The sequence below is a fragment of the Bacillus rossius genome, chromosome 1 (genome assembly GCF_032445375.1).
Source record: "Bacillus rossius redtenbacheri isolate Brsri chromosome 1, Brsri_v3, whole genome shotgun sequence".
In the NCBI taxonomy this organism is placed as follows: domain Eukaryota; kingdom Metazoa; phylum Arthropoda; class Insecta; order Phasmatodea; family Bacillidae; genus Bacillus; species Bacillus rossius.
Genome location: NC_086330.1, coordinates 280,322,219 through 280,875,815, shown reverse-complemented (window position 1 = coordinate 280,875,815; position 553,597 = coordinate 280,322,219). Strand labels below are relative to the sequence as shown.

Genomic DNA, 553,597 nt, shown 5'->3' with positions numbered 1-553,597 from the left:
TCCTCTTCACTTCATTGCCCTCGCAGATCATTCTCCTCGTTTATACACCCCTCAACCCCACCCTGGTAAAGTCTCATAGCTCTTCGAAGTGTCGCGTCATCAGAATCCCCAACTGAACACTAGAAGCTGAGAGAACAATATGACATTGAAGTTATGCCACTTCACACATGCGGGGCTCTTGGAACATGCCAAACACTTGAGAGACAGGTAAAGATGCACCGCTGCTAATCTGATTAGGCTAACTGCATCATGCCCCTCTCTCTGGCTGGTGTGCGGACTGACTAGCCAGCCTCGTCACTAGTGTCTGCGTAACATAATATTTTTTATGCATTGTTTAAAAGGTTTTGGTCTCAGATTATCTTTCGATCTTCTCAGCTAAAATGCGTCTATATCGTTCTCAAGTTCACTGAGGCAACTAGGATTTGGTGTAAATAATTTTTTAATATCCAGTGAAAATAAAACTTCTTTTATCCAGTGTCTTTATAATTGCTCTTGCCGGATTTAAATTCCAAATTATTAGTGAGATTTGGGATAGTGTTGTTAGCATTTGCATTTCCATGTCCTTCGAGGTCATATAATTTAATATTTTGCCTTCATTCCACTTCCTTGATGTTGTACACTCGTCCTCGTCATTAATAAGCTTGGTTGTACAAATGTTGCGATGTTTATTCGATATATATTTCTTCAACCAAACGATTTCTGGCACAGTCTGCAATATACTGCACTCTGTCCTCTCATAACACCTTGCTATCTTTTTCAATTTAAACTCTCTGCTGCATGAATATGGTAGTCCCTTCCGATACTGTTGCAGCCAACGATACAGAATCCACAATAGAATCTGCTACTACTACATGCCCAAGCCAACTGTGGTCCCGGAAAAAATGTGAACTACCCAAGGTCAGACGGACCCCTCCCTCCGCCATCATCCCTTCTGCCACACTGTCCCCTCCCTTTCCCTAGTCCGCCTCAAGGGTCGAAGCGCGTCATGTCGCAGGTGGGACGGCAAGTAGAGTTGCTACCATAAGTCACGACACAGTGCGCGGATACGGGAGTACCGCTGTTCAAGTATTTCACGGATCCTTTGAAAGCGGAGCAAGGTTTCGAAGCGTGCGTGACTGTAATATAACGTGTATTGACAAATGGCATCGGGCAGTACAACAAAACACAAAATTATACATAGCCAGTGCAGGGAAGTGATTAGCAATGTGATTACATTTTGTGATCAGGAGAAGGCATCAGGCAAATTTACCAAACCATTATGTAATGCAACAAAGCGTGCGGCCGCAGCGACAGGGAAATCAAAAGGAACAATATGCAAAATTAGAAAAGAAAGTAAAGAAGCCGCTATCAGTGGGGAAATTTTGCGCACACCAGGAAAGAAAAGAAAAGCAAGTAGTAACAAGATATCGGTTTATGAGTTTGACCTTGGGGTAATACGGCACACCATACAACAGTTTTATACAGTGAAAGAAGAGGTTCCAACACTTAATAAGATTCTTACAGTGTTACAAGAAGAAATAAATTTCCCTGGACGAAAAGAAACTTTGAGAGAAATCCTGCATATTTTGGGTTTCCGGTTGAAAAAATGCAAGAATAAAAGGAAAATATTAATGGAATGCAATGACATTGTTGCTTGTAGGGGCAAATATTTATGTTGAATGAAAGCAAATGAGCAGGGTGGTGAAAAGAAAAAAACAGTTGTGTACATTGATGAAACCTGGATTCACCCGATGTACACAGTAAGCAAGTGTTGGCAAGACAACGAAACACCCGGTGTTTTGAAGAATGACAGCGCCGGTCAATGTTGGATAATCGTACATACAGGTTGCGATCTAGGTTTCATTCCAGGTGCATATCTCATTTTCCAGTCCAAAGGTAAAAGTGGCGATTATCACGACGAGATGAACTTCGCAAACTTTTCCAGATGGGTGCAAGACAAGCTTATTCCAAATCTGCCTGCTAATTCGTTGGTTGTAATGGATAATGCCCCTTATCATTCTGTTCAGTTAAATAAGCCACCAACAGCCGGTACAAGAAAACAAGATATCATCCAATGGTTACAGAATAACAACATTCCCCATGACAATGATATGACAAAATGTGAACTCCTCCAGCTCGTTCGTGGTCGATGTCCACCTCCCAGGTTTTGCATAGATGAGATGTTAGAAGAACATGGGCATGAAGTAATAAGATTACCACCATACCACTGTGAGCTTAATGCTATTGAGTATGTATGGAACATTGTGAAATCACGTGTTGCTGAAAAAAATGTCGCTCATTCATCACGTGTACCATTGAAAACATCAACACAGAAGCAATCAATAGTGTCACCAAAGAAGAATGGCAAAATGCTATTTTACATGTAAAACATACAGAAGCAGAGTACTGGACAAGTGACTGACTAATAGAGCACGAAATTGAGAAAATTGTTGTTAACTTTGGCGAGTCCAGCTCAGACAGTGAATGGGACTTTTCGGACAACAGCAGCACATATTCCAATGGTAACATATTAGGAATTGAAGAAATAAATGGCTGAGTGGGCGTTTGTTATGTGCACTATGCACGAAACTGTGTTGAAATGTTTCTTGCATTTTTTTATTAATTAATCACAAACAGTATTTTCTTTGATTATAGGCAAATGTATACTGAGTGCTGAGTGCTGAGTGAAATAATTATTATAACACAATCGGTACGATGTGATGCTGTGACACACTTTGGTACACACTGTCACATCTTCGTAGACACTGTGTTTCGCTGTTTTACGACTGTGTCTTCACCTTGTCACAACATTTCTTACTACACGACTGTGCTTCATGGCCATCGTTTCATCCAGGTAATCATGCTTACATGTTGCGTACACTTATGAACGGATGTGTATACTCCTTGCTTCCACAGCTAACAGTATTCCCCTACTGCCAACCCCTTCTCATTCTCCACCCCTCTCTCACTGCGACACTAGCGCTCCCGTCACTCCCCTCCTCGGGACCACAGCAGGCTTGGGCGTGTAGTAATAACAGATGCATGCTGAGAGTTAATGATTAAAGTAGTAGTATGTTTTGGGGGCTCCGGGGACTGGGTCCTGGGTGAGGAGGCACGGAGGCAGTCCGCCATCTTGGATTGTGATGTCACGGTGGCAATCTTGGATGAGTGTGACCTTGAACTTTGACCTTGACCTTTATTCAACCAAATTTTGCCCAAAAATCCTAAAAAATCGCCAATTTTTTTTTTTTTTGGAAAACAATCCTGTCAAAAAATCTCAAAAATATGTTAATTCAAAAATTAGGATTTCGAAAATCCTCAATAGTCGTTTTGCCTTAGAAAGAACTCAAAATCCTAAAAACAGCTTAAGCATCCATGTCTACAGCCTCCGATAAGCCATTTTTAGGAATAAGGATAACATGATCGCCATCTTGGAATATGACGTCACCGTTGCAATTTCCGTTACGTCCGCCATCTTTAAAATGTTAATTTATTATCCGATTTGAAAGAAAAAATCTAAAAAAAATATAAAAAATCATTTATTAAAATTTTAATAAAAAAAAAAAACATTTACGACACAGAGTTCGGAGTCCTCCGTTCGAACCTGACGAGGGAAAAAATAAAACAAAATGAAAATGACGACCGGGCCGGAACTAGAGTCTCTGGCACCCGGGGCATGAATGGATTCATGCGCCCCCCCCCCCCCCCCCTCTTTTTTTTTTCACATAACACACCAATAAAGCGGGGAGTCCGGGGGCCCTCCCATGGAAAAATGGTGCCATTTAAGCATTTTCCATACCTTAATGTAACAGTTTCTGTGCTACTGTAACTTCCATGCATGAACCCACTATGTCCATAAAGTAGTCCGTATAATCAATAGACTTGTTCATTAAATTGTCGTCATAAATGTTTTTTAAAGATTCAATTTCAACTTGCGAGACCTTTTTGCAGCAAAGATTTTGATGATATCATCATAGCAAATAGAGGATGCTCTTCCTAACAGCCAGTGGTACCACCCTCTCTGACAACATTGTACTGTATTCGTATAGAGGACGCATTAAAACTTTCTAACTTCTCCCTTTATAATTTTTTATGTTAATGATGAACTTAACATTTTTTTCAGAATATTTTAAAATAAATATGTTGAGATGTTATATTGTAAATCAGATTAGACATTCCTGGCATGCAAGTTAAACATTTTTTTTACCAGTTACCAGTTGTAGTAGGAATTACAATGCAAGCAATTTCAGCGCCCCCACTGCTTTGCGCCCAGGGCATATGCCCCGCTTGCACCCCCCCCCCCCCCCTAGTTAAGGACCTGCGACCAATCCTTCCCTCACTGAGGCTGCTGGCAGACTGACCCCGACCACTTGTTTCATAGCATATATATCATCAGGTAGTATGATGTCATGTCCGCCATCTTGAAAATCCGTAATTTTTATGTTAGAATATCGGGAAAAATTTTAAAAATCATTAAAAAAATTAATCAACCGAATTAAATAATAAAAATCATAAAAAACGCCGTTGCACTATTCGTTATGGCCACCATTATGAAAATTTAAAAATTCAATGCTAGAAATTTGGGAAAAATCCCAAAATTCATCAAAAAATAATTTTTATGTTAGAAAACCGGGGAAAATTTAAAAATTCATTAAAAAATTTAATCAACCGAATTAAATAATAAAAATCATTAAAAACGCCGTTGCACTTTTCGTTACGACTGCCATCTTGAAAAACCTGTAATTTCAATACTAGAAATTCGGGAAAAATCCCAAAATTCATCAAAAAATTCACTCATAAAGGAAATGATTGATTCGAAACTTGGTTCATCCCTGGGCGGTACAAAAAAAATATGTAAAAATACCTCAAAACTGACAGGTTCGAAAATAAAACACCACAAGTTCTTTCACAAACATAATATTTATTTATTTCATAATTTCTATTCTACTACACGAACACTTGCGAAAGCCAGAAATCTTATAAATATTTAGCCCTGTATAGGCCTGAAATGGCTAATTCTTAGCTCCAATCGGTTTGTTTTAGACATAGACCAACCAGAACCTTTATAGACATAGTCCTCCTCTTCTTGACAGTTTTTCTGGATACCGTTTTTACAGTTTGCTGCACATCATCAGAACTGTAAATTACTGCAGCCGATGTCTTGAATGCACACTTATTCACTTTGTCATCGAATGGATATGGCTTTCCATATATACAATCCTACCAAAAGTTCTACTACAAATGTCCGTTTGTTGCTATATCATCGGTAAGCTGATTAATTATGTTCTGTCTGATATCGTCAAGAAATTTACAAATGTCTTTCGGCTCACTAAACTTATTTAGATAAAAGTAGTGTTTCAATGTTCCACGAAATGCAGACTGCGCCAAGTAGAAGCCATTATCGTTAACTTGTAATGTACCGAACACAGTCTTAGGTTTATTTTCATGTTCAGACGTCATAGCAATCGGTTGCTGCACATCGGTTTTTTGCTTGTACGCTTACGATTTTCCAATCTGAAGCGAGGAGCCAAAATTTCTGCAGGTAGTTCAGCAGTAGGCGCACAGACTTCACCATTACATTTTTTCGCATGATGTCGCAAAAATGTCAGTTCGAGTTAAACCATTTATGACACTCGTCACATCGAAACTTCATGCGAGAAGGATTCTTCTTGCATTTGCTCCGCTCATGTCTTCGTGCATCATGGGAAAATGCGATCAACGTATCACAGTAGTGATGAAGACGAGCCTTTCAGACCTGAGCCAGATACTGACGTTGCCACAGTTGTACCATTTCCAGGCATACTCTTATGAACATCAATGCATCGTTGTTGTATAGAAACCTTTACTTTCTGACCCACAGCAGGACCTTTCCATGTCTTCAAATGCGTTTTCATATAACCTTTTCTGGAAAACTGCTTTTGACATTTCTCACAACCAAACATGTTGCGAGGTGGATTCTTAGCACATTCTCTCTTCTCGTGTCGACGTGCATTACTGATGTTTGAGAAAAACTTGTCGCAGTAACGACATCGATGTTCGTTAGTTGTTGACGATTCTGCATTCATTGAAGTCTCCATCGAGGGCAAAACAGCGTTCGTCGAGGTTTCCTGTACAGCCAAAACTACCAGCATTAAAGTCTCTTCTGCTGGTGGTATCATGACTGTTGAAGTTTTCTCCAGTGTTGACGTCGACGTTGCCAACGGGATCTGCTCCACCACCATCGTCGCTGACGTCATGGTTCCCGTAGTCTATGGTACAACGTTCATCAAGTTCGTTGTTAAAGTCGATAAAAATGCCATCAAGATCGCAAGAACAAGTAATTACGCGACTTATGCTACAGGTGAAAAAAACTAGGTGATCCTTACACCGTCGACGACAGTAACAAACTGAGCGACCTGCAGTCTAGGACTCGCTTATATACATGCACCCGATGGAATAATATGCTCGTCAAATCAAGAACCATTTACTATAATGCACGAGTCAAAACAAGATTTTTAAAAGAGGATCATATGATCGTAAAAATTCGATGAGGTATGGTATGTTCACGTCTCATAAATTCGATCTCAACAATATACGCTAGGCTCCAAGAGCTTCAATTCGTGCAATCATATCCATCTACATTTGGCTTCAAGAGCTACAATTTGCACCATCATATCCATCTACATTTGGCTCCTGAGCTTCAATTGGCCATCAACTTCATGTGCTCCGGGCATGTGTCGTTTTGCCTAAAGGAGTTTTGCCTAATTTTAGGCAAAACGCCATTTAGGCAAAACGCCGTTAGGCAAAATGCCTTTAGGCAAATCGCCATCAGGCAAAACGCAGTTAGGCAAAACGCCATCAGGCAAAACGCCGTTAGGCAAAACACCATTTGCCAAATAGGAGTTAGGCAAAATGCCGTTAGGCAAAATGCCGTTAGGCAAAACACAGTTAGGTTAGGTTAGGTTAGCTTAGGTTAGCTTAGGTTATCTTAGGTTAGGTTAGCTTAGGTTAGGTTATGTTAGGCTAGGTTAGGTTAGGTTAGGTTATGCAAAACGCTGTTATATAATCACCAGTAGGTGTATTTGGTTCATATGGGGACAGGGGAGGGGGGAGGGGGATTCGGGGATTCGAGGCGGCCATCTTGGGTTACATCACTTCCGGCCGCCATCTTGGATTTGACTTTAACCTTTGACCCCGACGACCATTTTGTTTTCTAGAACATTCCACCTTATTATGACGTCATGTCCGCCATCTTGAAAATCCTTATTTATTATCCGATTTTAATTAGAAAAAATAAAAATTAATAATTTAATTTTAATTAAATGTTACAATTATCTAGCACCACACTCCTATACATTACGTTTACATCATCGAGCGCCCCACTCTTCTACATTACGATTACATCATCGAACACCCCACTCATCCTTGTCGCAATTTTTCGTAACACCACCATCTTTAAAATAAATTTATTATAAAAACAATAATCTAAACCATTATCGTCTGCCGGAGGCAGCCATCTTATTTAGTGGAGACCGCCATCTTGATTTCATCTGATGGATGTTATCATCGGGTGTAGGTTTCTAAAGTACGTTAGTGTATGTAAGGTCGAGTTCCTATCCCTTACCAGCATTATTATGATCCTTATAGACAAAAAACCACAAAAATCCACAAAATCCACAAAAATCCACAAAATCCACAAGACCATAAAATCCAGTCATTTCGTTGTTTTAACCACCATTTTTCCTTAAAGTCCTACCATTTATAGGTTTTAACTAAAATATATGTTATCAATACTATCGTTGTGGATGTGATAGTTAAAGTAATGATAATTTAAAAAAAACATTTATTACTCCATCTTAGCGGACCAGAAATTTTCAGAGTCTTAACCCACAAGTAGATAAGTATCTCTTCTAAGTAGGAACATGTTTGCGTACACGTGTTTAAAGAGCTGCACGGAAGCAAATATTTTAAATGTTTGGGTATACATCCATCCCCCTCCCATAAAATTTTTAATGACAGAAAAAACACAAGCAGCTTTAATCGTTCACGAGAATATTATGCTACAAACAAAAATACCGAATCAAATTTGTACAGTATTAGATGTTCCCCTATCTTCACGAGAGAGGCCACATCCGACACATAACATTTTACGTTTCAACTTAATGTCTGATCGCTATAGTGTATATGATGCAGTTACAACACTCACCTCAGCCATTACCTACTGCTGCACGAGATGCACTTCATATCAAATGAAAATAGTATTTTTTTAAGTCGTGGCAAGAAGTCGAAGTAAATAAAATATTAAAAAAAATATTTAACATATTTAATAAAAAACACACAATCCTTCGCACCATCTTCTCCCCCTGTTAACAGAAGGCGTTACCGACCCTCTTCACAACACCCCGCTCCGCAGTACTTTCCATGCTAGCATCAAATACTTTGCCCACACAACTATACAAGCACCACACAGCTCCAAAGTCGATAAATGAGGAATAAGCGCCTAATATCCCCCCTTCACAGCAACAATATCCTCCACAGTCAGAGTGGAGGTGTTCACAGGTACATCTGAGATGTCTTCCCTGGACTCTTCGTCTTCATCCATCGCAAGAACTTCTTCCTGGCCGCTAGCCTCCTGACAGCACGCATAGAACTCATCCTCAACAATCTTCTCATAGGTGGCCCGACACATCTTACTAGCTCTGTTGATAACTACGAATGATACATCCTAAGGCTGCAATTGTTCAACTGTCCCCACCCCTCTACCCTTTCTATTGCAGTCCTGTTCGTGCGTGCCAAGCACACACGTCACTGACGCACGGCCTTTGACGTCAGCAGACCTACCCCCTCCCCCCTCACCCTGAACCATCCACACCCCAAATAGCTGCGTCATTTAGACCTGTCGCCACGCGTCCCCAGCCTCCTAATACCATTTTAAGCACCTTCGACGAACATCCCGACCTCTGGTAACTAGTGAAAAGTTTCAAACAGCACATGAATAAATACATTTTTTATTTATTTTAGACTTGCATTTATTAATATAAAAATTTACAACATTTCAAAACATTATAATTTATATGGCATCAGTAGATTTTATCCAACTGATTTTCACATTTATCGAATCCTAGCCACTTCACAAACAAGGCATCATCTTTCTAATCTATCAATTTTTCTACTTAATAATCGCTTGGGTACTTGGTAGGCTGAATTTGTTCCCCATAGAATCCGCCACGTATCACCAAACCTCGTAAATCTTCCAAGTAGTAACATCTCGGATGGTAATTATGTGTTTTAACAACACGGAATATTTATGTTAACCATTTATAAATACATACAAAATATTCAATTTTAGCTCTAAGTTTTATTACGCCTAGTTTATTTGCATCAAAATAAACAGTTTCCAGGAGTGAGTTATCTTTTACATTAACAGGCACCATGCCAGTTTTTCTGTATTTTCTGTAACATGTAAATCCACATAATATAATTCCCTTTTGCTGCGAACTCCCTTCACATGACTTCCTTTAGAGCAGGAATAAATCATTCATCCACCCATCCTTTATCTCGGTGAACATATAGTTTAATTATTTATTTCGAACAAGGCTACAAGACTTCTTGGCTACAAAGCTACAAGCTACAAGGTTCCAATCGGCTACGTGTCTACAATACTACCAGGCTACAAGACCACGAGGCTACAAGAATACATCAAACACATAGAAAAAATCTGGGTATAAAAATACCAACTCAGCAAATTTAAAGCTTACTGTAGAGCCGAAACATCCCTGAAATATGTATTTTATGCTTCCTACAAGACCAAGGGGTTTTGAACCATTAAATATTCAGCCCTGGCTACAGACTTGACAACAAACATTCAATGAAACGGACACACATTTGGGTAAAACATTGAACTCAGTAGGATATGATATCTAGGATACAGTAGTTAAAATACTAAAGGAAACGATAGAATCCAGCTCAAGCCGGCTACAATGCCTCCATCCACATTTGGCTCCAAATGATTTCAGTTACAATGTAGCACGTACCCGCCACAATTGCCAGAAATACGTTATTATGACTCTCCATTTTGTTAGTCATTTATTACGAATTTTACATCTTTAAGTCAGAAGTTGTACTACGAGAACCCAACCTCAGCTAGAAATTAGATTACAATAAATAAAACAAACTATTTATCCAAAGTATAATTTGGTTTTTAACTTTTATACACATGCAGACAAAACAAGTTGTTATTGTATGTAGCATACATTTCTTATTTCACGAAGTATAGAGCATAATTGTTTGGTATTGGGTAAATTTTCTTCATTTTTGCGAGACAAGTAGAAGTCTTAACCTATCTACCAATATGTTAGAATATTTCCATGTGGCATAATAAATATCTTCGGCTTCTAACATCTTACGCAAATTTTCATTACTAATACTTTTAAGACCTCTAAAGTTCCGTTTTTAATACCAGCCTTAAAGTCATTAAAATTGTAATCGCCCCACCGACCATCATAAGCCTAATCTGAATAATTTAGTTTAATAAGTCGTTTCCATCATTTTGGACTCAACACTTTATCACAGTATTCGATCTTGTGAGCTTCAAGTTCTTAATCATAGTCTTAGTTCTTGTAAGCTTCAGGTGAATAATCGCAGTCTTCGACATGTTCAGCCTTAGGCTGTTCTAATGTGCTCTCAATTTCATGGAGGCGACTAGAACTTGGTGTAAAAATTTTTTTAATTACCCATGAAAATGCTACTTTCTTCGTTAACTTTTAATTCCAAATAATTAACAAGACCTGGGATAGTACTATTAGAATCATCATCTTCACATTTCTCGTGATCATTATAGTCGTCTAATATTTCACTTCCTTGCTTTTATAGACACACAATTCTTAACATTAATCAGCCTTGTTTAACCAGACCTCAAGGGGGGAGAGAATCATGTTACAAACGAGTGTTTCTCGGCTGTACTTAGCATATTTAACGAATGAGTAATGGATATTTTTATTCAAGTACCACCTGATTAAAATGCGGAAATTTCTTATTCGGTGTCAGGAATTCACAATACAAACGGATATCTCTCAATATATTCCAAGACCAATACAAAAAATAAAACTCAATAAAAGATATATGACTCAAGAAAATCTGGAAGCACATTCCTCTAAAAGAATACAGACGTGTCTATTACTAATGTGAACACACATTTAAACACTAATACTCCTATTTCAAACACAATTCATCATATTTCAAACACATCTCAGCATATTTCAAACAATTATCCACACAATTCACAAAAACTGCATATTTCAAGACCAAGAACAGAAGTTTGAAAGATGTTCTTTTCTCTTCTAGAGCGACTCATGATGTTACAATCATCTGGTTTTCGTCGATGCTATAGATGTTTATGCAGGCACGAGGATTCTGTTTCTCTAACAGAGGTATCTGGCGAAGTTAATTTGGAAACTCGTTGTTAGTGAAGTTGAACTTCCCCTCCAAGTCATTGTAGCACTGACTAACATGCTCAGATGCTCACCCGCATTTAACTTGACCAGAATTGCACACTAAAACATATGTGCTCATCTAAGTATTTACAGATTGACCACCGCATATTTTTCTTTGATGCAGGTAGGTATTTCGATGTAGGAGCTAGCTCGAAGTGGATCAAGCTTGTTAATGTGTAGTTGTAGTCGCCAGACAAAGACCATCCGGACCCCTTTCATAATTAGTATTCTTCCTCTTTACATATCTTAAATATGTATTCAGTAATGACATACTCCACTTCACGAACTGCAAAGAGTGGAACATTCGTGGTTTTGAAGGCCTTCTTGTCTTCACACGTACCCATTGGCTTTTCACAATTGCACTCAAGCACGATGTAATACTTGAGTGGACCATCCTCTTCAATTTCCTCTAGAAGTTGGCTTATTAGTTTAACCTTGATAGAGTCCAGGTATGTACATGTGTCCTTGACAGAACTGGTATTATTTTCTACCACACAAGTCTTCAAGTTACCCCAGATTCCCACTTCTGCAATGATGAAGTCGTGGATGTTGGCCAAAACCCGCCTCTGTCACCAGCAATGTTCGGCTGGTGCTTGGCTTAGGTATGACTACAGGCTTAAGCGCGGCCATTCTCTGCTTCTTAGTTGATAGTGGATCAGGACCCTTGCACACTTTGGTATGTGCTTTCAACTTACCAGCCCTGGCGAACACTTTAGCATAGTTCCCACACAAATACATTTTATGGCTAGGTTTGAGACCGCAAGCCGTCTTCTCATGATGTGTGACATGGCTGGAGTTTTCGAAGGTTTTGAAGCAGAAGCTACACCAGGTGACTGAAGTCGTGAGGGCAGCACCAGTACATGTTGTAAGATATTACCGCAATTTATCACTGCGAGCAACCATCTTTCCACACAGATGACACTGCTTGAGGTCATGCTGCTGGTTGTCAGCACACTGACGTTCATAACGGTAGCAGTTATTAGCTGCCGTATAGGTAGTAGGGAAGAAACGTCATTTCTGCATGGTTGATGTCATCACAACAATCGGTAGTCTGTGCTCAATGCACGGAACACACGAAGGAAGCCCGACGTACGGAGAACTATAACAGAAGTCTTAAGAAAACAATGTAGCTACCCATTACATGAAAATGTTTGCATTAATAACTTCAAACCTACAAACTACAGCTTCAACAAACCAATCCTTAAGTTAGCAATACCTGACCCCGAAAAAATCTAAAAATCACTAAAATGTTAAAGTACTGTAACTGACAAGTTACACAGAAGTAGTCAAAAAATATTCAAAGTCCTGGTAACTGGTAACATTTACAAATTTTTAAGTACAGAGAAGCATTTAGCTGAAAAATATTCAAAGTCCACACAACCCCCTCTCCACACAAATGTTTAAGTACAGTGAAGCATTAAACTGAAAATATTCAAAGCCCTATATAGTTACATTTTCAAACAAAATATTAAGTACACAGCAGCATTTAGCTCGAAAATATTCAAAGTCCACACAACTCCCTCTCCACACAAATGTTTAAGTACAGAGAAGCATTAAACTGAAAAATATTCAAAAGCCCGCACAGCCACCCTTTCACACAATAGTTTTAAGTACACAGAAGAAGCTAGCAGAAAAAAAATTTCAAAGTTCTGATAGCTAACAAAATTATTTAAAAGATCATATAGATAGCTATCTAAAAAAGGAAATAAAATGAATACACATTCTCAAATACACTCATTTACACGAAATCCAAAAAATTAACCCACAAACTACAACTAATCATACTACCCCTCAATATAACAAAGAAGCCCCTTGCTTGAAACCAATCAAACATAAAAATTGTTACAATTTTAGCACAAAACGTAGCTCATGTGCAGGTTTTCATAACTCCTGAGTTTTGGTAGGTATGTGATGTGTGCAGGGGTATGGGGTAAAAACATGTAGCAACCATGCAACAAGTATGATTAACCTCTATAGCTTGGACCAAGTACAACCACTTTTGGCTTTGCCAATTAGAGATGAGGTCGCTAGGTACTTTCGCAATCATGTCTCATCTCTCAAAAATGTCTGAGAGCCTGAGCTATCCACAACAGTCTCAAGCAATTCACGGTATCGTGGACCCATGAATCCGTCAACACACAACCATTATCTACACACACAGTTAAACTTCTACATGGCAATACTTGACATGGTAAATGTTATAGTTGTGAAAGGAAATAGTTAGAAACATTGAAATCCAATACTTTTTTTTTGGATTCAGAACACACACATACATGTGTGAAACTAAGCATGGGACTTGAGCGAAAACACTAGTTGCTCACGAAACATTTTGTGTAAATAACTTCATACCTACAAACCCACATTAAATCCATAATTCATAGTGATAAATTATCAAACCAACCCACAACACCATCAAATTAATCCGCACATTAGCATATTGCAGCTACCCCCACCACCCTTTGAATTCAATCTAACATAAAAATCACTCAAATACCACCAATGTAAAAATTACAAGTCGAAAAATTATGCATGAGTTCAAGTATGGAGGTGATCTCATCCATATCAGTACAGGCTCCTACACAAAAAGAAACAATTAAATGTATCACCCCGGCCACCAAATCATTTAGACCATCCCAAGACACATATAATATCTCTTATGCTGCCATTATTCTGAAAATCACAAGATTCTTTGTTTTTAACACCAGCTACATGGTCATTATCCTCATCATCTTCTCTGATATCATCGACACAGTCATCATCATGATCAACATAATCATCCAGATTACTGTCATATTTCGTAATCTTAGGCGTCGAAGCTTCTTCTTTGTATTGAAACATTCTTTATAAGTGTCCATCAATTCTCCAAGTTCGAAGGCTCCGGAGAAATGGGCTGAAACATATTCTCACTATTCACAATAATGATACTTCCACCATCTTCGGTCTTCCTTAAACCTGCAACATCCTTAATTTCAAGTTCTTTGTCGAGATCAGAAGAGCTACAAACATTCATCCCAAGGAATAACATTCATCAGTGAGCATAACTTTACAAGTCTTACAATGTCTTTTTAAGCTCTCTTAGAACAAAATACCTGTCACACCGATCAAAACTTAACATTTTATATAGTTGGTTTTTGACATCATTCCTTCTCAGTGTAAAACCCCTGTCACAATAACAACACCAGTGACCTTTTCATGACGTTAATAGCACCGATCCAGAATCCATATTAGTTTCTACGACAAATGTCAGAAGCAACCTGAAAGTTAAACGCAAACACAAAACTTAAATAGAACATTAAAATAAACTATCAGCGAGAGTTAATTCCGAATTTTAAATAATACATGGTTAAGTAGTTCCGCTTGTCACCATCATATTTTGCAACATGCCGATTTAAAGTAACTAATTATTTATTTCTAATGAAGTAAACCTTATACAAAGTACATAATATAAGTTAAGTAAACATAAATGTTACCCACATATGACTACAAATGTAGTAATTCGGCAGAAAATGTAACCAATTTTCTCCATCTGTCTACAAATGTAACCCTGTAGCCTATGTATTCCGATCTTCAACCCACTTCGTTTCAGAGTATAATGGGTGCATTCATACTGTTTATAAAGCTATGTTATTATGTAGCATGCAGGATGTATACTTGGTGTTCTCAAGAGAAGTAAGGATTCGATAGGTCTCAAGGGAAAGAAAATCAAATTTGTGTTGTCCTCGTAACAAGCTACCTTTTGCTTATATGTAACAAAATAGTGAATTTTAATCAAGTGTCATCGTTATTTTCATTTGTTTAAACTAACTGAAATTCTCAGCACATAACCAGTCACATGTAGAAATAATCTGACTATGGTGGATTATTACCACAGAATTCGCTGAAAAATGCTATGTGAGAATCAATTTTATTTCTAAATAAGGTCACATTCGCCAGTTCTAAGAGTGAACATTATGGAGGATGTATACTTGGTGTTCGCAAGAGAAGTAAGGATTCGATAGGTATCAAGAGAAAATCATCAAATTCTTGTCAGGTAAAAAAGCATAAGCACACGAAAAAAAAATTCTGACACAGTAAAGTTGAAGCAAACTTATAAATCCATCGAAATTTCACGTGAAAAAATAGGAGCACTCAGAGAAAACCATCAGGGAGAAGATTTAATCCTGCTTAAGCAAAGAGTTCACAAGTTGACTTGTGAACTCTTTGCTTAAACAAAGAGTTCACAAGATGACTTGTGCCAGAACTCTCATGTTGCTTAAGCAAAGAGTTCACAAGTTGACTTGTGCTAGAACTCTCATGTTGCTTAAGCAAAGAGTTCACAAGTTGACTTGTGCTAGAACTCTCATGTTGCTTAAGCAAAGAGTTCACAAGTCAACTTGTGAACTCTTTGCTTAAGCAGGATTAAATCTTCTCCCTGATGGTTTTCTCTGAGTGCTCCTATTTTTTCACGTGAAATTTCGATGGATTTATAAGTTTGCTTCAACTTTACTGTGTCAGAATTTTTTTTCGTGGGCTTATGCTTTTTTACCTGACAAGAATTTGATGATTTTCTCTTGATACCTATCGAATCCTTACTTCTCTTGCGAACACCAAGTATACATCCTCCATAATGTTCACTCTTAGAACTGGCGAATGTGACCTTATTTAGAAATAAAATTGATTCTCACATAGCATTTTTCAGCGAATTCTGTGGTAATAATCCACCATAGTCAGATTATTTCTACATGTGACTGGTTATGTGCTGAGAATTTCAGTTAGTTTAAACAAATGAAAATAACGATGACACTTGATTAAAATTCACTATTTTGTTACATATAAGCAAAAGGTAGCTTGTTACGAGGACAACACAAATTTGATTTTCTTTCCCTTGAGACCTATCGAATCCTTACTTCTCTTGAGAACACCAAGTATACATCCTGCATGCTACATAATAACATAGCTTTATAAACAGTATGAATGCACCCATTATACTCTGAAACGAAGTGGGTTGAAGATCGGAATACATAGGCTACAGGGTTACATTTGTAGACAGATGGAGAAAATTGGTTACATTTTCTGCCGAATTACTACATTTGTAGTCATATGTGGGTAACATTTATGTTTACTTAACTTATATTATGTACTTTGTATAAGGTTTACTTCATTAGAAATAAATAATTAGTTACTTTAAATCGGCATGTTGCAAAATATGATGGTGACAAGCGGAACTACTTAACCATGTATTATTTAAAATTCGGAATTAACTCTCGCTGATAGTTTATTTTAATGTTCTATTTAAGTTTTGTGTTTGCGTTTAACTTTCAGGTTGCTTCTGACATTTGTCGTAGAAACTAATATGGATTCTGGATCGGTGCTATTAACGTCATGAAAAGGTCACTGGTGTTGTTATTGTGACAGGGGTTTTACACTGAGAAGGAATGATGTCAAAAACCAACTATATAAAATGTTAAGTTTTGATCGGTGTGACAGGTATTTTGTTCTAAGAGAGCTTAAAAAGACATTGTAAGACTTGTAAAGTTATGCTCACTGATGAATGTTATTCCTTGGGATGAATGTTTGTAGCTCTTCTGATCTCGACAAAGAACTTGAAATTAAGGATGTTGCAGGTTTAAGGAAGACCGAAGATGGTGGAAGTATCATTATTGTGAATAGTGAGAATATGTTTCAGCCCATTTCTCCGGAGCCTTCGAACTTGGAGAATTGATGGACACTTATAAAGAATGTTTCAATACAAAGAAGAAGCTTCGACGCCTAAGATTACGAAATATGACAGTAATCTGGATGATTATGTTGATCATGATGATGACTGTGTCGATGATATCAGAGAAGATGATGAGGATAATGACCATGTAGCTGGTGTTAAAAACAAAGAATCTTGTGATTTTCAGAATAATGGCAGCATAAGAGATATTATATGTGTCTTGGGATGGTCTAAATGATTTGGTGGCCGGGGTGATACATTTAATTGTTTCTTTTTGTGTAGGAGCCTGTACTGATATGGATGAGATCACCTCCATACTTGAACTCATGCATAATTTTTCGACTTGTAATTTTTACATTGGTGGTATTTGAGTGATTTTTATGTTAGATTGAATTCAAAGGGTGGTGGGGGTAGCTGCAATATGCTAATGTGCGGATTAATTTGATGGTGTTGTGGGTTGGTTTGATAATTTATCACTATGAATTATGGATTTAATGTGGGTTTGTAGGTATGAAGTTATTTACACAAAATGTTTCGTGAGCAACTAGTGTTTTCGCTCAAGTCCCATGCTTAGTTTCACACATGTATGTGTGTGTTCTGAATCCAAAAAAAAAGTATTGGATTTCAATGTTTCTAACTATTTCCTTTCACAACTATAACATTTACCATGTCAAGTATTGCCATGTAGAAGTTTAACTGTGTGTGTAGATAATGGTTGTGTGTTGACGGATTCATGGGTCCACGATACCGTGAATTGCTTGAGACTGTTGTGGATAGCTCAGGCTCTCAGACATTTTTGAGAGATGAGACATGATTGCGAAAGTACCTAGCGACCTCATCTCTAATTGGCAAAGCCAAAAGTGGTTGTACTTGGTCCAAGCTATAGAGGTTAATCATACTTGTTGCATGGTTGCTACATGTTTTTACCCCATACCCCTGCACACATCACATACCTACCAAAACTCAGGAGTTATGAAAACCTGCACATGAGCTACGTTTTGTGCTAAAATTGTAACAATTTTTATGTTTGATTGGTTTCAAGCAAGGGGCTTCTTTGTTATATTGAGGGGTAGTATGATTAGTTGTAGTTTGTGGGTTAATTTTTTGGATTTCGTGTAAATGAGTGTATTTGAGAATGTGTATTCATTTTATTTCCTTTTTTAGATAGCTATCTATATGATCTTTTAAATAATTTTGTTAGCTATCAGAACTTTGAAATTTTTTTTCTGCTAGCTTCTTCTGTGTACTTAAAACTATTGTGTGAAAGGGTGGCTGTGCGGGCTTTTGAATATTTTTCAGTTTAATGCTTCTCTGTACTTAAACATTTGTGTGGAGAGGGAGTTGTGTGGACTTTGAATATTTTCGAGCTAAATGCTGCTGTGTACTTAATATTTTGTTTGAAAATGTAACTATATAGGGCTTTGAATATTTTCAGTTTAATGCTTCACTGTACTTAAACATTTGTGTGGAGAGGGGGTTGTGTGGACTTTGAATATTTTTCAGCTAAATGCTTCTCTGTACTTAAAAATTTGTAAATGTTACCAGTTACCAGGACTTTGAATATTTTTTGACTACTTCTGTGTAACTTGTCAGTTACAGTACTTTAACATTTTAGTGATTTTTAGATTTTTTCGGGGTCAGGTATTGCTAACTTAAGGATTGGTTTGTTGAAGCTGTAGTTTGTAGGTTTGAAGTTATTAATGCAAACATTTTCATGTAATGGGTAGCTACATTGTTTTCTTAAGACTTCTGTTATAGTTCTCCGTACGTCGGGCTTCCTTCGTGTGTTCCGTGCATTGAGCACAGACTACCGATTGTTGTGATGACATCAACCATGCAGAAATGACGTTTCTTCCCTACTACCTATACGGCAGCTAATAACTGCTACCGTTATGAACGTCAGTGTGCTGACAACCAGCAGCATGACCTCAAGCAGTGTCATCTGTGTGGAAAGATGGTTGCTCGCAGTGATAAATTGCGGTAATATCTTACAACATGTACTGGTGCTGCCCTCACGACTTCAGTCACCTGGTGTAGCTTCTGCTTCAAAACCTTCGAAAACTCCAGCCATGTCACACATCATGAGAAGACGGCTTGCGGTCTCAAACCTAGCCATAAAATGTATTTGTGTGGGAACTATGCTAAAGTGTTCGCCAGGGCTGGTAAGTTGAAAGCACATACCAAAGTGTGCAAGGGTCCTGATCCACTATCAACTAAGAAGCAGAGAATGGCCGCGCTTAAGCCTGTAGTCATACCTAAGCCAAGCACCAGCCGAACATTGCTGGTGACAGAGGCGGGTTTTGGCCAACATCCACGACTTCATCATTGCAGAAGTGGGAATCTGGGGTAACTTGAAGACTTGTGTGGTAGAAAATAATACCAGTTCTGTCAAGGACACATGTACATACCTGGACTCTATCAAGGTTAAACTAATAAGCCAACTTCTAGAGGAAATTGAAGAGGATGGTCCACTCAAGTATTACATCGTGCTTGAGTGCAATTGTGAAAAGCCAATGGGTACGTGTGAAGACAAGAAGGCCTTCAAAACCACGAATGTTCCACTCTTTGCAGTTCGTGAAGTGGAGGATGTCATTACTGAATACATATTTAAGATATGTAAAGAGGAAGAATACTAATTATGAAAGGGGTCCGGATGGTCTTTGTCTGGCGACTACAACTACACATTAACAAGCTTGATCCACTTCGAGCTAGCTCCTACATCGAAATACCTACCTGCATCAAAGAAAAATATGCGGTGGTCAATCTGTAAATGCTTAGATGAGCACATATGTTTTAGTGTGCAATTCTGGTCAAGTTAAATGCGGGTGAGCATCTGAGCATGTTAGTCAGTGCTACAATGACTTGGAGGGGAAGTTCAACTTCACTAACAACGAGTTTCCAAATTAACTTCGCCAGATACCTCTGTTAGAGAAACAGAATCCTCGTGCCTGCATAAACATCTATAGCATCGACGAAAACCAGATGATTGTAACATCATGAGTCGCTCTAGAAGAGAAAAGAACATCTTTCAAACTTCTGTTCTTGGTCTTGAAATATGCAGTTTTTGTGAATTGTGTGGATAATTGTTTGAAATATGCTGAGATGTGTTTGAAATATGATGAATTGTGTTTGAAATAGGAGTATTAGTGTTTAAATGTGTGTTCACATTAGTAATAGACACGTCTGTATTCTTTTAGAGGAATGTGCTTCCAGATTTTCTTGAGTCATATATCTTTTATTGAGTTTTATTTTTTGTATTGGTCTTGGAATATATTGAGAGATATCCGTTTGTATTGTGAATTCCTGACACCGAATAAGAAATTTCCGCATTTTAATCAGGTGGTACTTGAATAAAAATATCCATTACTCATTCGTTAAATATGCTAAGTACAGCCGAGAAACACTCGTTTGTAACATGATTCTCTCCCCCCTTGAGGTCTGGTTAAACAAGGCTGATTAATGTTAAGAATTGTGTGTCTATAAAAGCAAGGAAGTGAAATATTAGACGACTATAATGATCACGAGAAATGTGAAGATGATGATTCTAATAGTACTATCCCAGGTCTTGTTAATTATTTGGAATTAAAAGTTAACGAAGAAAGTAGCATTTTCATGGGTAATTAAAAAAATTTTCACACCAAGTTCTAGTCGCCTCCATGAAATTGAGAGCACATTAGAACAGCCTAAGGCTGAACATGTCGAAGACTGCGATTATTCACCTGAAGCTTACAAGAACTAAGACTATGATTAAGAACTTGAAGCTCACAAGATCGAATACTGTGATAAAGTGTTGAGTCCAAAATGATGGAAACGACTTATTAAACTAAATTATTCAGATTAGGCTTATGATGGTCGGTGGGGCGATTACAATTTTAATGACTTTAAGGCTGGTATTAAAAACGGAACTTTAGAGGTCTTAAAAGTATTAGTAATGAAAATTTGCGTAAGATGTTAGAAGCCGAAGATATTTATTATGCCACATGGAAATATTCTAACATATTGGTAGATAGGTTAAGACTTCTACTTGTCTCGCAAAAATGAAGAAAATTTACCCAATACCAAACAATTATGCTCTATACTTCGTGAAATAAGAAATGTATGCTACATACAATAACAACTTGTTTTGTCTGCATGTGTATAAAAGTTAAAAACCAAATTATACTTTGGATAAATAGTTTGTTTTATTTATTGTAATCTAATTTCTAGCTGAGGTTGGGTTCTCGTAGTACAACTTCTGACTTAAAGATGTAAAATTCGTAATAAATGACTAACAAAATGGAGAGTCATAATAACGTATTTCTGGCAATTGTGGCGGGTACGTGCTACATTGTAACTGAAATCATTTGGAGCCAAATGTGGATGGAGGCATTGTAGCCGGCTTGAGCTGGATTCTATCGTTTCCTTTAGTATTTTAACTACTGTATCCTAGATATCATATCCTACTGAGTTCAATGTTTTACCCAAATGTGTGTCCGTTTCATTGAATGTTTGTTGTCAAGTCTGTAGCCAGGGCTGAATATTTAATGGTTCAAAACCCCTTGGTCTTGTAGGAAGCATAAAATACATATTTCAGGGATGTTTCGGCTCTACAGTAAGCTTTAAATTTGCTGAGTTGGTATTTTTATACCCAGATTTTTTCTATGTGTTTGATGTATTCTTGTAGCCTCGTGGTCTTGTAGCCTGGTAGTATTGTAGACACGTAGCCGATTGGAACCTTGTAGCTTGTAGCTTTGTAGCCAAGAAGTCTTGTAGCCTTGTTCGAAATAAATAATTAAACTATATGTTCACCGAGATAAAGGATGGGTGGATGAATGATTTATTCCTGCTCTAAAGGAAGTCATGTGAAGGGAGTTCGCAGCAAAAGGGAATTATATTATGTGGATTTACATGTTACAGAAAATACAGAAAAACTGGCATGGTGCCTGTTAATGTAAAAGATAACTCACTCCTGGAAACTGTTTATTTTGATGCAAATAAACTAGGCGTAATAAAACTTAGAGCTAAAATTGAATATTTTGTATGTATTTATAAATGGTTAACATAAATATTCCGTGTTGTTAAAACACATAATTACCATCCGAGATGTTACTACTTGGAAGATTTACGAGGTTTGGTGATACGTGGCGGATTCTATGGGGAACAAATTCAGCCTACCAAGTACCCAAGCGATTATTAAGTAGAAAAATTGATAGATTAGAAAGATGATGCCTTGTTTGTGAAGTGGCTAGGATTCGATAAATGTGAAAATCAGTTGGATAAAATCTACTGATGCCATATAAATTATAATGTTTTGAAATGTTGTAAATTTTTATATTAATAAATGCAAGTCTAAAATAAATAAAAAATGTATTTATTCATGTGCTGTTTGAAACTTTTCACTAGTTACCAGAGGTCGGGATGTTCGTCGAAGGTGCTTAAAATGGTATTAGGAGGCTGGGGACGCGTGGCGACAGGTCTAAATGACGCAGCTATTTGGGGTGTGGATGGTTCAGGGTGAGGGGGGAGGGGGTAGGTCTGCTGACGTCAAAGGCCGTGCGTCAGTGACGTGTGTGCTTGGCACGCACGAACAGGACTGCAATAGAAAGGGTAGAGGGGTGGGGACAGTTGAACAATTGCAGCCTTAGGATGTATCATTCGTAGTTATCAACAGAGCTAGTAAGATGTGTCGGGCCACCTATGAGAAGATTGTTGAGGATGAGTTCTATGCGTGCTGTCAGGAGGCTAGCGGCCAGGAAGAAGTTCTTGCGATGGATGAAGACGAAGAGTCCAGGGAAGACATCTCAGATGTACCTGTGAACACCTCCACTCTGACTGTGGAGGATATTGTTGCTGTGAAGGGGGGATATTAGGCGCTTATTCCTCATTTATCGACTTTGGAGCTGTGTGGTGCTTGTATAGTTGTGTGGGCAAAGTATTTGATGCTAGCATGGAAAGTACTGCGGAGCGGGGTGTTGTGAAGAGGGTCGGTAACGCCTTCTGTTAACAGGGGGAGAAGATGGTGCGAAGGATTGTGTGTTTTTTATTAAATATGTTAAATATTTTTTTTAATATTTTATTTACTTCGACTTCTTGCCACGACTTAAAAAAATACTATTTTCATTTGATATGAAGTGCATCTCGTGCAGCAGTAGGTAATGGCTGAGGTGAGTGTTGTAACTGCATCATATACACTATAGCGATCAGACATTAAGTTGAAACGTAAAATGTTATGTGTCGGATGTGGCCTCTCTCGTGAAGATAGGGGAACATCTAATACTGTACAAATTTGATTCGGTATTTTTGTTTGTAGCATAATATTCTCGTGAACGATTAAAGCTGCTTGTGTTTTTTCTGTCATTAAAAATTTTATGGGAGGGGGATGGATGTATACCCAAACATTTAAAATATTTGCTTCCGTGCAGCTCTTTAAACACGTGTACGCAAACATGTTCCTACTTAGAAGAGATACTTATCTACTTGTGGGTTAAGACTCTGAAAATTTCTGGTCCGCTAAGATGGAGTAATAAATGTTTTTTTTTAAATTATCATTACTTTAACTATCACATCCACAACGATAGTATTGATAACATATATTTTAGTTAAAACCTATAAATGGTAGGACTTTAAGGAAAAATGGTGGTTAAAACAACGAAATGACTGGATTTTATGGTCTTGTGGATTTTGTGGATTTTTGTGGATTTTGTGGATTTTTGTGGTTTTTTGTCTATAAGGATCATAATAATGCTGGTAAGGGATAGGAACTCGACCTTACATACACTAACGTACTTTAGAAACCTACACCCGATGATAACATCCATCAGATGAAATCAAGATGGCGGTCTCCACTAAATAAGATGGCTGCCTCCGGCAGACGATAATGGTTTAGATTATTGTTTTTATAATAAATTTATTTTAAAGATGGTGGTGTTACGAAAAATTGCGACAAGGATGAGTGGGGTGTTCGATGATGTAATCGTAATGTAGAAGAGTGGGGCGCTCGATGATGTAAACGTAATGTATAGGAGTGTGGTGCTAGATAATTGTAACATTTAATTAAAATTAAATTATTAATTTTTATTTTTTCTAATTAAAATCGGATAATAAATAAGGATTTTCAAGATGGCGGACATGACGTCATAATAAGGTGGAATGTTCTAGAAAACAAAATGGTCGTCGGGGTCAAAGGTTAAAGTCAAATCCAAGATGGCGGCCGGAAGTGATGTAACCCAAGATGGCCGCCTCGAATCCCCGAATCCCCCTCCCCCCTCCCCTGTCCCCATATGAACCAAATACACCTACTATCACCATTAGCAAAAAAGCGTTACGTAATTAGCCGTAGGCAAAACGAGGTTTTGTCATCATAGTAACATTTTAGGCAAAACGCCGTTAGGCAAATCGCTGTTAGGCAAAACGATTTTAGGCAAATCGGAGTTAGGCAAAACGCCCTTAGGGAAATCGCTGTCAGGCAGATGGCTGTTAGGCAAATCGCTGTTAGGCAAAACGCGGTTAGGCAAATCGCTGTTAGGCAAAATGCCTTTAGGCGTATTGACTTTAGGCAAATCGCCGTAACGAATTCATGTTTAGGCAAACCGCCGTTAGGCAAATCGCCGGTTACTCAGTGCTCCATCAGCTCCAAAGCTCCAACACGCAATGTACGCAGTGTAGGCGCAATACACGCAATTTACGCGCAATAAATGTAATGATCACACTGTACACACAGGAAAAGAAATGAAAAAAAAAATAGTACACACAGGAAAAAACGGAATGTACACAAAGTACACACAGGAAAAAAATGGAATGTACACACAGTACACACAGGAAAAAAAACGGAATGTACACACAGAACACACAGGAAACGGAACGAACACACAGGAAACTGAATGATCACACATACAGTAGCGGAAACATAGGCTTAGTTGGAAATCAGAATACAAGAAATAAAACATACTTTTTTTTTAAATATAAATAATTTATTTATTTTTAAATAGTACACACATGACAGTTAAACAAATGATTATTGTATGTAGCCAGCTTTCCGCAGTTCTTTAAGTATGGACGATACTTCCTCGATATGCGAGTAGTTTCCTCTACGAACAGATGCCACCAACAGTTTTAGCCGGTCAACCAATATGTTTGGAACTTTCCATGTTATGTAATTAATCTCTTCAGCCACCATCTTCCTTGCATGTTTATAATAAATATTATGATCGCTGATGTCTTCCGTTTTAACACCAACCTCAGGGTAACTTTCATCATCGAGCCAGTGATCATCACAAGCTTGATCAGATTTATTTAATATATTACGATGTTTCCATCGTTTTGATCTCAGGACACCATCACAGTCTTCGATCTTGACTGCTTTAGCTGCTTCAGCACAGTCTTCGATAACGTCACCAGCTTCAGAGTCACTGTAGCAATCACCGTAGAAGACATCGTCTTCACCCAGATTACCGTAAGAATTCGATATCGTTGATGTCGAAGTGTCTTCACCATCTTCATGCTTCGTTTTTAGTAGTCCATCATTTTTACAAAGTATGGATGATCTACTGAATATGGGCTTGAATGTAGCTATTCTCACTTTTCACGTTGTTGTTCCTTCCATTAGTTTCAGTCTTCCCGAAGCCATCAGCATCCTTCAATTTATGTTCTTCGTCATGATCGGGTGAGCTAATACCATCACGCTCAGGACAAGGAAAATTATTGTCGTAATGCAGATCACTCTTCTTTAGTCTAGTAGATTAATCGATATCCTCTATGCCGTAAGTAGGCTTGGCTTTACATGTTCTACCATGTCTCTTTAAGCTGTCAATTCGTGTTAACAACCTGCTACACCAATTACAGCTTAACATTTTGCGTAGTGGGTTTTTAATACAGTTATTCTTCTCATGTCGTCTAGCATTCCTTCTCATGACAAAATCCTAGCTACAGTATCTTCAGCGGCTGCCTTCCGAGCAGCTGCAGATAAACAAATCATGATCCATGGTAGCTTCTGTGACTAATGTTAGATACAAACTGACAGTTTTCCAATTGGAACCATTACTTAAAAAGAATTTTTTAAATATTTCATCAGCGAGAGTTAATTTATCTAATGGAAAGGTACTTGTTGCAAGTAGTTCTGATTTTTAACAACAGCTGACGCCATGTGTAGCTTGCAGGCAAATATTATTTATTTTATATGGGATGCGGGATGCTCACTAACGATCGCAAAAGAAGAATGGCTCCGCTAGACACCAAGGAGAAGGAAGTTCGTCTTGTATGTTAGTGCTGCACAGATGTCTCATGGTATATTATTTGACTGAGTAAGGTTTTTTTTAAATCCACCTTATAAAAATATTTTCACTTCGGATTTAGTAGCAGATATTCACAGGTTAAAATGACATAACTCATTAAGTGAAATATCCTTCATGCGGAGATCAATTTCTCATCTGTAACCAGAAACACTCGGAGAAAACCATCAGATGTCTAGTCAGGAATAATCAGAAGCACTAAGAGAAAACCATCAAAATACTGTCAAAAATAATCAGAACCTCACGGAGAAAACCACCTTAATATTGACAAGAATAATCGGAAGCACACGGAGAAAACCGCCACAACTTTTCTCTGATAACATAAAATTACAGAAAATTTTTTAATAAAAAATGCAAAATAAAAACGAAAAAATACAAAAAATTCTGGCTTGTACTAGAACTCTAACTTTGCACAAAAATGAGAAGTTCTCAAGCTAGCAGAATCATTTTTGTATTTTTTCGTCTTTATTTTGCATTTTTTATTATTTTTTTTCTGTAATTTTATGTTATCAGAGAAAACATGTGGCGTGTGAGGGAAGGATCGGTCGTCATATTTATTTTATTTTATTTTTTTGCCCTCGTCCGGTTCGAACCGAGGACTCCGAACTCCATGTTGTAAATGTTTTTTTTTTTTAAATTTTTCATTAAAATTATTATATTTGATTTTTTTTTATAATTTTTTCTTTTTTTTCTTTATAATTTGATATTAAATAAAGATTTTAAAGATGGCGGACGTAATGGTAATTGCAACGGTGACGTCATAATCCAAGATGGCGATCATGATCTCCTTATTCCTAAAAATGGCTTATCGGAGGCTGTAGACATGGATGCTTAAGCCGTTTTTCGGATTGAGAGTTCTTTCTAAAGCAAAATGACTTTTGAGGATTTTCGAAATCCAAATTTTTGAATTAACATTTTTTTGAGATATTAAGGCAGGATTTTTTTTCCAAAAAAAATGGAAATTTTGGCGATTTTTGAGGATTTTTGGGCAAATTTTGGTTAATTTTGTCAAATTTTGAAGGTAAAAGGTCAAGGTCAAAGGTCAAGGTCACACTCATCCAAGATGGCCGCCGTGATGTCACAATCCATTATGGCGGACCGGCTCCTCGGCTCCTCGCCCAGGACCCACGTCCCCGGAGCCCCCAAAACATACTACTGATTAAATCAAATATTTAAATAGGAATTTAAATAATACATCAGCGAAAAATTTATTGCTGAAGTGGTTCTGCTTTTATCAACAGAAGTCATATAATGTAAAGACATAGTGAGTGTTCCAGCTACAAGAATCTATCTGAATCCAATCCAAGTTACAAGTATCAAACATTTATAATTAGTTGTGTTGTATAAACAATCGCTGTCTTATGGGAGATGCAGGATGCTCTCTCACAGTCATAAGAGAAGGGCTTCGCTAGATATTCAGGGGAAGGGGCATTGACCTCATTCAAAAATTAGTAAATAATGTCAGTAAGCTAAACTAAGACCTTAAACCTAGCTTTTTTCGATTTACATCACTATCAACATGATAGTTATCGGTCTGTTTGTGCATGTCTCAGTTCCCAAAACGTCACAATTGTTTTGTCTTAGGAAGCCTACTGTGTTCGTCTGTTCTGTTATCCACGTGGTCTCCAAATTATCTGTTTTGTCATATCGCTGGTTTCCACGTTATTTGTTTAGAGTCAGAGTTGAGTTCGTCTGTTTATTTCTGTGTTTGTTGCCCAAGGTATTTTTTGTCTTTATTTGCTATCCTGGTTGGAATAATTGTCTCGTCGTGGTCAGACCACTAGGTCCGTATGTGCTGTAATATTTTTATGACTAATTCCTTTCACGAAATTTTTTATGCTAGGTTTTTAACATTTGACATTGGCTGATTTTGTCTTGTTTTTTGTGTGTTTGCATATTCATTTTTTTGTCATTTTTGAGGTTTCTTATGACATATAGTGTTAACAGACCAGCAATGGTTTATGTCCATTGCAAGAACCATTTAAAGAACTTACACTTTATCACAGTTCTATTTAATGGAGACACTTTATTTGTATTACAATATTATTGACTTCTCAACCATATGTAATGTTGATAAATTATCAATTCAAGATGGATATTAAAATTTGGACTCAGAGATCATTAGTCAGAACCTATGGTCTATAAACCAGCTGAGACAGAAACATGTTGAAAGAACGGTGGAACAATCAGTAAATAATATAATTTGAGACTGATAACTTCTTTACCTATAAATAAATACATCTCAGTGAGGACATCATAACTATCTTCTACCTAGGTTCATATAAGTTCTATAATATGTAATACTTTAATTTGTTATATTTAATATTTTGTTGTGTAAGTTTTTCAGAATATTTATTTATGATAAAATGAACTACAGAGCATCCCACTATTAGATTGCAGTGTGGAAGTAAATGGGCGCATTTTCTCTCTCTCTCTAACACACGCCGATTTCCGTTAGCGCTGTCCTTGTTTCTTCGTGCGTTGTTGCCAAATATCACACGAAATTAAAATTTTAAATTTTGGACCAAGCTTTTTTTTCATATTGTATAGCATCGAAATAAGCATCAGGCAATGCTTATTTTGAATACTTAACAATATTTTAAGTGTCCGAAAAAATTAAAAATACAGCCTCTTTCACACCTAATTACATAAATAGTTTTTTCTGCAATGTTCCAAATATAGTTAGATCTAATTTACCTATTCAAAGCGTTTCACCCTCATATTGGCGAACAAAAGTATCTGAATTTAATATGTTTTTATATCCTGTAACATACTCAGAAATTATTGTATGTATAAAAAATCTTCTGAACTTGATGGAATCCCCATTAAAGTCATTAAAGATTGCTCGGATGTTTTAGCTGCACCTCTTGTTAATATTTTAAACGAATCTTTTATACATGGTGTTTTTCCAAATGACTTAAAAATTGCTAAAGTTATCCCATTGTTTAAAAGAAAGGTAATATCCACATTAATGAGAACTATAGACCAATCTCACTTCTTAGTTCCTTTTCTAAAATATTTGAGTCTTTCATTAATAACAGATTGGTTAGCTATCTCACAAAATTTAACCTGCTATCTACATCCCAGCATGGTTTCTTAAAGGGAAAAAATACCGAGTCGGCTATTGGCGAGTTCGTTGATTTTGTCACAGAATGCAAGGAAAGATCAGAGGATGTCGTTGGTATTTTTCTTGATCTGTCCAAAGCTTTCGACACAGTAGACCATACATTACTTATTGATAAATTATATAATTTGGGAATTAGAGGTGTAGTAAATAAATTGTTGAAGTCTTATCTCACAAACAGAATGCAGATAGTTTAAGTTACTAGAGTCAATAGTAACAACATATTAGAGTCTTATAATTCCCTACCTAAACTTATGAATGTAGGAGTTCCTCAAGGTAGCGTTTTGGGCCACTTCTTTTTCTGGTCTATGTAAATGATCTAAGTTATCATTTTACCGATATTCCTATCATTTCTTTTGCAGATGATACTAATGTACTGGTTAAAGCCAATCCAGCTTCTAAACGTGATGCTCTGGTTATGAATACACTACATACATTAAACTCTTGGTTTACAAATAATAAACTGCTACTGAATTATGGTAAAACAAATTTTATTTTTTTCCTCTAAATTAAAATCAAATAAACCAAATACTCTGTTAAAAAATACTAACTTAAATTTTGTGGCACATTCACGATTCCTTGGACTTGAGATTGATGAATTTTTATCATGGGACAAACATACGTTTGGTTTGCTAAATAAATTAAACAGTATGTGTTATATGTTTAAAGTACTTTCTCATATAACTACCAAACAATGCCTATGGTCTGCCTACTTTGGCTATGTTTATTCTTTAATCAGTTATGGAATTATGTATTGGGGGAGTAATAGACATCATCTACAATCAGTTTTTATTATACAAAAAAAAATAATCAGAATTATACTCCACATGAAACGTTTGGACAGTTGTCGTGATATTTATAAATCCTTAGGTCTTCTTACTGTGCCCTGTATTTATATTTACAAAATATTATTGTTTATTCATAAAAACAAATTTATTTATTTAAAAAATACTAATATTCATGAGCATTTCACGCGAATTAATGCAGATTTTCATCTGCAAAGGGTTTAAAGAAAAAAACTTTACAGTCAGTTAGAAATGTTGGTATTAGATTATTCAATAAATTACCATCAGTTCTAAAAAAATATGGATCAATATAATTTATTTAAATAGGAATGATTTCTTTATTTGTCACATAAGGCTTTTTATAATATAGATGATTATGAACAGGAGGTAGCTTCGTAATTTTTTTTATGTATGACTTTTCTTTTATATATAATTTCTTTTATATATAATATATAATAGGTGCTTATTCATGGAAGAGCAGCTGTTATATTATTTTAATTTTGTAATGCTTTTAATACTGTTCTTGTACCTGTTTATGTGTTTGTATTTATGTTTATTTGTAATTTTTTTTTGACATATTCTATACCATTATGTATGGTCCATTGAATGAAATAATAAATCAAATCAAATCAAATCAAATCAAATCACATAACTTATTCACTGCGAACTGTTTTGAAGTATTCCGAGATGTTTCACATAAAAAAAATAACCTACATGTGTATTTCATTCAGATTTTTCTTTATTTATAAATTAATGCCTTAGGACGCCACCGAACAAATGTTTAGACAAAAACTGTACAGGTTTCACTTATATAATTTTTTTAATATATTGAAATGCATTTTCTCACAAACTGACACATCAAAAAGTTGACCAGTGGAATTTTTTTTAAATTAAAGATATATGGGGGACGAAAGCGTGAAAAATGTTTACAATGAATTGAATTAGTTTTTAAAAGCAGATCCATCTCAATTGCTTCTACAGTTTCCGTGGAAATAGCTGTTAAAGATGTGTCTTATCAGTACAAGAGCGCGCTGCAATAGATGTTTCTCTCACAAGCTGCCGTCGTAAGAGGAAACAGGGTCGCGTGTTTAGATAAGTGGGGTTCTGTCCTGCAAGCAATTTCAAATGCATGGCTTCCTTAGTCAACCATGTATTTCCTTAGACACGCATTTCTGAAAACCAGCCTGCCAGTTAGTATCGCGTCTCGCGACGAAGCAAAGCGTTGTGTCCGGTGACTCGTTACAGTTATAATTTTGACAAATTATATATTAACATACGTGATTTTATTTTAAACATTTATTTTTATTGCGTACATATAAAATATGGAAGATAGAACACCGAAAAGAAATTATATCGGCAGGCTACGCGGGAGGGAGCGCAAGATTGTGTTGAATGTATTTGAGTATTTTTCAAAAAATATGAGTGTGTGCAATGCAATTAAGGAAGCTTCCAAAGCAACCGGCTGTTTCGAACGAACCATTTACAACATAAGGATGGAACTGCAGTGACATGGTACCCTAAGTACGCCTGGTAAGGTAAAATCAAAAAGGAAAGACACACAGAAAATTTGCCGAAAACAAACTTACGATGGCAATGTGCAGAGTGGGCTACGGCGGATCGTTCACACTTTTTTTGTTTGCTAACATTCCTCCCACTTTAAATGTCATTTTAGCAAAAGTGAATAGTGACAAATCACTGCCATATTTATCTCGTACCACCCTGCATAGGTTCCTTCACGACATTGGGTTGGAGTATTTAAGAAGAGGAAACAACGCGGCATTCATAGAACGTGACGACATAATTCGGTGGCGGCATACCCACTCGAGAGAGGTAAAAAGATTTAGGGATTTAGGAAAACCAGTTATCTATACAGATGAATCTTGGGTAAATGTGGGGCTCAGTGTGGAAAAGGCATGGAAAGATACAACAGTGAAGAGCGCTCGGCAGGCAGCCATTGAAGGCCTTAGTTCAGACTTTAAACCTCCTACAGGACGAGGTGCACGTTTTTCATTAGTGCATGCAGGTAATGAGGACGGTTTTGTTCAAAATGCTGCCCTTACTTTCTTGTGCAAAAAGAACACAGCTGACGCTCATGATGAAATGACTGTAGATGGGTATGAAAAGCGGTTTGCCGAACAACTTTTGCCAAACACTCCAGAGGGATCTGTTATTGTTTTGGATAATGCGTCATACCATAGGACCATAGCAGGATGTGTGAACCGATTCCCGTGCAACGTTGGCGTGTGGGGGATATAAGACAGTGGCTCAAGGAGAAAAGCATTCCTTATGATGTCAGTATGATTAAGCGGGAATTGCTACACATAGTTAGGACGAGAAAGGCACAAGTACAAGAAATACAAACTTGAAGAAATAGCCAAATGCGTAGGTCGAACTGTACTTCGCTTGCCCCCGTATCATTGCGAGCTAAACCATATTGAAATAGTCTGGGCCCAAGTGAAATCGTTCGTAAGACTGCATAACACAACTTTCAAGGCACATGATATGGAGTCCTTAATAACAAAGGGTTACCTATGACCACGTATCAAAATAAAACTGGAAAAATTATGTACAAACTGTGAAAAACATGGAAGAAGAGCTGTGGAGAGCTGACGAACTTCAAGATGACGAGGAAAGATTTTTGATAAGTTTAGCCTCGTCCAATTCATCCCAGTCATCTCCATCGCCCCAACCCCATTCTTCTGGTCATCTCTGTGCTACTCTTATGGAAGGGGTATCAACATTGGTCAGTGGTAGCGATAGTGATTAAAAGGTTTGTGATGTTATTAATTTCTTAATCAAGTTAACGTTACATTTATCGTATAAATTCCTATGAATGAAATGTGTGTGAACAGATTCTTGTTGTAAGTTAAAGTTAAAAAAAATTCCTTATCAGCACAGCCTAAAGGCGCAGGAAGATTTTGATGAGTATATTTTTTAAATTAGAAAAAAAAAGGGATTTTTATATCCTTAAACCCATATTTTTTTCCCCCTTGCAGTAATAGTTGCTACAAAAATATTTTTTATCGAATCTTGAACATAATATGTAAAATGTATGAAATAAATACGAAGGTATTTAATACCGATCATGGTACAAAAATTTTGAATTACTTTTCTATCCTTCTCAACACCAAGCATCTTATCAAACATTGTTTTAGACAAAGTTTTGAAAAATAGATATGATATTTACAAACAATTAAAACAGATTTGATAATGTGTCTACTAAGGCAGTTACGTTTTTTTTTGTCCGGTGAAAATGTTTTTCGAACCCATGCAGTTAGGGCTGGTCGCATCAAAAATTTATTTAGAAATCATTTTTTGGCATTAGGTACTCCGAGTTATCATACGTTAAAACGGATGCGATATTATTCATATTATGGGAGTTGCGATTTTTCTGTTTTTCAAAAAATCTTCCCCATTTCGGCCCAATTGTTCGGATTTTTCCCATAACTTACTCGACCGAGAATTTCCATTACCGTATTTTTTTTATCATTTTGGAAATTACTTGTTCAAAAATACGGCATTCATCGGGCCCATGAAAATGTGATATATATATATATATATATATATATATAAATGGGATTTTTAGAACATAAAAGAAAACTATAAGAATTTTTCGTCTAAAATAGGTAGTTTTTATTTGAAATTTACATAAAAGTGGCAATATTACAAATTTATGTGTGTAATATTATAAAATATTATAAATTACGATATGATTTCTTAAAATGCTTCTTGTTCGATCCGAATTAGAAAGACACATATCTCCTGAAATTCGTAATGTGTTAGAGATTTGGCAACAGCGCGCGCCATAAGCCGTGTACTGCAATCTAAGAGTGGGACGGACTATAGGAGTATATTATGTTAAATCTTCAAGTTATCTGCATGCATCCATAGGCTAATAATATTATAAATGCAAAAGTGTGTTTGTCTGTTTGTCCTTTCACGCAGCAACGAAGCAACGGATTGATATAATGTGTTGTGCCGGAGAGTGACATAGACTACATATAATTATTATGAAATACCATCCCTAAGGGAGTGAAAAATGGGAAATTCAGTTTTATAAAAGAAAATCATAGGAGGTAGATCATAGACACACAAATAGTGTTTGTGTAATTTCTCTGTGTTTGATTCATGGTCATATACATCTGGCACACGGTCATATAAATAGGTCTGGCAACTTCCATCCTTTGCCTTTGCGTGTCTCGTCGGATTAGTAAAACTCGCGGCAGCCTGTGAACTAACGACGCTAGTAGTAGGTGTCCCCTTCATTAGCATGTGTTAACTGGAAGTTTCATATAAAATTAGGTATTTATATTAAAATAAAACATTCGTTTTCAACGTCGGGTAAAGTTTAGGATTTTTTATTTATTTGGAAGCTTTATAGGGTTTGAATAAGAAGTAATAACTTGTAACTTTGCTGCAATTGTCAGTTAAAGTTTAAATTTAACAATGAAAATATTTAAGTAAATTTTTTTCCTTTGTTCAATAGTCAGTGGTGTGGTGTTGTGGTAAAATACATGGGCTTAGGAACCTGCGGGCTCGGGTTCGTTACCTGTTAAGAATATTTTCTTTTTACATTTTCATTTTAACATTTATAGCAAAATTAAACTATTCATTACAGAAATTTAAAATTTTTAAACATTTAAATTACATAATCAGGTGAGATTTTGAATAAAATAAACATTTAAGAAAATTATATCAAGCAATTATCTATGCTATTTTGTATTTATTATTAGAAGAAACATTAAAATTTTCCATTTTTTAAGAAAATAATACTTTTTTAAGTGTTTTTGAATATATTTATATCTATATCCATACGACTGTGGTATGGCAACTTCCTATCCTCTTCCATTGTGAAACCCATCCGGCTTAGTGAAGCTCGCGGCTGCTAGCGAACTAAAGGCGCTAATAACAGTTTATTTTAGAACTTCGTTAATAGAAGGCGTTGCCTTGAATTTGTAACGCTCTAACTTTTGGTGCTTCCGTCAATGTTGCCTAGGGGTTACATGCCTTCCCACAAAATGAAGTTGAAGATCGGTGTCCCGATTTTGCTAATGCATAGCTTTGATCAACGAGAGTGTGGAATCAGTGGAACTTTAAAATCAAAATTTTCCGTTTTTTAAGTGTAAGTTATGTCATAAGACTTGAAACTCGGTATTGATGTTCCTTATATTGTGATGTGTTTGGGCTGGGAAACGCCGGATACGTCAGTTAGTACTGTATAAATGATAATAAAATAGATTTGTATAATTTTAATGTCTAATGAATATCATAAAAGCAACGTTTGTATATAATTCAATAAATATATTTTAAATTTGTAAAATTAATCAAAATCTTATATGATATATTATTATTTGTGTAACATTTAGGTACAAAAATTCACAGTGTTTTTATTTATTGAAAATTTATCACCATTAGTTTTTGTTTAACAATTATACTAACACAAAAAATAAACAATTAAATGAAATGAAGAAATAAAGTGAAAAAAACTTTCAGTACTCGCCATTGATGTGTACATCTAACTTCGGCCTTCAAGGCTTGTAACTCGTGAGAAACAAGTTGATGTGCATGCATTTTTCATAAGAGTAAACAATATAATCAAATTTTCCACCCTATGGCTTGTGGAGGTTCATGACACAAGTAGCCGTAAGAGGAAAATAGTTTATTTTAGCAGTGATGACTTGATTATTGTTGAGATAGTTACATGTGTTTCGATTACCAATGACCCTGGAAATATTTTAATACAACATTAAAAAATTATTTAATTTGTATTATATAATATTAGTAGTAGCCTATAGTTTAGTTCTTCCGGGGACAAGGGTTCAGGGTGTGGTGAGAGGTGCCGACCGAGCTCTGACGTCACGACCGTCTCTGACGTCACGGCGGCCATCTTGGATGACCTTGAAATTTGACCTTTGACCTTGGCGGCCATCTTGGATCCGCCATCTTTAAATCGAGCGCCCCACTCACTCATTATGAAATTTTCGGCATGGGCGCCATATGAATTTTCTTCTCTGTTCTGCTGCAGGCCGCCATCTTGGATACCGTCGACTTTGTTTCTGTCGTTTGTTCCTAGAGAGTACCAGCGTCGCTCTTGATTTTTTTTCTGTTCCGCTGGAGGCCGCCATCTTGGATACCGTCGACTTTGTTTCTGTTGTCTGTTCCTATAGAGCGCCAGCGTCACTCTCTCATCACATAAGGTCAATGTTCCATTACCTACCAGAGCTATTATGGTCCTTATCGACATGTTAAATTAATTTTTTTTATGCAAAATGCTTTGGAAGTGCTGTGATTAAAACCTTAGCCGATCTGATCGTTAAGTTGAAAAACATACGCCTTTAACCGCACGACCATCGGGACCATAGCGGCCGCCTTCTATCGCAAATCCGGACGCCACCTCAACCCGACCATCCAGGCCCTCGCAGACTACGACCCGGCGGCCTACCATCCCCACCGCCGAATTCGCGACTTCGAGCTCCAGGAGCCGCCCTGATGATGCGGCCTAACACTTGGCGGACCTGACGTCGTTGTTGCCTGTATAGCCTGCACTGTTGGCATTCACACTGTTTCCTGACCCGTTTCCCTTAATTGATTAAACTGTTAGCCTTTTATCATGTTCACCATGCTTTTAAACTCCCTTTATGTTTACTGTGATTTTGAGTGTATTAAACTTGTAGTTTATGCTGTCCTTTTAACTTTTGCTGGACGCTAGGTTTTTACTAATTATAAAACTTTTCCTAGCATTATTAGTGCATGTATTGTATTTTATAGTGTTTGATGTTTATGTAATAGTTAGCTATCTGTGAGCGTGTCATAGCGCAGTGTCGTTGGAACGCGCTGTTCCACCGGCAGTTCAAACGTCTGCAGTGTAAACGTCTGTTTGAAAGTGATGAGAAAAAAAAGACTGAGAATAAAATATGGTTTATATAAAACTAACATGCATGTTCGGACTTGTAATTTCTTTTTTAATTTGAAGTAATAATAGCATCACCTGTTCGAGACAGAACTGCCATCTTGTATTAAGAAGTAACTGTTGCAATTATCGTTACGGCCACCATCTTGAAAATTCGTCCTTTTTATGCTAGAAATTCCAAAACAAATTCCAAAATTATTTTAAAAATTGCCTCCTTAAAATTTTTAGTTATAAAATGAATTCGGTCCTCGGTTCGGTTTCCGGCGAGAGTAAACCAGTAATTTATTAATATATTAAAAAAATTATCAATAAAAAGTAATAAAAACGTCTTACACCACACCCGACATTTTGATTCATGTCACCAATGTATCAATTATCGTTGACAAGAATAATCGGGAGCACACGGAGAAAACCGTCACAATATTTTGATGGTTTTCTCCGTGTGCTCCAGATTATTACCGTGGTTTCTCCAAGTGCTTCTGGTTATTTGTGAGGAATCGAACTCCGCATGCACGATATTTTACTTAATAAATTACTGGTTTACTCTTGCCGTAAATCGAACCGAGGACCGAATTCATTTTGTAACTAAAAATTTAAAGTAGGCAATTTTTAAAATATTTTTGGAATTTGTTTTGGAATTTCTAGCATAAAAAGGACGAATTTTCAAGATGGTGGCCGTAACGATAATTGCAACAGTTACTTCTTAATACAAGATGGCAGTTCTGTCTCGAACAGGTGATGCTATTATTACTTCAAATTAAAAAAAAAATTACAAGTCCGAACATGCATGTTATTTTTATATAAACCATATTTTATTCTCAGTCTTTTTTTTCTCATCACTTTCAAACAGACGTTTACACCCGAACTGCCGGTGGAACAGCGCGTTCCAGCGACACTGCGTTATGACACGCTTACAGATAGCTAACTATTACATCAACATCAAACACTATAAAATACAATACATGCACTAATAATGCTAGGAGAAGTTTTATAATTAGTAAAAACCTAGCGTCCAGCAAAAGTTAACAGGACAGCAAAAAGTAGATACAAGTTTAATACACTAAAAATCACAGTAAATATAAAGGGAGTTTAAAACATGGTGAACAGGTCAGGAAACAGTGTGAATGCCAACAGTGCAGGCTATACAGGCAACAACGACGTCAGGTCCGCCGAGTGTTAGGCCGCATCATCAGGGCGGCTCCTGGAGCTCGAAGTCGCGAATTCGGCGGTGGGGATGGTAGGCCGCCGGGTCGTAGTCTGCGAGGGCCTGGATGGTCGGGTTGAGGTGGCGTCCGGATTTGCGATAGAAGGCGGCCGCTATGGTCTCGATGGTCGTGCGGTTAAAGGCGTATGTTTTTCAACTTAACGATCAGATCGGCTAAGGTTTTAATCACAGCACTTCCAATGCATTTTGCAGAAAAAAAAAATTAAATTTAACATGTCGATAAGGACCATAATAGCTCTGGTAGGTAATGGAACATCGACCTTATGTGATGAGAGAGTGACGCTGGTGCTCTCTAGGAACAAACAGCAGAAACAAAGTCCATGGTATCAAAGATGGCAGCCTCCAGCGGAACAGAACAAAAATCAAGAGCGACGCTGGAGCTCTCTAGGAACAAACAACAGAAACAAAGTTGACGGTATCCAAGATGGCGGCCTCCAGCGGAACAGAAAAGAAAATCAATATGGCGCCCGTGCCGAAAATTTCATCATGAGTGAGTGGGGTGCTCGATTTAAAGATGGTGGTTCCAAGATGGCGGTTCCAAGATGGCCGCCAAGGTCAAGGATATCCAAGATGGCCGCTGTGAATTCAGAGCTAGGTCGGCACCACTCACCACATCCTGAACCCTTGTCACCGGTGGAACCAAACTATACAACTATTATTATTTCAAAATGTATTTATAACGTATTCGAAAATCGACATGGCAATGCGTTGCAGTGTTCCAAGACTAATGTTAGTGTAACGAACGGTAAACAGCTGTCTTCTTTTTCTCCCTTTCTCTCTCTCTTTTCACGCTGCAGCACAAGCGCCAACTGTAGGCCGCACCGAAACATTTAATGGTGCGCGCTTCTCCCTACTTCCGTTACACGTTTCCATCAAACTCACGCAGTTACTCCCACCAACTGCCTTATACCGAGAGATAAGATAAAAACTTTCGTTGGAAAAACTTTATAGTAAATATAAATATTAAATACCACTTTCAAAATCCCAAACCAGGGTGGTTTTGTTTAAATGACCCTATTGCTTCACTAAAGGTGGTTATAAATCTATATCTTAATTTTGTTACCATGCTACAAAAGGCTATTACGTAACATTATACTCAGCATTTCGCTAGCAAAGTTACGGACCGCGAGCTAGTTTAGTTTTGAATACACATTGAAGTGGTAAAACAATTTCATGATTAGCGAAATAATAATATAAAAAAGCTTACTCGTAAGTCTTATAAATAGTCTACCCCCAACTTCTTTTCGGTTCGTTGACTGGATGAAGCGGTGATAAAGCGGTAAAACGATGTTTGGTCTATGGGAAAGGATGATGGAAAAAAAAAAGGGGGGGGGGGGTGACGAACAAGAAAAACACTTTGAGCGGTGCTCTGTGATGTTTGGATTGCTGTTTCCACTTTAAACTTTTGTGTGTTTAATCGTAGCCTGTGCCTCTAACGCTTCTCTCCCCCACGGCGACATCTGCAAGCGGCAGCTGAGAAAAATGGCTGCGGCGGAAATTACCCGCACCGAGCTCGTTCCAAATGCGTTCCTCCGGCCGCATTCCGTTTCGAGAGCGAATGCAATCACCACGCAGAACAGCATGCATATAGGTTTTAGTTTATGCATTGAGGCGTCTGTTATGAAGTTGAAGTCACTCTGGTTAGCAACAACAATAAAAGCTAATGCTATAAGTGTGTTTAATAGAATAAGAGGAACTCGTTAGAATCATAAAATTTCCATCATGAATTGAGTACTGTTAAACAAAGATGTTTGTTACATACCATATAGAAAATAGCATTAAAATTCACCATAACCATTTAATATAAATATACCTATAGAATTCGCTAAGCCATACTAAAATTTCATTTCACTTTTGAATGTCAGTAGGGCTGCCGGACACAAGATTGCGTTGTTGTAGCCTCGTCAAGATGGTGGTGCCGTTGTGCGGTGGGCAGGAGAATTACTTCACGATATCGCTCTTTTTTTGTCCAAACAAAACGGAGTAGAAAAATAAAATAAACGTGCCTCTTTTTGCCAAGGAGAATAATTATTACTATTTTCCAAATACTTTCTCTGTGGTGTGCTGAAATATTTATAAGGGATAGGAAGTGATATATAACATTTGGGCCAGAGAAAGATTAAAGACGGTAAAAATTGAATGAGCACATAAAATCTGCTCAACAGACGGGTATGGCCACCAACGAAGGTTAAAGTTTTTAGTTTGGAAAAATCCATGCCCAATTAGTTCTGCTTTTCACATACAGATGTCGCATCATTTTATGACTGAAAGAATGTTCTTTTTAAAAAAAAAAAAAAAAAAAAAATGGGTGCGTGTACTTATGTACGCGCGTGAGAAGTTATACTTCTTTGGCATCATTAAAAATAGTTTTCAATTGCATGCAAATAATTAATTACAATAAAATAATAAAAGGGCTGGAAAAATATAGTCAACACAGTCAATAAAGTTAAGTTTAAATTTGAAATATTAAATAAATAAAATTTATAGAATAATAAATATATATGACATAATTTGTACAAAATATAATAAGATACTTAATTTTAAATATTTATTATTGATTATTTAATATTTTAAAAGAAAATAAATAAATTTTATAATAAATTCAAAAATTTAATCTCAGTTTATTCATTTTTAAATATTTATTATTTTCTTAATTTAATAATCACTTTTCATTTTTATCAAAAAGTTTTCATTAAATTTGTTTATTTATTTTATAAATATTTATTATTTATTAAATTTAATATAAATAATAAAAATTAATATTTTAATTTGATATTCGATTTTAATTTTTTGTTAAAAGTTTTATTAAATTTATTTCCTTATTTTGTAAATATTAAATAACCCATAATTCATATTTAAAATTAATAATTTAATAATATTTAGTATTAATTATATTAAATAATAATATTTTAATTTATATAAATAAATAATACATACGGATAGTTAACCTCAATTATATTGGAGCACTTGGAAAAGTATAAAGGCACAAATTTTTCCATAATTTACGAATAGTGAATAGTATTAATCAAAATATTCAATTTAAATCACTACTGAATATAATTTATTAGCACATATATAATTCGCACTTGTATGAAACTAAAACACGTGTTGTGAATGTAGAAACTAGAAACATGTGGATAAATATTATAAATATGAAAACTGTGATCAGAGGCGACGAGCGTGCCAACATGCGCGACTAATAGAGGTTCTATTTATGTTTTGTTGGTAGCTTTTTTTCGAGACTTAATGAGCGGTTTAGCGGGCAGCTTCAACCTGTTAATTTTGTGTTACAGTGATGCGCGCGAATCTTAAAATTTCACTCTCATCATCTTTTCATAACGCGCTTAAAGAAGTATAACTTCAAAAAAAGAAACATCCGAACCTTTCCAGCATGCGTTTCCTTGTATAATAATTAATACAAATATCAAACATTCATAATTCACTGTGTTGTGAAATCAGTCACTGTTTTATGTGGGTTCGGGATGCTCTCTCACGGTCGCAAGAGAAGGGCTTCGCTATCCTCAAGGGAAAGGGGAATCATCTTGTGTAACAGTGTGTCATAGTTATCGACTGAGAAATGGATCTTTCTGTGTCACCTGATTAAAATATTGGACATTTATGATTGGTAACAGGATTCACAAAATAAACGGATATCTCTAAATATATCTCGTCTGATATTAAAAAAAACTTGAGGAGTGATGTCTCAAGAATATTTATAAATACACCGAGAAAAACCAAAAGAAGTCTGGCCATGAATAACCAGGACTACACGGAAAAACCAACAAATAATTGTCAGGAATACAGGAATAACCGAAGCACTCGGAGAAAACTATGTGAATATGCATATACATGAAACCTAATGAGGTATGCTTAGCATAAAAATGGTAAATTTAGATATGTATAAATATTAAATAGCTATGCTAAGCTATAGGTATATTATATTAAGGTAAATATATGCATATGCATACTTTACGGCATAAATTTTAAATAGTGGGAGGCCCTTTTCTCACCATGTCCGTGTCTTGCACGAAATTGACAAATTTTTAAAATAAAATATAATTTTTTTTAAATAGCAGATGTCTTCTGAAAAGAAGAGATACCCAAGGAAAGCATATCGGACCATCTTCTGTCTCTAAAACAAGAATAAACACGGTGTAATGGATAATTTGTAACCAGAGTTCTTCATAAATGTAAGGTGAAAATTATGTTCTCAAATATCCCAAAATGATCTATCAAAAATTTTCCGCATATTCCAAGCAGTCAGAATGTCACGAATGTTTTCTATTCAACGTATCTAGTATATTTTATAATTTCTAGGATATTCTCGAAAAGATTGACAAGGCTAATAGCTAGTCATGATCCGCTGCAGATAGGGTGCTGTGCTGCGGGGGAAAAAACTCCCATTAAAACAACATATCCATTTACGCCCATTACCTAAGCACTAAAAAAATTTATTTGCCCATTACCCTACGCTAAGGGTTGAAGTTTAAAAAAAAATTCAGACAAAACGAGAGTGAAATTTAGAAGGTTACAATAATTTTGAACGGGCTCGATATATTGGCTACTTGAGGAGTAAAGAATCTTTTGTTCTGCAGCCTAATTAGGGTGACTCGTGTCAAAAATTGTTTCAGACAAACTTTGTAAATTATACCTACTTAAAAGATTAAATAAAAAATTTAGCGGCTAACTTATAGCTCATTATTGGGCTGGATTAATTTGAAGTCCGGACACAAAAAAAATTAAAGTAAGTTAGATCCGATATCTACGTCATGCCCAACCCAGATATTCGCCCCGAATGCTCTCGTAATTAAATTGAACATCCCCCCCGTGTGATTTCGAAAGTTTGCCATTCGCGCTTAATGCGCGTGGATCAAGCTACGGAACTCAGCCTTTTTGTTGTTGCAAATGGCCGTGCGGCCCGCGGAACCGAGGTCATCGTTCCTTGAGGAATGTTGCGATACGCTATCTAGAGTGACGCTCGCTTTGACATTCGTGTGTCGTGACATTACGGATAAGGTCAGCAGTCGCGACCCGCGCATGTGGCGAGTGGAACTTCCCCACATCTGTGTCTTTTTTGAGAAAGATTTAGAAGAGAAAATATACCTACAAAGTAATTTTTTTTTGTAAATGGAACAGAAATATTCATGTAAAATTACAAATATTTGTGAAACAGGACATTTAAATGAAAACAGATTTATCTCTACAAAATAGTGTTCGCAGTAATTCTGGGTCCAGATTCTTACCCGGGCATTTACACTTTTTCTTGTCCCAGTACCTCCAGTAGTTAAAGTTATTTGTAACCCGTTTCCTGAATAGCTTTTCAGTAATAACTGCACACATTATTATACATAATAAAACAAAATAAAGTCAAATTATGTAATATTTAATTGTTTTTTATATGGTTTAAAATATATTCTTGAATGAAACATCAATTAAAATATAAAATTATGCGCCAATTTTTGTAAGAAATACTTAGTATTATCTCTAAAAAAGTATTTAATATATGAATATGAATATATAATAGCCATGTGATGTAAAATTTACAATATCTTTCTTGTAGTATTACAATGATTTTTTGGCAACGGTTTCCAAAGGAATCTTTGGCAAAAGAACAGAATTTTTTTTTCTCCGCATTGCAAGCGTCACCACGGTGAAACCTAGTTTCATGGTCCCTAGATCTCAAAACCACCGTCAGTTCAAGAGTTTAAATACCTGAATTTGGGATTCTATGAATTTATGTGGAAGATTTTTCCCAACTTCCTATAGGCTACGTCATTGTGTCTTCGTGAATGTAATGATAAACAGTGCTGCAACCGTATTACGACTGTTACTTTCAATTAAGTGGTACCAACGGGAATTCTGCATGAATATAGCACGTTTATACATTAATTTACTGACGAAATGTGTTGTGATTGCTTTTCGCAGCCAACAACATTAAGTTTTTTTTTTCTGGACAGGACTTTGTTTGCTTCTTGATGTTCGCACTTCCGTAGAACATTTACGAGTTGCGGGTGGCCTGTCCTCCCGGCAAGGCTTCTCGTATGTTTCGCGCGCCTCGGCTGAGGCAGTGGAGTGATGGGGCTGGCCACGTGACTGGTCATGTGATTACCGCTATTTCTTCTTTCCCCACGGAAGTAGGAGTAACTCGGACTTTCTGGTTCGTTCGGGTACAAAGCGGAAGCGCACCAGAGGGGTATATATACCCCCGGCCTGGGCAGAGCAAGCAGAATCGATCCCGAGTCCGCATATTGCCAAGTCATGCGTTTGACCACACCACCAAGCCACCCACTCCTAAGTGTAGCTCGATTAACCAACTCGCGACAAACACTAACTAAATAAATCTTATCTCGCGATATTTTTATTTATATAAATTAATTTATAGGCGTACACTAAAACCTTTTAAATTAGTATAGGCTGGCTGGCAGCCTGGCGGGAAACGACCCAATGTCACCCCCGAAACAACCAGTGCCATCCAAACCCAATGCCGACATTAAGTACAAGCGCTCAACCCCCGCATGGTAGACTTTTTCTACTCCGTCCAACTCTTCTTCCTGAACCATCGCTCTGTTTCCCGTAACCAATCTGCTTGAAATTAATTAATGTATTTTTCATCCCGAATGTAAGTGCCCAGGGTTTCCCCTGTATCTAATCAGGTTTTACCTAGGCCCAAATTATCTAGTTTTGGTCTAGAGTTAAGAAAAGAGGGGAGCTAGTCATTGCGCCAATCGCAGCCATGGCCGGCCAATCCCCTCCTAGCACATGATGCATTCGACCCCTCCTGCATGGCTAACACCCAGCATGTGTAAAGCGGCCTGAGACGCACATAGTCTTCTTCCTAAGCCGGACCCATATCAAATACACTTAGTTTTTTAATTAGGTTAGAAAAAATCGCTAGCAGAAGCCACAATGAAGGAGCGGGATCACCACGCATTCAAGGACGTCACTGCCAGACCACCTGGAGGACGTCACTATGCCCGACTACTCACCGATCGCAGGAGTTGAACTTAGCCTCTGTGACTGATAATGGAACTTCAAATTTGTTGCCAGTAGCACTAGAAGTCAAAAAATGCTCACCATAGATGTGTCACACTTGACTCGCTGGGCGAATGTAAAGTAGCTAATAGAAAAAGGGAATGCAGAGGGCAGATTAGCGTGAGTGCATGACGAGAAACAATCAGTGGTGGTTGGGTTGAGAATGGCTTGATATGGCAGTGTGTATGTGCAAACGACTATGTTATTATTTTCCCCGACTACTGACTTCAGACCTTCGAGCAGCTGTTGTGTTTCGCTGGTACAGTGGTGCGAATACTACAGAATACTTACTTGTTCACACCAACTGGACGTAGTGTGACAGGGGTTGACATATGGCAGACGTGAGGGAAACTTGGTGTTACCAAGTCCGGCTCGAACACAGTTGGAACAGGAGCGCGCTAGTCGGTGGGCGTGCTATTACGAAGAGACGACTTGAGGAGCGAGGAAACTTGGTGTTACGAAGTCTAGCTCTAGCGCTGTTGGGGCAGGAGAGTGCTAGTCGACGGACGTGCTGTTACGAAGAGACGACTTGCGTAGCTAGAAAACTTGGTGTTACGAAGTCTAGCTCTAGCGCTGTTGGGGCAGGAGAGTGCTAGTCGACGGACGTGCTGTTACGAAGTTACGACTTCCGGAGCGAGGAAATTTGGTGTTACGAAGTTCAGCTCGAGCGCTGCTGAGGCAGGAGAGCGCTAGTCTACGGACGTGCTGTTACGAAGTTACGACTTCCGGAGCGAGGAAATTTGGTGTTACGAAGTTCAGCTCGAGCGCTGCTGGGGCAGGAGAGCGCTAGTCTACGGACGTGCTGTTACGAAGTTACGACTTCCGGAGCGAGGAAATTTGGTGTTACGAAGTTCAGCTCGAGCGCTGCTGGGGCAGGAGAGCGCTAGTCTACGGACGTGCTGTTACGAAGGTACGACTTGCGGAGCGAGGAAATTTGGTGTTACGAAGTTCAGCTCGAGCGCTGCTGGGGCAGGAGAGCGCTAGTCTACGGACGTGCTGTTACGAAGGTACGACTTGCGGAGCGAGGAAATTTGGTGTTATGAAGTTCGGCTCGAGCGCTGTTGGGGAAGAGAGCGCTAGTCGGTGGGCGGGCTATTATGAAGATATGACTTGTGGAGCGAGCCCGGGACATGACGTCCTGCAGAATCTATAAAGTGAGTGTTCGGCTGGCATTCACCCGCACACATGAGGGGTTAATAATAAAATAGATAATAGAATAAATATGTTGTCAATTGTAATATTGTAAATAATTTGTTGGTTGGAAATATATATTTTTTACTAGCAATTATGTTAAACATAAAATAAATCTTTATATTATATTTCTCGCTCGCCATAGCTCTGCTTGATTTTTAAGCGTGTTCTGAGCCTCGTGCCTTGCGAATTTAAGAGTCTTTAATTATTTTTCATCCTATATACTCCTTTTGTAATTCTCACTAGAAAACAATTTGTTTTCAATAGTCTTGCTTGTATTATGTTATGTTTAGTTTACAACTTTTTGTTAATCTTTGAAATTCGTTTGTTGACAGATACAGACTGTAGGCGAGGTTGAAAATTTCAAGAAAAAATGACCATGTGTACAAGACTATTGGAGTGCTCGAATTTTACATGTTTTCTATTGTTCAGTATTTATTTGTTGTTAATGAAATGTGCCACTCTCACAACACAGTTTGTGTTCGCGCTAGCTCAGTCCTTTGGAGGACAACAAAAGCGTGGAGCTAAGATCAAATTCACGCCTGCAATTAATGTTTTAGATAATAAGGTAACTTATTAGCTGAGTTATTAAGTACCTGTGGTTTCGAAGATAGATTTTATATATTGGAAACAGATAATGACTTTACCTTGGTAAAATGCTTAAGGACCCCCTCACCCCACACACATACATATCTCATTTTCATGAACACAATAACTGCCGTGATTTCACAAAAATCACTTCAAGGCAGATTCATATCATAAAGTGATAGGAAATCTCGTTTGAGTTCGCTAACGGGCAAAATCGCTCAAATGTGGTGGAAATGCTACGTTTTTATTTTTAACCAACTTAAAAGCCCCTCAAACTCTCTTAATATAAATAATGTAATAAAATTTAAAGTTGTTTTATCCTTTGAAAATTGTACCAAAATTTTTTGTTTCAAAACATTTTTTTTTGTCAACACGAATGGATGCATTTAACAAACATTAGACACTTTTGGCTGCATGGAATATGCGAAAATGTTTTATCGATCGTTTTGAAATATTCAGGAGCACAAAGAGAGTGATTTCAACATTGATCTTCATTATTTTCCTAAATTTTGTATACATTTCTAGTAGTTTACAGAATGTTCCAAAGTAAGTAAGAAATAGGATATTTAAGTGTTCCACTAGGCTGAGCCGAAAGGATTTCTCCCATAATATCCCTCCCTAAATATGTTTTTGTACCTTTTACTAGGAAGTTCCTTAAGACTCTGTTGCCAAACCATTTTATTGGCGTGCTATATCAATGACGATTTACATTTTTTTGAAATTTATTTCTGAGGGACTTACAAAATACGGATTGTTTAGAAATTGTTGGACAGCAAATTTAGTGGTTGGCAGGGAATGCCAAAATCAAGCGTTTTTTTTTTTTTGGTTGAGGAATATACGTTCGGAAATGCAGCCCTGAAAAGTTACAGTCGAGAAATAACGCGCAAATTTGAATTTCGCGCGCAATTATCACCACTCAATTGGCTGAGAAGATGCGCAGTCACAGCGCCGTGAGTTTCAAACGCTCCGCGGGAACCAGGCGACGAGCTGTTCTCTCGCTTTTAAAGCCAGCCATGCGCACCAGCGACCATCTATTTGATTGGCAGCACCATCCGTGGTATGAAACCCTTAGTTTCAGGCAATCGCTGGTTAAGATGCATGCTGCAATTCCAACTGTCCCGCTTGTAACTTTGGAGGGTTGCGTTTCCGAACATAGGCCCCTTAATAAAAAATGCTAGTTTTGGCATTCCCTACCGCCCATTTATTAAATTTATTCCACCCACTAAATTTATGCCGAACAATTTCCAAACATTCTGTATAAAGCCACGATTATTTCGCGGATTCATTGTGTTGCAAAGTAGACTTGAAGTTCTTCTACTCTATTAGAAATTAAAGTAAATTTATGGACTTTTCAACGAAGAATCTAACTCAAATAAATGTACAGTTCTTCGTAATTTAAAATAACAAGTCTTCATAGAAACTACGCCGTGTTTCGAATTCCAAGTTGTATGTTTCGTTTTAAACAAAGGTAAACATATGATTGGAACAAGAGACGATTTTTCTTTCTGTAGATTTAGCCAGATTTTTAATGTTTTGTTAATACCCCAAGAATATTCTTTTGGACTCATGTTTTAAGTAAGTGAACTCATTGCCCGTAAATTTACGAAGATCTCTGTATAATTTGTAACCAGAGTTTTTCGAAAGTTGAAAGTTAATATTTTTAACAGTGCACATCTGCTTCACGTCGATGGTTGGACTACAACACTCTTGACACGCCCTTGACGACCCCGAGCCAGTTATAACAATGAGAAGAAGCGGTTACCCAATCACGTGTAACTCGCCAAAGGATGTGACCTTGTTGTCGACCAATGAGCACAAAATTTGACTTTTTCAGAGATGTCCAAAACCACCCCCCACAAAAAGCTTGATTATTTATAGGCAAGTCGAATGTAGCCTGGAGCAAAATCTATCCGTGAAATAATCATGGTTATACGAATATAGAGTACGTATTTTGGTCCTTCTCCCTCTCCCTAAGCCCTTCTTTATTATAAAAAAAATTGAGCGAGTCTGTCAGTAGTCGCCAGTGATGTGTAAACATCTAACCTTGGTAACGAGGAAATTAATGTATTCTCATGTTTCAAATAAACTTATAGGTAATACGAAACTCAGATACAAAATTTAACATAGAATTCTTAAAAATAATGCTGAGCGAAATAAATATACTAAAGTACTCATTTTAGGGGGGAAAAGACACTAACCGAACAAATTCTACCTAGCCCAACCCAGGTTAGGTTAGGCTAATTGTTTTTATTTCCTAAAACTGTTCTCAAGACGGTGCATTTTATGCGATTCTGGTAGTTTTGGAACAATTATGAAGCAGTTGTAGGCAGGGTGACTTTTAAGAACAAAAGTAAAGTTAAAGGACTCCAAAAAATTTTTTTTGCCTGATAAAGTTTTACTTTCTATATATGTTTATAAAAAGTTCGGTATCAAGATGTCATGGTGGCCGAGCGGGTAATGGCATATGCTTTAGATTGGTGTTTTGACAAAGCTAAGCAGCATGGAGCGTGGATGGTATATATTGGTGACCACCATTTTTTATATCCACATTCTAATGACTCTCGCAGGTCCGTCACCTTTCCGAAGGTTTCTGAGACTTCTACGAAGACGCAGAATCGTGTTTACGCATTTCCGTTTCATTTTCACGAAATTGCTCCTACCAAATGCCGTATACCGAGAGCAAAGATAATTACACAGAAAAAATAAACATTCACAGAGAAAACATTTTTTTTTTTGTATTTCTACAAAACATCACGTGGAAACTAGTTGCCAAGAAATAATTTGTAATACTACAATAAAGTTAATGTAAATTTTTACAAAAAATTGCTATGGTTATTTTTTAATGTATGAAATAAGTTTTTGGTAACAATACTGAATATACCTAATCGATCTTACGAAAAATTTTAAATATTGATTCATGTTTAATACAAACATGATTTTTAAACCATGGGAAAGATAATAGAATATTAAACAATTAGACTTAATTTTTTATATAATTATATTTATAATTTTTAATGTGCGCAGTCAATACTGGAAATATACCCAGAGAACGGTTTACAAATAAATTTAATTAAGGAACTGGTACAACACAGAGCATAAATGTCCGGGTAAGAATCCGAACCAGTAGTAATTCCAACATTTTTTGTAGCGATACAGTTTCTTTCGTGTAAACGGACAAATTTACAAATATCTGTTATTTTACATGATAATTTCAGCTTCCATTAAAAAAAAAAAAAAGACAGTGCACTTGGAAGACGGAATCTTTTGATCTGAAGATGATTTTTAGACCCATTCTACTTGGGTCGACTTTGCGAAGTAAAATTTTATATCTCGTTGTGACTTAAAGCTTGAGTAAACCGCGGGGGGAAATACCCCCAGCACAGCCAACTTTCCAATGTAATACCGCCGGGAAGTGGATAAATCCAATTTCCTCGTCCCCTTCGTTTCTGGGAGACGAAGACCAGGAGCGGGGGAAATAAGTAAAGTATATTACGTCGCCGCGCCAACTTCTCTGACGCTAATTTGGTTTAGTCTGAAGGGGGAGGAGGGGACAGCGTTGAGAGCTCTCGGTTTGTGTCTTAGCCAGTCGAGGCAAGGTGCACAGTATATTTTTGAGTGTGCGTTTTACAAGATAACTCTTTGGAAACCAAGTTGTTACGTGGATAGAATAATTACCACGCGTTATTTGTATGGAAAGTATGGATAGTAGTTGTTTATTAATATGTACTAAAGTTAAAGTAAATTTAAGCTTCTCTGTAAAATACATATTATGGGTTTATTTTAGCGAAAAAAACTTTGTCAATTAAGTGGAATCACTAACTTGAGAACATTCACCTACTTATTCCCAAGTTGACGACTGAACTTACTTTAAAGCAACTTTAAGTACAACTTAAAAATACGCGTTGACTAAAATTATTTATCAAAAATACAAAACAATCGCCATTTTTTAGTTATTGTGTTGAATATAACTATGAAGTAATATATACATACCTAGTTATTTTTTAAAATGTTTTTAATTAAATGAGGAATAATGATGTTTGTATTTTAGATTTTAGTTCATAATTATCATCGTATCTTAGGAGCGCTTGAGATATCATAATAAAATTAAGACTAAATTAAAACTGGGTTTCTATGATAAACTTATTTAGTTGCAATTAAATATCATCAGCTGTTTTTGAGTATGATATCGTTTGACAGAAACAAAAAAAAAATTACCCTTAGATTTAGTTTAGGAGTCTAATTTTCAAACATAAATAATGAATATGTAATAATTTGAAAATCACAGATACTTCCATTTTATTTAATTGTATTGATTGATCATGGATGAATCGATATTGCACACTATGGGGCTATGCTAATATTAACCAAACAATTAGCAATGTATTTTCTGTGGAGTATGTAACAAAAATACACACACGTATAGTTGTTCGCTACTGTATAAGCAAAAGTATAAATAAGTATACGGTGAACAACATATGTAACATTATAATATGTTTGGGCACCGATGCTAAGATATCCACCTTGACACACACAAACACACACACGTGTATATATATATATAAGATTAAATAAATATCAAAACACCACAGTAATAGTTCCTGTCATTGAATAATTTGAAGTATTATAATAAATTATTCAGATGTGCCAATAAAAGACAAAAGAAATTTAAAAAAAATAAACTCAATATTTTAAATATTAAAATTTACTAATGGGTAGATATTTACTTTCATTGAATTTAAACATATGTAATAAAACAATATTAAGAGGTTAATAATATATTTTCACATAAACTGATACTTGCTTGCACTTCAAAAGAGCAAATGTCCATTAGAACATCCACAGCTACGGAAACAATATAGGTAACTGAATAATGGTCTACATAGAGGAAGAACACACACAATATAAATTCACTTTAAGACATCAAAATCTGGGGAAACCATACTAAATTCTTAAGGTAGACCATTATATATATATATATATATATATATATATATATAAGAGTGTTAATGTTAATCAAAGGTCTTACGGTGTGTCAATTTGTTTTACGGGAATCATTTAAAATAGAAATGTCCCGCAGCGAGTTCACTCTTTGAGGTTAAGGTCTTAAGTCTCCGACCTCTGGGGTGCGAATGACTCGATTGACTGATGACGTTAATTCGAGGACAAATGGCGTTCTTAATTACAACATATTCCTTTAGGTTATGTATAAAAGTACTATATATTTTCTTAATAATGCAAATTAATTTCAATAATGCAAGTTATCAGATCGTTTTAGAATTATGCTCTTGGTATCTCTATCAAACATATGTTATAATAATGTATACCACACAAAGACTTGCTTTAATTTTGCACAAGTATGTACTTATTCTGTAAGGAATAGCCCTCGTTAAAATACATGAATAGTTTGACTTACTTCAAATATTACGTCAATATTATGAAGTACCCTAATATTGGCTAACCAACCCTAATTCAAATCAATATTCAGTTGTCAAGAATCTTGCTTGAACTATCCTCATTCGTAGACGAACCATCACTAATAATTAAACGTTTGATTTTGTATGCTGTATGGCATACTGCTGGGTGCCAACGGTTATAGGGTCATTGCTTTATTATTGGAAGCCTTCTGTTATCATATCATCAATAAAATTGCCATACGTAGATTAACACCCATGCCTTACCTGGGACTCTAACCCAGAACCCCTCGCACCGTAAGCCGGTGTGCATCCGACTACGCTGAGGTCGCTTAAAAGTTTGAAATTCGTTTCAATTCTCAAAAAAATAGTGTTCACATCGGCTCTTAGCTCAAGTCAACAACCATAGATAATACACTTTAAATGTAAATACTTACCACTAAAATAACTACAAGTCGCTATTCCAGGGTTAACATATCTGCTAAAGTGATACATATTATATAAATAATAGTACTAATTTCTTGGCATAACCAATAAGTATTTGGAGTAATCCGCAGATTACAATTCGATAGCCGCCTCTTTTGCATAAAGTCTTTGCCACATAAAAAAGTTCAATTGTCTCTCCTTTTGATATCACAATGCCTTGTAACACATTAAAATATTAGTAAAACAGTTGTTGTAAATAAAATAAACAGTTTAAAAACGTCTGTAACGTTGTAGCAGTACAAAATATTGATTGTATGTTATTGTACATTTTATATTTCTTAACACATTAATGCATCAGTCAAAATATGCGCTATAAATTCATCATAATCTGGGGAAACTATACTAAATTCTTAATATAGACCATTATATATATAACAAATAAAATATTATGTACAATTCACAATGATATAATTGTAGAATTAAAAGAAAATAACTTGTCGACAAGTTTCAAAAATATTTCTTTGTAATAAAATTTATTTTACAATGTACAGTCAGAATAAACTCCGCTCTTTTGAATTATGAGTTATGGCTTAAGGGAATGGTACCTAAAAATTTGTGATGATATAATTTTGTGTATTTTTGGGATGATTAAAATTGAATGCCTCTTTTAACAGTTGTTGATAGATTACAAATTATTGGTTTCATTAATTCAATAAATTGGGGCAGGTAATTTTTGAAAAAAAAGTTTGATATCTCAAGAGACTACAACAAGTAGGGAACAGAAAATTTCGCGGGTTCAGTGACCTCCAGTTTGAACTACATAGTACTCTGTAGAGTGGGGAAAATGTCAGCTGACCATTGGCTGCCGAATTGTGAGCTGTCTCTCCTGGGTAACCCATAAATCGATACTACTTTAGTTGAGCGAGTCACATTGGCCCAGAGTCCTCCAGGTAAGTTGAGAGCCAACTGCAAAAATTACAGAAAGCATAAGTAATTGAATTTCAACCTATAATGTAGTGAATCCATGAATTGTCCCTGTCTCTTGCAATACGGTTTGCTGGTGCCAGCGGTTTCTTCCTTGTAATTGGCGGCCGTCTCAAGAAAAATCATTGGCTTATTTGGACGGACCACCAGGGAGCGATTGTTTCCGTAACAAACTGCTATGATTCTTGTCCCGACAGCAGACACGTAATTGACAGACACTCAACTACGAATCACAGACGATGCCACAAAGTTTAAACACACAAATGGTCTAGAACTCTTATAGTAAATATATACGTTCCTGCTTAAGAGACCAATTTATGTTTTATCGCTAGTACAAACTGAGATCATGTAAACACGAGGTACGCGGTTTTTAATGAACAGTTTGTATGTAGATTTCTTGTAACGGTTTAGTTTTAGGCTATTTTCCAGTTTACTAAACCCCCGAAAAACTTATTTTCCCTAGATTTCGGAAAACCAATTTTTTTGGGGGCAAATTAGAGACAAATAACATGACACAGCGTATACAGGGAGATATATTTAGGCTGGAATACATAGCTTTAAACGTTTTTCATCATGTTCACTATAAGACCTACAACTTTAAATTTAGCAGGTCTGTTCCTTATGCTATATTAGCATCCACTAACAATTAATTTGACGTTAATATACTTTCAAGAGGGTGAAGGCACTTGGGTTAAGGATTTCAAAATTTGATTAAGTTTAATTTTATATATATATATATATATATATATATATATATATATATATATTACGAGCAGTGCAAACTGAAAACAACTGTTTTTTTAGTCGCCACAACATATTTTTGTCTGTATAGATCCTGGAAAATAATTTTTAATGACATGGAAACCATTTTATAGTGTCCTCGAAGTGGCTTATTTGTGACAGCAAAATTTTTCAGTCATTAATTAATGGTCTGTACGAAACGATTAAAAGTTTTAAAATTGTTTATACTATTGAAATGTATTTTCAAACTAGTTTAAAATAGTAACGGTAGTACTATAAATTAAATATTTGTTTTATTTTTATATTCCAAATTGATCCGAAGACACGATGATAATTATAAACTTAAATCCAAAAGCATGTTAAAATACTTTTGCTTTAATTGTAAAGTTAAAAAATGAAGATTATCCCATGTAATAACTAAAAAAAATTACGATAGACTTGTGGTTTGTTAAATAAATCTCACGAAATAATATTATTCATTGTGAATTTTAAGTGGTTTTTAAAACACGTTCAGTGTTGTCAACTTAACAGTAGCAGGTGAGTGATCGGGCACACGTGGCATGTTCTCGGGATAGTAATTCCACAAAATTCGGTGCTTTCTCCTGAAAGTACAACCAAAAATGTTTTTTAAAAGGGAGTTTATGTTTACTTTAACGTTAATATTATTAAACAATTATTGACAGTATTACCTTTCTAAATAACCTGCGTGAATTTTCTGTCTTCTTGGTCGAGTCACCGGAACAGCTAGTAGCATATTAGCGGTCTGCAAGTATTCAAAAAATATTTGATATTCGTGAATAATTTGACATCCGATTCGACATTTTTAACAGAATATTATTATTTTTTTTATTATTCGTTGCCAATAAATACAGGAAGTGGGACTCATTCACAAACAAATTTAATGCAAAATTGTAACTTGTATGAAGTTTATTATTTTTAATTCAATGGTTTTAATTTTTTGTTATTTTATTAAAATAAATTGAGAATTGGGCTTGTTGTCCTGCAACATATAACATGCACGTTTTTTTACACGCAACAAAAAAATCTATGATTATGATTAAAAGTTGTTATAAATACTGTGTTTTTTAAGTATATAATCATTTTTATCAAGAGAACAAATTTTCAAAACTTAAATTTTTCCTGCTTTTAAGAAAATGCATTGCCAGATTTTTTTTAAGAAATCTCAATGAAACGTGGGGAAAGCATTTCACGCTGTATCTTAAAATTCTATTTAAAAAATAATCTATACTAGGAGGTTGTAAGGTGCCTAAGGCACACGTTGAAAAATGATTAATATAACAAAAACTTTACTTTAATATAAGTACAAATAATATTTACTAAAAATTCAATTAATTTTAATATTGTCCAAATGAGAATATTTCTGAAATATATGTTTAAAAATGTTAGACAAAAAATTATAATAATATCTGTATTAAGTAAATCTGTGCTATTTGCCGATAGTTTAACAGCAAGATCTTAAGTGACCACGAAAGAAGAATATAATACACAAAATTCAAAAGGGCGTGAATACGAAAAAGCAAATCTGCCAAAAAAAAAACGTTCGGGCATACAAACATATATAATATACATAAAAAAAAAAAAAATACAAACTTTTTAAATAAAATTTTAAACTTCAAATACCTATATAAGCATATTTGAAAAACAAAAATAAAGATTTTCTAAATGGCATACGTTCAAAATATCATCCAAAGATTCCCAATGACTCAAACTTACATTTCCAAAAATGGAAAATTTTTACCTTTTTTCGGTTACAGCTGAACTGTCTGAGATTAAGCCGTTTTAGCAATTATAAGCAAAATTATTCGTAACATCTCTAAGGTGCCCATTGAAAAATGATGGACATAACAAACACTTTAATTTAATAACCAAGGCGTGTTCCATTTATGTAGCTGTATTTCAAATTTTACTCTATTGTTACACTTCCGAGTTCTATTTTATACACATCCCTATGGAGTAGGATAATATTTGTTCTTCATGGTACGCTTGTCTCCAAGGTATACATATCTCTTTGTCGTTACAGATTCAGTGAATCAGTGATGAGTGTAACTATATAAAGGACTAGTAGGTTGTAAGGCGCCTAAGTCGCCCGTTGAAAAATGATGAATATAACAAACATTATAATCTGTGCTATTAACCGATAGATAATTTCTGCTGCAAGAAATTAAGTGCCCACAAAAGACGAATATAATATTAAAATTCAAAAGGGCATAACTCCAAAAAGCATACAGACATCTATATACATAAAAGACAAAAATACCAACAATTATTTGATAAAATTATAAAATTCCAAAACATAAGAATATTAAAAAAAATAATAAAAACAAAGATTTTAGAAAGAGAATAAGTACTAAATACAAAATATCATCAAAGATTTCCAGTGCAGCTAACTTAGATTTCCATAAACGGAACATTTTTCACCGTTTTTCGTTTAGAGCCAAACTTTCTGAGATATATAGCATAACCTTACTTATGTATAATTTGTATATAGCCTGTTTTAATCCCGTCAATTTTTTGCATGCTGCGGGTGCATCATAAAATTTCACTCTCATCATTTTACCATAACGTGCACAAATAAGTGTAACTTCAAATAAAATTTCATTAAAATTGATTTTAATATTTAATTCCTAACGTAACTTTAGTTAGCTTTAAGGCGGTCAAGGCACCAGTTGAAAAATGATGAATACAACAAACAATTTAATTTAATATACACATTTTTTTAAAATTCAAATAATTTTAACATATTTCAATATATTGCAAGCGCATAAATTGTCTCTGGTGATTCAATAATCTTCATTGCTGTTTATTAATTCAATATACTTTTTCACTTGACTTGCAACTCTTGATCGTGACGAACCACATGCCGTTGGTCGTGTGAAGGTATATTGAACAATAAAATATTTATTTCATACTTCATTGCATATAAAGGTGAAGGCAACAAAAAGAGAAAGACCATTCATCTACCTTTTGACATTAATCATTCAAATTACAGAACGACATAAGGGAAGATAAGAGGATAATGGGCATACATGTGGAAAGATAATGGTCACGTATATGGGAAGATAATGGTCAAACAAAAAATCATTCACAGACAGAATTATGCAAATGAACTGACACACAGAATCATACATTTAAGATACTTAAATCACCGATGATGTGCAGGAAAATGGCTTACCCAACACCAAGATGTAGTCAAAATATTATCTTTGCGCCACGGACTCGGTCGCAATGCTAGGAGGAACAGGTTAGCAAAGAGCAATGAAATTGTTACACTGTAAGTGCATGAAAACAGAATTGCGCCACGGACTCTGTCACAATGCTAGGAGGAACAGGTTAGTAAAGAGCAATAAGAATTATATAGCCTACAGCGTTACGCGTTCATTAAGTCAGTGATGAGCGTAAATATAGGCTATATAGGATTCGTGAATAATTTGATATTCGATTCAAAATTCGACTCGAGCAAAAAAAAAAAAAAAACAGGATTTGCAGGCACGCTTTTTCCCGGCTCGAGCAGAACCAGGGGTTTGACCTCCATCTCGTGGAGGGCAGGTCGGCGACGGGAAATGGCGCCGGGAAAGCTGCGGACTTACTGGCAATCACTGGGGCGACCCCTCGCGTGTCGCACACAACGACTTGGCGATAAGCATCTGAGAGAACGGAGAGAAAAAAAAAGAAAACATTTGAATTCCTGAAAACATTTTATCGTAACGTTACGATGGCGAAGCTGCTCCAAATTGGTGTGATTTGGCGGGGAAACCTAAGGGATCTGATACTGTATTTTTTTTTTTTTTTGAAAATGGAACAGAAATATTCATGTAAAATTACAGATATTTGTAAATGTGTGCATTTACATAAAAATAACTGTATCACTGCAAAATAGTGTTGGCAGAAATGCTGAGTTCGGATTCTTACCCGTACATTTATGCTTTGTGTTGTCCAAGAACCTCCAATAGTTAAAGTTACTTGCAAACCGTTCCCTGAATAACTTTCCAGTATTAACTGCGCACATTAATAAGCACAAAAAACTTGATAAAGTCCTATGATTAAATATTTGATTATCTTTTCCATAGTTTATAATAATTATGGTTAAATGAAGCATGAATTAAAATATAAAATTATGCGCCAATTTTTGCAATAAATACTAAGGGTTTTCTCGAAAAACGTATTTTATATATGCAAAAATAACCACAGCCAAGTTTTGTACAAAATTACAATATTTTTCTTATAGTATTCGCAACTGGTTTCCAAAGGAATCTTTTTTAAAAATACAGAAAATAATTTTCTGCGTACATCTTCCCGGTTTTTGCTGTTATGAATGACTGTGTTTATTTTATTCACATATGATTTTTTTTATTTTTATAACGTCTGAAAGGGAATTGGATGCCAATACGGTGGATTAAAAAAAAAGCTAATTTAAAATTTTGTAATTCACAAATGTCTGAGGTCCAGATTGAAGATTACAAGGGTAACAAAGGTTAACAATCATATGGAAAAACCTGGAATTGTCAGGTAATTTTGAATTTATAGAAAACATAAACAGGGCATTGTTACGAAAATGTACGATAGGTTAGGGAATTAAAATAAAATTCTTAGACTAAGGTTAAACCCGTATCACTAATCAAATAACCAGTCAGTCATATTACATTTTGGGTCCAATCTTTGGTAGTAGTAGTAGAATTGCTGTTGTGCCAAGTTCACTGGTCAAATAGCTATGGGATCAGAATAAAAAATTAGAGTATTTATACTAGATATTTTACATAGATTACTTACAGTGTGAAATGCTAACAGATACAGAAGGATATGCTCGTTATTGACGTGAGACGGGTTATTACTTCAGTAGGCCAGCACTCAAAACAGTCACGAACACTGCGGAAACAGCCCAATACTTCTGCACACCTGCTTGGCATGGACTCAATGAGATGATCAATGAGCTTTTGGTGGGATAAGTTGGCACTCTGCCGTAGGGGCATTTTCTCGCTCTGCACGAGTTGTGGGATGCGTCGCGTCGTCCAAATGCAAGTCAGATGTGCTCACTTGGGTCAGACACTGCTTGCCGCTCATATCGCTGCTCAAAACACTTCTTCTCTGATCCCTCAGTTCTTCTGTGTCGGATCCTCTAATCGTGTGTGTCGGATACCCTAATTATATTTACCAGTGTAGTTTTTAGCAGTCATAATTCTTGGAATTCGAGGTTGAGGTCCGTCTGTGAAGTTCCTCGAAGTGCAATATAAAAACACCACTTTGTGCATAGCTTCCTGGCTCTTTGTTCTTGCCTACATTTTTGTCACGACATTGAAGAATACTATACGTTGTGACATTGGCACAGTTAGGAAGAAGCAAATTTTTTTTATAGATGTTGTATTTGATGTAAATATGTTACCGCATGTGTTGGTAATTAAAAAAAATAACAGACCACGAGAATTCAAAGGAAAAACTAGGGAGCTATGTTCGAGAGTTTTGCTGGACATCGCAGTTAAATTAAAGGTCATGAGATCACATCGGCTGTTTAGCATGACAACCGACACAATAATACCGTTGTGTGAAGTCGCATTCCCGCTAGCTGTAGGTACGTAACACCATATGTAGCGGTAACGAGGTCTTCACAGAAAATAACACACAACCGCACAGACCAAATGTATAGGGATCTATAGCAGTGATGGCAAATTTAACTCTTTTCAAGGGCTGGATATCACTTTGGAAACTTATCCAAAGGCCAAATACACTATAAAGTCAACGTTTGTACTTTATAGAAATATTTATATTGATCAATTTTGGTGGTTGCAGAAGTCGAAACAAAAAAATTGTTTGATTTATGATATGCAAATCTTTACAAATTTTAAATAAGCTAAAACGTTATTTTGTCTCTGGAAGTATGCTTATCTTTGGTTTTTTTAAAAAGGTAATAAATTTGTTGTTTATTACTATATTTGTAAAGAATAGGAGATTCATTTTGATTATATTTTGCTTGCGTTAAAGCATTGATTTTTTTTTGTTTAAAGAAAAATTGTAGAATCGCGTGTTACAAACAAGGACCAGTAAAAATATTCTTTTAGAATATTCGGTTTGTTCCATTTTTCGGTCATTGATAATATGCGTCCGTAATTTTAGCAGCAAACTGGAAACTTCGTATGATTTGAATTAATACTTAAAAGAGATATCGAAGAGCTGTTTTAGTAATGATTTCAACACTAAAATTCACGGAAGAACATTCAACGAAACCTTTATACTAGAACGAAGATCTGCATAATTATGTTACCTTAATCGACGCAAAGAAGAACGGTTAAAAATATCTTGAGGATTTGAGAGAGAGACAATTCAATTATTCAATCGACGACGACTGAACCACGTTAAAATAGGAAAGGCGCTGCAGTTTTGACGACACGAGCTAATAAGAAGACGTACGTCTCGGGAGCCTAGCAGGAGGACAACCCAGCAGCCCGGTCCGCGAGAAGGACCGACTCGACGGCGCAAACTAAGAAGGAGGTGGCCCACGAGCCGAGCAGTAGAACAGCCCAGCAGTCCGGTACGAGAAGGACTGAGTCAACGACCTACCAGCTATCCAGAGCAGGAGAGCCAGCTACACGCGGATCGTCGCAGAGTCCTGGTCTTCGAGGAAGTCAATACGTCTGTAGAGGCTATAACTGTCACTGAGGTCGGTTTTTTTCCAGTCCCCGTCCAGTCGTCGATTTGGAACGTTTCCCGTTTGTTGAATTTCACGAACATTATTTTTTTATAAAAACATTGATTTCCGCCTGAAAGACTTACCAGCGTCATAATTTAAATCCAAATCTGAATCTCTTGTTCTATAATTATTAGAATAACCAAACTAATTAATTTAAATTAACTCTCGGGATCCCAAGACTATTGAATAGTAAATATCTGTTTGGAATTCTTTCAGGGCATTAAATTTGATATAAACGTTAGTCTCTGATGTAGTAATGTTTCACCAACACTCAGTGGTCCACGCTCACCGAGTGCTTTCAATCCTGGCTTAATACATAATTTTTACTTAATTTGAACTTACCACAACTTAACTTTCAACAGAAACATATAGAATTATTGAATCGTTTACATGATATAAAACAAATTGTTGATATATTTACACTACACTAACTTTGAATGAGGTTTTTTTTTTGGTTTTGTTTTGAACTGGATAAACTTGTTACATACATACACAAAGAATTCCAATCATTCTAGAATAAGTTAATAGTCTAGTAGGATAAAAATGTGATCAATGTATGTATAATAATAATTGTACCCTGCAACGGCTCTGCCGCACTCACATTAGGTCTAAAATACACCTACTTTAGTTACAGACGAATTTACTTTTATTTACGACACATAAACTAGTTACATTGATTTACCTTGATAATTTTAGCTGTTTGAACCAAGAACATCTAATTCATTTTTTTTTAAACTGACGGAACTCGACGGTTGTGAAAATTTGTTAAAGAAACATAATCAATTTTTTTTAGCTTCACACACCCGTTGGTACGTCAGTTCTGGCGCCCAACGTTTAGGCCCGCATTTAGGTGAAACACACTGACTACTACACTGAGACGTGGAGAATACGAACGTTAGGACATATTTAGTCTGGAAATCGAAAAATATGCCATTTGGAGAAAATAGAGAACCATACTTCCTCAGAGGAAATGCGCTAGAAGAGAACAGTAGCACACATTCAGAAACGAATGCGGAAGAAAGGCTAGAAACGTGAGAAATAGGAGCAGAGACGATGTCGGAACTCCATGACAATACGAACGTCCCGAATAACCAACAGTTACAACGAGGTGAGGAAACGACTCGAACAGAAAATGAACACCAAACCGTGACACTGGAACAAATGTTTCGAGTGCTACAAGAGGAAAAACAGGAACGTGAACGCGAAAGACAGGAACGGGAACGCGAAAAACAGGAGAATGCCAATAGACTAGACAATATTGTACGAATCTTGAATACGACGTTAAATAATTTGACTGCAGAAACGGAACAAATTAGGACGGAGGTTACACAAACACAACGGACCATGGAACAAAACTTTTTTGTTGTACACGAGCGGATTGAAACCCTAGAGAATACGGTACCGCTGTTAAAAGAAAATGTCAGTCAAGTACAGAAGGATTTAGAAAGTAAAGTAAACCGAGTAGAAATACGAGTAGAAGAAATCGAGAGGAAATTTACACAAAACACTGCGTTGAATATTACTAAATCAACTGTCCCCAATGAAAATAATAACAACAGAAGCGAAAACATTAGTGTAGCTAGTTCAACTGGGATAAGTGTAGAACCAGTCACTATAGTTAGAAATAATGTTCCGTTAGTTACTGATTCCATGTTGACCCTGCATAATCCTGCTCGAAAATGGCTAGATAACGTACCTAGTTTTGCCGGAAAAAGCACAGAAAATCCCAGAAAATTTATTAACCAGTTCGAAGAGTATTGTAATACGTTTAACCTATCCGAGACAGACAAGATGAAAAGCATTGGCCATTGTCTAAAAGACACCGCATTCTATTGGTGGGAATTACTGAAAGATTCTATCACTGAATATAGTACATTCCGTAAGGCATTTATACAACAATTCTGGAGCACCAGAATACAAAGAAATTTACGTATTCAGTTGCATTCTGATAAGTTTGACCCTAAAAGAAGCCAGAATCTAGAAGCACACATTAACAACATGTATGAGAGAACTCGCTATTTGAACTGCAACATGGAAGACGAGGAATTTATAGCGATGATACTATCACAGCTACCCGTTAGATATCAGTTACAGTTAAGCGGACGAAATTACAACGGAATAGTAGATTTTAAGGAACAGTTACTGAACTACGACAGGCTAGAAAAACTAGACCGAACTAGCGTGAATAAGGAGACGTTCGAGCGGAAGAACAATAATCCACCCGCACCATTGTACCAAAATTGGCGAAATAAACCTACAGCCACGAATAACGAACCGAGATCACCTCGCATAAACGCTTTTAACGTAGAACAACCTAGACAGCAATGGTATCATAAAGGATACAGGGGACGATACAGAAACTTTAATTATTGGAATCAACCGAACCATACTAATGGGAACCAAAGACAACAGGGTAATTACAACCTGGAACAATACCCTAACCAACGACGGGAAGGGGTCGTTTGGAGTTCAGGTCCAAAAACTAATACGTATCCGATAGAAGAAGGATTCGCATGTAACCGGAATGCATCACACGGACAATATCGAGTAGAAGCACAGATTTTTCAGCCGACAGAGAAAGCAATAACGACTGTAAACCACACCGAGCAAGGAACATCGCGAGTTGAAAATAATCGACAATTTATTTCTCCAAGTAACTGTGATAATGACACGAAATGGCAGTGTAACCGAAATAATGATGGTGTTAATTTTAGTCAAAGAGTGGACTCAAATCATACTACTTCAGAGAGGTCTGGTCGAATTACACCAACATGGCAACCTGACCAGATACATGGACTTGTTAACCGCAGGGAAAACTAAGCAGGGAGGGCTAGAAAACCAATCGAACACAGTCATCACGAAAAGAATAAATACAGTAATATTCAGAGAAAACGAACGCGACTTTCTGTTAAGCGAACCGTGCATCGAAGCCGGGAATGCAAAATAAGCCTTGTGTCCTGAAATAACACTTAGCATAAATGGGGTCAAATCACCGGTTCTACTAGACAGCGGAGCAGAAGTTTCATGTATTAGCGAAGATTGTATAGAAATGATAGAAAGTACAGACCATTAAAATTTTAGGAGTAACGTCAAGGGCTAGTCCCATTATTAATAAACAGACTTTGCTAGAAATTGAAGGATTAGGTAGCGTAAAGCGCGTACCTGTTTTGATAGTGAAAGGTTTGGCAAAACCAATTATACTTGGAATCGATTTTTTGACCACATACAAAATTATCATGGATTTCGGAGGATGGATGATTACGGCTATGGATAGCTTAGAGAACCCGACCACCACGGAAAAATGGGAAGTGACGGACAACTGCGTATCACTCCTTCGTGATGTAAATTCGTATGCTATGATATGCTCTACCATGGCAAGTAATTTAAATGCGACCGATGACGATTTGCGTAATGCCATGAGTGAAATTACTCTGATTAGCGACAAGGAGAAAACGGAACTATTTCAAGTTTTAGCTCTTTGAAGGGTGCGGGTCACCTCAACTAACCACCAATATGATACTGTTTTATGGGTGGTGGTTACTGTAGCTAACCACAAAAATAAAGTCGTTATGTGGGCGGTGGTTACTTCCTCTAACCACATTATTTTCGTGTGCTCCCTTTTACGGGTCGCGGCGATTCTCTCTAACCACACGTTGTAGTTGTCCTGCGACCCAACAGATGGCAGGAACAGTACCGCGCCACATTTATATGTCCTGTTTATTACTCGAGCCACCACTTTACTCAGACTCGCCATTGTTTCTTGCGTTGCTACGTATTATAGTGCTTTTTACTAGGAATTTTACTATTATATGTGTGGTAAGTGTTTGCTTTTATATTTAATGTGTTTATATAAATGTTTTAATAGTATTTGGGCACTTACAAATGTTCGTTTCTATTCCAGACAGCGTATTTGCATGTGGTTAGTGCTGCTAACCACTGCCCTCCCAGAACTTCAGCATAAATAACAGATCTAATATGCCTCGGCAAAAAGGTTTATCGGAGGATGAAATTTACCGTTTACTGTTTGAAGAAATACCTTCAGAAGAAGATAGTGTCATAGACTCCGATGACAGTTCATCTGATCCTACTTACATAAATAAGAATTTGAACAAAGAAAAAGTTTTCAACACAGTGTCAAGCAGCAGTGAATCTGAACAAAGTGACAGTGATGTGCCAAATGTTTCTAAAGTACTCTCTCGTACAGCTTCATCCAGCTTCGCAGTTACATGGACCCAAGATACTCGTGTTCTTCCAGTGCCTCCCTTCACAAAAGAAAGTGGTGTAGCAGCAAGAATAAAGAACAAAGCAAATATCAAGCCATTGGACCTCTTTTGTGAGTATTTTGATGAAACGCTTATCAACCATATTGTATTTCAGACAAACCTTTATGCTACCCAAACAGGAAAACAATTTGTCCCTACTGATGCATGTGAAATCAGGACATTTATTGGGATAAATTTATACATGGGCATAACCAAAAAACCAAGCTATAGAGACTATTGGAGTTCTGAACCTGACCTCGGTGAGAATTACATTTCTAAACTAATGACTGTGAAAAGATTTAGCTTCCTTTTGAGCCATCTGCATCTAAATGACAACACCGTAGCTCCAGACAGAAATAGTGTAAGCTATGACAAATTATACAAGCTTCGGCCTTTGCTGGATCATCTTTCGAAAAAATTTTTTGAATGTTACCAACCTCACCAGAAACTGGCAGTTGATGAGTCGATGGTAAAGTTCAAGGGGCGGTCGTCCCTCAAGCAGTATATGCGAGATAAGCCTATAAAACGGGGCTATAAGTCATGGATGTTGTGCGATGAGTCATCCTACAATTTGAAGTTTGACATTTACACAGGAAAGACATTAGGGGCAACAGAAGTAGGGTTAGGTGCAAAAGTTGTTCAAAATTTGTTAAGTGGTCTCGAAGGTTGTCATCACATTGTTTTCATGGACAATTATTTTTCTTCTTATGATCTGTTCAGCAACCTGAAGTCAAAAAGTGAAATATATGCGTGTGGAACAATAAACCCTAGAAGAAAACACCTACCTGCACTGAAGGATGAGAAACAACTTGAAAGGGGTGAATTTGATTGTCGTGTTAGTGAAGATGGAGTGGCTGTGTACAGATGGAAGGACAACAAGGCAGTGAACTTGATTTCAACATGCCATGATCCACTGGATGTTTCTTCTGTCAACCGCAAAATGAAAGATGGAACTGTAACAACCATCAAGTGCCCTCAGGTTTTGAAAGACTACAACTCACACATGAATTTTGTCGATAACTTTGATAGACTCAAATCAGATTATGCGATCAACAGGAAAAGTAAGAAGTGGTGGATGAGGTTGTTTTTTCATTTCATCGACTGTTGTGTTACGAACGCATTTATAATGCACAAGGAACTTCCTGTAGAACAATTTACAAACAAAGATTTTCGTCGGGAGGTTTACAAAGGGTTGCTAGCTCCAAGAATAGTTGCTGTGATAGCATCCACTCCATCTGGAAGCAAAGGAATGTCTCCAGTCGCAATCAAGACACATAAACCATTTGTAGACAAGAGTATTCGCCATGAAAGCAGCGGGCACCAACCGGTTCATTCAACATCAAGGAGATGTGCAGTCTGCAGTTCTAGGAAGAAACCAGTTCGTACTGTGTGGATGTGCACTGTATGTAAAGTGCCCCTATGCCTTAGAGCAGGAAAGGAATGTTTTAGAAGTTATCACAGTAAATAGCTTAACTGTTATGGAAGGATAAAGTTACTTGGAAAAGTGTTGGTTATAAACAAAACATTACTGTACTGTTTGTTACATTTGATTGCCTAGTGGGGCTGTGGTTAGTTGTCTAACCACTTTTCATGATCATAGATTATGATTGTTTACAAGTTATTTTAAGAATGTTTCACAGTAGTATACATAAAAAGTAATAAATATTTAAATATAAGTCAGTTGAAATTAATTCGTGAATTTTTTTTTCTCTGCCCCTGTCAGGTATTTTTTTGCTCGCCATTTCCGCCCTTCACAGGTATTTTTTCGATCAAAATTTCTGCCCTTCAAAGAGTTTAAAGCATTTCCAAGACGTATTTTCCGACAAACCTGGACTAAACAAATTATACCAAGCTAGCATAGAGGTGAAACCAGGCGAGCCATTTCATAGAAAATCATACCCGATTCCAGCCAAATTTTTGAGTGAAGCTGAAGAATACTTACAATTGATGTTAGACTGGAAGGTAGTTGAACGAGCTCCTAGCCCATACACCAATGCTATCCTGTGCGTCAGAAAGAAGGACGGTTCCGTACGCCTATGTCTGGATGCGCGGGAAATTAACAAGATTACCATACGAGACCGAGAAAGCCCACGGCCGACAAATGACATTCTACGCTTATATCAAGGAGTAAAATTTCTAACAACTTTAGATTTGTCAGCCGGGTATTGGCAAATTCCATTGAAGAAGGAATCACGGAAATACACGTCCTTTTTATTTAAAAATTTCCAGTACATATTTCGAGTCATGCCTTTTGGGTTATGCAATGCCGTGGCTGAATTCACGAGATGTCTAGACCAAACATTAGGACCGGAATGCAAAAACTTCGCTCGTGCTTATGTCGATGACATACTTATAACCTCGACATCCCTGGAAGAACACTTTATCCATATCGGCATTGTTTTGACCAAGCTACGTGACGCTGGCATGACGGCAAAATTGAAGAAATCTGTGTTTTGTCGCCAAGAATTACCTTTCTTAGGCCATATTTTGACACCAACCGGCATTAAAACATCACCCGAAAAATTACAAAGTATTGCTAATTTTCCAACACCAAAGAACGTCAAACAATTGAGAACTTTTCTTGGCGTGATCGGATTTTATCGTAATTATAGTGATAAGATAGCTAAAATAGCTGTACCACTTTTCGGTTTATTAAAGAAGGGACAAACATGGAAGTGGTGCGATGAAGAAAAGAAAGCATTCGAGGACTTGAAGAAAATTTTCATTGAAGAACAAGTATTGCATCACCCTATTCTAGGTAGAGTTTTTTTGTTGTATACAGATGCTTCCGCTTATGCGCTAGGTGCAAAATTAGCGCAAATCGATGACGAAGATATAGAACGAACAGTCGCAATGGCAAGCCGAACACTAAATAGTGCCGAAAAAAATTATACAGTCACAGAACGAGAAACTTTAGCAATTGTATGGGCCTTACAAAAATTTAGGGACTTATTGTTGGGTGAACATGTAAAACTGCTTACTGATCATCAATCATTATTATTTCTTAAAACTGGCAAAATTTTCGGTAGTAGGCTAACTCGATGGTGTCTACTTATACAAGAATATGACATTGAGATTTGCCATATTAAAGGCAAAGAAAATGTGGCAGCGGATTACCTTAGCCGGGTACCGGATGTCATGGAAAATGAAAAACCGAATCATCGTAACCCGAAAGAATTCTTAGTTGCTCATCTAGTGGCGGAACAAATGGCCAACAACGATGTTATCAGGAATGCTTTCCTAAATTTATCTCAACTTCAAAATGGGGATGAATTTTGCCAAAATATTAAGGGAAAACTTCAAAACATAGTACCAGAACATAAACTCAATACTAAATATTGCATTTCTAACGAAGGTATTTTATTTTACCAAAAGAAACTATGTTCCCGATTCGAGGATTTATGGAAACCGGTCGTACCTAAAGAATTAGTAAAGAATATTGCATGGGAAATACATCATAACTGTGCCCACATTGGTTCCAAGAAATTGACCGCTACCTTAAGTAGAAAATTATACTGTCCGAACTTACCCAAAATTGTAGTGAAAATTACGAGATCGTGCGACCTATGCCAAAAAGCAAAACATTCACAACGCAACTTAGTTGGAGAAACACAACCGATAATTCCTAGAGGACCTTTGCAATTGTTGTCGGTAGATTTACTGGGACCATTACCTCGCTCAACTGCAGGAGTAAAATATGTATTTGTAGTCTTAGATGTTTTCTCTAAGTACGCCAAGCTCTACCCAATAGTACATGCTTCCGGCAAGGTCGTCCTTCAGAAAATGAAGAGATTCGAGGCTGAAGTGGGTCACCCCGAAGCGGTTATTTCAGATCACGGTACACAATTTACCAGTTCGATATGGCAAGAAGGATTAAAGGAGATGCATATTACACCCACCATGTCTTCGATTAGACATCCCCAAAGTAACCCGGTAGAACGACTAATGCGCACGCTAGGCAACATGCTACGCACGTTTTGTTATGATGCACAACAAAGTTGGATGACTAAATTACCATTTATTGAATGTGTTATTAATCATACCATCCATAGTTCTACCAACACCACGCCATACGAAGTGCTTACCGGAAAACCGTCCAATATCATTCCAGAAACAATGGTACCAAAATTACAACATGATGTCGCTGAGGAAGAGCAAGACGAACTGAACGAAATACGACGGGAAACCGAGGAGTTAGTTAGGGCGAAACTAACCTCCGCTGCTGACATGAGAAAGAAGCATCAGAAATTATCCGGAAAAACTACTTTCGATTGCGGAGACCTGGTACTAAAAAGAACCAATCCAACCAGCCAGTTCTGGCAATACGTTACCCGGAAGTTATTTCTACTATTCGACGGACCATACCTCATAACTAAAGTCATTCGGAATAATTGTTATGAACTCTCAGACCTTAACACCAGGCAGATTATAGGACATTACAACATTACCCAACTGAAAGAATATCACAAACCTGTTATGACCGAAAATATTGAATGATTTATACATATGTTTAAAATATCCTTACGTTGACCTAGCATTCTTTGTATGTTTTTTTTTATTTATTGCAATATGTATGTAATATATTCTTGTTAGGATATTATGAGTTTAGTCATTAGTCTTAGTAAATGTAGGAATATGACAACCTCGTTTGGTGGACGATAAATAATAATGAAGTTGTAGATTCTGTTATCTATGTGTATTAGAAATGTCATTCTGTTTGTTCTATGTATGTTTAAACTGCACATAATAGACATTTCTAAGAAGGGGCAATCTATAAAGTCAACGTTTGTACTTTATAGAAATATTTATATTGATCAATTTTGGTGGTTGCAGAAGTCGAAACAAAAAAATTGTTTGATTTATGATATGCAAATCTTTACAAATTTTAAATAAGCTAAAACGTTATTTTGTCTCTGGAAGTATGCTTATCTTTGGTTTTTTTTAAAAAGGTAATAAATTTGTTGTTTATTACTATATTTGTAAAGAATAGGAGATTCATTTTGATTATATTTTGCTTGCGTTAAAGCATTGATTTTTTTTTTGTTTAAAGAAAAATTGTAGAATCGCGTGTTACAAACAAGGACCAGTAAAAATATTCTTTTAGAATATTCGGTTTGTTCCATTTTTCGGTCATTGATAATATGCGTCCGTAATTTTAGCAGCAAACTGGAAACTTCGTATGATTTGAATTAATACTTAAAAGAGATATCGAAGAGCTGTTTTAGTAATGATTTCAACACTAAAATTCACGGAAGAACATTCAACGAAACCTTTATACTAGAACGAAGATCTGCATAATTATGTTACCTTAATCGACGCAAAGAAGAACGGTTAAAAATATCTTGAGGATTTGAGAGAGAGACAATTCAATTATTCAATCGACGACGACTGAACCACGTTAAAATAGGAAAGGCGCTGCAGTTTTGACGACACGAGCTAATAAGAAGACGTACGTCTCGGGAGCCTAGCAGGAGGACAACCCAGCAGCCCGGTCCGCGAGAAGGACCGACTCGACGGCGCAAACTAAGAAGGAGGTGGCCCACGAGCCGAGCAGTAGAACAGCCCAGCAGTCCGGTACGAGAAGGACTGAGTCAACGACCTACCAGCTATCCAGAGCAGGAGAGCCAGCTACACGCGGATCGTCGCAGAGTCCTGGTCTTCGAGGAAGTCAATACGTCTGTAGAGGCTATAACTGTCACTGAGGTCGGTTTTTTTCCAGTCCCCGTCCAGTCGTCGATTTGGAACGTTTCCCGTTTGTTGAATTTCACGAACATTATTTTTTTATAAAAACATTGATTTCCGCCTGAAAGACTTACCAGCGTCATAATTTAAATCCAAATCTGAATCTCTTGTTCTATAATTATTAGAATAACCAAACTAATTAATTTAAATTAACTCTCGGGATCCCAAGACTATTGAATAGTAAATATCTGTTTGGAATTCTTTCAGGGCATTAAATTTGATATAAACGTTAGTCTCTGATGTAGTAATGTTTCACCAACACTCAGTGGTCCACGCTCACCGAGTGCTTTCAATCCTGGCTTAATACATAATTTTTACTTAATTTGAACTTACCACAACTTAACTTTCAACAGAAACATATAGAATTATTGAATCGTTTACATGATATAAAACAAATTGTTGATATATTTACACTACACTAACTTTGAATGAGGTTTTTTTTTTTGGTTTTGTTTTGAACTGGATAAACTTGTTACATACATACACAAAGAATTCCAATCATTCTAGAATAAGTTAATAGTCTAGTAGGATAAAAATGTGATCAATGTATGTATAATAATAATTGTACCCTGCAACGGCTCTGCCGCACTCACATTAGGTCTAAAATACACCTACTTTAGTTACAGACGAATTTACTTTTATTTACGACACATAAACTAGTTACATTGATTTACCTTGATAATTTTAGCTGTTTGAACCAAGAACATCTAATTCATTTTTTTTTTAAACTGACGGAACTCGACGGTTGTGAAAATTTGTTAAAGAAACATAATCAATTTTTTTTAGCTTCACACACCCGTTGGTACGTCAACACATAAATTAACATAGAATTTTACATTTTTTATTTTATATATGTTTTTATTAGGAGCAAATAAGTAAAACTTTGGCATGTGATAATAAACAAAAAAGTGAGTATTTTAAAAATTAACAAAAAATAAATATAAGACTAATGTGTATTGTACAATATATAGATTACACAAATATAAATTATATTTGTGAATATTTCTAAGAGCATACTCTGGCTTGTTTACAACGTCAGCAACATAATAAACGTAATTCCTCTCCCTCCCTCTCATTGTAATGCCGTGGGGAATCCAACATATTTTCGCCCTTGCTCAATAGCGTACTCGATGATATTATTTCTTCTCTGAAGGATTGTTTAGGTGGTCGGTCCCGGCCGTGTCTGGCGCGAAGTGGCGCGCATTCCAGGTCACAGTGAGGGACCTGGCCAGCTTTTGCTTAGTGTGATATCATTTCTGTGAAAATTAGCGCAAATGATAACAATTACAAAAATTTGCGTGTATTTTTAATCCATTAATAACACTTATTGAATAAGTATTGTAAATATTTATGACAGAACAACAAATGCAAGAGTGATATAGTGTTAAATATACAGAAATAGATTTTTAATAATAGCAATGAAGAGAAAGTAAAAAATAAATCAACATGGCGTGTGAGTCTCCACCTTAAGAGCCCCGCGATGGAGAGGTGTTCACCCCCCCCTCCTCTCCGGCAAGAAATCTCCAATATTAAAAAATAACTAGAGTTGGAAAAAATGAGATTTCAAGTCGTCAGGTATGTGTTAAAATATCGTAAGGGGCTCTTAATTTTCAAAATTTAAGACTATAATTTAACTGGCAGGTGTACAGCACCTGCCTTCCAAAAGGCTAACCCCCCGCCAACCCAAACGCGGCTCGAGAATTTCAAAACCAGGTCCACCCGTAGAATCAACTGGGAGCTGGTATTTGGCAAGACTGTTTACTCAAGGTGTTTTCAAAAAATACGGTGAATGAATTTTTATAGCAGCAAATGCTGAAGCTACATCCATTGGAAGTAATAAGCCCAATAGCGTGATCCGTTGATATAGTCAGTGTCAATTTTGAACAAGTTGTAACTTTTCAGTCGGCTTCCAGAGCCGGAAGAAGTTAGGTCGTGTTTGCGGGGCTGTCGCGCATCATGGATAGAGACTCGGAAATTACGCGGAATTGTCTTGCCTCAGGGTAGAATTTAAAGTCATAGGTGTGCTCAACACATGTTTGTTTTCCCTTTGGTTGATTTCTTAGAGATAAAATTTTTATCCATGTTAATTTTCACTACTTGATTCGGTTACTTCTCTCCTAGCTGGGCGTCGTTGGCTCGCTATCGTAGGTGGACGTGTCAAAGTAAGTGGGGTACAATCATGAACACAGTGCGAGAGTGTGATGGTTTGCATTCTAACTTGTTACTTATTCAATGCACGAAATTTCCGTATCTCTTATCATGGATTTCGAACGTTTCGATTCGATTTACAGAGTGAAAGGTTAAACTATAATATGAAAAGGCTCCGAAAAAGACTCGAAAAAATACTAATCCTCGGCTTTGGACTTGATTTTCGATTAGTGATTTTATTAAAATACTGCCCAGCTTATTAAAATTCACTAAACAGTTAATATTATAATGTTTCCAAGCGGGTTTATGAACTTTTGTTTGCACCATCCACGACAGATGGCAGCACATTTCCGTTTCATGCGACTTCCATCGCATTCACTAAATTACTCTTAACAAAATACCGTACACTGAGAGCTAATATGTCACAAATAATAATAATAACTAAAAACCAAGCTCGCTCGCGGAAGGAAGAAGAGTATTTCGCTGTAAGGCTTGGTCTCACACGCCATATTTGTTTACATTGCCTTTTTTGAAGGGAAATGTCTAAAATTTTAAACGCAATGCCTCCCTTGCAAATATTTTCAACAGATATCTACGTAGTTTAACAACATGAGTGTAAAACGGCACACAAGTGATTATTAAAAAGACTTGCGCGCATTTTTACACCCATGACATCACACCGAATGAATATCTGTTAAAATTAATTTGTGACATAACAACAAATGCAAGGGAGTTTTCAATTTAAAATTTCAGAAATAGCCCTTAAATAAAAGTAATTACGAAAAAAATCACCATCGTGTGAGACCGAGCCTTAACAAGTTTTTAGGGTTCTTTTAAAAGTTAAGTCAACTAAATCTCTACAAATTTACGAGCATATACGTAAAACTGGCGAAGATTCCTTGATACGATGTATATTCATAGATGACAATTTTACAGTGCAAACGAAAGTACGAAAAGGGCTTTAAAATGTTCCTTTCAAATGTATTCTCCCAGATTTCTACGAATTACTAAAACGGTCCAAGTTGGCACACCTAAGTTTTTCAGATCTTATTATTCATTTACCCAGAGTCAGACGCCCAAATAATTCGTGGTCGTGCTTATTCGGATTTATTTTGCTGTTCTAAGGCATGTTCTACAATGGCGCGGAAACGTAACAAACGGCAACCAATGAGAATGCATTTCAACGTTACGAAATATTACTTTAATTTTAAAAATATATATTATGCTTCGAGATCAAAGTACGGGCAGAACTTAAATATATAGATGATAAATATCAACGACTAAGTAATAAGAAAAAACTATATATTTTTGTACTTAAAACAATTTTTAAAGTATTTCGAACTTAAAAAATCATGGCTACAACCTCAGCCTAATACTCGGCTCCTATTGGTCGCACGGAGCAAACTTAAACGAAAGAGCTCAGCATTCCCGAGCTAAGCCCCTCTTTTGCCACCTCCCTTTGCCTGACGGGGCACAAATACTGTGCCTCTGCAGACTTGCTTCGCGCTTAGACGCATGCCACCAAGCTACTTCCCCCTCCCCTCCTAGGGGGTGGGAAGTTTAGTATGGGCATTTTACACTTGTCAACATAAGCGTATAGGTTTCACCTGGCACGCATAAATTCCTCCCGTTACACCACTCACATTTTTCTAGGGCCCACAAACACTTCGGCTGTGTGGGACTGACTTCAGCGTGGAGGGGCTGTAGTCCAAAACCGAAAAAAAAAAAAAAAAAAATGCCGAGCTAATCCGTACGGATCCGTGTACGTCAACGTGCTACTGTAGAAATTCTGTTCGTGAGATCCGCCTCCGTTTACGTAATTCATCTCCGTTTCCGAGTCACTATAGAACGGGCCTAAAAGTAAAACCTTGGTTAGGTCAGGTCTGTTACATAAATAATATTGTCACAAAAATTGAGCCAGGAGGGTGCTTTCTGGGCGATCGTGACAAAAGTGAAAGGTTGGTTAGGTTGAGTCCTGGACATGTTCGGGGGTCAATGAATCGCAGGCGGCCCCTCGTGGACTGGGGCTCGATTCTGAAATGCACTAGCCTCGTCTTGTCGTGACTCCCGCTCACGACAACCCGTCTTCTGCCAGTATCGGTATTTCACATGTAAAAAAAAAGTGTAGGCAACATCACGATTCCCGACTCCCACCTACTTGTAGCCACCGAGCACTACGGACTACTAGGCGGTACCACTAGTGTTGAATGCTGGGAAAGTGTTATTATTTTCTGCGAGTGTGGTAGCATGCATATGTTCGCGTTTCTGGACATCGAGAAACGTACCAAAAATACTGGTGTGTCGAATGAATATATTTTGATAAATTAAATAATTTTAATATGAAATAAAAAATCAAATTCAAGAATTCTTGATTAAGCTAGCTGGGGTCCGCCATACTGACGACTTCAGTTCGGCGGTAGCGATGACGGGTTCTCCCGCGGGCCTCACCGTGGTATTCTCAAACACCAACGACAAGCGACAGGCGGGAGTTCGACCGCACATCGTCACAGTGTATTATTTCCAAGCTCCTGTGCGCGAGGCTACAATCACTGGCCACATAGCCTCGCAACTGGGGAGCTCCGGTTGCAGAGGGCGCCCGTGGCTCGTCAGTACTAGAGAACACCACGATACGGCCCGCAGGTGCAGCGCGCATTTCAGAATGGAGACCCCGGCCACGTGTGTGCGCGCCTCCCGCGAGGTAATCGATTGGACCGGGCGCGGCACGAGTTGTGCGTGTGCGTGCGCGCGTGTGCGAGTCGGCAGTGCGCATCCTCTTGTCCAGAGATGTGCTGCGGGTCTGACCCTTCCCCTCTCAAACCTCCCTCCGCGACAGCAGTAGCACCAGCTTGTGGCTTGTTTACGTACCTGCACTGAAGGTGGTTACAAACACTGGCGGAATGATACGTAGGCCATTGCTTTTGAGGGCAAACCTTAGATTCACACCAGTCCATTTTGAGGCCGCATTCAGGCATGTTAGATTCTTTATCTCCTTTTTTTTAAAGCTCAAATCTACACGTCGAGATTTGAATTTTAAAAATCCATCTATAGTATCTGTGCTGTATTTGGTTAGAAGTTTGATGTTTATTGGTTAAAAAATTGGTAGTGCTAAAAATAAATGCAAAATGTTAGTGGGTTAAATAAAGTGTATATATATAAAATTAGTGATAAAAATAGGTATTATAGGTTAGTTTAGCTACATCAATAATACTGTAAAATAATTTTTAATTATTGGTAAGGAATTACCAATTTTAAACGTAGATTTTTCAAATTTTTTTCCTAACCTAACAAAAACTATTAATTTTTTTCCTGACATAACTAAAAACTAAGTGTATTTGTGAGAGTCCGGGTTAGGGCGGGACCTAGGTGCGTCTAAGACTAAAGTCTTAGTCAGGCTGGGATTAGCCATGCAGGGGTCACATGCATTGTGTGCTAGGAGTCACATGGCAGCGATTGATGCCATGACTAACTCCCCTCACTCTTAATTCTAGACTATAGCTACTAGATAAGTTGGGCCCAGGAAAAAAAATGGATAGACACAGGGAAAACCTTGGACACTATCATGCGGGGTGCAATTTGTTTCCATTAAGGGTAGGAAAATACAGGGGACAGAGGATGGTCTGGAGTATAAAAGAGTCTACCATGCGGGGGTTGGGAGGATGAGTGGCTACACTGGCCACTCACTCTGCTTCCAGGCAGCAACTAAAGCTAGAGAAGAAGAAAGATTAGCACAACTTACCAACTATGTATAATATAACAAATATGTTTCACAGAGGCTGGGCGTACAAGCCTTGAAAGTATTTTAAAGACAAAATCTTAGATTAACTAAAACTGTTAGTTTTTTATTTTATTTTTTGTTGTTTTATTTCTTTCGTATTTTCATCTTTGGTTTTGTACCTATTATTATACAATTTGTGGTTCTTAAGGCTATTAGATTATATAATTTAATTATAAAATCTTAACGTCTAATTACATAAATATAATGGTAGAACTGCCAGCGTATGACATTATAGGTGAATGTAGATGCATTCGTAGATATTATGGTCTTCATTTTTGGCTTGCAATTCAAAATCCCCTGCCTTCCAGAAACACAGCCGGCACTGTAGGTGAGGCCTGCTAGGTGGGCTGTGCCCATCGAACATAAGAAGTCAGACATCCCTAGGGGGCTGACCGTACACCTGCGTGCTTCGGACCATTTTCAATTAGTATTTTAATAAGTTAAAGGTTCTTACCATTTCAAAAATCTTATCAGGCCGCAATGGCGGAACTGGGCTCTCCTCTCGGATTTTACCCATCGCTCTGAGTGGTCAGACAAGCCGGTCAGTCACAGAGCGTCTGTTGAAGAATCGCAATCGGCATTTTATATTTACTGTGAAAATCTGGATCGTGTTCCCCAAGGGAAGAAATAAGAGGATTTATACTTAATTTCTGAGCAGTTTTGCTGTAATAATCCTTCAGAAGTTCTAGTTTAAGCTCTCTGTGCATGGCCCTGACGGGGCAATACACAGGCGCATCTGCCGCGATACGAAAGCTCTTGTTCTGTATTCTCTGCCACTTTATTAAATGCGTTTCGGCTTCTGTTGTCCACACTGGCGCCGCGTACGTTGTTATTGGTTTTAATAGCGCGTTATAAATTATCATACCGGTTTAAACAGAGCTACCTAATAAAACATTTTTGTGAGAAATGTTTTAATTGAATATCGTTAGTCGTGGCCTATCATCGAGTGGCGGAAGATGTTTACGTTTAAAAACTATGGCTTCTGATTTAGTAGGGTTTATCAATTCGCCATTTTGTGCACCACTGTTCTATTGAATTTAAAGCGGTGTGCAATCTGTCTGCTGCGAGTTATAAAGTACAAGATCTGCTAAACAATACCGTATCGTCTGCGCAGCAACCAAATTGGACTGATCGGTGTGCGGGTTTAGGCATATCACGGATATAAATATTGAATAGAACCGGACATAAAATTCTGGCCTTGTGGGAATTCTGATTTAATAATTTTTTAAATCAGGCTGTGCCCCCTCTGACGTGACTCTAAACGATCAATTGTCTAAATACGAGCCCAGTAATTTAACATAACAGTCGGGAAAATCAGTTTAATACAATTTATAAATTAAGTCTGAATGAAATACTCTATCAAATGCTTTTTCTACGTCCAAAAACGCTGCGAGATTACAGATATTCCGAGTTCAAGCAGTTATCTGTTCTGCCATACGGAATATTGGTGCATTGTTGAATGCGCGCTGCGAAAACCAAATTGTTCGTTGGCAGTATATTATTTTCTTTGATGTTAAGTTACTGCGTAATGATGTATTCTGATACTTTTGACACTGTACTAAGCAAACTAATGAGCCTATAATTTTGGGACAGTGTTTTGTCTTTTCCTGGTTTATAAAAAACTATCACATTCGCTTCTTTCCACTACGATGCAAAATACTGTAATTTAAAATGGCATTTATTAATTCATCTAGGTATAATCAAATTTTGTCACGGGTATCACTAAATGAATAGGAAACCCTAACAAGGCAGGAAAGAACGGATACGAGTGTGTCAGAAAATTAGGTGCCCAGTAGAATTCGTAAATACAACAATTTATTAACAGGTATATTATCACAAACGAATATCTCATCTTATTCTCGAACTGACATCGATCGTTATAAAGCTGTACCCCTGCGTGGTGGGGTTGAATACTCGTTACAGGTCAGCTATAACAAAACATACAAGAAATTAACAGTCTGATAAGAATATCAAAGCAGCACCCTTAATCAACTTGTGCCTGCCAAGGTTCAACCTACTGAGCATACACTGTCAATCACAAAAGTGGTTTTCATAAGTAGGGGGAGCACGCCGGTTCTGGGACAGTGTCAACAAAGCGACAGGTGCACCTGCACCTGTCGTGCACCTGTCGTGAACAGGTGCAGGTGTGACAGGTGTTTTTTCGACAGGTGTTTTTTCGACATGTGTTTTTGACAGGTGTTTTTTGACAGGTGCATGTGTGACAGGTGCATGTGTGACAGGTGTTTTTCCTGACAGGTGCTTGTCTGGGTTGGTGACGTCACGTGGAGGGTGGTTGGATGTATTGATCGTGTGCCAACTTCGGTAGGATCGATATATCTCGTCGGGTAACTTCGGGCGTGTTCGTTGCGGAGGGGGAGGTGGAGGGTGAGGGGGTGTGTGTGTATGTTTCTAAATGAGGGGGCTAGGTAGTGCTAGTGTCGCGCCCCGGGGGGGGGAGGTGAACACACCCCTCTCGGGTTAAGTTTTTTTTCTTTTGTGTGTGGGGGGAGGCGGAAGAAGCGCTGTTGTTTGCCTTCAACCCCCACACACACACACATATATATATACACGCTTGAAAACCCTCCGAGCAGGGGAGGAGTGGTGAGCGCTGTTGTGTTCCTGCAACCACTGCTCGAAGGTTACGTCAGCAGTGTTCGTCTCACTGGTGAACGTAATCAGAGGAAAAATGGAAATATGTACAATGATAAGGAGGGATCGGGCGAGGCACGAGTTTTAAAAGGACACAGATTTTTATGTCCCCAAGGTAATGTGCTGACACCGTCTTCAGAAAGCCAACGCTTATCGTCTCCTGAAGACAGTGCTACCTTGTTCACTCGCTCCGTAAACACGGCGTGGCCTCGCGAACGGAAATGGTATTGACTGCCTAGAATCCGTGAATTTTTAAGCAAGCAATCCAGGTAATGAGGGAACAGAAGTGATCGGATTACGTTGGCCTTAACTCCTTTTGCTTTATGCATACAAGAACCATCCTCCATCTTGTATGCGTAGAGTTTCGGGCGAAGACCCACGTATTCCGTAATGATCTTGCCAGCGGCTTCATCTTTCATCACCCCTGTTACACCCTTGTTGACTAAGGGGAAGCGTTGATCATTACCTGGCGCATAATTTGACGTGTCGAAACGTGAAGCTAAGTCTGGTCAAATGGAATCGTAAACGTTATCACACTGAACGTGGTAAATTAACGAATCAGTGTCCGAGTACAAGAGATGCAGAGACTGTGGAGGGAATTTTTTTTGCATGTAGTTATAATGAAAGTCGTATAAAATCAATTTTGACAAATCTAAAATGGCGACACCCGTGTACAAAGGTTTATCGAAGGTTATCGAACCTTTCTGCAACTCTATGAGAACTAGATTTTCATCGACGATTTGCCGACCCTTGAATGTCGGACGACCAATCAGCTCGGCTGCCCCATAAATACTTTCGTAACACGAAGCGATGCGAATGTCTCTGTGTTTTCTAGAATCCTCTAAACTTTTCCCGTAAACAGCATTCGATAGTAACTTAAAAAACGATTTTTCGAAGGGATTCGCAGCCTGGGCACGATGCTCAGCATTAAAGGTTATGTAATCTTTCATCCAGGCCGCCTGTTCAAACCACAGCACGCGGTGAACCTGGCCGATGACCGCCCCATACCGAACTTAGTGCTGCAGTGTTTTAGCATGAACAACATAATTATGACACGGCGCGAGAGTTAACAATAATTTACTCATTCGCCCGTTTGGCGGTACGCCATTCACAGGGGCCAGAGGCAGATCTGATAGGCGGTCGTGACAATCATCGGGAAAGGTCAAATCCACTTCCGCGAAATATGATGTATCGCCATCTATGTCAATGGCGTTGAAATCCCAACTCGCATACTCATCCCTGGGAACCCACTCAAATTTGCCCACGGGAAGTTTATCTAACATTGTGTGAGCATACAAAGCGTTTACATCGAAATAGCAGATGTACGAAGACGGAAGGCTCGGGTCGTGAGTGGACATGTGAACATTATTGGCTTTCGCGTGACGTCGACTAACGTTTGTTATACCTCCACGAACGGCTGACTCTAGGAAGAGGTATATATCCAGGTCGGTTATCAGCTCAAGACGCGCACCGGTTTTAAATAAAAGTGCATCCCATGCGAGCGAGGGAGCGGTAATGTAATGGGCAGGATCTAATGAATAATATTGTAAGCAAACTAAACGAAACGACTCGAATATGTCGGCCAGCAAACAGGTATCCACCTTAAGATAACTAAGTGCGTACTCTTTCAATGTGGCACAATGGAAGACATCCCAAGCATTTTGAGCGTGAGTATAGTCCAGATCACTCACGTCCATGCCACTCATTACGTTATGGAACGCTTCCTTTGATGGTAGCGAGGCAGTCTGCAAATGTTCACTAGATTTAACAAAATCATAGGGAAACACACCTTTACGAGTAGCTAACTGAAACTGTGCGTCATCTGAAAACATTGAACGGGTGACTTTCAATTTATCTGGCGTGAGATTGCCAGCGAGAGTTTCCAGAGATGAATTAAAAAAGTTAAGTGAATCTATGAATCTTAGATGCACAGTGCGCATGCCTCCTTGCGCATTATCTGAAATGGGTATGTATTTTGTAATGCACTTGTAGCTCTCCATTGTAACTCCAAGGACTTTGACACTGCCGGGGTTCTCCACAACGAAGGAACCATCCGGCTGTGCAATCTGCCGCGAAACTAAATGTTGCATTAAAAAGTGGGCATCGTAATTTTGCAAATTATGAAAAACCGCGACGAGTTGATTCTTTTGCATCCTGAAAGCCAGGTTGCATTTAGAATGGGCATAACCACGTATTTCACCAGTAAAATGGCAGTGATCGAGCACCGTCTGCCCAGCCAATACCTTCTGACAGATATGGCAATGTGTTTGACTCGCAAGCCTTGCAGAGACGGCCGGGGTCAGTGTCTTAATAGTAATGGTCTTTGAATAAATATCGCAAACCCACTGTGTCATTGAAACTAATTCTGCGATCATTTCAGCAATACAATTATCACCCTCGAATTGCACATACTTGGTCAAAGAGCTATCGTACCCACATACTAACAAAATGCTACATGCATAAGGCACGTGTTCGTTTACCCGCATAGTGCTAGAAGACTCGTCACCGGGCAAACAGGTGGAGAAAGGCTTCAGGTAACACTCGGTGTCACAGTACGCAATAAAGCTAAGGCGGTCCTGTTTTGCAAAGTTTGTAAATTGCAAATACTTGTTCTCTTCTGTAGGGAAACAGGTCCGCACTGCTTGATGCTGGCTGCAGAGAACATTGTGTGAATTTAATCTGTCTTCGCTTGTAAAATACTGAAGACAGCGCTCGCAAATCCATTTCTTATGTTGCGTCTTGGACAATTGTGTATGCAATAATCTGGACATTGATTTTATGTAAACAAAATGTAGGTGCTCTGTCGCGCCACTCGAACGAATCGCCAATATATTTACATGTCTCTCTCTTCGCTCAGAGGATATGCGAAGAGGCTGGATCGAGGATTCAGATTTGCCACTAAAACATTCGTCAACGATATTCCCCTTAGAATCTACGCAAGCGTAAACATTAATGGAAATATCATTGTTCCTCTCAAATGTTTTAATCTGATGCAGAGTGGAGGGAAATGTCAAGCCATTCGTATTAAAAAACACGAGTGGATTTGGATACGAAGTGGCTCGAGAAACATTGCCTTCCACCGTCGACACACCTACCATGACCACATACAGGAAACAGTGCTGCTCGGGACACTCAATGTTAACACAAGCTTTCCTATTGTACAAAAACGCCGGCAATTTCGTGTGCGCTGCGCCAACCGTGAAAACTCTATAGCTTGAAACATGTACATCCATGTTAATCAATCTTTTTGAGCCCAGCCACTGCCACGCGCACCGAAATCACTAACGTGTTTATTGATTTCCGGAATGAATGTTGAATAGTAGATTTCCCCTACCTCATCAGAGTGCAGTATCGCGGTTGAGTGAGTTGTGAAATGAAAAGTTTCACTCTCGTTTCCCTCCGCAGATTCCTTAACAAATGAAGCCGAGAGTGAAACGTAAACTTTAAAGGGGCGAATTAATTCGTTAGTTAAGTCCAGAAAGGGAACCCTACATCTCTGTAGAAACCGGTCCAAGTCCGGATCGACATTTTCAATATCATTTCCAATTCGAAAGTCCACTATCTTGTTAGCAAATGCAGTGTTCAAGGTAACACCCTCCACGCGAGGCAAGACGTCGGGCCCCTGCGCCAACTCCACCCCTGACCCCCGCCCACCATCGCGAGAGTCAGGGATAGAAGGCCCAGCTTCATTAAGACGGAGTCGCTTTGCCTCGGGGGAAGAAGAACGGGAAGACATATTAAGAGAAAAGAGATAGAAAATAAAGGGAGAGAGAGAGAGGGAAATTACGTTCAACAGTGAGCACAAAGCTAAAACAAAAAGAAAAGAATAAAATTTAGTAGACGTAGTTATGGAGTATGGGTTTGACATAATAAATTTAAATTAATTTTTTTTTTTTCAGAAAACTATGATAGATTGTACACGACATCTCCCATCCGTTTGCAAGATTTTAAAATAAATTTTTTTTAGAGAATATCTCTAGATGGAAATATTTTCTAAAAAAAAAAAACATTTACGTATTAATGAAGTAGGAAACGTTAATAAATTATAGATGGTAAATGCGAAAAAAATTGTGTGGTAGTAAAAGGTGAAGAAAGTTGAAGTTTAATATTATTTTTCATGTTAAATGAAAAAAAAGAATATTTCCATTCAAAATGATAATAATATCATCTTAACATTACAAACAGCTTAGTAAGATATTATTTTCATGTTAAATGAAAAAAAGAATATTTCCATTCAAAATGATAACAATAACATCCTAACATTTCAAACAGCTTAGTAAGATATTATTTTCACGTTAAATGAAAAAAAAGAATATTTCCATTCAAGATGATAATAATATCATCCTAACATTTCAAACAGCTTAGTAAATACATTTACAGTAAATTGTATCTATCTATCTTACCTTTGCTGGAAAAAACAGGAGGCGCAGCTCTGCTCGTCGAGGTAGCAGCAGTGCGGCGGCAGCAGCAGTACGGCGACTGATCAGAGACTGTGGCCCCTCACAGTCTGTGGCGTTTATATATTTCACTTATGTGGCAAGATGGCTGCCAGCGTTTTTTTTTTACTCTGGGAACCCCTCACGCCGCAGCGCGTTGCGTCTGGTAATTTTTTTTTACAACTTACCACCCCTCCCTCCAGACGGATCTCACCCCAGTAACACAATGAACAGGCTAGTATTCAAATAATATAACAAGTAATAACATTTACAGTTTTTATTCAAAAGTCACTCTTCAAACCACTCCTCATACAATAAATAAATAAATTATACACATATCAAATTACATGAAGAGTTTTTTCACAAAAATGTATTAAATTAAAAAAAATAATTTATGACTCTTTAATCAGAGTCCAAAATTAATTATAAAACTGTTCATAATAGACCACACTTATATGTGTTTTAAATTACAACAATAAAATTACATTGAAACGTTTTTTCACAAAACGACGTATTAATTAAAAAAAATATTATGACTCTTTAATCAGAGTCCAAAATTACTTATAAAACTGTTCATAATAGACCACACTTATGTGTGTTTTAAATTACAACAATAAAATTACATTAAAACGTTTTTTCACAAAACGATGTATTAAATTAAAAAATATATATTATGACTCTTTAATCAGAGTCCAAACACATGTAGATTATACTGTTCATATTAGACCACACTTATGTGTGTTTTAAATTACAACAAATAATTGATATGAAGAGGTTTTTTCCACAAAAACCACGTATTAAATTAATAAAGCACAAGTCATAAAACTTACAGTTTGTTATACATTTCTATGAGTACAGTACGTAGGGCTATTTTGGCATTGCTTAGGTCTCTTTCGTGCTGGTTCTGCTGTACGTTGTGATCACCATCTTGACTGACGGGTCCCAGATGGCTGAGGTCTCGGGTTCGAGTCTTGCGCGGTGCATACGTTGCGGGCGCTCTCCGCTGACATTTCTTGCGTGCTGGTTTCGCAGGCTCGATGATAGCTGATGCACAGTCGGGTGAATGCAGTTCTGGCATTTGCAAGGCGTGATTGTAGACTTCGTCGACACTGCAAGGCAATGGCGTGTCTTTTCGCATGTAATTAACTGCACAACGTCCGTACGAATTGCACTGATTAACTTCCAGGGGTAAATCGTTAGTGTCGGGGTTTATAATCTGAACAGTGTGAAAGTGACCGTCACAACTCTCCACATAGTTCTTCAGGATGCCATTATTCCAGATTGAGTACTCCACCACTGATAAACCACGAGACAGGTTTTCATAATGGTTACCCGGATTAAACGACATGTTTACTCGACCGAGGCTCACTCCACACTGAGCTGAGACTCTGTTTGTCTTTTAGCAATTATATGTATGGCTTCCATAAATAAACTTGCAATGTATTCACAGAGGGTGTTACAACACGCTGACTCACAACAGTTCATGGTTTGTTTATTTATTTAATTTTTTTAGAAAAGTTTACGTTTCGTCGATAGCTTGAATCGGACATATGGCGCAAGAGGTAATGATTTAGACACTGAAAAGTTTGACTCTTTTATTACTTTTGCACGGTAAATAGGACATAGGTGTCCTACACGTGGTGTGTTCAGGTCGTCATCGTCTCCCAACAAAACATCGTACGTTTTCTTCCGACAATGATCGGTTCCGGTACAGCGCTCTATGAAAGTTTCATCATTTTTAACTCTAGTGGTCCTGAGTTCATCAACGGTTGTTGGATGTTTAGCCAGCGGATGGCATAAGTGCACGTAACAGTTCTTATCTTCACAGTGAAACGATGTTAACAGTCTCATGGTAGTATATGGGAATGATTTATCCCAACACATGCGATAATGGATATTATCGCGACACGATTCAAAGTATACAGGCAGACGTTCACAATCCTTCTCAATGTCGTAATATCTAACACGGTATTTGACACAGTGCAGGCTAGAATGCACGTAAAGATATCTAGTTTCTTGACAGTCGTACATTAGCTGCGGTAAAGTGTGTTAACCTAGGATCCGCTATTCTGTGTTTCTTCGCTTTTTCTTGCCATCGGCGTGAAGCCAAAGAAATAGGAATGTCATAGAAGTTTCGGTCACTTTGATTATCACTAAAACCATCATCTGACAATTGTTCTGGGTTCGTATCTAAATAACGAACATCCTCGAACAGCGGCATGGGAACGTCCAGATGTTCACCGGAAGCTAGTCTTAAGCCTGCGGGATACGGCCCGCGGATGTGTCTAGACTTTTCCCTCTTGGTCTTGATGGGGTCTCGGCCCCAGATGGGTGGGAACATGGCGGACGTCACTCACCGGAGCTGTTACTGGCGAAGACGGGCGGGTGGCAGCTGGCGGGTGGCAGCTGGCGGCTGGTGGCTGGCGGCAGATGTCTAGCCGCGACGGCGGCCGTCCTCCTCCTCCTCGTCGTCGCAGCCGTCCGCGGTGTGCAGGTCGCAGATGTCAGGGTTGCACGGCACACTCCACGAGTGGTTGCCCCCGTCGAAGAATGTTGCGTGTGTGAACGAATCACACGATTCACTCCAGGCAACCACCGTGCCGTTGGGACGAAGCACCTCGAACTCAACAAAACCTTGCTCCTGGCCGGGCCACACCTGCACCACCTCATCTGCGGCCTCGACGAGCAGAGTTTCCGGAGAGCATGGGAGGTGTGTGTCCGGCCGTAGGAGTCTTACGCTGCAGTTTTGCTGAGTGCAAGGCAGCTCTATCACTTCCTTGTCTGCGTCCTCGCGAACCAGGTGTCCCAACGCTGTGCACACGTGCAACCACTGCCGACTGTCCGCCGTCTCAAAGTTCACGCGACCGCAGCCGAGCAACACATCCCGATACAGCGTTTCCGGATTAAACTGCATTTGTACGAAGAGTGGCATGGAGGGTGACTAGGCTCCCCTACGAACGGCGCGTTACATTTATAGCACCGAGGGTGCCCACCCCACCGGGCTCCCCCTCCCCACGAGCGACGCTTTCAATTTATTGTATCGGGGGGGAAGCAAGCAGGGTCTGGCGTCGCTTGGCAATTCTCCAACGCCCAAGCCCTAAGCAGCGCGGCGTTATGTCGTGACGTAACGGACCGTGCACGGCTATTATCTTACGTATACATTTTATTCAGTTCTTTCAGTGACGGACATCCGAGCTCGGTCTGAGCATCCTGAATATTAACATGTTTTTTACACAACTTTGCAAGCCACCTTTTTTGCTCTACGCCTGCCACCATTACGGTTCCGCTGATGTGTCCTGACAGGATGTTTTGCAACGAAGTATACGGAAACAGACTGTCATCCCAATGGATGCCGTGGAAATGTCTAGTTAACCAAGAATTTGTTCTCTGGTAATTTCTGTGGAGGTACTTCCACGAGTATGGCGGCTGAAATGTTCTCGTAATTATCTCCCCTTCGTCATTAGCCAGGCTTATCTCTTTTAAGACGAAACCGTGCTGAGAGTAGCATCCCTGGAGGTTGGCATACAGCATGACGTCCCAGGGAAGACTGCGTTATCACTTACATTACATTAGAATTTTAATATATTTGTCTCTCGGGTTATACGAAACCAATCGATCGTGCAGAATTAGTGCGAATGCTTGAGTGCCGACGGGAATATTTCTCGTTGTGGTAATTTCTATTCTACAATCCACGACTCCTCCAATCATCTTATCGTTCTGTTTAGACACATCAAACACAAAGAGAGGAGCCATATCTTTAAATTTCTCCGGATCGAGAAGTGGTGATGATTGACGACCGTAATATGAGTCTTGAAATTCCGCGTACATGTTATACACCAGCAGATAGCTATCATTAGGAAAATTACTATCGAGGTTTGTGTACGGATAGGATTCCGAATTCAAAAAAACTTTCACATTCTTAATGTTAACATGATCAAACTTTGATTTATCACCGGCGATGTTGTTTTGCCTACCCGTTTGAAATGCGACTATTATATATCTAGGCTTTTCCGTATTAAATGATGTTTTCACGGACCAATGTACCGATTGAGATTGCGGCAGGGCCGGATACGTTTCGAGGCTCCAGGATCGGAAAGCAATGTCTATGTTTTTTCCTTTTTCAACCATTTTAAGCAAACGAATCCTCCTTGCGGTAGAAACGGTTACATGAGGCATTAGCCAATCGATGCTCGTGAGTGTTAGTGTCACAGGCAACGGTTGCGCTGCCGTGTCTAACACCGCGTTGTTCTGAGAGTTTGAAACAAGTAACACTAATTCTTGTCGAACGTTAACTAAAACGTGTTTATAATCTTCGAAAAATCCCATGAGACTACTCAAAGGCACGCATATTTCAAAATCACCGTTTGCATTAATGGGTACACTATAGTCTTCAGTCAAGCCCCAGCCGGCCATCTTGGAAACGGCTTTTTCACTGGGCGTTAGCGAAAGATAGTTTTTAATCGTAGTGACTAATCCAACGTCGCGACATTCATCTATCTGTAAATTATTTACCTCGTATGCAATTCTGTTAAACATGTGTAAAATTCCATTTCTGACAATTTTTGCGTATGTAGCGGCCTGGCCATCCGGTTTGACGAATTTTCCGCGGATTCTTAACAGGCTTTTGCAAGGCAGACAATAAATATCAGAATTCTGGATTGCGATACGTATCTCGGAATTTAAATCATAAGGACCCGAAATGAATGGCCGGTAGCTATGTATTTCCATTTTCGTGATATCATTTTCAAATTGAATTGGCTGGTCGACTTGGAGAATGCTGGAATCCATTTTGGAATACTTTGAATCCTAGTTTCTTGAGAAAGCGTATATTTTTACGTGTTAACCGCTTGGCGTCTCGCTGACTACTGGGTCTGCCTTCGAAACCGCCGGAGCCTTTATGAATGCCAAAGTAATTCACTCCCATATTTTTTTTAAATGCAGACGTAACGTTATTTCTTCGCCTCTAAAATCGATGAGCTTCCCGTTTTGGTCGACTATCCTCACAGACAACTCGTGTATTCGTTTAATGATCACCGGAACGTATATGACAGATTTAGGTACTTCGATGACCTTATAACCAGGCGGGACGCTGGGGTAAAACTCGTGTATGTTCAACCTAGGTTGTCCGTTTAAATAGCTGGAGCCCACGATATTTGTATCTATACGTATGACCGATACAGGGAAAATATTGACCGGTTGTGTTGACTCATGCATTCGACCTGCCACGTAAATTTTAGGTTCAAAACCGAGCATTTTTCCGATCGTATCGCTTCCTGTAAAATTGATATCGTAATTACTATGCATATTACATTGCAATGTATTAGGGTTGCCTCTCAAAATAAATGTCGCATCGTGTGGTAACAGATCTCCGATGTAACTTTCCAAATCTGAAATATCATAACTTCCGACGGGAAGAATAATTTGAGACACAGGACCATTGTTTTTCGAAAAACGGAATTTGTTGTTTTTTTCGTCAACGTTCGGAATGGAATGGTATGTTTGAAAGTCGATTAGCCCAATCTGCCACTCTCCATTCGTAAGGTCAAGGGGTGGAAAATATACGGACCGTAATTCAGAATTTTTTCCCGTTAATATAAGTGAAATTGACATTTCAGGTTAGCTTGCACTACAGTATGGATCACCAGGATAGGTTGCACTCTGGTATAGACTGTACGCATCAATGGCTGGTGTATCTGTGCTGTTTGAAATTATTTATTTTGCTTCTTATACGCGGACACGAGAAATCTTAAACATAAATGACCGCAATTCCACTATTTGATTGTCTGTTGTCTATCGTAATTGTAACTTAACATCGTGCCTTTCAGATACTTTCTTACTTCCGGAGGCGGTCTGAGGTCGCCATAGCTGTCATAATACAGCGCAGTGCTGCCAGACTTTTTACATGCAACCCAGTGAGTTCCTTTTCCTGTCGATACGTCTAGATTAATTATCCCGCACTCGTACTGTTTCGGTTTTAAAGGTAAGTTATCTCTCATGAAAACACCTCAGAAACTTTTGATTTTCAACTTGAATACCGCATTTTCTAAATCCGTCGTAGTTAGCGGTCTGTGAGGCAAGGCTAAAATCATCCTTTCCTCATTTTTTTTTACTGCTTTCTTAGTCGCTGCGGCGAGAGCGACCCTACCCCGCGTGGGGTCGTGTGGCAGGAGGGTTAATAGCGTCCCACCCTTCCCTTTCCCCCCTTTTGCTTCCGGCAGCTGCGGCGGTTGCGGCAGCTGCGTCCTCCCACGCCTCCTCCAACGGCTTTGAATGGTCGTAAAAAAAGCCCCGCACCATTTTTGCTTCGATTTGTTAAGGCCTGAATACGTCTGTGATGTTGTGCATTTTGTTGCAACAATTTAGTCTGATTATTAGCGGTTGTCACGCTCTTTGTGATTCCGGCTGCGCCTCCGATCAAAGAACCGAGCGCTGCCAGAGCTGGAAATAGAAATGGTATAACACCGCCCTTTTTATCACGTTTATTTTTCTTTTTTTTTTCTTTGCGATTCTTATGCCGGCTCCTAGTTTACGCTTAACACTCATTATTTTACTTACGCTCCAAGCCGCGATCTTTTCACCTAGCTTAGTTTGAGGGTTCTGTGCAATTTGTTTAGCTTTAAGTGCTAAAATACGGTCCGCTTGATGTCTGTTCTCCAAATCGTTACTATTTGCGTATGAAATATCGTGTTCTTTGCACGCTCTATCTAATAGATTTTTGCCTGGGTCTCCGCGTGCTAAACGTTTTTCAAGTTTTGTACCGGGCCCACAGTACTGATGAGATGGCAAATGTAGCTCGAAAGGTAATTTATTTATGGCAGAGTTAATAAGACCTTTACCCTTCACCCTCCTTCCAGCACGACGCATATCAGCTTAATGACTTTGGGGGGTATAAATAAGACGGTTTTATACTTTTTACGCTTCAGTTGTAACGATGGAAGTAATCCCTCAACATGACAGTCTTCCGATCGAAATTATTCACGATGATTTTATAAGCAAACGGGAACAACGCCACGGACCGCTGTTGCCGAATACCATAAGATGTATAATTGCCGGACCTTCAAACAGCGGGAAAACATGTATTTTACTTTCGCTTATACAACATCCTAACGGAGTGCGTTTCGAGAATATTTATTTGTATAGCAAGAGCATAGAACAACCAAAATATAAACGTTTGGCGCAGGTATTGTCTCATGTTCAAGGTATTAAATTTTTTCTATTTTGTGAAAATGAAGAGGTAGTGCCGCCAAGCAAAGTGCTACCCAATTCGATTATAATTTTCGATGACATCGGGTGCGAAAAACAGGCAATAGTTCAACAGTATTTTTCCATGGGGCGACATTTATTGTGCGATTGTTTTTATTTAATTCAAACGTATAGCCAAACCCGAAAACAGTTGGTTCGGGATAATGCTAATTTGATAATTTTATTTAAAATGGATCTTCTAAATCTTCAACATGTTTACCACGAGCACGTCACAACCGACATGTCATTCGATAAATTTAAAGATGTTTGTACTCGCTGTTGGAATAGCAATGATGGTTATGGTTTCCTAGTAATAGGTAAGGATTTTCCTCTACAAAAAGGTCGTTATCGCTGTGGCTTCGATCACTTCATAGTGTTACCTTCATGAAGAATGAACTTGGGCATCTCCAAATTTGGGAGCGGCGGGAATAAACATCGGCGACAGTCATGTCTGACTCTTACGGAAGATGGGCACTGTCAGGTTGGCGGGAAACGTTTGCGCGGTGTAGGCGATCCACGTGACGCGGCAGATGCTGCCACAAAGAATTACGTAGATGTAGCTTCCGGTGCCACCGCACATGCAATTAGTACGATGGCGAATAATTTAGAAAAAAGACTTTGGTCTACTAAAAAACAGTCTCTCATACGCACAGGATCTTAATAACAATTTGCTAACGTATCTACATCAGTTTGAAAAGAAGAGTACAGATGTTTTAGATAAAATTCGAGGAAATTTACCAGAGAAGGAAGTTTTAAACGAGTTGAAAAATCTGGTATCTGTAAGTAGTGATGAGCTGAAAGTTATTTTTACGGATGTGAAGGATCTCGTTAGCTCATCACGTGACTTGCAGAGGGGAATGGGAAGTTACTTGCGTCAGGCAGATAGCGATACGCGCGAGTCATTTGCCAAGATTCTAGAGCTGTTGAAGGCTCTGTCAAGTGGTGGTTGCAATAGGAACTTTAGCGAGCTAAAGAATCTTTTTCTGACTAAACACAACGAGGATTTATATATACACAAACAACACTTTGAAGCAATCAAAAATGCTTTGGTGTCTACAAACGAAAAACAATCTGATACGACTGCGTACCTAAGGCAGGTTGATGCCACGGATCGCGCAATGTTTACAGAGATTTTAACACTCGTGGGCGAGCAACCGAAGCTTGTAAGTAAGGAAATAGTGTCCGGTATGGAATTTCAAATTAATACTTTGATGAGTTCTCTACGCGAAGATACTGCTAAATTTATTAAGGAGTCTCTATCGAGTTTTGAGGCTAAAGTTGATAGTCTCATTAGTGGAGCTAATTCATGTTCTCAGTTTCCACATATCGTTAATCAAAGCTTGAATGCAATGAGAAATCGTCTAGACCTATTGTATAAACTATTGGGAAGGAAGCTAGCGGACAGACCTGAAAACCAGCCGGCACAGTCACCATCTGTATCGCTTCCGGTTTTAAGAGGTTCGTCGGTGAATTTGTCTGGTGTAAGACCATCTTCAAATCCGCTTCCGCATATTACCCTACCGGTTGAGCTTTCCATTATACCCACTACAGCTACTGAGCTTCAAAGGCATAATTAATGTATAAAAGCCTCTATTTACGCTGACATGAGTCAGTCATGGCTTCAGAAGCAAGAAAGCTCCATCACGTCATACAAAACGTTCGTGAAAAATATTTGCTGGCCAAACGCGCGCGCCTGGCGCGGGATGCAGTTAATGAACAGGTATTCAAACCGATCACTTCGCGTCTCGAGAGTTCTTCTGCTGCCGCGGATAATTTATCGGCGGAGGTGAAAAAAGAATCCGCTACACCTATCACTAAACCTGAGATTAAGACTTTCTCCAGCGAAGGTGAAGAAGAAGATGATGATGATGATTTACCACTGATTGTTCATTCAGGTAAACGCTCGGCTGCGTCACGTGAGCAGTTGGGTGAGGAAGCCCAGTCCTACCTAACCGCATTCAATTCTAAAATAAACGATACGACCTATGGAATTTACAAACGCAAGAATCGCTGGTTCTTGGGAAATACGGAAGTTTTTTTCCTACCTAATAATTTACTTCGCATAGATGATGAAATAATACAACCTTCGCTGGGATTATATGAGCTATTGTTTTCGAAAGAACCTAAGGTGTATTCAGAAGCTGCATTGCGTCAATACACACGCTTTCTGCGGTCTACTAGCGCGTGTTATAAGAGGAATGATGCGTCATCTAAACGTTATAAAAACACCGATCATGAAAAGTTCGGGCTCATTAAGGATCTTTGTCCTGTCATTGCTTCCCATGAAGGCAGTGGTTTAGTTGAAAAACTAGATTTAAATCGTCGAAAGGAATATGTTTACTGGAACTCGGTAAATGAATTATGTGATCGGCTTAGATTATTACTTGCATCGCAACAATCCGGGAACACGAGCCATTCCAATGAAGTGTTGGCCATACTAGAAGAACTCATTGAATCAGGCTACATTAAAAAAAATTAAGTAAAAAAAAAATGACTGCCAGACGCGGTATTGCGTTTGAACTTCACAAAAGTGCACGCAAAGTCTTTCCTCGGAGACGTGTAACCACTAATGGTCTCGGCGATCTTTTACAGATCGATTTGGTGGAAATGCAACCTTATCGCCGTGCGAATAAAGGATTCAGATATATATTGGTTGCGATTGATGTTTACTCCAAGCGGGCTTACGCGGTTCCGGTACTGAAAAAAACTGCGGAGCTTGTGGCTTTAGCTATGAAACGTATTCTAAAGGATTCTGGAGTTTTCACTCACGTGCACTCAGACCGCGGTACCGAATTTTATAACAGAAGATTTCAGACATTGATGAAAGAACACGGAATCAACCATTATTCAACCAACAGCGAGCTGAAGGCCTCGGTAGTTGAACGCTTCATTAGAAGTTTAAAATCGCTTTTGTTTACGGAAATGAGCGCTCAGGGAAACTATAAATGGCTACCGCTCTTACCAAAAGTTATGGAAATATACAACGGCAGATTTCATAGGACTATCGGTATGAGCCCCAACGAGGTGAAAGATAATTCTCTTCTTAAAACGGTTTACAATGTTGTGAAAAAAATAGATCACAGGCGACTTAAAGCTAGTGTCGGAGATCATGTACGTATCTCACGAAATAAGGATTTATTTGCAAAAGGTTATTCCGTAAATTGGTCCCACGAGATTTTTAAGGTGATAAAAATACGCAACAGTTATCCTAGAACATACTACTTGTCTGATCTAGATGGAAATGAAATCAAGGGCGGTTTTTATTCTCAAGAAATTCAAGTGACGAAGTATATAGACACTTATTTAATTAATAAAATCCACAAGCGACTTCCTACACGTCTTCTAGTCAGCTGGAAGGGATTCCCAGAATCAGTAAAAACATGGATTTCTAGAAGCGAACTGGAAGACTGATGGAGTGAACTTAGTATGCAGAAAATTGGTAATACGTGTAAAGAACTATGCGGTCATGGTAGACTGCTGTTAATGTTTAAAACTCTGTTTTTGTTTGGAATAATAAACGTACTATTTAATATAATTTTTGTAGCAATGCACTACTCGTAAAAAAAAAAACTGCTGTGTGAAAAAATAATATATACATACATGCATACATACATACATTATAGTTGAACAGAAACATTTACGTAAACGAGACTATGGCAAAAATAATAATATTATTACAAGTTACTTTTACCTGGTATTAATCAAATGGCAGGTACAGGTAACTAACACACCAGGCAGACGTAATATTTTCCGAGGCTATGGCAAAATATTATTATTACAAGTTACTTTTACCTGGTATTAATAAAATGACAGGTACAGGTAACTACAACACCAGATAGATGTAATATTTTTTTTAAGTGTTGGGGAAAAAATATATATATATATTTTAACTTTGGAAGAAATTACATTTAAACTCTCTTCGGCTGCGGCGGTCGCCACCCCTCTGCGAGCGGACAGCTGCCAGTGTATGAGTCATTATTTTAATAAAAAAAATTGACAATGGGGGACGGAGGGTTCGAAGCGGTCTTCGGTTGCAGCTGGCACCCCTCTGCGAGCGGCGTCCCCTATGCGGACACCTGGCTGTCTGAGTCATTATTTAATTTACACTGGGGGGGGGGGACGAACGAAAGGGCCGCTGGGAGTACGCGCCATCGTCGTCTGCGCGGCTCCAACACCCCTTGGGAAAAAATATATTTTAATTTATATATATATAATGCCTATAAATGCACAATACCTTTTCTTTTAAATGACAAGTGACGTAATAAGCATACTTTTTTTTTTAAAAATAAAATTTGGTTATATATATATATATTATAAATAAAATTATTTTTTTAAGTAATTAATACTACTGTATATATGTTTCATTTCCACAATACACACACTACGAGAGAACATTATGTCTTTAAAACAACAAATGTGTTTGAATTTGCTGAAATACGTAAAGTATAATTATTTTTTTATCATAACACGCTATAAACATAAGTAATTCCTATAGCTTTTTTTAATTTATTATTATTATAGACAGACATGCTACACACCAAATTAAGCATACTATGACTATACTGGTCTAGTACTATAAGAAAACATGGCTACACTTCAGTGTGTGTGTTTTTTCAAAATTTGACATCTACTACTACTACTACTACTATAGTCATAGAGTAGTGGCTGACGAAATAATACTTTCTTTTATTTTCAAACTTGAGAGAAATGCAAAAAACCAATGACTATAAATGGGGAAGAAAAAAAAAGATGGCGGCCTGGTATGCTGTGCTACAAGATGGCGGCCTGGTGTGCTATGCTACAAGACGGCGGCCTGGTATGCTGTACTACAAGATGGCGACTTTCAGCAATCGATTGTCATACATATATATAATATTTTTTAATTTTTTTCTTCCAAAGTTGGCTGTTCTGGTTACTTTCTAGCAGTCGAAACTATTATTTTTTTTCCAATGTTGAAATAAACATGGCGGCCGGCCCGTTTTTTTTAAATTTCCCGCTTAGCACTATAAAAAAAATAAAACATGGCGGCCGACTAGCAGCCGACACTATACATTTTTTTTTTTTAAATTTCCCGCCGTTTAAATTGGCCGACTAGCACTATAAAAAAATAAACATGGCGGCCACATAGCAGCCGATGCGCCTCGTTGAAATTTACCGCTTAACACTATAAAAAAATAAACATGGCGGCCGCCCGTTTTTAAATTTGCAGAACTAGCACTATAAAAAAATATATATACCTTCTCTTTTAAAAAAATAAATATTTTATAAGCATATATATACATCTGAAATTATTTTCTCCAATATGGTCTCGTGGTCCTGTGGTTAGCATGACGGACTAACGATCCAGAAACGAAGGTTCGAATCCAACCGTCGTCACCCCTCACATTTTTATACTTGTAAAAATAATTCCGGGGTGCGACACTAGCGCTACCTAGCCCCCTCATTTAGAAACATACACACACACACCCTCACCCTCCACCTCCCCCTCCGAAACGAACACGCCCGAAGTTACCCGACGAGATATATCGATCCTACCGAAGTTGGCACACGATCAATACATCCAACCACCCTCCACGTGACGTCACCAACCCAGACAAGCACCTGTCAGGAAAAACACCTGTCACACATGCACCTGTCACACATGCACCTGTCAAAAACACCTGTCGAAAAAACACCTGTCACACCTGCACCTGTTCACGACAGGTGCACGACAGGTGCAGGTGCACCTGTCGCTTTGTTGACACTGTCCCAGAACCGGCGTGCTCCCCCTACTTTCATAGATTTACAAGGTGACATATACAAAAATATTACAAACATATTGCAGCCCAGTACGTAGACAAAATACCTAAAGGGATATAAAAATATATTTATACAATCAATAAAAAGTACTGGCTGTGGTTCAAATTATTTACTACCATGGTAAGTACACATTAAAATTAACTAATTTGGTATCCGTTGAAGTTGTCTAAAGTTTTAATTATGTCCACAAAATATCTCGATGTCACACAAGTCACACGTAATATACGCGGTTATTCTTATGCACCTCGTGCCATGTGTTAATACTGCAAACTGTCTTGTGACCACGGTGTTACGTTTGCCAGTGTTTGGTTATGCACAGAGTTGGCAGTTGACGTCAGTATTGGTATTTACGTATAGTGTTCTCTTTATGTTTTCTCCAGCCCCACTCGCTCGCTCTCACGGAAGTTGCATTACACTCGCCTATCATGACTTAATACTTGAGACTTGATTTTCGTTTCCAACTGCTCTCAGAGTTTTATGCTTGCGAAGCGACAATATCTTAATTAACTTGTCTCTAGCTACGTTTATGACATGAAATAGTCTCACCAGCATGAAGTCCGTCAGGGTCTCTAGGCGGCGGCGACTCCACAATGTTTGCAGCGTAGGTTTTTTTTTTTTTTAAAGGTTTGACAAGTCAAGTATCACCTATTGAGCAAGATACTCACTCGTGTAAATTGCTATGTCAACAGACTCCGTGAATCACTTAATGTATTTGTCGGTGTTTTTTTAACAAAAATCATGTGATTTTTTACAAGTGATGGTTGAAAAATAGGTACTACTACTGGTACTTCTTTCGAGAACAGTGAAATATGAGACAAGAAACATTTCACAGACTTGACTTCATTGTCAAGCTTTTTCAAGGTAACGTTTAGACGGTAAATCATTGATTAAAAAAGGGGCGGGGAAGTACCTTGAATCCGCAAGGAGAAAATCGTTCAATAATGTATTCGCGATTCGGCGGGCGCTTTCAATAGATCGGTTCGAAGCACATTTGCAATAACGTCACGTCCGCCCGCCCTTGACTCCCCCAGCCAAGTGACCGGAAGCCAGTCTGGGACCTCTAACAGCTCCATTCTTTCTTCCGGCAGCTTGTTCAGATAATATGTCAAAACATTCACCACCCCTTCCCCCCCCCCCCCCACTGCAGCGAAATATAGATTCCCACGAATTTAAAGTAACTACCAAATTTCTCGTAAACATAAACTTTAATTTTATTTAAAGCAGCCACATTGGAAAATAATTAAATGCAATAAAGCTTCTCAGCTATAATTCTCCTTTAATAATCACCGAATACATGTTTCTCTATTCGTGGTTGTTTTCGTTCGTTGTTGTTTTGGGATAAAAAAGATATTATTTCATCGATGGAGGGCTCTCCCTTGCCCACTAAGCTGTGGGCGAAATCGCAGTCTTTTCCGCCGAGTGGTTCTCAATATGTAGCCTTCTTAATAACTGCGACTTGGCATCTCGACCCTCCACCCACCTCAAAAATAATATTTATAGGTGATTTATTTGTGGGCAGCTTTCCGCTGCCTGGTACTCCTAACACCGGGCTCCGGGTTCGATGCTCTGGGTCCGATATGGCGGTGATGATAGCCCTATGGCGGCCAGCAATGGCTGCCTGGGACTAAGGGGGTGCCTCCCATTTCAGGTCATGATTTTATATTTATATTAATCACTGATCAACTTGTAGACTTTTTCAATTGTTTAACTTTCACGAAATGAAAAAAATATATACAGCGCATACTTTTTGCATAATTAGCTGCCAAAGTTACAATTTTAACGTTTTTGTGTTGTAAAAATAAGGAGAATTTAATTTATTGCAGAACTGAAACTTTTTAGGTTTTACTGCAATGCCACTGGCTACTTCATGATATGGTTTGCATTTCTATCACAAAAACCCATTTCATGTGACTTGGCTGTCAAAATCGTAACAAATTTGAGAATTTTGAAATGCCAAGTAAAATTAATTAATATTTTCGGAAATAAATTAAAACCATTTCTTGAAGTAGCCAGTGGCATTGCAATAAAACCTAAAAAGTTTCAGCTATGCAATAAATAAAATTCTCCTTATTTGTATAACCCAAAAACGTTAAAATTGTAACTTTGGCAGATAATTATGCAAAAAGTATACACTGTTTTTTTTTTTCATTTCGTGAAAGTAAAAAAAATTGAAAAAGTCTACAAGTTTATCTGTAATTACTGTAAATATCAAATATTGACCTGAAACGGGAGGCACCCCCTTAAGGAGGATTAGGCCCCGCCATATAGAATTTTTCCATCTCATTTGCTTTAGTTCGCTTCTTGAACTATTTATTGCAATTTCTGGCATGTCAAGGCATAAATAATATCTCCCAAATACCTTTTCTGCACTAACAGGCTCTAGTTTGTAAGCACCGTGAGAAAATAACTTATTGTTTCACGTGGGTGACTACAACTATTATCATAATTACACCAGTTCTTCACAAGTGATGACTTCAATAAGTAGCTAAAGCTATGCCATGCGAAATACAAAAAAAAATCACAGAAGCTTTATTGCAAGTGGTGCCAAAATGTTTGAAACTGCATAATGGCGAGTTCTAATCCCCCTTATTCTACACCCTTCCCCAGGCATGCAGAAGCGAAATGTGGTTTTGCGGCTCTTTTGATGCGGGCGCACTCGGTCGTCTGTTGGCCGAGTCCAGCTACGATAACAACCCTGGCGTTTGATTGGCCAGTTTCCCCCGCCGTGGAGGATCTCACAGTGACCGCGCCTGACACCTGGGCTCTGATTGGTGGATTGTGTTGCGCAATCTGGTTTGGCGTGCGCAACTGGAGTTCGCGGTAAACAGGGAAGCTTCACTTTCGAATACCTTAAGTAAGCTGCAGTTAAGTCATTTCCATAGCGCGTTTCATCCTTAGATTGCTGTGTGCATCTAAATGAGCATTTACTCTCTCTTTACAATGCGCGATTTCTGCCATTAGCGCTCTCCTTGTTTCTATGTGCTCTGTTGCCAGGTATACAACTGAGAGAAAAACGTTTTAGACTAAAAAGACAGGAAAAATTCCACAATCCTATGCATAATCGTACAAATGTCATATGTTCACTGGCTGCCGACTGGTAAGAAATCTCAGTTGAGAAACCTGTGACTCTGCAATTAATTACTTGAGGGTTTCTCATTAGCCAAGATAAATATATAAACTGTGTTCCAACAGCGGAAGCAGCTTTAGGTATGCCATTTTAAGTTTATCCTATCACGAAATGAGTTCGCGAATTTTTCCGGTCCCTATTTCAGACGAAACATTCTAATATAGTAAAAAATTATCAAATTAAAATGAAACATTTCATTTAGTAAAGTAAAATTGTAATGAGAATTTTTGAAATAAATTTTACTGTTGTATTTCATCAAGAGCATCATCTGATAAACATATATATATATACTAGCTGTACCCTGCCACGCTTCACTGTGGCACATTGTGATTAAATAGTTGAGAAATGAGAAACAAAACAAAGAATACATTTTGCAATACTTGTGCAATATTTTTTGTTTTTCCACTGTATGCGTAGATTTAAAGACTATCTGGTTTTCCGACTCGGGAACACGCAACATACAGTTGTCCATGTGAAAAGCAATCCGCATCTTAATCTAAACCACACAAATCTAAAGATTGACCTTGAGCTTTATTGATTGTGATTGCAAATGCCAATCGAATTGGGAATTACAATCTTTTAAATTGAAATGGTGTATCGGTCGGGATCATGGGTATTTGAGGAATGTGGACATCTTCATCTTTGAAAGGCCCCGTTAAAATCGTTGCTTCCACTACATTATTCATTAATTTCTTAACTGAAAGTCGCGTGCCGTTGCAGTGTTTTAGCTGATTAATATTCCGCAAGAGGATAATTGGCACACCTATTTTCAATTTAAGCATGTGTGGTGGTATCCCTGGCAGATCAAGTGATTTTAAAAATTCCGTAGAACATATTAATTAAATTAAAAATTAAAAAAAGGTAGGCCTATAGGGTCTAAGGAACTCAAAAAATGAATAGCCTAGAACCATCTACATGCAATCCCACATCAAGTGGTGATAGACACATACAAAACATAACCTCTACTTACGATTTGGATAACGGCGCAGCTCAATCGAGCCACAATCACGATAATATAATAATTAGCCCCATACCGGTACGCTTAGTCATTTTTTAATTTTTGCACCTCAGAATAAAAGCATTCTCAATGTATATAGCCATTTCCCGCTCGCTTTACTTGACGTAGTTTTTTCCATTGCTAAGAGAAATCCTTTGGCATGGAGAAACGTTTCCATAACAGAAAATGCGTGTTTTTTGTTTTTATTGGTGAGAAAACACATTAATAAAATGGCGCAATTACTTTTTTGCGGTCGCGGGTATGTGGCTGACGTGAAAAGTAGATAAAAACAATCCTTGATGCGAGTTGTATACAATGGTAAAATTTCAGCTCAATCGGTGCAGAACTTTTTGAGTTTTTGAAGCGTACACAAACCAACATAACATTTTTATATATATAGATTTGTGTAAATTATAGTCGTCAAGGCACAATGGTCGAGTAGCCTGATGTGCTTGAACTTCGACAATATGGTACAGCATCGTCGAGCGTGGTCACAACTAAGTTGGGTGACCATGATATTTAGTTATAGAAACTTTTTTTTCCGACTTTTCCGGTGGATTTTCCCAAACTTTTATTTCATATAAACACTCTTCTGTTAAGATGCAATGTTCTGTAAAAATTTCAATCCAAACCATCGTATACTTTCCGAGTTTTGCGGCCAAATACATACGGAAGCTAAATTTTTATATATATAGATATATATATATATATTTTATTTCTGAGGAGTCGTAATAGAATTTCAATTGCTTTGCCAACAATTATTTTATAACATTTTATATCCCAAGGTTGTTCTATTTTGAGCACAGCACATAATTTTTGAGAATGCCTTATTATTTGTATTTATTTGTAGTGGCGACTGCAAATAGTTTATCCTGTGAAATAATAATTGGTGCTTAGCATTGAATTTATTTTTTGTAAGAAAGACTCCAGCTGTGAGAATACTGTCAATAGCTACTATGTAATTTATGGTCTTAAAAATAAACAAAAAGTTGAATTTTAAAAGTATTAAAACTTGTGATTAAATATGGTACGTATATAAAATAGTATTTGTAATGTTGGCAAGCAGGGTAGAAGCAATCTGGCAACAGTTGTCGCCATCTGCGCTGCACTGCAATCCAAGCGGGGGCGTCTAAGAGATACGTTTAAAACCATAGCACCCGTGACGTCATTCAATGATAGTATAGGCTAACTGTGAAATCCAGAACCCACTCACTCACTTATATTGCTATACATAAATAAGGTACAATATGTTTACATGTTATATATGTTAGGGATAATGCTAGAAACAGAAGTAAACACAGGTTTACCCGGGCTAACAAAGCATTATCCAAGATTGTAGGGTAAAGACCGAATAATCACTAAAGTAAATTTTATTCTGGTGATTACCTGGTTACATCTAGGTCTACCCAAAGCTGGCTGGGTAATGTTAGGTGTTGTGTCATTTTTGAGCACGTTGGTTTAGGTTAGTTCATTGATACTAAAGTTATCAGTCATTTTGATTTTTCTAACATTAACCAATTAGCGTTGGGTACACCTAGATGTATAAAGGTAAACGGCGAGTTATAATTTATTAAAGTTATAATTCTAACTTTACCCAAAAAACTTGGATAATTCTAAGCTAACCCGGGTAAACCTAGGTTTACTTGGGGACGCACCACAACGCCGAAATACCACAACGCCGAAATACCACAACGCCGAACGTACAATAACGCAGAATGCCAAATTGACTACAAAGCCGACAGATAGAAAACTGCTGTGTACCACAACGCCGAATTACCACAACGCCGAAATACATTAACGCCGAAAGATGTCATTGTAGGACTACCTACCACAAAGGTTAGGTAAGGTAAGGTAAGGTTAGGTTAGGCTAGCCTAGGTTAGGCCAGGTACACAAATTCATTCAGTTGTTTTTCATTTTGCTCCTGTGGCCCCCCCTCCCCGCAGCAACATTTTTCGGCGTTACTGTATTTCGGCCTTGTGGTACACAGCAGTTTTCTAGCTGTCAGCGTTGCGGTCAATTTGGCATTCGGCGTAATGGTATTCGTCGTTATTGTACGTTCGGCGTTGTGGTATTTCGGCGTTGTGGTAACGACCCGGTTTACTTCTTCTAACATTAACCGTAACATATATATGAGGTTGACTAGCTGGCATAGTTTCATAGGTTCATCGGAGGCCATAGAGCAGCGCAAAATATATTTTGGACCCTTTAAGTATAATGAGCTGTGCGAGCTTGCTCTCTCTATACACTTACGTAGCTAAGCATTTTCCAACGTAATAGCGTTTTATTCGAATTTTAATAATAACATCGATATTTCTTATCATTACATAGCAAAACCATCTTAGAAACTTAAGTTCCAGTTTATCATGATAACGTTGTTATCAAAAGGCAATTTTTCTAATATTTCGGGACGGGGTCGTGAATCCCCCCTCCCCCTTTTCTTTTATGGGGTCGATTCCATAATCATCAGGTTCCAGGGTATGGTCACTTTCCAAAATATTAGGGCCCCGCAAAGTCTAGGGCTGCCACTGAATGTAAGCTTGGGCCAGACTATAGCAGCATAGAAGGAATTGTTTTTTTTGTTTTTTTGCCGTGGGAAGTTGGCAGCGCCGCAGGCGGGCGCTCGAGAGCTCTCGCCGACACTGCTGCTAATTGCCGGCGTCTCGCGACAGCGGAGAGCGCTAGAAGGCGCGTGTGTTTAGAGCGAGCTGCTGGGGTGACGTCACCCGCCACTGAACAGGCACATTCTCGCGGGCGAGCCTCGCAGCGGAGCTGCATGGTGTCATCGAGAAAAAAGAAAAAGATGAATAATTTTACTAAGAACAAAGTAACATCTTACATCAAATATGAACTAATCTCCTTCAAAACACTCTCCTTGGCGCGCTCATCCCAAATTGATTCCATGATTGGAAGCATTTCTGGATTTCGGGAATGGCGACGAAGCGTTTTCCTTTCAGCACGCCCCATTTTCATAGTCTTCGTTTCGCAAACAAGACCATGTTAACGAGTTGTTAGAAATCTATGTTTGGTGGTATTGAAATGTCGCTCATTCATTAAGTTGCGAGTTAGAATGCAAACCTTCATGAGTGGACAGCTGTTTTTTTTTTTTGGACACGCCCCTCTACGACCGTGAGTCAACGGTGCCCAGCTGGGATAGAAGTAAACGAATCAGTAGTGCAAACTAGCAAGTATAAAAATATTCACGCTAAGAAATCAACCAATGGAAAAGCAAACCTGTGTTGAATTCCACCCTGGGGCCAGAATGGTCCTGAAGCCACGCAATTTCCGGGTCTCTAACCATGATCCGCGACAGACAGACGACCTCACTCTTCCTGCTTTGGAAGCCGACTGACAAGTCACAACTTGTTCAAATTTGACACTGACTATCTCAACTGATCAGGCTTCAAATAAATTTATCGTTCAGTAGTTGCTGCTATAAAATTTCATTCACTATATTTTTTTTTATCAAACATCGTATGTACTCTCCCCTTTTGAAGTTATGAAGATACATGTTTGATATCTCGGTGAAGGCAGTGTGTTATTTTGGTTGATGCAAGTTGAACTGTTGCAACACCTGTAACTAAAAACCACACAGAAAGCTATGCATGTTGAGAATGATAATGTAACTGTCGAAACCCTCATTGACGTAACATTTTGAATACACAAATTGTAATTCTACAGTATTTATATTTTAAATCATCTCTCGCGAAAAGAAAACTATTGCTGTCATTGGAGCCTTTGTAAGTAAATGATACTCGTGCGTTATGGTAATATTAGGACAAGAAATTTAAAATTTTAATAATTTCTTTACTGATAATTAATTTTTAGGTAGTATTCTAAAAATGGTCAGATTAGCTAGAATGCCCTTAATTTTCAGTCGAAAAAAAACTGTTTTAGTGAAATTAATTTTTTTTTCATCTCCTATTTAGGACCTCGCCTACATGGCCATGATAAGATGTGTAGCCCTTTAGAAAAAAACAATGTGATTTAAAACTGCTCAAGATTGGACAAAAATTTGCAAAATTTCCTATTTTCAGAATACATTTTAGGCATGAAATGTCCAATTCAGATTCTTGATATCACTCAAGGAACTCTCATTACACCCTTTCTTCAATTCTACGCCATATAATGCTGTAGTCACCATTCAGATCTCATAGTTGCCCTATGCACGACTAGCAGATGCGCTTAGAGGCGATGCCGAACTAGAAGCACCAGGGAGCGTCGCACTTATCATACCGCCTCTCTAACACAAATACACTCCTGATTAGGTGGGTCCCTTAACAATTGAAACGTACTGCAACTGACTGTTTCCTGCCTGCAATAATATGGACAGTCAATTGTAACTTTGCCGTATAGTATAATATTTCAATTCAAAATAATAATAACTTAAAAATATAGTACACATCTTTAGCTCTAGTCCAGTTTCTGAATATCATTCACAGAGACCGGAAAAATTAGCAGATTCATTACACGATATTAAAATAATTATGCGTTCTGCTGGTTCTACAATTGGCTCACAGTTTACCTGGATAATTTTGGGCCAATGAGACACCCTCTACCAAATAAATATCGAATAAAAGGTCACCCAGGTAAGACATCTTAAAATGGACAGGTGACATTTTCCAACTATACAGAAGACTATAGAGTCTACCCTGGAGGTAATTGAAAACGCGAATTTTTTCCGTCCCTAATCATTCATCACTTTTCAGGCTCTGGACTCACAACCTGTTTTAGTTATTTAATTTCACTATCATTTAAGTGTTATTCTTGCAATTTTACTTTGTTGGGTTTCTTTCATCATATATATTTAGTCATAACGCTTGGCCAGCAGATTTATCTAAGCGGTATTTATCATAGTTGTTGTAATAAGTCATGAAAGTGTTCATCATTATTATCATTCGCGTTACGTGTAGTGAATATCTGGTGAAAAAATCTGCAACCAAACAACACTTGACAAAGAGGGTAGTTAATACATTTACCGGAATAACATGAAATTAATAATAATGGCAAGGAAAAAATATAACAAACCAAAAGGGTGTGTCTGATCGAGATTTAAGGAGTTTTTTCAAATCAATCTTTGAAAATGCCTTAACAAAACTTAATATCGTCAGTAAATATTTTCCTGTATGAAATTAATTTACACGCAAATCCAGGTGTAAACACTTAAGAAAGGTCTTTGCAAACCATCACGTTAACTGAAAAAAAAGGTGAAAATTACAATATATATTTGTGTGTAGAATACTATTCCATGTACTGTGTAACTTCACTATTTTCCCCCGAATTAGGAAAATTAAAGAAATGCCATAATAAATACGCCATAATTATTAGGTTTTTATTTTTATTAGCTGATTATCAACTTGTCCACGTATTTTTTTCCTTCATTTTTACAGCATTATTTTTCTACAAACCTGATAATTGTACAGAACACTTGTTGTGACATTAAGCACAACCGTTAACAAAGAAACACAAACCTTACAATGTTTTATTCTTTAGTAAAAAAAAACACAACCTTTCAATTTTTTAGAACAAATAATTTTTCAACATAACACCGGTACATTCATTTAAACAACCATTGACGTACATGACACGTACTTGCGACAAAAAAAAATCGATTTAGACTTAATTTAACATGTGTGTTCTCCAAGTAGTCATTGTATTTCATATCACTAGAGCGACGATTATTTCGTGGGTTCATTGGGCACCAAAGTATACATGAAGAACATATACAGCTGCTTCAGGTTGATGATTGGACTACAGAGCTCTCGACTCGCCTTGACAACCCTGGGCCAGTTATAAACAAGTAAAATAAGTGGTTACCCAATATTGTGTAATACGCCAAAGTACGTGACCTTATCAACCAATGAAAAGGTTTGGTGGTAAACAGAAAGTTTCTGAATTCGACCGACAAACTTCGGCTGCAGTTTCATCACGAGAATATAAGTTAATAACTGGGGCCATGCATATTTCGCGAAAAGATTCCGAGAGTAGCTGGAAGTTGAAACACTGTAGCATCGTCTGTGTTTCGTGAATGAGTGAGTTTCTTTCAGATACATGTCTACTGTTGTAACACCAATCACAGTAATTCAGTGCGGAAGCAAACCGTCCTGAATGGCTCAGTCAAATAAGGCAACGACTTCTCTCGCAGACGGCCGCCAATCACAATAAACAATCCGCTGGTGCAGGTTTACCTTGTTGAAGTCTAATAAGCGTTCAGTTTTTTTTCGCTAAAAATGCCTGCCCTTATAATAATATCAATATGACTTATGATCTTAAGTGATTTCCAAGGATGGTATACGTCTTTTTGAGGCTATAGCTGAACAATATTTGATTGTAAATAATAAAGAAAGTATTTCAGATGGTACACTGAGCGTTTGAATTATGTTTAATTGCATGAAGTTATGCAACCACCGCGAATATTGTCACTCTAGCAACATTATTTTATTGAAATAATTGGAAGTTATCACTTTATCTTCCACATATTTTTTGTGACGTGTTACTACCCCTCATTATTTCAATGAAATAGTTTTGCTACAGCAACAAAATTCGTGGTGGTTATAGAACTTAGTTTAAAAATAATCCAGGCACTCATTATTCTCACTTAAATACTTTATCTATTATTTACAATAAAACATGTTGTTCAGCCTCAACTTCAAAGACGTGTACCAGCCTATGGAAGCACTCTAAACCATAAGTAGAGACCTGTAAAATTCGCGGATTCATTTCGCGATAGGATAGAGTCCAAATACGTTTGACATTATTTTGCTTCAGTGATTGGTCCACAGTTTATCTGAAGGACTCTAGGCCAATGAAAAATATTTAACAGAAGAATTAGCGAATCACGATCATTCCAGTCAACAGTTGTTACGAGTCGTAACCAATCAGCAGATGTAATTTGCACGAGTGCGTAGAGGATCATGGAGTCTATCCTTTAGGGATTTGAAATCGCGAATTTTACAGGTCTCTAACCATAAGTCATCAAAATGTGTTGATCTTATTTTGCCGTGATGAACATGCAGCCGAAGTTTGTTAGTTGAATTCAGACTCATTCTGTATATAGCCTGTAGTGAAATGAATCCACGAAATAATCGTGACTATAGCGATACCGATTACGGCACTAATCACTTCAGACCATGCGTCACAGAAAACTTTCACTGGAAAGCCATGGAGATCACAGTTCCATGGCAAGGGCAGAGAAGGATGGAGCACGGATGAGATGTGGGCTACATTTCATCACAGGTTGCTGGAAGCTAAACATCATAAAAAACTAACAATTCGTTTAATTTTTTTGACGCTATGCATTGGGACTGTAAAAATTCGCGGCTTCAATGACCTCCAGGATGGACTCCACATTCCTAAGCACACTTGTGCAAAACTATCCTACTCATTGGTTGCTCGTTCAGAGATTTCCAAACTGGGTTACCTGTGATTCGATACTTCTTCTGATGAGGGTTACTAATTGGCTCAGAGTCTTTCACATAAACTGTGGGTCAATCATAGAAAACAGGTCAAATTTAAACCGTTTGAATTCTAGCCTGCGGTGATATAAATCCGCGAATTTTCCCGGTCTCAAGCTATACATATAGAAGCAAATACTTTTTTTTCACGAAATTTTTTTTCATACCACATTATATTGCAGTATGGAATGCACACACCAGAGGTTTTTTTTTCCCTTGTGATTGAGATCGTCTGCAAAAGAAGTCATTGCCTTATATGGTCGGGCCATCCGGGACTCGTTTGCTTCCGCATAAAGTTGCTGTAATCCGAGTGCCGACAGTTGGCGTGTACCTGAAAGAAACTCAAAATACGAAACGCAGTCGATGCTAATGAGTTTTAAAACGTAATTACTCTCGAACTATTTGCACGCCCGTATCTTTAATTGTTCGCTCATTGGTAGAGGTAAAGGGATTTCACGAATTTATTTAGTCGCAAGTTAAAAAGCAAACCTTCACACTCTCCACTGTGTTCCTGATTGGACCGCAGTTATTTGGACACGCCCCTCTACGACCACGAGCCAACGATGGAGAGAAGTAACCGAATCAGCAGGTAGTGCCAATGAACAAGGACGAAACTGCTCTTGCTAATCAATCAACCAATGAGAAAGCAAACCTGGATTGTTATTGACTTAAAAACTTTGGGGGGTGTGAGAACAACTGTTGCTCCGTTAAAATTTTTGCAGAATAACACAAGTTGTAGTTAAATGAAACTGCGAAATTTCCAGGTACATACCGACGGGTAGAGCCACGATTATTTCCCGAATTTATTGAATAGCAAAGTAGACTTGAAGCCCATATACATCTTATACATGTTTATGATGGGACTACAGTGCTCTTGAAACGTTCTTGAGTCAGTTAAAAACAAATACAAGAAGTGGTTAACCCATTCACGTGTAAGCTCCAAAATGATAAGACACTGCTATATTCTAATGAGCACTGTAAAAAGGATTGATTATGTTTAGGCAAGTTAAGTCTAGACTGGAGTGCATTTAATTCGCGAAATAATAGTGACTCTGCCAGTGGGAAAGGTTCCAATTGTTGGATGTAACATATTACTAATGTATAGGGAATGGAAAACTTAGCGGGATCAATGACCTCCAGGATTGATTCCAAGAGCCTCTGCATACTCGGGCGAACATCGCCTGTTCATTGGCTGCTGACTTGTGGGGCGTCTCAACTGGGTAACTTGTGATCCGACACTTCTTTGACTGAGAGTTTATAATTGGCTAAGATTCCTTCAGATGGACAGTGAACCAATAGCGGAAGAGGCATATAGGTATAACTATTTTAATTTTAGCTTATCACCAAATTAATCTGGTAATTATTCCGGTCTCTTTCAATGATGAGCAACCGCCGCTATTTCAACTAGGGCGTTTACGTAACTGCGTAGCAGGAGAAAATTACTTACGCGCGAAATCAATTGAAGATGTTACGATAAAACGTTTCTGAACCTATGATTGGGGCATGTATTTCTGATTATTTTCGAGACCAACTGTGTGCTAAAACACTATAGCATCGCTGGTGTTTCTTGATTGGTCGAGTTTCTTCCAGGCGCACATCCACTTTCGGCGTACGTATCTCAGCAACTCTGTGAGGGACAAAGCGTCCTGAATGACCTGTCTGAACGGGACAATGACCCTTCCTCTAGCCGGCCGCCAATCACAAGGAAGAAACTGCTTACTCGGGCATACCCTTTTTTTGCAGTCTAATGAGTGGTAATATTTTTAAGTAAAAATGCCCGGGGCCGTCGAGAAATAACAAAGGGCCCGGGTATATATAGTTATAAATCACTCCCTCTATATTATTTACCATAAAACTATTCAAACCCTACAATAATAATAAAAAAAACGTGAGTGATTCGTTCAGTACTCGTCAGTGAAGTGTGAACATCTAACCTCGGTAACGAGCAAATTCACGTGTTCTCAGTTTAAAAATAAACTTATAATACGAAACTCAAACACGAAATAATGCCAAGCGTGATAAGTATACGCAAAGGTTGTGTTCAACTACATTTCTTGTCGCGAATCACACGCAGTTCCGGAGCCCGCCGCTAGAATTCGCTGCCAGAGCAGCTAAGTCAACTATCGAATCATTCCTTTTGCAGACCAAAATTTTAAATTATATAATGAAACGGCTCCGATAAAAGCCAAAAAGACTTGAAAAATTAATGTGTTCTCTTGTTACAAACAGAAATAATACGGAATTCAAACACGAAATTAAACGTAAGCTTATGATTCATAAAAAAATTAACATGAATCATTTTAAAGCACATATTATAACATTAAGTATATGTTTGTGTATATATGTATATATATGTTGTTGTTAAAGGACTGAAGTCAACCTGTAAATACTTTCTACAATAAAACCTTAACCTTATGGAGCTGATTCACATTTAAGATTTAAGAGTAAAAAAATTAAACAAAATTCTTTTTTTTTAACATGGCGTTGATCATATGAAGGCTAATATTTTTTTTTGCGTCTCTACAGTATAATGCATGATGCGCTATTCCTACATTAAATGTTAACTAAGGGTTGTCAATGTTGTAGTGCGTATTTTTTTAGTTGTATATTTTTATGGCTACAAATTATTAAATGATAGTTGCACTAATACATATAAAGTTTTATTTTTTAATTCCTTTGTGTGGTGTAAATTCTGCGATGTTCACGAAAGTAAAATATACGGATGAATCATGCGGGTCCACCATCTTTTCGAGATTTCTGTGCCATTCACCACAGATGGCAGCACCGTGGTTATACATTTCCGCTCTTTTGACTTACGTTCCATTCATGAATTTATTCCTACTAAATGCAGTATACCGAGAGCTAAGATGTTACACTTAAAAAAAATCTACAGACTGTAAACGTTACAGCTACAAATTTAAATGTGATCTGTGCGTATGCAGATCTTGTAATTTTCGTTGTATCAGCGTAAAATAACTCATTATAAAAAATTATCGAAACTCAACCGGGGCGCATCCTCTTGACACCCCCCTTCACCTTCACACAACCTGCCTATTGACGTGCCTGAGAATACCTGCCTTTTCTTATGCTCTCCAGCTTCAAGGGCCCCGCCTACCCGGCACACACTCAGTGTGCAGAGCTTCAGAAGAAACCACATGATATGAAACTGCGAAAGAATGCACTGATGGCGGATTGGTAGTTCTGTTTCCGTATTTAGTTTTTTAATTTTTTTTTGGAGAGTGAAAAGGGCTAATTGAGTTGATTTAAAAATAATTTTTATGACATGAAACTTCCCGCAAAGATTCTTGAAAGCACCCAATGTTCCTTGCATTACACCTTTATAGTCATTTCTCCGCCATGTGAATTTATGGTTACCGCTCAAATTTCGTACTTTCCTATGCACGACCAGAAGACTGCGCGCCAGCACATAGCTTTGCGCTTAGAGGCGATGCCGCGCTAGAAGCGCCAGCGAGCGTCGCATTTATCATCCCGACTCTCTGAGATACGCCCCTGACTAGGCGGGCCCATTAAACACTAGGCCCAAATACTTTGACCGTTGTTGTGGGGATTCATACACTTCAGAATGTCATATAATTCAGGTGACCAATCGCACTACTACACAGCCCTATCGGTGCGGTGCCGTGAAATAATAGGGTCGGGACAGCTTGATGCTTTCTCTTAATCATGGGTTTACGAGACCGAATTTAAACTACTCTTTGCTTTTGGGGTTGATACCACGTTCGATAAATGCGCAGTTAATATTGGGAAGCAATTTAGGGAACGGTTTAGGCCTACAAATAACTTTAATTATTGGAGGTACTAGGACAACACAAACCATAAATGCCCGGGTAAGAATCCGAACCCAGTATTACTGCAAACACTATTTTGTAGGGATTCAGTTTTTTTTCATGTAAATGTAAAAACTTTACGAATATCGGTAATTTTTTACATGAATATTTCTGTTCCATTTTCAAAAAAAATTTGCAGTGTGGCCAAGAAGTAGTCAAAATCTGGCCACGAAAGCTTACGACTAAACCTGGGGTCTCTGCATGGGAAGACAATAGGTGCTTATTCCAGACATCTGGATAAACTGTATACTGAGCTCCTACGCAGCAGATTATTCCTGATTGGCCCACACATTCATCAAATAATGGCAATCCACAGGGATTGAATAAAGCTCGGCTGTGAATGGCCCTGAATAAACAATGTCCCAGAACACCCATTCTTCCATTGTTAATCGACCTTGAAGAAGGCTGCAACACGGAAAGGCGAAACGACGGGCACATAATCATTTCCCCGGACCTAGTGTCAAACCAAGAAGTATGTTGATGCTCTTCTCAAACGGATTTACAATTTTATTGGGTGGTAATCCATTTACAAAAAGTTAATTTACGAGTGAGGACTTTCCAACTCTGCCATGTTTCCCTCATTATGCACAAAATCCCCATAAATTATTAAATATCTAAGATTAGGTATATTATTTTGGATTCTATTTCTGTTTACTTTACTTCGAGACTTACGCTATGGTTTATTCCAACGAATTTTTAAAATTCATTTGATTGCTTTTGATAGACTTGCGTCATAATCGATCATCATACTCCAAATTATATCATCAATTTTTTTTTTATTTTTTAGGAGATAAATGAACGACACTCTGTAGTTATAAATAATAAAAACTAATGACACACAAATATTTTAAATTTACGTATTTCAAACAATCCAACGGAGTAGTTGAATACAAACTGTCATTTCGTTTTGACACGAGGACATAATTCTGTAAATAAACTGGTTTATTTATAACAGGGGTTGGCCATTTAAAAAAAAAAAAGTCTCAAATTATTTTTGCTAGTTAACTAAGATTCAGTTTAACAACAAACTTTTTTTGGAAAAATGTTTTGGAAATAAGTTTTTTGACTGATTGAGTGGCACATAGAAGTCGAAAAAGAAGATGTAGTAAGTATCAAAATAAAAATGTTACACTATAGCCTACATGTTTGGTTTTAGAACTTGAAGAGGACCTTTTTCGATCTTCACTTAACAAAGAATGTTAATAATCATTTTAGTGTAAATGGTATCTTCATCAACTCCACATATCATGTTCACCAAATAATTTAAATTATTGTTTTAGTGAGAATAAAACAGGACTTTTCACAGGACAACTGGCAAAGTAATGGAATGCAGGATGGTTCACTGGGGTGTTGCCGCTATTAACAGAGCTTGTTCCTTAATCATTTGGACCAAAAAATAACCTATAAAATGTAGTCCGTATTCCCGATATTCAAGGAGTGATTCGAAACATTTGAAAATTTAAGAATAAATGATAACCCATTAGGAGGGTATATTATGTATTATCATACCTTACCACAGTTACGTGTAACAAGGTTACCAAAGATGTTAAAATTGGTTCCGCCTACTTCCCCATATGTAGCTGCACATGACTGTCTTTGTACTGTATCGACACGCACGCCACGTGGTTGTGAACTCCTTTGGTACACAGTGTCCTTGATCCATCTCCATACGCAATTAACTTTCTTACTTACTAAGAGGCGGTTGCAATTTAACAAATAAATGTGTCAATAATATATGTGGAGGTTACTCTTCGTGGAGCATCCTGTATATAATATTGCATTATAGTATGTAAAAAACCTGAAAAATAAAAGTGAAATTATAGCAACTGCAGTCAATCATTATAAGTCAGAGGAAAACCCATTTAGCACAAACACACTTCTGCAATGTTGCAGAAACGTCACTACCTTCCAGAAAGGTTACGAAATTATTCTGAAATATATATTATACAATGTGTGTTTTGTGGAAAATTATTAGGTGTGTCATATGTACTAGCCGGGTAGATGACAAAAATTAATTTAAACAAAAGTTATCAGAGGAAACTTTATAAATTCCAAATGAGGATTTTCTCTCCTGCAAATGTTTACATCTAAGAAAACACAGGTCGATTTACATAATTTTTTCTAGGATCTTACTAATGACTAATTGTGCTGACCTATTTCTCAACTACGTTTTTTACGCCTATACGTATTTTATATTTATATTCATATAAACTGATATAATACAAAACATTCGTTACAGCGTATGCATGATTAAAAAAATCTCCTAAATTTACAACAAGTAACAAGTTAAATGCTGAAAAAAAAATACTTACAATTAATTTGGACGTATTATAATATTTTCACCAGCGTCTGTGTGTACGCACTGTTGTCTTCATGTAACCGTAACTACGTTTACCCAAGATATGCGTATCGTGCAGAAAACAACTATCGAGTGCAGCTTACTACAGTCCTAAGTGTGAAATATATGGATTTATTCTTTTAATACGATACTCGTTCCTCTACGACCACATTGCACAGTAAAAAAATATAATATATATATTTTTTGGAAACAAGTTTGCTGTAACACCGATTTATCATTACAAGTAAAACACAGTATATTTCTTAATACACAGCTTCAAAGCTTGTGCCATGGAGGTATAAGTATGTAGAGTGGATGTCTTTCTAAAGTTAAATGAACTCTGGTTAGCGATTAATATTGGCAAACCTAAGTGAGGTTGTATAAAGGCTAATGCTGGAAATTTGTTTAATAGGTTTACCGGAACTCGCTAGCAAAATTTAAATGCGATTTTATGAAATGATATTTATTGAACAACACATTAGCAAAGAATTATAATTATTATTTATTACATAAAAAAGGGGGTTGTCTGTAAAGTCGGTTTACGGACGATAATTTTACGTGATAACGTCATAAGGAAACATTTATGAAAAATTGCATACTTTTTGACGTGACAACGTCTAATAAATCGATGAACGCCGGCTGCACGCACGAAAAAGTGTCCCGTTACGCAAATTGTCCCGTTTCGATGTGTCCCGTTACGCTCATTTGATATTGCTCTTTGCTAACCTGAACCTCCTAGCATTGCGACCGAGTCCGTGGCGTAATTCTGTTTTCATACATTTCAATGTAACATTTTCATTGCTCTTTGCTAACCCGTTCCTCCTAGCATTGCTGCAGAGTCCGTGGCGCAAATATATTATTATTTTTGACTGCATCTTGGTGTTGGGTAAGCCATTTTCCTTCACATCATACTTGAAACACTCCCATTCGTTTCCTACTTTTCCTATCATCGCCCTATCCTTAACAGAATAACACAGATTGGAAGAAGTTAAATAGCAAACATGTATAAAAGTTATAGTTAAAATAATCTCTTCGTTAAAGTAATCGACATATTTGAATTAATGAGTGCAAATAAAAGTAAATTTATCAATTAAATTGTAGATTTAATTTCACTCCTTCTTTGAATCTATACAAAATAGTGACAATTCAATAAAATGATTCAATTTTATTCATAAATTTATGCAATCATTTCATCAATGTTTTGTTATGACGTTGTCACGTTAAACTATCGTCCGTAAACCGACTTTACAGACAGCCAATTTTTTAATTGTCAAATATAATTTACAGTTTTTGCAAAATTTAATTTAAATAATTTGTTTAAATATAATCACAAACAATTAGTTAAAAACCCGCCTTAACCTGTTTGATATTATAGCACGGTGGTTGGCCGATTCTTGCTCGGCTCAGGCGGAACGTGACAATGAGTCATGCTTTTTCGTGCGTGCAACCGGCGTTCATCGATTAATAAGACGTTATCACGTCAAAAAATATTTTGCTTTTCGAAAGCGATACGTTCTCACTTTGATCTCATTATTATCATGACAAAGATTGAACACACATACTCCCTAATGTCTTACCTCCATGGTATATGCAGTATTTCTTTATGATGGACATGGGAACTAAATCTAGCATTATTTTATACATTCTATACTAATGCATTGTAACATTTGCATTGTTATACTTGAGGTTTACAGAGAAAATATCAGCATCTGTTTCCAAATAATTTGTTTGTAATAAATGATACACTATAATTTAAAGTTATATTTTGCCAGAAGTTAAATGCGCAGATCAACAGCTGGACAGGAAGCAGATTCACGCAGTGTCCATGTACACTGTTAGAAATTACAGGTAATTTACGGACTTTTCAACGAAGAATTTAACTCAAATAAACGAAGACTTCATAATACCGGAATCTTCTTAGAAACTACGTCGCATTTCGACTCCCGAGTTGTATTGGTCGTTATAAACAAATGTGAACACACACAGCCAAAAGAAGCGTCTTCCTGCTGTATAATTAATCAATATTTTAATGTTTTGTTAATATATCAAAATTACTCTTTTGGATTCATGTCCAGTGTAAATGAATTAGTGTCCGTAAACTTACGAAGATAGCCGTAGATTAACGAAGATACCAGGATAATTTAAAAACCACCGTTCTTCGTAAGTTGAAGGTAAAATTTGTAACAGTGTAGTTAGGGGCGACAGCAGAGGGAAGGTGATGGGAAGGTGAGATACATCCTCCGAAATACTAAAAGAATCTATCATTGTTACCAACAAAATTAAAGAATTTTGAAAGCAAAAAGCGAAAAAAAAGAGGTTATATCCCCCCGAAATGAAATCTGCGCGCTCTCCTGCATGTGGCAATGCATGCTGGTCACCCCCAGGAACCATAAATGGTTTCACGATTCTGGGAAAGTGGGAAAATTTTAGTAAGGTAAAACAGGGTGAGGTGGCGCAATGCCCGCAGCTCGCTTGATATTCGTTACATGTAACTAAAAGTATGTTAGGACTGTTTTTAGGTACATAGCCTGAAAGTAGCTGTGCTTATTCCGCCGTAAATCGCTCTCTTATGCAGAAAATACTGAATATTTCTGGTAAATGCCCTGTTTTAGCCCTTGAATTTTCACTACAATAGGTTATTAAAGCAAAATTATCCATCAAAATGCTATTTATGGTAATAAATCCAGATTATTAAGTACATTGCATAAGGGATTTCTGGGTACATTATAAGCTATGATTGATTCCATGCACTGCGAGCAACTTAATACGCTATCTCATCCTGAATATTAGTACAGACAGCACCCCTAGATTCAAAGAGAGATGACGCAACATTGTTCTGTTTTTAACGTTATTCTTTAACTTATGTTTTCCGCGAAAAAGGTTTTAACAATAATTATATAGTTCGAATCATTCATGGCGTGGAATCTTAAAAGAATTTGGGGCGGTTCCATGGTTTGTCTGTTGCAAGGGCGCAGAGACTCTGCTGGGAGTAATTTTATGGTTATTTTAGAATGTTGGAGAAAGCCACGATAAAGAACAATTCATATAATAAGATTTGGAAATATCTTCAATATTTGAGTCAAACATTCAAATTATTAACAGACCAGGCATGTTCTGACTGCTAAGGGTTCAAAAAAATTTGTACCTTGACATCTGGGGAAAAAGTGAAACTATTACTGTTGTATCCTCTGATAATTTCGAGGGTAGATTTAAAACCCAATAATCATCGTCAAATGAGTGTTTAAGAAGAAAAAAGAGTTTAATAATGGTCTTTCTCTGGGTTCCAAAGATAATCTTGCCCAAATTCACAGTTGGCCAGTTGTTGGGAAACAGCATGGAAAAAACCAGCATCAGTAGAAAAGGCAGCTAGTGGCTCCTGAGCTTGCGGTATAAATATTTTCAATCCCAGTGCCATTGCAGGCTGCACGTTTGTCATTTAAGATGCTGCGACAACTCCAAAGTCTTCCCAAACAACTCAGCATCATTCCGCATCAGTACCAGATGTACCAGTTCCTGATTTTAGCAACCACACAATTACTTTGACAGTACCGTCGAATGCTTCTTCTTCAGTTCAGCCATGTCATTTAACACACCAGAATTATTTACATTCTCTTCCTGCACCTCAAAACGTTCAAGTAATTAATCTACACCCACAAAAGTTTTGAACAATATAAGTTCATTACTCAAAATGAAAAAGAAAATCAAAATAAAAGAAAACAATCGGATTTGGTGCTCACACCATTAAAAAATATTGCAAAGTAAAACTAATGTTTCAGATAAAGTGATATTAAATATCGAGCTCATCAAAATGAGAAAAAAAGTAAGCATTAGAAAGAACATGTTTTTAATAGCAGTGACAAACCAAATGAAGCCTGTTAACCGATTTTGGATGATACAAAAAATAATTTAGAATGATGTGAAAACTGTTTTGTTAATCCGAAGAAAGCATACTGGTTAAGTGCTGTAAGAGCGGAAAGTGGTTGCACAAGACATGTTCTGTCTACAAGAGTAGCTGTAACGACTGTGTTAGGGATGACGTGTGAGAAAATCTAAGGATCCAAAAGAAAATGTATTTTTAATACGGTCAAAATTTGTACAAACAGAAAACTTCTTTGTTGTATTTATTTACATTGTACTCTGTGCTCTACATCACACTGAAAATTGGCTTAGCACAAATAGGAAACTTCTTACTCTTCTACAGTTATTCATTTAAGTTATGTGGGTATCATTTCCAAGAACTATATTTTTAGGTTAATTATTTTTTACTTTGTTTTTCTATTGCTGGAAAATAATACTTTTTTGTCTGTAATGTGTTTGGATATAAATATATCCCGATGATTTTAGGAATTATAATGTCTGCGCCATCTGTCCCACACCCTGCTCCATCTTACTTAAATGTTCAAGGAGAGATGACGCAAAGAAAATAGTTTAAAATTTTTATTAGAGATATCTTTCCTAAATATTAGGGTGAAAGCAACAAGTCACTTATAATTTTGCAACTTTTTATGAAAATACAATGTGCATTGGCAATTAATTAAAAATGTGCGCCAACTCACCCTGTTTTTCCTTAAGTGAGCCGCCATATCATGAGCGCTTGGCTTTTACAGAAGAATCACTTATATGAGAGGAAACAGCCATTTGTATTGACTCGTTCCAGAAATGAAGGGGATCGTGAATTTTTTGCCCGATGGTCGAACCTACCTCAAAATTGTAGTGCTACTAAAGTTGTTTTTTTGTAAATTCACCTAGAATATCTTTGAAAACTGTAGTTGCTAATAATTTTCTTATAAATACGCAAACATAACAGTGCTAATTGGAAAACATTCAAGTGGGATACATCAAAGATAATATGAAATAGCAAGTATTGTTGTCTCCCAAATAATGATAAACGTGAAGTTGCAGTCAAATGACATAAATATCACATAATATGTGAGGAAATGTACAATGTTTTACTTGTAGCAGCGCCACAAAAAAAATATTATGGCAGTCAAGTTTCCAACATTTTCCTTATGAAACTTAAATTTTTTACAGTGTAGTAACAATTTAAAAAATGTTTACTGTGAATGTGGCCTGAGAATGAGTTTTCTAGGTACAACATGAACCAAAGTTATGCCGCACAGACTCCTCTTCAGGTCAGGCCGTGGACGTAACATACACTATTTTGTCCATAGTGATCGTGGTTTCATGCCTAGGAGTCTTCACTTCAAAGGGAGCTGGTTTGAGTGTCATGGCACTCACGAGCGATTGGAGACAGTTCCCAGAAAGAATGTTTATTTTCACTTATCCTTGCGTTCCCACCATTCATTCGTCAGCGATATTCATTGAGCCAGCATGCCATTCGTACAGACAGTACTGTCGTACGAGTATTTGAATACAACATCATCACTTACAAGCATTCTCGTCACACCTGTTACTCACATAAAAATGCAATGTACAGTCTACTTTGGCACGTGTAAGGAAGAACAATATTTTACTGTTGTTGAACGATTTATTTCGTCTGATGCAGGACTTTTAAGCAAAAATATCCCAAAGTTGTTTAATTATGTCGCACATTGCAACCCATGTATTGAAATTTGAGGATGCATTTGCATGGATTCGCAGGCTCAAGTGTCTTCGGGGAGTACCATGAACCTTCCAAAACAAGTCTGCTTTTACTCAGCAGCAATCAACATCAAATGCTTCCAAGCACTAAAACAGCCAACTATCAACAAAAATAATGAATTACATTGAGCTTGAACTTTATGCCGTTTGATGGCTAAATGAGCCATTTTAACATCATTTCATAACAAACTGGCTAACTTTCATCTTTATGACATGTTGCTAGAAAACAAACTTAATTAGGATATTACAGCTACATTCAAGAGCTCGTTTCCTTTAAAAATATTTGTATTTTGTACTAGGACAACTAGCTAGGATTATGTGACTAGTTTTATAAATGAGAAAAAGAACCAATGGGATCGAGGAGTAAGTTAAAAGGATATAGGGGGAAAGGAAGGTTTCTTACTTTGATATTTGTTAACAGCTATAAACTGAGGATAGAGAATGGATTCAGCCAAAGTGGTTAATTCCTTGCTTCTTCAGAGTCATGCAGGTGTACAGCACATACACCGCGAAGTCCATGCAAATGACGATGGTGCTGCCACTGGTATCGATCAAATGCCCATATCGAACCACTTAGTTGCTTGAGGTTTTCGGAATATTTCCTTAGTGTCAATGCCCAAGCAAAACTTTTTTTTTCGGTTACTACAAAATAGAGGATTATTTCAACTGTTTCAAGTTTAACAAAGCATTTACAGTAAATCCAAATTTCGTGGGCGGAAAGCACAACAGGATCCACAATACTAGTTTCTGGTGACTAGGAATATCCAAATCCATAATAAAGCCTATAGCGATATATCAAAACAAAGACAGAGCAGCAGGACGGAAGAAATGCTGCCAACAGTATTCATCAAATATCCATAATGTATCGCTTAGCTTCTAGAGGTACTTGAGATTCTTCCTGCAAGTCTAAGGGTCGAGTAAAATTTAGAAGATAGATAACAATTACATCTCATTAAGTGCATAATAAAGGATTCATTAAACATCCTCCTTTCTGTTAGGCCAAACATTTACAGGAAAACTTACAGGTATCAAAATGGGTAGCACTGTAGATCCAAAGAGTTTATGAGACACAGTTCAGAAAGTCACTGATATTAATTTATGTTCAAATTGTTGTGGTCCATTTTATGCTGAGGGTTTTGATGACTATTCCCTGATCGCAGAGTGTACTACAGGCCGCCCGGGTCGCCAGATACTGGCGAAGCGGCAGATACTGTCACGTCTGGTCTCGCTTCATCGTCTTGCACTGCTTCTTTAGTTTGGTGTATACGAGAGCGAACACGATGAAGCCCATGCAACTGCCAACGACGAGGCCCAAACAATGGGTCAGGATGGAGGTGGGACATCAGTGTGAAGGTATTGCACTGGAATTGAGAGGGAACAAACAGCACGATGGATATGAGGCAGCCAACAGTGGTCACATGTCCATGACGTATTTCGTACCAAGGAATACTCTGAATGTTTCCTCTAAGTCGAAGAGTTCAATCAAAACTAGAAGATACATGAAAATTACTTAACGACTTTTACAGAATAAGGTATTCATCAAACCTACTCCTTTCTTGTCGACCAAGCATTTGCAGGACATCATATAGATCACCAGGGAAGATAACACTACAGAACCTAAGATGTGTTGGGACCCATTATTGGTAGCCTGATGGCCAGTGGTCTGTTGTAAAAGAGGAATGGTTAATGGGTTATATATTCTCTGTTTATCACAAGTCTCTCACAGTGTGCACTACGAGGCGACTGGTCGCCGGGACTCAGTCGAAGCGGCAGATGCTGTCGCAAGGGTGGGCCGACTGCTAGGAGGTGAGCTGGGTGGTGCCGAAGGCGACGGCGGCGAGCGGGTGGCTGCTCACCTCGCCGCTCTGTATGGAGAAGTGCCGGTAGGAGATGTACTCGGGTGCCGCCGGCTGGTCGCGCTTCATGGCTTCGCGCCGCTTCTTGAGCTTCATGTAGGCCAGCACGGACACGAGCAGCACGAACACTATGAAGCCCATGCAGCTGCCCACGATGAGGCCCAGGCGGCGGGTCAGGATGGAGGCGATGCTGGTGCCCGCTCCGCCCGGCCTGTTGCCGGAGACGGCGCCCGGCGCCTCCAAGGTGCGCACCTCGGTGCAGCGCGTGGTGGGTGAGTCGGCGAGCTCTCCCGGCTCCGAGGAGTTCCTCCTGGCCGGCGACCCCCAGGAGCTGAGGCCGCCCACGCACACCATGTAGCGGGTCCCGGGTGCCAGTCGGCCGATCTTCACCGAGCGTGACCCACGTTCCATCACCTTGCTGCGGACCTGCAGCACCCCGGCCAACCATTACACTGTGCAGCACCTGCATGACCATTCACATGATGTGAGCAAGTGTTGTTGTTACTTTATCATCACTAGCTACATTATGGAAAATGTAGTTTACTTTTAAAACTTAAACATCGGTTATTGGAGTCAAAATATCCACTACTCCTTGGTTTTTAGTTAAACCACTTCTAATTAAAAATAATGTGTGAGCACATTATTATTTTCACAGATGTGGCCTCAATCTAAATCAAGAAGCATTTGGTCTGTTTTTATCAAATAATAAAACATAAATCTTGAAAACGTGAATATCTTTATAAGGAAGGTTGACTAGTAATATTTAAAAAAAAAAAGATAAAGACATTTCTTTGACACAATTTAATGCAATTTGAAACTGTTTTCTAAAAAAAATCATCGCCTAAACTCTTAAATTGTAATAACTTTTATCACTCTCAAAATTTTTATATTTTAAAAGAAGGCCACTTTGAGCACATACACTTACACGTGATAAACAAATTTGCTTCTTCCTGACACATGATGAGCATCTGAATGCAATGGCACAGCCAGAAGCTATTACCACAGTAAATGAATGTGAAGCCATCTTTGCGAATACACGAGGCCACAGGTGCTGCTACTTGTTGGACACGACCATCACCCAGGCCACCCACGATAAAGGCACACTTGGCAATGAGCTTCATTAGGGTGGCAAGTTGTCTAATTTACAGTCTCGACCAGTCTCGTCATTACTCTCTCGTCGCCAGCATGACACGATTGGTGCATGTTGTGTACTGCCATTATAGAACTAGCGTGTCATTTAACTGAATTATTTGAAGTGATTCCTTGAACATACGATTTTTATTTAAAGTAATGGGTCTAAAAAAATATTCAGTTTATTTTATTTTCAACATTAAATTCCTCCCATGTATAAATGTTTAGTAACTTGGATGGTTCTTACAATTTTTTTAAAAATGTTTCTATACAAATTAGTTTAAACGTACACGAGGCAACACCCACATTACCACTACCACATCCTATTATCGATGCAATAATAGGATAAAGAAACATCAGGATTGAACTATTTACCCTCAGCAACATCATGGTAAAAATGATAAATTTTCGTAACTAACTGTATTGTTGTATAACACCTTGATCACATAATTTACCATATCGCCATTATAGAAAACATGGTAGTATGTCACACGACCGATACCAGCAATAAACCTCTAGTCGACAGCTAACAGGAGGCATAGTAACTAAATTCACCACGCCACTCTTATTCACAGAGTGATTAGTGGGACTCAACATGTCGAACTCATTTACAGTGTTTGAGGAAGCTATGGTCTTCATCGAGACCTCGTGTCACAACTCACCTTGTATTACTAGTATGCGAGGAAACAACGACCGCGTGGAAAAAAAATTAGTTTAAAAACTAAAAAAATACGCTTTTATAGAAAATCTAACTAAAAAAAAAGAAAATAAATTTTAATAAATTTGAATTAAAAATAGTGTAAAATAAAAAAATGTATTTTATTGTAAAACAAAAGCGTGGGGTCCAATGGTGTTATAATATTTTATTTACAGATATGAGTAGAAGAATTATATTTTGATAATATCTTAAAAAGCACCTCACGCTTTTTTTTAAATAAAATACTTTTTGATTTTACACTATTTTTAATTCAAATTTATTAAAATTTATTTTCTAATTTTTAGTTGGATTTTCTATAAAAGCATGTTTTTTTTGTTTTTTAAACTATTATTTATTTTCTACTTTTTAGTTTGGTTTATTTATAAAAGCGTGTTTTTAAAAATTTTTTAAACTGTTATTTGTTCTACTCTACTATTAATTCCGTGATAACTATGACGACAGTCGTCGTACCCTCCCAGATACAGAGGCCGTACCTGGCCACCGACGCGGGCCTGAGGGGGCCTGTTTCCCCCCCCAGTGAACCCCAGTGTGTGCATCGGCTAGGGACGCACCCGCGTGCGCCCTAGCACGCCAGTGTTATTATGTAAATGTTTCCGTGTGTATATATTTCTTTCTAAGTGACAGTGACTTTGTTTAAGTGTGTAAATAGTGTAACTGTAATGTATGTATTAACTATCGGTAATAATTGTAATTCTTGTAAACGTGTCGCAGTGTCTGTATGTAAGCGCGGCCTGGCGCTCATCCGCGTCGCGAGGGGTGGCGCTCTCCCACGCCGGCCGATTTCCCCTCCCCTCCCCCGCAGCCCGCGCGCGACGGCCACGGACGGGCGGGGGAGAGCGGTAGTTGAACTCAGGACTCGAGCAGCGGCGGACGTGCGCTCCGCTCCGCGCTAATCGCGAGACGGGTGTCCAGCTCACGGTCCGGCGACTCAGCCGTAGGACGAGCATCTTTAGCAGCAGCCGTGCTGCCTACGTCGTGCCGCCCAAGCGATTGGGTGCCCGAGCTGCGAGTACGTAAGTTACGTCACGGGCCGGTCATTACGGGACGCGTAAACTTCGTTACGCGTCGCAGAACTATCGCCGACGTTACGAGTCAGTACGTAGGAACAACCGCACACGCATCACGTGTCTTTGTGAGGGACATAGTTACCCTCTGCCGAACCATCGCCGACGTTACGAGTCAGTACGTAGGAACTGCGCACGCGTCACGTGCCATCACGAACTAGTGGACTATCAGGAACTTTGTTACGTAGGAGATCTGCCAGTACGCGTCGGGACGAGAGAGCCGTACGAGACGGTTACCGGGAGTCCGGGTCATCGTGGGAGAGGCACGCAACCCGCGACGGATCCGCCAGGCCGCGGCAAGCTCTCTGAACGCAATAAAAGAGCTCGTGAACCGATTAACAGCGAGTGGTCCTTTCGATCTACCTGTCACTCTACCTCACCATCCCTCCAGGTCCCACATTTCCAGGTCCCGGCCACGTCGGCCTGGACCCACACCTCTCCGACGAGAGCAGTACGGGCATAACGGACATTTCTAGCAAACAGGGAAATAGGGACCAGAAGCCGAGGGACGTCATTTGGCGCCCAACTAGTGTGGCCGTAAGCATACGCAAGCGCACGCAAGCACACGCAAGCGCACGCAAGCGCGCAGGTGCAGGACAGGACGGAAGCAGGTGCGGCCGCGCGGCGTGGGAGAGGCGCGAATTCGAGACGGCGCGCCGGCGCGCCGGCGGGAGATAACGCGGCGCGGGAACGTCGCGAACCGGAGACGTTCGGCGGGAGATATCGCGGCGCGGGAACGGCGCGAATACAAGACGTTTCGGCGAGAGATAACGCGTCGTGAGGGCGACAGAAATACAAGACGGCGGCGCAGCGGTATCCCGGACTGAAGATAACGCGCCGGGTAGGATCGTATTGTATTACTGGGAGAGATTGTGTTCACGATCCGCGCGTCAGTAGCTCCGAGAGGACAGAATGGCGTGGAAACAGGCGGGACAAGGGAGAGACGATCTAATAAGTTTCGAAACAGACTTGCATGAGGAAGGAGGCTCCGCGAAAATGGACGTAAAAGACGAAGTGTGCGGGTCCGGCGGCGCGGCCGAAGGCGCGAAGAGCACGGACAGCACGGACAAGGACTGTAAAAGGGAACAGGGGGGCAGGCCCGCGGACATGGAGGGGCCAGTAGTGCGATACGTGAACACGCAGTTCGAGTTGCCAGTGTTTGCGGGGAGAGACAACGAGGACCCGCGGGAGTTTTTGCGGGAGTGTGAACACCTCTTAAAACTGTACGAAGTGCGACGGGCGGAGTGGGCGTCGCGAGTGGCGGGACAGCTCCGCGGCGAGGCAAGGAACTGGTGGTTAATGGCTGGGAGTTTCGATACCGAGTGGGGACATTTTGTACGCCAAGTCAGGACCAGGTTTGATAACGATCAGGCGCGGGCAATGTGTTTGCGGACATTTTACTGCCGAAACCAGGAGGACGAGAGTGCGGAGCAGTTCATTTACGAGAAGTTACGCATGTTCCGCCGATTGGGAATGAGTGAGGACGTGAGTGCGGCGTTGCCAACTATTGTCGAACAATTGCTACCAGAGTTCCGTCCCTTCATGAGAACGGCGACTGGTCGTGACACGGAGGAGTTCGTGGCCCTCGCCCGCGTGATCGAACGTGACATGTCGCAGTGGAGGACGGCGCTCAGGGACGTGAGAACCCCCCGTGCCCGCTCGGGGCCGCGGGGGGTGACCGTCACAGAGGTCACGGACAGTGACTTGGCCGTGGTGAGCTACGCCGGCGGCGCGGGACCGCGCAAGACAACAGACCGGGGTGGCACCAGGGATCGTCCGGAATCAGCTGCGGCAGGAGGGGGACGCCACGAGCGGACAGCTACGAGAGAGAGGGATGAACGTCCGCCGCGATGCCGATTTTGCCCGGAGGCGTACCATTGGCATCGCCTCTGCCCCACCAGAGCCGCGTGGGAGGAGGCGCGCGAAGGCAGCACGTCGCAAGCGGGAAACGCAGGACCGGGGGCGGAGGGACAACTGGGTGCCGCTCCCCGGTTCGCCAGTCACCGGCAGACCCAGTAACCGACAGGACTCGTCGACCACCACCGGAGCCTACCACACCAACGCCGAGTACGCCGCAAGAGAGCGAGGGGCAACAGACCCGCTCCTTGCCAGCTGTCCCCGTGCCGGGGCAACCCCATGGACAGCCGAAGGCCGGCACAACCACCGCGGCCCTGAGGCCGGTTATACCAGGGCCGGACCAGCCGCCTCGTCGACACGCTGTCGACGAGGTGGGCAACCGGAGCGGCAGCGCGGGCATTCCACCAGCAGTCCCCGTGCGGGGGCAACTGGATGCCGCCAGGACTCCGGGGCTGGACCAGCCGCTTCGTCAACATGCCGTCGGCGAGGTGGACCACCAGAGCATCAGCGCAGGCATCCCGCCAGCAGTCCCTGTGCGGGGGCAACTGGATGCCGCCAAGATCGCAGCGGCCCCGACGGAGGTTTTTCCGGGGCCGGACCAGCCGCCTCGTCGACCTGTTGTCGACGAGGTGGACTACCGGAACGTCAACACGTCGACGCCAGAGCGAGCCGCGGACCTCGCCGCGAGTTCCCCACGCCCGGACGGCCAGGCGGCCGGGGGCGGTGGGGGACAGACGACTGCACAGCTGGGGCAGGTCGGCCCCGAGGAGCCGGAGCTGCTGCGAGTTCCTGTCCGAGCTAACGGGCGGGAGATGCTGGCCCTGGTGGACACCGCCGCCAGCCGTACCTACATCGTGGCCCACCTGGTGGGAGCGGAGGCAAAGACACCGCGGAGGGAGCTGGTGCAGCTGGCCACCAGGGACGCCGTCGTCGCAGCAGGGGGCATCACTCAGGTAACATTGAGCATCGTTGGTCACGTTAGCCACATCGAGGCCTGGGTGGTCCCCGAGCTCCGCGAGGGGCTGATCCTGGGGGTCCCGTGGCTGCACGAGGTCGACGCCACCGTGGAAGTACGAGCCGGCCGGATGCACTTCGGCACCCAAGGGCGCTGGACGGTGTACGGCGTGCACCAGGTCCCCCCCAGTCCCCCTCAGTCAGTCATCCTCCGCCTAGAGGATCTTCAGCACGGTGTCCCCGAGGAGTACGTCGACGTCATCAACAATGTCCTCGCCTCCCAGGCACAGGTATTTGCGGCCGCGGACCGGCTACGACGGACGAACGTGACTGAGCACCGGATACAGATGGTACCGCACCGCCCCCCCCTTTGAGAAGGTATACGGATTTGGCATCCGGGAACGGGGGGCCATACAGACTCAAATTGACGAGATGTTACGTGACGGGGTGATTGAACCCAGCACCTCCCCGTACAACTCGCGGGTGGTGCTGGCCACTAAGAAAGACGGAAGTCTACGCTTTTGCGTAAACTTCAAGGCAATAAACAAACTGACCATTCCCGCCCCGCCCCCACAGATTAACATCACAGACGCTCTGGCAGGACTGGGGGACGCTACTATCTTCACGACACTTGACTTGAAATCGGGCTACTGGCAGGTGCCGGTATGCCCAGAGGACCGCCCCAAGACGGCATTTACAGCACCAGACGGCCGACGTTACCAGTTCTGCGCCATGCCGTTTGGTCTCATGGACGCCCCTGCCACATTCCAGGCACTGATGGTACGTGTTCTGGATGGGTACATTGGTGAGTTCACCAGTGCCTATCTGGACGACGTTATCATATGGTCCAGGACGTGGGAGGAGCACGCGCACCATCTGGCACTGGTGCTAGAACGAATGGCCAGACACGGACTGACGTGTGCCCCAAAGAAATGCCACATTGGGGCCACAGAAATCGAGTTCCTGGGATACATAGTGACGGCGGAGGGGTGCCGCCCCCGACCTGAGCAGTTGGAGCTGATTGAGGGAAAGGGGGCACCGAAGACCAGGAAGCAGCTCCAGAAGCTGCTGGGGCTGCTCAACTGGCTGCGGTCCTTCGTCCCCGACTTCGCCACGGTGACGGCCCCGATGACGGACCTACTGTCGCCGAAGACTAAGTTCCGGTGGACCCCCGCCGCGGACGAGGCCTTGCGACAGGTAAAGCACCGGTTCAGGAACTGTCACACGCTCTCACGCCTGGTGCCCAGCCGCCCCATCTTCATCCAGACAGATGCGAGTCAGGAGGGGATGGGGGCGGTGCTGTATCAGGTGGATGACCGGGGCGTGAGACGCGTGATCGAGTACGCCAGTGCTAAGTTTGGGCAGGCTGAGCGGAGGTATCACATGAATGAGCAGGAGTGCCTGGCGGTGGTCTGGGCACTGCAGAGGTACCGTCACCACATCGAGGGGCGCTCATTCACGCTGAGAACCGACAGCCAGTGCCTCCGCTGGTTAGACTCCGCTCAGGGCCGGAAGTCTAAGTTCACTCGGTGGGCCATGCTGATCCAGGAATTCTCGTTCACGGTCGAACACATTCCTGGACGTGAAAATCAGCTGGCCGACGAGTTGTCCCGGAATCCGGATCCTGAGAATGAGTTCCACGACGATCAGGGCTGGGAGGAAGTGCTCCTCCCTGAGCGTGGGCGCGGGGTAGAGGACTCGGTGCCGCGACCGTGCGCGTTGTACGCGCTGACAAGCTCCACTGCTCCTGCACCCGACGCACGACCTGAGACAATGACTGACCTGCTCGCGTGGGTCCACGCAGCGCAGCTCCGGGACCCCGACACCCAGACCCGACTGACAGAGTGCGGGGAGGGGGTAGTACCGGGCTGCCGAAGTCTGAACGGGGTGCTCCAGACCAGGGGGGCTCACCGGGCGAGCGGGTGGCGGACCCACGTGCCGCCCGAGGCGAGGCGCTGGGTCATGAGCTACCTGCATGACCACCCCCTGGCGGGACACCCGGGTGCGGAACAGACGCTGCGGGAGGTCAGACGGACGTTCCACTGGCCTGGCGACGCGGCAGAAGTGAGACGCTACGTGCGGGCCTGCCTGCGTTGCCAGGAGCGGAAGTCCAGGCGACCCGACGGCAGGGAGCAGCAAGTCCCACGACGGCCCCGGGATCCCTTCCACACTGTGGCGGTGGATATTATGGGGCCGTATCCTCGCATGTCCCGTGGCCGGCGATTCATTGTTGTGGTCACGGACGTCTTCTCCTGCTGGGCGGAGGCGTTCGCAGTACCAAACGTGAAGGCCGGCACCGTGATTGCCCTGCTCGAGCGCGAGTTCTTCCCGCGATACGGGTACCCCGCGGTCCTGCTGACGGATAACGGGGTGCAGTTCACAGGGAGAAGCTGGCGAATGTCCTGCGCGGGGTGGGGGGTGGAGCATCACACGACGCCCACCTACCATCCGCGTGCGAATCCGACCGAAAGGCGGAATCAGGACATTAAAACTCAGCTGCGCATCCGGTTGGACGAGGACCACACCAAGTGGGACCTGCACCTGCCGACGCTGCTGTTTTGCCTGCGCCGTCGGACGAACGCGGTCACGGGACATTCCCCCGCTGAACTGGTGCAGGGCAGAAACCTCGCCCTGCCCAGGGAGGCGCGTTCACCCCCCGACTCACACGATGTAACCGCGCACGATCTGCGCGAAGACGCCCGACGTCGCCAAGCTGACTACCTGACTAGACGCACGCCGCAGACGCACCAGCCCCCGGCGCGACTAGAGCCTGGCCAGAAGGTGTTTGTTAAGTGTCACCACCTGTCGGCTGGCGAGTGGGGCTTTTGCGCCAGTCTGGCCCCTAAGTGGGCGGGGCCACAGGAGATCGTAGACAGACTGGGCACCACCTCGTACCTCGTGCGTCGCGCCGACGGACGGACAACAGGTACACAGGGACGACATTCGACTGATAGGCGACCCGCACGACGAGTACGACCGCGACGACAGCGGACCAGTGGTCGGTGACGGGGGCGAGGATGACGTCACCGAAGGTGTACTGGCCGACCTCGGCGCCCCTGTGGTGGCACCGCCGGAGCCAGACCTGGGACGTCGACGGGGACACGCCCACCCCAGGTCACATCGGGGGGTTGGCAGGAACGTTGACGGGAACGACGACACACGGGACAGGACCGATGACAACGTCGCAGTAGGAGTCCTGGTCGACTTCGGTGACCCAGTGGTGACGCCACCGGAGCCGGATCAGGGACGTCGACGGGGACACACCCACCCCAGGTCACATCGGGGGGTTGGCAGGAACGTTGACGGGGACGACGACACACGGGGCAGGACCGATGACAACGTCGCAGTAGGAGTCCTGGTCGACTTCGGTGACCCCGTGGTGACGCCACCGGAGTCGGATCTGGGACGTCGATGGGGACACGCCCACCCCAGGTCACTGTGGGGGGTTGGCAGGAACATTGACAGGGACGACGACACCTGGGGCACGACACATGAACGGGCCCCCACGACGATACCGACTCAGTTTCCTACGGGGGGACAGCAAAAGGGGGACGGCGGTTGGCGACTGGCAAGAGGGGGCGGGAAAAGGACGCCCGTCAGAAGGGGCGGAAGGGGTCCGCGGGGCGCAAGCATGGCAGAGCTGGAGCGCTTCGTGGACCGGGTGCTCCCGCCCGATGACGTCAGCGCCTACGCCAACGACACAGACGGACCACTCATCGAGGACGTGACGCATGACAACACTGCACAGGGCGACCTGGTCGACCTGAGTGAACCAGTGGTGACGTTGCCGGAGCCTATCCAGAGACGTGGACGGAGGTACGTTCACCCCTGGGAACGGCGGGTGATGGGGACGGACGTGAGCAAGGACGTGACAGACGGGGTAACGGTCCGGCTCCTCAGTGGGGAGGGCGATGTCGACAGGGCCCAGCAGGTGGTCCTGGACTTGCCTTCCGGGGAGCCGATGATGACCGCTCACGCGGGGAGGGGACCGGCGTTGCGCCGGTCCACGCGTGAGAAGACGGCCCCCCACTACCTCTGGGACTACGAGTGGGGGAGTCAGCACAAACCCCGAGACGTGAGACAGACGACCGACGGGGGGTTACGCTGCAGCGTGATGCAGCTCCTGCCCCAGTTTGCCCGACCCAGACGGACTGACGTGACGAACTCCGACGACCAGACATGTGGCCGGACGCGGACGCGGCTGCCGGTCTAGGTCGGCGTCGGGGGCCAGGACGGCCTCGGGAGAGGGGGGGCATATGACGACAGTCGTCGTACCCTCCCAGATACAGAGGCCGTACCTGGCCACCGACGCGGGCCTGAGGGGGCCTGTTTCCCCCCCCCAGTGAACCCCAGTGTGTGCATCGGCTAGGGACGCACCCGCGTGCGCCCTAGCACGCCAGTGTTATTATGTAAATGTTTCCGTGTGTATATATTTCTTTCTAAGTGACAGTGACTTTGTTTAAGTGTGTAAATAGTGTAACTGTAATGTATGTATTAACTATCGGTAATAATTGTAATTCTTGTAAACGTGTCGCAGTGTCTGTATGTAAGCGCGGCCTGGCGCTCATCCGCGTCGCGAGGGGTGGCGCTCTCCCACGCCGGCCGATTTCCCCTCCCCTCCCCCGCAGCCCGCGCGCGACGGCCGCGGACGGGCGGGGGAGAGCGGTAGTTAAACTCAGGACTCGAGCAGCGGCGGACGTGCGCTCCGCTCCGCGCTAATCGCGAGACGGGTGTCGAGCTCACGGTCCGGCGACTCAGCCGTAGGACGAGCATCTTTAGCAGCAGCCGTGCTGCCTACGTCGTGCCGCCCAAGCGATTGGGTGCCCGAGCTGCGAGTACGTAAGTTACGTCACGGGCCGGTCATTACGGGACGCGTAAACTTCGTTACGCGTCGCAGAACTATCGCCGACGTTACGAGTCAGTACGTAGGAACAACCGCACACGCATCACGTGTCTTTGTGAGGGACATAGTTACCCTCTGCCGAACCATCGCCGACGTTACGAGTCAGTACGTAGGAACTGCGCACGCGTCACGTGCCATCACGAACTAGTGGACTATCAGGAACTTTGTTACGTAGGAGATCTGCCAGTACGCGTCGGGACGAGAGAGCCGTACGAGACGGTTACCGGGAGTCCGGATCATCGTGGGAGAGGCGCGCAACCCGCGACGGATCCGCCAGGCCGCGGCAAGCTCTCTGAACGCAATAAAAGAGCTCGTGAACCGATTAACAGCGAGTGGTCCTTTCGATCTACCTGTCACTCTACCTCACCATCCCTCCAGGTCCCACATTTCCAGGTCCCGGCCACGTCGGCCTGGACCCACACCTCTCCGACGAGAGCAGTACGGGCATAACGGACATTTCTAGCAAACAGGGAAATAGGGACCAGAAGCCGAGGGACGTCAACTATAAGTAACTGTAATTATTTTCCAAATTATTAATGGGTACAGCTGTATTGATAGTCAGTGAAGCGTTCCACATTTACGTAACAGGAATTTTGGGAAGGATAAGGATTGAGAAAGGATGAGGAAAGGACCTTCTCAATGAGAGTGTATAGAATATGTGAGAAAAATTCAGATAGCCCGGACTGGGAATCGAACCTAGAGCCTTCCGATGACATGTCGGCTGCTCTGCCATCGGGCGCTCGATGTACGATAAATATGAAACAAAGCACCCCACGCTTTTTACATGCTTTATATTAGCTTCACCTGTATGTTTGTTTGTCTGTCCGTCTGTAACTCTTTCGACTAAGAGTGAGTGACTCATCACTGTAAAATGTCCCACAAATTTCATTACGTTCGTTAGCCGAGCGGTCTAAGGCGCGCGACTTCTGTGACGTCAGCTTTCGGATTCAGCGATCGTGGGTTTACTCCAGGCCACGCCGAAAAAAAATTTTTTTTTCCGGTAAATTCTAAGATTATATCCATACATCTAACTGTAAATGATTCGGAGAGACTTTACCATTTCTTTGTGACGTTGCAACTCCAAATAGTTATCTCAGATGGTAATAGGTAGTGTCGGTAACTCATTTCCCTATGATAATTATACATAAATATAGTTTAAAAAACTAAAAAAAACATGCTTTTAAAGAATATCAAACTAAAAAGTTAAAAATAAATATAGTTTAAAAAACTAAAGAAACATGCTTTTAAAGATTATCAAACTAAAAAGTTAAAAATAATTTTAAAATTTAATTTATGACAATAGTATATAAGCAATACTAGTATAAATGAGAAAAAAGCATGGGGCGCTTAATATACAAAAAATATGGCACAAAGCGCCTCAAGCTTTTTTCTCATTTATACTAGTATTGCGTATATACTATTGTCATAAATTAAATTTTAAAATTATTTTTAACTTTTTAGTTTGATAATCTTTAAAAGCATGTTTCTTTAGTTTTTTAAACTATATTTTTTCACAATAATACTAGTATTTTTCATTCATTGTTTTAAGCTTATTTTAAAAAATATTTTTCTCTTTTTAGTTCGATGTGCTTTAAAAGCGTGTTTATTAGTTTTTTTAAACTAAATTTATTTTTCACTTTTTAGTTTGAATAGAAGGATTGGCGAAGTCCTAGATGAATTACAGTTGGATTTACGGCACCAATCCCAAAATTTGTTTAAAAAAAAAAAAAAACAAAAAAAAAAAAAAACAATTTCAGCTGTGGACAGGATTAGAACCCACGACCGGTGAATCCGAGGGTTGACATCATCGGAGACCCGCACCTTAATCCGCTCGGCCAACAAAACAACTGTCGAAGATATGTTGTAACAATACTAATACCCCGAGTGCTCGAGCTGGAAAGTAGGTAGACGGTACGCATGCGCCGACTGCACGGTTGTCTCACTTGCTCTCACACAGAGGCTGGGTGAGGAAATTATCTAATCCTGTCGATCCTTATCAGGGTAACGAGATAAACTTGTTAAATTAGTGTTTGTCACCGGTCCTCGATAAGTGTGCGAAGTTTAGATTAAATCTGTCCGTTTAAAGTGGGTCAAAATCGAGTGCAAAGGGGTCGGTTACAAACATACAAACAAACATTCAGGTGAAGCCAGGGGCGCAACAACTAAATTTCCAAAGGGTGGGCAATATACCTTTTTATAAAGAATCATCGATCCCCCCCTATTGAATCGGGGGGGTCCGGGAAAAATTTGTATTTCAAGGTGGAAAATGGTGCTATTTAAGCAGTTTTATTATCTAAAAATTGATTACACAGCACTTTCATTGCCCCCGTTTGCCCCCACTTCAAGGTTTCAGAGGGAAGGGGGGTGGCAAAATACCCTCCCCCCCTGTTGTTTCGCCCCTGGGTGAAGCTAATATAAAGCGTGTAAACATAAGGCAATTCATGCACAACGTCTTCATGTATGGCACTGAGTGGGGGGAACTAGGAGTGTGAGGAAGCGACGTTGCCGAGGCGACAGAGTCAGCGCACGGCGGCTCACCGCGTCGTCCTCGTCGACGGCGTGGTACGACACGCGGTAGCCGTGCAGGCCGGTGTGGTTGCGGCTCTGCCACGACACGAGCACGGAGAAGGGCTGGATGTCCTGGATGGCGACGTTGAGGACGAGCGGCGCGGCGCAGAAGGCGGGCGGCTCCAGGTCGAGGAACAGCAGGCCGCGCAGCTCGGGCGGCTGCTCGCAGCGCAGGCCGCGCGTGGCCACGCCCACCAGCAGCTTCTGGTGGTCGCGCAGCCACTCCCACAGCTCCTGGGAGTCGCAGCCGCAGTGCAGGGGGTTCTCTGCCGCGGGGGAGCACATCACTCCACACTCCACCCTCCACACTCCACACTCCACACTCCACACTCACATTACTGCGTCTTCTGTTGTAAACATGCACGTGTGCGGTGGGAAAAATACCTTTATATTCTGTAAACTTAACATTTTTAACATTCCAATATTATTCTTGTGAGCAGGGCCGCACGAAGGATCGTGATTTTTCGGGGGGGTGGGGAGGGGTTTATATCCCCCTTTCAAAATCCTAAAACAAAAAAAATATCTGTTACACACACACTAATAAATGAAAAAAAAGGGAAAGAATTTGATATGAAACAGCGGGAAAAGTAGAAATGTTTCACCTTCCCCCCTCTTTCTTGTAGTAATACAAAATATATCTTGGCAACTGGTTTGTAAAGGAATCTTTTGTACAAGTACAGAAAATTGTTTTCTGTGTACTCTTGACCAAATGTTCTGCGTGTTCCGCAAGCATGGTGCAGACCGTCAGGCGGACAAAGAGCAGCTCCGCGCAGTGTCCATGTGCGTGCTCTTCGGGCAGAACAAACTGATCCAGTTTTGTCGCCGTGAGGGTTTTTCCTTGAACAAGGCTGCTGGAAAATGTTTTCACGTGAAATTTCATGTGCATGAACGCGCAATTCGCGAGTGTCTTCGCAGAAGCACATTCACCGTAGGAGACATTCGGGAGAGCGATTCAGCATCCTTCCACCTCTCCCTTTCCTCTACAAAACCAACCCCCTCCCAACTCCCACTAGCACACTCAATTGCTCGTTCCGCTTTGAGTCCCCATTTCCATAATGAAATGGCCCCTGCTGAAATTTTCCAGCCACCTGGAATTCCAATAAAGAGAATGGGTGTTTCTTTTTTAACGCTGATGGCTTGGCAAACAAGCAGGTTGAACTGTGCAGCGGACTTGAGGGGACAGTTCCCCAAATTATATTGCTTATACAATTTTGTTTTATCTCTTATCATTTAAATAGAATCCGTTATATAGGCAACTAACATTAATAATAAATATATGGTTTCATCAATTCGATAGATGTTTATTAACGATTTTAAGAAACGTGAAGGTAATTTTTTAATAAATCCCACTATGAACTGACACAGTGTGAAATCTATTAACTGTATAAAACATTTTTGCGTATCCTTTAGTCATAAATCTCTTTTGATTTAATCTTATTCATAAAGATGGGTTCATATTTAAAAAAAAAAAAAAAAAAACGAGTGAGTGCATAGCAGACTATTTGCACTACTGTGCACACCATTTGTGTGAAACAGGCCCACAATTGATTTTTTTTGCGTTGATTTAGCCGATGAAATTTCGCGATGAATCTAACATATGTTGATAGTGTCAGTAAATGAGTATTTTAATTATGATTCTCTAACAACAAATGCACAGAAAAAACATTTTCTGTACTGTTACAAAAGATTCCTCTGGAAACCACTAGCCAAGAAATAGTTTGTAATACTCCAAGAAAGATATTGTAACTTTGTGCAACACGTGGTTATGGTTCTTTTTGCATAAATGAAATACTTTTTCGAAATAATAATGAGTATTTCTCACGAAAATTGGCACATAATTTTATATTTTTATTGATATTTCATTCAAGCATAAATTTATTAGAACGTGGAAAAGATAGTCGAATATTTAACAAATTGATATATGTTTTTTTATTCTTATTAATGTGCGCAGTTAATACTGGGAACCTATTCAGGGGACGGTTCATAAAAAACCTTAACTATTGGAGGTAATGGGGCAACACAAAACATAAATACCCGGGTAAGAATCTGAAACCATTATTACTGCGAACACTATTTTGTAGTGATTCATTTGTTTTCATGTAAATCTAAATTTACAAATATCTGTAATTTTACATGAATATTTTTGTTCCATTTACATAAAATTGCCGAGTGGTAAGCCAATAAACAGTATTTTTAACTCATAAATTATATTATTTTATAATTGGTTATGTAAAACATTTAGTGAATAATATTTAAGGAACTTCACAAATTTTAGAACATTTTCTGTATGTTTATCACTAGTCTGTTATCTAGTTGATTATGATGATTTACTTTTTGAACAGAAATTACCTTAGCAATGTAATATGGACTGTTTCTTACCATTATTGAAATATAAATACGTATATGAACAATTTCCAACTACTACCAAAATGCCAAACTACTCTGCTCCCATTGGCTGATGCTCCATGCGTCCGCAACATAAATTAAAAATATATTCATTTCTTCTTAGGCACACCTCTCTCCCATGCACGTGACTGTACTATGGTTAGTTGTGAATCAATAGGTTCGAAAGCATGGCGGTCAAATTTTGTACTCACTGCCCATGTATTATAATAGTGTTAGTGTTAGGACAAAAACCACGTTCCTTCAAAAACGATGATAATCTAACGTTTTCCAAATTTATGGATGATTTACTACAATTAAACAGTTTTTCGACAACCACTACACAATTGGTTAGTTCAAAGATTTTAAAAATAGAAATTTCGTATCTTTATCGCATTATAGGATTTACATACGTAAATCTGCCCTTTTAAGATTATTAAAACTATTAAAAAATGATTATTGAATTGAAAAAAACAATGAATTAATAACTAACCACAATTATGATATCCAATTAACTTGAATCATATGACATTATTGAAATTAAAGAGGCAAAACGGTTTAGTTAAACGTATTCTACCACGTGGACTAACGTAAAATACCTTTTAATAAGTATATTTATATTCTAAAGATATTTGTAATTTTTTTCTAACTATAATGATTAAATTTAGTTTGTGATTATTTTGAGACCCTAAAAAATTTCGAAATTTCTGGAATTGAATAATTTTATTAAAAAACCCCAGAATCATAAATTTTATATTATTTTACATTGTAATAATATTTTAAAAGTTGTAAGGGATAATGACACTTTTTAAATATTTTATCATCAATACTATATCTTCAGAGTAACCCATTATTGCAATCTGGAAATATTTTTTTGTAAAACATTTTTTCCTTTATTTTATCATTAACATTAAAAAAAACAATTATTTATTATTTTTATATTTATTGCTTTAGTTTATTCTTGTAAATATAAGTTAAGAATTAAAAAATACCTTTTTTAAGAATACATATTATGACCAGGATACAAAATGCGCTTCACAGGATCATACGTACTGGGGCCGCACACATAAATGTGATGCAAACAATCCTCTAACGACACCGTGAGATAAAGAAGTGCATCCCCAGCTAAGTACTAGTTTATTCATTAAATACCTAATTTAATAAAAATGCTATTAATTTTTATGTAAATGCATCTGTAGCATACTTAGCCTATATTTTTGGTTGTTGTACTAGAAAATGTTTTACTGGCTACATGCAAAAATGTTTGGAAAAAAGTTTTTTGAGGGTGAGATTTTCTTGCAACGAATTTTTATGCAAAATAAAATAAATGTACAAAATTATCATGGAAAACTTATACACTCAACCTCACTTCTCCAGTTCGCATATTAAAAATAGGGTTTGAGGCAATATTATGATGTTTTTATAGAATTAAACGAATAGATAGCTAAGATTCTCAAACAGATCTCCAACTAATGAAATAAATGAAAACACTAGAAATTGCGTGGTCATTTGATTATGACAGCATTTCCCACATTTCCAGTATAAGCGATCTCAGATGTTCATTTGTGGGATTTACAAAAGGTAAATAAACTAAAAATGGTTGATTTTAATGTAATTCATGACCCAAATAAAGCACCTGTAGGCTCTTATTTTCCGCGATTGGATAGTTTATTTGACATATATGGGCTAATTATTGGGTAGAAATGAATAACAAATATTAAATTTAAATCGAATGTAACTCAGCCCTAAGTAAAAAATATATTTAACGTATTAACAGCTATTAATAAAGTATAATCAGTCCAAACAAACCAAAAAATTAAAAAAAAAATATCTTTATATATATATTTCTTGTGTGCGTGTGTATGTCACTGAACTCCTCCTAGACGGCTGGACCGATTTTGATGAAATTTTGTGTGTGAGTTCTCGGGGATTCGAGGATGGTTTAGATTCACAATTGGATATTTTATCTCGATTCTGAGTCAAGAAAAACTAAAAAAAAACACGCTTTAAAAACAAAAATTGCAACGTATTATTAGAAGCCATTTAGTTTTGTTATTGTAAGGAACTAAGTAGAGAGTAAGAAAAAAATAAAGATCCTGACAGTTTATAGCGTCGCCATATTTGTTTCAAATTTCAATACCCTTATTGTATATTACAATTTAAATTGCAGAAAAAAAATCATGTTTCATAGCCACACAAATAGTGAGGATGGTTTAGATTCACAATTGGATTTTTTATCTCGATTCTGAGTTAATAAAAACTAAAAAAAAAACACGCTTTAAAAGAAAAAAAATTGCAACGCATTATTAGAAGCCATTAAGTTTTGCTATTGTAAGGAACTAAGTAGACAGTAAGAAAAAAATAAAGATCCTGGCAGTTTATAGTGTCGCCATATTTGTTTCAATTTTCAATACCCTTTTTGTATATTACAATTTAAATTGCAGAAAAAAATCATGTTTCATAGCCACACAAATAGTGAGTGTGTGTCATTTCTCTATGTCCACGAGGTCTCGCCACGTCAATTTTCTCCTTGGAGCGAACCCGTCCGCTTAATTAAATAAACAGCTTTTATCGTTGAATGATTTCATGATTTATTTAATGAAAATATGCTCTCATAAAAAAATTAGTTAGATAGACATTCAATAGGTGTCTTTCTCTCACTCTCTCTCTCTCTCTGAAATGTATGTAGCTTGCTCGCGGGTCAGTAATGCAGACAATCTTTACATTCTAGCTCGAGACGGAAAAAACAGTAAATGTGGTTTACAAAGACATTTTATGAAGTGTCTTCCCGTCATTACATTTGAAAGTAGAAACATATTTACTCAAAATTTAGGTAGTAACATATTTTTATTGCAAAGACTGAAATAGAGGTGAGAAAAATTATCATTTGTGAACATAAGAAAACTACTACAACTGTATCAACTGTTATGTTATAATGTTTAAATTTCTAAATGGTGCAAGATAATACAAAATTCCATGCGGAAAAAGTCGTGAGCAGCAAATACGTATAGTTATAGGTGTGGGGCTATGCATGCTGATTTTTCATATACTGCATGGATGCGAACATGTAAGAATAATCTATCTATCTTACTATAATAAAACAGTACTTTTTCTGTCTGTCTGTTTGTACGCGATTTTGATGAAATTTTGTGTGTGAGTTCACGGGGATTCGAGGATGGTTTAGATTCCCAATTGGATATTTTATCTCGATTCTGAGTTAAGAAAAACTAAAAATACACGCTTTAAAAGCAAAAAAACTAAGCATTGTTGATAATTAGCCTCCATGGCAACGGGCTTTTGCATTGTTGTTGCCTTCTGCGTAACCATGGGAAAGGTTTTTGGTAACGGCAGTGGCGTGCCCAAGAGGAGGGGTATGTATAATGAGAAGATACAAAATGTCCAGCGTATAAATACTTACCGCCATATCCATATTTCACAAAAAGTACATTTGGGCAGGACAATGTCTGTCGGGTCCGCTAGAAAGATATATAGAGAGATAGAGATATAAATAGAAAGATAGAGAGTGTTATAGAGATATACATAGAGAGATAGAGAATTAGAGAGATAAAGATAGATGCTTAGTATACGTTTAAAAAAATTACAAAAAAAATTGATTGAGGCATTGCAACGCATGCCGGGCATTATCTAGTATATATATATATATATATATATATATATATATATATATATATATATATATATATATATATTGAACAGCCCACTAACACTCGGGTTTCAGGTCCACCCTAATTGTTAATAAGTAGTGGCTGGTATTTTTCACGAAAAATAATCTGACTGCTCATTTCACTGGAGTTAGATGACATGCTCGTGACAATGGTTTCTTCTTGAAGTTGGCGGACGTCTGCAAGAGAAGCCATTGCCTTATTTGGCCGGGATACTCATACGCGTTTGCTTTCACGCAGAATTTCTGTGCTTCGTGTGACAACAGTGCTGACAGAAACTTAACCAATTACGAAACACAAATGATATTACATTGTTTAAAAACCCTACTATTCACTTCATGTTTTCGCGGTAAACACATACCCCTACTAACAAGTAGAGACAAACAAAAATAGTGTCATTTCCGGGTGCAACTGTAGACTCAAAAATCTTGCAATGATTAGAGACCGTAAAAATTCGAGGCTTATTAAGTGATATTCTAAAATTCAAATAATTATACGATTGTGATTCTTTTGATATTGGTTTATTATTAATCTAAAGGAATCTTGGCCAATTAGAAACACACAACTAAAGAAGTATCGAATCACAAGCTACCCAGTTGAGACGCCTCACATGTAAGCAGCCAATGAACAGGCGACGTTAGCCCGTGTGTGCAGAGGATCTTGGAGTCTATCCTGGAGGTCACTGAACCCGAAACTTTTTACAGTCACTGCTAATAATCTAGTCGTTATCATGTGTTCATTGCTGCTGCCATGTTCCACCCTCTCCCCGGGTATCACGCGACTTGGTCAGTTGTTTTGTTAAGGACTTAGTCGTTGGCTTCTAGTGTTTTAGGTCGGCTCTCCGAGATACAAAGACCAGCGTCAGTTAAGTGAACAAATCGTTTCAATAAAGACCACAAAATCATTGCAGGTGTGGCACAAGTAAATTTAAAAATTCATAAAATATTCCGTACAGGTGGTAAAGAGAAGGCAAAGTCCGAGGATTGTGGAACGATAGCACAAGTTAAGCAAAAAAAAAACACATTTAAATGTGTAAAATGTTGCGTGAATATTATTAGTTTTAAAACTGATTTCAGATACGAAATACAGTTAGGACACCGTGATATAGACTGTCACCAAATAATAACATTTACTTTAAAGCATGGAGGTTAGAATTTAAGGAGTGTGTGTGAGAAATTATGGCTATGTTAATAATAATCTAAATCAAAATGAGAACGACACCATATTTTGGTTATAATGATGTTGAAGTTTAACTCTAATTCTTTGATAATGTGTTGTTAACTTATCTTTGCTTAACAATACTCATTCCACGATAAACTTTACAAGATGATTTATCCTAGCGAGTACCTTTCAAACTATTACACAAACTTCTAGCATAAGCCTTTATACAGGTATTGTTTGTTTTGCTAACTAATAACTAACCTAAGTTACTTCAACTTTAGAACAGCCACCCGCTTCATAGACTAATCCTCCATGCTTTGAAGGTATCTACTGAAAAGCTGGTTGGCTTCTGGAGCCTTGTCTCATCATGACATATAATTTCCTCACCTTCAGTACGCAGACTTCTTATCTGTGTTTCCAAAGGCCGGAATGCGTTGAGTGGCAGATTCTCCAGGTAGTTACGGCTGAGGTCCAGGACTCTGAGTTTTTTCAGCGGCCGGAACGAGTCGCTGGCCACGAACGAGATCCAATTCCCGTAGAGGTGGAGTTCTGCCAGGCTGTCGAGGAAGCGAAATGTCCACTTGCCGACCCGCGCGATCTCGTTGAAGGACAGATCGAGGATCTGCAGCGACTCGAGGTCCTCGGGGAACTCTTCCAGTTCTTTCAAATGGTTGTGCGTCAGGTTGAGCAGTCGTAGGTGGCGTAGTCCTTGCAGTCTCTCCTGCGGCAGGAGTTCCAGCTCGTTCAAGCCGACGTCCAACGTCAGGAGGTTGGGCAGACTTTTGAACGCTCCAGGGGAGACCCGCGACACACGGTTTCTGTCGAGAAACAAATGTAAGAGGGACGGGAAGGCCTCGAAGTCTTTGCTCGTCACTATTGTCAGGTTGGTGGCGCTGATGTGCAGCTCTTGGAGGTTGGGGTACCTGCGGACGGACGAGAGGTCATGGATCCGGGTCAGCGGGTTTCCCGTCAGGTTCAGCCACCCCAGCCCGGGCAGGTTCTGATCGGAGAGCGCCGTCGTGGGGATATGCCGGAACCTGTTGCACGAGAGATCGAGTCTGATCAGGTGAGGTGACAGGTGGAAGAAGTTGGCTGGCAAAGCAGCGATTGAGTTGCCACTCAGGTCAACATTCAGCAGGTGTGATAGGTTGGCCGACGCGAAGCCTGTCAGTGACGAAACATTATTGGCCCTTATGTCCAGTTCTCGTAGCTTCGGCATGCCACTGAATTTAGAAAGATCTACCGTGGTTATAGAGTTTTCAGATGCTATCAAGGTTTCTAGCATTGGAGAATTCGCTAGTGCGCTGTACGGGATTTCCGAAAATAAATTACCACGAAGTTGAAGTTCTTTCAGAGACCTCAAAGACACAAATAGTTCTTTGTCTAATTGCTTTAATACATTGCCCTTTAGTTCAATTTTAAGGAGAAATTTATTTTTTGAAAATAATTTTTTGGGAATTTCTGATATTTGGGCATTATTAAGGGCTAGTGTTTGCAATGAAGGCAATCCTCCAAATGCACTATCTTGTATATCACTAAAATTATTACCAGATATAGAAAGTGTTCTCAGACCAGGGATTTTCAACTGAAGAAGCGAAGGAGTTCCCAGTAAATTATTTTCGAGGTTCAAGTCGTTTAAGTTATTGAGACCTTGAAAAGTCTTGCTCTCTATTGCTCGCACAAAGCTATTCCTCAAGTTAAGAATACGTATTGGGAGTCCTTCCTGAAACATTTCATCGTGCAAGGTAAACAGTTTGTTTTCAGAAATGTCCAGTACACGTAACTTCTTCAGAGTCGTCAGAGCCCTCGCTTCGATGAACTGCAGTCCGTTACCTGATAAGTACAATTCTTCAAGTTCGTGTAGCTCGACGAATGTGTTGACCGATATTTTCTGTAGTCTGTTCAGACTGAGATCAAGAAACTTGAGAGCTTGCATGGCTTCAAATGCACGATCCTCAATGAGAAAGATGCTGTTGTTTGTGAGATAAACTCTTTGTATGAGCAACAGATCACTGAATAGGCTTCTGTCTACTCTGGTGAGGCGATTGTGTCCGAGCCACATTATCTGCACACTAGACTGGCCACGGAGCGAGTCGTTGTGTAGCGAGACAATGCTGTTTGAATCCAATTGAATGGACACGAGGGAGGGAGAATCGTGAAGGAAAACATCTCCTAGAGCTGGGAGAAGGTTTCCCTGCAGGTTAACATGCTGCAGGCTCTGCAAACTTCTGAAAGAACCCGACTCTATGTTTGTTATGATGTTGTTCTGCAGGTGCAGTTCCAGCAGCGACGGTAAAGGATCGAAGACGCCACGTGTGACAGACACGATGCGATTATTCTGGAGTCTTATCTCTCGCAAGTTGTGCGCATTCTGGAACGTGCCAGGTTCGAGTCCCTCGATCTTGTTGTCGTCGAGGCTGAGAGACGACAGCTTCGGGCTGTGGGAGAACAGGTCTCGTGGGATGGCCTGGATGAAGTTGGCGCTCATATGGAGCTGCGAGAGGTTCGGCAGCGTCAGGAAGGCGTCCTGATCGACTCGGCGGATGGCGTTTTGCTGCAAGTAGACCACAGTCAGCATGTGCGAGCCAGTGAACGCGTCGTGCGGCACATCTAGGATGTTGTTCTCTGACAGGAAGAGCTCCCTCAGCTCGGGGAGGTTCGAGAACACGCCGCTGATGTAATGGACGTGGTTGTGGCTTAGGTCCACAGTCCGTAGTTTCTTGTTGGTCTGGAACACGACGGGGTCGACGAAGACAATCCTGTTGTGACTAATATCTAAAGATTCAATATCTACCAGAGATACAAAAGCTTTGCTGTGGATCGTTTCGATGGCGTTGTAGTAGAGGGAGAGAGTTTTGAGGGCCGGCGTGGGTCTGAAACAGTCGGATCCGATTGACTCGAAGTTGTTAGAGCTGAGGTCGAGGAAGAGGAGCGACTCCAGCCGGGAGTACCCATCGTCGGTCAGAGCTCCGATTTCGTTCCAAGCCAACCGGAGGGAGCTCAGGTGCTCCAGCCGCCTGAGTGCGGCCATCGGGAAGTACCGGATCTTGTTCTCGGACACGTCGAGGTCCGTGAGGGAGCTCTCCAGTCCAGCGAACCCGTACTCGGATATCTTCGCCAGCACGTTGCCCTTCATGTTGAGCTTCACGAGGCTCATGCCGTAGAAGCTATAGCTGGGCAGCTCGGCGATCTCGTTCGCCTCGAGGTCGAGCGCCCGGAGGTGCGTGAGGCCCGACAGTGCCTTCTGCGGCACCCGGGAGAGCTTGCCGGACACGATACTGAGGGACTCCAGCCCGGGACTGAGTCTCTCCAGGCTGTCGTCCTGCAGCTCCCTCAGGCTCGAGTGCGAGATCTGGAGATGGTTGACGATGCTAGCAGGAGGGAAGAGGTCCCCGGAGAGCGACGTCACCGCGCGGTCCAGGTCGTACACGCTGAGCGACTTGACGGGAGTGGACACGAGCTCCAGCGCGGAACGCACGGCCTGGAGGTTCGTCCCGGGGCACTCGAGGAACAACGCCTCCTCGAAGCTGTAGCAGTGGCAGGACGGGGCCGAGGCCGGTGACGAGGGGAAGTCGGGGCAGCGGCTCTTGGCGGCCCCATCGCACCGGGCGACGGGCAGCAGCAGCAGCAACAGCACCAGCGGGTTGCCATCGACGGGCGGGCCACCAGGTCTCATCTCACCGCCATGCTGTGGCCTCCGCGCGGTCAGCTTCTGATCTGAAACACGGGAGGACCACAGTGCTTGAGGGCGCTATTTCGCACAAGTCTGCCAGTGGCATTGTAACCGCTGGTTGGCTAACAGCTCCACCTTGTCCCTGAATGGCTGAACCTCTCAGCAAATCAGGAGTAACTCTTTATTGGCCATCAGCTGTACCAAATTAGAAACCATGCCCTACCGAAGCAAGTATATACCTACATATATATAAAGTCAATGGAACTAAACAATTTCAGTAATAAACTGTTATATTGAAGAAGGCAACTGCAATGTTGACCGAAACGCCGGAGATAATTTATTCAACATTGACTAGGCTAAATTCCGAAAGCCTAGCAAATTCGAGCAATTTCCGCACAAACTTTTTTTTTTTTTTTTTTAAATTTTGGATACATGTGCACTAATCTTATATACGTGGATACCATTCTAACTTGATAAAGAAAAACCTTTTCGATGCAACTTTGAGTCACAATGTTAAACATTAGAAACACTTTTTAAAATCTTTATCTATATTCATGTTTTATTAAGAAATGTTTCTTTGCAACATTGCGAGTTATCGTCCAATTTTATGCTCAATAACGGAGTTTCTAACGTGTGATGCGTCATTTCAAACAAAATATTAGGCTCAAACATACTGCGTATATAGATTGACTGCTTGAAAACAAAAATTTGGTCCAGATAAACAAATATTCACCCCCCCCCCCCCCCCCCAGAGTAATCGCAAGGTTTGCAGAAGACACGATCGAACTCCGATTCTATTTCCAAACGATTGAACCAGTATAATGGCATGACTTACATTTTGGTTTCCCTACGATGCGATATTTCACAAGCTATTCGGAGGATAGCAAATATACGGCATAATAAGATTTTTCAGGAAGGGGAAAACTGTTCCATGGAGGTACTATAAAGAACCTTCAAATGGGCGACTCAAGAAACGAGCAACTCAGAACGAGGAAGTATACACTGTAAAAAATCACGTGGTAATTTTACTGTGTAAAATAAATCTATGTATATATGTATGTATGTATCTGGTCCGGGGAAGAATGATAAAAACGTTAATTAAACTTCTTTATTTCAATACAAAAAGTTATTCTACGATTATTTAAAAAAAACCATACTTAACCATTCAAGGAACTTTTTAAACTTCTAAGAGTATTGAATATTAAAATATTGTATATTATAACTGCAATAACGAGTATGTATCAACGGGACAATCAGTTAAGTTATTTAGCTGATAATTATTCTACACTGCATTCACTGAACATAAATTTTAATATTTCTCGATTTCATAACGCAATTTCATAGAAATATTTAGAATTTTTGGTTCCAAAATATGTAGGTATTGTACCTGAAAAATTAAATTAAAATATAAATATGTTAATCTTTGGTTGTATAGTTTAACTAAATTTATAAATTAAAAATTATAAAAAAAATGTTTTTTATACTGTTGTAACTTATGTACGTGTACATTTTCCTTTAAATATTAAGTTTTCACCTTTTATGTATAGCCTTTTTTGAAACAATGTTATAATTTTATTGTACTTAAATTAAGTGATATTTTTAATTTTAAAATTTATAAATCTATTGTAATATTTCTTAAGTTATTTTTTATTAATTTATTTGTCAATTTTTATTCTTTTAATGTTTACGTTAGTCAAAATACCGCACGTAGATTAAAGTGACAAGATGTACTTACACTCAAGCTTGCTTGTGTAATGCTATATTCCCTGTTTAATTTAGTGAATGATTGTCAAAGTGTAAAATAAGAGGAAAATAAATAAACAATACAATAAAGGTTTTATCTATAACAAGTAATGATGTTTATTGCGAAAATGTTTAGTGCCAAGATAGTCTGGAATTCACTGTACCTACTTTTTACTTTTATGATTGGCAGAAACATTATTTACATAGCCTCGTTATTGTAGGCCAATCACAGACGTTCTGTGTTACAGCATGTGTTTCCTCATTGGCTGAGTTAAGTGCAAACGAGGTTCTTTTGCAGTTCAGAGCAAACAAGTAAATACATGTTGCAATTATAGACAAAGTGTTTACAAGGCTATAAAAGAATTAAATTTTCAAAAGGCATATTTAATCAACAGGTAAAAATAAAATGAAAATCGATTGTAATGAAAACCTTTGTTTTAAAATTACTATCAAATTTATCTTAATACTAAACTTTTTATAAAAATAATACACGAGGATAATCGTGGTTATGTGTTGTAAGGGTCAATATTGATTTGCTAAGCTTATTAAATATATATTCCTGGATAAGCTTTTTTTTATTATATTTCTGTACATCATGGTAAACAAATTCGCAGAAATATATTTTTTATAGTATATTAATTAGATTACGCGTAATAATGATTTAATTTGTTGTTACTGTTGCACCTTACTTAATGCGGTTTAAGTTTTCTGAATTACCAATACACGAATACGTTGGTAGCTGTAACAAGGGTTCTCAGTACTAAAGTAACATCAAAATGCCACTTAGGCCTGACTGCGGTAAAATCAGCATTTTGAAGTTAGTTTCGTACTTAAGAATGGAACAGTTATAATTTTGAACCCTCAACACCTGAGAAGTATTAAAGGTCTAAGGGTGAGTTAAATAAAACTTTAAACGGTTACCTAGTTGGCCGTTGGATAGTTGCCACGCAAATTCGAAATGAAACTTCACAGAAAGAGTCATAAGCATTTTCAATTTATACACATTTAACAGCTGTTGGTGCAGCGGACGTATTTCCAATATGGTTCGGTGTCAGCCCATAACGGCGCCGCAGGCAATGCTGCTGCCATCTGTTTCCCTGCAAGTAACTTGTAGATGTAATACACACATTTGCGACTCAAGGGGCTTTTGGTTTTGATTCCAGTACAGTACAATACAACTACAGTTTATGTGTAAGTTATAGTGACTTTAGATTTATACAGTAGTGCTAAGAGGCTTCTGGATAACGTGTGTAATGTGCAGTTGACGTATCCGCAGCCCCATGGCCTCGCCACGCCCAGTTGCTCGGTATCGCAGCAGAAGTGCAAGAGGAACAAACATGGCGCCAAACAGCAATTCAGTTACACCACTCTCATCCTGAACATTATAATTTTCTTTAACTAAGTGTAATTCTTGTCACCAATTTTCGCTACCCTTTGATCAAGTCATCGCCTCTTCCTCCCCTGCAGGGTGTAAAGTAATATCACTTTAATATTCAATGATTCACTTGAATGATAAAACTAAACAATACTGAGATTCACAATTGTAAAACGCATGGCGAGGAGAAACGTGCTAATGGTCTTACAGTTGCCTGGCTCTCTACTTAATTTGTTATACGTAGGGACAGGAAAAAAAAAGTTATGTTTCTATGACCTCCGCAGTCCTCTGCACACTCAGGCAATTATCACACGCTGATTGGCTGCTCACATGTGAGAACCTATCAACTTGGTAGCCTGTGATTTGTCAGTCTGCTGGTTGAGAATTTCTAATTGGCCCAGAGACCCCCAGGACGAACAGTGAGCCGATTGCAGAAAAACATAAAGCTATATGTGCTTAAATTATAGCTTGTCGCGAAATTAATCCGCGAATTTTTCCGGTCTCTACACCATCGATAGGGCCAGTGATTTTCCGCAAAAAATATTTCGAGACAGTCTATGCGGTTTAAAACACTGTAGCATCGCCTCTGTTTCGTGATTTATTTTAGTTTCTTTCAAGCGCATGCCCACTGTCGGCACATGAGTCACAGAAATTATTTGCGGAAACAAACGCGTTCTGAATGGCCTGGCTAAATAAGGCAAAGACTTCTCTAGCAAACGGCTGCCAATCACAAAGCAGATTTTTTTCGCAAAATACTGTGATGAAGCATCTAAAGCTGACAAGATGGAAGAATGTGGCAGTGTCCTGAGACCGAAACAATGGAAACGACGTGTTATAATAAATAAATCTGATAAAGCTTATTATGATCAGTGGGACGATTGTGATAGTAAAAGTATTTAAAATGAACTTTCAAGGAAGATGGTGGTAGATGAGATTGATTACACATGATGGAAAGATCCAAACATATTGGTTGACCGGCTAAGACTACATGGGTCGCTTTGTGCCGGAAACTATTCGTGCATCAAAAAAATATCCTTCATACTCGAAGAACTGAGGGAAACTGGCTACATACAATGATGGCTTGTTTTACTTGTATTTGTATAATGTTGAAAAATAAATTAAATGTTGAAAGTAAAAATTAATGTTTCATTTCGTGTATTCTGATTTATAACTAAGCCTATGTGTTTCCGCTACTGTGTGTGTTCATTCCGTTTCCTGTGTGTACCGTGAGTTCATTCCATTTCCTGTGTGTACTGTGTGTTCATTCCGTTTCCTGTGTGTACCGTGTGTTCATTCCGTTTCCTGTGTGTACCGTGTGTTCATTCCGTTTCCTGTGTGTAATGTGTGTACATTTCGTTTTCCTGTGTGTACTGTGTGAACATTCCGTTTTCCTGTGTTTGCTGTGTGTACATTCCGTTTTCCTGTGGGTACATTCCGTTTTCCTGTGTGTACTGTGTAAACTGTGCGTTAATTCCGTTTACTGTGTGTACTGTGTGTACTGTGTGTTCATGGTCTATATGTCTGACATTGTTCATGACCCGGTCTGCGGTCCGAAGATGCTTGGTGTATATATATGGATGGCTTTGTACATGAACATTTTAAAGGTTATTCTAAGTATCAAAAACTAGACTTTCATGTTAGGCTTATCGATAAAATATTTAATTTGATGGTCAGGTACATTGTCATGAGTTGTTTTTGTAGAGTTTATAATTAATAAACTCTGCGAAAGGTAATGGAAACCAAAATATAAAACTTATTTAATATTTAGTTACACTTGTCACTGTTCAAGTATCTAACCAAGGACAGGAACTGATCGAATCAATTTGTAAATTGATTGTATTTTTTTTTGGTGAATTTTGGAATTTTTCCCGCATTTCTAGCTAAATAATAACACGATTCAGAGCTGGCGTCCAAATTTCAAGATGGCGGGCACCTCAGTAATAATAAATTATTACTGCACTCTAGCGGGTTAGAATAAAACTAGCATGATGGGAATGTACTTTATAAGACGAGTACACACACAATATGGTGTCCTACAGCAGACGAAAACAAGATGGTTGCAATGTCCTCTAGCATGTGGTAGCTCCTGGTATCATGTACTGAACATAAAATATCTGATCCATGATGGTCGTCAAGGTCAAAGTCAAATTTCAAGGTCAAGGTCAAGGTTGAAGGACATGGACAAATTTCAAGGTCAAGGACAAATATCAATGTCAACAATCGAGGTCAAAGGTAAGGTGAACAAAAGATTATACTAACATGGTGTCAGCACACTCTAGCAGACGAAAACCAGATGGTGACGTCCAGCAGACGAAGGCAAGGTAGCGGACATGACGTCATACCAGCTGACAATATATACCTTGGTACTGGTGGAGGTAGGTTAATCTGTAGGTGACTTCTGTGGAGGAAGGATCTGTCATTTTTTATTTTTTGCTCTTACCAGTTTCGAACCAAGGACGGGAATCGATCTAACCATTCAGTATTCTATTAAGTTAAATTTTTGGTGAATTTTGAACTTTTTTCATTAAAATCGGATAATAAATAAAGATTTTCAAGTTGGCGGACATGGCGTCATACTAGATGACAAAATATATACTTTTCAAAAAGTGGTGGGGGTCAGTCTGCCTGTAGCCACCATGAGGGAAGTATCTGTCACCATTCTTTAATTGTTGTACTTCCTGGGTTTGAACCGAGTACTCCTAGCTCCATGTCGATAAAGAATGCTTTTTAAATAATTTTTATTAAAATTTTATTAATTGAATTTTTTTTATAAATTATAATTTTTTTTTTCATTAAAATCGGATAATAAATAAAGATTTTCAAGATGCCAGCCGTAACGGAAATTTCAACGGTGACGTCATAATCCTAGATGACGTCAGAGGCTTATCGGAGGCTGTAGACATGAATGCTTAAGCCTCTTTTAGGATTTTGTGTTCTTTCTAAGGCAAAAGACTTTTGAGGTTTTTCGAAATCCTAATTTTTGAATTTTTGAGGAATAAATTGAGAAATGTTTCCTCAAAACAGGAATGTTTGAGTCATTTTGAGTATTTTTGAGGAATTTTGAGGATTTTTGAGTCCAAGATGGCCGTCGTGATGTCAGAGTATATGGTCATTGACCCAGCACAGGCACCAAACCCTGAACCCTGTGCCAGTATGCCCTATTATATACTACTTAAGTGGCTTCCGTGGAGGAAAGATCTGTCGTATTTATTTTTTGCCTTTACAGGTTTCGAACCAAGGACAGGATTCGATCTAATCAATCAGTATATAAATAAGTAATTTGTTTAATGAATTATGTACTTATTTCAATCGGATAATAAATAAATATTTTCAAGATGGCGCCCGTAACGATAATTGCAACAGTTAGGTCTTAATACAAGATGGCCGTTCTGTCTCAAACAGGTGATGATATTATTACTTAAAATTTAAAAATAATTACAAGTCCAAATATGCATGTTATCTATACTAATATTATAAAGCTGAAGAGTTTGCTTGTTTGTTTTAACGCGCTAATCTCAGGAACCACTGGTCCGATTTGAAAAATTCTTTCAGTGTTGGATAGTACATTTATCGAGGAAGGCTATATGCTATATTATACTATCAATAACACTAGGGATCCTTACTAAAAGTCCAATTTAGAATCAAATGCGTTGGAGGGGGTTAGATACAACATGCAGTACACGTACGAAGTGTGTGTTGACAATGCCGCAGGCGCTAGAAGTTTATTTCCTATTGCCTATTAACATTGTTGCCACGCACTAGATGCCTTATCATTCTTAATTTTCCCATACATGTAAAAAAACACCCGTGTGATATTAACAACGAAGCAATCAGTACCCTCATAAGAGTTCAATTAGTATTTAAATACTTTTTATCACTTTAAATCGCAAACCTAAACTATTGTTTTTTTTCTTCTCTCTGTGTTTAGTTTGACTTTTATTGCCCTTTTTTTCAAGTATATATTTTACAGACTTGAAACATCACAGTAATGTTCCTTAGGTTACGCAGGATGACATTTTCCGAAAATTAGATCCCATGGGTGGTTAAAACCAGGCAACAGTGGGTACTTTGTCTGCATGAGAACAGGATTTTGCATTGTTCATGCCTTCTGCGTCTCCATGGCAACGGGCATCGCGCGGCAGTGGCGTACGCACAAGGAGGGGCATGTATAATGATCGGCGCAAGAGTGATCTGCCTGTAGACTGCCGTAGCGAAGTACGGGTACATCAGTTGTACGTTGCGTGCACGAGACGGGAAACCATCGGTGCTATTCATTTTCTCTCCGGTACATTATACAGCATTGTAATAAAATTTCACTGAATTTTTTTTATTTACCATTACTGTAAATGGGAGATGTGGCTTAATTTTTTTTCCATTAGTATAGCTGTGCGAAGCCGGGTCGGGCAGCTAGTTTTTATATATAGATACCTTATTTAATTCTCATTCTGATAAATGTCTCGATGGCAGTGCGGTTAAAGGCGTATGTTTTCCAACCTAGAGGTCAGAGCTGCGATGGTTCGAATCACAGCGCTTCCATTGTATTTTGCATAAAAAATTAAATTTAATATGACGATAAGGACTAAAACAGCTCTGGTAAGTAATGTTTCATCAACCTTATGTGATGAGACAGAGCGACGCTTGTTTTTTCTAGGAACAAACAGCAGAAACAAAGTGAAAGGTTTCCAAGATGGCGGCCTCCAGCGGAACAGAAAAAAAATCAAGATCGATGCTGGCGCTCTCTTGGAACAAACAGCAGAAACAAAGTCGACGGTATCCAAGATGGCGGCCTCCAGCGGAACAGAAAAAATTCAATATGGCGGCCGTGACGAAAATTTCATAATGATTGAGTGTGGCGCTCGATTTAAAGATGGCGGATCCAAGATGGCGGATTCAAAATGGCCACCGGGGTTAATATCAAGGTCAAAGTTCAAGGCTACGGTCACAGTTCAAGGTCAAACTTCAAGGTCACGGTAATTCAAGATGGCTGCCGTGACGTCTTCGGAAATGTATGTTCCAAGGCAGCATAACCTGCCACAAACCACACCCTGAACCCTGTGTCCGGAGCCCCTTTTACATAGCCTACTACTTATAGCCTACACAAAATCTTACAATAATAGTTAAAGTAAGTTAGCGGTCAGCTCAAGAAATAAGTTCCATTACTTGACGTATCAGTAAAACATGTATTTTTAAAGTTGTTGCCAATTATATAGGTCTAGGATCACACTAAATATTTTAACGATTTAAAATTTTTTTTTAAGTTATCTCAGCGCAGACTAAATTGCTGCGTCAATCGTGATATCAATTACGCTTTAACGCTGATCACATGTCCAAAAACTATTTGCTTATTATAAACTAGGTTTGTAAATAAGAGATGCTTTGAAAGTAGTGACACTACAATAAAAATAGAAAAAAAATTAATATTCAAGAATTGTTTCAAGTGAATGTTGGATAATTAAACTGTCCAAATATTCCACGCCAAATTCATAACGCTATGTTATGAACATAGTTAATGAAATTTGTTGGTGTCCGCACGAAAGGATAAAGTAATTTACAAAATTCATTAACTAAGTTATTTCTCAGTAATTTTGTTTTATATTTTTTTATGGAGACGAGAATTAAAATTGCCAATTACTAAAACTTTATAAAAGTTAAGTCTTTCGTGCTGCATTTCGACCACATAACTATCTCTCGCTGCATTTCCCACACCTCAAGCAAACATTCTTGGTTGGCACAAAGTTTCGTGATGAAATAACTTTTCGTAATTCACTCGAGAGAAGATTTTGTTTTGAAGTCTTTTTAAAAATTTTGAAAAAATTTGTACGCTGAGTTATTATTGGCGTGAGATTTATTTACGTCAAAAAAACTATAATATATTCCAAATCAAGTAAAAGAATTTTGAGCATTATGTCCCAACATGACTTTATTTTCCGGACTGTCATTATGAATCTTTCGCTATTCAAACATTGCCAATAATGCTTTATAACAATTTTTTCGTAAAATACATGCTATACGCTATTGGTACAGGAATTTATTTTTAGCGGAAAGATTTCGAAACAAATGCATTGTCAATGTCATTGAGCGCAATGAGACTGAAATCGCGAAACTTTTCAGTAACTATACATAATCCATTGTTAGAGACCAGAAAAAAAAAACCTGTTTCAGTGACCTTCAGGATAGACTACAAAGGTTTTATGCACACTTATGCAAAAAAAAAAAAAGACTACTCATTGGTTTCTCGCTTCAGAGATTTCTAGCCTCGGTTGCCTGTGATTTTATACTTCTGTTGATGAGAGTTTCTTATTGGCTCAGAGTCTTTCACATAGACTGTGGGCCAATCATAGAAGCAGATCAAATGTAAAACTGTTTGAGTTATAACCAACCGCGAAGTGAATCGCGGATTTTGTTCGGTTCCAACCTATCATTACTATGGAAAGGAAAATTTCGCGTATTAATTACACGATAATCCAACATTAAAATACTTATGCTTACTGTAATTTCTGCAGTTGGCTCATATGTTACCTGAAGAACTGTGGGCCAATGAGACACACTCATCCAAATAAGTATCGAATACTTGATCACCCAGGTAAGACATCTTTATAAAAAAAATAGAGGTCAATGGACAGGTGACATTTTCTCGAATATTCAAGAACTTTAGAGTGTATCCTGGAGGTCAGTTACACCGTGAAATTTTCCAGTTCCTAAACATAACCTACTATGGATTATGAACTGACAAATAGTGTTTATTCTGAAAGTAATTATTTGTTAAAAATAACAACAGGTGTTGCAATTCATCAGGAAATTTAATAAGCTAAAATTAACGCATTGAAATTAATTTGTATGCCGTTTTGGCTCAGGTCACGTGTACAGTCGTGTGCACGGCCTGCTGCGCACTCGCTTATGTTTGATTAATTACGAGTTCAGCCCTACGTGTGTAGTCGCTTACCGATCTGCAAGACCACGACAGAGATGCGGAGCACATGTTATCTATCTTTTTATTATAGATTTTCGACAGGAATGCGAATGTCTTTATCCTCTGGTTGGGTGTCAATTCAGCTGAGGATTCTATACCGCTTAAAACTAGTAAACTATGAAAGCTACAGAGGTAAAGTAAATGTATCTTAGTAGAGAAGACTTTGCTCGTGGTCGTTACGTATGACTCATCCGGTTAACATTTGCAGTGATGACGTAAGGAGCGTTGGTGGGGAGTGTCGGATTGAAGCCAATGAGAGTTCTAACTCCGAAAGTAATAGATTGATATTCGTGATTAAAACTTTAAGTTGCTCGTGAGTGAGCACTGAGTGATGTTAGTTGAGTGGAATAACTATAAAATTACTAACTCTGGTTTTGGAGCCATTAATCGCAAAATACCTAAGCGAAAACAGGTTATGTTGGCGAAAAGAAAGAAAACAAGCGGAATCACCCGAGCAGAAACCATTTAAAATGCAGAGAAGTGCCGTAGGTACCGAATGAGACAAGAAGTAGCCGAGAGAAACGAGCCAGTGGAGCACAAGAGCCCCGAACGAGGCGCTCGAGCGAGCCTCAGCCGTCCTCGCGAGAAGCGAAGGGGTATGCAGAACACTTGTGTGGTAATGGACGTGGATATGCTCTCTGGTGATACTGATGTTGATGTGGAGTCAGTTGAGCCAGTGGTTGTGAACGATGAGCCGAGTTTGTCGTGGTTTGGTGTCAAATTATTTTATTTATTCCATACACAACATTACGCGCGATGGAAATGCGATGATACAAACCCCTGGCGGCTGTAGTCCTAAATACAACCTACCCAGAATGTTTTTGCAGCGTGGTAGTAGCTGTGGCTTCTCAGACGGCGTATGCAGGAGCTACGGTTTTTTTTACGATGAGTTGGAGGGAGTGGTTTAAGGAGGGGTGTGAGGGGGAACACTTCTGGCGAGTCTGGGAGGCAAACTTCTTCTCTGGGTGCTGCCCCGAGGATGCTGAAGGCGGTCGAGCCAGAGAGCCGCGGGGAGGACGGGGAGGGGGGGGGGGAGGGTTGGCGAGATTTAGTGCGATAGGTGCCCCCTCCCCTCGTGACCTCACTGCGAGATAGCCCGGGCCTCTCTCCTCCCTACATGCTGCCTCCCGCCCAAACACCAGATAACTCGGGGCTGCCCCCACCACCTCTCCCCGCGCCACAATGCGATAGCTCAGTTTAATGTAGTGGACAAAGGAGGGTTCAAGACTTTACGATCGAGGGTCGCAAAAGGTCTCCGCTGGCAGTCCTGGCCCGCGGCATATTACACTTTTCCAGCACAAATAATCTCAAACACGCCCTGCCTCTCTCACGGTCGAGAAGAAAAAAAAAACCGGGGCTGTAAAATATATATTTTTATTAATGAAATGTCGCATTGGTGGCAAGTTACATTTTATTTCTCTTTGTTTCTAATATCTTAGTAGATTTTTATGCATGATATTTCTCTCACGATCACAAGCAATGGGAGTTAAAAAAAGACTACTTAAACTGCAAATTATTAGCACGCTGCAAACTACGTGATGAAAAAATATATATTTTATTTTATTCTGCAAGTGGTTATAGAATACTAGCGTTTCGCGAGTTAAATCACCCTTGGATGCTGATTTTCGGAAAACCTTGTTCTCGGTTCATGGCTGTGTAATATAAGGAACATCACTGCATAGTCAAGTCTGTTGGATTTATACTTGAAAGACAGGAAATTTTTAATCTTCAGCGCCCCCCACAGCCCTCCTGGGAGCTTATTTCGTAAAATCCTTCCTTAGCGGATGTCTACGTATCAAAATTAATATTATTGCCAAATTTCAATACTATGGGTCTAATAGTTCCTGAGAATTCGTGATGAGTGAGTCATTAAGTGGTATTTCGCTTCACACAAACTTTACCACCCATTTCACCCCTTTGGTGATGGAGTTTCAAAAAATCCCTCCTTAGTAAGGAATATTTCCTTCAAATTTCAACTCTCTAGATCCACCGGTTTAGACTGTGCTTTGACTGTCAGTCTGTCAGAGTTAACAGTTGTATTAAGAAGATGCTTTTTTTTAACATGGCGATAGCTTTTGATTGCATAAATCTTCATTATCAAATGTTTGATGTCAGCTGTTAAATATAAGGGCTTGTATATTTTTGGGAAAAATGTTAGACTAATTGTGTATTTTAAACACTGTAGTATCGTCTGTTACTTTCAGTCACTGTCGGCACATGAATCGCAGCAGTTTTGTACGGAAGCCAACGCGTCCTGAATGATCCTGAAATCTCATAAAACGGCAGCCAATCATAAATATGAAACGGCTGGCGCAGGGATACTTTATTGTAGTCTAGTGAGCAGTCCATACTTTATTATAGTCTAGTGAGCAGCCAGATTTTTTTCCCGCGAAAAAACCCCATGTTTTTATTCATAACCAGGCTGAACTCCACAGACTGTACAAAGAAAAATAATTCTGTACTTTCACAAAATAATTTATTTGTAAACCAGTTGCCAAGAACCAGTTTGTAATACAAGAGAGATACTGTAACTTTGTACAAATCATGGCTGTGGTTATTTTTGCATATATTAAATAAATTTTTAGAGATAATACTGAGTATTTATTACGAAAATTGGCGCATAATCTTATATTTTAATTGATTTTTCATTCAAGCACTATTTTTGAAACAATGAAAAAGATATTCGAGTATATGATGATTGAACTTTATTTTGTTGTATTATGCTTTTTATGTGCGCAGTTAATACTGGAATGCTATTCGGAGAACGGTTTGCAAATAGCTTTAACTATTGGAGGTACTAGGAAAAGACCAAGCATAAATGGCCTGGCAATAATCCGAATCCACTAATAATGCAAGCACAGTTTTGTAGTGGTACAGTTGTTTTTATGTAAATGTATAAATTTACAAATATCTGTAAGTTTACATGAATGCGTCTGTTCGATTTACCAAAAAAACGTATACGATGTACATACATAAGTTGTCTTCTTTTCATTAGCGGCTGTTTCTTTCCGGATTGTATATGATTGGGTAATATATTGTAATGCTGAGATTAGTTTATTGTCCTTCAGTGCATTTCAAAATGCCCATGGCCCGATAGTGAACGTCGTTGAAATATGTCTCGGTATGTATTACATTGTGCCTCCGACACCTTCTTTCCCTAGTCACCCTTTATCCCATCTCGAAGGATCCGATGCTAATTCGAGCCGGGTAATATCACATAGCGCTCGTCCGTTCTCGATTTCCAAGGAATTTCCAGAGAAAGAAAAAAAAAATGAGATAGCTTAATTCTACTTTCGCTTCATGTCCGCGCAGTTTTTCTTTCTGTTATCTTTAGCTCTAATTTTTTTCCTCGTCTACTCCATTTTTATCCATTCTCGTCACACTCCCTCACGAAAAAAAAAAAAAAAAAAAAAAAAGAATTTCTTCCCTTTCTGTATGATTCTCGCTCGTATCTTTTACTTACGCCCCGCTCCCAGCGCTTGGTTTGTTAAGGGGGAGAGCTAGGGACAGAAAGACGCCATAGTAGTATAGGATAGGGCATCCGGGGACATGGCGCTGGCGCGTGGATTGTGATTGTCGGTCCGCCATCTTGGATTGTGACGTCACGGCGGCCATCTTGGACGAGCGTAACGGGACATAGCGTAACGGGACAAGTTTGACCTTGACCTTTGACCCTCAAAATTCGCCAAAATTGGGCAAAAATTGCCCAAAATTTACATTTCTGTGAAAAAAATTCCGCCAAAAAATCGCAAAAAATTCCACAATCCAAAAATTACGATTTCAAAAATCCTCAAAAGTCGTTTTGCCCTAGAAAGAACCCAAATTCCTAAAAGAGGCTTAAGTATCCTTGTCTACAGCCTCCGATAAGCCTCTGACGTCATCTAGGATTATGACCGCCATCTTGGATGGTTGTGACCTTGACCTTTGTCCTTGACCCCGGCGGCCATATTGGATCCGCCATCTTGGATCCGCCATTTTGGATGACGTCATTGTGTGTTCTCGAAAATTCCGGCGATGTGTTTTCCGCCATTTTGGATGACGTCACCTTTGCAATTTGCGTTACGTCCGCCATCTTGAAAATCTTTATTTATTATCCGATTTTAATGAAAAAAATTCCAAAATTCATTAAATAAATCACTCATTAATTTACATATTTATTAGATCGAATAAGGTCCTTGGTTCGATCCCTGGCCGATACAAAACAACTTTAATTTTAAAAAATACCACTAAAGTGTAAGGTTTGAGTAAATAAAAACACCGCAAGTTCTTTTAAAAAATACTTTTATTACATACATACTACACTACTACAAGTACAAAAAAAATACACAGACAAATTACTAAAGTTTTGGTTAAGATTTATTTCCACATTTAATCCTGTGCTGTTCAAGACACTGTATAGCTGTGAGTCCTGATTTTCGAGGTCGATTAGCGAAATACTTAAAGCACATCTTACACATATAAATCTTCTTTTGATGTTTTGTAACCTGGGGTCTCACAAGTCGGGAGAAGTTTTTGATGTAGCAGTAGTGTGCAGAACCGCTTTCATTTGTCACAAGCAACAAATCGAAATGATTTTTTCTTTCTTGTTTGGTTACCCGAATCGGACACACCTTATTATCCTCATTTAGCGCATACACATTAACTGAGACTTCAGAGTTATTTTTCTCAAAAACTTTTATCTGATTTAATGGTGTCGGATAGCACAGTCCATCGAAGTTGTACTTATTCTCCAAAGCATAATACCTCTTATCAACACGGTTTTGATGACTTCCCTCGACAAATCTTGCCAAAATACTCCATTTAAAACAAAACTGGTCCTTCAAGTTTTGGCAATTGACTACTGCTCTTTTGTTGACTATCGCCTCAGGTAAGGCAATAAATGATGATGTCTGATGGTATGGAAGCATACTATCACTTGATTCGTTTCCTATACACATAATCTTGTGACTGTCCAGACTGTTACAATGCGAAAAAACCTTATCGCATTTGTCGCACTTATATGTCTCTCGAGAGATTGTCAGAGACCTACTGCAGGATATTGATGCACCACTATATTTGCATTGACGCGATGTACGCTCTTCATTAATTGATGTCTGGAATGCAGATGATGACATGTCAGCTGATGGTGAAACAGCACGTATCTTTGTCTCCTCTGCAGCAGGTATCGGGTTCTCCACAGCTGTCGACACCTCAGCCATTGAGCTCTCCGCTGCCGTGGTCTCCTCTGCAAATGGTATCAGGATCTCCGACTCCATCATCGTTGCTGCCATCGAGGTCCCCGCTGCTGTCGGTAAACATTCTATTCCGGTCGACATAACTAAATCTCACGAAACTTACTGGAGAGAGCACGTCCGTACTGCACCGCGGCCAGAGGTGAACTGCGGGTCCAGTCGTCCGAACCTCGCTTATATACCCACGGTCTACTGGTATACCTCATGAGTCAAAATATTGTCTGTATTTAAAATTATTTTTTTATTAGGTACCTAAAAATTGTAGAAATAAAAAGCATACGAGTTCAAGTTTTACACATTTATTTATAAAAATTACACAAATACCTATTAGGTTAAGGAATCAAGCATTTTCACAAGCACAGTCTTTAATGCCGCACGAACTGACACGTCGACTCCGGTTCCAACTGGTTCGTTGACTCCGGTTCCAACTGGTTCGCAGGCCACAGGATCAGGAACACAGGTTTCCAGCTGGTCATCTTCTGCGACGTTGACAACTCCGACAAGACATGGTCGATGACGTCTGTGACCACGTCTACGCCTGGGCTTTGGCTCAGTGCTAATTGGGACAGATTCACTGCCTGAACTGCGACGACGAGACACACACCGTTTGGACGTCTGCGTAGAAGCATCACAGGTCGCAACAGGTTGCAACACGTCCATGTTTGGTGTTGCACGTGAAGACGAGGCGACTACCTCAGCGATGCTAGCAGGAAGGATTGTGTGTGGTCTCATGTGATAGACGACACAGTTTCCAGGTTCGCAACAATCTACCAGCTGCTGGGTCGGTTCGTAGGACACAGGAAAGTGCGCAAACCGCCAATGCTGAGCGCCTCCATCACAGGTTTCTGTATATGTACGTAGATACCCGGAATCCCAGTAGCTGTACTCGACACTGCTGAAGCTAGGTCTTGCGCTCACGTACACGTTAGCAGGATGAAACGTAAACATCTTCTTGCAGGTCGAACGTCAACTGAAGGCATGTACGTAGGTACGCCATTTATATATGCAGGCTCCTACTAACACTGTGTGTGCCATTTCTGCATTAACTGCGAGTTTGTACAGGCACAGACACGTTCAAACTTGTCACGTGGCTGCATGTCATATATTGCACTAAGCTTGCGCAGGGAAGGACAGCCGTAGTCGGTCTGTATATCTACGATTTCAGCTGCTCTGTCGTCACACAACTTGCTCAGCCATTTCTTCTGTTCAGGTCCGGCAACGTAGATTGTTTCGTTTTGAACTAGAAAATCTTGAAGTGTGTTTTTCACTTGGTGGTACGGAATTTTTCCTTCGTCCCACTCCAGGCCATGGTAGTATTTACATAGCCATTCGTTCGAGCGTTTACTTTTTTCGTCTAGTAGTTTCCAAGGATACGGAGGTCGGAAGCTGCGGGTTCGAGTCTTGTCTCCAGAGGTGACGGCAATTTCTTTGAGAACAAAGCCGTTTTGGCTCTGAAAACCTTGCAGGTTGCAGTACATCTTGTCGCTAGCAATGCTCGATCGTAACTGAATTATTATCGCAAACGAAACAGTATTTAAGTCAGAATTTTCACAAGTTTGTCTCAACAATTGTACGAAGCAAGCCGATCGTGAAGTATCAGACAAAAAGTGTAGGTGTTTGGGGGAATATTTCCGCTAGTCGTTATCTCGATCCTACAGTCGATGATGTTTGAATTTATTTGATCATCCTGTTTGGAAACGTCAAACACCATTAACGGAGCCTTGTTCTTGAAACTGTCTGGACTCAGTATCGGTGACTGTATCCGCCCATAGTAAGCTTGCTGAAACTTGGCGTACATTTGATATGCTAGAAGAAATCTTCCACTTTCAAAATCCATGTTCATGTCAACGTACGGATAACTTTCGCTGTTTAAAAATATTTTTACATTGCGTATTTGACAGTTATCGAATACGGAGCGACTTACTCCTGCATTGAGCTGCCTTCCGGTCTGAAGCCCAACGATGATGTATCTTGGTTTTTCCGTAGCGAAGCTGGACTTTACTATCCAATTGATACGCTGACTATGAGGCAAGCCGGGATAAGTTTCCAGGCTCCAGGATCGGAATGGTACATCGAAGTTCTTGCCATTTTCTATGTTCTTCAACATCTTGACTCGTTCAACGGTGCTCACTTGGATGTGGGGCAGCATCCACTCGATAGACTGTAGTGTTAGCGAGACATCTTGAGGGTTTTCTGCAGCGGTGACAATTGCATTAATGTACGTGTTGGCTAGAAGCAGTACGAGCTCTTGTTTCGAATTAATGATTATATGCTTGTAGTCCTCAGCGAATCCAAGAAGCATGGACAGAGGAACACAAACTTCGAACTTCCCTTCGGCATAAACCGGAAGCTTATATTCATCCTCGAGAGCCCAACCGGCCATCTTTGCAGCAGACAGTTCATTTGGAGTGAGCGAAAGGTAATTTTTCATAGCAGATGTTATGCCTACATCTCTCGTCTGGTCTACCTCGACACCATTGAGTACATATGTAATGCGCTCGATTAGGTGTAGAATACCATTGCAGGATATTGATGTCGTTGTCGGGTGCGTACCATCCGCTTTTGTAAGCGTGCCTCTTATACGTAGAAATGACTGCGAAGGTAAAGTACAAATATCTTGGTGTTGTACTGCAATGCGTACTTCCGATGGTAGTGCGTACGGTCCGAGCAGGAAAGGCTGGTACTCGTGCAATTCCATTTTCGTAATGCTGTCTTCAAAAATGACCGGATCTTCCACGTTGAGGATTTCGTCTTTCATATTTATTCGGCACTTGTCCAATACTGAGAAGATACTTTATGTTGTCAGGTGTTAATGCACCGATGTCTGGTAGAGAACTGTTCTTATTCAAGGCAATACGATTTCTTTTATAACTGTTCGGTGTTACGAACTTTATGCCCATCGCTTCAAGTGCAGACGTAATGTAATTTCTTCGTCTTGAAAATTCACCAATCGTCCTCGCTGGTCAACGATTCGGACGACGACTTCGTGTGCGCACTTCACGACGACTGGAACGTAAATGATACTTTGCGGTACTTCTACCAGTTTATATCCTGGCGGGACCATCGGCGAAAACTCGTGCAGCATGTTGCTTAGTCTTCCGTTGAGATACGTTCCACTTGCCAAATTACAGTTTATTCTTATGACATTCACAGGCAAAATGTTTACTGCGCGCGTAGATTCGTACGTTCTTCCTGTATCATACACCTTTGATTCGAATCCGAGCATGGTACATATGGTGCCAGGTTTCGTAAAGTCGACATTTTCACTGCATGTTAGAATACTTTTTTGAGTGTTTGGATTTCCACGCAGTTGAAAGTCTACATCCTGTGGTAACATATCCCTGATGTAATTTGCAATGTCGTCAATTTCGTAAGAGCCAACAGGTAACTGTATTTCATGAGCGGTCCCATCGCTTTTCAGGAAGCAGATCTTGCAGTTTTCCTCGTCGATATTAGGTATGGCATTATACGTTTGAAAATCTACGAGTCCGATACACCATTCTCCGACTAAATCCAGAGGCGGGAAATGAACCGCCCGCAGCTCAGATGCGTGACCTGTTAGGGTAAGTGTTATCGACATGACTAATAAATTATCATCACTGCACAACCTTTAAGTAGCAATTTTTTTTATTTGTCAGCTAATTTTTGTTTGTTAAAAAGCGAAGACACAAGTGTCCGCAGTTTGTTTGATTAGGCTTCTGTTCCGTTTCGTAATTGTAAAACAACGTAGTGGACCGGCCCAGGTACTGTCGCAGTTCTGGCGGAGGCCTCAAATTACCGAAACTGTCGTAGTACTCGGCCATGTTTCCAGTCTTTACATAGGCCACCCAGTGCGTGCCTCGACCCGCTGACGTGTCTAAATTAATTATGGCGCACTCACGTGTCTTTGGCTTACTGGGCAAAGTGTCTCGCATAAACACGCCGCGGAAATTTGGTATTTTCAGTTTGCGTGCGTACTTTATTAAATCTACGTTGGTGAGCGGACGTTTCGGCAAAGAACTTAGGATTTTTTCATTCGTTTCTTCCTCATGCCTCGTCCTGTCTTGTGAGGTTGCAAGTAGAGTCCTGCGCCGTTTTTTTTACCGATGGCAATGGCTTCCATGTTGGCATTGTGTCGCTGTGCTTCTTTTAACTGCTTGCGCTCATTCTTCGAAGTGTTGACTGCCCGCACTATACCGCTCGTTGCACCGATGAGGCCGCCGAGAGCACCCAATGCAGGCAAAAGCAAAGGAAGAAATCCTCCTATAATCTTCTTGTCGAGAGTCTGTAATTTTTGCTTGGCTTTTTGCACGCCTGCGCCAGTCTTGCGCTTCTTGGTCTTGCGTGAGTTATTCTTTGACTTGATGGAGCTGGTTCGTCGAGCACCCAGTCCTAATTTCGTCTTTGCCTTCATGATTTTAGATACGCCCCACGCTGCGATTTTCTCTCCTAGTCCCGCGTCCGGCGATTTGCTTATATCTTCGGCTTCCTGTGCCAATATCTTATCTGCTCTGTGCCTGGATTCCAGATCCTTGCTTAATGAATATGCGATATCGTGCTGCTTGCACTTTTCGTCGAGAGAATTAATGCCCACGTCACCTCGAGCTAACCTTTTCGCTAGTTTAGTCCCGGGGCCGCAAAATCTGTAGCCGGGAATGTGTAGCTCGAATGGTAGATTGTTTATCAGCGAGTTCACGAGTCCTGCACCGACGTATTTTTTGTTCTTACCTCTTCGAGTCATTACGCACAACTGACCAGAAAGTATAAATACGCTTCTTTTATACAATTACTTTAGTACAATGCAGGTCGTCAAGCAAGACGTGTGTTTGCCCGTGCGCATTACGCAAGACGATGTATTTAGTGCACGTGAATCACGACATGGCTTACTGTTGCCTTCTGCCGTACGATGCATAATGGCGGGTCCGTCAAACTGTGGCAAGATGTGTGTTTTACTGAGTTTACTGGAGGAACCAAATGGTCTTCGGTTCGAGAACGTCTACTTGTATTCCAAGTCGTTGCAACAGCCAAAGTACCAGCGCCTAGCAACTGTTCTACGATCTGTGGATGGTCTGGAGTATTTTCCGTTTAGCGATAATACCGATGTTGTACCTCCAAGCGCAGCAAAAGCCAATTCCGTGTTTGTTTTCGACGATGTAATGTGCGAGAAACAAGGCATAATACAAGAGTACTTTTCCATGGGCAGACACGCCAAGGTAGACTGCGTTTACCTGTGTCAGACGTACAGTCGTATTCCAAAACATCTCCTACGAGACAACGCAAATGTCATAGTTTTGTTTCGCATGGACGAACTTAATTTACGCCACGCTTATGATGATCACGTAAACACCGACATGACATTCCAGGAATTCAAAGACATGTGCTCCTTGTGTTGGAAAGAAGAACACGGATTCCTAGTTATAGTCAAAGACTGGCCTCTATATAAGGGCAGGTACAGACGAGGTTTCGATCAGTTTATCGCCAAACATGAGTCATAGCATTTCGAAATTCGGTCGTAGCAGTCGAGACTTACGTACTGCTCTCAAGTCTCATGACGACGTTATCCGCAAATACATTTCGCTACTGGCTCAAAAAGTAGACGGGGTGAAAAAGGAATTACTTGAGTACCTCGTAGCCATAGACCAGCGCGTGGAAGCCTCGGATTCTCGCATTCGCGACATGATCGAAGTTTCGAATGCACAAAGACGGGACGATCTGAGGACTTTTCAAAGTAGTCTGAAAGCATCACTATCTCAATCGTCAACAAATTCAGATTTGGCCAAACACAAGAAAGAAGTTTCTGCGAACGAATAAAAAAGTATAAAAGGAGGTCTTGCAATAAGTTTTCAGCCAGTACAATGTCGGACCTGGCCAGTGACCTTCATCGAGCTATACAGTCTGTTCGCGAAAAATATTTACTTGCTAGACGAACCAGACTTGCACGTGAGATGGAAAATGAGGAGATATTTAAACCAATCACTAGTCGCCTCGACGAACTTAAAAACAAGGAAGAACCAGCCTTCATTGTGAAGACAGAAGTTGAAGATGAAATGCCAACTGTAAAGAAGAGAAAGTATGAACCAGATCGAGAAGAAGAGGACTTAACAAGTACAGAGTCCATGCACAAGAAAAAAATACCGAAAAAGGGACATCAAGTTAATGCAATGGTCCGACCATACCTGATATCGTTTACGAGCCGGAATAATGACACGACCTACGGAGTGTACAGAAAATATAATAAGTGGTTCCTCGGTGCTAAAGAAATAGACTTTCTACCAGGAAATATCGTGCGCGTAGCAGAGTACAAAACGCGCGGGACACCGGGTCTGTACGAATTGCTGTTTCGCAGGGAGCCTAAAGGATATTCTCACAAAGACTTACAAGAGTACAAAGAACTGCTAGAGCTAACCAATGCACATTTTCGCGATAACGATCCAGATAGTGGTGTATATAAAGACGTAGATCATGAAAAAATCGACATTCTCGCTAATCTCTTCAGTGAACTAACAATACATGGCGAAGGTTTAAAAAAGCTAGAAAGTGGTCAGACATTTGACTATGTATATTGGGACGACCCTAATGAATTAGTTGATCGCCTTAGAATTCTACATGCTTCGCTTAGTGTAGGAAACTATTCGCACATCAACGAAATAGTCTCCATACTTGAAGAACTGAAGGAAGCCGGCTACATACAATGAGTCGAACCGGAATCGCTCGCGAACTTCATGCTCCTGCTAGACGGAAATACCTTCGTCGCAAAGTCATAGTTCGTGGAATTGATGATTTATTCCAGGCAGACCTTGTTGAGATGATACCGTATTCCCGATTGAATAAAGGTTTCAAGTACATGTTGACAGTCATCGATGTTTATAGCAAGTTCGCTTGGGCTAGACCTGTAAAATCAAAGACTGCAACTGACGTAGCCAAGGCCATGAACAATATTTTGCGTGATGGGCGTGTACCGTCGCACCTGCAAACGGACCTCGGGAAAGAATTCTACAATGCGACCTTCAAGGCTTTGATGGAGAAGTATGGCATCAAACACTACTCTACATTTAGTAACGTCAAAGCCTCCGTTGTCGAAAGGTTTAACAGAACTTTGCGTTCCAAGATGTGGCGACAGTTCACGGCTAACGGAAATTACAAGTGGCTTGACATCTTGCCGAAACTAATAAGCGAGTATAATTCCACTGTGCATTCTACCACGAAAATGAAGCCAAAGGACGTAAAGGACAATCGCCTGCTTCAAACAGTGTTTTCCAACACGAAGAAGAAAGATCCACGAAAGCGTAAAGCTAACGTCGGCGACATTGTGCGAATCTCCAAGCAGAAAGGTATCTTCGAGAAAGGTTTCACTGCGAACTGGAGTCCCGAACTTTTCCGTGTGACACATGTTCGTGAATCAGAGCCTAGGACCTACTACCTCGAAGATTTGGACCACAAACCTATCCATGGCGGCTTCTATGCCGAAGAGATTCAGCCTACGTTGTATCCCGATATGTACTTGGTGGAGAAGATTATAAAACGAAGAAATGGACTGTCCTACGTCAAGTGGTGGGGCTTTCCACCTCGCTTTAATTCGTGGGTGGCAGATGCAGACGTCGAGAAATCCACAAGACTTTAGTAATTTGTCTGTGTATTTTTTTTGTACTTGTAGTAGTGTAGTATGTATGTAATAAAAGTATTTTTTAAAAGAACTTGCGGTGTTTTTATTTACTCAAACCTTACACTTTAGTGGTATTTTTTAAAATTAAAGTTGTTTTGTATCGGCCAGGGATCGAACCAAGGACCTTATTCGATCTAATAAATATAATAAATATGTAAATTAATGAGTGATTTATTTAATGAATTTTGGAATTTTTTTCATTAAAATCGGATAATAAATAAAGATTTTCAAGATGGCGGACGTAACGCAAATTGCAAAGGTGACGTCATCCAAAATGGTGGAAAACACATCGCCGGAATTTTCGAGAACACACAATGACGTCATCCAAAATGGCGGATCCAAGATGGCGGATCCAATATGGCCGCCGGGGTCAAGGACAAAGGTCAAGGTCACAACCATCCAAGATGGCGGTCATAATCCTAGATGACGTCAGAGGCTTATAAGAGGCTGTAGACAAGGATGCTTAAGCCTCTTTTAGGAATTTGGGTTCTTTCTAGGGCAAAACGACTTTTGAGGATTTTTGAAATCCTAATTTTTGGATTGTGGAATTTTTTGCGATTTTTTGGCGGAATTTTTTTCACAGAAATGTAAATTTTGACGAATTTTGAGGAATTTTGGGCAATTTTTGCCCAATTTTGGCGAATTTTGAGGGTCAAAGGTCAAGGTCAAACTTGTCCCGTTACGCTATGTCCCGTTACACTCCTCCAAGATGGCCGCCGTGACGTCACAATCCAAGATGGCGGACCGACAATCACAATCCACGCGCCAGCGCCAGTCCCCGGATGCCCTATCCTATACTACTCGCCATATTTGTTTCAACAGTTTTTTAATGCCATAAGCCATAAATATTATGTCGTTAGCATAGTTTAGGTAGAGATCGTAAAGTAATATATTCACAACGGCAATTTCTAGTGTCTATTGGCAGACTAGTTCGTTGTAAGGCACCTAAGGCGCCCGTTGAAAAATTATAAAAATAACAAACACTTTAATTTAATACATACGAAATATTTATTAAAAGTTCAATTAACTTTAATATTGTGAAAATAAAAATTATGTATTATATATATACACATCAAAAAAAAGATATATTTTACAAAAAATGTTTTCAAAAACTAAATTTTTGTAGTCTCTGGTCATTCAGTAAGCTTCCTTGCTGTGGGTTCGATTCAATATATACCAGGATGGAAATCATATTGACCGTGCGATTCGTATGAAGATACTCAATTGAACCGATTTCGCAACAACATTAGCATGCTACAATTAAAATGTGCTTAACATCTACTTGCAATCAATTTAATCCTATCATTAGCGCTGGAAAAATGGCACAATATTGGTTGGTAGATTCATATTTGCAAGTGGAGGCCAACAACTTGAATGATGTTAAACTGATATACGCGGGCGAAACGTGTCAAAATAAGCCACGGCTCGCTACTATATCACTCAAAAATGCTGAAACTATCGGCCTAATCAAAATATGATGTTATGCCCCCATGCATACTATCTTTGCGCAACGGAATCAATTGAGCAATGCTAGGAGGAACAGGTTAGCAAAGAGAAATGAAAATATTACACCGTAAGAGCATGCAAACAGAATTCATACAGCGTTACAGAGTCTGTCAGTGAGTCAGTGAGTCAGTTATGAGCGTATTTATGTTTTAGATATTACTAGAGTCCGTATATATCTTCCCCTATTGGTTCACTGTTAATCTGGAAGAATCTTGGCTGATTTGAAACTCTCCATCAAAGAAGTTTCGCATGACAAGTTTGTTGAGACGCCTCACACGTCTGTATTCAATGAACAAAAGAAGTTCGTCCGAGTGTGCAGAAGTATTACTTGAAGTCTCTCCTGTAGGTCAGCAAATGTGCGAATTTTTCCATTCCCTAGATATTATTTATGCTGTAGTCGTGCCCTGAAATTAATTAAATAAGTACTAAAGACCAAGGAAACTATACATGGTAAACTATTTGTATCAGCCAATCACTATTAGTATTATATAATAGCCGGTCCGAGGATACAAAGACGCAGTGGGAAGCTGGAGGCGACGTCCGCCCTTTTGATTTCTGACGTCACGACGGCCTTGACTTTGAACTTGAATTTGAAAAATTGCTATTAGTAGCAAAATTACTCATATTTGGCCAAAATTAGCCAAAATAGCCAATATTTCCAGTTTTTTTTTCTTAAAAATAATTCCGACAAAATTTTTTTAAAATATTTACAAACTAAAAAAAAATCCTTATTTCGACGGAAAAATACCCGTGTTTAGGAAACATTTCCCATTTTTAGGGAAAACTACCCGTTTTATACATAAAAAAATTAGAAATTCAAAAAAACCTCAAAAAAACCTTAGAGAGAAACTAAATTCCCCATGGCAAGACTCCAGTAATGCTCTGTTGAGTAGCTTTGTCCTTGGCCTTGACCGTAAACATGAAAGCTCTAATTTTCTACAAAAAAAATTGATAACTTCAAATTTTTAGTTCCTTAATCGATAAGGTCGTCGGTTCGATTCACGGTGAGAGTAAACATGTAATTAATTTTTAAAAATATAAAAACCTTAATTAAAATATAATTAAAATTAGAAAAATATTGCTTACGTATTAACCGCCATTTGGATACAGTAACTTTGCACTTTCGTTACGGTCACCCTCTTGAAAATCCGTAAATATTCAGTTAAAATTTGGGGAAAAATTTAAAATTAATAAAAAAAGTAATTAATAACCATTTTAATAAAAAAATCATTCCGCCAACTTGGATGGTGACATCACGGCGGCCATCTTGAAAATCAAAATTATTATCAGATTTTAATGAAAAAAAAAATCAATTAAATAAGAAAATATTTATACAATTTAATAAAATTTTAATTAATCTTAACACTTACATACATCATAAAGTCCTCGTGTGAACGTGGCGAAGGCAAAAAAAATGTCGCCATATCCTTCCTACACGGAAGTCACCGTTTTCGAATTTTTAATATTTGAAGAATAAATAGAAAATATTCCCTAAACACGGAATTTGTTTATTTTTTTAACACGGATTTTTTTTATTTTTTTAAATTTTTGGAAATTTTTTGGCGGAATGTTTTTCCATAAAACTGGAATCAGGGGCGGATTTTGACGAATTTTAGGCAAATTTGAGCAAATTTTGAAGGTAAATGTCAAGGTCAAAGGTCAAGGTCATCCGAGATGGCCGTTTTGACGTCATAAATAAAGATGGCGGACATTGGCTTCAGCTCCCCATTCAACTCTTAATTCCCCGGATTGGCTATTATATACTACTACATTTCACTTTATGTATTCTATTTATTTAAACACTATCCTATAGTGAGGTGAAATATATTATAATTAAACGATATAAACTAGATTGGCCTAAACTTATGAAAATTTTATTGCGCCTTTAGGTTCCAATATCTCCTCCTTAACCTTGGATTTTCTTCATAAAGCTGATCTATTATGTCATTTAAAAACATGGGATAAGACCCTCGTTAAAAAAAAAAAAAAACTATTTCGAGATTTTCCCCATTTCCGGCGTGCCCAAGGTATATATATATCGAGGTGTCTACATGATCGACGAAAAGTATAAGATGAATTGAAGGCTAATTAGCAGAGGCACGGTTATTTTCCTCCATATATGCAAGTCTTATTAAAGTGCTCATTGGTATATAGCAAGTTTACATCCTTTGCCGGGTTACACATGATTGGATAACCACTTATACTCCTTAATTATAACTGACTGAGGGTCTTCCAGGGCGTGCCATGTGTACGTGAAGCAGATGTGTATGTGCTCCAAGTCTACTTTGCTACCCAAACATTCCGCTAAATCATTGGGGCTCTACTAACTAAATTATGTTATCTTAACAAAACTTAGACCAATGATAAGGCGTACTACGCTACCACGCATTAATAAGCTAACATTTTCACCTCTTAGAAAAACTTTGCTAAAAAGAAACCCATTACATACACTTACTAAACTTTTACCAAATAATCAGAAACCTGCTAATCCTGCTTGAAACAATACGTACGAGTAGGTATACTAGCTGGCATCAAAGTTTTTAAAGACCCTATCATCTCATCGTAAGTAGAGCTTAGATTATTCCGCAGAGTCTTTAGTTTGTAAACTAGACTTGCAGCACATAAACATGAGCTTCACGTTGACGACTGGACTGCAGTGCTATTGACGACCCTGAGCCAGTTGTAAACAAGGAGAAGTGGTTACTCGACAACGTGTAACCTGCCAAAGGACATGACCTTATTATCGACCAATGACCACTTTTCTAAAATGTCTTGTTTACGTGCAGGCAAGTTGGGTCTAGCCTGGAGTGGAATGGATCCGCGAAATTACGTAGCTCTTATAAGATTTTCACGTACTTCAAATCTGAAATGTTCAACAGAGCGCAAAATGGATTAGGTACATTTCTTAGGGGGGTACTTCCATCAATCTTTTTGCTACTCTTATTTTGTGTTTTTATCTCAAAATTTTAACTACATTAGTATATAATTGTCATTAATTGTTTATCAAGTGATTTGTAATTTATTGCATTTTTATTTGCTAGTTTCTAGAAAATTAAAGGCCATTTTTCATGTCAACCCTAGCATGAACTAAGAGCAAATAATCATGTTGTATACAGTTTTAAATTAATCGTTTGTGTTTAGCCTTGGTCATGTATTATTTAATTTTTTGCACCTATTCGTAAACCAATAAAAATAATAGTTTTCCCACAATCCTACCATAGTTTCCCCACAATTTTTTTATGAGTTATATACAAACATTAAGTAGCACATGACAAAGACTACACACAAAATATTATTTAAAATTGTTTGCATCACGATTAAATGCTCTTAGTTCATGCTAGGGTTGACACAAAAATTGGGCTTTTGGTTTATAAAACTACCAAATAAATAGTAATAAATTCATAAAACACTTTATAAACTGCTAAAAATCGTTATATTATGAATTTATTTAAAATAAAGTGCAAAAACACGAAACTATGGAAGCAAAATACACACCGCAATGTTTCGGCAGTGTTACAAGTTAGGTGTTTCAAACTTTTGCTGTGTGTGTGATAACGCTACACACAAAACATTTTTGTGTACTTTTATAAAAGATTCATTTGGAACCATTTGCCAAGAAATAGTTTGTAATACCCAAGAAAGATATTGTAAATTGGTACAACACATGGCCATTGTACTTTTGCATTATTACATAAGCTTTTCGAGATAATACTGAGTACTTCTTACAAAAATTGGTGCATAATTATATATTTTAACTGAGGTTTTATTCAGGCTTTTTTTTCTTAAAAACTGGAAAATATAATCGAATATTCAATAATTGTACTTTATTTGGTTTCATTATGCTTATTAATGTACGCAGTTAATATTGGAAATCCATTCAGGGTACGGTTTAAGAATAATTTTAACTACTGGAGGTACTGGGACAACAAAAAGCATAAATTCCCGGGTAAAAGTCCGAACCCAGTATTACTGCGAACACTATTTTTGTTAGTTAAATGTACAAATTTACAAGTATCTGTAATTTTGCATGAATATTTCTGTTCATTTTACAAACAATAATATGGATGTGTGTTCTTATGTACGTGCGTTTTAAGTTATACTAACTAGATGTTAAATATCTAACTTTAATTTTGCATGCAAATAATAATAGACATAAAATAATAGAAATAGAGTCATATTATAAATACATTTCGTATAATATAAATTCAATCAAAATAAAAAAAAATATTTAATATTAATGTAAACACGTGCATATAATTAATTATTTAATTTAGTAAAATAATTGAGATAAATTTTAATTAGTTATAAAAAATTAATACCCTGAATGTTTATTATAACGTACTAAATTTTATTTATGTATTAAATACAAATGTAATAATACATAATTTACAATTTAAATAAATTATACATACGGGAACATAACCTTACTTATATAAATACACTCGAAAAAGGTTATAAACAACAATTTATATTTCTAATCTACATAATAAACATTTGTTTTGATTATATTGACTATATTCAGTATCAATTATCAATGTATAGATACGATTTAAAAGCACTCACATATATTTATTTGCATGTAACCCTTTTTCAACCTGTGAATATTTGTTGCATTGTGCACGCGCAGAGAGAGGCGCAACCTGAAAAAGGAAGGCGACCTCGCCGCGCGGGGCCTCAGGCAGCGGTCGCCCGCTGACGGAGCCGCGACAAGGGGACCGCAGCGGCCCGTGTTTTGATTACACGTCACGCGCGCGCTGGGGAATAATTCACTGCGACACGACGCGGCGAGCGCTCCATAGTTTTAATCTTGGAGCTCGAATTTCAATTAATTTCCTCGCGGAAGTACAGCTCGGCGCGGTAATTAAACTTTGTCTTGACGGAGAGGCTGTTCGCCGAAGGCTCATCGGCAAAGTGTGTTCCGCCCGAAAATTACCTTCGTCAAAATCAAGTTGAGATGGCCCAAAGCACCGGGGGAAAAAAAAATATTTATGTTTTGCAGTGGCTGAAAATATTTTGTCTGCACAGACCACATCATAAATAAAGATTTTGATTGGTGGCATGTATGTTTAAACACTAGATAGGTGTTCAAAAACTGTAGAATCGTTTTTGTTTCGTGATTGGTTTAGTTTCGTCAACACACATTTTTACCGTTGGCGTACGAATAACAAGAATTTTGTGTGGGAGCAAAAGCGTACCTGATTGACCTATCCAAACAAGGTAATAGCATTTATTGAAGACGGCCGTCTATTACACCGAGGAAACTGCTGTTCAGGGCATATCTTAACGCAGTCTAATGAAAATTATAATTATTTTTCGCAAAACACCTGCCCCATACAAACAATATACAATATTTTAAATATTAATTGCATCTCAAATGGCCATTACTATATCGAGCTACGGGAATAGTGTGTCCATGTTCTGTAGGCTTTACTTGCATATATATGTGTGTATTCTTATATATATATACATATATACATTTCACACAAATATTATAGATGGGCCAATAAAATCATCAAATACTTAGATATCATCAAAACCTTGGTATTCAAAGGATTCGATAATAAAAGAAAAATATTCCCTGCAATAAAGAAAATTAAAAATTTAACACTAAATACCTCTGAAGTTTATTAAGTCAACTTTATTCTTCATAACTATCCTGTAACCATTCCTAAAGATAGTTTAAGTTGAACATGTAATATATAAATACAATTACGACATGTATTGATTATGGAAACTTAGTTTGTAAAACAAACATTTAAAGGGTTGATGTTTCAACACCATAGATAGTATTTTTAATTCCTTGTTTATTATTTTATTTTTGATCCTTGAGGACTAGAATCGTATTCTAAGGGTGTATTCGAGGTAATATTTGGGATATAAATTTAGATTCGAGAAAATTGGTATTCAACCCATAAGTTATACCTACATATATATAAAATCAAAACATTTAGACCGCTGATTGGTCGATAACAAAGTCACATCCTTTGGTGGGTTACACTTCTCCTTGTTTACAACTGGCTCATGGTCGTAAATGGCGTGTCAAGAGCACTGTAATCCAGTCATTTACGTGAAGCCGATAACTAATTAATCCACAAAATAAATTTGGCTGCAATAATTAGATCTGCATTAAGTTTTTAAAAAAAACTTTCTAGGTGTATGAACGGGATTTTATTTTAGCGCCAGTATTCTGTAAATGTATCCGATTTCTATTCCCACTGTCAGGTTCAGCGCATCTTCCATAATGAGGAGATACCGTGAATAATTATTTATAAAAATGTTAACGAACGTGATTTGATACCGAGTTATTTGTGGGTTTTTTTTTTGTGTGGCCATTATTTAAGTTTATTAAAAGTAATTAATTATTATTTTGGTTGCATGGATTTTTTCTGAATGACTTAAAAAAAAATTTCCGACGAAGACTACGTTTCTAAGACTACAAACATAATTTTTAATAGAAAGTTAATTTGTTTTATGATAATCATATAAACATTATTTTGTTATTCCCGCAGAATTCCGTACTTTAAAAAAACTATAGATGGGGTTCCTTATTTCTGTACTTCAGAGCAAAACGATCTTACGTCAAAATTATGATATTTTTATTTTATTGCAGATTGAGTACTAAAATTTATTTTCTATCGTACCGTAGCTTTTTAACTTACTGAAAAAATTAAAGTATTTGGTGGAATTATAAACCACAAGTTCAAAGCTTTAGTTATGCCAGTCAAACGTAAGTCCAGTTAGGCTACAGTGGCTGATGGGAAAGTTGCCCACTTGGAATAAATTAATCGTGAGTTCTTCTTTGCTGGCCACACGTGTATGAAGGAAGGTTGCATAAAGGTTGCAGTAAAATAAAGAGTGATTTTTATTTAATTTTCTGTGAAGTTGCCCTATCGTGACTTAAGACTCGTATGGTTCTCAGGTACCTTCATATCTTGCTTGCTTCCGCACAAAATTGCTGTTACTCGTGTGCCAAAAGTAGACATGTAGCTGAAATAAAGTGAACCATTTACGAAATACAGACGATGGTACAATGTTTTATCTTTACCTTTTGGGATGAATTTACAATTGGCCCACGATATGCGTGTTGAGGACCCAGAGTCAAGGAGAATTCCTCAACCAATGGGCATTGCAGTAAGCACGTCTCTCAAGAGAGCAGCCAATGGACAGGCGACATCTGCCCCAGTGTGTAGATAACTGTAAAGTAAAGCCTAAAGATTATTGAACCAACCCACGAATATTTCCAATCGCTATTCATAAGTAGAGACAAACAGAATTGGCGTTGTCTTTCCTACTACCAGAGTGGACTCCGTACTATTGTATTTATATAATGACGGTGGTGTGATTCATCGATTGGCTGGTACTATACTGCACCTTCTCTCCTGGCTTAACATGACTTGGCGATACATGTCTATCTAGTTCGTCACTGGATACTAGTCTTTAGGGAATATCAAATAAGCTAAAGACCAATGAAACAAGTCATAATAATATACAACAGTTCGTGATACAGAATATTGCCAAATAATATATAATTTCACTCCAGACTAGACTCAATTTGCCTATACATAATTAAGCCTTTTCTTAGAATGCTCATTGGTTGATAAAAATTTATGATTTAGCAAGTTTCACGTGATTGGGTAATCACTTATTCTCCTTGTTTATAATTGACTCAGAGTTATTTAGGGCGTGTCAAGAGCATTGTGGTCCAATCATTAGAAACCGGAAAAATTGTGGATTCATTCCACGATAAGCTAGGCTCCAAACTCGATAACTCTCATGCTGCTTACTTCAGTTATTGGACCAGCGTTTACCTGAAGGACTCTCAGCTAATGTAAAAACCCTCAACAAAAGAAGTATCGAATCACAAGCATGCCAGTTAACAGGTGTCACGAGTCAGTAGCCAATGAGAAGTTGTAATTTTCCCGAGTACATAGAGGATCATGGAGTCTATCCTAGAGGTCATTGAAATCACGAATGTTTCCAATGCCTACCAATCGGCATCGTGAATCTGGTGTATATGTGCTTTAAATAAACTTTTCTATTCAATGAATCCGCGAAATAATCGTAGTTACAAATATTGCACAATTTGCATTTGTGTATAGGTGATAGCGCTCGTCAGCAGTTACGTAACCTGCTGAACTTTGATCGTTAACGTTATGAGTAAAAATGTTTAACTTGCAGTGACTGGACTACGAACCAAACTGTGGGGACTTTACTTTCGATTACATTTCGCGCTCAGGCCGAGGCTAAGCACGGAGCTCCCCGGGGAAAATAACTGGAATCCACCACCCCTCCTCGTGGAGGATAATTGAATCTGCAACATCAGAAAGGAACGCGCGCGCCAGGGCGTAAGTACGCAATTTCCGGGCGAATCAAGGCGTGGCAAAGCCGGACTGAAAGGCGGCGGAAGTGACGTCGCTACGTCTTCTAGCTGAGGGGAATTGGAAGAGGAGAGAAAGAGAGAGTATGACATCGTACAGAAGGAAGAACACCTTTTAGGTCCACCAGCCGTACACTGATTAATACACCAGACATGCTTTCTCGCCCAGCTGTGGTGAACCACTGTAGCATAGTCTGCGTTCGTGATTGGTTGGCGTTTCTTTCGGGCGCGTCACCTTCCGGCGCACGAATCACAGCGGAAGAAAACACGTCCTGAATGGCCCCGTCAAAAAAAAGCCAATGGCTTCTCTTGCAGACGGCACAAAGCAGAAAGCGCTCGTGCGGGCATACCTTATTGCAGTCTAGGGAGCGGCAAGGGTTTTTTTTTTTTGGTAAAAATACATGCCCATACTCGTAATCCAATGGTTTTCCTGAAGCTAAAATTTTCTGGCTCCTACAAATAGTTTAACCTGTGAATGCATTAGTGTTAAGTATTGAGCGAGGTTTTAGATTGAGTACAAATGTAATAATGCGGTCAATAAACACTTATTTCTAGTCTCAGAAAGTCTTTTATTGTGAGTGCTCTGCCTCTATGAAGAAAAATATTCAATACAAAAAATACAACATTGTTACTATACCTAAAAACTACTCAACTCAAGGTGACCTATTTTAGTTTACGTTGAACGCGTAAGTCGTTAAAATACAAAATGGGAGAAGGTACATATTAAAACCTATGCGGGTTGCATATACGTATAGGCAGCGTTTTTTTTTGTGAAACAATTGATCTCGCCGCTCAATAGACTGCAATGCAACACAGCGTCTATGCCAGCAAGTTCGGTCTTGTGACTGGCGGCCGTCTGCAAGAGAAGCTTTTGCCTCATCTGGCCGGGCCATTCAGAACGAGTTGGCTTCAGCACGAAATTGTTGTGATTCGTGTGCCAATAGTGGACGTGTATTTTAAAGAAAATCAACCAATCACGAGACAATGACAATGCTACAGTGTTTATCATACAGCTTGTCTGGAATTTTTTTTCCCACCAAAAATGACTGGTCCAACGTACAAGGAATCTTCTAGTAATATGTCGTCTTAAGAGTTAGCTGGAGTTGGTACACACCTATTAATAAATTATTAATTACTATAGACAGGAAAAATTCGTGGATTCAATGACCTTCAGGACAGACACCAAGATCATCTGCACATTCGGGAGAACGTCGCTTGTTCATTGGCTGCAGACTTGTGAGGCGTCTCAACTGGGTAACATGTGATTCGACACTTCTTTGATTGAGAGTTTTTAAATGGCTATGATTCCTCCAGATTAACAGTGAACCAATAGCGGAAGAGGCACAGAGGTATAATTATTTGAATGAATTCACGAATTTTTCCTTGGTATCAATTAATATTGTTCCGATAACTTAACATGAAAGTAAGTAGGGCTATATTTTATAAAATAACAGTAATATTGCTGTGTTTTTATCGCTGATATATTGCTTAATATCGCAACCATAATACAAATTTAATGGGTGTGATCCATATACACGCAATATAGTTCGTTTAAAAGCAACGAAAATAATTTTGTACAGTTAAAACCTTTTTTTAAATGGCAGAGCATTTTAAATGGTGTTATGGTGGGGTATTGGACTGGGTGCCTCATAAATTATGTGAGGAGCAGTGAAAAATTTTGATTGTTAAGTGGCTACCAGGAGATAATTTAATTAACATTACGTAAACTACACTCGGGTACAATTGTAAAATAATAATTATTAAAAAAACAATTCTTTTTGTTAGCTCAATAAGCATTCATTTTTAGTGTTATATAAATGAAAGAAATTCACAGTGATAACATATTTTGACAACCTTCCTAAAATGTATTGGACGTTCGTAACCCATATTTTGGATGAATATATTTCGCACGAATACGCACATCTCTCATACACGGTTTAAGAAAACGTTAAATTCACTGTAAAATATATTTTGGTAAAATTCTTAAGAATATAATGGATATAGCTACGCTGGATCACAGCTAAAAAGGAAATACATGTTAAAATATGAGCAAAGTGTATCGAAGCGTCACAAAGTAGCATTTCCTCGTTATATATTTTCTTCTCTAACTATTAGCAGGGATTGCAAAAATACGCGGGTGCAATGACTTCTGAGTTCTCAGGAAAATGTATCATGCTCATTGGCTGCAGACCTGTGAGATATCTCATCTGGGTTTCTTGTGATTCGACACTTCATTGGCCCAGATTCAGCAGGTAAAGCCAATATCAGAAGCAGTGCGAAGGTACCTATAAGTATTTATGTTTTAGCCTATCAGGCTTGAATCAGCGAATATTTCTGGTCTCTATTTACTGCATGTTTAGGAACATTACCAACACTGTTTTCTTACAGTGATGTTAGCCATGCGGAAGTGCTCTAATTAGTAATCAGTAATCACCCTTTGCATTGCACAATGAAATTTAAATCATTTTTATTCGCAGAAAAAATAATGCAGATACGTGACGGACAACCCTGGAAAGAGAGTTGCAACTGTCGAGATGAATGTGGGTCACTGGTTTCATTTTGTTACGATTTTACCGCCGGTTCGTAAAGGATAGCCCAATTAAAGATTTCATTACACACACAGTTTTATTGATGGCCACTACTTATGTCACTTACAATTAATCTTCTAAAATGGCACATAATCAATTGTACTTAAAATTGTTGTTGCTTCCCCAGTCACTCGTTTTTACAATCCACACACCTCGCTGGGCCGCACCTCTGGCGCAACTCTCGCCGCAGCACCCCTCGTGGATCTCCGCCGCGGGACTCCGTCGCCACACTCCGCCGCCGCCGACGCACTTGCTTTCGCCGAGGATCCACTCGACCCTCGCTCGCAACTTCGCTCAGGACTCCGCCGCGCCCGCGACGCTATCGCCCGGAACTGAACTCTTCGCCCTGGAACCTTCGTCCAAGGACTTCGCCACTCTGCCGCACCCGCGGCACTATCGCCCCGGAAACCCCGCCGCGGGAAAGCTCCCGCCTGAACTCTCTCTGAACTCAGACTAACTCTCGGCCGGCGTCCCGGGCACACACACACACACACACACACACACACACACATATATATATATATATATATATATATATATATATATATATATATATATAGGCCCAGACACCTTCCAGAACTCCCGAGCGCGGCTGGGTCCAGTCGCGTAATTTGCGTCATCCCGACGGCAGAAATCTCTCGAAACACGTGTCGGGACTCGCGTAACTCCGCAGCTGTCAGGTGTCAGTTACGGGTCAAAGGGATGGCGTCGCGCGGGGAGTGGTGGGAAGGAGGGGGGAAAGCGACAATCCTTGTTATCTTCCAGGCGCGCGCGGCGCATATTATGTTGCGGCAGCCGCCAGCCAGCTCTGCACATGCACGTGTCCCGGCCTTGCTCACGGTCGTAACAATATAATACATATTTTTTTTGTGAAAGTGGAGAAAAAAGTGAATGGAGAGCCGTTTCGGGGGTGGAATCGATAGCACAGCCGGGGATGACATGAATGTAAAACAGAATTGGTCCCGTGCTGGGAATCGAAGTAGAGAGGCGTCCGACATACACAAACCTCACTACCGCAGGGAATTACTGCCACAGGGCGTAACTACCGCAGGACGTCACTACCGCAGGAAGACATTAACGCAGGGCGTCACTACTGCAGAGCGTCCATAACGCAGGGCGTTCGATTCACACAAACCTCACTACCGCTGGCATTAATGCCACAAAGCGTCACTACCGCAGGGCGTCATTAACGAATGAAATCACTACCGAAGGGAGAACCCCACAACGAGATAAATTTTTCTCCCAAAAACAGAAAACATCAATTAGTTCAAACTAGCTATACTTGTGCAGTAGCGCATTTGTTCTCTCACAAGTAAGTAGTTGCGGGGGAAAAAACTAAGATTACTACTGTAGATTGCAATACGGCATGCACGCACCAGCGGTTTCTTCCCTGTAATTGTCAGCCATCTGCAAAATAAGCCATTGCCTGATTCGGCCGCACCATTCACGACACGTTTGATACGCACTGAAAAGCTTTGATTAGTGTGCTTAAAATTGACATGTAGATGGAAGAAACTCGATCAATCACGAAACAAAGACGATGCTACGGTGTTTTAACACCTAGCTAGTATCGAAATATTTTCCCGAAACATGCATGTCACTACTTACCAGTAGTGGGAGGCATTTTTCGCAAAAAAAAAAAAATCTGAACGCTTGTTGAATTGAAACACGTGAAGCCAGCGCCAGCTGTGATTTCTTTGCAACTAGCGGTAGTCTGCAAGAGAAGTCACTGCCTTGTTTGGCCCGGCCATTCAGTGTGGGTTTGCTTCCGCGAACAAAAATTGCTGCAATCCGTGTGCCAAAAGTGAGTGTGTACCTGAAGTTAACTCAACCAATCAAGAAAAGCAGACGATGCTACAGTGTTTTTACCATAGCCTAAGCTATTCTGAAATTTTTTTCAACAAATATCTCTGGCCCTCTCTTAAACAACTAATCTATGAAAAAAATATTTCTGTTAGTAATAATAGTAAGAATAATTTACAGAGAAATCCAGATCATACACTTTGCCCAAAACAATTTAAAGATTAAAATTATCATTTTAGCTTATATGTACATATATAACTGCAAAGTTTCATGTATAACTGCATAGTTTTGTATGTATAAACTGCAACGTTATATCTTATATATAAAATTCTCGTGTCACAGTTTTCGTTGCCATACTCCTCCGAAACGGCTTGACCGATTTTGATGAAATTTTTTGTGCTTATCCGGTATCTATGAGAATCGGCCAACATCTATTTTTCATCCCCCTAAATGTTAGGGGTAGTCCACCCCTAAATTTTATTTTTTATTTTTTGGACAACATTTTTTATTTTTATTTTTTTATAATGTGCAATCAAAAATACATACAACCCTAAATTTTCACCCTTATATCACCAACCCCTAATTTTTAATATAATTTTATATTTTTCAACCCCGGTCGATAGCTGATCAATTAACACTTGATCAACCTTCCCCGCCTACAGCGAGCTCATAGACCACATATTAAAATGAAATTCCATCCCTAAGGGAGTGGAAAAGTGATAATTTCATTTTACAACAGAAAAAATCATAGGTCAAAGACATACAAATAGTGAGTGAGTGTCATTTCTCTGTGTCTGCCACATGATCATACACATAGTAAGGTCTGGCAAATTCGTATTTTTCTCATTGGTGAGACCAGCCCGCTTAGTGGAGCTCGCAGCGGCTAGCAAAATAAAGGTGCTAATAACAGTTTTGTTCTTAACTTCGTCAATAGATAGAGTTGCCTTGAATTTTAAACGCACCATCGTTTGATGCGTTTGTCATGTCTTTAATTTTCGTTTGTTTGTGCCGTATGCGTTCCTATACCATTCATCCGATTGCGATGAAATTTTGGTGAGTTGTTATGCGCATGCCCGTGAAGGTTTCTGAGACGGTATAACTATTTTGCAATAGTTGGAGCACAAATCGATTCAAAAAATTAGTTTATTTCATATTATATAGCGGCACCTAATGAATTTAGGGTTGTACTATTAAAGATTTTTTTGAGACCCTGAACACTTTGACGTAAAAAAATATTAAGTGTTTAATCATTTTTATAATGTTTCAAATTACACTGTTTTCGAGTTCTTTCCTAAAAATATAATCGAGATGTAAAATTTCACTCCGAGGATTCGTGTTTTAGTCTAAGTATCCTATTTTGAGGTAAATGGTCAAGTTCCAGACACAGAAGTTTGAATTTTATTTAACACATTTTTTTGCGGATTATAGCACAATTTGTGGTCATTTAAAGCCTACTACATTTTTTGTGCAAAAACACGCAATTTATTTCTCGAAAATGGTAAAAAATAATGAGTAAATTTTGTGGGGAAAAAAGGGGAAATTTCGTCAACAAACTCCGAAATGGCGACAGGTCATTGTACTGCACTCTGCACTCAACCCTGAACTATGTAGCCTACTAGTAACAACATAACACCACTACTTTCCGGGCGTATTGAATTGGTTTCTCGTCCTTTAGGGAGTGCCAAAACTGCCTATGGTCCAATTAGAACGCATTTCAAGTGTATGGTGGTTTGCCTTTCAGCATCCCTCCAAATAATAACGCGAAATTAGTAGCACTTTGGTGATGGTAATAATGAAATACAGACTGAAACTGCTGCGCTATAAATCCCGGGAAAACCAAACACTGGCTGGGCGCCAGGTGATCACTGGTCCTTGGCTTGGCACAGCGAACACTTGCGAAAACCGAACTGTGTTTTGTTTTATTTATGAGAGCTTAAAAATGTTTCCATTTTACCCGTTGGCATCTGAGAGTTTTCCTCTATTTGGTTACAAAAATATCGAGAAAAATATTAGTGCTTAGCTGCCACGCACTTTAGAAGTGAAACTTCACACATTGGAGGTATAGGAAATTGCGTAATCGTGCGGTCAAAATACATATACCTTTATTTTGTGCCTTTCCGTGTCTTCAATGGAATCTAACAATGAACTAAAGTGTTTATGATAGCTAAAATATGATACATAACCCTATTGTACATTCCTATACAAATCGTCACAATTATAACGCTAACATCGGATCAAACCTCAGAGTCGAGAGTTGTGAGCCTGGTCACCAGTGCGTACTGGTTCTTAATGGTTATCAGATGTCAAAGAGCGTAATTTTACATATTGATTTTTAATTTGAAAGATTTTTAAAGATATATTATAAGTTTTTTATGTAAGATTTTTTTATAATTATTGGTTGAAATAAGTTTTTACTTTTTATGTGCGATTTCAGGGTGACACTACAGTCCATCAAAAAGTGCACTCATATTATCGATTCATTTGAGGCCCTAAGCAGGATTTTCCAAAATATATTTTTTTTTTTTTTTTTTGATCCCTACATCCTAACCATTATTTGCCAGAGTCGGCGGCACACTAAAAATATTTAACCTATTTTTAAAAATTTTGAAACCTATATTGATACAAGTAAACAATTTTTTTTTCACTGTAGTATTTATTAATGACTATGTTAAAAATGTTTTCGAAATACTTGATAAAATTATCATGCTTGAATCAGGAACAACACACGCCACTGTTTTATTTGCTGTTTGTCATTGGCACGCCGAGGAAAATAATACGTGATGGCCATTCAAGTGTAGACATATTAGCATTCTAGTCTGTCACCAAATTACATCGAGCAATGTGGTGGTTCCTACGCTGGACGCTTAATTTCGAACGCTTAAATGATTATTTATCCAGGTAGTTCAAGCTGGACGCGCAGGGTCTAATTTAACACCCACGGGCAAAATTGTCTTGATTCGCCCCTTAAGGTAATCCTCCATTAACACACACCTGTCGTAAATAATCCCGTGGAAGGATAACACCCTCCAATCCCCATCAACGTTGATGGATGAGGGGAGGGGGCGCTTTCATAAATACAGATTATCAAGATTAAATAGCTGCTCCGTGCTTCAGGAGTCGAAAACACCTTAAACGCGATAAAGTCTCATATTTCCAGAGCCACATTGTTTCGAGGATTTACTGGGTAGCGAATTAGACTTGGCAAACGCTTCACGTTGATGATTGTGTTATACTTGACGACCCTGAGCCAGTTATAAACAAGGAGAAGAAGTGGTTACTCAATCACGCGTAAGCCGCCAAAGAAAATTATCCCGTTATCGACCTATTAACATTAAAAATTTATTGTTTATATATATAATTTAAATCTATCCTGGAGTGAATTAATTCGTAAAATTATCATGGCTCTTCACATTGCTGGCTGCCTGAAAATTTTCGTGTTATCTGGTGTGAGACACTGCCCTACACTTGTTTATAGTAAAGTCTTTATCTTTCCTTGATTGGCTGTTATTACCATTTATTTTTATTTAGCACATGATGTAGTGTTATGAATCCAGAAATATGACTATTGGTAGAGACCCGGAAATTTTTTGATGTCGTTTGGCATCAAGCTAAAATTCAAAGCCTAGTGTTTGCTCTGTCAACGATTGCTTTTATTTTTGCTGAGTTCTCATTGAAAACCATTTTGTTCTTCTTTATCGACACTATCAATTTTGATTACTTTTCTCCTAGCTGAGCATCAGTGGCTCAACGTCTCAGAGAGGCGTGTTCAAATATCTGATCTCCAATCATCGACACACCGCAAGAGCAATGAGCTTGCGACCAAATGGATCCACGAAATTTCCTACCTATAGTTATTGGCTTCTAGTTCTTCATGACGTGTCAAATGATTTACAATACAATAGAAAAGCCTGATGTAGAGTGTTGTATGACAGTAAATATTGTGTGAGGAGCTTGCTCGTAGCTCAGTCCGCCCCGTGCTCGCGTGGTGAGCGGACGTGTGCGACGCGACGTGTCTCGTGCGCTGTTACTCTCCTGGTTTAGTGCGAGAGCGAGTTAAGTGTCGTGCGGCTTACACGTAACGTATTCTAAAGGCTTCTTACTGACTTTCGCAGGACCATCATGGCGACTTGCCAACCGACCCCACGAGTGAATACCCTTCGCGTGAAGTGTCAAACCAAACCGCTCGCGTTGGACTTACTCCGATGGCTCGACGAGACCCTTGGGCTGCAGGATGACGAAGTGATTGCTGTACAGGTCGACGGACGCCAACGGTGCATCTTTGTGAAGTTGACATCACTACTACACTGCGAGAGGATCATCCGAGAGACCGGCGGAACGTCTCAGATACACGCAGCGAGCGGTGAGTCACTACAAGTAGACATAGAACTGGCGCTAGACAACCTGAAAACCGTCAGGGTCGTAAACATTCCCGTGGAAGTACCAAATGAACGGATTGTTTACTCGCTCACTCCGTACGGAAAGATACACACGTGCGTGGACGAAATGTGGGGGGTGTATCGCAAGTTCAAAGCCAAGACAGGGGTACGAATAGTGAAAATGGAACTCAATCAAAATATTCCCTCACAGCTGGTAGTCGATGGGCATCACGGGTTCGTAGTGTATGACGGACAACTCCAGACCTGCAGTCACTGCTCGCAGGCGGGACACCACCGCGCGGCCTGCCCCACTCTTCCGCGCGAGCGGTCGGGCGCGCCGCGCACGTGGGCGCAGACACTGCAGAGTGGCGCGCAGAGCAGTCGCTCGACAGAACCGCACGAAGTGCGGGACCGGCCCACCACCTCTGGGGCGAGCTTACATCCGCCGGCACAAACTCTGACGTCAGAAGACAGGGAGGAGAGGCCTTATGAGGCGGTCCCACTCAAAACTCTGCTGTCCACCATTACCGCATCACCTCTTGCTCCGACTCAACAGGACATGCCCGCCCCGGATATACGACTCGATACGCCCATTGACATGGAGGATGACGGAATGTCCGAATGCTCACAGGAGGCGCACTCCACCAACCCCCGCTCAGGCAAAAAGTCCGGTGGGCGTGAACGGCCCCCGAGCGGGCGCAAGGACAAAAAGGCCCGTCATGCGAGTCGCAGTCCAAGTCGCGACACCGCCCTACCGGACAGCCCGCGTTCACAACGTAAATATTCACTCCGCATTGCCCAGCATGCGATCGAGCAAATCAAGGGGGGCGCGATCAGCATAACGGAACAGAGTGGGGGAGGGAATGACGTAGCTAGTAGCAAAGACGTAGCGGATGACTAGAGTTTTAACAATTGCCACTGTCAACATTTGTGCAATTGAAGCTCCTTTCAAATTTCATGCTTTACACAGCATTGTACGTGCGCACGCTATCGACGTACTATTTTTACAAGAGTGTGCGCTAGAGCGGCTACCATATTTTGACCAATATAATGTGTACCCCAACATCGGCCCTCAAGGGAGAGGAACCATTGTTGTCACAAAGAACCATCTTGAACTCACGCACATCAGAGCGCACGCATCTGGGAGAATAATCTCTGGCACACTCATAGCGCTCAATCCCTCCAGCGCTACTGGCAGGAGCATTATCGGACAATGTGTGAATGTCTATGCCCCCTCTGGCTCTCAGCGTCGAACAGAATGCCAGGAATTTTTTCGCCAGGAAATCCTTCCATTTATAAGGAATGATGGCACGGGTCTTATTCTAGGTGGAGATTTCAATTGTATAATTACACCCAGTGATCACGTTGGTGGACACTACCCCATTAACACGGCACTGCATGAGCTCGTTACTGCCATTGATGTGGAGGACATGGTCGACATTCTTCAAGTACCCACACCACATTACACCTTTCATGCCTATTCATCTAGTTCGCGCCTAGACAGGTTTTATATGTCCCGCACGCATCGACACAACGCGCGATCATATGATGTGGTGCCAGTGGCTGTCACAGATCATTACATGGTCGTTTGTACTGTGGCTGCTCCGGAGGTTTCACCCACACCTGGGCGTAACTACTGGAGACTACAAACACGCTTGTTGGGTCAAACTGAAGTGGACAATGATTTTCATCGGCGCTGGTCTCATTGGTTGCGATGTAAACAGAGGTACGCGGACACAGCGGATTGGTGGGATGGCTGCGTCAAACCAGGTCTGGCCAAATTATTTAAGCACCATGGCGGGCATTGTAGACGGGAGCAGGACTCCCTTCTCTATTTGCACGAGAGGGCCCTGCGGGAATTAAGTACGCATCCAACCGCAGTTACCAATCCGAGGGATCAAGCCCGTCGCCTTAAGGAACGGATCATCGCCATACACAGAGCGAACATGGAAAGTCGCATTGTATTCAATAACACCAAGAGTGCGCTACAGCAAGAAAGGCTTAGCATTCACTCCCTCATGCGAGATCGGAAGAGGCGTACACGAAGGCACATCAGCTCGGTTGTGGACGCGAATGGCACGGTCGTAAGGGATTCCACAACCATCCTCGCAGCATTTACAAGTAGTTACGAGGAACTCTATGCGGACCACGACATTGACTATGATGAAGGGACGTCATTCCTCGATGTGTATGACAGCAGCCTTGACGACATAGCACAGCACCATCTGGAGGCCGACCCAACTGACGAAGAGATCACACACATCGTTCGGAGGGCCCCAAAAACCAAATCCCCTGGTGTGGACGGTATCCCCTACGAATTCTACCAGCACTATTGGCCAACGATTCGAGAGGAATTTTGCGAAATGGCGCGCACGGTCATTCGACGAGGGCGTCTGTGCAGCACGCAAACAGAGGGAATCATTGTGCTCATACCCAAGGTACCACAGCCACGTGAAGTAGCCCACTATAGGCCTATCACGCTTCTGTGTGCTGACTACAAAATCATCGCACGGGTGTATGCCAATCGTATTAAATCAGCGCTGTCTGATGTCATCGGGCCGGACCAACATTGTATTGTGCAGGGGACGTCCATCACACATGGCACTTCTGCGCTCCGCGATGTGCAGCTCCTGGCGCGCACAACGCCGGGTGCTGTCGCCCTCCTGAACATTGACCTTGAGAAGGCTTTTGACCGGGTGCAATGGAGCTTCCTCGACAGGGTGCTCGAGCACCTTTGCTTCCCTCCGACAGTTCGAGCTGTCCTACGCACGTTCCGTGAGAACCTAACCTCGAAGATGTCCATCAATGGTTGTTTTGGTGACAAATTTCCGATTCGCTCCTCTGTCCCACAAGGGTGCCCGCTCTCGATGGTACTTTTCGTCCTTTATATTGAGCCCCTTATAAGGAAATTTAACTCTACTCTCTCAGGACTGAGTATTCAAGGGAATCCTTTAACGTGCATTGGGTATGCAGATGATGTTACGGTCATTGTGCGTAGTGACCATGAACTCACGGCCGCTCATGCTATTCTTGAGGCCTTCCACAAGGCAACGCATGCAAAATGCAACTTCGCGAAAACCAAAGTGTTGAATCTGAAAGCAGCGCCAGATGTGATTGTGCCACAGCATTCATTCGTGTCTACGGATGCGATCAGGACACTTGGAATACTTTTCACGGGTGACATCGGTCATACCATTCAAGAGAACTGGGACGGAGTGGTGCGGAATGTTCGTGGTAGCCTGCTTGAGTCACACCTTAGAAACCTCAACATCATCCAACGTGTATATATCGTTAACATGTACTCCCTTTCACAACTCTGGTACATGGCACAGGTGTTCCCCATGCCAGCTGCGATTGCAGCTCAAATCAGGCAATACATTGGATGGTTTATCTGGAAAGGATTCCTCTTCAAGGTCAGCCGCGATCAGCTGACGATGCCTGTCAGTAAAGGTGGTCTCGGACTCATTGAGCATGAGCAAAAAGCACGAGCCTTGTTCCAGAAATGCGTCATACAACGTGTCTTACAGGGTGGTCGCTCCTCGGCTTTGTACACAGCCGCATGGGGCGCCAGGGAGCGCCTACCCCGACACTACAAGTCCGCCGCCGATCACCTTCGCACGACGATTTCCGAACTTCCCGAAGGTACGCATGTCTCCACAAGACAACTGTATGGTTTCCAGCGACGAGCAACACCCTCTGTGCCGAATATTCAGAATAAGATCCTTTCTTTGCGTTGGCTGAACATATGGAAAAACGTTTCTGATCCTGAATTACCTACTCATCTCCGTGCCGAAGCTTTCACATTTGTCAACGACCTGACACCCACCCTTTATCGCAAGAAACGCATTGCGTTATCCCAGGATGACCACTGCGAACTCTGTGGCTACCGTGACACCGCCCTCCATCGCATATGTGCTTGCTCATTCTCGCGCCCCTTGTGGGAGTGGTGTAAAACCAAACTTTCCAGACTGCTCTGCCTACCTCCACGGGACGTGTGCGCGGACCGCATGTGCTACCTCGACATCACGGCCTTCCCTACCGTGAAGAGGCGGGCGGCTGTGTGGCTGATGGCGAATTTGATAGCTTTTGTGCTCAAAACTCAAGTGCCATACTTCTTGCGGGACTTCATATCCCAGCTACGACGTGACAGATGGTCTATGGTAAAAAACAATACGTTAAGAAGGAGGTTTGGACATTACCTTTTCATGTTTTGAAATTTGTACAGATGGTGTGGGACTGTGTTAATCCGCAGGGGCGAGGTATCAGTATCGTGTAACCCATTTGTGCTGACTGTAATCTGATGTGAGCTGTAATGTTATGTACATGCACATGATATCACAATAAACTAATAAACTAATAAAAAAAAAAAAAAAAAAAAGTAGCTCTAATAGGGCCACACAGGTTGGGACGTCAGCTCACTTTTTCATCGCCTAGGCGATCCAGGTTCAATTCCCGGCGAGGTCCAACCAAGTTTTAAAGTGCTTAGGTGTTATAATTCACGATTCCTTTTTGAAAAGTGAGTGTGACAAAAATAGGATAAATTTTAAAGCGTAATAAGAGATAAACTGGGCTTAGATTATTCGAAGTTAGCATATATACACACACAACACACACACACACACACACACACACACACACACACATATATATATATATATATATATATAAGGTAATGGTTTCTTTGGCGCAGGCTGGTGGCTGTGGTGCGTGGTGCAGGTCGTTGACCGGGCGCCATCTTGGACTGTGACGTCATGGCCGCAATATTGGATGACTGTGACTTTAAAAATGACTGAAATAAGATCCTAATGTTAAATTCAACACCCCGATTACATTTTTCCTTAAAAAATTATTTTATTAAAAAAATTTCAAACATTGAAATAATAAAAACGTATATTGTACGCCCTGGACTTAGGAGACCTGGGTTCCATCCCGTCAAGAAGATTTTTTTTTTCAAATCATTCCTTCACATTATTTACCAGGTTACTGACCCTCACTATTTTGACCACGGAACACTTCTTTTTTTGCTCGTATGACGTCATGGCGGCCAAATTAGATCGGCCACTTTGTTTTCGACTGCTGTAGTGTGCATCCACCATTCTGGTTTATTTATAGGTCAAAACTATCAATCACCGGGCAGTTATCTACCGTAGCGTCTACCGTTTTGCCACTCATCAGGCCTGCCATTTAGCAAATTTGTACTTAATAACCTAGAAATTCGGATAAAAACTCTAAATATTATCAAAAAATCACCTACTAATGTATTGATCCAATCGATAGATTCCAGTTCGTAGTTAAATCCTTGATCGATGCAAAAAAAATAATTTAGGGTCACAAAAATTAAAGTAATTAAATATCACTTCGATTTAATACTTTGCCATAAAAGTAAAAGTTCAAGAAATAAACGACAGATTTCAACAAATAAAATTTATTAAATTTGTTACGAAACTAATAAATCTCACTTTAAATAAATAATGTCAGAAGCAAACAAAATGTTCAAAAGTTTTTTTTTTAGATTTAATAATATAGTTTTTTAGTACCTATTATTATTTGAGGGCTAAAGCTGATAATTTTTTTTGTGCCTCCGTTGTTGTTCAGTAACGAATGAAACGAAGGTATCTGTTAAAATGGTATAAATAGCCTTGAAATAATAAGAATGACCAGGAAAAAAATACAAGCGAGTTTTTCAGTACTTGTATCGGTAACGAGCAATGCCATGTGTTCTCATATTGTTCATCTTGCAAATAAACTTATGTACGAAACTCGGACACGAAATTTATAGTAGAAATCCTTAAAATAATGCCGAGTGTGTTAAATCTTATGAACAATAAAATATTCGCTTTTCATGTATACACTAAAATCACACACACACTTTCTGCGCACACTACAAGAATTAGCTGCCTGAATCGTAAATGTTGCTTGCCACCTTAATCCACAGACGGCAGCACGAAACATATGGAAATTTAAACTATTATAAAAGACTCCGATAAAAGCGAAAAAGACTTGAAGAAATCCTAAATCTTGGCTTTGGGCCTGAAGTTAAACAAAGAATCTTATTAATATATATCTTATTAATATCTGGTTAAAATTCACTAAACAGTTAGTAGTATAAAGTTTCCACACACGTTATAATTCAATTCTATTGCACTTATAAAATATTAAAAGGAAACATTTTTTAACATGTATCATAACACTAAGTATATGTTTGTACATTTGTTTTTCCTAAATGACTGAAATCAGTATGAAAATAATTAATACAAACAATCCTTAACTTTATTGAGCTGATTCAACATTATTATATATAATTATAGTATAATGTTATTCAAAAATAAAATAAAACATTTCCATTGAAAATATTTGTACCACATCCCTTAAGGTTAACAAGCGCGTTTGCAATACCGCTATGCTACCGAGTCCGTTGACATATTGCAAGGAGAGTACGTATTATAATCATTGTATCGCCAGATTTCGTAGGTATTTTAAAATTTAAGGATACTTTTACTATATGTTGTAAATATGCCATATTCACAGCACTATGAAACTGAATTATTTTTATTTTGTCTTTGGACTCGAATGAACGCTATGAGAAAAGATTATTTTATTTTATGTGCTTTGTTTTTGAAAAGAAGTGCAATATCTTTGCTGACGTAACGAAAAATGTTTAAATGAAAAATGGAAGTTTTGGATTGTTAATAGTGAGTTCTGAATAAAATGTTTTGCTGTATGAAATAATTAAAGAATTGTATGCCAAGAACTAGTTGATTTAAATTGGAATTAAATCACCAAACTGGTATAATGAATGAAGAAAGAGTGTTCAGATGTCAAAATGATTGGCATTAATGTATTGGTATATGAAGTTTCATCAGGTATGTGGGTTACAAATAGGAATAATTGCAACTAGATAGTATCCCAGTGGTAGAGAAATAGAGGACTCATGACTCTAACTGAGTTATAAATTAGCCAGCAAAAACTTTTAAATTTGATATTTTAAGAACTTTTGATTCGTGTTGTGCGCCCTACTATTAAAGGGAACGCTAGATACGAATATTTAAATATTGCTTTAAATTACCTTCTGCAGTGATCATATTTTATTTATGTCAAAGTTTATCTACACAGTCGAAAGTAATATAGATGTCAAATATTAAAATTTATCAAAGTAATATAATCTTACATACAAATCTATGACACTCTATGTTACAATGGCAATATTTATTTATATTTAAAATAAAATATCAATTATACTGTGAGGGTTAGCTTCCCCGCAATGTTTGTATATTTGGTTTTTATTAAATGACTAAAATGAGTTTGTAATTAATTATTACAATCAAACCTTAACCTTAATGAGCTGATTCAACATTATTATTAGATAATATCATTATAATGTTGTGCTGGCAGCAAGGTAGAGGTTCTCGGACTTGAAATGCCCGCCTCGGTGTGACGTCATAGAATCCTCCTTTCCCCTCTCGAATTACTGTTGATCCCTCCCCTCCTTTCCCCTTAGCTGATCCTACTCCTCCGCGCATGCGCAATGCTCGTCGGCCTTTACTGTGTTGGTGACAGGACCAAGCTTTCTTCTTCTGCTGGATTCGTGCGAGACAACATGCGATGATAGTTCCTGATGTTAGTTGTAAACCTCTGAAACCTCTAAAATGAGTTTCAGCCAGCCCTTTGAAATCATCGTTGGTTAAATGCCGAAGTAAGCATGTTCTGGTTTGGGTGCAAATCGGGTTTCACTTATAGTATTTTTATTTAATGCCTGAGATTAGAGATTAACGTTTTTACGGGCAGAAGACGTCATTTTCAGTCGGCTTTTATAGGGATACATATTGTCATTAATTCCGAATTTACTTTTAACTTTGATATATGATTGATGGTATTATCTGCAATTTACATTACATGGTTGACGGTGTATTATGGGTCTTAACATCCTGATGACGTGTTTGCCTTGCTAAGTTGCTACTGTGCTCGGGGTCTGTATTCCTGTATACCTCTCACTTTTCGCTACCTTGTTTAATTTTCTGAGAACTCTAGGTGTAGCTATTGTGTGTTTGCGATGACGAAGTATGGCATGCCATTAATTAATTTCTATTAGTAAACAGAATCTTCAGGGGTCCGTAGAGGATTAGTTTGCTAACCGAGGTCGACTGCATGCAGTAGGCAGATCGCCAGTGAACACGAGAAAGACTGAGTCCCCGGGGTTAGCTCTCCGATGTACGACGTCTCTCAGCTTCACAAATAGTAAAGGGGTTAGTTTCTCCTTGAAAATTTGTTTTCTGAGATTGTAATCATTTATGGTTAATGTTCCTTATAATCTAATGCATGACTTAGTAAAGCATACGTAGTTAATCTTTGTAGTTGTAGTTTGGATATGTTGCATGATTTTCTTTTTGTTACACATTGATAAAGTGCGCTTCAGAATTACAGCATTTTGTAATATTTTGAGACACTCTTTGGTGTTGTATTAGTAAATCATGATGTTCTTAGCATTCATTCACTGAGAATGCATTTAAAGTTTAGTGACGCAGGTTTTGTTAAGATTTAAACAATAATTTTGAGTAATTTCTGATTGTGTTAATGCCTGAGAATGATATGCAAATGGTTAAGGATTGTGCTCATATGTAGTTGATATTATCTATTTGTGAACCCTCTTAATGATTACATATTTGAATTGTGTGTACCTGTATTTAAATTTGGCTACGCATTTGCAGGCAGCAATTATGTGTTCTGATAACTTTTTCTTAATTACATTGCCAATGCTGCTTGAAAGTGTTATGTGTTAGTTGTTGCCTCTGTACCTGAATGATAGTTACCATAAAAAATAAAAGTTTTTCCGTTTGAAAGAAAAATGTACTGGGGTTTTTTGTGTAGGTTAGCTTTGACTTCAAGTTTTTTCCTTTGATGTATCCATGCACAGCTGGACACGAAGTAATTAATTTTTGAGTTGATATCTAGATTTTCAGGTTTTTGTATGTTGACGGCGGTACTCAAACCACGTTGCATACAATGTTACTAAAAAAGTTTAAAAAAATTCCAGTGACAAGAATTGTAGGCCTACCATGTCCCTTGAGGTTAATATGCGTGCAGTGCCACTGTGCTACCAAGTCCATTGACCTACTGTAAGGAGAATATGCATATTTATCATTGTAACGTCAGTTTTCTAAGGTATTTTTAAACCTGAGAATAGGAACTTTTTACTAAGAATATTTTAGTTTACCAAAAAATATTCCAGGTTAGTTTCACTATCTTAAAGTTTCATTTTACGCACCAATACATTCGGTATGTACCCTAATTTTTATGGAAATGACTATATACGGGTTTATGTTGTTGTACGTGGATCCTCCATCTTTGTGACAGAATACCGTTCATCGACTTCCGTTCTATTTTCACGAAAATACTCGTACCAAATTCCGTGTACCGAGATCTAAGATGTTTACACATTTAAAATCAACTTGGCGTTTGAGATCGAGTCTTAAAATAATCCGCGGAATCTCTGGGTGTGTCGTTGTGCAATAACGCGATTTTTGCAGGTTCCTAGAAATAAGTAAAAAAATTAATGACGGTGTAGTCTCAGTGTAACTCTCTTTCCTCTTCTCTCTTCCCTCTTCTGCTCTCCTCTGTCTATCTCTCGAACTGTGTGCCGGCAGAGCGGAACTAGAGCCGGCCTCGTAAGTTACACCGCCTCCCGCCAGGCGGCCGGGATCGCTCGGCGAGGCCCCGCAATGAGGATGGAGTCATCAGCGGGCCTGGAAGGAGGATGGCGGGGGCTGGGGCCACGCCCATCTCTGGGGAGAGCGAGTGGAGCACCGCTAACCGAGTCCGCGACCACCACCCACGGCCCGGACTCAACATGCATAGCTACAGCGATAAGCACTTACACAACACTGAACCTAACACAACGACCTGGCTGCTACCGTTAAACCCCATTCATTTGTGTATTTTGGTTCTATTAGCCTTCGAAAAATTGATGCAGATGTACACTGTAAAATATTTTTTTGTACTTTTTACACGGAAAATCTTTGTTTGCCAACGATATAACTGGTAAAACTACAAGGCAGAGATTTGTAAAATTGCTGTTTTACAAGTGATATTATTGATAACTGAGTTTACAAGGACTATCTTTGTAAAAATACAATTGTTTTACAGTGTAGTTGGTTATTATAGAATAATAATAAAAAATCTTACTAACAGAATAAAATACACAATAGCACTTTAATTGCCACATTAAACGCATAACTAATTTTCTCCTTCGAAAATTAACCAAGTAGATTACTCCATCGTGCAAACATAATAAACAAAAGAAAATAATACTCAACACAATATAATTAACACACGCATTTTCTTATTCATCAAAACATGTTCTCAACTGATGAAGTAGTAGGACGTTCAGAGCTTCTGACTGGCCGAAAAACGTATCATGGTTTTAGCAATAACACAGTATTGAGCAAAAGTTAAACAGAAAGAGAACTCATTGTAAGTAATACTAATACTGAACTTGTGTAGATGCTTAACGCTTAATGCTTAATCTACAATTGTAGCTAGTCAGATTGAATGCTACTGTTATGTATAATACTGTGTTGTGTTCGTGAAATGCTTTTGCTGTTAGTGTCCGAGCCTTTAGGGGCCTGAGGAGTTAACATTATTATTCCGATAATTTTTGAACACCTGCACAACTCCTGTCATTGGAGCACAAGTAAATTTACACGCCCTTATTATTTAGATTCTATGGATAGCAAAGTAGGCTTTAAGCACGTATGCATCCTCTTCACGATGTTTAGTTAACTACAATGTTCTTGTCACGCCTTTGACCCTAGTCAGATTTAGAAAAGGACAAGAAGTGGTGACCCAATCACGTGTAAGCCACAAAGAGGATGTGACCTTGTTATCTACCAATGAGCACTCTAAAATTCTTGATTTTACACAGGAAAGTTGAGTCTAGCCTGGGGTAAAATGAATCCGCAAAATAATTGTAGCTCTAATCATTGAGCGACAACTACAGTAGACATTCTATTAAGTAATACACATTTTATATTCATGCTGTTTCATTAAAACAAAATTCAAATTAAAACGTGGAAATTAATTTCAGTTTCAAAATACTGTTTAAATAAAATGTTTTAGTGACCAATCATCATATATAATAATTAGTTTAATCTGGATGATTTGGTTTTGTGTTTTTTATTTTAATGTTTTTTAATTGTTATCTAAACAAGAAGTGCTATAATTCAATATTCCATTATGTTCAAAGTGTGCTATTTTTTAATTACAGTACACATCATTTCAGCTAAATATTTGACTAAATTCTAAAAATTATGATTTTTTTTTTACTGATATAGGTTTTGCAGCAGAGTGCACGTATATTTTTAACCAATATTTTGAGTCCCGAAGTTTGTTAAAACACTATAGAAGTCCGTGTTCCGTGATTGGTCGAGTTCATTTGAGCTATACGCCCACTGTTGGCCCACGAATAAAAGCAATTTGTGCGGAAGCAAACGCGTCCTGAATGGCCCGGCCAAACAAGGCAATGGCTTCTCTTGCAGACGGCTGGCAATTGCTAGGAAGAAACCACTGGCTAGGGTATACCTTAGTAGTCTAATGAGAGGTGGATTATTTCCCCCCGTAAAATACGTGGCTTTAGAAATGAGCCCTCGCACTCGCGTACCCAGTCGTACTATTCTTCCTCTTTCTCTCTCCATTCGTGTGCCGGATAGAGAGGAGATGAATGCGGACCTCTTTGAGAATTGTGTGCCTTTCAGAGCAAAAAAAAAAAAAACGGTGGTTTCAGACTTAACAAAGTTGGGAGACTAGCCAAGCGTGGCATCGTCTTGCGGACTCGCCTTACAACGGACATTAGGATGAAGAATCGCAAACTAAAAAAAATCCCATTTTCTTCGCCTTATAAATTCCGACGCCGAGGATTCTTTTAGAGTGCCGTACCACGAGGCGGTCGGGGCTCTTTGCTGACAAAACTGCGATGAAGGCGGATCTAGGGCGTGGGAACCACAATAAAAAAAAAATGGTACAAGAAAAATTTGGCGAAGGAATTTTCCCAAAATATAATCAAAACATACACAATATTAAAAACAAGATAATTTTGACGCAAATATATCTGACCATTCATTAGACTGCAACAAGGTATGTCCTCACAAAACTGTTACTTTCTTGTAACAGTTCACCCGACCTTCTGCAAGAGCAGCCGTTGCCTTGTTTGGCTGGGCCATTCAGGACGAGTTTTCTCCGCACGGAATGGCTGTGATTGGTATGCCTACAGTAGACATACCTGAATGAAACTCACCTTTTACGAAACATAGACGATGCTAGTGTTTTAATACACAGTTGGTCTCGATATATTTTCGCGGAAAATATATAGGTACATTTATTATAAAAATTGCAATAAATCTAAAATTATTCACGCATGCAAAACTCGCCAGTGAATTTTATCTTAGTTTCAAACTAATAGCTGCATTTGCAGTGCGCTGCAAAGCGATGAGAAAAATGTGTGCTGTAATAAAAGTTCTTGCTTGTCACCTCATATTTACCAAGCGACGAATATGGACGGTGGTTCCTACCGAAAAGACTTCAAATTTCTGAAAAACTTAGTTTATATGTTAGACAGTTAGACTTATTTTATTCTAAGTAGTATATAATAGCCGGAGCTGGCGCTGCGTTCTGGTTGAGATGCTGGTGCCGAGGTCCACCATCTTTGATTGTAACATCACGATGGGCATCTGATTGGATGTTTGACCACAGCACCTGGCTACCAACTGGATGTGAATAACCATCAACTAGATATGTATAGCCTATGGCTGGACGTGTCTGGTCGCTGACTGGACATGCCTGACCACAAACAGAATGTCCCTGGCTGTAGATTTCATGCCTGGCCACTACTGGATGTGTCTAGCCAACATCAGGATGTACCTGGTTAATTAATTGTCATTTAGAACTGCCCTGAAAACAAACTTTTTCCATTCTAAGAGGACTGTAGAAAGCGAGAAACGCTTATATATTTTTTTTACTTGTTGAAATTATATATTAAATTTTTATTGTAATTTTGTTTTATTTTATTTCTCGGACCTGTCATTTTTTTTTGTAATTTTACTTTTTTTGCATTTATATAGGATCGAACTGAGGTGATAGATTTTTGAAGCTTTTTGGATATTTTTTTTACGAATTTTTAGGTAAATAATAAGAGATTTACAAAATGGCGGCCAAATGTGAATATGGTAAGCGCCCTGGCAATAAATGATTCCTGCACTCCAGCGGATAAAAATTAAACTAATAAAGCGGTAACGAACTCTAGCAGACGACATGTGTACTGACACTAGCACGCCTAGTAACAAGTATTGAAAACAAGATGGCGGTAGCACTCTCTAGCAAACGCAGTGTGTACTACGTGACACTAGCACTCCTGGTAGCGAGTTCTGAAAACAAAATGGCGGTTCTGTCTCGAACAGGCGATGCTATTATTCCTTCAAATTAAAAAGAATTACATGACTGAATATGTGTTTTATTTATATATACCTTACTTAATACTCCGTTTCTTAATGGCTTGATGACAGGTTAAAGGCGTATGTTTTCCAACCCAGATGTCACAGCTGTTTTGGTTCGAATCACATAACTTCCTATGTATTTTGCATAAAAATATAAATTTAATACATCGATAAGGACCATAATATCGCTGGTAGGTTATGGAACATCGACCTTAAGTGATGAGACAGAGCGATGCTGTTGTTCTCTAGGAGTTATCAGCTGAAACAAATGCATCGGTATCCAATATGGCAGCCTCCAGCAGAACAGGAAGAAAATATGGGGGCGTGAATTCATCCAAGATTACGGCCTCCAGCTGGCGAAAACAAAATGGCGGGCTGATATCAGAATCACAAAATGTTGCTGTGAAATCAGATCCATGATGGTGGACATATTATTAGAATTCAAGATGGAGGCCGTAATGAAAAGTGCAACGATGACATAATACAGGTGAAAGATCACTTGCATAACTGAAAGTGCAACATTAGTGAGTGGGGCGCTTAATTTCAATATAGCGGATCCAATATGGCTACCGAGTTCAAGGTCAAAGTAATTCAAGATGGCCACCATGACGTCACAATCTATGATGGCGGACATAGACACCATCACCTAACCCAGAACCCAGTGCCAGCTGCGGCTATTATACATATGTGTACTACTATTATAAACTAAAATTACTTACGAAATTTTCTTGTTCTAGATTTTTTTTTCCAAAAGTAACACAAAGCATATGAAAAACTTGTTTTACTAAGGCTTTTGGCAAATAATTAAATTTGTAATGAAATGAATTCAGTTTTTTCAATACAAAATATCGCGATGAAATTCTTCGTCAGGGTTCGAACAAAAGAATTGTGCGGAGACTTGAGGATAGTGGCCTGGACAAAGGTTTTATAAAATGTATCTTCTTCCTCATTAAAAATTGAAAATAATATAAGCAAACTGTAATGGTTTTGGCATAACTACGGGAATGAAAATATTTCGAAACTATAGTTGTGTATTACACTGTAGCATTGTCTCTGTTTTTTTCGTAATGAGTTGGTTTTCATTCAGGTACACGTCCACTTTTGAGACCCAAATCACAGCCATTTTTAACGGAATCAAGTGCGTCCTGAATGGCCCGGCTAAATAAGGTAAGTGTGTGGCCCCCAGGCCACATTTACGTTATTTATTTATTTTAGTTGTTATTGATTTTACGAATTATTTCCATTTTAAATGATTTCTTTTTTGTAAAATCTTATTTAATGTTTTTTTGGTTGATTATTTAATTATTGTGATTATTTTCTTTTATATTTATATTCTGATTTGGTTTCGTTCTAGTTTTATTGTTTTTCAATATATATATCGATTGTGTTTTCATGGCCGGCTACTGGGAGCGCGGGTTCGATTGACCGGTGACGTCATGAGCGCCCGAGTGCCGGCGGGCCTGGACTGAACTGTGGGCCGAGGGCTGTTGGTTTTTGGAGTCGCCGCGACCGGACGTGTGTCGCGAGGCAAGCTGAGCGGCTTTTCGACTCTGCACCGGCCAGCCCTTGCCGGGGCCTGCTGAGATGGGGCTTTGCCTTACCCGGAGGCGTCTTCAGCGGCGAGATATTCGAAATTTACGCTAAGGTAAAGAGGCAACACATAGCTTTGGCTGTAGCGGGTTGTGGATGAAGATATATTATTAAAAAGAAGCATAGCTTTGCAAGGTGAACTTACATATGAACTGCGTATAACTGTGCAAGCTTATTGATTAGACCCTACAGTTTGTTAAAATGGGTGAATGCTACTTTGCTTGACTTTGATAAATGTGGAGTGTAGAAATTCCCGTTATGCCCTCAAGAGATTTATAATTTAAATTATGTTTACCTGCGAGTTTTGCCCTCGGAACTAAAACATTTTTAGTGCAGCCGCCTCGTTCTGACTGAGTGATATTTTCCATGGCACATTTGACTGAACGATATAAACGCATTTTCTGAAGGTCAAGGTTATCAGCTGTTTGATTCTTGGAAGCAAGACGTGCAAATATTGATGGTCATGCGCGTGTATAAATCCGGCTGCCAGTAGGACTTTTTTTTTGGAACTTTCATAATTAATTGTTTTTATTATATAGTATTTTTATGGTATTTGTATTATCTGATATTATATGTTATTTGGTTCAGGTAATTGCTATGCATAAAGGTTTAATATTTTTGTTTATGAATCTTACGAAAGATGTTATTAATAATAAAATTTTGGGTAGTCTTAATCTGTTTGATTTTTGTAATGAGCCAAAGTCTTGCTGTATACGTTCGTAATTATTCTCCCTTTCATAGCTCGACCACCCGGGTGCAACTTTTGGAGCGAATTACCTATTTTTGGTTTTCCCTTTTTTTGTATTGATAGTTACCCAGGGTGAGTCGGGGACGGGACCCCCCTTCCAATTTGACCGGAAGGCGGGTTTCAAGTGCTTCTGTGCCGCCAATTAGTATTTTTGGCACAATTATAAATTTGAATTTTTGAAAAATAATGTCGCCAGTCATTTTTTGCTGCAAGAACTTAAACTTTTTCCGCCTCCTGTACACTTCCGTTTAATTTTTGTCAGACCTGTCTCCCCTATCGTTCCCAGCATAAATATAATTTTGCCTACAATCTAATGACCCAGCAAGTGCTATCGTTTTATCCCCAATTGGACGCACACCCGTCGCCTGTAATTAATTCTCTCTTCAAGCCGTGACAAGAACTGCTATGCCCTGCAAGCTATCAGAGCAGGCTGTTTCTAAGACCTTGCCTGACGTGAGCACTCCTACGTCTAGTCACCCCTCCGTGCTGAGTAGAGCCTCGTTCCTACTGTCATCGCAGTTTCCACACACCCTCTTTCTCTAGGCTTTCCTGGGAACACTGCCCAGAGCATTGGCCGGTCAACAACCTCTGCCTGTCTCGAGGTCACGACTCCAGTCTCCGAATGTATCGCCTCTGCCCTCTATTGGCAGAATTGCGAATTATTTCCCCTGGGTGTTTGAACTCCTGCTAAACGCCTGCCCCCTGGCACCTCACGCAACAAACAGTGCCCCATAATTCATTTCCAAGGCACCAGAGTGCTGTACTAGTCCCCTCCATAAGCCCAATTCTTTAGCAGTCGCCTCGTGTGAGTCTATCTCTCCTTGTTTCGGACACCCCTCAGTAGGTCATGCTGACATCGGCCAGTACCACCAACTTCGAGATATCGAAGTCAGTATTTCTCAACAAGTCCCTCGGAAATCTTCGGAACCTTTCGGTCTGGATGCCGAAGCCTCTCCCCTTTCTTTTGATTGACTTCGTCTTTTAATTACGAGTCGCTGCCGCCGCAAACTGACTTCGCGCCGCGACAGCAGACTGATCACACCGTATCGCCGGCGAGCCGCACATCAAGACTTCACTCCGGTCGTTTAAAGATGTAATAGGCTGGGCAAGGGATGTGATCCCTACAACTTTAGTAATTAATACTTAGTCAGTCTGCGTACCTCGTAGAAGTAGTCATGCTTCGTTTATAAAACTGCATAATATTTTCTATTTTTGGATTATAGAAACGTCCGCGACAACCGCGTGTTCGCGAGATCCGCACCCTGGTGACGCTAGAAGCCATCTCCCTGTATGGTGAGTTTTTTTGATAAACCTCTTTTTCCAAACCACAATCAAGTTGTTAGTAGGCATTTTCTGCCTATTTTGCTAACTGTCTATGAACCAGTTCCGAACATGTTTGTTTCGGACTTTTTCACAGACAGGGTCCAAGGGCCGGATGCAGACCTGACCACACCAACCCACGAGTCTCTCCTCCAGCAATCAAGGCAACCCTGACGCCTCGTTAGCAGCTCAACTTCGGCCAGCAATCGTCAAACCTCCAGTCCTTCAGTTTTTCTTATATCTTTGGAATAGCATTGAATCACGACGTGGAAAGGATCGGAACACCAGAAATTTTTCTTTCGGGACTTTTATCGCTCTAAGTGTGCTGGGATTGTGAAAGGAACTTAACCTGTTTATTGTTTCTGATTCTATTTTAATTGTGTCTAATTATTAATGGTACTTTTCTAATTAGGGCCGGCCCATTATTTAGATAATGTAATTTTAAATGCATGTTAAATAATTTTAATATATCTGTCAATCAATTTATCAACTATTATTTTAATGTGAAAGTAATTAAAAGTTAAATAAACATAGAGGTACTTACATCTAGACGAAATCATTATTTTGCCTTTTTGAAACTAAAAGATCGACTAGTTATACAAGTTATCAAGAGAGAGTGAAGTGTGACAAAATGAAAGCAGAGTTTAAGCTTACCGTTTACTTTGTTATTACTGATGTGTAAAACTTCTCTCACTGACGGCCGCTGGGGCGGGCATACATTATTGCAGTCTAACGAGCTGTTAGGTTGTTCCTGCTTATGTGCATCGGTTGTGCTCCTGATAGTAAAATGATTGTCGGATTTGAAAATATTCTCTCCGCAGTATTTGTATTATCATCATGGCGATTTCCCAGTTGTAATTTTCGTGTTTGCAATAACTTCATGCTTGCACGCTCTTGGAAACAGAACATTCCCTGTCCACACAGAACAAACACTCGTGTTTGATCCGCCCAGCAAAGCGCCCGCGCGCTGTGCAGAACTGTTTACACACTAATCCCCAGTTGAGGCGGGCGTATGCAAACACCGCCACATGAAGCTGTGAAGAATGAACCAACTGGCTTGTTTATTGATATTCTTTCGCAAGGCTTGGTTATTTAAACGTCCGCTAACTACACGGTCTTGGCGAATTACATTCCTGGACAGATTTACTATTTAATCATTGGTGGTTAGTAAACACACAGGCACTGTCAAAGCTTTGTTACTGCCGAACAATACCGTTACGAGTGGGGAAAAAACAGGTTCGAAAAGAATAGCCCTATTAATATATGTCAGATTTATTGACTAACTAATATTTTCACTTTTAGTTCAATTTTTCATAAAATCCACAATTTACTCTCCCCACTGGAGCTCAGTTCGACAGTGGCTCTCTCTATTGCTCGTCTCTTACCGCGCACCTCTGCCCCAGTACACTGCCTCACACTGCCTCACACTGCCTCACTCGTCCACCGCACACACAACACCTGGATGCTTCGGTCCCCGATACACCAATCATAGCACTTGAAGAAACCAGTTTCTCGCCGTCCGTTATCACTCACAAAGAGATCAAAAACTCTCTTCTTTTCACTGCTCTCGCTGGTCATCCACCCCGTTTATATACCTCTCAGCCCCGCCCTGGAAAGGTCTCGTAGCCCTTCGAAGTGTCACGTCGTCAGAATCCCCGGCTTAACACCCAAAGCTCTAAGAACAATGGCGACCTAGTTACGCCATATCGCGCAGACGGGCCTCTGAGAACGTACCGAACCCTCGAGACAGAGGTAGAAGGCGCAGTGCCGGTAGGAGACTGGCGGGCGCCACCTGCAACCCCCTTTCACCCCTTCCACTCTCACAGAGGGCTGGCACGCCGACTGTCTGGCCATCCTCGTCGCTAGGACCTGTAGTAACACTGTGTTCATAGGAGTAGCTCAAATAAAATTAGTGAGTCATTTTAAAAGTAATCTGACCGTTTATTATACGACACTGCCATACGGTATGCTGGAGCCATCGGTTCTTTTCTTTATGATTGGCGACCGTTTGCAAGAGAAGCCATGGCCTTATTTGGCCGAGCCATCCAGGACGCGTTTTCTTCCGCACTGGATGTCTGTTATTCGTGTGCTGACAGTGGCCAGTCATCTGGAAAAATAAACTCAACCAATCACGAAACACAGATGATGCTACGGTGTTTTAACATACATCTAGTGTCGAAAAATGTTCTCAAAAAATATAGCCGCTTATAATAACAGATATCTTAGGCCAATGAAAAATATTAGTTTGTTTAATTCCTTTTCATTGATAAAATGAAGGTGGCTTAGTGCTTTAAAATTGCTAAAAAAAAAAAAATAATAATAATAAAGTTGGCTGATCCCATATTCTTAAAATATGCTTCTAGAATTCCATGGTTTTGCTTATGATTTTAATATAATTCATAGTATAACAATGGGCAACTGTTTATATTTCGTTTTATCAATTTAATAGGTATTAATTTCATGGTGTTGAGTAACTTAAAGGCCAATTTACAAATACCGGAAAAATTTGCGGATTCATTGAGTGATAGGCTAAGATTTAAGTACTCATTATACCTTTATACTGTTACTGGCTTACAGTTTACTGGATAGCTCCAGACCAATGGAGAAGACTCAGCCAAAGAAGTATCTAATCATAGGCAAACCACCCCGCAAAGATTTGTTGTACATTTTACAAGGAAAATCCCTGGAAACTTAGTTGCCATGCCAACGGCATCATTTGTAAAACTGCAACGCAGAGCTCTGTAAAATTTGTAATTGTACAATGCTTTGCCTTGTAATTTTACTAATGATATTGTTGGAAATTGAGTTTCCAACGACTATTCTTGTAAAAGTACAAAAAAATAATTGTGCCGTAGAGACGTCTAACAAGTCAGCAGCCGACGAGAATGAGGAATTTGGAAACTATCCTAGATGTCTTTGAACCAGCGAATATATCCAGTCCCTAATAAATGTATATATCAAGCCTACCGTTAACATAGAGAATGCAATTGTAAGGCAAACTGTTCAATATTTTACGTTTGTATGTGGCCTGTGTCGTAAAAATATTTATTTTTATAATATTAATAATTTGTAAATAAAAAACAATTGGGTTTACAAAAAAGCATTGAAGAGAAACACTTTATTTTTTTTAAGAAAAAACGTATTTATCAATTATATCCTAAGAAAAAGAGTTTCATTACCAAGGCTACATCTAAAAGGTTATTAAAAAGTATAACAATCAATTTCATACTCTCATTTTAATGCAAGTGTTTAAATATAAATTAGCCGTTAAGGTTTTTGAAAATCATTAAATAACATAAATTTTAAGGATATGACAAAATTTAAACATCAGCATTAGTTAAATTATAGATTGCAATTAAATCATCAACATAAACACATAGAGACTGAAAAATGTCGTAGATTCATTGACCTCTAGAATAGACTCCACAGTTCTCAGTACACTCGGACGAATTTCCTTAAATGACTGGCTGCCTGCTTGTGAGAAGTTCTGACGTAGTGGCCTCTGATTTAATATTTCTTCTAGTGAGGGTTTCTCATTGACTGAAAGTTGTCCCGGTAAATTGTTAGCCAAAAGCAGATGCAACTATAAGGTAACAATATTTGCATTTTAGCTAAGCATGAAATGAAATGAATCCACGATTTTTTTCGGTCTCTATACATACAACATTTAGTTGAAAATTAATTTTGGAAACTACCCCCTTAGTAACGTATTTAGGGTGGAAATATTGTTAAAAGTTTCGCCTTATTTTCTGGTAATTAATCACCGACCAGGTATGGTCAGTGTAGTTCTGAAACAGCCCGTATCAACCAAGTAAGTGGCACACTGTTCAGTAGAGAACACAACGAATTAAATGGAAAAAAAAGTTGATAAACGATCGAAATGGGGGTTCATGGCGATAGCAAATTAGGTCTACAGAATATTATTGGAGTTTTTACGCAGTGAGATGTAACGGTGCATGCCCATGGAATTGCCTGGGGAAGGGGGAAGGGGGAAGGGGAGGTGCCATATTGCAGTATCTGCCCGCCCCATTTAAACCGATATGGTAGAGGCAGTCGCCCGAATATCCCCTCCCCATTCCCCGCATATTGTTCGAACGACCCTGTCCATGCAGGTCACGTGCTAACGGGCCGCGCGTTGTCCAGCCGTCGATGGAGAGTGGCAAGGGGGGGGGGGAGGGGGATGATGGGGGATGAACAAGGGGGGCGGAGACCCCCCGAAAACCCGCGGCGCTGGCGGCCCGCGACGACGTGACTTGGCAACCTGAGAGACCGCATCCTGCCGAGCCCCATAAGGGCGCCTGCTGCGTGTGTAAGTCATGTCAACCGGGGCGAGGGGCAGGGGGTGAGTGACGAGCGAAGCTGTGCCAGGAGGGAATCAAACTTCTCCCCTTCCCCTCCTCAAATCCTTAACTCGGCTCGGGCCAGGAGCAAAAAACGCCCAATCCTTACCTTCGGAGACACTCCCAGTAACATGTTGCCAGTGTGAGAGCTATCTATCGGTAGAAACTAGAGATTCTATCATTGGATACCCGAAAATTTGGTGGTTTCCTTTGGCGTCAGGCTAAAATTTAAAGGTTTATGTTTGCTCTACCAACTTTTGCTTTTATACTTGCCGATTTCTCAGTAAGAATCATTTGTTCTTCTTCGTCGGTACTATCAATTTAGCTTACTTTTCTCGTATCTGAGCATCGTTAGCTCACGCTCTCAGAAGGGCGTGTCCAAATGACTGTGGTACAATCATAAACACAGTGCAAGAGTAAACAATTTTGCATTCTAGCTTGCGACCAAATGAATCCACGTTTTTTTTTTTTTTTTTGCCTTTGTCTATCATCATCAGAGATTATCGTTGTTCGCGAACAATGTTTCGCAACAAGTTAGTGTGCTATCCAATGTAGCTTATTCTCTCTCTTATGATTGGCAGAGGTATTTTTCACTTTATAAATAATCACAGAAGTTCTGTATTGCAGTATGTGCATCCTCATTGGCTGAGTTAAATGCGGAACCAGCTTCTTTCACCAATAACAGACAATAACAAATATGTTACAAATAGGGCAAAATTGTATCGAATCCTATAAGACAATAAAATTTTCCTGCTATAACTCACCAACCTCTAATAATTAAACACTCCGAAATTTAGCGGATTCAACTAATGACAAGATAAACTACGATTATTTAATTACTTCGATTGGCTCAACCCAATTACAAACTGACAGCATCTGAACTGCCAAGGCCCGTTCCGGTACATCCAAGACTAGAGAGCATTCTTTCGAAGACATCAGCCAATCAAATTCCAAGTTATGCTCACAAAAATTACCACAGCATCAAGTCCTGCCTGCAGGTCACGAAACCGGCAAAATTTAAGTGTCTCAATCTTCTCGCTATTGACCATTATGCTAGACTCCCCAATCCTACTCAAAGATGGATTGTTTGTTTATTGAGTGCTGCTTATTTCCGGAAAAAAAAAAGTACTTTTAAAAAAGATTCCTTTAGAAACCAGTTGCCAGAAGGAGTTTGTAGTACTACAAGAAATATATTGTAACTTTGTACAACACATTGTTATGGTTACTTTTGCATATATAAAATATGTTTTTCGAGATAATTATGAGTATTTCTTACTACAATGGCGCATTATTTTATATTTTAATTGATTTTTCATTAAAAAATAACAACCCTAATCAAATACTGAATACTTCGACTTTATTTTGTTTTATTGTACTTATTATATGTGCAGTTAATACTGAAAAGCTATTCACGGAACGGTTACAAATAACTTTAACTATCGTAGGTACTGGGACAACACAAAAAATTAATTCCCGGGTAAGAATCTAAACCCATTATTACTGTAAACACTATTTCGTAGTGATATATTTGTTTTCAAGTAAATGCTCAAATTTACAGAGATGTGTAATTTACATAAATTTTAGGAAAAGATGTCAGTGCTTGTTTCTATTATCCACGTTCAATTCAAACGACCGGTGTCTGGGGGGCGTGTAGTTTTCGCGAAATGATTACCTGACAAGCTATGTTTGAAGACACGGTATCATCGTCTGTTTTTCGTGATGGGTTGAGTTACTTTCAGATGCACGCCCATTGTCGGCACACGGAAGCCTGGTCAAACAGGGCAACGGCTTCTCTTGCAGACGACCGCGAATCACAAGGTGGACACGGCTGGCGAGGGCACACCTGACTGCAGTCTGGAGAGCGTCCAGATTCATTCGCGGAAGAAGCACCTGCCCCCGCAGACGCGGGTCCGTAGAAGGGGATCGATGCTGCGCGCCGCAGAAGAATACCGAAGAGTCGGGCCCATCGCTCCGCCAGGGTTGGCGCCCCTGAATATTACATGCCGAGGAGAGAGAAACGAGCTATTTGTGGCTCGCCGTCGTGTTGGTGCTAAGTATAAATTTACTACGTGCACGGAATACTCTTCAAGTGACTTCATCCTTTGGGCATCGGATTTCTGGAATTTTCACTGCAGCTTGCTCAAAACATTTTTTTTTTTGCTGTATTTTGTGGTTTTAACAAGACACCATATAATTAGAAGCAGGGAAAAAATATAAAAAACACGTGAACGAGTTATTCAGTACTCGCCAGAGATGTGTAACATCTATCCTCGGTAAAGAGCAAATTGATGTGTTCTCATGTTGCACATACACTTAAAATACCAATTACGTACATGAATTTTAACGTTAAGTTCTTTAAAACAATGCCGATCGTGATAAATAAATAAGCAAATTGTGTTTTAAAATATATTGCTTGACGTGAATCACACGAACTTTACGCAACCACCACTAGAATTCGTTGCCGGAGCTATCGAATCATTCCATTTGCAGAGCGAAATTTTAAACTATATAATTAAACGGCTCTGATAAAACCGAACAAGACTTGAAAAAAAACTATGCCCCGGATTTGGACCTGATTTTTTAGAAGGAACTTTATTAAAATACTGCCCATATTGTTAAAGTTTATTAAACAGTTACCTAATACTATAAAGTTTCCTTTTGGCTTTGTGAACTTTTGTTTGCGCCATACAAAACAGATGGCAGCACCGTGGTTAAACATATCCGTTCCATGCGATTTCTCTTCCATTCACGAAATTACTTTTACGAAATGCCGTTTACCGAGAGCTAAGATGTTACACATCAAAAATATTCCAATTACGACCGGCTGAAATTAAAACACATAAACTGGTTGTCAGCATCTTCGATTGCCCCATGCAGGGACCTCAACGACAATTACAAACCTATCAATGCAGAAGTGCCCAATCGCGAGTGGCCCACAAGAGTCTCACACATCTTGAGACCAATGAGCGAATGCCTTCAGCCCAAGTACAGTTGTGAGCATGGTTGCAGGGCACTGAATCCACGAATTATTCCAGTCTTTGCCTATTATTTTGCGGTTAACTGTTAGAAATTACAGTAAATTTACGGACCTTTCAAAACAGAATTTTATTCAAATAAACGAAAAGTTCTCCGTAATTTCAAATAACTGAAATATCGTAAAAACTACGCTGATTCGACTTCAGAGTTGTATGTATCGTTCTAAACAAAGATGAACACACACTTGTACCAAATAAGAGTGTTCATACAGTAGACTTGAACAGTTTTTAAATAATTTCTTAATATACAAAGAATATTCTTTTGGGCTCATATTTAAAGAAAGTGAAATCATTGTCCGTTAATTCACGAAGATAATCGTAAATTTACGAAGATCCCTTGATACTTTGTAACCAGCTTTCTTCGTCGATTGAAGGTGAAAATTTTTGACAGTATATATTTGACCACAATCCTTCTTACAATAGAAATATGGTCAACTGTTCGCTGTCTGCCGCCTATAATGGACGCTATACTAACATTATACCTTTTTTTTTTGCTTCTTCTGCTACTGGTTCACTGTAAATCTAGATGAATCTTGGCCAATTAGAGACCCTCAATCGAAGAAGTGTCGAATCACAAGCTACCCAGTTGAGACGCCTCCACATGTCCTCAGCCAATGAACAGGCGACGTTCGCCCGAGTGTGCAGAGGATCTTGGAGTCCATCCTGGAGGTCACTGAACCCGCGAATTTTTCCAGTCCCTACAAATCACATTTTCTCATTTTTCATGTGCTATGGCATCACTCGTTTTTATGTTCTGGTGACAGTCCGCATTGCGAATGTCCGTACAGTTGAATGGCTCTCGCTCTGAACGAGAACATTCCCACGATATAGCCGGGGTAGATGACGAACCGTGACGGCAGCCAGTGAACACATGACTTGACTGCGCACACTTTTGTAAACTCTAACCTGACACCAGGAAATACAGCTATAATGTTGTGGGCAGGAGCGCAAATATGTAGGTTTCGCAAGGGGGGCCCACGGAAATTACCAAGGGGGGGGGGGAGAAGGCAGACGTGGCATAAGGGGTTAACCGACATGTCATCTCTTGATACGGTGTTTTTATGTTGTATACTGCCCATATTTTGGCTTGCATCATGTACAAGCAGAAAACTTTAAAACATACAGAAAGTTTTCCATAAGACATAGTTCTGACAGTAAACCCTTTTCACGTCACGCAAGCAGGTGGCCCTCAGAGATGGGCTTCTGTGTTCCAGGGGAGCCCGAGCCCCCGGGATCCACGCTAATGGCTGTAGGTATCTCCCTACATATGTCACTGCAGATAAGAAGATGTGTGTGGTCCGAGCCGCCGTGTGCAAGCACTCGTCGGCGGCTCGACTGCGCCCTGCGGTCTGGACAGAGGGCAGGGACGCAGCCAATCACGCTCACGCCTGCGCGCTGGCCAGCATCGCGAACAATCACCCTCGCTCTGGTTACCACGCCTCGCTTCAGCCTCCCCCCTGCCCCCTCTCGAGACAGCACATAGGGCCGGGAGCCCGCGGGACAGTCGAGATGTTACATCCTCGCCTCTTGGGCAGGCGAAGAGAAGAGGGTCGCACGAGTTGGGGGGGGGGGGATATATATGATACACTGAGAAACAGTTCGATGGCCACCCCCACAAAGTATTTTTTTTATCAATAATTCCTTTGGAAACAAGTTGCCTAAAAATATTTTGTAATACTACAATAAAGATACCGTAACTTTGTACGAGACATGGCATTTACGAAATACGTTTTCCGAGATAATTCTGAGAATTATCCACGAAAATTGGCGCATTAAATTGTATATTTTAATAATTTTATATATTTTTTGAAACTATGGAACTGACAATTGAAATTACAATAGTTTGGCTTTATTTTGTTTTATTGTGTTTATTAATGTACGCAGTTAATACTGGAAAACTATTCAGGAAACGGTTTATAAATGAATTTAACTATTGGAGGTAAGCCTACTGGGACAACACAAAGCAGAAATACCTGGGTCCGAGTCCAAACCCAGTGTTACTGCGGACCCTATTTTGTAGTGATACAGTTGTTTTCATGTAAATGTACAAAAATATGTAATTTTAGATTAATATTTCTGTTCCATTTACAAAAAAAATAATATGTGAAAAAATATAATTTTGTAGTCTCAAAAAACTATTTCTTTATAAATACTCCAAAATATCGCGGTGTATTCTAACACCAGGCTTCACTCCACAGTAATACTTGCCACTTATGTTAGAAGCCATCTCCATCTTTCACTGCTTCTCATGATATTCGTTACCACATATATTATTTTAAAGATGAAACCATGAAAAAAATTAATTACAGATGCAATGGCTCTTAAATGCTTTTTGTAAAAAAAAAGTGTAAATTAATCTCAAAATTTGTTGAAGGCGCGTTAACAACTGTAGCTCTGTACGCTGTTAGGCGGCGCAGTCAGGCGGCCAGCTCATAGAACTGCGGGGGAATCAGGAGGATTATTTTTCTCTACTGGCTGAAATAAAAAAAGCCTTTTAGGTATATCTCAAAGAAAAAACGTGCTTAAGCAGTAGCTTCCATAGCGCGGCTTTCAAAAATTTACATATAGTTTATTGTTTCATGTTAACACAAAAGTTTATATACATAGTCTATCAATCACTTATGGACAAAACCCGCCTTAAATTTGCATAAATTACTTTCAGACTGATACATAATATATATACAAGGAATATCTCGGTTGAGTTGTTGGTGGGTGAAATCGGGCCAAGGAGCTAAATACGTAGATAAAACAATTAAAAATCTCTGAATTATTTTATATGAATAAGATTCACTGTTTGAAGTTATTTGCATTGGATCTGATTCTGCGGTTGCTAAACATTGGTAAATTAATATTTTAATTTCGTAAAGGGCTGCAACTTAAATTTTTTTTTAACTTTGTACTTATTTTCCTTTTTGACCCAGAGTTTATTTTAGTGACCTTGAGCCAACGCGAAAACCTCGATAAAAGAAATATCGAATCGTCAAGTCTTCCTTCGAGCAAGCAGCCAATGAGCAGGGGACATTCGCCCGAGTTTGTGAAAGTCTTTACTGAAAATATTTGAACCCGTGAATTTTTCAATTCCCTACACAGAAAAAAATCTTATATTTTACAAAAAATACCTTTGGAAACTTTTACCAAATAATAATAATACTGCAATAAATATATTGTAAGTTTTATAAAACACATTGCTATAGTTATTTTTGCATATGTGAAATCAGTTTTTCAAGATAATACCGAGTATTACTTACGAAAATTGCCACTTTTTTATATTTTAATTGATGTTTCATTTAAGCATAATTTTTTAAACCATGGAAAAGATAACCGAATATCCCATACTTATACTTAATTTAGTTTGTCGTGCTTATCATATAAGCAAAAAATATTGTAAAGTTATTCATGGAACGGTTTACAAATAATTTGAACTATTGGAGGTACTGGGACAACACAAAGCATAAATGCCGGGTAAGAATTCGAACCCGGTATAACTGTGAACACTACTTTGTAGTGATGCAGTTGTATTCATGTAAACGTACAGATTTCTAAAATATGTTATTTTTACATTAATATTGATGTTCCATTTACGATCACCAAGGCTAGATTGAACAGTCCTATACACACTAGAAAGATGGTTAACAGTTCATTGGCTGTCTTGTGTCAGACAACATCTCCGTTTTACACTTGCCTATTCGTGCGACCACGTATCTTACGCTGAAATCCTTAGATGTTAATTGTGTGCCTAAACACTTACGGGTCGTGAATGTTTCCTGAGTGGTTGATTTTTTCTCAGGCACACGCCCACTGTCGACACACGAATAAAATTAGTATCGTGCGGAAATATATAAGGCAATGGCTTCTCTTGCAGACAGCCGCGAAAGAAAAGTGGAATAAAAAAACCAACAGGCGCTGTCATATAACTTATTGCAGTTCAAATGAATTCACGAAAAATGCCTGCCCGTGGCTATCCCGGTCCTGCGAAGCCCGTGCGAGTCAGTGATGACGTGGATGAACTCCAATGAATAGTCTACCCATCCCTCGAGTGTGAGTAGGACTGAAGAGTCTATCCTGGCGGTCGAACGTACTCTGTTGAACATTTTCACCTTCAATTTACGAAATACTCTGATTACAAATTACACAAGGATCTAGCTAAATTTTACAACTATCTTCGTAAATTTACGGCCACTAAGTTCACTTACTTTCAACACAAATATAAAAGACTGTTCTCGGTATATGGAGTGCCCATGAAAGAATGTTCCAGTTTCAATGGTGTATTATAACAGTTTAATTTAGGCTATTTACAACAAAATGACGGTACACTAACCTAGTTTTTCTTACAAATGATAAATATGTGCAACTAGTTATACGGCACACATACCCAGATACGAATATTATAGGTATTTACCTTCCCACTGAGATAAAATTTTGACTCATCGCTGAACAACACATGGTCAAGAAAGTCATCTTCCCGCTCAAACACTTGAAGTGAAAAGTTACAACATTCACAATAGTCATCTGGCTTTAAAGCACGCGGCAACTGTAACCGATATGGACGCATGTGTAAATGTGATCTCAAAACCTTCCACACGGTCGTAATTGGCAACTGAAGTTCAAGACATTATTTCCACACTTATTTCTTAGGACTACGCAGGTAAGATGCTCTGACACGGTCAACATCCTGTACAGACACTTTTGGTCGTCCCGTGCTTTTCTCTTTACAAACACATTCTGTCGTTTCTAACTGCCTATACCATCAGCGGATGTTTTCGCTACACGGGGGATCACAATTAATCTATAAACGAAACGCAAGTTAAACCAAAATTAAATATTCACTCTTAGAAAATTGCAAAACAAAAAATGCTTTACGCTCAGAAGTCGCCATTTTGCGAAGGTAGCGCTGCAAGCGAGAAAACAACAAAGCAGTACTCACGCGTGCGCTTTATCTAAAACTGAGAGTAACTCTAATATTGTGACCTTGAACAAAAACGGTACAGCGCTTACTGTTGATACTATTACAATTAACAACTGGGACATTATTTTATGGACATACTGTATTACACATTGAAAAAAAAAACTTTTTTTACAAGTATAGTCGTTGGCAACGCAGTTGCCAAGGATATCACTTGCAAAACCGCAAGACAGATCTTTGTATCAGTTGAAATTTTACAAAGTTCTGCCTTAAAGTTTCCTAAATGATATCGTTGGCAACTGAGTTTCTAAAGATTTTCCTTGTAAAAACTAAAATTATTTTTACGTGACAAAACATTAAAAACTGGTTAATTTCCCAGTAAGAACACTCTTCTTTTGTTCACATGTGTGTTCACCTCTGTTTATAAAGAAACATACAACTAGTAAGTCGAAATTCGGCATAGTTTTTACGAAGAATAAGTTATTCGAATTACGAAGAACCATTTGTTTATTTGAGTTAAATTCTTCGTTGAAATTTACGTAAATTTGCTGTAATTTAGAACAGTGTAACGTCCAATGATAAGGTCTCCGACGAGTGCGCGCATGTCCCGAGAATCGCAAGAGAGAAAGCGCTAAACGCGAAATGCTTATGGGCGCGGCTGCACAACGCAGCGAATAATCGAGTAATCGAGATAACACTTCACGGTACGTTTGTAGAGTTCAACCAGACGTGAGACCCACGGGCTGTTTCCCCTATGCAGATTGATTACCGTAACTCATGAGTCATTCATATTTCACAAAAAAAAACCTACTTCACTTCCTTAATCAGCAATCACCACTTTCCGCTTATATGCCCGGACCACTGTGAAATGAAATGACAGCGAACTTAAAACAACGTAATGCAAAGAGGAGCAGAACTGTACATGGGAATGAAATGAATGAAGTTAAGGCCCCCACTTATCTTTGTACACATAGTTTATGCACAGCTTCAATAACACGACGCGATTGTTGACGAATAGCATTTAAGAATACGCTGAAGGCGGTCGAGTAGTTCCGTTCACGTACTTCGCTTTTAAACTATATTTTTATGAGTGAAAATGGGTAAAACGCGTCTCTTAAGAATAGTTTTTAGGCATTAACAGCCGGTACAGATTCATGAAAGCACTCAAGAGACTTAACTTACGTATTTATTTTCATTTCTCGGCCATATAACATTATGGTTACCCCTCCAATCTTATATTTTCATTTTGCATGACGAGAAGACTGCGCGCTAGTTCAGAGCCTTGCGCTTAGAGGCGATACCTTGGTAGATGCACCAGCAAGCGTCGCGCTTATCATCTCGCTCACAAACACAAGTACACCCCTCCCTGACCAGGCAGGACGCTTGGTGGCTATTTCTTTCAACTCACCACTATATTACTCTTGCAGTAGTTTTTCTGTCACAAATATGTTCAATGGATATTTACTTACTGTCATATACCTAATGAGCATTTGTAATAACTTACGTGACTTTTTACAGCTGTCTTCTTCGATATAAGTGATTCTTTGACTACACGGAAGTAAGAAACTGTAATTATATAAAGGTAGGGACTGGGAAAATACGCGGTTTCAATAGCATTTAGGATAGACCCCACAATCATATCTACACTTGGACAAAAGTACCCTACCCATTGGTTGCTTGATGTATATGTATATATATGTATATATAAGTGTATATATATAAAAACCAGGGTTGCCTGTGATTCGATATTTTTTTCTGATTAAGGTTTCTAATTGGCTCGGAGTCTTTCACTTAGACTGTGGAGCAGAGAAGCAGAGAAGCAGATCAAATGTAAAACTGATTCATTTCTAGCCAACCGCGAAATGAAAACGTGAATTTTTGCGGTCTATGCTTGTTATACATGTTTTAAATTGGTCCAGGAATGTATGGGGTGCGTAAAATAACTGTCTTCTCAATCACGCAGAGTTTCTAAGCTCGTCCTGCAGGTGATAAATAATGTAAAATGATACATGAAGTAGGTACGCCATTATATCGTGAAAATGTTTCGAATCAAATTCTTTTTATGTTTTTATTATTATAAATTTTAAGCTTGGTAGATCAATTTTCAACATGGCATAGGTACCTATTTTAAGCGTTTCATCATGGACGTTAAGTAGCACAGTAAGAACGTTTTCATTAGCTCTTTAAAAGTGTTTTAAAAACACATCTTACCAACCACTCACCGTAAAAAAAAACAACGTGCAATTACATATACAATGGTTGAGTGATTTAAATTTTGGTCGAGTAATTTCGAAAAACTAGTACTTTTGGTGTTATTTTACACAATAGTACTACAAACTAATGTACAAATTTACGAATGTACACCTATCATTACAATAAATGTGTTAAATTACACATTGGGTTAAATAAATTAAATTACACGTACAACAAGACTTAAAATAATCAAAGTCCTGTTTTTTTGCCAATAAAATGTACATGTGGACACACACATACCTCATTATATAAGTGAACATATTTGTCAGAGTACATTTACAACTACCAAGGAACTGCAAATAAACAACTAATATTGCAATTTAGACTGACAACATCTCTTTTAATTTACATTTGGTTACGGAAGTGGTATTCCTTTTAACAATAAATTATTAGTGTGCACGATAAACTAACCAAGACAAAGTCGTGGGTTCGACTCTCTACTTAGTCAATCATATGGTTAGAAGTGTTAACGTGTAAAATTAAAGTAATAAAAAAATATATCTCCGAAGCACACGCTGTTACTTAATTAACAGCTATAATATAAAAAAGAATAAGAATTCTGGAAGAAGTGCGAATGAACTTGTTCATCGTTATTCTAAATTTACTCCACGATGCAGTAAAATGAACGGACAGTTGTGATAAATATACACATTCATGCATAAGTAAATTTATATATACAACAAAGTAAAATTAGACATACAGCTAATTATATATTTACCCAATCATAGCAAAAGTTATTTTACACTTTTGGGTGTATAGTTAAGAGAGTGCGAATACAGGATATCACAATTAAAAACCTAGTTTCTTGTATTGCCGAATATTAACACTGTTATTAAATTATAACAATTTAATTTTTTGTTTTCAAGGTAATCACACTTTTAATTGGTCCACTATTCATTCCCCCCACTACAGCTCGGCTCAACAGCGGCTCAACACGGCTGCTCGTCTCTCATCGCGCCCTTCTGTCCCAACTCACTGCCTCGCACTGCTCGCTCGTCCGCGCCGCGACACAGTCCTGGTGCACCAATCTTCCCACACGAAGCCCGCTAGTCGCCCACTTATCGCTCGCCAAGAGGTCACTCAACCTCTTCTCTTCACTCATCTCTCCGAGGATTTGCCGGTGTCGCCACAAGCGTCTGTCACTCTCACGCTACTCTGCAGGCCGGTGTCCGTCTCTTATATACTGGCCAAGTCCTAATCTGGAAAGGCCCTCCGAAGTGTCACATATCAGAATACCCGACATAACATCCGAAGCAACGAGAACAATGGCGTCCTATTTACGCCACTTCACGCGGACGGGTCTCTGGGAACGTGCCAAACCCTCGAAAGAAACAAAAATCGCTCCTCTACTCGGACTACAATGTACCGGAGTGACGGGCGCTACCTGTATCTGGGAGGTGGGACCTCCCCTAGACCCCCGCTGGCCGGCGCGCCGGGCTGACTGGCCTGCCTCATTGCCTCAACTCTAACATCCACGTAACAGTATTTCACTAGATCTTAAAAGTAAACATACTTCAACACACATAGTTGTAAAAGTACACTAACATCGGTGGAGATTCTGCTGCTGCAAAGTACATGCAAAACTTCAACCCCAAGCGTGCAGGTGAAAAATAAATTGTAATACTAGACCATGTACACCTGTTTATCGCTTAAGCATTTCGTGCCAATATTTTTTCCAAAACACTATATAACATTCTAAATGTTTAGGTTAGTAGATTATTGTTCAATGTGGCTATGTTTAAGCAAATTATGGACGTTTAAATCGAACAGAAAGGACGTTTTTACTAGCTCAGTAGAGTGGGTTGGAGCACATCTCTCCGATTACATTTAATAACAACACATATTCAAAATATTAGCATGGTGTGATACCGTCCAAAATTTTGTGCAAGTGTCTCTAATTATATTGTTACGAACATACTGGGAACATGGCGGCGAGGCGGGCTAATGAAACTTCTAGAGGTCATCTGGCCTGTAGGCCCCAGGGTGGGGCGCGGTCCGGTGACGCAGCGCATACCTTGGCGGATTAGCAGCCTGGTCCCTGTTACCCTCTTTTCCCCTCTACTTCCTTCCGCGGAGATTTGCCGTCGACCCTGAGCCGTCCATCTAGAGGGTTCTGGGGGCTCTCGGAGGCCACCGCGTGGAGTGGCGTGAATAGGAGGCCACGTTTCTGGGAGCTTTGGGAGTCGGATCGACCCCAATGATGTGACACGTCAAAGGGAAGCTGAGGGCTATAAAAACGGCGGCGCCAGCCTCCGAGCCAGTGCAGTGGAGAGGGAAGTGAAGAGGGCGAAGACTCCTTGGCGAGCGATAAATCGGACGACAATCAACGGACTTGGTATGTAGAGACTGGTGTATCGGGGACTGTGATCAGTGCGAGGTAGTGTGATGGGACCGAGGTGCGAGGTAAGAGACCAGCGGCAGGGAGAGCCACTGCAGAGCCGAGCTACACTGGGGAGAGTGAACTGCGAACTGAACGAAGGAGTGATTAATTTGTCGACAGACATTTAAAATGTGTTAATTTTATTGAGTGTTAAAATATTAGTAATAAAATGTATTCAATTAATTGGGCTATCCTCCCCGAACCTACTTTCCCACCCGTAATAATATGTTATATGAAATGTGATCAAAATTTAGAGTGGATAATTTTATTACGAACAAAGTTTAAATAAACTCTTTCAAAAAATGCTCTTTGGCTAGCGAGGCGTACTTGTCCCAATGTTTGTTCCATAATTTAATGTGTTTCAGGAAGGGCTTTCAGCTCTCAATGTCGAGAATGGTGTCATAACTTTTTCGTTTTAGCACGACTCATTTTTCTGGTCTCCGTTTCGTAAAAAAAAAACTTAAATTTTAACGTATTGTTAGAAATATATTATTATAGATACGGAAAATTTCACACATTCATTTTGTCGCAAGTTAGAATGCAAACCTTCACAGTCTCGCATTGTGATAATGATTGGAACGCAGTTATTTGGTCACGCCCCTCTACGACCATGAACCATCGAAAGAAGAATTAAGTAGGGGCAGGCATTTTTCGCGAAAAAAATCTGAACGCCTATTAGACTGAAACAAGATACATCCGCACCAACAATTTATTCCTTGTGATTGGCGCCCGTTTGCGAGAGAGGTCGATGCTTAATTAGACCGAACCACTCAGGACGCGTTTGCTTCCGCACTGACTTACTGTGATTTGTGTTGTAACAGTAGACATGTACCTGACAGAAACCCACCCAATCACGGAACACATACGATGCTACAATGTTTTAACTTTCAGCTGGCCTTGGTATCTTTTCGCAAAATATGCATGGCCCTAGAATTAAGCTAATCAGTTAGTGCCAATTAACAAGGATAAAAATGATCTCGCTAAGAAATCAACTAATGGGAAAGCAAACATGGGATGAGCACACTAATGACTTTGAATTCTACCCTGAGGCCAGACGAATTTGCGAAGTTAATGGGTCTCTCTCCATGATGCGTTATAGACACGGTAAACACGACCCCATTCTTCCGGCTCTGGAAGCCGACTGATAAGTCACAACGTGTTCAAACTTGACATCAATCATATCAATCGATCAGGCTATCGGGCTTATTAATTCAATTAAATGTAGAGTCATGTGTGGTTTTGTTTCTATTATTTACACATATTCCGGTATCACAGTCAACCAGCAAAGGTGAACAAACATCGTCACTCTCTGGCCAGAGTTCCATCAATAAGCTTCCGCATACTTTACTCAAATTCAATATTTCGAAACTTCTTGAACGACGGCAAACACAAAATATCATTAGCTCAGTCAAACCTATTCATTTGATAGTCGAATTTGGATTTTAAATTTCAAAATAATAATAAACCTAAAATAAATACTTTTTCAACAATTTACTTGAATAATGGGCAGTAACAAAAGCTATTAATAAATGTGTTAAAACATTATACATCTATCACCTGCTTATATATTGGTACAGTTTGGCGCTCGATATACTCTTAACCAAGCTTATATTATATACTACTCCTAAGTACACAATTAAAAAGTACACTTAAAAATATAATACTTAAATTCCAAACGAAAATATAGCCAGTATAAAGTTAAGATAACTGATCAGAAGCCCTAAGTTATTGTTATGATTTATTTAGGGAGAACTACTGGGTTCGTAAGGAATAGCCCAATTAATTAGTACAGTTTTATTTATAACTGATGTCTACACTATACATTTTATTACTGCACTCAAGATTTCTGCCCACAACAATTAGTCTTACACAGATCACTGAAACATTAACACTTTCCACTTGAGCTTGGCTCGACAGTGGCTCGCTCTTCTGTCCGCCTGTGTCCGCTTCCTTCGCACTCTCACCCACACCGCGCCGCAGTACAGTCCTCAACTATCGCTCGCCGCACCCGACTGGCTCGCCAGGCCTTCTCGCAGGTATCGCCTCCCGATAGGTCCTCTTCACCTCTCGCTGATCGCACGGGTATCGCCAGTATCAGTCCCAGAGGGGGAGACTCTCTCTTCTACTCTCAGAACTCTCTGATCTCCCGCGGAGGCCGGCGTCATGGCTAATATGCCCGTGGCGTCCTTCTCGAAGGGACGAGAGTGGCTGTGACCCGTCGCGTCATCCCGGGCCAACCCGACGACCGAAGTATCGAGAATGGCGACTCACGCCACGCGACGCAGTGGCCTCTGTAAAGCCCGCAATTCCCAGGCCGCTAAAGGTGATAATAGTCGAGGCGAGACGGTGCGCGGGGAGCGAAGGGGGCCGGATGGGTAGCGAGGACCCTTGTAATCCGGCCAGGCACGCGTGGCAATGGAAGGCGCCTGAAGTCAGTAGCCGTGCGGGGCCGCCAGTCAGCTCCGAACCTGGCGCGCGTCGCGGTCCGGTCTGCGTTCGTAACAGCATTTAACAAATTAATAAAATACATAAAAGTACTGAAAAGGCAAAAACAAACCTTGAAAATACTCAAAATTCCAAATACCGCGTCGATTTCTAGCTAACGAAGACGGTTACAGTTGCTCGCAGAGAAATACTAAGTTAAAGTCCTAAACCAGAGGTTTCCAAAATGGCGTGCAGATATTAGAAGTCCTAATTCGTTGACACGTAATGCTTTATATTGTTAATCCCTAACATACTCAAAGCTCAACTGTTTAATTGCCGAATTAAATACGTTGCAATCTTGACAACAATTTACTCAAGTTCACTATATTGTATCTCATCGCCTCTTCCCATCTTAAGTAGTATTGTATCAAAATTGAGGGTACAACGATTAACGACTACTCAAACTAAAGGCTGGTAATACGTATTGTTTAGCTTGAGTCCTAAAAAAATTGGGTGTGACGAATCCACTTAAAAACTGATCAAAGTTAAATATTGCAAAATTCTCAACGAGGTTTGTACTGCCGCCTCGGAGCGCAGTTAAACTGCAGAAAGGATATCTGCTTCACGTCAGCACCAAAATATTGCGTCGGCGGGTCTTGATATTACTTAAGTAAGCGATGCAGAAGGTCTCGTTGAAATTTAGGGCCCTTGACAGGCTTAAACGGAGAAGTCCGTTCACCGCAGCAGCTGTGCCCTCGATGCCACATCGTGTCGCTCGCCAGTCCGCAGCTAGGCTCGGGGCAGCCACGCGCACTCCCCCGCGCATACTCACCACCGACTGTCACTTGTTCACGATGTGCCACGCACCCTCTCGTGCAACTCAAGAAAAAGTTGACATATCTCCCAGCGACCGAGAGGTGTCAGGTTCAAAATCCAGTCGGGCCAGTAACAACTTTATGCATTTTTTATTTTAATTTTAATTTAAAAATAAACATAAACCTTTGAGCATAATTCATAATAAAGTGTAGATAAACCTGAAAAAAACATTAACTGCTGTCTTTAAAACAATCGCAATGTTTTTAAAATACCAAAGCTGAACTGTCATATTTATTAATAAAAATACATGTTTGCATTAAGAAAATTAATGTATTTAAACAATTCAGAACAAAGACAACAAGAGTATCATATCGTAGTCACTAGCCACACTATAAAAATTAATTCACCGCAATGTTCCTGATATATCGTTAGAGACCCGTGAAATTCGCGGGTTCATTTCGTGTTATGCTAAAATTCAAATAATTATACCTTAGTGTTGCTTCTGTCATTGGTTCACTGTTAATCTGGAGGACTGAGGGCCAATTAGAGACCCTCACTCATAGAAGTGTCGAATCACAGGCCACCCAGTCGAGACGACTCACAAGTCAGCAGACAATGAACAGTTGGCATTTGCCCGAGTGTGTAGAGGATAATGGAGTCTATCCTGGAGGTCATTGAACCCGCGAATTTCACGGGTCTCTATATATCGTATAAATATGGTGAAAATATTTCCGACTAAGTTTACTTATGTTAAAACAATGTAATATCGTCTGCGGTTACTTCATTGCGTTCCTTTCAGGTACACTCCCACTATCTGCGCACGGAACACAGCAGTACTGTACGGAAGCAAACGCGTTATGAATAAAGGCGAAATAAGGCAGTGGCTCCTCTTGCAGACGGCCGCCAATCACAAGGCAGAAAGTGCTGGCGCAGACATGCCGTGTTGCAGAACAGCGAGCGATCAGATTGCTTCGCTGAAAATCACTGCCTCTACGTATCACTGTGCGGCAGGGGCGCAAATCTGTAGGATTTGCAAGGAGGGCCCGCGGAAATATCCGGGAGAAGGGGAGGGGGGTTGGCGGATCGAGAATTGTGCATTTGGGGTTAACCGACACAAGAGATCTCTGGATACTGTGCTTGTATAGTAGGGCCGCGACGTCTTGGCGGGTCGACTCCCTAGAGCTCAGCGACCTTGTAATCGACACGTCCCTCCTTGTCTGCTCCGCAGATAACAACGGCCTGGAAGTCTCCATGCCGTTCCGAAAACATTGGTCGAGAACAATCTCACGTACGGTGCAACACAGCGCAGATCTTAATGATACAAAGATGCGATAATGCTTTACGGTAATTTATTATTTAAAGGTAGCGTACTATTTGCTCGACTGGGCAGCTTAGTTAAACATAGTTAAACATAGATATACAATACTTTAAAAGTTAAGAACTAAATTTGTAATTGTGGGTTGCTGTAGAAAACACAATTAATTAAGACTTGCAGCTAACTCCCTCGCTGATGCTTACTTTTCCATTTGGTTTGGCTGAAATGTGAAGACGATCGACATGACACTTTCACGCACTTCAAGAACCTTACCACTTTTATGCACACGGGTTGGTATTTTTTCCATAACAGCACTCTGAAAGAACCATTTTAGTAATTTCGAGGGGTCCGAAAACCATATTTATAACAAACCATCCTCGCGTATTTTATAGTCTCCTGTTGTTGTGCTTGCTTTATAAACAAGAGAGGCTCCAGGAAGGAAACCCTGCCTAGAACCAACGCTTAAAACTATCAGCCTGTGCGCTGCATTTCCTGTTGCCATTACCTACACCTTCAACGTCACCTTTCTTTTGCCAACATTTCTGAAAGGTTAAATTAGTGTCAACCCAGGATTCATCCATGTCAAATATATTCTTCCCAGTCTCCCTGCACTGTTTCATCTGAGTCAGCTACCGTTATCGCCAAGCAACAACGTCAGATCTTTCGAGAAGAAGCATTCGCTTATTTTGGCTTCTTCTCCACACAAAACCCATTTCTTTGAGTATTTTACGCAGCGATGTCTTTCCCTAACTCCATCCGAATTTTTTCTTTCAAAACTGGCAGTAGTTTCCTTGTCGTTTTTTTACTGCACAAAATTCGTGGCTAGTGTGTCTGATCACTCTTCTATCAAAGTCATCAACTGACAACAAACGTTTCCCAGTTTTTTTTTTTTTGGCTTGAAATGAATAATTAAACATGAGAGGCTGTTTAACGGTCAAATAAAGGAGTGATAAATAAATAATGTATTAATAAACATTTATATATATCATAAAATCATATATATCATAAAATATATAATGCAATATATAATGTATATAATGTAATATAATATCATGTAATATAATGCAATATAATGTGTAGCAATATCGGCTACACTTGTAGATAAAACATATTCTAACAAGCGGTGCAGAAAGTTTGGAAAATTGCCAAATGCAAAACAAACAAACCGCGGGTGAAATTACGGGGAATGCGTTGAAAAACTTATAATGTTGTTGTTTGTTTTTTATTTGGCGTCTCTCTGTTGTGTTTTCGGATGCGCGAAACTGATCTTTGGCTTATACCTGTGTATCGCGCAGCTCTTTCGGTTGCATTTGTTAGAGGTACTAGCAGACATATGTTGGCAGCTTCTTCATCACAACACTGGATTACACTACTTCTAATTTCCCTCTCCCCACTATGTATTACTTTATTGTATCTTGAACGTCCTGCGTCGGGCTCCATTGTTCACTTCAGACTGAGAGCGTGGCGCCTGATGTTTTTGCTATGAACCGCATAGCGGCTGATGTGCGCGCGCAGCTGCTTCCCCTCTCATTTACTCTTCCCCGCTTCCCCGCAAAACGACACGCCAAGACGTCGCGGCCCTACAGTATGTTGTATACTGCTCATATTTCGGCATACATGCATGCAATAAGCAGAAAACTTTTAAATATACAGACATTTTTTCCATAAAACATTGTTTCGACATTGAAAGCCGTTTCTCAGTTATGCTTTTGCAAGTGCAAGCGGACCCCCGTCGGTGTGAGCGGCTACTTTAATTCCAGGGGGTTGGGGTACTCCTGCCCCCCCCCCTCCGGGATCTACGCCCATAACTCCAGCGCGCTGCCCTTCAAAAACCCTGTGCGCTTCTATGACTTCTGGGAGCTGATCTTCGCTAATCTGACTCGCACTGGAGGAATTACAGCCAATGGTCATCATTTCGCCAAGGGGTGTGCGAACCGCATGTGACTCTTGCGTAATTTTATGAGACAAGTTTAGGATTTAAAGACTTGAACATCAACAGTCACGTGCATTTTTGCCAAATGTACTTTTTATAATCATTACATATGATTGGATCATACACTGTAATTTTTTTGTTGTTGTAAATGGAACAAAAATATTAATGTAAAATTTAAGATAGTTTTAAATTTGTACATTTACATGAAAATAACTGCATCACTACAAAATAGTGTTCGCAGTAATACTGCGTTCATATTCTTACCCGGCATTTATGATTTGTGTTGTCCCAGTACCTCCGATAGTTAAAGTTAATTGTAAACCGTTCCCTGATTAACTTTCCAGTATTAACTACACACAAAATAAGCATAAAAAACAACACAACGTCTAGTTATTGAATATTAAAAAAAATATGCTTAAATGAAATATCAATTGAAATATTACATTATGAGCCAATTTTTGCAAAGAAATACTCAGTATTATCTCGAAACACGTATTTCACATATGCAAAAATAACCATAGCCGTGTGATGTACAATGTATCAATATATTTCTTGAAGTGTTACAAAGTATTAATTGGCACCTGGTTTCCAAAGGATTCTTTTTACGTACAGAACATAATTTTCTGTGTATGAATTTTAAAAGTATGTTCATTGGTTTAGTATATTAGGAATTCCAAACTTACCCAAAACGGCTAATAAATAAGGGTCAAGTTTCTTTAGCGGGGGAAAAAATCTAAACTCTCAGTAGATTCCAATAAGTTATGCCTAAGCCAGTACTACAGCAGCTTATTCCTTTTAATTGGCGGTTGTCTGATGGAGAAGCAATGGCTTTATTTGACTGGACCAATCAGGGTGAGTTTGCTTTCAAAAACAATTACTGTGATTCGTGTGCTGACAGTACTTAATTATTTCAACCAATCACATAACACAGATGTTACTACACCTACTACACCTAGCCTGGAAATCTTTTCACCAAAAATCACTGGCCCTAGGAATCACGAAGAGACTGACGATGCTATAATTTTTACACACAGTTTGTTTCGAAATATTTTAGCGCAAAAATGCATGTTTTTTTAGAGCTATTATTAGTTGGTGGCGCAACATGATTCTCTGTTTATTTGGTTTGTGACTAGCGATCGGAGAAGTTCGTGGGTTCAAAGACATCAAGGATGGACTCCATGATACTCTGCATGCTCGGGCGAACGTCGCGGGGCGTCTCAACTGGGGGACTTGTGATTGGTTACTTCTTTAGTTGGCCCACCGTCATCCACATTTACAGTGAACCAATAGCAGAAGCAGATCAAAGGTATATTTATTTGAATTATATCATGTCACGAAATGTAGGTATACGTGAATTTTGCCGACCTCTATTTACGACGTTGCGGCACACGGCTGTCAAAGTCTGAATATTCACGAAAGAATCTGTCAAAATATCCTCAGCTCACCTTGAACAGAGTGTATCTCCAAACGTCCCCTGGATTCATGCTGCTCTTCAATTTGCCCCGTGACGCACACCTGTTCTGACTTCATCTCTTCATCTCTTTCTCTCGCTCTCTCTATCTCTCTCACTCGCTGTGCGCGGACGAATTATCCTCTCCCAGCTCTTTGGCCGCCGAGATTGGTTGGGTGGGGGTGGGAATGGGGTGGGGAGATGGTTGAAGAGAACAGACGCCATTAGTGAGGCGATTCTTTTCGCACGCATCTCATACACCCCCCCCCCCTTTCATGCTATCCATTTCCCCGGAACACCCTCAAACTGTTCTAGGCTTAAAAGCGTCCGTTGCAGTAAATCTCGGAGCGTCCTATACAGGAGAAAAGATCCACAATAAAAAAAACACCTCTCTACGTGAAGAAAAAGCAAAAACAAAAAAAAATCCTCCGAACAATTACTTCAAGCTGAAACTTTTTTTTGTAGCAGGTAAAAATTCACAAGTCTAGAGACAGGGCCAGACACCTCCGGAAATCTTATAAAATACTTAAAAAATTATGTAGTAGAACTGTTCAATAGTACTTACCAACAAATTACTTATTACATTTATGTATATTGTGGGGTGTAAAAAATTACCCCGTGCGGGGGCAAACAGCCCATGTCCATCTCTACCTGCACTGCCAGTTACAAGCATTATTTTTCAACCCCGCTAACCTTGACTTCGCCAAGGTCACTTGCGTAAACGCAGTAGAGACGCAAAACTAAATTACAAGTTTGATTGGGTGTGCAGTAGGTTATTGCAGCGTTCAAGACAATTACATTATATGCAAACATTTAAATTTATTCCCGATAAATTAGAATTCATGAAGTACAAACAAGTGAAATAAAATATATAGAAAACTACATAAAATTTACAAATGCTATACGTGACGCCCGGCCGTAGCGATCACGTTAGCTGCGGCACAAACAACCTTGCCATCGCATAAGTCTAATCTGTCCATCACAGCGCGAGGGAGGGGAGGGAGAGTCCACACGAAATCTTGGCTTGCGTCCCAAAAAACAACCTCTTCTTTCACCATTAATAAAATTAAAGTTTTACTTACATTGGTGCTCGCCGTGCCGTAGAAATTTACCAAACTGTACCGCCTCGGGTACCCGGGCTGTAGACTGGGCGTAGATGACCATGTTGCACAGTCAAATGGCGCCGGTCGACGCACTTCGGGGCGTGGTGGATTAACACTCGCGATTTGCGAAAAAGTTTAAAAACGTTGATGCGAAATACGTCGCCGTACATTACAGGTTATCCAAAATATAATGCAGCTGATGCGGGCCGCGGCAACGATAACTCCACGTAGCACTGTCCAAGGTTAATCGTTCATACCGAAAAGTGGGTCGTGTCCCAACTCCTACGCACGGAGTTACCCTGGGAAACCATATTCACAACTGTCCGCCGTCGGTCAATCGCCCGCAAGCTTCTCTACAACTCGACTGCACACAGTGTCCAAAACGTCCGCTCGCCGCATACGTCACACTTCGTGACGTCAACCACCCCCCTCTGCTAATTTCCCCCTCTCTCTCATGCGTGGACAAGTCCATTCAGCAGGGGTCAATGGCCGCACGGTAAACCACAGTACTTGATTAAATATTAACTAAAACCAGTAAAGACTTATATAAAAATAAATATAAAAACATTACTTAAAAAATTACGTTAAAATTATAATTAAACATAGTAAACACTAAACATAATCACATGAGACACCCGAAGTGTCTCAATATCTAAAAATACAAAATATTGTGTTCTTAAATGTTCAAATACTAACATCATCGATGAAATTCTACAATAAGCTGGGGTGGAAGTAGAACTGAAATTTAAACACTCCCCCAAAATGAAAATATACAAAAAAAAATCTTGGCTACGACTCTAGTGTCCAATAGGATTATTTGCAAAATAATTTTCAAAATTTGTGTAATTTTTCATGCATATTTTTGTTCCATTTACAAACAAATAAATAAATAAAGTGTAAATTTTTGAGAAACAAATTTAACACGAAACGTTTTCGAAAATGCACGTGTCTCTGGTAATATAATGGCAACACGCCCCCTCCCCCTTATTCCACTCAACGGAAGAGCTAGAGAGTAAATGTGTGCAGGAAGAGGTGAAGTCACCAAGGTTGATAGATGAAGACATTTTAACACGAGCCCTTTTTCGAGTGAGTAGGGGGAGGGAACGCGTTCTGGTTCGTATCGGCAACAATGGGATAGAGGAGAGGGATCTATTGTTGCGGGCGTTGGCGAAACAAGTGAAACAAGCCTAGGCGCCTTTCTCACCCTGGAAATTTTTTTTGTGTTGGGGGGGGAGGGTGTTTGGTAGGGGAGAAAGGGAAGGAAGAAGAACCGAGTTAAAATGAAACATCGCCCCTCCGGCAACAATTCTCCCACCCGTTATCGCGATATTCATTGGCCGCTCCGCTGGCTCCACACGTCTGCCCGTCCAATTGTCAACCCCCTTCGTGTTTTACTGTCAGCCGCGTTCACGTCCCGCCGAGTCACCCTATTGTTTGTACGCGCGCTCGCTACATCAACCGCTAGGTTTATTACAGCTTCCCCTGCGCCTGTTTGTGAACTGTTTCGAAACTAAGTCTCTCTCTCACTCCCTTCTCACTCTCCACACCCCTTCTCTCACGAAATTACGGGCCAAATAATTTTGGGACAAAAGAACGAGCGAGTGAGATAAATGACCCACTCCACTGGCACTAAATCAGCGATAAAAGTTTGTTACCAGCCATGTAATGAAGTTTAGCTGTGATTTCAAGACCAGATGTGCGTTAAAACAATACAGCATCGCCTGTGTTTCGTGATTGGGTTGAGTTTCGTTCAGGTGAATGCCCACTTTTGGCACACTAATGTTAGAAGTAAACGTCTCCTGAATGGCCTGGACAAAAAAGGTAATATTTCTCTATCAGACGGCCACCAATTACAAGTAAAAAAATGACCAGTTAGATTTTTTTTCGCGAAAAATACGTGCTACTAACAAATTAATGAACTTTTCTAATTTGATTACAAGCTTCAAACATGCTGTAAAGCTAAAACAGCGTTCAAACATTTAATTGACTTTGGCATAGCACATTGGCCTACAAATCCAACATTGTTTCCAGAATAACAGCCTACATCCATCTAAATGAGCTGACTGCTAAGTTGCTCTGAATCTAATCATGTTTTGTACATACATTTTTTAGATCGCAATAACAGACAATTAATAAATATTAATGTCTGCTTCAGCCTGGCTACTTCAGTGTTACTGTTAACAAGCCTTAATGAATTTTTATCACCAGACTAGACTCCAAAGTCCTACTCATACTCAATGGATCGTTAAGGGGGATTAGGTCCTACAATCTTGGATATTTCTATATTTTTGCTATAATTATAATTTTGGTATCTCAAGGCATAATTCATATCTCCCTGACCATTAGTAAGTACCTTGTTGCAACCACATATTTACTGACAGTCTCTAGTCTGTAAATGCCACGAGGATGCGGGTGACTACAAATATCATGATAATCACACTGGGTCACTCGTGACACAAGTGTTAACAACACAAGTTCTGACTTTCACAAGTAGCTAAAGCTGAGTCCTATGCCATGTCAAACCAAAAATTCTTAGCATGGAAGCTTTATTGCAAGTGGTATAAAAATATTTGAAATTCGAGATGGCGAGGCCTAAACCCCCTTAATATTAAAATTGCTACCCCTTGAGCTATATTCCTATTTAAGTAGAACCACTTTTAATTCGTTTATCTGAGAAGTATACATTTACCATCGGCTTAGTTATTTTAAGATGTGTCAAATATCCATCCAAGTACATATAACATGAAATGTTCAGACTCTTGAAAATATACCCGGTGGTAAAATATACTACATAATAATGGAATGCTCTACTAGTCATGTCAAGTATTTTACGCGAAAAAAATGTGAATGCTCCTTAGACAACAATAGGATATGCTATCGCCAGCGGTTTCTTCCTTGTGACTGGTGGCCATTTGCAAGAGAAGCCATTATATTTTACCTGGCTGCTCGGGGAATGTTTTCTCCCGTACAAAATTTGTTGTTATTCATGTGCCGAGAATATACATATAAACAAATAAAACTGTACCAATAACGAAACAGAAAGTGTTACAGTGTTTTAACACACAGCTGGTCTCGAAATATTTTCGCAGAAAAATACTTGGCTCTGTGTATCAATTAATGAGATCCTAGTTCACAGTATAAAGTTGTTCATAGTTTTATAACCTTGGCAGGCCTGCCACTGTAAGGCTCTTATCTAGAACTTTCTAAGATCGAGTGGACGAATATCTAGTGAGCACAAGAAAACACGTGACTGTATTAAGGCTGGTCCTCACACAACATTTTGAGCAACGATTTACCTGCATAGTTCATGGTTTTTTCAAGCAGGTTGTAGCATGTGGACAGGAAAACTGCACAACTTTATGAAAAGCACAGCTCTGTGAATATATGGAATATGGAGTCGAAAGACTGAGCAGGCAAGACGATACATCACACAGATAATTTGATACCAGTAGACAGTCGCTCCATCTTCAATTTGTTTGGACTGCAGTTTTCATTCAAGGGTAGCCCAGAAAGTGAAGAAAGTGAACATGGCTGAAATACGTCAGTGCCATAAAGAGTTTTTGATAGAGTTCATTGAACAATATAAAAGTTACCCCTTGTTTGTTACGAGTTAAAAATAAAGCATATAATAATAGGGATAAAAAATGCAGGCATAAAATTACAGTAAGTCCATAAAAGAATGTCACAAAAATAAAATTTAATAGTTTTAACTGTAAATAATGTAGATAGTTGGTTCAAGGTCACAATTAAAGAGTAACTGAAACAGTTTAAATAAGTGCATTCGAGAATAATGCTTTGTTGTTTTCTCGCTGCAACACCAACTACGCAAAATGGTGACTCCTGAGCGTAAAGCGTTTTGTGTTCTGCAACTTGCTAAGTGTGAAACTGTAAACTTTATTTGGCCACAGGATGGAGCCCCTCCCCAGTGTAAACTCTTTGTACGAGAGTGGTTAAAAGGCGAAGTCCCTGACCGTTGGATTGGTCATAATGGTCGAGACGACACAGTTCGTTTTCGCTGGCCTCCCCTTTCACCTAACATAACGACATGCGATATTTTTTCCTTTGAGGCTTTATCAAAGATCGTGTCAACGTTCCTCAGCTACATAATGATTTGCCAGAGTTGAGATACAGAATTTAAGAGGGTATTGCTTTAATTACTCCGGACATGTTTAACCAAAGTGGGGCAAGAATTGGACTTTAGGTTGGACGTGTGCCGTATGACTAAAATTGTACATATTGAACGTTTGTGGGAAAAACTAGGATATTTTACCTTCAATTTGATGTATGATTTGTTGTAAATAATCTACATTAAACTGTTATAATATACCATTGAAACTGGGACATTATTTTGTGGATGACTTGTATTGGTACATTAATAAAAAGCGGTAGTGCGCACGGCAAACAGAGAAATGGGAAACAAAAATAAATGTAATTCCATGAGCTTGGTTTACCGGAAGAAGTTGGCTGAAGTAAATGAGTCAAATTAATTTCTGTGAGTGTGGGCGCTCACCACAGTTCTAACTGCTGAAAAGGTGGTGTGCATGCCGGCCTGTGAAGGAGACAGTGGTGGAGAAGGTGATCCTCATGTCGAGGATGCGGCCGCCCGGGTGATCAGCTCCTCTGCAACAATAAAGGTAATTGCACCGCGCCTAGGTGGTCGCCAGGAAGGTCGCGGGCGCTGTGCAGCCGCGCCACAGCCCGAAGTCGTCCCGCCCGGGCCGCAATCAACGGGAAAGCAAAACGTAATTCAACAGCGGTTCAAGTGCTCGAAGGTTCTGGTCTGGGTGCCGGGGTTGAACAGGGGGTCGGTGGGGGGTGGGTTTCATTAAAGTCTGTCCCTGTCTTCCCCCCCCCCCCCACCTCCCAACCTATTACCAAAGAGTAACACGAGGGAATCCATTAATTCAAGTGTCGCCAGGAGCTGGCGGACCCCAGGTTTTTCCGCCCCATTAAACTGTGCTTTCGCCACTCCCGCGCACACACACACACACATACACATGCGCCAAGACCAACTGGCAAGACAAATAAAGGATGCGCAGTGGAAGAAAGGTCATTTACGTTGGCTGTGTTGTTATTCTGGTTCAGGTGACAGCCACTGAAGTATTTTTGTGGTATTTAATTTGACATTGAAATATTTTTGGGACAAGTTAATTAAATGCCAGTTACATTTAAGGGAAGAGTGAAAGGGCCCTCACAAATATTTTCCATGTCTTCTGAATAAAGAAAATATGCATTTTCCAATATGAACAGCTGGGAATAAATACAAGTATATTTCCATCAAAACTGGTTGGAAAATTATTGAAATCTACTTCCAAAATAACTTGAATCATGACAATAAAAAAACAACGCAAAAATAACTTTCACACACATGAACTATGGAAAGTCGCATATACTACATACTGATGAAAATTTTTATTTCATACAAACTTGAAGTTTCATTTCAAGCAAAAATTTCAACAAAAAATTATTTACTTCGAACGAGAAAAACATTCTACAATCATATACAAACTCTTATCAGATAACAATTTTATGAAAAATTAAGATATCACAAGTAATATAAAATATTTAAAAATCTCATTTACCAGGGTGCTTTTTATATGTAGAAAAATTGCACTTAATAATGGCGATTAGTGCATCCCGACAAACTAAAATAGTGCATCCTATCAGGGATAATCTAATTATAGATTGATGGTCTATTATTACCAACCAACAAACACTGTAACTAAAGCACACGACTCTGGAATGCTCTTTCAACTAACTTTAAATTAAGATTTTGTCCTCCAACAGACAATAACTCCTAGTAATCAACATTCAGTATGGCTTCCTGGTAAATGAGACATATACTCTGAAAAAAAAACTGCATCAACTGACCATTTAGTCGAGTGGTTAAGTTATTTGCTTTTAAACTCCAATTTAGCTGACTGCATCCTTCAGTTAGTGCCTAATATCACACATTCAGGATGTTATAAAGTAACATATAAAGTAACGCAGTGACATTGGTGTTGCCTACCAGCAAACATCGGAAGCATGCCAAATCCAAGATGACACTGATGCCTTCGAGAATGATACCGTTGTAAACCCGTCTTCCTTCCAAGTGATTTTGCGTAATGCATGACAGACTTAACTTCTTAAGATTCCAAGATGGCCGTCAACATCTGTGGGTGGTTCGACCTCCCGTTTTGCTACCTCTCGATCATCACCCCCTCCGACATTTGATCCAGAATCATCCCGCTCGCTCTACTACATGAGGCTGTGCCCGCAACTTATTTAGTTAGCTTCCCGCAGTTTCATATACAGCGTGTCCAGAAAATAGTGTCCCAGTTTCAATGGGATATTATATCAGTTTAATCTAGACTATTCAAAACAAATCATACATACACTAACCTAGTTTATTGACGTGACAACGTCTAATAAATCGATGTACGCCGGCTGCACGCACGAAAAAGTGTCCAGTTACGCAAATTGTCCCGTTACGCTGTGTCACGTTACACACATTGTTCCGTTACAGCGGTGTCCCGTTACGCTCATTGTACGCTTGCGCCGCATCTATCTCTCTTCCACTCGATTGGTCTATGCGTCCGAGGAGAAGAAATACAGCGGCAGCACACAACTTACATCTACACGTGAACTGTTTCGTCGACTGTTTATAAAGTGAAGTGAAAAGTTAATTTGGTTTCCATTGCTTATTACAACAACAATTTCGGCAATAACGGTTAATTATTCTTGCATTTTAAAAATATGATTACTAGTATAATTTCAAGTATTTATTATTTTATTATTAAAATAAAAATGATTCAATTTTATTCATAAAAGTATGCAATCATTTCATCAATGTTTTGTTATGACGTTGTCACCTTAAACTATCGTCCGTAGACCGACTTTACAGACAACCAATATTTTTTCTTACAACCGTTCAATATGTGTAATTTTAGTTATACGGCACACATCCAACCTAAAGACCAATTCTTCCCATACTTTGGTTAACACGTCCGGAATAATTTAAGCACTAGCCTCTTCAATTCTGTGTCTCAACTCTGGCAAGTCATTAAGTAGTGGCGGAACGTAGACACGATCTTTTATAAAGACCCAAAGGGAAAATTCGCATGGTGTTATGTCAGGTGAACGTGGAGGCCAGCGAAAAAGAGCTCTGTCGTTTCGACCGTTACGACCAATACAACGTTTAGTGACTTCGACGTTCAATCACTCTCGTACAAAGAGATTCCAAGGGGAAGGGGCTTCACCCTTAAAGGAGAAGCCACTCCATTTCTGAATCCCTACGTGTTCTATGTGAAAGGTAGATACCTGATTTTTGTGGGAATTTTTGAAAGTTGATTCGGTTAATATCACAATTCGTTAATTGTGTGCAAGAATTCTGTAAAAGTTTACAGATTCACACTTAGCAAATTGCAAAACACAAAACGCTAAACGCTCAGGAGCCACCATTTTGCGTAGTTGGCGCTGCAAGCGAGAAAACAACAAAGCAGTATTCGCGCATGCGCTTAACTAAAACTGTTTAAGTTACTCTTTAATTGTGTCCTTGAACCAACACTCTACAACACTTGGTGATAGTATTAAATTTTATAACTGGTCTATGGGGTGGCGAAAAATGCATTGTGTTTGTGTATAACCCCAACCTTGTATGTGTAGGCGAGTGAACGAATGTTGAGATTTATACACCATTCCCTAATAGACTCTGCTCTTCACTAAAAAAACACCTGCATTATGGGTAAATAAAATATACTCATGCAAATAATTATAGTTTGGGCGCCGTAAAGTTAAAGTTAATTCTGAACACCTTATCGAGTATCTGTCTATTCTGAGGTTACGTAAATAATAAATTACTTGAATTGAAGTTAAATGTATTTTGTTGAAAAACCAAAACAAAACACTACAACGTGACAACTTCCTGAACAGAATCGTAGTAGCTACAGCAATTATGTTGGTCTCAACTTCTTTACGAACCAGTAACACATTAAACAAACAGAACTCATAAATGAGGGCATTCAAAATGTATGTTTGAGTACTGTTACGCAGTCTCGTGTATGACTACGTTAAATACAATTAAAATATAAGTTGACTAGAGCAAAACAAATGACTCTAAAATGTATAGCCAACTTGGTTGCACTCGGTTCTAGCTCTGGCAGATAACATCATAAATAAGAGATTCTATTAAAATTCTACAGGAACCACTGAGCGTTTCGTAGGACAAAGCAAAAATTATCTTTAACAATGGTCTGTAATGTTAATGAGTGCAGGCAAAACAAGTGTGATTTCAGAATTGTTAGCATGCTCAGTTATGCTGCTACATATATCTTGAATGCCTTAGCTACCAACACTAAAACTACTAAACTAAGTACTTCACATGGAACTCTTACTTAAATCCTAAGTCACAATACCTTGAGTTGAACATTGAAAGAACATAAAAACCCTTGAAACATAAAATGCTGCCGATAAAATAATTCTTGCAATATGAGATACAGAGGCAGTCAATCCAAATACATCCGTAGGGAAACTTCAAATATTCCAACGCATTTTTGGTCCTCGACAGTTCTCGGGATGCCGATCCTTCGTGTCTTGGTTCGGGCGTAGATCAGGCTCGTGCAATCAGGAACATTTGCGACATATTCTTTTTCCAGACGAATAAGAACGCCTCTTCTTATAGCTAGGCGCTAAATAATTGTACTTCCACCAATTTCATACACTTAACACATATCAGTTCAAGCCAATAGCGCCTCTTTTTTAACTTTGCACTTATAACACAGTTCATGAAATACTAGCACTCCAACGTACAATAACTTTTAAATGTTGCATATTTCGTAGAAATATGAGTGCGTACGAACAATATACAGTTTATATCAACTTCCTCCAGATACTTACTGGGACGAAAGTAAAGTCCATGTTGAGACGTCTTGAAATGGAGCGATATTAAAAAAAATATCCGCACAACTATAACACCACGAGTTCAGCTTGCTATTTATCTCATAGCAGAGAATCATTTCAACCAATTAGCGGTGTAAAACAATCAAAATTACACAAGACTATGAATTTCGTGTCTGTCACCTCAGAATAATTCCAAGATTCCCCTTCTAGAACGTTTTTAATCGTAACTATGTACGAACAAAAAATGTAACTCTCCAACTTATTTCCATAGCACAAGCGAAAATAAAATGTTTGAAATTATATTGCTGTGAACTGCCGAGGGATTACAAAAGTTTCTCAGCACTAATGAAATAATCAAAAGCATAGCATAAAGTCAAAGAGTAATAATTGCCATCGAAAATATAAAACAAATTATTGAGAATTTCTAATAAGGTTTTACCTTATACTGGGACATTCTTTTACGAACATAATGGATAATATCTGCAACACACATAGCGCGGGTTCGGGCCCAAACTGCTACCACAGATCATTAAACTGGGATAAATATGCCTATTACATCTCGTAAAATACTTGTGTTTACCGCAATGAAAACCTTAATTCCATGCGAGTTACAGAGTTAGTGGTTGGCACCTGACGCCTGTGCTGTAAAGCTTTTTTGTGAATTGAACTGAAATAATTTGGTAAAATAAGAGACATTTGTAAATTTTTACATTGATATGAAAGTAACTATCACTAAAAAAATGTTCACAGTAATTCTCGGTTCGGATTATTGCCCGGAAATTTAAATTTTGGGTTGTCCCAGCACCTACAGTGGTTAAAGTTATCTGTAAACCGGTTACTGAATAGCTTTCCAACATTAACTGCGCACATTAATAAGCAGAATGCAGTCGAATTGTTGAGAATTCGATTAGCTTTACGTAGTTTAAAAAAATTATGATTGTATAGAACATCAATCGAAATTGAAAATTGTGTGCCAATTTTCGTATGCTCAACAAGAAGTACTCAGTAATGTTTCTAAAAAAATTATTTCAGACATGTAAAAATAACCATAGCAATGTGTTGTAAAAATTTACAATATTTTTCTTGTAGCATTACCAAATATTTTATGGCAACTCGTTTTTTAAAAAAATATATATTTGTAAAAGTACAATTTATTCATGTGTAACATGTTAGATCTCGGTATACGGCATTTTGGTAGAAGTAATTTTATGAGTTGAACGAAAGTCGCATGGAGCAGAAATGTGTAATCACGGTGCTGCCATAAGTGATGTATGGCACGAACCAAAGTTCACATATAAGGGAGACTTAATAGTATTTACTGTTTATTTTAGTGAATTTTAACAAGATGGTCAGTATTTGAATAAATTTTATTGTAAAAAATCAGGTCCAAAGCTAGGGTTTAATATACTTCAAAGTATTTTTTTCGCTTTTATCGGAGCCGTTTCATTATATAGTTTAACCTTTCACTTCGCAAATGGAATTATTCTAGAGTCCACGTTGCTCCTCCAGCAACAAATTCTAGCGGCGGGTGCGGCGCGGGCGATTCGCGTCAAGAAATGGAGTTGAAATCACGATTTTTGTATATTGATCACTATCGGCATTATTTTTAATAATTCAACGTTACATTTGGTGTGTGAGTATTAGCAGCACGAGAACACAGAAACCTGCTCGTCTCCGAGGTCAGATGTCACACATTACGTGGGTGGACCTGGCAGTCGTACCACGAGACTGCAGCTGCCGGGACGACAGCACAGCCCGGGGCGTGGCACGAGCGAACGAGTGCGCCTACATTAAGGGGGTGCGTCCCGCTCTGGGTCATTAGTTTATTTTTACGTTTAATAAGGTTAGACTTGTGGACTTAATGAGCGGCCGAGATCAACCAAATAAATTTATATATAGTGCATTCATTTTGCATAATAAGCTGGCAAAATTGAATTTTTAACATTTTTTTGTGCAGTTTGGATTAAGAAAAACAAATGGAATTATCAACTGAAAATTATCTCTAAAAATAATGCTGGTGCTACTGCGCGGTATGATTTAAAAATTTTTCCAGATATTTTTATTTTACTGAGCCCTTTAAAAAACATTAAAAATATTTTTGATATTTTTAAAAAGGTCAGATATTTTTTTTATGAAAGAATATAAACCATATCACGTAGCAGCCCGTAATATTAACTTTACTAAAACTAAAAGGTCTAGTTTGTATTGCATTTCATTCTCCTTATCACCACTGCACAAAAACGTTAAAAATGCAACATTGCCAGCTAATTATAAAATAAGGAATGCTGTTTTTATTTTTTGTTAATTTTCAGCTGTGCAAGAATTCTTTTTTAACTGTGCATGAGAGGTGAGAGCTGCTTTTCCGCTCTCAACTAGGACAATGAGGACGTGTTTTTTATTATTCAAGGTCATTAATTCAACTGCAAATTAGCTAATGCTATGTCAAAAGTTGTTCAACTGCCGGGACTGGAAAAATTCGGTGGTTCAATGACCTCCAGCGCAGACTCCAAAATCCTCTACATACTCGGGGGAACATCGCCTGTTCATTGGATGCGGACTTGTGGGGCGTCTTAACTAGGTAGCTTGTTTGACTGAGAGTTCCTAACGGGCCAAAATTTCTCTAGATTAACAGTTCACCAATAAAAGAAGATGCATGAAATGAATACGCGAATTTTATCGGTCTCTGCTTATTACTTGAGGAGCGTGTGTTTTTTAGACAAAATATTTCGAGACCATATTTATGTTTAAACTCTGTAGCATCGTTTATATTTAGTGATTGGTTGAGGATCTTATAGGTGCACGTTCACTGTCGGCGCACAAATCACTGCAATTATGTGCGGGAGCAAACGCGTCCTGGATTGCCCGACCATATAAGGCACTGGCTTCTTTTGCAGACGGCCGCCAATAACAGGGAAGAAACCGCTGACGCGGGAATACCTTGTTACAGTCTCGTCCAGAGCGGTCAGATTTTTTCGTGGAAAATACCTTCCACTGTTGATACGGTTTCGAATGATGCAATAAAAGTCAAGCAGCGGCGTATTAAATCAGCGAACGAAATGAATTTGTTGCCATATATCGTCCCGTCCATTGTTTTATATACGTGCACGGTACGTCAGCTCCAGTTCAAGAGATCTGCTCTGTTTTTGCCCGCGCAATATAAATTCCTTCTTGCTCGTCCACTCTCTCTCTCTCTCTCTCTCTCTCTCTCTCTCTCTCTCTCTCTCTCTCTCTCTCGGGTGCGATGACGTCCTCTAATCGCGCCACTCGGCTGCTCTGAGCACCGCCTGGGATGTCTGCTGGGTACAATGGGGCGCATTCCGAAACATCGTCCCACCGAGCGCGTTCATTTCGCAGCGATAGGTTTCTGGCACAGGGGTGGACAATATTTTAACAGTCAGATCAAATCACCAAAAAAAAAAAAAAAAAAATCTAAAAATACAGAGGGCCATCTTGTATAATGTAACGTATTTTTAGTATTCATTTGATCTTACCTTTAACTGGTTTTGTTTTATGATGAAATCCTACGCATACTTTGGCAAAAAATACCCTCCTCAGTGGTTACCCACTTAAGAGATTTTTAACATGGGTTGTCTGTGAGGTTTTCATTGGCTCTGAGTCTTTCACAGAGAAGCAGGTCAAGTGTAAAACTATTTGAATTCCAGTCTACTGCGAAATGAATCTGCGAATTTTTCCGGTCTCTAAGAGATGATTCATCGGAAAAATGTTTTGCGCCAAAATAGTTCGCAATCCAATATGACTGTTAGAAATATTTATTTCATCGCGTAGATATTTTAGGGTGAATCGTGGGCGTTCTGTATTGCATTATGTTCTTTCTCATTGGTTGGCAGTTTGCAAATATGTACAAAGTGTTTTGAAGCCTATCAAACAGTGACATTAAATATCCATTAAATCTCCATATCTGTCTATCAATTAGATCTACGATTATTTCGAGTATTAATTTCATTAATTTCACTCTAGGTTAAGACTCACTTGCCTATGCATAATCAAACCTTTTTACAGTGATCCATGTTTAGGGGCAGGCAATTTTCACCACAAATCTCTGAACGACAGTTACACTGCAACATGGTATACCTGCCAGCGGTTTCATTCTTGCAATTGGCGGCCGTCTGCAAGAAAATCTATTGAGGCCAGACCATTCAGGACGCGTTTTCTTTCGCACCGAATTGCTGTGATTCGCGTGCCAGCAGTATACAGGTTTCTGAAAAGAGATCAACCTATCCCAAAACACAGTCGAAGCTGTGGTAGTTTTATTTAACACACAGCTTGTTTTGAAATCTTTTACCAGAAATACATGCCCCTAGATCGGGGCCATAAATATTTGACGTTATACCTCTTTTATATTGCTGTCTGAGCTACCCTTCAGTTATTACTCTCTGCTGCCGCTTTTATTTTCCGGAGCAGGAAATTTGTGGTTGATATTACTCCGATATTGTCTGCGCCTCAAGGCACACATAACAAGGCACTGTTCACATTAATCTAAAGTCCTTTGTTTGCCTTACTTGTGTTCGGTGAAATACACCACACTTGAGCAGTGTAAAGAAGGAGCATCATATCGGAAAGTGTTTTCTCGAGGCCACTTTATGTTACAACTAGAACCGGTGACTGGCTCTGCATGGCCAGATAAATATAGTACTGGGTAGGCTATTAATTATCATATGGTCTTAATCCATTATAAAACATAGTTAATATGGAAATAGATATTAAATTAAATTTAGATATATAAAACACATTTAAATCTTTTTATTGTTTAAAATTGCAACATCCAACTCAGTGAACAGGTTTTTTGAAGAAAAAAAATCAATGTGGTCCTTTTCCTGTTTAGTTACAAATATTTATTTACATTACGAAAACATTTTTAACATAAAACATAAAAAAGTCCATCTTAAAAAATGTAGCTTTATAACAGGGAAATAGTAGTGGAAATCGGACCAGTATTTTCTGAGTTTATTTCTTATTAACAAACAAATAAACTTACATTCTCTATTTATACAAAAATACATCCTTAACAAAATTTCATGGGGTTATAATCCTACTGTATTTTCATGACGTAAGCCACAATTAATTAAAAACAAAGCAATATTCATAAATATTTAGATATATTGCCAGTATACGCAGTACATGATCATACTATCATATCCTATTTGTGAAATACTTCATCTATTCACGTGAATCCTCTTGTAGAAAATAACACTTACTTCTTAAAGGTCTATATTGAGATTAGACATCAGAAAAAGGGTTGGCTTACTCTTACGATTGACCTACAGTTTATGAGGATGACTCTGAGCTAATGAAAAGCCCTCACCCAAAGAAGTATCGAATCACACAAAGTCAGCATTCGACGAGTAGGAGATATTTTACCGAGAGAGTACAATACTGTGGCATCTATCCAAGAGGTCACTGAATCCATGAATTTTTTCAGTCACTAATTAAAACCAATTTTACTGGAGTCTCGAATTCTTGGCGGTTTCATTCTGTAATCAAATATTCTTGTAGCTCGTATGGATCCGCTTGGCTTTTATGATAGGCCCACGGTAATGTTGACACGTCCTGGTTGAACCTAAGCCTGTAATAAGCAGTGAGCAGCAGTTTGACCGAATCACACGCAACCCAGTTTACTTCAACGAAAACCTCTTGGTCCAGTATTCCAAGACACAAAAATAAGATTTTACGCGTTGAATATGCTACATCTGTACTCTAACCTTATTTATAGTGCACAAAACCGTCTCAGACACATAATAGGACATGGCCATTTCCTTAGTTGTAGGGAACGGATTTTGGTGTTCTATGCATGACATTTATGTTGCCCAAATACGCAGAGCTCACCTTTTCGTTGATTTCGTCTAGATGGCGGATCCGCGTCTGGCGCCATTAACTCGTAAATAGTCACTTCCTTGAACATCGTGGGACGTATCAAGCGTATTGGTGTTCCAAACAAAACTTTACCGTAGCAAAACTGTCCTGTAATACATTAAATACACTCAAATGGTCATAAGAAATAATCGCAATTTAAAAAGTACTTGAAAATTAGATAGGTGGTTTCATTTCTGTGCGATGGTGGTGATATACCTAGGATATTTGTCTTAACAATTGTATCTATTGGTGCGAAACGTCCGCTAGAATGCGTTGGAACTAGTTTCTCTACACGCGCAGGGCACCGTTTATTAAAACGTCTGTCAATTTGTTCCCTTACTGGGATGCGATTTGAACACTTTCTGGAATACGGCGCACGAGTGACGGTGTATTATAACAAAGCAGCACTTATTCGTTACCTTACCCAAACGTCTTGGATTGGCCGCCCTTACTGTCAGAGGGCATAATATTGGAGGATCTATTAGTTAAAAACCTTTGTGAAAGTGACCAGCGCTGTGCAGGTGTCGCGTCAGCAGTTCAATTCGTTGCCCGTATTGAGTCCCGCCGCCCGCGCCCCAAGCATTCGTCGTTCCTCTTTCGTGGATTGTCCGCTAGAGCGCTGACGTCGCTGTGTGGCACCGCCAGGTCCGCAAGAGTTCGGCCAGGGAGTGAGATGGTTGGATCGGGAAGATAACAACGATAGCTTGGGCCTATCACTAGAGACCAGACAATTCCACGAGTAGTATGTGAATGACGGTCCGAGATCAGGCGCCAGGCGCTGGTGCCGGTGCCGGTGTCCGCCATCTTGGATTGTGACGTCACGACGGCCATCTTGGATGGTTGTGACCTTGACCTTTGACCTTGACCTTGAATTTGATCCTCAAAAATCGCCAAAATCCGCCAAAATTGGGCAAAATTTGCCCAAAATTCCTCAAAAATCGCCAAAATTTCCATTTCTGTGGAAAAAAGTTCCGCCAAAAAATCTCAAAAAATTCCACAAATTAAAAATTTCTCATTTCGAGGGAAAAATTTCCCGTTTCGAGGGAAAAATTCCCATTTTTAGTCCTTAAAAATCCCAGCGGCTGAAAATTCCTAAAACTGGCTTAAGCATCCTTAACTCAAGCCTCAGTTAAGCCATTTCTAGGAATAAGGATACCATGACAGCCATCTTGGATTCTGACGTCACGGCGGCCATCTTGGATAAGCGTAACGTGACACTTTTTCGTGCGTGCAGCCAGCGTAATGGGACACAGCTTAACGGGACACAGCGTAACGGGACATAACGTAACGGGACACAGCGTAACGGGGCATAGCATAACGGGGTATAACGGGACATAACGTAACGGGACACGTAGATCACGGCGGCCATTTTGGATCCGCCATCTTGGATCCGCCATCTTGGATCCGCCATCTTGGATGACGTCGTGGGTTTTCTCGAAAATTCCGGTGATGTGTTTTCCGCCACATTAGATGATGACGTCACCGTTGCAATTTTTGTTACGGCCGCCATCTTGAAAATCTTTAATTTTATCCGATTTTAATGAAAAAAATTCCAAAATTCATCAAAAAATTAACTTATTTGAATTCTGTTTGATTATATCGATGCACGTCCTTGGTTAGATTCCCGGTGAGTGCAAACATCAGATCCTTCCTCCATGAAAGCTACCTAGACTGATCTACCACCACCAGTACCAAGGTTCATATATCGTCAGCTGATATAACGTCATGTCCGCCATCTTGTCTTCATCTGCAGGAGACCGCCATCTTGTTTTCGTATGCTAGAGTGTGCCGATACCATTTAGTATAATTATCTGGTCACCACAACTTTGACCTTGACCTTGAAATTTGACCTTGACCTTGAAATTTGACCTTGACCTTGAAATTTGACCTTGACCTTGAAATTTGACCTTGACCTTGAAATTTGACCTTGACCTTGAAATTTGACCTTGACCTTGAAATTTGACCTTGACCTTGAAATTTGACCTTGACCTTGAAATTTGACCTTGACCTTGAAATTTGACCTTCACCTTGAAATTTGACCTTGACCTTTAAATTTGACTTTGACCTTGAAATTTTACTTTGTCCTTGTCGACCATCATGGACCCGACATTTAATGTTCAGTACATGCTACCAGGAGCGACCAACTGCTGGAGTACGTCATCTTGTGTGTGTACTCATATTATAGAGTACATTTACATCTGGTTAATTTTATTTTAACCTGCTACAGTGCAGTAATCATTTATTACCGAGGTGCCCACCGCCATCTTGAAATTCGGACGCCATCTTGAAATCATGTAATAATGTAGCTAGAAAAGCGGGAAAAAATCCAAAATTCATCAAAAAAATCACTCATTAACTTACAAATCGAATCGATGGATCCCTGTCCACGGTTCGATTCTTGACCAGAGACAGTTGTAACTAATTATTAAATAAATGTTAGGTTCTGTTTTCCATTACCTTTCGCGGAGTTTATTAATCATTCGCTCTACGAAAAACAACTCAAGTCAATATACCGGACCAACGAATTAAATCAGTGCCGATTAGCCTATTATGAAAGTCTAATTTTTCATTAATCTGAATAACATATAAGCCGTTCATGTACAAAGCCACACATATAGATCAATTGCCTTCAGTCCATGAGACCGAGTCATGTCATTATCAGACGTATAGGCTAGTCATTTCAGGACCACATGACCTTCGTAATCCATCGTGACATTTTTATACATTCTAAAGGACCAAGTAACCTTGTAAAATATTTTAGTAACACCAAGAGGTGATAAACTAGTAAATATTCAATCACTACATTTTGTACTACGCGCAATCAACAAAAAAGGAAGCACCAACAACGTAAAGACAGCACCACCAACGAAAAGGCAACACATTTGGAAGCACCGACTACGAAAAGGCAGCACATTTGGAAGCACCGACAACGAAAAGGCAGCACATTTGGAAGCACCGACAACGAAAAGGCAGCACCGACAACGAAAAGGCAGCACCGACAACGAAAAGGCAGCACATTTGGAAGCACCGACAACGAAAAGGCAGCACCGACAAAAAAAAGGCCGCACATTTGGAAGCACCGACAACGAAAAGGCAGCAGCGACAACGAAAAGGCAGCACATTTGGAAGCACCGACAACGAAAAGGCAGCACCGACAACGAAAAGGCAGCACATTTGGAAGCACCGACAACGAAAAGGCAGCACCGACAACGAAAAGGCAGCACATTTGGAAGCACCGACAAAGAAAAGGCAGCACCGCCAACGAAAAGGAAGCACATTTGGAAGCACCGACAAAGAAAAGGCAGCACCGCCAACGAAAAGGAAGCACATTTGGAAGCACCGACAAAGAAAAGGCAGCACCGCCAACGAAAAGGAAGCACATTTGGAAGCACCGACAACGAAAAGGCAGCACCGCCAAAGAAAAGACAGCACATTTGGAAGCACCGACAACGAAAAGGAAGCACCATCAACGAAAAGGCCGCACCGCCAACGAAAAGGAAGCACATTTGGAAGCACCGGCAAAGAAAAGGCAGCACCGCCAACGAAAAGGAAGCACATTTGGAAGCACCGATAAAGAAAAGGCAGCACCGCCAACGAAAAGGAAGCACATTTGGAAGCACCGACAACGAAAAGGCAGCACCATCGACGAAAAGGAAGCACATTAATTTGTCATTGACTGCAATATTCATTGGTTCCAATATTCATTGGCTCCAATATTCATTGGCTCCAATATTCAATGGCTCCAATATTCATTGACTCCAATATTCATTGGCTCCATCAGTCATTGACACCTACAGTCTTTTGGTTCCAAAAGTCTTTTGGCCCCAAATATATTAGGCTAGAATTCTTCGAGTCTAAGAGACTATGAGACCACATGGCTACGAGTCTAAAATGATCTAGCTGGTTACGAGTTATACATGGCTTGCGAGGCTACAGAGCTACGAAGTTTCTAGTACACAGGTTTACATGACTGCGAGGATACAGGACTACAAGTCTGCAAGAGTACTTGACTACGAAGGTACTCGTCTTCATGACTCCAGTTACCGCATCTGTCTTCGACAGAATTTTCTCTTTTGCTCCAACTGCTCCATCAGCATTATGTTATAAGATTACAAGGCCTCTTGCTTACGTAACTTCAAGTCTACGAGCCTCCAATGCATCATGACTACGAGACTACGAGCCATGAGGTTACGAGTCTATGCGATTGCGAGTCTTCTAGGTTACGTGATCGCGAGGCTATAGGACTACGAAGCTTCCAGAACGCATGGTTACGAGACTGCGAGGCTACAATTCTACGAGGTCCCAAGACATCCTGGCTACGCGACTACGAGCCATGAGGTTACGAGACTACGTGACTACGAATCTTCAAGTTTACGAGACTGCGAGGCTACAGAGCTACGAAGCCTCTAGTACACAGGTTTACGTGACTGTGAGGATACAGGACTACCAGTCTGCATGAGTACTTGACTACGAAGCTACTCGTCTACAAGGCTACAATTACAGCATCTGTTTTCGTCAGAATTTTCTCTTTTGCTCCAACTGCACCACCAGCATTATGTTATAAGATTACAAGGCCGCTTGCTTATGTAGCTTCAAGTCTACGAGGATACTTGGATACGTAGCTTCAATTCTACGAGGTCCTAAGACTTCATGACTACGCGACTTCGAGCCATGAGGTTACGAGATTACGTGACTACGAATCTTCATGTTTACGAGACTGTGAGGCTACAGAGCTACGAAGCCTCTAGAAAACGAGTTTACGTGACTGCGTGGATACAGGAATACAAGTTTGCATGAGTTCTTGACTACGAAGCTACTCGTCTACAAGGCTCCAATTGACACATCTGTCTTCGATGGAATTTTCTCTTTTGCTACATCTACGCCATCAGCATTATGTTATAAGATTACAAAGCTACTTGCTTACGTAGCTTCAAGTCTACGAGGCTCCAATACATCATGACTAAGAGACTACGAGCCATGAGGTTACGAGACTATGCGATTGCAAGTCTTCAAGGTTACGTCATCGCGAGGCTATAGGACTACGAAGCTTCCAGAACGCATGGTTACGAGAATGCATGACTAATTGGCCGCATGGCTACGAAACTTTATGTCTCTAACTGACTACAATAGCACTATTCAGTGGTGAGAGTTAATTTATTTCATGCAAAGGTACTTGCTGCAAGCAGTTCCGCTTTTCAACATCAGATGACGTCACGTTTTGCTTGCAGGTAAAATAATATTTATTTATTTTATGCGGGATGCGGGTTGTTCACTATCGATCGCATAAGAAGAATGGCATCGATAGTCTTCAAGGAGAAAGAAGTTCGTCCTTCCTGCTAGTGCTTCTCAGATTTCTCACGGTCCGCCATATTGGATTGCGACGTCACGGCTGTCATCTTGGATGGGTGTGACTTTGACCTTTGACCGAAACCGCAGGAATGATCGCAAGCACTCGGATTAATCATCAAAATATTGATAAGAATAATCAGGAGCACACGGAGAAAACCATCATAATATTGGCAAGAATAATCAGGAGCACACAGAGAAAAACGACACACGTTTTCTTTGATATCATAAAATTACAGAAAAAAATATTTAAAAATAAAAATAAATTAATAAAAAATTTAAAATAAAAACAAAAAATACATAAAATTCTGGCTTGTACTAGAACTCTATCTTTGCTCAACAATGATAAGTTTACAAGCTAGCAGAATCTGTTTATGTATTTTTTGTTTTTATTTTAAATTTTTTATTAATTTATTTTTATTTTTTAATATTTTTTTCTGTAATTTTATGATATCAAAGAAAACGTGTGTCGTTTTTCTCTGTGTGCTCCTGATTATTCTTGCCAATATTATGATGGTTTTCTCCGTGTGCTCCTGATTATTCTTATCAATATTTTGATGATTAATCCGAGTGCTTGCGATCATTCCTGCGGTTTCGGTCAAAGGTCAAAGTCACACCCATCCAAGATGACAGCCGTGACGTCGCAATCCAATATGGCGGACCGTGAGAAATCTGAGAAGCACTAGCAGGAAGGACGAACTTCCTTCTCCTTGAAGACTATCGATGCCATTCTTCTTATGCGATCGATAGTGAACAACCCGCATCCCGCATAAAATAAATAAATATTATTTTACCTGCAAGCAAAACGTGACGTCATCTGATGTTGAAAAGCGGAACTGCTTGCAGCAAGTACCTTTGCATGAAATAAATTAACTCTCACCACTGAATAGTGCTATTGTAGTCAGTTAGAGACATAAAGTTTCGTAGCCATGCGGCCAATTAGTCATGCATTCTCGTAACCATGCGTTCTGGAAGCTTCGTAGTCCTATAGCCTCGCGATGACGTAACCTTGAAGACTTGCAATCGCATAGTCTCGTAACCTCATGGCTCGTAGTCTCTTAGTCATGATGTATTGGAGCCTCGTAGACTTGAAGCTACGTAAGCAAGTAGCTTTGTAATCTTATAACATAATGCTGATGGCGTAGATGTAGCAAAAGAGAAAATTCCATCGAAGACAGATGTGTCAATTGGAGCCTTGTAGACGAGTAGCTTCGTAGTCAAGAACTCATGCAAACTTGTATTCCTGTATCCACGCAGTCACGTAAACTCGTTTTCTAGAGGCTTCGTAGCTCTGTAGCCTCACAGTCTCGTAAACATGAAGATTCGTAGTCACGTAATCTCGTAACCTCATGGCTCGAAGTCGCGTAGTCATGAAGTCTTAGGACCTCGTAGAATTGAAGCTACGTATCCAAGTATCCTCGTAGACTTGAAGCTACATAAGCAAGCGGCCTTGTAATCTTATAACATAATGCTGGTGGTGCAGTTGGAGCAAAAGAGAAAATTCTGACGAAAACAGATGCTGTAATTGTAGCCTTGTAGACGAGTAGCTTCGTAGTCAAGTACTCATGCAGACTGGTAGTCCTGTATCCTCACAGTCACGTAAACCTGTGTACTAGAGGCTTCGTAGCTCTGTAGCCTCGCAGTCTCGTAAACTTGAAGATTCGTAGTCACGTAGTCTCGTAACCTCATGGCTCGTAGTCGCGTAGCCAGGATGTCTTGGGACCTCGTAGAATTGTAGCCTCGCAGTCTCGTAACCATGCGTTCTGGAAGCTTCGTAGTCCTATAGCCTCGCGATCACGTAACCTAGAAGACTCGCAATCGCATAGACTCGTAACCTCATGGCTCGTAGTCTCGTAGTCATGATGCATTGGAGGCTCGTAGACTTGAAGTTACGTAAGCAAGAGGCCTTGTAATCTTATAACATAATGCTGATGGAGCAGTTGGAGCAAAAGAGAAAATTCTTTCGAAGACAGATGCGGTAACTGGAGTCATGTAGACGAGTACCTTCGTAGTCAAGTACTCTTGCAGACTTGTAGTCCTGTATCCTCGCAGTCATGTAAACCTGTGTACTAGAAACTTCGTAGCTCTGTAGCCTCGCAAGCCATGTATAACTCGTAACCAGCTAGATCATTTTAGACTCGTAGCCATGTGGTCTCATAGTCTCTTAGACTCGAAGAATTCTAGCCTAATATATTTGGGGCCAAAAGACTTTTGGAACCAAAAGACTGTAGGTGTCAATGACTGATGGAGCCAATGAATATTGGAGTCAATGAATATTGGAGCCATTGAATATTGGAGCCAATGAATATTGGAGCCAATGAATATTGGAACCAATGAATATTGCAGTCAATGACAAATTAATGTGCTTCCTTTTCGTCGATGGTGCTGCCTTTTCGTTGTCGGTGCTTCCAAATGTGCTTCCTTTTCGTTGGCGGTGCTGCCTTTTCTTTATCGGTGCTTCCAAATGTGCTTCCTTTTCGTGGGCGGTGCTGCCTTTTCTTTGCCGGTGCTTCCAAATGTGCTTCCTTTTCGTTGGCGGTGCGGCCTTTTCGTTGATGGTGCTTCCTTTTCGTTGTCGGTGCTTCCAAATGTGCTGTCTTTTCTTTGGCGGTGCTGCCTTTTCGTTGTCGGTGCTTCCAAATGTGCTTCCTTTTCGTTGGCGGTGCTGCCTTTTCTTTGTCGGTGCTTCCAAATGTGCTTCCTTTTCGTTGGCGGTGCTGCCTTTTCTTTGTCGGTGCTTCCAAATGTGCTGCCTTTTCGTTGTCGGTGCTGCCTTTTCGTTGTCGGTGCTTCCAAATGTGCTGCCTTTTCGTTGTCGGTGCTGCCTTTTCGTTGTCGGTGCTTCCAAATGTGCTGCCTTTTCGTTGTCGCTGCTGCCTTTTCGTTGTCGGTGCTTCCAAATGTGCGGCCTTTTTTTGTCGGTGCTGCCTTTTCGTTGTCGGTGCTTCCAAATGTGCTGCCTTTTCGTTGTCGGTGCTGCCTTTTCGTTGTCGGTGCTGCCTTTTCGTTGTCGGTGCTTCCAAATGTGCTGCCTTTTCGTTGTCGGTGCTTCCAAATGTGCTGCCTTTTCGTAGTCGGTGCTTCCAAATGTGTTGCCTTTTCGTTGGTGGTGCTGTCTTTACGTTGTTGGTGCTTCCTTTTTTGTTGATTGCGCGTAGTACAAAATGTAGTGATTGAATATTTACTAGTTTATCACCTCTTGGTGTTACTAAAATATTTTACAAGGTTACTTGGTCCTTTAGAATGTATAAAAATGTCACGATGGATTACGAAGGTCATGTGGTCCTGAAATGACTAGCCTATACGTCTGATAATGACATGACTCGGTCTCATGGACTGAAGGCAATTGATCTATATGTGTGGCTTTGTACATGAACGGCTTATATGTTATTCAGATTAATGAAAAATTAGACTTTCATAATAGGCTAATCGGCACTGATTTAATTCGTTGGTCCGGTATATTGACTTGAGTTGTTTTTCGTAGAGCGAATGATTAATAAACTCCGCGAAAGGTAATGGAAAACAGAACCTAACATTTATTTAATAATTAGTTACAACTGTCTCTGGTCAAGAATCGAACCGTGGACAGGGATCCATCGATTCGATTTGTAAGTTAATGAGTGATTTTTTTGATGAATTTTGGATTTTTTCCCGCTTTTCTAGCTACATTATTACATGATTTCAAGATGGCGTCCGAATTTCAAGATGGCGGTGGGCACCTCGGTAATAAATGATTACTGCACTGTAGCAGGTTAAAATAAAATTAACCAGATGTAAATGTACTCTATAATATGAGTACACACACAAGATGACGTACTCCAGCAGTTGGTCGCTCCTGGTAGCATGTACTGAACATTAAATGTCGGGTCCATGATGGTCGACAAGGACAAAGTAAAATTTCAAGGTCAAAGTCAAATTTAAAGGTCAAGGTCAAATTTCAAGGTGAAGGTCAAATTTCAAGGTGAAGGTCAAATTTCAAGGTCAAGGTCAAATTTCAAGGTCAAGGTCAAATTTCAAGGTGAAGGTCAAATTTTTAAGGTCAAGGTCAAATTTCAAGGTCAAGGTCAAATTTCAAGGTCAAGGTCAAATTTCAAGGTCAAGGTCAAATTTCAAGGTCAAATTTCAAGGTCAAGGTCAAATTTCAAGGTCAAGGTCAAAGGTGTGGTGACCAGATAATTATACTACATGGTATCGGCACACTCTAGCATACGAAAACAAGATTGCGGTCTCCTGCAGATGAAGACAAGATGGCGGACATGACGTTATATCAGCTGACGATATATGAACCTTGGTACTGGTGGTGGTAGATCAGTCTAGGTAGCTTTCATGGAGGAAGGATCTGATGTTTGCACTCACCGGGAATCGAACCAAGGACGTGCATCGATATAATCAAACAGAATTCAAATAAGTTAATTTTTTGATGAATTTTGGAATTTTTTTCATTAAAATCGGATAATAATTAAAGATTTTCAAGATGGCGGCCGTAACAAAAATTGCAACGGTGACGTCATCATCCAATATGGCGGAAAACACATCACCGGAATTTTCGAGAAAACCCACGACGTCATCCAAGATGGCGGATCCAAGATGGCGGATCCAAAATGGCCGCCGTGATCTACGTGTCCTGTTACGTTATGTCCCGTTATGCTATGCCCCGTTACGCTGTGTCCCATTTACGTTATGTCCCGTTACGCTGTGTCCCGTTACGTTATGTCCCGTTACACTGTGTCCCGTTACGCTGTGTCCCATTACGCTGGCTGCACGCACGAAAAAGTGTCACGTTACGCTTATCCAAGATGGCCGCCGTGACGTTAGAATCCAAGATGGCTGTCATGGTATCCTTATTCCTAGAAATGGCTTAACTGAGGCTTGAGTTAAGGATGCTTAAGCCAGTTTTAGGAATTTTCAGCCGCTGGGATTTTTAAGGACTAAAAACGGGAATTTTTCCCTCGAAACGGGAAATTTTTCCCTCGAAATGAGAAATTTTTAATTTGTGGAATTTTTTGAGATTTTTTGGCGGAACTTTTTTCCACAGAAATGGAAATTTTGGCGATTTTTGAGGAATTTTGGGCAAATTTTGCCCAATTTTGGCGGATTTTGGCGATTTTTGAGGATCAAATTCAAGGTCAAGGTCAAAGGTCAAGGTCACAACCATCCAAGATGGCCGTCGTGACGTCACAATCCAAGATGGCGGACACCGGCACCGGCACCAGCGCCTGGCGCCTGATCTCGGACCGTCATTCACATACTACTTCCACGGATTCATTTCGTGATATTCTAACATTAAAATAATTATACTTTTGTGTTGCTTCTGCCAGTTGGTTCACTTTTAATCTGGACGACTGTCGGCCAATAAGAGACCCTCAATCATGGAAGTATCAAATCACAGGCTACCCAGTCGAGACGACTCTCAATGAGCATGTTTCGTTTGCCCGAGAAAGGAGAGGATCGTGGAGGCTAGCCTCGAGGTCACTGAACCCGCGGATTTTTCCTGTCTCTACCTATCACCTGTATAACCAGGTACACATGGAGTTTAGAGCTCTAGCAGGATCATGTATTTTTCACACGCTGTGTGTTAAATCTTTGTAGCATTGTCTGTGTTTCGTGGTTGGCTGGGTTTATTTCAGGTGTATTACCACTGTCAGCACACCAATCATAGCCACATAGTGTGGAAGGAAATGCACCTTGAATGGCCTGGCCGAATAGGACAATGGCTTCTCTTGCAGACGGTCGCCAATCACAAGGGAACGATCGCTATCGCGGGCATACTTTATTGTGGTATCAGATTATTTCGCGAAAAATACATGCCTCCTAGTGATAACGTTTGTTTTAGTCACGAAGTTTTCTCAGAATGCGTTAAGCAAACAGGGCGTACTGGGTTCGGGTTCTTACTCGGGAAATTATGCTTTGTGTTGTCCCAGTACCTCCAATAGTTAAAGTTATTTGTAATCCGTTCCCTGAATAGCTTTCCAGTATTAAATGCGCACATTAACAACACGGTAAAACAAAATTAAGTCAAACTATTGAAGAGTCGAATATCTTTCCCATAGTTTAAAAACAATCATGCCTAGCAATAAAAATATAAAATTATGCCCCATTTTTCGTAAGTAATACTCATTAATATTTCGGAAACGTATTTAATATATGCAAAAATAACCATAGCCATGTGTTATCCAAATGTACAATATATTTCTTGTAGTATTACAATGTATACAATTTTTTTTTTTGCTTTTACAAAGAAAAACCATGGAAATCCTGTTGCCAACTACGTATATCACTTGTAAAACCAGAATGCAGGGCTTTGTAAAATTGCCAATGGTACAAAGATCTTCCTTGCAATTTGACAAGTGATATCGTTGCCAACTGAGTTTCCAAGGTCTATTATTGTATAAGTACAATTTTTTTTTTTACAGTGAGCAAACTATTGTTTGAAAACTGGTCCAATAGAATCTTTAGTAAAATTACGGAAATTCTTTTTCTGAGAGTTCAGCCGGGAGCCAGGAGAAGCTTCCATATTTTTGAAGTGCCCGCCGCTGGACGACTGTATTTTGTTTTTGAACTGCGTTCTTCCCTTCCCGTTCAGCGTTACTTCTCCCTCACTACCCCTCTTGATTTGGTCCCTTCCCCTACGCGCATACGTACGAGTGATATATCTTCACGCTGTAATAATCTTCAGCAATCTGCTAAATTCATGTTTTTTTTTTTTTTGGAGCAAGGTTGGACTTCAGAACGGAGTGCACTATCAGGTGATATATTTTCATTGGCTGTTGCCTTGCGAAAAAGTCTCGAGATGGTTGCTCGTAATTCGGCACTTCTTGAGTGGCCGGCTTGTTATTTGCTCAGAGGTCGCCTCGCTAACTAAAGGCCAACCAAATATGCAGCAAATAGGCACACAGTTTTCCATTTCAGCCTGTCACGAAATAAATCTGCGAAACATTTCTGTCTCTATCGCTGAGCAGTAAACATGTACTCATTTATGGCGTGTAAGTTTTGTATAAACATTTCGAGACTAGTTGTGTGTTAAATCACTGAAGTATCGTCTGTGTTCCGTGGTTGTTCAATTTATTTTAGGTACACGCCCACTTTTGGCACACGAGTCATAGCCATTGAGTGCGGAAGCAACCGTGTCCCGATTGGCCCTGCCTGACAAGGCAACGGCTTCTCTCGCAGACGGCTGGCCCGCTCGTGCCTTTCAGCAGTTTAATTAGCGATCGGATACTTTTGATAAAAAAACATCTGTACTTAGTTATAACATAACTTCAGAAACAAATAACTTAATCAATAACTTTTAATATATTCTGAAAGAGAATAATGAAATTATAAATATAGCATTTTGTAAAATGTATAGTAAACAATAATATAGTTGTGCCCTAGGTGCACGCCCTCTCCCTTGGTTTACGTGAGTTATTATTTAGTGAGAACTTGTACTCGACGCCTGCTCGATATGCAACCCGCAAAGCTTGCGCGCCCAGAGGGCAGTCTGTCGTCCGGGCAAACAGTGGTTCTTTGTGAAGAAAAAAAAGTGTTCCAAGGATCAAAAAAAAATCCTTATATTGTCAACATCCGGAGATGACGTCCTTACAGAAGGCGGCCTCTGCTGCGACTACCTATAAGACTGTTCTAGAAGATTCTCTCCTGGGCTGATCGTCACTTCTACGGGTATACACCCTCCTCCCCAGTAGAGAGAGTAAGAGCAGGGTCCGCAGGTGGCTGCCGCACCGACCATCGTCACTACGCCGCCGGCGCTGTGACTCCATGGATGCCGTCATGCTGCCGGATAGCCGCACGTCTGGTATAGCAGCGAGACGCTAAGTCACGTTTCGGAACTTCAGGTGATAGTATATAATATTATAGAGTTGGATCGCTGCAAGAGTTGGGCGAAAATATTTTAAGTCCAGCTTGGAATTTGCCATTTTCTGGGGACGTTGCGTGTCGTCGCCGTGTTCATGTTGGTGACATATTTCATTGACATAGTGGCTTGGTGACGGTTGTGGCTGGAGTCGTTGAACTGGCCGGTAGTTGGCGGTAGGGACGGGCGGCTTCCGCAGATTGGACTTCGCTACTTGAACGTCACTATGGTAGTTACGAATCCTTACGTACTTTACGTAACGTATGATACGCTTATGTAACAAAAAACCACTAAGCTGAATTGGAGTCAGTACGGCGGGGCATTAAGGAAAATCAATATCCGACATCATATTATTTTGTAAGTGCATAAAGTGTGTTTACAATAAGTTACGTAGGACACACGCACATATACAGAGACAGTGCACTTACTAACGCGAGTAGAGTTTGACGTCTTCGGTGAAGAGAGAAATACTTGAAGCCCGAGAGAGATGGTGTGCCTGTCCTAAGCTTTGCTCATTATGCAGAACCGAGTGCATGCGCAAACTGTTTCGCAGACCTCTCCCGATACCCGGTACCAAGATATCGTCTGGCAGGACGGTGGTGTCGGTGTTCACTTGTCTTGGATACTTCCACCTGCAGAGCGAGCTCTGTGCATCACGACCACAGGAGTCGGCGCCAGCGAGGGGCGAGTCGCTAGCATCGCGGCGGAATTCAAGGCAAGTTACGATGAGGCTTGAAAATCACTGGTGGGTCTTAAGAGTTTGTTGCGTAACAGCTAAACTGCTAAACACTGACTGAAGACACGTTGTTGTAAAAGACCCGTGTAATTGATCATATGTTTATTTTTAAATATATTTTATTCGCACCAGTAGTCTGGCGCGTATAGTTAACGAATTTTGTATAGAAGCTGGTGTTTAGCCTTTAACTGTCCATGTTAATTGTGTGAGAATTATAACCCTCATCAGTATTACATTGTTAATTGGGGATTAATATTTTTTTGTATTTGATTATTTTTAGAAAGTTATAGATGTGGTCCTGCAAATTAAGATACACAGACACACACAGACATATATGTACATATATACTTATATATACATATATATATATATATATATATATATATACATAGGCACCTAGTATTGTTTCTGTTCATCTTTTAACATATCCCCTTTAGAGTAGTTTAAGCCAGATTAATATTATGATTCAGAACGATAAATAAAATTTTAATTGCTCGGTTGGAAATCCTATTTGCCTATGTATAATTTTAGTGAAGGCAGGATCAGTAATGTTACGTTTATTTGTTACAGTGTCATCATCGAGAAACCGCCAGTATATGCTGATAAACGTATTCAACTGAAGTATTAAAGTATTGTTCAATGTCACTCACTACAATTGTTAATTGCTTAATAATGAATAAATGTGTTCCTAGTTACTGCGACGGTTATTTCCGGTATCACCTAATAACCCAGTGATAAAAATAACATTTCAACATATTTGAAAGAACAAGTGCGTCATACAGCTACACTGTTAAAAATTTTCACTTCTAACTTATGAATAACGCTGGTTTCCAATTACCCAGGGATCTTCGTAAATTTACAGCTTCTTAAATTTAAATACACTGCGTTCACCAAACTTTATACACGAATCCAAAAGAATATTCTTGGTAGTATATATATTAACAAAACTTAAAATAAAAACTGGTTAATTCCACAGTAATAAAACTTTTATTTGGTTAATATGTGTGTTTACCTTTGTTTAGAACGAGACATAAAACTCGGAAGTTGAAATACGGCGCAGTTGCTACGAAGATTCAGTTATTTGAAATTACGAAGAAATCTTAGCTTATTTGAGTTAAATTCTTTGTTTGCAAGTCCATGAATTTACTGAAATTTCTAACAGTATAGCAAGTCATTAAAAATAATAAACGTACAACCTAAGACGATTTCAGATGTGATTAAATACAATGTTTGTAGTTTTTTAAGATTATTTTTAATACATGACAGATTTCAACACGGTAAAGGTTTCCAGTGCACGGCCATTTATGACAAAGTCCTTGGAAGTTCAATGAAACGAGTTTTGTAAAGAGCTGCTTCCTTAGAATATTTTTTTTAATGATTGGATCAAACGGTTTCTTGCTTGTTGTCCTCTTAGAGTTAAAAGAGCCGCAGGCAATTTGAAGACACTCGCAGGTTTTCTTCAGATCTCAAGATGCTTGGTTGAAGAACGGTTTATGTTAGAATGCAGGGAAAAAGTTTATCCACCTGAAAAATGTTTCTTGGCGAGATAACTCCTTCTACCCGGTCTCATGTTAAAACACTATAAAAAATGTGATTTTAAAGACATTATTTTGGAAAATATTTACCAGAATATGTTTATCTCCTAGCGGAATAATGTCCATGGTTTAAAGCATTTCTGTGAAATGAACTTAACCAATAGTTTATATGAATAAGCACGTGTTATAACCACCTGAATGATAAATTATGATAAACATGAACCTACAGTAAATATGTTTTATGATCTACGTAAGTGTGTTAGGTAATGCAGTGACCAAGAGTTTCGATGTATCAGACCACTCACGTCTCTACAAAAGCTATCCGGACGTTGCCGTGAACTAGTGGGTTTTCTCTAAGAATTCCCGTTTCCTCGCCCCCACCCTAAACATTCCGCAAATACATCGTTTTCATCTCGTTGCTCTTTAGCATCGCTAATGATCTCCACGTCGACTACACTTTAAGGAGTCGGCCTAGTCAGGGGTGTATTTGCGTCAGTGGGGTGAAATGATAACATCGAAGCTCGCTGGTTATCCTAGCGCGGAATCGCCTCTAAGCGCAAGGCAGTGGACTGGCGACGGCGCACAGACTTCTCGTCGGGCATAGGATAACTATGAAATCTGAGCGGTAACCATAACATTATACGACGGAGAAAGGTAAGGTGTATTGAAGGTGTTGGTGTGTGTAAATATGTGTGTGTGTGTGAAGGAGTAAAGGTGTAATGCAAGTCCTTTACATGCTTTCAAGAATCTGTACCGGATGTTTCATGCCAAAAAAAAAACTTAGAAAAAAAATTACGTGATTTAGCACTGTTATCTCTTCTAAAAACAGTTTAAAAACTAAATACGTAAACAGAACTACTAATCTGCCCTCAGCGCATTCTTAAATTCTTTTCGTGAACAGACAACACTCGGATTTCAAATGGGGCCACCTTTGAGGCAATGACCGGGGATTTAAATCAGTCTTTGGGATGATCGCCCTATCACCATCAAATAATTATAAACGTGAATTAAAAATATAAAAAAATATGTAACCGAGTCTTTGAGTACTCGCCAGTGATGTGCAAACATCTAAACTCAGTAACGAGTAGAATCACGTTCCTCGGGTTGCAAATAAACTTATAGGTAATGCGAAACTCTGAAACGAAATTTAACGTATAATTCTTTAGAATAATGCCGAGCGTGATAAATATACGAAAAGTATTCATTTTGAGGATAAACAGTTCAAATTTTTCTCCTTTTTAAAACGTAACTTTAATTCTCTTTAATGGAAACAGTCTAACAGAACCCAACCCAAACCTTCCCAAGTTAGGTTAGGCTAATTTTATTTCTTTACTACAATTTTTCTCAAAGTCTGCGCATTTGATGCGCTTCAGGTAGTTTCGGAACAGTTATGATGCATTTCGTGCGCTGGTATAGGCAGGGTGTATTAAAAGAACAAAAAGTAAAGTTAGTGCACTGGATGCGCTACAAATAGTTTCGGAGTAGCTTCGATGTACTGGTACAAACCGAACTCAACACGACATAATCCAGGTTAGATAAAGCTAATTTATATTTATTTCCTACGATTTTTCCCAAAGCCGGTGAATTTGATGCGCTTCGGGTATTCTCGGAACACTTATGATACATTACGTGCGCTGGTATAGGCAGGATGTCCTAAAAGAAGAAAAAGTAGAAGTGAAAATTGGTGCACTTGATGCGCTTCGGGTAGTTTCTTCGGAACATTTATTATGCAGTTCGTGTTTAAACTCAAGGACATGCCTATTTTTATTAGAGCTAAAATTATTAAATTATATTTAAAAATTTTAATTTATTTTTAGCGTAAGTTATGGTATATAGTATTGATTAAGGTGCGTATGTAAAGGTATGCCTATACAATATGATCATGAATTTACTAGAGTTTTATTTTTAAAACATTAAATGTTTTATAGCTTATGTTAATATATAGGATAAAAATGAAAGGGCATAGGGTATAAAACTTACCTAAATCATAAAATTATAAATATATATTTATTTTAAATACTTTTAAAACATATTTAATCATATTTTAATATATTCGGCACAAATGAGAAGACTTGTTTTAAAGATATACCTACCAATGCCATATTATTATAGTTATTTTAACATTTTATATAAAAACGTTTCAGAACTATTTTAAAGCAGTTATATGTGTATATATTACTTGCAGAACCCGGCAGACGTTGTGCTGCCTGCGTTTGTTTATTTTATTTTCACATAATTGCTAGTATTATTGTTTATTGAAAGATAATATGTACAAAGATAGTTTAATTGCGTGTGATACAAATGTAATTTTACCTCAAATTAAAATAATAAAAATCCCTTTCGGCACAGTCTACAGGCTTAGGTAGATATCTAAGTACCTATTTATTATGGAAATATTTTGAAAACTCATTTAAACTTTTAGAACATTTTAAGAACTTGCTGTACATAATATATTTATGTTCTCCAATGTTACAAAATGTTTTATTAAATATTTGCTCATTTTCCATGCAGTGAAAATATTACGACTATGTTTAACTCAATGTATCCAGAATTGAATAGCTTTAGAACGAATTTCATATCATGTGCCAACTGTGATAATTATTTAATTTTTTGACCTTTAAACACTATTTTTCACTCCTTGCACTAATAACATGGTAGTATAAAAATTTTATTTTCATCAAGGTTTAGGATAATATGATGCTTTGCATTAAGGTTTAAGATGGTTTAAAATAAATCTGAACGAATTTGAGACTAATAAAGTTTTCATTTTGTTGTTAAATTTCAATCCCTGTTTTTACGGTTAAATTTGTTTCATCAAAAATTATTTCAGCCAAAGTTTTAGATGAAGTTTAGGATTCCTCCATTAAATTATAATGGATTTGATAGTATATCTATTAAAAAAATTACTATAGACAATATTTAAAAAGTTAAGCAAAAATAAGAATGGATTTTATATTGTACCTACATGGTAGGGAAGTTTTATTTATTTATTTTATTCCAACCCCAGGTTTGTTCAACCCCTTGAAATAATGGTTTTTATTATCGAAAATTGTTTCTGATAATTGTTTTCGATAATATTCATACAGTTTACAAAATATTAGAACGGATTTAATAGTGTGCATATTGAGGGAGTTTTTTTTTTTTTTTTCAAAAAATTTTCCTGACAGAAGTTTTAGATAAAAATTATAAGATTTACAAACCCTTTGAATGAATTCGATGGCGTGTCTACGAACAGAGCTATGATTTTTTTTGTCCTCCAACCCTTATTTTTACCACTTGCAGTTATTGTTTGGTCTTTTCAAAAATGTTTTTAGACAAAAAATGTTGGTATTACTCCTATGAGTTATAATTCCTTCAAACGGATGTGATATTCATCATATCATGGGAGTTATGGCAATTTTTATATTTTTCATAAAACTTCCCCATTTCTACCCCCTTTGGTCGGATATTGCCCATTAACGAACTCTATCGAGATTTTCACTGTTTATATTTTATGTATCAATTTGGAAATGATTTGTGAAAAATTACGTGTCCACTAAAATGAAATATTTACATTATATATTATATATATAAATATATATAAAAACTTTCGTGTCGATAGTTTTGGGGTCTATGGAACATGAAACGAAAACCTATATAAAAAATTTCCGGAAGTCGCACCATGGTTACGGCTACAATAGGTAGTATTTCTTCGAAATCTACCTAATAGTTATTCATATAGTATACTTTTTATACTTGCTTACCAATCATTAATCTACATCACAAAACTATTAGTTATTATTAATTATTAAAATTACAAATTAATAATCACAGTTACAATCAGTATTTATTATTATTTGTTGCTATGTGTTCCTTGAGTTATAGCAAAATAGATATGGTATAAATAATTGACATACAAGACTTCGAAAGATAGTTTAGTTGCGTGTGATACAAATGTCATTTTTCCCTGTTTTTGCCGAAGATGGCACCTGCCACCAGGTGGTGTCATTTGGGAATGAAGTGTCTAAACTATTCTAATTTCCTATAGGACACGAGTGCTACAAATAAAGCTGTTCGAGGAAGATTAAAAAATTCTTTACGCTATACCAGGCATCACCAATTTTGGTATTCCATAGTATGACTTTAGATTACCAAATATTACTAGTAAAATTACACCCTAACCTCAGTGCTTGAAATACCTCTTAATTTCAGAATATTTTTTTATAATTTTACAGTCTCATAGTTTGGTCTTTAACATATTGTAGGGTTATTCAGTTATAAGATATTCTTCAAAGTTCAAGTACTACTCACTACTAATACCCAGTAAGGTATAATGTGATGTCAATAATGGCAATGTCAAACTTGGATTGAGACGCCGTTTCTCAAATCAAATATTAGCAGTTTGCTTAACTAGTTGACACGCAATAATAAAACTTAAATAGTCTCACTATAAACTACTGGTTAATCCAATACCTCTGAGTTTATTTTATCTTGTAATAATTATGCTACAGAGAAAAAACAGATTATCTTTCAACTACCGATATCCTATATTTTAACTCTCCATGCTATAGTACAGGAAAATAGATATTAATTATTCTAACATATTCTCGAGGTAAAAATTCAGGTGACTTGTACACTCGCAGCTGACTAAGGTTGTAATTTCCTACAAATTGGTTGTCTTCTATTGATTCCAAAGAATAGCAGTTGTTGTTTATCATTCCACTGACTTTGTATGGTCCATTATACAGAAAATATATATATATTTTTGTTATAATATATAGTTGGTGACAACGCCTCTGACCTCTCGCAAGTCAATATTCATATGGCGTAAAACCTGTAGCTGAACTTCTTGTATGATTCATCACACACTGTATTAATGATAAATGGTCTCTCCATCCTTGTTGAGTCTTATGACAGTATGTCCTGAGCAAATTTCCTAGTGTGCGCATTTGCCGCTCCACCGGATTGTCCTGTGGGTGTCGAATGGACGACATAGTAGGCGGGACTCCTAATTTCAAAACACCTTGCTGCCATACCACACAGCTAAACTGGGTACCGTGATCCGACAATACTCATTATGGCTTACCTATTTCGTTGATAAACAGTTTCAACTTGTTTAGGGCTGTATTTTGCATTAGCTTGAACGATGGTATATGATTTAATATACTTAGAGAAGATGTCCATGGCAACAAAGATATATAATACACCCGACTTTGAAGAAGGAAATGGTCCAAAAAGGTTCACTGACACTAATTGAATGGGTTTTTCTGGTAAAATCGTTTGCAATTCGCTATGTAAATGTTCTGATGTGTGTTAGCCTTTTGACAAATAGCATAGGGATGCTGTGACTTGGGTTACATTCCTGGACGCATTCGGCCAAAATAATTGTATTTTTATTGCTTCATATTTATTTATTTTTTGATCCCGACTGTCACAGACTAAGGTGGATTTCCTATATCACTTGATTGGTCATACTAGCTGGAATAACTGGTTTCCAATAATCATCAAAAATATTGTTACGATTTACCGCGGGGTTCGTAAAGGATAGCCCAATTAATAGATTTTACTACACTACACAGTTTTATTGATGGCCACTACTTATGTCACTTACAAATAATCTTCTAATTGCCAAATAATTAATTACACTTAAAGAAATGTCTCTTCCCCAGTCACTCGTTTCTTACAATCCACACACCTCGCTGGGCCACACCTCTGGCGCAACTCTCACCGCAGCGCCCCTCGTGGACCTCCACCGCGGAACTCCGTCGCTGCACTCCGCCGCCGCCGACGCACTTGCCTTCGCCGAAGATCATCTCGACGCCTCGCTCGGAACTTCGCTCGGGACTCCGCCGCGCCCGCGACACTATCGCCCGGAAAATCCGCCGCGGGAAAACTCCCGACTCCACTCACTCACTCACTCCCTGCCCTGGAACCTTCGTCCAAGGACTTCGCCACTCTGCCGCACCCGCGGCACTATCGCCCCAGAACTCCGCCGCGGGAGAGCTCCCGCCTGAACTCTGAACTGACTCTCTCTCTCTGAACCCTGACTGACTCTCTGCCGGCGTCTCGGGCACATATATATAGGCCCAGTCACCTTCCAGAACTCCCGAGCGCGGCTGGGGCCAGTTACGTCATTCCGCGCCAATCCAACGGCAGAAATCTCTCGAAACACGTGTAGGCGGCTCGCGTAACTCCGCAGCTGTCAGGTGTCAGTTACGTGTCAAAGGCAGGGCGCCGCGCGGGGAGTGGGGGGAAGGAGGGGGGAAAGCGACAATCCTTGTTATCTTCCAGGTGCACGTGGTGCATCTCATGTTGTGGCAGCCGCCAGCCAGCTATGCACCTGCACAAGTGCCGGCCTTGCTCACATTCGTAACAATATGATTTTTTATCATGGCAAACAAAGTATTATCTGCAGATACACTAAAATGCTGTTGCATCTTGTGTTCCAGATCGCGGTCCTTTAAATTGCTTATGACTTTCTAAATAAATGAGTCATTATCTTAAACGGTTTTCAAATTTTAAAATATTTTTGACAACCTGGGATTCTTTTGTGTTTTGGACGTAAAAACTGGTGCAACTAAAAATTCCTTAGGGTGTGTTTCAGGAATCATGGTGTAGATATCCAAGTTTGGCATACAACTTAAGTAGTCAGCAACCATATTCTTGGTTCCCTTTATGTGTTGGAGTTCTATATCTTATTCTTGTAGTAATAAGTACCAAAATGTTTAACGGCACCCAAAAACATTTCTGGCTTTTAAAAATATTAGTGCCTGATGGTCGGTCAGCAACTTGATCTGCTCGCCCAGCCACAAATTCCTAAATTTCTGCAATGAACAAATGATAATGAGTGTTTCCATCTCCATCATAGTGTAATTTAGTTCTGCTTGGCTTAGCGTTCCACTTGCCATGGCAACAGTTTTCTCGGCTCCATTGTCTTCGCATTACGCCAATTTGGCTCCCAAAGCATAGTATGACGCATCGGTGAACAAAAAAAATTCTCTGCCTTGCACAAGATGATAAATTACATTCTCCACAAGAAATAGATCTTTCAGGCCCTGAAATGCCTTTTGGTCTGCATTCCCCCATGTCCATGCCGCATCTTCTTCAATAGTGCGAAAAGAGGTAAAGCTATTTGGCAATTGAGTTTGAGTAATTCCTATAAAACCCAATGACTCCAAGGAAAGCATGCAGTTGAAGTACATATGAAATCTGATCATGGCCTGTAACTTATCGAGGGCTGTCTTTATTCCAGTAGGTGTCAGTGCATGCCCTAAGAATGGCAATTCTTCTCTACAAAATATGGACTTTCGTATTTTTACAGTCATGCCCACTTCGGCTAACATTTACAACAGAATGTTAATGTGCTCCAGGTGTTCCTCATAACTGGAGGATTTAACCAGGATAATATCCACATACGCTCTTGCTAATGCCTTGCAAAGGGGTCCTAGTATTTCATCGAGGCATCTTGTAGATTCAGCGACAGCATTACAAAGACCAAAAGGCATTACTTAAAATGTAAATTACTGCCGGAATAATGCACAAAGAATACTGTTTCAGTGCATAAAATGTAGTATACTAATTTCACGACTAGATATTCTAAATCGACATTTTTAAATCTGTACTGAATCAGTTAAGTGCAAGCAAGAACCTCTTTGCAAAAATTAAACTGACTGTGGTTTTGACTCGCGTCTCTTGCCAGTCGCTGTTAGTATATAAGTGTGGACTGGACGATGCGACTCTCAGCCCACCTCTGGCTCTGGTGCAGTGTGGATCGTCTTCTTCGACTGGTTTGTTGCATAGGTCTCGTAATCGTCTGTTCTTGAGAGCCATCTTTAACAACAACCTCCATAGAAATTGTATCTTCAGCAGTGTAGACCTCGATGGCAACGTTGCTGACAGCTCCAGAGATCCCGATGGCGACGACGATGGCGACGACGCAGATCCTGTTGGCAACAACGTCAGCAGTTGCAACCACTGTTCCATCGTTGAAGGAGATTTTAATACCTGCAGTGACTTCATCAGCAGGACATTGGCTGTCAACAGTGGCAGTGACATCGATTAAGGAAGCAGCAACATTACGCAATGCACAATTGTAATAATAATCTGGACGCATTAAATATCAGTGCAACAGGTGTTGTACTCAGTTTATGCGCCCTGAAAGATTAAAAAGACACATTAGGAATTGTGATGGACTGGTTGCGTAATCATCGAAATCAAAAAAAGTATCTTCTGTGGCAAGACGTTTGTGCACATGTTCAGGGCGAGGCATCATAAAATATATCACTGTCCACTCAATGAAATTGAGAACTCTGTACTGTGTGATGTATGTGGTAATCAACTGTCATGTGGATATGCCCTGAAATTACATTTCAAGGCATGAAAAGTACTTGCTTCTTATACTAAGAAGACTGTAGAAAACGATAAACACTTGTAATTTGCTTTTTTTTTTTTTTGTACTTTTAATTTTCATGATGAATTTTTGTTTGTAATATGGTTGTTTTATTTCTCGAACATGTCATTTTTTGGTAAATTTAATTAAATTATCTTTTATTGCATCAAGCAAGAATCTAACCAAGGACGGATATCTATCGAATCAATCAATATTTTAACAAGTGACTTTATAAAGGATTTTTGGAATTTTTCCCGAATTCATAGCTTAAAATTTACAGAACTTTAAGATGGTGCACAAGACGGCTGACAAGATGACGGACGCCAATGTAGTAAATTATTTCTGCACTCTAGCAAGTTAAAATTTAGAATAACATGGCAGCAGCGCCAAACGTACACAAGCAGACGAAACCAATATGTCTCCAGCAGACGAAAACAATATGGCTGTCATGACGCCATGCTGTTTGGCGTAATGTCGACCTTGGCATTCGTGGTGGGAGAACAAGTCTGTCAGATGGCTTTCGTGGAGAAAGGATACGTCGCCATTTTTATTTTGCCCTCACCGGGTTCGAACCGATGATTCCATGTCGTAAGCACATTTGTTAAAATCAATTTGTGTTAAGTATTTTTTTATGAATTAAAAATAAAATCTAATTAATTAATTTTTTAATTTTAAAATTTTTCTTTAAAAATCGGATAATTATTACGGATTTTAAATATGGTGGCCATAACGAAAATTGCAACGCTCTAGAATCCAAGATGGTGATCGTAACGAAAAGTGCAACAATGACGTCATACACATAAAGATGGCGATCGTAACGAAACGTGTAACGTTCTAAAATCCAAGATGGCTCACGTTACAAGAAGTGCAACCGTAAAGGCTGAGGTCAAGGTCAAGGTCAAAGCTCCCCTCAGAGGCTTATTAGAGACTTACCCATCTGGAATTTAAGTCTATGGGGACATTTCGAATTGTTGAATTGTTATGAAATAAAAACGGAAAATTTTCCCTCAAAACGGTAATTTTGCCCCCCCAAAAATTAGAAATTTTAGTATTTTGGGATTTTTGAAAGATTTTTTCCTGCAGAAAATTTTTTTCCCTTAAAAGTGGAAATTTTCGATTTTGACGATTTTTAACCAAATTTGGCAACTTTTGAGTAATTTTTGGCATTTGTTTGCAATTTTTAAGGTCATGGCAATAGGTGAAGGACAAGGTCGTCAAAGATGGTCACCGTGACGCCAGATGACGGTCGGTCACTGACCCCACCTCACACCTCAACAAGGAACCAGCAGCATAACCGCCATTTGCATACTACTTAATTGCTTTTTTGAATTGTAACCCTTCTCCCTCCTTAATTGGAAGAGGGGTTGCGTCCCCGACTCACTCTGGGCTCGAAGGGAAAAAATAAATATTAAAAACCAGGCATAAAAAGCTAAACAATATAAATTCCCCACACCACTGCCCAGGGGTCAGGCCAAAAAATTTAAAGGATATAATAGCAGAGTAACCATTAAACAAACAAGAGGCAAGACTTTGGACGTATGTTATTAAAAAATAGAAATTTGCAAAAATAATTTTTACCATACATAACCATACAAGCTTAGTTACAAAAGCTGACGTTAATAATGGCAGCATCTTATCCCCATTTGCGATACTAACAATAACCTTTAAAAAAATCGTAAAAATATAAATACTGATAACAACAAGTATAAAAATATATAAGGGCGTGAGGCGTGGCCACTATAAAATATCAAAATTTACTGACTGCCCTAATACCAAAAATCAAACAAGACAATCAATACAAATATATAAAAAATTCTACAATAATAAAACTGAAGTACAAACAAATTATTTAAATAAAGTTCTTAAACTCTCAATCAACGGTTTAGTCTTTCTTCAGATGTTCGTTGCTAAAGACTTGCCAAAAAAACAAAGTTAATATCCTAGGCGTGCGCTGGCTTCCTGACCTTCCTCACCAACTCCAGAGTCTAATGCCACGCCGGGCCATAGGTACGAATTCACAAAGGCGTGAACGATGACCAAAAAAAAATTATCTTATTTTTTTTTTAAGGGAAATGTAGCAAAAACTCTTCACGTAACATAACTATGTTACCACCGAAGATTTTATCATATACTTCAAACAAAGTCTTACTTCTTTATTAACTTGCCAATGATTTCATAAAAACGTAGAATGGCCGCACCAACCAACATCAGGCTGCGCATGTAGTCCAATACCGATCGCATACTTTTAATAATACTGCACAAGCTGATATATTAGCCAAATGCAACTTTAAGTATGCCAATTCCGAAGACAAAGTCTCAAAAACAAATTGCAAAATGTTCGTTTCTTCCAAACTTATACTTTTATTACAACTACAGGCAAACGGGCGACCTTATTAAAAAATCCCACAAATTATTTAAATAAAGTTCTTAAACTCTCAATCAACGGTTTAGTCTTTCTTCAGATGTTCGTTGCTAAAGACTTGCCAAAAAAACAAAGTTAATATCCTAGGCGTGCGCTGGCTTCCTGACCTTCCTCACCAACTCCAGAGTCTAATGCCACGCCGGGCCATAGGTACGAATTCACAAAGGCGTGAACGATGACCAAAAAAAAATTATCTTATTTTTTTTTTAAGGGAAATGTAGCAAAAACTCTTCACGTAACATAACTATGTTACCACCGAAGATTTTATCATATACTTCAAACAAAGTCTTACTTCTTTATTAACTTGCCAATGATTTCATAAAAACGTAGAATGGCCGCACCAACCAACATCAGGCTGCGCATGTAGTCCAATACCGATCGCATACTTTTAATAATACTGCACAAGCTGATATATTAGCCAAATGCAACTTTAAGTATGCCAATTCCGAAGACAAAGTCTCAAAAACAAATTGCAAAATGTTCGTTTCTTCCAAACTTATACTTTTATTACAACTACAGGCAAACGGGCGACCTTATTAAAAAATCCCACACTGGAACAACGTGTGAAACAAATGGGCCTCTTCACCAAACAGGCTAATAAAAGTTCCGTCCAAATAAAATTTAGTATGGGAAAATACACAGTTCACTAGGTTTGCCAAAAACCAGTGCAGCACCACGAGGGTAAAAATCAAAATCGCGGCCTCTCTTTACCTTGATTTCTTCTGTACCACAGGGCAATCCATTTGCCCTGTCACCCATCGTGGAGCCTCCATCCCAATACTCTTCGTCGCCCGTTGCCGTCCGGCATACCAGTCCGCGCCGTCACATGGCTCTCTCCTCGACGGTCGCTCGGCACCCACTCTCTCTCCCAGCTGATTTTTTCTTCCCGGCAAGCCGAATGTCTGACGTCATCAGCCAACCGCCGGGCGCTCACCAAGTGGTATTTACGTGAAACACAATCGATATTCTTAAACTCATAATCGATAGCTACCAAACGGCGTATAACTAATTAACAGAAACAAATATAATTAAAAAAATTTACAGATAAATTAACATTAATTAAAAAAGGCGTAAAAATACGTGAAATAAAAAACCAGATAAAACTAGAGACCAGCAACAAAAATAAATTACAAGTAAAAATGTGGCCCTGCCGGCCACAGAATGATACATTAAAAATAAATAGTTTCAAAGACGAAAGCTAAATTCGAACGGTTAATCCATAATTGTACACCATATTATTTCATGCTTTCGGCCTATGCTAGGATTGACATAAAAATTTGCATTCATAAAATATATTTATTAAGGACTTTTTCAGTAGATAAAGACTTTCTTAAATTATATTATGATTTTATTGAAAACCATGCGCAAAAGGTCGAAATGCTAGATGCAAAATAGACAAGCATGCCACCCTCTTAAGGCCAACGTGCATCGCCCGGTGGTTTTATCGACGCCTCGCGGGCGCAGCGGCGCTCCTGGCGGCTGGTCCGGGAAGCAGGCGGGAAAGGGGCGTGGCGTTGCCATGGCGACCCGGGGCGCGGGAATAAACAGTCGGGAGCGCACGGCGACGAGATCAGCCTCCCTTTGTCCCGGCCAGCGGCCCGGGCTCCAGGCTCCTCGCTCCACAGTGCGCGGGGTGAACTCCACAGTTCTGTGCGCACTTGGCTGAACTGAACTGCCCGTCGAGTTGCCAGGCTTCTCGGTTCCAGCCGCTACGAACGCCAACACTTCAAACACTTTACAGTCGCCATATTCAGCTTAGCTTTTCACATACATAATATAATTATATTTTTTTTGGTAAATGAAACGGAAATGTTCATGTAAAAATACAGCTATTTGTAAATTTGTACATTTACATCAAAAAACAAATGTATCACTGCAAAATAGTGTTGGCTGGGTTCAGATTCTTACCTGGAAATTTATGCTTTGTGTAGTCCCAGTACCTCCAGTAGTTAAAAGTTATTTGTACACCGTTTCCTGATTAGCTTCCCAGTATTAAATAAACGTAATAACCACAATGAAACAAAATAAATTTAAATTATTAAATACTCAATTATCTTTTCCATGGTTTAAAAAATAATCTTGAATCAAACATCATTTAAAATATAAAATTACACACACATTTGTGTAATAATTTCTCAGTATCATCTCGAAAAAACGTATCTTATATATTAAAAAATAGCCACAACCATGTAAGTACAAATTTACAAATTCTGTCTTGTAGGATTATAAACTATTTATTGGCAACTGGTTTACAAGGAATCTATTGTAAAAGTACGTTTTTTTTGTGTACAGTAGGTACATGCTACCATGAAGATATCGACTGTACGGTCGACCGAAACGTCGGCACAATCTTCGCTTTCAACGCGGCTGGAACACAGAAGCCAAGCAAATACTGCCAATGGCCGCGAGAGTGTGCGCTCTTTGCCCCTGCTCGTTGGTCGCTCTCTGTATGGACGTCTAGCTCGGGCTACCTTTGGTTCGATACTTCTTCTGATGAGGGTTTGGAACTGGCTCAGAGTATTTCACATAAACTGTGGGACATTCACAGAAGCAGGACAAAGATAAAACTGTCTGAATTCCAGTGAACCAAGAAACGAATACGCGAAAATTTCCCGGTCTCTACCCATGCGCATGTCATTAGTAGGAACTGGAAAACTTTTGGAATTCAATGACCTTCAGGGTAGACTACACAGTACTCTGTATATTTAAAAGCACTCCATTTCGTTGGTTTCTGACTTGTAAGCCGTTTCAACTTAGTTGTCCGTGATTGGCTACTTCTTTGGTTGAGGGTAAACAGTAAGCCAAAGGCAAAAGCAGCTTAAAGGTATATGAATTTGAATTTTAGCCTATCGTGAAGAGGAATACGAGAATTATTCCGGTCTTTAGTCATTCTAGAGACATGCAAAATTCGCGGATTCATTTCGCGATAGGCTAGCATCAAAACAACTATACCTTCGTACCGCTTCTGCGATTGGCCCACATTTTATCCGGGGAACTGTGAGCCAATGGGAAACACTAAACCAAGAAAGTGCCGAATTACGGACAGCCTAGTTGAGACGTCTCACGCGTCAGTAGCTAATGAACAGGTGTCATTTCCGCGAGTATTTAAAGGACTGTGGAGTCTATCCTAGAGGTCAATGAATCCGCGAGATTTGCAGGTCGCTACATTAGTACTTAGGGCCATGATTATTTCACATGTTTATTTGGTAGCTAAGTAGATTTTAATCAATATTATCTCTATTAATAAAATAATAATTGTTTGTCTGCAGTTAGCGTAGCGAGAAGGCTAAAAGGCATAGGCCGTAAAAAATAATACACAGATTCTCCAGGGGTATGCACCTCGAAAAGATTTTTTTCTTCATAATTCTAATTTGTTAAAGTGATTTTCGACCAATTCTTCGCTATAATTAGCTGACAAAAGTTACTGCATTAGTAGTATAGGAATGTATTTTCTGGGACTGGGTCCGGGGCGTGGATTGAAGATTGTTTACATTGTGACGTCACGGCGACCATCTTGGATGAGTGTAACGGGACATAGCGTAACGGGACAAGTTTGACCTTGACCCCGGCGGCCATCTTGGATCCGCCATCTTGGATCCGCCATTTTGGATGACGTCATTGTGTTCTCGAAAATTCCGGCATTGTGTTTTCCGCCATATTGGATTATGACGTCACCGTTGCAATTTCCGTTACGGTCGCCATCTTTAACTTTTTTATTTATTATCCGATTTTAATGAATTTTTTTTAAAAATTATAAAAAAAATTAAATAATAAAATTTTAATAAAAAATATTTAAAAAACAAACATTTACGACACGGAGTTCGGAGTCCTCGGTTCGAACCCGACGAGTGCAAAAAATTTAAAAATGGCGACCGATCCTTCCCTCGTGGTGGGTGCTGGCAGACTGACTCCCACCACTTTTTTTCAAAGCATATATAACATCATCTAGTATGACGTCATGACCGCCATCTTGTCTGCGATGCTGAAAGCCATCATCATTGTATCGTCGACTAGAGTGCACCGACGCCATGTTAGTTTAATTCTTACCCGCTAGAGTGCAGTAATCATTTATTATTGCTGTGACACCCGCCATCTTGTCATTTGGCCGCCATCTTGAAAATCCGTGATTATTTAGCTAGAAATTCGGGAAAAGTTCCAAAATTCATTAAATAAATCACTCATTAATTTACATATTGATTCGATCCGCTCCTGTCCTCGGTTCGATACCCGACCGATGCAATAATGTTTAATTTATGTAAAAAAAAAATTAATTTCCATAAACCATGTTCACAATTCATTAAATAAATTTGTAATCTATATACTGATTGATTAGATCGACTTAGGTCCTTGGTTCGATCCCTGGCCGATACAAAACAACTTTAATATTTTAAAAAAGTATCACTAAAGTGTAAGGTTAGAGAAAATAAAAAACACAAGTTCTTTTAAAAAAAAATTATTACATAAATTCTACACTACTACAAGTACAAAAAAATACACAGACAAATTACTAAAATTTTGTAGATATATCTCGATTCAAACAATCTTCTTGTTGTATGGTACTACAATTATGTATTACATAATCCCGTAATTTCAAGTTTTTGATCTTCTCACAGTACGTGCAGTCGGGTGATGGAACACCGCTGGATGCTCCTTCCTTCATCAATGCTACTGGAACTGTTGACAACCATTGTAACACTGCTGACATGTTAACTTCTGAAGCCTTTGAGGTCTGCTCTGCGGAAGATGTTGCACGCGTCGAAATCTCCTGCTGTGCTGAGAGAGCAGGTGTAGCTGTAGACGTCGTTGTCATCGTGCTCTGCACTGATGATGGTAGACCTTCGATCCAGGTTGGTATATATATATAGTGGTAATGATGTCATCGAGTTCTCAAGAATAGCTAGATACCGGTCTATTATGTTATACAAGTCTAACTATCCGATCCGTTCATTACCGCAGCCAGAGACGGACTAAAGTCCATATCACCAGGGTCTCACTTATATAGACTCATCAGTCGGTACAACACATGAGTCAAAACAAGATCCATGTTCATTATACTCACACTTAACTTTCTCGGAGCATTTTTTATAATGAAGATGTAAGCTATCAAGACGTGAAATTAGTTTTTTGCACTTATTGCACTGAAATTGTATTCTTTTAACATTATTAGAACAACTGCTTCTTTCATGTCTGCGAGCATTTGAGGTGATAGTAAATGATGCGTCACAGTATTTGCACTGACGCAATGTATGATCTTCATTAGTTGAAGAATCCATTGCCGACGATGAAACTTCGGATGATGGTGGTATCACATCTGTTGAAATCTCCTCCAATGTTGACGCCGTCGTTGCCAACGGGATCTGCACCTTCTCCATCGTAGCTGTCGTCAAGGTTCCCGTAGACGATGGTACAACCTCCGAGTTCGACGTTAAAGACGGTAAAGATGCCATCGAGGTCTCAAGAACAGCTAATTGACACGACTTATGCACCAGAAGAAACAAACTAGGTGATCCTTACACCGCCGACGTCAGTAACAAACTGAGCGTCCTGCTGTCTAGGACTCGCTTATATACATGCACCGTATGGAATAAGTATAGGAATGGGGCTTCTGGGACTGGCTTCTGGCTGTGGTGCCTGTGGTGCCGACCGCCATCTTGGATTGTGACGTCACGGCGGCCATTTTTGACTCAAAATTCCTCAAAATTGACTCAAAATGACTCAAAATTTCCCGTTTTAAGAAAAAAATTCCCGTTTTCGAGGGAAAAATTCCCGATCCGAGGGAAAATTTCCCGTTTTAGTCCTCAAAAATTCCAGCAGTTAGAAATGTCCCCATAGTGGCTTAAATTCCCCCAAGGTCATGCCGCTCTAAGCCACTTGTGGGGAGCTTTGACCTTGACCTTGACCCCGGTTGCCATTTTGGATCCGCCATCTTGGATCCGACATCTTGGATGACATCATTTTGTTTTCTCGAACTTTCCGCCATCTTGGATCCGCCATTTTGAATGATGACGTCACAGTTGCAATTTACGTTACGCCCGCCATCTTTAACTTTTTTATTTATTATCCGATTTTAATGTAATTTTTTTTAAAATTTATAAAAAAATTAAATTAATAAAATTTTAATATTTTTTTTTAAAAAACGTACTTTTTGACACGGAGCTCAGGGTCCTCGGTTAAAACCCGACGAGGTCAAAAATAAATAAAAATGGCGACAGGCTCCTTCCTCAATGGTGGCTGCAGGCAGACTGACTTACCCCCACCACTCATGTCAAAGTATACATATCTTCACCTAGTATGACATCATGTCCGCCATCTTGAAAATCCAAACTTTTTATGTTAGAAAATCGGGAAAAAATTTAAAATCATTAAAAAAATTAACTAATCAAATTAAATAATAAAAAATAAATAACATTTTACTTATAAACCACTGCTGCACATATCGTTATGGTCGCCATCTTGGATTATATAATTGCAGCATGTTTCGTTATGTCCGCCATCATGGTTGAGTACGATGTCGTCGTTAGACTTTATGTTATGTCCGCCATATTGGATCCTATTACTGTTGCATGTTTCGTTACGGCAGCCATCTTGGAATCGTATAATTATTTAGGTAGAAATTCGGGTAAAATTCCAAAATTCATTAAATAAATTTGCAAGCAATATACTGATTGATCCGGTCAGTTGCTGTCCCTAGTTCGATACTTGATCGATTCAATATAGTTTAATTTTATGTAAAAATATTAATTACAATAAACCATGTTCAAAATTCTTAAAGACTTTAAATCCTGTACTACCATCATCCTATAAGCCATTAAGATCACCGTCTTGGAAATTCGTATTTATTGACTTATTAATTCGGGAAAAAGTTCAAAATTAACTAAATAAATTTACAACCAATAAAATTATTAGTTAGATCGACTTAGGTCCTTGGTACGATTCGGAATGAAGATAAAAAAAATTAAATATAACAACAATATAACATAATAGTGTCAGGTTCAGAAAAAAATAAACACAAGTTCTTTCACAAAATAAATTTTATTACATAATATATATTCTACTACACGATTACGTACGAAAGCCAGCAATCTTATAAACATTTAGGTCCGCATAGGCGTGAAATGACTAATTCTTAGCTCCAATCGGCTTATACTAGAAAGAGTCCAACCAGAACCTTTACTGACATAGTTCTCCTCTTCTTGACATAGTTTCTGGATACCGTTTTTAACAGTTTGCTTCACATCGTCAGAACTGTAAATTACTGCAGCTGATGTCTTGAATGCACACTTCTTCACTTCGGCTTCAAATGGATACGGCTTTCCATATATACAGTCCAACCACAAGTTGTATTTTAATGGACCGTTTGTTGCTACGTCATCAGTAAGCTGATTGATTATGTCCTGTCTGATATCATCAAGAAAAGTACAAATGTCTTTCATCTCACCTAACGTATTTAAATAATAGTAATCTTTTAATGTTCCACGAAATGCAGACTGCGCCAAGTAGAACCCATTATCATTCACTTGTAATGCGCCGAACACAGTCTTAGGTTTATTTTCATGTCCAGACGTTATAGCAATAGGTTGCTGCACATCAGTTTTCTTGCTTGTACGCTTACGAGTCTCCAATCTAAAGCGAGGAGTCGAAATTTCTACAGGTAAGTCTTCAGCAGACACACGAACTTCTCCTTCACATTTTTTCACATGTCGTCGCAAACTATCAATACGTGTAAACCATTCATGACACCCATCACAACGAAACTTTATACGGGATGGATTCTTCTTACATTTACTCCGTTCATGTCTTCGTGCATCATGAGAAAATGCGAACGACATATCACAGTAGCTGCAAGGATACCGGGATGATGAAGTTGAGCCTTTCAGACCCGATCCAGATACTTGCGTTGCCGCAGTTGTGCCATCTCCAAGCATACTCTTATGAACATCAATGCATCGTTGTTGCACCGAAACCTTTACTTTCTGACGCGCAGCAGGTCTTCTACATGTCTTCAAGTGTCTTTTCAACTTATCTTGCCTTGCAAATTGCTTGCGACATTGGTTACAGCTAAACATTTTGCGAGGAGGATTCTTAACACATTCTCTCTTCTCGTGGCGTCGAGCATTGCTGTTGTTTGAGAAAATCTTGTCACAGTAACAGCACCGATGTTCGTTAGTCGTTCTTGAATCACCAGTCATTGAAGTTTCCATCGAGGACGAAACGAAGTTCGTAGAGTTTTCCTGTGTAGCCAGCACCACAGGAATTAAAGTCTCTCCTGCTGACGGTATCGCGACTGTTGAAGTCTCCTCTTGTGATGACGTCGTCGTTGCCGACGGGATCTGCACCTTCTCCGCCATAGCTGACGTTAGGGTTCCCGTAGTCGATGGTACAACATCCATCAAGTTCGACGTTTTAGATGGTAAAGATGCCATCGAGTTCACAAGAACAGGTAATTACACGTCTTATGTACCAGAAGAATCAAACTAGGTGATCCTCACACCGTCGTCGTCGCCAGTAACAAACTGAGCAACCTGCTGTCTAGGACTCGCTTATATACATGCACCGGTTGGAATAATACGCTAGTCAAATCAAGAACCAATTACTATAATACTCGAGTCAAAACACCATTGAAAGAAGAAGCGCACCAAAATAAGGTGACACTTTTGGAAGAAAATTCGACAAATGAAATGAACACGCAATGCACGCACTTGAAGCTTTCATCTCAAGGTATCATTTAAATTTCATTCAAGCGAAGTATCAAGCCAATGACACATCATATTAACATCATATTGGTCATACTATCCTCAAAATTTCACAGTCTTATAAATCACATCAGTTATACGACTTATAGTTTATAACACACATCATTTCAGCCATTGTTCTTTAACAAATTCGAATTTAAAAATGTAAAATGTAAGTACTTGTTAAATTGAAGAACCAGGTACGTAAATATCTTATATATACTTTATGGACACTGTAGGCACAAAAACCCTGAAAGTACATATGTAAGAATGATATTTAATAAAACTAATATTAAATTGTATATTTATTTCCAATAATATACATCTGATCAAAAAAAGCAGGTTTTATTCTATAAACCCTGCATTTCGTAGATCATGTTTCTTTGAGGATGTATAAATTTTCAACATTTTGCGAACCAAGTAGAAGTTTTAGCCTATTCTCCAATCATTTGGATTGACTCTCGATGAACAATTTGGTCTCGCGTGCTAAGGCTTCCATCTTTTCTATATTAATAATATTATTTGTCTTAAAATCTCCGCGTCCGTGTCACTATCACAGATGTAAATCATCATCATAGCTGTCATCAATATTATCATGAGCTGCATCAATATCACTCATTTTATGATATCGTTTCCACATTTCAGTTGTCAGTGATTAACCACAATCTATGATCTTGTGAGCTCCATTCTCATTTTCTGTAAAAGCCTATGAGGCCAGTTTTATTATTTAATCCTTCAACCCATCATCACAAACACAATTAAATCATCTTAGTATATAGAAGAAAAAATCATCAAAGTTCCTTTCATTTAATCTTGGGAACCGCATCATCCCTTCCACCTATAGTGTAGTTTCTTGAGCCCAAGAGTCTTTCATTATATATACCATGCAGTGTTCTTCAAGAGATGTGGTATACTAACAGTTCTACATACAAATCCATCCTATCAATAATTTGTTTACACATAAAAAAACCTTCACGCTATTTTTACATGTTTTATTAAATTATCACTTCGACTAAAATAATTACCACACATAGTAATTTCTACAAAGGACACATTGTCCAAGACATTTTATCCATCATCTGTCTGAAAACAACCATGTCCCATCTATATCACAAAGTAAACGAGGGTTAGTGGAGATAGGTCAAACAAGTGCTAGTCACTCATAGGGTAAGAACCATGTGTTCGATACCTATCTCAGTCAATGTAGCATCTATGTATTTTTCTTACCCCAAATAGAAAAATATGTTCCAATGCATACGAATTTAAACTTATTCACGTGCGACTAGTCAAAAGTACATAAACTCAAGCACGTCAACCACAAAATAAAAATTCTCAAGGATAGAGACAGAGACTACACGATCGAGACACGCCTACCGTCACCCGCAAATGAACATTGACCCCTCGCGCGGGAGTTGCAAGCTAGCAGAATGCTGTGACACTCATATGTTTTGCTCAAGACATGCATACATCACGTCGCTAGCCTTCCAACTCAGTACACGTAAAACTCCAGTGAAATCGTAATCCAGCATACGTAAAGTACTTGCTGGAACCACTTCAAAGTATACATCACTGAACCAGAGCAGAACTTCTCATTGTTGAGCAAAGATAGAGTTCTAGTACAAGCCACAATGTTTGAATTTTTTTTTCGTTTTTATTTTTTATTAATTTTTTTTTTTTTTGTATTTTAATGATATCAAAGAAAACTTGTGGCGGTTTTCTCCGTGTGCTCCTGATTATTCTTGCCAATATTATGATGGTTTTCTCTGTGTGCTCCTGATTATTCTTATCTATATTTTGATGGTTAATCCGTGTGCTTGCGATCATTCCTGCGGTTTCGGTCAAAGGTCAAGGTCACACCCATCCAATATGGCCGCCGTGACGTCGTAATCCAAGATTGCGGACCGTGAGAAATCTGAGAAGCACTAGCAGGAAGGACGAACTTTTTTCTCCTTGGATACTATCGAAGCCAACCTCCCTTTGCGATCGATAGTGAGCGTTCCGCATCCCACATTAATGAAATATATATTATTTACCTGCAAGCAACACGTGGCGCCATCTGTTGACGACAGCCGGAACTACTTGCAACAATTTGCTTTGCATTAGATAACTTAACTCTCGCTGATGAAATATTTCAAAAACTCTATTTAAGAAATGGTTCCAATTGGAGAAAACTGACAGTTTGTATCTAACATTAGTCATAGAAGCTACCATGGATCGTGGTTTGTTATCTATAGCTGAATCGGAAGGAAGCCGCTGTAGATACTGTGGCAAGGATTTTGTCATGAGAAGGAATGCTAGACGTCATGAGAAGAATGATTGTGCTAGAAACCCACTACGCAACATGTTAAGCTGTAATCGTTGTAGCAGGTTGTTAACACGAATTGACAGCTTAAAAAGACATGGTAGAACATGTAAAGTCAAGACTACTTCCGGCATAGAGGACACCGATGGATCCACTAGACTAAAGAAGAGTGATCTGCATTATGACAATAATTTTCCCTGTCCTGAGCGTGATGGTATTAGCTCACCCGATCGTGAGGAAGAACATAAATTGAAGGATGCTAATGGCTTCGGGAAGACTGAAACTAATGGAAGTATCAACACCGTGAAAAGTGAGAATACTTTCAAGCCTATATTCAGTAGATCCTCCATTCTTTGTAAAAATGATGGACCCCTAAAAAGGAAGCATGAAGACGATGAAGACACTACGACATCATCGATAGCGAATTCATACGGTAATCTGGGTGAAGAGGATGTCTTCTACAGTGATTGTTACAGTGACTCTGAGGCTGTTGACAAAGGCATAGACTGTGATGAAGCACCTAGAGCTGACAAGATCGAAGAATGTGGCGATGTCCTGAGACCGAAACGATGGAAACGTCGTGTTATAATAAATAAATCTATTAATGCTTATTATGATCACTGGGATGATTGTGATATTAAAAGTATTTATAATAAACAAGCAAGTAAGATGGTTGTAGAAGAGATTGATTACACATCATGGAAAGATCCAAACATATTGGTTGACCGGCTAAGACTTCTACATGGCTCGCTTTGTGCAGGAAACTATCCGTGCATCAAAGAAATATCCTTCATACTCAAAGAACTGAGGAAAGCTGGCTACATACAATAATGGCTTCTTTTACTTGTATTTGTGTAATGTTGAGAAGTAATAAAATATTTAAAGTAAAAATTTAATTTTTTTTTATTTCTTGTATTCTGATTTCCAACTAAGCCTGTGTGTGTTTCCGCTACTGTATGTGTGATCATTACGTTTCCTGTGTGTACTGTGTGTACGTTCCGTTTCCTGTGTGTACTGTGTGTACGTTCAGTTTCCTGTGTGGACTGTGTGTACGTTCCGTTTCCTGTGTGCACTGTGTGTACGTTCCGTTCTCTGTGTGCACTGTGTGTACGTTCCGTTTTCTGTGTGTACTGTGTGTACGTTACGTTTCCTGTGTGTACTGTGTGTACGTTCCGTTTCCTGTGTGTGCTGTGTGTACGTTCAGTTTCCTGTGTGTACTGTGTGTACGTTCCGTTTCCTGTGTGTACTGTGTGTACGTTCCGTTTCCTGTGTGTACTGTGTGTACGTTTCGTTTCCTGTGTGTGTACTGTGTGTACGTTTAGTTTCCTGTGTGTACTGTGTGTACGTTCAGTGTCCTGTGTGTACTGTGTGTACGTTCAGTTTCCTGTGTGTACTGTGTGTACGTTCCGTTTCCTGTGTGTACTGTGTGTACGTTCCGTTTCCTGTGTGTGTACTGTGTGTACGTTTAGTTTCCTGTGTGTACTGTGTGTACGTTCAGTTTCCTGTGTGTACTGTGTGTACGTTCCGTTTCCTGTGTGTGTACTGTGTGTACGTTTAGTTTCCTGTGTGTACTGTGTGTACGTTCCGTTTCCTGTTTGTGTACTGTGTGTACGTTCAGTTTCCTGTGTGTACTGTGTGTACGTTCCGTTTCCTGTGTGTACTGTGTAATTATTACATTTATTGCGTGTAAATTGCATGTATTGCGCGTACATTGCGTACATTACGTGTTGAAGCTGATGGAGCTGTTGGAGCACTTGCAGCTAATGGACAATTGAAGCATAGGAGCAAAATGTAGATGGATCTGATGACGTGAATTGTAGCTCTTGGAGCCTGGCGTATATTGGAGAGATCGATATTTTTTTCGATCAAATGATCCTCTTTTTTAATTTGTAGATTTGACTCTAGTATTATTGTAAATGGTTCTTGATTTGACTAGCGTATTATTCCATACGGTGCATGTATATAAGCGAGTCCTAGACAGCAGGACGCTCAGTTTGTTACTGACGTCGGCGGTGTAAGGATCACCTAGTTTGTTTCTTCTGGTGCATAAGTCGTGTCAATTAGCTGTTCTTGAGACCTCGATGGCATCTTTACCGTCTTTAACGTCGAACTCGGAGGTTGTACCATCGTCTACGGGAACCTTGACGACAGCTACGATGGAGAAGGTGCAGATCCCGTTGGCAACGACGGCGTCAACATTGGAGGAGATTTCAACAGATGTGATACCACCATCATCCGAAGTTTCATCGTCGGCAATGGATTCTTCAACTAATGAAGAGCATACATTGCGTCAGTGCAAATACTGTGACGCATCATTTACTATCACCTCAAATGCTCGCAGACATGAAAGAAGCAGTTGTTCTAATAATGTTAAAAGAATACAATTTCAGTGCAATAAGTGCAAAAAACTAATTTCACGTCTTGATAGCTTACATCTTCATTATAAAAAATGCTCCGAGAAAGTTAAGTGTGAGTATAATGAACATGGATCTTGTTTTGACTCATGTGTTGTACCGACTGATGAGTCTATATAAGTGAGACCCTGGTGATATGGACTTTAGTCCGTCTCTGGCTGCGGTAATGAACGGATCGGATAGTTAGACTTGTATAACATAATAGACTGGTATCTAGCTATTCTTGTGAACTCGATGACATCATTACCACTATATATATATACCAACCTGGATCGAAGGTCTACCATCATCAGTGCAGAGCACGATGACAACGACGTCTACAGCTACACCTGCTCTCTCAGCACAGCAGGAGATTTCGACGCGTGCAACATCTTCCGCAGAGCAGACCTCAAAGGCTTCAGAAGTTAACATGTCAGCAGTGTTACAATGGTTGTCAACAGTTCCAGTAGCATTGATGAAGGAAGGAGCATCCAGCGGTGTTCCATCACCCGACTGCACGTACTGTGAGAAGATCAAAAACTTGAAATTACGGGATTATGTAATACATAATTGTAGTACCATACAACAAGAAGACTGTTTGAATCGAGATATCCACAAAACTTTAGTAATTTGTCTGTGTATTTTTTGTACTTGTAGTAGTGTAGAATTTATGTAATAATTTTTTTTTTAAAAGAACTTGTGTTTTTTATTTTCTCTAACCTTACACTTTAGTGATACTTTTTTAAAATATTAAAGTTGTTTTGTATCGGCCAGGGATCGAACCAAGGACCTAAGTCGATCTAATCAATCAGTATATAGATTACAAATTTATTTAATGAATTTTGAACATGGTTTATGGAAATTAATTTTTTTTTACATAAATTAAACATTATTGCATCGGTCGGGTATCGAACCGAGGACAGGAGCGGATCGAATCAATATGTTAATTAATGAGTGATTTATTTAATGAATTTTGGAACTTTTCCCGAATTTCTAGCTAAATAATCACGGATTTTCAAGATGGCGGCCAAATGACAAGATGGCGGGTGTCACAGCAATAATAAATGATTACTGCACTCTAGCGGGTACGAATTAAACTAACATGGCGTCGGTGCACTCTAGTCGACGATACAATGATGATGGCTTTCAGCATCGCAGACAAGATGGCGGTCATGACGTCATACTAGATGATGTTATATATGCTTTGAAAAAAAGTGGTGGGAGTCAGTCTGCCAGCACCCACCACGAGGGAAGGATCGGTCGCCATTTTTAAATTTTTTGCACTCGTCGGGTTCGAACCGAGAACTCCGAACTCCGTGTCGTAAATGTTTGTTTTTTAAATATTTTTTATTAAAATTTTATTATTTAATTTTTTTTATAATTTTTAAAAAAAATTTCATTAAAATCGGATAATAAATAAAAAAGTTAAAGATGGCGACCGTAACGGAAATTGCAACGGTGACGTCATAATCCAATATGGCGGAAAACACAATGCCGGAATTTTCGAGAACACAATGACGTCATCCAAAATGGCGGATCCAAGATGGCGGATCCAAGATGGCCGCCGGGGTCAAGGTCAAACTTGTCCCGTTACGCTATGTCCCGTTACACTCATCCAAGATGGTCGCCGTGACGTCACAATGTAAACAATCTTCAATCCACGCCCCGGACCCAGTCCCAGAGAATACATTCCTATACTACTTGCATTGTTAGAGATATGAACAATATACTTATTTATATCGTTATACTCTAAAATTCAAATAATTTATTGCCTTGTGCGTCCTATGCTATTGGTTTAATACCAATATAGAGGAATCTTGGCCAATAAGAGACCGTCAATCAAAGAAGTGTCGCATCACAAGTTAGCCAGTTGAGACGCCTCACAAGTCATCAGCAAATGAACAGGCGACGTTCACCCGAGTATGCAGAGGATATTGGAGTTCATCCTGGAGGTCTTTGAACACGCGAATTTTTCTCTTAATTTACTTTGGTACCAAACTTACACAATGTTAAATAATCTAAATTTGAAGGCCCCTTAAAACTGTTGAATTCTAAATGGCGTCCTTGGTTTTATTTTTATTCAGAATATCTTACTTTTACCATTTTTTATAAGTTAATTTAAAAAATTTGACTTTTATTTTTATTTGAGGCGCTGCAGTGGCGTACCCACGAGGAGGGGCTTGTGTAATGAGTAGTGACTGAAATAATTTGCGATTTCTATGACCTCTAGAATAGACGCCACAATCATCTACATACTGTGGCAAATGACACCTGCTCATTTGCTATTGACTTGTGAGACCTGTTAACTGGCCTGCTTGTGATTCAATATTCTGTTTGCTAAATGCTTTTCATTGGATCAGAACTCCAGATAAACGGTGGCCCAAGCTCCTGAAACAGCATGACGGTAAACGTGTTTCGATTCTAGCCTATCGCGAAATGAAGCCACGAACTTTTGCTGTGTATAATAATGAGCAGTACGAGTGTCTTCTGGCTGTTTATTTTCTTAGAGAAACACGGGTACATCAGCTAATGTACAATATGCGTGTGATTCACGTTGCTGATTTGACTACAGTGCTACTGACACGCCCTGGTGAACCTAAGCCAGTTATTAACAAGTAGAAGTGATTACCCAATCACGTTTAACCAGCTAAATGATGTTACATTATCGTTATAGAACTGAAAAATTTTGGGGAATCATTTCGCGGTTGGCTAGAATTCAAAGTTTTATCTTTGTCCTGCTTCTATGATTGGCCCACCGTCTATGTGAAGGACTCTGGGCGAATTAGAAATCATCAGAAGTATCGAATCACAGGAACCCAGATAAAAAATCTGTCGAGAGAGCAACCAATGAGCACGGGAATATTGAAACCGCAAACTTTTCCGCTAGACCCTTCCTAGTTATCTGGAAGTCTCGTCTATAGAAAGGCAATTTGAGTCTAGCCTTAGGTGACATGAATCCGCGGCTCTTTTAATTAGGAGACACATGCGTATCCCTCATTATGTTCTGTGCCACGTTGGGCTCCACTTTCCTTTGCATAAGAACTTTCGGTGGCTATAGCCGCATGTTACCAGAGGAATGTGTCTTTCGCGAAAAGATTTCAAGAATACCTGTGTGTTAAAACACTGCAGCATCGTCAAGTGTTTCGAAATTAGCTGAGTGTTTTTCAGGTAAGTGCCCACTGTCGGTACGTATCTGAGCATTTCTTTGCGGAAGCAACGCGTCCTGAATGGACTTGCAAACGACCGCCAATTTCAAGAAAGAAATTACAGTACAATAAGTAAATACCAGAAAAATTGGCGAATTTACTTCATATTAGGCTAAAATGCTGATATTTTTATCTTTGAGGTTCAACTACTATTGGCTAACAGAAGTACTTTCGGCCAATAAGAAACCCTGAGCAGAATAAATATCATATCACAGGCTACTACTTCAGGACTTTTAACAAGTCAACAGTCAATCAGTAATGGAAATTTGTTCGAGTGTTTTTCTGAGAACTGTGGAGTCTATCCTAGGTCAGTGAATACGCGAAATTTTTTTATATCATGTAAAATACTAAGCCTTAAAGATTATCCTATCGCACAAGACGTACAACCTACACAGGTGTTTTAGGCCATCCTGGTGGTGAAATACACCGCAAAATGGCAGGGTCGATAAACATGGTTCGTTTCATTGAACTTGGCATTTGCGGAGGCCGCACATAACGAGCTTGGCGCCACAGACAGCCTCCGAGGCGCCGCGGTGAAGGAAGAGAGCTGCCTTTTGAGATCCACCCTCGCTGCCAGCACTCGAGGCGTATGAACGTCATTAAAATCGCTCCACCTAAGCACGGGCAAGGGGGCAAAGGACATGATATTCAGTTACGTAGAATCGCGCTTGTGAGCAGGAACCACTCAGGGCTCAGCCTCTTCTCCCTCACCTCTTCCCCGCCACCTTCACAGCTAGCACTCGCACCATACATTTCAATATTCTTACATGGCTCTAATGTGACATACCAAACCTTTCCCATACAAATCACCCACAAGAGTGCACAGTTAGGAGTTGATAATTTTCGTGAAAGAATTCTGAATCGTTATCTATGGAAAAACGACGGAACTGTAGAGTAAAGATTTAAAAGCTATGATAAGTAATTTAAATTAACATGGTCCATTGAGTAATATCATTTTCATCAACAAAACTTATATTATTCCATGACTATATGTTTTCTCTATGATCTAATGTGTATAATTTCAGGCCACTTATTTGTTTGGTAATCTTGTGTTTTAAGTAGTAATAGGTATATTTTTTTATTTATAAAACAAAATGGTTTTTGTTAAATTTTGGATGTTGTTCCATTTTTTAGAAAATTTTCAGTACGCTTTCGACTATCATCTAGAAGAGATGAGATTAGTGAGTCTTCTATAATTGAAAGCAGAAATATTGTCGATTAAACGAAGATTTATTATTTAGAGCAACATCTTAAATATTGATATTATACCATTTTTGTGCAGCTGGAAGTCGAATGGAAATTTTTTTTATCAGCATTTCTCTGCCCTTGATTAAATTAACTTTTTTTAAGTCAATAATATCTTTCCTGTGAAATACCTTTATTTAACATCTGTGCCCAAAATGGAGAAGTAAATGAATAGAGAAAGCAAAATTTCGCGGATTCATTACCCGATATTTGTAAGCAGTTCTCTGAATAGCTTTCCAGTATTAACTGAGCACATTAATAAGCATGAATAAAATAAAATTGTAAAGTTATTTATTAAATGATTACCATTTCAATTGTTTGAAAAAATGACGTTTGAATGAAATCTCTGTTAGAATATAAAATATTGAGCCAGTTTTCGTAAAAACGTATTTCATATATGCAAAAAAAATAACCATAGCTGTACGTTGTACAAAATTACAATATATTTCTTGTAGTAGCCTATTACAAACTACTTTTTTTTTTGGTAACTGGTTTCCAAAGGAATCTTTTGTAAAATTACAGATTTTTTTTATCTTGTAGACATTCACTTTTTTTTTATGTGCGCATTTGTGAAGTTGGCTATGGCACCGGAAAATATCGCCATCTTTGGTCTCTGCCAACTCCAGCGTGAAATCTCTCTGGTGGCGTCGGTAGCGACGCGAGATCTCAGTATTTACCCGAGGACAGCGGCCCGGGACCGCGGGGGGGAGAGGACGTGCCTCCTAGCGCTCTCCTCCGCGGCCATAAAACACACCCTCTCGGTCCGCGCCGGCCGCGAAGGGGGAGGAGGCGGGGGAGGGATGGGGAGACGCCCGCGGCAGCTGCGCCCAACGTCTGTGCGGCGGGACGCAAGGTCCAACTCGCCGCGCGGGGGAGCCCGGGCGTCGCCCCTACGGCGGAACAAGGAAATAACTTGGAGGGGGCCGTTCTGGAGACGGCGGTGGCGATCACAGAGAGACCCGGCAGTTCGAGGAACATGGACTCGGCGCCAGGAGCGACCTGCGGAATGGAGAGCCTGTCACTTCGGGCAGGCACTTTTTCAACAGGCACTTTCCAACCGCTCATCAGATTGCACGGTTTCATCCAAGTGATTGGCTCCGTCCGCAAGAGAAGCCAGTGCCTTATCTGGCCGGGCCATTCAGGACACGTTTGTTTCCGTACAACACTGCTTTGACTTGTGTGCCGATAGTGTGCGCGTGCCTCGAAGGATCTCGACCAATCACAAAACACAGAAAATAATTTTCCGTATTTTTACAAAAAAAAAAAATACTTTGGAAAATAGTTGCCAAAAAAGTGTTTGTAATACTACAAGAAAGATATTGCAACTTTGTGCAACACATGACTATAGTTATTTTTGCGTATATAAAATACTTTTTTTTTATATTATACTGAGTATTTATTATGAAAATTGGCGTATATTTTTATATTTTATTATATGTAGCATTCAAACATATTTTTTTAAAGCCATGGAAAAAATAAACGAATATTCAACAATTGAACTTTATTTTGCTTATTAACGTGCGGTTGATACGGAAAAGTTAACCAGGGAACGGTTTACAAATAACTTTAACTGTTGGAGGTGGGCTTATTGGGACAACACAAAGCATAAATGCTCGGGTAAGAATCTGAACCCATTTACAGCGAACACTGTTTTGTAGTGATACAGTTGTTTTTCATCTAAAAGTACAAATTAAAAAATTATCAGTAATTGAAATGAATATTTCATTGATAAAACGTTTACAGTGCGCCGGTGATGATACGCATATTTTGTTTATCACTATCGATTGGCTCTTAGTTATTTGCGTAAACTGTAACCGAATCGCAGCAACAGCACAAAGATACCAGTTTTTGAATTCCATACTATCGTGAAATAACTCGATAAAGCCACAGTTATCACGCGGATTAATCTCACTTCAGGCCACTCAATTTGCTCATATGTATTTAAGCTTGTTTTTAGATTGTTCAGTGGTCAATTACAAGGTCTCATCCATTGGTGGGCTCAGGGTCATCAAGGGCGTGTTAAGAGCTCTGCAGTCCAATCATTAACGTGGAGCTGATGTATATGAGCTTCAAGTCTACTTTTCTATACATTGAATCGGCGTATTAATCGTGGTTCTATTAACAGGTGATTGTTTTTCTGTTGTCAAGGATTCATCGGGTGATACTGCACTCTATATGGTAAAATTTAAACTAATATGTCAGTAGCGCACTCTATCAGATGAAAACAAGATTGCGGATTCAAGATGCAATGACTTCATATTGGCTGACGTAATATATTCCATGGAATTAGAAATGGTAGGTAGTCTGTCGGTGGCTTCCGTGGAAGGAATCTCAGTCGCTATTTTTAGTAAAATGACCTCGCCAGGCTAATACCGTGGGCTACGCGATGTGTTTTTTCATTAAAATTTTATTATATAATTTTTTTAGAATTTTAAATTTTTTCCCAATATTCTAGCTTAAAAATTACGGATTTTCAAGATGACGGACGAATTTCAAAATAGTGTAAGGTTCTAGAATCCAAGATGGCATGTTTGAAGAAAGCAAGTGTTTATTTAAATTTTATTTAAATTTTAATTAAGATTTTTTAAAGTTATTAAGAAATTACAATATAACTCTCGCCGGGAATCGAAGCGAGGACTGAAATGAATTAAGTAACCAACATTTTGAAATTAATTTTTAAAAATATTTTTTGGATTTGTTTCGAAATTTTTGATAAAAAATTAAAGAATTTCAAGTTTATGGTCAAGGTCAATTTCAAGGCCTCTGCTGGGACTTTTGAGGAAAATTGACCCACTCTGAGGAAAATTTCCCCACTATGAATAAATTTGGTCTCTGGATTTTTTTAAGGAAAAATGGGAAATTTTCCCTGAAAACGGGAATTTTCCCGCAGAATAGGGAAATTTCTAGACATTTTGAGAAATTTTTAGTTATTTTTGACGAATTTTGAGGAAATTTGACACCATAAATGGCCGCCATGACGTCAAAAGCCAAGATGGCGGTCGAAACCACGCACCATGGCCTGGAACCTGTCCCAGTATGCTCATTTGTATACTACTTGTGATTAGGTACGTATTTAATTAAGTGACTTTAATTGGTCAAGATTAATACTAGATTGATAGTAAACCAATAGCAGAAGACGCAAAAAGATGTAATTATATGAATTTTATTATATTACTACTGATAGAACAATACTACAAGCAAATGAACGTTACTTAATCAGTGAAATAACAGTTCTTATTTAAAAAAAATTGAAAGTGCGATACTGAAAAAACACCTCCATTCTTCAGTTCCTCGGAAGTGGTGGCGGAGAGACAAGTTGGGAAAAGGCGGTGTGTTTGCGACCCAAAGGAAAGTACGTAGCAAAGAAGAGGGTGGTATATAAAAACACGCACCATAAAAGACAGCAAAAATAAATATATATTATTTCAAAAAAAAAAAAAAGCAGACATCAAAAGGGAAGCCAGATAAATATGTAGGAGCGTGGAAACTTCAAACAGAAAAAAAAAATTAGGCACGAAAATAAACCATCAAAGTGAGAAAAGAAAAAAATATATATACTGCAAATTTCGTACGCTACAGATGATTTTAGTGCTGAGATGAAAGTAAAATAGAAATCTACATAGGTCCATACAATACTGTGTTTTATTCGACCACGAGGTTAGACTTCACTGCCCTACTCATAATACAGCCTGTCCATTAAATAATGTCCCAGTTATAAAATTTTATAGTATCAACTGTAAACGTTGTAGAGTGTTGGTTCCAGGTCACAATTAAAGAATAACTCAAGCAGTTTTAGATAAGTGCATGCGAGAATACTGCTTTGTTGTTTTCTCGCTTCCAGTGTGAAAGAATGGCCCTTTCCCCAATTAGTAGAGGACGAACCTGTAAACTTTATTCGGCAACAGAATGGAGCCCATTCGTATTGTAATCTCTTTGTACGAGAGTCGTAGACCGTCGAAGTACCTAACCGTTGGAAAGGTCGTAATGGTCAAAACGACACAGCTCTTTTTCACTGGCCTCCACGTTCACCTGACATAACACCATGCGATTTTTCTATTTGGACTTTATGAAAAATCGTGTCTACATTCCGCCGCTACCTAATGGTTTGCCAGAGTTGAGACACACAATTGAAGAGGCTATTGCTTCCATTACTCCAGACGTGTTAGAGTGTGGGAAGAATTGTACATTGGGTTGTATGTGTTTCGTATGACTAAAGGTGCACATATTAAATGTCTGTAAGAAAAACTAGGTTAGTTTACCTTACATTTGATGTATGATTTGTTGTAAAAAGTCTAAATTAAAATGTTATAATAGACCATTAAAATGGGACATTCTTTTATGGCCACTCTATGTAGGGATGGTAAACTGTTGATTGGCTGCCACTTGCGTTAGACGCAATCTCCATCTGTGACTGATCCACACGCACTTCGCACGCGGAGACTTTGCTTTAATAATAAATTTGTTCAACAAATGCATAAACAACTCATTCGAAACGCTCATAAATATAGCAGCCAATCAGCAGTTTATATCTGCCTGGGTAAACTGGTGACTTTTGGAGTCCATCCTGCAAGATAGCCTGCAATCTACCATAACTCATTTATGCTCTTACATCTAGAAGAAAACATTTTACATGGCATAGTTATTTAAGCGCAAATCACACACTTCCTCTATTGCAGTATGTGCTTCCTCATAGACAACGAGCTTATTTCGCCAATCATAGTCGATAAGAAAATTAATGTTGCAAAAATGGACAAAGCACACTGAAATCTATAAACAGAGCTAAGGATTTTTGGTGTAAGAATTTCCAGACTAGCTTAATGATAGACTGTACCATAGTCAATGTCTCTTTTTTTGTAAAGGTTTTTTTTAAGGTACACGCCCACTGTCGGCTAACGAATCACAGCGATTCTGTGCGAAAGTGAACGCGTTATGAATGGCCTGGTGAAATAAGGCAATGGCTTATCTTGCAGATGGCCGCCAATCACAAAGCAGACATGTCGTGTTGCAGAATAGTGAGCGATCAGATTGTTTAGCGAAAAATTACTGACGTTAACAATTAAAATGTAGAATATTTCTGCTAGAAATTACAATTTATACGTACAGTTGCAGTAGAAGTAGAACTCGTAGCAGTAACAAAAGAAGCAATAGTCCCAAATATATAGAAGACTTATAGTCTCTATTCTGGAGGTCATTGAATACATGAATTTTTTCCGGTCTCTATCTATAGCGTTGGAAATTTTCCGTGGTTTTCTTTTCCCATGTTAAATTATTTTCAGGCAATTTTATTTTCTGTTTAAAGTTTACACGCACTTTGATATTTATTTGTCTTTCAGTTTTATGTCTGTCTTTTTTGAGGAATATGATTTTTTTTTTTTTTTTTTTTTTTGTTTTGTGGCACGTTATTTTATGTAGCGCACGCTTATTTCGTACGTACTTTCTTTTGGGTCGTGAACACAATCGCTTCTTCCCAATTTGCTCCCTCCATCACAACTTTTCTGAGGAACTGAAGCACGGAACTTTCCTGAGGAACTGAAGCACGGAAGTGTCTTTTCAGTGACGCTCTTCACAGCGCTCGCCGCCTACAACTGCTGACAGTTAAAAGGATGTGCACAGAAGCTTAACGCATCATAACCTCTGATACAATAGTAGCCACTTGCTTACCGACTCAGTGCTAGTAAATTAAAGTCACTCGCGGGTTATGGGAATCGAATCCACGACATGAGCGAAACATCAGCAATACGTCCACCGAGGATACTCTACTTATACGGTAGGCCTACCTATGTCTGTAAAAGAATGTCCCGGCTATAAATGTTAATAGTATCAACTGTAAATGTTGTAGAGTTTTTGTTCAAGGTCACAATAAAAGAATAACTCAAACAGTTTTAGATAAGCGCAGGCGCGGGTACTGCTTTGTATTTTCTCGCTTGCAGCGCCACCTTCGCCAAATGGCGACTCCTGAACGTAAAGGGTTTTTTGTTTTGCGATTTTCTGAATATGTTATTTCAGTTCAACGTGCGTTTAGTTTATAGTTTAATTGTGATCCCCCGTGTAGCGAAAACAGCCGCCGATGGTATAGGCAGTTATAAACCACAGGATGTGTTTGTAAAGTGAAAAGCACGGGACGACCAAAAGTGTCTGTACAGGATGTTATCGTGTCAGAGCATCTTACCTGCGTAGTCCTAAGAAATCTGTTCGGAAAGCAAGTCTTGAACTTCAGTTGCCAAATACAACCGCGTGGAAGGTTTTGAGATCACGTGTACGTGTGCGTCCATACCGGTTACAGTTGACACATGTTTTAAAGTCAGATGACTATGGTGTATGTTGTAACTTTGCACTACAAGTGTTTGAGCGGGAAGATGACTTTCTTGATCATGTTGTGTTCAGCGATGAGTCGAAATTTTATCTCAGTGGGAATGTAAATACCTATAATTTTCGTATTTGGGTATGTGTGCAGTAGCCTATAACTATAGTTGCACATATTGAACATTTGTAAGAAAAACTAGGTTAGTGTACCGTCAATTTTTTGTAAATAGTCTAAATTAAAGTGTTATAATAAGCCATTGAAACTGGGACATAATTTTATGAACATTATGTAGTATGCTATAACTAGAGATGATAATTTATTGCAAAAATGTTTTGCGCTAATATAGTCTGTAATTCACTGTAACTTGTTTTTACTTATATCATTGGCACTTCCTTATTGGCTGAGTTAAGTGTGGAACGAGCTTCTTCCTATCGATAACAACCAATAAGAAAATACTTGTTGCCAATAGGGACGAAGTATACCAGAGCCACAACAGTCAAATTTTCCCGCGATATAGCTTTAACCCTAGCAACATTTCCGATTGTTATCTATTACCAGTTTAGTAATGTTGAATTTGGTGATAATCAGCCCTTAAATATACCTAAAAGGTAAGTACTTTAGGTTGAGATAACAAGTGACGCTTAGAAAAGAAGCCTAACTTAATGACTTTAAAAAAAATTATTTTATGTTAAATGTGGTTGGTTACAGTTAAAGCAATATTTTCACCTCTCAGGCAGCCCGCAGGAAGTTAGTTCAATTTATTTTCCGACAAGAACCTCCACGCCTCGACCGAATTTAACCTGTCAGTCCTCCCCATTATGGCATTTCTTCTTCTTCTTCCTTGACTCTCAAACCCCTAACTAACCCTCCCTCTCTCTCTCACACACACACACACACTCACACACAGGTCTCTTCAATTCCCCACTTCCACTCCGTCGTAAATTGGCAGAAGACGAGTCGATTGCCCGCTGTCCGAGCGAAGTGATTCCCTAGGAAGTCGTTCTTGAAGATCCCCTGCAGTTCCGCGGTAATGTCTTACCGCAGTGTGCCCTTCCAAACATGACAGAACCGTCGGTATGGACCTGAAAATTTTGCGTTATTTTCCATCAATAGGGACTGGAAAAATTTCATGTTTCACATTACCTCTAGTATAGACTCAAAAATCCTTTGTATACGCTGGCAAAGAAAAAGCGTGTTAGAGGTGTACACATTTGATTCCGCGAAAATTTCCTGCCCATATCCATCACTAGATTAGGTAGAAACCGTGTGCTTTTAAACCAATATGGATGGCGTCATTTGTTGATTGGCTGTTGGCCCACTGTGATTAAGGCCCCGTAACGCTCTCAAACTTCCGCTTCCAACACCTTCCAACATGTTTTGTCAAAATTAATTGAAGGGTTATGCTAGGGGTATGCGATTTTCGCGAAAATATTGCGAGTATAGCTGGGAGTTAAGACACTGTAGCATAGTCTGTGTTTCGTGATTGGCCGAGTTTCTTTCAGGCACTGGTCTACAGTCAGCACACCAATCACAGCAATTCAGCGCGGGAGCAAACGCGACCTGAATGGCTCTGTCGAATAAGGCAATGGCTTCTCTTGCAGACGGCCGCCAATCAAAAGGGAGAAACCGTTTGTGTGGTATACCTTATTGCAGTATAAAAGACATTCCTATTTTTTATAGTTTTAATTAATCATAGTCATGAACATATTTTTTACGACAACCCTATTTGTACACGTTCACAAACATATTTTATTTGTTAAAATATAATTTTCACCTGGTTATCAAATTGGTTGAGGTCGATCTTATTTGGGATCTTAGACTATAGCTTGTTGCAGTCTAATGGGCATTCAGATTTTTGCGTGAAAAATACATGCCCTTAGCTGTGACTTAACTGAAAACGTCTCTAGCGCAGTAAAGTTAGTTTGACGAGTTGGATGACTTCAGTTTTTATGAAATATTTTGAATTTTAATGCCATCAGCCAATCAAAAACGGAAATGACGTCCATTTCTGTCACAACGAATCTTTAAAATGGCGAAAAATACATGAGCGATTAAATGTTAAAATTAATGTTGTATGCAAAATAATTTAAATGCAAAAACAAAATAATATAATCTCATCTTTTAAAAATTACTGTAAAATATTTTATTATATTCTATTGTTTACGTATTAATGCTAGGTAAATACAGATGTTTTAAATGATTAAAATGCACAAAAATCATTCCATTCATCACCGTGATGCATTAGTTCATTTTAAAATGAGATTAAAATTCGGAATGTTTCAGATAGCCCAGTAAAAAAATTAACTTTCCTAGTGTAACATGATTCAAAACATATTTGAGGTTATCTGTCCAACTTCATTTGATGAAGAAAATTAAGAGCCATTTTCCGTCCAATATTACCCCTTCAAATCTACTGTCAAACATAGCTGGAGACAACGCGGTGTGGCAGAGCCTTCAGGCAACACGGGGTTTGGGGCAAGTAACTACAGGTGTAACGTAATGGCATTTGTCCGTGTCCTGGCAGCTCATCACCTGGATGCGTCACTTCGCATGTCTTGTTGGAAAGAAACCCGATGCAACACAGCCTTGGCTGCCACTTACAAGTTTCACGTGTACATTAAGCGTCCGAGATTACAGAGACGATTGGATTTACAGAGCAGAAAACAAGTAGGCTAGCTACTCCAATTATATCTCCGCGTAAACAAGTACTCTGACGCAAGGCCTTAAATCACGTGTATGTTTGTTTTCCCTGAGGGAAACTGTACACGCACATTCCATACGTAAGGGCACGTATGTGTAGCGAAAACATTTAGAGACCAGCTGTGTGTTAAAACACTGTAGAATAGTCTGCGGTTAATGATTGGTCGAGTTTCTATCGGCACACAAATCATAGCAAGTCTTTGTGCAAGCAAGATCGTTCTTGAATGGCCTGACCAAATAAGGCAACGGCTTCTCTCGCAAATGGCCAACAATACAAGGAAGAAACCGCTGGCGCTTGCAAACCTTATTGCAATTAATTGAATGGTCAGATTTTTTTGCTGAAATATACCTGTCCTTATAGGTATATCATTCTCAGCTTCTGTTAGCACGTAAACCGAAAGAATTGCGCCCAGATTCTGATAAATAATAAAGAGAGCCACAATTATTTCTTTTTAGCACAGACCTAACTTCTCCACACATAAATAAGAATTTGTAGAGTAATCATTGGTTGATAACAATGTATCATACTTTGGTGTCTTACACGTGTTTGAGTAACAATTTCTTTTAATTATTTATAATGAGTTTTGTGTCATCAAGAGTGTGTCAAGAGCACTGTAGTCCAATCATATAGCAAACGTATACCTGTATGTAATTCAAGACTATTTTGCCACACCCTGTATCCGCGAAAAAAAGAGAAGCAGGCATCATCACTGAATTAATACTCAGATACCTGAAACATTTGCGGATTAATTTCACGGTTCGCTAGAATTATATTTGATTTATCTTTGACCTGCTTCTAGGATTGGCCAACAGTTTATGCGAAGGGCTCTGAGCCAATTAGATAACCTCAACAAAAATAAGTATTGAATCAGAGACAACCCAAGCTGTAACTCTATCAAGCAAGCACCAAATAAGCAGGGTAGTTTTCCCCAGGTGTCTGTGGTACTGAGGAGTCTATCCTAGAGGTCATTGAAATCCCTATTAATGCTTTAGTCAAAAAACGTTTTATCCCTACAATGTGCACTGAATTTTTTTTTTTGTAAATGAGACAAATATCCATGTTAAATTACAGATATTTGTAAATTTGTACAATGACATGAAAACCACTATATCAATACAAAATTCAGTTCGCAGTAATACTAGGTTCAAATTCTTACCTGTTCATTTATGCTTTGTTGTCCCAGTACCTCTAATAGTTAAAGATATTTGTAAACCGTTCCCTGAATATCTTTCCAGTAACCGCGCACATTATCAAGTTTAATAAAAAACAAATCATTGAATATTTTATTATCTTTTCCCTGGTTTAAAATAATTACAATTGATTAAAATAAATATTATGCGCCAGTTTTCCTAAGAAATACTCAGTATTATCCGGAAAAAGAACTAATTCATATATGCAGAAATAACCATAGCCATGTGTTGTAAGAAGTTAAAATATATTTTTTGTAGTATTACAAAAAATTATTGTTGAAAATATTCACCTTTAAATCACGAGTAACGCTCTTTACAAATTATTAAGTGATTTTCGTAAAGTGACCGTTATATTCGTAAATTTAAGGGTACTAATTTTATTTACTTTCAACATGAATTCACTAAAATAATCTTGGTGTACTACCAAACCATTCAAAAATCGGTTTAAACTCCTGCAAAAACGCTGTTATTTCTTCTACGAGTGTGTTTACAGAACTCGGAAGTTGAAATACGACGTAGTTTTTACGAATAATGAATATTGAATTACATTAAATTGAGATGAAATGTTCGTTTGAAAAAAAAAAAAAACAGTAAATTTACTGTTATTTCTAAGATTGTGGTTTCCATATGAATTTTTTTTTTGTAAAAGTAGGTAAAGTTTTTTTTTCTGCGTGGCAACACTGTATATGCGTCGAATCGGTCGGTGCGCCCTCGATAAACAGAGACATTTATAACTGCTCCCGGCGCGCAACAACACACCCGCTGCCGGATCGCGCGGTTTCAATCAGTTTAGAGCCGCTGACTGGAAAATTCCAGTTTGTGTCGGTTGGCGCGGGGGCAGGGGAGGGGGCGGACAAGGGAAATGAATTCCACGGGATTACTCACAACAGAATGTTTCGCAAACGAAGATGAATGGAGAGCCAGGGGAAAAAAAATTACGAAACTCATTTTGCGATAGGCTAGAATTCAAACACATTTGCAAAAAATGCGTTTTTTTTTTCAGGACCGGATTTGACTCCATCACACATGTATGCATAATTAGGTAAATGTCCAGAGACTGGAAAAATTCCCGGATTCATGTTATAACACAAATAAATATACCTTTGTGCTGCTTCTGCTATCGGTTCACTGTAAATCTGTATGACTGCGGGCCAATTAAAGACTCTCAATCAAAGAAGTATCGAATCACAAGTCACCCACTTGAGGCTCCTCAACAAGCCAGCAGCCAATGAACAGGCGACGTTCGCCTGGGTGTGCAGAGGACTGTGGAGTCCATCCTGGTGGTCAATGAACTCGCGAATATTTCCAGTCCCTATCGATTGGCTGCTGCCACATTCACCCTTCTCTCCAAGTTGCACTTGGTTTGGTCAAATGTTATTTCAGTAGTTTGCCTTTAGCGGATTCGCGATTATATTGAAGAGTCATAGACACCGGAAAACAATTTGTGGGTTCATTTCGCTTTCGGCTGGAATTCAAACATTTTTTTACCTTTAAACTGCTTCTATGACCGGTCCGCACTTTAAGTGAAGGATACCGAGCCAATTATAAACACTCATCAGAAGAATTATCGAATTACAGGCGACCCAGGTTAGATAGCTCTCAAGCGAGCAATCAATGAGCAGGGGACTTTTTCCCTGGTGTGCATAGGGCTGTGGAGTCTATCCTAGATGTCATGCAAACGCGAATTTTCCCCGTCCATCCAGATTCATATCCCACTATGGTACTCTCAAACTGCCTAAACTGAATGAAGCCTTTTTTGAGTGCTCATTGATCGATAACTAGGTAATATCCTTTGGCGGGTTACACTTCTCCTTGTTTATAACCGGATCAGGTGTTCAAGAAAACTGTAGTCCAATCATCAACGTGAATCATCTGCACATGTGCTTCAAGTACACTTTTTTGAGATGAACACACGAAATAATCCTGGCTCTAGTCATTGGAAGCGACGGTGGTTTCTCACAAAACAATCTGATCGCTCACTAGACTGCAATACGGCATGTCTGCGTCACCAATGTATGCCTTGTGATGGGCGGCATTCTGCGATAGAAGCCTTTGCCTTATTTGACCAGTCCATCCATAATGCGTTATCTTATGAAGAAAAAAGACTTTGCCGTGATTTTTGTGCCGACAGTAGGCGTGTACCTTGAATAAACTCAACCATTCACGAAACACAGGCGATTCTACAGTGTTTTGCCGTTCAGATAGCATCACTATAAGCCTTCAGGGCGGTTCGACTCATGATACTGATAATACTGCAAGGTGGGATAGTGCGCACCTCCCCCTCCCCCTCTTCCAAGAGAGGGGGGAGAGCGTGCACAATGACGTCACGCAGCATTCAGGCAGCAGTGGAACCCCTAGCTTAGGACTGTTCAGCCTAAGCTGAGCGAACCCGGGTCATGAAAATAATTTTTTTTACACTGCACTTCGTCTGCAGTAATAATAGGATATACTATTGATGTTCATTACTTCTTGTTCACCTGAGAAGAAGAATGAACAAAGAAGTGGGTTATCGAATAGTACAAAATTGGAGAACAAAATAAAAGCAGAAAGAAAAAAAAATTGTTTGTTATGGGAATTTAAATATAATATAAACGTAATTATTTTTTAAACACATTTTATAGAAGCCTACACATATAATATTATTTAAGATTTAAAAAGAAGATTTTTTTACTGGTCAGTATAATTTCACATAAATATGCCCATGCTGATTACCATTTTCATGTGAAAATTTATTTCATTTTAAAATGTAAATCAATAATAACTTGAAATTTATAGCTATATTTTCCATGCAATTAAATTTTATTTAGTTTTAACTTTAAGGAAATGTACGGATGTAAAACATCATGTTGTTCATACACATACGGCACTGCTAGTTTACACTGTGTGTCATAGAGAAAAACTGAAGAACGGAAATACACAAATAAACACACAGAAAACAAGCCAAAATCAGCCGATTTCCAGTGTAAAATTTAAAAAAAGCACATAGAATTCCGTGGTGGGAATTATTCAGAACAATATCACGACACAGGTGAACACAGTGGATTGACAACGACGGGACAGTTGCGACAAGAACAATAAATACAAACAACAATCTTGGACAACACAGTGACAAAGAGAGGAGCCCAGCGATGATTCAAACACATAACCTGGACAGAACAACGAAAATAAAGCAACGCACATGTAAACCCAGCGATGAAACGAAATTTCTGGCAAAACAACAACACACAGACAAACAAATTAGGCTTCTTAAGACACAAGAGTTGTGACGTTTCGGTAACATGAGATATGTTACTATCATCAGGCACAAGTAGTCTTATACTGATAACTTATGACTTGTGATCTAAAGTGTTTCCAAAGGCTGGTATATGCCTTTGAAGTTGAAGCTGAAAAACTAGATTATTGGAAAGAAAAGCGAAAGTGTTTAATTTGGAACACGAATCATCTGGCTAATGTTTGATTGGACAAAGTTCTACAATAACTGAAAAAAAAACTTTTCGCTGACTTCGACGCGGGCCGGTCTCCTGCGGAGCGCGGAGACGTGGCGGACGTCTCTCAGTAGCGTCGTGGCTAGATGTTGCTGCCTGGTGCTAGCTCTCCCAGGAAGAGCAACCTCCCACAGGGAGGTGAGTCGTGGACCGCTCGGCCAGTGTGGCTTATCGAGGAACGGCACCCGCGCTGGAGATACAATGGCATGAAGCCTAGTCTGAACCCTCACTGGCACACGTGTTGTAGGCCCGGAGCTAGGCACCTCACTCAAGCACACGGCGAGATACGCGCGGAGCTCCAGAGATAAGAAAAAAAATGTTAAAAAAAAGAACTATGGCGTCCACTAATTAGTTAAGACCAGCAAGAGATGGAAGCTCTGTGAGACCAGGTCTGACCCGGATGTGGGTGGCACAGACTGGAGCAAGAGTTACAAGCACACGGCTTCCTCTCCGCGGGAACGGAAGTCGTGTCTACAACATCACTAATTAAATATCAGATGCCGCCAGTCTGTATCTGGGTGGCTGTGAAAGATTGTATAAATTACGCTGAAATAGATAACGCCGCCAGTCTTACGAATCAAAGTTTTAAAGCACAACACAGGCCGTGACGTCACAGGGAGCGCTCCTACAGCGGCGGACGGTACAGGGGTCCGTGCTCTGCTGAACGCCCAGGGCAGTACCTAAAATATTTTAATTTAAATAATTAAGGTTAACAACCTTACTCCCCATGTATTTTGTGACGTGGATGAATAATGTGGGTTTTTAGGGCGGCTTATTAATATTCATGTGAAAAATAACGAAAATGTTTGTCTTGTGTTATTTCTCTAATCTCTACCTCGTATCAAATTTATAACGAAACACCGCAACGCCTCGCCCATGTGTACACACGCGACACTTTTTATGAAACTGCTTCTAATTAGGAGCTCTTATAGCTAAGGTGTTTAGAAGAAAATAATTAATTTGTAATAAATTTTTTAAAAATCAGTACTTAATCATAACAAGAGAAAAAAATTAAGGTAGTACCTTATTTGCTAGGAAATGTATTTCCTTAAAACTGAACTGTATCAGTAAATTACCTTATTTATTTCCGTACCAAATTTCACAAAATGTAAGTAAGATCAAAAGGAATGCGTATAAAATCTGGAAGTCAGTCAGCATATTTTTACAATTATGTGCGCACACGAGAGCAGCGACGTCCTCTAAGTAGTTTTGTTTACGTTGGCGTAAGCGCCTGTTGTGATCGAAGTTATGAAAAGTTTCCAGATGCCCTAACTTGTAGATATGCATCTCTATTATGGAGCAACGGAAGGAAATGGACGCAGACACAGAGAGCGATGCCGCCACAGAATGCAACCTCACCGCGCCGACGCGACGGGTGAAGTAGACAGGATGTCTGGAGGCGACAAGACGGGACGCTGGCTGCAGACGAGCGGTGCGAACACCAGGCTTTGAAGAGGACGTGAATGCACCAAGCACCAGTGCACAGGAAAAAATTGTCTGTACGTTTACAAAAATTAATTTGTAAACCAGTTGCCAAGAAATAGTTTTGCAATAGTAGAAGAAAGATATCGTAACTTTGTACAACACATGGCTATGGTTATTGTTTGCATACATACATAAAATACGTTTTTTCGTGATAGTACTGAGTATTTCTTACAATTTGGTACATAATTTTATATTTTAAATGATATTTCATTCAAAAAGAATTTTTTTTAACCTTTGTAGAAGTTAATCAAGATTTTTATTTTATTTTATTTTGTTGTATCATGCTTATTAAGTGTGCAGTTAATACTGGAAAGCTATTTAGTAAACGGTTCTTTAACTATTTGAGGTACTGGTACCACACAAAGCATAAATGCCCTGGTAAGAGTCTGAACCGTGTATTACATTGTACACTAATTTTTAGTGATACAGTTGTTTTCCTTTAAATTTACAAATGTACAAATATCTTTAATTTTACAGGAATATTTCTGTTCCATTCACAAAATAAAAATACAGTGTGAGTCCTGTAGATTATCCCCCTGGATGGAGTTCGCTGAATGTTATCTTCGACAACTAACAGTCCACCGACAGACTACATTCTGTTAACCGATGAAGTTTCCTTCAACGTGCTGTAGAGCCATATTTATGAAATTAATTTATTCATATGAAGGAAGATTAGTTAGACATTTACTGGTCTTGCATCGCTCACAAAGACCATAACCACGTGTCTCAAACGCTACACTTAGTGATCGCATGTCATAGAAAAGCATTTTAAATGGCGTCTTTTATTTGTGTGCAATTTTCTTGCAAACAGCATGAAACAGGAACAATTAGATTTTTTTTGTAAATTGTGATAGATAAATTAGTGTTACACATTTATCAACATTTTGGGTAGAATATATTTGTCAGCAAATTAAAGTGAGAATTTATATTTTTTCTCTTACGATATTTTATGTAAAAAAATTTCATGTGTTTCGTCTGCAGTTTTTATTTAATTTTATTATTGTTTTCCTCTAATTACCTTCTTTGGTTCGTTCATCATTTATCAATCAGTACTTACACGTAAGAAGCATCCCCGTAATACAAATGCTGTGCGTGTTGCATAGATGCGAGACTTTGTTTTTTTTTTTTTTTTGATCAAAAAATTACACTAGTATTCCTCAAAAACTGTAGGGTTTAGAGTAATAAACAAGCCAAACTTTTCGTTATTTTTGATATTAAAATTATTAATCCACTTAATCCACATTTAAAGACCACATTATTCATCCACGTCACAAAAATAAAGGGGGAACACAGGTGTTACTCCACAATGTTAAATTAAAATATTGTAAGTCAGCAATAATTTTTTTAGTTATTGTAGAACTTTTTCATCTGGCTTATGATTCGTGTTCCATATTAAATACTTTCTCTTTTATTTTCAATAAATGATTTTTCCTCTTCAGTTTTAAATGTGTATATCAGTCTTTGGAAGCACTTTAGACCATAAGTAATTTATTTTAAAACTATTTTCGTGATGGAACTGTAGCCTACGTTTGACAACCGTTCCAGACTCATTCTGTATATTAAGTACAATACGACCTGTTAGCACAGTCCATTAAAAAAAATTGAAAACAAGCCTCGGCTATAAAACTTTAATATTTATAATACGTAAATATGAATTCAACTATCATATTTAATAAAACATTTAAGAACATAGAAAAATATAAAAATTAATCCTTGCCAAATGATTACTCTGTGTTTCTCTGAATATGTTATGGCATTTGTATAAACATGTTCATGTCAGTGAAATAGGACAAGATAATATTCCACTGAGTAGTATAACAAAGGAAAAATTTGCAAATATAAATCGAGAATAAATAATCATGTCTAATTCATGAGCGTTGCACATAGATGCATGTTTAAAATTTTTTGAGTATTATAAAAACACTACAAAATGTAAAATGTTACCAAAAATTTTGTCTGTAATCCAAAATTACTGTTAATATTTTGTTTTGATTGATAAATGTATACTTTGATTCACAATGTCATGCGAATACAATACATATTTTTTCTTATACCATTCCCACTTTGAGCTACAACAACAGACGAGAGAGTTTTAATCACATAAGCTTATACTTACACAGGCTCTTGAATCGGAGGTACAATTGCATGCAGAAGGAGACAGGTCGGCAGTGCTGAGCTCTTCCGTTTGCGTTGCTCCGTGCGACCAATAGACGCCGAGTACTTAGCTGCGGTGGTAGCCATGTTTGTTTATGTTCTAAATACGTTAAAAATTGTTTTAATTACACGAATATAAAGTGTTCTATTATTACTATATATTTTATTTTTATTATTTATATTAATTCTACCTGTGCTATGATTTTGAAGCATAACATATATATTTTTAATTATATTAATATTTCGTTATCTTGAAATGTATTCTCATTGGTTGCCATTTGTTACGTTTCCGTGCACTGTGAAAGCAGAGTAGACGCGATAGTGAAATGTTCCGTGAGATCCGTCTCCATTTACGTGATCCGTCTCCGTTTACGTGCCATTGTAGAACGGGCCTAACAACGGGCTGCTTCAAGTGCTCAGTCTTCTATAGCATTTCGTTTTTTCCCCCTTCCCCTAACTACATCCCAGGTCGACCCCACGCAGTCCGCCTCCTTCGAAGTCGTTATTCCATAACGCGCGGCGGTTATTGCGAGCTGCCTCGCTTATCTCTAACGGTCCCGCGACAACGTGTACGCAAGCCCTACGCCGGTCCACAGATGCGAGCACTTTCACGGCTGCCTTATCTCTTCCCGACAAGGCCTCTTTCCGTCGTTAATGGCCCCGCCTACCTGAGCACACATACGGTGTGCAGCTTCAGAAGAAATCACGCGGTTTGAAAACTGCTCGAATTTGTGTCTGTTTACAAAAGACATTTTAAAATCCACTGAGGGCGGATGGGTAGTTCTGTTTCTGTATTTAATTTTTTAACTTAAATTTACAGGAGTGTGAAAAGGGCTTAAAAGTATGTTTTCAAAATAATATTTAGTCAATAAACGTCCGTTAAAGAATCTTGAAATCACCCAAGGGCCTTGTATTACAACTTTATCTTCAGTTCTCCGCTATCTTGTGTTATGGTTACCGTTAAAATCTCATAGTTGCCCTATAAAGACTGCGCGCCATTTCAGAGCATTGCGCTTAGGGGAGATAACGCGCTAGAAGCACCAGCGAGCGTCGCACTTATCATCCCGCCCCACTAACACAGATACATCCGTGACTAGGCAATTAGGGCGCGCAAGATGGCACGTCTGCTTTCTAAGCCAACTTTTCATTCTCGTTCGTGCTCATTCTTCCGGTGAAGATATTTACACGGCGAATGAATATCCTAAAAGTACTAATCACAATCTTAAATTCCCAGTGTCTTAGTAGATTTGTGGTGGGTAGAGCTACGATTATTCACCGGATTATTTCTAGGTAGCAATGTGTGCTCAAAGCACACATCAGCTTCATGTTGATGATTGGTAGGAACACGGACATTTCGCGAATTCGCTTGCAGTCAGACTAAAATTCAAAGCTCTATCAAGTTTACATTTCTATTGGCTGATTTCGCAGTGAGAATGCTTTTGTTCTTGTTAGTCACCACTTCCTGATTCGCTTACTTTCCTCTTGGCTGGGCGTCGTTGACTCGCGCTTATAGAAAGGCCTATCTAATTAACTGCAGTCCAATAATGATCACCCGGCATGACGCAGACCCCGATTCCAGACATACTTAATCTTTAACCACCCTCCTTCCTTTTTCAGTTTCCTCCAAACATCAATTAATGTTACAAATTCAAGCTTATTCGTTATCAGTTGTAAAACAGCTCATTATGCAACAAAATACTGAGGTTTATTCAAAGACATAGACTGTTGTCTTTTGTATAATTTTAATTCTATCAAGGGTTGTTGCAGTTTTATAGGGCTGTTATAACTACCGTAATAAAACATTAGTTAAAGTACACTGTAAGTTGTTAAACGAGTTTTAAATCTATTTATAAGAATTTGGTTACAGCCCAATATTTTTAAGCGGACTGCACTATTTGTCATGTATTTTTTAAAATCAAATCATTACCGTACTTTAAAAACTTATTTTTTTCCTTCCCTCAATATTTTGTCCGATTTTTTTCGCACCTCAAACTCTGCTGCCCTTTAAAACTGGCGCTATGTGCAAATGCCAGGTTGGTTGCGACCATTGAATCCGTAAAATTTCCGTGCTCTTGGCAAACTCTTTACGACCCTATAAAACCAGGAGAAGTGTTGTATCCAATCACGTGTAATCCGCCAAAGAGTGTGACCTTGTTATCGACCAATGAGCACTTTAAATATGCTTGATTACATACAGGCAAGTTGGGTCTAGCCTGGAGTGAAGCGAATCCGCGAAGAAATCGTGACTTTATTGATGGGTGAAGACTGGGAAATTTCGCGGCTTCAATGACCTCTAGGATAGACTCCACAGTTCTCAGAACTGGGACAAATTTCCATTATTGACTGGCTGCTGACTTGTTGGGAGTTCTGACGCAGTATCCTGTGATTTGAGAGTTTCTCAGTGGCCGAAAGTCCGTTGTAAATTGTTAGCCAATTGCAGAACCAGCTTAATTATGAAAATATTTACATTTTAGCCGATTTTTTTTCCGGTCGCTGTTGATGGGTACTTGAAATTACTTTCTTTGAAAATGATCTCACTAGTATACTCTTGGTATTTTGACAAAATCATAATAAAACCTCGATAAGTGCTCTTTTAACCATGTTTACGGGATCCACGCATAACTTAGAAACACATAACTTAGAAATACACAACTTAGAATTCTCGAAAAAGTACGCATAACTTAGAACTGTCATAAGTTAGAACGATCATAACTTGGAAACATATAACGCAGAAACACACAACTTAAAAACTTCGAAACTTAGAAAATCATAACTTAAAACTATCATAACTTAGAAACAACTTATAAATGTCATCAGAACTTATAAATACGTAACTTCGAAACACACAACGTATATCATAACTTAGAAACAATCAACGTATAACTATCACAACTCAGAAAACTCTATCTTGAGTGTTTCTAAGTGATGACAGCAACCCCCTGTTCACTAGGTACCGGCGCAGCAGTGGGCGTGTGCCGATCACGGAACACGGGCGGCGCTGCGATGTTGTAGCTCGCAGCTGGTGGCAACCGCAGGGGCTGGAGGGTGCGCGCGCAAGCGGCTAGTCACGTGACAGGCCGTGTAGGAGGGGGGAGGGGAGGGAGCGGGTGAGTGTTGGGGGTGGGAAAGGAAACACCTCTACGTGCCTGGGCGCACCACGCCTGGATAATCAGTTAATTACAACCGGGCAGCGTCACGCCTCGCAAGCTGTCGTGTCGGATCCGGACGTCCGCCCGTCCTGATTGAACCTCGGATTCATCCGCCCGCGCCCTAGTGATTTATTTTTCTCTTTTCAGTTTCGTATGCAGATATTTTTAAAAACTGAATCCACATAAGTAGGGACTGAAAAAATTCGCGTTTTCAATTAAATCTAGGATAGGCTTCACAGTCATATGCCCACTGGAGAAAGGGTCCCTCGCTCATTGGTTGCTCACCTGAGATATTTTTTAACCTGGATTGCCTATGAGTAGAGACCTGAAAAATTCGCGGATTCATTTCTAGATACGATTGAATCCAAATAATTTTGCCATTCTGCTGCTTCAGTGATTGGGGCCACAGTTTACCTTAAGTACTTTCGACAAATGAAAAATATTTAACAAAAGAAGTAGCGAATCACGAGTATTCCCAGTTAACAGGTATTACGGGTCAGTGACCAATGAGCAGATGTAATTTGTACGAGTGCATAGAGGATCATAGAGTCTATTGTATATGTATTTAAAATCGCAAATTTTTCCGGCCTCTACCTATGAGTCCATTTTTTTTTTTTTTTTTTTTTTGGTTGAGGGATTCTAGTTGGCTCAGAGATTTCCACATATGTGATAAATACATTATCTATTGTCTGCAATCAAAATGTTGTTCTAATCCAACTTCAAAACCGTATACCACCAGCCTTGGTATATATTAGTCGTATAGAGGTTTTCAACTAATTTTGTCGTGATCAACCTACAGCAGAATTTTTTGACCGAATTCAGACTCATCCTATATAACTAGGGTCACCTGTATTTCGCGAATACATTTCGTGTCTAGGTACATCGCAAAACACCGTAGTTTTTTTCTTGTAGTTATTGGCTGTGGTCGGCGAGAGGTGTTTTCCCGCACTTGACGGGGCCAATGGGAATGTGGATACCATACTGCTGCACGCACACGATTTGCCATTACTCTAAGAAAAAGCTACAGTGTTTTGTGACATACCTTGACACGAAATTTATTCGCGAAATACAGGTGTCCCTATATATATAACTAATGATTTTTTTACACTTCTGTGTATGATAGTTCTATGGAAAGTTAAGATTCTTTATTCAGAAATATAGTAATAGGTACACAAAATAAAGTAACCATAAAATGGCAGTTATGCTGCAAAACTAAGAAGACAAAACAAAATGATAAAGTTTTATAACTAGTATTACAGAAATATTTAAATTAAATTTAAAAAAATTGTACAACGTCCACTACAAACCTCATGAAAAGATTTTTACTTGAATTATTTTTATTTCTGTGCATATAGTCATGACCGCGAAAATGAAAATTATTTTCCATAATTTCGTGTCCTTAACACCTAAATCATTTAATTAGTAGTATAAAATTCCCTGAAAGCTGTATAAATATTTCCATAAACAGCTGAATCAATACAAAACTTTAAAAAATAAAAGTTTCGTGGTTTTTTACGAATAAATCTAGATAATTGTTTGCAAATTGTTTTTCTGTGATTTTCCGGAATTTTATTAACAACGTAAAATATTAGTTTATTAGTTAATTTATGGACTTTTCAACCAATGACACACATCGAAGAAACGAAGATTTGTTCGTATGACTATCTTCCTAAAAATTTACGGTGGATTCAGAGTTATGAGTTCAGTTTTTACTTGAAAACAAGATAAACAAGCACGTTGAATGAAGAAGTGTGTGTTTGCTGCGGACTTAACAAGGGTTTCAAGTTTTTGTAAACACTCCAAGATAATTGTCGTAAGTTCAGCCTTTGATTACCAGTAAAACTACTTAAAAGCAGAATTTGGATAGGTTGTAACCTTCACTCCACGAGCACTCCATCCTCACGGCATCACTCATCACCTCTCATGACCTTGAGTCGACGAGCCGTTAAACTCTTCATGAATTCATTCATCCATTCATTCGTCTATTCGCTCTACCTAAAGTACATATGCAAACTTTTAACAGAACGGGTGCAAGAGTATTTTACGGGATACGTACGGTGGCAAAGCAGAAGTGAAACACCTTTACCAAGACAAACAATTATAACGGGAAAACGTTTTGTTTAAAAATTATTTCTCAAAACACTGTATATTTTTAACATTTTTACAACCGACAGATAGAGGCGTGTATTTTTCGTGAAAAAAAAAATTTCCAATCCCTCATTAGTCTGCACTAGCAATTGTTTCCTTATAACTAGCGGCTGTCTTCAAGAAAAACCATTGCCTTATTTGGCCGGGACGTTCAGGACAACGATAACTTCCGCACAGTGGACATGTACCTGAGAGAAACTCGACCAATCACGCAACACAGGCAATGTTATAGTGTTCTAACACACAGCAGGTCTTGAAATCATTTGCAAACAAAATTAATGTCCCTGTGTATGGTTGAAACAGCGTTTTTACATACATTGCACTTTCCTATGTTATAGAATCATTTATTTTTTAAAGATTTATTTTGTAGATGGTGAAAAAAAAAGTATGTTTTAAATGGCGTTTGTAAGCATAGGAAATTTGGTGCACAGTATGCAAGTGGGACTGGGAAGTGAGAGAGCCTTCATCTTAAATTCACACCACACAGTGATAAGGTATGGTTTAAAGTCCCAAAGAAGGAGTTACCAGTGCAAAGACTGTATGTATACCTTGTGGCCATTGGCCACTTCACAATTGATTATTTAAACAGATGAAATTTGAAATTATTTTTATTAATACAAATTTTCTATCTGTACTTTATATTGTTTTAGGCAACCAAGATTTAGTGCGAATTTTTTATGGTTGTTTTTTAAAATTGTAAAAGGCGAATGGAATCGTTTGTTCATATAGGTGTTGCTTTTTTAGGATAAATTATTTTGGATTTTTCATCTAATATTTCTGCTGCGTGCTTTGTAACCAGGTTACCGCCTCACTTCTGGTCAATTATTTTTCATGCTATTTGAAACTGCGCTTTTAGTATTAAATATATATTAGTAATTTTATAATACTCATGTTTATTTATTGATAAAATCACAAACCCAATTTCACCCACATTAACTTTGCTTTTCCTCTTCTGTTTCTGTGTTTTCGTTGTTCTCAAAGGTTAGGGTGTTAGCGACGGTCGATAGCCAGCAAGGGTGTAACAACCTGTTGGGTGATGGATAGCGTGTAGAGACGAACAGGCGTGTATTGCGTGAGCCAGTGTCACTCTTTGCGTCCTGGCGCCTTTAACTTGCCTTTGTAAACTTATCAAGAAACGCAAAGAGCACAAGGACGCAACACGCAACAAACGCAAGTAAACTATTGTAAATACAAAACACGCAAGTCGCAAGACATAACACCCCCCCTCCCCCCCCCCCCCCCGGGTCACCACAAATACAACTTGAGAAGGTAAAACTGTAGAAAAAAATTACAACGGGCTTCTTTTCGTAAATATTGTTTTCCACAAAAAGGTGTGACATTCTTAATAATTTAATTTAAAAGTGTAATTTACTTTCACTGTGCGGTAGTTTAATAAGTGAAAACGTGATGCGTGTACTTATAGTACTTATAGAAAGCGGGAAACTCAAGAATTTGAAAGTTGGTCCATACGTCTTGCATTAAATACAGACGGGTATATTTGAAAACGGTGTTACATCTTTTTTTGCGTTTTCTTTTTTTGCTTATTTAATATAGAGACCTGCCTACCTGGGCACACATATGGTGTAAAAACTTCAGAAAAAAAACTACGAGATTGAAAACTGCTCCAGATATCCGAATAGTGTATGTTGGCGAAACGCATTTAAATAATACGCCGAAGTCTGATGAATACATCTATTTCTGTTAGATTAAATATATATATATAGGTATATATTTAGAATAGTGAAAATGGCTCAAAAGCGTGTTTTCGGATCAATTTTTAAGCATGAAACGACCGGTACAGATTCTGAAAAGCACTCTTGCCTTCATCTTTATTCCTCCACCATATAATGTTATAGTTATCGCTCAAGTCTCACAGTTGTCCTATGCATTACGAGAAGACTGCACGCCAGTCCACGGCCTTGCGCTTCGAGACGATTCCGCACTACTATAAAAAAAATTGTACTTTTACAAGGAAAGTTTTTGGAAACTCAGTTGCCAGCGATATCACCTGTAAAAAGCAATGCAGAGCTTTATAATATTTGTAATTTTACAAAGCTCTGCCTTGCATTTTTACGACTGAAATTTTTGACAACTGAGTTTCCAAGTACTTTCTTGTAAAAGTACAAACAGTTTTATGTTCTTTAAATGATTCACGCAAAGGGAAATTTTGTTTAAATATAATTTTTTTAACATACGCAAAAGCAGTTTTGCACTGTTTGTCATGGAAAAAAGCCAAGAATGCAAAATAATGTATAAAATTGAGAACATAAATTAACAGAGAACAAGTCTAAATAAGTTGATGTCGAATAGATCGACCCAACGATGAAACTAAACATGTATTACGGACAACTCAACGAGTACATTAAACTTTAAATGTGTTCATCTGTGCTGTCGTCAGTGTGTTGTCCAGAATACCTGTTTAGTTTCAACGTTAGGTCGGTCAGTTCGAAATCACTGATTAAGGCTTGTTCTCTATTAATATAATGTTACGAACGCAGGCAGGACCGCGACGCGCGCCAGGTTCGCAGCTGGCTGGCGGCCCCGCACGGCAACTGACGTCATGCGCCGTCCATTGACATAAGGCATTCCACGCGTGCCTGGCCGGATTACAAGGGTCCTCGCTACCGGCCACCCCTCCCCTTATGGTTCCCCGCCTCGGGTTATTATCACCTTTAGCGGCCTGGGAATTCCGGGCTTACAGAGGCCGCCGGTAGAGTGGCGTGAAAAACGTCGTCATTCTTGATGTTTCGGGCGTCGGGTCGGCCCAGGATGACGCGACGTCACAGCCGCTCTCGCCGGTTCGAGAAGGGCGCCACAGGTATTTAATCAGTGACTCCGGCCTCCGCGGGGGTTCCGAGCGAGTTCGGAGAGTTCGGAGAGTTCGGAGAGTTCCGCGAGTGAAGGGAAGTGCGACATGAGCGAAGAGGGTGAAATATCCCCTCGAGAGTGGCGCGACGTGGAGCGACGGGATCGAGAGTGCGACTGAGTGGCGCGAGACTGTGTGTGTGGACAGACGCGAGGTAAGGGGCGAACCACTGCTGAGCCGAGCTCCAGTGAGGAGTGCGAACTGTGAAACTTGACAGTCATTGAGTGACTTGAGAATAAACATTTTCAAGTGCCAGTGATTGGTGATTTGACATTTTTAAGTACAATTATTTATTAGTAATAGAAATATTAGTAATTAATAAAACTGTAATAAAACTTTATTGAGCTATCCCTTACGAACCCAGTTCTCCCCACATAGGTCGTAACAATATGTTTTTGTTATTTTTCAAATTTTGCATTCTTGAATTTTTTCCCATGACAAACGGTGCAAAACTGCAACGGCTAAAGACCAAATTTTTTTTATTAAAACAAACTTTTTTTACAGTGTAGAAGCAGCAGCGAGCTTCGCACTTATAACTTACGCAGATACGCCTCTGACCAGGCGGGCCCCTCGAAGTAACGCGCATTCCAAAGCAGCTCTCAGGAGGATAATCGATACGCCCTTCTCGGCGAGAGCGGCTCGCCACTCAAGGGCCGCAGGGAGAGCGCGGAGTGCGCGGACAAGTGATTGGTTCTCAGGCGACGTCGCGCGCATGTTCGCTTCCCACGCGAGGGGCGGAGGGTCGATTCCCGGCACGGGACAGACGCGAGGCCCAGTTTCACCCGCGCCACGAGTTACCGCATTTACATGCCGTGATTTTACCATCTGGGACAATTTCCTCAGAAGTTCCCTTATATAGACATTGCATTTTGTTTTCTGCATCGAGTTTTTATAGTCAGATACATGCTACTTGCTGTCTGCCGTCTTTAAAAATTCAAGATAGTATTTCAAATTATAATTCTGGTTTAACTTATAGCGGCGCGCTCTCTCACCACACTGTTTAGAAAATTTTACCTTTAATTCAGAAAGAACGATGGTTATAAATTATCCAGGGATCTTATTAAATTTACCGGTACTAAATTTATTTACTTTGAACATGAAGCCACAAAATTAATCTTGGTTCATTAGCAAAATCTTCAAAAATTTGTTACAACTCCTGCAAAAACACTTTTAATTCCACTACGTTTGTATTTACGCTGGGAACAGAAATAGAGTAAAAATACGGCTTAGTTTCTACGAAGTGTGGGTCATTTGTAATTACGAAGAACTCTTATTTTATTTGAAGTTAATTTTTCGTTGATAATTCTGTATACTTACTGTCATTTCTAATAGTATAGAAGTTAATTTTCTGAGGTGCAATACCTGGATAACACATACATAATAGCTTCTATGACCTAATTTTGAATCATTTTCTTTATAAGAATCTGCAATGAGTAAATAACCAAATATTTCATATGGAGGGTGAAGCCCAATTTTAAAAAATTCAAAAACGGAAAGGATTGGCAGCTCCTTTTGAAGCGGGCGCACTCGGTTGTCTATTGGCCGATTCGGGCTGCGGGAACGGCCTTGGCATCTGATTGGCTAGTCTCCCTTCGACGTGGAAGATTTCACGTTGGCCGGGCCTGACACCGGGGCCGTGATTGGCGGGCGGATTGCGTTCCGCCGTATTGCTGGCCATTTGCACCAACACGGTGGCGTCGTGCGCAAAGAGTTCGCAATAAATAGGGACTGAAAAAAATTCACGTTTTCGATAACGTCTAGGATAGACTCCACAGTCCTATGCACACTTGGACAAAACTCACCCTCTCATTGGTAATTCACTTGAGATATTTCTAAGATTTGGTTTGCCTGTGATTAAATACTTATTTTTTTATGATAGTTTCTAAGGCTCATAGTTTTTCACATAAATTGTGGTGCAGTCATAAAATCAGGTTAAATATAAAACTTATTGGATTCTTACCAGCCGCGAAATGAATCCGCGGATTTCTTCGGTCTCTACTGATAAACATTGCAGTCTCAATTATTTATTGCAGTGTTATAAAATATGGAAATCCTTACCACTATTGGTTCAGTTCAGAGTCAACGAGCGAATGGATTAATAAATAGCTAAATTATTGACATCTTCAACATCTGGGTGATGGACATGAATAATATTTTCACTCTATAAAAAGTAGAATTTTGGGATATGTTAAAACGGTACAGGTAGATCTTTTTTATTTATTATTAATTAGAAATTTATTAAATCTCACTTAAATAACTTGACATTAAAATACACTTGAGATGCCCGCACGGTTTGCAATTGCATGAATGTGGGAAGCTAGTATTAATATAGTTTTTTTATATATGCTGCGCCGTTTATGTTTCAAGTGTCAATGAACCTTTTTAAATTATTTGATTAAAATATTTAAAAAATAATAAATCATTAACTTTTTGTAACTGCCACAGAATTTGACACGGAAATTTTTATAGCTAAGTGCATAAGAACGTTTTGCGAAGAAACGGAAATCAAACCCGTCAACGACGGGTAACAGACATTTAGAGACCGGAAAATTCCGCGGAGCTATTTCGCGATAGGCTGAAATTCAAATGCATATACATTAGAGCTGTTTTTCTATTGGCTCGCTGTTCATCTGAATGATTCTGGGACAATGAGAAACCCTCAACCAAAGAAGTATCGAATCACTGGAAAACCAGTTGAGATGACTCACAAGTCAGCAGCCAATGATTTAGCGTTATTTGCACGAGTATACAGAGAACTGTGCAGTCTATCCTGAAGATCATCGAAACTGCGATTTTTTCGAGTCCCTACAGATAATAAATAAAGAAAGTTTCAATATTCGTTAGAAGGTAGTAGAGCACATATATAGACAAACACGTGCATGCAAACACTCCTATAGACACAAGTCAGAGTCGTCAAGATGGAGGACACACATGTGGCAACACGAATCTGTACATACAAACTTTCTCGAACGTCGAGGCATATCCTAAGCGTATTGGTGTGCCAAAGTTAACTTTATGGTAGTGAAACTATCCTGGAATACATTTTGTAAACTTCAATAGTCATAACAAGATATAATCGTAACTTTAAAACTACCTGTAGTTTATGAGCCAAGAAAATTGTTTTGGAACAAAAATGGTGTCAAAGATATTTAACATTATGTTGGTTTTTTAAAGCGTTATGAACTAAATTTGCAGGCTAATAGATACCTTAAAAATATATATTAACTTGAAATATTTTAAAAGCACAAATTATAACACGTATAAATATTTGTTTTCCCTTAAACGGCTGAAGTAAGACTGTAAATACTTCCTACAAACCAATTATAATTTATGCGTGTGGGCCAACAATCAGTTGTGTCTGTACAGTACCTATATTGAACGCACCAAAGCGCAAGAGGGCAAACGTGCCGTGTTACGAAGACAGGAAGAGGCGGAACGACAGCACACAGCCTGTCATCGCTCCTGCAATCAGAGAGAAGTCTGTGTCCTCGCGTCCGGCGCACGTCATGTTGGACAACCCTCTCGGCACAATCTCCGTGCTTGCCTCGCACTGCCGTCACCAATCCCGTCCATGTCTTCTCTCAGTTCGTGTACTCACCCATCCCGTTGGAGATCCACAACACGAATGGCGACGCTTGCTGTGAACTGTGCGTTTATACCTATGGTTCGCTGGAAAGCGCCCTACAGCGCTTCACCGGTTGAGTTCCCAGCACACACTGAAGGGTTTCATGTGCTCGTCTAGTGATGTTATACCCCCTCAGTTCATCGGGTTACGGTTTTTCATTAGTCAGTTTTTACTGAATATGAAAGAAGAAAAAAATGTGGCGTATGACTACAGACCGGACAAATTCGTGGATTCATTTCGCGGTTGCTTAGAATTCAAACAGTTTTACATTTAACCAGCTTCTATGATTATTCTACAATTTATGTGATAAAACTCTGTGCCAATCAGAAACCCTCATAAAAAATGAATTGACCACAGGCAAACAAGGCTAGAAATACAGGTATCTTAAAAAGAGCGACCATTGAGCGGAGGACTTTTACCCAAGTGTGCATATGATATGCATAGGACTGTAAAGTCTATCCTAGAGGTCATTAAAAACGCGAATCTTTCCCATACCTGTGTATGAAGAAGAATGGGTAGAGATGAATTAATTACATTTTCAATCACACTATTCACAGAAAAATTAATGGTACTTATCAAGTTAATTGCACTAATCAATAACTCTTTTCCACACGAATAAATAAATTTTAAATACTTTAAATAAAAGAAATATGGTAGAGTCAATCATTAGCCGTTACGAAAACTGAGGAGTAGACAAACACAAGCAGCGTCACAAGAATTCCGAAGCTTCACTGCTGCGTCACTTCTACCTCTCCCCTGCCATCACCCCTTACGACCGTTACAACTAGCATATAGCATGCTCCGCTACGTACCTATCCCCCCTTTTTTTCCGTCTCCCATTCGACTGCTAGTGTATGCGTTGGAGTGGCGTCGCCGTTGATCCACTCTCCTACTATAGAGGTTCTCCCACCACGTACATAGCTATTCCCTCATGCGATTGAAATTTTCGTAACGCTCGAAAATTTTAGGCCCCTCAGCAAAGAAGTTGCATTTAAAAAAGATTTTGGGATGCAAAATATATGTATGTATTTTTTTGCAAAGATTTCTCTTGAGAAGCAGTCGGGCCGCAGCTTTAACGACGGCAAAGTTCGCGACTTTGCTATATATTTCTTTCCACCGGTGCGCGTTAACTTGTCCTCTGTTCTTACCAATTCTTGGACAGACAGAGAAAGATAGAGAGAGAGAAAGAGAGAGAGAGAGAGGAGAGAGGGAAAGAAATTAATTCTTGTTAGTTTCGAATATTCACAAAGAGAAAAAAATATCCAAATAAAGAAAAAACCCTGTTTTCATATGACTATAGGATCGTGTATTTTTCGCGAAATGATTTGGAGACCAGCTGCTGTATTTTAAAACACTATAGAATCGTCGGCGTATTATAATTAGGGACTAGAAGTGAAAAAGTCTGATCCAATTAAAAACCCTCGTCTAAAAAAAGGTATTGAATCTTAGGCAAACCAGGCTAGAAATAAAGGAGCAGGGGACTATTGCCCAAGTGTGCATAGGACTGTGGAGTCTAAGTAGTGTACAATAGTATTACCTGGCCCAAGGTGCTAGGTGTGGTGCCGGTGCCGGGATTCAGTCTGTGTTACCCGACTCAAGTAGGCCATTTTTTACTCAAACATTACTCAAATTGACTCAAAATGACTCAAAATTCCTAAAAATTACCCCTTTTTGATGGGAAATTTCCAATTTTTGTCCTTAAAAATGCCAACAGCTTGAAATATCCATCCATATTGAGGCTTAAGAATCCATATCTACAGCCACCGATAAGCCTCTGACGACATCTTGGATTGAGATGTAACTGTTGCAATTATCGTTACTGTCGCCATCTTGAAAATCCGTAATTATTATCTGTGCTAGAAAATAAAAAAATGAAAGATTTAAAATTTATAAACAAATTTCATAAATAACATTTTAATAAAAATATTTAAAAACCTGTTGCACATTTCGTTACAGTAGTCATCTTGGATTCCAGAAACGATTCACTTTTCGCTACGCCCGCCATATTTGATGTGTATGACATCATCGTTACATGTTTCATTATGGACACCATCTTGTATTCTAGATCGTTGCACATTTCGTTACGTTCCCCATCTTAAAAATCAGTAATTTTTATGCTAGAAAATCGGGAAAATTTTTATAATTCATAAAACATTTAATTAATAAAGATTTAATGAAATATTATATAAAACACGCACTTGCGTCCTTGTTTCGTACCCGGTAAGGTCAAAAATTAAAAAAAATGACGATAGATCCATCCTCCACAGAAGCCACTCACCAACTGACATCCCACCACTAATGCCCAGGTATATATTTCTCCAGCTAGTATGACATCATTTCCGCCATCTTGTTCTCGTCTGCTAGAGTGTGCTACCACCATGTTAGTTTAATTTTTGTCCACTAGAGTGCAGTATTTATTTATTATTACTGAGGCGCCCGCCATCTTTAAAATTGGATGCAAACTTGGAAATGTGTAATTATTCAGCTACAAATTCGGGAATATTCCAAAATTCATTTAAAAAATATGCAATTAATATACTTATTGATTCGATCAGTTCCTGTCCTTGGTTCGATCCCTGGGTGATGCAAAAAAATAATTACATATAAAAAATAATCATTTCAATAAATATGGTGGAAATTCCTAAAATCAGCTTAATTTCCTTGCCAACCAGCCTCCAGTAAACAGTTATGACTATAAATTCGTGAAAAATTCCAAAATTCATCAAAAATCACTCATTAATATAATGATTGATTCGATCGTCTTGATCCGATACTTGATCAATAATTTAAATATTAAATTACAGGTTCGATAAATAAAACACCACAAAAGTACAAATAAAAAAGTTATTATGTAATTTCTACTCGACTATAGAAACACTTGCGAAAGTTAACAATCTAATGGAGTGAAATGACTAATTCTCAGCTCCAATCGGTTTATACCAGACAGAGACCCGCCAAATCCTTTACTGACATACTCTTCCTCTTCTTGACAGAGTTTCTGGACTCTGTGTTTAACAGGCTGCTTTACAACGTCAGAACTGTAAATTACAGCAGGCGATGTCTTGAAAGCACACTTCTTCACTTTATTCTCGAATGGATACGGCTTACAATATACACAGTCCCACAACAAGTTATATTTTAAAGAACCGTTTGTTGCTACGTCATCAGTAATCTGATTTATTATGTTCTGTCTGATATCGTCAAGAAAAGTACAAATGTATTTCGATTCACTAAACGTATTTAGATAATAGTAGTCTTTCAATGTTCCACGAAATGCAGACTGCGCTAAGTAGAACCCATCATCATTCGCCTGTAATGCATCGAACACAGTCTTGGGTTTAGTTTTATGTCCAGACGTCATAGCAATCGATTGCTTCATATCTGTTTGTTTTTTTGCTTGTACGCACACGAGTCTCCAACCTAAACCGAGGAGTCGAAGAGTCTGCCGGTAGTTTAACAGTAGTCACACGAACTTCACCTTTACAGTTTTTCGCATGTTGTCGCAAATTATCAATTTGAGTAAACCAAACATGGCACTCATTGCAGCGTAACTTCATGCGAGAAGGATTCTTTGTACATTTACTCCTTTCGTGTCTCCGTACATCATGAGCAAATGCAAACGTCATATCGCAGTAGCCGCAAGGATGTCTAGTCATTGAAGACGAACCCGAACCAGATGCTGATGTTACTGCAGTTGTACCAATTCCTGGGGTACTCATATGGACATCAATCATTCGCTGTTGTTTAGAAACCTTTACTTTCTGTCACGCAGCAGGGCCTTTGCATGTCTTCAAGTGATGTTTCAAATTAGCATTTATTTTAATTTGCTTGCGACACTTTTTACAGCCAAACGTTTTACGAGAACGATTCTTAGCACATTCTCTCTTCTAGTGTCCTCAAGCATTGTCGAGCCTGGAGTAAAATTAATATCCTTTAACCATAGTTTTGACTCTAACATTATATTTATCATCCCCGTTTTCAAAGTTACGGTTGCCTATACAGTGGTGGGGTTATTTAATATTAATTTTGCGAGGAGGCTGGTGTGCTGCGCGCCTGTGGTGGATTGCGGGGTTGGCACCGCGGCGAACAGCCTGTCGCCGGTGATCCCGCACAGACCAGCGACTCTCGTCACGCGCTGCGGCGGTGGAGGCACGAACCAACACGAGCTGTGTGATCACAGGGTTCCCGAGCGCCAGTCCTGAATTACGTCAAACACACCAGCTAGCTGTCGTTGGGTGGTTGGGGGGGGGGGGGAAGCGGGTTATGAAATAAAAAAACCCTCGGTCGTCGCTCGAGTGTTCGCCCCCGACAACGCTCAATCAACATATCACTAGCTTTGTTCCATCGGCTCTGTGTGCCACCGGCGAGGCAGCTGCGCCGGGCCGCACGCTGTCAAGTTTAGTTTTTACATTAGTACACTTTCATGAAAACAACTGTACCACAGTCATTTAGGGTTCCGAATCTCACCCGGGCACTTGTGCTTTGTGTTGTCCCAGTAGGGGAGACCGGGGTACGTTGACCATAGTTTCAATTTTTAATTTTTGTAAATTTTTTAAACACATTTAAATTTATTAAATTATTATTAAATTTTAGAACAGTCCTCCTAAATTTGAATATCAATCATTAAACTTAAAAATTATAACTCTTAAATTAATATATAAATATATTACTGGATATATGCGTAGTGGGCCAACCTACCCCTACACCGGGGTAAGTTGGCCCAGAGACTGGGGCACGTTGACCCATATGTTATATTTTGAAAAGTTGAACTGGTATAAATGTGGAAATTCTAAATAAAACCGATATTTATGAAGAAACACACATTTTATTGTACATAAAAGCAAGTTTTAGGTTAATCACTGTCCAATTCCAAAGGATCAGCACAATTGTAGCATTCTTAAAAGAGTCCATGGATTACATTTTTTACACATGTCTGATGAGCCCACCGCTTACAGCTTGTACACTGGATCCACTCTACCCCAGGTTGACGTTTTGAAAAAAGCTTCAGACACCGCAAGCATAGTGAGTCTTCATCATCATCGTCAGCGACATCGTCATATTACCTTGGTTTCTTCTTGCGTTTCAGGCCTGCTGCAGTTGATTTATTTGATTTCATTCTAGCTTTGCCCGTATCTTCGTCTCCAAAAAGTTCTTTCTTAGCCTGTGACTTCATTTTTCCTTCCAATGCTTTCTCCTTCTTTTCTTTTGCATGGTTTTGTTCTTCCTTTAGAGCTTTTTTTACTGGGGTATCTGTCACTATGGCAGAAACTCTTTTCCTTTTCCCTGCTACATTAGGCCTACCTTCCCTAGGCTCTAATTTTTCAAAGGGTCTGACCTCTTAAGGAGTTGGAAATGGTCTTAAATTTTCTGGCGCCTGAGACATTTCCTGTGATGGTACGCCTAATCCTTCTTTAGACATTGAAGGAATAGTCAGATTGCAGTGAGAGCTGGGGGGCGTAGCTTTTGTCTCAGTTGGAATTGATTGACTGCTTTCGGTGTTTGGTTGTGGCCTATCCGAAGTGTAGGAAGGCATAAAGTCACTTTCGGTAAAAATATTTCTGTTAAAGGGATTGATCGCAGTGACTTTGAATCCACTAGTTATATTATGTGGAGTTGCAGCATGTGGTAGTGCAATTATTACTTCAGATGGGATGTCATAAATAGTCATAGGCCGTTTTTTATTGGTAACCCATGCATCACATGCTGAGTTCAAAAAATTCTTGAAAGGCCCATAAACATTCCTGTCCAAGGGCTGTAGCTTATGGCTACAATGCGCCGGGAAAGAGAGAAAGGTGATGCCATTTTCTTTACAATAATCAAGAACTTCAGAGTCCAGGTGTGAACTGTGGTTATCAACCAAAACTACGCAAGGGTGTTCTTTTGAGCACCGAACATGTAGGACAAAATGTTTCATATACTTATATATACATATTTTTGGGACACCTCCAGGCTGAGGGATTTCGTCCAATGCAATGGGTTGAGGACTTTGAGGTTCAGTTTCAGTTTGCTGAGTAGGCTGACATGAGGTCTTGAACTTAGCACAGTACCTCCCCAACGTTTTTCTCTAAATACTAAATTCCTCGCTAACAGCCCTTACGGATCTTTCCTTTTCTTTCACCTCCAAAACTGCTTTTAGCATCATTTCTTCTGAAACCATTCCTCTTTCACTTTTTATTTTATAGTTTCGGACAATTTTTATGTTCCTGCAAATAAAATAAAGGTTTAAGCAAAGGCTGCAACACAGATGTTCAAAAAATAAATAATGGACCACTCAGGTCTCTATACAAGAATATAAACAATTAATTTTGGAAGCTCGCCTAATCTTTTGAATCGCTTTTTATCTCGTGATTATAATCAAACTACGTTTTTATTCGAAAATTATTTTAATAATTAAATAAAGTGTTAGAATTATAAATAGTATTAGCATTACAATCAACAAACCTTTCATCGAATTTCAAAAAATAAATACGATAGGGCACGTTGGCCCGGGTGGTCAACTTGCCCCGTCGTCGCTGGGCCAACCTGCCCCATCGCCTTGTTTAAAATAAATTCTATCCTTTACCAAACCTAATGAAGCAATTTAGATTGTATGCCATATAGAAATAATCCTCAAACTACGGCCTTTAATTATATTACTCACCTGTTGCGCCTGAAGAAAGCAGAAGTTAGATAATACACTTTTAACCGACAAGTAGAATTTTACTTAAACACGCACAAAAATGATTAATCACTAAAACGTTTCCAAAACTCCTCCGGCGGCCATATTGGTTCTATGAAAGAAGGAGGACAGTGTTACCAACCTGCTTATTGATTCATAGCACGATCTAGCGTCTATTGTATTAACTAACTCGACTGGGCCATCCTGCCCCTATGGCCAACGTGCCCCGGTCTCCCCTACCTCCTATAGTTAAAAGTTAATTGTTAACCGTCCCTTGTATAGCTTTCCAGTATTAACTGCGCACATTAATAAGCGTTATAAGATCAAATTAAAGACCAATTACTGAATATTCTATTTTTTTAAGGTTCAATAAAAAATATATTTGAATGAAACAAAAAAAAAACTAAATTTAAAATTATGCACCAATTTTTTGTAAGCAATACTGAGTATTTATCTCGAAAAACGTATTTCATATACATATAACAAAATTAAATTTATCCAAGTGTTGTACAAAGTTGCAGTACTTTTCATGTAGTATTACAAAATATTTCTGGCAACTTGTTTTCAAAGAAATCTTTTGTAGAAGTACAGATTTTTTTTTTGCCCAGAGGAAAAAAAATTGTTCAAAAGAATATTCGAAGTGCAGCCATGTAGTCAGGCAAAGCCGGAAAAGCCAAAGCAACCCGATCATACGGACGCCTTTGTGAAGTCCGCCCTGGCGGGAGGAAGTAACGCGATGTGGCGCGTTCATTGCCTTTTCTCCGGGTCAGTCATGATTAGTTTATGTATGTATATGTATGTGTGTGTATATATATATAATTTTTCTTTGGCTTTCAGTCCTCGACATGTCACGTTACTCGTGACGTTTTGAGAAGGGTCATTCAACTATACGAGGTGTGTAAATTAAGCAGGGACCGGAAAGTTACTTTAAAAAAGTAACTCAGTTACAGTTACAAATACTCCAATGGAAATGTAACCCTGTTACAACTACAAGTTACACTACTGAAAATAAACCAGTTACAGTTACAGTTCTGAGAAAAGTAACTGTAAGTTACTTTAACAGTTACTTTGTAAAAAAACTAAAAATGTGATACGTAAAATTGTTATAATTAAAAGCTAATAAAACATATTGTGTTTAGTAAAGATATATGTTTCTTTCAACTGAAAAAATTTAAATAGGTCTTAAATCACATTGAGTAATTAGTTCACACTACAAAATTGTTCGCAGCACCACACAATAAGCACTTCACAATAAGGTTATTTTTATTACTCGACCGAACTTCGAAAAAATTAGAATATGAAGGCCACGGCAACGAAAATTCTGGACTGCTTTCTGGGCTACTCGCTTCATTAGATTATGTCATTGCTTTCGCGCATGTGCACAGGTAGGTTAATTAATAAAACAGCACAGCAGTAAACCCGCATGTCGCAAATATTAAATAAATGACAATAAAAATACGAGCGCAGGCTAGCCAACAGCAGTTTTACAAGTACAAGCAATAACATTGCAAATAATATGCTTGTCGGGATTTTCGCTCTGGGATTGAAAAAATCAACAAATCGTGTTCGTTCAATAAGAAATACATTTAAAAAATGTAACGCAAGAAGTAACGACAATTATCATTACTTTAAGGCAGAAAAATGTAATTCAGTTACAGTTACAGTTACTGAAAACTTAATATATTGCGTTACCACGATCGTTACCATAAAAAGTAACTGTTACAAATAACGCGTACTAGTAGCGCGTTACTTCCAGTCCCTGAAATTAAGTAATGAGACCTATTTTTTTACATGCTTTATATTAGCTTCACCTGTATGTTTGTCTGTCCGTCTGTAACTCTTTCTGTCCGTCTGTAACTCTTTCGACTAAGAGTGATTGGCTAATCACTGTAAAATGTCCCTACAATTTCATCACGTTCGTTAGCCGAGCGGTCTAAGGCGCGCGACTTCTGAGACGTCAGCTTTCGTAGTCTGCGATCGTGGGTTCTACTCCCGGCCACGCCGGAAAAAAAAAATATTTTTTTTCTGGTAAATTCTAAGATTATATCCATACATCTAACTGTAAATAATTCGGAGAGACTTTACTATTTCTTTGTGACGTTGCAACTTCAAATAGTTATCTCAGATAGTAATAGGTAGTGTCGGTAACTCATTTCCCTAAGATAATTATACATAAATATAGTTTAAAAAACTAAAAAAACATGCTTTTAAAGAATATCAAACTAAAAAGTTAAAAATAAATATAGTTTAAAAAACTAAAGAAACATGCTTTTAAAGATTATCAAACTAAAAAGTTAAAAATAATTTTAAAATTTAATTTATGACAATAGTATTGCTTATATACTATTGTCATAAATTAAATTTTAAAATTATTTTTAACTTTTTAGTTTGATAATCTTTAAAAGCATGTTTCTTTAGTTTTTTAAACTATATTTATTCTATTTTTTTTTCCGAGTAGAATTATAATTCAATATTTTCTCTCTCAAAATAACTTCGTCGGAAAGCCACAGAGCGCCGGAGACGGTTCTTCCAATCCTCGTAGCAGCGCTGGACCTGGGATACTAGAACAGCATTCAGCTGGTCGGTTACAGCCGTTTGATTTTTTTCGAGTGTTACATAATGTCATCCCTTGAGGTGAATATTCAATATCGGGAAGAGGAAAGGGTCACAAGGTCTCAAGCCAGGCGAATAAGGAAGCTGAGGAGCTACAGGAATGTTTTTACTCATCAAAAACTCGTTTACTGAAATTGCTGAGTGACAAGGCGCATCGTCGTGATGCAACACCCGATTGTTCTTGATGTTTGTTATCACTCGCATGACCCTTTTTCGTAGGTTTCCAAATAACCTCTCGGTAAAGTGTTGATTGACTGTTTAGCCTTGAGGCACAAGCTGTTTGTGGACAATTCCCTGGCTAACAAAACAAGCAAATCAGCATGCTTTTGATTTTAGACTTTCTGATTTGGGCCTTGGAAGGTTTTAAGTGTCCAATTCATGCCATTCCATTCACTAGAACTTTGTTTCCGGGTCGACTCAAACTCCCAAGACTCTTCACCGGTGATGACACGTTCCAGAAAATGGAGATCATTTTCAATAGACTCCAAAAAGTCAACTTAACTTTCCCTCCTGATGTCTTTTTAGTCCCTGAAAGGTTTTTGAAACCATTTTGGCGCCGATTTTTCTCATCCCCAATTCTTTGGTAAAAATCTGATCGACTGTGGTGTGAGTCAAATTAAACTCGTCCCTAATCATTCTGACCATCAAACCGATGATCTAAACGCACAAAATATTGGATTCTGTCGACGTTTTCATTGGGTCTTGAAGATGAAGGTCTTTCGCTTGGTGGTTCATCTTCAATCAACTGTCTTCCCTCTGAAAATGCCTTAAACCAACGAAACATCTGGACCTTTGACAAAACACTGTCTCCACAGCACTGCTAAAGTTTTGCAAATGTTTCCGTTGCACTGAGCCCACGTCTGATAAAAACCCTGATAGTTAACCTTTGCACAAAATTGATGTCACTATTTTTAGAGTCCACTAAAAAAATACTTTTACACGTAAAAAAAAAGTCTATATGGACAACGAAATGACTCGAGCAAGTAAAAACTTGTAAGAAAGCGTGTCACATGTTTACATACCTTCCCTCCAAGTCTCCCGTTTCCAGTGTTGCCATATATAATGCTTCGTTGCCAGTCTCATTACTAGAGACCTGCAAAATTCGCGGATTCATTCGGTGATAGGCTAGAATTTAAACACATATAACTCTTAGATAATTTTGCTATTGGCTTACTGTTCATCTTGGCGAATCTCAACCAATTATAAACCCTCAAGCAAAGAAGGATCGAATCACAGACAAACCAGCTGAGACGACTTACAAGTCAACAACAAATAAACTTGCGTTATTGGCCCAGTGTACAGGAGAATGTGCAGTCTATCCTGAAGGCCATCGAAACCGCGAATTTCGCAGGTCTCTACTCATTACTTAATTTACACACCTTGTAGTGTACCAAAATTTACAATCTATTTTGACGCACATAATGTTGAGAATTTTGCATGTCCATAATTATTAGGAATAATGAAAAAAATCATCGGCTTCAATGAACTTTATTGTAGACTCTTGTTGCCACAATTGGCTAATTAGGCTACAGCCTAGGGCGAGGATCGGGGGGGGGGGAGGCGCTGAAATCGTGTCTTCGCATGCACTATTAATATAGCATCATTGCATCTAACCTACATATTTCAACTAGACCGAGACAAAACACTAAAACTAAATGCGCCGTGAACTGAAAAAGCTTGGGACTCCCTGATTTTAACTTTTATAGGTAATATGAACAATGTTACAATTTTCACACTAGCAAACAAAGGCAAAACTAATATAGGCCCTACTACTTTTTAGGCCGACCGTAACACACACACCTGGCGGGGGCGCGTCCTCATAATAAGCCTAGGGTGGTCAAAACTCTTGATTAGTCGCTGGCCACCAATTAGATTTTTTAACACAATTTTAAATTTGAATTTTGAACCATAATTTTTCCAGTCATTTTGCAGCTAAAACTTAAACTTTTTCCACTCTCTATACACTCCCATTTAATCTTTGTGAGGCTAGTCTCCCCAATCTGTTCCCAGCGCTAGATCTGATTTTGCCTAGTCTTTGCGAGCCAGCAATTGTCTCGTCTTATCCCCGCTTTGACACACGCCCGTCGCCTGTAATTATCCTCCGAGCCGTGATCAAGAAGGCTTATCTATCCCTGCGTTTTCCTAAGGCTCTGTTTTTCTTGGAGATCTCTTGAGGCAAGCACCTCAAGGCACATTAGCGAGTCGTTTTACCAAACCCTCAGTCACGTCTCCGGCCTCTGTAGAGCTTAGTTTCCCACCGTAGTTGCACATTTCCACCCCCTTTCCTTCTCCAGGCATTCCTGGGAACACTGCCCAGAGCACTGACCGGTCCTGAACCCCGGGCAGGGGTGACCTGTCTCAAGGTCTGAACACCAGTGTCCAGACGTACCGTTTCTGCCCTCTTGTGGCGAAATTAGCAACTACTCCGAGCGGTGGTCAAGCTCAGCCTGCCACCTGGCGACTCACGCCACAAGCAGTGCCCTGTAGTTCTTTTTCGAGCCACCAAAGAGCTACACCAGTCTCTTCCATAAGCCCCCTTGTTTTAGCAGTGCACTCATGCGAGCTGCACAAGTCGATTTGTGTTCTGTTTCTGCCACCACCCAAGAGATGGCGGGCCACTAACGACAACGTCGAGATATCGATGCAGGTGTTTCTTTGCCATCCACTCGGAAATCTTCGGAACCTTTCGGCCCGGAAGCCGAACCGCCCCCCCCCCCCTCCTTCCTCTCGAAATCAAGCTTGTTTTTTAATTAAGCGTCGCTCCCGCCACTTAGGGACTTCGCGCCGCGCTAGCAGACTGACCTTTGATCCTCAGCCAGCACACAGCAAGACTTCAGTCGGTCGTCATACGAAAATGTAGTCGGCTAGTCAAGGGATGTTTTCCCTAATTTTTATCTTAACCAGTAATTAGTCAGTCTGTGTGCCTAGTAGAAATTGTTATACGTTTCTAACTATCTTAATTTAAGGAAGCGTCCGCAGCAAGCGCGCGTGTTCAGCGCTTGTCTTCACTTTGCATCCTGGCGGGTTAGATTCCTGAGCGCTATGAGCTACTCCCTGTTCGACAGGGTTCAAGAGTCTGGAGCGGGCATGGTGACCGAATCCTCGCTCCCTTCCTCGGGGACCCAGGACGGCTAAGGCGCCCTGGTAGCATGTAACACGTTACCTTCGGCCAGCTAATTTCAAATATCCATAGGGGAGACCGGGGATAGTTTGGACACGGAGATACATTGGACATTGGAAAATTAGCTGCCATGAAGCTATGGTTGGTATCATTGCTTGTGAATATTATGTTTCTTTTCCTACCAAATCAGCTGACCTCCAATATGGCGTCCTAGCTTGACAAGTGGCAAGGTGAGAGACAATTGTTTGTTTTTTAAAGTAGCATTATAATATTTTAAACTATATGTCATACTGATTTAAATACTTTATTACAAAATAATTTAGTTATATCTTATGTTAAATTCTGTTGAAAGTATTTGAAATAACACAATGTTATTCAAAAATTAAATAATTCAATTAGATTATTGACAAATTCCATTTTTGTTTCACATTGACATATGGGGTTACATTGGACAGCTGTCCAATGTATCCCCGTGTATGTTCAATGTATCCCATGTCTAACCAATGTTTTGTTTTGTGTGGCCATACTGTATTCACACTGTTATTTGCTACAAATATTAGCAATATATACCTCTATTTTATTGTTTCCTAATAGATGGTGTGGAATTACAAAAGGCGAACAGAAAGGCAATCAGGAGAAGGGGACACAAAAGCTGCAATCGAGGATGTGATTGAAAGCGGTACATCACTGCGTGTTGTGGCCACACGATATGGAGTTAAGAAGTCCTGTTTGGGGTATTTAGTTCAAAAAGCGAAAGAATGTGGCCTTGCCAACATGGTATGTACCAGCTCCTTTAAAAATAGACAAGTTATTCCAGATTCAATGGAAAAATCACTTGCTGAATAGGTATCTTGTTAAGTGCTCAGGAATGTTTTATGGACTTACTCCAAAAACTACAAGAAGACTGGCATATGAATATGCAAACAGAATGGTTTGCTAGTGCCAACTACTTGGGACGAGAAGGGAGAAGCTGGTGTAGACTGGTTCTCAGCTTTTATGAAAAGACAACCTAGCCTATCCATACGAACACCAGAAGCAACAAGTTTGGCGAGAATGACTGCTTTCAACAGGCATACTGTGGGTGTATTCTTTGATAAACTTGAAACTGTACTCAAAAGGCACAACTTCCAGCCAAATCAGATCTATAATTTAGATGAAAATGGAGTGACAACAGTTCCTCGTACTGAGAAAATCATTGCGCAGAAAGGACACAAACAGGTGGGACAAGTCACATCTCGGGAGCGTGGGGAACTAATCACACAGGTGGGATAATCTGTGGCAATGGTAATGCACTGCCCCCAGTATGGATTTTTCCTTCCTACGATGAAACACGTATGATGTCAGGGGCTCCAGTTAGTTCTCTTGGTCTAGTGCATAAATCGGGCTGGATGACTTCAGACAATTTTGCAGAAGTTTTACAGTTTTTCAAAGACAATGTATGGTGCACCAATGAGAGCCCAGTGCTTCTCATAGTGGATAATCATGAGTCACACTTAAGTGCATAGTTTAGAATTCTGTAAGCAAAATGGGATTGTGGTGCTGACACTTCCCCCCCCCCCCCCACACATCTAACAAGCTGCAGCCACTGGATCATTGTGTATTTGGTCCTTTCAAAAAATTCTTCACTGTGGCTGTAAACTCTTGGATGAACTCCAACCCAAATGTAACGCTTAACATTTACTACGCTCTCCCAAAACTGTGTGGTTCTGCTTGGGACAGAGCAGCAACTCCACAAAATGTTAAGTCTAGTTTCAGAGTTGCTGGCATTGTGCCATTTGACAGAGATATCTTCTCAGATGAAGATTTCTTGTCACCTGCAGTGTCTGATCGTCCCCTCCTGGTTATGAATGAAGAAAACCCTGGACCCAGCATCCAAGTAGCAGAAAGAAGTTCCTCATTTCATGTTCCAAGCTCTGCAGCGATAGCTACGAGTTATGCGGCAATAGGTGCTGTCTTGCCAGAAGATGTTAAATCCATTCCAAAAGGAGCTCCTAGAGTTCAATCAACACGTGGCCGGAAACGCGGTAGATGTATGACAGCTACAGACACTCCTGAGAAGATGAACCTGGAGAAGAAAAAAACTGTTCCAGTGTCAAGAAGAAAGTTCTTATGACATCTTCAAGTTCGAGTTCCGAAGACGTTGATAAATTGTGTGACAAGTCTGGGGATTCTCCGTTTTCTTTGTCAGAGTCCGAAGAAAGTAATGGCGAAGATGATGTTTCTGAACTGAAGGAGGCAGATTTTGTTGTAGTGAAATTTGCGCAAAAGAAAAAAGTGCTGCACTACATTGGTAGTATTGTGACAGTAATAAAACCGGTGTTCGAGTATGAAATAAAGTTTCTTCGAAGACGAGGAATATCATTTGCTTATGCAGCAGTAGAAGACAAGTCTGTTGTTGTATTCAAAGACATTTGCAAGAAACTTCCTTTGTTGTCGGAATGAAGAGGAAAGTACTACTTTAAGGGAAAAGTTTAACTAAGTTCACTGACTTACGTTAGTTATCATAAAAAATTAAAAAGTGATGTGCTATCAATGCTAATAATTATATTTATAGGTTAGTGACTCTGTGCAATACCTAACATAAACCTTGCTAATATTTAACATTATGTTTGAAGTCAATTAAAATTAATGTGGAAATCACATACCATTTTTAATATTTGTCCAAACTATCCCATTTCAATGTACATTGTAACCCCGCATACGGGGATAGTTTGGACAATGTGCTTCTCTGCAATTTCTTTGTCGCAAAATAGTACTTGTGAATGTGAGGTATTCTTTTTCTAGCTAAAATGAATTGCCGAGGGTCTAAAATATTGAATAATACTTAAATCATATTGAAAAGTTAGTTATAGTGTGTAAAAAAAAATCATAAGTCAAAATTGTCCAATGTATCCCCAGTCTCCCCTACCTCCAAATTCTCAGTGATGTCTACAGCGTGACAATTAGATTACTACTTTGAAGAGACTGGAACATCCGGAACTATTACTTACGGGACTTTAATAACTCTAAGCACTAAGAATTAAAACGCTGGGATTGTTTATTTTGACTTTTTATTGCTTTTTATTCTGTTTAACTATGCCAAAGGAAACCTAATAATATCTAATATTCTAATTAGGACCGGCCCATACATCAAATGTTATAGTTTTAATATATTTGGCAAAACATATATGTAAGTTCAGTTACTTTTTAACCTGTTTACTTAGATCATGTTTTGTTGGTTCATGTTCACCTAATTAAAAGTAAAATAAATATAGAGGCATAGATATATATACGAAATCACATTTGTTATTTTTTTGTATTTGAAACTAAAAGATCCACCAGGCTCCCTAAGTTTTTTTAAGGGGACATTTACGTTACACCAGGAGAAGAATGTGTGTAACACTCTATAGACCTACATTTTATGTTACATATTTTTTTTTTTGGACACCAGCTGCCAAGAGATATTTTATAATACTACAATAAATATACTGCGCATTTGTTCAACTCAGGGCTATGGTGATTATTTTTACATATTAAATATTTATTCTCGATATAATACCGAGTATTTATTACGAAAATTGTCGCATGGTTTTATATTTTAATCGATGTTTCATTCAAGCATATTTTTTTTTAAATTATGAAAAGATAATAGATTTGTCCAAAATTGGACTTTATTTTGTTTTAATATGCTTATTAATGTACGAATTTAATACTGGAATGCTGCTCAGGGAACGGTTTACAAATAAATTTAACTGTTGGAGGCACTGGGGTAACCTAAAGCATAAATACTCTGGGTAAAAGCGAACCCAGTATTACTGCGAACACTTATTTGTAGTGATAGAGTTGTTTCCATGTAAATACAGATAAACAAATATCTGTAATTTACATTAATATTTCTGTTTAATTTTTAAAAAAATTGCAGCGTGTAATGAATCCGCTAATTTTTCCGGTCTCTTGTAATAATCAATTTTCAAAGCTAACACGTGCAGATACCTCAAACACTAGTTTCAGGACGTACTATATATAGTTTATTACTGACGAACCTACCCACTCAGTAGAGGCAATCTGATCTCTAGCTACGGACTGCATTACGGCATGTCTGTGCTACAGAAATTTCTTCCTTGATATTGGCAGCCACCTGCAAGAGAAGCCATTTCCTTATTTGACCAGGTTATTCATAACGCGTTTGCTTCCACAAAAAAAAAATGGCTGTGATTCGTTTGACCATAGTTGGGCGTGTACCTGAAAGAAACTCAAACCAATCAATAGTGACCGGAGAAATTCGTGGATAAATTTCGCGGTCGGCTGGAATTCAATCATATTTATATTTAACCTACTTCTACTATTGGCCCACAATTTATGTGAAAAATCTCAGCCAATTATAAACCCTCATAAAAAAGCATTGAATCACGGGTAAACAAGTTTATAAAAATCTCAAGATAGCAACCAATGAGCAGGGGACGTTTTTCCAAGTGTGCATAGGTCTCTTGAGTCTATCCTTTAGGCAATCGAAAGGTGAATTTTTCCGGTCCCTAGAAATCACGAAATACCGACGATGCTACATGTTTTACCATACAGCTTGGAATACAGCCAGCCTCGGGCTATTATCACCTTTAGCGGCCTGGGACTTCCCGGCTTACAGAGGCCGCCGCGTGGAATAGCGTGAATAAGCGTCGCCATTATGGTGTTTCGGGCGTCACGTCAGCCCGAGATGACGCGACCCGTCACAGCCGCTCTCGTCAGTTCTACAAGAGCGCCACAGGTACTGAAACAGTGACGCCGGCCACCGCGGGAATTCCGCGAGTTCCGAGCGAGTTCCTAGAGTTCGGAGAGTTCCGCGAGTAAAGGGAAGTGCGACATCGGCGGAGAGGGTGATAGACCACCTCGAGAGTGGCGCGAGGTGGAGCGACGGGATCGAGAGAGTGCGACTGAGTGGCGCAAGACTGTGCAGACAGGTGCGAGGTGAGGGGCGAACCACTGTTGAGCCTAGCTCCAGTGAGGAGTGCGAACTGTTGAACTTGACACACATTGAGTGACTTGTGAATAAACTTTTTTAAGTGCCAATGATTGGTGATCGGACATGATTTAAGTAAAATTATTTATTAACAATGTAAAAATTAGTAATTTATAACACTGTAATATATATGTGTGTGTGTGTGTGTGTGTGTGTATCACAATTTTGTGGACAAGGTAACTGTCGCAATTTTTCAATAATCACTTCAACTTCTAAACTGACATAAAATCTAGTAGAAGAAAATATTGATCGAGTTCGTTAATGAGCAATATCCGACCAAAGGGGTAGAAATAGGGAATGTTTTTGAAAAATAGAAAAAATCTCTATAACTCCCATAATATGATGAAGAATATTACATACCTTTGAACTTATTATAAACTCGTAGGAGTAATACCCAAACGTTTGTCTAAATAAATTTTTTATAAGACCAACCATAACTGCAAGGCATAAAACAAGGGTTGGAGGACAAAAAAAATCATAACTCCCTTCATAGGTACAACATTGAATTTGTGAACCTTTTGTTTTAATCATAAAATTTTTATCTAAAATTTTTTTTCTGAAACAATTTTTGATAAGACGAAACATTCCTGCAAGGTATTGAAAAAAAATGAGTGGAAATTTTTTAAAAAAATAATTCATAACTCCCTTACTGAAATCTCTATCAAATTCGTTCAAATTATTTGTAAATCTTACAATTTTTATCTAATACTTTTTTCTGAAACAATTTTTGATAATACAAACCTTTATTGCGAGGTATGAATGAGAAAACAAATAAAACTTTCTTAACCGGTACACTAACGAATCGATTCTTATTTTTGTTTAACTGTCTAAATATTGACTAAAACAATTGTTTAAGTAAATTTTTGTTCACCTAATTATTACTGAAAGGGATGGAAATAACAAGGTTTGAAAAAAAAAAAATAACCATTACGCTTTTCAAATAGATATATTATCATATCCGTTTAGCTAAACTTCATCTAAAACTTTGGTTGAAACAATTAATGATAAAACTAATTATTATCACCGTAAAAATATGGATTGAAATTTAAAAACAAATTCAATACTTTCTTAGTGTCAAATTCGTTTGAAGTAATTTTAAACCATATTGTCGCGGGTTGAAATTTTGCAGGGTTGTTGAAATCAAATTTAGGGACTTTACTGACGGGACTCTGGGCTGGCTGCTCTGTTCACTCGTCAGCGCAAGTGGCGTGACCATGTAATTGGGGCACGGGGCCGGCGCGGCGCGCTGCGGGCTTGCAGAATTTTGTTTGTTTGTTTGGCCGCGCGCTGGCGCAGCCACGGGCCGCAGTTACTGGGGCGCGCTGTCGTAACAAGCCGCGCGGTGTGGCCTGCACATCGGGGTAGAGGGGGGGTAGTCTTCCCAGATGTTCTAGTTAGTTGTTTAGTAAATTTGACTTCAATAACGAGCTTTTGTTATGCTAGGCGCGGCAGGGCGCGCGAATTTAAGCGCAAGTGATTGGTGACTCGGGGCTCACTCAGGCGGAGGCTATGCGTCTCACCTGTGGTCACGAGTTGTTAGTTCGTTCGTGATGTAGGAATTCAAGCTTTCGGGCAGAAGCTATGGCCGACGCCAGAGGCCACGAGTCGTTTAATTTAAGTTAGGTCATAATGTAGTCATCTTCAAGCTTTCGGGCGGAGGCAATGGCCTTCGTCACTAGTCGTTTAGTTATAATTTTTAAAATGTAATGTTCGTTCGGATTTTAAGGGCAGGAGAGGCCCCTACGTTAGTTTTAAGTAATCGATCAAGAAAGGCTTTTCGGAAAATGTGAGTATGGACTTATCTTTGTTTTAATTTTAAGTATTAATTATGATTTGAGGTATTCGGAAGGACTAGGGAAGTGTTTAGTGAAGTTCTCTCATTCTCTCTCTTGTAAGGTCGTTCAATCGTTAAGGAAGTAAAGAGATTATTGTTTTAAATTGTAATCCCGCTATTTAAATGTTCTTTAAAATGATGTTGAGTATTTGACTTTAAGAATAAAATAATTTTAATTAAGTATTATGTTATTTTGCAAAATCTCCTTAGTTCAGCTCTCACCAGACATCCTGTACGGGATGACGAACCTATGATCCTAGGTACAGTAAAGTATTTTATGAAGTTAAGACTAGTTGATGCCAAGCGAGTTGTTTCTATGTAAAGAGCTACGATTCTCTCCCCCCTCTGAAGGTGGATCGTGACAGAAATGGCGGTGGCACCGGCTAGGTGCCACGTGACAGAAATGGCGGTGGCACCGGCTAGGTGCCACGTGATAGAAATGGTGGAGGCGCCGGGTAGGTTCTATTTCTGGAGAGAGAGAGAGGTAGATTTTTATGTTTATTATTAAGTTAGTTTCAGCTTCTGATAGCAGGTTATTAAGAGTTTACTTGAGGAGAGGATTACGGAATTTAATCTAAGTGGAGGAAGTCTTTGAGATTTTTTTTTGACGTAACAGATGTTTATTTGAGTATACTTGTAAGGATAAAGTTTATAGTGATAAGTTGTTTTAAGTCGTTGAGTTTATCAGGGATTTTTACGTGAGGAGAATACGTTATAATTTAAATGCTTATTAGAGATAATGCAAGTGGTTTAATTTAATTGAAGTTCATTTTAAGATTGTAGGTTAAGAGAATTATAATTTAAAATAAAGTTTTTGTCGTAAATAGGAATTATTTTCAAGTGAAGTTTGTTTTGTTTTCGTGCGCGTAGGAGACGAGACGTACGAATTAAATCATTCGAGGGAAGGATAAACGTTAGAAAGGAATTAAAGAGAAAACGAGAGTTTATTTAAAAGAGAGTTATAGAATTTATAGTGATGTTTTGTTTTAATTAGAAAAATGTTGAGAGTTGTTTCAGAACGACACGTCAGTGGACGTGGCAGAATGAACACGTGACGGGGAGGTGCTGAGACCTAGCGGAGAACGGAGGAACCGCAAGCGAGGGTTGGCGCACCTGATGGAATTCGGTGACGTCACGAGCACGTACAGAGACGTGGACGGCCGTGACCTTGTTTTGATCAGCTGTACGGTAACTTAGCGATAAGAAAATAGACTATTGGTTAAATAAATTTAAATTTAAGTGTGTTTTAGGAGAAGAGGAACTTTCAGTATGTAAGTAATTTATTTTAAGAAGGGTATGATGTATAGGCTAGAAGTGTTTCGTTGTAAGTTGTTTATGTTTTTGTTAGTTAAATTCTACCTCGGTTTTAAAAATATTTTTTTGGGATTTGTAAACAGTAATAAGGAGGTACACTATAAAATCGATAAGCATTGAGAAAAGTGGGAAGGATAGTTTTTGTGTGTAGAGGGAATTTACTCCAAGGGAACAGAGAAAATTAATGTTTTCATTAGGGCAAGGGACCCTAAGGTGAGGTGTTGTGTCCCTGGGAAGTAGGGATTGTAGAGCAGACCCATAGGAGATGGGCTATCTACGTGAATTAAGGGTTAGGAGAATCCTGAGAGTTGTGAGTAGTTTGGGGCAGGAGTTCCCCATGGTAGTACCGAAGTGGCTATCCTGTATGGGATAGGGTACCATTTCAATGAAGTTTGTTGGTGGGGTTAGAGCCCCCTGTGTAGTGGGCCTATAGCAGATAGGCACTACAGTGAAATTTTTGGTTATTTTGTGAGGTAAATTCCCTGGAGGTTAAGTAAGATTGGATTCAGTTAGGAAGGAGGGAAATGAGAAACATTGCTGTAGAGAGTTAGTGTACTTGCCTAATGTGAAATTGAATTTTACTAAATTAATTTAGGAGAAAGTTTTGTTCGGTAAATAAATAATAATGGAAGATAGCTAGATAATTAATTAATTTTTTTTGAGTAAGGTGTTTTAAGTAATGAAATAAAATAAGGTGAAGTAATTTGAATAATTGGGGAGGAGTTTCTTTAAGAGTTTAGATAATTGTTTTTGAATTTATTGAGATATTCAGCCAGTGAAGTTTGAGTGTGAGAGATACAGTGAGATTTTAAGGAAATCGGTTGTTTATTAATTAGGACAAATGAGATTTTTTGATTAAGAGTCAGTAAGCATAGTTAAAATTTATGACATGATATTTGGTGACAGTTTACAGTTATTAAGGAGAAAACAGAGTAATCTATTTATTTTTATTTTAATGGTTTGAAGATAAGATTATGAAGTGTTGGAATAATTTTTTTTGATTTTAAGAATTTACAGAGAAAATTTAATTGATTTACATTAGTTTGGAGGTTTAATGTTCGATTAGCCCTAACTTGATGGTCGGATCTCAAAAGAATGCCGTAAAACCGATAGCCAATTGAGAGGAATGCGGTAGGCGCTTGTGTAGAGAGGGGTTGTGGGAAAACTCCTTGGGACTGATGGCAGATCAGGGGCCCTAAATAGTGTGTGATGCTGTAAAACCAGTGCAGAGAAAGCCTGGTATGCTTAAATTTTTGGGCACAGGTTATGTAAACCTGGGGTTCCATGGGATTTAGTCATGTTAGCTGCTGTGAGACATTAAGATTTCCAGGCTCCATAGTAAATTCAATGTAAATTTTTGTTTTCTTAAAATAATAAATTTGTTTTTAATTTTTTTTGAGATATTTGATTTGTAACAGTGAATACAGACCCCGAGGAATAAGAGTTGTCATCATGTGAGAGGAGAAGGTGGTAGGCCTAAAAGGGTACAGGCACCACAGAGGTTATTTGTATTGCATAATTTAAATATAAGGAAACTTGAGAATTTGAAATTTTGTTGTTGGGTTGGACACCCATAAGAAGAGTATAGGCAGACTTTTTATTGTTATGAGATGTCTAATTTAATTGAAAAGAAGAAAGTTTAAAGATCCAAGGTAACATTATTATTGTAATAATTGAAAGAGATTAAGAGGTAGAGAGAAATAGGCAGTTTTTGTTTGTAAGTACTAAAGTTTACATATAGAAATTTAGTAACTAAGAATGAATAATAAGTTAAGTCTAGTGTAAAAGTTTTTTTTAAGTTTGTTAAGTTAAGAGTCACAAGTAAATTTTTTTTTAGAGAGAATGTCTTTGATAGGAAGTATTAGAAACTTATGGGAATTTTAGGGTAACATAAATAATGTAGGTAATGAATAATAAATAGATGGTAGGTCTTAAGTTAGGATTAACATTTGAAGCAGAATTTAATTAAGAAGAAGGAAAATAAATAGGCCTAATGAAAAGAACAAAAAAGGATTTTATGGTAAAGCATTTTTTTTAAGTAATAAACAATGAATAATAATGTTGTTTCAGGGTAATGTGTACTAATAATACAATTTTTTTTTAGGACCAAAGAACAGGAATTATGTAATTTAAATTAACATGTATTTTTGAAACTGTTACAGATTCCTTAAGATGAGCTGAGCAGCAGTCCAGTTTACAAGATGACAAGAGTTCGAGAGACAAGATACAAGATCACTGAAACAAGAGCCAAGACTGAAGATTCAAGAGAAGAGAAAGCTGGCAGCCATGGACTTACAAGTGGAGATTAATAAGGTCATGTAAAGTTTTATTTTTTTATGGAAGACAGTAACTGGAGTTTTTTTGTTATAAACATTATTTACAGAACTTTTTAGGTTATAGTAATGTAATGGAACTAGTGAGTTGTGGTAGCTGTCAAAAAGAACTAATACCTTAAGTTTAATTTTTAAAGTTAATTTTCTTAATTTACAGAGGGATTAGTAGTTTTTTTTAAAACCTTATTTAGGTTGGAATTTAAAGATAATAGTTTATTATAAATGTGTACGAACAGTTCAAGTTCACAGTACTGATAGGTAGGTCAGATGATCTTATTGATTTTGATGATTTGTTGTTTTGAGTTGATTTTTAAGTGTTGTGAATTAGACAATGAAATAGTTCTGAAAACTTAAATTATTTCAAGCTAAGAAATAGTAAATTTAATTGTAACTCGAAGGACACCAGAATTTACTTTTTTTTGAATTAGTAATGTTTGAAAATTTTATACTTTACAAGAAAGGTTATAAACAAACAGATCGGATGGAACAAGGATGCAGTAAATCACAATTTCATTTAGAATTATTGATTAGCTTTTGAGGTTATGAAGTAAAAGTAATTATAGTTTAAAAGTTTGAATAAAAAAATGGTTTTTTTTTTTAATTTGTTTGAAACAGAAAGTTTAAAAGTTAATTAGTCATGATCTAGGTGGGTGATGGGGTGGGAATTGGCCACTCTTTTTCCCTATAACCTCCCTAACATGGCCTTCTATTACATCTAACAGAAAAAAAAAGAAGAAAAAGAAGACTTAGTATTAGTTAGAATGTTTTTTCATGAAGATACCTGATGAACTTTTTTTTTATTGTTGGGAAGAATAGTAGCAAGATTAATCAGATGTTTTACTCAGAAGAAGAAGAAGAAGAAGATAAAGCTGTTTTATTGCTCGACAAGCCAGAGATTGGTGTTTCCCCTCTGAGCTTCTATTGACTACGTTGTTTTACTCTCATGGGATAGCTGGTTCGGCACCATGGAGAGAGATTGGTGGGCATTGTGGTTGCCCCCAGAAGAAAAGAAGAGTAGAAGAGGTTATGGGTGGGCCATGTGAAGTGACCTTCAACCCAGTTACTTTGTGGGGACTATTTGCTGTATAGAGAAGATCAAGACTCAAGAGGTAGGGAAAATCATTGGAGGTCATGTTTCCCTTCCTTAAGTTTTTCCTATCAAATTATTTGCCTGATTAGATTATGCTAAGGGTGGGATACTTTATGTTAGCAGTTGAATTAATTAATTTTATTTTTTTTGTGTGTTTGCATCCTTGCCCATCGATTGCAGTTTAGTAGTTAGTTTTGTATTTGTCAGGCGTGATGGTAATGCCTGTTGATGATGTTTCAGAATTGTAATCTGTTCGTGATGAGGATGGCACAACTCCGAAGCAGATGTGGGGAGAAGTTGTGAGCTGCCCTGGAAGCCAGTCCAGTAGCTGTTGGAGTTGAGTGGTGTTTGCTGATGGCCAGCCCAGGGAGCTACTCTTCTCGACAACACTGACTTCGAGGAGTTGCACCAACCTTCACGAGATAAGAGTTTAATTAATTGAAACACTGTAAGGACACTTAATTTTTTTTGAAGAACGAAAGAAGTATGGTAATAAACGGAAACTGAAAAAAAAAAATAATAATTATCAAGAATTTGCACATTGTTTAACGAATACTGAGAAACTAAGAACAGTAATTTAATTTGTAAAGAGAGCTTCACTAACAGAACAATTTTTTTTGAATTGAGAACTCGAGCCTCTGAAGGTTCCTGTGAGAACAAACCAGATAAAAGTTTTACATTTAATTTTATGAATACTTGTTGTTTTAAAATAAATCTTATGCAGAATCTAGATGTATGTTCAGACAGCAAGGAACTAAGAAAATTATTATTTTTGTGAAATGAGGAATTTATAGTTATGGTTTAATGGAAAAAGACAATTTGTAATTTTGAGGTAGCTCGATGGGGCTCGAGCTCTGTGAGGGGAGGGTTATGTCGCGGGTTGAAATTTTGCAGGGTTGTTGAAATCAAATTTAGGGACTTTACTGACGGGACTCTGGGCTGGCTGCTCTGTTCACTCGTCAGCGCAAGTGGCGTGACCATGTAATTGGGGCACGGGGCCGGCGCGGCGCGCTGCGGGCTTGCAGAATTTTGTTTGTTTGTTTGGCCGCGCGCTGGCGCAGCCACGGGCCGCAGTTACTGGGGCGCGCTGTCGTAACAAGCCGCGCGGTGTGGCCTGCACATCGGGGTAGAGGGGGGGTAGTCTTCCCAGATGTTCTAGTTAGTTGTTTAGTAAATTTGACTTCAATAACGAGCTTTTGTTATGCTAGGCGCGGCAGGGCGCGCGAATTTAAGCGCAAGTGATTGGTGACTCGGGGCTCACTCAGGCGGAGGCTATGCGTCTCACCTGTGGTCACGAGTTGTTAGTTCGTTCGTGATGTAGGAATTCAGGCTCACTCAGGCGGAGGCTATGCGTCTCACCTGTGGTCACGAGTTGTTAGTTCGTTCGTGATGTAGGAATTCAGGCTCACTCAGGCGGAGGCTATGCGTCTCACCTGTGGTCACGAGTTGTTAGTTCGTTCGTGATGTAGGAATTCAGGCTCACTCAGGCGGAGGCTATGCGTCTCACCTGTGGTCACGAGTTGTTAGTTCGTTCGTGATGTAGGAATTCAGGCTCACTCAGGCGGAGGCTATGCGTCTCACCTGTGGTCACGAGTTGTTAGTTCGTTCGTGATGTAGGAATTCAGGCTCACTCAGGCGGAGGCTATGCGTCTCACCTGTGGTCACGAGTTGTTAGTTCGTTCGTGATGTAGGAATTCAGGCTCACTCAGGCGGAGGCTATGCGTCTCACCTGTGGTCACGAGTTGTTAGTTCGTTCGTGATGTAGGAATTCAGGCTCACTCAGGCGGAGGCTATGCGTCTCACCTGTGGTCACGAGTTGTTAGTTCGTTCGTGATGTAGGAATTCAGGCTCACTCAGGCGGAGGCTATGCGTCTCACCTGTGGTCACGAGTTGTTAGTTCGTTCGTGATGTAGGAATTCAGGCTCACTCAGGCGGAGGCTATGCGTCTCACCTGTGGTCACGAGTTGTTAGTTCGTTCGTGATGTAGGAATTCAAGCTTTCGGGCAGAAGCTATGGCCGACGCCAGAGGCCACGAGTCGTTTAATTTAAGTTAGGTCATAATGTAGTCATCTTCAAGCTTTCGGGCGGAGGCAATGGCCTTCGTCACTAGTCGTTTAGTTATAATTTTTAAAATGTAATGTTCGTTCGGATTTTAAGGGCAGGAGAGGCCCCTACGTTAGTTTTAAGTAATCGATCAAGAAAGGCTTTTCGGAAAATGTGAGTATGGACTTATCTTTGTTTTAATTTTAAGTATTAATTATGATTTGAGGTATTCGGAAGGACTAGGGAAGTGTTTAGTGAAGTTCTCTCATTCTCTCTCTTGTAAGGTCGTTCAATCGTTAAGGAAGTAAAGAGATTATTGTTTTAAATTGTAATCCCGCTATTTAAATGTTCTTTAAAATGATGTTGAGTATTTGACTTTAAGAATAAAATTAATTTATTTAAGTATTATGTTATTTTGCAAAATCTCCTTAGTTCAGCTCTCACCAGACATCCTGTACGGGATGACGAACCTATGATCCTAGGTACAGTAAAGTATTTTATGAAGTTAAGACTAGTTGATGCCAAGCGAGTTGTTTCTATGTAAAGAGCTACGATTCTCTCCCCCCTCTGAAGGTGGATCGTGACAGAAATGGCGGTGGCACCGGCTAGGTGCCACGTGACAGAAATGGCGGTGGCACCGGCTAGGTGCCACGTGATAATATTAATATTATATCTCAAACCTTGGTGCAAAGAAAATTTTTATATGACCACGTTATTAGTGCAAGAAGATATAATATAGTGTTTGGTCAAGAAAATTAAATAATTACCTCAGTTGGTATATAATATGAAATTCATTCTAAGCTATTCCATGCTGTGTTGAAAACTATTGAATGCTGGATACATTCAGTTAAAAATATTCGTAATATTTTCGCTGCATGGAAAATGAGCTAATATTTAATCAATCACTTTGTAATATTGGAGAACATAAATATATGTACATTTAGTTTTTAAAATGTTCCAGAAATTTATAGACGTTTCCAAAATATTTCGAGAATAAATAGGTACTTCTAAATCTACCTACGCCTGTAGGCTGTGCCGAAAGCAATTTTTTATTTTATTTCTAAACTTTTACTTTTTTCGCTAGCCCCCGGTTTTTAGCACCGACTGACCTTTCGCCGAATAAGATCTGTCGCCAACTGTCAGCCAAGTCAACAACAAATAACCCCCCCCCCCCCCCCAAATAGGTTCAAGGAATCCCGGGTATAGAGAGAGGGAGAGCCAGCGAGATAGTTTCGGAGGACGGTTTGGAATACGGACGACGAAAGATGCGTAAAAGGGAGAGGTAAAAGAAAAGAGAGGGAAAGAAAACTGGATGATACGGCGGGGAGTTTCAATAAGATAAGAAATAAAAAGAAAGTATTTTAAGGAGCGCGACGGTGAGTATAGTATAGTACAGTATATCTCGATCAAGAGCCCGCCCCCGACTACACAATGAAATCTCAACTACTGAGAGCCACAATACTACGGGATCTGGCGCGTTGCCTACTGTATCTTCTGCCAACATAAGTTTCTTCGAAAAGTTTAATTAGACTTGGCTTGCTTTATTTTGTTTACCCGAAACTCTTTTACATTTCCAAACGTTGCAAGTGATAAGAACGGCCTGTATTTTTCGAGAAAATATCTCGCTGCTAGTTGTGTATTAAAACGCTGTAGCATCGCCTGTATTTCGTGATTGGTTGAATTTCTTTCAGTTACACACCATCTACCGGCACATGAACCACAGCAAGTATGTGCGGAAGCAAACAGCGTCTGAATGGCCCGATCAAATAAGGCAATGGTTTCTCTTGCAGACGGCCACTAAATACAAGGAAGAAACCGGTGTGTGCGGGAATTCTTTATTACAGTGTTACAAACAATTTTCTTTTTCGTGAAAAATACATGTTTTACCAAACATTATACTTATTTTTTAACTACCGTTAACCTAAACACAATAACTGCAAACAAAGTTAATTAAATATCTAATCGTGGAAAATTGACGATTGTTTTTAATCGTGCCAGGATCTTTCATTCAATTATGAACAAAAACATTTGAAAACAACTTGTGCTTATGAGTGAAAAAATACTTATATATATATTAATATGTGTGTGTGTGGTTATGTATGTATACATATTGATACATTTATATTATTTTCTGTTTGGTAACACTCGCGTGTTACAAACCAAGACATTAAATTCAGTCTATTGAATATCTACCAATGAATACGCTGCCATGAACACAAAACCGTAAGTGATAACGTTTGAATGGATAAAAATGGATTTTCGTGGTTTCCTTTTAAACGATGTGCGATATCGAAAAATCGCTACTGAACTTATATTCTAGCTAAATGGATGGAAAAATATTTATGTCAGTAAATTCACACACTTTTGTGGCTGGGCACCATTCTGTAGCTACATAACATATTTTGATAGCTACTGAAATGAACCGTGAGATTAAAAAGCAACCCAAGCTTTTCTGAGCAGTGTTAAAAAAAAATAGTTAAAAAAATTCCCGGAAGGTTTAATATGAGAAGAAAAACTGGCACACTACGTATGTGTGTGTGTGTGTGTATATATATATATATATATATATATATATATATATATAAGTAAATGAAGTAAATAAATCCACAAATACAGTTTCCTTGCTTCTTTTAGGTATTTTATATTTTTTTCGCAGACCAAAAAATTCAATAATCCCACAGAAAACAACATTTATATCAATTTCTGAGATACTTCCTAAAACTGCTATACCGCAGCGTATTTACGGATTCCTCATTATCATGACAAAACAGTTCGCATGGTTACAAAAACCTAGAATCTGAACACAAAATAACGTTTCTTACATCACACACCAAGGCAACATTGAGTTTGAATTTTACCCTTGCGAACCAGATACAACACTCTACTCGAAAAATACTTGGCACTCAAACATCGCAACAAATACTGAACCCAAATACAGGATAAGACTTTGTCTAACAATTTATATTCAATTCCTGGAGCTAACATGTTTCTCACGCTGTTTCCCTGATTTCGTTTGTGGTAAACCCTGCGCCAATGAACTCTGCACAAAAAAAAATATTTTTCTGATTCATGTCTTGTCAAAAGCCAAGTCAGTTGAAACGGAGATACTTGGATCTCATCAAAGGAACAGGTGACGAAGTGAGCCATGCCTGTACGAGTCCAGTGTTTTACAACTGCGCCATCTGGCTTCTCTTTACTGCATGTCATCTCAAGTCCAGTTATCTCTGCGAAATCTAGCTTCTTTGTGCTGCATGCAAGCGGTTTCATTCTTGTCACTGCCGGCCGTCTGCAAGAGAAGCCATTGCCTTATTTGTCCAGGCCAATCCGTACTTGTTTGCTTCCGCACAGAATTGCTGTGATTCGTGTGCCGACAGTGGGCGTGTTTCCGAGAGAAACGAAACGCAGACGACGCTACAGTTTTTTTCCCTTCACACACCTGGTCTCAGGGGCGTGCCTGGGGGGGGGGGGGGCGAGCGGGACCGGACCTCCCCCCCCCCAGGGCTAAAAATATTTTAATATTAAATTCATAAAATGAAAAAAAAAAATATTTAGTATATTAAAATAAATTCATTGACACAAGCATAAATGTTTAATTAAACAGTATTTTTAGATAGCCTAAATCAACAATATTGAACACGTATTTTAAAAATTTTCTCGGGGGACAACCCCCCCCCCCCCCCCCCCCTCCGAGAGCAAAATCCTGGGGACGCCACTGCTGGTCTGGAAAGCAACTCGCGGTGGGCAGGCGCGCAATTGAAATGAGTGGTTGATGGTGGAAGTAGAGGAATGAGTTGTGTGGTTTCGGAGGGAGGCGTGACCTTCGAGCGCGTGGTTATCAGCGTCGCTACATCGCGCCACGAGCAGGGCGTCTCGGGCGGTGACGTACACGCCTGAGCGAGCCTCCAGCACTGGCCTCGCAGGCCACGTTCTGTTTTTCTTTTCTTCATTTTCTCGTCATTACTGTTAGTTAAGGGATATTGCTCTAAATTCAAAACTACACATATCGGCAAATATATTCAACAAATGTTTACTATGTGTGATATAATTGCTGTAAAAAGTCGCGCAAGTGATAGCAATTAAACACTTGCGCGCAATTTTTATACCCATTACATAACACTTAGAAAATATACAGTGAAAATATATGTGACAACAAAAAATTCACGACAGGTATAGTGCTAATGTTTTTTTTTTTTTTTCATTTTTATTTCTATAAATAGCCCTGAACTAATAGTATTGAGAAAAAATGAGAAATCATCAACATGGTGTGCGAAGCCCCACTTTAAGGCCCTACCGCACACCTCCTTGAAGGTTATGAATCAGCTAATCAGATTCGCGCCCAACGAAAACGAAGATAACTCGAGTTTCCGTCTTAACGAATATTTAAAAAAAAATGGTGACGGAAAAAGGGAAAATAATTCACAAAACAAACATAATATTACTGTAGTTAAAAAATAAATTTATCTGTGAAAGAGCAAATTATGTCTATAAATTTTAAATATCGCAGAGAATAAATTTTATCATTTTGGTATAAATTCTATTTAAATTACTGATAGTTTAAACATCTCAGAAATTCATAAAAAAATATAACTGGTTTATGTTTACTACTCAACGCTATAATACTTACTTTAATATAAAACATAAAAATTGTGAGCTTCACGATTTTTTAAAATATCCGATTATGTATAGCAATTGTCGTAAAACTCTTTATTTTTAGTGGATCATTCGTAAATGAATAATACAAATACGAATTTTCTAAAACTCTAGAAAGGTGTTCTGATTTTCAAAAAATCACAGTTTTTTTCCTCTTAGAGAATGATTTTCTAAAAGCAGATAGTTTTACGTCAACATATGCTTATGAATAGTAATTGCAAAACTGTAACCCACCCGATTCCAGTTCATAGTTTAAGCTAGCTTTGAAACGTAAATTTGCCATTAAATTTTTACAAAGCCAACAAAGAAACACTAATTTGAATTTTAAAAACATTTTATTAACAATTAACTATTGTTAAATTATGGGAAACCTAAATATAGTAGCATTCTTGTGTAGAAGAAAATAGGTTAAATATATATCCTATATTTTTTAAATAATTAAGAATATTTTTTAAGTTTATGAAGCAGAAGGGAAGATGTAAAACTACGGATCTCTTTGAAGTATATTTATTAATGTGAAACTAAAGATACCACTTATTCCATTACATAAAAATATATTTAAAAATTAAAAAAAAACTTTTATTATGCAATTATGGCCGCATATAATTTGTTGAGTTTCTTAATTTGAAATAGCTTGATTTTGTTTTTAAGAGATATTTAATACGTAATGATAGGGGTGAAAGAACATTAGTCTTCCAATCGTTTAGCACCTCAGTGTTACCTAACTTCCCTTTTTTATTATACAAAAAATAAATTGTTAAAGCCCTAAATTACTTCTTTGCTGTGTGAACTGATTTGTGCGTCTTATGTTTCATGCTCAATTACACCGAGCCTCGTATTAACTGCTATGCAACATACAAAAACTGATGTTAAGTAGAAATAAATCATGAATGATCAAAAATATAATTTAATCATTTAAATAGCTAATCTTAAAAAAAACAAGCAAAATAATTATTCAGAGAATAAGCTCTTACAAAAAATATTAACTGCCTTGAGGTAATGTTAAACGAATTTTTAATACCAAAATCCCAATAAATTCCATGATAATGCCTCGTAGGGGCGCCGTCTGGTTAGTGAGGGGATGATAGTGTGACGCTCGATGGTGCTTCTAGCGCAAGGCTCTGAACTGGCGCGCAATCTTCTATTCGTCACAGGGAAACTGTGAAATTGGAGTGGTGACCGTAACATTTTATGGCAGAGACATTAAGATAAAGGTGTAATGCAAGTCCCTTAAGTGCTTTGAAGACTCTGCACCGGTTTTTTTATGCTTTAAAATTACTCCTAAAACACGCCTTTTAGCCATTTTTCACTCTTATAAAAAACACTGTTTAAAACCTAATCCGAAATCAAAAGTACTTTTCGACCCTCAGCGAATTCTTAAATGCTTTACGCAAAGAGACCCTCGGATATCTTAAATAGTTTTGAAATCGCGTTGTTTTCCCCGAAGCTCTGCGCACTGTGTGTGTGCGAGGGTAAGGGGGCGGGGGCCTTAAGGGCTTCTCTTCAGGGGAGATAGCCATCTCAACGCACTCGGCCAGAGGACGTCGGGCAGTCGGAACGGGCGCACCCTCTGCCTGGTCTTTTGTTTCTGGTCCGCCCTTCCATCAGAAATCAATAATGGCGCCGTGTTTATATTCCACAGTGGGTTCCGCGCCATGCATGTTTGCATTGCAAACAGGTATCCCTGGCCCTGCGTTTGTTATGCAAAAAAAAATAAAGAGAGATTTTATTTTGCGCCGTTCTGCACGCGAAGCGGGAATGGCCCGGCGATAGCGCATTCCTTCGTCCGACGGCGATGATCGACAAACAAATGAACGTGGCCGTTAAGTTTTATACTTTCTCAGGACTTCTTTTAATTCTTGCATTCATACTCCCACAGATACTAAAATAATATTTGTTTTGAAAATATAACATAAATATCAATGTAAAATTACAGGTATTTACTAATTTCTACATTTACATGAAAAAATCTGTATCACTACAAAATTATGCTCACAATAACACTAGGTTCAGATTCTTACCCGGGCATTTATGCTTTGTGTTTTCCCAGTACCTCCAATAGTTACAGTAATTTGTAAACCGTTTCCTCAGTAGCTTTTCATTATTAACTGTGCACATAAATAAACATAATAAAACAAAATAAAGTCCTATTATTGAACATTATATTACCTTTTCCATTGTTTAAAAAATCATGTTTGAATGAAATATCAATTAAAGTATAATATTATGCACCAGTTTTCAAAACAAATACTCAGAATTGACTCTAAAAAGTTTTTTTCGTTTGTTTTTGCAAAAATAACCACAGCCATTTGTTGTACAATGTTAAAATATCATTATCGTAGTCACACACTATCTCTTGGCAAATGGTTTTCAAAAGAATCAACCAGATTCTATAGCGTTTATTGGTCGATAAGAAGTTCAAATCACTTGGTGGCTTACACATGATTGGTAACCACTTCTTCTCCTTGTTTGTAACTGGCTAAGGGTTGTCTAGATCACTGTAGTCCAATCAGCAATGTGAAGCGTGTGTATACGTGCTAGAAGGATACTTTACTATGCAATGGATCCGTGAATTAATCATGGCTCTAAACATTAAAAATTTAAAGTAGTTTCTACGTTACATGAACATGGAAATAAATGTTTAACAAGTAGGGACTTCCCATTTCAAAATGGGCACTAAATCACCCGGTAACACACACTGTGTTCATCAACTTGGCTCGAGTATAAAGAGTTTGATACCAGCTGTGTTTTAAATCACTTTAGAATAGTCCGTGGTTCATAATTAGTTGAGTTTGTTTTAAGTTCACGCCCATTGTTGACATTTTAGTCGCGCCAGCTTTTTGCGGAACCAAACCAGTCCAGTATGGCCCGACCTAATAAAGCAATGGCTTCTCTTGCAGATGGCCGCCAATCACAAGGAACTGCTGGCGCGGACAGACCGTGCTGCAGTCTAGTGAGCGTTAGCTGCCACTGAATGTTGATGTAGGATTCAAACCCTTCAATGGATAGTTATCTCCTGGCCGGGCATCGCTGGCTCACGGTCTCAGAGGGGCGTGTCCAGATAACTGCGGGCCGACCATGAACGCAGCGCGAGGGCGTGAAGTTTCGCATTCCAGCTTGCGACCAAATAAATCTGCGAAATTTCCACACTCCTGTTCGTGTTTCTGACGAGATACTAAATGCTAGTGAAAATGAAATAACTAAACCCATTGGAAACACGCTATATGTATACATGTTTGTAGTGGTTCAAGAGTTGATCGGTCCATATGCTAGTTTGTGTCTCAGGGTAGTTGGCCATGGCGCGAGTGGCAGGGACTTGGCGAGGTGGTAACCGCAGTGGATCGCTACTGCCTTCCGCAGGTAAAGGGACAGCGCGCGGCCGTCTTCCTTGGCTCTCCGTTCCCCGAGTCACCGGGTTGAAGAGTTCACAAGTGCAGCGAGTGCGCAGCAGGCCACGCACACGCATCAGCTTATCAGAATTTTGCCCAGCGAAAAAAATTATTGCTACAGACCGGAAATATTCGCGTTTTCAATTACCTCTACGATAGCCTCAACAATACTTTATATACTCGGGCAAATGTAACCTGTTCATTGGCTGCCGACTGGTGAGAAATCTGAACTGGATAGTCTGTGATTCAGTAATTGTTTAGTTGAGAGGTTCTCATTGGCTAAGATAGTTATAAACTGTGTTCCAGCAGCGGAAGCAGCTAAGAGGTATAAACTTTTTAATTTCATCCTACCATGAGATGAATCCGCGATATGTATTTTGTACCTAGTAATTGCATGCGTTCCGTCTCAACGAAACTTCGAAATGGCGGGGGACACATGGTAGATGTAAAGGATTAAGGGTAGTTACTAAAATAATGTTAATAATGATGTTGTATGTAAAGTACTTTATCTGTAAACACAGGTGATGTGCAGACCATTTTTGTTTTATTTTGCAACCAATAATAACGTTTTTTTAATTACAAATGTTTTAAAAGTTAATAAATGAATAAAACATTTACCTAAACAAGTCAAATTTCCCAATTACATTTGTAGTGTATTATTTAAAAATAAGTCTAAGATATAAATGTTTCAACAAGCATTTATCCAAATATATTCTTTGATAGTGAGACAGGATCTTGAAACATGTTTGAGGTCATCCGTCCAGCTTCATTTGATGGAGATGATTGGGAGTAATATTTCGTCCAATTTAACTTCTCAAACTTTATTGTCAAATATAAATGTATACGTAAATTTGACAGTGTGACGGAGTTTTTAAGAGATAAGAAGACAGACACGTTTACTTTGTGGATTCATTGGGATGCAAAGTAGGTTTCAAGCACATATACATACTCTTCACATTAGTGAGTGAGCTGCATCGTTCTTTTATCACACTTGACGACTGAGACAGTTAAAAAACAAGGAAGAGAAGTGGTAATCCCGTCAAGTGTCATCTACCAAGGGATTTAAACTTGTTACCAACCAAAATACACTATATAAATGTTAGATTCTATAGGTACATGCAAGTTGAGTCTGGAGGTACACAAATCCGCGAAATAAACTATAAAGAGAGACCGATAAATGCCGCTGATTCATTTCGCGTTTGGCTATAATTAAAACAATTTTTATCTTTGATCTGCTTCTATAATTGGCCCACATTTTGTGTTAAAAAATTCCGAGCCAATTAAAAACCCTTGTAAAAACAAGTATCGAATCCCAGGAATCCTAGGCTAGAAATCTCTCAAGCGAGCAATTAATTAGCAGGATAGTCTTGCTCAAGTGTGCACAGGAATATGGAGTCCATCCTGGAGGTCACTGAAACCGCGAATTGTTCCTGTCCCTAACTATAAGTACGATAAATAAAATGGAAATATGATTCGGTTAGGTTCTGCAATCGTATTGTGAGCACTTTAGAGTAAATCGCAAGTCCAATGCGTTACAAAGCTTCACTGCAAATTCACGAGCAAATATTTAAATGTTGTTTCGCGGATTCGATGACCTCTAAGATAGACTCCAAGGTCCTATGCACACTTGGCCAAAACTCACCTGCTCATTGGTTGCTCGCTGAGAGATTTATAGTCTGGTTTGCCTATGAGTAGAGACCCAGAAAATTCGCGGGTTCAATGACCTCCAGGATGGACTCCAATATCCTCTACACACTCGGGAAAATGCCAACTGTTAATTGGCCACTGACTTGTGAGTCGTCTCGACTGGGTGGCCTGTGATTCGACATTTCTATGAGTGAGGGTCTCTAATTGGCCCTCAGTCCTCCAGATTAACAGTGAACCAATGACAGAAGCAGCACAAAGGTATAATTATTTGAATTTTAGCATAACATGAAATGAAGCCGCGAATTTTCCGGGTCTCTACCTATGAGTCGATTCTTAGTTTGATGAGGGTTTCTAATTGGCTCAGAGTTCTGCACGTAAACTGTAGGCCAATCATATAAGCTGGTCAAAGATTAAAAAAATCGTGTTTACAGCCTACCGCGAAATAAATCTTCGAATTTTAAGGTCGCTAGGCATTTATTTTATTTGACTCGAACAAATGCTGGTATAATCTTCTTGATAAAACTCCGACACTGACTGACAGACAACGCACAGCTTAAACCACTGGGTCTAAAAGCATGATATTTTGCATCAGATGTTCCTTATATAAGGAAGCACTAATACAGGTTTTTTTTTTTTTTGAAAATTCATTCCCTAAGAAGTTAAATAGGGGATGTAAGTTTGTATGGAAGTTTGTCATTTTTTGAAGTTAAAAATATTGAAATAGGTGTTTAGGCTTGTATTCGTAAATAAAATTAAGTTGTATCAGCGTTATTGATAATTCATAAATAAAAAAAATAAGGATCAAATACTTTCCCTGCTGCGGTGAGTCGAGTCCGCTGCCAGCTAATGAACCTTGGTGGAGGTCAGTTCCGCCATCTGCAGCTGTCCCCTCGAGCCACGCTCCTCTGAGCTGTGTGTGTATATATGTATACGTGTAACACACATATAACTGAGTATCTATACTAATATTATAAAGCTGAAGAGATAGTTTGTTTGTTTGTTTGTTTGTTTGAACGCGCTAATCTCAGGAACCACTGGTCCGATTTGAAAAATTCTTTCAGTGTTGGATAGTACATTTATCGAGGAAGGCTATAGGCTATATTATATTATCATTAACATTAGGGATCCTTACTGAAAGTCCAATTTAGAATCAAATGCGTTGGAGGGGTTAGATACAACATGCAGTAGCCTACACGTACGAAGTGTGTGTTGACAATGCCGCAGGCGCTAGAAGTTTATTTCCTATTGCCTATTAAAATTGTTGCCACGCACTATATGCCTTATCATTCTTAATTTTCCCATACAATTAAAAAACACCCGTGTTATATTAACAACGAAGTAATCAGTACCCTCATAAGAGTTCAATTAGTATTTAAATACTTTTTATCACTTTAAATCGCAAACCTAAACTATTGTTTTTTTCCTCTCTCTGTGTTTAATTTGTTTTTTATTGCCCTTTTTTTTCAAGTATATATATTTTAAAGACTTGAAACTTCACAGTAATGTTCCTTATGTTACGCAGGATGACATTTTCCGAAAATTAGATCTCATGGGTGGTTAAAACCAGGCAAAGTGGGTACTTTGTCTGCATGAGAACAGGATTTTGCATTGTGCATGCCTTCTGCGCCTCCATGGCAACTGGCATCGCGCGGCAGTGGCGTACCCACAAGGAGGGGCATGTATAATGAGCGGCGCAAGAGTGATCTGCCGGTAGACTGCCGTAGCGAAGTACGGGTACATCAGTTGTACGTTGCGTGCACGAGTCGGGAAACCATCGGCGCTATTCATTTTCTCTCCGGTACATTATACAGCATTGTAATAAATTTTCACTGAATTTTTTTTAAATTTACCATTACTGTAAATGGGAGATGTGGTTTAATTTGTTTCCATTAGTATAGCCGTGCGAAGCCGGGTCGGGCAGCTAGTATCATATATACGAATATGTGTAGACAATTTTACATGCATAAGTATGTGCATATGCGCATACGGGCCTATGTGCATGTGTGTGTATGTAAAGCTGTGTTAAAGCGACTAAGACTGGCTCCTCAGCACTCGCCCCGGGGGCGGACGCAGACTCGGAACACAATAATGAAACCAATATCCTGGCGGGCTGGCGCCTCGAGGCGTGGCGAGCGGGGTGGAGGGGAGGAGGGGAGGGAGACAGCTCGAGGGAACATCGCCCTCGCCCGCGCGCTTCCTGACGAGGAATATCGAGGCATCTCGTTTGGAACCGCCGGCGGGAAGCCTTGTTGTCGCCGGAGATGATCATTTATCGCGAATATGTTTAGCGCCGAGAGAGTCTTCCATCCATCACATCAGTAAAGACTGGGAACATTCCAGAGAATTCTATATGCGAGGTGTGATCAAAAAAAAATTGGTTGTCTGTAATTATCGGTTTACGGACGATAGTTTAACATGACAACGTCATACCAAAACATTGATGAAATTATTGCTTACTTTATAAATAAAATTGAATTTTTTATTTATTTTAATAATAAAAAAATAAATACTTGAAATTATACTAGTAATCAGATTTTTAAAATGCAAGAATAATTAACCTTTATTGCCGAAATTGTTGTTGTAATAAGCAATGAAAACCACATTAACTTTTTACTTCACTTTATAAACAGTCGAGTGGAAGAGAGATAGATGCGGCGAAAGCGTACAATGGGCGTAACGGGACACAGCGGAACAATGTGCGTAACGGGACACAGCGGAACGGAACAATGTGCGTAACGGGACACTTTTTCGTGCGTGCAGCCGGCGTTCATCGATTTATTAGACGTTGTCACGTCAATACGTTGAAATATTTTATTACATCCAATATCAACCAATATCCTTCAAAACACTCTCCTCGGCCAGCGATGCGCACCAATCCCAATGTTGAGTCCATGACTGGAAGCATACCTGGATGCGGATTTGATCGGCCAAAAACCCGCGGATCAGAAGCGAGGTATGGCACGGCGCGTTGTCGTGATGGAGGAGGAAGCCACTGACACATTTTTTTTTTCTGGTCTCCGTTTCGCTAACAAACGCGTTGTTTGGAAAACATGATTTAAGATACGGAAATTTCGTGCATTCATTAAGTCGCAAGTTAGAATGCAAACCTTCATGTTTGGACCGCAGTTATCTGGACACGCCTCTCTACGACTGTAAGCGAACGATGTTCAGCTAAGAGAGAAGTGAGCGAACCAGGTAATGCCAATTAAACAGTATAAAAATAATAGCTCTAAGAAATCAACCAATGTAATTTAAACATGTGTTGAACACACCTATGACTTTGAATTCTACCCTGAGGCCAGACTAATCCGCTGAATTTCCGGGTATATATCCAAGATGCGCGATAGACACGGTAAACACGACCTCGCTCTTCCGGCTCTGGAAGCCGACTGACAAGTCACAACTTGTTCTAACTTGACACTGGCTATCTCAGTGGGTCAGGCTATCGGGCTTGTTACTTCAAATAGATGTAGCGTCAGCCGTTACTGCCACAAAAATTAATTCACAATAATTTTTTATCACACCTCGTATGTAACACATTAAACCTAACCTACTCTTCACTTTAACAACAGTATAAAAAAATACGATTGTGCACGAACCGGATAACTCTGGTTTCTGAATCTGCGTCAATGAATCTGAAGTTTCCGTAGCTTACGCTGGGGAATAAAACAGAACAATACCCATAATGAGGCATAACAATGAATTCTCTCGCGGCAAGGACTACTAAATAAAACCTCGTATTCATTTTATATTCTAGAAGTTCCACAAAAACCATTTCATTTAAAAATAGTTCTGCAACTTCATTTAGTTAACATATATGTTTTCATGGGATTTTTATTCTGGTTCTAAAATTTTTAAATAAAATTCAGAAATAATCAATTAACTTGTTAACTTTTAAAATTGCTTGGCCTACACACAGTAGCTAAAATCAAATTAAATTTGGTGAATTCCTTGCCTTGAAATCACATTTAGAGTGAGATGTTAGAAATAGGCAAAAATTGTAAAAATTGGTGGTTTCATTCTCCTTTAGGATATACTTACTCCACAGTCCTAAGCAAACATCGGTAAACATCCCCTGCTTTTTTATTGACAAGTTTTTAGCCTGGACTGGCTGCGTGTCAATGTTTATTTTGATGAGGGTTTTTAATGGGTTTAGAGTATATTACATTGACTGTGGGCCAATCATAGAGCAAGGTAAAAGATAAATTGTTTTAGGATCTAGCCTACCGCGACATTTTCCCGCGAATTTTCCCATGTTCTAATTATTATTGGCAGAAATATTTTAACATCGTGGACGCACGTTAAGGACAATCAAAGATATTCTGTATTGAAGAAGCCTAAGTTTTTACTCTGTAACCCTTCTTCCTCCTTAATTGGAAGAGGGGTTGCGTCCCCGACTCACTCTGGGCGCGAAGGGAAAAAATAAATATTAAAACCAGGCATAAAAAGCTAAACAATATAAATTCCCCACACCACTGCCCAGGGGTCAGGCCAAAAAATTCAAAGGATATAATAGCAGAGTAACCATTAAACAAACAAGAGGCAAGACTTTGGACGTATGTTATTAAAAAATAGAAATTTGCAAAAATAATTTTTACTATACATAACCATACAAGCTTAGTTACAAAAGCTGACGTTAATAATGGCAGCATCTTATCCCCATTTGCGATACTAACAATAACCTTTAAAAAATCGTAAAAATATAAATACTGATAACAACAAGTATAAAAATATATAAGGGCGTGAGGCGTGGCCACTATAAAATATCAAAATTTACTGACTGCCCTAATACCAAAAATCAAACAAGACAATCAATACAAATATATAAAAAATCTACAAAAATAATACTGAAGTACAAACAAATTATTTAAATAAAGTTCTTAAACTCTCAATCAACGGTTTAGTCTTTCTTCAGATGTTCGTTGCTAAAGACTTGCCAAAAAAACAAAGTTAATATCCTAGGCGTGCGCTGGCTTCCTGACCTTCCTCACCAACTCCAGAGTCTAATGCCACGCCGGGCCATAGGTACGAATTCACAAAGGCGTGAACGATGATCAAAAAAAAATTATCTTATTTTTAAGGGAAATGTAGCAAAAACTCTTCACGTAACATAACCATGTTACCACAGAAGTATTTGTCATCAGCTTCAAACAAAGTCTTACTTCTTTATTAACTTGCCAATGATTTTATAAAAAACGTAGAATGGCCGCACCAACCAACATCAGGCTGCGCATGTAGTCCAATACCGATCGCATACATTTAATAATACTGCACAAGCTGATATATTAGCTAAATGCCAACTTTACGTATGCAAATTCCGATGACAAAGTCTCAAAAACAAATTGCAAAATGTTCGTTTCTTCCAAACTTATACTTTTATTGCAACTACAGGCAAACGGGCGACCTTTTTTAAAAAAATCCCACACTGGAACAACGTGTGAAAACAAATGGGCCTCTTCACCAAACTGGCTAATAAAAGTTCCGTCCAAATAAAATTTAGTATGGGAAAATACACAGTTCACTAGGTTTGCCAAAAACCACTGCAGCACCACGAGGGTAAAAATCAAAATTGCGGCCTCTCTTTACCTTGATAAGTTCAGTATCACAGGGCAATCCATTGCCCTGTCACCCAGCGTGGAGCCTCCATCCCAATACTCTTCGTCGCCCGTTGCCGTCCGGCACACCAGTCCGCGCCGTCACATGGCTCTGTCCTCGACGGTCGCTCGGCACCAACTCTCTCTCCCAGCTGATTTTTTCTTCCCGGCAAGCCGAATGTCTGACGTCATCAGCCAACCGCCGGGCGCTCACCAAGTGGTATTTACGTGAAACACAATCGATATTCTTAAACTCATAATCGATAGCTACCAAACGGCGTATAACTAATTAACAGAAACAAATATAATTAAAAAAATTTACAGATAAATTAACATTAATTAAAAAAGGCGTAAAAATACGTGAAATAAAAAACCAGATAAAACTAGAGACCAGCAACAAAAATAAATTACAAGTAAAAATGTGGCCCTGCCGGCCACAACTCGTTATCTTCTTTCGCCAATAACAGCATATAAGAGAAGCCGTGTTGCAAATATAAATAAAGTGTAGGCCTGTAGAAGCATTTAATACATCATCTATAACTGTTGTGGAATATTGTGTGGCGTTAAATCCTGACAACAGCAATTTTTGCTTAATTTGTGTTTTTTGTCATTTGTGTTTTTTTGTAGTTTTCTTCTGCAGACATACATGTGCTAAGCAATGGCGTATGTCCAAAAGCCTACATCAAGTCATGCACTCCCATTGCACAAATCTTTCAAAGATAACATCATCTATAGTTTTCTGTTGTCTTAATAAATACCAACCAATAAACGGAAAGTGGGGGTGAATGTGCCGGTTTTTCAAACAATTTCAATAATTACGCATAAAATGTGTTTTGGGATAATTAATGATGGTGTAGTACTTAAAATATACATTGATTTTTATTTAATCTGGAAATCGTCTCAAAGAAACATAATCATCCCTAGAGAGCAGAAAAATTAGCGAAGTCTTTTCGTGATACGGTAAAATTAAAATAATTAGATATATCTTTCTGCTTCTTTCGCTGGTGGTTCACTGTTAATCTGGAGGAATCTTTGCCATTTAGGAACTATCAATCATAAAAATGTCGAATCACAATTCACCCAGTTGAGACGCCTCACAAGTCAGCAGCCAATAAACAGGCGACGTTCGCTCGAGTATGCAGAGGATATTGGAATCCATCCTGGAGGTAATTGAACCTGCGAAATTTTTCCAGTAGCAAATCATCTCATGACTGAATTAAACTAAAACTCTTACTGAAAAAAACACATAAAACTAATCACATAAACAAAATATTATTACAATAATAGAATACTATGGAATTTTTCCATACCTACAATGTGCCGCATGTCGTGGATCAATGAATGGAACTGCCACCGACGAAGAGACGCGGCAGCGTAATAGAGTAACACCCTTCTATTTGGGCGCTCGATAAAAAAAAAGATACTTCAGAAGCATCTTGTAGGAATCCACTAGCGTTAAGGCGCGGGCATCTCACACCAAGTTAAGTCGTTACACCGAAACCTTTTTTTCTGAACGCCTACAAAAGATTTCTTTGGAAACCAGTTCCCAAGAACTAGTTTGTAATAATAGTACAAGAAAGATATTGTAACTTTGTACCTACCACACATGGCTATGGTTATTTTTGCATACATGACATACATTTTTCGGGATAAAACTTAATATCTGTTACGAAAATTGGCGCACCATTTTATATTTTATTTGATGTTTCATTCAAGTATTATTTTTTAACCACAGAAAAGATAATATAATATTCAATAAATGTACTTTATTTTGTTTAATTATGATTATTAATATGCGCAGTTCATACTGGAAAGCTATTCATGGAACCGTTTACAAACGACTTTAACTATTGGAGGTACTGGGACATCACAGAGAATCCGAATCCGGTGTTACTGCGAACACTATTTTGTAGCGGTACAGCTGTTTTATGTAAATTTACAAATTTACTTAATTCTATTAAAAAATGCTGTAGTGTAGAAAGACGCAGCACAGCAACACACAAAGTGGCCAAGTTGGTGCGAAGCACAACACGCACACGAGGCGACGAAAGATAAACCAGCAGACCAGTAAACCTACTTAAATATTGACAGATGAAGTATTTTGGGAAAGGATCCCGAAGCTGAGTAATTACACCGTAGTCGAGCTGATTGTTCCGTGGATCGCCGGACACGCGACACAACGACGAGCACAGAGAGGCGGCGGAGGTAGAAACAGTAGTCGATGGCGTCTCGGCGGCTGCCAGAGGAGCCGGCCACTTGCGAGTCCTTCCGCTCGAGTCCAGAAAATAGTGCGGTTCAGAATCTGCAGTTTATGAAGAGCAAGGAGGGAAGGGGGAACCGACTTTGGAAAAAAAGAAAGATCAACTCGTGTAGAGCCATGCTTGTGCCTAAGGCTGGGTGTACAGTTGAAAAAATAATAATATTAAGAACAGTAACAGTAGGTAATGGGCACAAGTTTTGACCACCATGTTTTCTAACCAACACTATAAAATAATTTATACTTTTACAGAAACGTCTTTGGAAACTTAGTTGCAAATGATATTACTTGTAAAACTGCAAGGTAGAGATTTGTGCATGTGTAATTTGTACTAAGATCTACCTTGTAATTTTACAAATGAGTATCCAAGGTCTTTTCTGGTAAAAAAAAAACTCATTTTTATAGTTTACTGATTCACAATAGCGCAAAGAATGGTCAAGTACGTGGGAAAGTGGTCGTGAGGATGGGAGGGAAATTAATATATTTTATTTCTGTCACGGACGCGTGGCACAGCAGCCAATGAGAGTGGAGTAGGATGCCATTGTGTGGGATTAGAGAATTGTTTATATTTATCAACCATTTGGTGGCAAACAATGGTCGAGATATTACAATGCGCAGGTGTTAACTATTGATTTCAAAATTAATAATGCTGTTACTTATAAAAATAACTAGTAAGTAATGTAAATAAAAATGAAAACATGTTTCTTTGGTAGAATGGTAAACTAACAATTTTACACTACCCAAATCAATGTATATTTTGAAAAACTGTGTTCACAAATTGCTTTTCAGATGTCGTGAGATAATCATTGGTAGTTAATATAGTTATTTACTAGCACTACCAAATGATGTCGGATGTATCGCGAAATTTAATTGGTTGAAAATAACAGAAAGATTTCGATTGTGAACCGATTTCGCACAAGTCGTATGTACAGTCGTGTGCTTGCTTATGTTTTATGACGTGAATACGTCTTTAAAATTGCTACCATAGTGGGAGGCAATTCCGAAAACGAATGATAAAAAAATCTGGGAATACAGTTTGGTGTTGCAGTAATATATATATATATATATATATATATATATCATCTCCATCCAAAATTTAATTACACAGCTGGATAGCTAAAGGATAAAATAATTCGTTACGCTAAGTGAGGACTGTGACGCATCGCGCGCGGTGTTAAAATAAAAATAGCGTATTTTATATTTTGTATATAAAATATTACCTGTTACGTACAAGTATTCACGTACAACACACGGCCGTGTCCATGATACAGCCACGCCCCATTTATTTTTAATCGTGCACCCAGCTTAAGGGGCCCGCCTAGTCAGGGGTAAGTGCGGTATAAGTGCGACTAGCGCGGTGTCTCCTCTGAACTGGCGCGCCGTCTTCTTGTCCTGCATACGACAACTATGAAATTCGAGCGGTGACCGCAACATGATATGGCGGAGAAATTAAGATAAAGGTGTAATGCAATTCCCTTTAAGTACATTCACGAATCTGTAATGTTTGTTTTGTCCCTAAAAAAATTACTCTGAAAACACGCGTTTTAGCCATTTTAACTCATAAAAATTCAGTTTAAAAACTAAATTCGGAATCAAAACTACCTATCTGCCCTCAGCGAACTCTTAAATGTTTTTCGTAAACAGGCCACACTCGGATGTCTCGAGTAGTTTTGAAGTCGTGTTGTGTTTCCTGAAGCCCTGCGCACCGCGTGTGCCCGGGCAGGGACGCTGCGGGACCGCGGGACAGGACCTTGGCAAGGGGACCGCGGGGGAAGGTTGTCCCGGGCAGAGGGCCGACTTGGTTTGCAATAAGTGCGCGGGAAGCGCGACGCTGGGCATGCCGGGTAGTGCAGCCCACTGGCAGAGAGAGACAAGGCTACCGGCGACCAGCGAGGCTGCCCTGATGAAGAGAAAAAAAACTTTCAGGCTGAAAGACTCGAAATAATAAAAGTGAAATACACCAAAATTAAAAATTAAAAAAAAAATTGTGCAATTGGAGTTCAGGCACGACAAAAGTGAATCTTGCTGCTTTTTGGGTATAGATCGGATTAATTATTTTTTATTTTCGATCAAACTATTCCCAAAAAAAATAATGATGGTTAAAAACTCAACTGCACAAACTAATAACTCTTTCCCATATGAATAGATTAATTGTAGATTCTTTAAATAAAATAAAATAAATATGGCAGCGTCAATCGTCAGTCGTTACGAAAACTGAGGAGTAGACAAACACAAGCAGCTTTACGAGAATTCCGAAGCGACACTGCTACGGCATTTCTACGTCTACAATGCCGACACCCCTTCCGGTCGTTACAACTAGCATATAGCATGCCATGCTACGCTACGTACCTACCCATCCACCCCCTCTACAAAGCCTCTTCCCATTCTACCGCTAGTGCATGCGTTGGAGTGGCGTCGCATCTGACGCACTCTCCTCTACCGGTTCCCCCACCACGTACCTAACATTTTCCACAAATGCGATCGGAACTGTCGTAACAATCGAAAATTGTAGCCCCATCAGCTAAGAAGTTTCACTTCAGAAATTCCTTATAAAATTTAAACAAATTAAAGTGCCATAAAATTACCTAAAAGCGGCACAGAAGCTCGTAACGCACTCAAGTGAGCCAACGAGGAACCACGCACTGCAATACAATACGTACATTGTTAGAGACCGGAAAAAGTAGCGGATTCATTTCCTGACATGCTAAAATTAAAATAATTATAGCTTTGTACTTCTATTGGTTTACTGTTAATATAGAGGAATCATGGCCAATTAGTAGAGACCCGGAAATTTCGCGGATTCATTTAGTCGCAAGCTAGAATGCAAACCTTCACACTCTCGCACTGTGTTCATGATTGGCACGCAGTTGTTTGGACACGCTCGTTTACGACCGTGACCCAATGATGCCCAGCTAGGAGAGAAGTAAGCGAATCAGGTAGTGCCAAATAACAAGGATAAAAATGTTCTCGCTAAGAAATCAACCAATGGGAAGGTAAACATGGGTCGAGCACACCTATAACTTTGAATTCTATCCTGAGGCCAGAAGAATCCGCGAAATTTACGGGTCTCTACCAATTAGAGACCCTCAATCAAATAAGGTAGAATCACAAGTTACACAGTTGTGACGCCTCTAAGTCCACAGCCAATGAACAAGCGACGTTTGCCCGAGAATGCAGAGGACCTTGGAGTATGTCCAGGAGGTTACTGAACTCACGAATTTTCCCAGTTCCTACTTACACGTCTAACGGAAATGACATGTACACCTTACACTATTATATATTTAGACTTATTAGGATTATTTATTACTAAGATATTTATTATATTATTATTATTATTATTAGAAAATATTTTGGCAACAAGTTTCCAAAGAGTTGATTTGTGAAACTACAGAAAAATTGTTTATCGTGCACGATTGCTCAGTAGTGGCATGTATTTTCCACGAAAAAAAACTCCTCGCTTTACATGTAGTTATTTAATGACGAATCATTAATAGGCACTGGAAATATTCGCGGGTTCAGTGACCTCCAGGATGGACTCCAAGATCCTCTGCATACTCAGGCGAATGTCGCCTTTTCGGACTTGTGAGGTGTCTCAACTGGGTAGCCTATGATTAGGTAACTCTTTGGTTGAGGGTTTCCCACCGGCCACGATCACTCTTTATGAGCTATATTCCAGTAGCGGAAGTAGCTGAGAGGTATGTGCTTTTGTATTTTATCCTATCATGAGATGAATCCGCTATATATTTTTGTCCCTACTAATTACTGTACTCTACCAAATTATGATAAACGTGGTGTTACAACATACCATTTTACAAGTCTCGCTGAAATGCGTTATAATTTTTTTATAATTTTCAATTTGTTATAATTTGGCAAGTAAAAATTGACTTATATTTCTCGTAGAACGTTAAAAAAAAATTCTACTGTTTACTTCTGAGAATAAACTTTTTTAAAGCTGTTTATTTGGTGAATCGCCTTAAGAAAAAACGCCAACTCTCTTTGGTGTACAAAATTAGCATAGTTTATTTCCTCACTAGTATTGGTCTCGGTTATGAAATTTCGTGAAGCGACGAAAACCTCTTTTTAACTTAACCGTTGAAAAACAGTTCAGAAATGTCTGGCTAAAAAACTTGAATTTGTTCTCCAGCGTGAAGTTATTTGTACGACGACATGAGACCTGGCATGACCCGGCCATCAAACAACCACGCAGAGCTCATATCCAAACATGAGACGTCACGCATGAGAAATAAGATACTGGAGTTTCCGCATGTAAGTGATGATACGAGATGATGTTTTCTCAGCGAGGAAAGCCGAGACACGAAAAACGAGAAAAATAATCCGTCAACACGCGTGTGACATGTGCAGAATGTTGCGAAAAAATGTATTTTAAGGTGCTAAGTAATGCTCCGCATAAATATACCAAGACCTGCTGTGTGTTAAAACAACGTACACTGTTAGAAATTTTCACCTTAAATTTATGAAGAACGCTGGTTAGAAATTATCCACAGATCTTGGGTAATTTACGGTTATATTCGTAAGATTCGTGTGTTTTGAGTTGACTTTGAACATGAATCAACAATAGCAATCTTAAAATAGTAAAAAACATTTTAAAAAAAACTTTTTGGGTCTAAACAGAAAACGTTTTTTTGTCTCCCGCGTGTGTTTACAACGTAACACATAACTCGGACGGGAACTCGGCGTAAATTCTACAAAGATCCAGTTATCTTAGATTATGAAGAAATCTTCGTTTATTTCTGGTTGGTTCTTCGTTAAGCATTCCGTAAATTTACTGAATTTTTAAACAGTGTAGCACCATCTGTGCTTCGTTATTGTTTGAGTTTCTTTCAAGTGGCCGCCCACTGTTTGCCCACGAATTCCAACATCAATTTTGTGTTTAAGCAAGCACTTCCTGAATGGCCCGGCCAAGTAAGACAATGGCTCCACTCGCAGACGGCCGTCAATCACTTGGAAGGAACCGTTGGTCCGGGCATGTCTTATTTCTAGTCCAACGAGAGGTCGGATTTTTTTAAAAGTAAAATACCTGTCCCTACCCACAGAATATTCGGTCATAGTTTTCTTTTCAAAAAATAATAATAACGAATGTGAAAACGGGTATGGTACGGCATTGAATGGTGTCCAGTTTGCAGAGTACCACGAGAAACTTGCGAGAAAGTTGAGGCGTTACTCTTCACTGTAAAATTTTTTTATAAAATTACACATTAGGTATTAAAAGTTGTTTTTTATTTTTCCCGTGTAATTCGGAAAAACAGGTACATTTTATTTATTTTTACAGATTCCTTGTGCAACATTACTACTACATCGTTAAATTTTGACCAATTTAGGTTGATATCCTTCACACTCAACATTGGCGTAAAAATACACAGTTTCCGTGTTTACTAACGAGTCTTCTGACAGTTTTACACTCACAATTTCCTAGTAAATTTTCATTAAATTAAAGTAAAATAACGCTATATGTTGTGATAATAATACACCGACGGAGTATGTGTAGTTTCACACAAACAACCTGCTTTTAACAACACTATTAGCAAGTGTGAATTGACTCATTTTTATCCCTGTATGCATATCAGCCACATTCCTTGTGCAAAATTACCACAGAATCTTGTACATTCACAATTTATTCTAAAAACCCAACATTTGTGTACAAATACACAATTGCCGTGTGAATTAACGATTCTTTTGAAAGATTTCCCACGCAATGACCTTGATCCATGTAGAACGAACTCGACTTACTCGTAGGACCGGAAAGATTCGCGGAGTCATTTCGTGATGGGATGAAATTCAAATGTGTATACCTCAAGCTGTTTCTTCTATCACCACATGTAATGTAGGAAATAACCTTTGCCAATGGGAAACCCTCAACTAAATCGCAGGCTACCATGTTGAGACTACTCACAAGTCAGCAGCCCATCAACAGGAGACAATTTACCGGCGTACACAAAGGATTGTTAAGTATATCCTAGAGGTAATTGAAAACGTGAACTGTTGCAGTCCCTTCTTACTCGGCAGTGACATGTCCTCGACAGCCAAGTCTTTCTCTCCCGTCGCGCCGAGCCAGCGAGGCAGGAAATCGTTCGTTGCCCGTGAACAAAATAGGAACGAAATGTGCACCAGACCTAGTCCGACCCACAGAGGGTAAGCTTAATGCACGAGGACGTTTATAATGCTCTCCACTCTACCGAGAGCGTTCTCCTTTTCTAGTATCATCACCGTCTCGCACCCGCTTTGAAGTCTTCGCGGGCCCTTAGGAGACATCTGCGACCTTAAACAAGGAATCCTGGAATTCCAAAGCTTCGCTTTGTTCGCGGGCATGGTCCATATTTATTGTCAAAAGAGAATATTTTAAAAAAAAAAATTCCCTGACTTGCCGTCGAAACAAGATTCCAACGAAGCAACAAGCCTGAACTTCCTTACCTTTAGCTTTCCCTCTGGAAATCATTGTTTGAGAATCCCTTTCACGAGTAGCCCCGATTATTTCGAGGATTCATTAGGAAGAAGAAAATACCTGAAGTGTGTATATATATATATACATACTTCACTTCAGTGCTTTTGACATACCCTTGACGGCCCTCGGCCAGTTATAAACAAGGGGAAGAAATGTTTACCCAATCACGTGTAACCCACCGAAGATGTGACCTTGTTAATGACTAATGGACACTATAAACATGCTTGATTATGCATAGGCAAGCTAGACTCAACTGGCTTTTATGTTATCAAACCTTATTGGGTATCTATATTATCTCTTGAAGGAATTAGCCTAGAATGGTTTACATTGCTATTTTTCAGTCTGTTCTGAAGTATGGCCTTCTGGTCTGGGTGAGAATGAACAAAACTTTAATTAAACCAGTTATTAAATTCAAAAACATATTCTACGAGTCATTTAAAAAAAACGTAATACCCATTCGATGAACTTTTAAGAGAATATGATATTAAAAGATTGTACATTAGAGCTGCAATAACCAATTATGTATCAAAGGGGAAATCTTTAACTTATGTAGCTCATAATTATTCTACACGGTATGGACAGAACATAAATTTAACTATTTCATTAAATAATTCTACCGAGATATTTAGACTTTTGCTTATAAAAGTTTTAGGTAGGTACTCTTACTGAAAAATAGAAAACAAAAAATTATTTTCAAATAAAAGAATATGTCAATCTTTGGTGGAATAATTTAAACGATGATGAGATTTATGTAATATTTAATTAAGGTTTTTTATACTGTTTTAACTTATGTACGCGTACTTTTCCTATAAATATTAATTTTTATACATAGATTTTTTTCTGGAAAAATGTTATACTTTATATTATATTTCATTTAATTGCTCTTTAAAACGTTAAACTTTATAAAATTATGTAAGATTTATTCAGTTATTTTTATTTTTATATTTGTCAATTGTTACAATTTTTAAAAATTTTAAATTAGTCAAAATGCCGCACGTAGATTAAAGTGGCTAGAGCACTCACACTCAAGATTGCTTTTGTGACTGATAAATTTTCCTGTTTATTTAAGTGAATTGTAATCAAAGTATAAAATGAGGACAACATTTTATTATTATAATTTAAAATGTTACATAAGTAGGTGTATTTAGTTCATATGGGGACAGGGGAGGGGGGAGGGGGATTCGGGGATTCGAGGCGGCCATCTTGGATGACGTCACTTCCAGCTCCCATCTTGGATGACGTCACTTCCAGCGGCCATCTTGGATTACTTCACTTCCGGCGGCCATCTTAGATTGCGTCACTTCCGGCGGCCATCTTAGATTGCGTCCCTTCCTGCGACCATCTTGGATTACGTCACTTCCGGCGACCATCTTGGATTACATCAAGTCCGGTGGCCATTTTGTTTTCTACAACATTCCTCTATTTTGAGTTTCGTCCGCCATCTTGAAAATCTTTATTTATTATCCGTTTTTAATGAAAAAAAAATTTAAATTTTAAAAAATTAAATAATCAAAATTTTAAAATAAAATTAAAAAAATATTATTTAATAAAATTTTAATTAAAAACCTACGTATCGAACACCCCACTCCTCTAAATTACAAGTACATCATCTAGCACCCCCACCCCTCTGTTACAATGGCATCGTCATCGAACACCCCACTCATTCATGTTACAATTTTTCGTTACATCCACCATCTTGGAAAATCATAATTATTAACTTAGAAAATCAGGGAAAAAAATATATACCATCGTTGTCTGCTGGAGGGACCATCTTATTTAGTGGAGACTGCCATCTTGATTTCATCTGATGGATGTCGTCATCGGCTGTAGGTTTATAAAGTATGTTAGTGTATGTAAGGTCGAGTTACAATTCTCTACCAACATTGTTATGAACCTTATAGACCAAAATCCACAAAATCCACAGTCATTTTGTTTTTGTAACCGACAGTTTTTTCTTAAAGTCCTACCATTTATAGGTTTTAACTAAAATATATGTTATCAATACTATCGTTGTGGATGTGATAGTTAAAGTAATGATAATTTAAAAAAAAAAACATTTATTACTCCATCTTAGCGGACCAGAAATTTTCAGAGTCCTAACCCACAAGTAGATAAGTATCTCTTCTAAGTAGGAACATGTTTGCGTACACGTGTTTAAAGAGCTGCACGGAAGCAAATATTTTAAATGTTTGGGTATACATCCATCCCCCTCCCCTAAAATTTTTAATGACAGAAAAAACACAAGCAGCTTTAATCGTTCACGAGAATATTATGCTACAAACAAAAATACCGAATCAAATTTGTACAGTATTAGATGTTCCCCTATCTTCACGAGAGAGACCACATCCGACACATAACATTTTACGTTTCAACTTAATGTCTGATCGCTATAGTGTATATGATGCAGTTACAACACTCACCTCAGCCATTACCTACTGTCGCTACGAGCAAAGCCATTACCTACTGCCACTACGAGATGCACTTCATATCAAATGAAAATAGTATTTTTTTTAAGTCGTGGCAAGAAGTCGAAGTAAATAAAATATATAAAAAAAATATTTAACATATTTAATAAAAAAAACACACAATCCTTCGCACCATCTTCTCCCCCTTGTTAACAGAAGGCGTTACCGACCCTCTTCACAACACCCCGCTCCGCAGTACTTTCCATGCTAGCATCAAATACTTTGCCCACACAACTATACAAGCACCACACAGCTCCAAAGTCGATAATTGAGGAATAAGCGCCTAATATTCCCCCTTCACAGCAGCAATATCCTCCACAGTCAGAGTGGAGGTGTTCACAGGTACATCTGAGATGTCTTCCCTGGACTCTTCGTCTTCATCCATCGCAAGAACTTCTTCCTGGCCGCTAGCCTCCTGACAGCACGCATAGAACTCATCCTCAACAATCTTCTCATAGGTGGCCCGACACATCTTACTAGCTCTGTTGATAACTACGAATGATACATCCTAAGGCTGCAATTGTTCAACTGTCCCCACCCCTCTACCCTTTCTATTGCAGTCCTGTTCGTGCGTGCCAAGCACACACGTCACTGACGCACGGCCTTTGACGTCAGCAGACCTCAAATAGCTGCGTCATTTAGACCTGTCGCCACGTGTCCCCAGCCTCCTAATACCATTTTAAGCACCTTCGACGAACATCCCGACCTCTGGTAACTAGTGAAAAGTTTCAAACAGCACATGAATAAATACATTTTTTATTTATTTTAGACTTGAATTTATTAATATAAAAATTTACAACATTTCAAAACATTATAATTTATATGGCATCAGTAGATTTTATCCAACTGATTTTCACATTTATCGAATCCTAGCCACTTCACAAACAAGGCATCATCTTTCTAATCTATCAATTTTTCTACTTAATAATCGCTTGGGTACTTGGTAGGCTGAATTTGTTCCCCATATAATCCGCCACGTATCACCAAACCTCGTAAATCTTCCAAGTAGTAACATCTCGGATGGTAATTATGTGTTTTAACAACACGGAATATTTATGTTAACCATTTATAAATACATACAAAATATTCAATTTTAGCTCTAAGTTTTATTACGCCTAGTTTATTTGCATCAAAATAAACCGTTTCCAAGAGTGAGTTATCTTTTACATTAACAGGCACCATGCCAGTTTTTCTGTATTTTCTGTAACATGTAAATCCACATAATATAACTCCCTTTTGCTGCGAACTCCCTTCACATGACTTCCTTTAGAGCAGGAATAAATCATTCATCCACCCATCCTTTATCTCGGTGAACATATAGTTTAATTATTTATTTCGAACAAGGCTACAATACTTCTTGGCTTCAAAGCTACAAGCTACAAGGTTCCGATCGGCTACGTGTCTACAATACTACCAGGCTACAAGACCACGAGGCTACAAGAATACATCAAACACATATAAAAAATCTGGGTATAAAAATACCAACTCAGCAAATTTAAAGCTTACTGTAGAGCCGAAACATCCCTGAAATATGTATTTTATGCTTCCTACAAGACCAAGGGGTTTGAACCATTAAATATTCAGCCCTGGCTACAGACTTGGCAACAAACATTCAATGAAACGGACACACATTTGGGTAAAACATTGAATTCAGTAGGATACGATATCTAGGATACATTAGTTAAAATACTAAAGGAAACGATAGAATCCAGCCCAAGCCGGCTACAATGCCTCCATCCGCATTTGGCTCCAAATGATTTCAGTTACAATGTAGCACGTACCCGCCACAATTGCCAGAAATACGTTATTATGACTCTCCATTTTGTTAGTCATTTATTACGAATTTTACATCTTTAAGTTAGAAGTTGTACTACGAGAACCCAACCTCAGCTAGAAATTAGATTACAATTAATAAAACAAACTGTTTTATCCAAAGTATAATTTGGTTTTTCACTTTTATACACATGCAGACAAAACAAGTTGTTATTGTATGTAGCATACATTTCTTATTTCACGAAGTATAGAGCATAATTGTTTGGTATTGGGTAAATTTTCTTCATTTTTGCGAGACAAGTAGAAGTCTTAACCTATCTACCAATATGTTAGAATATTTCCATGTGGCATAATAAATATCTTCGGCTTCTAACATCTTACGTAAATTTTCATTACTAATACTTTTAAGACCTCTAAAGTTCCGTTTTTAATACCAGCCTTAAAGTCATTAAAATTGTAATCGTCCCACCGACCATCATAAGTCTAATCTGAATAATTTAGTTTAATAAGTCGTTTCCATCATTTTTGTCTCAACACTTTATCACAGTATTCGATCTTGTGAGCTTCAAGTTCTTAATCATAGTCTTAGTTCTTGTAAGCTTCAGGTGAATAATCGCAGTCTTCGACATTTTCAGCCTTAGGCTGTTCTAAAGTGCTCTCAATTTCATGGAGGCGACTAGAACTTGGTGTAAAATTTTTTTTAATTACTCATGAAAATGCTACTTTCTTCGTTAACTTTTAAATCCAAATAATTAACAAGACCTGGGATAGTACTATTAGAATCATCATCTTCACATTTCTCTAGATCATTATAGTCGTCTAATATTTCACTTCCTTGCTTTTATAGACACACAATTCTTAACATTAATCAGCCTTGTTTAACCAGACCTCAAGGGGGGAGAGAATCATGTTACAAACGAGTGTTTCTCGGCTGTACTTAGCATATTTAACGAATGAGTAATGGATATTTTTATTCAAGTACCACCTGATTAAAATGCGGAAATTTCTTATTCGGTGTCAGGAATTGACAATACAAACGGATATCTCTCAATATATTCCAAGACCAATACAAAAAATAAAACTCAAGAAAAGATATATGACTCAAGAAAATCTGGAAGCACATTCCATTAAATTAATTTATTAACTCAGAACCATTCCTCTAAAAGAATACAGACGTGTCTATTACTAATGTGAACACGCATTTAAACACTAATACTATTCATCATATTTCAAACACATCTCAGCATATTTCAAACAATTATCCACACAATTCACAAAAACTGCATATTTCAAGACCAAGAACAGAAGTTTGAAAGATGTTCTTTTATCTTCTAGAGCGACTCATGATGTTACAATCATCTGGTTTTCGTCGATGCTATAGATGTTTATGCAGGCACGAGGATTCTGTTTCTCTAACAGAGGTATCTGGCGAAGTGGTTTGGGAAACTCGTTGTTAGTGAAGTTGAACTTCCCCTCCAAGTCATTGTAGCACTGACTAACATGCTCAGATGCTCACCCCCATTTAACTTGACCAGAATTGCACACTAAAACATATGTGCTCATCTAAGTATTTACAGATTGACCACCGCATATTTTTCTTTGATGCAGGTAGGTATTTCGATGTAGGAGCTAGCTCGAAGTGGATCAAGCTTGTTAATGTGTAGTTGTAGTCGCCAGACAAAGACCATCCGGACCCCTTTCATAATTAGTATTCTTCCTCTTTACATATCTTAAATATGTATTCAGTAATGACATCCTCCACTTCACGAACTGCAAAGAGTGGAACATTCGTGGTTTTGAAGGCCTTCTTGTCTTCACACGTACCCATTGGCTTTTCACAATTGCACTCAAGCACGATGTAATACTTGAGTGGACCATCCTCTTCAATTTCCTCTAGAAGTTGGCTTATTAGTTTAACCTTGATGGAGTCCAAGTATGTACATGTGTCCTTGACAGAACTGGTATTATTTTCTACCACACAAGTCTTCAAGTTACCCCAGATTCCCACTTCTGCAATGATGAAGTCGTGGATGTTGGCCAAAACCCGCCTCTGTCACCAGCAATGTTCGGCTGGTGCTTGGCTTAGGTATGACTACAGGCTTAAGCGCGGCCATTCTCTGCTTCTTAGTTGATAGTGGATCAGGACCCTTGCACACTTTGGTATGTGCTTTCAACTTACCAGCCCTGGCGAACATTTTAGCATAGTCCCCACACAAATACATTTTATGGCTAGGTTTGAGACCGCAAGCCGTCTTCTCATGATATGTGACATGGCTGGAGTTTTCGAAGGTTTTGAAGCAGAAGCTACACCAGGTGACTGAAGTCGTGAGGGCAGCACCAGTACATGTTGTAAGATATTACCGCAATTTATCACTGCGAGCAACCATCTTTCCACACAGATGACACTGCTTGAGGTCATGCTGCTGGTTGTCAGCACACTGACGTTCATAACGGTAGCAGTTATTAGCTGCCGTATAGGTAGCAGGGCAGGCCATTTCTGCATGATTGATGTCATCACAACAATCGGTAGTCTGTGCTCAATGCACGGAACACACGAAGGAAGCCCGACGTACGGAGAACTATAACAGAAGTCTTAAGAAAACAATGTAGCTACCCATTACATGAAAATGTTTGCATACATAACTTCAAACCTACAAACTACAGCTTCAACAAACCAATCCTTAAGTTAGCAATACCTTACCCCGAAAAAATCTAAAAATCACTAAAATGTTAAAGTACTGTAACTGACAAGTTACACAGAAGTAGTCAAAAAATATTCAAAGTCCTGGTAACTGGTAACTTTTACAAATTTTTAAGTACAGAGAAGCATTTAGCTGAAAAATATTCAAAGTCCACACAACCTCCTCTCCACACAAATGTTTAAGTACAGTGAAGCATTACCTAAAATATTCAAAGCCCTTTATAGTTACATTTTCAAACAAAATATTAAGTACACAGCAGCATTTAGCTCGAAAATATTCAAAGTCCACACAACTCCCTCTCCACACAAATGTTTAAGTACAGAGAAGCATTAAACTAAAAAATATTCAAAAGCCCGCACAGCCACCTTTTCACACAATAGTTTTAAGTACACAGAAGAAGCTAGCAGAAAAAAATTTTCAAAGTTCTGATAGCTAACAAAATTATTTAAAAGATCGTATAGATAGCTATCTAAAAAAGGAAATAAAATGAATACACATCCTCAAATCCACTCATTTACACGAAATCCAAAAAATTAACCCACAAACTACAACTAATCATACTACCCCTCAATATAACAAAGAAGCCCCTTGCTTGAAACCAATCAAACATAAAAATTGTTACAATTTTAGCACAAAACGTAGCTCATGTGCAGGTTTTCATAACTCCTAAGTTTCGGTAGGTATGTGATGTGTGCAGGGGTATGGGGTAAAAACATGTAGCAACCATGCAACAAGTATGATTAACCTCTATAGCTTGGACCAAGTACAACCACTTTTGGCTTTGCCAATTAGAGATGAGGTCGCTAGGTACTTTCGCAATCATGACTCATCTCTCAAAAATGTCTGAGAGCCTGAGCTATCCACAACAGTCTCAAGCAATTCACGGCATCGTGGACCCATGAATCCATCAACACACAACCATTATCTACACACACAGTTAAACTTCTACATGGCAATACTTGACATGGTAAATGTTATAGTTGTGAAAGGAAATAGTTAGAAACATTGAAATCCAATATTTTTTTTGGATTCAGAACACACACATACATGTGTGAAACTAAGCATAGGACTTGAGCGAAAACACTAGTTGCTCACGAAACATTTTGTGTAAATAACTTCATACCTACAAACCCACATTAAATCCATAATTCATAGTGATAAATTATCAAACCAACCCACAACACCATCAAATTAATCCGCACATTAGCATATTGCAGCTACCCCCACCACCCTTTGAATTCAATCTAACATAAAAATCACTCAAATACCACCAATGTAAAAATTACAAGTCGAAAAATTATGCATGAGTTCAAGTATGGAGGTGATCTCATCCATATCAGTACAGGCTCCTACACAAAAAGAAACAATTAAATGTATCACCCCGGCCACCAAATCATTTAGACCATCCCAAGACACATATAATATCTATTATGCTGCCATTATTCTGAAAATCACAAGATTCTTTGTTTTTAACACCAGCTACATGGTCATTATCCTCATCATCTTCTCTGATATCATCGACACAGTCATCATCATGATCAACATAATCATCCAGATTACTGTCATATTTCGTAATCTTAGGCGTCGAAGCTTCTTCTTTGTATTGAAACATTCTTTATAAGTGTCCATCAATTCTCCAAGTTCGAAGGCTCCGGAGAAATGGGCTGAAACATATTCTCACTATTCACAATAATGATACTTCCACCATCTTCGGTCTTCCTTAAACCTTCAACATCCTTAATTTCAAGTTCTTTGTCGAGATCAGAAGAGCTACGAACATTCATCCCAAGGAAGAACATTCATCAGTGAGCATAACTTTACAAGTCTTACAATGTCTTTTTAAGCTCTCTTAGAACAAAATACCTGTCACACCGATCAAAACTTAACATTTTATATAGTTGGTTTTTGACATCATTCCTTCTCAGTGTAAAACCCCTGTCACAATAACAACACCAGTGACCTTTTCATGACGTTAATAACACCGATCCAGAATCCATATTAGTTTCTACGACAAATGTCAGAAGCAACCTGAAAGTTAAACGCAAACACAAAACTTAAATAGAACATTAAAATAAACTATCAGCGAGAGTTAATTCCGAATTTTAAATAATACATGGTTAAGTAGTTCCGCTTGTCACCAACATATTTTGCAACATGCCGATTTAAAGTAACTAATTATTTATTTCTAATGAAGTAAACCTTATACAAAGTACATAATATAAGTTAAGTAAACATAAATGTTACCCACATATGACTACAAATGTAGTAATTCGGCAGCAAATGTAACCAATTTTCTCCATCTGTCTACAAATGTAACCCTGTAGCCTATGTATTCCGATCTTCAACCCACTTCGTTTCAGAGTATGATGGGTGCATTCATACTGTTTATAAAGCTATGTTATTATGTAGCATGCAGGATGTATACTTGGTGTTCTCAAGAGAAGTAAGGATTCGATAGGTCTCAAGGGAAAGAAAATCAAATTTGTGTTGTCCTCGTAACAAGCTACCTTTTGCTTATATGTAACAAAATAGTGAATTTTAATCAAGTGTCATCGTTATTTCCATTTGTTTAAACTAACTGAAATTCTCAGCACATAACCAGTCACATGTAGAAGTAATCTTACTATGGTGGATTATTACCACAGAATTCGCTGAAAAATGCTATGTGAGAATCAATTTTATTTCTAAATAAGGTCACATTCGCCAGTTCTAAGAGTGAACATTATGGAGGATGTATACTTGGTGTTCGCAAGAGAAGTAAGGATTCGATAGGTATCAAGAGAAAATCATCAAATTCTTGTCAGGTAAAAAAGCATAAGCACACGAAAAAAAAAAATTCTGACACAGTAAAGTTGAAGCAAACTTAGAAATCCATCGAAATTTCAAGTGAAAAAATAGGAGCACTCAGAAAAAACCATCAGGGAGAAGATTAAATCCTGCTTAATTAAAGAGTTCTAGCACAAGTCAACTTGTGAACTCTTTGCTTAAGCAACATGAGAGTTCTAGCACAAGTCAACTTGTGAACTCTTTGCTTAAGCAACATGAGAGTTCTAGCACAAGTCAACTTGTGAACTCTTTGCTTAAGCAACATGAGAGTTCTAGCACATGTCAACTTGTGAACTCTTTGCTTAAGCAACATGAGAGTTCTAGCACAAGTCAACTTGTGAACTCTTTGCTTAAGCAGGATTAAATCTTCTCCCTGATGGTTTTCTCTGAGTGCTCCTATTTTTTCACTTGAAATTTCGATGGATTTCTAAGTTTGCTTCAACTTTACTGTGTCAGAATTTTTTTTTTTTCGTGTGCTTATGCTTTTTTACCTGACAAGAATTTGATGATTTTCTCTTGATACCTATCGAATCCTTACTTCTCTTGCGAACACCAAGTATACATCCTCCATAATGTTCACTCTTAGAACTGGCGAATGTGACCTTATTTAGAAATAAAATTGATTCTCACATAGCATTTTTCAGCGAATTCTGTGGTAATAATCCACCATAGTAAGATTACTTCTACATGTGACTGGTTATGTGCTGAGAATTTCAGTTAGTTTAAACAAATGGAAATAACGATGACACTTGATTAAAATTCACTATTTTGTTACATATAAGCAAAAGGTAGCTTGTTACGAGGACAACACAAATTTGATTTTCTTTCCCTTGAGACCTATCGAATCCTTACTTCTCTTGAGAACACCAAGTATACATCCTGCATGCTACATAATAACATAGCTTTATAAACAGTATGAATGCACCCATCATACTCTGAAACGAAGTGGGTTGAAGATCGGAATACATAGGCTACAGGGTTACATTTGTAGACAGATGGAGAAAATTGGTTACATTTGCTGCCGAATTACTACATTTGTAGTCATATGTGGGTAACATTTATGTTTACTTAACTTATATTATGTACTTTGTATAAGGTTTACTTCATTAGAAATAAATAATTAGTTACTTTAAATCGGCATGTTGCAAAATATGTTGGTGACAAGCGGAACTACTTAACCATGTATTATTTAAAATTCGGAATTAACTCTCGCTGATAGTTTATTTTAATGTTCTATTTAAGTTTTGTGTTTGCGTTTAACTTTCAGGTTGCTTCTGACATTTGTCGTAGAAACTAATATGGATTCTGGATCGGTGCTATTAACGTCATGAAAAGGTCACTGGTGTTGTTATTGTGACAGGGGTTTTACACTGAGAAGGAATGATGTCAAAAACCAACTATATAAAATGTTAAGTTTTGATCGGTGTGACAGGTATTTTGTTCTAAGAGAGCTTAAAAAGACATTGTAAGACTTGTAAAGTTATGCTCACTGATGAATGTTCTTCCTTGGGATGAATGTTCGTAGCTCTTCTGATCTCGACAAAGAACTTGAAATTAAGGATGTTGAAGGTTTAAGGAAGACCGAAGATGGTGGAAGTATCATTATTGTGAATAGTGAGAATATGTTTCAGCCCATTTCTCCGGAGCCTTCGAACTTGGAGAATTGATGGACACTTATAAAGAATGTTTCAATACAAAGAAGAAGCTTCGACGCCTAAGATTACGAAATATGACAGTAATCTGGATGATTATGTTGATCATGATGATGACTGTGTCGATGATATCAGAGAAGATGATGAGGATAATGACCATGTAGCTGGTGTTAAAAACAAAGAATCTTGTGATTTTCAGAATAATGGCAGCATAATAGATATTATATGTGTCTTGGGATGGTCTAAATGATTTGGTGGCCGGGGTGATACATTTAATTGTTTCTTTTTGTGTAGGAGCCTGTACTGATATGGATGAGATCACCTCCATACTTGAACTCATGCATAATTTTTCGACTTGTAATTTTTACATTGGTGGTATTTGAGTGATTTTTATGTTAGATTGAATTCAAAGGGTGGTGGGGGTAGCTGCAATATGCTAATGTGCGGATTAATTTGATGGTGTTGTGGGTTGGTTTGATAATTTATCACTATGAATTATGGATTTAATGTGGGTTTGTAGGTATGAAGTTATTTACACAAAATGTTTCGTGAGCAACTAGTGTTTTCGCTCAAGTCCTATGCTTAGTTTCACACATGTATGTGTGTGTTCTGAATCCAAAAAAAATATTGGATTTCAATGTTTCTAACTATTTCCTTTCACAACTATAACATTTACCATGTCAAGTATTGCCATGTAGAAGTTTAACTGTGTGTGTAGATAATGGTTGTGTGTTGATGGATTCATGGGTCCACGATGCCGTGAATTGCTTGAGACTGTTGTGGATAGCTCAGGCTCTCAGACATTTTTGAGAGATGAGTCATGATTGCGAAAGTACCTAGCGACCTCATCTCTAATTGGCAAAGCCAAAAGTGGTTGTACTTGGTCCAAGCTATAGAGGTTAATCATACTTGTTGCATGGTTGCTACATGTTTTTACCCCATACCCCTGCACACATCACATACCTACCGAAACTTAGGAGTTATGAAAACCTGCACATGAGCTACGTTTTGTGCTAAAATTGTAACAATTTTTATGTTTGATTGGTTTCAAGCAAGGGGCTTCTTTGTTATATTGAGGGGTAGTATGATTAGTTGTAGTTTGTGGGTTAATTTTTTGGATTTCGTGTAAATGAGTGGATTTGAGGATGTGTATTCATTTTATTTCCTTTTTTAGATAGCTATCTATACGATCTTTTAAATAATTTTGTTAGCTATCAGAACTTTGAAAATTTTTTTCTGCTAGCTTCTTCTGTGTACTTAAAACTATTGTGTGAAAAGGTGGCTGTGCGGGCTTTTGAATATTTTTTAGTTTAATGCTTCTCTGTACTTAAACATTTGTGTGGAGAGGGAGTTGTGTGGACTTTGAATATTTTCGAGCTAAATGCTGCTGTGTACTTAATATTTTGTTTGAAAATGTAACTATAAAGGGCTTTGAATATTTTAGGTAATGCTTCACTGTACTTAAACATTTGTGTGGAGAGGAGGTTGTGTGGACTTTGAATATTTTTCAGCTAAATGCTTCTCTGTACTTAAAAATTTGTAAAAGTTACCAGTTACCAGGACTTTGAATATTTTTTGACTACTTCTGTGTAACTTGTCAGTTACAGTACTTTAACATTTTAGTGATTTTTAGATTTTTTCGGGGTAAGGTATTGCTAACTTAAGGATTGGTTTGTTGAAGCTGTAGTTTGTAGGTTTGAAGTTATGTATGCAAACATTTTCATGTAATGGGTAGCTACATTGTTTTCTTAAGACTTCTGTTATAGTTCTCCGTACGTCGGGCTTCCTTCGTGTGTTCCGTGCATTGAGCACAGACTACCGATTGTTGTGATGACATCAATCATGCAGAAATGGCCTGCCCTGCTACCTATACGGCAGCTAATAACTGCTACCGTTATGAACGTCAGTGTGCTGACAACCAGCAGCATGACCTCAAGCAGTGTCATCTGTGTGGAAAGATGGTTGCTCGCAGTGATAAATTGCGGTAATATCTTACAACATGTACTGGTGCTGCCCTCACGACTTCAGTCACCTGGTGTAGCTTCTGCTTCAAAACCTTCGAAAACTCCAGCCATGTCACATATCATGAGAAGACGGCTTGCGGTCTCAAACCTAGCCATAAAATGTATTTGTGTGGGGACTATGCTAAAATGTTCGCCAGGGCTGGTAAGTTGAAAGCACATACCAAAGTGTGCAAGGGTCCTGGTCCACTATCAACTAAGAAGCAGAGAATGGCCGCGCTTAAGCCTGTAGTCATACCTAAGCCAAGCACCAGCCGAACATTGCTGGTGACAGAGGCGGGTTTTGGCCAACATCCACGACTTCATCATTGCAGAAGTGGGAATCTGGGGTAACTTGAAGACTTGTGTGGTAGAAAATAATACCAGTTCTGTCAAGGACACATGTACATACTTGGACTCCATCAAGGTTAAACTAATAAGCCAACTTCTAGAGGAAATTGAAGAGGATGGTCCACTCAAGTATTACATCGTGCTTGAGTGCAATTGTGAAAAGCCAATGGGTACGTGTGAAGACAAGAAGGCCTTCAAAACCACGAATGTTCCACTCTTTGCAGTTCGTGAAGTGGAGGATGTCATTACTGAATACATATTTAAGATATGTAAAGAGGAAGAATACTAATTATGAAAGGGGTCCGGATGGTCTTTGTCTGGCGACTACAACTACACATTAACAAGCTTGATCCACTTCGAGCTAGCTCCTACATCGAAATACCTACCTGCATCAAAGAAAAATATGCGGTGGTCAATCTGTAAATACTTAGATGAGCACATATGTTTTAGTGTGCAATTCTGGTCAAGTTAAATGGGGGTGAGCATCTGAGCATGTTAGTCAGTGCTACAATGACTTGGAGGGGAAGTTCAACTTCACTAACAACGAGTTTCCCAAACCACTTCGCCAGATACCTCTGTTAGAGAAACAGAATCCTCGTGCCTGCATAAACATCTATAGCATCGACGAAAACCAGATGATTGTAACATCATGAGTCGCTCTAGAAGATAAAAGAACATCTTTCAAACTTCTGTTCTTGGTCTTGAAATATGCAGTTTTTGTGAATTGTGTGGATAATTGTTTGAAATATGCTGAGATGTGTTTGAAATATGATGAATAGTATTAGTGTTTAAATGCGTGTTCACATTAGTAATAGACACGTCTGTATTCTTTTAGAGGAATGGTTCTGAGTTAATAAATTAATTTAATGGAATGTGCTTCCAGATTTTCTTGAGTCATATATCTTTTCTTGAGTTTTATTTTTTGTATTGGTCTTGGAATATATTGAGAGATATCCGTTTGTATTGTCAATTCCTGACACCGAATAAGAAATTTCCGCATTTTAATCAGGTGGTACTTGAATAAAAATATCCATTACTCATTCGTTAAATATGCTAAGTACAGCCGAGAAACACTCGTTTGTAACATGATTCTCTCCCCCCTTGAGGTCTGGTTAAACAAGGCTGATTAATGTTAAGAATTGTGTGTCTATAAAAGCAAGGAAGTGAAATATTAGACGACTATAATGATCTAGAGAAATGTGAAGATGATGATTCTAATAGTACTATCCCAGGTCTTGTTAATTATTTGGATTTAAAAGTTAACGAAGAAAGTAGCATTTTCATGAGTAATTAAAAAAAATTTTACACCAAGTTCTAGTCGCCTCCATGAAATTGAGAGCACTTTAGAACAGCCTAAGGCTGAAAATGTCGAAGACTGCGATTATTCACCTGAAGCTTACAAGAACTAAGACTATGATTAAGAACTTGAAGCTCACAAGATCGAATACTGTGATAAAGTGTTGAGACAAAAATGATGGAAACGACTTATTAAACTAAATTATTCAGATTAGACTTATGATGGTCGGTGGGACGATTACAATTTTAATGACTTTAAGGCTGGTATTAAAAACGGAACTTTAGAGGTCTTAAAAGTATTAGTAATGAAAATTTACGTAAGATGTTAGAAGCCGAAGATATTTATTATGCCACATGGAAATATTCTAACATATTGGTAGATAGGTTAAGACTTCTACTTGTCTCGCAAAAATGAAGAAAATTTACCCAATACCAAACAATTATGCTCTATACTTCGTGAAATAAGAAATGTATGCTACATACAATAACAACTTGTTTTGTCTGCATGTGTATAAAAGTGAAAAACCAAATTATACTTTGGATAAAACAGTTTGTTTTATTAATTGTAATCTAATTTCTAGCTGAGGTTGGGTTCTCGTAGTACAACTTCTAACTTAAAGATGTAAAATTCGTAATAAATGACTAACAAAATGGAGAGTCATAATAACGTATTTCTGGCAATTGTGGCGGGTACGTGCTACATTGTAACTGAAATCATTTGGAGCCAAATGCGGATGGAGGCATTGTAGCCGGCTTGGGCTGGATTCTATCGTTTCCTTTAGTATTTTAACTAATGTATCCTAGATATCGTATCCTACTGAATTCAATGTTTTACCCAAATGTGTGTCCGTTTCATTGAATGTTTGTTGCCAAGTCTGTAGCCAGGGCTGAATATTTAATGGTTCAAACCCCTTGGTCTTGTAGGAAGCATAAAATACATATTTCAGGGATGTTTCGGCTCTACAGTAAGCTTTAAATTTGCTGAGTTGGTATTTTTATACCCAGATTTTTTATATGTGTTTGATGTATTCTTGTAGCCTCGTGGTCTTGTAGCCTGGTAGTATTGTAGACACGTAGCCGATCGGAACCTTGTAGCTTGTAGCTTTGAAGCCAAGAAGTATTGTAGCCTTGTTCGAAATAAATAATTAAACTATATGTTCACCGAGATAAAGGATGGGTGGATGAATGATTTATTCCTGCTCTAAAGGAAGTCATGTGAAGGGAGTTCGCAGCAAAAGGGAGTTATATTATGTGGATTTACATGTTACAGAAAATACAGAAAAACTGGCATGGTGCCTGTTAATGTAAAAGATAACTCACTCTTGGAAACGGTTTATTTTGATGCAAATAAACTAGGCGTAATAAAACTTAGAGCTAAAATTGAATATTTTGTATGTATTTATAAATGGTTAACATAAATATTCCGTGTTGTTAAAACACATAATTACCATCCGAGATGTTACTACTTGGAAGATTTACGAGGTTTGGTGATACGTGGCGGATTATATGGGGAACAAATTCAGCCTACCAAGTACCCAAGCGATTATTAAGTAGAAAAATTGATAGATTAGAAAGATGATGCCTTGTTTGTGAAGTGGCTAGGATTCGATAAATGTGAAAATCAGTTGGATAAAATCTACTGATGCCATATAAATTATAATGTTTTGAAATGTTGTAAATTTTTATATTAATAAATTCAAGTCTAAAATAAATAAAAAATGTATTTATTCATGTGCTGTTTGAAACTTTTCACTAGTTACCAGAGGTCGGGATGTTCGTCGAAGGTGCTTAAAATGGTATTAGGAGGCTGGGGACACGTGGCGACAGGTCTAAATGACGCAGCTATTTGAGGTCTGCTGACGTCAAAGGCCGTGCGTCAGTGACGTGTGTGCTTGGCACGCACGAACAGGACTGCAATAGAAAGGGTAGAGGGGTGGGGACAGTTGAACAATTGCAGCCTTAGGATGTATCATTCGTAGTTATCAACAGAGCTAGTAAGATGTGTCGGGCCACCTATGAGAAGATTGTTGAGGATGAGTTCTATGCGTGCTGTCAGGAGGCTAGCGGCCAGGAAGAAGTTCTTGCGATGGATGAAGACGAAGAGTCCAGGGAAGACATCTCAGATGTACCTGTGAACACCTCCACTCTGACTGTGGAGGATATTGCTGCTGTGAAGGGGGAATATTAGGCGCTTATTCCTCAATTATCGACTTTGGAGCTGTGTGGTGCTTGTATAGTTGTGTGGGCAAAGTATTTGATGCTAGCATGGAAAGTACTGCGGAGCGGGGTGTTGTGAAGAGGGTCGGTAACGCCTTCTGTTAACAAGGGGGAGAAGATGGTGCGAAGGATTGTGTGTTTTTTTTATTAAATATGTTAAATATTTTTTTTATATATTTTATTTACTTCGACTTCTTGCCACGACTTAAAAAAAATACTATTTTCATTTGATATGAAGTGCATCTCGTAGTGGCAGTAGGTAATGGCTTTGCTCGTAGCGACAGTAGGTAATGGCTGAGGTGAGTGTTGTAACTGCATCATATACACTATAGCGATCAGACATTAAGTTGAAACGTAAAATGTTATGTGTCGGATGTGGTCTCTCTCGTGAAGATAGGGGAACATCTAATACTGTACAAATTTGATTCGGTATTTTTGTTTGTAGCATAATATTCTCGTGAACGATTAAAGCTGCTTGTGTTTTTTCTGTCATTAAAAATTTTAGGGGAGGGGGATGGATGTATACCCAAACATTTAAAATATTTGCTTCCGTGCAGCTCTTTAAACACGTGTACGCAAACATGTTCCTACTTAGAAGAGATACTTATCTACTTGTGGGTTAGGACTCTGAAAATTTCTGGTCCGCTAAGATGGAGTAATAAATGTTTTTTTTTTTAAATTATCATTACTTTAACTATCACATCCACAACGATAGTATTGATAACATATATTTTAGTTAAAACCTATAAATGGTAGGACTTTAAGAAAAAACTGTCGGTTACAAAAACAAAATGACTGTGGATTTTGTGGATTTTGGTCTATAAGGTTCATAACAATGTTGGTAGAGAATTGTAACTCGACCTTACATACACTAACATACTTTATAAACCTACAGCCGATGACGACATCCATCAGATGAAATCAAGATGGCAGTCTCCACTAAATAAGATGGTCCCTCCAGCAGACAACGATGGTATATATTTTTTTCCCTGATTTTCTAAGTTAATAATTATGATTTTCCAAGATGGTGGATGTAACGAAAAATTGTAACATGAATGAGTGGGGTGTTCGATGACGATGCCATTGTAACAGAGGGGTGGGGGTGCTAGATGATGTACTTGTAATTTAGAGGAGTGGGGTGTTCGATACGTAGGTTTTTAATTAAAATTTTATTAAATAATATTTTTTTAATTTTATTTTAAAATTTTGATTATTTAATTTTTTAAAATTTAAATTTTTTTTTCATTAAAAACGGATAATAAATAAAGATTTTCAAGATGGCGGACGAAACTCAAAATAGAGGAATGTTGTAGAAAACAAAATGGCCACCGGACTTGATGTAATCCAAGATGGTCGCCGGAAGTGACGTAATCCAAGATGGTCGCAGGAAGGGACGCAATCTAAGATGGCCGCCGGAAGTGACGCAATCTAAGATGGCCGCCGGAAGTGAAGTAATCCAAGATGGCCGCCGGAAGTGACGTCATCCAAGATGGGAGCTGGAAGTGACGTCATCCAAGATGGCCGCCTCGAATCCCCGAATCCCCCTCCCCCCTCCCCTGTCCCCATATGAACCAAATACACCTACTTACATATTTGGCAGGTTACGCGTAATTGGGTAGCCTCTTCCCTTACTGGTTAATATAACTGGCTGAGGATCGTCAAGGCTGTTTCAATAGCACTGTTATCCAATCATTATTGAGAAGCAATGTTTCAATGCTATTGCATTGTTGATGCCTCCTAGCGGAAGTTTGGATTATTTAATTGTGCTAGGAATGCAGTTGCATTTCTCAAACTGAATTAACTGGGATCTCTGAAAATCACCTCCCCAGAGTTGTTTAGTCCGGGCAACGCCGGGTACTTCAGCTAGTATGTATGCATATATATGTAGTATAAACTAGCTAAAGTACCCGTGCTTACGGCAGTCTACTGACAGAACATACTCGCACTGCTCATTGTACGTGCCCCTCTTTGTGGGTACGCCACTGCCGTTGAAAAAGCCCGATGCCATGGAGACGAAGAAGGTATAACAATGCCATCGCAAAATTACATAAAAAAATAAATAAATTCTGCTCTAAGGGTGGTTTTTTTCGAAATTTCACCTGGGCAGTGGCCTTCCTCGTGTTTCGAAGGTCAAGTGTGCAAAATTACATCGAGATCGGATCAAAAATTTTAGATTTTTATACGAAATAAACGGAAACTCTACTTTATATGTATTACATACATATATGTGTGAGTTTTGAGTATACTTTGCTACCTAATGAGTCTGTGAAATAATCCTGGTTATAATAAATACTCTAAACTATACTTTACGTTAATAACCGAAGCCGTTTGTTTGTGAATCGAGTTTCAACTATTGCGTTGATACAGTGTTTAAAAAGTTCACTTAAAATTTTACGAATTACACTAGTTGAACTTTGAACTTTAGACTTATGTATGAAATTAAAAGAGTCATCTTGGAGTCGTTAGACTAGTAGTAGTAAGATATGATAATTTACTGAGGGACAGGAAATATCGTAGGGCACACAAATATTTGAAACACGTGTGATTATGTGATGATAATAGATTTTTATGACTTCAGTGGAAGCTAAGAATGAAAGAAACTGTTCATGATATCTCAAATATGACACATAATCGTATTGTTAATATATATAAAAATCTTCAAATTTATGAATAAATTTAATTAAATTGTAATAGAAAACTCTTTGTTGCTTTTCAGCATAACGAAAAATGTAGCTATACAACTTCGCTTCACCAACGCTTTCTCGAGATCGAGAATTGCAGCGCTCAATTTAACCCTTCCCCCTTTTCTACCATAGAGAGCCCCGATCTTCATAACAACCTAACCCCCATCGAGCGCCCCATTCCCCAGCGTTGTCCTTTTAGTTTCGCTCTAATGAGTCATCGTCTCAGCCTACTCTACCGGCTGTGGCGAACTTTCACTTAGACAATGCAACTCTTGTAGCAGACATATTAACCGCACCATAGTGTGCTTTTTATGTAATTTATGAACCAACCTCTGTACACTTTAACTCTAAAATATTTTCGTTGCATTCCTAAACGTTTAACTAAATGAAATTTTAAACCAATATATTCGTATGAACAATTTCTCTTTAAATTATGGGATTTCTCTTAAATTTCTTTAGTAAAAATGGAGATATAGGGTACCACATTTATATATAGAAACTTTCCTGCACAATAAAATGTCTAGTTTAATAACCTCCATTACTTGTTTTACAATATTACGTAAACATTTCTGACGGTTAAGATATGCCTATTAGACCTACTAACTAACAGTAGGATGTCACAATATTTTTACGATTCATATTTTTTGATGTGTTAAAATCTTGGTTCTCAGTATACGACATTTTTTAAGAGTGATTTCGTGAAGATGGAACGGAAATGTGTCACAAAGATGGTGGACCCACGTGTAGCAGCATAAACTCGTATTTAGTCACTTTCGTAAACATTAGGGGACATACCAAATGTTGTACCAAATGCAACTTCATGATCTTCAAACTACCCTGGAATATATTTGTTAACTAAAACAGTCATAGTAAAAAGTAATCTCACGTTTTAAAATACCTAAGAAAACTGTCATTTCAGTGATTATAATACATATTCTAATTCTTACACATTCAAGGTACTTAGTAGCACAGCGGTAGAGCGCGCGCTTGGTGACCTCTTGAGGCATGGGTCAAATCCCGTCACTAAACATTTTTTAAATCTTATTTATTTAACATAAAAATGAATCAGTTCAATAAGATTAGGTTGTCTGTAGGAAGTATTTACAGACTGATTTCAGTCGTTTAAGTAAAAACCAATATACATCATATACTTAGTGTATCAATATGTTTTTTTTTAATGTTTACGGTTAGAAATTTAGGAATGACATAGAAGTACAACTGCTAACGTGTGCGGAATTTTGTAGTATTAACTGATTATTGAATTTTTTTATAGAGATGGGCAGTATTTTAATAAAATTCATTGTCGAAAATCAAGTCCAAAGCCGGGGTTTTATCGCAGCCATTTTCATAGTTTAAAATTTCCTGTTGTTTCGTGCTGCTTTTAAATGTCTGCGTTTGATGGTGGCAAGCAACATTTACGATTCAGGCATTGAATTCTAGCTGCATCCAGAAATGGTGGTATTTGAAAAGCGACTATTTTATTTATTTTATTTATCAGTTTATTCATTAAGATGGCGTTATTTTTAAGAACTATGCGTTGATATTTGTGTCCAAGTTTCGTATTAGAGTTTATTTGCAACATGAACAACATGAGAACAAATGAGTTTACACGCTACCAAGGTTAGATATTTACACATCACTAGCGAGTACTGAAAAACTCACAATTTTGTTTTTCTATATTTGCACCTTCCTTTATTTACCTACCATTCATACAATAATATCTAAATTCTAACTATAAACGTCCTTTTCCACTCCAAATTAAAGAATATTTACTGACTTTTCTACTAACAATTTGCCCCAAATAAACGAGGATTCTTCAACTTGATCCTTCCAGAAACTACACATTATACAATTACAGAATTAAAAGTTACAAAGGTACGCAATCTAGGCAAAAGTATGCTAAAATATGCAAAAGTGTGCATAAAGGTGGAAAAGTGCTCAAAAAGTGTGGAAAAGTATGCAAAATGTGCAAAAGAATGTTAAAGTGTAGGAAAAATTTGCAGAATGAGTAAACGTAGTAATTTAAAGTATGTAAATGTATGGAAAAACATTAATAGAGTGGAAATTTTTACGTAATTGTGGAAAATCGTAGTGCGTTGTTGTGTGCAGTAATTCATTTGAACGATAAAACTTAACATTAAAGTACACAATGAATGTTCACTACTGTAACAAACATGGCTGCTGAAAACCTCTGTGTTACCGGCTGTGAAAAGGTTCGTGTGAAAAATATTAAATAATTCACTTGAACGATAAAATATATAAAGTACTCAGTAAAACGTCACCATTTTAAAAAACTTTGCCACGAAAACCTATCAAAGAGTTCACATTTGTCTCAATCTCTTATTTATTCGTTGTTCTTCCCCCCCCCCCCCCCCTCTTTTCAAAATACCGTCTTTATAAATCCCGCGTCATCGAGCAATATCCGTTAACTCTGTTACTTATTTACTAACGTTACCCTAACAGCAATAAAAAAAGTTTCCCAAAAAAAATTCTTCTTTTCACTTGGAGGTTTACAACGGAACATAGAATTCGAAAACGGGTACACAGCGTAGTTTCTGCGTGAAACCAGTCATATGGAATTCACAGAGAATTATTTTGAAAATTTGTGTCAAGTTTAAAATAAATATAGCGTTTTAACCTGCGAAATTCGTGTTATTATTTGCCAGCAGTCCAGCTTGAAAATATTTGTATATTTGAATGACCTCCCTTATTGTATAACTGGTTATTTGACACTCTCTAAAGGATATATACGAATGCCAATAGCCTATAAAACAAGTTAGCGAGTCTTTCAGTACTCGCCAGAGATATGTAACAATAATCTTGGTAATGAACAAATTCGTAATTTTTTCCATGTTGCAAATACGCTTATAATACGAAACTCGGGACTCAATACACGAAATTTAATGTAGAATTCTTTAAAAATAATGCCAACGTAAAAAAAAATATGTCACAATGTATTTTCAAGTACTTTATGGAAGTTAATCACGTGTACTTTCCGCACCCGCCGCTAGAATTCGCTGTCGGAATCTGCAGCACGTTAGCTACGTCGACTATCGAATCATTTGATTTATAAAGCGAAAGGTTAATCTATTTAATGACACGGCTCTGATGAAAACGGAAAAAAAAAACTTGAAAATATTGTAAACCCCGGCATTGGATCTGATTGACGACAAGAAATTGTATTAAATTACTGACCATTAATGTTAAAATTCATTAAACAGTTAATTCTATATAGTTTCCCTTTGTCATTGTAAAACAACTTCCTGTAACACATCTGCGTCGCACTCCCACAAAATGCCTTACAATGAGAGCTAAGATGTTGCACAACGAAAACATTTTAACGAATCATGATCGACCCGCAGACAACGTAAAACGCAGCAGCAGTCAAAGAACACGCCACATCTACTCTCTTATGCACGCGTCCGTAGAGTCTAGACTGGCAACAGAAAATAACACGAACCCTCCCGAACCTGTGGCTGCTTTTCGTTTTTTCTTTTTGTAGAAACACGGAAAGACATTAACTATTTTAAAATCAGACTTTTATAAAGTTCCGAAACACAATAATTTGCGAATTGAAAACATTACGTTCACAGCTAAATTTTAACGCCACCTCAAAGCCAGACAAAAAGAGTTTTTAACCCAGTATGATGATTTACCGTCCGTGTTGATGACTGGTAATTAATTGGCATGAATATTCCGACGTTAATTATTTTTCAGTCTGTTGTACGCTACGAAAGCACATTGAATATACAACCGTCCCTTTATTCATGCAATTGGCTGTTTGCTAAATTGAGCGTTAGCTGTGTTTGAACGAGCTCTTTGGGAATTTAGGTTAGTGGAAATTAATTTAGGTTCGATGAATTCAAACAACGCTTAGCAACGTTGAAAGTGATTTGATAAAAATATACTGCCTAAATAGGCCAAATCACGCAATTCTCGAAATGAAACACAAATTAACAAGGACAGGTATTTTACACGAAAAAAAAAACTGCAATAAGATTAGCTCACCTCACCGATTTCTTCCTTGTTATTTGCGGCCGTCTGCGAGAGAAGCCGTTGCCTTATATTGCAAAATAATTCAGGACTCTTTTGCTACAAGCAAAATTGCTGAGATCCGTACACCTCTGAGTGTGTCTCAAATATGTCAGATGATTTCTCTTCCCGTGTGTCTATGTCTCAATATGTGTATCTCTCAGCGTGTCTCTCATTGTGTATCTCTAGATGACGGCCACGTCTGAATGATTACACGGTAACCCGGTGAAGCCCCTTTATCATCGCGTGGTCTGCGCCATGTTGGTCAGACACGTCCAGAACATTGGCTGGAGAGTAGTGTTTGCATTGCGGAAACAGTTTCAAAAGACTGTATTTTATGAAAGTGGCTGTTTTTAACTACGTAGATTATAATTATTTCTCACTAACCATCGCCAGACGTGGTCAAGCACCATTTCCATGTTTTGGACGTGACAATAATGGCGATGGCAAGGCGAAACTACGTCACAGCGTACCTGCTCCTTCGACTCAGAGCAGTTACTTATGCATGACATCACATCAAAGTACCGGAGAGAAGGGGAGTGTTCCGGGGAGACAGTTCTCTGCCTCGACCCTTAACCCGTCTTTTGTTCTCCCCTTTCTTCCGAGTGGAACGCCAGGAGAGCCTGAAATACACGTCCGCTCGGCGCGGGTGCCGAATCGCAACTGCGATGCAGTCTCCTGACAACACGTGACAGTGTTGCCAGTCTTAGTACAAACAATTCGGGAACACTCGTCTCTACATCTGGGTGCTTTCGTTTAAACAACTTCTCAGTTAGTGTGTAATTCGGGTACATACACAACAAAAAACCGAATGAAAACAACATATTGCTGTCTTCTTTAATACAAATATCATATACACTGTTCTATTGAATCTTATAGTAACGTGACAAAATGGAATTCCATAGTTTAAATGCAATATTGGCTTTACTACTAAAGTCCGTGCGTAGGATTTTAAAATGCGATATTAGGTGGTTGTTGACAGGTGAGAGGGAAATAATGTAAATATTTGATAATACTATTCCAACCACATGTGAAAAATTGTATTTTCAGTTTAAAGGGTGAGTAAGGTTGCTGTAAAATTATTATTGTAAATATGATTTGTATACCTGTAATATTATAAATATGATGGGTGTACTTGAAACTAGCTGCAAATTGATCCTGTGGTTGTCCAGAGGTCCTTAGGAATATGGCGTTGCCGAGAATGTTTTCAGAAAAAAAAAAGGATGTTTAATTTCAGTGCATTACGGTCAGGGCAAAGACTGTTTTCAAACCTAATTGGTTTTCCATTGAAAGTGAAAATTGTTCAATATTTTTATTACTGCTCATTCCCCCCCCCCCCCCCCCTCTTTTTTTAAATTCGGGTTCATTTGCGTACCCGAGCGGATCTTCTTGGGCACCGGGTACAGACATAGTAATTCGGGTGCGTCTGGCAACACTGCTGCGTGTCCCTGTAGCAGTGCGTCACCGCGCGAGGTCTCCCCGGGACCGCGCGCCTCCGCCACGAGACACGTCCTCGCGGACCACAGAGAGCGCGCGAGCCTTCCTCGCTCCCGCAGTGTTGCCAAGCACCCAGACTAATGTGCACATTACCCATGTTTCAGCACCCGCAAACCAGACATTACAGTTGACGAAGCCACAGTTACCTGCCGAGTACAATTTTTTTTTTTGTTAATGGAACAGAAATATTAATGTAAATTTATAATTTTTTTTTAAAAAAATTTTCGTTTATATGAAAACATCTGTATCACTGCAAAATAAGGTTCTCAGTAATACTGGGTTTGGATTCTTACCCGAGCATTTATGCTTTGTGTTGTCCCAGTGCGTCCGATAGTTAAAGTTATTTGTAAACCGTTCCCTGAATAGATTTTCGGTACTAACTACGCACATTAATAAACAACGTCAAATTATTAAATATTCGACTGTATTTTCCATACTAAAAAAATTCTGCTTGAATGAAACATCAATTAAAATATTAAATTAAGCGCCAATTTTCGTAAGAAATACTCAGTATCGTATTGAAAAACGCATTTCATATATGCAAAAATAACCATTTCTGGGCAACTGGTTTCCAAAGGGATCTTTTGCTAAAGAACAGAGATTTTTTTTCTGTGTACAGATAATCTACTGCAGGGTATTTGACTTATGTACGACTTTTAAACAACCCCCCTATTGTTCCTAATGTTACATTTACTCTCTTATTGGCTGCTATGGTGAAAAGATGATTACTCGGAATATGTATCAGCCAATGAGTGAGCAGATATTGCAATTCAGAGCGTCATTTATCACCCTTAAATAACTACGTCATGTAATAAAATATCTCTGTCAGCCAAAAGTGTAATGGCGGTAAACATTGAAGTCATTTATATTGATGGAAAGTTGTGCCACATCTACAACTGTTTTTTTCAGCATTTCAGCACAAGGAATTGTTATAATTAGAGACCCGGAAATTACGCGGATTAGTCAGGCTTCAGGGAAAAATTCAAAGTCATAGTTTTCTCAACACATGTATGATTTTCAATTAGTTGATTTATAAGCGATAACTTTTTTTTTATCCTTGTTAACTGGCATTATCTTATTAGCTAACTTCTCTCCAAGCTGGGCATCGCTGGTTCACGGCCGTAGAGGGGCGTGTCCAAACAACTGCGGTCCAATCATTAAAACAGCAAGTTTGTGTGGAAGTAAACGCGTTCTGAATGGCCTGGACGAATAAGGAAACGGCTTCTCTCGCAGACGGCTGCCAAAACAAGAAAGAACCTGTTAGCGTGGACATACCTTACTGCAGATTAACGAGCGGTCATATTTTGTGTAATCTAGAAAGGCTTTATAATTTATATGGTAATATAATATATCTCAAAGACAAGAAATAATATTCAGTCTTTTTTTGATTATTTTATAATATAAATATAAAACATATTTTATTGAAAGTATACAATTATACGAACAATTAATACTTTTTCGTTCGAGGATATTCATTTCAACATAGTTCCCTTCTCCGAAAATTACGTATTTATGTAAATAAAACTAATCCAAACCAACTTCTGATAGTATTGTTTATTTGACAATACAGTTTAGCTAAATAACTATAGTAATTTAATAGTGTGAATAGTTCCTTTCAATATAAAATTGTTAATAATCACTTAGTACATTTTTCCAGTACATTAACACGTGTCTTCCTATTAAATATATATTTTATCCGTAATGATGATGGTGGGTGATCCACCCTGAGCCTAACCGCGTGATTCTGCAGTGGATCGCTACTGCCTTCCGCCACACGGAGGTAAACGAAGAGTGCCACCCCCTCCCAAGTCAAACACCCACAACATTACAGACTTTATGCGTGTAAAAATGTGGTTAAGCAGTTATAACTAGAGACCGGAAAATTTCGGGGATTCCTTACACGATAAACTAAAATTTAAATTACTAATGCTTTCTGCTGATACTGCAACTGGCTCACTGTTTACCTGGAGGACTTTGGGCCAATGAGACACCCTCAATCAGAGAAGTATCGAATCACAGGTTACACAGGTAAGACTTCTCATAATTCAGTAACCAATTGACGGCTGATACAGAGGACTATGAAGTCTATCGTAGAGGTAATCGAATACCGTGAAGTTTTTTTCTGTTCCTAATTATAACGTACTGTGGGTAAAAAATATTAATTAATTTAAAGAATGATAATTTGAACTCACGCTGCTTGCTTTGCCCGACATCGCCAAGAGTACGTCACGAGTATATTCATACTCAATATATGTTTCCCCCGCTTGGTAGCAACTTCTCCCGACTCCAGAGATGTCGCGACACGCGACCAAATTACTGGTGGATCCAGGAACTGCACGTACCTGCAAACAAATAAAAAATATACACTTAAATAATTTTGAAAAAAATATTTACTTTTTCAATTACATAATGGAGGAAGAAATTGAAATTACGTCCTGGTATTAGACTGCTTACTGTTCATTACAATGAAGACAAACTTGTTTTACTTTTAACTTTGTTTTAACGGGGTTGGTTTCCTAAATTATTTTTCTTCCATAATTTCGAGTTTCTGCTCATTCTTTAAATAACTACACAAAAAAACTATATTTAATTGTTCATAAAGTTTATATACATCAAATTCAATTTTATTAAATAGTTTTTAAAACTTAAAGGCCAAATTTCATATCAACTATAGTATGAACTAAGAGCACGTAATCGTGTTTTATACAGTTTTTAATTAATCATCTGTATGTAGCCTTTTATATGTATTACTAATTTTGTGTATATAAATTAATAATAAATTAAATTTAGATTTCCCAAAACCCTAAAAACAAAACTCGTGTTTTTATGATTGTGTTGAAACAATTGTTTAATTGATTTATGCATGTCATACGAAAATTAAGCCATACAGTCTAAGGCAACACATAAACGATTAATTTAAAACCTTACAGAACACGATTACATGGTCATAGTTCATGCTAGGGTTGACAAAAATTATCCTCTAAGTTTCTACAAACTATTAATAATTACTTACATATATGTAAAACACTGAATAAACAATATGATATATTTACATTATGATTTGGTTTTAATTAATAAACAAAAACACCAAATTATGGAAGCAAAATAATTGAAAATACTGCTTCATTAAAGGGCCCGCCTACCCGAGCACGCACACAGTGCCAGAGCTTCAGAAAGAACCACGCTATTTTAAAACTGATTTGAAAACTGCTAAAGATATCCCAGTAAGTGTCTGTTTACGAAAATCATTTAAGAATACGCTGAGTGTGGATGAGTAGTTCTGTTTCCGGTTTTCGTTTATAAACTGTATTTTTAGATGAACGAAAATGGATAAAGCGCGTGTTTTCAGAATAATCTTTAAGCATGAGACACCCGGTACACATTCATGAAAGCACACAAGGACCTTGCATTACAACTTTATCTTCGTTTCCTCGTCTTATAATGTTATGGTTGCCGCTTAACTCACAGTTTCCCTATGCACGACGAGAAGACTGCGCGCCAGTCCACAGCTTTGCGCATAGAGGCGATACCGCGCTAGAAGCAGCAGCGAGCGTTGTGGGAGATAATTTATTTTATTATAGCTTGATTTTTCTTTAGCTGACTGCAGGCAGTTGTTAAAAAAAATTAAAATTGTTAAAAGCTGTCAACACACATTCATCCGCAACGACATATTCTAATATTCAAATACATTGATACATCTCCTTCTCCAATTTATGATTTTATTTATCTAAGTAGTAACATTTATTCTTGGTGTTGGAATTTTATAAGTCTACTATTAAAATAACATATAAGTTGTATTGGCTGTAGAAGCTAACATGGATTATTTATCGCTACCAACATCAGTACCGGTATGTTACCTGATCTTTTCCTTGAGAAAGAATTCTTCCCCCCTAGAGGTCTAGCGAATCTCTCCATCTCTTGTGACTGTGAGAGAGCATCCTACCTAATTATACACAAACTTTACTTTGACACAGCATGTGGTGATATATGTTAGCATGAATTGAAACTACTTGCAACTTACATAATTTAAAAGGAAAATTAGTTACCGCTGATGGCATGTTTAAAAAATAATATTTAAGTATTTGTTACAAATTAAAACTCCCAATATGCATCTGGTATTAGTCGTAGAAGCTGATATGTATTCTGAGTCGCTGCTAGCAATGTTATCGAAAGGACACAGGTGTGTATATTGCGACAAGGAGTTCACCTTGAGAAAAAATGCGAAGCGACATTAGAGAGCAGAGTGTACATTAAGTCCTTACTAAAAAAAGCCATTTAGTTGCAATCTGTGCCAGAAATACTTTGGTCGAAGATATTTGTTGAATAAACATCACAAGATCTGTGCAACCAGGCTATCTAATGATATCGAGATAGATCTACAACAGCAAAGAAGAGGAAAGAAGATAAATTATTAAAAAAATATTATGAACTCGAAGAAGTTGAAAATGCTGGTTCTACCAACTCTAACCTAGATATCACTAATGAAATAGAATTGAAATCTAATGAAGAAAGTAGTGTCTTCATTGGAAACAAAAAAAAAATATTTACACCAAATTCAAGTTGCCTTCACTAAATTATGAACAACATAGAACAGGCTGAAGCTGGCAACTTCAAAGATTTAGATGAATCACTCGAAGCTGGCAATATCGAAGACTGTAATGCGACACCTAAAGCTCACAAGATTATGAATTGTGATGATGTTTTGAAACCTAAACGATGGAACCGTAGGTATCGAAGATTTTGATGAAGTGCTTGAAACTCTTAAGATTGAAGAATGTGAGATCTAAACAAGGGAAATGTCGTGTTACTGAAAACATCAAAGACTTTGATGAAGCACCCGAAGATAAAAAAAGATTAAAGAATATGTTTAAGCGGTGTGACCTAAACGATGGTAACATCGTGTTATAATAAATAAATCAGATAAAGCTTATTATGATCACTGGGACGATTGTGATATTAAAAGTATTTATAATAAACAAGCAAGTAAGATGGTAAAAGAGATTGATTACACATCATGGAAAGATCCAAACATATTGGTTGACCGGCTAAGACTTCTACATGGCTCGCTTTGTGCAGGAAACTATTCGTGCATCAAAGAAATATACTTCATACTCAAAGAACTGAGGAAAGCTGGCTACATACAATAACGGCTTTTTTACTTCCATATGTATAATGTGGAGAAATAAATTAAATATTAAAAATAAAATTTTAATGTTTTTATATCTTGTATTCTGATTTCTAAGACTTAGTTGTTGTAACTTGTGCTTCCAAAATGTACTGCCTTTTTGATTGTGCTTCCAAATGTGCTTCCTATCTTGATTGTGCTTCCAAATGTGCTTCCTTTTTTTTTGATTGTGCTTCCAAAAGGGTTTCCTTTTTTTTTATTGTGCTTCCAAATGTGCTTCCTTTTTTGATTGTGCTTCCAAATGTGTTTTCAACTAACTCCAGTAAATGATGTTACCAAGAGTTGGACCTATTATAGCTACTGAAGGTATTTGGATCCATTTGGAGCTAGTTTTAGTCACATGTGTGGCCACTGTGTGTATTCAGTGAGTGCAGTGCATGTTCATGTGAATACATATTTATGTATGTTAGAGAACTCGGCTTCTTTTAATTGGTTAATATTATGTGATCATAGTTTCGAGAGTATATAAGGCGTGATGTAAATAGCAATCCATCAGTTTGTTTCTGGGCTTTAAATAGCGGAGACTCATTGGGATAGCCTTCCCAGGTTATTTTTTCTCCTGCAATGGGTCAAACATTTAGTGGTAGATCACTAGCGGTGAATCATTCTATTACACAGGAAATAAAGTCGAAGTCATCGCACCCGTCATCAACTATACTGTCACTAGAATCATCACGTGCTGGAAAACATGGATGTATAATGAATTCCTCAGATATAATACTTCTGTGTGACAAATGTGGAAAGTTTTTGGCGGGGCGAGAAAATTTTAACTTCCATATTGTGAAGTGTAACGGGAAAACTAAATGCAAATCCGAAATTTTGTGTAGATATTGTTAGCAGAAGTTTGCAAGCAGCAGTAGTGCTCGGCGACATGAACACCATCATTGTCTTGTGAATCCTACCTCCAAGTCGCATCAGTGTTATAGATGTGGAAAGTTGTTTTCACGAAGTGATAGTTTGAATGTGCACATGAGTCGCTGCAACATATAATTTCATTCTTATGAAAGCATCTAGCCCAGCACAAACTACTATGAGACTGGCCTCCAGTTTACAAGATCTCGTTGGCTTCCAGATGATGATGATGATGTGATTTTCAAGTGAAGCATTTGGAAATGATTGTTCATTAACGGTGTGTAATAGATATTCACCTAAAAGAGATTTAACTTGGCGATATACCACATGAAGTAATGTCCGATTGCAAGAACCTGATAAGAACATTTTCTTTCATGATATGTTTACGCAGCTGAATCCTGAATCATCGAATATTATCGGCCGTAATTGAAAGTGTAAGAACTTGAGCATGCTACCATGTACCTACCTGTATCAGTGATAGATAGTAAAATTAAGCTGTGTGCCAAATTCTAGCATTTATTGTTAATTCTAGATTCTTCTCATTTCATTTACTTCTCCTATTTCTGACATTACATTATAGATGTTGCTTCAATATTGTTACTCAATAATCGAATGAGTGCTAATGTCATTAACTTGTATGTATGTATGTAGCTTAGCGGCAATGCTTATGCAAAATATATGTTCCATCGTTCGGGAAAACTTGTGAACTGCTTTTAAAAGGTTAAAAGTAATGTTTAGCCTGTATGGTTTAACTACTCCAATCGTTAAAGTGTTGTAAATACTTATACACATGACTTTACATATTGTTGTTATGTAGATCTACTAACATGTTGAGGAATATGAGAATTGAGAATGATGGTTAATTAATTTTTTTTTAACTTTATGTTCATATTATGTGGGTAAGCACAGTTATTATCAGTACTTATAATATGAATTGGTGGCATAGTAGTTGTTATATAAGTAAGAAATTGGTTTCGGAATCCCTACGCATAATCATTACAAGTATTTTTCATTGTGAAAAAGGACAATTAAAATGGGTGATATGTATCGAGTATTTCTTTTTGCTGGCCTTACATTTCATACACTTTAGGTGGATAAGGGAAAAGGCTGATATAAATGCGATGTACATAGATCTTATGTCTTAGACTGTGACATTAGTATTATATGTTGACTTTGCAGTTCTTTTGATCTTAGACGATATTTATGTGTTTTATGCCTGGGTTTCTGAATGATCGATCGGAAAGTAATTAAAATTGGAAACATACCTCTTACAATTTACTTTTCTGGTTGATATAGTTGGTATTTGAGTAAAGTTTGGTGTGATTTATGTATGTATGCTACGATCCCTCCTCATATTTGTTTTAATATACTACGATCCCTCCTCCTCATATTTGTATTCGTATGTAATGACTTAGCTTGCGTGTACCCTCCTCATATTTGTATTCATACGCAATGACTCGACCAGAATGTCAGATCGGACTTTGTACATATCTTAAGTATTATATTTAGTTGGTTTTTAAGATCTTGTATGGATTTATCCTGTGGTTAAGTCGAGATATGCTGTGAATTTTTGTATGGCAGGATGTGACTGGTTATGTCTATAAGTGGCATTTGACTCAAAATTCTTTACTGCAAGAAACATTCAAAGAATGAAAGAAAAAAATACATAATTAAATGTTTAATTTAAAGAGTTTGTAAGCTGATGAATGTTGGGTACTGCGAGGCTGAGGAATAGGAATGTATGTTATGGTTTGTAGATTTAAAAACTGTCTTTTGACTGATGTTCATGTTGGATTGTTGGGTGGACCTAGTACATATTTAATATTGTGTAGTAAATGTTTATTTATGGTAAATATTTATGGAATTATATTAAGTAGTATGATAATGATGGACTGATAGTATTAAATTTGGCTGCTTTGGAACAATGGCTAGAGTATAATTATGCATGATTACGACTGACTGATAAAATGGTATGGAATGCTACATAACATTATCAAAGTATTATGTTAGTAGGTTATGTTGGAATGGTAACTTTACGGAAAAAAATACAGTGGATAATATTACACAAACATGCTGGTGTAAGACTGTGATTTGGAATAGTATTAATGATTTATGGTTCTGCGTAGATATAGTGGCTGGGAGTTTTGAAATTAAATGAGGCGTGCAAAGTCCTATACAGATGTTAATATTTAAGAGGATATGATGTATGTTATTAATAATAGATCATGGCAGCTGGAGGAGATGTATTTTAGTTGTGTTTACCATACAAAGAAATAATCTCGTGATTACATTGGTTAGGTTATGAATCTGCTTTTTCTAGATTGTTTCAAGAATTCTAGGATAGTTGAATGATATGGAGTAGAAAAGAGAGAGAGAGACCCTATGTAAGCTGAGTCCTAAGTAAACATGTTGATGATGTGAAGAGTGTCGTAGTGGGGGTAGGGGTTGGCTTTATATGTAGGGATGTGGATGGAATTAGTAGCTTAGTTGTCATCCTGACTCCGAAGAGTGAACATCGCTTGGGAGCTCTCTTTCTTGTTTAACTACAAAGGCATTTGGGGAGAGTATGGATCCTACCGCGAGTTCTTCGAAATCCTGCATGGAGCCATCACCACCAATAAAGCATCGGTGTCCGCACTGCCATATGATGTTCTCAACAAGTTTTAATATGAGACGTCATGAGAAGAGTAATTGTGCGAAGAATCCATCTCGCACTATTGTTTTCTGTAATGAATGTCAGAAGACATTTACTCACTGCGAAGAATTGAAAAAAACACATGAAGAAATATGTAAAGGAAGAGTTATGTGGTCACTAGTGATGATATCTCCGCAACCGCGTTGCATTGATGTGTCAAATAGTTTAAGTGTTGCGTCGTCGAACACATCTGCTCAAGTCTTGGAAGGCACATCAAATATACATCGTTGCAACTACTGCGACATGATGTTTGCATTAGCTCATCATGCGCGAAAGCACGAGAGAAGTATTTGTGTCAGGAATCCCTCACATGTGAAGTTTCAATGCGATAGGTGCAATCAATGGTTTACTCGCAGAGATAATTTGAAAAGACATATGAAAATTTGTAAAGGTGTAGTTCGCTTGCCTGTAGAACAGAATGTGAACGTTACGATTCCTCAATTTAAACTAGAGGTACCCATGTGCACAGGCTCCAGCATTAAAGGAGATCAGCAGCAACAACCACCCGCATCGTCATCTGGACATAAATATAACACTATGCTTGGTCAGTTACAGACAAATGATAATGGATTTTACTTGGCACAATCTGCATTTGGAGGAGTTCTGAAAGACTATTATTATATAAATACTTTTATTGAGGCCAAAGATATTTGCACTTTTCTGAGTGATATTGAGCAGAATATAATACAACAGATTATGGATGATACAGCATCGCATGGGCCTTTAAAATATAACTTATGTTTGGATTGTCTATATGGTAAACCGCCACCGCATGAGAATCAAGTGAGCAAGCGTGCTTTCAAGACATCGGCTGCTGCAATTTGCGATTCTGACGAAGTAGATCGGTCAGTTAAACAGAGTATAGAAGAACTCTGCATGGAAGAAGAAGAATATATGGGTAAAGGATCTGGTTGGGCGCTGAATTCGGTGAACCGTCTGGAGCTGAGAATTAGTCATTTTGACGCAGTATAGATGTATATATCTTTGTGTAGAACTATGTATAATAAAATTTGTAAATAAAATAAATGTTTCATGTATACTATGTTTTTTTTTATTTCCCTTAATTTATCCTGCTTAATTTATGGTGACAACTATAAAAATAAGGATGCATGCATGACCATAACATTTGCTATTAAGATTAATGATATATATATGGATACTTAAATATTGTTTACATGAGATACTGAGTTACAATATAAAGAAAATGTAAGCACAAAGGAAGGCATGTAAAGAAAACATAAGCGAAACTTAAAACACTCAAAGAAAACATAAGTGTAAAGGAAAGTCCTCAAAGAAATTGTAGTCGCAAATGAAAGCCCCTCATAGAAATTGTAAGCGCAAATGAAAGCCCTCAAAGAGATTGTAGTCGCAAATGAAAGCCCTCAAAGAAATTGTAAGCGCAAATGAAAGCCCTCAAAGAAAATGTAAGCGCAAATGAAAGCCCTCAAAGAAATTGTAAGCGCAAATGAAAGCCCTCAAGGAAAATGTAAGCGCAAATGAAAGCCATTAAAGAAATTGTAGGCGCCAATGAAAGCCCTCAAGGAAAATGTAAGCGCAAATGAAAGCCCTCAAAGAAATTGTAAGCGCAAATGAAAGCCCTCAAGGAAAATGTAAGCGCAAATGAAAGCCCTCAAAGAAATTTTAGGCGCCAATGAAAGCCCTCAAGGAAAATGTAAGCGCAAATGAAAGCCCTCAAAGAAATTGTAGGCGCCAATGAAAGCCCTCAAGGAAAATGTAAGCGCAAATGAAAGCCCTCAAAGAAATTGTAAGCGCAAATGAAAGCCCTCAAGGAAAATGTAAGCGCAAATGAAAGCCCTCAAAGAAATTTTAGGCGCCAATGAAAGCCCTCAAGGAAAATGTAAGCGCAAATGAAAGCCCTCAAAGAAATTGTAGGCGCCAATGAAAGCCCTCAAAGAAATTGTAGTCGCAATTGAAATCATGTTAAGAAAATGTAACCTGTGTAAGTCAGTTTGAGTAGAGTGCTACAGTGCACAAGTCTGCAGTATGACTTTGGTGTAAGGTTCGTGATAAGTTTAATGGTAATACTAGGAATATATATATTTTATCTTAGTATTTGGGATGATCACGTGATGCTCATTACGTATAATTAATCTACATACTCTAGGATGAAAGTTAGTATGCTAATATAATCAAGTATGGTGGGTGCATACATGAGATGATAATACAATATGTTGGTGGTCAAGATTAAAGTGTGTGATAGCAAAATCTAAGTTGGCGGCTGTGCGGATATGTTATAAGTCAAATGTGATGATATATAGTCCAAGATGGCGGGAAGTTCAGGGTGTCGACAGTAATGTGAAATGTGATGTACAAGATGCCAAAGGTTAAGATAGGGTTGGCGACAAGAAGGTGAACATAAATGATGTAATCCAATATAGCGGAAAGTTCAAGGTGAGGGACATACCTACTTAAGATGTTGTAGGTCAAGACAGCACTACACTCCAGCAGGGCAGAATTAAACTAATATATAACACCCTCTGGCAAATTATGTGTGTACTAAGTGATACTAGCACTCCTAGTAGTGAATATTGAAAACAAGATGACGGCTGCACTTGGCTAGACATTAGCGCTCCTGGTAGCGAATATTGAAAACAAGATTGTTGCTGTACTCCGTTATACACTAGCGCTCCTGGTAGCGAATATTGAAAACAAGATGGCCGCTGCACACTCTGATAGACACTAGCGCTCTTGGTAGCGAATACGGAAAACAAGATGGCGGCCGCACTCTGCTAGACACTAGTGCTCCTGGTAGCGAGTATTGAAACAATAATAATAATAAATATATGTCGTATAATTCTCGAAAAGATGATGCTATTATTACTTTCAATAAAAATATTACAAGTCCGAATATGTGTGTTAATGTTTTACATATATATACCTTATTTAATTCTTCGATCGGTAATTGTCTTGATGGCCGAGCGGTTAAAGGCGTATGTTTTCCAACCTAAAATTCAGAGCTGTGTGAACGATGGTTCGAATCTCAGCTGTACCGAATGTATTTTGTATAAAAAAAATATTTTAATATATTGATAAGGATCATAATAACATGGGTATGTAATGGAACATCGACCTTATGTGACGAGACAGAGCTATGCTGGCGCTCTCTAGGAACAAACAGCAGAAACATATTCGTCGGTATCCAAGATGGCGGAACATAATGTAAAATCAAGATGGCGGGCCCCAGCACAGAAGAAAAAAATTCAAGATGGCGATAGCAACAACATCCAAGATGGCGGCCTCCAGCAGACGAAAACAAATGATTGTTGTGATGTCATAAACAAAGATGGCGATCGTAACGAAAATTGCAACAGGTGTGATTAAAATGGCGGCTATGACTTCATAATATTAAATACTGGAAAACAAAATGGTTGAAAGTTCTAGAATTCAAAATGGAGGTTGGAAATGATGGTGACCGGATATGATATAATAATCCAAGATGGGGGTGTGGTGATGTCATCGATGGGTGGGTAGGTAAGGGGGATACCAACCCACTATGGGGATATGGGTGGGTAGTTAGAATTTTGGAGGAATGGGGAAATTTTGTAGGGAAATGTTGTAGTAAAATGGGAAATTTATAGGGAAAAAGGGAAATTTATAGGGGAAAACGGGAAATTTTGAGGAATTTTGGCGGAAAATCGGGAAATTTCCAGGAAATCGGTGATGACGTCATCGGTCAAAGGTCATAACAGTGACGTCAGGGGTCAAAGGTCATGAATCATGAATCCTTTGCCTCCAGCCTCTGTCCCCGGACCTACTAAATCTAACTACTGGCGTGCACCTGACATTACTTAATCCGGCCACAACTGGTCTCGAAATCGTCTCGCAAAAATCTGAGAATCAGTGGAGTTTCGTTTAGAAAGCGGTTAAAAATGTTTCGTTTTGAATCTGTTTTCGGCAGTTTTATGTGATTACACTGAATTGCAGTAGTTTTTAAACAGCTTCGTATTCACACAGTAATTTTTGTTTTGTATATTAATCAAAAATTTCAAGTAAAATTACATATTTTTGCAAATTTGTACATTTAAATGAAAACAACTACCATGACAAAATAGTGTTCTTACTTATACCTACTGGGTTTATGCTTTGTGTTGTTACAGTACCTCCAATAGTTAAAGTTATTTGTAAACCGTTCCCCAAATAGCTTTCCAATATTTAAGGGCAAACATTAATGAACATAATAAAACTAAATAAACTCAACTGATTGAATCATCGATTACCTTTCCCATTGTTTAAAAAATTATGCTTGAATGGAACATCAATTACAATATAAAATTATGCGTCATTTTTCGTAAGAAATGTTCAGTATTACCTCGGAAAACGTGTTTCATATATATATATATATGTGTGTGTGTGTGTGTGTAGGTGTGTGTGCGTGTGTGAAAAAATAACACAGCCATGTTTTGTACGAAGTTACAATATATTTCTTGTAGTATTAAAACTATATCTTGGCAACTGGTTTCCAGGGGAATTTTTCGTAACAGTAAATATTTTTTTCCCCATGTGTATATGATCCGTCGGGGTGCACGGGAGAGGAGGGGGGAGGCAGCTGTCGGAACACGGCCTAGCGCGGAGGCGTGGGTTCGCAGAACCACCAGCAGACTGCGCGCCGGGCGGGCAATGAGCGGGAATACGCCGCTGTCTGATATTAGAAACGTTTTCCCCCGCGGGCCCGTGGTCGTTAATCCCCCGCCGAATGGCAACAGCAGCGGCTGTAGCAAACCCAAAAAACTCTCCCCCTCCCCTCTTGCGCGCACTAATTAACTTGTTAAATTGTCCGCGGCAGCACACGCCCACGCCCTTTTGTTTTCGCCGCCCGGGAAGGTTTTTTTTTCCACGAGCCGAGTGGCCTGTGTGTTTACTCTCGCCGCGGAAGCGAGAAATTTTCTAATTAAACATTTCTCTTAACCCCCTCCCCCCTTCATCGCATCACTACAAACAATTCTCCCGGAGTAGAGAAGTTAGTCTCTAGCGACACGCAACATAGATAAGATCGTGTAAGTGTGAAAAGGAGGGGAAGGGGAAATGAGATTGAATTTCGCACCCCCTCCATAAAAAGAGAAAAAACTTCAAAAATATCAAGCAATACACGAATGGAGGAAATTAACTTAAAGTTGGTACGAATTTAGGATCATTACAGAGTGAGCCAGAATTTGACCGACAAACTGGGGCTGCTGATACATAAAGATAACATTAGATAAAAACACAATGCGACTCATGGTGTAAAGTGCTTCCCAAGGCGGAGTGTCGCATGTAACACAGGCGGAGTGTTTAGGCTGGATCCCTGGGCGTCTGGACAATGTTAACTAGACAAAGTTCGACAATCACCGCAAAACCTGTCGTTGTCGTAAAATGATTTCATTGAAAGAATTGGGGAGAAACACGATTATTGGTCTTTTTTCTGAAATGTAGTGTTCAATCTGAAATATTTTCTCTATTATTTTAACTTCAAAGGAAGTTGGTAAGAACTTCAGACCTTAAGTCGCATTGTGTTTTAAAATATGTTTTCCTGGTGAATTTGCAGACGAAGTTTATTGGTTGAATTGTCGCTCATTCTGTATACGAGGTAGAAATGCGATAATTCCGAGTCAATAGAAGAGGTCGAGGGTCTTGGAAATGGAACGACTAAGGTAACCTAGACCCATCGGTCACATAGGTTCTTTAAAGAAGGCTCTGGGTGTTGAGCATAACGGCATGCCGCACATTTAATCTCATAGCTAAATACGTATCTCTTCTTCTATAAAATTTACTCCGATCTCGAAGAAATTTTGCACACTTGACTTTTGGAACACGAGGAAGGTCACTGCCTAGGTGAGATTTCGAGAAAACCACCATTTAAACCAGAGTTTAATTTTATTCTAGATGAAATTTCACGATTGCATTGTTGACGCTTTCTTCGTCTCCATGGGAACGGGTTTTTGCAACGGCAGTGGCGTTCCCACGAGCAGGGGCATGTAAAATGAGCAGTGCGAGAGTGTTCTGCCTGCAGCCTGCCGTAGCGAAGCGTGAGTACATTTCAGTTTGATTGTTTCTTATACAAATCTTTTATTCTAATATCGATGAAAATTGCACATTACACCTTCGAAACAAGAGGAAAGTCCTTTTCAACGCAAGATTTTGAATTAACCCCCCCCCCCCCCCCCCCGCCCACCGGGTTCTACATTCCCGTAACCCTAAAACAGAATTTCGAGACAACTTGAATATGAACTTTCACCACTGCATTACTGATGCTCGCATTCCGTCAATACATTACACAAATATGCCCTTCGACTTCAAGAAACCGCAATATCCCTTCCAAATTGCATTCACAATGAGTGTCAACAAGGCACAGGGGCAACCCCACGTTCATTAACTTATACACGCCACGTTTTTTTATACGTGGGACAATATAAGTGGCTTGCTCAAGAGTTAGCATGCCGGATAGTTTGTTTGTTTGTTTACGCTCCGGATGGACAAACGAAAAAACACACTGTGTACACAGAAAAAAACCTTTTGCACTTTTACAAAAATTTCCTTTGAAAACCATTTGTCAGTAAATAGTTTGTTATACTACAAGAAAGATATTATAAGTTTTTACAGCACTCGGCTATGGTTATATATATATATATATGTATACATATATACATATATATATACATTTTTCAAGATAATTTATTACGAAAATGTGTGCATAAATTTATATTTCAATAAATGTTTTATTAAAGCATAATTTATAAACAATGGAAAAGATAAATGAAAATCTAAGAATTTGGCTTTAATTTGTTGTATAGTGCTTATTATTTGCACAGATAATACTGAAATGTTATTCAGGGAATGGTTTACAAATAACTTTAAATATTGGATGTTCTTGGACAACATAAATCATAAATGCTCGGGTAAGAATTTGAAGCCATTATTACTGCAGACATATTTTGTAGTGATAAAATTTTTTTCCACGTAATTGTACCAATTTATAAACATCTGTAATTTGAAATAAATATTTATGTTTCATTTACAAAATCATTTTACAGTGTACCACAAGCTTTGCAATAAGAAATTCAAATATATATTGAAATGATTTTTTGTTGTTTGTTTTTAATCTAAATAACATCTACTGTCTACTGAAGATTTTGAAGGGAAAAAACCCATCTCCAACCTACTAAAAGAAGCCGTTTTACGATGCGTAAGATCCAGGCAACGTGGTATTTCAGCTAGTAAATGAATAAACCTAGTTATTTAACTATAAAGGAAAGTTTCTTGGCATGATTAAAATCACATTCTTGATTATGACATTAAAATAACATTTTTTTTACCTAAAATACTTAGATAATAAAACAAGTTATTATTTGGAACAACATTTCTAATATTTCTACAAATTTAATTACTTTACAGACTTAGATAATTATGAAAAGGTACCTCGGCAATTATATTTTAATATCTTTTTAGTTAAAATCATGGGTAAAAATACACAGTAAACTATTTATTTCTGGAAACTAAGTATTAAAAATAAATTAAACAGTAGCAGTCATATCTTCCTGACAAGTTTCAGTACGTGGGTTCACGTCATGGTTCAGGCACACGTTCTCAGAGAAATTCTTTTTGCTCATCCCTCAACATAAGACAGCGCATACTCAAAATCTTTTTTTCTGTGGCTACTGTACCTTCTTGGAATCAAACAGAATTCAAAAAATTTCTTCGGTTGTTTCAGAGTTATATATATAAATACACACACACACACACGCGCGCGGGTACTCTGTAACGTGTCTACAGTTAAACCCCAGGATATTTCGTTGATACTATCCCGCAACACACCGCCTGCCGCGGCGCGCGGTGCTTTCCGGAGAGAAGGCAGCTTCGAATTTTGGCGCGGCCGTTTATATCACCACGGAAACGGAAGCTAATGGCGAGTTGCATCATTACGCTATTCGATTCGCGATCTAGTAATCCTAGCAGAAAAATTGTCCAAAAAAAGAGTTACGCCAACACATACTGGAACTACAAGAACTTAGCTTGCGTGAACTTTAATTCATACATTTCCAGTCTACGACGACAGGTAGCAACAGTGTCGAAGAAATTTTAGATGCATTTCTATTGGTGGGCTGGAACGATATTAAGTCACTACAATCGAGTGTAACACGGCGAGCAAATAGTTAATGCGATTGCCAAATTACAGTAGCAAACATCGTCGCTGTCTCATCTTTTGTGAAAACACATACTGATATTTAAAAGTTAATACAAAAAGAACGTTGTAAATATGCATAGCTTTCGACTAAAAAGAAAATAAGCTTTTGTTTGATATAGAAAGTAATCATGACGAAATAAAATATTTAAACATCAAACTAAATTAACAAGCATTTCATATATTAAAAAAATTATTATTTCTCGTGAGAAAAAGTTGTACCATTTGAATAAGTTAAAACATTTTATACGTGTATTACACTTTATCTGCCATTTTTAATAATACTTTAATGTTTGGGTCTGATTAAAGTTACATGAAAATGCCGGGCATATCTGCTGGTGCAGTGTCTATCCGAGATCATTGCTATGAACCGACTCTCACATCGAAGTTCCCAATGATCTTCGCTCAGCGCTCACAACTCAATGGTGCAGCAGAAAATGTGATCGAATCATGATCAAACCAGCTTATGATGTGAAATCACGCCTGAACTCTTATGGTGCAACTTACCATAAGTCACGTGGAAGCCTCGTCTCATTCTGTTCGATTTTTCCATTCGGCTCGTTCGATTCGTCATTACGTCCAAACAGCTTTGTATTGCGGACGAGTCGAAAGGGTTGGAAGTGATTGCCTTCAAAAAATGGCCCTGTAACTTCTAATTTTTCGTTCTACTTACTCCTTATCGATTCCAAATGAAAAGGCAATTTTCGTTAACATGCCGTCTTATTCACCTTGGTTTTGTAAGCACTGTCCCTTGAATCTCACAACGATATCCGGGCGCCATACATTCCCATGAACTTCAAAGTGTTTTTTATCACTCCATCTTTTAATTCAAAACAATCACTTGAAATAGAGCACTACGCGATATCCACGCAAGCACTGAGAGAATAGGAGACTAAGGAAGTTGCCGCGACAGGATTCAACACGTCCAGACGAGACAACCTCACTCGATTTCTTCTTTCAACTCCGACGCCTATCCATTTCATTCCAGTTTGATTCGTCTCCAATCGATTTGACTTTCGACATACAAGCGATTCGTTCATCTCGTCCAGATTGGGGTGACTTTTCTATTCGACTCGAGTCAAACGACACGGTTCGCTTTCGTTTCGTCACAGCGTGGATGCGCCTTTAAAGAGTGGAGAAGAGCTGTGAATAATGTCCTGGTGTGCGTGTTCGCTGAGCGAGACGGGTGTGAATACCCCGCTGAGAAGCCATCGAGAGACCGTCAGCCCAGCCACAGGTTTCCGCCGTCACCGCCTCGCCTCTTCAGTGACGTCAGCAGCCCGCATCTGGACTGGAACTACGGCGAGCCCTGCTTCAATTTGAAGATTAAATAAATAACGTTCAAGTGTGTAACAAAAGACTTTAATTATTTTTCGTCTCGTCGCAAGAATCAAGTTCAAGTGAAGGTGCACGGGCTGCAAGTGGAAAGCAAATAGTTTTTGAGAACTCGCTCTACTAAAAAAAAAAAAATGTTTCAGTCCGAGTTGTCTGCAGTCTCGAATGAACCGGCGGTGCGAGCTAGAGGCATTCTTTATTTTGACAACACCAATTCAACAGATTTTAATTTAAAACTCGAAATTAATAAAGAAAATACAAACAAGTTTCTGAGCCAAGTTTTTGCAACAATGTTTCTGAGCGCCGACAAGTTCGCGGCCCTAGTAACGGGCCGTGCCTGGAATAACTGTAGCAAACGCGGCGAGTTTCTCGCGCCTCAGTAGCTGTTCAACATGTATCATTGTTGCTCGGTAAGAAGTCGCGGTGAAGAGAAGTGGTTCAGGTCCGGCACACGCTGCACTCGGAGAAGGGACAGCGGGGCTTGCAGACGGCACGAGACCGCTACTCGCTGGCCAGTCGGCGAGTCCAGTCCACGGCGAGCGTCTTCCGAGCGAGCGGGCAGGACGAGTGCAGTTACTCGTTCGGCGCAGCCTCCGCTAGAAGAGTGTTCAAAGCGAGTAACTTCAACCGCATCTTTAGGCTGTTAGTTACTCTGGCAGTCTTTATATTTGGCTGTCATTATTTGACTGAGAGTCAGTCTTTGGCTATTTTCAATAATGTATGTCACTGCAAAATCGTAGACGCTTTTGGATAAGTGGTGGCCAGATTATCTTAAAGCACATCCATTTTGAGGTCTTGTTGTGTTTATAACTTTTAAAATGTTTGTTAAATATTATAATGTTTGTTAAAATTATAATGTTTACGTTCTTGTGATATCTAGCTGCTCCCTTTAAAGGTTTAAGTAAGTACAGCTTGTTCAAGTTCTGTAGCCTATTTTGTTTATATTATCTATTTTACATTAATTTTATTTTCCCCACTGTAGGCCATTATATATTTTAATACCAGTTTGTAATATTTATTAGAGTCGAGTATGATCTTGATAAGTATTTCAAGAGGGTGACAAGTTAAAGTGTGTGAAGTTTCTTAACCATGGCTCGTAAAATTTAATTCCAACCTTGTTTTGGCAGCTTTCTTGTGATATTTCAGCTGGCTAATTCAACTGTTTCCATGTGCTTCCAGAAAGGGGACTCGGTATGTATGAAAACTTCAAGGAACGTACCCTATATATGTTTAAGCTTGTTTGTTTATGATTACAAGCAAATTGTACTTAGTGTGAATATATGTGTGTTCTCACCAAGAAGCATACTCTTTTTCTCTTATTTGAAGGTCTTGTTATTCGTCTCTAAAGTGAGTTTGAGAAGAGGGGGTAACACGATATTAAAGAAAACATTCAGGTACTTGCTAAACTCCAACGATCAGGTTTGGATGTGGTATCAGCAATGTGTGACAGAATGTGCCTGAATGCGTGTGACTTATTGTTGGAAAAAATATTTTAATATTTAAAATTGTTTGTATATTGGTTAGTTCTTATATTGTAATTAGTCCAAAATATGTTTAAAGAATCGTTTAAATTACAGCATTTGGATGGATTTTAAACATCCTTTTTAAATTCTATTTTTAATATCTTCTACATTAATTCATATTCATCTTCCGTGCTTATTTTTTATGTATTTTTTATATTTGCTAGGGATTTGTCATTTTAGTTTGTATTTTATTTTCTTTGTAGGTACATTCCGTTTGTCCCGAATATATTATTAAATCATTTTTAAGCTTATCCTACCTGTACCGCCGCCTTTACTTCGCCACGCAAATAAGTCGGTGAAATGATCGCAGCGCGTGCGGGAAGCAGCGCTCCAGGGGCAGGCCCAACTCGCGGCTATGGACCACAAGAAGGCGACAGGACGTGAACCGTTACTGAGGCAACTCCGTGACAAAGACCCCTCGCTAATATCCGTCAATTTTAACCCTCTGCGATTTTTACTGAAACTTATATAACATCCTCGCTTTCTCCTTTCACGTGATAAGGGATCAAAGAGAAGACTCTACTTTGTTGAAAGGGTGGATTCATTCTATTTTTGGCTGAAACTAACAATAGCCTATATAAGCAGGTTGTAACCTGCTAGATGGAGAGGCAGGCTACATGCGGCCCCGGGCGCTGCATTTGAGGGGGAAGGGGTCAAAACTGGCAGAGTAATTTTACTATAGATATTTATTTTAATATCGTAGACTGTTGGAACACTTAATTTGAGGGTACATGATTGAATTTTTATACTGAAAGATACATACATTTCAATCATCAAAAACTGTTATTTTTCGCGTACTATCCAACTTTGGATACAATAAAAATGAAATGACTATAAATAAATATGTTGAATCAAGAATGTTTGGAATAGTGAAATTAATACGTTGTGGCGATATGACATGTTGCGGGGAAGGTTTTGGTTTGAATAGTCAAAAAAAAAGGGGGAGAGGCACCAACATTTTTTCTTGCCGCGGGTAGAAACCAGTCTAGTTACGTCCCCACTTTTAAGTTTTCTTAAAATTATACGACACGATAAAGCAAAACACGCTAAACTCCATACAATTTTATAAGGAAATGATACCATTTTTGGATATAATATTAAACATATCACAACTTATGTTGATATGATTCTATTGGTATTTTTCTTATGATAGTTTTAAGAGTAGCTTGAAATGTTAACAAAAGTTTGTTTCAATTTTCGCATTTTCAGCTATCCCACCGGTATGATGAAAATACAATTATATTAACAAATATTTGTAAAATATAGTCACTTTAGTTATATTTCCAGCAACAAGTCAAGGGCACACAAAAAGCGAAGTGAGGCTGTGATTAAAGCATTGAACTCGCACTTGGGACTAAACCGGCTTTTAATTTTGAACCGGTGAATTAATTTATTGCAGGGAAATATTAGTTGTTATTAGGGGAGGCACTTTACGCGAGAAAAATATCTGAAGGCCCCTTAGACTGCGATAAGGTATTTTCGCGTCTTCAAGAGAATCCATTGCCTTATTTTACCGAGCCATTCAAGATACGTTTGCTTCTGCACTGAATTATTGTGATTGGTGTGCTGACAGTAGTACCTGAAATAAATTCACCCAATCATGAAACACAGGCGATGCTACAGTGTTTAAACTCTCAGCTAGTAATGAAATTTTCTTGCGAAAAGTACACGCCCCTAGTAACTAGTGGACTCGTCAATAAAATGTACGATACTTAGTAAGCAATGGACTTTTTTTTCCGTTAAGTTAAATTATTTTTTATTTTATAAACTGAATAATAGTATTGCGTTTAAAATCGTCAGAATTTAGTTCTAAATAACTAAATGATCGTAAGCTACAATACCGTATTTTACGTCAACCTCCATATGCATTTATCAGACAAGAAGGAACTTATGATTAATTTATTTCAATTGGATAACTGGTTCCAACCACCACAGGTACATTACATTGTAACTGGACTTACTTTTCTTGGGCTCAATTAAAGTTTAGGCCTTAGGATATTATAACTCTCGTTTCACGCTTAAAAAATGTTTTAGTGGGTTACGATTTAATAGTTCGATATCAAACGAAATATTAATACCTAATGTAAAGTAAAATAAAAAAAGCTTTCGATTTGGTCACAGGGTTATATTTTTATCTTAAATACAGAAATTAAGTGAGTATTAGTATAGAACCTTTAATAGAGTATTTCAATGACAGATTGTGCATGTTCAAATACTGCAGTACTTTCATATTCGTATAGCGATACAGGTTTGTAAAGCACGATGAAACGCTTACGTGTGAGTGAATGTTTGCTCTTGCGAACCTTAAAACTTTTCTCATTATAGTGACTGTGCAAAGAGCAATTTACGTGAAACTGATATCGAGTCAGGAGAACAGACAGAAAAGCTCTTTACTTGGAGTTTCAGCAAAAGAAAGGCATATCGATGGTATAATTAAACTCCGAGAGAGAGTTTCCCCAATTTATCACAGAGATTCAAGGCTTTGAAAAGCTAACAAAAATACCAACAAACTGCCTTGCTCACCTTTATCCAAATTTCGCCAACAAGAAATTGATTTTACCGAGGAGATGAAATTGCTCGGAGAAGCTAAGTATAACTTTGATTACTGTGTAATTGTCTGGAACAGATTTTGTCTTGAATGATTTCCAAGACAAAAAAATATATTAAATGATTTATGATATAGTTATTTAAAGCTTTGATTTCTTTTTTGATACTAAATTTCTGATGTAAATTATTCTTACCTCAATAAATCGTTTGAAAATAAATATTATACAGCATTCAACGCTAGTTAGGTGAGAAAATTTTATAAAAAGCAAACTAAGAGCGATAAGATATTTTTACTTTGAATTGCTATTCGTTTCAACAGTGTTCATTACTAGATAAAATTTTAAAAACAAATCACCGTTTTATTGCGACAGGAATATTTTACTAGAAACAGTTTTCTCGAAATACACAAAAAAAGTTTCCAGAATACATTATTTTAATAACTTAACAAAAACTCACTTGCAGAAATCATCGACTTATTAAGAAGTATTATTACATTTTTAACAAAACCAATTTTAAATCAAGAATATTAAATATTGTACTTAAAACTATGTCAATAAAGTTTCTTACGTTCATGAGTAATTTCTACCAGAAAGTTATAACGAAACATACAAAAGATAACACAAAACCTAACATCTTGGATTTATTGATGATCATGGTGTTTTGGTGGGACATGTAGTTGTTGATAAAACATCCCTTATTTACGAATGGGTGGTTACTTAAAACAACTACACAAAAATTTCTGTACTGAACAATTTTTTTAAATTCTTTACAAGGAATTATTATAGTTTCAAAATTGAAGTTAATTTTTTTTTCTGTAATTATTTCAGTAGATTTTTTCAATAATTATTTTATGATAACGTGAAACACTTTTGTTTTTCTTGTTTTGTTCTCAACCATAAATTACTCTAAACACAGTGACGGTCAGAAACACATTCATTCAATAACGTGTTCGTACTTATTCTTTTATTGCCTTGTTCTTCTCTTTGCAATGCATATTAAGGTATTTGATAAAAAGCGAGATCGGGATAAATGGCCGAATAACACTTTATATCATTCACTATGTAAAACCTTATATTTGAACACGGATGGGTCTCCAGGTAGACAGGATCTCTAATATAATTTATAAGTATAATTAAACAATGAACACCAACTTCCAAAATAAAATGAAACCCAGTGTCAAAATATATGCCAGAAATGTACCAGTATTCTGCCCTGTACCGTTGTTTTGAAAATCGCGAACCTTTGTTTTTATCATCACGTAACATTGTTATGAAAGTCGCGTACCATTGTTCTGAACAACGCGTACCTTTGTTGTGAATGTCACGTACCATTGTTCTGGAAATCACGTACTTTTGTTTTTGACGTCACGTACCGCTGTTCTGGACGCCCTGTACCATTTTTCTGAATATCGCGTTTCATTGCGGAACAGAGACGACCGACATTGCAGCGCAGACGGCGCGTCGTAAAGATGTTTGCCGGGTCTCCGACAAAGGTAGTCCTGGGGGAGGGGGAGGGGAAATAGGAGGTGGCATCACTTGGGCATGTTTATTCCGGCACACCCGCTCACCCCTGGCGGCAAGGGAGTCAGGGGGAGGGTGTTTGCCTCGGCCGGGCTGCGAGGCAGTGACGTCAGAGGCGGTGGAGCGGCAACAACACTGCCGCCAACTGTCGCGGGCCCATGTTTGCAAACAGCGGGGGTAGGGGAGGGTTAGAGCTACACAGGAGCGGCGGAGTCTCGCATGCGGACATGAAAGAGACAATAACCGCCCCCCCCCCCCCCCCGGGCTACCACCCTGCAGCCCTGCAGCCCTGATGGCTTCGTCGGGCTGCGACCTACCTGGACACCCTGCCTTCGCCAACCCTTCGGAACTTTATTTTTCTCAATTTACATGTAAAATAAAACTACAAAACAGCACCAGTTGTTCATACGCAGAAAAACAATTCCGTACATTACCAGATGATTCCTTTGGAAAACAGTTGCCGGAAAATAACTTGAATTACTACACGAAAGATATTGTAACTTTGCACAACACATGGCTATGGTTATCTTGCATAAGTGAAATACATTTTTCGAGATAATTACTTAGCATTTATTACGAAAATCGGCGCATAGTTTTATATTTTAATTATTGTTTATTCAAATATTTGAGTTTATTTTGTTGTATCATGCTTATTTTGTGTGCAGTTAATAATGGGAAGCTGTTCAGGTAACGGTTTACTAATAACTGTAACTACTTAAGGTACCGAGACAACACAAAGCATAAATTCCCAGGTAAGAATCCAAACCCAGTATTACTGCAAACACTATTTTGTAGTGATAGAGTTTGTTCCATGTAAATATGTAAATTTACAAACTTCTGTATCTATGCATAAATATTTATGTTAAGTACATTTAAAAAAAAATCATAATGCAACCAGTTCCAAACCGTTTACAAACACATTAACATTATTTCCAGCTTTTCTTTTTCAATTTATACAACTGTTTGCGAGAATCATTCAAGTGTATGGTTTTACAGTAATTTAAATGTTGCTGATTATCCAAATTTAAACATTAAAAATTAGTGACGATCGCCTAGACGTACGAACACTTAAGCACTAAAAAATTAAAAACCAATAATGCGATAATTTTATTTATGTAACACATTTAACATAACACATGTTTCGTTTTTCAACAAACAGTATAAAAAATGTGAAAATGCACGAACGCGTATAATTTAGGTTTCTGGATCCACGTCAACTAATCTGAAGTTGCCCGTGGAACTTGGAACTTGCGCTGGAGAGTGAACGGAACCATATACAAAAGAAGACAATAATTAATTATCTCTAGGAAAAGACCATAAAACACAATATCTTATTATTTTTTGTTCTATAGATCTCTCCCCCCCACCCCAAAAAAAACATTCCATTGAAAAGTAATAGTTCTGCAACTTTTTTAATTAAAATTTCATTTTTATGGTACTTTTACGCTGGCTCGAAAACTTTGAAAAATTTACTTTAGGAAAAAAACAATGATCACCTGGCCTAGACACAGCAGCTAGGAGCAAATTAAATAAAGTAGATTCTTTGCCTTAACATCAAAGTCTATGTGGCGGTTAACATGAGGTATTTCGCAAAAATAGATTCTCTCTTGTTTGGTTCTCTGCTCAGTTTCCTCGGTGCTCCTCGCCTGGATGGAGGCGGGCGTGTCGCTTCCTCGTGAGCAGCCACGTGACACCTGCGCGCGGGGGGCTGAAGGCTCGGCCCTCCTCCCTCCCCCACGCAGAATAAAACAATTCTGTGTTGTTACAAAAGATTTCTTCCGAAACCAGTTGCAAAGAAATAGTTTGTAGTATTACAATACTGTAACTTTGTACAACACAAGACTATGTTTATTATTGCATATATGAAATACGTTTTTCGAGTAAGTAATGAGTATTTTGTAAGAAAATTTGTACATAACTTTATATTTTAATTAATATTTCATTCAAGCATAATTTTCTTAAATAATGTAAAAGATAATCGAATATTCAAAAATTTGACTTCATTTAGTTTTATGGTTATTAATGTGCGCAGTTAATATTGCAAAGCTATCCAGGAAACGGTTTACAAATAACTTCAACTATTGGAGGAAAAGGGGCAACACAAAGCATAAATGCTCGGGCAAGAATGCGAACACAGCATTACTGCTAACACTATTTTGTAGTGATACCGTTGTTTTTTTGTAAATGTACAAATTTACAAATATCTGTAATTTTAATTGAATAGTTCTGTTCAATTTAAAAAGTAAATTCACAGTGCACACTTTATCTGAGCGCAACTTACACTCGGTAAAATTACATTTAAAAGAAAAACAAACTACCAAAAATTAAATTCGTTCTAAAGAATAAACCTTTCGTTACATATTCCAAGAGATTTTGGATCAGGGTGTTCAGAAAAATGCCCACAAAAAGAATTTCCTGACAATTACCTTACAAGATCCCACTGACCAAAACATATAATATGTCAATAGAAATTGACCTAACTAATTTTTTTCGCTACCTCATTTACCCTGCCATAGTCACAACGGACTTCAGGGCAATTGAATGTCGTGATAAAACTGTTCACACAGTGACAAAAATACCATTAAACTATGCACAAATTGCTGTTTCAGACATCACCTTCTGATGCACCATCACGGAAGTAATTCAGCCTCACGACCAATAAAATACAATTCTGCTCAAAACTACTTGGCACATCAGCACTGCAGCACAACAAAGACTGGTTTTAGGGGCAGGTATTTATCGCGAAAAGGTCTTCATGCACGTTACACTGCAACAAGACATGCCCACTACAGAAGCTTCTTCCCTGTGGCTGACGGCCGCCTGCGAGAGAAGCCATTGCCAAACAAGGCCAGTCCGCGCAGGACGCGTTTGCTTCCGTGCAGAAATGGCACTGATTGGCGTGCTGGTAGTATATTCTTATCTGTAAGAAAGCACTCTATCACGAAACACAGACGATTCTACTTCTACGGAGTTCTGAATTCCAGCTAGCTTGTAATTATTTCGTGATACAGCCATTACATTAAAATTCGCTGACGATTATTTGATTTTCAAATTCTCAGACTATTCCATTTACATTTTTTTTTCTGTTTTTCATAATGCTGGACATTCTGTAGATCCGCCACTGTTTGCGAGCAAAGTTTTGCTATTGTGAAACAGTCTGTAGCGGCGGTGCAGACATTGGCTAGCACTCGGCAAGGCCTGGAAGCAGCGACGAGGGAGTCGGGGATGAGAAGGATGAGGAAGTGGGAGAGAGGTGAAGAGGCGGTGGGGCTGGGGCGTCGGCTGCCCTTGCGGTTCCCTCGGTGTGCGCCTGAGCCGCGCCCCCCTCTCTTGTTAACCTCGCTCTGCCCCTGGAGGACTAGGCACGCCGCCAACACTCCGACGCTCGGCAGGCTGCCTAACCCGGTGCGCGGCCAGGCGAAAACCAGGGCTGCCACACTCCCACTTCAGTCCATTTCCCTGAATTTTTTCCCTGTATCGCTTAAAACTTTTCCCTGTGTTATCTATCCATCTGGCAAGATAACAGGTATACCATATTACACATTTTTAGTAAAACACATTTAAACAAATAAACATAACATGCAGATTTAACAAAACAAATGTTTTCTTCCAAAATTGAAGTTTACACGATTATCATTTCCACCAAAATTACAAAACCAATTTTGCCAATTTTAAAAAGAAAATAATGAATTTTTTGTTTGATCAAACTTTAAAAAGAAACATATTTATTGTAATCAGGCAAAATACGGTAGATATACGATTTTGTTTCAAATTAGTGCACGATAGTTAGAGGCAGTGATTTTTCGCAAATCAATCTGTTTACTTACTAGACTGCAATGCGGTATTTCTGTGTCAGTAAATTCTACTTTGTGATTGACTGCCGTTTGCAATAGAGGCCATTGACTTATTTGGCCAGGCCATTCAGAACGCGTTTGCTTTCGCACATAATTGCTGTGATTCCTGTGCCGATCTCTATCCTTTACAATATATTCACAATATTAACAACACACGATTATTTGATTAAAATATATACTAGCTTAAAGATATTATGATACTGTACTACATAGAGAGAGAAATCACTGGTACTGTTTTGTAACTAAGATATAAGCACGACACCGAGTTTAAAATTGGTCTTTTCGATTCCCAGTGTTTTCCCTGTTTTTTTTTTTTGTTTTTTTTTATCTGTCTGCGGGAACTTTGGAAACCCCACTGGGCACCAATCCCATACTTGGATGATGGTATTCAATCAGAAACCAACCACAAAAAAAAACTTTCCTTATTCTACAGCCATTTTTCTAAAGCCTTGCAAATAAAATTTTACGCTTACATCACAGCCACATAATTTATATTACTCGTTTATTTTATGGACTTACTTAATGTGGTGAAGTTAAGGCATTGTTTACCACTTAACCAAACAATTTTTTTACAAAGTAAATAAAGATCATTAAAAAAAGCACACATAAATAAGCTACACTAAATAAAAACCATTATCATGAATATGGAAACACATTTCAAAGTAACACATAGGCCCTAAAAATAGTTTGATGGATCAGAAATTAAAAATTCCTTTCGGCACAGCCTACAGGCGTATGTAGATTTCGAAGTACCAATTTCTTCTGGAAAATTTTGGAAAATTTTATAAACTCCTGGAACATTTTAAGAACTTAATGTACATACATAACATCCAATATGTTCCCCAATATTAAAAAAAGATCGATTAAATATTTTTTCATTACACATGAAGCATTGAATGTCATTAGCAAATTTCATGTTATACCTTCTAAGATAGTTATGCAAATAATTTTTATCTTCAAGCACTACTTTTCATCCCTTGCACTAATACGTGGTCGTATAGAATTTTTTGGATAAAAATGTAAGGTAATATTAAGATGGTTATTAATAAATTCCGACTAATTTTTATACAAAGTATTAATTTTTTTAATTTGAACCCCTGTTTTGACGGTAATAGTCCGTTTCATCATAAAATTGTTTCAACCATAGGTTTGAATTAATGTTTAGGAGTTTAACAATAAATTATAATGTATTTGATAGTATATCTATTTCAAAAAGTAATGACATGCAGGGTAAAAAAAATCTCGCTACTGTTCCACACAGTCAGCTACCCCCGTCCCCGCTCCATAAAATAAAATACGTTCTGACTAAATGCCGGGAGTGGGCAAAAGTAAATAGCAAAGTAATCAAAATTTAAGGCTGAGCGATTATCAGTTAGATATGAAAAGTAATTCCAAGCCAAAAAATTATTTAAATTCATGAAATTTAATTTACCAGACGCTAACGCGCGAACAAACACACGCACATGGAAACGTACAAGGCGCATGAATAATCAAAAGAAATTACAGCTAAAATATGACAAAGTTTAAAAATTATTAATTTTTTACTAAGACAAAGTGCAAAATAATCACACGCGTGATCTCTCTGTCAAAAAGAAAGGGGTCCCCAATATTGAAGCAAATCAACATAGATTAAAACTACGCGAAATTAACCACATTACGATTAATTTTTAAATGAATTATTATAAAGTCTTTTAAATAGGTAACAAGAGTCCTGGGGCGCAGACACGCAAAAAGAAATTGCAGTTTAAAGTCTACAAATTTAAAAACTAGAATTTAAGCTGGTCAGCAAAATAAATTTATAAACAGTATCTCACAAAAAAAAAATAGTATGATCCGTACACAGTCCTGCACTAAGCTAATAGTTCTACGATTTACGTTGAGCACGTACAGGTAGTGTGACGTCACTGACGGAGCATTCGAAAAAGTCAAAGGGGCCAACGCATGGGTAAGCTGCGTTGCGAAGGGCGTAGCAAAGTTTTTAAACAGCGATCCACTTACTTGTAGTCCAGGGTTGTCGGCGTGGTGTAGAGCGTACTTACGACCCGCAGCATGGTCCGTCTTACTCTTACGCCCTCACACTTCACGATCCTTGATTAACATGCCTGCTAGTAGAACCATGGCGAAGTCAAGTTGGCTCTCACTCAAATTCATACACCAGTACACAGGCGAAAAATACGCGCGCCACCTAGTAAATAGCCGACGCTACAGCATTAAACAACAAAGAAAAAATATGCCAGTGGCATGACGATGCCACAACATTTGGCTTTCTACCCTTGTTATTTCCACTCCTTGCAATAATGATTAGTGATATAAAATTTACTTTACACAGAGTTTACAACAACATTTAAATGTTAAATAAACATAAACATAGAGTACATGGCAGGGAAGTTATTTTTTTTTATCTTATTTCAACCCCAGGTTCTTTCAACCCCGTGCAGTACTGGTTTGTATTATCAAAAATAGTTTCAAAAATGTTTTAGGTAAAAAAATAATTACAAAACAATTTGAACGGATTTGATAGTGTACCTACTAAGGGAGTTATGATTTGTTTTATTCTACCCATATTTTTTTAAAACCCCTTGCAACAATGGTTCGTCCAATCAAAAATTTTCAGACAAAAGTTTTAGATGAAAATGGTAAGATTTACAAAATATCCGAATTAATTTGATGATGTGCCTACGAAGGGAGTTTTGAATTTTTTTGTGATTCAACCCCTGTTTATTCCACCCCTTTCAGTAATGGTTGGTCGTATAAAAAATTATTTCAGACGAAAGTTGTAGATAATAATTTAAGGTTTTACAATAGAAAAAAACGGATTTATCAGTGTTCATGGTAAATTATTTTTTTTAATTCTACCCCTTTATTTATTCAACCCCCTAAAAAATGGTTCGTCTTACAAAAAGTAGTTTCAGAAAAAAGTTTTAAATAAAAATTATAAGATTTACAAACAATTTGAACGTATTTGATAGTATACCTTGCTTCTTATTTTTTCAACCCCCTGCAACCATGGTTCGTCTAATAAAAAATGTTTTCAGAAAAAAGTTTTAGATACAAATTATAAGATTATTACATAACCTGTGCGAATTCGATGTTGTGCCTAAGAAGGGAGTTATGTTTTTTCCCTCCAACTCTTGTTCTTTCAACCCCTTGCAGTTACGGTTGGTTGTACGAGTTATAATACGTTCAAACGGATGTGATATTTTCCATATTATTTGAGTTACAGCAATTTGTTTAAAAAAAAAAACCTTCCCCATTTCTACCTTTTTAGTGGGATATTGCCCATTAACGAACTCGTCTGAGATTTTCCACTGAGATTTGTATGTATCGGTTTGGAAGTGATTTTAGAAAAATTTAAACAGTAATCGTGTCCACAAAATTGTTATATATATATAAACTTTTGAGTTGACGATGTTTTTGGAGTCATGGACCATGAAACGAAAATTCATATAAACATTTTCCGAAAGTTGTGCCATGGTAACGGCTACAATAGGTAGCAATGCTTTAAAATCTACCTAAAACATAATAGAAGTTAATTCATATTATTACAGATTTACTAATTAGATGTATATAGGAAAATAAGCTTAAAATTGTTTCTAATAGTATAATTGTCACTCCAATAATATATGTATTGTTATAGGAAATTTTATAATAATTAATACAGACATTACAATACTAAAAATACTTACATATTCTCTAAATATTATTAGTTTATTATAACTCATGCAATATATCTACTACGTACACCTATACTTTTAAAAGTAAACAAAAAAATTTAAAACTTAGATCAACATACTTTTTTTTTCTAACTTTTCATAAGCACTACAATTATTTTTCGTATATTTTATAACTGTGAATATGTAGATACAAACAATTAAGTAAAGATGAGCATAAATTCAGATAAACTTTATTTTTATTCTAAAAATGTACTAATAAAATGAAATACACAATTATGCAAAATGTTTTGTGCATAATTTAATTTTTACCAAAGGACTGCCAATCAAGTGCAACGCATACCACTACAGTAAGGACAGCCGAGTTCAGTCACGTGGAGTAACAAATGTTGTTCATGAGCAAGCGGCCAAGTGTGGGGAAGATAGAAGCATTTTTAACATATTTTGTTAATTTACTGTACGCAGTTTTAATCCTGAAATGTAAAAAATGCAGTTAAATAATATTATCAGTGTGTTAACATCTAAATATATTATTTATTGTATTCGTCATTTTTTATATTTTAATTAGTCTATAAATATTAGGAAACGGACCCATACTTGTATGAAATAAATTTTTATCTAAATGATGTAATCAAACAGGCCGGTTTTATAAATCACACAAAGAACGCTAAACGCAACACGCAACCAACGGGGAAAAAAATCCCAGTCGTTTATGAAGCACGCAATTCGCATGACGTCATTAACCCTAAAACTTATAACTTTAAAACAGCAAGTACTATATAATGTTCCTACGGGCACAGGTTATAGGCTGAGGTGCGAGGTGCCGACCACCATCTTGGACTGTGACTTCACAGCGGCCATTATTGGTGTCAAATTTCCTCAAAATTCCTCAAACATTTCTCAACATTTCCATATTTTCAGGGAAAAATTCCCATTTTGAGGGAAAATTTCCTGTCTTATTCCCCATAAATTGCCACACGTAGGTTTGAAATGTTCCCATTGAGTCTTAAATTCTCCATTTAACAAACCTCCGTTCAGCCTCTTGAGGGGAGCTTTGAACTTTACCTTGACCTCAAATGCCATCTTGTCAGCCGTATTGGCCGCCATATTTAAAAACCATAAATATTAAGCTAGAAAATCGTAATTTTTTTTAAATTTATAAAAATAAAATAATTAATTGAATTTTAATAAAAAAATCATTCCGATATTTTGAATCCGTCCATCATATTGAAAATCCGCATTTTTTTATGCTATAAATTTAGAAACAATTTTAAATTCATAAACAAATCATGACAATTCAAATAATAAAATTCAAATAAAAAAACCTACTCAGGCAGTGGTATCCTAGGTGCGAACCCGGCGAGGTCTTTCGATCAAAAATTACGACGAATCCTTCCTCCACGAAGCCACTGGCAGACTGACATCCCACCACTAATGCCAAGGCAAATATTACATCGGCCAGTATGACGTCATGGCAGCCATCTTGTTTTCGTCTGCTGTAGGCCACCAACTTGGATCCGACATATTGTTTTCGTCTGCTAGTGTGCGCCACCACTAGATTTTTTTTTCGACTAGAGTACCGTAGTATTTATTACCTTGACATCGGCCATCTTGTCGTCCATATTCGCTGCCATCTTGAAAATCTTTAATTGTTGACCTAGAAATTCCGGAAAAATTACAAAAATCATCAAAAGATAGCACATCAAAATAATGATTGATTCGATCAATTCCTGTCCAGACGTTCCAGGCTTCCACCTCCCACTTCATGAATTCCAGCTAAGTCCGCGAACACAAGTCCGTAACAACCAGTCTCTATACGGACGGGTACTCAAGGACAATCACTTCAAATGGCCGCTTATGTGGCAAATATTAATATGCGTGCATATAACGGTACAGCAAAACCATGGGTTTCCACTAGCATCCGTTCGTCCTCGACGGTCAACAACTTCATATACAGACGTAACCAAACGTAAACACGAGTTGCGTAAATTCGCAAATCACAAAACCGCCGGTATTTTCTTAAACACTCTTATGTGTAAAATCCAAATCACAAGAGTCATTTTCACAATACTTATGCGTAATTGCACTTACATAACTTTACGTAAGCCACTCCGAGGTAAGTACTTGCTTAAAATCGTGTCTAGGGACGCCGCCACCAACTACTGCCAACCACCGACAAGCTCAGACATCAGCCGCTACGAAACGTCAGTTATGCCCTGTATGCCCTTAGGGCCAACAGTATCCGTTAAGTCGTCATTTCGTGTACTCTGCGGTGACAGAATGCCTAAGTCCCACTCGTACTATAATTTCTCTAATACCTGCTGCAGTGATTCACCTCTATATATTTCTATGACCAGACATAAAGTAGAGACTCGTCGTCATACCGACACTGGCTGTTCCACCGGTGATCGGGCAGAAAAACGGCGTGCGGCGAGTCGGAGCGTCGGGGCGGCGTAACGACGTTCTTTTTCGGCGGGCGACTGCACTCCAGCAGCCTAAACATGGCGGTTATACTCTTCTGGACGGTTGTTAAGGCGACAGCCGGTGTTGACTCTGGAGCCTTTTCTTTTTCTCTCAGACACCTTTTTCCTCCGTCACGTCGCGGGCTGCCTACTTCGCAGGCTTTCTTACTGAACGGCGCGGCGCGGCGAGCTAAGACAAGAGCCGGTAACACGGTGAAAGACACATCCAGGCAAAACTCTAATATTCACAATAAGTAAATGTTTTCAATGATATGAATCAGTATTCAGTATCGATCACCAGAAGTATGAGGTTTATAAGCACATGTATGAGTGCGCGCCCCAAGAAGTGCAGGGTGCACCTGCAGGCAGGAGCGCGAGCGGATGGGGGACTCGCAGACAGCGCGCGGCGAGAGACTGTGCTGTATCGATCAGGGGCCGGGCGCACCGTCGCGTCGCACAGTGGAGTATTTGTACCGAAAAACTGGCCAAAAATATTTTTTTGATTATTTGAAGTCAAACAGTATAGACGACTTTTTGTGAACTATTTTTGCAATAAAACACTTAAATGAAGCTCTTGTGCACCAAAGAACAACTGGATTCAACAATAAAATAAAAGCAAAGCCTATTAAGTGGAAAGCTATTCACATTGCTGATTCATTTTACATTTACTTCTGTATTCATACCAGTCTTTATAGATGATAAGTTATTTACAAAAATGAGTTCAGTTTATTCTCAGCCTTCATTGTAATTTCTTGTGTCTTTACGATGAACGCGCACTGTGTTAATCCGAGTCTTCGGAGCTACAGCTACGGTTCTCCTCTGCTTCCTCGTAATTATATTCAGCTTCTTCATCGCACCCATCTTCGCTTCTATTGGTAGAACGAATTTCAGCCATCTCTGGCAGAAAAAGCTCCAAAGTCTCGCTGCTATATGGCTTAGTTGTTTTCCTTCGCCTCTGTGTAGAGCAGCTCAAAAAAGGATCACTGGTTAACAGCAGCCTATTGAGGACATCTCTGTTGCACACTTCTCTGTTAAATTTTCGGGAATACTTCGTCCTGTACATCCGGAAATGTTTGTTCCTAGCCTCAGCAGCTTCTTCTGATAGCTGGCCTATAGGCAGAATAGCTTCTTTAATAACTTCAGCTCCGTGCATCAATACTTTGTGCATTGTTGGACTCATAGGATGCCAACTATAGAGGCTCACATATATCTTGGCTGTTTCATAAGCATACTTATGAAATTTCGTCTCATCAATATGGTGCCCACTTGAAATAGCTTCCAATATTACTTTTAATCTTTTAATAAGTTCAACATTCACGCCAGTAATTCGTGATGCAGTGTCTGGTTCTGCAAAGAAGCGTCTTGATGTGTTCCCATCATTCGTAGTTCCAAATCCTTGCTTTGGAACATCAACCAATAATCCAAGTTCGTCTTTAAGCATTTTTTGAATGTTCTTTTTAGTATCCGCAACAATTCTCTTCTGTTCTTTACTTCTTGCTTGCCAAATGCTAATTGGTATTCTGTATTACAAACGCAAAATTTATTCCAAAAACCTGATCCGTGTGTGCAGAGGGGACAGTCCAAACGTTAAAGTATTGGGGTTTTCTGTGAAATCCTTACATAATTTATTAAAATCTTTTAAAGTAGATCCACAGATGTAACACCTCATTGTCGATGTCGTGCCAGTTGCAGCATTGCAGACTTTTCCGTCAACCATTGTTAACAGTAAAGTGTGTCGAATCTTCACAGCTCCATGAAAACTTGGCACTTCTGTTTCTTTCAATGTTTTTATTTGTTCCTGAATGTACTTAATTTCATCAAGAGTGACATCTGCAGTTTCATGTACAAAACGGATGCCAATTGGCCTACAGAATCTTGTGGAGGAAGGTGTTGGGTTCTGCCATATAATGTTTTTCTCTGTATGGTTATTAGCAATTAATTTTATGGGCACACATGAGCTTTGAAAAATATTGGCATCACTATCAACTATGTTTTCAAATTTTTGTTTGAACTGTGTTTGCTGAGAACCATCGCACCCCCATTTTGAGATTAATTCCAAATTTTGTTTTTCTTCTGACGACAGTACCTGTAACACTTCTTCTAAGTATTTGCATAACCTTGAAGAGGTGTGATCCAATAAAGACTGTAACTTAACTTCTGCTTTTGTTTCAGAAACGACAATGGAGTCTTCGCTTGGGTAACATTCTTTTTTTGCTTTTGTGAGCAGTGAATAGCAAGGGTAAACATTTTTGTTTGCACTATAAATTACTTGATATTGCTGTTTTGTTAATTTCGCTTGAACAAAAATAGACAATGCTTCTGAAGGGTTGTGTTTTTTTTACTGAATTTCTGTTTGACAATAGATTTGTTTTAATTTTACTAGCCCTTGTTGGAGTCTCAGTGATTTTTTTCATTAAATCAGCAGCATCAGAATTTCCTGAAACTCTGTGATTCATTGATGCAGCATATGTTAGTTCTTCAGGGGTGAACTTTTGTCTGAGTTCTTCTGTTTTCCTGCGTTTTGTCCTCTCACTTGACTCAATGAAGTCCTTCGTAGGACGACCGTGACCTGAGGTAGTTTATGAAAAGTTGGGTACCTTAATGGTATGCGATAACCATTTACCATTGTTCTGGAGAAACCGTTCCTCTTTGTTATTAGCTAAAGAAAACCTTTTCTTAAAATCGGCTTTAAAATACCTGAGTAAGCGACTTAATGACTTTCATCTTCTGGGCACTTTGTTATGTCAGCTACTCTGTGTTCCATAAAATGAAGCTTTTCAACAATGGACCTGTTTGGAGATTCCCGAAGTAGTTCATATAATGACATTCTTGTAAATTCGTTTTCCATGTTCGGAACCTAAAACAAAATAAACTAATATTTATGACTGTAATTAATTATGAAATAAAGTTTATACTTACATATTATTTTAAAAAAATTATCTAAATCTTATTTATGGTTTATATTAGTATAATGTAGGCAATCACTTAAAAACCTATATCTTAAATCTTATCTATATCACGATAAATATAAATGTATAAGATTTTTAATAAATCTGTGTTATCGAAACCACATTTCCTATCACATTAATATCTGGATAAGAAGCATGATTGGGACAAAGAAAATAGTAAACGCACAGAACTTTGAAAGTGAATGTTGATGGGAATATGTCCACTCCGAAATTAAGAGAGGAACATCACATAGGGTATTTTCCTCAATTTATTTTCTAATTCCCAGTCTCCAACACATGCATATCTCAGCACTGATGAATCAACTGGCTCATAATATTAATTTAAGCACAAATATTGAATAGCAACTTGTACCTAGTTCTGTAATAGTTTTATTAGAATTTACTAGCGGTGCAAAACGTTTGGTAGGGACTGTAATGTTATTATGTATTTCTTATTTAATAATGCTGGCAATGTATTACAAATACAAGAGCTATAATAAACCAAAGTAAAATTAGTTTTTCCGGTATCCTTTGATAGGCAACAGTCAAATTTGTTAATCTGAAAACTATTGTAAAAATCCACACCAATGTTTAAAATTAGTGTTAAATAAAAATGGCAACTACATGCGGGAAATTTCTCTTCTGGTATTGAAACTTAGTGGACAACGTATTAAGAATATGTTAAAATGACAGCCCGACAAGGCTCGACACACATTCAAAAAGTCTCTTGAAATCATAAATTTTTTCTAACCTTTCGAACACACATTTTGTCCTAAGTTTGTTATTTTTTATTACGGCACTTAAATAATTATTCACAATAAAATATACATTTAAATGAAACAGTCTCCTTATTTAACAGCTGTACGAAATTTCATGACAATATGTCAATCCTAACAGCTAGTAGAAACACGTATGTTGAAGAACACGAACGGTGAACTCTCTAGCACAAGCACGTCCGCACACATAGACATCAACTCTTCAACTAAGCGTAGCAGTCACCGGATATGACTCATGGTACCAAAATAGACCCTGCTCGACGCGCATGTGATTAGGCAACAAGAAAATACAAATTCTGCTGTGACTAAACGAAATTTTTTTTTTCTTTTTTGGCCAGGATTTTGGTACAAATACTCCACTGTGCGTCGTCCGGCTCTCGCACCGCGGGGCTGCGATTAGCGCGGCCCCCGCCCGCTAGAGACCCGTCGCCACTCCACCAGTGGCGTAGCCAGGATTTGTGAATGGGGGGTGTTAAGAAGCGTGGCCCCCCGTATTAAAGCGAGGGGTCCGGGGGTCCTCCCCCGGGAAAATTTGGATTTCAAGGTGTAAAATAGTGCTATTTTAGCAGTTTTCGGTACTTAAATTTAAATATTGTAATGGTAAAAATTTTATTAATTTTAACACGAAATTTGTTTGAGTGATGAATAAGAAATTATTTAAGGTTTTGGAGCTAAGGGGGGGGGGGGGGGGGGGGGGTTGAACCCCTAACCCCCCCCCCCCCTCCTGGCTACGCCCCTGCACTCCACCCACGGCTGGCCTCGGCGGAAATATACGTTCCCACTGAGTTATCCTGTACACTGCAATCATTTTGTTTTTATGAATGTTAAATATTACATGTACATTTACATGGAAAACAATTTCACCACTGCAGAATAGTGTTCCCGGTAATAATGCTAGGTCCGGATTCTTGCCCGGGAATCCATGCTTCCTGTTGCCACAGTACCTCCAACAGTTGAAGTATTAACTGCGCGCATAATTAGCGTGACACAACAAAATTGTTGAATGTTATATTATCTTTACGATGGTTTAAAAATATTAGGTTTGATGGAAACACCAAATTTAGTAAATGTATTTCATATTTGCAAAAATAATCATAGCTCTGTGTTGCATAAAGATACAATATCATTCTTGTAGTATTTGATACTATTTCTTAGCGAACTTATTTCCAAAGTAATATTTTGTAAAAGTACGGAACATTTTTTTCTGTATACTTTTGTGCGAAAATATTCCGAAACTAGTCGTGTGTTTAAACACTGCAGAATCACCCGTGTTTAGTTATTGGACGAGTCTACTTTCGTCAAACGAATAATAGCAATTTTGTTGCGGAAGCAAACCGCGTCCTGAATGGTCCAGCGATGGCTTCTCTTGCTGTTGGCCGCCAATCACAAGGAAAATACCGCTAGCGTAATAATACCGCATTGCAGTCTAATTAGTGGTAAGAATGTTTTCGCGAAAATTAACTGACCATTGTTATCTGTAAGCCTGATTGCTCCCTAAAAAATATTCGATACTGTTGAAGAGTTGTACCCGAAAGGAAGGTGGTTGTAATGAGCCATATATGCCTGTATTTTGTTTATTTTGTATCTTGTTAACACAAAACAAATATTTTTAATAAACCCAAAACAAACATTAAATGTGAATTTTCCCATTGTTTGATAATTCAAAAAAAAAAAGTTCCTTACTGACCCGTTTTTAGAGAGTGGAAAATTTTGCGGGTTCAATGATATTTAGGATAGAGTCCACAGTGCTCTATATACTAGAGTAGAACAGGTATCCCATGTTCATTGTCTGCTCACTAGAAAATAAAATGTCTAAACTGGTTGCTCGTTATACGATTTTTTTTTTCAGTCGAGAATTCCTCTTTGTCATAGAGTATGTCTTGTAAACTGAAGATCAGCTGCAGCAGCATTTCAAAGATTATATTGTTCCTTATAGCGTATCCCCTTTTTGTCAATTTTTACAGTTCATATTTTCAAAATAAAAAATATTTTGGTTATGGTATTTGTACCGGACACAGTTACTTGTCACTCATCCAATTTATATCAAAGTTTTATAATGCATTTACTAAAAATAAAAATATATATTTTGGTAGTAAGTAATATAATTTCAAATCACAAACACTTCAGCGGATTATTTTATTTTTTATGTTAAAACAATGTATATGTTACACTGAACGATTGCTCAACGGAACAAAGTTCCTCAAAGTTGTATGTATATTTATTGGTATTTATACAGATTTGTATCACGATCAAAACCAATTTATTTATTTTAATATTTAATTTTATAATTCATTTGGATACGTAATAAAAAAAGATTACCTGAAATTGTTTGGATGTCAGCGAACTTTCCCGGTCCTTGCCCTTTTCTAATTTGTTTCATGCTCCGCGACAATCCCACGGGAGGGGACAATGCCGCGATCTGGCAACGCTGCCGGCTTCTGCCCTGAGCGGAGCGCGGGTCAGGCCTAGGTCGTGGACTCGACCCCCCGCCGAGGCGCGCGGCGTCGCGACGCTATATATACTCTCCCCCCTTTCCGCCCCTCCCCGGGTCCGGCGCATCCCCCCCCCCCCCCTTACCCTCTCACACTGTCGATAAACTACCCGCTGACCCTTATCAGCTAACCACACCTGGAGCCCATTTCACACGAGCACAACTTTCTAACTAACGTGTAAAATTTTAATAACGTACTCGTGCTTTCGTGGTCATTGTCTGGAGTTGCTTGGCTTCTGGATTGTAGCCGCGCCGAAGGCGAAGATACCACCGACGTTTCGGTCGAGGTTGCAGTTACCATTGAATATATATAATGTGTATTCAATGCAGTTACCCTGATGATTGGCGGACTGCAACATCGGTGATATCATTGAATATATATCATGTTCAATGGTGATATCTTCGCCTTCGACGCTGCTACAACCCAGAAGGTAAGCAACTGCATGTAAAATTTTACAAGTTTGTTGAAATATCAATATACAAGCGTTTTACAAAATAACTCTTTTAAAATTTTAATGACTACGGACCAATGATTTTTCGCCAAAATGTTTTCGAGACAAGCTGTGGGTTGAAACACTGTAGCATTATCCGTGTTTCGTGGTAGGTTATGCTTCTTTCAGGTACACGAATCGCAGCAATTATTTGCGGAAGAAAACGCGCTCTGATTGGCCTAGCCAAGTAAGGCAAAGGCTTTGATTGTAAACGACCACCAACCACAAGGCAGGAATTACAGTCGCAGAAATACTGCATTGCAGTCTAGTAAGTGAACAGATTGTTCCGCGAAAAATCACTGCCTCCAGTAATGGCTAGCGATCGGAAAATTTTGCAGATTCATTTCAAACTAGGCTTAAATATTTTTACCTTTATGCTGCATCTGCTATTTGATAACAATTTACCAGGACGACTTCGGCCAATGATAATTCCACAACAGAAGGAATATCAAATCACAGGCTTCTGCGTTAGAACTCGTCACAATTCAGAAGTAAATAAGTGATGAAAATTCGTTCTAGTATACAAAGAACAGTTTTATTTTATTCAAGAAGTTGTTGAACCCGCGATTTACCGGTCTCTGGTAATTACCAGTGAATTGTAAAAATTTTACAGGTGATTTACTTGTAAGCTACTAAAAACACCGAGACATTGAAATATTGTAGCTTATAAACGAGTTGTTTACAACTGAATGTAGGTAACATCTTAGGTAGGTTATATTTACAAGTTTACTAATACATATCCTAAAAAGCTATTTTGGTCTAAATATTCTTTTATTGAGTTAAAAAAAATACACAAATTCTAGAACCATAAACAAATTGATGCTTAAACTAAACAATAATAACTGTTACAAATACAGTAATTAAATGAGATCATGTTGCCAAATTTTGGTTAGTTACATCTGTTGTTATGTGGCCAAATGCTGTTCGTTACAACTGTTTCAATGGACTTGTCACACACACACACACACACACAATGGTAACTTTTACTTGATAGTGATAATAGTAGAAAATCTATGTGAAACGCTTGTTCGTAAAACCTTGTGGTTACAAGAACTCATAATATTTTATTTACACCATTTTAAATTACATCGTGCTTTCATATCTTGCGATTATCATTGACGATGATTACTATGGACCCAGTCATGTCACGGTATAATTGACCGCCAGGATAGACTCCACAGTCCTCCTCGCACTCGAGTGATTATAGATTGTGTTGTGTTGGACGCCATCTCTGTTTCTCGTTTATATACATCAGATTCGCCCGACCTATGCGTAAATGATTACTGGCTAGAGATCTCTTAGCGCGCAAGAGTTTAACGTTCAATAGAGGCAGTGATATTTTTCGCGAAACAATCTGGTAACACACCATAAGAGCATTCCACTTTTAGATTGCAGTGTGGTTTTAGATGGGCGCTTTCTCTCTCTATTTAACACACGCTGACTGCTATTAGCGCTGTCCTTGTCTCTTCGTGCGATGTTGCCATATATCATACTAATCTAAAACTATATTTTTGGACAAAGAATTTTTACATATTGTGAAGCACTAAAATATGCATCAGGCGATGTAAAGTTTGCATGATTTAGTGCCGAAAAAATTTTAAAATGTAACTTTCTCACTGTGAACTGAAGTATTCCAAAACGTATCACATCAAAAAAAATTAACTACAGGTATATCCAATTCAACTTTTTTTTCTCAATTAAACTCGTGTTTTAGGACGCCGCCAAATAAATCTCAAGATAAAACTGCTCCATTTTTCAGTTATATGATTTTTTTAATCCTAAAATGGATTTCCTCAAAAACTGACATATGAAAAATTTGATATACGGCAATGTTTTTTTCCTACTAAAGATGGGTGAGCGTCTAATGTGTGAAATATGTTCACAATGAATGGAATTTGTTTTTAAAAGCAACGCCATAACAATTGCTCCAACAGTTTTCGTGTCCACAGCTGTGAAGATGTATCGTATCAGCGCAAGAGCGCGCTGCAATAGAGGCTCACTCCGAAACTGCTTCCTAAGAGGAAACACGGCCGTGTGTTTGGAGAAATGAGGGTCTGTCCTGCAAGAAAGTTCAAAGGCTTCCTTGGTACAGCTGTGTCTCGCGACCAGGTGACCGTTGTATCCGATGACTCGTTACAGTTACATTTTTGATGGTTTATTTATTCACATGTGTGATTTTATTTTCTGATTTTATGTGGATTACATATATGTGAACTATGGAAGGTGAAATACCAAAAAGAAACTTCATTTCTAGGCTACGAGGGAAGGAGCGCAAGATTGTGTTGATGGTATTTGAGTATTTTTCAAAAAACATGAGTGTGCACAATTGAATCAAGGAAGCTTGCAAAGCAACTGGCTGTTCCGAAAGAACAATTTACGCCTTTAGGACGTAAATTCAGCGGCGTGGTATACTAAGTACGCCTGGTAAAACCGAAAAGGTAAGGCAAACAGAAAAATTCCCGTAAACAAACTTACGTTGGCACTGTACAGAGTGGCTTACGGCGAATCGTGCTCACTTCTTTGTTTGCTAATACTCCCCCCTCCAACTTTAAATGTTATTGTAACAAAAGTGAAAAGTGGCGAATCACTGCCAGATTTCTCTCTTAAATCCCGTGTCAGTTCTGTCTTAATTTACTTGCTCTGGAAAGTTTAAATTTATCTGTAAGCTGACTCCCAATCTACCCTAAAGGGCGCATATTTGGGAGGAGTGGTTGAATATGCCGACCCTCGGGTTGGAAAACAGTTGTCAGATTTATCTCGTACCACCCTGCATATGTTTCTTCATGACATATGGTTTTAGTATTTAAAAAAGGGGAAACAAGGCAGAATTATAGATCGTATAGATGTAATTCGGTAGCGGCATACCTAATTTAGAGAAGTAAAAACGATTAAGAATGTATGAAAGCCAGTTATCTATACAGATGAGTTTGGGTAAATGTGGGCTAAGTGTGGAAAATGCATGGTAATACACAAAGTGAAGATCGCTCAACAGACAGCCATTGAAGGCCTTAAATCAGGCCTTGAACCTCCTAAAGAACGCGACACACGTTTTGCAATAGTACATGCAGATAATGAGGACAGTTTTGTTCAAAATGCTGCCCTTACTTTCTTGTGCCAAAAGAACACAGCTGACGCGCACGACTTAATGACTGCCGATGGGTATGAAAAGTGGTTGCCCAAAACACTTTTGCAAAACACTCCAGAGAGATCTGTTATTGTTTTAGATAATGCGTCATGCCATAGCAGAATGATGAACCATTCCTGTGCAACGTTGGCGTGTGGGGGATATAAGACAGTGGCTCACGGAGAAAATAATTTTTTATTTATGTCAGTATGATTGAGCGGGAATTGCTACACATAGTAGAACGTTAAAAGCATAAGTACGAAAAAACAAACATGAAGAAAAATCCAAAAGCGTAGGACGAACTGTACCCCCATAAAAATTGCGGGTTCAAACCAATTGAAAAGGTGTGGGTCCAAATGAAATCGTTCGTAGAATGCATAACCCAGTTTTCAATGAGCATAATATGGAGTCAATAATAACACAAGGTTATGACCACGTATAAAAATATCGAAAAATTGTGTATAAAATATTCAAACCATGGAAGAAGAGCTGTGGAGAGCTGACGAACTTCAATATTACGAAGAAAGGTTTTTCGTACATTTGGCTTCATCAGATTCATTCCAGTCATCTCCACCGCCCCAACCTCATTCTTCTGGGAGCCCTGTGCTAATCTTGTGTAATGGGTATCGATTCGTCCGAGGTTGCGATAGTGATTAAAAGATATATGTTATTAATTTCTTTATCAAGTTAACTTTACGATTTCACTTGAGTCTTTCGTATAAATTCGTACTAATGAATGTGTGCAAGTGGATCTTGGAGTCCATCCTGGAGGTCATTGATCCCACGAATAGTTCCTGTCTCTAGTAATGAGGCACCATCCCAGCATAAACATGGAGAGATTCAGGGAAACGAGAAAAAAAACCGGATGCAGGATTGCAGCACCCAACTCTCTTAAAATTTACAGTAAATTTACGGACTTTTCCACGAAGAATTCGCCTCAAATAGTGATTTCAGATAACGGAATCTTCGTAGAATCTACTCTATTTTTTAACTTGCCGGTGAGGCGTACTGTAGGGGAGACCGGGGTCGAAAGTAACATTTTTCACATTTGCATTGTTTTATACCACACATTACCATATACAAGATATGTATGTACTAAATATGAAAGTTTGTACATCATGTTACCCGAAAAAAAATATAACAGGTTTTACTCCTTACATGAAACAATTCTGTAACACTAAATAAGTTGAAAAATGTATTGTTACTATTGACCCCATAATAGGGTCAATTGTAACAGGGGTCGGGTCAATTGTAACACTGGCACATTTAACATTACAATCACTATATCAGTATGAAATTAGGCAATATGTACAGATTTTTCAAACAATATCTTTCAAAAACTGAAATAATAAATTTCTAGGGAAAATAAAATATTAAAGAAACATATTAATGTTAATTAGAACAGTCATTACACAAGTAAAATGCGGAATTGTCATCAGTGCATGCGACGTGTGCCCACAGGTGGCAGCTTGTACATTGAATCCATTCTTCCTGTGGACGAATGTTGCTGAACTTTTCCACACACACCAAGCAGAGACAATCATCTTCATCATTTTGATTAAGAGTCAGAATTGGTCTACGACTTTTATCTTCTCATGTAGTTTTCCTTGATTTGATCTCTTTGTCTACGCCTGTTCTACCCAATACAGGCACATAGCTCTTTCTTTTCGCTTTCTCCTCTAGTATGTTCTTTTCTGGCGTATCAGTAAGAATATAACTTCTACCTCTTTTCCTACCACGGGATGATGCACTCTTTGGTCTCTGTTCTGCCTTCCAATAGTGGCGGACACTCTCTGGTGAAAATTTGGCCGCTCCCAATCCTGATGTTCCTGGCTGGGATGTGGGGGATTCCCGCTCAGGAGTGGTTGCCTGTGGGTGGTCCACAGAAGATTGTGGGGTTCCAATTTCTCTTTCCAAAACATTGTGGATACACACATCTTCAAGTAAATTTTGATCTGTAACAGAAGCTGGGGAAAAGTCAGAATCTTGAAAATCACTTTTGTTGAAAGGCCAAATGCCAGAAACATGAAAGCCACTTATAATATTTTTAGGAGATGCAGCTTCGGGGAGTGCAGAGAAAACTACTTCAGGAATGTCATAAATTGTAATTCTTTCCCAGGATGAGAATTGAGAAAAGAGTCCATAGCTCGGGATAAATATTTCTTCAGTGGACCATAAACACTACGGTCTAATGGTTGTAGCTTGTAGGAACAGTGGGGTGGAAATGAGAGTAAAACGATCCCGTTATCTCTGCAGAAGTCTATCACTGGAAGAGACAAATGTGACTCATGATTGCCTAATAACACTAGCACTTTTCTTTCAATTGTAGGGCGAACATGGTTTGCAAAATGTTTCATGAATAATAGAAAATCACTTCCTTGCATCCATACAGACTTATTGGCGGTTCCTATGCAACCAGTAGGGCCACCTCTGACAAAATATTCATGATAATTTACGCGAGGAAATATAAACATTGGCGGAACTGAATTTCCCGTACCATTTACACAAAAACACATTGTAACGAGGCTACCCCGTTCTGCAGAAGTTATTGCGCCAATTTGTTTCTTTCCCTTAGCAGCCACAATTTTATTCGAAGCTTGTACAGTGGTGAGTCCAGTTTCGTCAATATTATTCACATGCTGAGCTTCAAATTTGTATTTCGGAAGAAAAATTTCATACTTATTCATAAATGACTTCACATTGGCTTTATTAAAATTCATAGCCCTTGCCAAGCTGGTTGCTTCTGGTTTGCGAATAGTCAAATCTTTGTTACGCTTGAGGTAACTAGTGAACCAATCTACCCCAGCTAACCCTGCTTCTGTCAAACTAGATGGAACTGTTACATGCTTAATGGCACATTCATATGCTAGCTTCCTAAATTCTCTAGGAGTAAGTCCAAAATACAGATCAGCAAAATTTCTTATATATTTGTTGAGTGTTTGTTCTTGCTCGCATGTGAATACCTTATTGTGTGGTTTGTATCCAGTTATCGGCCTAGGCAATTGTTTCTCCGAAGCTGCACGTACGTTTTTTTTTACAAATCTGTACAGGCTTACATGACAAATGTTAAATTGCTTTGCTACTGACCTAACTGATTTTCCTTTTTCTATTACTTCATGAAAGTCTGCATCCATAACAGCCTGAGGAATACCTCGGTTAGTTGTCCTGATTTGAACCCTTGGCATTCTGCAACACAGTAAAAATAAATCATAACCCTAACATTTTCTTCATATATTGTCAAGGCTAAATTGTATGCTAAAAAACAAAGATATAGCCTAATATCGGGACGTAACATTAAAAAAACTATCAAAAGAGATACGATAAATTTTTTGGTTGAAATAAATTATGTGAAATGTTCACTGTTTAATTGTACAACTACGCAAAGGATTGTAAATAACTAAAAACACACCAATAACTTCTTATGTATTCTCTTGTAGTCTATTTAAGTACTACATATTGATTTATTTTAGCTTGAAAAGACTCTAACGCGGTGACATTTTTTACCGCACTGGAATAATCTTAAACACTTTGTTTGAGACAATGCGTACGATGTGGACGATTGTAACATGTTACAAACGTCCCCGAAGTACGTGTTACAATCGTCCCCAAACCATTTAAGAACAAAATAAAATTTACAATTCGCATCCATTATGTTTAACTCCTTTTCTATTATAGCCACAATAAACTATATTCAATTATCTTCAAAATTAAATATAAATGAAAACTTTTTACTCTAAACACATAATTATACAAAAGAAATAAAGCAATGAATAAAATTTACTTACCTGATCCACAATTTTCCGCGCTGAATAGCAAACACACGACAAGCGCTAGATCTTCGAAAACGTGTGACGCGTTAGTGTTCTTGAAGGGGTACTCACTGCCATATAACGGTATTTTTCTGAACTTACTCTGCGACAAATTCTATGGATGTTACAATCGACCCACGTTACATTCGACCCCGGTCTCCTACGCCTCAATATTCCCCGTCGGGACTTTTATTGTACTGATTTAAATTTGATATTTTTTATCTAATTTTTAGTAGCTGCTTTATTATTTTTCTTTAATTATAAATTGGTTTAACTATATATATATATATATATATATATATATATATATATATATATATATACACACATATATACATACATATAGTGATTTGACCCTATCTTCTCTTACGCGAGTATTGGAAGTGTAACTATGGTCTGTTTGTACCGAAACTGGTTATGTTCCGACTCACTGCAGCGCGCCACCATCGCCGTGGACGAGCGAGGAACTGCGGCGGCAACCGTGGAGTGGCCTGTGGTCGGCCCCGCGGCCCGGGGGCTCGGACTTGATGCCTTCAGCAGCAGTTGCCCCAGCCTTGAGCTGGGTCCGCTACAGCCGAGCATCGGCCTGTTAAATGCGGGTGTGGTGCGCCGAAGGGCACTTTTTTTTTTTAATTTTTATAGTTCACCATAAACTTTGCACGCACCATTTTTAAATGACTCCGAATTTTTGTTAAGCTTTAAATCGAAAATTTACCTAGCCTTGTGGCTTCCCAATTACCGTAATGCGCAGGGCTCGTTTGGTCTGGACTGCAGGATACAATGGCCCAATGTTTTGCATAAATTTTAAGTATGTTATATTTCTTTCCTCAAGGGCTGTAACAGAAAGAATTGAACTATTTATGAACTTTATATCATGTAAATGTAAACTATTTGTTCTTAGTATATTTATTCATACCTACATATATTTATTTTTTAACTTATTTTCTGGTATCCTTTTTTAAATGGTTGTTTAAGTTTTGTATAGGTTTTTTGGTCAGTAAAAGCGATGGAGACTAGATTAGCCGTTATAAGCTTGTTGTGCTACAGCACTAGTAATATAGTGTATGTACCCTGATCATTTAGTTATACTAGGGATTGCCATACATGTGTGTAAATGCGACACTCTTTTGAGCATAGTAGATTTGTTGAATGGTTTGAAGTGACTTTCTTTCTGCGAATCCGAGGTCACGTTCATTATGTTGCTCTGCTTTCACTTTAGCTGAGGCTCTTTTTTTCTGGCGACTGCCTGCTTGTGCCTGCTCTGGACAGGGTTAAGTTATAACTGCACGCCGCGCCGTTTTTGTTTTTAGGGTAAACACACATGTACAAGAAACAAACGAGTGTTTGCGGGAACATTACCAAGTTTTTCAATGTTGTGATACTTTACCAAGATTATTTTCGTGGATTCATGTCCAAAGTCATAAACTTGGTAACCACGAATTCAAGAAAATAACGGTAATTTTTTTACGAAGATACCCTTGGCTAATTTGTAACCAAATTTGTTCGTAAATTTAAGATGGAAATTTCTAACATTGCGGCTGGACAGTTGTAAGAGCACAGTTCCTCAGTACTCCTGCAGTTCCTCCAGTACAAAGTTTTGCCGTTGCGAAAACTCGCTCATCTACAGAGAAATAACTAGGTCCCATCCTCTCCTCCCCTCCCCCTCCCCCCTTACACACACAACCCCTACACATGCACACAATTTCGATAAGCTACCAGCTGCCCCGTATCAATCAACGGCCTGGGCTCACACGAGAGTAGAAATACTTTTTCATATCAACCTCTCCCTTCTTTAATATCTCCTGATTATCATACGCGATAATTTATGCGCCCTCGATTGTAACGAGCGTCAGGGGGAAAAACAATTTCATATCGAAATTTAAAATATTTTAGATGATAACGTATCGCTAAATGAAACCTCGGGATTTTTTCGGGACATCTGTCAATCCGCTCTTATCACAGTCCGACTACATTACACACTTGCAGCTACTGCAACGAGAACAGTGTATGACTGTAGGGACCTAAATGCTCAACAACAGCCCTTTCAGGCTGTTATTGCGGGAACAGCACTACAATTTAATTTGTTTTTTGTAAATAGAACAGAAATATTCTTGTAAAATGACAGATATTTGTAAATTTGTACATTTACATTAAAATAAAGAACTTCGTAGTAATACTGGATTCGGATTTTTACCCGGTAATTTATGCTTTGAGCTGTCCCAGTACCTGAAATAGTTAATGTTATTTGAAAACCATTCCCTGAATACATTTCCAGTATTAACTACGCATATTAATAAGCACGGTAAAACAAAAAAAGAGTCAAATTGTTGAATATTCTATTATCTTTTCCATGGTTTTAAAACAAACATGCTTGAATTAAACATCAATTAAAATATATAATATGTGCCAATTTCCGTAATCTCAGGAAAAACTTATTTCATATATGCAAAAATAACCACAGCCATATGTTGTACAAAATTAAAATACCTTCCTTGTAGTATTACAAACTATTTCTTGGCAACTGGTTTCAAAAGGAATCTTTTAAAAGTATTGATTTTATTTTGTACTAGCTGACCCGGCGAACTTCGTACCGCCTTAGCGTAGCGATGATGCACTACTTTATTTTGTATAGCTGACCTATCTTAGGTATGAGTACCTATTCAATTTGAACTGGAATCTATAATATCCTCCATATAAAAATGAATCCATAATTCCCTGGTATCACTATAACTGAAAAGGACCTTACTAATTTAATTAAATAAAAAACAAAATATATATTGTCAAAATAGTGTTTATTCCATAGGATTCAATAATTCCACTAATGTTTTTACAAATTGCTATTGAACAACTTGGCATTTTTAAGTAAACAATGAGCTCAATACCACGCGCGCTCTATAAATCAACTAATAGTCTCTGTACCCCTCACTGCTTCTCTCTACTCTAATGCTTTTTGATAAACTATATTTTTAGTTTTATGTTCTGGTGCGTAAATAAATAATGTTGATGGTTTTCCGACACGGGAACAGGCGACATATAATTGGCCATGTGAAAAACATGGATTTTCTAGGTTGATGCCACATACACTTAGCGACTGCCCTTGCGATTTATTTATTGACATTGCAAATGCAAGCCGCACTGGAACTGTAAACGCTTAAAGCTGAATGTCATAAGGTTACTTTAAAAATATTTATATTGTACAAAGTGTTGGGTTAGTTTGGAAATAATTTTTTATATGGTGGTTCAGTATTCTTAAATTTTCTAATTTTCCGTTAAATTTTTTCTTTCATAAGAACCTTCTCGTGACAATAACAAACACAACAAAAAAAGAATTAGTGAAATCGGTTCAGTCATTTACGCGTGATGGCGTGACCAAGGGAAATAGGAATTCATTATTCTTAATTTTTCTAATTTTCCGCACAATTTTCTTAATTTTTTCTTTCATAAGAACCTTCTCCTGACCATAGCAAACACAACAAAAAAAAATTAGTGAAATCGGTCCAGCCGTTCACGCGTGATGCCGTAACCAAGGAAAGCGGGTTTCATTTTTATATATATAGATAAGCTGGCTTAGAGGTACCATACAACTCTTCCTGCATATCACGGAGTGTTATGAAATGGCAGAGCCTAGAAAAACGTATGTACTCATCTCGTGATAGGTTAGAGTTCAAACCAGTTTTCCTTTGTGCTATTTCTGTGACTTGACCACAATTCAACTAAAGGACTCCTTAACAAAAAATTATCAAATAATTGGAATTCCAGTAAACAATTCACACAATTAAGTAGTTAACGAGCAATAGCTGTTTATCAGAGTGCATACAGGATTGAGAAGTCTTTCCTGGAGGTCACTGAGTCCACGAATTTTTACAATCCTTATGAGAAGAGATTGGAAAAACAAATTCGCGGGATCAACGAACTCCAAGTTAGGCTGAACACTTCTCTGCACACTCGGGGAAAGCCACCTGTCGATTGGCTCCTGACTTTTGATACGTCTCAATTGAATTGCTTTGGACGCGTTACTTATTTGACTTTTATTTTATTGGCTAAAAATCCTTTCGATGAAATACGCAGAAGTAGTTTAAAAGGATTATTGTTAGAATTTCAAACTATCGCGAATTGATAACGCGAAATTTTCCTGGTTGAATACCGTGGTGCCAACTCACACACCCTAAACCACTACTCGACTGCTTACAAATTAAATAAATCAAGTTAGCTAGAAACAGATTATTTAAGCGAAAAAAATTCTTAACTATTTTGTATTAAAACTTCTTCTTTTGTGTTTCGTAATCAGTTAACCACCCACGGTTGGCAAACTCGTCCCTCTATGGCCCGGCTAACTTAGCCATGGCTTCTCTTGCAGACTGCCGCCACACACATGAAAGAAACCAATGGTAATGATATACCTTATTGCAGTCTAACGTGCAGTTAGTAATCTTGTACGTTAAAATACTTACGAGCGTGTATTTGTCGCGAAAAATATCTGATCATTCAGTAGAGCGCAGTGAGGTATGCCCGTGCTAGCGGTTGTTTGTTCCCTTGTAGTTGACGTTCGTCTGCAAGAGAAGCCATTGCGCTATTTGGCCCGGCCCATTGAGGGCGTGTTTGCTTCCGCGATTGGTGTGCCAGCAGTAGACATGTACCCAAAATAAACCCAGACAACCACGAAACACAGACAATGCTATAAAGTTTTGACATTGCTGGTCTAAAAATATCTTTGTGAAAAATACGTGCCCTCACGCATACTAACTTTGCTTAGATATTTTGTGTTACATTACAACTATACACGTCGATGAAAAATTACTAGAGACTGAAAACTTCGATGCTCCTGTAACCTCTAGGTTAGACTTCATAGTTTTCAGTACACTCGATGAAATTTCCATTAATAATTGGCTGCCTACTTGTGAGGAATTCTGACGTAGTAGCCTGTGATTTGACAAGTCTTCTGTTTAGGGTTTCTCATTGGCTGGCAGTTCTCCTGGTAAATTGTTAGCCAATAGCATATGCAACTCCAAAGTAAATATTTTTGCATTTCTAGCCCCAGCACGAAATGAATCCGCGTTATTTTTTTTCCTATATCTAAAGTGTACACCTTTATTTCATGACGCTTCTGCCAGCTCGAGTTATTCTGCGGCGTGGGCGCCATTGTTAGTACGCTTATCCCGACCGCAAGAGTGGCCGTGGGTTTTTGTTTTCCCCCTCGGGAAGTCCGACACCGCGGGAGGCAAGCGAGAACAGTGCGGGCTGCGGCGCTATTCGCACGTGCCTGAAATACCCGCGCCAATCCTCACCGCGCGGTGATGTGAGATCTCCCTGCCGCTCCGAGCTGCGACTCTACAGACCTGCTACTACTTGTACTTCACTCCTGGCGTGTTTACTTACGTATCCGAAGCCATTTTATATACTTATTAAAAAAAATTTGAACTTATGTGTAGAGACCTGCAAAATTCGCGGATTCATTCGGTGATAGGCTAGAATTCAAACACATATATCTCTTAGATAATTTTGCTATTGGCTTACTGTTCATCTGGAAGAATCTCAACCAGTTATAAACCCTCAACCAAAGAAGGATCGAATCACAGACAAACCAGCTGAGACGACTTACAAGTCGGCAGCCAATGAACTTGCGTTATTTTCCCGAGTGTACAGAGGTATGTGCAGTCTATCCCGAAGGCCATCGAAACCGCGAATTTGGCAGGTCTCTACTTATGTGCTAACCAAACAGTACTATGGACTGGAAATATTCGCTTTTTCAATTACCTGTAGGATGGATTTCACAGTCCTATGCACGCTAAGACAAGAGTCCCCTGCTTATTGGCTGCTCAATTGAGATATTTTTAACCTGGGTTGTCTGAGATTCGATGCTTGTTTTAATGAGGGTTTATAATTACCTCTATGTTTTACCGCATTAAACTGTGGGCCAATCATAGAGGCAGGTCAAAAAGAAAACTATTTGAAATCCATCCAAAAGCGAAATGAAACGTCGAATTATTTATGTCTCTCTCTACTCATTCATAGGGGCATGAATATTTCGCGGAAATAATCCGAGACTAGCTAAAAAATTAAAACACTGCAGCATAGTCTGTGTTTCGTGATTGGGTGAGTTTCTTTCAGGTAACTGTCGATTGTTACAACACCAACAACAGTAATTCAGTGCGGAAGCAAACGCAACCTGAGTGGCTCGTTCCAATAAGGCAACGACTTCTCTCGCGGACGGCCGCCTATCACAAGGAAGAAACCGCTGGTGCGGGTATACTTTGTGGCATCAGAATTTTTCGCGAAAAATGCCTGGCCCTACTCATTGGTCGGTAACAAGGTCTTAACCTTTGGCAAGTTGCACGTGATTGGATAACTACTTTTCTTTGTTTACGACTGGCTCAGATTCGTTAAGGGCGTGTCAATATCACTGTAAACTCAATTACTTGCTACCCAAGGAATCCGGAAAAAAATCGTGTTATAATAATGATTTATCTCTAAAATGTTTTACGCTATTTCGTACACTTTTGATCGTCCGAAATATTTTTACATGGCGCAATTTTTAGGACGATTAACGGACTTGTTTTATTGCAGTACGTGCTTCCTCATTGGCCAAGGTGATTTCGGAATCAGCTCATTTCGCATATAACAGTCAATAAGAAAAGACACGTTGCCAAATGGACAAATTGTATTGAAGTATATAAAACAGTTAAATTTTACCGCAATAAATAATCAATAGGAACTGGAAAATTCTCGGATTCAGTAACGTCTAAGATAGACTCCACATTACTATAAGAACTCGGACTAATGCTGCCTGCTCATTTGTTGCCGACTTGCCAGATCTGTTTATTGGAATGCTTGCGAATCGAGACTGCATTTTTCAGTGTTTTCATTAGCCCTGAGTCGTCGAGATAAATTGAGGCCCAATCTAACAAGCAGCAGAAAGTTAAACGTTTTTCAATTATAGTCTACTACGAAATGAATCCGCAAATTTTTTCTATCCCTTATCATCTTCTCTATACATTGTACAACAACTAGAACGAAAATGGTCAGATAAGATTTTTAAAACTTTAGCATAAACACATTAAGCATAAATGAAATCTGTATTCAACTTAAAAATTAATTAAATTTTAATCATTATTTACGTATTGAATGGGACTGGAAAAAGTCTTGGATAGACTACACAGTCATATGCACACTTGAGCAAAAGTTCCCTGCTCATTGGTTGCTCGCTTGAAATCTTTATATCCCCTAACCTGTGATACGATAATTCTAATTGGCTTAACATTTTTCACATAAACTGTAGGCCAATTAAAGAAGCAGGTCAAATTCTAGCCAACCGCGAAATGAATCCGCGAAATTTTCCGGTCTCTGCATATTGAGTATGATTTAGTAACAATAATAATTTTGTTTGTGTATTTTAAGTTTAAAGAGTAAAATGGATTTAAAACAGATTAAAAAACTGTCATCAAAGAAAAATTAATTAAATTAGGAATATAAATTTTATTTCTTTTATTAATTTTTAATTTACCTGAATAAATATTGTTATGTTTGGAGCCCATTAAAAATTTTAATTTAGTATTTTAAACTGTGTTGGTATATACTTACAAATTCTGCTTTATTTTAAAGTGTCGCGTTAGACTCCTAGCATCAATACCAAATCTGTTGGTAGACTAACATTGAATGGCTGACGCCAAATACGTGGAGTCCCGATAATCGAAACTTTGGTAATCCGAAAGTCCGCTTATTCCGAAACCGAAAAGAAAAGAAACTAAGGTATGTGAGAAAATTCGCCAACGCCATTTGTTCAGTCAGTTGAACCCCCCCTCCCTCCGCCATGCCACTGTAACCTGTCGTTGGAGCAACTTACACTACTCTTGTTGCTAGAGATCGGAACAATTCACGGATTCATTTCGCAATAGGCTGAAATTCAAACACATACTTGCTTTGGGTGCTGGTTCACTTATCATCTGGAAGACTCTGGGCCAATGAGAAACCATCACCAGGAGAAGTATCGAATCACAGGCAAATCAGTTGAGACGACACACAAGTCAGCAGCCATTGAGCGGGAGTTAGTTATTTAGCCGAGTATACGGAGGACTGTATACTATCTTATCACCCGTTTCGTCCCGAGATTTGGTTATGTTTAAACGGACCTTATAAAATAAATTGTGCAATCACGCATAATAATACAAAGTTATGGAATGTCACGTTATTATGTAATTTAAGTTTATTTAGAATGATTTCGCTTAATACGAAAAATTCGTTAACCCGTAAAGGGTCCGGGATCCACTATCACCTTTTATCCTGGTATACATCGATATTTATTGGCTTTTTATAGTTAAAGGAGCTTTAAAACCACCATTATCCAATAATTTAAATCAGTTAAATCAACCGAGGGTTTATTTATAGCCCGCAAATTAGCACTTTGAAACATTTACGGATTCTAAGACGTGCTAACACCTTAATGACGCTAGGTGTCCTTGGCGGCAGTTCTGACTTGTTTTACTGGAAATTGTGCGTTGTGTTGCTGAAACATTTTTTGAAGTATGGAAATTAAATATTTCATGCGTCGTTCTTCGTTGTTTGTTTTTTTTACTGTAAACAAAATTGTGTTTGATAACAATATCACTTAGAGTATGTTGCTGAACTTTCGGTGAGTAGATTCATACGATGTAATTAAAGTTTTATACTAACCACTAGCTTATGTCGCCGTGATTGTTAATTTTCGCTACCTCTTGAACCTAGGTACCCACAACATCATGTACCACTGAACATGTTCCAAGGTATGATACTATCCTTTATTTGTAACAGATCGCTATACCAGCTGCTTTGAGAAAATCTGTAGAAGCTCCGGAATTCTGAGAGTGAAACCTTCCAATACAAAATAAACCTGGACATAAGTAAAATATTTTCTGGTCTGAAATTAATGCTTCGCTAAATTACGTAAAACAGTAGCAAAATGAACTATGGTTTATCTATAATAAAGTGTGTGAGTTAGCATACAAGTTTACCTGTGCGAATAACATAACCTATCCGGAGAACTGGGATGGGCAGCAACTAGCTGGAGAAGAATGGGCGAGGGGAGTCAAGAAGCGTGGCACTGGCCCTGTGTTAGGACCTAGAGACCCACTAGTTTTAGCAGAGCTACAAGCCTTATGAAACAAATTTTGGCGCTTTTTTCGATAGTGATGAGAGCATTTATAATCGCTTTTGGTCCATTCCACCCGATAGCATTTGGAATTGTGACGATACGGGAATGTCTACAGTCCAAACTACAAGGAAAATCGTAGCTCCTTAATAAAGAATGAACTATGCGCTGATATTTGGTGGAAAGACTACATCTGTGACATTTTTTAGGAAGATAAAACTTTTATTTTTACGAAAGAACAAAAATGATGCAAGCATAATTTTAAAAAATTAATATGTAGCTTGTGTATGCTATGTATATAGCTTAAAAATATGTTTAATAATGTATAATTAATTTATAAAAAAAATTAAAAACAAATAAAAAGTTATAAACAGATATTCATTAGTTATTACTTACTATATTATTTCACTTCAAAATAAAGTATAATTCAAATTTTTAAATATCTAATAAGTATTCCATGGTACAACATTTTTCGATGTCGAGACCAGAAATGTGCTAAAAAAAACACTATAGATTGTCTGTGTTTTTGATTCGTTGAGTTTCTTTCAGACACACGCCCACTGTCAGCACACGATTATCAGCAATTTCAAACGGAAATAAATGTGTCTGTAGTGGCCTAGCTAAGTAAGGCAATGCCTTCTCCTAACGACGGCCGCTAATCACGAGGAAGAAACCATTGGCTTGAGCAGGGTTTTTACCAATTTAATAAGCTGTCAGATTGTCGCGAAAAATACCTGCCCGTAAGTATACACATAGACAGTTCAGGGAAAATAACCGTATTTCAATTAAGAGCCGAGAGTGGAAATTGAAAGTTATGGGAAAAGTGCTTCATAAAGTAATGGGCGAAGAGATGAAAATATGGGGACAGAAGAAAAATTGATATTCTAAAAATTCTACAATGAGTGGAAGAACACAACCGGGAGACGCAGTCAAAGCTAGAAAAGAAGGAAATGTTATATGTAGGTAGCATATTGTAATTATCTGAACGCATGACGCATGGCATAACGCATAAAAAAATGAACAATCCTCTATTCAGCCGGAGAAAACATATTCAAATCAGGAAATGTAATGTAATCAGCATAAACAAGTGCAAAAACTCATTTACTGTCATGAAAAAAATTGTGATGGAGAACTAACTTTCTTCCTCGATTTCACGTGTAAATATGAAAAATAAAACATGAAGTACAAACTTACTTTTACATTAATCTAAATTAAAATCTGAAAATGTTCTAAAGACTTCAAAACGAAATGCCATATACAACCCCTTTTCAAAAACCAATGCACTAAGCTGTTGTTTTAGGAGGAAATAAATGTGCGTAGTATTTCATTTATGTGTAAGTCATTACAGCGCTGCTAAAATTACATCGACATGTAGTTTCCCGCCTAAGCCAGGGTCTACATGGAAGGAATGGGACTGATACTCAAACGCAGAACCGGGAAAATTCCCGTTTTAATTGCCTCTAATTTAGACTCGCAATCCTATGTACAGAGTGTCCATAAATGAATGACCCAGTTTCAATGGTAGGTATATTATGACAGTTTAATTTAGACTATTTACAACAAATCATATATCAAATTGTAGGTTAACTAGGCCATTTTTTTTACAAATGTTTAATATGTGCACCTTTAGCTCTACGGCACACATCCAACCTAAAGTCCAATTCTTCTCAAACTTTAACACTTCCGAAGTAATGGGAGCAATAGCCTCTTCAATTCTGTGTCTCAACTCTGGCAAATCATTAGGTAGCGGCGGAATGTAGACAACATCTTTCATAAAGCCCCAAGGGAAAAAATCGATTGGCTGTATGTCAGGTGAACGTGGAGGCCAGCAAAAAATAGCTCTGTCGTCTCAACCATTACGACCAATCCAACGGTCAGGGACTTCGACGTTCAGCCACTCTCGTGCAAAGAGATTCCAATGGGAAGGGGCTCCATTCTTTTGCCAAATAAAGTTTACAGGTTCCCTCTCTACTAATTGGGGAAAGAGCCAACTTACGCGCTGCAAACAAGAAAACAACAAAGCAAAATTCGCGCATGCGCTTATCTGAAACTGTTTGAGTTACTCTTTCATTGTAACATTGAACCAACACTCTACACTGCTTGCAGTTTATAACATTAAATTTTATAACTGTGACATTCGTTTATGGACATACTGGATGATACTTGGGCAAATGTCCCTGTTCAATGGATGCTGACTGTTAAGAAGTCTCAGTTGGGTAGCCTGTAATTCGGCCGTTCTTTGTTCGAGGATTTCTCATTGGCCAAGATTATTCCATATAGACCTGTGTGCCAATAGTGGGAGCAGCTAGAGGTAAGCACGTTTGAATTTTATCCTACCACGAAATAAATCCGCGAACTTCCGCGGTCCCTGCTCACAGGAGCCGGCTGCCTTGCCCGAGAGACAGGCCTGTGCGTGAGGTGAGAATACATGGGGTGTGAAGTGGTGGGGGAAACGAGAGTACTCAGAGGCAACCCATAGGTCACGGCAACGTCCGTCACGTTTCCCAAATGCAACCCTGCCCGGGAATCGAACCCGGACCGCCTAGCTGGGAGGAGAGAGCTCTGGCCACTCGACCACCGCACCTCCGAGGAGTAAACACTGTGCTGCAAGAAAAACATATTCTGTACTTTTAAAAAAAGTTTCCTTTGGAAACTACTTGCCAATAAGTAGTATGTAATACCACAACAAAGATATTCAACTTTGTACAACACTTGGCTATGGTTATTTTAGATATATGAAATACGTTTTCCGAAGTAATCCTAAGTATTTCTTACGAAAATCTGCTTATAGTTTTATATCTTAATTAATTTTTCTTTCAAGCTAATTTTTTAAAACGTAAAATAGAAAACCGAATATTCAATTAGGTATATGGCTTTATTTTGGTTTACTGTACTTACTAATATGCGCAGTTAATAGTGAAATCTATCTATCTAGGGAACGGTTTACAAAAAAAAACTAACTATTGGAGGTACTGGGACAACACGAAGAATAAATAATACCCAGGTAATAATCCGAACCCAGTATTAGTGCGAACGCTATATTTTTTATACAGTTTTATTAGTGTTAATGTACAAATTTACAAATATATGTAATTTTACGTGAATATTTCTGTTTCATCATAAAAAATACAGTCTAACAAAATTTTGCCTTTAAAATTCTCAAAAAGGCATTCATTATGTTTTTCTCATGAAACTGGTACTGAATAACATGGTTTTTGATCTAGAGTGCACGTAAGTGCATTTTTAGGGGCAGGTAATGTTTGTGCAAAAAAAAATTTTACCGTTATTTAGACTGAAATAATGTTTGCCCAAAATGTTGTTTCTTCGTTGTGATTGGTAGCCGTCTGTAAGAGAAGCAATTGCCTTATTTTGCCGAGACATCCAAATTACGTTTGCTTCAGCACAGAATCGCTGCGATTTGTGTGCCGACTCTGGATGTGTACCTGAAATAACTCAACCAGTCACGAAACACAGACAACGCTACAGTGTTTTAATAAATAGCTCTTCTCGAAATAATTTAGCGAAAAATATACATGGCCCTATGCTTTTGTATTACTGGATAATTTGACTCTATGTTTGTTTATGAGCGTATACTACATTCTAGGTGGAAATCTAGATACGAAAACAACTATTTTTTGCAGTAAATAATATTAAAATTATGTATAATCATAAGTAGAGACCGGAAAAATTCGTGATTTCAAATACCTATAGGATAGACTCTATGATCCTCTATGCACTCGTAAAAATTACATCTGCTCTTTGGTCACTGACTCGTAACACATGTTAACTTGGAATGATCGTGATTTGCTACTTCTTTTGTTAAAGAATTTTGATTGGTCCAGAGTTCTTCCGGTAAACTGGGGCCCAATCACCGAGACAGCATAAAGGCAAACTTATTTGGATTCTAGCGTATCTAGAAATGAATCCGCGAATTTTTCAGGTCTCTAATCATAAGTGAAAGACTAGTTTAAAGTTATAACTGTTACAATTCTATTCCCAACAGCGTCAAAACCCTTGAAATTTCCTACGCGCTTTGATTTGATAATTTTCGTATGATGGGATGTCAATAATATTTTCATTCCTTAGTTCAAATTTGTTTCTAAGCTAATGCACAGTAAGATATGTGTTTCTACGCGTGCATTTATAGGTAGGGACCGGAAAAATTCAAGGAATCATTTAGTGATAGGATAAAATTCAAAAGTGTATAGCTCAGGCTGTTTCCGGTATTAAAACACAGTTTATAGGGAATAATCATGGCCAATGAGAAACCCTCAACTAAAGAATTGGCAATACACATGCTACCCAATCGATAGAGACCGGAAACATTTGCGGATTAATTTCGTGACATGATACATTTCAAATAAATAAACCTTTGTGCTGCTTCTGCTATTGGTTCACTGTAAATCTGGATGACTGTGGGCCTGTTAATGACCCTCAATGAAAGAACTATCAAATCATAAGTCACCCAGTTGATACGTCCCACAAGTCATCAGCCAATGAACATACGACATTGGCCCGAGTATGCAGAGTATTGTGGAGTCTATCCTAGTCTATCCTAGAATTAATTGAAAACGACAATTAATCCAGTCCTTAGTTATAGAAACAAGTCGTTATATTTGTAAGAATAATATTAAAACGCGATGCTTGTTGCATTAAATATGCTAAGGGATGAAACATCATACACAAGGGACTAGACATCTAGTAGTTTACGTATATTTACGTTTAACGGTACGCTTATTTATAGGTATAAGAGTAGTGATGTAGTTCTATTGCCAAATTTATATTTTAATTGGTACAATTTCAAGCTTCAGTTCATTCTCCAAATTTCAAGGGCGTTCGTTTCCGTTCAAAACACCTGTGCCCTATTTTGCACTGGAACTTTAACAATTTCGCGTATATCTTCACTAAATATTTTATTTTTCGTGTTACTTTTATATTTGTCTTAATATCAAAATTCAGTTGATTAAAAAAAAAAGAAAAATTCAATTTGTTGTAAAAAAAATCAAGCTTTTGGAACAAGAATTTTTCAAGTGAAAGCGAGTTAAGTTTTCAATTATTATTCCCCTACTCACGCGAGGCACAATTTTTTTTTTAATTCCCAGCTTTTCTTCTGGTCTGGTAGCTCGGAATGAGCTCCAGCAAGCCCAAAAGGCGTGGCCTCTACAGTATCTCCGAACTTGCATTGGGAACTTAATTCGGTTCTCGTTGCGGTCCGATGGACAAACCCCGCAATAAAATCCGCCTACCCCCCTCCCCGGCCCGTAAAGCCAGTGGGCGCAATCGCACGACCGATAATCGATTAATCATCGGAAACCATCCCAAAAGCGAGAGGGGTAAGAATTAGCCAGGCGTTGGACCCCGATATCGGAAAGCGGTCCAGACGCGACGGAAGTGTTGGCAAAAGGCGAGGGAGGGTCCCCGCGTATTGATTTCCGGTTTTGAGCGTCGCCCCTCCCATAACACACACCTTCCCCCCCCCCCCTTGCGGTAAGCCTTTTTGTTGACCGCGGGGCGGCTGCAAATTACCAGACATTAGTGACGACTGCAAGAGGGGGAGGGAGGAAAAGGGGATTGCTTCTGTTTCTGTAACCGATTAGCGGCTACGCTGCGTGACGGCCGCTCGCAGCGGGAATGCAGCTATCGCGCGGAGCGACTCACTTCCGCCCGGGGTTACAGTGATGGTGGGGGGGGGGGAGGGGACATCAAAGCCGCCTCACGCCCCACGCACACTCACGGAGTGCAGAGCTTCAGGAAAAACAACGCGATATGAAAACTGCTCCAGATAGCCTAGCGGTGTTTGTTTACGAAAGCCATTTTTAAGAGTTCGCTGAGGACCGAAAGTAGTTTGGTTTCCGGATTAAGTTTTTAAACCGTGTTTTTAGAAGAGTTAAAAACGCTAACAGGCGTGTTTTCAGAATTCATTTTAGGCTTAAAAACAACCGGTACAGTTTCTTGAAAGCACTTAAGGGACATGCGTAAACAAACTTATCTTCATTTCCCCGCCATATAATCTTACGGTCACAGCTCAAATTTCATAGTTGTCTTATGGACGACGAGAAGTCTGCACGCCAGTTCAGAGCCTTGCGCTTAGAGGTGATACCGCGCTAGAAATACCAGCGAGCGTCGCGCTTATCATCCCGCCTCACTAACGCAGAGGCGGGCGATTGGCGATCGCAGTTTGAATCGCGCGTCAGAGTCGTTCCCACGGCCCCGAAGGGCCAATATACAAGCGAGTACGACTGTCACCACTCCATTTCGCTTCTGATTGGGTAAGCACGAATATGTTTCATGAATACCAAGTTAACTTTGTTTGGCCCCAAAGCGAGTATCATGCAGTCCGGTTGAGATTTTCTCCCCTCCTCTCAGCAAGCTTGGTTGTTTTTTTTCTGGCGGAACACTGCAGCCAACTTGGCGCGGACTAACTGTAGGGGAAGGGTTAGAGACGGAGCGCAATCCGCACGTCTTCCCTGTTTGCTCCCGTAGCAACCGTCCAGAATTTTTTTTTTTTTGTTTCTCCCGAGCGAGCCGTGCCTTACGCCCTTCCGACTGAAGAATGCATGAGATTTGCGCGCGGTGAAAGTAGAGAGGGGCTGAAACAAGCGTGAGAAAGCACTGGGGACAAGAGAATGAAGAAGAAAACAACACCTCCTTCTTTTCTTCTTACCTTCACCCGAAGGTTCGCAATCTTTGTGGTGCGGCAGCAGAACCGAGAACCTTTGGTGCAACAAGACATTGCACTCAGCACCACTCTCCATCTGAACTGTTCGTGTATCGCGTGGTCAATGGGAGAAGCAGGTAACTAACATAAACAGTACCCTACGGTACATCGCTGTCAACAATGAGACAAAATTGTACTTGGTAAAATGTTTTTATATCTGAAACATCAACACTGTAAGATTTTTTTGTAAATAGATCATACATTTTCATGTAAAATAACAGATATTTGTAAATGTGTACATTTACATGAAAACAACCGTATCACTACAAGACAATAATACTGGGTTCGGATTCTTACCCGGACATTTTACTTTGTGTTGTCCCAGTACCTCTAGTAGTTTAAGTTATTTGTAAACCGTTCCCTGAATAGCTTTCAGCATTAACTGCGCATATTAATAAGCATTAAAACAGAATAAATTCCAATAATTGAATATTCGAATATCGTTTCCGTGGTTAAAACACTATGCTTGAATGAAACATGAAATTAAAATTATGCGCTAATGTTTTGTAAGAAATTCTCAGTATTATCTCGAAAAAAGTATTTCATATATCTAAAATAACAATAGCCATGTTTTTACAAAGTTACAAAATAGTTCTTGTTATATTACAAATTATGAAATTATCTCTTGCTAACTGGTTTCCAAAGGAATCTTTTGTAAACGTATAGAATTTATATTTCTGTGCAGTAAATAATGTTTTCATTTTCTGACTTCTTCTGGACACGCAAGCCCTTCTTTTCGCATTGGTTATTATAAAACTCCTATTTTAGAAAAATGGTCTAACCGACTCTTTTTTCGAATAACCCCGCGATATATATTGCTTATAGTTTTTACCTTTAACTCAAAAAACACCCTGGTTAAAATAATCAAGGAATCTTCCTTTTTAATTTACGAGTGCTGACTTTACTTTCTTCGAAAATGAACTCACAATCATTATCTTGATTTAAAACATATTTATTGGCATACACCATTGCTTGTTTTAAATGTATGTCATGGAGAAACCACAATAACGTATCTATATATATAAAAATGAAACCCGTTTTCCTTGGTCACGGCATCACGCGTGAACGGCTGGACCGATTTCACTAAATTTTTTTTTGTTGTGTTTGCTATGGTCAGGAGAAGGTTCTTATGAAAGAAAAAATTAAGAAAATTGTGCGGAAAATTAGAAAATTTAAGAATAATGAATTCCTATTTCCCTTGGTCACGCCATCACGCGTAAATGACTGAACCGATTTCACTAATTCTTTTTTTGTTGTGTTTGTTATTGTCACGAGAAGGTTCTTATGAAAGAAAAAATTTAACGGAAAATTAGAAAATTTAAGAATACTGAACCACCATATATAAAATTATTTCCAAACTAACCCAACACTTTGTACAATATAAATATTTTTAAAGTAACCTTATGACGTTTGACATAGAATTGACAGAATGTTTGCTGCAAATATCTTCAAAGAGGATGTAAAGAAACTGTATCGTTTAGGAAATATTTATCAACATTAACGTTTTACTACATATTGTACCGGTACATTCGGTACAGAGCTGCTGGCGCAGGCTATTCTGGCTGTGTACATTCTGCCTAGGCCATTGTCATGCCATAATTCGTTATTACTGTGTTGCAGTTTAAAAATAGAAAAACAAATCAATACATTATGTAAACATTTTCTATGTTTGTTTTTGTGTGATATACTTGCTTATAAAGAAGAATACAACCGTTTTCTTTAATTTACAGTTGAATTTTCATTTTTGAACTTTTTTAATGTAACTTTATGTCGTTTGACATATAATTGTTTTAAAACTAAGAAGATTTTTGTTTGCTAATAAGTGTTTGTTAATCATGGTAAGTTCACAGCTTCATATTGAATTTTAGAACTTTTTGGTGACTACACAATACTATAATTTGGTATACATGGTTATACAGAAAATGTATGAGAGATTTTTATTTTCAGTTGGATTTTCGTTTTTAACAATGCCACCAACCAGACGTACAAGCTTAGGCCGCAGAACTCGAAATACGGCAAGTCAAAGAAATATACGAGCAAATCAAAGTGATGTGCAACGCGAAGCGCGAAATGAACTTGAACGGAATCGATATCAAGATAGGAATGTTGTGTTTAATCCCCACAGAGCTGCATTCAGTTATAATGTGGCAATTGATTACAGTTCAGAGCAAATTGAATAGGTACTCATACCTAAGATAGGTCAGCTATACAAAATAAAGTAGTGCATCATTGCTACGCTAAGGCGGTACGAAGTTCGCCGGGTCAGCTAGTAAGTAATATAAATACGTAATCGCAAAGAAAAATAAGCGAAAACCAGCCGACGTCATATTAAATCATTTGACACTGGCTCATTTTGCTGGGTTTTTTTTTGTGTTTTTTTTTGTACTTTCTTGTAGTTTATATACGGTATAAAGTGAAAACGAGAAATGGAATGGCCATAAAAAAATTTTAAGCTATTCTGCCCCATTGCATGAAGCATCATTCAATGAAGGTAAAAGCAGTCTTGTAATATATAAAAATAAATCCTTAAACTTGTTAAGTCTGTTGCAATAACACACTTCTTCAGTTCACATATACATATTGTTACGAATGGTAAAACAGGTTCGAAAAGATAGCCCAATTAATTAAATACAGTTTTATTTATCAGGTACTATTTACACTATTAATTTAGTTACATTAATTTATATGCTTGTCTACAAATTAATCACCCTACTGCTCGTCTCTTACCTCGCACCTCCGTCTCAACTCACTGCTTCGAATTATGCTGTCCACCGCACATACAGTTGGTCCTAAAAATAATTATAAATGGATTAGGTTTTTGTTTAAAGGTAGCAAATTTGATAATTAATGCATTATTTCATTTGAATTTTTAAAAGAGATTTTGAACTTTAATGCTTTTGTGGGAAATCTGTATCTCACCTGGTGATCTCGGACTATTTTTTTGGCTTTCTCCTTCTGCAAGGGATTGAGTGTGACGTGTTGAGACGAGGCAATCGGTTTTCAGTCGTCGAGTGGGCGAAGTGTTCGGCGATGGTGGGTGGAGGTGTGGAGGGGTGGAGGGGAGGTGGGGTGAAGATGAGGAAGGAGGGTAGTACGAGGCCGGACGGACAAGTCCGAATGGTAAACAGCGCGGGACGAAATATTCGTGTGTTCCGCTCCAGAAAGTCACATCTGTCTACGATGGAAGCAAACGCTTTTTGCACCCATTATTTTCTCCGAGGCAGTCTACAACTTAAAAAAAAAATCGTAATGTATGAGCGGCCCAGTCCCTGCAACTTCAATCACCCCGACCAAAAGGAAACTTTGTGAGTTCGCTGTTACCCTCTTGGAATGATAACTCACGACAGTGTGCATCGATCTGTTAAACGGGATAGAAGTTTATGCGCTGCAGCGCTATCTAATGGCGAATTATAGCAAGATGGATATCGCGAAATGTATTCTCCGTATCCAAATATCTATGTATACCAATTTTCATGGCGATCGGTTTGAACGGTCTAGAAGTTGGTGTGCTGCAGCGCCATCTAGCGGCGATTTGCAAAAAAAATGTATAGCATAAAAAAATTTCCATGGAAAAAAAACTCTTCGATGTGCCAACTTTCATAGCGATCGGTCAAAGAGTGTCGGAGTTTATCAACGGCATACATACTACCAACATCCTAATATATGTGTGTGTATATATATATATATATATATATATAAACTAGCGGACCCAACCGACGTTGTTCTGTTCAAACGTATTAAATTCTAAAATTTACAGGAAAATTCCCTGAATCTAATTGCAGCACCATCTGCCGGGTCGAACTGAAATAAAAATAAAATATTTTTGAATATTCGATAACGCGATCACAGCACTTCCTACCGGATTCAATGTAAAACATCCAAAGTTCAACAACAACATTAATTAAATTAATTAATTAAAAACATTGTTTATCGGATTGAATTGTGAATCTAAACCATTCTTGAATCCACCTAACACACACTTTAAAGCGGACCCGACAGACGTTGTCCTGTTCAAACGTTGTAAATAAAATAAAATTAATAAACTATAAATCAAAAATATGAAACTTCAATTTTAAATATACTTTAAACTATAAATGTTATGATGATATAATTTATTTTACAAACTTATATATTTTATTTTCAAAGAGGCGTTCAATAGATTAAAATGATAACTGACAATTTAAATTTGTAGGTTAAGTTGATTGGTATTGAATACACGTGTATACATCATTAAAATTCACGAAAAATCATGTAAAATAGTCACTTCAATACTGCACCTCACAAATTTGCACAATGTACATTTTTAATTAAACTTTAAAATTTTATTTCTATAAAATAATATAATATTCTCAATAAGCAATTCTATTTTAATTTTAATGTAATAACAACACTAAGCTACGACGCAAGTAACCGATATGCGAAAATGCAACAAAATAAAAAAATCATAGAAGCCATCCAAAGACTAACACACATAAATAATATACAACAGACATATATATATATATATATATATATATATATATATATATATATATATACTAGCTTACCCGGCAAACGTTGTTTTGCCATATAAATTATTTCTAGGGAATTTCTAGCTACAGTACCCGGCGTTGCCCGGGCTGAACACAGGGTGAATGTGACATTTTTCGAAATCAGATGCAGTTAGTAATTGTCTTCTTAATTTGAATGTCAAGTGTGAAAAATAATTTATATCACTTTCAGTTCCCGACAGACGTTGTTCTGCCAGTGTATAGTTATTTACCTGTATATATCTAAAAATTGGTGATCTGTATGTAGTCTAGACTCTATAACAATAAAAGCTTAAAAATAAGAGATTACTAATATTGAAAAGATTCCATTATCTAGCTAATGCTCGGCATGCATTGCAATGCCTCATTCAGTTTTGTTTTGTAATATGTTTGAAGTAGTTCCACATATAAAAATCATATATCAATCTCTCCAAATGTGTATTTATCTCTATATACATCTATATATGTATCTATCTATATTTATCTCTTTATATCTACATATATATAACTCCCACTATCTCTATATCTTCTATATATAAATCTCTATATAGCTCTATACATGTATATCTGTTTATCTAACCCATTTCATTCTCTATACCTCGCTCTATCTCAACTTATCTCTCTGTCTCTCTTTATCTCACTCTCTATATATCACACTATCTCTGTCTCTCTTTTATATTTAAATCAATTGTGTCATGCGTGCGCACTTATACAACAAAAACAGACGAAGTGCCGCTATATAATATGAAATAAACTAATTTTTTGAAACGATTTGTGCTCCAACTATTGCAAAATAGTTATACCGTCTCAGAAACCTTCACGGTCATGCGCATAACAACTCACCAAAATTTCATCGCAATCGGATGAATGGTATAGGAACGCATACGGCACAAACAAACGAAAATTAAAGACATGACAAACGCATCAAACGATGGTGCGTTTAAAATCCAAGGCAACTCTATCTATTGACGAAGTTAAGAACAAAACTGTTATTAGCACCTTTATTTTGCTAGCCGCTGCGAGCTCCACTAAGCGGGCAGGTCTCACCAAGGAGAAAAATACGAATTTGCCAGACCTTACTATGTGTATGATCATGTGGCAGACACAGAGAAATGACACTCACTCACTATTTGTATGTCTTTGACCTATGATTTTTTCTGTTATAAAATGAAAATATCACTTTTCCACTTCCTTAGGGATGGAATTTCATATTAATATGTGGTCTATGAGCTCGCTGTAGGCGGGGAAGGTTGATCAAGTGTTAATTGATCAGCTATCGACCGGGGTTGAAAAATATAAAATTATATTAAAAATTAGGGGTTGGTGATATAAGGGTGAAAATTTAGGGTTGTGTGTATTTTTGATGGCACATTATAAAAAAAATGTTGTCCAAAAAATAAAAAAATAAAATGTTAAGGGTGGACAACCATTATCACTTAGGGGTATGAAAAATAGATAGTAGCCGATTCTCAGACCTACTGAATATGCATACAAAATTTCATAAAAATCGGTCAAGCCGTTTCGGAGGAGTATGGCAACGAAAACTGTGACACGATAATTTTATATATAAGACTAGCTGACCCGGCAAACGTTGTTTTGCCATATAAATTATTTCTAGGGAATTTATAGCTACAGTACCCGGCGTTGCCCGGGCTGAATACATGATGAAGGGTACCTTTTTCGAAATCATATGTAGTTAGTAATTGTCTTATTAATTTGAATGTCAAGTGTGCAAAATAATTTATATCACTTTCAGATCCCGACAGACGTTGCTCTGCCAGTTTATAGTTATTTACCTGGTCTGTATGTAATCTAGACTCTATAAAGTAATATAGAAAAAAGCTTAAAAATAAGAGATTACAAATATAGAAAAAATTCAATTATCTAGCTAATGCTCGACATGCATTGCAATGCCTCATTCAGCTATGTTTTGTAATATGTTTGAAGTAGTTACACATATACAAATCATCTATCCATCTCTCTAAACATATATTTATCTCTATCTACATCTTTATATATCTATGCATCTCTCTATCGCTATTTATCTGATTATATCTACATATTTACATATATACCTCACACTATCTCTATCTCTTCTATGTATAAATCTCTATATAGCTATATACATCTATATATCTCTTTATCTAACCCATTTCATTCTCTATACCTCGCTCTATCTCAACTTATCTCTCTGTCTCTCTCTATCTCACTCTATATATATCACTCTATCTCTGACTCTCTTTTATATTTAAATAAATTATGTCATTAGTGTGCACTTATACAACAAAAACAGACGAATTACCGCTATATAATATGAAATAAACACATTTTTGAAACGATTTGTGCTCCAACTATTGCAAAATAGTTATACCGTCTCAGAAACCTTCACGGGCATGCACATTACAACTCACCAAAATTGCATCGCAATTGGATGAATGGTATAGTAACGCATACGGCACAAACAAACGAAAATTAAAGACATGACAAACGCATCAAACGATGGTGTGTTTAAAATTCAAGGCAACTAACTCTATCTATTGACGAAGTTAACAAAACGGTTATGAGCGCCTTTATTTTGCTAGCCGCTGCGAGCTCCACTAAGAGGGCTGGTCTCACCAAGGAGAAAAATATGAATTTGCCAGACCTTACTATGTGTATGATCGTGTGGCAGACATAAAGAAATGACACTCCCTCACTATTTGTATGTCTATGACCTATGATTTTTTCTGTTATAAAATGAAATTATCACTTTTTCACTCCCTTAGGGATGGAATTTCATATTAATATGTGGTCTATGTGTTAATCCAGGTAATGAGCTCGCTGTAGGCGGGGAAGGTTGATCAAGTGTTAATTGATCAGCTATCGACCGGGGTTGAAAAATATAAAATTCTATTAAAAATTAGGGTTTGGGGGTAGAAGGGTGAAAATTTAGGGTTGTGTGTATTTTTTAATGCCACATTATAAAAAAAAATAAAATAAAAAATTTTCTCCAAAAATTAAAAAAAAAAAATTTAGGGGTGGACTACCCCTAACATTTAGGGGGATGAAAAATAGATGTTGGCCGATTCTCATAGATACCGGATAAGCACAAAAAATTTCATCAAAATCGGTCAAGCCGTTTCGGAGGAGTATGGCAACGAAAACTGTGACACGAGAATTTTATATAGGGGAGAGTTGGACAAAACCGGGTGGTCTGGTAAAACGGGGTACCGCTGTTATTTCCACTACACCGTGCTGCCATCTACCTCTGCTCGTGTCAGTTAATTACTAGTACGAGTACCGCTAGCCAGCAACAAATAGCGTGGCAGTCGGCAGCGTCAAGCGTTGTCTATCGAGAAAAGTGTGTTTTCTGACTGATGTGATGTAATTTTTGGCTTTTGTTTGTATGATAACTGCAGATGAATGAAACCGTCAAACTATACAGGTGAGTGGGCATAGAAATGAGTGTAGTATGCACTACAAATACGTGTGTGTACTAACTTGTACGTTTCTCATCTTTCCTTAGAAATGAATTTATTTTGTAGCAAGGCGTAGTCTGACAAAACAGGGTACTGCGTGGTCGGTTAAAACAGGGTAGTACCCTGTTTTATCCGACTATACCCTGTTTTATCAAACCGTTTCTTAACTATAGCTTTAAGTACAATGATCATTTGATATTGTTACCCATAAGTTCCAAACCATTATATATTTGGTTTCGGGCACAAATTAATGTACAGTATTTTATTTAGAAAGTGAATCATCATGTCTTATGTTCGCCAAACCAACAGACAGTCTTGGTCTCAAGATGCTATGAAAAATGCAGTTGCTGAGGTTTTGGTACCAGAATGGAACCTTAAGGCTTCTAAAATGTTTGGCGTCCCACAATCAACTTCTTAAAGCGAGAGTGAAAAAAGCCAGAACTGGTTTATCGCTTGAGGATGCTACTAAGAAAGGCAAGCACTTTCAAATTATTGCATTCTGAGAAGTGTAAAAAATAAATATGTATCAGTTTTTAATATATTTATTGAAAAAAAAAACTAAATAAAATCTCTATTATTTTGCTGAATGTTGACTTTTTAAAATAAGCATCATAATGTGTGAATTATTATGTTTTAGGCTTGGGCTGAATGTTCCAACCTGCTGAAACCACTGAAAGGCCTTTAGATGAAGCAAAGTTTGGCCATTTCAAGCATCCACCAACAATTCGTACAACCTACCATGGCTGAATCTGAACCTATGGCCAGCACATCTGAACCTGCATCTAGCCAACGTGGGCCATTTTCGCAGTTTCTTTTGGATTCCGAAGCATCCACATCAACAGCCACATCGGCATTAAACCCATACCTATAGCTCAGAGGAAGGTTGAAACCAAAAATAACAGGAGACGTGGCAAAACTGTGATCCTCACGAGCTCCCCTTATAAAAATGAACTAGGCCTAATTGCTGCACAAAGTAAGACATCTGCGCATAGTTCTACTGCTAATCCCAAAACAGTAAAAAGAAAACTGAATTCATCTAGAGACAGGTCACATGTTAATGAGTCTACAACTCGCAAAGACCAAAGTAATAAAAAATGCAGTAAAATATCCGTAATGACTCAGGACAACTCTGAAACATCTGATGAAGAGGAAACAAATGCAGCATGTCTCTTCTGCTATGACTTGTATTCAAACTCCAAATCAGAAGAAGGGTGGATTAAGTGTGTTATGTGCGATGAATGGGCACACGAACAGTGTGCAAGTATAGACAGTGATGATGTTGGTCCTTACACTTGTGATTATTTCTAGCGATAGAATATTGTTTTTGGTATAAATGTGTTGTATAACTTGCACTGATACTCAGAGAGTCTGTAATTTCAGGCATTTTGAAAAATGAGATCCTCACAAACTGATAATGATGACATTTGACTTCCTTATTGTGCTATTTGTTAATGTATCATAGTAAACTGTAATATACATGCAAGTCATAAATCATATGTAATAACGTTGTCAACACATTTGTATTAAATATGTCTCAATTTGTATCTAAATACCTGCACTAATATGTTCGACATTGATGTACCCCGTTTTATCCGACCGGTATGATAAAACAGGGTACTTAGCAACATGAAAGAAAAATATTAATGTTTTATTTCACATTGCTTAGATCCGACTCTTCATATGCACAATATCAGTAGGGATATATATAGTGTTTCCTTGCAAATAATGGATACTCAGGTATAATTACCAGCCACTTAATGAGCATATAAACACTAAGTACCCCGTTTTAGCCAACTCTCCCCTATTAGATATACTGTGAACCTAAACCATCCAAAGATCAACAACAATTTATAAATAAATAATTAATTAAATAAAAAAATTTCAGTGGACTGAATTGTGAATCTGAACCATTCTCAAATCCACTGGAACGCACATAAAAAATTTCATCAATATCGGTCCAGCCGTTTAGGAGGAGTTCAGTCACATAAACACGAACAGAAGAATTATATATATAAAGATATAAAAATTGCATATTAATATGTATTTTAATTAGATATTAAGATTTTTACTTTATAAAATATCACAAAAATAATTCAGATAAATTAAAAAAAATTAAAATGATATCGTAGGAAATGACAGAACATGATTGTAAGGGAATTTATGTCTAATACAGACGTTTGTAGAGGTGTGCACTAAGAAACTTTGGAGTTCTACATTTACTTATTTGGTAGCGAGCACAAAACTGCTACACGAAGATTGAGTAGTTCCGTAAACTATATGCTGGTGCAACGAGAATTGCCGCGAAAAGTAAGAGTCGCATGAGGGCTCGTGCGGCGATGAAAACTCTGCGAGGTGTACACTTTCCCATCATAAACTTACCTTTCGCGCAAGGTTGCGTCTCATATCAACTATGTTGGGTGCATTTTCGAGGGAAACTTTGTTTAGAGAAATAAATTTTTATTTGGTTTTCACCGCGTAACACTGGCAAAGCAAGGTCGATGCAAGGCGCATTTAAACAGCAAACTAGAGTTGAGTTCAGTTCAAAGATTTTTCTTGCTTAAGCTCCCTCAAATTTTACATAAAAAAATTGATCGTTTGTACAGTTACTTGTACCAGCTGTTTATAAGGAAAGAGAAATATATATTTAATTTGATATGGTATATAGTATATAATTTTGAGGCCGTTTTGAAGATACTTTTTGTGAAGCCAAGCGCAGTCGTTTGTACACACAATACTTAAATTTCGTATAAATGTAAATTTTGTAAATTTTGTAAATTGCAGCTTGTTTGTTTATTGATTAGCTAACTTCTGGCTTTGTTTTGGAAAAGCTGCAGTTTGAAGTGACAATCGAGATAAAGGCTTCGTGCGCAAATTTGATGGCCAAGTTATTTTAATTTTATTTTAATTATTTGAGGTTTGCGAATTTTTAATTTGAAAATAACCTGACCCAAGTAGAGTATGTCGGGGCTAGTTGAGCATAGGGGCAAGATGGGCAATCGAAATATCTCGAAAACTATTCACCGCACGCGAAGGCATCAAATAGTGGAAAGAAGGGGTCGCGGGAGGGGAACTCATCACGAGACCGCCAGTGGCGACTAGTCGATCGAGTGAAGTACACGCGCGCATTGTTTATTTTGTAACCAAAAAGTAAAATAATCCTAAAGCGGATTATTTCGTCTGTAATAGTTAAATGTTATCCGATTTTAATCAGGTAAGTGTTAAACTTACATAAATTTATAGTACTTTTGATATGTATAAATATTTTGGGTATAATTCTAACCGGTTTTTCATTAACTCACTTTTGTTTTAAAATTTCGGATTGGGGTAAGTTGAGCTATAGTTGCTCAACTAACCCCACGACTTATAACTAAAGTAATATATGCTTTTTATTTTTTTTTTTTTAGGATGCGGACTTATAAAAGAAAGACTACGAGATGTTCTTACTCTACTCAAAACTTAAATGATGCTGCAAAGGCGGTCAACGATGAGGGGGAAAAGCGTGAATGCCGCCGCAAAAGAATTCGGTATCAAACGGATGACTTTGACCAGATTTTTGAAGAAATTAAAAGAAGGTGGTGATTCATCCATGGTTATGCAACTCCGAGGCAAGTATTTTCTCCCACGCAAGAGGGCTCTTTAAAGAAATACTTGTTACAATTGCAACAGTGATGACGACGATTAAGTCTCCTATATATCATTAATATTTTCTTTTATATATTAATATTTTCTTATTAAGATAAGCTTTATTGATAATTATATAAATATTCAAGTCTGAATTTGATCAGAAAGAGTGAAACTAATTCCAAAGTTAAGCTTAAGATACGTTGATGTTTTGTTGATTCTATTTTCAGTTTATTATTCAAAGAAAATTACTTTTAATTTAGTTGTTTTGTCACTAAAAAACTATAAAAAAAGTTGATTATCAAACAGAAATTTTATTTCATGTCTATTTAACATTCAACCCATCATTTGGCTAGACATTATAAGTGCTCAATTTACCCCTTACCATTGACTTACCTCACATATGGGGTACGTTGAACATACTTGACTTTCTGCATTTAAACAGCTGTAGCTCTTAAATTCGACTTGTAATAAATAAATTACTATGGACACTTTTGTAAACGGATAAATTCGTAATCCTTCAGTATGCATAACAAGCTATTAATACTTATCGTTGAGGCTATAACCGCTCAAGTGAAAAAGTGGTCAACTAGTCCCGCCCTTTCCTACCACAATTGTGAGCCTACTCAAATGGTAGCAAGGCCTACCACAATTGGGTAGCAAAGTATACTTGAAGCACATATATATCGGCAACGAGCCTTTTTTTCGCCTGTAGCAGCCAATAAGAACGTAGATGTTGCCAATATGGACAAAGTGTATGAAAATGTAACAAGCAGGCAACGTTTTCGCGATAAATCACTAGAGACACAATTATTTAGTGTATTCATTTTTTTTATCAAATTAGACTTGAAGCACTTATACAACTGATTCACGTTGCTGATTGGACTAGAGCATTTAACATTTCGATAAAAGATTAAGCTGAACCATTTACTTTCATGAATACATTTTTTTTTTGCATTAAAGGTTTTCAGTTTTATGTTTCAAAGCAACTAACGGACCACAAATAGATACAAATTTCACAAAATGGTGACAAAGACAAAATTATAAAAAACATAAAATCAAAACGTGTGCTAGGAATAATAAGAGTTTTAAAAACTGTAACCCCACTGCGTAAAAAACACTAAAAGGTACAAAAAGCAAGCATTTAATTTTATATTCAAGAATGGTAAATTAAATTATAATGTTATTATATCAAACTTATAGAAGATTTTAATTATAAAATATTGGTCTTACTTAATAAGACTATAGTAGTAATCAACACCCAACTTGTTTCTTACCTTTTGGTGTTTTTCCCGTAGACGGGTTACAGTTTTGAAGGGAAAAAACGCAAGACTACGGCATTTGAATTGGATTGTAATGTTATTAATGTGGAAGTGACGGAGGATTTTAATATAAATAAATAAATAGGAATATCTAACATATCAAACGACTTGTTTTACTCAATAAGACGAAATATCAAACAACACCTACCTTGTTTCTTACCTTTTAGTTTTTTTCCGTAGTCGAGTTAGGCCTACAGAGTTTTAAACTTTTATTTTATTTTAATATTTTCAGTTTTAACCTGTGATGCGACAACAAAAATACAAGTGATATAATAGCGTGAGTAATACATACTTAATAATTAAACATTACAGACCAGGACATTCATGATAAAACAATTGCTCAGTATACAGAATAGGATAAAGTAAATCGCCTTCTTTATCAGCGCGTACCGGCAACGCTGCGAGATACCGCATAGGCGTAGTTAATATGAGTATGTGTGAAATGTAAGCTTAGTAGTAAAGGTGAAAGTTTGTAAGAAAATTTGAGGATGAGAGCGAGGTGTGTGAGTGTGTGTGAGTGTAGATAAGATGTATGTAATCTTGCTGTACATAATTATTTTTTATTATACTGTACCATATATTAACAGATGAATATACATTACAAAAATAGATACAAGAAGATAACTAGGTATACACTTATTGTTACGATTTACTGCGGGTTCGTAAAGGATAGCCCAATTAAAGATTTTTATCACACACACGGTTTTATTTATTGCCACTACTTATGTCACTTACAAAAATCTTCTAAAATGGCAAATAATTAATTACACTTAAAGAAAGGTCTATTCCCCAGTAGCTCGTTCCACACACCTCGCAGGGCCGCACCTCTGGCGCAACTCTCGCCGCAGCACCCCTCGTGGATCTCCGTCGCCACACTCCGCCGCCGCCGAAGCACTTCCCCTTCGCCGAGGAGCCACTCGACTCCTCGCTCGCAACTTCGCTCGGGACTGCGCCGCGCCCGCGACTCTATCGCCCCGAAACTCCACCGTGGGAAAACTCCCGACTCCACTGAACTCACTCACTCCCTGCCCTGGAACCTTCGTACAAGGACTTCGCCACTCTGCCGCACCCGCGGCACTATCGCCCGGAAACTCCGCCGCGGGAGAACTCCCGACTGAACACTCCGAACTGACTCCACCCTGACGTCCCCGGGCCTATATATAGGCCCCGGCGCAATTCCAGAACTCACGAGAGCGGCTGGGGCCAGTCGCGTCATCGCGAGCCGTCTTGACGGCAGAAATCTCTTGAAAACACGTGTCGGCGGCTCGCGCAACTCCCAGCTGTCCGGTGTCAGTTACGTGTCAAAGGCAGGGCGCCGCGCGGGGAGTGCGGAGGGTTGGAGGGAGATAAAGCGGCGACCCAGGTGCGCACGGCACATCTCATGTTACGGTGTGCACCTGCGCGTGACGCGGCCTTGCTAACGTTCGTAACATTATTATTGAGCCGAGTCTATAGTTCTCAGCCTTTCCAACTCCATCAAAGCCGCTGAATCATGAGGGTTGCATAAAAGTTTTCACGGGTCCAGATCGCTAATAAATAAACAATCCAATGTTCCTACCCTACTAAATGCAAAATAAACTTGGCCCTTTGCAAAAATACGTTTTCCAACGTCAAAAAAGAAAGGAATGAAATCGGTTAAAATTGGGGTTTACAAGGAAAAATCGACTCCTCCTATTGTTGAAGTCAGTTAAAATGTAGCCTATGTTACCCGGGCTATAATAACGAATAGATTTACATCTTATTCATCAAAATCGGATGAATAGTTTAGGCACTACGGCGGAACATAGGTAAATACAAACACATACATAGGTACATAGACTGCTAAAATATTAAACCTTCCGTTTGGCTTCGCCGTAGTCTGGTAAAAATTATATTCACACGACTTTACTTTCTGTTTGTACTTTTTATCAAGCTTCTCGTTGGCGAATATTGTTCATGACGTCAGAGGCTGATGATGCAGTCTACTGTGTCTGACCTCGGGAGTTCAAGTTCGCCAGCTCTGATCAGACACATCCGCTCAGTACCTCACGTCATAGTTCATGTCGACCAATCAAATGCCATACTCGCATCTGCGCCATCAGCTCCGACACACCAGACAGACACGACTACGTGAATGTGGCAGGCGCTTAAATCGATTTAGGGTGGTCAATGGCATATCAAGGGCACTTTCGTCCAAACACAAAAGTGAAGGATATAGGTAAACAAACATACACGCACTTAAGTCTTATTTTCTACCCGATGAACCCGCGAAACAATCGTGGCTGGCTCTGTTAATAGAGTGCGAAATCTTTATTCCAATCCTAGTTTTACGGCCATTGATTTTTTTTTCGGAAGTTGATTTCAAAAGATTTATGAATAGAAGTCTGAATTGTTGAACGCCTAAAATCCTACATCACTGTAAATTACAATTGAAAAATGTACTCAAAAAGGTTGAGCAGCGCTAAAGAACAATTATTATCAAACTAGGTCACAGCTCGCTTTTGGAAACCCCCTTCCCCTGTTTTTCCCCAACCTTTGTTTCCGCGAAACAGACCCGGCAGGTAGAACAAAGGGTATCTAAGCCCTTCTACCGTACCCCCAGTGCAGAGTCATTAATCACCTCTGGTAATTCAGCCAGCAATACTATGGCCCGTATTCCAAGACACAAAAATAAGGGTTTAAGTGTTGAATACACTACACCTGTATCCTAACCGTATTCCAGGTGCACGATAGGACACGGCCAGTCACTTATTTTTAGGGAACGGATGTTAGTGTCGTATCCGTTGCCGACCTATTGCCCGAATTCCACTTATACACAGAGCTCACGTTTTCGTTGCTTTCGTCCAGATGGCGGACCCGTGTCTGGTGCCATTAACTCTTATACATTCAATTTCACGAATATCAGGGGACGTACCAAACGTATTGGTGTGCCAAATGAAACTTTATAATAGCGAATTTATCCTGCAATAAAATCTGTACACTGTACAGTCTAATGGTCCTAACAAGAAACAATCGCAACTTTATAAGTACTTTAGGAAATTAGAATAACACCGTTTAATTCTTGAGACGGTCCTGTTATCGCTAAGATTTTTTCCGTATCAAATGTATCGATAGTTGCCAAAAGTCCGCTAGAATGCGTTGGAACCAGTTTTTAGCCTCGCACAGGGCACAATGTTTTAAGACGGTTGTCTTTCTGTTACCTTCCTGGGATTCGGTTTGGACAGGTTCTGGAATACCTCCCTATATGCGTCTGTGGTGTTCCGGCTCAGAAAACTGGGTGAGAAATGAGAACATAACTATGCAATAGGTAGAGTCCTGATTATTCTGCGTATTTATTGGGTAGCAAAATAGACTTTAAGCACATACACGCCTGCTTCACGTTGCTGATTGGACTGAAGTGCTCTTGACGACCCTGTACCAGTTAGGAACAAATAAAAAAAAAAGGTGGCTACACAGAAAAAAAATGTACTTTAACGAAATTTTCCTTTGAAAACTAATTACCAAGAAATAGTTTGTAACACTAAAAGAAAGATATTGTCAATTTCTACTAAACATGACTATGGTTATTTTTGCAAATTAGGACTACGGTTTTTCATGTTAATACTGAATATTTCTTACCAAAATTGGCATATAATTTTATATTTTAATTGATATTTCATTGAAGAATATTTTTTAAACCCTGGAAAAGATAATCGGATATTCAATAATGTGACATACTGGAAAGCTATCAAGGGACGGTTTACCAATAATTTTAACTATTGGAGGTACTGGGGCAACACAACGCATAAATTCCAGGCCAAGAATCCGAACCCAGTATTACTGCGAACACTAGTTTGTAGTGTCACAGTTTTTTTCTTCTAAATGTAAAAATTAAAAATATATATATTTTTTTAAATTTTACATGAATATTTTTATTCAAATTACAAATATATTTACAGTGTACCTTATTATGTGTAACCCGCCAAAGGATGCGACATCATTAACGGAAAGGCTTAATTATACCTATTCAAGATGAATTCAGCTTGGAGTGAAATAATTGAGTCTTTAGTTACAGACAGAGACCGAGAAAATTCGTATAATCATTTCGCGGTTGGCTAGGATTCAAGTTTTATCTTTGACCTGCTTTTATGATTGTTCCACAGTTAATGTGAATGACTGTGAGCCAAATAAAAACCCTCTTTAAAAGAAGTATCGAATCTTAGCCATCCAGGTTATAAATCTCTCAAACGGGCAGCCAAAGAGCAAGGGACTTTAGAGATCATAAAAAAAGGGGAATGGTTCCACAGTCCCCAGTATAACAGGTAGGGACCTGCAAAATTATAGCCTTTACTTGGCGACTCTCTTGAACACTTAAATTACACTGGAGACTGAATCAAAGGTTATCAGTAGGGGCATGCATTTTTCTTGAATAATTTCGAGACTAGCGGTAAGTTAAAACACTGTAGCATCGACTGTGGTTCGTGATTTAGCACACCATTCGCAACCAAATAGAACAACTGCTTTTCTCGCAGACGGCCGCCAATCGCAAGAAAGAAACCGCAGGTGTGGGTATATTTTTTTGCAGTATAATGGGCATTCAGATTTTTTTTTCCCCGAGAAATACATGGCCCTTGTTATGAGTAGAGGAAGTGAATTTCTGCGAAACTATCTGTTCACTTTCTTTACTGCAATATGGCATGCATGCGCCAGCGACGATTTCTTCCTTGTGATTGGCGGCCGTCTGAGAGAGAAGCAGTTTACCTATTTGGCCGAGCCACTCAGGACGCGTTGGCTTCCACTATGAATTATTGTGATTGGTGTTCTGACAGTAGACATGCACCTGAAAGAAACTCACCCAGTCACGAAACACAGACGATTCTACAGTGTTTTAACTCACAGCTGGTCTCGAAATATTTTCGCGAAAAGTCACTGGTCCTAGTTATCAAACACGCCCCGATAAAAAACATAAGCCACTGACAAACACCAAAATAAATCATCAGAACGAATCGTGTGTGTCCCATGGAGGGGTGGAGGAGGGGGAAGTCAAATGCGTCAGCAGCCAATAAAAACGTGTGCAGCAACTTGTGTATGCACACTAATATGGAGATTATCCTGTCACCAAGAAACACGTTAAATTTTCCGGTCTCTAGTAATGAGAAAGAGCAAGTTTTTTCGCAAAAAAATACCTAATCACTAGGGGCAGGCATTTTTCGCTAACAAATCTGAACTCCTATTAGACTGCAACAAGGTATATCCGCAAAAGAGGTTTCTCCTTTGTGATTGGCGGCCGTCTGCGAGAGAATTCGTTGTCTTGTTTGACCGAGCCACTCAGGACGCGTTTGCTTCCGCACTGAATAGCTGTGATTGGTGTTGTAACAATCGACATGCGCCTGAAAGAAATTCATCCAATAGCGAAACACAGACGATGCTACAGTGTTTTAACTTATAAAAAAATGCATGGCCCTACTAATTACTCGTAGACTACAATAAGATACGCCCACAGGGACGGATCCAGGCTTTTCTTCGCCCTGCCCCGCCCATCAGCAATAAACCTACCCCGTGTAATCTTTTTGCATCCGTGTAAATTATATGTAAAATTTTTAATTAAATTTTATTAAATCCCGTGTACTTAACAGTGTTGGAAGTCTACATTTTATTTCACGTTTATACTGTACTAGTAGAACCCAGCAGACGTCCTGCCAGATGGATGGGTTGTATGTAATCAAGAATTCATAAAGCGTTTGAAATGGTATTCCATTTTAAACTCACTCACCAGATACTAATCACAGTTACAATCACTATGTGTTGTTATTGCGGATTAAGGACAGTAAAAATCACAATAGACCAATTTTCATGGTGATCGTTTTGAACGGAATAGTCGATGTGCTGCAGCGCCATCTAGTGAAAATATGTAACAAAATGGATATTACGAAAATATTCTCCGTGTTCAAATATCTATGCATACCAATTTTCTTGGCGATCGGTCAAATGGTATCGGAGTTTATCAACGTCATACATACTAACATCCTATTATATATATTATATATACACACAAACTAAATAATATAGATTTCATAGTTCAATGTAAACATAAAAGATGAAAAACACAAAGTTTTATTTGTGTTAGATTACTAAATAACAACATTTAAAACTTAGTTTACAAAGTTCAGAAATTGAACTTACTTTTACCGGTGTATTATCAAATCCTATATATATATATATATATATATATATATATATATATATATATTCAACATCCAACAAAAAATTTATGACAAGTATATATACACAGAGCTTAAGGTTATAAAGACACAAATGCATTATGGAAAGATTCAATTTTCAATTATATAATGACCACATAATGTCTTAAAACTTTACTTTACGAGATTTTCTTGAAGCAAAATAATTGGCAATATCCTCAAACGAAAGCTTAAAAACCGACTCATGTTCAGTGTGAATAATGCTGAGGTGTGTTAGGCGTTGATTTGTTGTCTGGTTTCAAAGATATGTTTTAATAAATTTCAGTTTGCTATATAGTGCCTTTCATTAGAAGTTGCTGAAAGGAGCAGTGTAAGGAAAATTCTTAGTGCTGTAATTATATTGTTAGAGACCTGCAAAATTCACGGATTCAGTGACCTCCAGGATATACTCTACTACACTCTACACACTCGGGCAAATGCCAACTGTTCATTGGCTGCTGACTTATGAGTCGTCTCTACTGAGTGTCTGTGATTCGACACGTCTTTGAGCGAGGGTCTCTAATTGGCCCTAATTACTCCAGATTAACAGTGAACCAGTAGTAGAAGCAGCGGTAAGGTATAATTATTTGAATTGTAGAGTATCACGAAATGAATCCGCGAATTTTGCAGGTCTCTATATATTTTGTATTTTAATATTTTTGATGTGTAAACATCTTAGCTCTCGGTATACGGCATTTGGTAGGAGTAATATCGTGGAAATGAAACAGAAGTCAATGAACGTAAATATGGGACAAAGACGGATAGCAACATAAACATGTACATAGTCAATTTCGTAAAAAAATGAGGTTACATAGCAAACCTACTGGTGTACCAAATGAAACCTCATGATAGTGAAACTACCCGGGAATATATTTGGTAAAGTAAAATAGCCACAGTAAAGGGTAATACCAAGTTTTATAATTGATAATACATCATCTACTCGCTATACTGAAACTGTCCCTATAGATTAATGGTAGAACACGCGCTTTTTAATTTGAAGGGAAGGATTCTAACCTCCCCACTGAGAAAATATTTTCTTGACTTTGTTTAACAACATTATAATATAATACCGTTACACAAAACATGTTTAATCAACTCAAAAAGGTTGAAGTTTGTTTGTAGGAAGTGTTTACAGACTGATGTCAGTCGTTTAAGTAAACGCAAATTTAAAAACATATGCTTAGTTTATATGTGTTTTTAAATGTTTCAGGTTAATATTTTAGTAATTCCGTTGATGTATAACTTCGAACGTATGCGGAAACTTTAGAGTAGGGGAGACCGGGGCTGGTTGTAACAGGGGCAGGTTGTAACACGACAGTTAGTTCCACAACCAGTCACCAGAGAGTCTTCTCCATTTAGTCACGGGAGCGCCTGTAGTTGCTCTCAGTGTGAATGGCAACATATCGCCGGTCAGACACGCTCGTTAGAAACAAGAAGAGAAAGACTGTTTTTCGACATGTTGAGTAAATATTTCCCGTTTAATATTCATAATTATTGTAATTGGTGCTTACATTGTTTAAAAACTCTCTTTGGGGTACATACATATTCTAAACACTGGCTTTGCATATATGTTATTGGCATTTAAATTATATATATACTACTTTGTCAATATGTATGAATTCTCTAGTAGTGTCGTTTGGGGCAGGCTGTAACAACTCAAATAAGTTGTTACAACCAACCCCGTCGACTGTTACAACCTGCCCCGCTCTTAAGCTTTTGACAGTTTAAAAAAAACCTACTGCACTTGATGCCCTACACTCTACAGATACTATTTCAAGCAGGATTTATTACCTCTTGCTCGTTATCACCTTGACAGCTACACGTGTCCATTTTGCTTCCCACTGAAACTGAAATTTGGAGCGATGACATCAGCCGAACGAGACAGTTGGTTACCTTAACTGTGGCAGTGAATGCTGCAGGCAATTCTATTCCTCCCATGTTCATCTTTCCTAGAGTCAGGTATTACGATCACTTCATCAGAGATGGTCCAACAGGGTGTATAGATGCTGCAAATAAGTCTGGATGGACAACCGAAGCCGAGTTTTTGATTTTTCTTAAGAATTTTGTCTCTTGTGTTCGTCCTATCTTAGAGACACCAGTACTCCTACTTTTAGACAATCATTAGTCACACATATCTCCCGTCTGTCTAGATTTTGCAAAACAAAATTGCATAGTTTTCTGTTATCGTTCCCACCTCATTGCACTCATCGGCTTCAGCCACTTGATCAAAGTGTCTTTTCACCACTCAAGAGACAGATAAACACAGCAATGGATGCATTTTTAAGGAACAACAAAACCCCAGAGGCAACAGTTAAGCCGATGACAATCTATGATATTCCATCGATCTTAAAAATAGCTTTCCCGCTAGCTACAACTCCGATAAACATCCAACAAGGATTTGAGAAATGTGAAATTTTTCCTTACAACAGAGACATATTTAATGATACAGATTTTGCTCCTTCGTTTGTGACGGACAGACCAAATACAGACGTAGCACCAAGTTGTTCACATGATATGGCAAGGGAATCTCCAGATTATGAAACTCAAGCATGTCCTAATAATTCACTCGAGCCAGAAATGTTTTCCCCGGAAGCAGTCCAGCCACTTCCAAAATCCGCACCGAGGAAAACAAATGGTGGCAGAAAAACAAGGAAAAGTGCCATTTTGACAGACACTCCGGAAAAGAATGCGCTGGAGGAAGAATATGAGAAACGAAGAAATCTGGTCTTTCTGAAGGGAAAGAAGAAATTTCCACAAATGTGCAGACGTGTTAAAGCTAAGCCAAAACTTCCTCCAAAACAACGAAATTCATTACAAAGTGACAGCATCTCATCAGAGGACGACAGTGAATGTTTTTGTTTAGTCTGTTTAGAACCATTTTCTTCAAGCAAACCTGGTGAGGAGTGGGTTCGTTTTTTGGACTGCCAATTGTGGTCACACTTTTCTTGTGCGATAAAATCGAAAAAGTATGTTTGTCACAACTGTCAATCAGATGGAATATTCGAGTAAGCATTAGGTACCTACTATTCATTCGTAAGACTTTTTCGTTCTGCCAAATATGTGAAAACAAGTATATGTTTAATATTTCCTGTATGGTTCGCAATAAATTGTAAATAATTCATAGATTTGAGTTTTTAAACACTTTTAAATACTGTTACAACCAACCCCAGGGTCTGTTACAACCAGCCCCAGTGCGGGGCTGGTTGTAACACTTTTCTCTTAAGCGGTTTTCCCCTTGTGCAGCAAAAAATAGCAGAAGGATTGTTTCCAAAATACCTGAGATGGAAGAAGAAGGGCTCTTTCATAATTTGTTCAGTAAATATTTTTCTTAGGTATTATACATTAACACAAAAAAAATTAAATACAAAAACTGTTACAACCTGCCCCGGTCTCCCCTATTAAATGTTTAATAAATTTCAACAAGATGGGCAGTATTTTAATAAAATTCCTTGTCAAAAATCAAGTCCAAATCTGGTATTTATTGGACTGAAACTTCTAGTTCGAAAAATACCTGGAAGGTAGCGCCACGCTTGCAATGCTTTAGAGAACCAACAAAATGTTAAATATATTTTACATCATGTTCATCCCAATATATATTTCCTGGATAATAAATTATACGTATGTGTTAATATGGTTATATATATATATATATATATATATATATATATATATATATATATATAGTTATTCAATTTTACCAAATGTATTCCAGGATAGTTTCACTGCCATAAAGTTTATTTTGCCAAACCAATACGCTTAGTTAATGCTCCGATATCCGCGAAACATGCTCGGGTTCATGTTGCCACACGCGGGTCCGCCATCTTGACGACTTAGGCTCGTGGCTACAGCAGTTTCTGCATGCATGCGCATTGGACTTTCAGCCTGTTAAATTTCCGTTGGGTAATGCGCGCTTATTTCATTGCATTTCTGGTGTACTTATACTTAACTTTTACCCTAAACGCGCCTAAAGAAGTATAACCTCAAAAACTCAGACAGTGATATTCCTGTCTAGGAGAAAATATCACATGTTCATGCGCCGCGATCAATACTCATGTTTTTCATCTAGCCCTGATAAATCAATAGTACCATCTTGTTAAACAGAATTATAGTTAGGTTTTAAAAATGACAAAAAGTTTTACCGATTTTCCCTTAAATAAAATATTTTCATATATTTATCACGCTCGACATTATTTTAAAGAATTCGACGTTAAATTTGGTGTCAGATTTTCGTATTATAAGTTTATTTGCAACATGAGAACACATGGCTAAGCTAGTTGCCAAGGTTAGGTGTTACACATCACTGGCGAGTACTGAAAGACACGCTCACATTTTTTTTTCCTATTTTCCTTTTATTTGAGATATTGTGTGGTCTACAAAATATTTATCGGCCCATACTACGACCCTTGTAAAGGGTCTCTTTCCATCCGTCCCTGAAAGCCCATCCCAGAGGTTTCTTGTTTGTAATTGGTGACGGTCTGAAAAAGAAGTGATTGCTAAGAATCCTCAACATTCGCGATTTCAGTTACCTGTAGGATAGACTCCACAATCATATGTATACTCGGGCAAAAATAACTGTTGATTGGCTGCCGACTGGTAAGAAGCCTGTGATCCAGCAAATCTTTAATTGAGGGTTCCTTACTGGCCAAGATCATTCCCTATAAACTGTGTGTCAATAGCGGCAGCAGCTTGAGGTATACTCATTTGAACTTCATCCTATAATGAAATGACTCCGCGAATTGTTCTGACACCAAGCCATTGCCTTGTTTGGCCGGGCCGTTCAGGGCGCGACTGAGCTGAGCACGTGACTGCAGTCCGTCCGCCGTCCGTCCTTGTCACTGCAAGTCCGCGGAGATAAAGCCAATCAAGCGAACCGTTATCCGCTTTTTACATTTTTATACACGGCTGTAGGGCCACGCGCCCGGGATATATCTTTTTTAATTTTTTTAACAAAAGCTACAATCAAGAATTTTTTTAAAAAAATAAAAGATCATTCATAACTAGGTGTATGTGATAGAAGTGAAACGTCTCTGGCAATCCAAACCTCGACTCGTAATTATATCGTGAGGGGTAAAACGGCAGAGATAGAGAAAAAGAGAGAAACAGGACACTTATCTAAATAAACATGAGTTAACAAAATTATTACATTCTTCAAAATAACTTCTCATGGTATCAATGAATTTTGATCAATCAATAATGATTAATTAACAATAAATATTACTCAATGTTGAAATACTTACAACAAAAAGGAAAACTGTGCATGTTACTATTTATTCAAATAATTCTGCCATTTGGATTACGCCAAATCTCTGAACGAAATATGAAATTCATAAAACTTAGCACTATCTTTGTGGGAAATCTAGGGACTGCATCAACAGTGCTCTCTACGCTGCTGGTTGAAGGAGGAGGAACGCGAGCGCGCTGGTAGCAAATTACAATTCAATGCACTCACAGCTGACTGTATAGGATACCTATATCTATTTTCTGAAACCAGCCCATGCGCACACTCTTTATCTTATTCTTTAGTTCATATATCTCTTTCAGTTTTTAGGGGGGGGGGGCAAGGGACGAATCATCGCACAAAGAGGAGAACGAAAACGAGCCCAGCACCGTGTATAGCATTATGCTCTCTTTATATATATTTGGCAAAGTATACATATTCTCTGTCATTTTCGAGTCAGAAACGTTTCACAACAGTGTTTCACGAAAACGTTGCATTTAAATCCGGCCTTGAAATTTTACTCTCATCGCGCCCAAAGACGATTCGCTTAAAAAATATATATTCGTAGACACTCTGTGCGCAGAACTTGACTGTTATCTCAGGTACAGAACACTACTCTCAGGCATTCAGGAGCGAAAAATTAGGATTGGCGGCTCCTGTGATGTAGGTTTACTGGTAGTATATTGGCCGAGTCTGGCTGCGAGAACAGTCTTGGCGTCTGATTGGTCAATCCCGCCGTGGAACATCTCGCACTGGCCGGGAATGACACCTGGCAAGTTCACAGCCTGATTGTGTTCCGCCATGTTGCTGGCCAGTTGCGCACTTTCGAAGGCGTGCAGAAAATTTAGTTGGGAAAAAACCAGATGGTTTCACTGCTGGATGCCTGCGTATTCTGTTACACAGGCCGGCTTAGCTTCATATAATTATACCTGTTTGCTGCATTTTCTATTGGCCCACAGTTACTGAATAGGCTTCTGCACCAATAGCAAATCTGCCACTGAAGGAGTGCCCAATCACTAGATACCCGTTCGAAACATATATAGAGACCAGGAAAATTCGCGGATTTAATTAGCGGTTGGCTACAATTCAAAACGTTTTATATTTAACATACTTATATGATTGGCCTACAATTTATGTGAAAAACTGTGTGCCAATTGGAAGCCCTCACAAAAATAATAGTTTTGAATCACAGGCAAACCAGGTTAGAAATATCTCAAGTGAAAAACCAATGAGCAAGGGATTTTTATAGAGCCATGCATATTTCGCGAAAAGATTCCGAGAGTATCTGGAAGTTGAAACACTGTAGCATCGTCTGTGTTTTGTGATTGAGTGAGTTCCTTTGAGATACATGTCTACTGTTGCAACACTAACCATAGTAATTCAGTGCGGAAACAAACAGTCCTGAATGGTTCGTTCAAATAGGGCAACGACTTCTCTCGCAGACGGCCGCCAATCACAAGGAAGAAACCGCTAGTGCGGGTATACCTTGTTGCAGTCTAAAAAGCGTTCAGTTCTGCCCCTACCCTAGACTTTTAGCCTAAGTGTGAATAGGACTGTTGAGTCTATCCTAGAGGTAACTGAAAGAAGCAAATTTTTCCAGTCCCCAAACATAAAATATCACCCCGAGTGAACATATGACTATGGAGTCTCTCCTGAAGTCAATGAAACACACACACATGTTAGTTCTAAGGTTTAACAGATATTGAATCTATCTTCAGGACATTCAGGGCGAGTTAGCTTCTGTACCAAATTGCTATGATTTGCGTCCAGACAGTGGGAATGTACCTGAAATAAACTCGATCAATCACGAATCACTAACGAAGCTATGTTTGTTTTCGTAAAAAAAAATAATAATGTCCCCTAGAAATCACTATCCCTAATAATTAGGAATTAGAAAAATTCGTGTATTTTTCTAATGATAGGATACAATTCAAAAGTTGTTTTTTTCCTCTACGCAACTTCTGCTACTGGCACACAGTTTATAAAGAATAATCTTGGCCAATGAGAATCCGCAACTAAAGAATTACCGTATCAAAGGCTGCCCTGTTAAGACTTCCCACCAGTCGGCAGCCAATGAACAGGTAACATTTTCCCGATTATAAAAAGGATTGTGGAGTCTATCCTTCAGGTCATTTAAAACGCAAATTTTCCTGTCCCTACTAATAATAAGACTGTTCTGTAGGCGAGTCTCTGCTCATTTTTCTTCTCGCATTGCAGACGTGCTATTTGTAACGCGCGTAGGAGAGGTATTAGCACGTAATCTCTCTATATTACGCCACGTACACCAGAGAGCTAATTATCTCCCGTGAAGATGAAAATTCGCAGCCGGGATTCGCCCCTTTCCCAAGAGAGAGGACTTTTATTTTTATTTTATTTTTGAACGTCATTGTTCATTGACGCGCCCTCCCCTCAATGTGTCGTTAAGGGGGCTGCGAAGCAGGTCGGCTCGCACAGCTAACCTAATTAGCCTTAACCAAGTTGGGAACTTAAGTGCCGCGCGGCCCGGCCGGGCAGGAGTGTCGTCAGTTCTCGTGGAGGCGATCGATGCCTTAATCACCGGCGCGGGCCGCGGGCTTGCTCGCCGAGTCCGCCTGCACCTGGTCTCAGAAGCCACGTGGCTTTGTTAGGCGCGAGTACTCCTAGCGCGAGGATTTAGAGATTACGCAGACATTAAATGTCTGTACTTTTACAAAAGATTCCTTTGGAAACCAGTTGCCAAGCGATAGTTCGTAATACCACAAGAAATATATTGTAACTTTATACAACACATGGCTATGGTTATTTTTGCTCATATGAAATACATTTGTCGAGATAATATTGAGTATAGGTATATCATGAAAAATTGCGCGTGGTTTTAAATTTTGATTGATATTTTATTCAAGCATAATTTTTTGTAAACCATGGAAAAGATAATTGAAAATTTTACATTTGAGAACTGCCTCGAGCAGTGCCACAAGGTCTAGGGACAGCATGACAGGTGGCGTCTGCACATCACTGCTAAACTCCATGTCACACGAGTATTATTTCCCATAAAAGTCTGTACAAATGACATGTAAAGCCTTCTTCCTCAAAGTACACAGTGACTTAACAACCTTCTGAATTATTTACTCTTTTGCTTGCCACATCTTCCTGATAACATAAAAATAACAACTGTCAGACACCAGTGACAAAAGAGATTTTAGTACACAACAGGACTAGTGAAAAAGACAATCTTCTTTTGATGATTTACCATATTAACAGATTAGAGAAAATACTGAAATTAAATACGCTCGTTATAGACGTGACCACTATGTCTCTTGACAACTAAAAGCGAGTGAAAATACACAGGAAATTCATATAGTATAAAATATAAACTGTAAACATAGATGAAGCTATACCATTGAATGTTCCCACTCGCATTTCCTTAGCAAACCTAAAATAATGAGGGAGCGAGCATAACCTGTTCTGAGGGCATAAGTTTAGCCGGAAATGTCACTGCTTCAGGATCGAAGAATCCGTACAACGTTCTTACTGGAGTCTGTCCTTATCGAAAGTTAAGTCTGATAATGTACCCGCTCGTGATGCAGGCGAATTTCTGTTGTAATTACTCGCCTTCCATGGATGCCTCGGAACTGCACCTCGCCGGACCACGCCGATGCTCGTCCCAGCTCCGACTGCACGTGTCTGCTCGCCGCCCAAGTCCCGACTCTCGGTCTACTCCGGGCTCGCAGCTGGTACTCGCTCGGCCGCCCTGGACGTGGAGACGCTCTACCGACGTCTCTGCCCGTGACATGCAGCTGTGAACCAGGTCGTTCTAAGGCGGGGTGCCGGGTTCAGCCACGCTCGTCGTCCCCCCGCACGCACCGCCACTGTCTGCTCACACCCGATGCTGGTCTCGCCTGGAGAGCGAGTGGCTCGTCACTAGTATCTCTCTCGCCGCCCCTTGGACGCGGACCACAGGACGCAACTGTCAGCAGAGTGACGTCAGGCGGCTGACCAGCAGGGTGTCGTCTCGGCGCGGCTGATCGTGGCCTTGGACCCGCTGTTGGTCGCTGTGTGAAGAGATCCGCGTCGGCCCCAGTTCATGTAGCTGGCCGGGCGAGCTGTTCTCTTGCTGGCGGATTGATCTGGATGCTCACATACTCACACTCAGCAAGCTGTCGTCACAACTGTCTGAGGCACGAGAAAACTAGTGACGCCAAATCACCTCGTTACACATTCACTAATTGGCCTTGATTACATTATGCTTATTAATGAGCACAGTTAATACTGGAAAGCTATCCAGGAAATTGTTTACAAATACCTTTAATTATTGTAGGTACTGGGACAACACAAAGCAAAAATGCCCGCGTAATAAACCGAACCCAGTATTATTGCGTGTTTGGTGATGCAGTTTTTTTTTTCATGAAAATGTGCAAATTTACATATCTATACTTTTACATAAATATTTCTGTTCCATTTACCAAAAAAAAATCAGTGAATACTTGACAAGGTTTAAAGGTTTTGCTAATACTCCAAGATAGCTCGCTAGAGTTAAGCAAGAAAACTCAGTATTATCAAATTTACGAAGATCCCTGGTTAATGGGTGACCAGAAACTGCTCGATGCAGCGTAAAGCAAAGGCGAAATGCTGTTGCCATCCCATTCCCCTCCCCCACCCCCCTCACCAATAAAACACGGCTGTTAGGTGGTCACGTGACTCGCCGAAGCCTAAGGCAAGGGACGAACACAGATATTTCGCAAGGGAAAAACGTGGCGGTCGTTGCTTTTAGTTGGTGTGTTTTCATGGGGTACTTCCAATGTCGACGAAACTCTAAGCTAAATTACCTAATTTATGTTGGCACCCTCCCTCCAAATGGGCGTGAAGTCAAAAATGTCGGTAGCTAGCGGAGAGAAGCATGCTACTAATTTCAGGGGATCAAGCCACGCTGTAGTCGATTTTTTTTAATAAAAATTTATTTGCTTGGATTTTTAGCCACGTAGGACATAAATAATATTTTCTCATGCCTTTTCAATTTGTTAGACCCGGATATTTATTAAATTTATTGACAGGTTACAGTCTGAACCCGCAATAAAACAAAAACGAAATAAATATGAACTAAGAGTCACGATTCATTGTGCAGCAAAGTAGACTTGAATCGCATACGCATCTGCTTCAAGTTGATGATGATTGTGCTATAGTTCCCTTGTCGACCCTGAGCCAGTTAACAAACTTGCCACTGACTGTCTCGACGGATCAGGCTATCCGGCTTATTATTTCAAATAGATAAAGCGTAAACATTTGCTGCTATAAAAATTCATTCACCGTATTTTTTTATCACACCTCTTACAAAGTGGCATGTACTTTTCGCAATAAAATCTGGCTGCTCATAATGCAATTAGGTATTCCCGCGCGACCGGTTTCTTTCCATGTGACTATCAGCCTTCTGCAAGAGAAGCCATTTCATTATTTTACCAGGCCGTTCAGAACGCGTTTTCTTCAGCACAGAATTTCTGTGATTGGTGTGCTGTATACCTAAAGGAAACTCATACAATCACGAAACACAAGACGATGCTACAGTGTTGAAATTCACCGTCTCTTAAGGGTGTACGTCTCATTCCAGGTCATTATTTTATGTTTACGTTACACACGGTTAAATTTGCCGACATTTGAGTGGCTGAACTTTCACAAAATAAAATAAAAACATTGCATACTGTTTTACATAATTAGCTTAAAAGGTTGTATTTTTAACGTTTTTGTGTATTGCCTTTAAACCTCATATATTTTCAGTGTTTTATTTCATTTGGTTCTCCTTATCCACAGTGCACAAAAATGTTAAAAATCCATATTTGAAAGCTAATTATACAAAAATTACTCACTACAATTTTTTTTTCGTTTTGTTGAAGTTCGACCACTAAAATGTCTACAAGTGTAACCATGTTAAAGGTAAAAAATTATGTAATTACCTATAACGGGTCATCCCCATTAAATCTTTTCTTTAAAAAATACATTTGCCTATTGCCAAAATTTTGTGAAATTTCACAGCACGGTGTTTTAGAGAATATGTAATGTTTTAGTAGCTACACGGTTAATATTGAAGCAGAAACACACGCGAGGTAATCGTGGGCCCAGGAACTAGTTTCCCGAGATGTTGGTAACCTTGCTGCAGTCAGAAGGCTCGGGGTAAACTCTAGTGTGCACGAAAATCTCGGCACCTTTTTTTTTTTTTTTTTCAGTTTCTACAGACGGAGATACTTCTTGGTATTGGACGTCCATGTTCTGCGACATTCAAATATTTTAGGAAAAGTATAACGTGTCTCAAATTCGAAATGTTCTCGAAAGTAGAATCGGTGGGTACCCATTTCCTAGCTGTCATTTTCAAAGCAACACTTGATGTTTCTTGACTAACGCTGGGAACCACGTGAAGTTGTTTACACACGCTGTTGACAGAACCAAAATGACGTCGGCACTAGTTTTGAGAACTGACGAATTCAAGACGAGTCACGCAACACATACTATACCCATTTAAAGCGCTTGCTCCTGTCTGCCTCTGCCCTTGTCTGTTGTAAAATACATTGCGGGAGGGATGCCACCAAGGCGGACAAATAGATAACAAAAAAAGCGTCATATTTTCCTCTGAATAAAACATCGCGTCGTTTGTAATTCCCCAGATTTCAGAGGGCCTGCCATTTTTTACGTCCACTAAAGCATTACTTTTCGAGGTTTTGCTATCCTTTGTGACCGAGTATTCTTTCCTTATTTCATAAAAGAAAAGGAGGAGGGAGTAAATTCCCACATCTTCGTCCTCTGAAAAACGCCACACTCCATCATTACGAGAAGACGAAGGATTGGGGGGAGGGGGGGGATGGCACAATACTCGGGGCATGTATATTTCACAAAAATATGTCGAGTCAAGCTGTCCGTTTAAACACCGTACCATCACCTGTGTTTCGAGATTTTTGAGTTTCTTTAAGGTGCACTCCCACTGTCGGCACACGAATAAGAATAATTATGTGCAGAAGCAAGCTAAATCTGAATGGCCCAGCCAAATAAAAATAAAAAAGGCTTCTCTTGCAGACGGTCACTAATTACAAGGAAGAAACCGCTGGTGCTGGTATGTATACATAATTGCAGTCTAACAATCCGTAATATTTTTTTTTACTCATAAACACCTTTTCCTACACATTGATAGGACATAGATTCACAATACGCAGGACCCGGATGAAAATCCCTATCCTATATTTCCGTTATCGATAACTCCGTGGCAAAGCCTGCAAGAACTGGAGCAGCAGGCTCCCAGCAAGGACTGAAGCAGCAGGCTCCCAGAAATGAATGAAGCAGCAGACCCAACAAGGTCTGGAGTAGTAGGTACACAGAAAGTACTGGAACATCAGGCCCACAGCAAGGAATGGAGCAGCTGGCTCCCAGCATGGACTGAAGCAGCAGGCTCCCAGCAATGAATGAAGCAGCAGATCCAACAATGTCTGGAGTATCAGGTACACAGCAAGGACTGGAACAGAAAGCTCACAGCAAGGACCTAAGCAGCAGACACACAGAAAGAACTGAAGCAGTATACCTATAGCAATGACTGAAGCAGCAGACCCACAGAAAGAATTTTTTAAATTTACGTGATTTTCAGGCCTCAGGCAGGACTTCAGTAACTCGTAAATAAACCAGTCAATTTCATCCGAATTGAATATGGTTGGATCTTATGGAATTTTTTACGATCTAAATGAGGGTTTGCTACAAGAAAAAAATTATTTAATCTACTTTTGGTCAATAATGAGTTAGTGGTCGTAATATAAAATACAACCTCGGGCCTCTTTTGGTGCAAGAACCAAATCTGTGCGGACTTACCGGAAAGAGCAATGGCCAATGAACCCGGTTATGTATTTGTAGAAAGAATCAGACTAATCAAATTTTGTTACTCAAAAAGTAAAATACTGGACTTAACTGTTTCTTGCAGAAAACCCCTTTAATTGGTTTCTTGTTCACAAGGGCGTGTTAAACTACTCATGATGATATCCATGATTATTTCGTGGATTAGTTTGACTCCGGGATACTCTCAACTTGCCTATATGTAATCAATAATCATAATAGTGTTCATCGATCGATAACAATATTACATCCTTTGGCGGGTTACAGTTGATTGGATAACCACTTCTTTCCTTGTTTATAATTGGCTCATGGTCGTCAAGAGCGTGTCGAGATCACTGTAGTCCTATCATAAACGTCAATCAGATGTATATTCACTTAGAGTCTAATTTGGAATACCCAGTGGTTCCGCAAAATAATCTACCTGTGACTCAACATAAATTACATTAAAATATATTATGGTATGCTTTCTAGCCTGTATCCAAATAATAGCGCGAATTTTGCAGTCTTTAGTCACCGCGACCAATTTTATTCAAGAACATTCTCGCTGAAGCAATGACACGTGACGACCGGACTAACTCATCCGCGTAAAGGTAAATGATTCACGTTATCAGTCCGTGCTTCAGCTCACCCACCTCCCGCCAGGAGTCCGCGCTTAGAGTGGGAGGCTGCACGACACGTGCTCGCAGTAGCAGCCTGGGCAGGAAGTGCTGCCTACTTCTCAGGCACGTGTGTTGAGGCCGCTATACTTACTACATTCGACATCACACATATATAAACTATATAGTTTCACTGACAGTTTACGAAAGTTCTGTTTATAAATATTTTAAAAAGCTGATTGTAATTAGAAATACGTAATGGACTTGACATTATTTTTCATGCAATTTCATGAAAGTACGTGTGCGGGCGGGAAGGTTATTTACACGGTATTTTGATAGTTTAAAACGTTTTAAATTTAAGTTAAATTAAAGTAAGCTGTTATTTTTTACTGTAATGCACTGTAGTTTGTATGATTATATTTTTTAAATAATATTACTAATCTTATGTATTTTATTTTATTCATTAATTTAGACCAGCATATATATTTCTTCATAAAATATATTTTTTATTAATTAACAATTAATTTCAGTTTATTAGCTTGTGAGGTATTTTCTTAGATTGATCTTTTTTTCCAGACTTTTCACTAAAATCATTTGTGTATGTCATGTTTGTTTCTATTAGTACAAGAGACTGGATGCATTCTCCTGCCGCTGGGTGCAAGACAGAGCTGTCAGCTACAAGAGAAAACAAAGCAATGTCGCGGTATATATTTGACTGTTGGACTGGCAAAAGATGACAGCATGGCCCGGGGGGGGGGGGAGGGGGGAATTGAGCCTCAGGCACAAATGGCCGCACCACTTCCCGGCGGGTCCGCCTCGCTAGCTGCGGAAAGGGAGGAGGGGGGAGGATGGTTCGGTAACAGATGCGCCCCCACGCGACGAAAACTGTCGGGAAGTGCAAGCAACCACGCGGCACGGCACGATGACACATGGCTGGACCCCATTATACTTCCCTTACCACCCTCTCCCCCTGCCCTCCTCTTCCCCACGGACCGCCACGTGATTACAGCAGCGCATTAGTAAAGTGCTCCCCCCCCCCCCCCTCCACGGGCACTGTTGAAAAATTCATGGCGTGTCTTTCTAGCGACGAGCCGAAACGAGCCGCCCGCGGCGTGAGTCGATGGCTAGCGCTGTGCTCTCTGCCCGAGTTCCGCGACAATGTCACACTTTCCATGCTCATCCTGCGCTGTATTTATATGTTTATTAGTGAATGCAACATAAATGTTCATGTGAATTTACAGATATTTCTAAATTTGCACATTTACGTGAAAACAACTGTGTAACTGCAAACAAGGTGTTCGCAGTAATACTGGGTCCGGATTATTACCCGGGAAGTTATGCTTTGTGTTGTCCCAGTTCCCAGTGCCTCCAATAGTTAAATTTATTTGTAAACCGTTTCTTGAATAGCTTTCCAGTGTTAACTGAGTGCATTAGCAAGCGTGGCACAATTAAATAAAGTCACAATTTTGAATGTTCGATTTTTTTTTCCATTGTTTAAAGCCGTTATGCTTGAATAAGCATCAATTAAAATATAAAATTATGCGCCAGTATTATCTAGAAAAATGTTGTTCATATATGCAAAAAAAAATAGCCATAGCCATGTATTGTAGTATTAAACTATTTCTTGGCAACTGGTTTCCAAAGGAATATTATGTAAAAGTACAGAATTTTTTTATGTGTGCTATAAACTAGAATTAAAATTTCTTTTGCCGTTGTGCTGTTTTTGCCATTGACCCGCATGTCATCTGGAGGACCGTTGTACCAATGAGTAACCCTCACTAATAAATTTATCGAATCACAGGGTACCAAGTTGAGACGTCTCACAAGTCAGCAGACAATGAACACGTGACGTTTTATTCATGTATAGAGCAGCCTATGGAATATATTTATACCGTAGAGCTATGGAGTAGAAATATTCGAGGGATCATTGACCTGCAGTATAGACTCGGTGTTCCTCTGTGCACTCGGGTCGATGTTGCCTGCTCATGGGCTTGTTCAGTGGTAGGATTTTTACAGGCACAGAAGTCTCCACATGTGCAGTGCAGCTATCGATGACGTAACAAACAGGCAACTGTGTTTTCATTTTGGCCTATCACAAAATAAATGAACCAATTATTTTGTACACTGAAAAAAGTCTGTAATTTTACAAAAGATTTCTTTGGAAATCTGATTCCAATAAATAGGTTGTAAATACTACAACAAATATATTGTAACTTTTTACAACACATGGCTATGGTTATTTTTAAGCAAGAATTACGTTTTTAGAGATAATACTGAGTAATTCTTACAATTGGCGCATAATTTTATATTTTAACTAAACCATTTAAACATATTTTTAACTAATGAAAAGATAATTGAATACTCAATAATTGGACTTAACTTTGTTTAATCATGCATATTAATAAGCGTAGTTAATACTGGAAAGCTATCCAGGGAACGGTTTACAAATAACTTTAACTATTAGAGGTACTGGGACGACACAAAGCACAAATGACCTGGTAATAATCCCAATCCAGTATTTCTGTGAACACTTATTTATTTAATGATACAGTTGTTCAAATTTAGCAAATACCTGTACTTTTACATGAATATTTCTGTTACATTTACAAAAATAAATTTCCGTGACTTATTTTGCTAAAAGAATCCGCAACCAGCTGCGCGCTGAAACACAGAAGCATCTACCGTGTTTCCTGATCGGTTGAGTTTCTTTCGAGCCGACCAATCACAGCCCTCCAAACAAGGCAATGGACTATCTTGAAGACGACCGCCAATCACAAGGGGAAAAAAAGGAAGCAGCCGCTGGCACGGGTATAACTTACAGCAGTCCAATCTGAAGATTTTTCGCATTAAATATCAGCCCCTAGAAGCGATCTTCAAACTCGGATGATAACACAAATTAAGATCGAGATAACAAGTGTTTCTCATCGTGAAACTCATTAGCCTTAACTCTCAAGGAGCATCAGCGGCGACCTGGATAGGCGGCAGTTTGGAATAGCTCAAACTTTAAACAAGCCTCCCAGCAATAAAGCAAAGATAAACATAGGAGTCATATTTCACAGTTAGTACAGCCACGATTATTTTGCAAAATTCATTTTACTCCATATTAGACTCAAATTGCGTGTACGAGTATGTAGGTAATCAAGCCTGTTTTTAATGTTCATTGGTCAATAAAAATGCCATATCCTCTGGCGGGTTACACGTGATTGGGTAGGTAATCACTACTCCTTGTTTGTAACTGGATCAGGGTCGCCAAGAGATCTACAGTACAATCATTAACGTGAGACAGATGTACAACTATATGCTTCAAGCCTAATTTGAAACTCCATGAATTTTCGAAATAATCTAGGATCTAACGATGTTAAATTTTGCTATGTTTATAATAAAATTCAAAATGAGAATATCAAACAAGGCTTTCACTGTCAATAATCATATTATCGTTGATTTCATGTTAGATATTGTTAATTTAAACAAGAATCGTTTAATTTTTTTTTCCATTAATAAACTGGTTTTACTGTGTGTACAATCACAAACTTATGTTTAGGAATGAACCTAAATTCTGCGAAATGAGATCACTGTTTGGTTAAAACATCCAATTGATTTGTTTGCTGTTTTAAAAAAAAACCTACAGTTATGAAGGATCTATTGGAAACAAATATTCCACTTATGTACGTACTTAATTAGTGAAAAACTTAGTACTAAAAAAATTATAGTGTCTCTGCGATTATAAAATTATTAAAATTTAAACATTTTTCTTGTAAGCAAATTAGATACTTAAATCGAAAATTTAACGTTATATAATTTGTGCCTGTTTAAAAAAATGCTGATGATTGTGATTTAAAATTCAAACAATTTATAAATAGTAATCCTAAGCTTAATACAGCCTTTATTTTATTTTAATACGCATGTCAAACTGTTATTAACATATGATGATAGCTATATATCTAAATCTAATATCATCTAAAATCATTACTTAAATTTTTTTTTACAAATGGCAGTAGTATAGAAAAGGGGCTACTTGGACTGGCACTGGCGCGTGCAGCCGGGAACCGATCGCCATCAAGGATTGAGACGTCACGGCGGCCATCTTGGATGACATTGACCTTGAACTTTGACCTTGACCTTTGACCTTCAAAATTAGCCCAAATTTAGCCAAAAAATCGTCAAAATTAGCCCAAATTTGTCAAAATTTCCATTTTTTTGGAAAAGAAATACCGTCAAAAAATCTCAAAAAATTTGAAAAATAAAAAAATTCTCTTTTCGAGAGAAAAATTCCCGTTTCGAGGGAAAATTTCCCGTTTCTAGTCCATAAAAATACCAGCGGCTAAAAATGTCCATATATAGGCTTAAGCATCCATGTCTACAGCCTCAGATAAGCATCTGACGTCATCATGGATAATGACGTCACCGTTACAATTTCCGTTAGGGCCACCATCTTGAAAATTCGTAATTTTTATGTTAGAAAATCGGAAAAAAATTTCAAATTTATAAAAAAAATTAAATAATCGAATTTAATAATTAAAATTTAATAAAAAATTATTTAAAAAATTAAATGTACATTTACGCCATGGAGCTCGGAGTCCTCCGTTCAAACCCAGCGAGGTCAAAAAAAAAGATGGCGTCAGTACCTTCCTCCACGGAAGCCGCCGGCAGACTAACCTCCCACCACTTATGTCAAGGTATATATATAGACTGTAGCACATTACACAAACTGTAACGCATGGTACAGACTGTAACACAGTACAAAGGCTTTAACTCTGGACACAGTTGTAACGCAGGACACAGACTGAAACGCAGGACACAGACTGTAACACAGGATAAAGGTTGTAGCACAGGACACGACTGTAATGCACGGCGTAGACTGTAACACAGGACAATGACAGTAACGTAGGAGACAGTCTTTAACGCAAGACACAGACGGATACAGTAACGCAGTACACAAACCGTAATGCAGAACCCAAACTGTAACAAAGGACTCAGATTGTAACACGTAACACAGACTGTAGCACAGGACACAGACCAGTGATGCTGGGGAAATAATCAGCTACGCCCTTTATGGCGAAGAGCCAACCAAGCTTTTGCCTGTGTTAGATTTAGGGGAATGGCGGTAAACCGACATTTACCCACAGAACGACCATGTCGGTATTAGGACCATGTACCTCTGCAACGCGTGTCCCAGTGTCTTAACAACTACTGCGCATCGCTCCACTTCACATTAGGACGGTGTGTTCTTGTCGGGGAGGGGGGAGGGGGGAAATGAGGCAATCAGTGGCGGCAAACTCGAGGCCCCTTTGTGGTGAACTGAGACCGACAGAACATGGTAACCCCCTCCCCCAATCCATTCCTAATTCTCCCCCCCCCCCCCAAGCCCACTTCCCGGGCGACCATCCTGAGTCGCTAACAGTGGACCGCAGCAGCGCCGGAAACACCACTTAGGCCGTGCCGCGCTGCGCGGTTGAACGGAGCGGAGCCAGCTTCCACCCGCTCATTTCTTCTACGTCGACTGTTCACATGTTCGATTATGATCACTTTACTCTGTGCATCACTGAGAGACCTACATTGCGCACTTTACACAGAACAATATTTACAGTACTTTTACAAAACCAGTCTTTGGAAACCAGTTGCCAAGAAATAGTTTGTAACACTACAAAAATATATATAAATTTGTACTACACATGGCTGTGGTTATTATTTTAATGTAAGAAAAATGTTTTTAGTACTAAATATTTCTTACTAAAACTGGTACATAATTTTCTATTTGAATAGATGTTTCATTCAAGCATAAGTTTATCAAACAGAAAATAAAATCGAATATTAAATAATTTTACTTTTTTTGTTTCATTGTGCTTAATATTAGCATTCAATACTGCAACGGTACTCAGGGAACGTTTTACAAATAACTTCAATTATTGGAGGTACTGGGACAATACAAAGCATAAATGCCCGGGCAATAATCCGAACCCAGTATTACTGTGAGCACTATTTGTAGTGATACAGTTTTCTTTTTCATGTAAATGTAGGTAAGCATTCACAAATATCTGTAATTTTACATGAATATTTATGTTCCATTCCCAAAAAAATTACTGTGTAAGGAAAGAAGTCAAAAGAAGTTGTCCTGAGGAAGTTTTAGCAGTAGCGTCAGAAACTCATAGTGTCACACCGAACTTACGGCACAACTACGACAGACATTTTGAATCTTGGTTTATCCACTCATTGTAGATTATTATGAAGAAATATTTAGAATGTGAGATCATAGAAGCAATTTTGTATGTGTTGCCTGGGTGCATATCAGCCTAGAGAAACACTTTATACCATTAGTTCTGGTAAATGTTTTCAACTTTTATATTTTTCATGTTTAACCTGCATCTGAAGATTTTTGGAAGAATTCAGACTCATTCTGTATGCTTCAGCATCTTTATATTTTATTACATGCAAGTATTTTATGACGAATTGTGTGCTGTTCAACAGGAAATTAAATCAACAATAACTTTTAATATAGTCTGATATCTAAAAAAAAATATAGGTATATTGTGAGAGTGAAATATTTTTAAAAATAAGACTATGCACAGTACATGTAATTCCTGAACTGAAACCATTTTATTTAGATAAATTATTTAAATGATAGCGCAGCGTTCGTAATTTTAAAGATACCTAACAAAGTGTTAGCTGTTGTTTTTACACATCTTTACTGATTATTAAATTAAAAGGTTTTTTTAAGGTTGCAATAACTTCTTGTTACGGCTATTGAATATTACACAATTATTTCATGATAGTTTTCACTGTCATAAGTTTCATTTGGAACATATATACGGGTGTATGCTGCCACACGTGGGGTCGCCATCTTGTCGATTTCGGCGCGTGAGTACAGCAGAAACGCGCATGCGCTGTAGACTTCAAACTATTAAATTTCCGTTACATGGTGCGCCACGTTTTATTGCATACTAAAATATTACCCTCAACACGCCTATGGCCGGGTTTATAAACTATACGCACGGAACACAAGACGCAGAATATTCAATAACGACGTCTTCAAACCCCATTTATATAACGCAAGACGCAAAACCGCAACGCAAGAATCTGCCAACTTTCAACTTCTTGCATCTTGGCTTGCGTGTCAAATTTTAGTTTTTAAAGGAAGTGTTCCGAAAACATCTGAAAACGCAGACGTTACATGACAGAAGGCGAAGATGTTTTTTTATTATATCCATTACGTTTTAAATTGTTAAACTTTCGCACAGTGAAAGAAAATAAAAGTTAAAATAAAATTAGGTATTGACAAATTGATTTTTTTATAAAAGAAGTCTGTGGAAGAAATTTATTTTCTAGGCTACAGTTTTACAATATCAAGTTGTATGCTTAATGTCTTGCAGCTTTTCTGCTTCATAAACGTCTCTGATTTTCTTGCGTCGGTTGCGTGTTACGATGTTGCGTAGTTGCGTTCCTAGCGTGGTTTATAAGTCTGGCCTAAAGAAGTATAACTTTAAAAAAACTTATTAAAAAGACAAATCGAGGAATTCTAAAAATCATCAAAGAAAAAAGGACGTTAATAAATTTAATTTTAATCATAGCATCAAGTAGTATAGAAATGAAATTTCTGGCACAGGGATCGGCAGGAGGAGCTGACTCCCGTCATGGAGTCCTCGGTTCGAACCCGGTGAGGTCATTCGATTAAAAATGGCTATGGATAAGTACTCCATGGAAGCTACTGGCTACTGACCTTCCACAACTAATGTAAAGATAGATATTACGCCAAACAGCATGATGTCACGACCACCATATTGGATTCGCAATCTTATTTTCGTCTGATAGAGTGCGCTACCGACATATTAGCTACCGACATATTTTTCCCGCTAGAGTTTAGTATCACCATAAAGTCAACTGTCGTGACATCCGTCATCTTGTCGATAGTCTTGGCCGCTATCCTTGAAATTAGTAATAATTTACCTATAAATTAAGGGGGGAATCTATAAATAATTTTAAAAAATCGCTTATTAAAATAGTGAACGTTTCGATCGATTACAGTTCTTAGTTCGATCCTTGGTCAATACAAAAATGTAATTTAATTTAATATCACACCAATTACTAAAACAAATTACAATTTCAAGCGAATTATCAACAAAATTATAAATAAAAATTTATTACTTAAATTCTACAAGTACAAAAACTAGCAAATAATAAATTATATTCCCTCAGTGAGTAGAGTCTGTTTGTACTCAGTTGAAATCGATTCACATGACTAAGTGTCCATCCGCTACATTTTCTCTGGTATTCTTCCTCTTCTCGACAGATTTTTTCAATAGAATCATTTACAGAATCTTCTACGTCGTGTGGTAGGTAAAGAGCAGTATTTATCGTTTTGAATGCTCTTTTGCAAGTCTTGTCTTGAAATGGCTCAGATTTACCGTAAGTACATTATAGCCACAAATAATACTTCAATGCCCGATCATGTTCCAATACTTCTTCAAGATGATTAACAATATCCTTCTTTGCATCAGTTAGAAAGGTTCAACCATCTTTTGGCGAAAGAGAGCCATTCAGGTAATAAAAGTCAACATTCCACGGGAAGCTGATTTCGCTAGGTAGAATCCATTTTCATTCATTCGGAACGTACCGAGAAAAGTCGTAGGTTGTTTTGCATGTTGGGTTGATATCGAAGCTTCTTGCTGCAGATCCGTTTTACTACTAAAGGCATTGCGCGTACTAGTCTCAACCTTAACTTGCGGGGCAGAATGCAACATTAGCTGGTCCGCAGTAGGCACACGGACTTCATCTTAGCAGTTATTCGCATTCGTCTCAAATTGTCAATACGAGTAAACCATGCATGACACTCATCGAAACGCCAAACGTACTGGGTTCTTCGTACATTCTCTTTTTTCATGTCTTCGTGAACCTCAAGAAAACGCAAATGTATTTTCATGGAAATTACAGGGATCCATATTGTCTGTATTCATCTGTGTATCCTTACTCAGTAATGCAGCAACACGGGTCTTTTGAAATGACTGCCTCAACCGTTTTAAGGGAGAAACACTTTATTTGCAGCTTATGACAAGTCTTTTGAAATTATCGTTCTTTGCAATCTCCTTGCAACATATCTCACAGTTAAATTTTGTATGACGCGGATTATTAGCACATTATCTCTTCTCGTGTAGAAGAAAATTACTTTTTTTTTTCAAGAAAATCTTGTCATAGTAACGACACCGATGGTGAGAAGACGCCGATGCACCTTCAGTGAACATCATTGATGCTAGTGAGGATGAAGCCCTTGACATCTCCTTCGATGACGAAACGTCATTCATCGAGGTTTCCTCTGCAGTCAGCACTATAGGAATTAAAGTCTCTTCTGTTGGTGGAACCACACTTGTTGAAGTCTTCTTTGATTGTGTCTGGGACGATGGTACGAATTACATCGAGTTATGCGTAGTTGTTTTTGACGATGTCAACGGGATCTCCGTCGCCGTCGCCGTCGCCGACGCTGCCCTCAGGGTCTGCACCGTCTATGGTACACCGTCTATCAAAGTCGACATTGGAACAGCAACTAAATCTCACGAAACTTACTGAAGAGAGCCGATCCGCACTGCATCTTGGACAGAGGATGGCTGAGGGCCCTGTCGTCTGGGACACGCTTATATATCCGCTGTAATAATATGCGAGTCAAAACACGAATTTATTCACATTAATACGCGAGTCAAAACAACATTAAAATAAAAATCACATTTGGAAGCACACTCAAAACAGGAAGTACAACTGTAAGCACATCGAAGCACAATTGGAAGAATATTTGGAAGCACATTAAAAAAGTAAGAGCATTTAACGAAAAGGACGCACCTTTGGACGAATATTTCAACTTGGCAAAATACGATCTCATCACAGGGATACGATCTCATCAGAGGGATATGATCTCATCAAAAGGATACGATTTCCAACTGTCTTTGGCTCCAACAGCTGCAGCATCATTTGGCTACAAGACTACAAGGATACTTGGCTACAAAACTAAAAGTCTACGAGGCTACAAGGCTAAAAGGCTACGTGGCTATGGGTCTACGAAGCTAAAAGACTGTAAGACTACGAGACTCCATGTACACAAATGGCTAAAATAGCTCCATTGAGCTGCGAGTGTTACTTTCATCTCTTGCAAAATAACTTTCTGCAAGTAGTTTAATTCTTGTCAACAATTGTCGACACGTGCTGTGTTGTACAGGCAGTCGTTGTTTTATGTAGTATGCGGAATGCTCACTTACGATCGCAAGAGAAGAAGAGCTTCGCTACACCTCAAGGGGAAGGTAAATCGTATCGCATGTCAGTGTATGTCAGCTATTTTAATTCTTAGTAATCTATTGAGTAATGAATGTTTCTGCCTGAATTTCCCCTGATGAAAATAGTATTAGTTTTAATTTGCTAACAGGAATCAACCAATCAAACGAAACAAGGAATACAATTGCATTTCTCATGTGGTAAAACAGCTGCAAACATCGATTTTTTTCCCTTCGGGAATAACCATATTACACACGGAGAATACCAGCAGAAGTCTCGACAGGAATGACAAGGAGCACACTGAGAACCCCAACAAAATATTGACAGGAATAACTAGGAACACATGGAGAAAACAACGAACAATTTGCTAAATCAAGCAATCAATCAATTACAAAACTTCTGTCAGCTTGTGAACTTCTCCTTTCTTTAGCATGAATAAAGTTATAAAACAAGCGTTTTTTTGTGATTAACTGAGTATGATTTAGCAAATTGTGCGTTGTTTTCCTTCGTGTGTTCCTGGTTATTTCTGTCAATATTTTGTTGGTGTTCTCCGAGTGGTTCTGGTTATTCCTGGCGAGACTTCTGCTGGTATTCTCCGTGTGTAATCTGACCAACTTTTCATACATCCTCTACACAACACTGTATATTTTTAAGTTATTAATGCATGCCCATTGCAACCCGCATGTCTGAGCCCAGGGTTTTCCCTGTATCTGTGTAGGTCTTACCTTGGCCCAACTGAACAGAGTTTTAAGCTATTTCTAAGATGGAATAGTTACTGGATTCCTTTGGAAACCAGTTAACAAGAAATAGTTTGTATTACTATAAGAAATATATTGTAACTTCATACAACACATTGCTATGGTTATTTTGCGTATATTAAATATGTTTTTTTCGAGATTATACTGAGTATTTATTACGAAAATTGGCACAAAATGTTCTATTTTAATTTATGTTCATTCAAGCATAATTTTTTTTAAACCCTATAACAGACAATCGAATATTCAATAATTGGCCTTTATTTGTTTTATTATGCTTATTTATGTGCGCAGTTATTACTGGAAAGTTATTCAGGGAACAGTTTACAAATAATTTTAACTATTGGAGGTACTGGGATAACTCGATGTATAAATACCCTGCTAAATATCCGAACACAGTATTACTGCCAACACTATTTTGTGGTGATACAGTTGTTTTCATGTAAATGTACAAATTTAAAATGTCTGTAATTTACATGAATATTTCTGTCCCATCTACAAAAAAATAATTTACAGTGTAGTCATTACAAATCACTGCCATGGCTGCCAATCCCCGCACAAGGCACACGATGCATGCGACCCTGCTCTGCATGGCTAATCCCAGCATGACTAGGCGTATAGGCTTCGGCCTGAGACACTAGGTCTATTCCTAATAGATATACTTAGTTTTTGTTAGGTTAGGAAAAATATTACCAAGCATTCTATTGTTAATCGCAAAACGTCGATCACACCATCATTTATGTGGCTCTTAAAAACGTAAAAATCTCAGATGTCTGACATTTCCTTAAACTGTAAGCGGTGGCAATATTACTTTATAGTATATATTCTTCGGCCATATAACTTAATTATTATCACTTTACTTATTCAAAGAACTTTTTTACACTCGTTAAAACAATAAACAAACCTTCAAAAAAATAAATTACTTTACAATATTACTTTATAATATATATTCTTCGGCCATATAACTAAATTATTATCACTTTACTTATTCAAAGAACCTTTTCTACACTCGTTTAAACAATAAACAAACCTTCATGAAATTTAATTTAATACATACATAATCTATTTTCAATGTAATTATATAATTCATTATTTACAATTTAAACTCAAGTTTGATTACCTCCGCTTTCGAAATTCAGGAACAAAAACAAAACTGATAAAACTGCTGATTAGAGAACGTAAAGCTAACATTTTTTTTTTCGTTAAGAGATCATTATGAGGATCAGCGAAGCGAACATAAGGCTTACTTAGTCGCTAATTTAAAAAGCACGCTAATTACGAAGCGCGCGAGGAACGCTAACTAGATGACGTCAATTGATAGCAAAATATCTTCGCGACAAGAATGCTAACTAAAGAAACTGCTGACTGAAAGATTCGGTTTTAAAACAAGGGCAGATAGAAAAAAGGAAGTATTTGTTTGTCATTAAGTTAGAGAGCCTAGTGGATGAAATATCAATATTAACTCAAGTCACTGTCAATTTCACAGTAAAAATACTAGCAAATGTAACTGACAATTTACTGAACAAGAAAATATAAAATAATTTATATGCATGAGTAAAAATTCATCCAACAAACTTTGACTGTCGGTTTATCACCAAATAATTAGTTTAGAACTTACTACTTATCGTTTAAAGTTCTTCCCTAAGGTTGTTATACACCTTTGACGTGGAGCTGAATAACTGTTATATTAAAAATAATAAGAAACTATTTTCGTTTGCACTCTTAGCCTCTGGAAATTGTTTAAATAAATAATAAGAAAAATAATCGCTTAGTTTTAGTACCCTTAACTCCACCATTTTTGAGAAAAACAAGAATTATTAATTAATAACAAAATTACTGCAACGCCTGGCATGTATGCAAAACGCAGAATACCCAGTATGATAGAGTTGCAACAAACAAGGGGCAACGATTGTTAAATGAGGAACAAGCCTATGAAGATTCTATTAATTTTTTTAAAACAACCTTTAATTAATAATAAAACTTAGTTTTGCCATGCAGATTTATAATCCACATTTTGAAGATCGACCTTATATACTGAATCAAAAATATGTATGGAAAATAAGATGTTATCAAAATTATTTCAATCAAATCATTTTACGATAGCAACCAATTTTGCGGCAGTTGTACGTAGAAACATTTTTATTCGAACTACCCAGACACCCAGTCAGCCATCTAAAGTCTTTATTATTTGCGATAAACGAGTTTTCAGCTCTCATTTAAAAGGCGTATACCAGCCTTGTTTGAAATCGTCATTTATCTATACCCGTATTATTATCGTTCTGATCTAGATTATTTTCTGATATTCCCTTCCATGACTTCATTCAGCAAATCCAAACCTTCTTTCACGTCCAATCCCATTGATTTACCTTCTTCGAATCGTCTAAGAAATGTTTCCTAACTCACTGACTCATTAGAAACTTATGATTTAACAATCGATTTATAAGTTTGTACCAAATACTGTTTCCATCACAATAACAATATCCATTAAATATATTCACTTGATAATGTTAAATGATTTTTTAAATTTATATAGTTATGAAATAATATTAAATTCTCTCTTAATACTTTCAAATTATGCAACATGCATGATTTAACTGTCCAATCGTAAACATTACGTATCCGTAATTCAAGCTTGTATTGATAACATGTGCAGCGTATTGCTCACGAAAGCCCTTAGTCTCAGCTACAAAAGTCACCTACATACTTTTTAGATTTTCGCAAACATTATATATATTAAAAACGTCTAAAGAAAATGTTGGTTTTGTAGTAATGTATAAAAAATATCTGTTTTTATTTTGTAACCATTAAATTAACACATTTTGCATATGCCTTAAGTTTAAAAAAAATTCCAAGCAATGTATGTGACAGAAAAATCACTAATGTTAGTGTTATTTTACACCCAAACTTGTTGGTATAGTGTGATACTTGTGCTCAAGTAAAAATAATATCAAGAGTGTACGAGTACAATTGCAATTGTTTGGTGAAATTGTAATAGCATTTGGTATATTTTTACTTCTATTTCGTAAATTAACATATGAATGCATGTATAAATTTACCACAACTGCCACTTAATTTTACCAGAGCATAAATTCATAATTTAACATAAACAATGGACTTGTAAATTTGTACTACTTAGTACTTATTTGTAATTATTGAACAATATGTACTTTAAAGCAATTTGTAATTTCTTCACCTTTGGATGATCAAATGAATACTTCTAACAACTAGCGGAGTACCTACTCCGTGGCCTATTGGTTTACAGTCTAGATTCTTAACCTCTCAGCTATCTATAAACTAATAAATCACGAAGTAGTAGGACTAGTACTTTCATAACGATGGTATATAACAAACTTTAATCTAAAGTAAATTTAATGACATTATTATATATGTATTTTTGCAGATACTCGGTCATTATTAATTTACTAAGGGAAAATTAGTGACACAAGTGTATACATACGTACTACAACTTCAGCGCATTGGTTAAAAAAGTAAGACCCTGATTAATTTAACAATTGTCGTAAATGTATTAAAACATATACATTCAAATGTAAATTTTACAATTTTGTTGTTAAAATTGAAGAAATATATATTCGCGTATTTTAACCAAAGTCTGTAGCACAATTTTAATTTGGTATTTTAGAATTATATTTGTAACATTTCACAGATTGTATTAGTTTTAATGATTTTTTACAGTTTACATCTAAGCAAAGATGTTTCTATAAACATTTATAAATAATCATAGAGAAAGGTTACTAAATTGTGTTTAATCGTACATTGCATTTAGACTATCGATTTCCTTTTTAAAACCTATACATACATACGTATACGTGTTAACTGTGCAGAGATTTAAAAACCTGTGCAAATATTTTTGTGCAAGTATTCTTTAAACCTTCTTCAACTACTTCGGCTGGCACATTTCTATGCATGTTTGACTATTCACAAGAAAATAATACATTAATTGAGGCATACATCTTCATCATCATCATCGTCGAGGTCGTCAGAAACGATGAGGAGACTGTGAGATGAGAATAAAGCACCGAAGGAACGAATTTGTGGGGTTCAAATGGGACTATCCCTAGAAAATCCACCAGCTCGTGGAAACGTCCGCCACGTTTGGCCACTTTTGAAAAATATTATCGGATTCCATCCCATCGAAATTCGGATCACCTTGGTGATGGCGGATGATCAAACGGTTGGAAAATTAATTGGCTGTTATGAATGGGTCGCTACACTGTAAAAACATTTTGTAAATGGAACAGAAATATTTATGTAAAATTTATGTAAAATTACAGATATTTGTAAATGCTATGACAACTTTACCAAATAATTGAAATTGTACTTGTACACTCTTGATATTATTTTTACTTGAACACAAGTATTAAACTATACCAACATGTTTAGGTGTAAAATAACACTAATATTAGTGATTTTTCTGTCACATACATTGCTTGTAATTTTTTTTTTTAAATTTTAGGCATATGTAATTTGTGTTAATTTTATGGTTACAAAATAAAAACAAGTATATTTTATATATCACTATAAAACAACCTTCATTTTCTTTAGACGTTTTGAATTTATATGTGTACATATATAATATTTGCGAAAATTTAAATAGTATGTAGATGACTTCTGAAAACAAATATATCACTACAACATACTGTTCGCTGTAATGCTGTATTCGGATTATATCCGGGCATTTATACTTAGTGTTTTTTTTTTTAGTACCTCCAATAGTTAAATTATTTGTAAACCGTTCACTGAATAGCTTTACAGAATTGACTGCACATATTCATAACCACGGTAGAATAAAATACATTGAAATTGTTGAATATTCGGTTATATTTTCCTTGGTTTAAAAAATTAAGTTTGAATGAAACATCATTTTAAATATAAAATAATGCGCCAGTTTAACAAAGTAACAATATATTTCTAGTATTACAAACTATTTCTTGACAACTGGTTTACGAAGAGAACTTTTTTATAGTTGCAGAACATTTTTTTGTGTATTTTTCAAACGCATAATGTGTGGCTTTTAAAATTTAATTTAATTTTTGTTTGTACATCCCGGGGGATTATAAGCCAGTAGTAGAAAGTTGGCGTTGAAATAATCAAATCTGAGTGCAGCCCGACATTGATATTAATAATACATGTTGTTCATAAAAGAATGTCCCTATTTAAATTATACATTATAACAGTTTAATTTAATAATTTACAACAAATCATACATCAAATTGAAGATAAACTAACCTAGTTTTTTGACAAAAGTTCAATATGTGCACCTTTAGTTTTACGGCACACAGCACTAATTCTCCCCACACTTTGGCTAACAAGTCCGGAGTAATGGAAGCAATAGTCTCTTTAATTCTATGTCTCAATTCTGGCAAATCATTAGGTAGCGGCGGAACGTAGACACGATATTTTACAAAGCCCTAAAGGAAAAAAAATTGTTTGGTGTTATGACACGTGGCCGTGGAGGAGAGCGATAAAGAGCTCTGTCGTCTCGACCATTGCAACCAATCCAAAGAGATTCCAATAGGGAGGGACTACATCCTGTTGCCAAATAAAGATTACAGGTTCACCCCCTACGAATTGGGGAAAGAACCATTCTTTCGCGCTGCAAGCGAGAAGACAACAAAGAAAAATTCGCGCATGCGCTTATCTAAAACTGTTTAAGTAACTTATTTACAGTTAATACTATTAAATGTTATAACTGGGACATTCTTTAATGGACATACTGTATATTGCCGTTGCGATGACGAGCAATCAACTCGTGTGGGACCGGTCCCCGTGCGAACAACACAGAGCAGTTACGCCTGCCGTCGCGCAACATAGCGATATTTACAGCTCTCTGGGGGCTTTTAAAGGGGAACAACATGAACATAAAGACGCCATACTCGTTTAAACAGTTCTTATGCCAAAACAGTTTCTGATGTGTAACATCTAAGTTCTCGGTATACGGCATTTTGAAAGAGTAATTTCGTGTCACCACGGTGCTGCCATCTGTGGTGGATAGCGCAAAACAAAGTTCACAATGATAAACAGGAATTTTATTAAGTATTTACTACTCAATGAACTTTAACAAGATAGGCAATATTTGAATAAAATTCCTTGCAGAAAATCAGGTCCAAAGCTGGAATTTAGTATTTTCCCATGTCTTTTTCGCTTTTATCGGAGCCATTTCACTATAAAGTTTAACCTTTCACTTTGCAAATCGAATGATTCTATAGTCGACGTAGCTGCTCCGGCAACGATTATAGCGGCAGGTGTGGAAACTACGTGTGATTCGCGTCAAGAAATGTAGTTGAAAACACGATTTTCGTATATTTATCTCGCATGGCATTATTTTAAAAGAATTGTACGTTAAATTTCGAGTCTTATTTTCGTATTCTAAGTGTAGTTGCGACATGAGAACACGTAAGTTTACTAGTTTCCGAGCTTAGTTGTTATATATCACTGGCGAGTTCTAAAAGGCTCGCTTCATTTTTTTCCCCTTGTTTTAATGATAAACGCTAATTCCTTACTGATGTGTTGTTAACACATTTGCCTAACATTACGCACTTCATGATGGCATCTTAACGGTTCTTCCCTGCGAGTTCCTTCCAAGCTATTAAACAAACTGCAAGCATTAAACCTTTACACAGCTACGGTTTGTTTTGCTAATCGATTGCTAACTAAAGCAACTTCAGCACCCATTCCCTACACTAATACTCCATTGTGCAACTCTGAGCGCGCGATAAAAAAAACAGCAGCCACATTCGTGTTTCTCCCATAGCTGCTCGGAAACAGCAAACGTGATCCCCCGGGACTTTTCATTCCATAATGCTCTAACCCAGCAGTGGCTGGCTGCAAGTGTGATGGAGATGCCAGCTACGCTGTCAGAGTCACGTAACGTTCACGGACTTTTCAACAAACAAGGCAAATTAAATCAACGAAGGGTTCTCGTAATTATAGATACTGGGATCTTCGTAGAAATTACGTTACATTCCGACTTACGAGTTCTGCGTTCTATTGTGGAGATGAAGAGGGGTGTTTTAGCTGTAGACTTGACTAGTTTTTGGAAGTTTACTTAAATACTTCAAGATGATTCTTGTTAATTAAGTGGACAAATAAGTCAACTCAATCCCCGCAAATTCATGAAGATATAAGTAAATTTATGAAGATCGCTCTCAGATTTTCATCCAGTGTTGTTCATAAATTAATGTGAAAATGTTGAATAGTTTACAATCGGTACACGGTGAACTGAAGTCATGTTACAACTATTTCAGCACTTTGTAATATATATATATATATATATATATATTTGTGTGTGTGTGTAAGTATGTGTGTGTAGTGTGTGTGTAGTTTGTAAGCTTCTGATTGGAACGTTTCGATAGTCACTTGATTTATTTCGTACTAAAAAAGGCGTTTAAAAAAATTGTATAACCTAATATTGCTAATTAAGCAGGGCGTCATCTATCCATAGGTGTGGTTGCTACTTAAGCGCAAATATATGTTATGCCAAGATAAATTTTCAGACTATGTGTTCTAATTACTGACATATTTCAATAGTCATCTGTACAAAAAAAAATTTAATAGAACTTCAATTTAATTAATTAGCGTCATTTCACATTATTAACACGTTTTTATTAGCTTCATACGTATGTATGTTAGTGTGTAACGGAAATATTGAACATGATTTCGGATTAACTCGAAATTTGGCATACTTATCAAGGACCGATGACAAATCAATATTTTAAACAGTTAGACCCGTTATCCTTACTAGGATAATCAGGATTAACGATTTTTTCATTTCCTAAAACTGGTAGGTACTTAGTGTCTTTGCGCCAAGACCATAAAGGGAAACTACCAGGCGCGCCGATCACCTTCTCGGATAAGTTACCGACTTTGAATAAGATTAAATTTTCGGAAAGGGAACTTGAGAACCGACTATCTCATCCAAAGGAGGCAGTAGGCGCTTAAATTGCTTATTTCTCGGATAAGTTAGAGACTTAGAATAAACATCAATTACTTCCGAATGTTATTGAAAATCATTGATTTTCATAGTAGGCTATTGAAAATATTGTGTACTATAGTTCTTAAACACGCTATATCGAATATAATATATTCGATATGGCTTTTTAAAATATTATCAAAATGAAAATCCTCTACTCATATATGTCAATAAAATATTTATAACTATTGACACCAAGCACCCCACGCTTTTTTTTTACAATAAAATACTTTTTTTTCTTATTTGCACTATTCTTAATTAAAATTTATTAAAGTTTATTTTATATATTTTAGTTGGATTTTCTATAAATGCGTGTTTTTTTATTTTTTTAACTGTTATTTATTTTTCATTTTGATTTAACATCTTCTATATATATAAAAATTAAACCCGTTTTCCTTGGTCACGGCATCACGCGTGAACGGCTGGACCGATTTCACTAATTTCTTTTTTGTTGTGTTTGCTATGGTCAGGAGAAGGTTCTTATGAAAGAAAAAATTAAGAAAATTGTGCGGAAAATTAGAAAATTTAAGAATAATGAATTCCTATTTCCCTTGGTCACGCCATCACGCGTAAATGACTGAACCGATTTCACTAATTCTTTTTTTGTTGTGTTTGTTATTGTCACGAGAAGGTTCTTATGAAAGAAAAAATTTAACGGAAAATTAGAAAATTTAAGAATACTGAACCACCATATATAAAATTATTTCCAAACTAACCAAACACTTTGTACAATATAAATATTTTTAAAGTAACCTTATGACGTTTGACATAGAATTGACAGAATGTTTGCTGCAAATATCTTCAAAGAGGATGTAAAGAAACTGTATCGTTTAGGAAATATTTATCAACATTAACGTTTTACTACATATTGTACCGGTACATTCGGTACAGAGCTGCTGGCGCAGGCTATTCTGGCTGTGTACATTCTGCCTAGGCCATTGTCATGCCATAATTCGTTATTACTGTGTTGCAGTTTAAAAATAGAAAAACAAATCAATACATTATGTAAACATTTTCTATGTTTGTTTTTGTGTGATATACTTACTTATAAAGAAGAATACAACCGTTTTCTTTAATTTACAGTTGAATTTTCATTTTGTTTTTTATTTAATTAAATTAGTAAGGTCCTTTTCAGTTATAGTGATACCAGGGAATTATGAATTCATTTTTATATGGAGGATATTATAGATTCCAGTTCAAATTGAATAGGTACTCATACCTAAGATAGGTCAGCTATACAAAATAAAGTAGTGCATCATTGCTACGCTAAGGCGGTACGAAGTTCGCCGGGTCAGCTAGTTAATTATAAAATTAGTTAATATGCTAGCGTAAATTTATACTCCATGGTAATTATTGATTTTAATATTTTGGCTCCATTTCATAAACTAACTTAACTGTACCAATTAGATATAACATAATTAATAATTACAGCCACTATTATTTCACGGATTCATTTCACTCCAGGCTAGACTCAACTCCCCTATATTTAAAAAGAAAAGTTTTGTGTGTGAAATCCAGGTGCGACAAAAGTGAAACTTCTTGCTTATTTAATTATTAGGTATGGGAAACATAATTCTCTTTGGCTGAGGTCACAGATAAAAAAATGTAAGTATGCAAACGCTAAATTACGTTATTGCACAAGTATGCAGGTGTGTAAGCATGCAAGTGTGCAAGCATGCAATTATGCGTCTTTTCTACCTCTCCCCTGCCGTCTCCTCCTCTACGCGGTTCCCCCACCACGTACCTAGCTATTCCCTTCCTGCGATCGGGATTTTCGAAACGCTCGAAAATTGTAGCCCTCTCAGCAAGGAAGTTTCACTTCAACAAGACACTTTAGAGTGCTCATTGTTCGATAGGAAGGTTACATCATTTGGTAGGTTACGCGTGATTGAACAACTACTTTTTCTCCTTGTCTATGGCTGGCTCTGGGTCGTCTAGGCTTCCCTAGACCACTACAGTACAAACATCAACGTGAAGCAGGTGTACCTGTGCTCCAAGTCTACTTTTCTACGCAAGAAATCCGTGAAATAATCATGGCTTTGTTCATCAGTCATTACGCTAGTAATTTAAACCACAAGAAGAACCAAAAAGTCGGACATAGGCTACATTATCTTAAGCCGGATCCAGGTTTCATGTTTTATTACCCCTTTGCATATCAATTTTGTTTTAATTATTTATATTCAACACGTATATTAGGTGCTTCAATATCCAATGTAAGGATTTATTACCAATCAGAATCCAATAAAAAAAAATTCTGTAATATAGTTTTAACGGGTCTCATGCATAGATTTACCTTTCCAATTTCGATAATGCTTAATTTCATTCATTTCAAAGTTCTCGGAACTTTAAATATTATTTAACGCTTAAGGACAGAAACGGACTTTCTCTTATCTTTAATGTGGTACACGCATAGTTTTTGCAAACCGTAATTTGCACAAATGCGTTTCGACTAAAAGCTTTTGGTTTAAATGCGGTTCCCGTTGAATGTTGTTACTTGTTACTTGTTAAGGGGGGAGGTTAGTCACCCAATAAAGGTTTTTTTTATGGATAGCATATTTTAATAATTTAATATTGAAAAACTTTTCCCCCGTTGAAACATGATCACACACTAAGAGATTTTCAAACACAATATCATAGTGTATACTGACAGTATTATTACAGTCATTATTATTCCCAATAATGGAATCAACACAAAACGCCAATAACTTCACAGGGGAAACTATATGTAGCAGTCAGTCCCTATTAACTTCAGGCTTCCATTAAATTATGGACATATTTTAATCCTATCAGTACATTCGTCACCTGAAGTGGACAATTTATATCTCAATGATACATGGATTAACTAAACCTTGAATGTGTGGGTCATGTTGTAGCCCACATTCTAGTAGACATCATTCTTCAGGACTATGAAAAAAATGTTATTTAAATATATATTATAATATGGATTATAATTAGAACTTAATATTAATATGGATTATAATTTGCGTTTAAAATTATTTCTGCATAAAATATCAAAAAAATATGTTCTCTTAGTAAATAACAAAGTTTGACCGAAAGGGTTAAAGAAGCCATATTCCTAAAACTAAACGATACCAGAAATAATAAATAATTTTTACGAAACAAACTGTCAAAACCAATACGCCGTCTTTCTTTTGTTATCTATCCCTCCTCCTTAACATGTTTCGTAAAACTTCATGTTTTGACTGTGTATGTTTTCAAATGCCTGATTTTCGCCTTCGTGAATACGTTCGTAAATGTATTCTTCACTTATCAATCTGATTTGCCGCAGCTCTAGCATACTCGGTGTCGTGCATGTTGGGCTCCTGCCAGGCGTTGCAGTTATGCATTATAAACTTTATACTTAAGAACGGTGGGGTAGAGGGTAGTAAAACAAGGTAAACATTTTTATTTGGGTTGATGAAACATTATACAAACACTCAGTATTTATTTGCAAATGCTGTTTTAATTACTTGCAATAAACCAGTTGTACAACTCCAATTTCAAAGACGTGTACCATAATTCCTATATATGAGTGTGATTACATAATTGTGTGTTGTTTTTTTTCTTAATTACCCTGCCACCAAGATTCGTCGTTCGAATTCAGACTCTTTTTGTGTAAATGCTTGATAGATGACTTAAATCGAGTCTGCGCATTCAAGGTAAGTTTTTTAGGATAAACTTATTAAACCTAAAATTAGCTTGTTTCATTTTCAAGTTATTACTTTTGTATTAAATCCAATTCCTACTGTTTTCTTTATAAGCATCGTTATTTAATTTTCGTGTTTAATTTTTGCGTCTTATGTAGTCTACATTTTATTTTATATTTTAAAATGTCAGCCAATTATCTGTAAATTAGTGAATTCACATATGAATTATCATAACTAAACAAAAAGGAAATAAAATATTGCGTGAAAATTATCGGGAAATCTATACTGCTTCCAGAGATTTCATCACTTTCAAATATTAATAGTGTTGTTTAAAACGTTGTATGCTAGTAATACCTACTAAAGCTGAGAACGATTTTCAATGGAAACTGAATCTTTAACCCCTTCAAAGCAATCAGCAATACGGAGGTTGAAGTTCATCCAAGACCAAGTAACATGAATCCAGCATTTTACTTGATAAATTAATAAAAATTGCAACAGCTATTAGCTAACACAAATTAAAATTGCCTGTTCAACTTTCTATTTATTGCCAGCGCAACACAAAAATATGGCGTGAGAAGCAGTTATGAATATTTTTTTTGGAATTATTACAAAATGGTTTTGTAAAAAAGCATGGTCCGAGTCCTTTCTCCAAATGTTACAATATTAAAGGGGTTGTTTTGCTCAACATTTTTGTATATTTTATATATGTTTAATTTCGATTGTCAACTGTATCACTTACTAATTTTGTATGTCTGGCTATCAATAAAAATAAATAAAATTGAAGTGTTTGTTATTTTCTAATTATTACATATTAAATATATTGTAATTTTAGTAAATTAGAGAGCTACTTAAACCAAAACTAACGTTCAAAATAGTTTTGCCTGTCTGCACTAAATTATCAAGTGCCAATACAGTTGATTTGAAATTCAAGCATGTTTTAGATATTAACCCCGAGATTAGGTAAACCTTTATTTTGTTGTGGTATCTCAAACGGTTCCGAAGATATTCTGATAAATGTATACCAAAATCTAAACGCATGTTTCAATTCTTCTATTTCAAATGTAAAAATAATTTAAAAAATATATGGTTGATTTGTAATTTTGATCAGTGAATCTCATGCAATAACTTGAGCAATTGTATATTTTTTACAAATAAGGTTTGGGTTGTTCCAAGAATTATTTAAGTGTTTTTGTCAACTTGGGTGTAAGTAGGTGAATTTTCAGGTATACATGGCATATTTACGAACTAATTATTCCACTGAAATGTTTGTGCTTGCCCTTCAGTGTAAAACCATAAAATTAGTTTACAGGGAAGCTTTAATGTAACTTTAACTTACGTTTACACAGAAAATAATTTTCTTTGTTTTTACAAAAACAAATCCTTTCGAAACCAGTTGCCAAGATATAGTTTGTAATTCCGAAGTAATTCTAAGTATTTCTTACAAATATTTGCGCATAATTTTATATCTTAATTAATTTTTCATTCAAACATAATTTTTAACCCATAGAAAATGTAATATAATATTTAATAATTTGACTTGATTTGGTTTTATTATGCGTATTAATGTGCGCAAGTAATACTGGAACGCTATTGGGAACTTTTACAAATAATTTTAACTATAAGAGGTACTGGAATAACACAAAGCATACATTTTCGGTTAAGAATCCAAACCCAATATTAACGCAATATTACTGCGAATACTATTTTGTAGTGATACAGTTGTTTTCATATAAATGTAAAAAATTACAAATATCTGTAATTTTACATTATAAATTTATGTTCCATTTATAAAAAAAAATGTAGTGTAACAGAGAGACTGGATACTGGATAATCGAAAAATTATTTCCATTAGGAAGATGTGTATTTGTATAATGTACATAAGGTATATAAGATAGCATATTTGAAACGCAAGGGGTGCCCCACGTGCATGCGATACATGGTTATAATTTTATATCTGTAACGGTTTAATCAACGTTAGCAAAGAAATCCACCCGTTATACCGATATTCTCCAGTTTTGGTTTTAAATATTGCTATATCTTACGGAAACAGAACAAAGTGCAATTCAAGACCGCGCCGTTTATTTTTTGTGAAAACATCGGGATAAAATCATAACAAGTGTTTCGCATTAATATATAATTTAATTTTGAATATATTTAATACAATCACGCGCCTGCTCCTAAACTGTTACGATAACGTCACTCGCGAAAACAAATACTACGTGACAAACACAGACATGAGCTATCCGTTGTGGCCTCAGCCATTCTTGGCGCATTATTAGTCTCGTAGTTACTAGCGATTCAAACCTTTCGGTGTTTTGTCACACAATAAAGTTCGACCGACTATTACCGTAAAGAGCAAATAGGCTTTTTCAATTCAAAAATAATAGCTCAAATAATTAAGTTTTTTTAAGAACGTTTATAAGTCGTGATGTTTTTCCAACTCATTCAGAATTACTCAGTTTGTAAGTACGTACAATACACAAGAAGCAAACAGGTGTCACAGGGATTGAATAAACACAAAGAGAATTCTGCAAAAAAAATTAAAAAATACTATAGAATGATTAAATAATAAATGAAAACTGGGACAAGAATATCTGAGAACATCTGTTAAACACAATGAGGAAAATACAGAAGAACACAGTTTACGTAATTCTCTGTGGGTTTTATTTCATGGAATGATAAGAGAAATGCCGCCATGGTTTTCTCAAGTATATCTGTTTATAACGACTGATTTGACAGTCTTGGACGAAGGGCGATGAGATGCCAATGGAGCACTGGCGGTACACGGGAGTAGCTACCTCGAAAAAACCTACCGGCAAAAAATTCCTGTTTCAACCCCGCTACAAATCGAACTCTTCATCGCCTTCACAGGCCCACTTATTCTGGTGTGTATGTGTGTCAGTGAGGCGGCAAGATAAGCGCGACGCTCGCTGGTGCTTCTAGCGCGGTATCGCCTCTAAGCGCAAAGCTCTGAACAGGCGCGCATACGACTACAAATTCGAGCGACAACCATAATATAAGATGGGGAAGAAATAAGGATAAAGGCTCTTGGGTGCTTTCGAGGATTTTTCCCGGGCGTTTCGGGTATAAAAATAATTCAAAAAATACACGTTTTAGTCCTTTTCACTCTCCTAAAAATTCAGTATAAAAACGACATACGGAAACAGAACTACTCATGTGCCCCCCCAGAACATTCTTAAATACTTTTCGTTAACATACCGCACTCTAATATCTTGAGCATATTTTTAATCACGTGGTTTCTGCTGAAGTTCTGCACACTGTATGTGTGCCCAGGTAGGCCGGGCTCTTAAGGTGGATTAGACCCGCCATCTTGATCTTGGGTTTTTCCGTTTTTGCTATAATTCTAAATTTGAGCTATTTATCCCGATTTTTTTTTTTGGTACCTCAAGGTATACATCATATCTCCCAGAACTTCTATATCTTATTGCAAATACGTATTTACGAACAGGCCGTAGTGTGTAAGCACCGCGAGTAAATAACGTATTGTTATCACTCGGGCGACTACAACTATCATGATACACCAGTTCATAAGTATTGACTTCAACAAGTATCCAAATCTTATATATCGACCCAAAAAAATTTAGCACGAAAGCTTTATTGCAAGCAGTGTCAGAATACTTGAAATTGCAATATGGCAAGATCTAATCCCCCTTAATTGCATTATTTTATAAAGAATATTTTACCAAAATGACTTAATTTTGATAGAGCTAACACACAATTTGCATTTGACGAATGTGTTTGACTGTGTGAAAAGGTCGTGACTAAGACGAATACAAGTACACCCCATGCCTCGCCCTGGCGCGCCTCCAACTGCGTCAGAGGTCAGCGCTCGACCCCTGAGGCCCACGAGGGGTGGGGGAGCAGGTGAGAAACACAGGTCGTAGGCCTACCGAACCTGCTTTCAGTGTAACTTATGAGATTGCACTATATCATATATGTTACAACAACTTTTCTTCTGCTAAATGAAGATATTTTAAAAATATAAAGCTTTTTAATGTAAGGCTTACATGCGCGAAATTTACTTTTTAAATTATTATATGATCGCACATGCATATCCCACCCAGCAGGCAAATGTTCCAGAGTTAATAAACGTAACATTAATGTCTGAACCTATTGTTTCTGCAACGCTACAGAAGTGCGATTTAAACTTTCGTGCCGTATAGGATATGGTCTGTATTTACTAACGAGTAAGGACAGTAAACATTCACGTTTCCAATTACCTCCAGGATAGGCTCCACAGTCCTACAGACAACTGGGCAAAAGTCCCTTGTTCATTGAAACATTTCTAGCGTGGTATGCCTGTGATTTAGTACTTAATAAGGGGGCTTCTAATTATTTTAGAGTTTTTCACACTAATTATGGGCCAATCATCGAAATAGGTTAAATATAAAACTGTTTGAATTCTAGCCAAATACGAAATAAATTCGTGAATTTTTGCATTCTCTACTAAGGATATATCATCTCACTTCAACAACTATCCCTGGTTTTCGCTGTTCCATCTTTCATGTTAGAATATATATTATTTTTAAAAAAATATCAACAAAACTACATAACACTTTGAATCTAAGACTTTTTACAGAACTTAACTTTGAAATTATAAATTATTGGCCTTGATTAAGCTGTATTTATAGTTATTACAATTTTTTGTATCTCTCACGTTTACCTAATGTTAATAAAATTCAGATACAAATTATCCACGGCAATCTAATATATTATAAACATACACAAACATTTTCTACACAATGCTTAATTTGAAAAACAAAACAAAAAAAAAATACTGGCATTGTTTTGCAACTAAGCTATTGCTAATTTCCGTGTGTTTTCGGGGTTTCAAAAACATTTTTAATTCCCTGAGTTTTCCTTGTTTGATTTATTTGTACTGTCTGCAGGAACTTTAGATATTTAACTAAATAAATTCACGTTACGCGCATGAGCGTACGCATAATTTCATTTCGGGGGAGGGGGGGAAGTAGAATAGAATAACTATACCTGTAGTTTGATTTCAAATGCTTGCCTTTTGTTGATGGGAATGATAAGATTTATAGATATTTTAGGCTTTCGGGGAGAAGGGGGGATACATCCCCCTTCCCCTCTTGCGGGCGCTTCCGTTACACGTCGTAACGCGTGTATTATTCGTGTCATGTCCGGGCAGCGGGCAAGCCACCTCTAACACAGTAGAGTAGTAGAGTAGTAGAGCAGTAGAGCAGTAGAGTATGAGGAATAGGGGAGGGGTGACAAGCCGGTTACGCCCACGCCCGCCGACTCCCGGCGAGCGAGCGCTGCAGTGTTGCCAACTTCGCGGAATTCTCCCGCTAGCTTCTTTACGAGGTTTAAAGCGTTGCTTAGCGATAATTGCTCACTTAGTGACTGTCTGATTAGAGGATTTTTTTGCGAGGAGATGACACTAATGATAGTATTTAAAAAAAATGCAACATAAAAAACAAATATATCCTTACTGACATTCATGTCATATCGCTTAATGTTTAGTTATAAATTTAACATAGCAAATGCAAAACCATTATTTTATCATCAACTGAGACACCAGTAAAGTCATTTACAATATACATATAGGTTTGTATCTGCATTTATAAGAATAAACTTTATTCAATAAATGCAATAAGTTTTAGTAGCGTTTTTGATGGAATCACATTCACGAATTTTCACCTTAGCACAGGGGCGTACGACGTAACCCCTCCCCCACTACATTTTCGTCATTCTGTTTACGAATAAGAAAATTCAAGTATTTTACACGGGCTCGTGCATAGGCCCACGACATGAGGGACTCGAGGTGCTAAAGGTCCCGACCACCCCTTTGAGAACTTACACTGGCTAAGTGACTTTTACTGAGAGATAAATATTAGTTGTCTGCACCCGAGCGCACCTCCCCGCGTGTTACCGAGGAGACTTGGCAACGCCGCCCCGTGGCGCGACGGCTGAGGCTAGTTTACGATTGGCTGCTTAGGCGCTAGACCTTTCCGGGGCCCGGGGCTATTTAATTTTTTGGAGATCCTCCCCCGGAAAATTTGAAAAAAAAATAACCTAACCTGGAACTTAAATTTCGACGATGGTTTTGCTAATTTATCTTAGAATTTTTTTACATTCTTTCCTGATAAATTATCCATGGATCAGTTATATAAATGCCTGAGATAAAAATTTCCGGTATAATCACATCATTATACGTGATAATAAAATCTTTAAAAATCGTGAATTGAAATAGGTAGCGACCAGCACATTAAGTTACAAGATAATAATAATTTAATTTTCGTCTTTTTCCCATTAACGTCTATATGTTTAACAGAACACTAGACAAACACAAATAAATAAATATTGAAAGGTGTGGCGCGTGGCCCGGGCGAACGCCCGCTTGCCTGGAGCCGCCCTGGATAGCGACAATCATACACCGTTACACTCGTACAGTCACACTTGAAGGAGAGGACTGATCCTTACTGTTTATTCCTAAGGCTCGCTCTCACCCGCAATGTTCAAATATACCTCGACACCGCTCTTTCTCTTCATGTTTCGCTCAAGTATCTCAACAGATATATATTTTTTTTTAATTCTAACAGCGGTAAAACCAAAATCACTCAAGTGTTCTTAAGCGCCCCGTCTACCTGGACACGCACGCAGTGGGCTGGGCTTCAGAAGGAAACACGCGATTTAAAAACTTCCCAAGATACTTTGTTCCCGTATTTTGTTTTGAAACTGTATTTTTAGGAGAGTGAAAATGTCTTAAGCACGTGTTTTCAGAATGCCATTTAGACGAGAATCTCCTGGTAACGATCTTTGAAAGTACTCAAAGGTATTGCATTACACTTTATCTTCATTTCTATGTTTACCGCTGAGATCTCAAGACTGCGCGTCAGTCCACAGCCTTGCGATTAGTGGCAGTACCGCGTTAAAAAAAAAACACCAGCGAGCGTTGCACTCATCATCCCGCCTCACTAACCCTAATAGACCCCTGACTAGGCGGGCCGCATAATTAGTATTAACGACCAGATAAATAAATAACCAACCCGGCGCGTGAGACGAGATCGCACCTCACCTTGTTTTTCTGTGAGCGGCGGCGGGGGCTTGTTGCTGTGCTCGCAGGCGAGTCCCCGGCGAGACGCACGCGCGCGCGAGGAGCAGGTCTGCCAACCGCCTCCGGTCCCTGCACGCGGCGCCCGCACGTGCTGTCGCCAACCTTCCCGCGCGCGCAGCAGCCTCGCCCGTGCCGACTGAACCAACTGCCGCCCGCGCGACGCGTGTGGCCTGCGGGGCTGGAACTGTCGCGCGTGGAGGGGGAGGGGGAGCCCCCGATCCGTCCCGAACATGTCCGAAGCTCGCCGCTCGCTCGTGCAGCTTCGCGTTCGGGATAAAAAAAAAAATATTTTTTTTTTTTCCACGAGAACTTGTGAAATGACACGTAAACTCACGATTTTAGAATATATTTTCAAAGTATACATTGGGCATAAACCCAACCCATATTTCCATATTTGTTGAAATCACCTACCCTGGAAACCTACCCTCGTGAAATAATTTTCACGAGAATTGTATTTATTTAACACACGTAACTTAACCTACCTTTTACTTTTACAACTACCAGATGCTTGAACGCATCGGGTATGTTGCCTCGTCGGTGTCGTATTACGGTACGGAACCAGCTCGAAACTATGGTACAACTGCACGATGTTCTGAGACGCAGCATTCCAGCCAGAAAAGTGTCGAGAGTGGTGGCCCCTCCAGAAAATTGAGGGAAAAAGTAATTAATTAAAAAATAGATACCACGCGGCACTTAAGTTCACAAATTAAAAATGTATCAATTTTAAAAATCTATACTAACAGTAAAACTGTTCAAGGTGGGAAAAAAATCTGTCTAGCGACTGAAATATTGAAAATAACTATTGGTAATTGCTATTAACATTATTTAGAAATTAAAAATATAGTATTTAAAATTTTGTGTCTGTTTGATCCGGCATTAATCGAAAACTACTTGACGGATTTGGTTACAACTTTTTAATTAGAAGGTATTTGACTAACCTGAACACTAGGCTATACAGTACATAATGTTACGAGTGTACTAGAGGCAGGGCCACGAGGCAGGCCAGTGGGACTGCTAGCCTACCGACCCGTTAGCTCTCGAGGGAGGGGCGCGGTCCATTAGCGCGAACTCCTAAAGGGTTTGAAACAGCGCCTCGCTACCCCCCTCCTCCCTGGCTTATCTCTTCCTAAGCGCTTTTTCATCGTACTCTCCATCCCTCTGAAGGATTCCGCGGGCTCCCAGAGCCCACCGCGTAGAGTGGAGTAACTAGGATGCCATTGTTCTGGGAACTTCGGGTGTCAATTCGACCCTTATGTCACGACTCTTCAAAGGGGTGCTAGGTCATTCCATAAGGAGGCTAAGGGGTATAAGAACGGCGATGCCAACTCCCAAAGCAGTGAAGGGTAAAGGACAAGTGACCCCTTGGTGAGCGAATGTAGACGGCTCGTGTGTAGAGACGGTTGCATCGGGACTGTGTTGTGTGCGGCGGACGAGTGAGCAGTGTGAGGCAGTGTGAGGCAGTGTGAGGCAGTGTGAGGCAGTGTGAGGCAGTGTGAGGCAGTGTGAGGCAGTGTGAGGCAGTGTGTTGGGACGGAGGTGTGCCGTGAGAGACGAGCAGTAGGGATAGCCACTGTCGAACTGAGCTCCAGTGGGGAGAGAAAACAGTGGATTGAATGAAAGAGAGATTAATTTTTGGACAGACATTTGCAGTGTTATAATTTAATTAGTATTGTAAATTTTATTTAATAAATAAAACGGTATTTAATTAGTTGGGATATCTTTTCGAACCTGTTTTCCCACTCGTAACAATAATAACAGAATTTCACAACAAATGAGTTGAAAAGAGATTAAAAATGGTTTTAAAATAATAATAATACATCCGAAGCTAAAACAAGCATATCGGGTAACAACAATAAATGTATCAAAAATGCAAACTAATTTTGAAATTTTGTGAATTTATACCCCTAAGGCTAGTCGTTGGTGTCGTGGGAGGAGGGGGTAAAATGGGTAAGTTTTATTTTAAGAAGAAAAATGCCTACTTCCGAATTTTCCAGAACTACATAGAGGTAAGACACTAAGGATGAACAACGTGCATATAGAATTACTTATTGTATTTTTTTTCTCGATCTCCGAAGCAGGTAAGAAACTGAGCACAAATAATTTTATAATAAGTTATGTGGTGTGTTTTTTACAATTTTTCAAAATTCAACTATACTTGGGTTATTAAGTTTGTAAGTTAGATTTTACATTTAAAGCAAATTAATCTGGACGTAAATAATTGAGGACGGATAATGTACACAATTATTTACGTAGCTTTTTTTTTTACATTTTTATGAGTTTGCTCCAAGGAGGTATGAAAAGGGTTAGTTAGTTTCAGTAATAAATCATATGTTAAAGAAAATCAAGCAGGTGATAAGAAAATAAACACGCATAACCTACAAAATGAGTTTCATAGCGTGTTGTTACCATTTTACGATAGTCTAACACAAAGGTGGTGAAAAGGCGTACAGTTTTGCTTTATTATTTAAATCATATAACCTAAGAAAATCAAGCGAGATGTGAAGCTCGGTTTATAGGGTATGTATAAAGAATCTTTGTACTATTTTTCCAATTTCAGAATTCCTACGCTAAATAGGTAGAAATGGTATAAATATGATGTAATTATGATAAAATTACCTATATTTACCAATAGAATCAAAATTATTTTCAAAAAAATGTTTTTCCGAAATTGCACTCAAAGTGGTAACAGAGATGAGTATTTTATAAAATGTAAAAATAATGGAATCAATTTAATAAGTTTATGGTACGGTTGTCAAGATAAATTTAATTTTAATATAAATATATATTATAAATGTTTTGGTTTTCACGGAAAGAAATGTTTTATATTTGTTCTAATGATATCGTCGTATTTACTAGAAATAACTTTTTGAATTTTCACATCTGCATCCGTGTGGTAAAAGATGAAAGGGTGTAATTTTTGAGAGTTTGCTTTCATAAAAACAAATCATACTTACTAATCTATAATGGGCGTAGGTAAATACCGGGGAGGGAAGCGAGGCCTTGCCCCCCCCCCCCCCCCCTTACATTTATAAAGCCCCTTCCTGAGGGGGCCTACTTGTGCTTGTTAAATCGTAACTGTGAAATGGAAATTATAAAAATTTATTTTCTCCTCCCCCCTCCTTCATATATGTACAGATTTTTGCCCATGCAATATACTAATACGTATGTTAAAAATGTATATATTTAAAATAAAGATGCAATTGTTACAAAAATCTTTAAATAATGCTAGTATCAATCTGTAATAATGTGAAACAGGGGAAGTTTTGTTTTAGTTGATTTTTGAATACAACCAAAATAAATGAAAGTGGAAATTTAAAACATAGCAAAGTTTAAATTAAAATCAACTAGGTACATGTTTCACAAATATTAAAACAAAAATGTGGTAAGTAAGAGTGATTTCATGACGGTAAAATATATTCTCAAATACATTAAAGCAAAAGTTATAAAATAAGCAAAATTAATCTGTGTTAAATAACAAATATGTTTACGCATTGCCACTTTAGAAATTGCAACCTTAAAACGGATTTGTTATTAATGAAATATGATGTACACTTCAAATATTATTTTGGCTATTTCTTTAGTAAAATTGTTTGAATTAATCGCATGCTGTACAGTACAATAATATAATTACTGAAATTGGCACGAGCAAAGCTGGGAGTTATTAGTTTATATCTAATAAAACATTTTGGTGTGAAAAGACTGTACATTGTAAAATTATGAAATAAAAAGCTTTTGGAAACTACTATTTGAATTATTTGGAGCATATATATTTATTTAAATGTCTGCTTTTCTAGTTGTACCGGCAACACTAAAAGACTGCTGAACGGATTTTCATAAAACGTTTTTGATAAGTACAGGTTTCAAAATAATTAATTGTATCTTCGTTTCTAATTAATCATTTAAGTAAATATATTGGGTACGATTATTCAACATTCCAAAACTACCAGCTCCATTAATATATTAGCTTAGTGAAACTTCCAAGGGGTATAAAATGCATAAATATGGTTTTAGGAAGATAAATATGCATAATAAATTAGATTGGGTAGTACCAAACAAAGCACAATAAATATACATATATATTTACAGACAGACTATGATGTATTTTTATTAATAAAAAATATCTCAAATCTAAAAAAAAAAACATGATGTAATATATATTCCATTGTTTTGGAAAAAGAGAGGATGGTGAAAATTGTGTGAGTTTTTTTCTCATTAATACTAGTCATAACTGCTAATCCACTAAAACGTAAGATAAGTATTCGATATCTATATTCTAACTTTCAAATTAAAAATATCAGTGTTTCGTAAAATCTATAATTAATGTATCCCTAATATCCATAACGTGGTTTTATTTTAATAATGCTAGGTATTTATCAAAATTAAATAAAAGTGTAAATGTAAACAAAGTCAATTATTTACATTTAAATGAAATAGCCCCGTATTTTACCATTTTTCAAAATACCATCGCTCATTAAATAAAAATGTACGCTGTATCTAAAAAAAAACTAAAACAGGAGTTATAAAATCGCCATGCGTGATATATATTAAAAATTTATATTAATTTCCGAATAAATTTACCACTTTTGAAATTCCAAACTTCAATTAATTGTTTTGTTATAGATGAAATCTCATAAACACATGATATTTCGTTCTACACATTACTGTGAGTCGAAAGCATAAGCAACGCCACGGTGACGCGACAGACGTGACATCCCTGTGTTTGCCGAGACAGGATGATTCCGCAATAGCTTCCCATTGCCTTCCGCGGTATTAAAGTGAGAGGGACATCACAAACACCCAGTACTGAACCCAGGAAAGAGGTTTGTAAAGTCCCCTTCCCGGCTGGGAATCGAACCCGGGCTCCTTGGCTCACCAGCCAAACACGAAAGCCACTTAAACAAATTGGTTGTCTGTAAAGTCGGTTTACGGACGATAGTTTAACGTGCCAACGTCATAACAAAGCATTGATGAAATGATTGCATACTTTTATGAATAAAATTGAATATTTTTATTTTAATAATAAAAGAATAAATACTTGAAATTATACTAGTAATCAGATTTTTAAAATGCAAGAATAATGAACCTTTATTGCCGAAATTATTGTTGTTGTAATAAGCAATGAAAACCACATTAACTTTTCACTTCACTTTATAAACAGTCGACGAAACAGTTCACCTGTAGATGTAAGTTGTGTGCTGCCGCTGTCTTTCTTCTCCACGGACGCATAGGCCAATCGAGTGGAAGAGAGATAGATGCGGCGCAAGCGTACAATGAGCGTAACGGGACACAGCGTAACGGAACAATGTGCGTAACGGGACATTTTTTCGTGCGTGCAGCCGGCGTTAATCGATTTATTAGACGTTGTCACGTCAAAAAAAAGTTTAATATGATTCGCACATTGGCAAATTTGACAGTTACCAGTGAGCCAACCATCCCCCCTTTCAATGTTATGTTACTGTTATCCCGAGTACTTGTGTAATTGTGTTTATTGTTGTAGTTGTTGGTGTATGGGTAAGCGCCAAGGAGACGCATAGTGAAAATTACTTCCATGTGTTACCCTGGAATCGAACCCAGAGTCCCCGCACTGTGGGCTGTCATTGTTTATATAGCTCTAGTGAAAACATTGGGATTCATCTCGTACTTTTCTTACAGTATTACGAAATTAGCTAATCCAAAAAGAAATAGTTTCCCGCACCCCTTCAGCAAGTGAACGTGGTGTTTAGAGTGTAACTTCATGGTGTGAACATAATAAAAAAATTAATTAATATTTGGAATAATCTAGTCAACAAACGCATTTTCTAATATGTTTACTAAAATCTCACACGACGACGTAATACGACATTCAAAGCTTCTGTTTGGTAGAAAATGAAGCACGGTATTAGTAATAACACGCAGTATTAAGAAAGAGTAAAACCTGTAGCGAACTCTACCTAACACTACACCACGCTTGTGCAAATGATCATCGTAATGTGTGAATATAGCTAGTCATACTGAATAATGTGACATTTAACAGTTGTGTATAGTAAATACTATGCGGTGACGGTTCTTTAGCACGATTTCTTCTGACATCACCCCCCCCCCCCCCTCTTTTATTTTTGCAGAGGATAACAAAACTGTAATATCGTTATAACTAAAATAACTGTAGAGATAGCAAAATAATATTCCTAATAGTTTCTATGATGACTTTTAAAGACGTCAGTAATGGTTTAAAATAGCCTTTTTACGCTGAAAATCTTTTTTTTTCTATCAAAATTTAACACTACTCATTTAATTGTAAGGTATTTCACACCACCCAAACTTACACCCCACCATTTTCCACCTTTTGAAATTGTTATTGGCTCCGTCCGTGATACTGGGTTGTGCTTGTGAAATTCTTAAGATGATGGTGTACTGCTCGGTGTCACACACCGAGCTGGTTGTTTCACATTCTTGTCATTACTACTAATTAATAGCACCATAATAATTCACTCCATTATATACTTATATTCCCTATACATAATTGAACCTTTTTAGAGAGCTCGTTGGTTTTACAAGGCCCCGTCCTTTGGCGGGTCACAAACGACAACTTCTTCTCCTCGTTTGTAACTAGCCCAGAGTAGACAAGGGCGTGTCAAGAGCACTTTAGTCAAATCATCAACGTGAGTCAGACGTAAAAAGTGCTTCAAGTCTACTATGCTTCCCAATGAATTCACGGAATAATTGTGTATATTAATAAAGGATTTTTCTGTTATCTTATTAAGATATCTCTCTTGCATTGGTTGTTGGAACACAAATTTTCTTGCCAGTTATTTATCAAAAGTTATTTTCGAGCTGTAAAATATCGCGCAGTGATTATAATTATGAACAAGGACATATTTTGTAAACATCTGTTTAGAAATTTTGAGGCAAAATATTATGTAATCGATCTATCGTAATGGATTTACAGTTAAAGCCTTTAATTAACAGTAACGACAAGAAAACGAAACAGCCAACTCGGCTTACGAGCCCGAGACTTAAAAAGTTTTCTAGCTAAGTGCCTTCCTCGTGGTACATGGTACGCGAGACTCGACAATGGCACGCGTACCGTAATAACTGTGCGTCAGTCTGGGCGTCGAGTCTAGTGGGGCTGCCATGGCGTGGCGTCGCGGCGCGTAGTAGGGGAGGGGGCAGAGGGGAAGGTCTTTCGTGGCGGGTGGAGGGAGGGTATTACTGGATTTGGGTTGGGGGGAGGCATCTCCGAGAATCCTGGACCAGGGGCCAGTCTCCCCATCCCCACCCCATTTCCCATCAAAACCCTCTCGACCCGGGCAGCACCCGGACTGAAAACATCCGCCAGCCCTACGCCGCGTCTAGCGTCCAGGCTGAAAACATCCGTCGCCCCTTGCATTACCGCGTACGTACTACGTATCCACCTGTGGTATATTATCAGTTCTATGAACCTAAAGAAATAGTAAAGTTACAACGCGACCCCTCTATCTTATTTTGCAGTAATGAGTAAATGACGCTCACTGTATCCAAAATGATACTTCCCAGCTTGTTAAAACTGAAAATATTACCTACTTAGTTTACCATAGATATAATAAGTTTCAATATATTTGTGATTTTACCATTTGTTTATTTTCCTAATACCATTAAATAATATCTATCAACAGTATTATTACAGTTGCAATCACTATAAAAAAGAAGAAATATATAACTCAATGCTAAACAATTTTTTTTACACAAGAGAAACTAATTATTTGTAGTTGTTAGTCTTTATTTATAACAAAGAATTCTATTAAATTAAGAGCTATGTTCAAACAGAGCAAAAATGTTTTATACTAAATTATATAAAATAACAGCTTTTAATGTTAAGTGTTCCCACAGCGGAAATTATTATCTTTACTTCTATTTTTTTTATATCTCTTCACAAAAACCTCGGAGGAAAAAAAATGAATCCAACATTGAGTTGGATTTGGTGACTTAAGTTTGAGACATAATAGATGGGCAGTTAGATGGCTTGAGAGTGAAACGGATGGATGTATGAATGGCTGGTTAGGTGGTCAGGCGGGTGAATGGATGGACAGGGGATGGGCTGTGAAACACCAAACCTTTTAACACATGCATATATGAAAATAGCAGTAGCGGTAAGTTAAGATATATCTAAAATAGTATTTCATTTGAAACAGCACAATGAAACCCTTGCTACTTTTTCCACATAGATTCTCTAAGTAATGTGAAATAGCAAATATAATTATGCCGGTAACGGTAATGAATAACCTATTTCACATCATCGTGTGAGTGTACATAGGGCTGTTTATTACCTAGTGTCAGCAAGACAAGTATTGCAAATGGTAACACGTGGAATGTCCGTTGTAGGGGAGACTGGGGACAATTGTAACATTTTTTAGTATTTATTTTTTTCGCCACTATACATCATTAGATAACGCTGATAGTTATCGGAGACAGTACTTTGATGGTCTGTGGTACTAGCCATGCAGTTAAAAATGATTTCATTATATATAATGAAACACAGGAGTATTTACAGTAATGTGTTCTGTTACAATCGACCCCAATTGAGGGTCATTTGTAACACATATAAGGGTCGTTTGTAACACACATAGCCTACACGACATAAACTGAAATAACATTAGTAGCATGTTTAATTCGTAACAAACATAAACTTTTATGCATATAGTCCTATACCAAATACCCTCATGACATATAAAGTGTTTGTTTGTGTCCTCAATCAGACAAACAGTTGTGACATAAGTAACTTAATTCCCCTTTAGTGCAATGCACATGAACCCATTTACTACATGACATGAATTGCACCCACTCTTCATTGGGACGAATGTCTTTGTAGCTGTCTGAACATACTATACAAGAATAATCTTCTTCGTTTAACGCATACTTTGAAATGTTTGTTGAGTTCTGTATTTTCTGAGTGGTGTTATTGGCTGTTTCGGTTTTGCTCTTCACTTTTCTTGTGCTCTTGACTTTGTTGGTGGCCGGAATTCTTATTGTTTGTGCAGCATATCCCAGTGCTTCTTTCTCTGGTGTGCTGGTAAGTACGGCTGATTTCCGTTTTCTCTAGTCAGGTAAACAAGCATTCTGCTGGCTGGCTTTGGGGTGTGGCTGCACTGCCTCTGGGGAAAAATTCAAAACACCAGCATCGTCAACGCCAACCACTTCGTCTTCTATAACTTCCGCAGTGGCAGGCATTAGACCGGTTTGTTGATCTGGTGAATTCATTAGACTGGGGTCTGGTCTTTCAGTTACTTCACATGGAGCGAAATCGCTGTCACCGAAAGTGTTCTCGTTAAATGGCCATTTTCCAGTGGCATTAAACCCTGACATAATGTTTTTCGGTGTTGTTGCTAGTGGTAGAGCAGTTGCAACGATTACAGGTACCTATATCGTAAATAGTCATACGCTTTCCTGGATGAATCTTCATCCATGCATCCATAGCTGTGTTCACAAACTTTTTAAAGGGACCGTAAACACTTACGTCAAGTGGCTGTAACTTGTGAGAAGAATAAGGGGAAAGGACAATAATATAATACCATTTTCCCTGCAAAACTCTATTGTTGGCAAGTACAAATGACTGTCGTGGTTGTCTAACAGAAGAAGCACCTTATGCTTCATGAAAACTAGAAATTCTTCTTTTTGCATCCAACCAGAACCATTTTCTTCACCTACACAGCCCACAGGACCACCCCGAAGGAAAAAAATCATGGAATACTTTCCTTGGGAACACAAACATGGGCGGCACACAGTTCCCAGTTGCATTCACTGCTACACAAACAGTGGCCAATGTAGCTCGTTCATTAGATGTGATTGCACCTACTTGTTTTTTGGCCTTTTCTACTATAATTTTAGTTGGAGCCTGAACTGTATGAACGCCTGTCTCATCAACATTGTACACATTATGAGTCTCAAAACGATTTTCCTCCACAACGTTTGAGAAATTCTGAAAAAACTTCTGAAAATTGCCTTAAAGTTCATGGCTCTGGCAAGGCTGGTGGCTTCAGGGCGACGTATGGATAAGGTAGGATTTCGTTTTAAAAAGGCTTGCAACCAGTCTACACCAGTCATTTCTTTATCGCACCAGCTAGGGGGGCACTTAAGTTTATAATGCACTGCACACTGGTATGCTAGACGCCTTAAATCGCGAGTATAATGACCATAAAAAACGTTGGCCGCTCGTTTCACATAATCGGTCAGCACTGTTTCTTGCTGAAAATTGAAGACCAGATTATGTGGCCTGTATCCCACCTGTGGATTCTCTTTATTTACAGTTTTCTTCCAGAATCTCTATAGAGTTACATGACAAATGCCATACCTTTTAGCTGCTATTCTAACTGATATGTTCTCTTTAATAACATCTGCGACTGCCTTTTCCATAGTTTCCTGGAAAATTTACCTCGCTCTGTTGTCCGAATACGTTCTATTGGAATTCTGAAACAGACAAAAATATTTTTATTTAATTGGCTTAAAAAATATATTATATATTTACTACCGGTATCAAAAATATATCAATGTAAAGAAAGGCTGGTTTTTAATGTATGTAGACAGAAAGCTTTAATGTGCAACTAGAAATAAATGTTTCTGAACTAAATAATTTAGTCTTAACATCAAAATATCACCTATGTTCTACTAAAAAAAATTAAAGCCTCACACCCCCTCTTCAATAAACTCCACAACATTCCTTAACAGCCACAGCAAATTTATTAAATTTAAAAAAAAAAGATTGTTGTAATCTATATTTCGTTTATTGTGGGGACGGTTGTAACTTGTTGCAAAAGTCCTATGATATTTGTTACCATTGTCCCATGGTAGCCATTTCGTGTACATTTATTAATTATTTTAAATCTCAATGATGTGGAGCCCTGACGTCTTGCATGTTCCACCCTAACATACTAAAGTATTATTTAATACAATTATAGTTATATAGTACTCACCTGTCCGAATTAAGAAACAAATATTCTTCTAATATCGAAACTACGTTTGAGCGCTGTATACAGGTTTGTTCCTCCCGTTCACGCAAATCCCGTCGGATAGCGCCACCAGCTTGTTCCAAGGTCCGGGCAGTAGGGCTGCTATGCTGTGTCATTTATTGAGCGCTAATGAAATTTCTTGAGCTGAGCTATTAGAGTTGTTACATTCGTGCCCTGTTACATTCGACCCCAGTCTCCCCTAATGTTTGGTGCATAGATACGATTATGTATCAATACCAGATAAATATTTATAACTGATAAATTCTTGTACTTGTAAATTCTTTCTTGAAAAAATATTAAACCGTTTTGAGGAAGACTACAATGTTGCAAATTTTCGCTTCAAAGATAAATAATTTAGTTCATATCACTATAAAAGCTAATGTTGTTGTACATTTTTTATTCAACAGTAAAGCATTGTGTAATATTCGTAAATCACAAAATAACTTTTTTTATGTAGATACCCTACCATCAAATAAACTACAACAGTCCCGATTCCAACTTGTTAAAAACAACAGCTATATTACATAGGAATCGATAACAATAACAACAGCAGATTGCTATATTCGCAATTCAAGGTTTCGCCGTGGGCAGTATCTGTATTCAAGTAGTAGGCCTACTCTGTTATCAACTTGCGACCCCTTGTGGTTTAGCCCTACTAGAGGAGTTTGGACATACCTAATTTTTCACCACTGCAAATTTTGTAAGCCAAATAAAAAGATTGTTGACTTTTAAAATAAATGTAATATAATCTTAGCAGAATTTACTATCTGCAAATACTACATTTTACACTCAACTACAAACACATATATTTATACCATCTACTTAGGTTTCTACCTTCTTTTTCTTAAGTGGCGATCGTTGTATGGGCATTTATCTGTTTGAAATTACTTAATAAATTCGTTAAAATATGTTTTATTTAATATTTAAACCCTAATAAATAATAATATGCAAATAATTTTACGAGTCTTTCAGTTGCTAAAGTTTTCAATCAAGTGTAACTTTAAAAATATCTTTCCAAATGGTAACGTTCTTTACCTGGAGGTACACCAAAAGTACGCAGAGTCGTTTATTGTCATACCTGCATGAATCCTTGTAGTTAGAACATCTTTCGTGGAGCCACTTACGGGGACACGGACATGTAAGTATAAACTTCAGTCGAATTCGAACACAACCTAGGACAAGGTTTGAATACAGCTGGATAATTCACCAAAATGAAAACACATTTTTCTGGTGTCGGACAAAAAAAACGTATTTTCCGTTGTTCCTAAACTTTCATGTTGTTGCACAATGGTATCAAACTTTTTTGATTATTATATTGATAATTTATAAAAAATTAAATAAAAAAAGTTTACACACAATATATTGTTTCTTTCCAGTAATATTTTTATTTAAATTACAGACTTTTACTATGGTCTCAGTGATGAAGTCCAATCAACCCAAGCCTTTCACATTAGTATAAAGCTGTAATCGCAATAGTGCGATAGGCGTGAAGCGACGGACGCGACGCGAATAAAATATTTTTATAACTGATCACGTTCGGCACATCTGACTTCAGCGCGACCGGAATTCGCTGACAAGACGGTCTTACCGATTAGAAAGATGTTCCGTTTCCATCGTGTCACAGGCGCGACCTTCCTGAAATGGTCATCAGAATTTGGTTTTCGAAAGATAGGTAGAATGGTGCAGTGGTAAAACTATTAGTACCTATTCTTGTATTTTTTAAGGTTTTGCTTACTAAATATATATGTGGGTTTTTTATTTGTACAGCGATTTTTTCCGAAAAAACGTTAAATTTTGATTCAAAACATTTCTCTTGAACGTGCTTGTTAAAAAAAACTTGTAAACGTTGATGGCTGTCGTAAGTTCGATATGTATGAAACGAAAATACTATATTATTTTATATAATAGTTTATATTATCTTTTCACGTGGGTAAAATTGCATGTCACAATAACGGGATAATTTTTTTTTAAGTTATACTTATAATGCGACTTCCAACAAGGTTGCGTTAAACATTTAACGCTCCTGGGGAGTGGGAATAGAAAGATAGAAAGCGAGAGTGAATGCTATTGTAAGGAACTAAGTAGAGAGTAAGAAAAAAATAAAGATCCTGACAGTTTGTAGTTTCGCCATATTTGTTTCAATTTTCAATACCCTTTTTGTATATTACAATTTAAATTGCAGAAAAAAATCATGTTTCATAGACACATAAATAGTCAGTGTGTGTCATTTCTCTATGTCCACGAGGTCTCGCCGCGTCAATATTCTCCTTGGGGCGAACCCGTCCGCTTGATTAAATAAACAGCTTTTATCGTTTAATTATTTCATGATTTATTTCATGAAAATCTGCTCTCATAAAAAAGTTAGTTTTATATACATTGAATAGGTGTCTCTCTCTCTCTCTCTCTCTCTCTCTCTCTCTCTCTCTCTCTCTCTCTCTGAAAATCAATCTATGAATCGTTACAAATTTATTTCCTTTATTTTTTTAGTTTGATTTGATACAATATGATTTTACTAAAAATCAATTTCTACCCCTTCCTATTTTCATTTCCAAAATACGAAGTTTCACTTCTTCCGCGCGGAGGGACTCCACGCACTATTTTTGCATGCAATTAAAAACTATTTTTTAATGATGCCAAAGAAGTACAACTTCTCACACGCGTACCTAAGTACACGCACCCATTTTTTTTTTTTTTTTTGCATCGCGTCGCGCCCATCGCGCTGTTGTGATTCCAGCACAGTAGTTACACACGTGACTTTCTCGTCTGCCGCGAACACACAGGGAAAACTTGCAAGCGCATGCAAACGAGGGTATTCCGGGACCTGGCGAGCAGCCCGATTCTGCGGGTTGCCCTTCTCGGATGTTTCCCAGGGGCAAGCGTTTTCCCCTCCCACAATCGGATGCCGACCATGCACAAATGCTGATTTACAGCGGAGGCTATCCGTTGCCAACAGCTCCCACGTAACCTGGTGTGATCACTGCCACGTGCGTTTGTTTACAAATAGTACTCCGACATAATAACCAATTTTAGCGTACCTGTTAAGGGCCCCGCCTACCTGGGCACACACAAAGTATGCAGAGCTTCAGGAAGAAAAAAAAAACACGCGATTTAATAACGGCTCAAGATGCCAAAGTGTTGTCTGTTTACGATAAAGCATTTAAGAATGCGCTGAGGGTGGATGAGAAGTTATGTTTTCGCATTTCGTTTTCAAACTGTATTTTTGAGATTAGTTAAAAGGGTTAAAATGCAAGTTTTCAGAATACAGTAAACTCCCTATTATCGGCGCATGCTACGAAAAAATACAGTACATCTGTAAATCTGTATTTTATTACAAGTCAGCAAATTTGAACTCTCTCTGACGAGTGTATTGTGTGCAGTATACAGTAAAACGCCACAGGCGAGCCCAATGCGAAGGCGCAGATGACTCACGAAGTGGCTTTGCAACACATCGTCGGACTGCTTCACTATTTAGAGGAACAAGACGACGATGCGCAGTTGGCTGAAAAACTTATGTTGCGGAAATTCAAAAGAAAAGATGTTTCCAAAGCAAGAAACAAAAGCAAGTGATTTTTTTTCAAAATGTTGTAAATTTAAAGTGTTGTCCTTTTTTAATGTCTAATGAAGTCTCTGAGAACGTACAGTATGTACTGTATCCTTGTTACGAAGTAAGTACCGAGCCCTTTGATGTTTACATCACTGAAATGTATTGTATGTTAATTATTCAGTAAAATACTAAGATTTTAGCATAATTTCATAATTTTTACTGTTAATTTTAACGTTTACTGTACATAAATTTTTATATTTTTAAGTTGAAATTATGTTTCCTTTTTTGTTTCCCATTTTCAGCTCTTTTGCGGATTATCCGCGATTTTCACTATCCGCGGTGGTCCTGCCACTTAATTTCGCGGATAATCGGGAGTGTACTGTAATTTTTAGACAAGACACGTCCGTCAAATATTCTTGAAAGCACTCAAGGTTCTTGCATTACACCTTTATCTTAAGTTATCTGCCATATAATGTTATGGTTACATCTCGAATGTCATAGTTGTCCTATGCCTGAAGAGAAGACTGCGTGCCAGTTCTAAGTTGCGCTTAGAGGCGATACCGCGCTAGAAATACCAGCAAGCGTCGCACTTATCATCCCGTATCACTAACACCAACAGGTACACCTCTTACTAGGCGGGCTCTTAGTTGCAAAGTTATATTTTAGTAAGTAGTAAGTAGTTTTGGTATTTAGGGGAACCCAGGTTTCGGGTGGAGATTCAGGGATTCACAGCATCAATTTTAGATTATGTCATTTCCGGCGGTCATATTGGATTACTCCGCTTACTTCAGACATCTTGGATTACATAGTTTTCATTGGCTATATTGGATTACGACATTTCCGGGGGCCATCTTGTATGACCTTGACCTTTGACCTCAGAGAACATCGTGAAATAGATAATTTCCAACCCTCATCTTGGAATCGAGCGCCCCACTCCCGAAAGTTGTACTTTTCATTACGATGACATCGCCATCGAGTGCTCATTCCTGTGCGTTGTATTTTTCTTTGCAGTGGCGTCACCATATTAATTCCGTCTGTTGGAGGCAGCCATCTTGGATTTGCATTATAATGGTGGAAGCAGCCCTCTTGCTTTCATTTAATGGATGCCTCCATCTTTAATTCTGGTGTTGGTTTCCCAAGTACGGTCATCCTCATGCATGTAAGTTCAATGCTGCATTGCCTACCAGTCTTATAATGAACCCTAGAGTCTACAAAAATACAAAAAATATATATTCCCCGCCGTTTTGTTTAATATGATGATTGTGACAACTTATTTTTCTTAAAGACATAGTTATAAATAATTTTAATGCATGTATTAAGGTTTATGTTGTATTTCAAATCGATCGTTCATCAATGCGAATGCGATTATTACATTTATTTTACACTAAAAATACTTTTTTTCTCTACAGCAGCTTATATAGTCGAACCAGAAATTTTTCAGAGTAGCTACTCCCTCACAAGGAATATTTTACAAATATTAATGTGTCTTCTAAGCAGGAATGTGTTTGCATAAATGTGTTTAAAATCTACATGGAAGCGTATATTTTAGTACTTGCATATAATTCCTTTTCTCTCTTGTCTCCTCTAAGCAGTATCGTGTACAAGTATGTTTGCATATCCGTGTTTGAAAACTGCACTGAAGCAGATATTTAAGTTTCTGTATGTCCATTTCTACCTTCTCCGAGACCAATTTATAATTATTTAATACTGCTTTATCTTCATTTTCCTCGTCTGAGGACCAGCTATATCTCACACTGACTCGGATACAGGCTGCATTGAGGAACAATACGGTGTGCCAAATAAAATATAAAACATATATATATACACATCCGCCATAAAAAAGATAGTAAATGAGAACCATCGAAAAAACTCAAGAAGAAAAAACTAAATACAACGAACGAAATTTTACACGAAAATCTCCATATAAATAAAAAAAAGCGAAGCTATATACAACAAACCAAAATTCATATCAAGCAAATCACAAATATCCACAGCAATAAAATTAGACAAACTATATACATCAAACCAAAAATCTTGAAGTCTCCAATGTATCCACAGGGGAGCATTTTGATGCCACTTGTTGTCCTTCTACGTTATGGCCAGCTTGTTTGAGCACTTACAGTATAGTACATTATTTTTTGAGTGTATGGTTCTAATTTTGATCCTTCATGTGGTGGTCCTGCAGGGCATCCAGGTAGTCACCAAACAAAAATATGCTTTTTCACAGTGCAGTTCTCAATACCCTTGGCCTCCTTTTGGACATCATCTCCACACCTGTAGGCATACAGCTTAGCCTGCAGCCTGACAAACTCATTCGTGGCATGCCCCCCCCCCCCCACCTTCCCCCTTTTCCCACACACACCTTAACTTTCCAGCGACTTTCTTGTTGACAGAGGAGAAACAGGGGTGATTGTAATGTATCAACTAGTGTTAAATTCAACCATGGATGTGGGGTCGGCTTTAATGTCTGTCTAGAAGTATGATGTGTGGAATTTGTATACAAAACTGTCTGTATCCATATCGCTCAGTTGTATGTTATCCTGGTACCTAGGTTTCATGGTGGGGTAATGGAAATTGTACATGAGTATCTTGGATAGTACGAATACTACGATCCCTTTATAAATCGGCTTATCAAATGTGACAGTTTAATGGTTATGGTGTACAAGAACCAAATTTGACGTATACATTGTGCGATTCTTGAAGGATAGGCGGCACACAAGTTTCTTATAACATTTCTTGGAGCAAACCAAATTCTACGTCTTTAATTTTCCGAAGATGGGGTTGAAAGCGAGCTTAAAGAATTCTATCTCGAACTCGTTGGCCTGGAGTTGTTGAGCCTAAAATAAGGTTCTAACCACACCATCTAATCACACTGGAGGACACGATGTATTTTCGTCACTCTCAACCCATGTGATATTGCCTGCTTAAGGTTCATATAGTGAACAATATAGTTCTCTTTGCAGTTTTGTGTAGTCATCGATTTTTATTGTTTTGAACCAGGTGGGCATTGATTGATGGGAGGAATGGGCGGTCTTTGTGACTTTCATGGAGCTCTGGAGAATATCCACATCACACTCGATAATGTATCCCGTGGGAGAATCACCTGGAACAGACATGAATTAAATAGATGTATCTCCCCATTGGAAATTCTGAATCAGCAGCGGCAGTGACATGGTCCATCCATACAAATTGTTTGCCTAAACATATTTCATAAATGTGGATAGCTTGGATACATCGTATGTCTTTGGCACATAGATCTTGTTAGCCACACAATGATGCTTGATTCATTGGGCTAGGACACCGTGAATACCTGCCTCCACAAACATGTACATATCATAATGGGTCAGAAGATCCAATTTTACTCCTGTCTTGCGGAGTATAGCATCAAAGACAAACCCAGGTCAAGAAATGTAATGCGAGGGGTTTAAACTGCACATGTTTAAACACAGACTAAGAAAAGTCTCAAACACATGTAAGTATTGAAACATCGGTCTTCTATTACAAGTTGGTATAATCCCCTAAAGTTACTTTTCCCAGACATTTTAAGCATGATTATAATACAGCTCGGAAATCTCAGGATTATTCAGTATGTTGTAGAACTCATCAATGGATGGAAGACTAGTTTCATCCAATGGATCAAATTAATCAACATAATTGTAGGGGAAAACACCCTTGCGGATAACCAACGACATCTCATAAGTATGAAAAATGTAGCAGTGCTTATAAACTTGTCTGCAGGTAATAACTCTACGAAAGAAGCGCGACCACGACTCATGAAGCAGAACTTGTTAACTAATTAGATACTGAACTATTCACATAACTTCTTGGAAAAAATAACAGCTTTCCTTCAAAGTTAGGAATGATGAATATATATTTAGTGTCACAACCCAGTTTTCTGATAAAGAAGTTCTGGTTGTATGCCAGGTTGTGGAAGAACACAACCAACTTCTTAGGCCAGCATTTTAAAAGGTTGCAATCATTACATGCGACCTACAGATATAAGCCAATGAATTGATTGTGATCATGAATTTTCTTCACAGTCCCTCTAAACTGTACACCACAGTAGCAACACCTAAATGCTTGCAGAAAATTAGTGTTCTGTGCCAGAGTGGTGAAATGGGTAGAGATGTTAAAAATATTATTTGTAATTCCTGTACAATTTCAACAGTGCAGTAAATGAACCTGTCCTCTGCATCACAATCTCTGTACACTTCAGGCTGTATTGGGAGTTTAAAAGTTTGCATGAATTATGGTATCAGCATTCACATAAATGCAGTAACTGTATACCTTATCATTTTGGTACTGCAGCGTGTATTGCTTATCAGTATTAGATTAACATTTGTGGATTTTATTGAGAATAGCCTCAAAATCACAATAAAAAACCATATGCATCTTATCAGAATGATGAAATTTTTTGAAATATAGAACATTTTCTTCAAGCTGTGGCATTGTTATGCGAACTTCAGCATATTAGTCCAGAGCTCATGGTGTTTTTCAAAATATTGAAGACCTTGAGACCAACCCTTCTACGATCTAAATGTTTGAAACATCATTTGCATGCATGAAAAGTCTCCGTGTTTTTTTGTTGTTTTTTTTTTTTTGTGTGATTTGGGTATGCACCAAAGTGGAAAAATTATTGATGAAATCAAAATGGGACGAATTGTCACTAACCAAAAGCAAAAGATCGAAGTGATGTTCATTCTCTTCTGGAGTGATTCATACTGGTACAATCTTCTGGTTCTCGTCGATGTTGTAGATGTTAATGGAGACACCAGGGTTATGTTTGACTGATGAAGTGAAGTAGGAAAATAGATGTTGGTGAATTCTAACTCCGCCTTCAAGTCACTGTAGCATTGGTTGACTCGCTCAGGATGCTCTCCCTCCACGAACTTGGTCAATATAGCCCACTTGAAACACATGAGGTTGTCAAAATGCTGTAGATTGATCACTGCAAAATTATCTTTTATGTCGGTAAGTAACTTGATGTAGGAGCTGGCACAAAGTGGGTCGAGCATGTTTATTTGCAGTTGTAGTTGCTTAACAGCATACACGGTACATTAAGACATTCAGACATTCCCCGTGTAGTCTTCCTCCTTACAGGTCTTAGAGATGGACTCGATAAAACCGTCTTTAACCTTGAGAATTTCGTAGAGGTGAAATTTGAATACCATCTTCCTTTTGTTTTCACTTGCATCCATAGGCTTTTCGTAGTTGCATTTAAGCACGGTATTGTACTTTATCAAGCCATTCTCCTCTATTTCCTCCACAAGTTGGCCAGCCCAGGCAAATTCCATAGCACAGTTCTCACATGAAATTGTCATATGGTTGTAGTTGAGCCTGTAAGCTGACTTCTCATGCCCTCTGGCATTAAGTGGGTGCTCAAAGGTTTTGTAACAAAACTACACTGGGTGGTCGATGCATTTGGGACAGCACTGGCAAATGATGCAAGATGTTCCTGTATCTTGTTGCTGTGAGTAATTATCTTGCTACACCTGTATCATCGAGGTACCTGTACATGCATATGTCATTGGCAGAATTGGAGGATTGACACAGGTGACACTGTTGGAGGTCATGCTGCTGGTTTTCAGCACACTGACATTTGTGACAGTAGCGGTTGTAGCTCAACGAAAACATGGCAGGACATAAATGGCATTTCAGCATGGTAGATGCCATCACAACAATCGCTAGTCTGGCCTAAAAGCATGAAACATGCAAAGGAAGCTCAACATACAAAGAACTATTACAAAAATATATTTTTTTTAAATATACACAGCTAACTGTTACAGGAAAATGTTTGAGTACATAAGCTCATTCACATAAAACCTACAAACTACAACATCATAAAACTATTCTTCAAGTTAGCATAATGTAGTCTCTGCTTGAAACTAACCTAACAATTACTCAATTTTAACAAATGTAAAAAAATTAAATTATACTATTAACTAATAATCCACACTAATGTTCAAGTAGTATACAAAAGAATACTACTAAAAATATTCAAAGTTTTGGTACCTGGTAGCCTACACAAATGCAGAAAAGAAGCTGGCTGAGAAACATTCAAATCCTGATAACTAAAAGCGATAAAATAACCTACCAAAGAAAATGTTGAAGTGATACTGTAGAAGATGATGTAATGTTGATGATTGAACTCTTGGTAGGTAGCTTGCACTGCGAAGCTAAGAAACGAACTAGCTCAAACAAATATGAAGAACACAATGAAGCTTCAACAGCTAATCCTCCCTCGCAGAACAACTATTTTCATCAAACAAGTTGAAACTGCTGATAGGAATTGACGAATTCATGGATAAGAATGGATTATTTGGTGGGTGAAGGTACTTATTGGTAGAGTAGTAGGGGTGGAAATATACCATCATCTTCGAAAATCCCCAGAATGTCACATGTGCAGATGTTCAAAACCACTCGCGAGTCGGAGCAGGCAGGGCCATCAGAAAAGGGTGTGGACAAAGGTGGGGGGGGGGGGTATATCCCAAGGTCCAGGACACCAATGGGGCCCGAGTAAAAAAAGGGCCATGTTAGATTTCAAGATTGTTTAATGTGTTGATTTACCCTGATATCAGAAGGATAATTACAATTTTGTAAACTTTAAGTTATGTGTATGCTCATATCACATTTACAGTCATGGTCACTGTAACCTTTTACAAGCAAATCTGCCTGGGAAAAAAAAGTATTGATAACAGTCTAAGAAGAGAGGCAAGAATATAGTCTATCTATAAGATATTTTGTTTCATCTTAGTTTAGGAGGTGGCTTGGTTATGACTTGGTGGCAATGAAAAATCTGCCATCGAAGACAGGTGCATGTTGTGTGAGAATGATATTATTTCAAGATAATGATTGGGGTGCTTCTGTTGCAGGCAGTGTAACTGTCCCTCTGTTATTGACAACTAAGTAGTTATAGAATCTGGGAAGGCATCTGGAATTCTTTCTACCACAATGAGTGGTTCAGCAAGTCTACAGGAAGCAAGCCTCGAGAGGCACAGTCTGCTGGGTTGTCTTCGGAACGTACATGTCGCCACCAGGAGGTTTCAGTGCAGTCTTGAATTTCACTTACTCTGTTTGCCACAAAAGTCTTCAACTGATGTGGCGCAGTATTGACCCATGCGAGAACAACTTGGGAGTCAGTCCATGAAGTTATGGACTGAAGCTTAATGTGGTGTTTGTATATTCCCAGAGTATGCTGCAGCAACCGAGCCAACACTAAAGCACCACATAACTCTAAACGAGGCAATGAAACTACCTTGACAGGTGCGACCTTTGACTTTGCAACCAAGAGATGTACCTTCACATCACCCTTACAACTCACACGCAGGTACACAACAGCTGCATAACCCTTCTCAGAGCTGTCACAGAATCCATGAAGTTCATAAGAGCAATCTGAACAGCCTTTGACATGTCTGGGAACTGTAAGGGATGACAAGTGTGGCAAGTTTTTACTGAAACATTCCCACACTCTTACAATCACAGGCGGTGGAACTGTAACCCAATCCAGTTTCTTCAGCCATAATTCCTGGATGAGGCTCTTCGCGAACATGGTCAAGGGTGTCAGGAAACCAAGAGGATCAAATACTCGAGCCAAATTAGACAAGATGGAGCATTTAGTTGGTGATTCAGAGTTAGCCTGGACATTGTACGAGTATGTGTCCGAGAGTGGGTTCCATTGCAGCCCAAGTACCTTTACTATTACTTCACTGTCTTGGTCCGTGGAGAATGGCCTTGGCAGTTGAACAGCATCGGGAGGGAGCCACTCCAGGAGCACAGGATTATTACTCATGAATTTGCGTAACATGAACCCACCTTTATCGAGAAGTGTCATGAGTTCTCGCTGAAGTTCCAAGGCTGCATCTACTGAGTCAGCTCCAGTCACAACATCATCCACATAGATATCTGATAAGAGTGTCCTTGAAGCAGTAGGAAACTGTTCCCGCTCATCAGCAGCAAGTTAATGCAGGGTGCGAATTGCTAAGTAAGGTGCTGAGGACACTCCATACATCACGGTTTTCAGTCGATAATCTTCAACTGGTTCCGATTTATCTAACCGCCACACAATTTGTTGAAAATCTTGATGCTCTCTGTGCACACCTATCTGCCTGTACATTTGCTTTATGTCAGCGGTAAACACCACTGGGTGAAGGCGGAAATTACTTAGTACCTTAACAATGTCTTGCTGCAGCTTGGGTCCCGTGAGCAGTTAATCATTGAGAGATACTCCAGTTGAACCTTTGGCTGACGAATCGAAGACTACACGAAGTTTGGTGGTTGAACTGTCTGGCTTGATTATGCAGTGATGAGGAATGTAAAAAGAAGTAGAGCAATCAAGCTGTAACTTTGGAACCTTTTCCATGTGGCCTGCCATCAAATAATCCTTCATGAAATCTGAATACATTCTCTGAAGTGGAACATTGTCACTCAGTCACCTCTCTAAACGCTCAAACCTGCTCAATGCAAGGGATCGAGAGGTTCCCAATTCGGGTTCGGGATTCCTGAACGGCAGGGTAACACTATACCGCCCCTCAGCACTTCTACAATGTGTTTGCTTGAACAGTTCTTCACATACAGTGTCATCTTGGGAGAGGTAGTGTGTGTGTGGAAATTCCTCCAGCTCCCAAAACCTTTTCATTACTTCCTCCGGGGGGGAAATGGTGGTCACCATGGATGTGACAAAGGTTGCAGTTCTACAAGATGCTGTCTCCACTTTTCCCATAAGGACCCATCCCAGTACTGAGTTGAGGGCCATGGGAGAGCCTTCTAACTTACCACCAGTCAATAATTGTGGAAACAAGTCGACTCCAAGAAGCAAATCTACAGCACCAGGGATATCAAATAAGGGATCCGCTAGCTTGAGGTGAACAACAGACTAACGAGTGTCAGAAGGCAACTGACCACTGGGCACACTATTAGCAATTCGTGGAAGGATGAAGGCATCGAGAGCAAACTGAGGACTGTATTCACCAACTGGGCTAATTACCACTGAAGTGTAAGACTTGGCAACATTCACTGGTGTATTGGATAAACCTTCTATGGGTAGGTGAGCATTTTTGCGAGGCAGACTCAAACACTGAAAACATCTTTCACTGATAAAACTGGCCTGGCTGGCAGAGTCCAGCAGGGCCCGAAACGTATGTGGGTTTCCACGCACATCATGAATCTGAAACTGGGCAGTCGACAACAGGACTGTTGACACTGAGTGCACAGCACTACAAGAGGTGACAGTGGATAATGTTGAGGTTGGATTTACATCGTGTACAGTCGACTGGCCCTCTGCCAGTCGGGAGTCGGGAACAGCATCACCTTGTTCATCCTCACAAGTTTCGTTCTCAAAATGTAAAATTGAATGATGACGCGAACCACAATGGCGACAAGATGAACCCACGAGGCAGTTTTTTGCTTGATGTGATGATCTAAGGCAGTTCAAACATAGTCTGTGTTGTCTGACTACAGATTATCTCTCTGTTGGGCCTAGCTGATTGAATTTAGAGCACTTAAACAATGAGTGAGCACTGCTGCACATTTGGCAGGAGTGTGTGCCTGATTTGGCAAGGAAGGTATTTGAACTTTGGTATTTAGGCAGAACAGACTTACGAACAGGTGCAAAAGAGGGGAAATTTTTCTGCCGAGTGATCTGTGTTGTGGGTACCTTTCCCCTGGATGATATCACAGCCTCTTGAGCACGACAGTGCTTTTCCAGGTATTCGGTGAACTTCGCCAAGGATGGTAGGTCTTGACTAAGAGTGTCATATCCCACTGGGTTTGAAGTACCACATCTAATCTCTTGCAGAGAATAGGAAGCAATATTAAATCCCACTGACTGACTGGGACATCAAGTGCGGCAATGCTGCCACATTTTCCGTGATAACCGTTAAAAGATGTCGAAGTGACGCTGGTGCATCAGCAGATGCAAAGGGTGCCTGCAGAAGGGCTTCAACTTGAACAGATATGATTAAGCGTTTGTTGTCATACCGATCAGTGAGTAATTTCCAGGCTACTTTAAAATTCACGTCTGTGATTGTCAATGACTGAATCAACTGAAGTGGCTCATCACTTAGTGTGGTTTTGAGGTACACCAATCTCTCAACCTCAGTAAGGTTGGCATTCATTGTCACAAGAGTGGTGAACAGGTTGGCAAAATGCATCCACTCCTTAGGGTTGCCATTGAAATGTGGCAGCACTATTTTTGGTAGAGCAACATGAGAATTCCCGGATGAAATACTCATTGTTTTCTCTAAGTTTCTAGCCCTCTCTTCAATAGTGAGGGACTCCACGGCGGCCATCGCTCAATAATAGTAATTTTCAAATGAGATTATGCGAGCTACATGGGCTTTAGGGTCGAAACCCATAGCTGGGTCCGCTGCAGCCTCCACAGCGAGATAGTCTGCGTCAAAACCAGTTTTCACTGAAGCAAGATCACGAGCCGTTGGAAGAAATAGGCCCCTTTTATTCGGGTCCCCCACCGCAGTGTGTGCAAGGTCCGCCGCACATTTAACCCGGTCTTCAGCAAGTCTAAGGCGCAATAACGCCGACCGAACGTCTGCCATGATGCACTGTTATTGTGTCAAAACACGTAATCTTTATTCATTTACACAAAGAAATGTGACGTCACGTAACAGACAAAGGCAGCTGCGGGATACGGCGAACAAGGCAGCGACAGGATACTAAAGGACAAAGGCAGCGACGAGACACTATGGACAAAGGAGGCGAAGGGACAAACAAGGGAAAGGTCACGGACCCTGAGCAAGGAAAAAGGACGGCGACGTAATACAAAGGAGAGGTCAAAGTCGCGGCGCGGCGCACTCAGGACAAATTCGATCATTTCCAAATACGTGACAAACACAACAATAGGGTGCTTCACGTCTGATGCATTTACACGTGCAAGTTAATTGCATCAGAGTACAAAAAAATATTATCAATGCACTTCAGACGTAAATGGACCACACTCGAACTGAACGACGCATATCGACGCACGCCGACGAAGCAAACTAAACGCCTACGAAACTATTTCTTGAAAGACTAAACATGCCGGCAAGAACCGGCCCGGAGGACCAAATGTTTTGACTGTAGACTGATAACACCATCTTCCTGACGGAACGACTAACCGCGGCGGCGCGATAACAAAGACTGACTAGTTGCTGGCACTGCCAGCTAGTGGCACTACCGCAGCCAGTAGCGCGGGAAGTTCAAACACAATCTTGATATAAGGAATGTCTCAAAGTCCTAACATATTTACACAAATTTAAAAACATCACAAGTCCAATCATACACAAGTCCAAACACTTTCAGTCGATGTTAGTGCATTGATTTGAACAGGAAATGAAACCACTAATACTCGGGACAGTGTCCCAAGTAACCCCAAAAACACACATTTATTTAGTGAGTAATTTTATTTTCTCAAGTTGACAGTAAAACAATATCTAATACATGTCCTGGCTTGCTAAGAAGTGAGGTTATAAGTAAGTAATTATATCAAGTTCATAAATAACATTGTTTAAGCTTTTTTTAACAAAGTTTTTAAGCCAATTATATTAGAAAAAAGCCACACTTGGTTAATATTACATAACATATACACCTACCTTAATATTTCATGAAAATGTTTAAAAATCCAAAGTAGAACATTACATATGCTGTCTGTCGTATTTTGGTGCAATCTCAAAGATGATAGTATACATTTATATAGAAAATAGACTATGGGTCCAAACTGTCCCAAGTTCAAACTGAAGTCCCATGTAACCCCATTTGACGGTAATTAACATATTATCCAGATTCTTTTTAAAGTTTGGAACTTGTATTAAGAAATAGTATAACACCTAGAGTGAATATAGAGCTAGAATATCTTGATATGAAGCACAGTAGCCCAGACCTGCTCCACATGATGAGTCTGAATTTGACAAATTTGCCATCAGCCGGGGTTTCGGGTGTGATTCCCGCGGAGAGTCTAAGGAGCTGTACGTGAAAATTAGGATGTTTTCCAGGAGGGCGCCAGGCTAGCTCTGTCGTCTAACCGTGAGTGAGTCGATCGGCCCCAGCGTGTCCCCTAGACTCGGTGGCTTGACTTAGAAAGTAGCGACGGCCGGGTTAATCCCTGCACCGTAGAAAAAAAACCGACCCGGAGTCACGTGGGGAGTTGCGTTGAAAAAGGTATTTGGTGATGACTATAGTTACCAGTCGTGAGGAATCAGATACTAAACTTGAAGGCTCCCCACGGTACGCGCACGTCCGCTCCGGGCCGCGAGCTGATCAGAACTGCCTCAGGGGTTGGCGTGGGGAGGGGGGGGGACACTCCCTCCATGCGCCAAGGTTACGACGCTCGTCTCATTTGGGTGGAGACTTGGCGAGGGGTGCGTTCCGCCAGCAGGAGCCAGTACTGCGGGCTGAGGCCGGGCTAATGGCCTTCGGTCGGTACGACGTCAAATTTGACTGAAAATTTATCATGAAAAATAATTTGAAAACATATATACTGCTTATAGTATAAGGTGCTTCCCAAGGCTGGTATGAGCTTTAATATTGGTGCTGAACAACTTGTTTATTACAAATAATAGAGTATTTAAGATTGGACACTGAGCATCTGGATAATGTTTACTTGAACTAATTTATACAATCATTACAAAACATTTCTCTGTCATAAAATTTTTATATTGAAATAATTAGAGGTAAAACCTTAACTTGCCGTACATTTTTGTGACTTGTTACTGCAAATTATTTCAATAAAATATATTACAAGAGAGACAAGTTTTGTGGTGGTCCTAGACAAGTTTTGAGGTGGTCTAGAACTTTGTTCAATAATACAATATCCAGATGCTTAGTGTTCCATCTTAAATATTTAATGTATTATTTGCAATAAACCAGTCGTTCAGTTACCTATAACTTTAAAGACATATACCAGCTTAGCAGCTTTGGGAAGACCTTTAGACCATAAGTCTCATATATGTTTTCAACCTATTTTTTCTTGTTTAACTTGCAGCTGAAATCTGTTGGCTGAATCCAATTCACTCTTTAGATCTATGTTTACTCTACGGTAATATTCAAATACATGTTGTTATTGTTGGTGATTTTTCTTTACAGTATTTCACCAACAGTTACAGTCTAAAGATGGATTCCTGCATTTCCAAGGCATTTCAGCTGCCATGTCTGCATTGTGAGAAAAGTTACAGCAATAAATATAATCTCAGGCAACACGTTGCAGTTGTGCATTAGGAGCCTACCCAGACTTTCAAATGTGATGTGTAAGTGCCTACGAAATCTGTGTGGTTCTGTCTTTAACTAATGTACGCTCTCTCTAGCTATCTTTCTCTCACTCTCTCTCTCTGTTTGTGATTTTTTTTCTAGCCTAAGTTAATTCTAAGTGTGTAGGGGAGGGTCCAGGTTAGGTGAGGACCTAAGTGTGTCTCAGGCCGAAGCCTATACACTCTACCATGCGGGTTTTTAACCATGCGGGACAAGGGCTCATGCATCGTGTGCTTATTGGGGTTTACTGGCCAGCCATGGCTGCGATTGGCGCCATGACTGATGCCCCATTGGTCGCCTAGCTTAAAAGCTGGCTAATGTGACCCAGGTATAAACCTGCATAGACACAGGGAAAACCCTGGGCCGGTTCATGCGGGGATCAAATAACATGCATTAAGCAAGCAGGTAACTACTGGACAAGAGGGAAGAAGGGTCCAGGTAAGAAGAGTTGGAGGGGCTGAAAAATCAACCATGCTGGAGTTGGGTGCTTGGGCCTTGCGGCCCGCATTTAAAGTTGGGAGCTCCTGGGTTATTATTAAACAGGGGCGCAAGCGCCCCTAGGGGCGGGCGACTTCACTCGTCAGCTCAGACACAGCTGCCCAGGCAGCCACAGTTAAAACAGAAGTGGGCATACGAGCCAGTAAACCGGCTCGAACTGCGGGCGCACGGAGCGAAAGGCAGCCTAACGTTGCGCCATCTTCATCTTCCTTCTTCAGGTCAACAGCAGTACTTTTCAAGCCAGGGTGGGGGGAGGGAACCGACCTCGCCACCCAAAATCCCCGAGACGGTTTAAGGTCGCACCGCTCGAGGCTACTGCTGCCACAGCTACAGCAGCCCCAGCTGAAGGTTCCTGATGTCTTCCTTCAGAGTTCCGATGCATTTCAATTCCGTTGCGCGCGCAGCAGTTCACAGCTCCGCAAGTTCCAGCCCGCAGTTCGTCTACACTTCGCTATTATGGCACATCGAACTCCCCTGCGGTGCCTTCGCCGACGAAGCTGCTTCCTGCCACGCGCCGAGCTACATTCAGGCTACCTTTCACCCCGATAGCCGTAATAACGACTCCACAGGCCGGCCATTGGTCCGCGGACTGCTATTGGTTATTCACAGCCACCCCAGCGAGATTGCAACTCTCGAGCTGGGCTCCCGTATCCGCCACCCGCGGGACGCGGTCAGTAGCAGTTGGCGCTGCTAGGCCACCCCCAGCACGCACACAATTCCCACACGCACTGCCAGCCTTCGGTTACCCAATAGGGCGCAGGGAACTCCCAGCCAACAGCCAGCGAGAGACGACCACCGACTCTGTTTGTGTGTTTGTATGTTGAGTGTGATTGTGTGTCCATGCATACAGGCATTGTTTTAGACATTGCTGATATAGTATAAATAATGCAGGTATTTAGCGAGATTTCACGCGAATAAAAAGTGGCTAGTAAACTCTCACTTTAAATGGAAGACATGGGAAATAAAATAAGCCATATTGGTTTCAACAATTTTTTAATTGTCTAAGGTTTAATATTTTATACTGTTAAGGTGAATATTGTTAATTAAAAGAATCAACAGAAACAGTTATATATTATCTAATGATAGTATTATTACAGTCGTAGTCATTACAAAATATTAATTATATACCAAATACCCATGACTTAGCAGGGCAAATAATGTCAGTATGTCATGTTTTTCAAAGCAAAAATGTCAGTATGTCATTTTTTTTAAAGCCAAATTTTGAAATCAAACAATAATAAACCGTTGAATTGAAACCAAGATGGTGTCTTTGAGTTCTTAGAGGCAGTATTTCAGGATACAAAAGTAAAGGTTTAGGTGTTGAATATGTAACACCAATACCCTAAAAATATTCCAAGTGCACGATAGGACACGGCCAGTCCCTTATTTTTAGGGCACTGATTTTTGGTGTCCTATCAGTTGCCGATTAGATTCATAACTGTATATATATTTTTTCCTTTTTAATGAACTTTAACAGAACTTTTACGATTACAATTCCCCCCCCCCCCCCCTCCATCATTCTAAGCAAAATTAAAAAACAGCAAATTAAATACAGCCAAAAATTAATCGTTTATTCTTGTACAACCAAAATTAAATATATTATTTCTCATTATAATTTCACAGTTTTAAAAAATAAGCTAAAATTACGATGGACTCCACGAAGTACAACTGTTTATAGCCTCCCACAAGTCCTCGTTTATTAAAACAGCTGCCGATCTGATACCTTACAGGGACTCAGTTAGGACACGTTTTGGAATATGACCAAAGAGTTAGGGTATGGCAGTTGCCCAACAAGGCAGTACATATTCGCTACCTTACTCAAATGTCTTGGAATACCGCCCTTAATCTCTCAATTTAATTTTGGACTTATGCAATGTTGCATTTTTGAATGTTCAACTCCAGACACTTCGCGTGTCAAATACAACCATAGCTCATTTGAGGAAATATGTAAATGCATCAACATATAAAAATATTTACAAATAAATATGCCCAGCAGCACCTTGGGACTGATGGCTGTTGAAGATAATAAATGCATTACTGTTTTTAAACAATTTTTTCCCTAGATTTATGTTTATGGATTGGAATAAATATTAATTTATCTCTTTACTAAGGTATCCTATACCTACAGATGCTCAATTCATTTCTTAACTGTACATTTGACGCCATCCCCACTGCCTGTTTTGAAAATACGTTAATTAAAAAAGGTTTAAAAAATTTTGATCTCAAGGGCGGGGTTCCTGGCCTCGTGGCTGCAGGCAGGGACGCGTCGGCAAAGGGCCCCCCGGGCTGTTGTGGCCTCCCAGGACGCCGTATTAGAGAAAACACACATGTACGTTTAACGGATTTATTACGTCGCACACGTTACACTTCTCTACGTCACATATGGCACTCTCACGCGACTGAACGCATCATCGTCGACCTCCACTCAGCCTACACCACCCTCAATTGGCGGTACTCTTTACGGTCGCTCGGTTGCCCGGCGGCTAGTACTTTAAGAGGGGTAAGTAACCCGGCGAGTTACGAGACGAATGTTCGGGTGGGCGGCAAGCCCGTGTCTGCACACGTGGATGTTTGTGCGGGACGTAACACGGGGTACACTAACGGCTGGTTATACAAGTTCACTTAACAAAGAAACATTACACTAGAGTCACTAAGGGCTAGTCCCTAATTCGGGGTAAAGTTCAGGTGTCCCACTCAGGTGGTCACACAAAGGCTGCTAATCGGCGTGGTGGCGAGGGCCACGTTAAGCTGGGGACAGGCGCGGCAGAATCCGGCGGGATATCTTGTCCACGACCGTTGCACGTCCCAGGTGATGAATCGTTATTAAATTCTGTTTCGCGTTCGGCACTGTGCCGCCCCACGTGGGCTATGAACTAGTTCCCCGAGGGGAGTTTTAAAAGCGTGAGGCACAGGCGCCACGTCGGGTCGCTTAAATAAATTCACTTACGTAGCACTGGAAAGACTCGGTGGCGAGTCACACATTTTAACAAAAGACCGCACGAAATATCGTACGGCCGGTTTGGGCCGACCGGGGAGCTGTTGATAAAGATTTGAAGATAGTTACCTATTGCTGTTAACGTGGAGATGGCGCGAAAGATGAATGCTCCCCATGCGCGGGGCTGCCGGCCCAGGTGAGAGCTAGATCGCTACTGACTCTTCTCCCTGGCCACCGGGCCAGGGAGGGGGAAAAATCCGCGGGAAACTGCGGAGCACGGGAAGATGATTCCGGCCAGTTTTGTGAACGATATTGGTTTACAAAATGATTAGTTAATTAACAATAATTATTGGGTATTTTAAAAGTTTTAGTTTTTGATTGTTTTATCAAATGCATGTACACAGACTACCTAGTTGCGCAGTGCCACACCCGGCCGGGCGCTTTGCACACGTAGGAGGCCGTGACTGACGTCACACTGTTTGGGGCACTGCACTACGTTGCACGCACGGGCGTGTTCATGGCACGGCACTGATCAGGTGTTGAGGACACATAACGGCCTGTACTCTCAGAGGGAGCACCGACGGCGGCATCACATTGTTAAGTTTCTTTTTGTTTTATGTTGTAACATTCTGATATCTCATTCATGGTAATTTTAGTATTTTTTTCATTTTTTCTAAGGGAAAAGAAATGTTTTTGGTTTTATTTGAAAGAGATTGTTCAAAATGTTTCATTGCTGTGATGCCGTCCCCGCTGCCTGTCCTGGAATTATGCTAATTAGAATGTTAGAAAGGAAATTTAGTCTCAAGGGCGGGGTTCTTTGCCTCGTGGCTGCAGGCAGGGACGCGTCCACAAAGGGCCCCCCGGGCTGTTATGGCCTCCCAGGACGCCGTATTAGTAAAATACACACGTGAACTTGATTATTTTATTATGGCAAAACACGTTACAGAACTTCTAGTCGCACAAGGCACTTTCACGCGACTGGCCGTATCGTCGTCAACCTCCACTCCGCCCACACGGCCCTCGAATGGTGGCACTGATTAACGTCTTACGGTACTCCGAAGACTACTCCATAGAGGGGTGCAGGCTACCCTGAGTTACGGTGACGGCGGACTGAGATGCGGTAAGCCAGGTGCCTGGCACGTGGTAGTCAGTAAAACACTTAATACGTTGATATGCTAATGAATGCGAGAGAGTTCACAAATAACACTGAATTATATTTAGACGTAATGATGACGGCAAACACTAACATTAATACGGCAATTAACACTAAAGTCATTATGAGCGTACCCCGGACTCGGGATGGATTCGGCTCCTTTACTCCTGATAGTTACGTAACATGAGGCTGGTTCTCGTCGTGGCGTGTGCCACGTTTAAGCTGGGGACGGGCACGACAGGACCCAGCGCGTGGGGGTGCCGGCCCTGGCGAGTGCTGGATGGCAACTGGCTCCTCTCCCTGGCCACCCGGCCAGGGAGGGGAGGAAAACCCGCGGGAAAAAGACGGAGCGCGGGAAGACGATGCCGGCCAGTTTT

At 38.6% G+C, this 553,597-nt stretch overlaps 1 protein-coding gene across 1 annotated transcript; it reads right to left on the bottom strand.

The window, feature by feature from the left end:
• Window positions 1-122,746: 122,746 nt before the first annotated feature.
• LOC134527531 (protein artichoke) lies at window positions 122,747-521,031 on the bottom strand. Its single transcript, XM_063360286.1, has 4 exons — window positions 520,861-521,031; window positions 143,612-146,941; window positions 135,969-136,264; window positions 122,747-123,229 (listed from the first exon to the last, which is right to left on the bottom strand). The coding sequence occupies exons 2-4, from the start codon at window positions 146,898-146,900 to the stop codon at window positions 122,747-122,749; spliced, it is 4,068 nt and encodes a 1,355-aa protein (XP_063216356.1). The 5' UTR covers window positions 146,901-146,941; window positions 520,861-521,031.
• Between the last annotated feature and the right edge of the window lie 32,566 nt (window positions 521,032-553,597).

Coding starts and splice junctions, on each gene's coding strand:
- LOC134527531 (XM_063360286.1), bottom strand. CDS start 146,900: ATGAGACCTGGTGGCCCGCCCGTCGATGGCAACCCGCTGGTGCTGTTG. Junction 136,265..143,611: donor AAGAAGTCTGCGTACTGAAG/GTGAGGAAATTA, acceptor CCCCCGCGGCAG/AGAACCCCCTGCACTGCGGC. Junction 123,230..135,968: donor CCGTCGACGAGGACGACGCG/GTGAGCCGCCGT, acceptor GGGGTGCTGCAG/GTCCGCAGCAAGGTGATGGA.